Source organism: Schistocerca cancellata, chromosome 4 (genome assembly GCF_023864275.1).
Source record: "Schistocerca cancellata isolate TAMUIC-IGC-003103 chromosome 4, iqSchCanc2.1, whole genome shotgun sequence".
In the NCBI taxonomy this organism is placed as follows: Eukaryota; Metazoa; Arthropoda; class Insecta; order Orthoptera; family Acrididae; genus Schistocerca; species Schistocerca cancellata.
The window spans coordinates 540,413,664-540,990,379 of NC_064629.1; the positions used below are offsets into that span (position 1 = coordinate 540,413,664).

Sequence of the window (576,716 nt, forward strand, 5' to 3'; positions counted from 1 at the left end):
CGTACTGGAAAGTACCTCGGCGTCACCTTGGACAGACGCCTGACCTGGGGTCCACACATCAGGGAGCTGAGGGGCCGGGCGCTTGGACGGATGCGCTCGCTTTACCCCCTCCTCAACCCCACGACGACACTGCCAACCCACTGCGGCCTCACGCTCTACCTAGCACTAATCAGGCCAGTGCTGGAGTACGCGGCCGTGGTGTGGGGTAATGCCGCCGACACACACGTCCAGACGCTGCAGCGGGTGCAGAACAAAGCCCTTCGGCTGGCGCTACACCTACCAACGGACTACGACACCCGTATGCTTCACGACATCGCGGGAGTTCCGATGCTAAAGCGCCGCTTCCGCGCGCTCGCACGGACCTTCTACGAGTCGGCGAGGACATCAAGGAACCCGCTGGTCAGTGGACTGGGAAACCAACTCCACTGGCGTCCAGCGACCAGATGGCCAGACCGGTTGCTGGAATAATTCCAGGCAGCCACAGAGGACGACCAACATTTGTGAATACGAGAAGACCTACAACAAGTGAGGACCACATCCATCTAGAGATTACAACACGCAGGAACAGCAATTGACCTGCTTAACCTGCTTTAAATCGTGCTTGGAATTGCACGTGAGTCACAAGGCAACAGCGACTACGCAGAGGACAGCCGCAGGCGCTACCAACGCCCCCACCACGGTGGGAACAGAAGAAGGCGCATCCGCGCCATCAAACGTGCCCGAGAGGGCACACCCGAAGCTGAGCGCGTTTCCCCCCACAAGGGGAAAATGCGCAAAGAAGACGCCACAACAACGGGCGGAGGCAAGAGTGGCAACACGACTGCCACCGCCCGTCAGCCTGCTGCGCTAAGGCGAGACGCTGCACCTGCAGCGAACGAAGACATCCTGGAAGCAGCCGTCTCTGCACTGTCTGTGGCGATCGACAAGGTGGCTAGCCTTGCCGACATGCTGCAGCGTGTTGCAGAGGCCATGCTGACGGCCACACAAGTGGCCGCTAAGCAGCAGCCGCAGTGAGGCGCTCCCTGTGCCGTCCGCGCCGGAAGGTGTGCAGTCGGTCCGCCATGGGCCAACACCGTTGTCCGCACACGCGGGCAACACAGAAGCCTACAAACCTGAGAAGGGCAACGAGAAGACACCAACAAAAAGTGAAGAACAAACTACATTTCGTCGAAGAGATGATATGGAGGCAATGCAGGGGTATCCTGCAAGAACTCCGACCAACCAGGGTAAGAGGGCGTGCCCTGAAGAAGATGCTCTAGCAAGCAAGCATTATCAGTGTTTAAGCATCAGCTGTCAAATATCACTGTTTTCACTGTGTATGCCCTAATTGTACCTACTGGTGATGAAATTGTATATTACTTCAGATATATCCTCTCTAAGAACTATGATTTGTTTCACATGAGGTGACATGAGAAGCTCATACCACTTTGTAAGGTCTCCTGAGAAAATCAGAAAGATGGACTCTGATGAAGAAGGTAACAAAGCAAAGTGAAAAGACTTCAACTCAACTCAACAAAGAACATGTGGTGACAGTCGATCGCCAGTAACTTCATGGGTGAAGCGCAGAGTAAACGGTCTTTGGAGACTTGAGCTTCTTTGGCAGTGCTGTCTGTGACTTGACAGAGTGATACACGTGTCGTGAAATTGTGCATTGTATTTCATGTGTTTCTGTAATTATGCAAACCTTAATAAAAGTATCTTATCGTAATAAGTTGGAGTTTTCGGTGCATGGTCCGTCACTACAGTAAAAAAAAACCACATTGGTGACCCCGAGTGGCGAAAATACGTTGCAATTGCTTGCTGTGTATCACCGGTTTCATGCCAATAGACAATGTTGCAGCCTCCAGTTTTCCCGGCAGTGCACGACGCCGCGATCGCAAAATGGACATTTGACTGCAAAGCACAACGCTTTACCCTGTGTGCTACTAATACACCGGGAATGTTCGTATCTCCCGTGTTTGCTGCGCCTGGCCGGACGACTCTAACCTCTGCTGGCATACCACACTGGGCGCTGTACACATCATCACAGCCACCTTCTACAGCATTCTACGCTCGACAGAATGCTCCTCCAGCACAGCTGCACAGGGCCCCGAAAACCCCGAGTTTCTACCGCACAACATGGACCACGCGGCTGTCCAGTTTCTGGGTCCACATGCACGGCCGCCGTTTAACGTGTCCCCCTTCGCGTCGGTCGAAGGGACACTCGCGCCAACCGCGCTGGACCATTTATACGTCTATCCGTCCTGCCGCCCCGCGCACACCTCGGGTCACGCACCTGCCGTGGTTCCGCCCCGTCACTCAGCGCTCAGTCACGATCTCGCGCCTCTGCTCGAGATTTCAGCTGCACCTGCAGTTTATCCGCCCGCGCCTGTCGCGCCGTGTCCGTCGTGTGGCCGTAGTGATTCCGTGTCTGCAAGGACTGGATACCACGTCTCACCTACACAGCTAACGGACGTTCAACGCAACACATCGCCCGCCACTGAGGCACATTTCGCACCAGTGAACACCGTGCAGAATCCCCATACGTTTCGTGCCTCTCCTACAGCCCCACAAGCACTGGCCCCCGGCCGTTTTCCGAAGCTGCCGCCGTTACAACCGTACAACCCAGTGATGTGGTTTACCTTGGTGGACAACATGTTGGACATACACGGTATTGCGGATGACAGAACTCGTTTTGTGTGTTTAGGGAACCACCTGCACGACCATCCTGATCTCATCAGTGACTTATTGCTGAACCCACCTAAGAGCAACAAATATGCCTCTGCTCATGCATTACTCATCGAATGCCTCTCTCGTCCGCCAGCCAATACGATACCGAGATCTTGCCGAACTTTGCGCTCTGGGCATTGTGGTTGGTGAAGCTGCTGCAAGAACTACAGTTACATTTGCTTCCACATACTGCAGCGCCGCAGCATCACTCGAGGATAAACTACGGCTGGCGGACCAGGCATACGCCATTATTCAACACAGCCACCTCCCCCCGCTGAGGTTGGTAATCCTGTGGGTATACTTCCACCGTCGGGCGGTAGAGACCGGGCGCGTGCGTATCGCAGACAGCACACGGAACAGCAGCCATCTAGCGGCCAAGACCGGGAACCGCCAGCGGGTCGGCAACAGCCTCTCTCCACCCCAACCGGGCTAGCGCCTGCCCGCCCCGCTTTCCTCCCGCCTGACACTTCGACTGGCGGGACGAGTACAGCTGACTCACGCATATGCTGGTTTCACACCAGTTTCAGGGACGCTGCTCACAACTGCCGTCCAGCCTGCGCGTTCCCAAACGCCGCACGCGGGCCACAGTAGGTGCCACGGCCTGCGGATACATGCAGGGGCGCCCACAGACATTGCATTCTGTCAGATCCCTTACCTCACGAGGACGTCTGCATGTCTTGGATGTAGGTTCGCGCCGGTATTTTCTCATTGATACCGGAGCAGACGCTAGTGTCATACCTCCCACATTTTCTGTAAAGGACATGACACCAACCAAACTGTCCCTTCGAACAGCAAATGAGTCGACACTTCGTGTCGAGGGTTTGGCCAAGTTACCTATTGAACTCATACCTAGCAAACAGTTCACTTGGTCCTTCTATGTGGCTGATGTCGAAGATCCAGTATTAGGCATTGACTTCCTTTTCCATTTCGGACTGTCTCCAGATCTTCAGTCAGCCGCATTATTGCACCACGCCTCGTCCACGCACATTGCATGTTCAGTCACCTCTTCGGCCTCCCCTCGCCCTCAGCTGCCCGACGACTTTGACACAGCTCCCATCAAGTGCTCTTCATTGGCGGACAGCCTCACAACTTCCATTGCCCATCCCCAACCCGAACGCCATGCAGTGAACGATCTCCATGCTCACAACGCCGAATGGAACCGTGCCAGATCGTCGGCTATGCAAGCCCTCACCGAGGTACGATGTCTCGTACAATGCCTGTCAACGCCACCACCATCTGACACCGGAGATTCACCTCATGGTACTTTGTCGCCACCAACACAGACAGCTTCCCCGGCACATCAGGTTAGTGACACTTGTGTGCTACCGATTCCTGTTCACGACGGCCACCGAGTGAGTTCGCCAGCCAAGCTGAACGCTATCACAAATGGCACGACACACAAAATTGTCACGACAGATGGGCCTCCACTGCGCCATAAAGCGCGCCGACTTCCAGCACATAAACTACACCTTGCTAAAGCCGCAGTGGAGGAACTTCTACGAGCAGGTATTGCTCGCCCATTGGACAGTAACTGGTCCTCGCCCATACATTTAGTCCCCAAAAAGGACGACACTGTGTGCCTCTGCGGCGACTATTGTCACCTCACTGATGACCATAGATGTTAAGTCCCATAGTGCTCAGAGCCATTTGAACCATTTTATTGTCACCTCAACGTGCAGATGGTATTAGACAATTACCCGATACCTCACATACAAGACTTTGCGCAAGTACTTAGCGGAGGACGCATCTTCAGTGTCTTGGACTGCTGCAAGGTATATTTACAGATACCAATGGAACAGAGTGACATACCAAAGACAGCAGTAATCACACCTTTCGGCCTGTACGAATTTTGTTACATGCCTTATGGTCTCAAAAACGCGGCCCAAACTTGGCAGTGTTTTGTAGACTCACTTCTTTTTAACTGCACATATTGCTATGCATACCTTGACGACATACTAATTTTCTCCCCCTCTGACGGGGAACATGAACCCCACCTTACCACGATACAGGACTTATTGACACGTAACGCAGTCGAGATCAATAATGATAAGTCACAACTCCGCTGCACCGCTGTCACTTTTCTGGGGTACACTGTCTCCTCGGACGGTATATGCCCCCTGCAGGAGCAGGTTGACTGCGTTTGCAAGCTACCCCTCCCAGTGCCGTTTTGTGAATTATGCTGGTTTTTAGGAACTGTCAATTTCTACCGTCGTAACCTGCCGATGGCAGCAGCAATTCAATCCCCTTTGACTGATGCATTGGCCGGGAAACAAACCTCGGGCAGTCGCCAAGTACCATGGTCTGACAATCTGGTGAGAGCTTTTGAAGACCTTAAAACAGCGTTAGCACGTGGTGTCACTTTCGCCCACCCATTTCCAAATGCCTTCATCTCAATTACAGCGGATGCAAGTAATTTTGCAATCGGTGCAGTCCTCCAACAGCATGTCAATGACACGACTCAACCACCCCGGTTTTTTTCCAAAAAACTATCTACAGCTCAACGTAAATGGTCAGCATTTGACAGAGAATTGCTTGCAGTTTATGAAGCTGTTAAATATTTCTGCACAGGCATTGAAGGAAGGAATATAACAATTTTCACGGACCACCGCCCCCTCGTGGAGGCTAACCGTAACCCCGCTACTGACCTTCCCCCATATAGGTTTCGGAAAATGGACCTAATTTGCCAATACACAACAGACATCCGTTACATTCGAGGTTCAGAAAATGTGGTGGCTGACTACCTATCACGTATCACTGCAATTTCATCCCCCATTAATTTCGATGAATTGGCCCACGTACAGGACAGTGACACTGAATTGCACAACCTCCGACAGAATCCAGATACTTCCCTTCAGATCGTTTTGTGCAACCTACCGGGCTCGGCCAAGCCACTGTGGTGTGATACATCCATGAGCACCACTCGGCCTATTGTTTCCCCTGCGCTGCGTCGCCAAGTGTTCACTACTTTACATAACCTGGCACATCCTGGTGCTAAGGCTACTATGCGCCTGGTTACAGAATGCTTTGTGTGGCCTGGTGTGAAGAGGGATTGTCGTACTTGGGCTCGTGCTTGTTTACAGTGCCAGCGCAGCAAAGTCGGCAGGCACACACAACCCAGTCTAGGTGACTTCGACATCCCAAAAGGCCGCTTCCGTCATGTACATGTGGATCTCATAGGACCATTACCCATGTCTGATGGTTTCAGGTATATCCTGTCCGTCATTGATCGCGTTACATGTTGGGTGGAGGCAATATCCCTTCATGACATCACAGCAGATTCTGTAGCACGCGCATTTGTATCCTCCTGGATAGCTCGATTTGGCTGTCCTACATCCATCACAACCGACCAGGGAAGAGAGTTTGAATCCCTACTGTTTAATGAACTCTGCGTCCTCTGTGGGGTAGATAGATTCCGCACTACGGCTTACCACCCCTAGAGCAATGGACTGGTCGAGCGGTGGCACAGGACGCTGAAAGCGGCACTCGTGTGCCACGGTGGTGAGTGGTGCAATGCCCTTCCCTGGGTTATGCTAGGAATACGCACGGCTTACGAGACAGACCTCCAGGCTTCACTCGCAGAGCTTCTGTATGGCGAGACCCTAGTCCTCCCCGCAGAGCTCGTCAATGATGAAGCAATCGCTGACCTATCCGACCTCCCCATGCTAGTTGAGCATGTCCGGACACACACAGCCATGATCCGCACGCCTCCTCCATGACCACATACCCGTCCTCGGGTGTTCCTGCATGCGGCACTGAACTCTTGTGAGTTTGTTATGTTACGGGATGACACAGTCAAACTGGCATTACAGCCACCTTACTGAGGCCCACATCGAGTAGTGGCTCGCACGGACAATACTATGGACATTCTCGTCAGTGGTCGCCGGCACAGACAGTTTCCCTCCAATGCATGAAACCAGCCTGGATGATCGAAGAATCTGTAACACCCCTTCCCCCCCCCCCCCCCCAAGTCGAGTGTTCTTCCATCAGGTGACGACCCCGATCCCACACAGACCACCCACTCCCCTGCACCTCACCATGATTGTATGTGCATCGAGCCTACACCTGTGGGCAACTCAGTGGTTGCGTACGATGATACTCTACCCTCGTTTCAAACAGGCACTGTGTGTGACAATCCACAACCTCAGGCTCAACCACATGTTGCGTGTGACATTACACCGCCCCAAGTGTTGGCACCCAATACCTCCACAGAGTGTTCCAATGTTTCTCCTGAACTACGTTACTTTTCGCCCTCACCCCTCCCCCTAGTGCCCCCTACATCCACTGTTGATGAAATTTGCATCGCAATCAATGCCTCTGAGTGCCCACGCGACGAGCTTTCCTTGCAGCTCCACGAGGGATCCATCTTCGTCCTCCGCATAGGGGACATTCACATGGGTCCACACCCACGTCACACATCATCATCCTGCGCACAGTCCCTATCCCAAATGGGGTGGATACGGCTGCCATAGCTGCAACGTTCAGCACTGACGGGATGCTCAAGATTCGCATCCCCCTCTCCACACCGGTACTGCAAAGACGACATCTCCTGTGCCAGTCCAGTTCACGCGCCCAGGTCGACCAGTCCCCCCCCCCCCCCCTCCCCACTGGATCGCGGACTACACGAGTGCTAGTCCACCCTGCACAGACAGTATGGACTCTTAGCACACGCTGCTATCAACCAGCGAGCATCCCACAACGCCACTACACAGGCAGACACCCACGTCCTTCCCCCAGTGCTCCGCTCTCCCAGGAAGGGGGGCGGGGGCTCTGTGGTGACAGTCGACCGCCAGTAACTTCACCGGCGAAGCGCAGAGAAAACGGTCTTTGCAGACTTGAGCTTCTTTGGCAGTGCTGTCTGCGACTTGACAGAGTGATACATGTGTCGTGAAATTGTGCATTGTTTTTCTTGTGTTTCTGTAATTATATGAACCTTAATAAAAGTGTGTCCGCATCTCGTGGTCATGCGGTAGCGTTCTCGCTTCCCACGCCCGGGTTCCCGGGTTCGATTCCCGGTGGGGTCAGGGATTTTCTCTGCCTCGTGATGACTGGGTGTTGTGTGATGTCCTTAGGTTAGTTAGGTTTAAGTAGTTCTAAGTTCTAGGGGACTGATGACCATATGTGTTAAGTCCCATAGTGCTCAGAGCCATTGGAACCATTTTTTGAATAAATGTGTCTTATAATAAGTTGGAGTTTTCGGTGCATGGTCCATCACTATAGCCAAAAAAGCCCACAAACATATAAACCATTAGTGGGCTTAAATGTACAATTTTTACATTATTATTTTTTGCTAATGATTACAGTACCAGTTTGCATTAATGTTGTTGTTGCATTAAATGTATCCTGGTTCATCACAGATATAGTCTAATTTTCAAAAACTTTTTAATGTATACATTACTCTTTCATGCTTCATGCTCTGTTCCAAGCATGCCCTGGTAGTCTCTCATGGATACATACAGAGTCTTGTATGGGTGACACAGTAATAAGCATAGCTTCACGGAATGGGACTTGTCGACTTCAGATTAATGGGAGAATTTTAAGAAAGTCTAGTTCATCTGTAAAGGAGACCACATATGGATCCTAGTGCGACTTATTCTTGAGTACTGTTCGAGTGTTCAGGATCTGGACCAGGTCTTATTGAAAGAAGACATGGAAGAAATTCAGAGGTGAGCTGTCAAATTTGTTACTGGTAGGTTCGATCAGCATGGAAGTGTTACAGGTATGCTTCAGCAGCTCAAGTGGGAATCTCTGGAGGGAAGAAGACATTCATTTCGAAAAACACTATTGAGAAAGTTTATAGAACCGGCATATGAAGCTGATTGCAGAACGATCCTACTGCCACCAGCATACATTTCTCATGGGGACCACAAAGATAAGATACAAGAAATTAGGGGTCATACAGAGGCATATAGATAGTCGTTTTTCCCTTGTTCTATCTGCAAGTGGAACAGGAAAGGGAACAACTAGTTGTGGTACAGGGTACACTCCGCCACACACCGTACGGTGGCTTGCGGACTATGTATGTACATCTGTAGACCATGAAATCAAAAAGTTAAATAAGAATTTTCAAGATGAAAATTGGGTGACAGAAACGACAATAAATGAAATTAGAAATGTAAAGCAAAATGTAGAGCAAAGCAAAGCTATCAAAGCATCTAATGATATACATACAATACAGTGGAATCATTTACAAAGTATTAATAGTGACCATGCAATACTTAGCCATAATATTTCACATGTAGAATCCTCTTGTAAAGGCAACACAATTGCAATTCTTTGCAAATTGAGAGAAACAGAGTGAAAAGTACTTCCTGAGATACAAGACAAAACAGAAAATAAAGTTAAACATAACGTCAAATTTTGCTGTGAACAAGAAAAAGAAAGGAAATAGCAAATCCCGTTAATGTGTATCAATTCCACCATTTCTCTTATGAGGAAACTATACCTCTTCCAGTGAATCCATACACGACCCATTCTATACTCAGTAGGTTAAAGTCACACCAAGTAGTATTGCATGATGTAAGTATTTATCCACAACTGACAATAGACTTTCGTTGAATGACTTTATAACTGTGACAGCAGAGTCGGTCGGTCGGTAAAAACATCCAACAATTAACTTTGTTTGACCTAGACCAGTTATGCACGACCATATAACTTAACTATCACACCCAATTTCAACCTCAGTAGAGACAGTATTTTTGTCGTCTGCAATGAACACTCCCTCTCCTATGTTGTCTAACCTGTCTTTCCGATACCCATACCAAACTCGCTAAATGTCTCAGAGCTTTTCACTTTTGTGTTGGCCAGCTGTCGGTCCAAAGAATAATTTGCGGTTGAGAACTTTCCTAGAGGCCAGTAAATTCGGGAACGATGTTACGAATACTTCGTCAATTTGCTGATAAAGTTTTTGCAGTCGAATTGTCTTTTCTCTGAATGCAGTCTGATTTCCCTATGTGTGTATCGACTGGCGAGTGATCATGAGAGTACCTCGAACTACCGCCTAGCCTAACAAGACCCTATGTGCACTCCACAACTACTCTGCTACCTGAGTAGCTGCTTTCTTTGTGTAGTGCACCCCTGATCTATCAAGATGAGTCCTACAAATTCCCACCCAATACCGCAGGTCCATAAACCTACAGCCAAGACCGTCACAAAGACGACAAAGCCTTTGGTTAATGACCCTCCAATCGGCTCCAATGCAAAGGATCCCGATCAACTCTGAGAACGATGCTGCAAATTGCGAGCTCTGCTTGCACCCCACGTGCAAGGCCAGCAGTCTTCACCACCTCCGCTAGCTGCCTGTAGGAACGGAGGTGGCCTCAGAACCCATGTGACAGGCATTGTAAGTGCCAATGTGAGCCACAACTTCCAGACAACTGCACCCTGGACGCTCGATATCAGCGGGCAACGCTGCTTTCACATCTCAGATGAGGCCCCCTGGCAGGCATACCGAGTGTACATTGACTTTCTTTCCAGCCCTGAACGTCATCTTCCTAAGGCGCTCCATAATGCATCTAACATTGGAGCTCCCAATAACAAGCAAACACATGCTCAGACCTGCTTTTCACTCACAGGGTGAATAGGCGAGACCATACAGCCAGTGTCCACATTGACCTTCCATCTCAAGCAACACAACGTGTGACCTCCCGCCACTCACCCCACGGGCCCACTGCGTTGGGTACACTAGATGGTGCCTCAGCAGTGGAACCCTGGGCAAAACAAGAGACACCTGAGGTTGTGACGGTACAAACCCCGGTTACTAGATGAATATTTCTAGTATGCAAGGATTGCTTTGTGGAGAGCGAGCGCGCTACGTGGTGCGCGATTCACGGAAGCGCGTGGCGCGCCCGTGCGAGATTTGCAACGGTCGGTCTCCGCGGCCGGACGACCACGTGGCCTGCAGCTTGGGCATTGTTTGGTTTTTCGCGCATTACGCGAAAACTTTGTAACTTACGGTGAAGAGCGATTCGGCAGTGGATTGTGGTCAGCTATATGCACGTTCTGAAAGATCGATCTTTGTTCCAAGTCACGAGACGCAAAAGTTATAGTAACCTCAAAATCGGTTAATATCACGAATACTGAAAGATTAATAAAAATAGTAAATACCAACTTACAGGGATGAGCGAGCACTCATTAAAAACGTTTCGTCATAGCGGATCGAGTGCCGTAGTCATATGTTAAGACTAATAAATAATTAAGCCCATAAAGAGCAATAAACAAAGTTCGAGGGAAAATTGTTTATAAAATTCAATAGAAAATTCATTACGTAAAGAATGGCACTATATAATATTTTGGGTGGCATCACACGTATTTTAAATTAGTTAAGTTATACTATACACTTAACTTGCAATAGTTTTCATTGTTTGCAAATTATTATTATTAACATTTATCGCCCATAATTAATTAATTATTAGAGATATGAAGATTTTGAGTAGCGCAATGTGTAGATCGCTATAGATTACGTGTAAAAACGGTGCTATATGCAGTGCTATGTTAAAACTTAGCAGCACAGTTGTCAATAAACAAATTTGCGCTAAGTGGCGAAATTTTGCAAAAACTAAAACTTGATTTACGGGCGATAGAATAATCCTAGAAATTAATGTAACGTATTTTATAAGATGTACTTTTTACCGCGGTTCCGATGATGTACTTATTTCTGTCGAGGGATGCATGTATGAAAATTTGTAACCTTAACTGGTGAGACTGGTACTTGCATAACCAGAGGGTTGACGTCCGAGGCTATATAAGCGAGCGGCGATCTTGGGCAGGTGTCAGTCGTTGGTCAGTCGTTTTGGAGGGTGGCCCATGTGGTCGTTTGAGAATTCTTTTTCGCACCGATTTATTTCGAAAAGAATATTGTTTAATAGTGCAAGTGTGCAAGCATATATTTGGTGAACTGGAAGCGCTACGATTATTTGTGTGAGTGCGATTTACGAGGTATACATCGTCGTAAGCGAACATGTGGCGAACCGTGATCTCGCGCCAAAACTGTTAGAACAAAGAGGACAGTGGAATTTGTGGTTCTGTTCGAATTGATTGAATAACTTTCGATTATAGCAACCTACATTACGGCTATTGGGGGCTCAGGGTCAAATTATCATTAAAGTAAAATTGTAAATCGTCTCAATAGTGATAATTTCATTGTGTGAAAGAAAAGGACAACGCCAATAAATAGTGATTGAACTATGTCGTAAAAAACTGATTTTAATATCAGAATCCCCTAATAATTGTTCTCTAACGTAAACTGTACTTATGTCTGAGTGAATAATCAATTCAAAACTATAACAAATGCGAGGGTGTGAAAGTGTACTAATGCACCAAGTGTGGAAATCATCCCCTAAGACTCACGTGAGAGCCAAAATTTGCAATAACATTTTTTAACCAACATTTGTATATGCACATTCGTGTAAAAACGCTGCAACCGCACTTCTTCTTATATTTATTTACCGCCCCGATGCAAGGTGTCCCATGCAATGCTCCAGAATCTCCGCCACTGCTACACCTTTTGATTTATTTCTGACTTAAAAATATAATTTCTTACCCAATTCTTTTGTTTCATGATCTATTTTCTTCCAACATCCCTCAGTTTTAGCATCAAGACTTGAAAACCTTCATCCCAATTCATTGAACTTAGCATTAAGTTGAACTATTTTTACACTAACTTCTTTTAACCCCTTATCTATTTTCACTATTTGGTTATGTCCTGCATCTCCTTGGGTTTGGAGCAGAGTGGAAAGTATAAACCAGAGGCTCAGATGACTCTTTAACAGTATCGGATGTGAATTTCTCGACCTCAGCTATCAGGTACAGAATTGTAGGGTTCCACTTAATAGGTCAGGTGCGCACCACCTGCTGGAAGCAGCTACTAGGGTGGTGGAGCATGTGTGGCATACACATGGGGCTTTTTTAGGCTAGAGACCTTCTCTTGGGGCCATACACCATTTGCCTGATAAATTAGCCACAATGTCCTCAGAGATCGTTCATCATTGCAGATCAGAAATAGGAAAGGTTAGTATGATTTTAGTAAACTGCAGGAGCATCCAAGGAAAGGTCCCAGAATTAGTGTCGTTTACTGAATGTTATAATGCAGAGCTAGTATTAGGGGCAAAACGTTGGTTGAAACCAAACGTTAATGACAACAATATCCTAAGTCCCGATTGGAATAGTTATCGTAAGAATATTTCAGTTGTCAATGGTGATGGCTTGTTTATTTTAGTAAAGAATTCGATAAAATCTAGCTAGGTTATCACGGATTTCGATTGTGAACTAATCTGGGTGAAGTTAAGTATCAGAGATCGGTCAAAAATGGTAATAGGATGATTTTATCGACCGCCTGGGTAAGGAGCTCTAGTGTTAGACCACTTCAGACAGAATTTGCAGAATATCATTAATAATTTTCCTGATCATGCCGTTGTAATAGGGGGTGACTTCAACTTGCCAGGTATAGAGTGTCATGCTATCAAAACAGGTGCCAGAGGCAAGGATTCATGCGACATTGTTCTGGATTTTTTTTGAGCAGATAGTTAGAGAACCAACTCGAGAGGGTAATGTCTTAGACCTCCTTGCACAAACAGACCTGAATTTACCGAATCAGTTGGCGTTGAGGAAGGTATCAGTGATCATAAGGCTGTGGTGGTATCTTTGTCACAATGCTAAAAAAGGTGGTAAGATATTTTTGCTAAGCAAGAGTGACAGCATACAAATTTCACAATGTCTGAACAGTCAGCATGAAATTGGTGATGAGGACGAAAATGTGGGGAACAAATGGAAAAAATTCATAGGAATTGTGCAATATTCCCTAGACAAGTATGTTCTGAGTAAGGTCTTATGCAGGGCCGGCCAGAAATTCTGCACGCGTGCGGTGCTCCTGCACATGTGCAACTTCCGGGAGATCGGATCAGAACTGTTCACTCCCTGAAATGAATTAGCTCTTTTTCATGACTCACCACTCATTTACAATAGAAAATAAATGGAAGGCACATTGCCCTTTAAACTTGGTTTATTCCAGTACTATACCTGTATATTGATCTTATTTGATCCTATTTTGAAGTAACACAGATAATGAGTAAAAATTTTGTATTGTTTATTGAAATTTCCACGATATGACAAAGTTTTTGATTATTGATTTATTTTGCACTATCGCGGTTCTTTGGGTGATCAGAAAATGTTGTAACTTGAGATTTACATTAACAATATATTTGGCTATAATGTATTAAGATTTCATTAACCTCATATAAATACATCGCAAGCCATATATTTTTAAAGTGAACATTTCCTTCCGAAAACGCCTAAAATCGCAAAATCCGTACCAGAATAAGGAAAAAAAATATAAATTTGACTGTAAAACGAAAGTGCTGCATATAGCCTTACGCAGAATAAAACAAGGAAAATATTGGTGTATCACATTTTGCGATACGTTTATCGGTTCGCTCGTAATTAAAGCGTAAATTCGAGTGTCCATAATAAAAATCCTATAGTAAGAGGAGTCGTCAGGAACCTAATCTGATCAGTTTAAACAAATAAAAATAAAATAAAATCAAATGATGTATACATAACATAATAATGTAATATACATAGCGGTATTACTACGAAGAACAATATCCAGTAGAGACGAACTCCGATGCAGAAGCACTGAGTCGAGCATGTCGAGCCGCGAGCTGTATTACTGCGTGAGCTAAGACCGCAGAGACTAGAGTGACACCTGAGTTGCTTTGCTCAACGCTCTGGCTAGAGTCGAGAACGGTGGGGTGAGCGTTGAGTGGGCGAGTTCCGAGGGTGGGGGGAGCGATGAACTCACCCGCTCCGAGACAAATCGTCCGTTCCCTTGCGAGCAGGTTGTTGCAAGTAGTTCCTATGTTATCCGCTAGGTGGCTCTCTGTCCTGTTGCTCGCATCAACTGCCCAGAGGGCAGGACGTGCGACTGAAACGATCGCCGACAGAGTGCGATGCGAAGTTAAGCTGCGCCAGACACTGCACACAGCAGACGACGCACAGAGACGGCACGGCATATGTGAAACACAAAATCCAATGGGGCACTGCACAATGCAGGCAGCCAAGGTAGAAGCAGGGCAGAGGCCGGCGCTGGCTGTGTTGTGTAGCGTGCACTGTGCTGTGACCAGCAGAAGCGCTGCTGATATGCTCCGTCTCTCTCTCTCTCTCTCTCTCTCTCTCTCTCTGCCGTGGGAAACGTTTGGAGCTACCGTTCTTTTTTTCTGAATCACTGATTGTTCACTCCTTTGAAAGATTCAACTCTATGAATTAGTTCAAGAGCGCATCCCCCATCTCTAGTCACAGCGTGCACGCTGCAGCCGTCAGCGTTCATGTAGTGCATGTTTCTACGCACAGATGTCGCTTTATCCACTTGCCGAGATACTCTGTACCGGCGAATTCTCGTGCTCTTTCCACAGCTTGTAAGCCAACCATGGGAAGGTATTTCGCATATTAAACATTTAAAATACTGTCACAGTCTACTCATTGTGATGTCTACTTTTATGTTAACAGTTTAACCCAGTAAGACAAGTAATACAGTTAAGAACCGTGGGTTTTTATTAAGGCAGCTTGACTGACGGTACGTAAATACGCGTAATGTTTTTGATCTAGTATTTAAGAAAGAGAGCTCTTAGCGACTTCCAACGAACCTTAGTCATGATTTCAAATAACATTAAACCAATGCAAGGTTTCCCATAAATAATTCTCGGTACCCTCAGTTACACCCACATAATTTCTGTCTCACTGACCTCTGAACAGAATGACAACCGCAGACCTCTCGATGATGACCTGTACCATTATTGCTATATCTTTCATCAGTTCTGTCTGAAATCTGCATAATAACTGACAATTAGATGAATGTTATGTTTTATCGACTTCAGCTGAGCGTAGCCCTTCACACATTTGAAAAAAAAGACCATAAATGTAAGTATACAACAATCGGTTTAATGACCAATTTTCCTGATAATAATGTAACATGGAGCAGAATGAGGGAATAATGCACAGTTAGTAAACAATAATTTTTAATTATGAAAGGAATAAATCCAAACACGTTTATCACTGGTCATGAGAAATGATATAGTTAATATCGGGCACAAAAGCACGGCTCATTGCCAAACGCTAGCAGTTGCGGGAGATTTTTATCACTGATGCTTGATCGAAACGACTGAGAACATAGATCCTCCGCTCTTTGCTTTTACACAGTACCTGCCATTTCTCAGTACTTCACTGTTAAAGTTACTGTCACCAGGGGTAAACGAGACTGGGTAAGTTGCGCTCTTGCTCGTACCACATAAACAGGGAAGAGGAGCCACCATGGTTCATTTAAGACACATGTCTAATAACAGATGTCGCTGTCGCACACGTGCGCACATGTGCAGCACTTCCGCACATCTGCACACTGTGCAGCGTTTGGCCGGCCCTGGTCTTATGGGATGGGAAAGACCCACCACGGTTTAATAGCGTGTTAGAAACTGCTGCGTAAAGAAAGAGAACTATATCTCTCTACTAACGTAAGAAAATGGCGGCAAAGAAAGGGCACTTGGGCTACTTCGACTAACCTAAGTCACCCAACTGCCATCTCTTCCTAGGAACTGGAGGGGAAAAGGACTCAGCCTGTGCTGGACATAAGTCTTTTGCATGCACTATTTATTTAAACAATTAGAGGCAGTACTACCATCAAGTGCAGTCGCCATGGGGTCCGGAGTCCAACTGCCCTAGTACACAGTACTGCCACCAGAGAGTGCTGTGTCGACCATTCCATGACATCATCCAAGATGGTGGGGGGAAATGGAGGGAAACAGTGTGGTCACCACTGGGTCCAGAATCCAACAGACCTAGTACACAGTACCGCCACCAGAGGGTGCTGTCGTCGGTACCATGATGTAACCCAAAGTGGTTGTCTGGAGGGGAAAATGACTCAGCCTGCACTGGGCTGCTGGAGAGAAGAAGGAGTGTACTTTATTTATTTTGGACAATTTATTTAGGGATGGATTTTAGGTAGCGTATTTATCACACTGATACACTCCTGGAAATTGAAATAAGAACACCGTGAATTCATTGTCCCAGGAAGGGAAAACTTTATTGACACATTCCTGGGGTCAGATACATCACATGATCACACTGACAGAACCACAGGCACAAAGACACAGGCAACAGAGTATGCACAATGTCGGCACTAGTACAGTGTATATCCACCTTTTGCAGCAATCCAGGCTGCTATTCTCCGATGGAGACGATCGTAGAGATGCTGGATGTAGTCCTGTGGAACGGCTTGCCATGCCATTTCCACCTGGCGCCTCAGTTGGACCAGCGTTCGTGCTGGACGTGCAGACCGCGTGAGACGACGCTTCATCCAGTCCCAAACATGCTCAATGGGGGACAGATCCGGAGATCTTGCTGGCCAGGGTAGTTGACTTACACCTTCTAGAGCACGTTGGGTGGCACGGGGTACATGCGGACGTGCATTGTCCTGTTGGAACAGCAAGTTCCCTTGCCGGTCTAGGAATGGTAGAACGATGGGTTCGATGACGGTTTGGATGTACCGTGCACTATTCAGTGTCCCCTCGACGATCACCAGTGGTGTACGGCCAGTGTAGGAGATCGCTCCCCACACCATGATGCCGGGTGTTGGCCCTGTGTGCCTCGGTCGTATGCAGTCCTGATTGTGGCGCTCACCTGCACGGCGCCAAACACGCATATGACCATCATTGGCACTAAGGCAGAAGCGACTCTCATCGCTGAAGACGACACGTCTCCATTCGTCCCTCCATTCACGCCTGTCGCGACACCACTGGAGGCAGGCTGCACGATGTTGGGGTGTGAGCGGAAGACGGCCTAACGGTGTGCGGGACCGTAGCCCAGCTTCATGGAGACGGTTGCGAATGGTCCTCGCCGATACCCCAGGAGCAACAGTGTCCCTAATTTGCTGGGAAGTGGCGGTGCGGTCCCCTACGGCACTGCGTAGGATCCTACGGTCTTGGCGTGCATCCGTGTGTCGCTGCGGTCCGGTCCCAGGTCGACGGGCACGTGCACCTTCCGCCGACCACTGGCGACAACATCGATGTACTGTGGAGACCTCACGCCCCACGTGTTGAGCAATTCGGCGGTACGTCCACCCGGCCTCCCGCATGCCCACTATACGCCCTCGCTCAAAGTCCGTCAACTGCACATACGGTTCACGTCCACGCTGTCGCGGCATGCTACCAGTGTTAAAGACTGCGATGGAGCTCCGTATGCCACGGCAAACTGGCTGACACTGACGGCGGCGGTGCACAAATGCTGCGCAGCTAGTGCCATTCGACGGCCAACACCGCGGTTCCTGGTGTGTCCGCTGTGCCGTGCGTGTGATCATTGCTTGTACAGCCCTCTCGCAGTGTCCGGAGCAAGTATGGTGGGTCTGACACTCCGGTGTCAATGTGTTCTTTTTTCCATTTCCAGAAGTGTACTTAACGTGCACTTTTGTAGGAGCTTTCATGATGTCTCGGCTTGAATGCACAGAAATTCTTGCCCTAACAGAACATGTTTACGAAAATAGCGCAGAATAACGTCAAAGGCACTCTTCCTCACGATTCTAACGTGGCACCCCGTCCATCACATGTTATCCTTCCTGCTTTCAACATACGCAAATGTTCTCACCACTATGTAGAGACTCCTATATCCCAGCACAAAGGATGTCTTGTGAATGGATTGTGCATTATGACTGGCTGTTATCGAATTTACCCGCCGAATTACTGATGCCGCTGGTGTGGAAGCACCGCCCGCCTTTTTCGTCTTTCTGCAGACGAGGCTTTCAGTGGCAGAAAACTATTTTACACAGATCACCATATTGCACCAACAATTAAACCTTGCAAAGTGCCCCTAGATATCGTCAAATACAGAAAAACTCTTTCAATTACATTGGTCTCCCACTGAGGACAGCAGCTTGAATATTAGAGCGCGAAACCCGTCTCCAACCCAGCAATATATCACCGTGTACCATGTCGATGTAGTAAACATTCAATTCATATCCTGCATCATACAAAATCAGCCCTTTTACATCATTTGTACATATGCCGTGAAGACAGACAGCACCATATACACTGCTCGGAGCACTAGATATTTACCTCTGAGGGCGGCGGTCATCCACCCCCGACGGGTGACCAGAGTGCCCTTAGTGGACTGAAGTCACTCTCACAACTGTTCTACAAATTTGTGCTCATTCCCCCTCAGCACAAACGCGTTACTGTTCCTGGTCCGAACCTGCTTCCTTGCTTGCTTTTCTACACCCATCTCCAGACTCTGGTGTTACAAGAACACATGTATTTTCTCATGGTTTGCCATAATATTATACCATTTTCGCAGTACTTCTCCACATCAAGCACACAGAAGTATCCTACCAATCGCTCGCACAACATAATTCCGAAGATACAGACTGGAAATTATTACTCTACAAACCCCAAACTTTTGTGAGGTGGAGCGTGCTCTAGACCACTGAGTAACTATAAACTTATCCCAACTGCGAAGACCTTTATGTGGAAAAAACTCGTTAAAAGAAAAATAGAGTAAACTGATATTTACACTCGCTAATACTGATGTCAGTGATGTAGCAGATTCCAAATCATCCCTATAATTTACAAAGTTGTGTTCCACCTGCTAGATGCTCACACCACAATCGATGTTCTCTCAACTAAATAAAGACACAAAATGTGAAGAAGCAGTCAACCGAACAATTTACATGGGCGGAATAATGGTCCGGCGGAAACACACCTCCATATTGAATCTTCTCAAATTTCCATGCGATCACGAAAGCTGTCCAACACATACTAAGTGTTAGTTCGCTATTCAGCCATCTAAAAGACTACACGGTTAAATCAGCTACATTCTTACACTCCAACAGGCCTTTCCATTCGGACAGCTGCTACCCTTAACGGGAAACATGAATCATTCCAATCACCGGCAAGCACGCATAGCCAGAATCATCCTAAAAAATATATCACATATATGTTTTATCACTGCACTTACAATTAAATGTTACAATCGCGGCCTCAGTTAAACAACATTCGACAATGAGCGAAGTATCGGAAATACACCCTGCTGACGGCTGTGTATCTGGAAATAGAAATATCTGTACCATTCTCATGACCTGACATACTCTTCCCTTTGATGTCACAGTATTCCACAACAAATTCATACCTACCTTTGTGCATGTCTGAACACAAACACATACTTTATAAGCCTGATGCTCAAGGCGAACCTATCATGCACCCCCTACTACTCAGTATAATACTTCGTCAATAACTGATCATTGGCGATACGAAATAATACTGAGAGAAAATCAACAATGAGTGGACATGTCTCATAAGTTTTTCTTGCAAGTGCTACCACTGTGTCTTAGAAAGAGAGGTTTAATCATCTTACAAACTGCCAGATGTTAAAAAACCTGATCCTAACAACTACTGTATGTTACTGTCAGAAGCAGTCTTGGTTATTCATGTGCACACAAGTATCCATGTTAAAAGCTATATCGGTTTTATAAATCCACGTTGGCGTTACCTACGAGTCATGTGGTTTTTCCAGACAAATACCGAGATGGTGATCGTAGGAGTGTATATTATCAGACCAACAGTCCAGTTACACGTAGCCCACGATGTAACCTTCTCATAAAATCGCTGAATTTTGAAAGTGATTTGGGTAAGGAGCATGGTATGAAACCAGCATTTGCAACCCCCTCATGCCGCCGTCGCTAGATATTTCTCCAGTATTTGTAATGCATTCTGTCTCGATGCAATGTCAGAGGGTCGGTGATATATTCACTGGGTTATAGGTGATGACTGACTGAGAAGGATCACAAACAGTACATGGTGTGATGATTGAGGTCGTAAGAAATGTACACTAGCTTTTCAGATCTCTAATGCCACGCTGTCTGCTAGAAATACTGTCTGGAATTTGGAATCAAGTCCCTCCAGTCAAGCACATACCTGCATTGGATCCTATGGAGAAGTCTTTTAATTATTACAGCCAGAAGCGAATCATATTTCTGGCACTCACATATCTCGAAATGAGTCACCTTTCTTGAACCTATCTGCTACAGTAAAATTACCACCTCGTTTTAGGTAGTCCCTATGCATCCTGCATCTGCCCCCTCAGACTCTGCGCTACCATCCCTGCAGCTCTGCGCACGTGATCATTCCATTGTAAGTCGGAACTGAGTAGGAGTCGGATGAAAACTGTATCTACCATCCTCTGCAACCTGTGTAGAAGTAGGCGAAGCTGAGTTACTGCAACAGAACTGTGTTTTGACCATTCAACGCAAACAAAGCCTGCTCTTGCAACACGAGGTAGTATAAAAGACAGTAAGGGAACTGGGGGGGGAGGACGTGGATTTTGCTACTGCATTGTGGTGCTTCTCCAAACTACAAGCATGTGCTATAGATCTATGTCCCTCAGGGCCCATTCACGTCTATCACCCCAATATTCTATCATCGTTATTCTATTCCATACACCAGAGAAAAATTACGAACTATAAAAGCTCTACTAACTTCATCCGAAAGAGAACTCGATAAGATTTTTACCGCATCTCTCTCCTCCCATATATCGAAAACAAATACCACATGCGTGCCGGCATCGAGCACATGTGACTATCCTATTAAATATACAGGTATTGATCCACTGCACAGACCACTTTAAAGTTTCATCACCTGTACTGTAGGAGGATGACCATATCTCACAGACCACACTGTAAGTCACAAGAGACGCTCCCTGTGACCTTGCGTCGTTGCTTGAAACATTTTTTTTCTGCTGTAACACGCTTTGTACACTGCCATACATTTTGTTTTTCCGCTTTACACGTTCTGATCCATTGCCTCTGGCAGAAAACTAGATGTCGCACAGGGTAAATCATCTTGTTACTCTGGCTACCATTTTAAGATGCGTCGCGTACCGGTAGCGCTGGCTGCGATAGACTTCAGTCAAGCATTTCATCGCGTCAGTCTTCACTGCTGTTCTTCAGAATATGCATTATCTGGGCGCTTTCCTCGAGGTGGTACTCCACCTCCTACGTGGCGCAACATCGAAAGTGCTCGTCAACGGTAGACTGGCAAACACCTTGCAAATTCACTGCTCTGTTAGATAGGGATGCCCATTATCAACAATACTGTACGCTTTAGCATGAGAGTCTTTGTTGTGCGCTCTGGACCTTCATCAACGGACCCAATTTGTTAATGTCTATCAGACATCACGGATTCCGCATGTAGCGCAAACACCACCGATGCCAAGACACATAGCTCGGAGCATCATGGTGGTATTCGGTTCCTTTGTCGGCGCTGGAATGATATTTAAGGTTTGATACGACCCCCTCACTCTTCCTAAAGAACAGGGAGGACTTGGACTTGTCAGTGTTCATGATGGAGCAGTGTCTCTATAAGTTATTATGCACCTCAAGCTTTGGTGACAATGCCCGACTAGCCTCACGAGCTTACTGATGGAGGCTCTGGGACAATATTCCCTTGACCATCTGATGGCGCTTAATGAAATACCAGTGTCTTTTTCCTACTTTGGGAGATTTTATCTGGATTACAGTTACCTATGGGACATTCTCCCCGTCTCTCGACTACCAATGGCCAGTGACATCTATTGCACACTACTTCACCGCCGGTCGCCTAATGTTGCCAAACTGACGTAATGCTAGATACAGACGAATGTTTGACGTGATACTTCACGGTGAACATAAAACAAATTACTCGAGGGAGACTCCATAGGATCCATCTTGCAGATTCACCTTTATGTGTGCACTGCAACGTCCAGGATACAGACAAACACCCGCTCCATTGTGGGCCAGCAGAAGAGATGTGGTATTTTGTGCGTAAAATGTTGGGTCTCTTTTTATGGATGTCGCCCTATTACGTCGATTCCCGCACTCTCTTCTACCCGGACGCTGTTTATCACCTGCAGACGAAACACAACGCTGTCAAGTGGATCAGAGGTCATGCGATTCATTATTTATTTGGAGGTGGTGTCATAGAACTCATGGATTTTAGGAACTATTCAAACAATGTAATTGTGCTATTGTGAAGAACCCTAAGTACAGTCAATACTTTTCGAACTTCTTGCGGATCATCTTCCACGACCCGTCCCGTAGCTGGATTATTCATCCCAGGAGATAAAAATGATTCATTCACACAAGGAGATGAACTAATTACGGTACCTACACGACATTACAAGAAAACATGCCTTGAAAATGGGGTGGCGGCGTTCGTGGAGTATCGACGCCGCATGTGCGTGTTACAGAAGTGTAGCTTTGTGTTTATTTTTCTTCCTTTCAGAGACAAGTCACGGAAAAGGCGGATTTATTTTTTTGTCAATAAATAAATGAATAATTCTCCTGTGGCCAATTACCCTTTCGACACGTTCCTGTTTGGCGATGGAGACATTGTGGCCAGGCCTCGTACAATGACCCCTGCCCACTTTGCCTCCCCCTCCCCCCCCCCCACACCATTCCATTTATTCCTTTACCCTATAACAAAAAAGTGGTTACGATGTTGGAGTGCCAAGCGGCTGAGCCCTGTTCAAACTTTCCTTTTCCCAATTTCTTCTTTTTTTTTCGCTGTTCGGTTTATTCAAATTTTTGTCTCTGTTGTGGTGTAACGTCCGTTTACAACAGCGAGGTGTAAGGTAGGGACCTATAATGAATGTTGATTCTGCAGTACTACTCTATTAGCAGCCGAAAGGAAGTGGCTTTCGAATGGGAACCGTAAACCTTTGATGACAAGGCGACAAGTCTACCGAATGCCCCACCGGAAAACGTGTCTGGTGTGTCACAAATGGCATTAGTGACAGTACGTGTGTCATATGATAGGAATCGCTTATCGACGTACGTAATTTGTACGACTGGTAAATGAGTGAGACATGCCTTCTTGCCCGATTTACGTGTTTGTATGGATGTGAATGTGATCACTCCCAAGGAAATGATGAAAACATAATAGTTTGCCGCATAAGGTGCAAGAAATGAACTGCACACCCGTTTATCTGTTGTCTTCATTTATGTGAGACGTCCATGTGGTATCACGCCTGCTCTTCGCCACATTTGCTTGTAACGGCAAAGTATTTTTACCACAAAATGGTTCAAATGGCTCTAAGCACTATGGGACTTAACATCTGAGGTCATCAGTCCTCTAGACTTAGAACTACTTAAACTTAACTAACCTAAGAACGTCACACACATCCATGCCCGAGGCAGGATTGAAATCTGCAACCATAGCAGCACCGCGGTTCCGGACTGAAGCGCCTAGAACCGCTCGGCCACAGAGGCTAGCTTCTTACCACATGTCTCATATTCTATAACCAATGTATAGTATAACAATTGCCAAGGCTACAGAAGGAGAACAAACATTTCAGTGAGCAGACGGATAGTTCATAATGTTGTGAAAAAAAAGCTAAATGGCATGACGGAGTTCTGAACACCGCTCGCCCGCGTGGGAGTCGAACACCGTGACCACTTATCCACGACGCTGTTGCTGTGTTAGGATGCTCTTTACTGCAATTCTTGTTCTTGGACCGTTCACTGTTAGTATTTTGCATTTTTTTTCACAGTTCAGTATATCTTCTTCCTGTTTTCATGCTTTATTTGTCTTCAGTTTTAGACGGGCTATCCACTAAGCCATCTTACCACCAGCGGGGGTGTCCTGTTACAGCCGTAAGCCACTGGCGCACCTTGGGCAATGCAACATAACGTGATGATGTAGACCCGATCATTGGTTGTGATTGTCCTTCGTGGCATGTTGAATGTTCACTCCATTATTCTACAGACGCTTTACTTTTATCTGATATGGTGTGACCCATTAGAGTGCAGCTTTCTACCTGTAGGCAGTGCTCACGGGAACTGTGTGAATGTTTGTTTGTGAACAACGTCAGGGATTATCTTCCGATCGGTACAGGAACAGTTCACAATAGTAACACATCTGTTCGGTCTATCGGGAGGAAGCAACATTTTTGTTGCCGGGTCTATTACATTTCAATAAAATAATAAAAATGCTGAAAGTGGAACAATTTATGAGCCTTCACCCTACCAATACATTACGGAACAACAATGTTGCATTTCCCCTAAAGACACGTGCGCTAGTCGTTCTTGCCAACATTAAAAGAATAAAATGTGTCATAAATGGACATAAAACACAAACATGTCAAATACGACGTATAATATTAAAAATGTACAGTTTTGTGTTTTACTTTATGCTGCAGGCTGCGCGTAAGCGGAAACAGGATAAATAGTTTTCAAAACAGATGTTGAAGCTTGTGATAGTGGCTCAAAAACGTCAAATGTGGGAAATGTTATCCACAGGACATCTTTGATGACAGGAAAAAAATTAATTGAGAGAAAAAATGGTTCAAATGGCTCTGAGCACTATAGGACTTAACATCTGAGGTCATCAGTCCCCTAGAACTAAGAGCTACTTAAACCTAACCGTAGCAGTCGCGCGGTTCCGGACTGAAGCGCCTAGAACCGCTCGGCCACCGCGGCCGGCATTAATTGAGAGAATAGAACTTAACGGGGGATCGACAGAAAATAATGTAAATGGTGGGAAAACGTAAAATTTGGGAATGGAAAAAAGGTTTTCCTATGTTATACTGTTAGTTGGTTTACAATATTTAAATGGTACAAAACGTTCATCGTAAAAGCTAAAAGTAGAAATGATGAGCAGATAACACGGGGCTGCAATTTTCTAACTCACGTGCATGCTGAAAATATTTTCCCTCCTACTGAGATAAAAACCTGCTGGCGTCACTGATCCCGAACTTACATTTTAGCAAGATAACACTCGCCCGCACACGGCGAGAGTTTCTACTGCTTATATTCGTGCTTGCCAAACCCTACTTTGACCAGCGAGGTCGCCGGATCTCTCCCTAATCGAAAAAGTTTAGAGCATTATGGGCAGAGTCTCCCAACCACCTAGGGATTTTGACGATCTAACGTGCCAGTTATGCAGATTTTGGCATAGCCGACAACTTTATCAGTCAATGCTAAGCCGAATAATTGCTTCCGTAAGGGTCAGAGGTAGACTAACATGCTGTTGACTTGCTCAGTTTGTGAATCTCTTTCGCTTGAAGAAATCATCCAGTTTTTCTGAAATTGTAGTCATTTGTTTGTCTGCACATGTACATTACATGTAGCAATTTAGGATCCATTCGAATAAGTCCTTCGTGGTGTGTTTTCCTTTTTTCGTCTTAGAGTGTGTTATAACAGATTTTGACGTATTAGAAACACAATATAGTCTTCGTAATTGTCTACGTGGCTAATAAGCTACAGTTTGTTTCTGAGTTGGGATTTTCAATTCCCTACGTTAAGTCTACCATCAACCTGATCAAGACTTTTGCACCAGAATGCAAAACTCCGTTCTGAATTCTAGACAGGGATTCATAGTCTGTCTGAAAATTTTTATTTCTAGTACTGTGGCAGTAAATTCTACATTTCGCCTCTAAATAACTCTTGTTATAAATCACATATTGTATTAGGACGTAAAACAAGTCTCTTAACGCCGATCATTGTGGCCGAGCGGTTATAGGAGCTTCAGTCTGGAACCGCGCGACCGCTACGGTCGCAGGTTCGAATCCTGCCTCGGTCATGAATGTGTGTCATGTCCTTAGGTTAGTTAGGTTTAAGTAGTTCTAAGTCTAGGGGACTGATGACCTCAGATGTTAAGTCCCATAGTGCTTAGAGCCATTTGAACCAAGTCTATTAATCCTTATAGCCCCGAAGCCACTGTTGCAAGATCTCCCATTATCAGCTTAACACAATATTCTTGACTGCACGCTTCTTTTTTGCTTTTTTCGCTACATTGTCACATAAGATTATGGCATAGGACAGTACTGAGTGAAACTAAGCTAGCAATCCCCTTGCGCTAGATCCAATAGATTCCGTGACTTCGTTAGCTCTTTGCGATAAACAGTCCGCATAGAATTTTTTTTATTTCAGTTTCCGTTTGCCGTAGAGTCAACCGCTCGCACTTTCCCTATTAAATGGTTATAAGCTGCCACGTTCTTCTCTCTACTGCCGTATTCCCTCCTCTTGAATTTCTACGGACATGTATCACTACTACACATTTCGATCAATTATGTAATGAACTCTCTACAGCACCCACGTACATCTGCTATTTTAAAATTCATTATGCACCCATAGACAAGAAATACCGGACTGAAAAAAAAAAGCTTGATCTTGAGTTGCCTAGTTGTAATATTTAACCAGCATACAATGTTGACATATTTATGAAGCCTGTTCGTCAATAATACTGTCTACATTGTCAACAGCGTTTGGTGAACATTGCTTTCCTCAATTTTCACCTGTCTGCCCAGTTTATGCTCTAACGAGAAGATTGTTCTGTAGTGATTACTAAATGCAGTGAGACGCATTCCATTTCACTAATACCAACAACACTGATTTTTTAAGCGATGGTTTCCAGATTATGTAATTCCTGAACAGTGGTTAGGCATATAGCAGCACAAATTTGTTTGCATTCTGTCCTCCACAGTGATCGATGCAACAGAAAATGAGGTTTACCATTGCAGGGAGAGGTTTATAATATTCACACAAACAGCTTGCTATCTCACAGCTTCCTCATTTTCCCTCTATTTCCGACAACATGATGCAGTTTTCTTGTTTTGATTTTACGCCATACACTGCAAAATGGAAGATTTCAGTCGTTGCTGGTAAAACAGAGGGTTGTTGGTGGGATCAGTTGGTACCAACAAAACTTGGTAGAGATCTAAATTTTAACTTAAAAGAAGTCGCATCTGAATTTGGTGCTCGGTCCTTGTATTGTTTATTCCCCTAGCGCATCCCGTCTTTTGCTAAAAGGTGAGCATTACAAAGAGATGTCACTCCATCTGCATTGACCCCAACGATATGGTAGGCCATTGATAGACGACAATGGTCGTTTTTAGGATGATGAAAACCGAGACTGTACTCCTCTGAAAATGTCTTCCTGTAGATGTGGGGTGTAGCTGCTTCAAGACTGTTTCATGAGATCGAAAACAGAGGAAAAACGAGGAACCTGTGAGACAGCGAATGTTTGTACGAATATTTCAAATCTCTCTGCACTGGTAAACCACATTTCCTGTTTTAGTGATCACTGTGGAGGCCCGAATCTAAACAAATTTCTGCTGTAATGTACTTAACCACTATTCAGGAAATATCTAATCAAGAAAACATTGATTTAAAATTTATGGTTGCTGGTCATAGGGAAATGGAATCCGACTAATGCGTTCGGCAGTCACTACAGAACAAAAACAGAGTCGGGAAAGTGAACTGGCCTGCTAAATGGAACCTTACGTTGTTGACAAAATAACCCATGAGAAGATTATCGATTGGAAGTTCCATCTGAATCGCCATATGACTGTTACGGCTTGTGTCCACTAGCAAATAACTTCTGCAAGCACTTACATTAGAACAAAAATCTGCGGAAGTTTACTTCTGCAAATCACGCTGACAAATTAATTTCTGGAACTTGGTGCAAGTACTTGCAGAAGTGTTTCCACCGGAGTCGCATCGTGAGATGCAAGTGCAAGTTTACAATGTCGTGCAAACCTAGATACAGCTGTTGTCCTTCAGGAAGGATTTTTACAGAGTAGCTTATAACTTCTTATACTACTTCTTTATTCTACCTTCCACCATACACTGATTAGCCAGACATTATAACCACCTACCTAGTAGTCAGTGTGTCCACCTTTGGCGGCAACGCGTCGTGGCATGGAAGCAATGAGACCTTGGTAGGCCACTGGAGGAGAGAGGTGGCATCAAATCTGCACACACAAGTCACGTTATTCCCATAAATTACGGGGAGGAGGATGATGAGCTCTGACGTCGCATTCAATCACATTCCACATGTGTTTGATCGGGTTCAGATCTGACGTGTTGGGGGACCATCACATCAACTGGAACTCGTCACTGTGTTCCTCAAACCACTCCATCAAACTCCTGGCCTTGTGACATGGCGCATTATCTTGTCGAAAAATGCCGCTGCAGTTGGGAAACATCATCATCATGAAGGGGTGTATGTACTCTGTAGCGAGTCTATGATGCTCCTTGGCTGCCATGATGTATTGTACGGGCTCCACTGGATCCATCGATGCCCACGTTAATGTTCCCCAGAGCATAATGGAGCCGCCGCTAGCTTGTCTCCATCCTGCACTACTGGTTTCAGCAAAGCTGTTCCCCTGGAAGACGATGGATTCAGGCCCTCCCATTGGCACGATGAAGAAGGTATCGGGATTCATCAGACCATGCAATGCTCTGCCACTGCGCCAATGTCCAATGCCAATGGTCACGTGCCCATTTCAGTCATAGTTGCTGATGTCGTGGGGTTAACACTGGCATGTGTATGGGCCGTCGGCTGTGGATGCCAATCGTTAGGAGTTCGGTGCACTGCGTGTTCAGACACAGTTCTGCTTGCCCCAGAATTAAAGTCTGTTGTTAGTTCTGCCACAGTTCGCCGCCTGTCCTGTTTTACCAGTCTGACCAGCCAGACATCCGACATCTATAATGAGCTATGGCTGCCCATCTCCACGAAGTCTGGACGTGGTTTCACCTTAGTTTCGCCACGTGTTGACACCGCAGCACACCTCGAACACCCGACAAGTCGCGCAGTACCCGAAATGGTCGTGCCAAGCCTCCGGACCATCACAATCTACCCTCGGTCAAACTCAGATAGATCCCGCGACTTCCCCATTTTACACACGGCCACAACACTCACTGATACTACTCGTACATACACCGTGCGTGCGTCTGACTAGCAGTCATTCCTCGCCAGTCGACTTTGCTATCTCCTCTATCGGTTTATATTAACAGCAAGTCGGTGGTCATAATGTTCTGGCTGATCAGCGTATAACATTAGTATGAACTTCATCCATCTGACCCATACTATTGTTTAAAGCAACATCTAGCTTTCTTTGTTGAATCAGCATTATTGTGTGTGTATGAGACGACTTGGTATGCTGAAAATGGATTATATCCCTGATCTTCTAGTTCTGTGCACATATGTATTGAAGAAATAACTGTTCACATATTCTTTCAGAATGTTAGATTATTACAGTAAAGGATAATATAGGTATTTGCCTGCCTGACACAACCTCACTGACTCACTGTTTCAGCACATTTTCTAGAAGGATATCAGTTTTATGCAAACAAAAACCAAGAATAATATTTTCTGGCATTTCTTTTATGCTGTGACATGTGGTTATACTATATTGTAAGAACAAAAGCATACCATAACTTTGAGAGTCACTAAAATGTAAATAAAACGCTCTTAATCAAATTTATCATCATTTCGAGAGTATGAACTTTCATTGTTTTTTAAATCAGATTGAGAACCCAAATTTATGTTACTGTTGTTTCATAAACACACACATAGGAATCCTACTTAGGACATTTGCTTTACATGAGGCATTTTCTATAGTAGGCCCTACTGCTCTTATTTCATTATATGAAAATAAAATGTAAAGTAAGGGAGAGGAACTGAAAAAGAGACCCAGAGGGGCATCTGATTTTAGTTACGACATTTGAGGCAATGTATTAGTGGCTTCATGGAATGGTGGTGGCAAGTACCTATGGGACCTAACTGCTGAGGGCATCGGCCCTTTTGACAAGGGCATAGTGACGGTGGCAACGAACTATGATACTATAACGCAACTTATCCGGGAATGTGATATTCACTTTGGTAGAAAAGACGGATAGCAATTCAACAACCAAGAGTCATTTACCACTACAACAAGTTAATGGGTGGCAGTGGTGGAGCTGACCAAACTACACTCCTGGAAATGGAAAAAAGAACACATTGACACCGGTGTGTCAGACCCACCATACTTGCTCTGGACACTGCGAGAGGGCTGTACAAGCAATGATCACACGCACGGCACAGCGGACACACCAGGAACCGCGGTGTTGGCCGTCGAATGGCGCTAGCTGCGCAGCATTTGTGCACCGCCGCCGTCAGTGTCAGCCAGTTTGCCGTGGCATACGGAGCTCCATCGCAGTCTTTAACACTGGTAGCATGCCGCGACAGCGTGGACGTGAACCGTATGTCCAGTTGACGGACTTTGAGCGAGGGCGTATAGTGGGCATGCGGGAGGCCAGGTGGACGTACCGTCGAATTGCTCAACACGTGGGGCGTGAGGTCTCCACAGTACATCGATGTTGTCGCCAGTGGTCGGCGGAAGGTGCACGTGCCCGTCGACCTGGGACCGGACCGCAGCGACGCACGGATGCACACCAAGACCGTAGGATCCTACGCAGTGCCGTAGGGGACCGCACCGCCACTTCCCAGCAAATTAGGGACACTGTTGCTCCTGGGGTATCGGCGAGGACCATTCGCAACCGTCTCCATGAAGCTGGGCTACGGTCCCGCACACCGTTAGGCCGTCTTCCGCTCACGCCCCAACATCGTGCAGCCCGCCTCCAGTGGTGTCGCGACAGGCGTGAATGGAGGGACGAATGGAGACGTGTCGTCTTCAGCGATGAGAGTCGCTTCTGCCTTGGTGCCAATGATGGTCGTATGCGTGTTTGGCGCCGTGCAGGTGAGCGCCACAATCAGGACTGCATACGACCGAGGCACACAGGGCCAACACCCGGCATCATGGTGTGGGGAGCGATCTCCTACACTGGCCGTACACCACTGGTGATCGTCGAGGGGACACTGAATAGTGCACGGTACATCCAAACCGTCATCGAACCCATCGTTCTACCATTCCTAGACCGGCAAGGGAACTTGCTGTTCCAACAGGACAATGCACGTCCGCATGTATCCCGTGCCACCCAACGTGCTCTAGAAGGTGTAAGTCAACTACCCTGGCCAGCAAGATCTCCGGATCTGTCCCCCATTGAGCATGTTTGGGACTGGATGAAGCGTCGTCTCACGCGGTCTGCACGTCCAGCACGAACGCTGGTCCAACTGAGGCGCCAGGTGGAAATGGCATGGCAAGCCGTTCCACAGGACTACATCCAGCATCTCTACGATCGTCTCCATGGGAGAATAGCAGCCTGCATTGCTGCGAAAGGTGGATATACACTGTACTAGTGCCGACATTGTGCATGCTCTGTTGCCTGTGTCTATGTGCCTGTGGTTCTGTCAGTGTGATCATGTGATGTATCTGACCCCAGGAATGTGTCAATGAAGTTTCCCCTTCCTGGGACAATGAATTCACGGTGTTCTTATTTCAATTTCCAGGAGTGTATTTCACTCTATAGATTACCTATCAGGGGTAAGTTCCAAAGGGAGGATAGAGGTAAAGTAGACCACATGGCATTTGATTAAAGAATCGTCACTGCAGTTCTGGAATAAAATTGTCATGTTGCTATGATAAGAGGAAGACAATCTAAAACTGCAAAAATTGATTCTAGATATGACAAGCTGGAACCTTACGTAGCAGATCTGCAATTAGATCCCGTTTTGAGAAAGAAGAAACAACTTCACTGCTTCCATTGCCAGGAAAAATGTACCGCTTCATGTTTCTTGTTTCGCAACTGTTCCATACGTGATAGTAAGACGGTACTGATTTGACACTTAAATAGTGACATTGTGTTACGTGCATGTATCTACAACTGAAGTCCTTGTACATCTACATCTACATTTATACTCCGCAAACCACCCAACGGTGTGTGGCGGAGGGCACTTTACGTGCCACTGTCATTACCTCCCTTTTCTGTTCCAGTCGCGTATAGTTCGCGGGAAGAACGACTGCCGGAAAGCCTCCGTGCGCACCCGAATCTCTCTAATTTTACATTCGTGATCTCCTCGGGAGGTATAAGTAGGGGGAAGCAATATGTTCGATACCTCATCCAGAAACGCACCCTCTCGAAACCTGGACAGCAAGCTACACTGCGATGCAGAGCGCCTCTCTTGCAGAGTCTGCCACTTGAGTTTGCTAAACATCTCCGTAACGCTATCACGGTTACCAAATAACTGTGTGACGAAACACGCCGCTCTTCTTCGGATCTTCTCTATCTCTATCTCTTCCGTCAACCCGATCTGGTACGGATCCCACACTGATGAGCAATACTCAAGTATAGGTCGAACGAGTGTTTTGTAAGCCACCTCCTTTGTTGATGGACTACATTTTCTAAGGACTCTCCCAATGAATCTCAACATGGCACCTGCCTTACCAACAATTAATTTTATATGATCATTCCACTTCAAATCGCCCCGTACGCATACTTCCAGATATTTTACAGAAGTAACTGCTACCAGTGTTTGTTCGGCTATCATATAATCATACAATAAAGGATCCTTCTTTCTATGTATTCGCAGTACATTACATTTGTCTATGTTAAGGGTCAGTTGCCACTCCCTGCACCAAGTGCCTATCCGCTGCAGATCTTCCTGCACTTCGCTGCAATTTTCTAATGCTGCAACTTCTCTGATACTACAGCATCATCCGCGAAAAGCCGCATGGAACTTCCGACACTATCTACTAGGTCACTTATATATATATTGTGAAAAGCAATGGTCCCATAACACTCCCCTGTGGCACGCCAGAGGTTACTTTAACGTCTGCAGACGTCTCTCCATTGATAACAACATGCTGTGTTCTGTTTGCTAAAATTTCTTCAATCCAGCCACACAGCTGGTCTGATATTCCGTAGGCTCTTACTTTGTTTATCAGGCGACAGTGCGGAACTGTATCGAACGCCTTCCGGAAGTCAAGGAAAATAGCATCTACCTGGGAGCCTGTATCTAATATTTTCTGTGTCTCATTAACAAATAAAGCGAGTTGGGTCTCACACGATCGCTGTTTCCGGAATCCATGTTGATTCCTACAGAGTAGATTCTGGGTTTCCAAAAACGACATTATACTCGAGCAAAAAACATGTTCTAAAATTCTACAACAGATCGATGTCAGAGATACAGGTCTATAGTTTTGCGCATCTGCTCGACGACCCTTCTTGAAGACTGGGACTACCTGTGCTCTTTTCCAATCATTTGGAACCTTGCGCTCCTCTAGAGACTTGCGGTACACGGCTGTTAGAAGGGGGGGGGGGGGGGGAGCAAGTTCTTTCGCGTACTCTGTGTAGAATCGAATTGGTATCCCGTCAGGTCCAGTGGACTTTCCTCTGTTTTGTGATTCCAGTTGCTTTTCTATTCCTTGGACACTTATTTCGATGTCAGCCATTTTTTCTTTTGTGCGAGGATTTAGAGAAGGAACTGCAGTGCGGTCTTCCTCTGTGAAACAGTTCTGGAAAAAGGTGTTTAGTATTTCAGCTTTACGCGTGTGATCATCCTCTGTTTCAATGCCATCATCATCCCGGAGTGTCTGGATATGCTGTTTCGAGCCACTTACTGATTTAACGTAAGACCAGAACTTCCTAGGATTTTCTGTCAAGTAGGTACATAGAATTTTACTTTCGACTTCACTGAACGCTTCACGCATAGCCCTCCTTACGCTAACTTTGACATCGTTTAGCTTCTGTTTGTCTGAGAGGTTTTGGCTGGGTTTAAACTTGCAGTGAAGCTCTCTTTGCTTTCGCAGTAGTTTCCTAACTTTGTTGTTGAACCACGGTGGGTTTTTCCCGTCCCTCACAGTTTTACTCGGCACGTACCTGCCTAAAACGCATTTTACGATTGCCTTGAACTTTTTCCACAAGCACTCAACATTGTCAGTGTGGGAACAGAAATTTTCGTTTTGATCTGTTAGGTAGTCTGAAATCTGCCTTCTATTACTCTTGCTAAACAGATAAACCTTCCTCCCTTTTTTTATATTCCTATTAACTTCCATATTCAGATATGCTGCAACGGCCTTATGATCACTGATTCCCTGTTCTGCACTTACAGAGTCAAAAAGTTCGGGTCTGTTTGTTATCAGTAGGTCCAAGATGTTATCTCCACGAGTCGGTTCCAGAAGGATGAGATATTTTTCAAAAACTATGCAAATAAAAAATGTAAAAATATTACATACTGGTTGGTATAAGTCTTATTACAATTAAATGATTAATTATAGTTTTCATTTAAATGAGAACAAAAGTAAATCAGCCTAATCTGAGTTAAAAACCAGAACAGCCGTCACCGTTATTTACGAAAAAGTTAAGAAATAAATAAATGTTAGTGTGAGGTGTGAATATTAAAGTTATCAAGAAACACTTTTGAATGAACTAAAATCCGAGGATTTGGCTCAGATTATAAACTTTCTGAGAATGTTGTATGCAGTTTTCGAAAATCTCTTGTATATTGTACAATAAAATATTTGGAACGAGCAACGAAGAATTCTGCAAGCTGTATCACCAAGAGATCGCTTTTTAATAACGCTTCGATTTTTGCAAACAGTATGCAATACAAACGTTATGCATTTACGTTCACACCGAGATTTAAAAATCACTTTCAATTTAAAGACCTCGCTACTGCCATTCTATTTCCCCTTTTAGTGAAACAAATCGGTACGTTCATTTCGCACGTCCTTGGCTGACGATGGACAATTATATATGTTTATGGATACCCTTGGTACATTAGTTTCGGTTCATCTGTCTTTGTACCATTCTTTTAGACTCTGACATTTTCGTAAAAGTATTGAACACACAAAACTTGTGGAGGTTTGAGAAAAACTTCCAGCAACTGGCTACTACTTGCAGCAAGACGCAAGAAACTGTTTCCACCAACTTGTGGAAGACGACTTTCTGGGGTGCTTCGCCGACAAGTAGCTTCTGCAAACGAGTTGCAGAAGTTGGTTTGCTAGTTGACACACGCCTTTTGGAAAGAGTATGTGAACGAGAAGCCAGATGGATGAAAGAGGATGTTCTGCCTAAACTTCACGAAACAACATCCATTCGTTACGCGTTTTAAAAAATACTTTGACCAAGAGTTTACAGCACTACGTCGATATTGTTATCAGTTCCTAAATATTTGTGCACGTCCGTCCTGACTATAACAAACGAAAAGAGCGATTATTTGATGTCCCTGTCAGTGCTTCCCACAATACACGCGGAATTTTGGCCATTTTACGAAAACCTGCCACAAGAAATGGTTCAAATGGCTCTGAGCACTACGGGACTTAACGTCTATGGTCATCAGTCCCCTAGAACTTAGAACTACTTAAACCTAACTAACCTAAGGACAGCACACAACACCCAGTCATCACGAGGCAGAGATAATCCCTGACCCCGCCGAGAATCGAACCCGGGCATGGGAAGGGAGAACGCTACCGCACGACCACGAGCTGCGGACACCTGCCACATGAAGGACATCCAGAAGGATGTAAGTCGTCATCTAAGATGCACTGAATGATTTTTGATAAGAAAACTGTTTTTGAAATTTCGTGGTACGTTTGAAGACGAAAATGTGAATGAATAACTGTATTTCTGAAGATTCGACATTGTAGTGTGTGACTAAATCATTACTTACATATTTCAACATTACTATGTTTCTTTGCAAATAAATATGTTTATGATAGCAGTTGGTTTATTTTGGAAATCACAAAAGGTAACTCGCTTTGTGGACCAGCGTAACAATTAGGTATCTCCTTCTTTAGCAGAAATAAATCAGTTTAGAAACGAAAATCAGACCAAACCTAAAAGCACCGCCTTTTTCAAACTAAATAAACATATCGTATCAGAATATCAAACACTCTCTGTGCAGTGAAGCTTTAAAATTCCAAGAAATTCTCAAACGCGAGCATCAGCTACTTTAAGTTATCTACAGTGCGCTACACAATTAAAGGGTCACTTTTTCGATATCCCGTAATTGTCTTCAATTACGATGCAGACGTTTGAAATTTGACTCAAATGTGCCTACAATCCTCGTCTGTAATTGAGTAAAAGCGTGACGGTCTGCGACGACACCCTCGGGCTCGGCGATGGTTCAAACAGCAAGGTTTCGATACATGCAAAAAAAAGGCCACAGCTTTTAAGTTCATGTGAAGCGTAAGGCCGACCGTTGTGGCCACGCGGTTCTAGGCACATCAGTCCGGAACCGCGCTGCTGCTACAGTCGCAGGTTCGAATCCTGCCTCGGGCATGGATGTGTGTCATGTCCTTAGGTTAGTTAGGTAAAGTAGTTCTAAGTCTAGGGGACTGATGACCTCAGATGTGAAGTCCCATAGTGCTTAGATCATTTTTTTTTAATTGTAAGGTGGGTTGATGATGACACAGTGGCAAAAAATTTCACCACAATTCTGCTGAACGAGTGGACGTGACACATTATGGGAAGGTCGTCACATCCCTTCTTACTCATATTTGGCCCGTTCTCTTGATGCCTCTGCGATGGAAGTTAGAACCGTGACACTCGGTGTTGAAATCACTCGGTATTCTTAAGGGTGGCCACGGAAAGCATTTGAAACGCCACTACTCAGAATCGACATGAAAAGGCCTCAGCGTGGGGCTTAAAGGGCGTCTATGAAACCATCCCTTTCCTTGAGGCGCTGTTTCCTACACATTTCGCGATCGAAAACGGCAGTTTGCAGTGCGAAGAGCAACAGGACGACGCTCTTCACAACCTTTGACACTGCTGACATCCCTCGGACGATTTGACTCTTCTCTAAGGACATCGTAGGCCTGCAGTCCCAATGAACGCGATCACACCACTTGGGAGTGTAGCACGACTGCAATTTTTGCCCTGTGTACAGGGCGGAATTCAAAACAATTCGATGAAATTTGAATGATAACCGAAGCAGCAAGGGTGTTTACGATTTTTCAGGCTTCTTGTTTCGCGCCATCAAGTGGTCCAGTGACGTGATTATGGAAGGAGGGGTGGAGGGGGTAGGGGGGGGGGGTAGAGTGCAGCATTGGCATGGGGGTGAATAAAATAGCAAAGGGTCCCTCTAAGATCCCCTAGTTTGGCTGTACCATCTACACACACTTTAGAAATGTAGCTGTACAGAAACAGTCTGACAGATTCCTATGCGCCGCCTGCAGGTAGGCAACCCAATCAACACCCCTCAGATTCCACATGCCCACAAGCAGATGCTACAGCAGCAGCGTAACGCCACTCAGCTAAATGGTGTCAAGGAGTTGCCATCCTGCAGGTGCCTAGGAATCTGTCACAGCTTATGTCTGTACAGAGATATTTTTGAAGCGCTCAACAAATATGTGCACGTAGCACTGAGGGTGCTGCCGAACAGGGGGGCAGGAGGCGGTGTCTTAAAGGGACACTTTATTCACCCACATGCCAATTTAGCATGTGTATATGCTTACGTACCAATGTTGTACCCCGTCCCCCCCATGACCACGCCACAGGAGGACTGAAAAAGCATAAGCACCCTTGCTACTTAAGATTTCGTCGTCTTGTTTCCCTTTGCACAGCAAACTGTCGTTTTCGACAGCAAAATATATGGGAATCAATCTCCCAACGGGAGGGGTGGTTTCATTGACGTCCTTTTTGCCACCCCAAGGCCTTTTTGTGTTGATTCCGAGCGGAAGTATGCCTGAAATGTTTTCCTCAGCCACTGAGATGTCAAGAGGAGGAGTGAAATGTGAGGGGGTGTAGTAACCTACCTTCCCACCGTGAAGCACATCCACGGAGGTGTTGGGCAGAATTTTGGTGCCAATATGATATCATTAACCCATCTTAAACCTCACATGAACTTCTGTGCTCTGGCCTTTTTCTTTTTTTCGCATTTGTCGACAACCCGCTGTTTGATGAGTCACGGAGCCTGAGAGTGATATAGCAGGGTGCCACACTTGTGTACCACAACTGAGGAAGATTATGGTCAAATTTCAAACTTGTTCGTCACAATGGGTGACACTTATGGAATTTCGAAAAAGTGAATCTTTATTTGTGCTGCACAATGTAGCAGTTATACCGAGGTAACAATATTATCTGTTTACGTGCATGCATATTTTATTACACTTTACATAAAATGTTATTGTTAATGACTAAAGTGGCCTGCCATGTGTACAGAATACAAAAGTTGTCCAATGAAGAAATATATCACCAACTATAACATGATAATGAAATTTATGATGGAACTTCAAGAAGTCAGTTACACACACTATCCCACATTTAGACCACTACACAAAAGTGGCACATTGTCAGAAGTGACTACATGTTGCAGGTTTCCTGCAGAGCAATAAAGTAAAAACTATCTGGAAATTTGTAAAGAAGGAAAGGGGGAAACATGCAGTTTGTAGTGAAAATATCCAAATCAAAAGTGAGAGTAATCTTGTTAGCGATCAAAAAACAATTGCAGACACATCCAACAACAATTAGTAACAGAAAAAATAGGTTTACAAGGGTCCATGAAGCAAGCCATCAATCTTTTGAAAGCTGGAGTACCTGGTTCACTACAACACATGAAGGTAAAAACAGTCACTGTTCAAGAAATCGAAAGAGTTATTAAATCCCTGAAAGGTAAAAACTCTGCTGGAATTGACAACATTTCTAACAAATTATTAAAATAGTGCTCCAGCTATGTAAGTAAAGTCCTTTGCCACATTTTTGATGTGTCACTTAAGCAAGAAATAGTTCCTGAGAGGCTTAAGTATGCAGTTGGAAAACGGATACTGCTAACTATAGGCCAATATCACTACTAACAAGCTTTTCCAAGGTTTTAAAGAAACTAATGCATGCCAGGATAGTTAAGCATCTCAGTGAACACATCTTCAGCAAAAGTCAGTTTGGATTTCAGAAAGGTTTGTCAACAGAAGATGCAGTATTTGCATTTACTTGCAGACTCTTGGAATCTAGCAACAAAAAACTGAAAGTGATTGGCATATTTTGTGACCTAACAACAGCATTTGATGGTGTATATCACCAAAATCTTTTACAAAAAGCTGTACATCTCGGTATAAGTGGTGCAGCAGGGAAATGGCTTGACTCATATCTGTCAAACAGGAAACAAAAGGTTGTAGTAGATAGTCAATATGGTGTCCAATTATCTTCAGAATGGGGTACAATCACATGTGGAGCACCGCAGGGCTTAGTTCTGGGCCCCCTACTTTTTATTATATTTATAAATGATCTCCCTCTCTGTACGAAATATTGTAGATTCACCATTTTCGCTGATGACACTACACTCCTTATTGATAATTCAGTAGATAAACTTGAGGTAACAGCAAATAAGGTTTTAAATGAAATGGTGAACTGGTTCGAAATTAATGGTCTTTCTTTAAATTACTGTAAAACAAACTACATTCAGTTCCACACAACATCCAAAGTGAGGAAATAGTGGTAAAAATAGGCGAGCAGACAATAACCAGGGTAGATTCCTCAAAATACCTAGGCTTGCATATTTATAGTAAACTGAATTGGTCAAACCACATCCTGGACCTATGCAAAAGACCAAGATCAGTAACATACACATTGTTTCTTCTTATAGAAATATGGAAACCATGAAGTCAGCGCATTATAGTTACTTTCATGCAATTATGGCATTTGGAGTTCTATTTTGGGGAAATCAGCCACTGGCTAAAAAAGAACTGTGTGTACAAAAAAGAGCCATAAGGATCATGTGTGGAGTCCATCCTAGAGCCACATGCAGGAATCTTTTTAAGAAGCTTGAAATACTTACATCCACTGCGCAATATATATTCTCTTTGATGTGCTTCATAAGTACAGAAAAATCCATCTTTAAGCTGAATAGTGCATATCACAGTCACAATTACTAGAAGGAAACATGATAATCCACTATGAACAGCCAAATTTAAGTATGGTGCAGAAAGGAGACCATTTCAATGGCTGTAAGATTTTTAATGCCCTCCCTTCAAGAATTAAATGTTTGGTAGATGATGATCTCGTTTAAAAAAACCTTAAGGCAGTTCCTATTGCAAGGATCATTTTATACATTAGAAGAGTTCCTGAACTACAGTGTTTAACATTTCTTGTATTTTAAATTAAATGTATGCCCAAATTTGTATTTGTAATACCGAATATTTTTATTGTAAACATATATTTTGCAATATTTATTTCTCTGTAACACTTATTATCTTGTAATCTTTATCTATCTCTAAAATGTATTTTTTGTAGTGGGACCTAAGTTACTGTTTACTGTTTTTGTTTTGTTTTTTGTATTACCATAAATTCTGGCCAAAAGCTTGTAAAATTGACACGTTCCATATCCTGTGATAGCGTCACAACATGAATCACTGGTACAAGAGATAAATAAAATAAAATAAATAAAAATAAGACAGTTCTGCCTCACTGCAGATTACAGGTGCATCACAGTGTGGGAATGAAATAATAGAGCAATTGGAAACCTATTCCAAAGTTGAAGTACAAAGGATACTATGATTCTTGTGGGCAAAAGTCTTGGTAGGATATGGACCAAATGCAGTGTTGTATCTAGCTGTAGTGAAATGCTGCCAGCAATTTGTCCAAGGTCATACAGGCATGGATCATGTCAATTGGGAAGAAAGACAATCAGCACTGTGCACATATGAGAATATCCGGGCAATCGAGGAACTGATTCACAGCAGTCGCAGATTTTCCAATGATGAGGACATTCACACAGCAGTTCACAAACAGCTCTCACCAAGGAAAGGAATTTCTGTCATCCAGGAATTGAACAATTGATGGAATACTCCAATTATTGTTGACAGAGACTTGGTAACAATCTTCAAAAATAGTCTCATGTATCTATATCCCTTTGAAGTTTAATGGAGCATTCTATACAACTTACTGGACTTGTCAAAATAATGTGTAAATTAATCCTTGTAACACCCAATGCATGGACCTAAGTCTTTCTCATTTCAATAAACTGTGTGCTACATCTGGTCACAGTGTGCCTTCAAGTATACCAAACAGTGTCAATGGTATTGCTTAATGTCGTTATTCAGCTTTTGTATTTACTTGCATTAATAGCTGCTCTTTTGTGGGAACTGCTGCACATCTCCATAGTAGTGCTCGTCCAGAAGAGTATGAGGCATTATATATTATCAATTCAGCCATTGGATGCAGTTAGTCGATGGTCTTGTGACAGATATGAATGGTAACAAATAATTCAACTGATGACTGACAGCATTGGTCTGCTCTGAATAACAGTTAATACCATCTCTTGAATATAATGGATAAGGTCAACGTGTATTACTTCAATTCCTCTCTCAAATATTGGAGCATCAGGTTTCAAATATTCTACTAATCAACGAGTAGAAATATCTCTTTTAACAGCTATCAGAGACTGATGCATTCTGCTGTAGAGGTCCTCTCTCACAAGACCCTACACTTTAATACTGCTACTACATTCAGCAATTTACACAGCTTAATGTGTGAATTCTTAGTCATGTTCATGCTACCCACATTGATATGCATCACAGGTACACTACAGCCATCATAAATGATTTGGCAGACAGGGTAGGCAGCAGTCTGCAATTGTTTGCTGATGGTGCTGTGGTGTATGGTACGTTGTCAAAGTTGGGTGACTATAGGATACAAGATTCACAGTTGGTGTGATGAATGGCAGCTAGCTCTAAATTTAGAAAAATTGAGATTAATGTGGATGACTAAGAAAAACAAATCACATCGTTTAAATATCTGATCATAACATTGCAATGCAAAGCAATACGACATGGAAAGAGCATGTAAGGATTGTGGTAGGGAAGGCGAATAGTTGAATTCGGTTAATTGGGAGAATTTTAGGAAAGTGTAGTTCATCTGGAAAGGACACTAAAGGAAGTTATTCTTGAGTACTCATCTAGTGTTTGGGATTCGTACCAGGTGGGATTCAAGGAAGACCCTGAAGCAATGCAGATGCAGGCTGCTAGATTTTTGTTACCAGTAGGTTTGAACAAAATATAAATGTTATGGAGATGCTTCAGGAACTGAAATCGGAATTCCTGGAGGGAAGTCTATATGTTCTTTTCCAGGCACACTACTGAGAAAACTTACAGAACCAAAATTTGAAGCTGACTGTAGAACGATTCTACTGTGCCAACATACATTGTGCATAAGGATGACAGAGGTAAAATATGAGAAATCAGGGCTCATATGAAAGCGTATAGTCATTTTTCCTTTGCTCTATTTGCAAGTGGAACAGGAAAGGAAATGACTAGTAGTGGTACAGGGTACCTTCTGCAACACACCGTATGGCAGCTTGCAGATTATGTATGTAGATATAGCTCATTTTACTTAGATGTACAAAATGTGGAAATTGATAATTTCAAAGAAGGTAAAAACCTTTGAAACTTTAATGTGTTTACTCACTTTGCTAGGATTAATATATTATCAGCAAGTATGAAAGCATGGTGAAAAGTAATGTGTCTGAATTTTTTTTATGTGAAAATTCTTAAAGCTTTTTAAATAAAACTAATTTTGTCAAAATCCTACATCTTTGCTCTTCATGGCTACATGTTTGCTTCTGAACATAGTCACCCGGTCATAAACACATTTCTCCCAGAGGGCAGTTTGTTGACACTGTCACCATTAAATTGGGGTTCTCAATGGTGTTATTTAAGCTTTGGAAACAGATGAAAATTAGATTCAATGGTGGATGATCGATGACAGTGAACCCAAGGCATCTGATTTTTGCAAACACAGGGTTCGTGTGTGGTCTGGCAGTTTTATGCTGAGAGAGAGAGTGCTCCACGTGTGGATGAGCTCTTCTATGGTTAGAAACATGATTACAGCACACTGTTTCTAGCACACTGACATAATCACGTACACACTGCCATGTCACATGCTACACTTTGGAGACCTCTAGCAGCAGATGGTTGCAACTCAGGTCACTGAAGTGGAGAAAGCTGAGCGAGTAATATGCATGACATGTAATACCTCAAACGACACTGACAACAGAATACAAAATTCGGAGGCACGACTTTACAGCACACCCTCATATATCTTATCCCTGCTATGCATTTCACAGTGCTTTGCAGAGTATACATGTAAATATATGTTGTGTACATTATGTAGGAACACTTCAAAGATTTCAATTATTTAATACACTACAGACAACAAAGGATATTTGCAGTAGTTGTTCAAGTAACATTTCATTTGTTCAGAAGGTTCTTAAATGTTGTTCGTCTCTCCTGAAGTTACTGTAAGCAAAAGTGTCAAACATTTTACTTCTCATCAGGCTTCCTTTTTCTGCAGTACTACTCAATATCTTTATTTTTAGAGTAAATAATTTCAAAGCATAGAGATTTTCACATGTGGCTCTGAGTTGTGTTGGATTTGACACTTTTGTTGTCTCTGATAATAATCAAGATTCAATAGCTAACATGTTAAAATGTCAAACTGATAAAAAATTATATTAAGTGTAATGAGAACAATTGCTAACTCCAATTCCATTACATGATATCTCACAGTCAACCTGAGTGCTATAAGTGCTAAGCCCATGTTTATACGTGTTGAGCCTGTCGACGTCATATCTACCGATGTTACAGGGTGTAAGTTTTATTGGGATTGGGTTGTAATGTGTAGAGTTTTTGTCCAAAACACATTACAAAATACCATTTATTCATTCTATTCAACAGCTTGGGAACTGCATTGGTTCTACATTAGTAACATTCATCACTTTCACAAATAACTAATGTGAATAAAACATATATAAAATTAAAATTAATTTACAGGAGGGAAAATTCTATGAAATTATGTACCACATTTATCAAAACAAAATACAGAAAATTTAAACATTTCAGTAAATGTTGATTTGATATGAAAGCAGCCATATGTACTGTACAAGATTTAACCAAGACTAGCTCTAGGCTTTAAAAATATGAATGCTTCATTCATAGTTAAATGTTCAAGTTATGATCACTTCCACAGAGGCATTAGGTAAGATCTTAAATTACTACTATTTTCAATTCAAAAACATACACAAATTCGGTATATATCAATGAGGCAGTATAGTTTCCCACTGGACTACTATTTACACAAATTAGATTCAATTCTCTGTTTTACATCTCTGAACAAATAAAAATTGAACAGATATGCAATACAACGAATGATACGTAACATTCGCTAAACAAAAAATTTATGAATGTTTATTTATTAGGACACAGTAAGCACATACAATATCGGGAAATTTTTAAGAAAAATTGGTTTATTCTAACAATCAGTGTCAAAATCTTACTCAAAATTCAGCAGCAGAAAGTGAAAAAGTTGCACACTCAATAACACCAGAGAAAGGGGCACAGGAATATAAACCATCAAAAATCTACAATGATTTATGATGCAAGCGAAAATTATGCCACATGTACAGGAATGCTTGGTAAACATTGTATTTTTGTGCAAACATATTTCATGTCTTCAGACGCACACTATGGACAAACAGAAAGAAGGCTGTGCCTTGCAGTCACATTAATTGATATACATTTCTTTCACAGCAGATGTAATTCTGATTTTCACTTGAAAAGCATATATACACTCACAAATAGAAACAAACATATGAACCCATCAGGTTGAACTTCACATTACTTTTTCCAACAAATTAATGTGTTTCCATGCCTAAGTTATATTTACATGTGCACATTACGTTTATCATGATTACTTGAGGTACATAAATGATGAAACAGAATTATTTTCTTATTGTAAAGATGGAAAATTGTATTTTTTTCAATTGGTGCAACATACACCGTTTTCATATGTTCTTAACAACCATTAAATCAAAATTAATGACATAATGTTTTAAAAGTCTTCTAAAATTTCCATTTCAACTAAGCTTTAATTGCTATAGCACGTCTCCTCAAAATTATATAAATCCCTTCTCTGAACATTTTTTAATGTAATTATGATTTGCATCACTCCAAGGTTCTGAAAGCAAAGTGGCTACAGAAGCACTCTGATACAAACTAATATAGTTATAGCTTTTATTGTAACCCATTTACGACCAACCAACTGGACAGAAGCTGAATTTTTGTAATATGTGATGGTAGTTAAATTCCTTGGCAATAAGTTGACATGAAAGTTTATTAGAAACAGAGTATTACTTGATTATGCATTTGGTTTGCAAATGAAATTGGTCATGATCTATGTGAATGAAACATCCCAGCATTCAACTCAAGTGATTTAGGGAAGCCACTCACCTTTCATGATATTGGTCCCACTCACAAAATGAGATCTATTTGAAGTCTGAACAAATGATAGGTACTTTTCAGCAAATTGTAAATTTCAGACTGGATCTTTCAAAAGGAAGTGGGACATATGCTGACCAGCAACAGACCTGTATTAATCACTTTCACATGAATTTCTAATAGAACATTTTAAAGCTTCTGCCAGCCAGTTTACCTCTCTCCTACTTTTCCATATTCTCATGTCGATACAATGGTACCACTGGGAGAAAATGAATTGCTATTTTTGTCTGTTTCATGAAAAAAATTACTCTACAATGAAATGGACCATCTATATATAACAGTGTGCCAGACAAGAACTCAAAAACAGATCTTCATCTTCCACAGGTACTTTAACACCTAGGATCACAGCAGGGAGTGCTGTTTCCAAACAGGTAGAGACATGAGTGTATATTCTGGTGTGTCTGGCAGTTTTTGACTCCCAGTGTGGATGATAAACAGGATTTATTGAAAAATATTTAGCTTTACTGTAAAGTACAATAACTCTTACGAAACTTTCACCATATTAAATAAAACTGTAAATTGAAATTTCTGCAGCTCTTAATATAAAACAGATGAACAGTGGTGCTTTTTACACACCTATTTTTGAAAAAACAAGAAGGTACGGTAACACTGTTGAGTTAGACATGAACAAATTGTGTATAGAAAATTTATAATGTGTGTACCAATCAGCCCTGCATTCACATTAAGTGGCAGTCATACTGCCAATTCCAATAGTCACTGAACAGCTTATACAAGTGAAGGGACGTCAGCATGCTGAGTAAGTCATCGCATTATTTCTTGCCTGAAACTGTTGACAACAAAGACTTAATTTCATGTATCAATGTGGGGAGAGGGGTTACATTAGGTTTATGGTCAGAATTTACTTTCCAAGTATTAATTAGTTTGTGACAGTTAATAAAGTTAGTTGAAAATATAAATTGATGGCTACCACATGCAATGAAATAGTATCTATTACTGGAACAAGGACAATGAGCAAGTCCCACAGCAGCACACAAACAGTTAATAAATTGAGAAACATATAGAAAGTATGTAAGAATTGGTGATGGCGATGGAAAGAACTTCACAATCCTACGTCATAATATTATGAAAGTGCAGTAAAAAACAAGACAGAAATTGTTAGAAAATGAGCTAGCAGTAACTTCATCTTTTATATGCATCAAAATTGTCAAAATTCTGTATCACTTTTTCTATCCTAGTACATATGACATCTGAGAGTTCTACTTCCTTCATTACTGTTCCAGCAATTGACAAGTACGCACTCTTACCTTCAGTTAAAATGCGCGCGCGCGCACACACACACACACACACACACACACACACACACACACACACACACTCTTTATTGTTGTGAGAGTTGCATCCATCGTTAAACTTTTCTAAAAAAATTAATATAATGTAAGACACTATAATGTTATAAATACTTTCAATAAAGGGCAGATCTCAAATGATTTATTTCAATCACATGTCACTCTGCATAACAATGAAGACTATTTTCTAATCTATGAAGGATGCTACAATATAGAATAGCCAATGAGAAAAATAAAATCGCACTCCATGAATGGAATTTCCTGATGGTAGTACAGTTTAATATGTACCACTGTCCCACTGGAACAGTATCCTTGACTTAGGGAAGTTAAATATGTATATTAAACTAATGTATCTCAACCATTCTCCATAACATTATTGTATCTAGTTTTCAAATTACACAAAACTTATGTTTTTTAGCCAGAGATTGATATAATTTAGGCAGTCCACAAGTTTCCTTTCTGTGGGAGACGTAGTATACTGTTTTTCAAAATTCTGCTGCACAACGACTATACTAACTCATTATTTATACACAAGTTTCATTGTGACTATTACGCCATTTTCAAGTGATCATTTTAGATCTTACAATATAGCATCACGGAGTGCTTTGTTGAGATTATTTTTCAGTCTTTGTGCTGTTGGAAATCATTAGAAATTTACACATTGTTCTCACTTTTGTATTCAGAACTATTGACTGAATGTAGGCGGCAATACAAAAGCAAGCAGAGCATTCCAGGATGCACATTGTAAAATATAAAACGATCATTTGAAAATGATGTAACAGCCAATATACAACTCACTGTTTACAAACAAAAAGTTAATAAAGCAGTCGTCCTGCAGAAACTTGGTAAACTATATATCATCCCTAAGCAGTACTGAAACCTGTTTTCCAAATAACATGCCAATTTCATGTGTATTGCCATTTAAGACATATCATATTCTGTCATCCAAAGCATTCCAGTCACGTAATTTATTTTGCATTTTCACTTCTTAATAGCATAAAAATAGCTGCATAACCATATGAATGCAGGGCAATGGATAGGAATGTATCGATGACTTCAGTATTTCATTTTTCTATTCCTGAAAATGTATATTTAATGACATCATACGACAAAATTAAAAAAAATTATGAATGTTTCAGGAGTGACAAATTAGCAATTTCATCCCACATTTCCGAACCACACATTGGACGTACTGCACGTTCCAATAACAGCCATTCATATCACATTGGAAACTGAGTTACACACATCTCAAATATTCGTAATTGGGAACCCTTTTAAACCATTATTCAAGTCACTGGGATTTGGCAGAAAAGAACCTATAGTTCCACAAAAACCAACCCTGTCCACTTGAAATAGACGTGTAGAAAAATTGTCGTTAAGCCTGGAAAACTATGCTCATCTGCTACTTCTAACATTTACTTCCACTAATATTAGATTCCCTTATATTCAGATAACAATGGTTGACCTCTCCAAATTTTTTTGCACTCTTCTTACAACTATAGATGTTGAATGCCAGATCAGCTGGTCATCTCACTTAGACACACCACAAACATCAAAGGTTTCTGTTATTTGTGTGACCACGGGAAATAATTTATTCCCATAAAATCTGTGTTGCCAAGTGAACTCCATCATTTGTTAACATGTCCTAGTAAACGGGACATTAAAAGCCCAGAGAAAAGTCCTATGTAGCAACTGGCCATCCTCCCACTCCCCTACCTCCACATGTGCAAATTATCGAGCATATAGCAAGAAATAGATATGCTTGTGATGGCTCAGATGTACAAAAAGACATTAAACACAACCAGTGAAAAAATAAAGTGCACAATATATTTTAAAAAATTGAGAGGTAGTTTAGTAACTCCTTTGTTCATTAAAAGCAGGTGGCCTGAGGATGCCTCAGTACTGACCACATACAAATAGGGCAGTTTTAAGGGGGGGGTTTGTTTATTGAACAAGAGGGGGACAGAAATACTGGATGGTCCCCTAGTGGACACTAACACACAAAACTTTTCAAATACTAACCAAATCATGATGAAACCACCTTTGGTATCTATCAAGTATTGTAGCGGTTCTGCAGAGAATTCGGCTCTTAGGTCAGTATAGTGAGACAGCCCCCAGACAATACAAAGGCTGCAAAATAGTATCTTTCAGCATTACACACCAACTTAATGTAATTCCAAAAGTATTTTACTTTAATTTGGGTAGGTTACAGGCTCTTTCCTAATTTCTTTTTACAGCCAAAACACAAAGCTCACTATTAACAAATTCATGACCAAATCATTCTTTCGGTGCATACAGTGCAAGAATATTGAAATAAAACCTTGAATGAATGGCAATCTTGCTTGTCTTTTGTTGTCACTTATTTACTTATTTTAAAACAGTCATGTAATAAGCAAAAAAAAATACTTAAACAGCTTATGTCTTTGGTGCCCAGTATGTATGTATGTACAGCAAACTAATGATAAGAATGTTTCATAAGTAATACAAAAATGGAAACTTCTGTGTACTATTTCTCAGCTTAACTGCACACACTGATACAAACCAGATTAAATATGTTTATTTTTATTTCTGTATGCTTCAAATTTTATTTTTACAACTGAATTTATAATTGAACTTGTTACATTCTATGAGACTTTACTTTAAAATTCCCAACTGCATTTTATAATAAACAACTTTATTTCATTGCAAATTTTAGTCCATGAATTATCATCACTCTCAATAATTTAATGAATTATACATGTTTTCTATAAATTCCTCACTTTTTATGGAGACAAGCTGGAACAGCTGGGCTTGAAAGACTGATGAAACTAGCAACCAAGTATGGAGAATAAAGAAGACACTCCCTCCAGGTAGTACATACAAGATAATTACATAAAGAATTATTGCTGTTTATGTATCTTTGCAGCAGAGGTTAACAATATGCTAAAACTACCTTAAAGTTGTCACTACAGAGGCAAGGAAGCACACAGTTCTAAAAAATCTACTGAACTATTGATACTCCAATTATCAGATTGGTTTTCAGGGGGGAGGGAAGGCAGTGGGAAATGAAAGTGATCAACAATCAGCAAAAGGAAAGGAGTCTGTGTAAAAGTGTGCAACCAAAACAAGTAGTGAAACAAAGATGAAAAAGTTAAGTCAACAGGAGGGGACAAGGTGGATACCTGAGATGCAAACATGTATTCAACCTCAAACACGATTTCCTGTGTTCTACCTGTTTTTGATGCACATAACGCATAGATTATACTGTGAGCACTCATATTCAGTAACCTAGCAACCAAAGAATGAGCGAACACTGCACAGATGAACCAATATCGTAGCAAGTGTACACAATTTCATTTTGTTGCTAGCCTGTTTCAGATGCTATGGTGCTCTCCTAAAAACGTGTCAGATATTGTGACAATTGGGCTTAAACAAAAAGTACACTGAACTTTAGAGAATCTTAGCACACGGCTTTGTTGACAGGAACCTGACATGTTTCCGATACCATCCACTAGTGCAAACAGCTCAGCAATGCTTCATGTTAAGACTCTGAAGTCTGATATTTAATGTGCCATCTGCTCCCTTATTTGGAGTGGTAGAGGAATGCATCCAGTCTTAACTAATAGGCAACGAAATCTGTTGTTAAAATCCGGTACATTGCTCAGATTGAAAGCTATTACTTAAGTTACTAACTAAATTCTAACAAACCAGTGAGTGAAGTATTTTAACAGACTAAATAGTGATTCACACAGCACACAGTATTTATGCGACACTTTGCTTCTGTCTACTACATGGATTACAGAAATTTCACAGTTTTATACCAAAAGTACCTACCATTGCCAACCTGGGAAAACTTACAAAATAGTGACTTTAGCAATACAAGAACATGGTAATGCACTGGTTCACTACATAAAATGGCAATGTAACAAATTCTGTTGTGATACAATGTGTCTCCAATGCTAATAAATATGAGGCTGTTACAAATAAACAAAGTGAACTGGTGAATTTTTCACTACTACTACTACTACTACTACTACTAAATATCTGCAGTACTTAGTCAAAAAGGAATGCAGGTATGAAGTAAGTGCTGTGTTAAAAGACATCCATGCCATCCTCAAACAATATTTCATTTCAACCCCAGAACACTTACTGTCCACCAGGCTATTGATTCCAGTTTCCCCTGGGTCTTTTAGTGGACAAAATTTCAATATTCTAAAGTCCAATTGTAAAATGCAGAAAACATGCAATCATCTGCAGCTTGATGAAAGTCTCTAAATTTCTAATGCTTATTGAATTTCATTGTTGGTGCTCTTAATAACAGGCCGTCTAAGTAGCTGGTTAATTCTTCAATAAAATAAATAATTTTCTTTATTAAATGGAGCACTTCCCTTTCATTTTATAAAGTATATAAATGATCAGTATTTCACTGCCATCTGTTTGTAGCAAAAGTTCCTAGTCACTGTAGCCATTGTAAACAGACTACCCAAATAACACAGGACTATTATATGTAATGGAAGTAGTGAAGTTAATGACTCATTGTTATAGTTGAATCTTTGAGTGGTCATTACCTAACACATTCTCATTCTTCCCTCGTCCCATCCACTGATATGCCACTATTGAGCTTATTGAGCTGCAGTGCTAGTATAATATAGTCCACAGGTAGTGGTGGTTTTGTGTGTGTGTGTGTGTGTGTGTGTGTGTGGGTGTGTGTGTGCGCGCGTGCGAGAGAGAGAGAGAGAGAGAGAGAGAGAGAGAGAGAGAGAGAGAGAGGGGGGGGGGGGGGGCAGTGTCCATCCGTTCATTAGTTCCAGAGGTTCAGCAACATTTACAGTCTTGTTTATGTGCCTATTGACTGATCAACATACATTACAACTATATTATTTACAGTCCACCCAGGACTTTGTTATCAATCTATGAACTCTTATTTGTGTATATACATTGTCAAAAAATGTATCTGCAAAATCTTGAGAAATGATATATTTAAAACACACCTGATGTATTGTGAGGAAAGCTGTGTTTCTTTGACCAAATTTGGAAGTGGGGCAAATCCACATTGCAGAGTTCTAGCACTATCTAAATATCTAAGACAGGGAATCATGAAATTAAAATTCAACATATAAGCATGTTTATGGCTGACCAACCTGCTTCATCTACAGGAACAGCACCATGCCAACGAAGTTTAGTATAGTACACAGTCCCCATAACAGTGATTAGGCACCTTCCCTTACAATTCTTTATTTCAACAAACTCTCTTGAGGACATCTTTGTATAAACCTAATTTGGTAATGGTAATCATGTCACTGATAAACAATGGAAAGGAAACATGAAATACAGTATCTATATGAACTGATCATAGCATTTCCAATCTTAAAGGCAACTTAAAAGTTATAATGCTATATATGTGCTTACTTGATTTGGGGGAGGGGACCAAACAGCGAGGTCATCAGTCCCATCGGATTCGGGATGGACAGGGAAGGAAGTCGGTCATGCCCATTCAAAGGAACCATCCTGGCATTTGCCTCAAGTGATTTAGGGAAATCACAGAAAACCTAAATCAGGATGGACAGATGCGGGTTTGAACCATCATACTCCTGAATGCAAGCCGTGTGTGCTAACCACTGTGCTACCTCACTCAGTAATGGTATACATTTTGTGATGCAATGAATATCAAAGGATTAACATCACTAGACAGACACTTATAGTACCTGCTATGCCAATATCAATCTACAACCGGTAAGGTATCTAGAGCTTAAACATAAAGTAACATTTTATTTTTATCCTGTTATATAAACAGATGTGCCCAAACAATGGGTCTCATGGTGAAGGAATGTGAAACTGAATTATGAGATCCTGGACTTGACACAATGATCCTTGGATAGGTATTCCCTGCACAGCCATCAGAATGCCTTTAACCTGCTTATCAACTTTGGGTCTAAATATATGTGACTTCCATGATGTTGATTCTTATGTCAATCTTCACACAAGTAACTACGTGCAGTTCTTACTACTGTCATACAATTTAGATAACCTTCTGACAGTCTCATGTGTGGCCTGGTACACAGTAACGATCCTGAGGTATACTGATAAGTGCATGGCTAATTCAAAGCTATGTATTCAGTTCTTTAAAATGCAGAATATGCCAGGGAACACTCCCGTACCTACACATTTTTGTTCTAATATAACTGAAATACAAATAAAATATTTCAAACTGCAGAAGTGTTTTTACTGATGGCTACTTATTGTTTCACACCTTACTAACTGCCAGAAATTCTCTGTTGTTCTCCATTAAATAATAATTTCATCCGTATTCCCTCAGTGTCAGGTGAGGACTCAGTAACAAAGTACTATCATTCATTTTAATGATATGGCCAAATGGAAATCTGATGTCACTTTACATATGATTTGATGTGCTGAGGAAATTCTGTACATGTACTAAAAAAAAATCTTTTGCATATTAGTTTGTGGAGAGTGTTGTAAAAACACTTTCAAATTAATTAATAATATCTTGAGTTAACAGTAATCTGTGTGCAATATATCATTATTTAACACACTGACTGCCACAAGGCTGCTGGCACTCACAGCAGAGGTTCACTCCTCTCACTGTGTGCCCCCACACACTCCACTCTGTTTACATGATCTGTAAAGTTGGGAAAAGAAAGTTTCCAGATGTTGAACAATGTACAGTATCCAAGTTTCCTGCACACCAGAGTCAACTAAATCAAGAAATACAAATCAATGCACATTACTGCATTATATATTTTACTAAACATAGTGGAGTGTGGTGCCACCAGTGGGCACATGGCATTGAGTGTAACCTTTGTTGTGCCCATTGGCATCCTTGTGGCAGACAACATGTTAAGGAGACAATAAGGCTGGATTCTCTCTCTCTCTCTCTCTCTGTGTGTATGCGTGTGTGTGTGTGTGTGTGTGTGTGTGTGTGTGTGTGTGTGTGTGTGTGTGTGTGGAGGGGGGGGGGGCAGGGTAGGAAACCATAAAAATTATTGTAACAAACATGGATGTGCTGGTACTCTGTAAAAAAGAACACAAAAAAATTTGTTTTCACTGGTAATAATACTCTTAACATTTTCTTCTGACTGGTGACAGTCAAAAACACTAATCTGTTAACATATCCTGTGTCTATCAAACAAACTATTCCTTCTTATCTAAACAAAAATGCAACATTGATAAGCCATACCACTTTTTAAGAAATAAGCAATGCCTTTACTTTAATCTCACAATATACTTTGTACATTAAAACATTTGTTTATAAATATAATATATTTAATAAAAAATGTGTCTCATGTACAGACAATAATAATCAATAAAAACAAAATGCTGGACTTTAAGAACATGGCTACAGGGCTGTTTTCAAGCAATGTATCAATAGTTTGATGAAAATAACAACAAATGGCAGTGAACATGTAGTTCTCAGTGTCCCATTGCAGCACACCAAGGCAAAGGGAAAGGAAAGGGGAGGGGGATTTTTTTACATGAGAAAAATAAAAAAAGCTAAATTAATATTTAAGCAGTCATATACATTAAAATATGTTCTTCTCTGTCATATACATTAAAATCTGTGGCCCAGTGTCGGCATACTACTTCAGTTTCAGTCCCAAATTGACTCTGAAGAGTCAGTGAGTATAATGACACCACAACACAATCATAAATATATTAACAAAATTACACAGTAACCAAAAAATGTACATAGAACATGCACCAACAAAGGGACCAAATATTAAATAAATATATCTAAAGTCTTTGTGCTGTGATGAGGAGAATTTAGACACACAACAACATCATTTAAACATTGTTGCACATGCAGCCATCTTATTTGGACCACTAGCTAGCACTAACACACTAGAAAGATGCACTGCTTCTTTTCTTATTACACATATCTTAAGAGCTTAACAATACTTTAACAGCCATTATTAAACATTGTAGTTGTCAATGTTTCTAAAAACAGAATGTTCCCTCTCCTGCCTCACAATTGAGACTATAACAAGAGCCACACTCTCTCTAAAGTATTACTCGTCAAAGCCAAATGAAGTCTTGGATGTAGTAAAACTTAGTCATACTACTAATTTCAGTCATATTCAAAGTATTGCACTTCGTTACTTAATTGCTATTTATGTAATTTAAGTTCCGTGTGGAACTATGATGATGAAGTCCCATTACCCTGAAGGTGACATCAATTTCTTATCCTTGTTACTCTGCTGAATGGCATGCTGAGTGATTTCATTTAAAGCAGCCGATGAAGTCCCATTACCCTGAAGGTGACATCAATTTCTTATCCTTGTTACTCTGCTGAATGGCATGCTGAGTGATTTCATTTAAAGCAGCCAGGACAATTTTTTCTTATTACTATTTTATTGTTATGATACCATTACAGAACAATTACATACTCAAACTGCAGGTTTGCAATATGTATGCTCTGGCAACTGTTGGTCTGATGGGCATAATCAGTCAATGGTGACAGAAGAAACACTAGATTACCAAATGCAGAATGTGTATGTAGAACACCAATAAGGATTATGTATCCACTGTATCTCTGCATTTCTTTGCATTCTTCAGTAAGAGAGCTTACATGTGGTGTTTACACAATATACTGCACTGAGGTGTCTGGTATTTTCTGAAGCTTGCCACATCTCACCCACGTATCTACCTTGTCCACTTAATGCTTTGCCTCTCCACTACTACAACAAAACCATTGTTAGTTCTACAACATAGTTTCCCCACTTTTTTCTGGAATAAAATTAATTCCCATCCCACTTAATAGCTTGTGAAGGACTATAATGGTTGGTCTACAATGCCCCAGTGTCATTTAACACCTTCATTTTTATTGATAAGGATTATCATCACCTAACTTGAACTGAAGATAAAACCAGAGTAGCTTCATCACTGTGTTGAAAAGAGAGACTAGGACAGACACCTCATACACTCTACTATTGATTCAAGTGGATGCTGTAAACCTCTATTCAATTACACAAACACTGGAAGACTGCCATGTACAGTAGTTAGAAGAATAGAAATGGACCATCTATTTCCTCTATTGTTCATGATATTCCATAGGCAGTTCCTGGGCAATTATTTTCTACACTGACATAAATATTGTTGTTGTTTGCTGCTTGAACTCCAAATTATAACTTGGACATACTGTGTGCAGCATTTCATGCAGCAATTGTTTCCCAACACTGACTAGAGTGTTCTGAAGCTGCTTCAGGCACATTTCTGAATCTGATTTAAATTATTTCTGACAAGATTCAAGCACAATGAGTACTGGATTCCAGACTTTAATTAAATTTTCCAATACAACCAACAATAATTTTGTTTGTCTCCTTTACTTCACTGTCCCAGAAGCACAGAACCTGCACCACAATAATGAGATCATTTCATCTCAAATGCGAGGCAATTCTCAGCAATAGCAAATTTACTAAGATGTTGCATGTTCTTCACATCCTCATTTAACATTTCTTACAGTCTATTCAGCATACAACATCCTACAGTCATAAGGTACACAGAACATACTCTGTCTTTGGAGGCCTAAAAAGAAGAGAATAAATGAAAAACTTGGTTTCATGACTATATCGGAACCTTTTACAAAACAGGTCAGTTACGCTTTGTTAAATATGATCTAAGCCTTTAATATCTGAATTATACTGCATATCACACAAGTGCCACATGCAGGTTTGACAAATTATAAAACTGTATCAGGAAGATATAATGACAAACAATATTACACCCGATTCAAGCAGCTAATTAAACTTGATATTAGCATCTTAGCACCAACACTGAACTTTTAGGACTGTGTAATAAAAGAGACATTGAGATTACTGTGCCAATGAAGGCATTCAATATGCTTAGATCTTTTGGAAGGAATATAAGGATTTAACATTCCTTTGATGAAAGAGGTAATTAGGTATGGAACACAAGCTCAGACTTGGTCAAAAATTGATAAAGTTCTAGCAAAAACCTTCTGTTACCTTAGGCAATTTAGGAAAACCATGGAAAACCTAATCTGGATGGCCAGAGAAGTATTTGAATCCCCCATCCCCACACTCTGCTAAAAAGTCAAAGTCCAGTGTCATAATCACTGTGCTGTCTTGCTTGGTGTATGTGCAGAAATTGTATGAATTTAATACAAAGAACACCAGGGGAGCAGACTTTCAATGAGATACTACTGTCAGCATCAGAAACAATCACGACAGTGCACAGCTTTCCCAGTTTACAGTTTGGAGTCCTTACAGCAAAAATTGAGGTCTTTCCTCAGCACAGTAAAAAAGACAGATGCAAAAACTGTTAAAATATTGCGAAAAATGACACTATCAACTTGGGTGCAAAGTCTAAAGCCATGATATAATAAGTTCCTTTCAGTTAGTACAGATGATAAAGCTCACCTCAGATTTTAATGTAATTTTTCATGTAATATTTTATGTACCATTTATGACTATGAGAGTACAGTATCACTACAGAAATATGTGAGTACTTTTTATAAATAATTAAACACTTTCCTTCTTTCATATTATAAGCTAGCTGAAAATAAGTTCAAGCCCTTATTTGTGTGTGTGTGTGTGTGTGTGTGTGTGTGTGTGTGTGTGTGTGTGTGTGTGAGAGAGAGAGAGAGAGAGAGAGAGAGAGAGAGAGAGAGAGAGAGAGAGAGTGTTTCAATTAAAGTGCGGCTGGTTGTCATGTATTTTATCATCACTTATGCATCAAATACACAGGACAAGTCATAAAATTTAAATTCTGGCTAGTACAGCATACTGCAGCTTTGTTAGCACTGATTCACTGAGTAATGTGTGAATGCACTTTTTGTTTCAATTCCGATGTGTTCTATTGTAACGGTTCAGTTTGTTACCCATGTTCTGTTCTTTACACTTCACAATTTATCTACTCTGGAAACCTTAAAATAAAATTGCAATTGGTCAGCTGAGCATGAGTGAAAACTTCGTCTTTACCCAAAAATATCATGTTTCCACAGAATCTTCATCCACCTTGTGCTGCTCCTGTAAACACTTCTTTTAACACGTGTGATGCCAAAACTACAAATAACAGCAAGCCATATGGCTACACTGTGTCGTGATGAAGCACGAATCCTCTAACTGCCTCTTCTACATTTGGCTTTGCCAAGTAACATAAAAACAGCAGCGAGTTCAGTTTGTACTGCTTTTTTGTTTTCAAATATTCTCATACAAACATCTAATCAAAGAAAATGTTCATATTAAAATTATGATGGTATGGTTTGTGTAAAATTCTTGTTACAAACTAAAATTAAAAGCAGTTTCTACATATATGCAAAATCATTACAGCAAAATTATTCTGCATTCTTACGTTTATTTGCATGTACACTTTTCTGACACCTCAAGGGACACTACATAAAATATATAGGGGCAAGAGAGAGATCAGCATGACAAGACGATGGAAGGTGGGTGAATATATTCCAGTAAGGAGTCCCACTGCTCTCCAATATACTGAATTCAATGCATCACAAAAGGTCTAAATTAACACTTTAATAAATGTAGGGGCAGAAATGTTGTTCATGAATAATTCAGCCTTTACTACACACATATCTGTTCACATCTTGGTCAATTAGACATACATGAATATTAATTCAAATACAATTTAAAATGTACTTCAGCATTTTATAACCTTTGGAATAAAACATTTTATCATATTCAGATAAAGTGCTTTATGTTGAACATTTAATAAGAATAGATATTTCTTTGACACAAAATTAATAAAATTATTTACAAAATGCTGAAGCTCTATATGCTCCAGTGTGCAGAGGAAGATTGTAACACTGCTGTACTTCCTTGGTGTAAGAAATAACACATTTCCACAAAGATAATCAAGACAGCTGCAGAAACTTTGGACATAACACAAATTTGCAGAATGCTTGAATTTATCAACCAAGCTTCACAAAAATTAAGATGATGTAACTGAAATGACAACGAGTCTAGATACCATCACAAATTGTTTCTGGAATTTATTTCTGGTTCGACTTAGAACTATTTGCACAAGTGTTCCACAACTCTCCAAACAAATGGCATTTTCAAGACTGGTCTTCTGGTTTTCTCCTTTTCGCTGGATTACCTGCTGTGGTAGTCGGTGGTTTTATTGCTGCCTGTCGTTTTAGAATGGCTGGTTTGGTTTGTGGTGTTGTATCTGAAAAGTGCACGATTATTTAGAACCTGCAAATGCATGCAATATTGACACTATCATAAGTGGCCGTGAGGTGAAAGCAGACAGACCGAGAATATTATTAAACATCAGAAGACTATGAGATGAATCTTCTATTTCCAGAACATGTGCCACTATGTGCAGAAGAGTAATATTCTCAGGGCAGTCACTGTTCACACATCTGACAGATGAAGAACTGAAGTGGCCAGCACAATGACATAATATGAAGAATCCTTACATTCCTGGGGCCCTTTATACAAAATCGAAGGAAGATATATCAATGCAGCTTTCCTGAGCAAGAACTTTCTCTGTTCTGTAAAAGTCCATAGAAGAAAAATAAAGGATTTCTGCCCGAAACTTTTCTGATAGATGTGTATGTGAAAATGGATCCTAAACATTTCTTGTGAATGCCTGTATAACACATATAAACATTACAAATTAAAGTACTGACTTATACTGTTACTACAATACTAACACCACATTTCCAGGAACAGTAAAAACCAAAACTCTAAAGTATCATGGTTGTGGCTCAAAAAGATATGCCAAAAGTAGTCTTTGGATTTGAAAAATATATCACAAAATGTTGAGCAACATTTGGGGCAGTAGCTAAAAATGAATTAATGCATGTCATTTCCTCACTGTCCATACCAACTAAGAAGATTTATTTTTATAGCTTTTTAGACAACTGTTAAAGACAGTATAATCAAAGCATCAAACACACAACAGCACCATAAAGAAACAAAAGTGTGTGTGTGTGTGTTTTTTTTTTTACATTATTTGTTAATAAATTACAGTTTTCACTGGGAGATATACCTCTTGAGAAGATAGAAAACTGACTGCAGACCTGTGAAATGTACTAATCCGAAATTCACTTTTAGTAATAAGTTCTACAGGCAGTCCAAATGCACACAGTTGGACGACTTCCAAATCTACCCTAACTGAATTCGGGTTTGTATTTAATTTCCTGTGAGCTCACTGATTAAGGCTACATATGTATGTTCGAGTCTTATGACTGGTGAAGGATGTATAAATTTAACAAGTCTAGCATTGCAAAAATAGCAGAAACCTACATCCACATACTTGTCTAACTAAAGTTCACTTAATACGATTCATTCTTTTAAGGCTGTGCTACCTTGTTTCCCTACTGCAAAATTAAGCTTTGTAATATTGCTATTTAGTTCTGTGTATTCCTACTTTTATGACTAAACTCTGGATAAAGTTAGTCATCCACACTTTAAGTAGCTCTTTCTGTAAAAGATAACAGGAAATACAGTTTGTCATAGAAGTTTTGACAGTAAAATTCTTCAGCAAACCAAAAGTGGTAGAGTGGTGTGGTTTACGGTAGAAACAGGGGTGAGTGATCTCAGATGATGAATACAGCTTTGCTTTTAATGATGAATACGGTTTGGCTCAGTTGCCTCTTGGCAGTGGTAGACTGAGGAGCGGGTTTCACATGTAGTACGATTCGAGATGTAGTGGCTCATCAAGCAGCAATACAAATTCAAGTTTTGCATTAAACATGAAAGATAAGACTCTAAGATGGTGAGCCTGATTCAGATAGCCTTCGGCAGGGGGTCATGTCCCAGCCAAAAATTTATGAGTGGCACAAGATGTCCTGGAAAGACCAAGAAAATGTAGATGACAGCCAGCAATTTGTGTGTTCATAAATGTCCCAAACAAACAAAAATATGGAGAAAGTATGAAACGATTTGAACGGGAACTGACAGTTGAATTAATAATGATAAAGGATTGCAATATGCTGATCTCATGTGTTTATCTAATTTTGAAACACTAATTGGTGATGAGAAATGGAGATGGTACCAAAAACGTGAACTGATTAACAGAAGGTAATCAGTCTGGTGAAGTGTAGCGAGTTGTGAGAAGGCCACACAAGTGACCCTAATACTTCAGGACCAAGCAGCAAGCAGGTAATGAGACATGGATTTTTGAGTATGAATATAAATCAGAGAGACAAAGCAGTAAGTGGGAAATGAAAAATTCACCTCACCTGAAGGAGACCTGCATGAGCACACCCAAGTTTAGGGCAATGCTAATAATCATTTTTGACTCCACGAGTATGACAGCAGTAAATATGTACCTCAAGAAGAAAATGTTAATTACCAGTTTTATACTAAAATCTTCACTCAGTTGTGGGATAGGGTGAAACACAACAGGAAAGACATTGTGAACAACTATATTTTGCATCACGATAATGGGACAGGCTGTCCACCCCTTGTCATGCAAGACTTTCTCATCAGTCAGTAACAGTGTGGCAATGCTACCTCAGCTGTCACACAGGCTTGACTTGGCACCACCCGACTTCATTTTGTTTCCCACGATAAAGAGAAACTTGAAGGGACACTTTCACAGGTTGCACTCTTAAGACTTTTAGACACTGCAGTGCCATTTCTTACAGACGCTCTGTGAATGTTAGCCAATGAGACACACTTTCTGCTGGAAAGACCCAGAACATGCTATAGTAGTTCCTGCTGGGATAAGTTCAAGGCACTAGTTTAATTTTATTGGGAATTTGTGTCATTTCGTATTAAATGAACGAGGTGTCCATGATAATGTTGTCTGATTTTCCTGAAGTTTATTCTCTTACAGCCATGTCAAACAAGAGTGTTCAAGATTTATTTTCATATCTGTGAACAGTGACGGGTTAAAGCTGGTAGTTTACTTTCAGATGTAATTATCAATGCGGATTTAACTGATGTGCTTTGCGAGTAAGTTAACCGAAGTATGTTACACTGAATTCAAACTTTTGTACTGCAGGCTGCAATCCTTCCACTTGCTGACCGAAAAAGCTAGTGAAACTAAATTTCATATGATCCATGTTTACTTCTAGTGTTCGCTTCATCTGTTTAAGCCTTCCTAGGAAAGGTATGACCTATATTTAGTAGTGGAAATAAATGCATGTCTACCAGATATTTTGAGTGCAAGATTTAAATTATTGCATCACCATGCAAGTTGAATTAATTAGTGATGTACTTAGCTGAAGGCACAGTTTTTGAAGAACCATCAGCCCCATTGAATGAAAGTTTATCAAATGGCCCCTAGCTCTAAATTTCCTTAAGTGCCTTCTGGTCTAATGGACTACTAACATTGTGGCATGTAGCACAGCATTTTGTTATCTAGTGTGTTTTTATTACAAAAACACGACAACAATTTAGAACCTGTGCTGTGTTTTTATGAGCCCAGTGCCAAGTTTATTTACATTTAGTTCAAAGCTTTAGAAAACATGATTAGCAACAGGTAGCCAGGACAGTGGTGTGCACACTACAAACCATAAAAACTGATGCATTTCTCTCACTCATAGTCTAATTTAACCCAGTTCCACATTAAGCTAAAGAGCTCAGTCATGCACGGAAGTCACTGTTAAAAATAAAATAAAACAGACAATACTTTTTGCACATAGAATTAGAAAATGTGTTCCTTTGACTTCATCAAGAATTGAATGATGTTTATAATATACTGAAGTGTCTGTACACCAGATTTAAACTTAAATCTTTATGGGAATAATAATCATAATATTTTCTGCTTTACTTTTTGTTGCCTTATAGTTCCCGAAAAAATTGCTTTATTACATTAAACAGATATGAGAAAAAAATAGGAGCTGTATTCGACAGAGCAGATGTTTATTACTGCTGTTTTTAATTCCAGATAGTGGCTGAATGGGATATCTGTGATCTTGTGGATTATGTTCAGGGCCGAAGAGAGGGAAGCGAAGCGTTAGTCATGTACAATGGAAGAACCACGAGCATGAGAAGACATACAGGTAAAGGTATCACACATTTGACTTCTACAACAGTGATAAAGAGAGAGTCAGGGACAAGTATGTGCAAGTTTGCATGTTGGATCTATGGTCATTCAACACTGTTAGTGGGGCAAGGTTTATTGGTCTTTCGCAAGGACTATATGATATTGGTGCCCAGTATGGCACAGTGGGAGAACAAGAGATTTTGCATTCTCCAAGAACTGTCTCTTGACATATACAAGATACTGTTGTTCAAGTAAGTGATAAGCGAGATCTTGCCTCAAGTAAAGAATGCTATTGACCAGAACGAGTGTTCTATGATGTGTGATCTTTGGACTGACAATTATCACGAAATACATTATTTTACCGTCACATCTAGTATTATTGCACACACTGAGGACAGGTGTGAACTGAGAAACAATGTGCTCTTCACAACAAAGTTTTATGACATTTCAAAAACAAGTGAAAATACTCTGTAACAGTTAAATGAAAAATTGTCTGAGATAGATATATGTCCTCTGGAACTAATCAAAGTGACATTTGTGATGGATCAAGGGCCGAACATAAAGAAAGATCTTCAACACCACAAATGTATGCCATGCATAGTGAACTGTATAAACACAGCATTAATGTAGACTCTGGATGACAATTCCTTAGTGAAAAAACTGTCTGATATTAATGAATCATCTACACAGTGCTTAGAACTATAGGATAAATGAAGCACTCCAGTTTGGTGGCAAGATTAGAAAAAAATTGCATACAGATGTTGAAACGTGATGGACTAGCATCATAAAAGCAAGTCAGAATTTTTTTTTTGTAATAGCCTGCATAGTTAAATTCCTTGAACGTTTTTAAGAGGTCAGAAATGACCTGGAGGATGAAACAGAATGGGCCCCGACTTTTGTGGTGCTGCGAGCATTTAGTTTACTAGATACATCTCAAAGTGAAGACAGCAAGGCACTAGTTAAATTGCTAAAAGGATGGGCAGAAACCTAACTAAAAGAGAAGGCAATTAACAAACTACACGATTCTCATTACATGGCTGTAGTTTTTCATCCATATTTCGAGGAGCTCTAAGTACTGAGTGAAGAGAAGGAAGAAAATATTTCCCAAACTGTTTATCAGAAGCTAAATATTGTAGTCTTGGAAAAAGAGGAAGAAGATCTCATTCCCTTTCCCATAAAGAAGTTCTGAAGCTGGCATTCATCAAATTATAAACGCATAAATGAACTTCATAAATATTTCAACATGAACGTCCCAAGTCATAATGTCAATAACGTTTTACTGTGTTGGAAGGCCAATGTCTGTGACCTACCCAAGCTCTTCAAAGCGGTGAATGAAATCCTCTTCATTAATACTAGCAGCACTGCTAGCGAAACAAATTTTAACATGGCAGACTTAATTGCATTCAGGAAGTGCTGCTGTATCAATCCTGAATGGAATGATTTTTTTTAAATTCATAACAATAAAAGGAACAAGGAAATTATTTTATGAAGACTACCATATCATACACGGCACAACACAAATAATCTGTGTAAATAGCCTCCCCATGCATAATACAAATGTAATATACAGGGTTGTATTCAGAAGTTTCTGTTACCAATAGATTTTTTGCATTCAAGAGACAGATGTCATGTACTGTGTTATGTTATCTTCAACCTCTGTTTCATTAACAGAGTCCATTTGATCACTCATTACTCTAATAGTTTTAATATTATTTTTTCATTTAAGTGTAAAGACGGTTGTTTCTTCCATTAAACAGCCAAGAAATGACTTCATTAACTGTGTTTGATGACAGGAGAGAAAAGTTTCACTTCTAGTCACACGCTCGATGAACAAACTGTGTGACCATTTCCTGCTTCTATGATATTTCTAAACACGATAGCACAAAAATTCAAAGGTCAAAATATTATGAAGATGAAATAATGAATTCATCAAATGTGTGTACATCACATGCAGTTTTCATCGCAGGCATTTGATTGCCACACTTCGCCAATTTCCTGTCTGGTGCAAGTATGACTGAGCCCTGTTGCTCATGAGTCCCTCTACTTGAGCCATGTGTTACTAACTGCCCCACTCTTATGCAGTTGCCATGCTCAAGAGCAATGAGTTAGCTTGATGCGAGTACTGACTCGACAAGTAATGTTTTTCATATAAGTTCATTTGTTCTGAAATATTGGCTTATCACACAAAATGGGGAAAAGTAATCAGTGCTATTTCAATGACAATGCCAAGCAACAAACATGACACAAAAGAATTGGTACAGCATTGCTGAGACAATATTGTAGCTGTTGGTGTGTGGGAGGTCTATTAGATGATACGCGTGCACATGTACTGTGCAAGACTTTCCCACGCCTGGTCTCTGTCTTTGCTGAGAAAATAATTCATTCAATGTTTATAATAAAAATAGAAAGTCCCTGATCAGCTGCCTGTGTGTACATAATATGCCTTGATCTGCTTATAGCCCCTGGAAATGGACAAGTTAATACGAGAAATAGTTGTCTAACCTCAATTTTCACCTTTTAGCACTGACTACTAGTAATGCTCCAATACTGGTACGATTCTTGATTTGAACACGATTTTTGAGCAGAGTTTTAAAAAAATTAGAATCACAAGGAGAATACTGGTAATTTTATTAGTATTCAACCCCTCATTAGTTTTTGAGAAAAGTAGCCAACTATGGACAGACAAAGTTTTCTTGTATTTATCTATTTTATTTGATATTTTGATACTATGTATCTTGAAATGAATAATACAAAAATCTGTGGGACTCTTAAAATTTTTCAATCTATCTTCAATGTATTAGTTTTTTTTCTCAAAATAATAGCAACGAAAAACAAAAATTCAGTTATTTAAGAAACTGGTTATTTTGAGCAGTTTTAATAGTCCGATTAAATTGGAGATGAAAATAAACAGTATTACTGAAAACCAGTTGTTTCAGAGATAACCGCTTTCCCTTGCTTGTAGTTGACACACTGTTGACTAGCACAGTTACATTCATGTGAACAGTGACTACTCTGCTGTGTTGTTACATGCATGCAGACATTTAAGTGGCAACATAGGGTATTCTTACATGTGTGACACTTTTATTTTTTTTGTGTAGTGTTAAACTGTGAGCACCACAGAGCCGGCAGTGCAGAACATTTCATACCTACACCACGCTGGCAGCAGGAGAGGTGCACACTGAATATTTTTTATCCTCCCATTCCCAACACCATTTACCAGCTTTAATAGAAAGGTGGAAGAATTACTTGTGTCAGTTGTTGCTGTTCTGCCAGGTATGGCATATTGTCAACCCATTTGTTAAGACTGCCTTGTTATTGTCAAGCAGTGCATGCTTATATGAGATTGTACAGAAGCTGAAGCCCTCTACCGACCCTGAGAAACTTAACTTTGAGAATTTTTCATCAGTTGCTCATTCAGTATTTTGATCATGAAACCCATGTCATGGTGGCACAGTTACAGTTCAACCTGCTCCACAAGTGCACTAGGTGTTGTATGTGGCATGGATCACCAACCTGCAAGGTCTCTTGCCCATGCATTGTTTTGCATGTTTCCAATGTGCTACCTCTTGTACCATCTTGCTAATTAGGGACATAATCATAGGGTCAACACCTGACCCAGAGATCCAAACTAGGGCACCGGCCTTGTCCAACCCTTCTTCAGCGGAAGTTGCAAGGATTGCTGAATCGCATGGACTTGTGACAGCCAAAAGGAACATACATTCCAACAATTGGCACATGTCACAGTTAAATGTGCATGGGGAATAGTCCTCAGTGCCCCCTGGGATGAACCAAGCAGCCTTGCCTTCTACTGAGCCACTGCAGGTCGATGCTGTTGACATGTGAGTGCACTGATGTCACAGTGCTGACTGTTTTTGCCCATGTTGGGCTCAGCAAGTACGCATAAATCACAGACTCTTACTCCCTGCTCACAACATTTTTCTGTCTTTTTGTGTCACTTTCCTTACACATCTGTTTCTGCTCAATGAGCAAGCCAGCCGTCTTGCCCCAATTGTAATTTGTTACATGTTCAACAGGACTGTCCACACGTAGAAGCCATGTTTGGGGTCTGCTGCAAAATACGCAATTTGGCAACAGTTCATGACACTCAGCGAGCCACAGAATGGTCACTGAACGCTCCAGTGTCTTCCCTGGACTCAGATGCCACCTCCAATATGTCCCAGCATTTTCTGCTGTAGTTGATAGCGGACAGGTGACTGACTGAGTTTCAGGTAGACATAGGAGCAATGGTCAACCTAATTAACTTAAGATACATACTGGCCCTTGGGCTGCCCTAAACTGCAATGGCAACTACATCGAGTTGTGTCTCATAGTAAACATGACAAATTCTCCCTCACTGCACATTACACAAACGTAAAATGGCAACTTGTGTTGTTAATTGTGAACTCACCATTCGTGTAAAATATTTTTGGGTCTTGTCCCTAGGGGTGTGCATCTCAAAGCCATTTATTTGTCAGCACCTATTAACCTGATGGAGCTTCAGTTCTTTTTTGGACAGATTTTGTATTATACCAAGTTCATTCCCCAAACCGTGCACATCTGCCATCCTCTTAACCAGCTTCACCAAATGGGCATCAAATTCGCCTACTCTGTCAACTGTCAATAGGTTTTCACAGTCCCTCAAGCAGTGTTTGTGTTCCACTCTCTGTTTGACTTCTTTTACGCCATGTAAACCTTTAACCCTGGCATGTGAGACATCCCAGTATGGCACTGGTGCGATTCTTTCATTTCAGAACCTGGATGGCACCAAGCAGCCCATCGCTTATGCATCAGAGATGCCTTCTTTGGTGCAACGTAATGATTCACTGGTGGGAAAGCAGGAACTGACCATAATTTACAGAATTTAAAAGTTTCACATTTTCTTATATGAGGCAAAGTTACTATTATCACTGGGCACAAGTGGTTTTCTTATTCAGCCCACATTCCAAACTGTCAGATAGGACTGCCCACTGACGGCAGAGGTGCACTCTCTTCCTCAGTAATTATTGTAATGACATTTGATACCTGTCCACTGCCTGGCATACAAATGCGGATGCACTATCATGATTGTCAGTGGGACTGGATTCCAAGTTCAAATGACATGAGGCTCTCGTTTTTGCTTCAGATGATACCTTGCAGCACATTTTGATGGATTTTCCTGGCCATGGCCACCAATCCACTTTTCCATAAAATTGTTTCAGCTGTATAGATGGGATGCCCAGAATGCACTCTTTTGGGAGTGGAATTGGCATGGCACAAGTGTTTTCTCCTATGTGATCAACTCGAGATTTGGGTAGGCCATCCTCATGCTTGCCACAGAGGAGCAAAGTTGCTGACAGGTCATCCCTCTGGTATTGTGTTCTCACATATTCCAGCTGCTGCATGGGTATTACACTTAGGAAGGCTTTGGCACTTTGTTACACCTACTGGACGATGATCACTCGTGATACTGAATACCTTATGTGGGCTTGTGCTGCTTGTGACCAAAACCAAGATGTGCTGCTGTGTCAGTTTTCCCCTTTGCCAGACACGGAGCACCCTTGGGACAGGATGCATGTTGACTTTGTGGACCGCATTTTGGGAAGCACGTGGCTGTTGGTGATCAATGTATTGTCAAATCCGCCGTAGACTGCAAAGCTGTCCTTCGTAGCATCAACGGTTACTGTTCATGTGTTGCCAGACACTTTTTCTGTCAAAGGCTTTCCCATGACCCTCATACTTGATAACAATTGGCACTTTGTGTCATGACAGTTTGAAGACTTTTGCATCTGCAGTTTTATCCAGCATCAGACTGCCACCTCATTTTACTCGGTGTCTTATCTCTGAGGTGGACTGCTTCATGCATACATTTGAGACACTAATGAAGAAGTCCGTGTCTGCCCCATCTCAAAGCAATGTTTTGTCAAGTTTTCTGGCTAAATATTGGGCATCACCTGTTAATGGGTGCCAGCCGCAGGGTCTTTTGCATTTGTCACAACCCGAGTCGCCTGTCCCAAACCACTACGGCCTGTCATGTATTCGCCATGGGGCTGCCGTTTTGGCCCAGTCTTCTAGGTCAGCAGCAGTTTCTTGTGGCTGTCAGTTGGGAGTAGCTGAAGCGTCATTACAATTGGTCACGGCCTCAACCTGTCAGACTTACGATGACACCATCTCCAAGCCAGCTGGGAGACGGGGTCAGCTGCTTTGTTGTTCTGGTGGGAGGATCCCTAGTATGACAGCGTACTCACCCACTGCTGCCCCAGCGTGCTCTCTCCCATCCTACCTTCGACCACAGAATAGTGTGTCAGCAGAGCTAGGCTCCCATGACTACCACTATGGAGCCCACAGAATTTGAACCAGTGCCCCCTTTTCCCTGCCCGCCATTGGTGGACTCTTGCTCACAACTGAACAGTGGACCAACTGTTACCCCAGCAATCTTCCGCCACTCCAGCAGGTGCAAGATGCTTTTTTCATTGGTTGTTCCGCTGCCGAGCACTCTCGTGTCACCTTTGGCTTTGCGACGGTGGTTACAGCATAAATTGGGAAAATTCTGGGCCTACACAGCTTTTTTAGGGGGGAGGGATTTAGTATCCTCACCCATGGACATTGAGATGGATCCAGAGGCACTAGCATGTTACCACAGTGAAACAGTACAGAATGTTGCCACGGAATGTGCATGTTAAGCACAGCATGGGCGGGCCCAGTGAGCCAGGAGTTTATTTACTAGTGTAAATAGGCCTGGCCCAGCAGATCTAACGCCGATTCCGATGCCCATGGACCAAGCCTTCACCTCACACAGTGCTCTGTTTCTGTGTGCTCAGTTGTCAGTCACCTTCACTGGTCACGTGTTGTGCTTTCCTATGTGCTCATTCTCCACACAGTGTTTGGGCACTCCGCTCCCCCACAAATACATTGAGATTCATTCGCCAATGTGAAATTCTGCTCCCCAGCTGGTAGTCGACTCACTGGCAGCTAGCAGTTACATTCGCTCCGACAGTGACTACTCTGCAGTGCTATTGTGCCCATGCAGAACAATAAATTTATCATTTGTAGGCAGAATACACCTACAAGAGGAACCACATTAGGATTCCGATGGAAACTTGTTTATGTCTATAATATGCCATATGACTTACCATGGCTCAGGTTCACTACTTCCCATTATCCAATCAATGTACAGCCACATAGAAGGTAAATTTGAAAAGTAAGCTTCCACTGGGTACTTCAGAAAACACTGGCAACATGATGACACTTTATTACATACATGTTAAATATTAAATTATTACTCGGCATAATTTCCTGAGACATAAAGAAGTTGCTGTAGCAGTGGTTAAGAATCTGAATACCCTCAACATAGAACGTTGCTACCAGTGACTTGTTTACCATTTGGCATCATCTTAAAACTCCTTACTACTTTCAAAATGCTATGACAACAGCAAGTTTTTTTATCTTGGAGAAGAGGCAGCAATTGATATGAGCCATATCAGGGCTTCACTGATGATGGTCAAAACAACTTATCTGAAAGCTGCTTATAGTATAACTATTATTATTTCATCTTTACATTTACATATGAAACTCATGTCTCAACAGATGTAACCATCTGCACACCAAGAACATAAGACCATATATATTTAGTGGATCTTATGAATAAAATGTGGTTATCGAATGAACTGTTCATGAAAGATGATGACAAATGCCCAAAATCTCATAGTTGATAATCATCATTTTTTTTTACAAGTACTTGCAGGAGTTAACTGGTGAACAGACCTTGCTTGCCTGTGAACATTACTTCCTCCGTCCCAAGGCAAATAGCACCCTCACCCTTAACACATACTAATTTCAGGTTGGATGTCCGAACAATGCATACAGTACTTTTCTTAACATCTGGGCCACAGAGTTACTGATATCTTAATTATCCACATTTGAAGCATCTGCTCACAAAATTTTGTTTTCAGCAACATGCAGCTTTTGGAAGATGGCAAAGCCCAAAAATAGTTGGTCAATAAATAAAGAGATCTTTGTTGCAAACAATTGGAAATTGTCTTTTGGTCACCTCTATGGTTTCTCTCCAATACGGCAGTCTTCTTTAATTAAACAAGTGAATGCCTACTTCATTGTCAAGTTATTAGTGCTGAACAGCATCCACAGTTTTCTGTGCCCTCAAGACTTTTGTAGATGTATATATTTTCACCTGGAACGAAAGTTATAATATTTTCTGGAACTCTATCACTTTGCTATTGCCATTTTATCCTTCATGGTCTTCTGTACCACTTGATACGCAGCACTTTTTGAACTATTTCATTATGTTTCACCTTAGATTCTGCTCCAGGCATTAAGGGTCCACTGCACAAGGACAGATGTCGATAGCTTCTTGAGCAAGCCACTCACTAAAGCTGTCAGATGTGAACCTAGATAGGTCTGTTCACAACAACATCCACTGCTTGAGGCTTTGAGAACAAGCAACTAGGAATTATTACTAGGTCTGTGTTGAAATTTGTCATATGCTTAGCTTCCTGAGTGAGGTGTGCCCTGAAAGGTGTCAGCACCAACATTTTTCTTCTATTAAGAAAATAGGCTGGTATTCTGTTGGAAACAACCTTCGACCAACAACCAATGAAGCATTCCTTTCCTTGACACCTGAAGAGGAGTCCTGTAGGCAGTTTACCTTTCATATGGTTTCCCTCTGAAGAATAAAGGGGCAGCTTCCTACCATTTGTCAGAGCACCGAGCATTACTGTTATTCGGGGCTTTTCATTGGCAGAACTTGTTATAGCAGCATCCTCTATGATAACTGTAATATCTGGAAGAACATCAAAATAAATTAGCTTAGCAGTTGTGCAGTTTCCTTACACTGATTATGTGGCACTGAAAAGTAAGTAGTTTTTCTCAAACGCCATGGGAAGTTGCTGAGCTGGGGCTGTTCTTCAGCATAACATAAGCTCTGCAATCTTCATTATCCTCGCACACCAGCCAGTGCTTGTTTTCAATTCCATGCTGCACACTGTCAGAAAATTCCTCTATTTCCAGTGCCTTCATTCTGTTAACTTCCTGAATAATCAGGGGTCTTCATTCCATTTCTCTTGCACATACTGCACAAACTTCGGCTCCAGTCAATGAAAACTACCCTGCTTCGATCATCTGAAGATTAGATATGTAGAACTGGTGTTCTTTAATTTATTCTTGATTTGATACCATCTACAAGCATAAACTTCTGCGACTCCAAATTTCCTTCTGTCAGATAGTTGTTTATAATCTATGCTTCATGGACACCATTAACTTAAAAAATTTAGTGTCATATTATTTGTATGAACCAACAATGAACCACAAAGTCTCAGATCCATGTTTCTCAACAATGTAACATAAATAAGAAAAGTTGCAAATGAATAATTTTCTAGGCAAGAATTATATTTTAATCATGTATTCATCCACTGATGAGTGTGGTTATGAAATCATGTCCAAAATTGACCATTCCCTTTGATTGTTTAATTTTCCCCAGCAGCAAATTTATACTACACTGACGGGCATTAAAACTGCAACGCACTGAAGGCAGCATGCAACACACATTGGCACAAAGTATACTACATGCAAGAGCACAATTTTAAGTATCTTGTCATGGGTGATAAAGAGACTGACATGCCACCACTCACCAGCCATTACAGTTGATGAACTCTGGCTTACAGCTGAAGCAGCACGGAACAATGTACCTGTATCTGTCATCCAAGCTTAGTCTGATCCAATACCCTGCTCAGTCAGAACTGCTGTTCCTACCAGATGTGCCAGCTCTGTGCACTAAATTTCACACCCTATACACTCCTACAAATTTAATTATGTATTTATCCTACTGTGCTCTATACACACCATAAGTAAAATTTTATTTGTTTGCTATTCTTCCTGGTGTTGTATTTTTAAAGGCCAGCAGTGTACATTACATTTCTGATCATTAGTAAACCTAACGAGTTCACCAAAAGCCTCAAACTGAAGAACTATAGAAGTTATGCTACTGGACAGGTGAAGTGCATACTGTAGAGAGAGTGTGTATAGAACAGAAGTTTATGTAACTACTAATAGTGAGTTCCAGTTTGGAAACCTATGCAATCTGTCTGTGGCAGATGTTTCCAAACACAATTCAGAACACTCTGTGCTGTACTTAGGTGGAACAACACTTTTCTAAGCCTAATGCATATAACATATTGAAGAAAAACATACCTTGAAGCCACCTCACTTGTGTAGCTGGCCCGTATCCCCTCTCATTTCGAGCAGCTATTCTGAATATAATGGCAGGCTTTGTGTTTTTATCAATGTGAGCTTCAGCAATTTGATGAGGTTCTATCCTGCAGTTACTGTTAGGTCCACAATAGACTCTCATAAAAGCTAACTGGGTGGATGTACTCAAGACAGTTTTATTTTCTCCCTGAAAACAACAATTTATAAGCATTTCAAAAAACTGACGTTAGTCAAGGCACACAGCTCTGCACAGATGCAAAGTGTATTTTTCTACAAACTCATTTACGATTAATTTTTTTCCTCCACGTCTATGAATATGTACAACAAAATTTACAACAAATATAAAATTAACAATTTCAGTTACTTTATTCAAATGCTAGATGCTACACAAAGAAACAGTGTAAAGTTACACATATTGAAAATCTTACCCGTACTTGAGAAGTGGCACTGCGTACTGCAAGATATACAGAATACTCTATAATGACCTCATTTGGTGGAGGGTCCCAAGACAGATTAACACCATCATTTACCTTTAAAATTTTTATGGCTGATGGTGCTCCTGGCAGTTGTGTGACCACAGGGCCCTTAAAAATGAAAATGTGCAATTTTTGGAAATTTAATTTGTACACAGTAAATTAATAATACATAGAATACTGAGAATAACTGCAGAATGTTCAAAAACATCACATGGAAAAAGAGAAATGTACAAACATAGAAGTCACACTGGAGCAAACAAGATCTTTAGGTACATTCATGAAAGTTTAATATACACCAGTCAATAAACATCCAAATGAATAGTACACACATATCTCTTATCAAGTTTCATGTATAACTGCCCAAAAGAATTTTATTTATCTCGCACTCTTGTGTTGCAGTTATTTGTGAAAAAAGATGTATAAATATGTGTGATTTACTGCCTGGTGTGCGCAAATGGCAGTACTGCTATTATTTAGCCATACAGGGGGAGAGGGCAGGAGGGGGGTAGGGAAGGATATTGAATACTGAATAAAAGAAGCTAACACTCTTGACAGATTACAATGCATTCTATGTAGGGACACTAAAATTTGATTTATTATAATCTTTCACGAGGTGAACAAATGAGATGGAGGAATAAGTAGTCTAATGTTCATAAATCTGCACAGAAGTCCATAGATCACTGTTCACAAATAAAGGCAATAAATTTAAAACTTTCTTATACAGTTACAAAATGTAAGAGTTATTCATTTTATGGCATGCTTTATATTCATTTTGATACAAATAAGACTGACAAAGCACCATTGCTACTTCATAAACAGATTTTGTTGAAACAGCATTCATGTTTTCAGTGATGAGAAGGGTACATGTCAATCTCATAAAAACTAGAATCAATAAATATGACACTTTCGTAAAACTACAAATACAATATTATATGAAAAATGTTACACACACAGCACAGTCTCACAAATCTCTGACAGGACACCTTTTACACACCCTACAAGATGAGAGTCCTCAGTGCCGCATCTGCATTGCATGCTGTGTGTAATTACACAGTCAAATCAAATGATGTTACAAACTCACAGCTCACAAGAATAGTTAAATTCTTATATGTTATCATACTTAAATGAAAAAGGAATGTTCTGATATGGCTGAAGAAAACTCAGACCTTCAACTTAAGTCAAGTGTCTTCTTGTAGCACTCACTCATAATCGATACATTTTCTGTATCCCACGATACCAAGGAATCACACCCTAGCTACACAAAAAGAACACTTATCAATTTAGACATTGACAATTGTCTCTAGAAGTTTGTTGCGTATTCTCATTTAATGGACCAGCTTCTGGAGACTGGCTTTTAGTGGTGAAACTGTGGTTTTCTTTCTGATGACTATATGATTCAGGCAACTGACATACTATGTCTGCTAATGGTTCAGAGGACCATGCTCAATCACTTCTATTACCAACATAATTTTTCACGCAAGTGAGTGATAATCCTTTTACATAGTTCCCTAGCTACACACCGTCAGTCTTTATGGATGATCCCACTGTGGTGCTGTTCACTGTGAGATGTGTAAACTGAGCAAGGATGTCCAAAAAATGTCTTCATCAGATTGCTTACTTTAATTACAGCTGATGTGCAAAACATGCTGTCTCAGTAGGTTCACATCTATCATCACCATTAACTTTTATTACACATCACTAGATATCAATGGGTACAATTTTCTCTCCATGCACGAATTCAATTATATCTTTTGCATGCACAGACGCATGCTGGACACCATTTTTACAGTTAAATCTACATTTTACTCCATAAGCCACAGCATAGTGTGTGGTGGAGGTTTTCCGCTGTAACAAATATTTTAAATCAAAATTAATGCTCCAAAACTAGCTCCAATGAGGTTATATACTTTTATTAATATTTTATACAACAGGCCTGTTTCGACTCACTGCCATTATCAAGTGATGTCTAGTTGAAAGTGATGACATATTGCATCTATAGTAAAGTCTACCTGTCATGTCTTGGTAAGTATAATACTTTTTGTAGTTACAAAATGTAAAAATATGTTTTTGTCAGATATGTTGACAGTTCAGTAACTACAAGAAGTATTATACTTACCAAGAAATGAGAGAAAGACTTTACTATAGATGCAATGTGTCGTCACTTCCAACTATATGTCACTTGATAATGGCACTAAGCTGTAACAGGCCTGTCGTGTAAAATATTAAAAAACATATTACTTTATCGCAGCTGGTTTTGGAGCATTAATTTTCATTGTCTTATACTGATGTATACTATGCTGCGGGCCCGACAGAACATAAGAAATATTTTGTTTTATCCTGTTTCATTAACAGATGCTATGTGAGAAATCTGATTATCATTCCCACACTCTATGCCGAAATATTTCTAATTTTAGCAGTACTTTTATTACAAATGATTTACACACACTGACTAAAAAACCTGTCAAGAATTGTGCACATCTTTAAACTATTTATCATTCAACTTAGTAAGAACTCCAGCCCAATTAACGACACTTGTGACTTGTTTTAAGAATGAGTTTTACAAAAATGGTTCCACAGATAAATTACACTTTCTTGGATTCATCTGATAAATCCTGGTCTATCATCTGTCTTCCACTAAAGTAGATTTGGGCAGTTATTCCACCTTGAATTGCCATGGTTGGATACTTTACAGTTGTGTTCCATTCCAGTGAACGATCACTGATTGTGTAGTAAAATGGAATCCAGTTTCTTCACCTTATGCACCTTACATAATATGTATTTATGATTGTGGCCAGCACCCTGTACATTTGCAAACAGCCCGAAAGTTACAATTTCTATCAGGCACATAATTAATTTATAATTTCTTGAGTTAAAATTAACACTACTTTTGCTTGTAACATTCTAAGTACTATTTCCTTTGAAGTCTTCAATCCAATCACATACCTATTCTGAAACACATTTTGTTTACTAAACTACACTGCAGTAACGTATCTAAGGCTATCTCAAAGTCAAGAAACAAGTTACCAATGTGGCCTCTACTCTCTACAACCTACTGGATCTCATTAACAAAGTGAAAGCTCAATTTCGATACATTTGATGCTTGTGGAATCTGTGTTCACTCTTACACAGGAGCTATTCAGTCCTTAAAGAAACTAATCATTCACAAATTGAAAATATGTTCTGCAGTTCTAAAACAAACATATGTGAGGGACAGAGGTCCAGGAGTTCTGTACATCCACTCTGTAACCCTTCTTAAGGCTTGGAAAAAAATTTGCCTCTTTCTATTCATGTAGGACCCTCCATCGTTCCAGTGACCTGCTAAAGAATGTTGCTAGAAAAAAGGTCAGTTATTTTGCATCTGGTCTCTCCTCTCTCAAGTGACTTCAATGGTATTCTAATTCTGTGCTGACATATTTCTACAGCCATCATTTCTGTATTCATGCGATGACTGAGTTCTGCAATCTTCTCTGGTAAAATTAGCTGAAATTATGTATTCTGTCTTGTGAAATTTCCTTTTATATTCTTCCTGTTTTGTTGCTATCACAATCAATGAGCACTTGAACAGATAACAATTACAAAGTGACTGAACTTACATAGAACCAAACAAGAACAGCCTCACAGATCATATTTTGTTGCAAGTTCACTGAATGTTTCTCTATTGCTCATCTTGGATCTTTTTGGGCATTATTCAGCTTTCAATGTTTCTCTGTTGCTCATCTTGGATCTTTATGGGCATTATTCAGCTTTGATTGAATCTGACACGCAGCTCTGTCAGTGACCTTGATACCTTTCTGTTGGTATTTAATTATTGTGGGTTGTTCCCATCCCTCACTATCTTCCATGCCATGAAATTAACTACATGTTGTCAGCAATACATCAGCATACGTGCAACATATTCTCTACATTTTCCTCCCTTCAGGAGACCACTCATTACTGGCTGCAGAAAACGTTAGTAATATTTTTGCTGTCATAGTAGGTAAGAACAAATATCTTGGTTCTGTAAGTGATCAATGTTGTTCCAATAGCCTAATGGTCTGTAATTCTTATTTCTTTTTCAATTTAACATGGAAGTTTAGGCTTGTTTGTTTCCAGCAGATCTAATGTGTTCCCCCTCATTTGATGTTTGTCTAGCCAACTGCTAAATACAAATCTCAGAAAGACATTTGCTGCACTGCCACTAATTCTATATATGTTTCTCTCTCAGCTTATGGCTGGAGTAATTGATTAGGACATTTATATGCAATGTTTGCCAAGCTTTCCCAAAAGCACTCCTGACTTTGGTATTTTATGTGAGTGGTCAACAGAAACTTCGTTACTACTTCTGGTACTTTAAGGACTGTTTACTTAACCTAATGATCTTGTATTCTGACTCTGAATTTATCCCATTTGACATTAGTGTTTTTAAGGCAAGAAGTACACTACCGATGCTGTTGTTGAACAAATATTTCTGGTACATATTTCATTCAGAATTAAGATTTCAATGCTGTTTAGTTCTGGTTACAGTAAGCCTCCCGTTTCAAGTATTACCACTGCTATAAGTGGCAAGTTAAAATTAGAATGGACGTCCTGCTGAACCATTATGCTAGACTGCCTAAGGCCATAAGGCAGTGAAAGTAGATTGAAAGCAGAAGCATCAATCGCACCACCACCACCACCACCACCACCACCACCACCACCACCACCACCACCACCACCACCACCGCTGCCTTCATAAAAAATCATTTATTGTATATATTTGTACAAATAATCAAAAATTTTCAAAATCACACCCTTTTGCGTCAATACACTTCTGGAGGCGGTGTTTCCATGCCTGTATGGCATCCTGGAATGTCTTTTCCAGAATGTCCTTTAGAGCTGATGTAACATGTGCCTGGATGCTTTCAATCGTGTCCCAATGTTTTCCTTTCATGACTCCTTTTAACCAAGGAAGCAAAAAAGAAGTCAGTGGGAGTCAGGTCAGGACTGTAGGGAGGCTGGGGAACCAATGGGGTCTTGGTCCTGGCCAGGAAGTCGTTGACAACGAGGGCACTGTGACTCGGCACATTGTCGTGGTGAACTTTCCACGTGTCCTTGATGTCGCTTCAGCAGCATGAGACCCTCCTTTTCAGTCTTTTGTGCACTTCCAAGTAGAAAGCCGAGTTCACTGTAGCTACAAGTTCATGGTGGACAATGCCTCTGACATCAAAGAAGACAATGAGCATGGTTTTAATCCTGGACTTGCTCATGTGCGCCTTCTTGGGACAGGGCGACGATGGGGTGTGCCACTCTGAACTCTGCCTTTTTGTCTCTGGGTCGTACTCAAAAATCCATGACACATCACTAGTGATAACTGAGTTTAAAAATCGAGGATCATTTTCACACATTTCCAGCATTTCTCGGCACCAAAGCACTTGCATGTGCTTGTGTTCAACGGTCAACACTTTTGGGACGAGTTTGGTACACACCTTTCTCATGTTCAAATCTTCAGTCACAATGCGGAAAACAGTTATTTTTGACATGTTTCGAGTTTGTGCTATCAACTGAAGGCTCAGCCGTTTGTCATTGTTCAAACAATCGTGCACATGTGTCATATTTTTGCGACTCGTGCAGTTGATGGCCATCCACTGTGAGGTTCATTGGTGATCTTCTCTTGGCCCAACATGAACGACTTGTGCCATCGGAAAACTTGTGATCTGGACAAGCAATTAGTCTCAAAGGCATGCTGAAGTAATGGAAATGTTTCAGTGGTGGACTTCCCAAGCTAAACGCAAAATCTGATAGTGTACCGTTGCTCTACAGAATGATCCATTGTGCCATGTTACATAAACTCAAAACAGGGTTGACGGAAACGCACGTCCTGACTCTCCAGCAGCTCGCAGCCGAATGACACAAAGAGCGTTTTGACGCTAATACTCCCTTCCACTTAGCCTAGCCGGTTACAACACGCTGTGGTGTACCATTGTGTCAGAAATAAATTGGTCGCATTACTTATAGAATGCACTCTGTGTATCAGCACAACAAATAGGAGGCATAACTGTTACCACTAAATTTTGTTTGCATTTTATTCCAATTACAGTCATGTATCACTGCTGGATACAAGTGTACTCACAAATACATCAGCTTCAAAGAACTATATTTTATGAAATTTAACCAACTTGTCAATACACGAGAGTGTATTATATCTCTCAATTGAATGATCTCTCACTATCATTCGGGCTGGCTGTCCACATTCAAAATTTTCTTCCTAGTGGTGATTCATTAATTCAAATTTCTAATGCAAGAGATGGGTACATACTTCAACTTGACTTCTGTCGCTAAACAGTGATCAAGGTGATCTGATATCTCTCTCTCTCTCTCTCTCTCTCTCTCTCTCTCTCTCTCTCTCTCTGGGCCATCTAGCTATTAGCCTTCAGTAAGCAACACCACTAAGATAATTTACAAGATCCTAAAGAAACTACATAAAGCCTAGACCAGGATGGCCAATTGGGAGACTTAAACCTTATTCCTCCAGAATGAGACAATGGGCGTTAATCACTGAACCACCTTGATCCATGGAAGTGATTTCAGAACTGCCAGAAAACCTGTATCAGACTACAGAAATCAAAATAGGAGCAGCAAGTAGAAACTCCTGTCTCTTCATTGGTCTATGTAATGACTGGCCTATTGAGTTTATTCCTGTTTGTAACATAAGCTTGCAAAACTACTTGAGGAGTTTACTTGCCCAGCTTCTTGTAGGAGAATTTAGCATCCTGTAAGTACAATGGCCAAATTACACACAGACATAAGACTAACAGGTCATAGTTGTACCCAGTTTACTGGTAACATTATTCAGGTATGTATGTAGATTTATTTATTTATTTATTACTCAAAAATGTATGTAGTTTTGCAGTTTGGTGTCAGGTATAATTCTACATACTTCTCTGGTTCAGTTTTTAAGCCCAGATTAATCTGATCTGCTGAATTTAGATTTACTACATCTTAGTTCATTATATACTATCTGATCACATGTATCTGGACACTCCTACATAATACAGAACTCACCAACATATGTCACAAGAAGCAGGCCTGACAGTACAAAAAGAGGCACAGAGTTGTGTTGTCAGCAGACAAGCAGTAATAGGCAGAATGGATCAGTTGTGTGAATTCACAGACTTCAAATGTGAACTAGTTGTTAGATGTCAACAAAAAATCTCTCAAGGACATTTCACCCCTCCTAAAGCTGTGAAACTCAACTGTTAATGGTGTGATTATGAAAGGAAATGCAAAGGAGCCACAGCTAAACAAAAACCAGGCAGACCTCATGTACTGACAGTGAGGGACCATCGAACACTGTGGAGGGTGGTTGTAGCAAATTTTTTGAAATCAGTGGAAGGAATCACTCAAGTTCCAAAGTGTTATCAGCAGTCTAGTTACCACAATGACTTTATGTAAGGAGTTAAAAAGCATGGAGTACAAAAGTCAATCCAGAAGAACTGGGTTTAGTGACTGCCTAGAGAATTTTACTTGCCATATATGTAGTGGCAACAGTGAAGTACAGAGGATGATATTTTTTTTTTTTTTTTTTTTTTTTTTGGGGGGGGGGGGGGGGTGTTTAGGGTGCACCAACATCTAAGGTCATAAGTGCCCAGTATAGAACCATAGAAAGCTGGGACTGCAAGGGTAAAAAATCGTTTCAAGGTCCAATACAGAAAGAAAGAAAAAACAAATCTAAAACATAAAGACATTATGGAAGAGTATCGAAAAGACGTCTGCAAGACACCAGGGTCACCAGGTAGAAATCAAATCTCTTTCATCATATTACTGCTTTTTTAAAACCTTAAAACGTAAGCCACAGCTTGCATGTCATCCGCTAAAATGTGTGGCAAAGCGGGCGGCAGCCCGATCCTGAGACATAAGTGGCTAAAATGGGGGCTGAGGATCAGGAAATGTCTTGACTGTTAATGTCTGACTACAGAAAGGACAGCTGGGTGCAGGGTCGCCACTCAACAAGTGGCAGTGACTAAAGCAGCAGTGCCCTATTCGCAACCAAGCTAACATTACTTCCTCACAGCGAGACGGCCGGGAGGAAATCGACCAGTCTGTTGGGAGAGGTTTGTTCCCATGAAGCGAGCACCAATGGTCATGCCAAAGTGACAGTTACGCTGATAGAGAAAAGTACGAATATCTTATGAGGGAACGGAGTAAGAGGTGGGCCGACCGAGATGGACTGCAGCCTTGGCCGCAGCATCATTAACAGGTACACTAACACGGCCAGAAACCCACATGAACATCACCTGGGGTCCCCCCATCTGGGAACAAATGGAGGCAGTCCTGGATCCATCGAATGATGGGGTGGACTGGATCTGGATCATCTAAACTCTGAAGGGATCACACAGTGAGTGAGCTGGTGCCTCTGGAAGTAGTGAACAGCCTAAAAGAGGGCAAAAAGCTCTGTGGTAAAAATTGTGCACTGGTTGAGAAGCCGGTATTGAAACTATCATCCTGACGACAAAAGCACAGCCAACACTGTGGGTGGACTTGGAACCATCAGTGCACAAAAATTACTATCAGCAAGTTATGAGCGAAGTTCAAGAAATTTGCAGCGATAGGTCAGCTCGGGAGTCAAATCCTTCAGGAACCAGTTGAGCCAAAAATGAACACAAAACTGTGCTTGAAGCCAAGGTGGTGAAGTGCTCTCACCCATTCGGAAAGTGGCAGGAAGTGTGAACTGCAGCTGCTGAAGCAGGTGATGAAAGCGGACACCGGGAGGCTGCAGATAAGAAACGTACATCTCATATTGGCAGTCAAGAATGTCATCAAAAAAAAAAAAAAAAAAAAAAAAAAAAAAAAAAAAAAAAAAAAAAAAAAAAAAAAAAGTCGTGTCGGTATGACATTGGTAGGATAGGCTTCTGCGTGGAGACTCTCAACTGGGCTAGTACGGAAGGCACCAGTGGTGAGACGGATCCCCAAATGGTGTATTGTATTTAGACAGCATAAGATTGATGCCCCCCCCCCCATGAACCATGGACCTTGCCGTTGGTGGGGAGGCTTGCGTGCCTCAGCGATACAGATAGCTGTACCGTAGGTACAACCATAACGGAGGGGTATCTGTTGAGAGGCCAGACAAATGTGTGGTTCCTGAAGAGGGGCAGCAGCCTTTTCAGTAGTTGCAAGGGCAACAGTTTGGATGATTGACTGATCTGGCCTTGTAACAATAACCAAAACGGCCTTGCTGTGCTGGTACTGCGAACGGCTGAAAGCAAGGGGAAACTACGGCCGTAATTTTTCCCGAGGGCATGCAGCTTTACTGTATGATTAAATGATGATGGCGTCCTATTGGGTAAAATATTACGGAGGTAAAATAGTCCCCCATTTGGATCCCGGGCGGGGACTACTCAAGAGGATGTCGTTATCAGGAGAAAGAAAACTGGCGTTCTACGGATCAGAGCGTGGAATGTCAGATCCCTTAATCGGGCAGGTAGGTTAGAAAATTTAAAAAGGGAAATGGATAGGTTAAAGTTAGATATAGTGGGAATTAGTGAAGTTCGGTGGCAGGAGGAACAAGACTTCTGGTCAGGTGACTACAGGGTTATAAACACAAAATCAAATAGGGGTAATGCAGGAGTAGGTTTAATAATGAATAGGAAAATAGGAATGTGGGTAAGCTACTACAAACAGCATAGTGAACGCATTATTGTGGCCAAGATAGATACGAAGCCCACACCTACTACAGTAGTACAAGTTTATATGCCAACTAGCTCTGCAGATGACGAAGAAATTGAAGAAATGTATGATGAGATAAAAGAAATTATTCAGATAGTGAATGGAGATAAAAATTAAATAGTCATGGGTGACTGGAATTCGAGTGTAGGAAAAGAGAGAGATGGAAACGTAGTAGGTGAATATGGATTGGGACTAAGAAATGAAAGAGGAAGCCGCCTGGTAGAATTTTGCACAGAGCACAACTTAATCATAGCTAACACTTGGTTTAAGAATCATGATAGAAGGTTGTATACATGGAAGAACCCTGGAGATACTAAAAGGTATCAGATAGATTATATAATAGTAAGACAGAGATTTAGGAACCAGGTTTTAAATTGTAAGACATTTCCAGGGGCAGATGTGGACTCTGACCACAATCTATTGGTTATGACCTGTACATTAAAACTGAAGAAACTGCAAAAAGGTGGGAATTTAAGGAGATGGGACCTGGATAAACTGAAAGAACCAGAAGTTGTACAGAGTTTCAGGGAGAGCATAAGGGAACAATTGACAGGAATGGGGGAAAGAAATACAGTAGAAGAAGAATGGGTAGCTCTGAGGGATGAAGTAGTTAAGGCAGCAGAGGATCAAGTAGGTAAAAAGACGAGGGCTAGTAGAAATCCTTGGGTAACAGAAGAAATATTGAATTTAATTGATGAAAGGAGAAAATATAAAAATGCAGTAAATGAAGCAGGCAAAAAGGAATACATACGTCTCAAAAATGAGATCGACAGGAAGTGCAAAATGGCTAAGCAGGGATGGCTAGAGGACAAATGTAAGGATGTAGAGGCTTATCTCACTAGGGGTAAGATAGATACTGCCTACAGGAAAATTAAAGAGACCTTTGGAGATAAGAGAACCACTTGTATGAACATAAAGAGCTCAGATAGAACCCAGTTCTAAGCAAAGAAGGGAAAGCAGAAAGGTGGAAGGAGTATATAGAGGGTCTATACAAGGGCGATGTACTTGAGGACAATATTATGGAAATGCAAGAGGATGTAGATGAAGATGAAATGGGAGATATGATACTGCGTGAAGAGCTTGACAGAGCACTGAAAGACCTGAGTCTAAACAAGGCCCCCGGAGTAGACAACATTCCATTGGAACTACTGATGGCCCAGACAAAACTTTACCATCTGGTGGAACTACCGACAGCCTTGGGAGAGCCAATCCTGATAATACTCTACCATCTGGTGAGCAAGATGTAAGAGACAGGCAAAATACCCTCAGACTTCAAGAAGAATATAATAATTCCAATCCCAAAGAAAGCAGGTGTTGACAGATGTGAAAATTACCGAACAATCAGTTTAATAAGCCACAGCTGCAAAATACTAACACGAATTCTTTACAGACGAATGGAAAAACTAGTAGAAGCCGACCTCGGGGAAGATCAGTTTGGATTCCGTAGAAATACTGGAACACGTGAGGCAATACTGACCTTACGACTTATCTTAGAAGAAAGATTAAGGAAAGGCAAACCTACGTTTCTAGCATTTGTAGACTTAGAGAAAGCTTTTGACAATGTTGACTGGAATACTCTCTTTCATATTCTAAAAGTGGCAGGGGTAAAATACAGGGAGCGAAAGGCTATTTACAATTTGTGCAGAAACCAGAAGGTAGTTATATGAGCCGAGGGACATGAAAAGGAAGCAGTTGTTGGGAAGGGAGTAAGACAGGGTTTTAGCCTATCCCCAATGTTATTCAATCTGTATATTGAGCAAGCAGTAAACGAAACAAAAGAAAAATTCGGAGTAGGTATTAAAATCCATGGAGAAGAAATAAAAACTGTGCGGTTCGCCGATGACATTGTAATTCTGTCAGAGACAGCAAAGGACTTGGAAGAGCAGTTGAACGGCATGGACAGTGTCTTGAAAGGAGGATATAAGATGAACATCAACAAAAGCAAAACGAGGATAATGGAATGTAGTCGAATTAAGTCGGGTGATGCTGAGGGAATTAGATTAGGAAATGAGACACTTAAAGTAGTAAAGGAGTTTTGCTATTTGGGGAGCAAAATAACTGATGATGGTCAAAGTAGAGAGGATGTAAAATGTAGACTGGCAATGGCAGGGAAAGCGTTTCTGAAGAAAAGAAATTTGTTAACATCGAGTATAGATTTAAGTGTCAGGAAGTCATTTCTGAAAGTATTTGTATGGAGTGTAGCCATGTATGGAAGTGAAACATGGACGGTAAATAGTTTGGACAAGAAGAGAATAGAAACTTTCGAAATGTGGTGCTACAGAAGAATGCTGAAGATTAGATGGGTAGATCACATAACTAATGAGGAAGTATTGAATAGGATTGGGGAGAAGAGAAGTTTGTGGCACAACTTGACCAGAAGAAGGGATCGGTTGGTAGGACATGTTCTAAGGCATCAAGGGATCACCAATTTAGTATTGGAGGGCAGTGTGGAGGGTAAAAATCGTAGAGGGAGACCAAGAGATGAATACACTAAGCAGATTCAGAAGGATGTAGGTTGCAGCAGGTACTGGGAGATGATGAAGCTTGCACAGAATAGAGTAGCATGGAGAGCTGCGTCAAATCAGTCTCAGGACTGAAGACCACAGCAACAACAACAACAACAACAACAACAAGATTGATGGCCGTGCAGAGACGTAGACAATGCATCCATAATCCAACGTGGAACAGACAAGATATTGATAGAGGCGGAGGACAGTCCAGTCAGCTCCCCAAAAGGCACCACTCAATACACGAAGGACATTGAGGGACCGGTTCCATCGTGCAGCCAGGTAGGACACGTGGGGAGACCAACTGAGTTTCCTATCAAACGTAAGCCGTAAGAACTTTGTTGCATCCACAAATGGGAGAGCATTTTGGCCCAGTCGCAAGGGACGGTGGAAGAAACGCCTTGTACTGCCAGAAGTTGACGCAAAAGGATTTGGTAGCAGAAAAGCGGAAACCATTTGTAACACTCCACGAATAGAGACAGTCCAGATAATGCTGAAGATAGCATTGCAGGAGACACGTCCGCTGGGAGCTGTACGAAATAGCAAAGCCGTCAACAAAAAAGAGAGCCAGAAATGCCAGCTGGAAGGCAGTCCATAATTGTATTGACGGCTATGGCGAAGAGGACGACACTCAGTACGGAGCCCTGAGGCACTCCGTTCTCCTGTGAAAAGGTGTGGAATAAGGAGGAACCCACATGTACCCAGAAAACTCTGTCTGTTAAAAATTCCCAGATGAAAGTGGGATGATGACCGTGAAGGCCCCATGTGTGCATAGTACGTAGAATGCCTGTCCACCAACAGGTATCATAGGCTTTCTCCAAATCAAAGAATACAGCCACTGTTTGTCGCTTCTGCAGAAAATTATTCAAGATGAACGTCGACAGGGTGATGATATGATCAACCACTGAGCGGCGCTTTCGGAACCCACATTGAGCGTTAGTGAGAAGAGGGTGTGACTCCAGCCACCACACTAATCGACCATTGATCATGCGTTCCATTACCTTACATATGCTGCTGGTAAGGGAAATTCGACAATAGCTGGAAGGAAGAGATTTATCTTTACCAGGATTAGGTAGGGGAACAATAATAGCTTCACGCCAAAGTGTGGGAAATACACCATCAGTCCAAATACTGTTGTAGGTATCGAGGAGAAAGCGTTTTCCCACAGGAGGAAGGTTCTATAGCATGAGGATGTATCGGGCCCAGGAGCAGAAGACATGGATGAGGAGAGAGCACGCTCGAGCTCCCTCACAGTAAAAGGAGTATTGTAGCATTCTCAATTCAAAGAGAGAAAAGGGATTTGCACGAGCCTCCTCCGCCTGTTTTCGAGGAAGGAAGGCAGGATGGTAGTGGGTGGAGCTGGAAACCTCAGCAAAGTACTGGCCCAAAGCATTGGAAACATTGACAGGGTCGACTATCACGTTTCCCGCCACAGTCAGACCAGGGATCGGGGAGTGGGCGGTAGTCCTGGAAAGCTGGCGCAGACCACCCCAAACAAGAGAGGAAGGAGTAAAACTGTTGAATGAGCTGGTGAAATATACGAAGTGCACAAATCGCATTGTCGCACTCCACAGTCCACCAAGGAACCAGGACCCGATGGGGAAAAGTAGTAGTACGAGGGATAGATGATTAGGCAGCTAAGAGAACAGCTGGAAAATGGCTGCTCGTCAAAGACTGCCAAGGAGGAATATAGCCTCCAGTCAGCAAGAGAGAATTTCCAATGAGCGGGCCGCTGTGGTGCGGTATGATTGTACAGGCAAGCCACACAAGGGAAGTGGTCACTCGAGTAAGTATCAGAAAGAGCACACCACTTGAGACGTCGAGCGAATTGGACAGAGCAGATCGAGAGGTCTAAGTGGGAATAAGTGTGTGTGGAATCAGAGAGGAATGTGGCTTTGCCAGTGTCGAGGCACACAAGATTAAGATCATTAAGTAGATCCACCAAAAGAGAACCTCTCGGGCAGGCGACAGGCAAGCCCCAAGGAGGATGATGGGCATTGGTGTCACCGAGGAGCAGAAAGGATGGAGGAAGCTGAAAACAAGCTGCATCAGGTCCACCCTAGTGACAGCAGAAGACAAAGGAATATAAATGGTGCAGAGGGAGAGGTAAATTTGGGAAGGAAAACACAAGCAGCAACTGCTTGCAGGTGGGTGTGCAAGGGGATCGAACGATGACAAACATAATCTCGTAGAAGCAGCATGACCCCACCATGATCAGGAATCCCCGCTGTAAGAGGAAGGTCCATCAGTAGTGAAGTAAAATGGGAAAGAGCAAACTGGTCTTGAGTACATAGCTTGGTTTCTTGGAAACAGACTACAAGTGGACATTGCAATCGCAGGAGCAGCTTGAGGTCTGCCCTATTAGACCGAAGGCCACGGATATTGCATTGTAAAAGGGCCATAAAATTTAGGAACAGTGGAGAATGAAGAAGAAACACTCACCTTGACGGCCGCTTAGGGCGAGCCACCGAGGGAGGACGGCCACTGGAATCCACAGGTGGAGGATCTTTGTCCAGCAACTCAGTGGGATCAACGGAGCTTCCCCAGTGTCGGTCAGTTTAAAAGGACCGATGAGTCAAAGAGGGCCAACGAGTTGGAGAGAGGGAAGAGTGTTTGTCTTTGGATGATTGTATTGACTTTTGGCGATTGGCAGAAATCTTCCTGTGAATAATTCTTTTTGAATTGCCGGTGAGAGCGAAGAACAGGTAGCAGAATCTACAGCCCAGGAAGCGGGAGACGGAGTGTCAGCTTGAAGGCAAGGCAACTTTACCACCACAGAACTGAATTGTAAGTCACAACTTTGCGGAGCCATGTTTTTCGTGGGATGGGGAGAGGCTAACATGATGCTGTAGATTCCAGATGAAGGGACATTCGGTTTACTGCTTGTCAACAGTTTCCAGGCAACAGGAAAAGGTACCTTCTCCTTCACCCTTATCTTCTGAACAGCCCACGCGTCTTGATAGATGGAACAAGAACAAGAAGAAGCAGCATGTTCTCCATGACAATTAACGCAGTGGGGTGAAGGAGGTGGACGGGTGTCCTCGTGTGCATCCCTGCTACAAGTGACACATTTGGCTGCATTTTTACATGATGTGCTGGTATGAATGAACTGGAGGCATTTATAACACCTCAACGAATTGGGAACGTAAGGACGCACAGAGATGACTTCATAGCCTGCCTTTATCTTGGTAGGAAGCGTTAACCGATCGAAAGTCAGGAACAATGTGCGGGTGGGCACCAAATCAGCAGCTTCCTTCTTCATAACTCGATGAACAGCAGTAACACCTCGATCCTACAGATAATTAGTTATTTCATCCTCCGTCAAACAGTCCAACAGCCAGGTGTAGATAACACCGCGGTACGAGTTAAGTGTCCTGTGAGCCTCCACATTTATAGGGTATTCATGGAGGAGTTGGGCCTTGAGTAGTTTCTGGGCCTGGAGAGTACTATCAATTTCCAAAAGCAGAGTTCCATTGTGGAGACGAGAGCATGACTTCCCTGGGCCGACGATACCATCCACGCTTTTCTGTATAACAAAAGGGTTTACAGTAGCAAAAGTCTCATTTTCGTCTAAATGTGAGGCTGGTAGATACCGAGGCGCAACAGAAAGAGACATTGAGGCAGGAGCTTCATTCCACTTTCTTTGATGTGAAACACTTAGAGAAAGAGAAGAAAAATCAGTCCTTGGGAAGAAGTCACCCATGATTGCCAGCGTCTCCGATTGCGCGCTCCTTCTGGCAGGGGCACTCCACAGGGGAGCCCACCCCCCCGCCTTAGGTGATTGTCCTCACCTTAGGTCACACCTCCCAAACAACTACTGGAGGGACCAATCAGCAGAGGAGGGGGGTGGAAATGGGAGTGCGGTACGGGGGGGGAAGTGCGGTACGGGTGGGGGGGGGGCGGGAAAGGGCGGTACGGGGGTGGGGGGGAGGGAAGGGCGGTACGGGGGTGGGGGGGAGGGAAGGGCGGTACGGGGGTGGGGGGGAGGGAAGGGCGGTACGGGGGTGGGGGCCAAGGGCGGCACGGGGGTGGGGGCCAAGGGCGGCACGGGGGTGGGGGCCAAGGGCGGCACGGGGGTGGGGGCCAAGGGCGGCACGGGGGTGGGGGCCAAGGGCGGCACGGGGGTGGGGGCCAAGGGCGGCACGGGGGTGGGGGCCAAGGGCGGCACGGGGGTGGGGGCCAAGGGCGGCACGGGGGTGGGGGCCAAGGGCGGCACGGGGGTGGGGGCCAAGGGCGGCACGGGGGTGGGGGCCAAGGGCGGCACGGGGGTGGGGGCCAAGGGCGGCACGGGGGTGGGGGCCAAGGGCGGCACGGGGGTGGGGGCCAAGGGCGGCACGGGGGTGGGGGCCAAGGGCGGCACGGGGGTGGGGGCCAAGGGCGGCACGGGGGTGGGGGCCAAGGGCGGCACGGGGGTGGGGGCCAAGGGCGGCACGGGGGTGGGGGCCAAGGGCGGCACGGGGGTGGGGGCCAAGGGCGGCACGGGGGTGGGGGCCAAGGGCGGCACGGGGGTGGGGGCCAAGGGCGGCACGGGGGTGGGGGCCAAGGGCGGCACGGGGGTGGGGGCCAAGGGCGGCACGGGGGTGGGGGCCAAGGGCGGCACGGGGGTGGGGGCCAAGGGCGGCACGGGGGTGGGGGCCAAGGGCGGCACGGGGGTGGGGGCCAAGGGCGGCACGGGGGTGGGGGCCAAGGGCGGCACGGGGGTGGGGGCCAAGGGCGGCACGGGGGTGGGGGCCAAGGGCGGCACGGGGGTGGGGGCCAAGGGCGGCACGGGGGTGGGGGCCAAGGGCGGCACGGGGGTGGGGGCCAAGGGCGGCACGGGGGTGGGGGCCAAGGGCGGCACGGGGGTGGGGGCCAAGGGCGGCACGGGGGTGGGGGCCAAGGGCGGCACGGGGGTGGGGGCCAAGGGCGGCACGGGGGTGGGGGCCAAGGGCGGCACGGGGGTGGGGGCCAAGGGCGGCACGGGGGTGGGGGCAAAGGGCGGCACGGGGGTGGGGGCAAAGGGCGGCACGGGGGTGGGGGCAAAGGGCGGCACGGGGGTGGGGGCAAAGGGCGGCACGGGGGTGGGGGCAAAGGGCGGCACGGGGGTGGGGGCAAAGGGCGGCACGGGGGTGGGGGCAAAGGGCGGCACGGGGGTGGGGGCAAAGGGCGGCACGGGGGTGGGGGCAAAGGGCGGCACGGGGGTGGGGGCAAAGGGCGGCACGGGGGTGGGGGCAAAGGGCGGCACGGGGGTGGGGGCAAAGGGCGGCACGGGGGTGGGGGCAAAGGGCGGCACGGGGGTGGGGGCAAAGGGCGGCACGGGGGTGGGGGCAAAGGGCGGCACGGGGGTGGGGGCAAAGGGCGGCACGGGGGTGGGGGCAAAGGGCGGCACGGGGGTGGGGGCAAAGGGCGGCACGGGGGTGGGGGCAAAGGGCGGCACGGGGGTGGGGGCAAAGGGCGGCACGGGGGTGGGGGCAAAGGGCGGCACGGGGGTGGGGGCAAAGGGCGGCACGGGGGTGGGGGCAAAGGGCGGCACGGGGGTGGGGGCAAAGGGCGGCACGGGGGTGGGGGCAAAGGGCGGCACGGGGGTGGGGGCAAAGGGCGGCACGGGGGTGGGGGCAAAGGGCGGCACGGGGGTGGGGGCAAAGGGCGGCACGGGGGTGGGGGCAAAGGGCGGCACGGGGGTGGGGGCAAAGGGCGGCACGGGGGTGGGGGCAAAGGGCGGCACGGGGGTGGGGGCAAAGGGCGGCACGGGGGTGGGGGCAAAGGGCGGCACGGGGGGGGGCAAAGGGCGGCACGGGGGGGGCAAAGGGCGGCACGGGGGGGCAAAGGGCGGTACGGGGGGGCAAAGGGCGGTACGGGGGGGCAAAGGGCGGTACGGGGGGGCAAAGGGCGGTACGGGGGGCAAAGGGCGGTACGGGGGGCAAAGGGCGGTACGGGGGGGGGCAAAGGGCGGTACGGGGGGGGGCAAAGGGCGGTACGGGGGGGCAAAGGGCGGTACGGGGGGGGGGGGCAAAGGGCGGTACGGGGGGGCAAAGGGCGGTACGGGGGGGCAAAGGGCGGTACGGGGGGTAAAGGGCGGTACGGGGGGTAAAGGGCGGTACGGGGGGTAAAGGGCGGTACGGTGGGGGGGGGGGGGGGGCGGACGTGCGGTACAGGGAATGAGCTGGACAGGGAAAGTGTAGTACAAGACAGAATATTCCTACAAGCAAACCAACGCAAATGAGCTTCAAGAGCCCATGAAGGCACAAGAGGTGAAAAGGACAGGAGAAAATGAGATAAGCAGCATAGAAAGAGAAACGATTTTTATTTTTCCTGAAATGCAAAGTTAACTATTGCATGCAATGAGTTTTAAAGGGGACAGCCCTCTGCAAACCTCTGCTTCCTCGAACTGGCCACAGAGCCAAAACTTTTACCCACCCTTGTATTGTGGTATGGGGGTGTTGTGTGTGGTTAGCACATGGCCCCCTTATTGCATTTAAGAAAACACTAAATGTGGAATGATATGGACACATTTTACAGCATTGTGTACTGTGTACTGTAGAGGAACAATTCGTAGATGACTGACTGTATCAGCGAGACAGTGCACCACGTCTAAGCAGCATCTGTGAGGCAATGGTTTGTGGACAGTAACATCCCTGAAATGGACTGGCCTGCCCACAGTCCCAGCCTAAACCGTGGAACACTTCTGGGATGTGTTAGAATGTCAACTTCACTCCAAACCCAAGCATCCAACACTACTATCTCCTTCATTTTCAGCTCTTCAAGTAGAATGGGCTACCATTCCTCCACAACATTCAGGAACCTCACTGGGAGTGTCCCCAGCACAGTTGTCAGAGAGACAAAGGGTGGAAACACTCCACATTAATGTCCACTAAGAGGTGTATCATCACCTACAAATAGCACTGATAATTCTACAAACTACATTATGAAAGATAAAAGATATGTGTATAGAATAAAATATGCTGAAGTTGTGGCATAATGGAAAAATTAGTAACAGATGTTCAACTGGAAATGTTACCTGTTGCGATACACTGCTAGAACTTGCCCAAACCTTATCAGAGAAGTTAGGCCCCTTCCTGCTCCCACCACACATATTACAGACTTGAATACATCACAGTTAGCACACAGAATTCAGTTATTTATGAAGTATTCTAGCATGCCAGTTTATTCCTATTTTTCTTAAATTTGATGAAATTTCATAAAAGACTGAAACAGGGTTTTGGACACAGACTGGAACATGCACACTTGCCTTTCATACACTGACTGTGGCAAAATTTATAACCAAACGTTCTACACCTGTACAACCCAAGGATTATATAAAATGGGCCAATGACTGCTATGTATACAATGGAAATGGAGCAGAACATTAGACGATTAGTTTCAACAAACCTTAGAGGTTCATTTTGAATCCTGGCCTACTGAGGATACAATAAGCCATACCTAGTTATCCATGAATGGTGAATACAAAAGTGGAATATAAATGTTTGCAGAATGAATGTCACAAGCCACACACACCTCTTACCAAGTCAAAAATCAAACTGGAGGTTGACAAAGCCAGCTACACAAGGAAACTTTCAGTGGAACTAGTGTTGCGCCTCATGTACAAGTGCATGTCCGCAGCCAATGGGCATGCCAAATTTTAAATGTGGATGCACCTAAGCACCTTTATTAAACATGATATCAATACAGTGAATAAAAACAACAAATGTACAAGTATTACACAAATAAAAATACTAGTGTTACATGCACACATTACATATTTGAACTTAAGGGAAGAATCTCGTGTTCAGGAGCGCATCCAAGTGCAATGGGCACATCGAATTAAAATGTTGATATCGCAGCACCTTTATTAACCAATCACATTTAATATGAAGTACAATGAAACACACAAAAATCACATTTGTTGCTGCATTACGAGTTTTGCATCATACAGCCATTGAATGCCTATATACACCTTCTTGTACTCAAATTGCTATTTACAAAAACCAATCCTTAAGTTGTGTTTTTAAAAGCACACAAATGCACTGAGAAGAAACATTAGTATGTGAGGGGTACATTGCCATTATACACTATTGGATCCATCCTTGTGGTAAGCAATAATACAATGTACCATGCCAGTGCTGGTGTACATGACGCAGTGACATTTGTTGTCATGTCATGGTTACACTAAGCCCACACTCCCCAAATTCAATTTGGGGCTTGCAGTGACTTCTGCTTGTGTGATTTCTTGAACTTCTTAATACTATGCACATGAGCAAGAACACTGTAATGTAAACACTATGTACCTATCCACGTACTTAGTTGCACAAGGACATTTCATTGAGTGCCGGCTGAATGTCACCAGTGTCTTTATCACATGTTCTGGGACACCAATGCCATTTCCTGATAACTGCTAGATGGTAATGCAAGGACATTAACAGAGGCTCAGTTTTGTATGCCATGATCTCTAGGGTTAGATGGTTTTTAAATAAAGTGTGCAGATGATGTGCAGAAAGGCATGTACACAGAGGCCAGACACAATGGCCTGATTTTTTTCCAATTTTATCTCTTGGATTTTTAAATTTTATTTCTTAACTTAAATTTCATTTCATTTTTTAGTTTGAGTACGTAGATTTCACATGTGGGCTACACATAAAGACCTCTTCAATTTTTAATTACTGCATTAGGTACCCAAAATAGTGTATGATGATCTCACACCGAATAAATAGGAAATACAGAACTGTGCACTGTATAAAACAATGTTTCATATGAGTGTGCTTCGTAGTGTATATCATATCAACTGAATTTAATCCGTAATTAGATCCGTGATCAAAAAGTCAGTATAAATTTGAAAACTTAATAAACCACAGAATAATGTAGATAGAGGGGTAAAAATTGACACACATGCTTGGAATGACATGGGGTTTTATTAGAACCAAAAAGAAACAAAGTTCACAAAATGTCCAACAGATGGCGCTGGACAGCAAAAGTCAGTGACTGCGCATGACAATTGTGTATAAAAGGAGCTGTAATGACAGAGAGAATCAGATGCGCCAGCAGTCGCAGCATGTTGACGTTACCTGTAAAAGCGCTTTTAGTGAAGCTGTATTATCAGAATGTGGAATGTGCTAGTTCAGCATTATGATCCTATCGCCATAGGAAGGGGATTCGAATGGGTAAAGGTCCATTGACAAACGCAGCTGTGGCGAGAATGATTTCGAAGTTCGAAGCCACGGGTTGTTTAGACGATAGACCCCATACTGGCCGACCGAGCACAAGGTGTAATGCTGCTGAGACGGTTCAGGAAGCAATGGAGACTGTAGTGGGTTCGTCTATGCATGGGGAAGTCAGTGCTCGGGCAGTCGCACGTCGCACTGGCATTCCATACACTACTGTTTGGTTGGCACTTAGGCGCACCCTCCGATGCTATCCGTACAAAATCCGTCGGCATCATGAACTGTTACCTGGCGATTTAGTGAAGCGGAGGGTATTTGTGGTGTGGGCATTTTAAAAGATGACAGAAGATGACGATCGGTTGAGTAACTTGTTGTGGACCGACGAAGCTCATTTCACGCTCTGAGGGTCTGTCAACACCCACAACTGCAGAATTTGGGCTAGCGAAAATCCTAGAACTGTCGTGGAAACTCCATTGCACAACGAGCAAGTCACGGTATGGGTTGAATTTACCACATCTACTATTATCGGGCCTTTTTTCCTTCGAGGAAATGGATGATTCTGGTTTTGTAACTGTTAATGTGATGGGTGAGAGGTACGCCGATATGTTACAGATCCGATCACATCCCCAGCCTGGCTGATAAACACCTGCTGGAACGTACGATGTTTATGCAGGATGGCGCTCCACCCCATATTGCTAGACACGTGAAAGATCTCTTGCGCGCGTAGTTTGGTGATGATCATGTGCTCAGCCGCCACTTTCGTCCTGCTTGGCCTCCCAGGTCCCCAGACCTCAGTCCATGCGATCATTGGCTTTGGGGTTACCTGAAGACGCAAGTGTATCGTGATCGCCCGACATCTCTAGGCATGGTGAAAGACAAGATCCGACGCCAATGCCTCACCATAACTCCAGACATGCTTTACAATGCTGTTCACAACAGCTAATGTTGAGGAATGATGGTGGACATATTGAGCATTTCCTGTAAAGAACATCATCTTTGCTTTGTCTTACTTTGTTATGCTAATTATTGCTATTCTGATCAGATGAAGCACCATCTGTCGCACATTTTCTGAACTTTTTTTTTTGTTCTAATAAATGCACATGTCATTCCAAGCACGTGTGTCAATTTGTGCCTCTCTATCTACATTATTCCATGATTTATTCAGTTTTCAAATTTATACTGACTTTTTGATCACCCGGTCCTTGCCAAGCTGGCAAATATGTCAGTTCACGATGTTAGAATTTGAAACAACATTTTGTAGGAGAGCACTTAAGTGCATCTGTCATTGTATTAGCATGTCTTGTTAGTAAATTATGTCAGGTCTCGATGCTTGTATCCAATAGGTGCCATAATTCATAAGGACACTATATGAAGAAGCTTGTTCATGCAGCATACATGACCAGTAACACAAAATTGTTTAGAATTAGTTAAAATGTTTGAGTATCCATATTTGAGCATGTGAGTTACAACAACAGGACTCGCACGAACAGATTCACACTATGAGTACTGGATAAGGTGATTTTGATGTGGTCGTGCATGATGAGATGTCATAATGGTTCTGTACCACGAGATACTGTTTTAAAAGGGCTATGTAACTGTTTTTTTACAAAACTTATTGGCTGAACAAACAATATAAACTGTTTTTTTAAAAATCTTTTATGTATGTAAATTATTTATATATGTAGACTTTCGGAAGATAACCGTTTGTATGTATGATGGAAAATTTGTAATAGAGCAACACACATGATTTTTATTTGTTTCATTATACTTTATATCAAATGTGATGTGTTAGTAAAACCACTGCGACGTCTGCATTTTAATTTGATGTGCTCATTGGCTGTGGACGCCCACCTGGGCATGAAATGCTTGTCTCAAGTTCAAATACATAATGTGTACATGCGACACTAGTATTTGTATTTGTGTAACAATTGCACATATGTTGTTGCTATTTACTGTATTGATGTCATGTTTAGTAAAGGTGCTTAGATGCATCTACATGTGCTTGTACATGAAAAGTGACACTAGGGCAATCGAAAGTTTCGTGGTGCTGTTGGCTATGTTGACTTCCAGTTTGATTTCGACTTGGTAAGAGGCACGTGTGGCTCGTGACATTGTTTCTGCAAACATTTATAAAGCATGTGTTGCCACTTTGATGTTTGTTATTAAGATAAGACACTGTCAGTGCATGTATGTTTGTATTCAAATAATTAATTTGTTACATTGGAAATGTTTATTGTAATTCCATTTTTATGTTCACTGTTCAATGAGGACTGTGTAATGTTTTTTGTATCCTCAGTAGGCCAGGCTTGAAAATCAATGTGTAAGGTTTGAAACTAGTCACCTAATGTAAGTACTGCAACTGTTGACAGAATCATTAATAAACACTTTAAAAAATTAATGTAGTTGCTAGTTCCCACTAAACAAAATGCTGGTGGAAAAAAAAAGACCACTGATCAGTCAGAACATTGTGACCACCTACCTAAGGGCCAGTATGTCCACCTTTGGCAGCGATAACAGTGACTATGCATCACAGCATGAAACTATGAGGCCTTGGTAGGTCGTTGGAGGGAGCTGGCACCACATCTGCACACACAGGTCACCTAATTCCCATAAATTCTGGGGAGGGGGGTGATGAGCTCACGATGCCACGTTCAGTAACATCCCAGAAGTGTTCGACTGGGTACAGATCAGGTGAGTTGAGGAGCCAGCATATCAACTGGAACTCGCCATGTGTTCTTCAGACCATCCCATCACACTCCTGGCCTTATGACATGGTGCATTATCTTGTTGAAAAATGCCACAGCTGTCAGGAAACATGATCAGTATGAAGAGGTTTACGTGCTCTGCAACCAGTGTTCGATACTCCTTGGCTATCAAGGTGCCTTGCGCGAGCTCCACTGGACCCATGGATGCCCACATTAATGTTCCATAGAGCATAATGGAGCCACTGCCAGCTTGCCTTCACTGTGTGAAAGAAGAGTGAAAATAAATGGACACCCACGTTGTTCACATGCTGACACTCAATAGTTTCTGAGAAAATGATAAAAGTTTCTACGCCACTCCCTCAGTCCACTCGTACAGTGTATACTCGAGCAGGTCTGCATCTGGTGAGGATGAGCTCTAGTCACTTTAGGTTGTTTCTGTCCCCTTGATGTCTTAAGTAAGGGGATATCTTCATTTTGTTAGAAGTGAATAACACATTCAATACAGCCTCTGCACGGAGATGGAGGTGGGGTACAAGGACACCAAGATATTGAAAGTGATTTTGTAGCAGAAACCTCAAAATCAGTTTCCCAAAGCACAACTATTGAAAGAGAAATCTTACACAACGATCTGGAAGTGTGTGAAAACAAGAGTCCAGAAACAAAAAGAGAGAGAACTGGAGCAGTGTAATACTTTTTTGAACTTTTGGAAAAACTTAACATAAAAAAATTATCTCCAAAATTGTGATTTATTTTTATCTATCTATGTTGCTCATTCCCTGTGACAGATAACAGGAGTTTTATTTTTGATTGCAGTTAAAATCAGTAAGATTTCATAAGCTCCATCTGGAGTGGTTATTGAAATCAGTAGTATAGAAAAGTATCTGCAACCTCATAAGCACAAAACAGACAAAACAGCTACTGCAATGGAGGACGTAAGTGGTAACTGGCAGATCAACTCAAGAGTGTATATTTCACAGGGGTCAGAAATATTGGCCATCTGCTTACTATAAAAGCACTGCAAGAGCGGGCAGTTAGTTACATGTTCAATAGATCATTTGAATGATTCTTTTATCGAAATGATGTGGAACGAGTCAGTTTACAGGATATGTATACATGATTAGTATTAACATTAATGAACACATTATTTTTAGTCTTACACAAGCAACTACACTCAAAAACAAGTTTTTAAATAGAAATTTATCCAAGGAACAGAAGGAGTTATCCAGGAGAAATGATTTTAGGTTCAATTAAAACCTGTTTTGCTACTTGTTGGACATTTTGTGTTATTGGTCAAATGATCAAAAATTTTTGTTGCTGCATATTGAGCTCCTTTCTGAGTCACTGTTAGCTTTAATAAAGGGTAATAAAAGATTTTTCTTTCCTTCTAGTGTTGCAGGTAAGGACATCACTGTTCTTCTCAAACTGTGACTGATTACCGATGACAAATGTCATTGATGATGATGTTTGGTTTGTGGGGCGCTCAACTGCGTGGTTATCAGCGCCCGTACAATTGCCCAACCTTTGCTCAGTCCAATTTCGCCACTTTCCTGGATGATGATGAAATGATGAGGACAACACAAACACCCAGTCATCTCGAGGCAGGTGAAAATCCCTGACCCCGCCGGGAATCGAACCCGGGACCCCGTGCTCGGGAAGCGAGAACGCTACCGTGAGACCACGAGCGGCGGACAACAAATGTCATTAGCAGATATATGTATTGTGATGGTGCAGTTAAAATGCCTAAATCCTTGAAGAGATATCTACACAATGATCTCAGGTGAACACCACATATTATTCTTACTGCTTGGTTTTGTGTAATCAATATTTTGATTACTGAGTGGAAATATGCAAAATATTTTAGGAGGTTGATACATTTGTTTCCAAGACTAGCAATTATATGAAGAGCCGGATGGTTGCACCAGCCTCATTGCAAACAACTTTCTGCAGAGGGCAACCACAGCTCAGAGACACTGTGAAAAATAATACTCAACACTCAATAACTGTTCCAATTACCATAAAAACTATCAAAATTAAAAATTCAAGAATGATGAGGTGTTTCCCAGAGCCACATTAGTGTATGAAGGTGCTTTATTTACAACCACCAGTTTCACATCAGTATACAGGGTGTTACAAAAAGGTATGGCCAAACTTTCAGGAAACATTCCTCACACACAAATAAAGAAAAGATGTTATGTGGACATGTGTCCGGAAACACTTAATTTCCATGTTAGAGCTCATTTTAGTTTTGTCAGTATGTACTGTGCTTCCTCGATTCACCGCCAGTTGGCCCAATTGAAGAACGGTAATGTTGACTTCGGTGCTTGTGTTGACATGCGACTCATTGCTCTACAGTACTAGCATCAAGCACATCAGTACGTAGCATCAACAGGTTAGTGTTCATCACGAATGTGGTTTTGCAGTCAGTGCAATGTTTACAAATGCGGATTTGCAGATGCCCATTTTATGTATGGATTAGCACGGGGCAATAGTCGTGGCGTGGTACATTTGTATCGAGACAGATTTCCAGAACGATGGTGTCCCGACAGGAAGACGTTCAAAGCATTCGATCGGCGTCTTAGGGAGCACGGAACATTCCAGCCTATGAATCGCGACTGGGGAAGACCTGCAACGACGAGGACACCTGCAATGGACGAGGCAATTCTTCATGCAGTTGACGATAACCCTAATGTCAGCGTCACAGAAGTTGCTGCTGTACAAGGTAACGTTGACCACGTCACTGTATGGAGAGTGCTACGGGAGAACCAGTTGTTTCCGTACCATGTACAGCGTGTGCAGGCACTATCAGCAGCTGATTGGCCTTCACGGGTACACTTCTGCGAACGTTTCATCCAACAATGTGTCAATCCTCATTTCAGTGCAAATGTTCTCTTTACGGATGAGGCTTCATTCCAACGTGATCAAATTGTAAATTTTCACAATCAACATGTGTGGGCTGACGAGAATCCGCACGCAATTGTGCAATCACGTCATCAACACAGATTTTCTGTGAACGTTTGGGCAAGCATTGTTGGTGATGTCTTGATTTGGCCCCATGTTCTTCCACCAACGCTCAATGGAGCACGTTATCATGATTTCCTACGGGATACTCTACCTGTGCTGCTAGAACATGTGCCTTTACAAGTACGACACAACATGTGGTTCATGCACGATGGAGCTCCTGCACATTTCAATCGAAGTGTTCGTATGCTTCTCAACAACAGATTCGGTGACCGATGGACTGGTAGAGGCGGACCAATTCCATGGCCTCCACGCTCTCCTGACCTCAACCCTCCTGACTTTCATTTATGGGGGCATTTGAAAGCTCTTGTCTACGCAATCCTGGTACCAAATGTAGAGACTCCTCGTGCTCGTATTGTGGACGGCTCTGATACAATACGCCATTCTCCAGGGCTGCATCAGCACATCAGGGATTCCATGCGACGGAGGGTGGATGCATGTATCCTCGCTAACGGAGGACATTTTGAACATTTCCTGTAACAAAGTGTTTGAAGTCACGCTGATACGTTCTGTTGCTGTGTGTTTCCATTCCATGATTAATGTGATTTGAAGAGAAGCGATAAAATGAGCTCTAACATGGAAAGTAAGCGTTTCCGGACACATGTCCACATAACATATTTTCTTTCTTTGTGTGTGAGGAATGTTTCCTGAAAGTTTGGCCGTACCTTTTTGTAACACCCTGTATGCATCTTCAGCATTATCTATCAAGAATATAAATCGCTATGTGAAACTATGAAATGCTGTAAATACAGAACCATAGTGTTGGCATTTAACAAAAAAAAAAAGAGTGACAAGTACCCACAATGGTTATATTTCCATAATGTAGATGGACAATTATGTAGTCCCAGCTTTCAGGAAGTTATCCACATTAACAGTCAAACCACACTGGTGAGTGGTCATAATAAAATTGAGTACACACAAAAGATTCTTTCAAAATATACAAAACATGACTGGTAACTGAGGCATGCCTAGAAAAATGTTGAGGAAAAAGATGAAGAATGGGACACTACTGTGAACAGGGCAAAATGCATAAAAATTAACTAACATCTAGGTTAAGTATTGTAAGTACACTGGAAATATCATCCAAAAAATAATACTCTCATATGGAACTGATATGTTGAGAATGGAAGAAATCTGAAAAATAGTTTACCGGGTAACACACCGTAGGATATATTAGAAAATCTGGGTGATGCCAACTGTATAAAATCAATGCAAGTTAAACTTAAGATCCTGTGTGATGTGCATACTTCTGCATATTTCTAACAAGGCGATGTGGTGTAAGCAGTCTGTGGAGGCTAGCAACAACTGGAAGGCTGAAGGTTGTGGTGCCAAAGAGGAAACCAACACATGGACAGCTGAAAGGAGGAAATCATAACTACGAAAACAACAGAAGGTTGGGAACCAAATTACATTGTGAGCATTTGTCATGGATTTTTTAATGCCCATATTATGATTCTGTATTTGTAACATTTCAAAAATTTAACACAGTAATTTGTATTCTTGACAGATAAACCTGAAGATACGTCTATACCGATGTGAAACCAGTGATGTGTGTAAAGCACCTTCATACAGCTACATGGCTTTTGGAAACACATCATCATTCTTGACTTCTTAAATGTTATAACTTTTATGATAATATAACTTTTATGATAATTTGAATCATTATTCAGTGTTGAGTGTTGTTATTGTTATTCAGTAAGTCTCACTGCAACCAGAAAAATTGAATTCAAAGCCTCAAAAACCTGCTGCAATTCTTTCAAGGAGAAAAACAGAATTCAGCAGTGTCATATCACCAAACACGTCAGCGCCAAACACAAGTGTATGTTTGATGACGTACTGGAAACAGGAAGACTGATTCAGCTTCTAAGTTCCACTAGAATTCCATAACTCGCCACTTATTTAATTATAAACATGGATCAAACTCCATGTGTGTATCACCTCTATAGTAAGAGAATGTTCAAAGGTAAGAAAGTTACAGAGATAACAGCAGGGCAACTGAATCAACTGTCATACTTGTATACTGCCCAGTATGGATTAATACTTTCCAGAAAACTGTTAGCAATAGTTTTTGTTCATCTCCAAGAAGTCAGTGGCACATATGGTCCTTGAGTGCATTTAGTGGAATGGCATTAGAATGTGCATGCGACAGCCACAAAATCTGGAAAGCTCAAAAAAAGAGAACCCTACCATTAGTTTCTGGACAATGTTATACAATGTTACATAAGAATGGAGGTGTTTCTATACATTATTGACTAGTGGGGGTGAGCAACGTGATCCCTCCTTATAAAATGGGCTGTCTGTCAATGCAATCAGAATTCCCCCCCCCCCCCTTTCCCCCAATTACCTTAATCCATCATCAATTGCAGGTTCTAGCTTTCAAGAAAATGCTTTGATATGCAAGAGTTGTCACAAAATTATCACCAGATTACAAGGTATTTAGCAATGTTAACAAAGTTGATATTTACACTAAAAAAATGTGGCTGTGTCATGTGGGCCTCTGCATGTTGCTCGTGATGTTTCAAATTTTTATGCTTTGAATGTTTTTATGATACACTCCTGGAAATTGAAATAAGAACACCGTGAATTCATTGTCCCAGGAAGGGGGAACTTTATTGACACATTCCTGGGGTCAGATACATCACATGATCACACTGACAGAACCACAGGCACACAGACACAGGCAACAGAGCACGCACAATGTCGGCACTAGTACAGTGTATATCCACCTTTCGCAGCAATGCAGGCTGCTATTCTCCCATGGAGACGATCGTAGAGATGCTGGATGTAGTCCTGTGGAACGGCTTGCCATGCCATTTCCACCTGGCGCCTCAGTTGGACCAGCGTTCGTGCTGGACGTGCAGACCGCGTGAGACGACGCTTCATCCAGTCCCAAACATGCTCAATGGGGGACAGATCCGGAGATCTTGCTGGCCAGGGTAGTTGACTTACACCTTCTAGAGCACGTTGGGTGGCACGGGATACATGCGGACGTGCATTGTCCTGTTTGAACAGCAAGTTCCCTTGCCGGTCTAGGAATGGTAGAACGATGGGTTCGATGACGGTTTGGATGTACCGTGCACTATTCAGTGTCCCCTCGACGATCACCAGTTGTGTACGGCCAGTGTAGGAGATCGCTCCCCACACCATGATGCCGGGTGTTGGCCCTGTGTGCCTTGGTCGTATGCAGTCCTGATTGTGGCGCTCACCTGCACGGCGCCAAACACGCATACGACCATCATTGGCACCAAGGCAGAAGCGACTCTCATTGCTGAAGACGACACGTCTCCAATGGTCCCTCCATTCACGCCTGTCGCGACACCACTGGAGGCGGGCTGCACGATGTTGGGGCGTGAGCGGAAGACGGCCTAACGGTGTGCGGGACCGTAGCCCAGCTTCATGGAGACGGTTGCGAATGGTCCTCGCCGATACCCCAGGAGCAACAGTGTCCCTAATTTGCTGGGAAGTGGCGGTGCGGTCCCCTACGGCACTGCGTAGGATCCTACAGTCTTGGCGTGCATCCGTGCGTCGCTGCGGTCCGGTCCCAGGTCGACGGGCACGTATACCTTCCGCCGACCACTGGCGACAACATCGATGTACTGTGGAGACCTCACGCCCCACGTGTTGAGCAATTCGGCGGTACGTCCACCCGGCCTCCCGCATGCCCACTATACGCCCTCGCTCAAAGTCCGTCAACTGCACATACGGTTCACGTCCACGCTGTCGCGGCATGCTACCAGTGTTAAAGACTGCGATGGAGCTCCGTATGCCACGGCAAACTGGCTGACACTGACGGCGGCGGTGCACAAATGCTGCGCAGCTAGCGCCATTCGCCGGCCAACACCGCGGTTCCTGGTGTGTCCGCTGTGCCGTGCGTGTGATCATTGCTTGTACAGCCCTCTCGCAGTGTCCGGAGCAAGTATGGTGGGTCCGACACACCGGTGTCAATGTGTTCTTTTTTCCATTTCCAGGAGTGTAGATGACACCCCTGGGAATACATTGGTACTCTTGAAGTATAAAAGTAAAAATGAAAGGCAAAAACTGAAACATTATTATTTATATGTTTTTCATTTTCAATTACTGCTAATTATATGACATTTGTGATGATGAAATTTATTTTTAATTAGGCCTGAAATGCTTACTTCTTTTGTAAACAATTCCACTGTATTTCACAATGTCACAAAAAATTCCACAACAATAAAAGAAAGAAAAACTTAACACTGTATTTGAATACAGAGCACAAAAATTCAAACTGTGCTCGTAGCCACTGCACTACTGACTCATTTGCTTTTACACCATGTGAGGAGGCTCATGAAGTGGAGTCAATACTTTGACTATCACTTTATTGGAATCTATTGAGTGTTGGTACCTATGCCAAAATAGGTGTCCCTTTATTTTCACCTCTCTTTCATCCTGTGACATACTGAGCGTGTCAGAAAGCTACCTATGGTGGGTTCCCTTTGTCGGTCATATGATGGTGATGCTATTGTCGGTCATAGTACTTACAACCATCTCCTACATCAACCATTCTGTGTTTAGCATTTTGAAGCTGTACTGTCATCAGAATAAGATTAGTGATTCCATGGGGTGTGAAGAATGCAAATGGTGAAATTGATTTCTATTCTAACACCAGAAAATTTCAGAATTGGCAGTCGGCTATGGTTTAGCCAATCACATCATATATGCCCATCATCATCTTAAATACTGCATTTCTTCTGAAAAGATGTTCCGTACAGTGTTCCAGCGACTTGTTGACACAGGGTCATTCACAACGACGTAAAGGGATTACATTAGATCCCTCACCAATAGTTTTCACACAGGACATTGAGGAGAGTTTATTCTGATGGGTAGATGATCTTCAAACAAATGTGCAAAAAATTAGGGTGGCTGAAAGCATAACCTACACGCTTGGCTAATCAATTCTGCATAAGCAGTTACTTTATCCATATCACATGAAGTGTGAGGAAACTCTCAGGCTACAAGACATTACACCAATGGATTCTATGACAGATCATTGAACATCAATATACCTGCATTTTATTTATAGGCAAGGTGAGATTAACATAGAAACAGTTAATTTACAGCGACAGTGACACAGGTGAGCAGATGCAAATCCTCAAGAAATATTGGAAGAAAAGGACCTGGATCATTATAATATTAATGTTTTCTGTGTCAAATCAACAAATGAAAGTAGGGTTTTCAACACGACACATTTAGATTTATTTGAAATTAAGTATGCATGTAGTATTCATAAATAGTAACACAAAACAATTTTTTCGCATTTTTCTGAGGAAAGGTTACTGAGTAATGGGTGCTTAAAAAAAATGAATTTTTGTCTCGCGGAACAATGTTAATTTGTTGGCAACTTGTGTTCTAACTAAGCTCGACCAATGAAATTGAGTTCATTTTGAAAGCTCTTTTAAAGGGCTTTCATATAATATAAAACATAAGTAGTTGAATATATCAACATCATTATTGAATTTACTGAATTTTGAAAAATTATTTTTAAAATTCCCAAAAAATGTATGCAGAAGATACTGTTTTTCTCTCATCTTCTGAAAGTCCCAACTTTGGATGAGGATGGTATCACTATCAGAAGTAACTTTATGCTTAGGATGGTGCAGTGAAACACCTTCAAATATTAATTTATTATAAATATTAGGCCTACTTCTCATCAGCTGTGTGTTACGATATAGCTAAATCACGACATCATAATACAATAGCTTATAACAGATAGTCTAAAATATATATATATATTTGCCTTATCAGTGTTTAATTAAAAATACAAGAAGTTGGAAATCTTCAAAAACCATCAGTATAGCTGAATACCAGAGATAGGTTTAAAATCAGTTAGTTATTAGTTCTTTTTACTGAGATGAGTCATAGCAGTCCAATTCATCATGCTTCTATCCCATCAGTCTGTTGCTCATCAGCATCTGCATGGGATAATGCAGATGTTCGCCCTGTAGCAGTTTGAGGGTTCAAGATTGCTTTTACTTTCCTGCTGCGGAAAAGTATCTGCATGACTGGGGCATTTTTGCCAACTAAACAGGCTAACAACCCACATCCATTATATTCAGAAGCAACATATCCTTCAATGTCATCAATCAATATTGGATCACTGTCAACAGCTGTAGTTAGTTCAATTTTGATTCATTACAATCTGAACACACTTTTTCTGTTATTTTGTTCTTGCTTACGGGAATGAAGGTGTGAAGTTTGTCTCTCTCTCAAATTGTGCAGCATTACTCAAATTTCACTTCTTCATTTTTATGATCTTCCATAGTGGCATACTTGAAATTGATCCCATCAAAATTATCCTTGGTAAACACACCAAGCTGTTCGGGTGTTACGATTTGATCAGTGCAAGGGGGCTGCAGACTTTCTTGGGTAGCCAGTCACTTGACTGTTCCACCAACATCATTGCTAGCTCTTTTTCCATGAGAGGTAGTTGAAAAACGCCCCTGAACTTCAATACAGAAATCACCTTCATGATAGACCATGTTGATGAGGTTCTCTCTCTTTTTACACAGAGTTTCTGCTCCTAAAGAAGTGATATACTTTAATTGGTTTTTCATTATGTTGTCCGGTTAGAAATTCAATCAAGTAGAACTGGAACAGATGCACAGCAACAGTGCCATATGTGAGGCATTCTAATAGAATGACACAACCTGTGTGGTCAAGTTTGCTGCCATCCTTGTAAAAAGCTACAAAGGAATGAAATATTGCTTGTGTGTTGGTACAGTGGTAGCCCTGAACTTCATCCAGTAGAACAAAAATGAATTCTCAGCAACATCACAAACCACAAGCTCATTTTTCAATCTTTTCTGGAAGGTTGATTGGTGGCTGGCCACAAAGGAATGTCATGTAAATTATTTTAATTTTTAAAAAAATCAGTAAAGTTTTCAGAGGATTTGAGGATTTTGTGATGGGTCCAAGAGATGTGCGATCAAAAGACAGCCACTGTCTTTAAGTTATCTGATCAATATCATTAGTATCCAACAATTCTTGTAAACACTTTCAAGTGTTTCTTGTCCTGAGCAGAACTGACATTCACCAAATTGACAAGCAGGTAATGATGGGTTTCACACAACTCTTACAATGCAGTCTTTGTAGATTTTTACTGGAGCAACATCATTCATTGTCAGCTGAGGAAAGTTACATTCGGTCACCATAAGTTTGAAGTTTTGGTGAGTAGCAGGCACACAAACAGCATATGTACAACTGCTTCCAGTTAAACACAATTTTTGGGACGTAGCTCAGCAAACTTTGAAAACCCATTGTGGAGGCCTGAATACTTGTCTTTGATGTCTGCATAAATTTCTGTCAAATTACTTAGAACTAATAGTTTTTGTATTTGAATTTTCTCTCCATCAACTCTTATGAGCACAAAACCTTTTTTACCAGGCACTGACCTGCTTATTTCATCACAACAATAAAGTCAGCAGTCCATTCATTAAGAGTCTTGACAGGTTTTGGATTGGGGGGGGGGGGGGAGGAAGACAAAATACCCTTTGTCTTCACCAAATCTTTTACTTATGTAGCCACCTAGTTAGTTATTTAAATTCCTCTTTGAGCTTATTATCACTCCAACTTTAAGGTAAAATCGTGAGAATTTCTGTCTATATACTTCGCGATGTGCAAGAACTAAATTTCTTTTTCAGCTAAGTTATTATCTCCGACTCTGAATGATTAACTAACTCTTCTTCCTCGGAAGGCAGCAACAATACTACTACTTTGGATTGTTGAAGTTACTTTTATTAGTTTTTCATTACAATACTTCACCACACAGTCATTTTTCTTAACTGGCGATTCGCCAAGAGACTGCAAAGAAGCATTCACAGTTTATAGGACTGCACTTGCAGCAATGTCTTGTTCATCACTGTGGTTCAACATTTTTCACTCTTTTTTGTTTCTGACCTCAGAACACACTAGATTACCATCATTTTTCTGTGCTGGACTTACCAGAAACTTCTACTAGTGGATTTTTTTCCTAGTACTTGTCACATAGTTTCTGATTCAATATTAGGAAATGTTTCCTTTCTATCATCTATTGGGAAAGAGGAAGCAAGTTTTTCTTATGGTTCTTCATTTTCATTTCTTATGGTTATTGTCACCCTTTTCATTAAAAGGATTATAGTACAAAGCTGAAATTTTAGACATTGTATATCATTCACAAATGAACAGTCTCATTTTTATGAAATGTTTTAAAAGTTCAATGTGTCAGCTTCATGTAATTAGTAATACACAACATTACTTCTTCATTTTTTTCCACATCCTGGAACAAAATTTAAGGTTATGTTCATAGTTTGCAAATATTAACTGGTTGTAGGCACGCAAACTTCTACATTTTTGTGAGAATTGTAAAAAAGTACCTTTAAGCTAATTTTAAAACACAACAATGAAGAATTACTCACATTACTTGACATTATAGGCTATGCCACACCAAAAGAAAATGTACATTTCACTTTCATCATCAACTGACAATAATTCACTACTGAATATTATCCAAAGACAAAATACCAAAGAGAAGGAAGATAGCCATGCCAACCAATCATTATGTATACAGTCTTTGAAATGAGGGTGTTATATATATATATATATATATATATATATATATATATATAAAAAGAAAGATGATGAGACTTACCAAACAAAAGCGCTGGCAGGTCGATAGACACACAAACAAACACAAACATACACACAAAATTCTAGCTTTCGCAACCAACGGTTGCCTCGTCAGGCAAGAGGGAAGGAGAAGGAAAGACAAAAGGATATGGGTTTTAAGGGAGAGGGTAAGGAGTCATTCCAATCCCGGGAGCGGAAAGACTTACCTTATGGGGAAAAAAGGACAGGTATACACTTGCGCACACACACACACACATATCTATCCACACATACACAGACACAAGCAGACATTTGTGACAAATGTCTGCTTGTGTCTGTGTATGTGTGGATGGATATGTGTGTGTGTGCAAGTGTATACCTGTCCTTTTTTCCCCATAAGGTAAGTCTTTCCGCTCCCGGGATTTGAATGACTCCTTACCCTCTCCCTTAAAACCCATATCCTTTTGTCTTTCCTTCTCCTTCCCTCTTTCCTGACGATGCAACCGTTGGTTGCGAAAGCTAGAATTTTGTGTGTATGTTTGTGTTTGTCTGTGTGTCTATCGACCTGCCAGCGCTTTTGTTTGGTAAGTCTCATCATCTTTCTTTTTAAATATATTTTTCCCACGTGGAATGTTTCCCTCTATTATATATATATCAGTACAATATATATATATATATATACTTAGGATGATTATTAATTTTGAGTTATTAATATGGCTCATGTCGTGCTTTAAAATACATTTATTTGTATGAAAAGTACAATTTTGCACGCAAAGTTATAAATCCAACTATGATTTTACCAGTCACACACAGCAAAACAAAAACAACACAAAATTACGTTTCAATTTTTGAGCACCAATTACTCACATTACTCTGTAACCTTCCATCAGATAAATGTGAAAAAATAGTATTGTTTACTATTTAAGAATACTACATGTGTACTTAATTTCAAATAAAATCTGAGAGTGTCTGGTTGTAGCATTTGCTGATTTGACATGGAACAACCCAGGCAGGGATTGTGGGCGATGAGAGTCATAGGGGCTTAAACTTTACTCTTGTGGAAAGACAATGGATAATATGGTTTATGCACAATAGGACACCAACCCATTTTCTACATTTACAGAGTCTAACACATATGTGTAATGAGCATTATAGCAGCAAAGGTGGTCCAATAGGATCACCTGACACATAATCACTTAGGGCTGGAGTAAAAAGTTTGTGCACAATTGATATATACTGAAGTTAAACTCATTCATCCAACTGTAAAAAATTCTGTGCAGTAATATAAGGCATGAAAATTTTTCCATTTTTAGAATTTGAATATCAGCAGTACCTTCTGCTCCGCAGGTTGAACAGGCGCTCCATTCGTCGGTGCCTGCTTGCAGCCCAGTGCTGCAGATGCTAATGTGGACAGAGCATCAGACTCCATTTCACCTGTCTTCATCAGTGGCAGAGAGCTTGCACTGCTGTCAGTCTCACGCAAATTGAATTCCGAATCTCTGTTTTCTGTCAGTCCAGATTTGTTTCCCAAACTGCTTTCTCCTTGCGCTGCACTAATAGCACTGTTATCAATGTCTGTTCCCTTTGTAGGGTCTGGAACAGAATTCTTCTTTTTTTGTAAACCCAACTATTACATTACAAATAAATAAAAGAATTTGTGTATTCTCTACACTTTCAACATACTACTTAAAATGCATAAAAATAAGAACCATGCTTCAAAATAACTGTTTACCTTCTATGGAGGGCTCACTTTGGAACTTCATTGCACTTATTGGAGAGTGACCTGACATTTCTGCATGTAAATTTCCATCAGTACACGATTGTAAAACATCATTTAGGCTGCAATCTGCACTTTCACCGAGGCCAGACGAATGACTTTCCTTAATAGATCTAAGTTCATCTGCCAAGCTACAAACTTCTGGATTACTAAGTTGCATCAGTTCTGAAGCAGCTTTGGCAATATCACTGTCAGCACCCGTCGTACTTCCGCTGTCCAGATTTTCGTCGATAACTAATTTGTCACTGTTTGTACTGTTCATTCTTACACCATCACTTCTGTAGTTGTCTTGGGAGGTTGGAAACTGGAGCTCATCACCTGTTAAATTTGGTGACATTTCACTCCCATCACCCTCAAGTTCTTTTTGAAGAAAAGCTGGTGACAAGTTTTCTAAGGGTGGGTCAAGGAGTCCAGCTTCTGCGGCCAAAGCAGCCAGTGCAGCATCTGTAGTAGCAGGCCCTTCACTCGAAGCTGTAACCGAATATTTAACATTCACTTATAGTATGGAAATACTTTATCATGGTTTCTTTTAAGATATGACAACAATCAGTACTGCATTATCTGTAAATGTGTTGTAACAAAACACATTTACAGATTTTTCTTTTTTAGGGCCAGCAGCATAATGTGTGTCTGATAATGACATGATTGTTACAGTAGATATACCAAATAGCTCATTATAAGCTGCTAATTGGTGTATCTACTATAACAATCATGTCATTATCAGACATTTACAGATAATATTCAGTAGTTGAAAATAGCAACACGATAACACAAAACGGGTAGCTTTGGGACAGTCTTTTAAAAATTAGGTTCTACTGAAATAATTGACAGAACTGACATCAGCAGTTTAATAATGAAAGAAAAATGCAAGGCCCAAATTCAGTAACAGATAAATACTGAAAAGACAATATTTGCTCATCTTTTTTACATATCTCATCCTCCTTTCTTTAGCCTCAATGATAGGGACAGTTCATCTTTCGCCTTCATGATCACGAGTCACTATATCATTTTGTGTACTGCTGATGCATGGGCAACAGTTGCATTAAAAAGCACACTAATAATAGTTTATTTATATACTGATACTTAATGCCTTAACCTGGCAGTATTATTGATGAGGACAATATCATCCTTCACCTGATTACAGGTTTGTGGTGGAAAAATGGAGAGAAAAGGGTACTGCAAAATGTTAGCAACATTTAGGTAATGTTTATTAACAGAACATTTTGTTAAAAAAAGTTAAAAATATTACTTATTCATAAGACTCACATGGAGATGGTATCGAGATAAATAAAATTATATTTTCCTTGCAATTACTTCAGACAAATGTCAACTACCAGCAAAATAGTCTTGTTTGCATTGTTTTCAAACATGTTGTGTGCATTTAGTTGAAATGGAGAAATTCAAATCTTGTACTGTCATAAGTGTCTGTTGTGAAGCTTATCACCTACATCAATTCATCCACATATTAACATATAAAAAGAGACTACTCCTTCCCTTTCAAACAGCTAAGACCTGGTTGGACAAATTCAAACAAGCAGGACTTGTGTGTTCAAGGATGTTCCACATGAAAATGTTTCAAAACGGTGGGCACAGATAAAAGACAGTGGGAAGTACACAACGTGGTAATGGACAGTCAGCACTCTAAGGTGTACGAAATTGCTGGTGCCAGCATAAGAATATCTATGGAGAGACCCCAGTAAAATTTACACAAATCATTAACAACAACAACTGTTTGCACAAGGTGGGTGCCACATTTATTGAAAGCTAACCAAAAGTAAACAGAAAACTAATTTTTCAGCATGGTTTGAAATATTTGAAAAAATAATCCAACTGTTTTTGTGCACCTACTATTTGTCATAGACAAAATTGCATTAATCACCTCACACGATCAATAGATGACAGTGAATATAAATCAATGGCCCTAACACAAAAAACGGCCAAATCAATGTCAACTTCCACGTCATTGTTTCTGTGATTCTTACCTTTCTAAAGGAGAAAAAATAAGTTGTCTATAATATCACGTTTTTCATGGTTATCTAGGTCAAAAAATATGATGGTAGAGGCCTGAATTGCAAAAGAAAGAAAATGTTCTGTCCTTAGTAGAAAATACCTCCCACAAAAATCCTTTGGCAGTGAGAAAACTGAGGTATTCGAAGTATGAACTGTTGGAAAATCCACTTTATTCAACGAATTTGGCACCCTTTGAATGCTACATCACCCTATATGTATAGTAAATTGGGTCTGGAAAGCTTTTGAGCCAAATGAAGAGGTTCTGGTAACAACAGTTGGGTGTTTTGCAGGCCTCTCAGAACAGTACTTCAGAAAAGGAATCTGCTCACTGGAAAATCGTTCAACAAAGTACATTGACTTAAAAAATTCCACTGACAGGCTCAAAAATTTCACCTTTTCCGTCATGTGCAAACCATGCGACTGTGTATTTCAACAATAATTGTTCAGATACTCATTGCTAATTGGTATTCATCCTGAATTAAAATTATGTGCCAATTGATGTATTAATTCAGTTTACATATGCAGAGTCGATCTACTACACAAACATTAATCTATGCCATAATTTCATATAAGCCATTGATTGGGTTCATTATGTTTCCTACCTAGATGAAATTTTGGCAATTAACAGATCTCTGATGAGACTGATATATGTAACTTTTTGTATTAGCATTTGCATTTCACAAATCATCATCATCATCATCATCATCATCATCTTCTTCTTCTTCTTCTTCTTCTTCTCCTCCTCCTCCTTCTCCTCCTCCTCCTCGAATGGCAACTTGCCATAAATATGGAAGTATGGACAAAGATGCAAATTTAGAAAGAAGACAAACAAATGTCTGTATTGTGATGACGCTTATGTTATTTTTATGCGGGCACTGTTTTGAACTATAGTTGCACAAGACACTGGTGGAGGTCAGCCCCAGACTATCATGTTTACACTACTGACAAAACAAGAAATTGCACCATAGCCATTGCTGAATGCTTTGTGTACTCTGCTTTATTTTGGGTTGGGTGATGTTTTAGTTTTCTTATTTTGAAATGAGTGAAGAGACTAACCCTGGCATCAGAAGGTATAAGTGATCCATATGACCAATAAAGAGTTCTATTGCTGTTGCAGAAGCACAAATTGTCAGTGAAGGTTCTCAGCTCTGGAAAAGGGAGGTAGGGTTTCTCCTGCATTGTCCCTCTCCATGTAGGCAGTCTAAGTACTTGTATGCTTACACTCGAAATTAACTGCTACATTAGTCAGCACTATAGCATTTCAGTACATGGCAGTATCCAAACAGTATGAGGAAGGGGGAACACTTCCTGCAATCCAAGTGCACAAGGATACATTTCAGCTGGACAAGGACAGACAAGGAGAATGCCCTTGCATTATTCAAAGCAACCATCATGCCATTTGTTGGAGATAATTAAGCACAACATCAGAAAAACCTCTCTTGTTTACAAATGCAACTGCTATATCTACAATTTTTTAGTGTTAAGCCATAGTCTTCCTGCCGTCTTTATTTGACTATAATTCTAAATGACAATCCTCATTTACTTCTTACCTTGAATTCAAAAGACGTCTTCATAGCACAACATTTACAGATTTTTTTAAGGCCAGATTGTTGCATAAAACATCAGACACAAGATGCATAGAGTAACAGTATGTCACAACTCACCAGACATAGACTAAAGGGGGCAATAACTGGAGAAAGTGACAAGCAGTACAGGGAAAGTAAGACTGATATACCACATTTTCCACTGTATCAGACTGAACACACTAACGCTTCACTTCAGTTGTGACATTTACTATGTAGATATTTCTCGAATGAGATAATTACTCTGTCAACTATAGTCACAAATAAATTCTGTGCAACTGGTGGCATTTTGCAATTCTCCATCACAGTACAGTTTTGGTCATTCCTGCAGTCACAAGGGATAAATTATTATACTTATCATATGACATGTATCTTCAAACACAATCTCAAGCAAAAATTATGATGTACCTGTGAAACATATGGAAGCAAGAATGGGCGAAGGGAAATGTGGGAGGAAGAGGATGGGCAGGAGGAAAGGGATGAGGGGATGGGCAGGAGGAAGGGAACAAGGGGAAAGGCAGAAAGAAGTGAAGTGAGGAATAGGAATGGAAAAAGGCAGGATGAAGGTAGTAATGAGCCATACACAATGATACAAATGAATAACAGGTTGCAAATCCTTTCACACGGTCACAGCAATAACTTATAACAGGATGTTCACCAGTTTAGGTTTGTGAATTTGAGGAAGAGTACAGAATACTAATGTGCACACAATGGAGTTGGACAATGTACAAAAATCAAGTTACAGGACAGAAGCGAGTCAGGTGGCAACATTAATAAGAGATTGAAAAATCCTGAATGGAATACTGACTACAGAAAGACTAAACATACTCGTTCTCAGCATAGTGGAGGTAATGAATTGTTAACAGTGCTCCGTCAATTGTGCAGACTGATGAGAACAACACATGACGAGAACAACAAAAAGTCAGCAAACGTGACAAAGAGCAGGCTGCTAAAGAAAGAGAATCATTGGCATAATAATAATGATTCAAGGATGAAGCCACTGTCAACATAACGTGTGCAAGAGATGGCAATAAGGAGGCTAGAATAGTTGCCTACCAATAGTTGAAAGACATGTGGGAGGAGGAGGTGAAGAAGAAGAAGAAGAAGAAGAAGAAAATTATGAGATAGAACAAGTGGAGTTTTTCAAGGGTGACTAGTTCTAAATCTGAGCTGATTTGTGGGCACAAGCTTTTCTCTGTCAACAAAATGTATCATATTTGAACTTTGAATATGCTCAAGACTTCTGCAGCAAACTGACAAACGGTAATGGCCTGGAACATGTAACTAAACTCAGAACAACACATTCATATAATAAGAGATGGCTGGCACCCAAGTTCCCATAAAACAAAACTTCAGGGAAAAAAATTTCACATCCTATTTAAAGGAATTATTCCTTTTCTGTGGAGCCATACCAATATTCACCTTAAACAAATTAAAGAAAACAAGAAAAATGTCGACGGCCAGATGGAGCTCTGAAACTTGCTCTGCTTATGTATGAGTCTAGTGCCTTAACCCTCTACCATCTCACCTGATATTAGCAGAATGGAATAGGAAGTGTATGTGTTTTATACTTTGGAAAAGGAGCTACCTATATTAGATCCAACCCATATCTTTGATTTTCAAGAGAGTGCTGGATAAAGCGTTTGGTGAAGAACTGTGTAAAGGATCAGAATCATTAGTTCATCTCATTATAGCAGAAGGCATAATACCACATGCAGAGATGATGAAAATACGAGCTAATGTTTCGCAGAATGCACCACCGAGTGAAAAGAGGAGGCTACTTTTGTTCAGTATGCCCAAGGACTTACATTAAACAGAAGCTAAGCCTACAAACTGCAATAGCATACTCTTATTAAGGAATAGAATTATTCCAGCTGATAGACAAGAGGAGCAAGAGACTATGAGTGTTGGAACTGACAAAAACAGCACTCACAGACTAAAAAGGTACCTTCTTCAGTGATCTGTGCACTACATGAGTTAAGATATTATCTACTGTAAAGTAAGAGTTCATGTTTAAGAAGAACATAAGATTTAGGTTTAACATCCTTTTCACAGCAAGCTTAGGTTGGAGAATGATGGTCCCTATGGTAGAGCTAAGCCAATTTCCTGTCCCATCCTGGAATTTGACTTACAAGATTTAAGAAAATCACTGGGAACCTAAATCTGCAACACCAGACAGGGATTTGAATTGCTGTCCTCCTGAATAAGTGTCCAATGTCTTACCACAGTGTCACTTCAGTCGGTGGTTCGCGTATAGTCATAATGTAAGGCACTCCCATTCAAACAGTGTTAAGGATTTACATAAGGTAAAGCTATCTTCAAACCAAAGATTAAATGAAAACCACAGAAGTCACAGCATCCATGAACCACAAACTGGAAATGAATTGCCTTCATTGGCAGTCATCCACATCAAATGAATCCATGAACCTATTTACACTATTGATATACTGATTGTTTTGTTGAATAACTATACCCCAAATAGGAAAGTTCCCTCAATATAAGTTTGCAAAAGCGAGCCACTCTGCAGAGCCAGACCACAACATGTACACCTCTGGTCCACGGGACAGGCTGACAAGTGGTTACAGTCATCAGGAAATAGACCACACAACAACTAATAATGAACATCTGAGCACAATTTAAGTTCAGTCTGTGCTCAATGATTTGTTGCCCCCTATTGTTGGTGAAAATTGACACAATTCTTGATAAATTACTGAAAAAACAGATAGGAACAGCACATCATTTGGATAATCCCTATTCCAAAGCACCTCTCATCAAATAACACAGCTCAACAAATGCCAAAATACATCATGTGCATTTGCTGAACTTACAGCTCAGAATAGTAGAGCATGGGAAAATATGTTCACAAGACAATTGAACTTGAAAAAGCAGACCACATTCAATATATTTCCAGTAAAAAGACAAATCCTTTGCAGTTGACATAATGTGATTTAGTGTATTAATTCAGCCAAACAATAAATCATCAGTACAGGATGGCCAGAACAGCATAAACACAAGCAGTGCTTTCTGTGATGTTGAAATTTGGTAAAAGTGAAGGCATAAACACAGATAACACAGGGAAGGAAAAGTTTGGTTCAATGTCCAAGATCATTAAATGAACAAACTCAGGTCAGACACGGACTGGGTGTGAAGTCAGCCACATCCTTTTTGAAGGAACCACTCTGGAATTTGTCTTCAGAGATTGGGGGGGGGGGGGGGGAAACCACAGGATACTTAAATCTGGAAAAGGAGGGGGGGGAGGGGGAGACACATCTGTTTTTCGTCGATTTCAGGCCAACGCCTTGAAGGGCCTCAGAAATGGTGCTGAGTAACCATAATCATTACACTGGGTACAAACAATATTGGCATTGTTTAATACTTATATATTTGTAGGCATATGACAATTTGTTTGAAACAGATAAAAATGAAGTATTTTATGAAATCCAGCGTGAATCCGTCACGTATGTACTATGCAAATTTATACTGGTATGTATAGGGATGCTCATGGTGTGATTCAGTAATTGTAAAAGCAAAATAATAGTAATGATAATAATAATAGTATTAATAATAATAATAATAATAATAATAATAATAACAACATAACGTCTGAGAAAAGAAATAAATAAATAATAATAATAATAATAATAATAACATAACGTCTGAGAAAAGAAATAAATAAATAATAATAATAATAATAATAACTGTGATGCATGGGCTGCTCGTCAGGCAGACTGGCAATGTGTCTCACACCTGCAGCCTAACCTGGAAGGTGTTACATCAGCAGATGCCAGAACTTCAATCACGGATACTGACTAGGCCAGCATGAGGCAGTCCGCAGCTCGTGGTCTAGTGGCTAGTGTTACTGCCTCTGGATCATGGGGTCCTGGGTTGGGGATTTTCTCTACCTGAGGACTGGGTGTTTGTGTTGTCCTCATCATTTCGTCATCAGCATCATTAGCAGCAGCAGCATGATCACAAATATTTCCTCAGTATCTCTACACAGCCTGGGTATTTAGGGCAGGGTAGCGCAGCGCTACTTGAAGTGAGTCTTCCATTGAGCTCTGGGCCAAACAGTGACTGCACTCACAGTCCTTCAATCAGAACTTTCACTAAAAACAATGCTGTGCCGCACCAGCCACTGTTGGCTGAGGGAGTTGCCAGTATGTGCCTTCACTATAACCAAGATGTGGTCTCTGCATAGGAGTCGGCAAGAACTTGGGTATTGGCCGTCATCCTTATCTTTGTACATTGCTGTTCTGTCATGTGAATCTCAGACTTTGGCTCTCCATTATGCAAGTCTTCAGACTGGTGTAAATCAGGCTGGTTTTAATTTATACTGATCCAAAAAAAAACCATGCTTTCTTTAAAACAAAAACCAAGAAAACCCAACTATATTTAACTGTGAAAATTTAATTAACATACAAAATATTGCATAGGTAGCCTTACACAAATGAAAGAGAGCAATCATATTTAGTGGAAACAACTATCTACTGTCACAAGAATTTATTTTATTAATACTGGGTTTGAACTGTTCTTGCACTACAAAAAACACAGTTAAATAACATTTACACTTCCAGAAAAAAAACTAATTTGTTATATAATCATAATGACTGTAAAGTACAATTTACTGCTTTTTGGAAGCATGCAGAAATTTTTAGATCTTCACTAATTTCTCGGGTCTTTTCTCTCCTAAATTATGTCTTAATTTTGACCAAACAAGCCTGTAGGAGGAGAAAATTCTCCAATGGATGTAGTGCTGACAGTGCAAGAAAACAGGTACTTATAAAGTAGTTGTAAGAATGGGATAGTGTTTTGAATAAATCAATCACAACAATTTAAATTGAACTATTTAATCAACCCAAAAGTAACTACTGTTTCATCTTTTTTTTATAAACAAAATACAAATGCCCAATGTTATATGTGTATGTACATTTGTTCTACTTCTTGTTTTGGTAACCACTATTGTTGAAAGTAATACTTATATGTGAATATATGGTTTTGTATAATGGAATAAAATACAGACAGCAGACAGGCTAGGCCAAAATTAATGTGAGCATATACACTGAAGTGCCAAAGAAACTGGTATAGGCATGCATATTCAAATACGGAGATATGTAAACAGGCAGAATACGGAACTCTGGTCAGCAACGCCTATATAAGACAACAAGTGTCTGGCGCAGTTGTTCGATTGGTTACTACTGCTACAATGGCAGGTTATCAAGATTGATGTGAGTTTGAATGTGGTTTGTCAGTGCACGAGCAATGGTACACAGCATCTCCGAGGTAGCATTTAAGTGGGGATTTTCCTGTACTACTACTTCACTAGTGAATATCAGGAATCTAGTAAAATATCGAATCTCTGACATTGCTGCAGCCGGAAAAAGATCCTGCAAGAATGGGACCAACATCAAATGAAGAGAATCGTTCAACATGACAGAAGTACAACCCTTCTGCAAATTGGTGCAGATTTCAGTGCTGGGCCGTCAACAAGAGTCAGTGTGTGAACCATTCAATGACACAACATCGATATGGGCTTTCAGAGCCAAAAGTCCACTCTTGTACCCTTGATGACTGCATGACACAAAGCTTTATGCCTCGCCTGGGCCCATCAACACCAACATTGGACTGTTGATGACTGGAAACATGTAGCCTTGTCGGACTAGTCTCATTTCAGATTGTGTCGACCGGATGGATGTGTACGGGTATGGAGCCAACCTCATGAATCCATGGACCCTGTATGTCAGCAGGAGACTGTTCAAGCTGGCGAAGGCTCTGTAATGGTGTGGGGTGTGTGCAGTTGGAGTGGTGTGGGACACCTGATATGTCTAGATACAGTTCTGACAGGTGACACGAACATAAGCATCCTGTTTGATCACCTGGACTCATTCATGCTCATTGTCCATTCAAATGGATTGGGGCAATTCCACCAGGAGAATGTGATACCCCATACACATCGAGAATTGCTACAGAGTGTCTCCTGGAACACTCTTGAGTTTAAACACTGCTGCTGGCCACCAAACTCTCCAGACATCAACATTATTGAGCTTATATGGGATGCCTTGCAACATACTGTTCAGAAGCGATCTCCACCCCTCGTACTCCAACAGATTTATGGACAGCCTTGCAGAATTCATGGTGCCAATTCCTTCCTGCACTACTTCAGACATTAGTCAAGTCCATGCCACGTCATGTTGCAGTGCTTCTGCATGCTTGCAGGGGCCCTATACGATATTAGGCAGGTGTACCAGTTTCTTTGGCTCTTCAGTGTAAATACTATGGTTGTAAGAACTGCACCAGTACCTTGGATATCACGAAAAGTATTTTGAAGTTCTTTCTCTTCGCTATAGGCATCACCTCTCATTTACCCACAAGAGTTATCATTCGCTACACCATGTACAAATATGTCAAAGTATTTCTGCAATTATTAACAATCGTCCAATGATATACACTGAAGAGCCGAAGAAACTGGTACCTGTCTAATATTGTGTAGAGCCCCAGTGAGCACGCAGAAGTGCCACAACATGACATGGCATGGACTCGATTAATGTCTGAAGTAGTGCTGGAGGGAATTGACACCATGAATCCTGCAGGGCTGTCCATAAATATGTAAGAGTATGGAGGGGTGGAGATCTCTTCAGAACAGCACATAGCAAGGCATTCCAGATATGCTCAATAATGTTCCTGTCTGGGGAGTTTAGTGGCCAGTGGAAGCATTTAAACTCAGAAGAGTGTTCCTTGTGCCACTATGTAGCAATTCGGGATGTGTGGGGTGTTATGCTGTCCTGCTGGAATTTCCCAAATCCATTGGAATATACTATGGACTGAATGGATGCAAGTGATCAGACAAGATGCTTTGTATGTGTCTCCTGTCAGCGTCATACCTAGATGTATCAGGGGTCCCATATCACTCCAACTGCACATGCCCCACATCATTACAGAGCTTCCACCAGCTTGAACAGTCCCCTGTTGACATGCAGGGTCCATGGATTCACGAGGTTGTCTCCATACCTGTACACGCCCATCTTCTCGATACAATCTGGAACAAGACTTGTCCGACCAGGCAACATGTTTCCAGTCATCAACAGTCCAATGTCGATGTTGACGAGCCAGGCGAGGCATAAAGCTTTGTGTCGTTCAATCATCAAGAGTACACAAGTGTACCTTCAGCTCCGAAAGCCCGTATTGATGATATGTCATTGAATGGTTTACATGATGACACTTGTTGATGGCCCAGCACTGAAATCTGCAGCAATTTGCAGAAGGGTTGCACTTCTGTCACACTGAATGATTCTCTCCAGTCATCACTGGTCCCGTTGTTGCAGATCTTTTTCTGGCCCCAGCGATGTCGGAGATTTGATGTTTTGCCAGATTCCTGATATTAATGGTACACTCGTGAACTGGTCATACGGGGATTCCCCACTTCATAGCTACCTCGGAGATGGTGTGTCATCGCTCATGTGCCAACTATATAACACAACATTCAAACTCACTTAAATCTTGATAACCTGCCATTGTACCAGCAGTAACCAATCTAATAACTGCGCCAGACACTTGTTGTCTTATATAGGCATTGCCGACCCCAATGCTGAATTCTGCCTGTTTACATATCTCTGTGTTTGAATATGCATGCCCATACCAGTTTCTTCGGTGCTTCAATGTACTTTCCAGTACACAACAGAATTATCACCAAACAATCTTACAGAGCTGCTAATCCTGCCTGACAAATCGTTTGTGTACATCAGAGATCCTATCATGCTTTCATGAGGTACATCCAATGTTGTTTTTATTTCTGTATAATGTAGTGGGTTCTATTAGTCAAATATTCCTCAAGTCAATACATATTTGCTACGATACTCTGTACAACCTCAACTTTGTTAGTAGTTGATGTGATTTCGGAAATCTAGGATGACAAAATCTTCCTCTTCACCTGCACGCATTATTTGCAAGATAATGTGTAAGACCAATGGAAGTTGTGTTCCACATTAGTGGCTTTCCTTGTATATGGGCTGCTTTTGAGTATCTTCTTTTTCTGTTTTTTTTTTCTTCAAGAATGTCATAATATTCTAGCCTACAAGTATGCCTCTGGATAGTGCAACAGACAAATGTCAGCAATATTGGTCTCTAATCCAATACTGCTAATCTTTTATACTTTTTGTAAACAATAGTGACCTGCACTGTTTTCCAGTCCCACAGGACTACTTGCTACACACAGCATTCTTAATAAATAAGAGCTAGGAAAGGAGCTAATTCCACAGCATATTCAATATAAAATCTAACTGGAATGCATAACATGGATATCTCTCATTTGTGAGTGTTTGAGGTGGTGAAATATTGGTATGGTCTTATCCTCATACATGAATACATTTTTCCTCATACATGAATACATTTTTAATTTCCAAATTTCATATTTCTACTTTCTATCTGGTGTCTTCAGTTTCAAAACCAGACAGGTCCACGAGGAATTGGATGGAAGCTATGGACCCATTCATTGATGGCACATTATAGAGTATTTGAACTAGCTCACCATTCTAATTTCAAATCTGAGACTAGTATTATACCGGTTGAAGCATGGAATGTTGAACACCTTTATGTTGTAGTTATGTAAGAGAGCTTGAAAAGGAGAAAGGGTCATTCTGTGTGATTTCACATGAGGTAATAAGGTGACCATTCCAGAATTTAGTCATACCTAGTTCACCGATACCTACATGTATTAAGAGTAAAACTACCAAATAGCATTGTCCTAACTTTAATCATTTTTGGCATGTTCAGGTTTGAAGGCTCAAGGGTGTGTACCCACTCATTAGTCAGGCATCAATTTCCCCATTTTGAGAGACCTACTATTCAGTAATGAGTTGATCTACTGACCTCAATTTTTATGCATCTAATATGTAGGCCACTAAGTTGATATGATTTATAAAAAGTAGGATCCATCACTCAGATTTTTTATGAAAAATGTTGAAGAATCACTTTTCCATGCTCTGCTGTAAATATATGATTTTTTTTGAAATCCTAACTGTGCCCAGGGGAATAGTACAGACCTCAGTCTGTGCACTGCAACTCGTTAGCCCTAGTACTAAGTATAAATAACAATAAAAAGAAATTTTCATTGAAATTAGTATTTCTTACCTTCACCTAAAGACAACTCCATTCCAAAAACAACTCAAATTTCACGAACTTCAAAGTCCTGAGAAGCATGTAGACAGTTGAATATCAACTTGATCTTTTGCTGAAATGATTATGTATCTGGCATCAAACTTAGTTGCAAAGTATTCTAATGCACTTTATTCATTGGCAAAAAGTAAAACAAAAATGCCACACACACACACACACACACACACACACAGACACACACAAATATATATTCCATTCACATTCTACAGTACAGAGAATTGGTAAATAAAAGCTTATGCATTCCTTGATAAATTGTTTCTAAAATATTTGCAGTTGACCAGTGGATCAAGACTAAACAGGTGGGAGCTGAAAACAATTATCAGTCACTTATTTTAATGTATATGTTGTATTTCACTGTTAAATGTCTTTTCAGTATAAAAAATTACAAGAGACAGCTTGGGTGCACAAACGTGGTGGTATGTCCTCATTCTGTCATTATAAATTAAAAAGACAACTTCAGTGAAACAAAAGAAAAGATGCAAGCAGTAACGAGACACATTAATCACTTCTTACGTATACACATCTTGATCTAAAAATGAAATGAGTTCACTTAAAGGTGAAAAAGATGATTTTGCCATAGCGCTTATTGTCGAGTTTATACAATTGTGCACTTTACTTTGTAATGATGGGACATCCATCTTACATATAACACTGGAGGAGGAGACCCAAACAGCATCTTTACAACTGGGCCATGAAAGGAATTGTGATTCAGCAGGAGACATGCAGTTTATTGCAACATCTTTAAATTCATATGATACCCGGGAAATGTGTCCTTATGTACCAGTTTTCATCATATTTGAAAGCTACATTATTACCCAACTCACAACTGTTCCAAAAAAGCTTTTTTTATGAGTGTCAGTAGCAACAGTGCTCTCATTTGCATCCATTGTGGGTCTCTTAATTAGAAATGTGTTTGTAGCAATGACTAGAAATGTATGATGCGATCATGTTCCTGGAACTGTCCTTATTGTACCGTACCTGTGTTCCAAGAAACCTTCATACGATTTGATCTCTTGTGAATAAACAAAGAACATATTAATGCCCCATATTTTGTGTAGAACTCTTTTCAGATTAATTATAGTAAGTCTTTTCTGCACATGAGACTTTTATTTAACATCATAGGAACAATATCTTTCATTTCTTGCATGAAGTATTCAAAAACTGCCATTTCTGTAAAGCATCAATATGTCTGCTTCACAATTTCAGGTAACTTCTTTGAACCACCCCTGCATTCTGGAGAAACAGTTACACCACTACTGTCTAACTTTGCATACCATGTATTCCATGACACCAACAGTAGATGCTACTCTGATAATGCTCCATGAAGGTGGAGCAAGAGATTAAACTGGAATCAGTTCACTGCGAATTAAATTCTACATTTATGATTGAGGAGCTCCATTACATTGGATAATGGTTGCACTGTTCACACGGGCCTTCCACAAAATACAGGGCATTAATATGTTCTTTGTTTCTTTGCAGATCAAGTCAAATGAAGGTTTCTTGGAATACAGGCACAGTACAATGAGGACAGTTCTGGGAACACTGTTGCGCCACGCATTTCTAGCCACTGATACTAACATTTTTCTAATGATGAGAGAGTCAGCAGATGCAAATGGGAGAAGTGCTGCTATGGCAGTTTATGAAAATGCTTTGCGAGAACAACCGCAAGTCGGGCAGCATGAGACTTTCAAATAAGATGAAAATTAGTTTTAAAAATACAATTTCCTTCTTTATATTTGAAATTGTTGATGAAACCATTCTTTGCAGAATTCTTATACCTATATATACTGGTATATATGTAAAAAGTTGTTAATGTCTCTCATTACTGCTTGAATCTTTCCTTTTGTTTCACTGAAGTTGTCTTTTTAATTTACAGTAACAGAATAAGGACGTATCACCACATTTGTGAATCCAAGTTCTCTTAATTCTTTACACTGAAAAGACATATAACAGTGAAATACTACACATACATTAACAGAAATTATTGTAATTGTTTGCATCTCTGACCTGTGTAGTCCTGATCCACAGGTCAACCACAAATATTTTAGGACCAATTTTTCAACAAATACACATGGTTTTTATTTGACAATTCCCTGTAGTGTTCAATGTGAATGGAATGTGTGTGTGGCATTTTTATTTTATTTTTTGCCAATGAATGAAGTGCATTAGGATAATCTGCATCTAAGTTTGCTACCAGATACATAAACATTTCAGCAAAAAATCAAGTTGAGATTCAACTGTCTATGTACTTCCCAGGACTTTGAAGTTCATCAAATTTGACTTTTTTTGCGATGAAGTCGTCTTTAGGTGAAGGTAAAAAATGCTAATTGCAATGCAAACTGATTTTCATTATTATTTGTACTTAATACTAGGACTAATGAGTTACAGTGTAGTTTCCCTGTGCAGAGTTATGATTTTTGAAAGTTACATATTTTAAGCACAGAAATTTTTTTTGGCAACATTTTTCATAAAAAATCTGAATGATGAATCCAAATTTTTACACATTATATCAACTTAGTGGCCTACATACTAGATGCATAAAAAATTGAAGTCTGTAGATCAACTCATTACTGAGTAGTAGGTCTCTGAAAACAGGGAAATTGGTGCTTGATTAATGAACAGGTACACACTTTTGAGCCTTTAAACCCGAATTTATCAAAAATGGTTAGTGTCAAGACAGTGCTATTTGGCAGTTTTACTAACACATGTAGGTATCCATGTACTAAATATGACAATTCTGAAATGGTCATCTTAGAATCGACCAAAATATCTGAGTTTACACAGAATGATCTGAAATGAATAGGTTGAGTTGGTTATAGTGACAACTGGTGAAGTGCCTGACGAGACAGAATAAATTTTACTGTACATTAAGGGAGAGGAACATTTAATTGTGATGAGGCACAAAGTTTGTATAATTGTAACACACTCCATCCAGGAGGCAGTTCAATTCTGTCTGTACATTGGTGTTAATAACAAACATAATTTCAATGACAAGTGTTTTACTCAATTATTGTTCCTGCTTTCAGGTTTGGACTTGATCATGGGTTATGGGTACTTCAAAACACCGATATCACTGTGGTTCCAATTGCGCAATGTGAAAGCCATTACCTACATGGACAGGAACCACAACAGGAAGCAGTAAATCATGCGCACTTTCCATTTATTTAGGAGACTAATGGATTCCAAAACAAGAGAAGTCAGTTGCACATCAGGTGTCGATCAGTGTTTTCCGGACATGCTGGCCAGGACTCAAAGAAATAGATGAAAGGATTCAAAATTGGCAGACATAACATGTGGGATGATATCATCTGTTTGGCAAATTAGTACTGTTATGTGGTCAGCACAGCCCAGCAATGGTTCGAAAACAGTGGAAAGAAGGTATATAGTTGAGACAAATTCCAGGCCAAACTGAGGTGAAAATCAGCAGCAAGTTTATGTATCAGCAGAACAGAACACAATGTTATGGGGAAATGACACAGTCCTACATGCAGGAGGTTTTTGTCCTATGCCACATCGGTGAATACAAATGTAGCAGAAGCTGACAAAATTTCACACTTGATTAAAGGAGTCTCAGAAGACATGCACAAAGGAAAGGATGTCACAACAGAGGAGTTCCTCAAGTGGTGGCAGCGCATCGAGGAAATGCAACATAAAAAGAGATGGACAGAACAGGTATGACTGACTCCCGAATGTATTCCCCTATCACCGTTATGGAAGATCACCATGATATCACCTCTCTCATATGCCAGGTAGTAAGAGAAGAGATACAGCAGTTATTGCAGCCAGGAATGTGACTGAGTATGCAAGACAAAGCAGCCAAGAACATTGACTCCAAATTTCAGGAGTTGATACAGAATGTTGAAGAAGAGGTGTACTGATATTTAGCACCAGTCTCCACCACCAGCCCAATGTGCCATGAAGAATGGACCACTAGAATTTATGGCGTAGTAATCAAATAACAGCTCAGCACCTAACCAATGCATGTACAACCTCCTCAAGACATTTAGAGGACAGAGGACAACACATAGGTATGTTTCCATTGTGAATGCCCTTGACGTGTCTTACACTACCGCATAGAAAGAAGACAAGCTTTCAAAGACTTCTACACAACAAGACGTCAACCGTCACAACAGTTCTATTCAAGCCTGTCCACTGCAGATGATTACAGTTGACATGTGGGATAAAATACATTGCCACACCCCTGATGAGGTCACTCACCAACACTTTGTAGTCATTCCCTATCGCCATACAAAGGTACCAGCCTCTCACCTAGCCACTGCATTCTGGGAAAGTAAGCAAGGTGGCCGATTGCTGTGTGGTCCCCTGGTAAGTGCTGTAGCCTCAAATTAAGGGCTCACTCAATTGTGTTCTGGAGGTGTGACACAGGAGACTTGCCCACGATGGGGATGGGTGCTTGTTTTCCAAAAAAAGCAGTTAACACTACATGGAATAAGGTTCGAGTTATTGATAACGCTAACACAAGAAACAATTACGGACAGAATCTACGTAAATCTCTGCACACTGTTCTTCACTGTTGGAGGCTAAATTTATTCTTAGCCATCTTGTACAGCATCTGTAGCTTTCTTTTGAGAAAGACAACTTCCTCCCCAACCCCCCCACGAATGTGGTTCCCCTTCCCCCCTCCACCTACACCCCCCAGAACACAGTTTATCCTTTAATACACCACTACTGCAGGTAGACATGGTACACACATTTAAAATTTGTTCTTAACCCACTTTATTTAACAATAAACATTAGTTTTATACCATTAAAATACTATTTTTAATAATCTGCCACTTTCCATCCCCTGCAAAGTGGAAACTACTAGTCTCACGGAAAAAATGAATAGGATCATTTTTTGAAGCAAATTTAATGGAGTTTAAATTAGTGCTGTGAAACAGTTTCACTAGAAGCTGTGCTTTTTGAGTAACTAAACATAATACAAAAAATTTAAACGTCCTCCACCACCCCACACACACATCCCACCGATCAGTATTCTTACTATGTTGTTCTTGGTACTCTCCACTGTACAAAAATTTTTGACTGCACGAATTTTCTCCCCTAATTTTCCTTTGTTGACTGGACTATTACTGATGGTCAAGCAGAACTTTAGGTTAATCAGGGACACACATCTTGCGTGACGTGCATGGCGAGCACAGGGCCTCAAGCTGGGCCTGGCATTGCTTCCACTTACTTGTGCCAGGTCCCTCCTGTTATCTTTCCTATCGACCACTATTTCCCATTTCTGACCCTGACGGTACTAGGGCATCCGAGGCCTAGGGAGCCTCATTTTCCTCTTTCTGCCTTTCATGGCCCTTGCCCTTGTGCTTGTGCTTCCGATAGCTCATTCTTCGACTGTCAGAGCTCTCTCTCTTTCCATTTCACTTGTAGTTAGTCAACAGCTTCAATGGCAGACGAGGTCTGGAGGCCCAGTGGTGAAGGTGGAAGAACCAACTTCAGCAGCGTCTGCACTTCATATAAGGAGCGGCCTTTCCCCCTGCTAGCAGTAGCTATAAAATGCTTGGTGACAGGCTATGTGATGAGCTGACTGTAAAAATGCTTCCACATGTTTATGGAAATGTCTTCTAGATCTGGTACAAAGGCTAGGGCGTTCCCTATAGACGATGCACGTTGGCACAGCCCAGTCAGTGTGAGAAATATGCAAGGGTTACGCTGCACGGGTGGCGACGGCTAAACAAGCTAGCCCTCACATCCAGTCTTGCACCGCTCAACGTCAGCACCGTGACTTGACGGCACAATGAGCTATTTAAAGCCCTTGGAACTCGACGCATAGACGTCTGTGCAGTTCAAGAAACATGGTGGAGCAGAAGCAAATCGTACGACATTGGATGTGGAACAGTTAGTGGTGTTGGCATTGTATTATCATCCAAGTTTGACGGTAATATCTCTGAAGTGCAAAGATATGATGATCGCCTGATGAAGATTGTGTACATCTCAGGTGGCAGAAAAATCTACTTTTTTGGTGCTTACACTCCACAAACTGGCCAAGTAACTTCCATTAAGGAAAACTTTTGGAGGAGGCTTGATGCAAAGACTGCTCTAGTACCTCCAGATGATTACATCATCATCCCTGGTGATCTGAATGGGCACATAGGCTGCAGACAGGAAGAACATATTGCTCACGGTGGGCATGCATTCAGAGAAAAGAATGACAACTGTCAGTGTATCCTCGATTTCTAAGAAGCTTGTAATCTGGCAATTGCAAACACATGGTTCAAAAAGCGTGACTCACATCTAATCACGTATTACAGCAGCACTAATGCCATGCAGATCGACTACATCCTTGTGAGACGCTGTGATCTCAAAGATGTGCTTGATGGAAAGGTCATCCCCTATGAAACAGTTGCAACACAACACCGTCCATCGATCTGCAAGCTACAAATCAAATTGCCAAGAAACAAGCACGTAGACCGCACAGGACCTGCGAGAATCAAATGGTGGAAATTCAAGGATAAGGAAGCCGACATCACAGTTAGAATTACTTTGCCACCAATTACCACAGTTGAAGAAAGCTGTGGGAAACTGAAAGAGTCTGCTCACGAAGCTAAACATGCAATTCTTAGGACAACAAAACCAGGTCGACGGAGGATAGATAGAGATACATAGCTTTAGAACGACACTGTCAAAGACACGGTACACACAAAGAAATGATTGTATCACGTGCTTCTAGCCGATAAAACATCAGAGCTATGGAATGCGTACAGAACAGCCCGAAGAGATGCAAAACAAGTTACAGCAGCAAGCAAATCCCAACGTTATGGTGATCTATAGGAAAACTTGACACACGTGAAGGACAGTGGGACTTATATCGAATCGCTAAAGCAAGACATTGCTATTTGGAAAATGATCATCAGTTCTGAGAAGTCAGTGATGAGACTGGTAATCTGCTAGTTGACTGGAAGGAGGCCAGAATATCCACCAATGCCCACAGGTCTAGCTTTGAGGGCCCGCAACAGAAATTGCAGTCGAAGAGATCAAGACTGCTTTCAGGAAGAGGAAGCCTGGGAAAGCCACCGGCCCAGATGACCTTCCAGCAGAGTTATGGCATTCCCATCACTGGAAGGCAGCCAAATGGTTAACGGAACTCTTCAACAAGATCAGTGACGAGGGACAAACACCAAGTGATTGGCAACAGAGCACCACTGTGTGTATCTTTAAGAAGAAGGGAATTCTCGTCCAATTCAACTTCTCTGCCACACCATGAAAATCTTTGAGAGTGTTCTGGATCAAAGGATCCGCGAGATCACACAGATTTCCAGAACCAAGCTGGATTTGTGAAGAACTGCAGCACAACTGATGCGATTCATTCTGCAAGACTCTTAGTCAAGAATCAGCATGAGAAAGCCAAGTCACTGTGTCTAGCATTCCTGGATCTCGAAAAGGCCTTTGACTGGGTGCCACAAGTCTCATCTGGCTAGCACTTTGACAGCATGATGCGCCAGAGCAGCTTATTAACTGGATGCAGTTACTTTATGCACAACCAAGAAGTTATGTCTGTACAACCTCCTCGGGACTATCCATGGACTTCCCCGTCACAGTCGGCATCCATCAAGGTTCTGCTTTATCACCACTTCTGTACATTCTCGTAATGGACACCTTGGCAGCTGACCTACACCGGCCATTACCATGGACCTACTTTATGCTGACGACGTGATGCTGACAGCAGAGAACAAGCTTGAGAAACAGAGCCAAACTCAAAAATGGAGTGCCCGGTTTGCATCTTAATCTTAAGAAAACAGAGTACATGACATCAGATAGACATGAAATGGGAACCATCACAATTAATGGTTAAAGTCTGACTTGTATGAGTAAGTTTAAGTACCTTTACAATCACTGTTGACGGTCGACTCACTAAAGAGATCAACACCAGAACTCAGGCAGCCTGGATGAAGTGGCGAACCACAACCGGAGTCACTTGCCACCGCAGGATGAAAGATAATTTAAAATAAAAAATCTATCGCACTGTCATCCAACCAGTCACCTTGTATGGTTGAGAGTGCTGGCTGACTACAGTTGAGACAGAACTCTACCTATGTGTAATGGAAACGAAGATGGTAAGGTGGACAACGAGCCTCACTAAGTAGATCACAGCATTAGGAAACAGTCAGGTGTTGCACTGATCCAAGACAAGAGGCAAGAGTGTCATCTTCGTTGGTTTGGGCATGTTTTACGGGCCGGTGACGACTATTCCCGAGGCGGGTTACACCCTTGAAGTTGTTGGCAGAAGACCCAAAGGACGACCTAAGCAATGTTGGGCTGATATGACTTATAAAGACCTTAAATGCGAGAACATCCACTCAGATGCAACCCGTGATAGAGTGAAATGGAGACAACGGACCCATGTAGCAGAGCCTGCAAGCATGTGGGACAAACGCTGAAGGAAAAGAAGAAGAAGCAGAACTTTAGACCACTGTCATTATCAAGCAAAACTTATCTTGAAAGGAATGTGCGTAAGCAGTGCTAAATCAGTCAAGGATTGGGAATTCAGTGTCATCAACCAAAAAATCTTGCTCTGCTGCCACTAAAAAAAATTGCCGTGGAGAAACTGACCAGACCAATGAACAATGCCGATGGGTGTTAGCTGTTCTGTGCCATTTTAAGGATGCTTTCATATCCAGAGCAGAGGAAAGCCAGATCAAGTGAGGAAAGGCAGTCCAAGTGGCCCATGCTAAAACACATATCAACTCTGAAGATAATCCATGAATCAACCAAATCACAAAAGAAATACGACTCCCCATTGCCACATATTTATGACATCCTATTCTGCTTAAAAAGAGCAAAGCATTTTTCAATTATGGCCATGCAGAAAGGCTACAGGCAAATCGAGGTTGAAGGGGCCGACTGGGAGGAGACTGCCTTCATTATACCTGTGAGCCTCTATGGGTTAAAAGTTATGCTATCTGGACTACATAACACTCCAGCCACCTTCAAGCATATAAGACTAGTTGCTTCAACACCTAAAATGGACAATGTGTCTTTGCCATCCAGATGACATTTATTTTTTCAAAGACATTTGAAGAACATCTAAGCTGCTTGGCAACAATGTTGAAGTGCATTCAGACTACAAGCCTTCGCCTGAAACCAAAAAAGTACCTCTTTGTTACCTAAGAAATAAAAATCTTGGGGTACCTAGTTAACAACGACGTAGTCCGTCTCGACCCACAGCAAAGAAGAGATGTCGCAAGCAAAAGTTAGTAGAAATTCATGCCTCTGTGCAAAGCATGCAACTATAACCATCATACCTTAGCAAAAGATCTGGCTGGGAACCCAAGAAGACTCACGTCTTTGTAAAATCACTAAGTAGGTTCAAGGTTTCCATCCAGTCACTTGTTGACCAGTCTGGTGTGGCAGTTGAAGATAGCAAATCAAACACAGAAGTTTTAAATTCCACATTTAAGAAATCATTCACACAGGAAAATCGTACAAACATACCATTGTTTGACCATCGACAGACTACCGTATGGACGACATAGTAAGAAGCATCCCTGATACAGAGAAACAACTGAAAGAGTTGAAAGCAAATAAGTCACCAGGTCTTCTTTCTCAGTTTGATTTATTCGAAGAGTACTATACAGCATTGGCTCTTTACCTAGCTTGCCTTTATTGCAAATCTCTCACCCAGCACAAAGTCCCAAGCGACTGGAAAAATGTGCAGGTGACACCTGTATATAAGAAGGGCAAAAGAACAGTCCTGCAAAATTACAGACCAATATTCCTAACATCAGTTTGCTGCAGAATCCTTAAATATATCCTCAGTTCAAATATAATAATTTTTTTCGAGACCGAGAATTTTGTGTCCATGATTCAGAACGGTTTTAGAAAGCACTGCTTGTGCAAAACTCAACTTTCCCTTTTCTCACATGATATACTGTGAACTATAGATGAAGGGCAACAGACAGATTCCACATTTCTAGATTTCCAGAAAGCGTTTGACATGATGCCCCAATGCAGGCATTAAAAAAGGTACGAACATGTGGAATAGGTTCACAGATATGTGAGCATATCGAAGACGTCTTAAGTAACAGAACCATGTATGATGTTCTTGACGGCGAATGTTCGAGACAAGGGTACCAATAGGACTGTCTCACAGAAGAGTGATAGGAGCATTATTATTGTTAAGGCTTTCGTGGCCACTTGTTGACAAACTGCCTACTGGCTTCTGTCTCGGGTTCTTCGGCCGACGTTCATCTAATGATTTTTCTGACGTTTCGCCAGCACGAGTGGCTGGCATTGTCAAAGCTTCACCCTCCATTGCTGGTGGTGAACTGGAGGCGAGCTCGCGGCCGCAGACTATATGTACCTGGCGCGCCAACGTCCGAGGGCTTCTCCGCGTTCATTTCCGGTGCGGTTCGCCTCTTGCTACCTCCGACGGTCGTTCGCTGCAGTACGGGAAGCCAGGATCCGTTTACCTATTTCTTGTTGAAACTGTTCGCGTGTTTTTGGATTTCTACAGCTTCTCTGAACAAGTGCGTGTGATAGTGCTTCTCTACAGCCAGAACTTCCGTGTCGGTACGTGGTCGGTCTCATTCACTGCATGCTCTGCCACGGCCGATTTCTCCACCTGCCCCAACCTGCAATGTCGCTTATGCTCTTTGATCCTGGTGTTAATGGATCGTCCAGTCATTCCGACATAAACTTTTCCGCATGTGCAAGGTATACGGTATATTCCCGACATTGCAAGTGGGTCTCTTTTCTCCTTCACCGATCTAAGACACTCTTTGATCTTCCTTGTCGGTTTGAAAATCGTCTTGACGCCGTGTTTGCGCAATATACGGCCGATTCTGTCCGTCACTCTGGGAATGTATGGCAGAAAGGCCGTACCCGACATTTCTTTTTCTGGTTCCTTACTTCGCCGAGTGTTTGGCTCTGTTACACTTCTAATGTAATTGTGGAGTACCCATTGCTCCTCAGAACAGTTTCCAGGTGTTGCATTTCTCGTTTGAGGTGTTGAGGCCCACATATTCGTCCTGCTCTCGTTACGAGCGTACTAATCATGCCTCTTTTCTGGCTCGGGTGGTGGTTTGACAGTTTGTGCAGGTATCGGTCCGTGTGTGTCGGTTTTCGATACACGCTGTGTCCCAGGTTTTCGCCGTCCCTTGTGACCAGCACATCTAGAAATGGCAGTTTCTTGTCCTTTTCTATTTCCACTGTAAATGTTATGTTGGCATGGAGGCTGTTCAAGTGTCTCAGGAATTCACCGAGCTGTTCTTCACCATGGCTCCACACCACGAAAGTATCATCGACGTACCTGTACCACACCTTAGGTTTGCAAGTCGCCGAGTCCAGTGCCTGTGCTTCGAATTGTTCCATGAAGAAGTTGGCCACCACTGGACTGAGAGGACTACCCATGGCGACGCCTTCCAGCTGTTCGTAGGAATCGCCATTCCACGTGAAATAGCTCGTGGTGAGACATGCATGGAAGAGCTTTTTGATGCCTTGCGGGAACATGGAACCGATGTGCTCCAGAGCGTCACTGAGTGTCAATTTCGTAAATAACGAAACAACATCAAAACTGACCAGGATGTCGTTTGGCGCAAGTTTCATACATAGGTACATATAGTCTGCGGCCGCGAGCTCGCCTCCAGTTCACCACCGGCAATGGAGGGTGAAGCTTTGACAATGCCAGCCACTCGTGCTGGCGAAACGTCAGAAAAATCATTAGATGAACGTCGGCCGAAGAACCCGAGACAGAAGCCAATAGGCAGTTTGTCAACAAGTGGCCACGAAAGCCTTAACAATTTTGTATTACGCCTCTACGGGGAGGAGATTTGCAGATTGTACCAATGCCTTGACCAACGACGGAAGAAGAAGAAAGCGCGACTGATGTCCTCTCTCGCCTTTCTGTCATGGTGCCGAGATGAATGTGCTACACCGAAGTTCTTGAGATGCAAGCGCCTATTCACCACCGCCCATGCACATCGTATCTACGACAGAATGGAACGAGCTTTTCTTCGTGAGCGAATACATACAACACGGAGAGACTTCGCAAGAACGGATCAGGAACTTCTGGACATTTTCTATCAACTAAGTAGCAGAATGCATCGAGACGACTGGGACAAGATCGACAGCATCACTCACAGGAGCATGCAGAACGAACTCGAGCGCTGCACCAAGCGGCAAAAGAAAAAGTTTGAAAGATGCCGGAAGCAGACCGACCTGGCGATTCTCGACATGTCACACACAGTGGTCAACCTCACTGAACGACAATTGACCGAAGAGGAAGTGTCTGTTCTTCAAAAAGGAGGGAATTTCGCTATCATCCCGAGAACTATACCTATGGAGGACATCATTGCCAACACCGAAGCAGCCATTCGGACCCTTACTCGTGAAAGGGCAGAGGAAATACGCACTGAAACAGCCAGGATACTGCGCCGAGCAAAACCACCAGCTTGCAACCTGAAGAAAGAAGAGGTACAAGCCATTAAGAATCTCAACGCCGACAAGAGTATATTGGTACTGCCTGCGATAAGGGGAATGCGACCGTCGTAATGAAGACCGAAGATTATGAGCAAAAGATCCGAGACCTATTAGATCCGACGACGTACCGAAAACAAAGCGCAGATCCGACGCAGCGTATCACTCTGAATACGAATCGATTAATCAAGGCGTCTTCCCTGCCGGTGGACATACAGAGAAACCTGCGCAACACAGAAGCCCTACCACCTCGGCTGTATGGATTACCCAAGATCCTTAAGAAAAACGTTCCACTGAGACCGATCGTTAGCGCTCCTGGCTCACCAACGTATAAACTGGCGAAACACTTGGCCTCTCTGCTCCAGCCACACGTGAGAAAGACTGACAAATACATTAAGGACTTAGGACATTTCATTGAGAAGCTGAAGAAACTGAAACTTGCGCCAAACGACATCCTGGTCAGTTTTGATGTTGTTTCGTTATTTACGAAAGTGCCACTCAGCGACGCTTTGGAGCACATCGGTTCCATGTTCCCGCAAGACATCAAAAAGCTCTTCCATGCATGTCTCACCATGAGCTATTTCATGTGGAATGGCGATTTCTACAAACAGCTGGAAGGCGTCGCCATGGGTAGTCCTCTCAGTCCAGTGGTGGCCAACTTCTTCATGGAACAATTCGAAGCACAGGCACTGGATTCGGCGACTTGCAAACCTAAGGTGTGGTACAGGTACGTCGATGATACTTTCGTGGTGTGGAGCCATGGTGAAGAACAGCTCGGTGAATTCCTGAGACACTTGAACAGCCTCCATGCCAACATAACATTTACCATGGAAGTAGAAAAGGACAAGAAACTGCCATTTCTAGATGTGCTGATCACAAGGGACGGCGAAAACCTGGGACACAGCGTGTATCGAAAATCGACACACACGGACCGATACCTGCACAAACTGTCAAACCACCACCCGAGCCAGAAAAGAGGCATGATTAGTACGCTCGTAACGAGAGCAGGACGAATATGTGGGCCTCAACACCTCAAATGAGAAATGCAACACCTGGAAACTGTTCTGAGGAGCAATGGGTACTCCACAAATTACATTAGAAGTGTAACAGAGCCAAAGACTCGGCGAAGTAAGGAACCAGAAAAAGAAATGTCGGGTACGGCCTTTCTGCCACACATTCCCAGAGTGACGGACAGAATCAGCCGTATATTGCGCAAACACGGCGTCAAGACGATTTTCAAACCGACAAGGAAGATCAAAGAGTGTCTTAGATCGGTGAAGGAGAAAAGAGACCCACTTGCAATGTCGGGAATATACCGTATACCTTGCACATGCGGAAAAGTTTATGTCGGAATGACTGGACGATCCATTAACACCAGGATCAAAGAGCATAAGCGACATTGCAGGTTGGGGCAGGTGGAGAAATCGGCCGTGGCAGAGCACGCACTGAATGAGACCGACCACGTAATAAAATTCACCGACACGGAAGTTCTGGCTGTAGAGAAGCACTATCACACGCGCTTGTTCAGAGAAGCTGTAGAAATCCAAAAACACGCGAACAGTTTCAACAAGAAATAGGAAAGCCTTAAGGTAAATGGATCCTGGCTTCCCGTACTGCAGTGAACGACCGTCGCAGGTAGCAAGAGGCGAACCGCACCGGAAATGACCGCGGAGAAGCCCTCGGACGTTGGCGCGCCAGGTACATATAGTCTGCGGCCCCGAGCTCGCAGTTCACCACCGGCAATGGAGGGTGAAGCTTTGACAATGCCAGCCACTCGTGCTGGCGAAACATGAGAAAAATCATTAGATGAATGTCGGCCGAAGAACCCGAGACAGAAGCCAATACGCAGTTTGTCAGCATTATTATTCTGTATATACATAAATGATTTGGTGGACCTGGTGGGCAGCAATTTGCAGTTGTTTGCTGATGATAGTGTGGTATACAGTAAGGCGTTGAAGTTGAGTAACTGTAGGAGGACACAAGATGACTCAGGCAAAATTTCTAATTGGTGTCACATGAATGGCAACTAGGCCTAAATCTAGAAACACTTCAGTTAATACGGGTGAGTAGGAAAACCAAACCTGTAATGTTCAGATACAGCATTAGTACTGTCCCGACTCACACATTCACATCATTTAAATATTTGGGAGTAATGTTGCAAAGCGATATGAAGTAGAATAAGCTTTAGTCTATTGGGAGAATGCTGTGAAAGTGTGGTTTGCCTGCAATGGAGACCACATATACGATGCTAGTGCAATCAATTCTTGAGTACTGCTCGAGTGTTTGGGATTTGTACCGGGTTAGACTGAAGGAAGACATCGAAGTAATTTGGAGGCATGCTGCTATATTTGTTACTAGTAGGTTCGAACAACATGCAAGTGTTATGGATATGCTTCAGGAACTCAAATGGCAGTCCCTGGAGGTAAGGCAACATTCTTCTCATGGAACACCACTGAGACAATTTCGAGAACCAGCATTTGAAGCTGACTGCACAATAATTCTACTGCCTCCAACACACACAGCATTGCACCTAAGAATCACAAAGATAAGATACAAGAAATTAGGGCTCACACAAAACATGCATACATTTGTTTTTCCCTCATTCTCTTTGTGAATGGAAAAAGAAAGGAAATAATGTAGTGTTACAGGGTACCCTCCACCACATGTCTTACGGTGGATTGCTGAGTATCTACGCAGATGCAGATGTACAGGGTGATTACTTTTAAGTTAAACTTTAAAAACGCTGTAGAAATAACACCACTGGTTAGAATGACGTCACATTGCAATGGAATATTATCGAAGAAGGGGGAAAACGTGTGGCAGAAGAAACAACAAGGTGTGAAAATTGATCAATAGATGGTGCTGTATGTATCAGAATACGTAAATGAAAACACCTGTCATGCGCACAACCCCATTGAAGTGCGTATAAACATGCTGGGTACATGGCTTTTCCTCCTTTCACATCTGCAATGTTCGCCATGACTCTCAATGCAGGATTGCGCTCTGCTTGTAAATATGTATTACAGGAATGATGACTGTGCTCGCATGGAAGTGGACAATGATTGGCCATGGAAGATTTTGTGGACAGACGTGCGGGTTTTGGCCTCAGGACAATTAAAAACCAATTTTTCCCATCCAAAGTAATATGACCTTGCTGTGGTGGATGGGCTTACATAACTAACAGTATCACACGTGTACGCCCATGCACACTGAGTAGCACAGTTTGTTTAATATCAAATGTACATTTTAGACATTGCTGTATGATTCATTTGTAGTCGACCACTATTAAATTATGATGCTTACAGCACCGTCTATTGCTACATTTTGTAACTATTTATATTTCTTCTGCCATACATTTTCCCCCTTCTCCAATAATATTCCCTTGCAATTTGACGTCATTCTGACCAGTGGTGTTATTTCTACAGTGGTTAGAAAGTTTAAATTATAATCACCCTGTAGATGTCACACATTTTTCAACTCTCCAGACATTTGTGAGGTCTTAAGTTTTCTCTGAATGTGTTCATATCATCACTGATTCATACAGGACTTGTTGCAAGAACTACTACAGGGAGACACCAAATTTTCCTGGGGCAAAGAGCAAGTAAGATCTTGTCCTTAAGGAGGCACGAACATCTTGAGTCCTGGCATTGTATGTGAAGAATGCTCAGGAAGAACTTCACACCAATGCTAGCAGTTACAGGATATATGCAGTTCTAGTGCAAATTCAAAAAAGATGATGGAAAGGTGATAGCTTATAGTATTATGGTACTCTTGAGGTCAAGGTTGAACGACTCTACAACTGAGAAGAGTGTCTTGCGGTTATTTGGACCATTAACTAGTTCCAGCTATATTTATGTGGCAGACAATCCATGTTAGTGATGGACCACCATTATCTATGCTGACTAGCCTGATATATCTGTCAGGGCCAGCTGATGAGATGGGTGCTGAGGTTTTAGGAATACATCACACTGGTATGCAGAAGTGAATGCAAAGGATGCTTATTGCCTTTCAAGAAATCCTTTGCCAGAACACAGCAGTGTAGATGAATTCTCAGTAATCACTGCATTAAATGACATTGCTGCTGAAGAGAGGGAAGATTCAGCACAGCCCAAAACCACTGAATCCTCGAAGGAGAAACCGACCAAAGGAGAATTTCAATTAACAGAGCATTGTATAAGAGGAACTATGGTCTAATGAGGTGGAAGTGATTGCTCATCATCCCAGCCCATCTACACCTGGGATTCATGAAGACGCTAGACAGAATCAGGCACAGATATCACTGGCCACACCACTACCAATGTGAGCCACTGTAAGAAATGCCAATGCCAGGAACACGTTTCACAGTTACCTCTGGGGCAACTGATACTAATTCCACTGGTAGATGCTTCATTCCAGGTATTGTAATTGACCTCTTTGGAAGGTTCCCAAACTCCTCAAATGAGGATCAATGGATAACAGTCTGCACTGACTACCTCCCCTGCTACACTGTCAGCAAAGCTGTGCCAGCTACCAAAGCTCCAGAAATTTGAAGATTCTTTGAAGAAAATGTCAGTTTGAAGTACAAGGCATCCTGTGCTATGACCTCTGCTGGCTTGCATACAATCCCCGGATGGCCAGGTAGATTCAACACCAAGCACATGCCAGCGAAATACTGCTCGGTAAACAGAAAGTCGGACTATCAGAAAAGTTACTAAAATACTACTTTGGGCCATATTGTATCCTTTGCCGCTTATCAGAAATCACACACAAAGTTGATAATTGTGACCCTTCACCAAGAAGACAAAAGTGCAAACATGGTCCAATGTCTTTCATAGGAAGCCCTACCACAGTCCTGAGGCACAGACCAATGATGGAGGCTTGTCATTCGAGGAAAAATAAGGCTCGCTCAAAGATCGTGAAGCTTTGACAGGAGGAGGGCTAAATTCATTGCTCATCACAGTGTAGAGGATGTGACACAACCCGAGCCCAACGATCCTCCAAGTAATGCCATACAGAGGACCATTAGCAGGATCTAGATCTAGGATGCTGTATTCAAGTCCAATGAGAACATCCGAAACAACATGACGCTATTTCTTCAGGAGAGGGAACAATGCCAAGATTTGTGCTGCGTGCAATGTTGAACAGCATGTAATTATCATGGCTGGTCTGCTGCAGATCACCAGTTCAAATCAAATCACCAGCAAATATTTGTTATTTAGTATACATCATTTTCAGACAACACTCGAAATTACTTACATTTGTAGTGTTTTCATATTCTGGAATTGGATTGGATTGGATTGATGAGGTCATCAGTCCCTGCATTCTATATGTGTCAAGTTGGGAAGAGTCCTCAGAGAGGAATGACACAGAAGATAAATTGTGATGAACTTGTCTGTAAACTAGAACCAATAAAACCAAGAAATAGAAGCAGGTAGAAGAAAGAGAGAGGAAGAGGGTGAAGGTGATAGTTACTCCACTCAGAAAGCAACCGGAGGCCCTGGGTCACGTTATGTGATGGGAAATGCATCCTCTGCGTATTGGGCACTATCTTTTTAGCCATTGCCATTTGTTAAGTGGTGATCCCCCACCACTTTGTTCTCATTGCCCTCAACCTTTGACAGTTATCCATTTCCTTACGGAATGCCCTTTTCTTTAACCACTTACATTCTCATTCATGTTTGCCGTATGAGTTGATCTGATTCAGAACCAGTATGTATTGATGCCGTTTCCTTGCAACTGATGGCAGCAAGCTACCCTAGGCATGTCGTGCCTCCTTGGTACCCTCATATACCTCCACAGGCTACTGACAGCTTGATCCTCCAGTGGAACTGTGGGAGCTTTTTCCACCATCTGGCTGAGCTACAATGTCTATTAAGCGTTTCCTCTGCTTTCTGCATTGCCCTTTAGGAAACTTGGTCCTCAGCGCTGTGAATCCCTATCCTGTGTGGCTATTTTAAGAATCAACCTGATTATGACAGAACGTCAGGAGGACTTTGCACGTACATTCTAGACTGTTAGTACGGCGAACACACAGGCTTTGCAAGATGTAGCTGTTCGTATGAGGATGTCACTGGATTTTAGCCATTTGTAATGTTTATCTCTGTTCCGATAGTGAAGCGTCTCAGGCCACGTTGTCTGCACTGATTCTTCAGCTTCTCCCACCCTTCCTCATTTTGGATGAATGCCCAAAACTTTTGTGGGAGGAACTACAACCACTTGCCATTGTAACATTATCAAAATTTGGCAGAGCTCAATCTTTGTCTCTTGAATAATTGTGTCTTCACACACTTCAGTGTGGCATATGGCTCTTACTTAGCAATGTTCTTCTCATTTGGAGCCCTGGTCTTCTTGCCTCCATTCGTTGGAGAGTCCATGATGCCCTTTGTGACAGTGATCATTTTCTGATCATCCTGTCCTCCCTCAGCATCACTCATCTAGGCATCCACCCAGATGGACTCTCAACAATGCTGACTTGGATGCCTTTGTCTCTGCCATCACCCTGCCACGTGGAAGCAGCAGTATGGCTGTCCAGAGCACAACTGTAGCCATTCTGTTGGTAGCAGACTTGGCCACCGCTATTCCTCATGATCTCGTTGTTGGAAGACAGTACCTTGGTGAACTTCACAAAATTGCTGTGGCCATTAGAAATTACAGATGGGCCCTCCAATGGTGTATAAATAACATCCACCTCATTACCTTTAAATGACATGGGACTGGTACCTAATAAAATTAGAGAAACAAGTGCGGTATGTTACTACCATTGGACTGTGTAACCCTCCTTTGCAGGTTTGTGCGAAGGTTCAGTGTCTCTGTTTATGTCAGTTCCCCATAGGTATACTTGGTTTCTGGATGAGGTATCGAATATATTGCTTCCCCCTACTTACACTTCCCGAGGAGATCACAAATGTAAAATTAGAGAGATTCGAGCACGCACAGAGGCTTTCCGGCAGTCGATCTTTCCGCGAACCATACGCGACTGGAACAGGAAATGGAGGTAATGACAGTGGCACGTAAAGTGCCCTCTGCCACACACCATTGGGTGGCTTGCGGAGTATAAATGTAGATGTAGATGGTGTCCCCCTGAATGGTGTTGCCTACAATGACCCACGTGCTGTCACTGAATATTTTGTTCGAGTCTCTGCATCAACAAATTATCAGCCTACATTTTGTGTCTTCAAACACCAGGTGCAGCGAATTACCTTACCTTTCACAAAACATCACCAAGAGTCATATAATATAGGCGGTGTGTTGTGAAAGGCAAGTGAATTTTTTCAGTAAGTGGAAATTCCTCAGTGCCACGGCCTTTTGCCCTGATATGGTTCCAAGGCCATGAAAAACCTGTAAATGTGGGACATAAAGCACCTTGAGTGCTTGTGAAGCATCTAAATCAACACGATCACTCTGCAATTCACAATTAAGTGTCTAACAGTGTTCATATAAATACGTTCAAGCTATTTCTCTGCTGTTACCTTCTCATACAGTGGGCAGGAAACAAATGCTTTTATCATTCTATGTGAGCTCTAATTTCTCTTATTTTATTATGATGATTGTACATCCCTATGTAGGTGGGCACCAACGAAGTATTTCCACAATCTGAGGAGAAAGTTGGTGACCGAAATTTAACGAGAAAATCCTGCCACAGCGAAAAAGCATTAGTTTGGATGACTGCCACACCAATTCGCATATCATATACATGGCAGTCTCTCCCCTATTCCGCGAAAATACAAAATGAGCTGCCCTTCTTTGAACTTTTTCAATCAATCCTATCTGCTGTGGATCCCACACCTGACAGCAGCACTCCAGAAGAGCGCGGAAAAGCATCGTGTAAGTAGTCTCTTTAGTACACCTGTTGAATTTTCTAAGTATTCTACCAATAAATTGCAGTCATTGGTTTGCTCCATGTGATAGTTACATTTTAAGTTATTCGTAATTGTAATCCCCAAGTATTTAGTTGAATTTACAGCCTTTAGAATCACGTGTCTTATCCTTTAAAGCGAATTTAGCAGACTCCTTTTACTACTCATGTGGATAACTTCAGACTTTTCATTAGTAAGTCAACTGCCACTTTTCTCACCATACAGATGTCTTGTTTAAGCCATTTTCTAATTTGTTTTAATCTCTAATGATTTTATAAGACGGTAAATCACAGCGTCATCTGCAAACAGTCTAAGAGGGCTAAATTGTTTAATTAAAGTCGCTTGTGGGGAACTTCATATTTATTTCCATCACATGACATTTTCATTTGGAAATCACACTAAAACATTTACAGATACACACTCACATTATACTGTTAAAAGGAACTAACATCAACATCTGAATGAATAATTCATTTGCTCTGTGAATGAAACTGCATTGTCGCAAAATACGGTTACAGTGTAGCATGTGGGAGAAAGATTCTCACAGCCTAGTTTGTAACTCGCGGGTAGCCACTCAGAAAGAGAATGAATATTATTGGCTGCAGGCAATTAATGGTGGGAGATGTGCAGAATGGCTGAAAATAGGTCCACCTTCCAACATGGCACAAATTATAGAAGGATGGTGTTTGTCCTTACCAGGCTTTGGTACGGATACGACAGTGGCTTCACGCCAGCATCTGAGAAACGTTCCCTCTGCCCAGATGCGATAGTGAATATGAAGGAGAAAGTGTTTGCCCACAAGAGAAAGATTCTCCCACATCTGAATGTAAACATTGTCTGGCCTTGGGCAGAGGATCAGAATGAAGTGAGAGCACGATCTAGCTCCCTCGCAGAAAAGCACGATTTTGTGATGAGAAGGATATCACCTGAGCTGCCTCCACCCATTTCTGAGGTAGGAAAGTGGGGTAACAGTGGGTGGAGTTCAAAATCTCTGCAAAATATTGGCCCAAGCTGTTGCAGATAGCTATACAGTCCATTACGACATCATCTGCTACGGTCAGGACGGAAATTGGGAAATGGACCTTGGTCCCAGAGAGCTGCCGGAAGTTGGCCCACATGATGGAAGAGGGAGTGGAACTGTTAAAAATACTAAATGAAATCCAGCTAGCTTTTCTGCTATCCCGAAGAAGGCAACAACACTGTGCACCCAACTTTTTATAATGAATGCAGTTTGCTTCATAGGATAACAGTTAAAAATGTGGAGAGCATGTCTCCGCGTGCGAAATGCATCATGGCATGCCTCAGCTCACCAAGGGACCAGGACACGGCACGGTAAAGAGGAAGTGTGAAGAATGGAACATTCTGCAGTGGCAAGGCTAACATTTGTAAGATATTCTACCTGGTCATCACAACTGGGGAAATGTTGTTCATCCAAGTTCAGCAGGGAGGAGTGAAGCCTCCTGTCACCCTTAAAACGCTGCCATTTGGGTGTGTATGAAAGTGGAGTAGAACTGATCACACACGGGAAATGGTCGCTCGAGTACGTGTCAGACAAAACGGATTACTTGAGATGACAGGCAAACTAAGTTGCAGAAGGAAAGGTCCAAATGGGCATAGATGTGTGTGGAGTCTGAAAGGAACTTGGGTGCTCTTGTGTTAAGACAAATGAGGCTAAGTTGATTGAGAAAGTCAGCCAAGAGGGCACCTCTCAGACGGTTTCTGGAAGAACCCCAAAGAGGATGGTGTGTATTAAAGTCACCAAGCAACAGAGAGAAGTGTAGGAGTTGCCCGATAAGCTGGAGGAAATCCGCCCTGGTGACACCAAATGACAGAGGGATGTAAACAGTAGAAAGGGAAAAGGTCAGGTGAGGAAGGAAAATGTGGACTGCAACAACTTGAAGCCGGGTAGTCAGGGAGATGGGTTTGATTATGAACATCATCCCAGATGAGCAGCACGACTCCCCACGAGTTGGAATGCCGTCCTGGTGGAGAAGGTCAAAGCAGACTGGAAAGAAATGGGAGACGTCAAAGTGGTCACGAGGATGCAATTTTGTTTCCTGGAGGCAGAGAACAAGTGGACAATGCGATTCCAAGAGCAGCCGTAATTTGTCTTTGTTGCATCTAAGGCCACAAACATTTCATTGGAGAACAGTCATGACGGGGAAAGGGGAGGAGGGAGAAGATGAAGGAGTGTCACCTTGGTGGCTGCCAAGTGCCAGCTTTCGAAGACTCACTGCTACAGTGCGCAGAGGCTGGAGGATCCTGCTCCATGAGATCTACAAAGTCTTCTGCATTTTCCATCTGTTGGTCTGCGAAGTGCAGGACAGAAAAACGGTTGGTGGAACACACTGGCAACACGAAGGTCGGCCAGGTGAGGGCATCACATGGCGACACCATTGGTGAGAATCTCTGAGCCTGCAGAGGAGAATACCATTTACTTCTGATTTCTTGGACCCTTTCCAGTTGGCAGGGGAAGACTCAGATATTTGTTGGCTGGAGGGACGTAAAAAATTTGCACGGGAGTATTCCTTCTGTCCTTTCTGGCCTGCCGGTTGTATAGCAGGTGACATCGCCCATAGAGTTGAAAGTTTGGTGGCTTGTTGCACAGTTGGAGGAGGAGATGGGTATTCTACCACGGCACTGGGTGATTTTACAACTGTGGTGCTGAATTTGAGGTTGCATGTATGTGTGGCCATGTCCTCCATGGAGCAAGATGTAGCAAGAACGCAGGGTTTCCGACTAGCCAACAACTTGCGAGTGACAGGGTAAGGCACTTTTTATATGGGACAATCTTGACAGGAGGCTGCATGGTTGTCATTGCAGTTGATATGGGAGGGCGACAATAATCATCCTCATGAGCATCCGTGCCACAGGTCACAGGTTACACATTTGGCCGGGTTTCAACAGGACATTCAACTGTGGTTGTAACTATGACACTGGTAGCAGCGCATTGGATTCAGAACGTACAGTCGGACTGGTAACTTCATAGCTTGGTTTTACCTTTGATGGAAGCACTACTTTATCAAACGTGAGTTGTAACACCTATCCCATGCACCCAGCACATCCTATTCCAGTTTTTTTTTATCTGATACTATCCTATATCAGTAGCAGGGATACACATGAAATCACTACATAACACACCAATTCCGATGCACCATTTTACAACCTTACACATGTGCATGACCACTAACCAGCTAGCCACTGACCAAACTGTGTCAAAAGGCAAGACTGACCACCCGGTGGGAGAGCATGCCACTGAGCACAAAACAGTCAACATCAGCTACTTTTTCACATCCCATTCCACCAACACACCTTCTGCATCCTATAGGTTTGAACACACACTTAAAATTTTGGCTTTGGCAGCTGAGGGTCGCCTTATATCAAACTCCAGCACTTCCAGTTTTATATCCCTATCTCTACTTGCTCACCTCCATTCCAAGCAGTTTTCTATTCATCACTGCCTCACTCCAGTGTCAACACTGTGCCATGTGGCACTTCCTTTTTGTGGGCTACAGCGTTACCTGAAAAGATCTGCTGCTTGGTGTACTGGTAAGCACTTAAAGAGTTTCTATGAGTGGTTTTTATATGTTTTTCTTTTGGTCAAGGTCCTTTGAAGAATTGCAACATTAGAGATCATTGATTGCCTCACTTAGTTGCTGTCCATCAAAGCTTGAGTTTGGTGTGTCGTTTATGCAGTTTCATCATTTTACCGTGTGCAAGTCCATTGGTGTTAGTAATATTCATGAGGATCAGGTTGGATTCCTGTATAAGCACATCTATCGAGGCTTGTCTTTACTGGCAATTATTTCTTTAAATTGCCTGTTGGTAGATAGTAAACGAGTGACATTGCTTGTGCCCATACAGCAGCGCGCCTGGAACAAAGTGGGCTTGGTTCACCAAAATCGAATATGTCTCTAGACATTGGTGCTCATATTTATTGTTTTATCACCAAGATTTTGAGTAATCGTTTGTGCTTCAGTGGTTTTTCGAGTTATTTGGGCGACAAAAGATTTTTGAAGGTGTTAAGTAGGGCAGTGGGTATCCAGTTGGAGATGAAGTCTGTTGTAGAATTAGTGTTGTTGTGATTGTTTCTTCCTGTCAGTGGTTGTTACTTGCAGTTCATGTTTAGGGTTTCTGAATTGTAGTGGAGCTAATGCCCGATCTATTGATGTCGATTAAAGTAGCTCACTTGATGTATTTAGTTGTTGGTCTCCATATGAAGTTATACATCAGCATATATGAAGCTGACCAAGGTCACATTTCCAAGTACATTCTTAAGTATTTATAAACTTAACCCTTGCACGGCTCTAATTATTGTGTGGTTTAACTGCCCTAGTAGGTTGTTGGTTCTGGTCCCTGACTTGGGTGTTGTAACTGGATGTCAAGTATTGCTCGGGAGACTGAGCAGGGGTTTCAACAATTGAGTTTGATTTTTAGGTGTATGAATTTATTAACATTCATCCACGAAGTTTAGCAGCAGTTCAAGACATAAAAGGAAATTATTTTTCTCTCAACAATTTTGACCTACAAGTCATCACTAGGAACCTGAGAAATTTGCAGATGCAGTAAACGTTAATATAATCGCGAATTCCAGCTGAAAATGTGAAATTATCTAGTCACAATCATTTTGTCACAAATCCTATCCAGATGAACTTGTTTTCCTTTTTTGGTGGTAGCTTCCAGTAACTTTATTTTCTGCATATAAATATCTACAAAGTAATCAATTTTCAAGTATTGGTAATGTGCAATATCTGGCGAAGCATAAATTGGAAAGAAAATGCACGGGAGAAAGGGGGCGGTGGTGGTTTGGTGGGATGACAGTGAGAGAGAGAGAGAGAGAGAGAGAGAGAGAGAGAGAGAGAGAGAGGGAGGGAGAGAGGGAGAGCATCTGTGCATGAACACAAACATGTATCATTGTGCTTTTGAGTTGTGTTGTGATGCCACATCAACTGTTGGGCAGGTGAAAGGTCTCCACAAGACTGTCACATGTGGCAACATAACACACAGCTGTGGGATCTGTAGCCAGCAGACACCACAGCTTCATGTATTTAATATGTCAACAATTAAGATGAGTTCAAACTTTATTACACTCAACATTGCAGCTATTGTTAATTCACCTTGTCGCTTTCGGTTTTGCAGATGTAGTGACCCTAACCATACCAATATCTGCTAAATACCAATCGTAGGGATCTGTAATCAGCCTATATGAGTCAGCATCATTCATTTTCTATTTATTCAAATATACAGGTCAGCCACCATGCCTGAAGTCTCCCTAGAATGTACACATCTGGATCAGTTCATTCTACTTTTACTAACTTGTCAGTTCTGTCTGTATTCAGTAAAAATGTGTCACATGGCTATGAGTGAGCAAGGGCTCAGCAATATGCTTGTCATGGTTTATATGCAACAAATGTGAATACAGCATTATACAGGTTCTGTCATTGTCGAATTAGGTGGAAAAAGAAAGACAATGCTGAGACACGCATTAAATCAGAGAAGCACTGCTCGCCAACAAGAAAATGCTGGCACTTTTACAAATAAAGTAAAATTTTTGAAAGCTTAAACAGTGCTAAAATGACAGAACATAAACAATTTCGGCAAATGAAGTGTTGAAGTTCTCTCAAAAGTCAACATCCCACTAGTAAAACTGTAAAATCACACCATACGATTGTGGACTACTGAATTCTAAAATGAAGATCTACCATGTGTGAGAAGTTTGCATGAGAAATATTTGCCTGGTAAGGTATTTGCTTTTTAGAGTTTAGAGTATCATGTATGTTAAAAATAACATGAAGAAAAGCCCTCGAGTTTGGTGCGCTAACTCTGATATGTAGAATACGTTGTTTTTGTGAGCAACAAGGATCTCGCATAATCTGCACTCCACTAAGAGAGAATAGAAGTACAGACTGAAGTCTTTTGTCAGCTGTTCATAATCATTCTTAAATTACACAAGTGGAATTATTGAACTGACAGGTATACATCTCAAATACTCTTTTCGTGCATAACAGTACCACATATTGAACAGATATTACACTGTTGTAATTTATTTATTGTGCTGTGGGTTTTTTAAATAAGCTGTCACAAAAATTTGAAAATCAGAAATATACAACCATAGCATATTGCATAAAGTCTTTTCTATAAGTTTGCAAGTAAGTCAGATTTTAGAGTATCATATTTTTAGTGTGATGTTTGACGGGATGAAAGTTGCTGCATTGCAGTGGTGACTTTACAGTAACGTAAACATGCAAAAATTATGTATGTTCTCCTTTATATTCAGCAAATGGGAAAGTAATTGCAGTTACGAAGTTTAGTGTCCTGTTATGCAGAAATTCATACGCTACTCATCACTTACACAGTTCACTTCAAAGTTTCATAAATGCAGTTACCTTCAAATTTGGCCCTAGCTATATTATTCTTGTTGTTGTTGTTGTTGTTGGTGGTGGTGGTCTTCTGTACGAAGACTGGTTTGCTACAGCTCTCCATGCTATACTACCCTGTGCAAGCCGCCTCACCTCTGAATAACTACTGCAACATAAATCCTTCTGAATCTGTTTACTGTAATCATCTCTTGCACTCCCTCTTTGATTTTTACATTTCTCACTTCCCTCCAGTACTAAATTGGTGATCCCTTGATGTCTCCGAATGTGTGTTGTCAGCCTATCCCTTCTTCTAGTCAGGTTGTGCCACGAATGTCTTTCTCCCCTGTTCTGTTAAGTACTTCCTTAGTAGTTATGTGATCTACCCATCTAATCTTCAGCATTCTTCTGTAGCACCACATTTCAAAAGCTTCTATTCTCTTCTTGACTAAACTGTTTACATCCATATTTCGCTTCCATGCACGGCTAAACTCCATACAAATGCTTTTAGAAAACTGCTTTGGTCATCAGTTATTTTGCTGCCCGAACAGCAAAACTCATCTGCTACTTTAAATATTTCATTTCCTAATCTAATTCCCTCAGTGTCACCTGATTTAAGTCAACTACATCCCATTATCCTTGTTTTGCTTTTGTTGATGTTCATCTTATACCCACCTTTCAAAGAACTATTCATTCCACTCAACAGCTCTTCCAATTCGTTTGTTGTCTCTGACAGAATCACAATGTCATTCGCAAACCTCAAGGTGTTTATTTCTTCTCCCTGAACTTTAATCCATACTCCAAATTTGTCTTTGGTTTCTTTTACTGCTTGCTCAATGTACAGAATGAGTAACACTGGAGATAAGCCACAAACCTCTCAACCACTGCTTCCCTTTCATGCCCCTCGACCCTTACAACTGCTGTCTGGTTTCTTTACAAGATGTAAATAGCCTTTTGCTCCCTGTATTTTACGCATGCTACCTTCAGAATTTCAAATAGTATTCCAGTCAACATTGTCAAAAGTTTTCTGTAAATCTACAAATGCTATAAACATAGGTGTGGATTTCTTTAACCAATCTTCTAAGTTAAGTCATCGTGTCAGTAATGCCTGGCACTTGCCCTCATTTCGCTGAAATCTACACTGATCTTCCCTGAGTTTGGTTTCCACCAGTTTTTCCATTCTTCTGTAAAGAATTCGTGTTAGTATTTTGCAACCACAACTTACTAAACCGATAGCTCGATAATAGTCACACTTGTCTGATGAAAATTTGTCTACTGTCAGGGCATTGCTTCAATTTAGGTCTTTTAGTGCTCTGTCAAATTGTTCTCACAGCATCATGTCTCCCATCTCCTCTTCATCTACGTCCTCTTCCATTTCTACAATACTGCCTGCAAGTTCATCTCCCTTGTATAGACCCTCTATATACTTGTTCCACCTATCAGCTTTCCCTTCTTTGTTTACGACTTTTTTTCTGTCTGAGCCCTCGATGTTCATTCTTTTCTTAAAAGGCCCTTTTAATTTTTCTGTAAGCAGAATCTATCTTTTCCCTAGTGATATATCCTTGCAATTTTGTGCTTCCTGTCAATCTCATTTTTTAGATGTTTGTATTCCCTTCCGCCTGTTTCATTTGTTACGTTTTTATATTTCCTCCCTTCCTCAATTAAAATCAATACCTCCTGTGTTATCCAAGGATTTCTACTAGGCCTTGTCTTTTTACCTGTTTGAACCTCTGCTGCCTTCATTATTTCTATCTCTTGAAGCTGTCCCTTGTTCTAGTCAATCATTGTACAAAGCTTCCTCAAACTCTCAACAACTTCTGGTTCTTTCAACTTATCCAGGTCCCATCTCCTTAATTCCCTACCTTTTTGCAGTTTCTTTGGTTTTAATCTACAGTTTATAACCAATAAATTGTGGCCAGAGTCCCAATCTGCCCTTGTGAATGTCTTAAATTTAAAATCTGGTTCCAAAATTTCTTGTCTTAGCACTATATAATCAATCTGACACCACAATGTCTCCAGGTATCTTCCACATGTACAATCTTCTTTCATGACTCTTAAACCAAGTGTTGGTGTTGATCAAATTATACTCTGTGCAGAATTCTGCCAAGCAGCTTTCTCTTTTATGCCTTTCCCCCATCCCATATTCACCTGTTATTTCTCCTCCTCTTCCTTCTTGTATGATCAAATTCCAGTTTCCCATCACAATTAAATATTCATCTCCCTTTACTACCTGAATAACTTGGATATCTCAGTGTAATAACATGAACAACATTGTATACTGGAATACAATTCACATTCTGTGATTTGTTTACACATTCAATCCCAAGTGTCGGAACTGTTGCAGTACCTCCTCTCTGTCTTCTTCAATGTCTTCATCATCAGCTGAAGTAGTTGGCATATAAACTTTTCTACTGTTGCAGGTGGGCTTTGTATTTACCTTGTCTATGATAATGTGTTCACTATGCCATTTATAGTAACTTACCCGCATTCCTATTTTCTTGTTCGTTGTCAAACCTACTCCTGCATTACCTCTGTTTGATTTTGTATTTATAACCCTGTATTCACCTGACCAGAAGTCCTTTTCCTACTTCCACCAAACTTCACTAATTTCCACTGTATCTAAATTCAACCTATCCATTACCCTTTTTAAATTTTGTAACATATGTGCCTGATTACGGGATCTAGTATGCCACACTCTGATATGTAGAATGGCAGTTTTGTTTTTCCTGATGACGATATCCAGGCCTGGACATTTGAGTGGATGACTACTTTATCTCCGGAATATTTAACACAAGAGGATGCCATCATGTAACCATAAGTAGAGCTGCATGCCATTAGGGAAAGCTACAGCTGTAGTTTCCCATTGGTTTCAGCTGTTCTCAGTATCAACACAGCAAGGCCATTCTGGTTGATGTTACAAGGCCAGATCAGTTGATAATCCAGACTATTGCCTCAGCAACTACTGAAAAGGCCCTCTTCAGGAATCATAAGCTTGTCTGGCATCTCAACAGATATCCCTCCTATGTGGTTGCAGCTTTGGTATGGCTTACTGTATCGCTGAGGCACACAAACCACCCCACCCGATAGCAAGCTCCATAGTTCATGGGAGGGGGGGGGGGGGGGGGGGGTGCGTGAGGTACTAGCTATAAGATAAGATATATTAGTAACGAAATTTTTGCATGTTTGCATTACATTACCATCATCACAATATTTCAGCAGCTCACACACAGCAAGTATCACATTTAAGATGCCACAACACAGTCAGAAAACACTTGATGAAGGAAATTATTTGCCTTAACCGGTGTCTGCACAAAATAAATATTGCAACTGTCAGATATAATGAAACCATTAACTTTTATCACTGTAAACTTATTTCATCATCAATAAAATGAAACTGTCATATCAGACCTAAACAAACTTTGCTGTCCAAAGTAACTTCTAAAGCAAGTGAAAGAAAATTTTGGGACTATTGTCTCCTGCATGTTATAAAAAGGCTTTTTTTACTCCTACACATTGCTTCTGACTAGAAGAAGTTCTTCAGTTAAACTATAGATGGAAGAAACAAACATCCTTTGTAATGAAACCACAGATAGAACAGGACACAATGTTCTTGTTGTTCTTTTGCATTGACCTTTTGCAAACGTCTGCTGCAGAAGAACTGATGTTATTCCCTGCTGTTGTGAAATTCTCAGAATCAGCATCCGTGATGAACTGTTCTCGCATAATATTAGATTGTGTGTGTGTGTGTGTGTGTGTGTGTGTGTGTGTGTGTGTGTGTGTGTGTGTGTGTGTGTGTGTTTTAGTGACAATGCTCTGTACACAACTATTATGAAACTTTGAAGGTCGTAACTGGAGATCATCTGATTTGTGTGCAGTGTTGGGCACATTAGCTCAGTTTGGTTGGCAAATGATGGACAACGTTTATGTATGATTTAAATGAACTTTAGACAATTGTGAAGTCAACATTCCTAAACATCAATAAGCATAAATAGAAGTACATTCAGTTTACAAAATTTAAGAGTGAAAATTTAAAAGAATCAAAACCTTTTCCTTTACCTGCAGTTACTCAGAAAAACAACTAGTTTGAAGTAGTATTCGATTTGGAAAGCTACTTCTTAAATATTGTAAGCCTTTTTTAAGTTGCCGGAAATGACAGGCATGACTAACTGTGGTGTAAATTTTATAGAAAGTATGACAGATGTGATTAGAATTTACAACCACATTGTTTTTGTCAGAAAGCATGCCAGTCTGCTTGTGGAGTTTTTAATTATACATGAGGGCTCATAAAGTATCGAGCACCACAAGTAATTTATCCAAAAATTGATAATCTAGAATTAAATTTTTGAATAATATGTGAAGTACAGTATTTAGAAATTACACAAGAAGTGCTGCATGCTGTAACTACACTAGAACAAGTTGTTTGGAAAGATGTATTTGACAAGGCAGCTAATTCTACAAAAAGCAAATTGGCTACACTGAAGCAAAAACTCGAATTGAAAAGGGTTTCAGGGTACAGAGCAGGCATTTTGTAAGAGGAATGTGATTTTAAATAATAATGAAAAAACATCAAACACTTATTTTTCAGGTGTACCAGGGACACGCATTGTCTAGTATCTATGATCACTTAAAAATGCAGAAAAGCAGCTAATAAAAAACAACAAAGTTGATATTATAAATCATCTGAGTACCATTTGGACACAGGACGAGTGTGAAATTTTGTTGACACCCACAAACAATGGTGACGAAGAGTGGATATTATCTCACAACAATAGTGCTGTTACAGCCAGTAGATGTAATCCCCGAGTATTCAGTGCTAAGATTTGTACAATACTTCCTTTTGACTGACAAAAAAATTCAGTTGTACAGTAATTGGATATCTCAGTGTAATAACACGACAAACACTGTACAATGGAATACAGTTCAAATTCCATGATTTGTTTACATGTTCAATCCTAAGTGTCGGAACTGTTGCAGTACCTCCTCTCAGTCTTTAAGAATATAGATACATACAAACTGAATTATTTGTCAATTGCAAAATTTACCAGTTATTTTATTATTTAACATTTCTGTCTCAAAGTTCACTCCTCTTGTTTCTCTATCCTCTTAATGGAACACCAAATTAAAACTTGCCATGATCAAACATTGTCTTATTTGTAGATACTTATTTCACGCTAGAAATCCTGCCCCTACCAGGTGCTAGAAATCCTGCCCCTACCAGGCTTCCCAAGCTCTCCAATCATATGGTGCAATCACAGTAAAAATTCCTTTGTTTCGGCTCTAATGTTATCGATACAAGAAATGTCCACAACTGTTATATACTGCTTCCCCTGTTACACTACTAGCCAGTCAGGTAACAATGATAGAGCTTTATCTGCAATATAGCTCCACTGAACATGCCTTAATAAAAAATTCTTCACTGACGAAATAACTTGCTCTTCTTACTAGTCAATGTGCAGTAGATGTGAACATATTTTTTACAACAAAAGATCAGCAGTACAGAAATGGTCAGGTCACAGTCATCAGGTATCAGGCTCTTGCCTGTGTTCTTTCAGCTTGATCAGGTAATTCCAAAGAGTAACTCACTGAAAAATAATTATCCAAAACAAACAATATTCAATTCTGTACATTTTATCGAGTGACATACTAGTGAATTAAAGTCACATTTCTAAAAGTTAGGTTCCGTGTTCATGAAAATGTGTAAGTCGTTAGTGATTCCTTTACCCCTTACCTCAAACTTGTTCATGGTTTTATTTGGACCTTTGTTTCTCCCCCCCCCCCCCCCCCCCCCCATTTTAAAGGAACTGGGATCCAAAGAACAGTTAGTGAGAACAACTCCATGTGATTACCATAATTACAGAAGTTCCATAGAATTTGCACAATACGCATTCTGTTTTAGTAAAGCACTAAATTCCTGCAGGCAGGAAGCCGCAGTACTCGGCGAACCTCATGAACAGTTAATAACAACAACAGCCAACCAGCATTAACTTCCTCCGATGAAGGATTAGAGTTCTCTGGGCGTTTTGGTGCCGCATCAACATGTAACTGCTGTGCAGAGCTGCAGACGTGATTGAACATTTTGGCATCCAAGCCTGGACATAGGTCATGTTGCAAAACTGCTATGAAAATACCATACCCAAGTATAGGTTGGTCCACAAGTATGTGTGACACAGGAGCCAGGTAAGGATCAGAAACCACACAGCTACATACTGCATCTTCCTACTCATTCCCTGGCAGATGCTGCCCTCTGTGATTTGGTTATATATAGTGAAACACCCTATTTTATGTTTTCGTGCAGTCCAAACTTAAAAAATGCAAAATTGAGGAGACTGCAGAATCTAAAAAAAAGTTAGAACCACTAAAATACAAGCGAAAATGTACGGCACACGATTAAAAAATTGTCTACATCTACATTTATACTCCGCAAGCCACCCAATGGTGTGTTTGCGGGAAGAACGACTGCTGGAAAGCCTCCGTGCACGCTCGAATCCCTCTAATTTTACATTCGTGATCTCCTCTGGAGGTAGAAGTACGGGGAAGCAATATAATCGATACCTCATGCAGAAACACACCCTCTTGAAACCTGGACAGCAAGCTACACCGCAATGCAAGGCACCTCACTTGCAGAGTCTGCCACTTGAGTTTACTAAACATCTCCATATCGCTATCACACTTACCAAATAACCCTGTGGCGAAATGTACCGCTCTTCTTTGGATCTTCTCTATCTCCTCTGTCAACCCGACCTGGTACGGATCCCACACTGATGAGCAATACTCAAGTATAGGTCGAACGAGTGTTTTGTAAGCCACCTCCTTTGTTGATGGACTAAATTTTCTAAGGACTCTCCCAATGAATCTCAACCTGGCACCCACCTTACCAACAATTAATTTTATATGATCATTCCCCTTCAAATCGTTCCGTACACATACTCCCGGATATTTTACAGAAGTAACTGCTACCAGTGTTTGTTCCACTATCATATAATCATACAATAAAGGATCCTTCTTTTTATGTATTCACAATACATTACATTTGTGTATGTTAAGTGCCTTCCTGCATTTCGCTACAATTTTCTAGTGCTGCAACTTCTCTGTATACTACAGCATCATCCGCTAAAAGCCGCATGGAACTTCCGACACTATCTACTAGGTCATTTATATATATTGTGAAAAGTAATGGTACCATAACATCCCCCTGTGGCACGCCAGAGGTTACTTTAACGTCTGTAGACATCTCTCCATTGATAACAACATGCTGTGTAATCATTGCCAATATATTGTACAAAATCTTGTGTAAGTGAAGGAAATTAAATTTACAATAAATGATTATCAACAATTTATAGTAATGAATTTCATTAGTTCTTAAAAAATCAAATATGTAACAGCAAGTAAAAACTTGTAAAAAAATTTGAAATTTTTATCTGGGTACAAGGTAACAGCTATTTTCCTAAATGCTATGACCACAAATTATACGTCAAAACATGCATTTTTGAGACACCTTTCTTTTATGTTCACTCAGAAAAAAGCAAAAATTTATGAACACGGTGGATTAAACCGAAAACTGAAGTAAGGTGAAAGGGGTCAGCATTTAACATGTGGGGGTGTGATTTCCTTCTGTAGCCAATGGCAATTTATTTCGTTTGAGTAGACTTCACAAATATTTATCTAGGGGACATCAAATCTTGGTGCTGATCAAGTAAGCCACTTGGTTGGCTTCGGGTCTGCAGCTCTTATCATTTTTAGGTGGCAGTGAGTGAAAGCTTATACATTCGCAAAGGAGAAGGACCTACTCAATTCATTCTGTGCAAAGTTCAAAATTGTATGTTAACTGTCTAGGATGCTTATGTAGTTTTCAGGATGCACTTTACAGTAAAAAAGTACTCTTTTTTTTAATTATCTTAATTGACCAATACTATACATTTGTGACTGCAGAGGACTCCACGGATAAATTGGTCCGAATCCGATGTTTATCGCCGATTACTGTCACTGGTTCTCTTCATTCACCTGGCACTGAATTTTATCTTTAAGTAGTGAAACTTTACGTAATTCTCTCCCGAATTTTGTATCCAACTGAAGTAGTTTATGAGTAGCTTTGTATTTTTACGTAACATTCCTTTCAGCACATTGAATCTGCCAATAACATAGAGGCTGTTGTAATTATATTTCACATTTCTGGATGTGCAAAATATTTATTAATGCATTTCACTGGAGTGGAGAATCAGAAATGACTCACTGGCTTTGTGAAATAAGCTAGTTAACTTAATGAGTCTGTTATTAGAGCAAGACCTGTACTAAACAAGTGTTTATGTAGTTTTTGTCTGTGTATGAGATATTTTGAAAATTGAGCAAACTGTTGTGTAGTTCATAATCTCACTAGTAGTGACCTGGGAAATTTTCTTGCTAAGGATTTTTCGAATTCAGAAATTGCCAGTAAAGTGCAAACTGTGTTGAAAGAATTCAGGATTATTGAGTGTTAAGACTAATACAGCACTGTACAAACGTGAAAGCTTACAATTAAAATTGCATGCGCTGTCTGACTGCCATGAGTCTTTTTGCTGATAAATAAAAAGCAAAGGACATTTGTAACTGCTAATGACAATTAGTCGAAGTAATGCAAATCATGAAAGAACATTTTTTATGGTGAGAACCATAACAGACTAAGTGCCAGTATGTTTCTTTGATACAATATGTAAACTTATTTAGGATACGTCTCCAAAATGAGATGTTTCAACTGTACATACACCACATGAGAAATTCTATTCAGATTGTTCAAATAAATAAATTTATCATTTCATCAATTTCAATTATGATGAAACTTGGTATAAATTCCACATATGAGAAACCTCATATTTGGTGAAAGAGTAGAAGAACATTGTGGCAACATTGTTCTTTCCATAGTTTTCTGGGATAGCAAGGTCTGAGGTGTTGGAGGTTAAAAGTCAGGGACTATGATGTTTAAATGTAGTCTGTAGTAAGGATTTGCAAGTTAAATAGAAACAAACAAGAGGTGTCGGATCCAACACTGCCTTGTGGCAGGAGACAATTTTTACGGAAATTTTTATCATCATGGCTGTATCCACAATTTGATGATGTTAAGTTTTATTACTGCCACATGTTGCACAGGACAAATTGCAACTACATTTTTACATTTTCAAATGAGAGGTGTATTAACGTAAACAAATGCATATTAACCAAAACGTGTGAATAATACACAGGAGATTACTGTAAGCTTTCACTGACTATCACCAACAAGCGCTACAAGCTGCAGACCTGAGGCCACATGAGAGAACCTGATTGGCACAAAGATTTGCTGCCCCTAGACACAAGTGACTGAACGCTACTTTTTGCAGTGGTGATGTCACTAGTAGGCTTTTGACTATTCATCGCTCGTGATGACCCCTGTGTGTACTGTGTGCATTTTGATTATTCGTTTCCTTTTTAGTGTGTGATGTACCTGCGCAGCACACCGTTTCGAAGCAACAGTGCAATGAAAGTGTATCACAACTAATCACACTTATCATTAAATGTCAATTAAAAAAAGTATCAACTGTAAGGCTTCAACAGATTTTATGATAACTAATGCACAATACAAAATTCAGATGAGTAACTTAATGTAGTTATCACATTCTGGAACTTTGTTATGATTGTAATACTATATGTTCTGCAATATTAGAAGTTATTTAACATTTCTATTCGATTAGGGAAGGAAGAATGAAATAAATATTTGTCTCTTTATTTCTGAATATGTGGTGATTTCCGAGTGTGTGGTTAGGCAGAAACCTAAGAGGACAGCTTATGTTCCTACAAGTGAAACAAGCAGCAACAAAATTCATATTGTTCCTTGTCACAAATACTTTACTGTTTATTTCTGAATATGTGGCGATTTCCGAGTGTGTGGACAGGGTGGAGGACACCTTAAATTGCTGCAAGTGAGTAACTTTCATATTCTTTCTTGTCACAAATATTTCGCACATTGCGCATTCACAAAAATATCCCCCTAAAGAGTTCTTGCTACAAGTGAGATTCCCCCATCACTAACACATCCATAAACATCAACTTGGCACTATAGCAATTTACAAATCAATAGCATTGTTCCTGGTTGCCTTCACAGCACCACCACATAACGATTATGTCAGTTCCCCCAAAAAGTAGTGTGAAATGTACTTGACCCATCATCACTGTGCGGTGAAGTTACGAGGTGCATTCAAGTTCTAAGGCCTCCGATTTTTTTTCTCCGGACTGGAAAGAGATAGAGACATGCGCATTGTTTTAAAATGAGGTCGCGTTCATTGTCAATATGTCCCAGAGATGGCAGCACCGTACGGCAGATGGAATTTTACCGCCAGCAGCGAGAATGAGAACTGTTTTAAATACTTATAATGGCGACATTTTCCTTACTTGAACAGCGTGCAATCATTCGTTTCCTGAATTTGTGCGGTGTCAAACCAATTGAAATTCATCGACAGTTGAAGGAGACGTGGTGATGGAGTTATGGATGTGTCGAAAGTGCGTTCGTGGTTGCGACACTTTAATGAAGGCAGAACATCGTGTGACAACAAACCGAAACAACCTCGGGCTCGCACAAGCCGGTCTGACGACATGATCGAGAAAGTGGAGAGAATTGTTTTGGGGGATCGCCGAATGACTGTTGAACAGATCACCTCCAGAGTTGGCATTTCTGTGGGTTCTGTGCACACAATCCTGCATGACGACCTGAAAATGCGAAAAGTGTCATCCAGGTGGATGCCACGGATGCTGACGGACGAACACATGGCTGCCCGTGTGGCATGTTGCCAAGCAATGTTGACGCGCAACGACAGCATGAATGGGACTTTCTTTTCGTCGGTTGTGACAATGGATGAGACATGGATGCCATTTTTCAATCCAGAAACAAAGCGCGAGTCAGCTCAATGGAAGCACACAGATTCACCGCCACCAAAAAAATTTCGGGTAACCGTCAGTGCTGAAAAAATGATGGTGTCCATGTTCTGGGACAGCGAGGGCGTAATCCTTACCCATTGCGTTCCAAAGGGCACTACGGTAACAGGTGTATCCTACGAAAATGTTTTGAAGAACAAATTCCTTCCTGCACTGCAACAAAAACGTCCGGGAAGGGCTGCGCGTGTGCTGTTTCACCAAGCCAACGCACCCGCGCATCGAGCTAACGTTACGCAACAGTTTCTTCGTGAAGTGATTCCTCATGCTCCCTACTCACCTGACCTGGCTCCTAGTGACTTTTGGCTTTTTCCAACAATGAAAGACTCTCCGTGGCCGCACATTCACCAGCCATGCTGCTATTGCCTCAGCGATTTTCCAGTGGTCAAAACAGACTCCTAAAGAAGCCTTCGCCGCTGCCATGGAATCATGGCATCAGCGTTGTGAAAAACGTGTACGTCTGCAGAGCGATTACGTCGAGAAGTAACGCCAGTTTCATTGATTTCGGGTGAGTAGTTAATTAGGAAAAAAATCGGTGGCCTTAGAACTTGAATGCACCTTGTAAATGTTGCAAGTTGTGTTGGCAACACTGATCACGGATTACATCAGCATTTTCCCTCTTGTGCCTCCCCTCTCCACAACAGACTAAAATATTCCCTTAACTCGTTCAGTCACATCAAATGTCAATAGGAAGAAAACAGAATGAAGTCAAGTCAGATGTCGAGTAAAAAGTTAGAATCAAGTAAACCTTACTAAAGAGAAACGTAAAATCGGGGTATTTTTAGTGTTTTTACACAGGGGCTACGAATTTACAGTGCAGAATTGCAAAAGATGTAAAATTGGAGAACGTAAAATCATAGGTCCACTTTAAATACTTCGAAAGAAATGGGAAGTGATGGAGAACCTCTGCAGTACTGAGCATGGCATTCTGTGCTGATGTAGTAGTGAGATTTGAATTGTTCTTGTTTGTTTTTTGCCATTTTACTAATTCTTCTTTCAAATTCACCACATTTTTTGAGTGGGCAGGAAATCTTAGAAGCTCTAGAGGAATAATTGAATGAATAGTATGAAGAAATTTTTTATTCAGGTAAGCTGTTTTCTTGTAAAACTTTCCTTTGATATTCAACTAATCTTTCTGGTGGTGTTTCAGCTATCATGCGACATATTTGTCTGTCTTATCTGTTTTGTATAATGATTTGATGATAATCCTGGAGTTGTTCAGACATCATTTATTCAACCGAGTATGTCTTATGCAACAGAGTCATCTGCACATTCGAGAAAGAGAGAAGGAAAGTTGTTGGAGGAAACCGACTGATGCCAAATTATACTAAACATTTTCTTACCATCCACTTACTATGCTACAGTTTTTAGAAAAAAAAAATTGAGGTAAGAGCAGCAATTTATGAGAATTCTAGCACTGATACTTTTCCAAATACATGGTCAAGCATATAAATTCAGAAACAAATAGGAGAAGTTCATGAAAGTATTTCTAGTGCTACTCATACCAATACGCTTGTAGGATGATGCTTCCTGGGAGGCAAGGGGTCCTTCCACTGAGAAGGAGCGATCAACAAGGTTGTGCAAAGTTCTATCAGAGAAGATTAACCAATCTAATGGAACAGCAGGTAGGAAGAAATTGAGCCGGTGGTGTCCTAACTGTAATAAATCACTCTACTTTCCAGAATGCTTCAACTTCATTCACACAAAAGCCAATTATGTGTGGAACTGTGCAAAAAATTGAAAATGCAAATTACACCTTTGTTTTATTATCATTAATGTTGGTAATTAAAATAAATATGTTGAATAAACTTTGACAATTCCTCTCTTGTAACATGTATTCCTGTTTAAGATAACATGTATACTCGAATAATCAGCGATTGTTTTTTCCCTCAAATTTAAGGACAAAAAACTGGGATATGTGGATGATTTGAAAACAATGTTGGTACTGCTCCACCTTCAACAATAGATCCAATTATACTATTGCATTGTTGTGGCCTCAGTCTGTGACACGACAGTAGCACGTTAGAAGTTAAGTATTAATGTCTTCAAACATGTTAATTATGGCTGCTAAAGAAAAACTGAAAATTATTGACAAAGCCAAGAACATTGGAAACCGTGCAGCGGAAGGAAAGTATGACATGAGTGAGAGTTGTATTCATGACCGGACATTTCTTGGTAAGAAAATGAAGCATCTGGACCTCAAAAAAAGGCTCTGCGACTATGTAGATGACAAGCAACAACACGGATACACAGTGATGAGTGAAATGTGCCAATTTAAAGCAGTGGCTTTAGGCAAAGCACTAGGCATTATCAGTTTCTAAGTTAGCTGGGGTTGGTTTTGAAGAATTTTCAACCAAAATGGATCAGGTTTCTGGAGGAAAACCACCATTGCTCAATGGCTTCCAGGCAATTACGAGGGGGGGGGATGCATTTTCATTGTTAATTGATAAATCTGCGACACAAACAGCCCTATACATTATCGAATCTGTTGCATTTGAACAATTTACCAACTTGTACAATAGCATGTTAAGATTATGATGCGTTTCTTCAAACCAACTGATGATGTAAGTAATTTTGAACACATCACTGTGTTAGAACATTTTTTCTTTGTAAATAAAACAAATTAAAGTAAAAAAAATTCCCCTCCCTCAAAAGCAGGGTGCGCAGATTATTCTAGTATACACTGTAAGTCAAACACGAACCTGCCAGTGACATTTTAAAAATGCCATAAATGGTAGGTTTTTCAAAATTGTAAGTAAGTATCTGGTCCTGAAAGTTAACATCAGAGCACATTTCCTTGTGACTGCTTGTGTGTATAATGTTACCAACATGTAAACATACAGCTAGAGACTTTTAAGTTTATTGATGGGATTGCTCTTGTAGTAACAACAGGAAGAGCATCTGGCTACTCCTTAAATTAACCAGGCCACATCATGTGCCAATGTAGAACAAAAGCACAAGAAAATAAATATGAATGATGATGATGGAATGCCTCTTCTACTTCTTGAAATTTGAAATGAAACTACACAATTTACTTTCCAAAAGTTCGAATACTAAACAGAAAAATAAATAACAATGCCGTTTTGTTTATCATGTTGCCATGTCTAATGTTTGCACTGGATGAAATTTGGTTAGAAAAACTTTATATTACTTGAAATTGTCCTCATGCCTACACAATCTCACAGGTCATAGTACATTATCACGCAACACGTACCTTGCCTGTATGCAAACAAATGCGTCCAATTACTATCTTTTAATTGAGCTGATTTTTGTCATTCTGAAAGATGATAATTTAAATGTAATGACCTGTTAACAACCAACTTTTATACGTCCCACCAAAATTACCACAAAATACAGGGTTTCCTCCACCACCTACAAGAAATGCTTTCCACTTGAGCTTTGTTACAAGTGGCCAAGTATGAACTGGAGTCAATGAACACACAGCAGAAGGCAGTAAAGTATTTTTAATACAAAGACGTGCTGCAGTGTTCAAGTATGATAATACTGTACAATCAGATCTCACATGTGACAAAAAAACTTTCCTCATATTAACATTAGCAATGTTTTCCAGACTACTCGGATTACGTGGCATGTTACAATTGCCAATATTATATTTTAACTGATTTTCAAAATTACAGAATTGCAAAGTCATCACTTCTCTTTTCTTCCCTTTGTGTCACACTGTTATCAAAAGTTTTTTCCTTTTTCTATAGCTTGATCGGAGAGAGAGATTGTTAGCCGTAAGCTGCTTTCCACAGGCCCCTCCACAGAATTTCTGCTTATCAAAGTGACTTATTATCAAATCTTACGTAGTCTGATTTATATCAGTGGGTTAATACAGTTACATTATATTAACATGAAGCTACTGGTTCCGAAATTATCTTTATTGGAACCACTTGAACTCCCTTTTACAAACAAACAGCGTGTACGCTTCTGAGCAATCAAATTAGACATACCGTATTTACTCGAATCTAAGCCGCACTCGAATCTAAGCCGCACCTGAAAAATGAGACTCGAAATAAAGGAAAAAAAATTTCCCGAATCTAAGCCGCACCTGAAATTTGAGACTCGAAATTCGAGGGGAGAGAAAAGTTTTAGGCCGCACCTCCAAATCGAAACAAAGTTGGTCCATTGTCATATGAGACACAATTTAGGTCGAATGAATGACGATACAGCTACAGTAGTTTGGTTCGAGTCGTAAGCTTAGCAGTTAAGCTTTATCAGGTAGCCATTGCTATGCGTCACGCACTCCGTCCGTATTTATACGAGTACCCTTCCTTTTTCACGTGCATCGTCTGGTTTGAATCGATTGCTTATTTTGCTTCGATCTTATAAGTGCCATTTTCTTTGTTATAGGTGTATACGTCACTCTAAGCTGAAAATGCATTACTGTACTGTCATGCATTGTTCGTCGCATTCTGATAGTGCGTGTTTACGACCTGTCGCCGCTAGCGGCATGGCTTGCTTTTGTACGCGCTACCACCGCTTACAATAAAAAGAGAGGAATTGTCTCATTAGCGAAACAATGGCAAAAGACTTATTTGTTGTTACTTATACTGCTGCTTTCTTTGATAATGATCAACAAGAACCAAATAATAGGCTGCGTATGATAGAACATGTTCTGAACGAGAGTTGGCGAAAATTTTTCTCCGTTTGAAAATCTTTGCGGCCGCTTCTTTAGTACATCAAATTCTGCACAGAAATTAGTCATCTTAGATTTATAAATCTAGTCAGTTGCCGTGCTTCATTTCTGACTGTATCACTACTAGGCATAAGAATAATACGAATATAAACATGACACGATACGTATATTCTTCCGCGTTTGCTGTTGTCTCACTCTAGTTTCGTAGTTTATTGGGCACACAGGATTTAAATGAGATAGCAGCAAACACGAAACAATACATGGCAAAATGTTTATATTCGTATTATTCTTATGGTGAAGAGAATACTGCATGTGATTCACAATACATAAAAGTTCCTATTAGCAACCATCTCTTCTCACAGGTAGGAAAAAATTCAGAATGTAGAGTTGGCCATATTGACAAAAATCCCAAACAGTCTTGCCAGTCTGATTTTCGCAGTACATTGAAATTCTGCTACATTCGAAGATGAACAATTCGGAATTTGTATTTACTTCGTTGGATAATGTATGAAAATGCAGTGGTTGAAACTCGGGGCGGAGAACAAAAAGCTCGTCTTCCGCCCTTTTTTTTTTAAATTTATTTACTGACGCAGAGGTTTTGGCGCCAGTATTTATCTTTGTGCCTATTGTACAAAGCATGCCTCTGTCGCGCTACATATATTCGACGGCAGAAGTTAGTTGTGGCGGCACCTACAAACATTTTTCAGAACTTCTGCTTGCTTTGCACTCGATTTTAAGCCGCAGGCGGCTTTTCGGATTACAAAAAATGGAAAAAAAGTGCGGCTTAGATTCGAGTAAATACGGTATATTCACATCTACATGTTAGACAAAGTACCTTACAGTGCATGACTGAGGGTATCAATTACTGATTTCACGAATGGAGTGACGGGAAAACTTAAGCCTCTGTACATGCTCAAATTTCTCTTATCTAATTCTTGTGACCTATAAAGGAGATATATAATTGATACAGTGGAACTGCTGCGTAGTCTACATCAAGCAGCAGTTTTTTTTAATTACCCAAAAGTGTTCCCCAAAAACTTCACTTTTCTACCTTCCTTAAGTTAGTATGTTGGAGATAAAGCGTGTCTAATGCCACAGTGAACAAAATAGTTAGTCACTGGATGTGTAGTTGCCAAAAGCGCAGGCCATGAAAGACAATAGTTCGACTTCAAAACCCAGCTTTCAACACTGTATTAACATGTCAGAAAGTTACCTTGCATACTTGCTGATGATTGAAAGATTCAGTAACTGTACAGCAACCTACTGTTCAATAATGAGCATAAAATTGTTTGTCCAAAGGAAAGTTATACCTAAAAAATGACAATGTCATACACTGTATGGTGGCTTGCAGATTATGTATGTAGTGGAACATGTAGATGTAAAATGCACCATTCCATTAATCCCAAATTGCATCAAAATGGTTTGAAGAAATCTCCATGAACAAAAAGGTACTTTTGTAGCACCCAAATCAACATAGTTCAATCCTATTGAGTGATACAGCCATCCCTTCGACCTAGTTTCAACCATTCTTTGATGGCAGTTCAGGTTGCAGCCCAACAATTTCAGTGCCTTGTTAAATTAACGCCCATGACTTTCGCAATAGTTGTTATAACAAAAAGTGGATCCACAACCTACTAGGCATGTATAACTCAATTGCTCACAAGTGTACAGAACTGAAAAGCTGAAGTATTTATATTTTATAACATACTGCGTTCACTATAGCATAACACTATTGCTGGCATCTAAAATGATGGAAGACAGTGTACTGATCCTACAATCTACATGAAATGTATCTCTTGAGATCAATGTGTTTGAAAAAATAAATAACCAGCTTTGTGTTTCTTTTCACATCTGAAAATGGATAGTAAGTTTTCAACTTCTTACTCCCTCTACTTGTTCCCTTTCAAGACTATCCATGAATTTTAACATATGCAGTTAATTAAATGCTCATGCAAAGAACAAATAATATATCATCACAATACACAGTTCACTCCACAGAAACAATGATAATGCACATTTTCATATGTACTATTCACAATAAAGCCAAAGCAAGCACATACATCTAAATTCAGTTATTTCTGGCTATTAACATTCTGCTGCTGATATTACTTCTACTTCTAACCTATTGTCGAGGTGGGCTGAAGCTGGCGGGTAGCAGCAGCAGATGTACCGACTGTCTGACCTAGGGCCGCCACAAGCTCTGCTGAACTGCTACCTAAACTCATATTCTCAGCTCCTGCTACAAGTGGCATTGTAGTTCCACTGTTGGGCAGTAATGTCAACATCTTCTGTCCCCCATCTGCGGTAGTTAGCTGCATTGTCACTGGTTTTGCACCCAGTGTTAGTGCAGGCTGGAAAAAAATTAACATGATTATTTCAACACTTGTTTTAACATCATAAGCAACAGGAATATACCTTCCCACAAATTAAAGGAAAAGTTATACAAATACAAGAAACACAACGTTGCAATATGTTCATGATGTACTAGTACATCATCTTTTATTAAGAAGCAAAATGCTACTGTCAGGGCTTCTCTTTACAATATATGCACTCTTGCGCAAAACCAAATTATGTACAGGGTGTCTACGTGGACAAGGAAAAAAAATTCCCGGATTTCCCGGTTAAAAACACACTTTCTCCCGGATGACAGTATATTTTCCCCTATCACTCCTTTGAATGGTTATGGTTTTGTACACGAGCGTACAATTTCCCGACACTTTAGAAAACGAAACTCAGAGAAAAAGACATGTTTTGGAAATATCTTTGATGTACAGCAACATGTACACTGCGTATTTTCGTACTACGAAAACATACATTGGAAATCCACCAAACACCGCATGTTACTTTCCGAACCATTGAAACCGAGATTTTGATGCGCTTTTGTAAGCCGTTCGTAACTCATGTCACGTGATCTCGCCAGCTGATGACAGAGAATATTCAGAGCATAGGACACGTGATGTAGTCAGCCAATAGCAACATCAGTGTTGAGTAGCGTGCCAAACAGGGAAAGTTAAATAGTTTAAATTAATATACATAGTGTTGTTACAAGAAAAGCAAAGCTTTCACATAAAATATTGGTCTCAAGCTGCAAGAGAAGCTAAGCTTTCGCATATACTGTTGATCTTTTTTGCGTGTGTTACACTTTAAGAGATATCATACAAATGTGCCTGTAAAATTTTTAATAATGACATAAATGTCTGATCTTCAGGGTTCGAGGGTTTGAAATGCTTCTAAATGGCTCGTCATCAGACACCTGATTTTTAAATGAGAGTCAAACGCTTTGTGATTTAATAAATTCACGGTCCATTCTTGTACGTAGTTCAACTTACGTAAAAGGATATTTACTTTGAAAGTAACGCTTTTCAAACCACCAATCGTAATATTTTCCCGCGACCTGTTACAAATAGGTTCGTTTCAGCAGTTGCCAGAGAGCTCAGGTAACAGGCGACACCGCGCTTGGGTAGATATCATGACGTAGGAAGCCCGTATGTACATACGTGTAAAAGATCATCAATGAAAGATGATACTGCAAGAGCATCGGAAATTTGTGAACCATATTAAAATGTGCACATTTAAAGTGCATACTTAAAGGCACACTCGTATGTCCAGATTCCCAATGAAGTACCGTAGACCCCGACCTGATATTACGCTTTTAAGTGTGGTTTTCAGGATGTAAATTTTCTTGGAGCACTAGTACTGTATTATATCACGTTTGGTTCTTTATTATGGCATAATGCCATACGTGCTAGAAAATGAAAACGTGCACTGGAAATGCAGCGAACAGTTGAAACTACCCAGTACTGTGGAATTAAACATTTCGTTTCAAACACATTGACTGCCTCTGCGGAAAAGATTAGCAAGTCAAATTTCTTTAGCAAACAGACAAAAATAACTTCATTGTTCCGCAAGGCGATTAATGCTTGACTTTCAGAAAGGTGGAAATAAAATAAAATCTGAAACTAATGACATATTTCAGCCGTTAGTAATTATGTGAATGTGTTTTAATTTACTCGATAGCTCCCGGCCATGGATAGCCGTTTTGTTTTCATTTGACGTGAGAGTAAACGAAGGGGAAACAGCAAAATCACTGAACGTAAACACGGGTCACATGGAGACTACCCACTATAGCTCAGATTGCTCTGCACATCAGCCCCGGATCTACGACATTTGCGAACCGGGTCAATACCAAAAAAAAAAAAAAAATCGAATTTTCAAAATATGTACATCTTGTAGCGCACATCTTTCTGAAAAGTCTGAAACATAAAACCTATATATTCGAGGTAATGTAAGACATATTATTTGGTCTTAAGTATGTCCAAGTGCAGTTCCATGCCTCTTCATAAAGCATTTTTCTACTGCACGTCCAAACTATATTCAGGAGAGTGGAAATTGAAATGTCCTGTGGTGCCTCTCCGGCTCCCAGTCGGCCGGTTTGGCAGTCTGCCTCTCTTAAAAAAAAATCTCGCAATTAATAGCGGATGGGATTATTTGTAATCGAGAGAACAAGAACTCTTCGGAAAATCTGAACTCTTCATTGCCCATTAGTTAATAACTTGCTGTTTTGTGTCACATAAAATTAAATATAGGACATATAAAAACAGTACTGACAAGAGAGAAGCAAGAAATTACATTTCTTCAAACCTTAGCTCCTAGCATTTTTTTCTCTCTAATCTTGCTACAGCTTTACATGGCGTGTTTTCCTTTCTGTGAAAGAATCTTCTACCTCATCAAAGTTTGTCAAACGTTTTGCTACATGGAAAATTGAAATGTAGTTATCTAATACTGAAAAAGCTGTTAATACAAATAATACCCAAGACTGGTGTGGTTTCTCGATCTGATTACATCTATTTTGTCACTGTCTGCTAGATAAAACAAAATAGGCCTTTCTAATATGGCAGCAATTTTATAACACACCAAATAAACGAGACTGTTTTGGCACAAATGGTCATTTTTATAACACGACAGAATATAATCCAATAAGTATCAATATCAAATGCCTATTAGTCCTACTACAAGCAAAAAGCTTTATGTTAGGAAATAGTTTCACGTTTCATTCATATGCACCAGCTTCTCTAGCATGAGATCAAAAACTTGTATTACGCAATTTTTATATAAATTTGGAATCGTCTTATTCTTCCATAATTTGTGTGATGTCCTCGTTTCTTCTCCGTCCTCGTTCTAACAAACAATCCTGTCATCACCAATTCTGTAGCTATTGCTGCCACTGTCAAAATTTGTTCGCCGATTAACTTCACTAACCCTGCCAGAATCACTGGTTTAGTTCTCCCGCAATTATTCTCCAGTTAGGCGTTGTTACGTGTTCGTACAACTCGTTTTCCGTGTTACTTCCACAATAGAACTTAAGCGGCTGGTAGCCGGGGACTGTACTACTGGTCCTTACTAGTGTAGCGATCTGGCCAAACATTTTATGTCAAAACTTCATTTTCTTGGACACACCGAGAAGATAATACATAATCTTTCTCACCTGTTATTCCTGTCAGTCGTTTATTTCCATTCTGATAGTATGAATCTATGGATTTCACTAGTAATTATAACAACGCTGATCATTCGCACACCCAATCAGCCACATAATCAGACAGCGATTGCCATTCATCCATTCGGCTTTACTCCACTCAGCTCGTATAGCCCCCTCCCCTTTTGTCTGTGGAAAGTTTATTTCTAGATGCGACGAGGATTCTCCTGACAGAGACATCACGTACACTATGCATACATTCAAAAGTCAGCTTATGATTCATTCAGAAATCAACTTAAAATGTGTTCAAAAACCAACAGAGAAGCATTTCAAAATCATATGACTAATTGATAGGCAAACGTGCGCTGGATGCTAGGTGCTTTGTGAAACAAGTTTTTTTTTTCCCCTCAAGAATATGAATTTCCCGGAAGTATCTAGCTGCTTGCTGCGACTGCTTGCACAGCCAACAGCCACATTCCTGTTGACAGAAGTGGGAGAATCTACTACTCAAACGTGACTCTACTGCGCATGTGCATGAGCCCGCGTGTTAACTGCTAAAACAAATCGAATGTAAACAGTTGCGACTTCACGCTCATTGGAGGCAATTTGTTGTTATGAAGCACTGCATAGTCTTCCTAAAGCCTTTGACACATTTTCAATCGGCAGACGCTTGCATGAGCACTTGTGTCGTCGTTGTATATGGCGCATTTCCTTTGCAATTTAAGTTATTTTCGTTTTTTTCTCTCGTTTATGTTTATTGTTGAAGTATTATTCTGCTGTAGTGGGATACAGTAATATCCTTTGTTAGTGCGTCGGTTCTTACTAGTCAAAATTACAAAAATTTAACTGAAAACTAAAACAATGAAAAATTCCCGGAAATCTAAAAATATCCCGGGTTTTTCCCGGTTTTCTCCCGGATGAAAAAAATCCCGGTTTTTTCCCGGATCTCCCGGCTGTCCCGGGTCGTAGGATTCAAGTCAATCAGTTTCTGATACAGGGTGGCTACTGTCATCAGATCTTCCTGAGTGTCCCATGTTTTCCCAGATTGAAATTCCAAATTTCCCCAAACCTGATTTTTGTTGTAGGTGAAAGTAACTTTTACTTTACTACCTTTTATGGCTACACAGTTATCACGTCATTCGTTAATAGGAACCAGAAAACAAAGCATCTATTTTTGGCTAAATTGCCAGTTTTTAAAATTATTAGCGATACAAATTTAAAAGGTTTTTCATGCTGAAGTTTGAAGCCTTAGGACTTTAAAACTGATTGGAGAGAAAAATAAAATTTATTCTCTATAATAAGAGCTTTTTCATGGAATGTTTGCTTTTTTAAAAATTTCCACTAGCTTTTATTTCCAAAATGGTCTTTGCTAGTTTTCTACTTTTGGCTCTATTTAAACTTTCAACAAATGACTATTTCTGTTGAAAAGCAGGATGATTTTCCCCTCTAACTTTCGGTGTTTCTCAAGATTATCTTTCTTTTTCCACACAATTTGATGATTACGAAACCTGCAAAACATTGATTTCGAATTAAGAACTGATCAGACTACCATATAGCCCTTTTGTGGGCATTTATAGCTGTGCGACCTTTGCTTGACAACACTACAGATAGAACTGACAACGTACTTGGAGAAGAAGTAGAACCAAAAATAAGTTTATTTGTACTTCACTGGAAGATTTTTGGCGACATCAAAACACACTGACTAGTTCCGTTTTCTGATTGCTGTAGTGTGGAAACTATAAAATTGGCAGTTGGCTGTGAGTTTAAACAAATGAGAAATTTCACTGTCTGAAAGAAGAAGTGTGGGAAAACAACCTCCACCTCCCTCTCACAAAGCAGCTGCTTCTGTGTTTCTGGGAAAGCAGATATGACACATGATCACAGGGATCATCAATCCCTTAGTCTCTTGCGAGAGTCATATTCTGCGATGGACCAGGTTCTTACTTGTGTTTAACAAAATTTTGGCTACGATTTAAGGTTTTATTAACTGTTGTAAATTATAAGCTCCTGCCAACCCATGGAAATTCCTTTATTGCTTCTGTCTGTCACCATTTGGTATCATGTCATGTCTCGTCATTGTACAATAATCAAGAGTATGAGAAACCCTTGCAGGATCATAATTCGAACTACTGTCACTACAATGTAATATCAATGGATGTTGATAGCATCATCACAATCACACTTGAAAGTGGTTTTTCAGACCAGTCAGTAGCAGCTTCCAAAAACTGTGACTTGTTATCAAACTTCATCTTCCTTGATCTGTCTTTCATAACTCTAATCCACACCTTTTCCTTTTCTGCCACCAACTTCCAGTCAAGACCTCCAAGATAACCTCTACAGCCGGACACTCTTTGTTGTAATAAAAAAGAATTTATCCTCTTCTACTTTTATCATGTTCAAATCACTAGCATGGGTAACATCAAAGAGATTACTTAGATTTGCGAAAAACTTACGCTCTCATTTACTGTCTTTCTATCAGTATTTCTTTCCAGACTGTACCACTCTGAATGTAGGTCTACAAGTTTTGTTGTACAACAAGGTAGAGCTCTTTTAGAAATCCTAGCCTTCTCCCAAAATATTACACTTCCACACATGACTAAATTAGCAGTTCCACTGATAGTCAATCTCACTTTGAGTATCTTATAAAACAAGACAGACAAAACCTATCATTTAGATGGTAATTTATGTCCACTGATCTGGTGCCTAATTTCATCAACTAAATAAATAGTTGTGTCACTAGTTCTTAAACTACCCACCATGATATAAATAAATATTCAAAACATCATCAAATGGGAACTGACGCTCAAGTGAAGATAGATGGTGTGACTGCAGTTGAGAGCATGCATAAGCAGTTATATCAAAACTTAGCGACATGACACAACTTCTCCGCTACTGCGGCATGGGTTCCTCTACCTCAGTTTCAATATAATAGTCTTAAAACAAGTGGAAGAAAACAGATGTGTGCATGAAGAAATATGAAATCCAAAAAATAAGGACCACCCAATTGGATATGTAACTGTATTTTTCTATGAAACTGCAAACCCACTTTCACTTTTGTGCAAATGCTGAATTCACAACTAAGTGATAAACTATCACACTTACATTAAACTTCATTGTACTAGCAATAATGCAATGTCACATAATGGGACATTGACCTCAAATCCGAGAACCAACAAACAATAATGAAGATTCCCAGAGTGCAGCAAGTGTGACAGGTAGCTGCAATCAACAAACACTGCAACAATTCAGTGCTCTTCTTGACATTTCCTTTCCCGACTACACAACTGTTATTTTTCAAGGCAGAGTTTCTGAGCGATTCATAACATTATGACAGTACATTTATTTCTGAAGAAAAAAAAAAAAAAAAAAAAAAAAAAAAAAAAAAAAAAAAAAAAAAAAAAAAAAAAGTTCACCCCTACCATCCCCTCTCAGAACTCCTGAGTATTCAAGAATACCCTGGGATTTCCCTGATCTTACCAGCAAATTCAATATCTGGGAATTCCAGATTTTCCTGACAAGTCGCCACCCTTGTGTTGACTTTACTCCACAGTTTGTATTTTAAGCTTTTCTGTAGTTGCAAATGGACTGGAAATGGCTGGCCAAACTAGTGTCCACTTCTATGAGTATGCCACTACAAGTGGGGAACAAATGTAAAGAGAGGAGTTAGGCAGGAAGCTTAATGACAACCAGTAAAACAACGAAAATAAGAGTTCTCTTAAAAACCAACCATTTCAGACAAATACGGTTTGTTACAACTGAATGAACATTACACACCGAAAAGTTAATTTTAAGTAAAAACCTCTAAACAACATTGTGTTGCGTGTGGTTTGAATGATGCTTTCCGCAACTGAACAACGGAAGGATTTTTATATTCTGCTGTGCTTGTTTACGTCATTTTTGTGTCCATGGGAAGAACAATATGATGGACACACTGTACAACAAAAATTATTATCAACAAATTTACTTTCATACAAAAATTACTATTTTACCAATACAGGAGACACATACTACACTGTATCAGGCATTTTTTTTTTTAATCATCACTGAGTACTAATACCAGTGTTTAACGGACCACAGCTCTTCCTGCATGTCTACTTTGAGCTATGTTCTTTAAATTTCACCAGGACTAAGTTACCACGAGAAATATCCAAGTCTTGGAAGTAAAAACTACTCTCAAATTTGGGAGAAATTCAAGGCTAAAAAGAGGTCATCTGCTAAGGCAACAGTGCAGAGAATAAAAGCGATGTTTTCAGTTCTTCAAAGCTCATTTTGTCAAGAATAGCTGCCACATTCAAGTGAAGAATGTACTCCGGAATTCCATATTACATCCACTTAACACATGCATATAAATGGCAGAGGTCATTAATGCTGCGACTCATTACATTAGCCTTCTTTCACGTTACTATTAAAGAGGGCAACAGGCAAATGTTGGCAACACTGAAGTGTATTCAGTAGTACATAACTTTAAGCAATATTTGAAGTCAGCAAAAAATTGATTCATTCTGGTGTATGGCACAGTGAAACAAATTTTCTTTCTGTAACTTAAAAACTGAGGTTAATAGAACTACAAATGTTAATTTCTAAGAATGAAATTCAAATCAGCTACAGGGAAAAACTGAATGAAGCAGGAATACAATTACAAACTGAATTATGAACACATCTGGAGAGAAGGGTTAGTAGGTTGGTTGCTGCTATGGTATATCTTATCTGTTCCTCAGTCCCACATACAAAACTGACACGACTTTGTTAGTGATTTGATTAAGGTCACTATCAGGATAGCGAATGCCCATCACTGGATACTCTAGGCAGCTGCATAAGGCACTAGCGTATTAAGGTGTGTGTGTGTGTGTGTGTGTGTGTGTGTGTGTGTGTGTGTAAAAAAAAAAAAAAAAAGAAAGAAAAAAGAAAAAGAGAGAGAGAGAGAGAGAGAGAGAGAGAGAGAATTGAACACATGTATGAAATTAGCTACCTCTAGGTCTTTATTGTCATGATAGTTATCACATATTAACCAGCAACAACTTCTCCCTCTTTATGAAGTTTTCTCACATTACCAACTGGGCCATGTCGTCGTTCTATGGTAACATTTTGAGAAGTTTCCTGCTAGTCATGATGAAGAGTTGGAAACTTGTCAAAACACTGGTACAGAATGACACCTTGATTCGGCTGATAACCCAAGAAGATTTCATCAAAATTCGCTAAAAAAGCCTACATTAAAATGAAACAGCCCCTCTTATTTTGTTTTCCCGCTATGCTTTTCGGAACATTTCTGTCTGTAACTATGTCTCTTTTTTAAATGTTAATTTTCTGAACAATAAATTCACTTTTATATGACTCTTCAATGCAGTGTTAAGTCAGCCTGCACGTGGACCTGTGTTCAACAAGCAAAGAAACTGAGGGAAAATATTTCAGGATTGTAGGAGCCATATTCCAGTCCTACTTGGTGTGATCTGCTTGCATATCCACTGCCCAATATGAATTTAGGAATTATTTAAGGTTTAGACATGTAACACAGCTCATTAACCCTTTCGCTCCTACAGATGTGCTATCTACAGTCTGTGCTGACGACAGCTTTTGTTAGCACTGTACGCTCATCAAATGCTAGTGCCTGTGCTGAGGGAAGACATTCCACCCAATAAGAAATACTTATCATCCAGTCTTAAGAAAGCTATATGGGGGGAAAAAAATAAAATAAAATTACATCTTACAGTCTGATATCTTAACTCAATAAATAACTGAATTTTTTTGTGTTATTTGTCATACTAACTGCGCTGCAGTAAATCAAGTAAAACACTGCATGCCAAATTTTAAAAAATTTGAAGAGGTAAAGATACACTGCATAAACTTCCCATATGGTTGACTTTAGCTCATACATTGCAGTGACTGAGATGTAGACAAGATGTCAAAATTTTATTTAAAATTGAGAGCAAAATGATATCTCATTTTGTTATAGAGTTATTGGGTTTTATATCCGATTGATGGTCGGACATGTTGCGTTGCGCCTATTCACATCCTTGTACATTGAGAAGCACGTGATCATAACAGTCACCACATTTCATAAACAACAAACGATAGCACGCAATATGTAGTATATAACTACTCAAAACTTTTTTATTCACGGAATACAAAAGTAACTCATCCACAACAGTGAGATGTCAGTGGCTCCGGGTGCATACAGACAACCATAGCACTGTATGAAAACCCAAGCATGTGCACACGTCCTCAGCACCTGGGGAACAGCGTAGCAGGACATGTATACAGCAGCGAAAGGGTTAGAGCTCCAAACTAAATTCTGGACGAGGTATGATAATTCACTTTAACCTCAACATTATGATAAATTATTCAGTACCAGCAATAAGAGAGAAATAAAAAACTATGCAAAATCAATTCTGTGGCCAGAAATTACCTGTGTAGACACAATGCGAGTTTGTGAGGGCTGAACTGAGCTTATAATCTGCCCTGTAGCAGGAACAGAGCCTATCACTGCCTGACCACTAGGTCTTGCTGCAATAGTAACAGTCTTTGGTCTGCCTCCTTGACCACCTGGAACTGTTATGGTTATTGGCTTGCCAACATTTCCTCCAGGCACAGAAGCTGATGAAACGACAATCATCTTCATGGCTCCTGCATTCGGTGCTGTGAGTGAATTTACATTAGGTGATATGACCCCTGAAACAAGACACAAAGACATTATTCAATCAATATCAAATTTTCATTCGCCACTGTCTACTGTTGCATACCTCTAAATTATCAATAAAAATACAAACACACCTCTCAAGGTGCTTAAGCTAATGACACTAATTTAGATGACCAGTTGTTACAGTAAATAAATGGATTTAAAACATGTATGGTAACCTAAAAAACACTTATTTTCACACATTATTTGTTCGCGTTCCTGGTCATTTCATTGACATAACAAGTTTGTTTTCATTACCCTCAGCACAGGTTATTTCACACTGTCAGTCTCAATGTCAACTATACTATCAACTATACCACCTATATCACTAAACTTAACACGCATCCATACACTTTCCCAGACAGATTCATTCAAAACATAATTTGCTTCGATATGTCGCTGCATGAGATAATAGCCTATGGTAGGTTCCAAATGGGAACCTGAACACTTTTCCGCAATGTACAGTGACTAAGGCAGTGTATCACATAACACTCCTGCCGATGGCATCATTCTGCTGTGCCAGACTAACTTTTACCTCATGGTGTGCTTAGAACAATTAGTACCATTTTCATGTTAGTTTATATATGGTGAAGGTATTTAGTCACTCCAGGGTTCATTAAGGTAAAGGCAAAGCTGTCGTCAGCCTAAAGGATGGCTTTAACATCACAGTGCTCTAGTAGACATGATCCTGCTGGAGGTTGTATGCTATGTTCTTCCTTCAACCTTTCAACTGATTTACCCAGTTATAGGGGGTAAAGTAAGGTAAGTGAAGATAAGAGTTTTGGCCCTAGACAAGCCGATCAAGCCCAACCAACTGTCATAACAACCTCTGCCAACGGTGTCATTGTGTGTGTGTGTGTGTGTGTGTGTGTGTGTGTGTGTGTGTGTGTGTTTTGAGCACTCTGGAGGAAACTCGCTACAACCGTCAGCTATCAAGTACTTTTAATCAGACTATAGCTTAAAAATTTATCTATGGACAGTCAGAAGCAAAAACGGTGATCAAATGTGGAACTTACCACAGTATTGCCAGTTACGAGGGTAAGCAATGGTTGGAGGGTATGACATGGGACAGACACACAGTGCACTGGCAATGCCACAATGTATGTTCTATGTGTAGAATGCATCATGCACTGACCTTATTACTTGCGCACCACTAGAACATGTAGCATTGTAACTGTGGACTTTATGTCATGACTTTATGCTGGGGAGCAGAGAGACTGAGATTTTCTTTTTTACTGTTACAATATGAATTCTACAATTATTCCTCCACATGATAACAGGGAAGGGAGATATGATAACAAATACTGTGTAGCTAAAACAACTCACAACTTTTTACAGTTGGGCTTGGTGGAGTGGACATGATGCAGTTGCCCAGGTATGAACGGTGTGCTTCCCCTCCCAGGAAACAAGAAGTTGGTAGGTATACTGCACTTTTTCTGCCACCACATAAGTAAACAATAGCACATGCTGGTGGCATCAATTGCTTCCATGTTTCTCAGCTCTAATTGTGAAGTGTAGTAATGGACAATGCCATATAACTCCTCTTTGTTAGATAAACCTTCATAAATGCAGTGGGTGACAGCAGATATTTTTCTTTGGGTACAGAGCAATATTCCCCCAGGAGAAGATTAAGTATGACATGAATAAGATGGAATGAATGGAACTTTTAAAGCTGTACAAATTAAAAATCACCTGCTGCCAGGTTTACAAACTGGACATGGCAAAAGGACATAGCATAATCAGACTTCCCCCATACAGCAATCCTTTCAATCCTATTGAAATTATTGGGCGAGAAGTTACATGCCACGGAGTTTACTCAGAGTGAGGTGGAAATGGCTAAAGAAAGTATTGTGAATCTTATCCCACAGGACTCACCAAGAGTTGTGGGCCATACCAAGAAAGGGGTTAAAAGAACATGGACCCCCAAAGGATTTCTAGAGGAACATATTCAAGAACTGGTAATTTTTGTTACTTCAAGTTACAGGTCCGAGGAAGTGAGCAGTGAGGATTCTCCCCTTAGTCTCACTGCTTACAGCACAGACTGGAGTATTTATAAAATACTCAATGACGTGAGTACCCTGCTCAATACTATCATTTCTTGATTGATTAACAATGCTTCACTAGCAGCCAGTTAACAAACACATACCAAAAGTAGGCATGGCATGCTCAGCTCATGTTGGCAACAAAGCTTCCCTCAACTCACTCTGTGCAGAATTGCCAGAAGTCACAAGTTATTTGAATCGAAATATAGACAATTGTAATGACACTGTACTCACTGTATAAACTGTCATCATGTTGACAGCAAAATTTGCCACAGTTTCAAAACATTTTATTAGATTTAGATAACTGTCACAAAGGAAGAATTTAACTGAAAATAACACTCTTAACAGAAGCTTTCCACACACACATTTAAATTTTCTGGCTGCAGTTATTTCTTCACAGTGAAAATATATAATTTTGGAATAGTGAACATGATTAATGGTACTTGAAACTAAATAAAACACCAACTGTATTATATAGCACAGCTGTTGAGTTTTTTGTAAAACTGCACTCCGGGAGTACGTATTTTAGCTCTTGGTCAGAAATGTTAGAAAAATAGCAGAATAGCAAACCAAAACAAAAAAACTAACATACCAGCTGTAGCATTTCCCGCTTGTGATGATGTAACTGACTGCACAGTGCGGATCCCAGGTGACGTCGTAACAACAATAAACTGTTGTCCAGTTGCAGGTCGGACACCAACTGCTGTCGGTCCAGCAGGTGACAAACCAGGTTTCGTAATAACAATTGTTTGCTTTCCTCCAGGACCTGGAGCTTTAGTGACCATTATGTTTGATGGCACACCCTTTATTTGTGGTATCTGAACACCTGAAGTCAGTTAAAAGGTTCACTGTATCAAATGCAGACTTACATGAACAAATACGTCAACTTACGAAAAGTTTATTTTAAAATGATGTGACAGTTTCATCTCTAATTATTACAATATCCAAGCCATAAGAACAATCAACATGAAGAGTTCCGTTAACATCAAAATTGCTACCCTAATTAGAGTAGGAAATTTGTTTCATTTCAGTTCCATATGATGATACCAGATTTTCATATGATAACAATATACTTTAAAGATAAGCAGCCAGGTATTCCTCAAGTCTACCCAAAAACCACACTATTACAAATGCACCAGCATCTGAAACCTAAGGTAGAGTTAGCATGTTGTATTCAGCATAATTGTTGCATATGACCTATATGAGATAGAAAAAAATTCTTGGAGCAGATTCAAGCCACGAAATATAACTCTCTAAGGCCAGCAAAATACCCATACATGGCTGTTATAATCTCTTCATTGGAGTAAAAACTTTTCCATCCACAGATTTTATTAGATAAGGCAACAGCAAACAGAGTCAAATCTTTCTAACAAGATGACATTAATTAATCTAAAACTTCAAATCCATCTTTTGCCACTGCCAAAGCCACTGATGAAAGACTCTGATTGTTATTTTGTAACCTGGGCACCCTCTCATACCTTTTCCTCATGCATTTGGCCCATAAGGCATTTGTAACTTTAATCTGTATGAAATAATCAATATGAACAATTTCACTACCTTCGTGTAGAGTCACTTCCTTACTGTACCTTCTTTTACTGATTTCATTTCATGGGCAAAATGTAAACACTGTTACATTCATTGCAACTTGAGCATAAAATCATTTGTAGTCTTACGATTGAACAAAAATTGCTGGGAAATTAGTGTTCAATATGCTTTTGGTCCATGATCAACAAATATAGCATCATCAGTGCATGAAACTCTCTCATGACAAACTCTACATGTAAAATTAACTGTAGTATTTCATCTGGTATGCCAGTGGTGTCAGCAATTCCTACACTTAACTGACAGTCATTCATATAATAATTTGCATCTAATGTTGTCCTGTGACAGCAGTTCTGGGATGCTCTAGAAAAAATGTCATTACTACTTTCCCACCTATATGACAGGCTGAATATATTTTCAGCCTGTCCTGGTATTTTGGATCTGGATCTGGACCTAGACCACCACCACCACCACCACCACCACCACCACCACCACTTTGATCTCCAACATCAATGTACCCTCATTTAACGCACTTCTTCCTGCTCCATCAGCTTTAATCCCTGGATTATTAGAGTTGTAACAGACTAAGCAAAATCTAATAGATTTTTGTCCGACACTGCCCCATCTGTCAAAATAATAAAATAGAACAAGGCTGTTTCAACTTATGAACATTTACTAGAAATCTGAGGAACGCAAATAGTAGGAAACATCCTGAAGTTCATGGGAATGTCTCAGGATACTATACCTCAAAGCAGTATTGTATGCCTTCTAAAACAAACAAGAAGAAGCTATTACACAATATTTGTTGTCATACAACTGTTTCATGAATCAGTACTGGGAATGTTACACATCAGTTGTTGAATGTGTGATATATTTACCACAACATGTTTCAGGACTATTCCATCCCATTATCAAGTGCTATAAAACAAGCTGACAACCACGTAAACAGCTATATTATCCTGCAGCACAACATACCTTAAAGCTAAAATCAAAAGTAAAAGTAAAAAGCCAACAGCAAACATCCACTGTCAAAAAAACAAATCCTCCTTTAACATGTAATGTTGGTGTGTAATATTCTCACTAAGCTCAGTTGTAGATTAAAGGCAACAGCCTTCACCTGCCAAAGATAGTACAGTTCTGTATGTATATACCACAGCCTCCATGGTGCTACCATCTACAGTAAAATCTTTGAACACTGAAAGTCAAGTCCTAGCAAGCCCTAAAAATCAACAATGTACCTATGTTACAATGTGTACATACATATAGAATGACCAACAGATTGATGCATTCCTCTCTTAAGGAACAAATAAATATCTACTTCCTCCAAATGTGGAAGCAACCACTCTTTTTCTTTAAAGCGCAATACATTCATGCTTTCTGTGATGCTACCCAACGAATGCTGCTCATTCTCGAAGTGCTTAGCCACTGCCAACGAGCCATTCTCTTTATTAATGAGCAGTTTAAATCTTACTTTAGTGTTCATTCCACTTGTGTCACATACTTCACTTTGAAATCGTGATACTTTATTTCATAAATTCCTACTGTACCCATAACCCTGCCAATTTACACAATATAATTCTGCAGTATGGCATCACTATATTTCTAGAGATTTTTCTTGTTTTGCTAATTTCTGTGCCCTACCACTGCATCAATCCTATATTACACCTGCATCAAAACCATTTTCTACCACTATTTGCTTAAGTGTTTTCATTTCTTCATCACAATTCTTAGGGCTTACTGGGATGGAATTAGCCCTGTGCACTTCATTTTTTAAGACTGCTATTTTTGTTTATGGGAGAGGCATGAGGTCTGTATTACTGCACCTGTGAATGTGGGTTTGCTGAATATTCCTATTTCATGCTTGTTGTTTTTATTCTCAAGCTCCAAATTGAGATAATTTAAAAATCCCTATTGCTTATGCTCTACTGTAAATACCATATTCTTTTGCATATTGTTAAGGTTACTTGCCAATCCATTTATTTCTTCCGTGAATCTTTGATACACTGTAAGTATACTGTTAACACATCATCTGTACATACGTAGTTTATCACAGTACTTAACAATGGATGGGGAAAGTAGGAATTTATGAAATAAAATGTCAGGATTGTAATATGATGTATGTGGGACAAACGGGAATAACAAGAATATAGAGGATGGCTCATCGGCAGTGGCTAAGCAATTCCAGAATGAGCAGCATTCATTGGGTAGCATCACAGGCAGCTTGAATGTACTGCACTTTAAAGAAAAATGGTCATTGCTGTCCAAGTTATATGAAAGAGAGATTTTCTGCTCTTTTAAAGGGGAATATGACAATGTGTTAAATAAAAAGACAAAAGTGTCCAAGAGGGATTCTGAGCTCACCTTAATGATGTCCTTGTTAACAACTTGCCGCCAATTTATTATACTTAACAGTGTGTACTTTTAATGTTTCCTGTAGGTCATCCTATACACATTTTAACACTACCATACAGGTGCATTATTAGTTTTTAGGATTTGCTAGGTCTTAACATTTAATGTTCAAAGATTTTACTGTAGGCAGTAGCATCACCGGAAGCTGTGATATGTAGGATAGAGGGCTGTACTATCTTTGGTGGGCGAAGGCAGCTGCATTTACTTTACAACTGAGCTAACAAGGAGAGATCCCCAGTGGGATCAGCTTTTTGAAACCATCTATACAGTGATGTAGATTAAGATCCTAGGTATCACACCCTGCAGCCATTCGCCCTGGTGGGCAATCACTTGTGAGTAACTGATGAATATCAATTTCATGATTTTGCATGAACCTCAACAGAGTTAAAAATGAGTAATGTGTAGACTTGTGTAGTGTTATGGGTAGAGTAAGGGCTTCATATGTGGAAAGTCGTGGATTCGATTCTCGTCAGGTGCTTCAATTTATTATTATTATTATTATTATTATTATTATTATTATTATTATTATTATTATTATTATTATTATTTTATTTTTTTATTTTTTCAATTTTAAAACTTTTTGAAATGACTTTGCTCTTATTTTTCATCAATTAACTGGTTTAAATGTAATTTTTTTATTTCTATTCCTTTGGCACATCATTTTAATCACAATATGAACTTTTTGATTTGTTCTCATTTTTTCTATACATTGTTCTTCTTCCATATGGAATTTTTGTAAATGTGAATTTAATCATGTTCATCTATTTTCATATTTTAATACCTGACAATGCCAATCTATTGGTTAAAAAACAAAAGATGAAATAATCTATCTATACTGACTGTCCAATGGTATCAAATAGGCCTATGTATGTTATGTTACTAACTGTGAAATTTTTGAATGGTAATCATCAAACAAACATTTAAAACATACCCTACATTCCTGCTACAATATGGACAAAATAACACAGATCAAGATTTAAACAAAAGAAGGGATTATAAGTACACAAGAATAATGAAAGTAATAACATGGACAAAAAATTGTATGATAAAATGAAAGAAATTAAACTGAAATTAATACATAAAATCAATTAAAATTAAATGAACAAAGAATTCAAATGGAAAAAGAATGATAGGAAGAAAAATGAGAGCAAATGAAGAAGTTGTTATGATGATTAGAATGATGTGACAAAGGAACAGAAACAAAAGAAATATATTTTAAAACTGTTAACTGAATACAAACAATGATCAAAATTATTTCAATAAAGACTTAAAAATAAAAAATAAATTGAAAGCACCTGACAAGATTTGAACCAATGACCTATCCATTACATCACACAACCAGTCTCTTCAATACTAATTCGTAACGCCTTTGTTTTAATGATGTCCACCCCAAATCCCGTATCATTTCAGCGACTCTCCTACTTCTGTATCTATGCTGTTAATTTTTGGAACACAACCTACACCCAGTTTAGAAACAGACTGACCATCGGTTCGCAGGACAATGCTCAAGCATGTACAGTGGAAGCTGTTACTGATTTGTTTGACTGATGGGGCTGCTAAGTGCTACACCACCTACTGCACTTCCCTGACTTAAGCCCTCAATAGGTTCAACTCTATTTCTAAACTGAAGGAAACACTTCACGGCATACACTTCAGAACTGCTACAAATTTGTCGGGCAATAGACTGCGCCGCTCAAATTGTCAACATAAGTGGCACTGCTAGGAGTATCCTATGTCTTGCACATCACTGGCAACGGGTTGTACAGAATGCTGGTGACTACTTTGGTCAGTAAAACATTGAAACACGTATCTATTTTGTACGAGCTGTAAATAAATAGTCGCGACTATTAAATTTCCAACCCTCGTAAAATTTGCAAACAACAACAGTAGTAGTAAACAGAAATTTGAAATTTTACAGAGATTTGGTGAATTTTGACAACACAGGTTTGTGCGAGTTGATATATGTTGTAAATAGTAATGAAGGTCAACAACCAGAATTACGCTGTAGTGTATAAATCAACTGCTAGTACTGCAAATCACTAACTTTGAAGAAGTTTGGGTAGCCAATCAACAATTATTAAATCCAACTACAATCATGAAGGAGGTGAAATTAACTAGTCTAAGAGTCCGAATATGACTACAGATGGCTTCTCCTGTAATAACCCCACAACCAGTCGACAAAAGCTGTTTTAGATTGCAGCTGCCGCATGTCAACTTACAGCAGCAGCAGCATCTACGGTACACTCACCAGGCACTGCACTTTCTACTTTAGAGGAACATGTAGTTGACCTAGGGATAATGAAGCACATAGAAGGATTGGATTGTCTGTAGGTACACCTAATTCTAATGTAGAAACAGATAGAACAGAGAGTGAACAACAGAAAATTTGGGGCGAGTTAAATAAATGCTAAAAAGTAATAACTAAAATGAAGGAAGGACATTTTAAAAGCAAAATACACCTATTTAAAATCAGATACAAATTTGCTTGGTGCTTTCATAAGACCGAGTCTCTACTACTTCAAATCTGACTACGTAACTGTGATGTGAGTGTGCCACTGAAGGGTATAGTCTGTGAGCAGATTCCCCATGCTACATCACAAGAAACCCCCAACTGTCCCACCACTATGAAGTATAAGCCACAACAGCACCCCCCTCAGCACCCCATATTAGCCTGGGCTGCTGGAACAACTGAACCATATTCTTCATCAGGATCTCTCATCGCACCCTGAAATGAGGGACATCCTACCCAAGATCCTTCCTCCCCCTCTTAATGTGGTATTCTGTCACCAACCCAACCTACACAACATCCTAGTCCATCTCTGTGCCGCCCCCCCCCCCCCCCTTTTCAGTCCTTTGTCACAGAGATCACATCCCTGTGGCAGATCAAGGAGTAAGGCCTGTCCAATACACACTCCCAGCACTTCCTACTCCAGTCCCGTGAAATGCGTAACTTACCCCATGACAGGCCGGGCCACCAGTGAAAGCACCCATGTCATACACCAACTTTGCTGCAGATCCTTATGTCAGTATGACTACCAGCCAGACTTCGACCACAATGAATGGCCACTGCCAAACTGTTGCCAAGAACAAATCTGGCCACTCTGTGGCACAACTTGCAGCTGAGCAAATCATGGTCAATTTCAATGGTTGCTTCACAACCATGGCAATCTGGATCCTTCCCTTCACCACCAGCTTCTCTGAACTATGTGGACAGGAGTTATTCTTGCAACACATCCTTCACTCCCATAATCTCCCTGGTCTCCATCTCTGGTAACTGACTGTCCCCCATACCCTCTAGCCAACAGCTTCCCCTTTCTCCGTCCTGTCACCCCCTCCCAAATTCACATCCCAATGTAACCTTCAATACGTGCAGCTCCCCATCAGTTCCAATAACTGTGAAATCACTTGCCTAGCCAGTGCACCTGCCACCCCTCCCTCCCACATTCCTAGCTGACAAACTGGCTGCTTCTCACTAAGCCACTAGCCACCCACCCTCAACCCCCCCCTCTTCTCCCCCCCCTCTCTCTCTTTCTCTCTCCTCCCCCTCTTTTCCCACCCCATCCAACACAACCACCACTGAGTTTGGACATAGGCATCCACACCATCATGAAGGATAAATAAAGCCTAGAGTTTACAAAACGCTTACCTGTGCCTTGATTACCACTCAGAAGCTTTACAATTGTAGCAGCTGGGATTGTTTTCTGCCCAGTTTGAATTGCTGTTACTTGACCTGCTGTTCCCGGTTTTGCTTGCACCACCGAAGTTTTTGGCATCTGTAAATGTAACAACAACAAATTACGTCAGTCATATGACTCCACACTTGTTTTCACAAAAGACTAAAAGAACCTCAACCATAATAGTTTGACATATATGGTATCACAGGAGGAATGGCCAATATTCAAGGATATGTCAAGAATGATCATTCAGAGTAAAAAAGTTTAGGAAATATGGGCTCTAACATGCATAGATGGGGTTTATGGTAGTAATGAGGAATAAGTACCCATAACTCTTAAGGTATGCATGTTACAGCCATGTTCACAACACTTTTTTGCCTTGAATGATCATTCTTTTCCTATTTTTAAATACTGATCATTCCTCCTGGGGTACACTGTATATACACATACATTTTGTGATCTTTGAGATAGGCCACTGTAAATAACATCGGAATTTTCATCAAAAGCTAATGAACTGCAAAGCAGAAGGAATTTGAAAAATTCATTAATTAAAACTTCCGGGCTGAATTGCCATGGTCCATATATAAAACTACTACTCCTTCCTGACGTTTCGTTGCCGGCTGTGGACAACATCTTCCGAGGCGAGTCGGCGACTGGCGGCTAGGCGCTGGTGGTCCCACTTATATAGAGCGCTTAGATGGCGCCACCACTCGTCACGTGCTTTCGACTTTAAAACTATCTCTGGTTAGTGCCATCTCTCTCGATTACAGGTAATCGATTGTCACGTCGTTGGTACAAAGTCGAACGCCATATCTTGTCTAGTTTTAATCCTTCTTCTTTTCTATTAAAATTATTTCCGTGCTTATAGATCTCTATAGCTTCTCTATACATGTGAGTGTAATAATGTGAGGTCCTAGCTATCACGTTTGTCTCACTAAATTTTATTTCGTGATCACCGTCTTTGAAAACGTGTTCCGCTACAGCTGATTTTTCAATCTGTCCCAATCTACAGTTCCTTTTGTGTTCCGTTAGGCGGGTATTAACACTCCTTTTAGTTGTTCCAATATAAACCATGCCACAGCTACACGGAATTTTATACACACCTGGGGTAGCTAAGGGGTGTCGTGCGTCTTTCACCGATCTTAAACTTTCACTAATTTTCTTGGTAGGTCGAAAGATTGTCTCCACTGGAAACTTGGCCAAAACTTTACCAATACGGTCCGTGATGTTATGAATAAATGTAAGAAATACTTTTCCAGCCAACGGTTGTTGTTGTCGTGTATTTTTGGACACTTTTCTTCTAGGGTGGAGTGCTCGATCTATTTCCTTGTCACTGTACCCATTTCTCTTGAAAGCTGTTCGCAAATGGCTTAATTCATCTTGTAAGTAAATTTGAAAAATTATTTGTCATATTTGGTACAGAAAATCTGACCAGTTGGTTCTGAAGCAAAGGCGGGACACTGCACTGATAAATCATGTCCATAAAACGCAGCAAATATGAATCTAATTCAGGCCCAGGTCCAAAAAATAAAGAGGATTTGCTGTTAAGATTGGATAAAGCTATATTTAGATATTAGTAGGTATATTAAAAACAGTTAGTCAACAAAGAATTCAGAATTAGACAAGTTAGTGAAAATTACAAGCTCAAATAGGGGTAATGTAGGAGCAGGTTTAATAATGAATAAGAAAATAGGAATGCAGGTAAGCTACTATGAACAGCATAGTGAACTCATCACTGTAGCCCAAGATATATACGAAGCCCACATACACCAAAGTAGTACAAGTTTATATGCCAACTAGCTCTGCAGATGGTGATGAGATTGAAAAATGTATACAGGAATAACAGAAATTCTTCAGACAGTAAAGGGAAACAAAAATATAGCTGTGATGAGGGAGCAGAAATCTGTAGTAGGGAAAGGAAGAGAAGGAAGAACAGAAGGTGAATATGGACTGGGGAAAGGGATGAAAGAGCAAACCATATGGTACAATTTTGTACAGAGCACAATTTAAATCATCACTAACACTTGTTTTAAGTCTCACAAAAGGTTATATATGTGGAAGAGACTTGGAGACATCAAAAGGTTTCAAACTGATTATATAATGGTAAGACAGACTTCAGAACCAGATTTTAAATTGTAAGACATTTCCAGGGGCAGATTTGGACTTTGACCACAATATATTGGTTATGAACTGTATATTAAAACTGAAGAAATTGCAAAAATATAGAAAATCAAAGAGATTGAACTTGGGTAAGTTGAAAGAACCAGACATTATCGACAGTTTCTGCAGGGGGGGGGGGGGGGGGGGGGGACATTATGCAACAGTTGACTAGAACAGGAGAAAGCAATACCGTAGAAAATGATTATGTAGCTTTGAGAGATAAAATAGTGAAGGCAGCAGAGCATCAATAATGTAAAAATACAAGGCCTAGCAGATATACTCAGGTATCATGAGAGATAACAAATTTAATTGATGAAAGAAGAAAATAGAAAACAAAGCTAATAAAGCAGGGAAAGGAAATTGGAAAGTCTAAAAAATGATATTGTTGAAAGGAAGTGCAAAATGGCCAACCAGGAATGGTCAGAGGACAAATTTAAGGATATAGAGGCATGTATCACAAGGGGATGATAGATACAGTCTACAGGAAAATTAAAGAAGTCTTTGAAGAAAAGAGAAACCGTATGAATATCAAAACCTCAGATGGAAAACCAGTACTAAGCAAAGATGGGAAAACAGGTAGGTGGAAAAGTATACTGAGAGTCTATACAATGGAGATTAACTTGAAGGAAATATTATAGAAAGGGAAGAGGATGAAGATGAGACAGGAGATATGATACTGCACATAGAATTTGACAGAGCACTGAAATACCGAAGTCAAAGCAAGGTACCAGAGTAGACATTCCGTCGGAACTAATGATAGCCTTGGGAGAGCTAGATATGACGAAACTATTTCCTCTGATGTGCACAATGTATGAGACAGGCAAAGTACCCTCAGGCATAAAAAATGTAATAATTCCAGTTCCAAAGAAAGCAGGTGCTAACAGTTGTTAATATTACCTATCAGTTTAATTAGTCATGGGAAAAACTGGTAGAAGCTGGCCTTAGGAAAGATCAGTTTGTATTCCTGAGGAACAAAAGAACACAAGAGGCAATACTGACCCTACTACTTATCTTAGCAGATAGGTTAAGGAACGGTAAACATTTGTTTATATCACTTGTACACTTGGAGAAAGCTTCTGATAATGTTGACTGGAATACTCTCTTTGAAATTCTGAAGTTAGCAGGTGTTAAATACAGGGAACAACAGTCTATTTACAACTTGTACAGAAGCCAAAGGTCAGTTACAGGAGTTGAGGGTGCATGAAAGGGAAGCTGTGGTTGAGAAGGGAGTGGAGACAGGATTATAGACAACCCCTAATGTTATTCAATGGGTACATAGAGCAAGCAGTAAATGAAACCCAAGAAAGATTTAGACTAGTTCAGGAAGAAGAAATAAAAACATTGAGGTTTCCTGATGACATTGTAATTGTGTCAGAGACAGCAAAGGATGTGGAAGAGCAGCTGAATGGAATGGATAGTGTCTTGAAAGGAGGATGTAAGATGAACATCAAAAAAGGTAAACAAAGGTAATGGAATGGATTCAAATTAAATCAGGTGATGTTGAGGGAATTTGATTAGAAAATGAGACATTTAAAGTAGCAGATGAGTCTTGCTGTTTGGGCAGCAAAATAACTGATGATAGCCGAAGCAGAGACAATATAATATGTAGCTGGCAATGGCTAGAAAAGTGTTTCTGAGGAAAAGAAATTTGTTAACATCAAATATAGATTTAAATGTTAGGAAGTCTTTTCTGAAAGCATTTGTATAGAGGTTAGCCATGTATGGAAGCAAAACATGGACAATAAACAGTTCAGTCAAGAAAAGAATAGAAGGTTTTGAAATTTGGTGCTACAGAAGAATGCTGAAGATAAGATGGCTAGATCACATAACTATTGAGGTACTTAACAGAACTGGGGAGAAAGACATTCGTGGCACAACTTGATTACAAGAAGAGATTGGCTGATAGGACACATTCTGAGACACCAAGGGATGGAGGGAAGTGTGGGGTGTGAGAAGCATGAACACATGAACACAGTAAACAGAGTCAGAAGGCTGTGGGTTGCAGTAGTTATTCAGAGATGAAGAGGCTTGCATAGGAGAGAGCAGAATGGAGAGCTGCACAAAACAGTCTTTGGACTGAAGACGATAACGACACCACAAAAAAATTCAAGATCCAAGACCCTATATATTAAATTACCGAGCAAATAAATAAACCTGTATCAAAATATGGAAATGCTACAGTCGTTAATCCAGACCAAATACCTATAAAACTATAGAACTCTTCACATTGAATGGCATCACAACTCACCGACACTTAGAATAACATTTTTAAATTGAAGACATGCCAGATACAAACATGGAGGAGAAAGTATAGGGCATATTTCCATAAAAACAAAGGAGATCTGCACATGCAGAAATTATACAGAGAGAAACTAACTTCACACAGTTTAAAAATCTGGGAATAAAAGTATAAACACGTTCTGTCAAACTAAGAACAATAACAGAAAGCCAATGTTGTTTCTGTCTAGGCAAACACACCACACGAAGTACATGCTGTAAGAATAGTCATAGTTAAGGATAAATCTGTGCCTGTGATTTACTGATCTAGAAAAGCCTCTGACTGCGTGCTTCAGGCATTAATATGGCATGCTCAAGAACACAATGTACCTTAAGATTATGTAAGCATTATTTCAGATATGTACAATGATGTTGTTATACATGTCTGGGATCCAGCTGGACAATGAGAGAGTTTTGATGTAAATGTTGGAGTATATCTATACAGCGGTCTAGTGCCCACTCCTGTTTAATATTGTTATGAATTATCCAAGTGCACCACTATAAAAGTCATGGGAATATTTTGTAAGCTGATGACAAGGTATTGACGTAAGGCAAACAAAACAGTCAAGAGATGCTGGAGAAGTGGTGAGAGGCATTAGAGTGCTGGTATGACCATCAGCACAACTACTACAGAATACACTATTGGGTAGGATTGATCTATATGGGTCTATTTCCAATCAAAAGGAACCAAATCAAATGAAAATATATATGGAGGAGTTGTTAGTCCAACAATGATCTATAACAGTGAGGTACAGGTCACAGGGAAGAGACATGAGCAAAAAGTGTAATCAAAGGAAATGCACTGTGACATCTCAAGTGGGGTAATTCTTGAGGATAAGTAGTTTTGAACATGTAATCTGACCTTTAATGGGAACTGTTTTCAGACAAAGATGGTGTGGTCAAATCTTATGCAGACCAGGTGACTGAAGACTCCGGCCACTTGGCTGACACTTGTTCAAAAGTACATAAAGAAAATGGAGATTAGTCTAACAAGGCAAATTGTGCCTCAAGGTCAGGAAAGCCAAACCTGCGCAAAGGAGACTGTGAGGAGGAGGAGGAGGAGGAGGAGGAGGAGGAGGAGGAAACTATATCTGATGACATGTTGCAGGTCGTTCTTTAGGCAGTTAGCCATTACTCATTATGTACATACAGCTAAGTGATATACAATGAATCTACTTCTGGTAAAGATTTCCACATTAGTGTAATATACACTGTGGTGTCACACTACAAAGGTCACCTCCTTACTGTGATGGCTACACAGTATATCCAGTTTTGTTTGTCATACGATGCGTATAGTATATTGCATATTGTTGGATGACATGGTAGACTCTTCTTGTAAATGCACACTGTGGGGAAAGTGAATCATAAGTGAATTCATGACTCCATCAAGGGAACCAAAGCCACTTTTGTACTCATGCAATTGATTCCCTAGGTGAACACTAAGTACAGTAGTGTGGGAAGTCCAGGCAATAAACTACAACTGAACAGTTAATCGTCCGGATAAGTCAATTTGGGGGGGAGGGGAGGGTGGGGGGGAGGGGAGGGTGGGGGGGGGGGGGAGACATGGCTGTGAGCATGAGAACAGTTTCCTGACTACCAATCAATTCTGTGGAAACTGCACATCAACAGTACTTCCGATTTCCACAATATTTGCAGTGCAAGTTTTAGGTGACTCAATCTGTATAATCATTACCTCAGTGAAGTTATTTTTTCTACTCACATGAGGAAACTGGACAGAAAATTCTCTGCAGGTATGGTCTGCCGGCAAAATGAAAAGCAACCAGTGCTCATTGTAGAGGAAGATGCCTCTCCAGGAAGAATGCTACAGCCGGCCTACAGGATAATTATGAGTCAGTTTCCCCTATAGCAGTATAGAAAAGTGTGCAGAGATTTATGCAGAATTTGTCCGTATGCTTTCCTTATGTTTGTATTATTAGCAACTCGTATATGTATACAATGTAGTGTTAACACACTTTGTGGAAAATAAGTTCCATCTGCCACCCCCCCCCCCCCCTCCAGTCACTTTTTGTGACGAACTGCAGTAAAGAGAATGAGGAACTGCAAGCTTGCTCTTCATCTGGCAGACCTATGAAGGAGGCAAGTGTATGACTGCAATTCGGTGACCCACCTTGCCTTGAGCTTCTACCCTTCACCCTGTTACATCCCCAGAACACTATTTATCCCACAGTATGGGTCAGCTCTGTGACACTTAGACATGGTACACACATTTAGTATTTGTTTTTAACTCAGTCAATTTAACAGAAACATAAAATTTATACCATTAAAACACTGCTTTTAATAACCTGCGATTTTTCTATCTCCTGTAATGCTGAAACTATTAGGCATAGGGAAAAAATAAATAGGACCTTTTTTGTAGGAAATTTGATGTAGCTTAATTTTGTACGGGGAGACAGGTTTGCTAGAAGGCACAGTTTTAGAATTGTTCAAGGAAAACATAAAATGTAACATTTGTCATTTTGTTCGAGTCATTCCAATTGTGTGACGGGTGGGATTTCTATTTTCTGCCAGTGTCACATATAATCCAAGTTTAGATACTGGGTGTATTTTACCCATAGGCACACATAACAGCCGTTTTTTCGCATGCACACTTACGTACATTTGGAAGAGACACAAAAATCATACAGTGTCTATGCCGAACTATTATGGAAGTGGACTAGTTGTACCAAAATTAAATGACTGTCAAAACATACCGCAACAGTGACTCCTTGGCTTGTTTTCACAAATGTTACTAGGTTTGATCCAGTGGAATTGGCTGACTTCTGTAAAATTATTTGCTTTCCTTGTGCTGGAGAAACCCCTCTAAGTAACGTCGCCTGTGGAGATGCTGTAATAAAACAGACAATTAAAATTTTAACTAAGAAACAGGTACAAACAAATTATGTATCTCAAAAACAAATCCCTCCAATTTTAGAATTATTTCAGTATGGCTCCTGATCATCAGGTTCTCCCATGAGCACTGATTTTAGTTGCTATTAAGTCACCCTGAAACCTTTACTTTGCATATACAAACATTGTGGAGAGCAATCAGCAAAAGCAAACAACATACGTGCAAAAACAAGTTACCAGTCTAAAACTGGAACATCTGCTGTCCAACGTATGTAATATTATTCACATATGAATTTCAGACATTGGACATGTTAGTTTGCTTTAATTACTCTATAAATAACTATCATTACTAATATGAATTAGTGAGTTGTTATTCAGCCATTTAAACAACATAACACTAAATGACATTGCAGCTGTTGTTGAGTGCAATTTATTACTCAGGGTTGCCATAAGTTTCCCTAAGTGAAATTTCCTGAGTTCCAGACACATTTTAGCATTTTTCCCTAACAAATTTTGAGATCTCAAGGGTAAGTTAAGACAAAAGTTGACAATCTGTCTTTGCAGCTACAGTACAAGAAACAACAGTGCAAATGAGGAAATATCTAGAAAAAACTTGCGAGCAGATGGTGTTTCCTAATGTGTGCAAAAATCTTAAGTACTAACAACCACCATCTTTTGTAATGAACTGTTTTTAGATGAGGAAAGCAAGCCAAATGGTATGTGTGTTTCATTAAGACCACTGGGGTAAACGAAAGGAGCCTCCTCGAAGATCATGACAGCGATCAGGTGTACCCTGGACAACGTTAGGGTTTTGCCTAATGGTCAATCCTTTCAACGCAAGACACCACCAAATGGCTTTTATTAAAGCCAACTTTGACAATAATGTCCATAAACACCGAAGGGCTCTCACATGAGAAAGAGGTATTACTTGCCGAAGCATATAAATGACAACTTTGATCTCCTAATAATTCAAAAGACCCACAGTGGCCCCAACAACAGAAGATTGAAGATCCACACAAGGAAATTAGTAACTGAAAGACCACGTGGGCAATAAGGCAATGCAGTCTTTGCGAAAACAGACTTAGATATCATATCTACCAAACAGACATCTCTAGGAGACATTGAAATCTTGACTGTACATTGATATCTATCTATAAGCCACCGAACAGTGAGTTCAGATTCAATGAACCATCCAAATTTGGGTTACAACCAACAAAAGTAGTAATGGGCGATGTCAACTATCATAGCTCAGCCTGGGGTACAGGCACACAAACAAAAGTGGAGAGGACCTCAAAATATGGGCAGACTTGACTGGACTGAAATTAATAAACGATCCCAAACTTCCACCTTCCTGTAACAGCAGCAGGTGGAACCGCAGATACAATTGTGATAACATCTTCGTCAGCAAACACACTGCATATCAAACCAGGAAGGATGGGGCAGAACCCCTCCCACGTGCACAACATCGAGCCATAATGTGTCTGGTAGAAGCAGTTATACCCACAACCACCCAATTCAAAAGATGCTTTAATTTTAAATGTGCCCAGTGGGACTAATTCACCCAATAACTTGACCAAGAGTTGCAGAACCTAGACACGAGTCCCAAAAAATATGACATTTATTGAATTTTTTAAAACGGTCTCATGCAGAAACATCCTCTCTCTTTACTGCGTAAAGCATAACGAGAAGAACTGTGGCAAATCCCGGAACCAGGAAGGCCAGGGAATAGTTCCCAGGAAGAACCTACAGCCAGATTCGAACTTCCATATCTGATCTGGAAAGCCTTGAATAGATTAAGATCTGGAGTATCACGACGCACAGTAAACCTGAAGAAATGGGGCTATATCAGTATGGGCGAGCTCTGTGAATGTGGAGAACTTCAAGATCCACAATAACTACTAGTCTGCAGGAAACTGGATGAACATTGCATGATACAAGACCTACTAACAGCAAATGACAAGGCCATAGAAGCTGCAGTATACTGGGCTTCACATGGAACATAAATATTGTAATCCCAGACAGAATCATACCAGTTCTTTTAAATGAACATTGTTTCCTGTGTGTTTGTATTTTGCTTTATTAAATATTCACTTATCTCACTACCATGTATTGTATAGTATTGCTTTATGCTTTATATTTTCTCTTTACTGTAATCTTAAAGAGTTTGTAAAAGTGATGTCTTGGACACGATAAATAAATCAAGACCACTGATGTTATTTTATTTCAATGAAACTAAACGCATTTGGTGACAAAAATACACATTTCCTTGAAGTTGCAAGACAGATTTAAAATGCCATCACTGATTTCAGAAATGAGCGCAGAAAGAAGTAGGCCTCTTGAAAAAAGTGTATAAGGTGGTGAAGAATTGTGTAAACCCACACTAGGTGACCGCCAATAAAATGTTAGTTCTATTATGTTCGTTATTGACCATTATTACCCACTGTGTTGTATCTATTATCTTACAGGTATTGTGTGATTTTTCTTTCAAGAAATATATGAGTACATAGTGTACAAACCGCCCGCCAGCGACTGACAATTTTCTCCTTCTTACCGTCCGTACTTTCTAACATATAAACTACTTTTGAAGTGCCAAAATGTACTTGAACAAATAAAATGTCTATAAATCACCACACTGTACAATGTACTTATGATGAAACAGTCGCAATTCCTGAATTCAATTGCCCATGGACTCTGGCCTGCTGAGGAGCACCGCAGTCCTGGATCCATGGATAAATCCTGAAAATCCGCTGCATTATGCCACGCAGAAACAGACCAGGCCTGTGGGCAGATCGGTGAGACTAGACCCAACGAGCAGGTCCTGCACATTACTGGGAACTAAATGGTTACAGATCAGCAGGTCCGATCCATTACATATACGCGCAGAAACGGGCTCCGGTTTTGGGTCACTGCAAAAATCCACTCCTGTGGCCAGCTATTTATGAGTCACAGACAGCATGTTGATGAAAGGAGACCACGGAAATCAATGCATGCAACAGATAATTTGTTCAAATACTTTAAGAATCAATAATAATGAGGATATGTAGCAACTCGCCACAAAAACTATTGCTGAGCTGCAGACAGGCATGCAGAAAAGACCATTACACTCTGATAATTAAATATTCAGCCATAGCTTTTGTCAGGAAACGAGAGCACACACACATTCACACAATCATTCAGACACAACTCAGGCAATCATGACCGCCGTCTACGGCCGCTGTGTCTACAGTCTCTGAGAATCAGATCCAAACACTCCTCATACCACCTCTTTGTAACAGCAACTGCTAGGCTAGTGGCAAGAAGTGGCGGAACCACTGACCACAAGCTGAAGGGCATGGTAGGAAGGGGAGGAGTAGTAGGAATGAGGGAGTAGGGAAGTGGTGCACACACTCGGCTGCACCCAGCCAGTGACAATGCATGACAACTCACTAAACAAACCACATTTCATCTACCGAGACAAAAAATGAGATTTTTCCAGTGTTTCTTTGTTTTTCAAATTTCACTGATATTTCTCTGTCGTGTTTGAAAGTCCTTGATTTCCAGAACCTGTGGCAACCCTGATTACTGTGTGTGCAGTTGGATAATTCTGTAACTTCCAATATTTTCTTCATGGTTTTCTCCAGTTTACTAAATTTTTGGTGAAGTAAATGCCAAATAAATACATAAAGAACATTTATATGGAAGTACCACACTCCCACATAGCTTGCAAAAAAATTAAGAGACTGCAATAAAATTTAACAGTGAAAGTAGTTTCAGTTCAGCACACTGAAAACTAATGTAATTAATGTGATCACAATTTCTTTTCTACTGGTCCCACAGCATGTACGAGGTTGAGGAGTGACATTTTTGGCACAGGTTTCCTCTGCGCTATTGATTTATGTAGTCATAATGTTTACCAAGTTACACTACAAGCTCATTTTTGCGTTTTTGCCATTATTAAGCATACCTTTACAGATATGTTTAATAGGTATAATAGTGTTCCCTATGCCTGTGTGAGTTTCTATGTCTAGATATGGCACACTAACGCTTACATGTTAGCTGCACTTTCGACTGTAAAGATAAATTCTCTTTCTGTTATGTTATGATCACTGTATTTCTAGATACCTTTGATTTTAGAGGTCTTGGTAAAATTTCTTTTGACAGCTTTTTATGAGCTCGGCTCCAGCAATGCTATATGTTTACAATGGAAATTATATTTCATGGTAACTGATACTTATGCTCCAAGGTGAAATATGGACTGCATCATACCAGCTAAGACACAAGTTAAGTCTGTCATACATAGACAGAGAAACTAAAATAGATGTAAGGAACAATATCATATCTATTACACCACTTGCACAGATATGTTTGATAATGGCAAAATTGCTGAACAGGTTTGTCATGTAACTTTGTAATCACTATGAGTAAATAAATCAATAGTGCAGCAGAAACCTGTATCAAAAACACTAAGTGACAAAAGTCGTGGGATACCTACTAATATTATGTCGGACCTCCTTATGTCCAGTGTAGTGCAGCAACTGGACATGCAAGTGTTTCAGTAAGACCTCTTAAGTCCTCTGCAGGAATACTGAGCCTGCTGTCTTTATAGCCACTCATAATTGTGAAAGTGTTGCCGGGGCAGAATTTTGTGCACAAGCTGAGCTCTTGATTATGTCCCATAAATGTTCTTCAAACCAATTGCTAACAATTGTGGACCGATGACATTGCACCTTGTCATCCACAAAAATTCCATCGTTGTTTGGTAATAAAGTCCCTGAATGGCTGCAAATGGTCTCCAAGTAGCCGAACATAACCAGGACCCAGTCCATTCCATGTATAAACACTCCACACCATTATGAAGCCACCACCAGCTTGTACAAGTGCCTTGTTGACAACTTGGGTCCATGGCTTTGAGGGGTTTGCACTGCACACTAACCCTAGCATCAGCTCTTACCAACTGCTATCGGGGCACATCTGACCAGGTCATGGTTTTACAGTTGCCTAGGGTCCAACCAATACAGTCACAAGCATTTCAGAGGCACTGCAGGTGATGATATGCTGTTAGCAAATGCACTCACATTGATCGTCTGCTGCCATAGCCCAATAATGCCAAATTTCACCACAGTCCTACAGGATACATTTATTGTACGTCCAACACTGATTTATGTAATTATTTCATGCAGTGTTGCTTGTCTGTGGTTAAGTGGCTAAGTGAAATAAGGTATATGGACAAAAAATTAGAGACTGCAGACTGTGTCAAATTCCTTGGAATATTAGTCAATAAAAACCTGTTTTGAAGGCACCATGTGGACAACATACTGGGTCGACTGAATAGCCTTGTACATATTATGAATATCTTGTATAGTATTACTGATTTAGCTGTAAGAGAAACTGTATCTAATGCACATTTTGTTTCAGTTGTTAGATATAGTATAATTTTCTGAGGGTCTGAAAAAACAAATTTACTTACAAGGGAACCTCCCCATCGCACTCCCCTCAGATTTAGTTATAAGTTGGCACAGTGGATAGGCCTTGAAAAACTGAACACAGATCAATCGAGAAATTAGGAAGAAGTTGTGTGGAACTATGAAAAAAAAAAAAAAGCAAAATATACAAACTGAGTAGTCCATGTGTAAGACATGCAACATCAAGGATAATGTGAGGTCAGGAGCGTCGTGGTCCCGTGGTTAGCGTGAGCAGCTGTGGAACGAGAGGTCCTTGGTTCAAATCTTCCGTCAAGTGAAAAGTTTAATCTTTTTTTATTTTCAGACAATTATCAAAGTTCAGGCACTCACACATAATCAACTTCGCTCTCCAAAATTCCAGGACATGTTCAGATTTGCTTGAACATATGCAGGATTTGACGGTCTACACACGGAAAAATTTGAAAACATTAAAAACATATGTTTTGACAGAGCACAGGGAAAACAGTGCTACTGTGAAACTGTTGCATTCATTTGTTGCAGTTTATGTGACGAACTCTTATGTTTTCATCACTTTGTTGGCAGTCATTATCACATCCACAAGAAAACCTAAATCGAGCAAGGTAGAAGAATCTTTTTACCCATTCGCCAAGTGTACAAGTTAGGTGGGTTGACAACCTATTTCTGTCATGTGACACACATGCCGTCACCAGTGTCATATAGAATATATCAGATGTGTTTTCCTGTGGAGGAATCGGTTGAACTATGACCTTGCGATCAAATGTTTTCAGTTCCCATTGGAGAGGCACGTCCTTTCGTCTACTAATCGCACGGTTTTGCGGTGCGTTCGCAAAACACAGACACTAAACTTATTACAGTGAACAGAGACGTCAATGAACGAACGGACAGATGATAACTTTGTGAAAATAAAGAAGGTAAAATTTTCACTCGAGGGAAGACTTGAACCAAGGACCTCTCATTCCACAGTTGCTCACGCTAACCACGGGACCACGGCGCTCCTGAGGTCACAATATTCTTGATGTTGCATATCTTGCTAATGGACTACTCAGTTTTTATATTTTGCTTATTTTTTTCATAGTTCCACACAACTTCTTCCTGTTTTCTCGATTGATCTGTGTTCAGTTTTTCAAGGCCTATCCACTGTGCTAACTTTTAACTAAATCTGAGGGGGGTGCGATGGGGTGGTTCCCTTGTTAGAGCTTTTAGACTATAAAAAAGAATCATCCGAGCAATGATGGGAGCAAAACCAAAGCAACATTGAAAACCTTTATTTTGTGAAACTAGATCTAATGAGCATTCCAAGAATATACATCTATGAAACTCTCACTTTCACGAAAAGAAACCCACAACTTTTTGAGCGCAACTTCTTCTTGCATCAATATGATACTAGATATAGAACGAGCTACATGTTACCTACCCACCGTTTAAAATCATATGAAACAACCCGATACTATATGGGCACGAAATTTGTAAATAAAATATGGAAAGATATGGATGACCTAAATGTAAAAGGTACCAAAAGAGACCTGGAAAAATATCTGAAACATAAATGTTACTATAGTGTAGAAGATTTCGTGAATGGCAACAATGCATTATAATTATAATTAAAATACCTCTTTGAAGATGTTACACCATATATATTATTAGTTTATTGTCAATTTGTAGTATTATTATATATATAGTGTAAAACTGACAAGTCACCTATGTCACAATCTTTGATTGTATAAGGCATGTTATGTGATGATAAAAATTGAATTGAATTGAATTGAAGTGAAGGTCGTCGGCCTCTGCATTGTCCATGGTGAGAGGTAATGCCTTAAGTTTGGTATTCTCACCACACACTCAACGCTATGAATCTCAGAATATTGAATTCCTTAATGATTTCCAAAATGGAATGTCCCATGTGCCTATCTCCAGTTACTATTCTGCATTCGAAGTATGTTAATTCCTGTATACAGCCATAATCACGTTGGAAGCCTTTTCACACGACTCATCCAGGTACAAATGACAGCTCCAACATTGCAGTGTTTTTTTATACCTTGTGTATCCAATATTACCATCATCTGTATGTGTGCATATCACTATCCCATGACTTTAGTTGCATCAGTGTAAAATAACATGATCACTACAAAAGCTTATAGAACTTTAACTGGTTCTATGTATTTGGGCACTAAACCTGACATGAACAGTGATGATGAAAGTTTTTAAAACATTCACTTCTGTTTTTATAAAGTTGATTCATTTGTGAATGACACTGAACTATGGTATTTCACAGCATACTTTGGAAATAGCCCTGCTAAGCATGAAATCTCTTTGTTAATAATAATGAAATAGATGACAGACACAAAAACTCACGCCACTGCAACTCGCACAAGACTGCAGTCTCAGGCAACTGAAACCGTTGTGCCTATCTGCGACTCAGAATCTCCACTATATGGTGAGTAACAACTTTCCTTTTCATAATATTGTTAACAATAACACAAATACTAGGAGCTTCCAATACTTATAAGAAAATAAAATATTTAGCAACACAGATTTTGGCAGCCAGGGAAAAAAAAAAAAAAAAAAAAAAAAAAAAAAAAAAAAAAAATCAGTCTCCGAAATGATGGCTACAAAATATCTTAAATCGGTTACTGATCTTGGGACAAAGTATTACAGTAGAACTACAGGAGGAACACAGTTCCCTAATTATTTTGAGATGATCTGAAAGCAGTCTCTTTACAGGAAATATGGTTTTAACACTGCAGAGCTGGTACACAAATAAATTAATTTTAGTAGCTACTTAGTGTAAAAAATATTTCTCCCTCATACACACAAAAAGAAGTAATATACCCAGTTGTGTCAAATATATATTCCAAAACATAATTTAACTCATTTGTTTCAATGCTAACCCTCACTTACACTGTTGATATCTGGTCTATGACACACACACACACACACACACAATAAATCTAAGAAATACTATGCGTTTTGCTATGCTCGATAAATCAAAGCAATTGTCATGACAAACACATTACAGTTCCAAGTCGTCACTTTTTCAGATAACTGTTTCATCACTCAACTCTTCACAACAGTACTTTGTTTCCCTAACAAAATTTAACTTACCACAGTATCTAAATTAGTTGTAGATCTGGCTTTAAAGAAGTACAGGTGTTCGACTTTCACAGAAAAGAAGTGGGTTATTGAACCCATGGATTGTGGAGTCCGGGTGGGGGAGAGGGCTAGGCATAGTCAAGTCATTTGCTGTTAGTATGGGAATTGAACAGTCTATATATATATATATATATATATATATATATATATATATATATATACCTAAAAACAAAGATGATGTGACTTACCAAATGAAAGTGCTGGCAGGTCGACAGACACACAAATGAACACAAACATACACACAAAATTCAAGCTTTCGCAACAAACTCAGGAAAGAGGGAAGGAGAGGGAAAGATGAAAGGATGTGGGTTTTAAGGGAGAGGGTAAGGAGTCATTCCAGTCCCGGGAGCAGAAAGACTTACCTTAGGGGGAAAAAGGACGGGTATACACTCGCACACATACACATATCCATCCACACATATACAGACACAAGCAGACATATGTCTGTGTGCGAGTGTATACCCGTCCTTTTTCCCCCTAAGGTAAGTCTTTCCGCTCCCGGGACTGGAATGACTCCTTACCCTCTCCCTTAAAACCCACATCCTTTCGTCTTTCCCTCTCCTTCCCTCTTTCCTGAGTTTGTTGCGAAAGCTTGAATTTTGTGTGTATGTTTGTGTTCGTTTGTGTGTCTGTCGACCTGCCAGCACTTTCATTTGGTAAGTCACATCATCTTTGTTTTTAGGTATATTTTTCCTTCGTGGAATGTTTCCTTATATATATATATGAGAGAGAGAGAGAGAGAGAGAGAGAGAGAGAGAGAGAGAGAGAGAGAGAGAGAACCAACACTGTTAAAAAAATCAATATAGTTCTAGTTGTTACTTTCTGCTTCCCTTTGAAATGGATTATGTTTCCTATTGAAACTATTTATTAGAATAGCCTTACTATCACAACGTTTTTAGTCTACAAGTTTTGATACCTGTTTGTTGCCCGTATGCTTTCATTTGCCCCAACAAAAACTTCTGAGAGAACTTCCGTAATCAGAACACCTAATTGTTAACACAAGACGATCCCAGCAGAGGGTTCAAAACGCCGATCATATAGTACTAATTCAAGAGGAATGTGATGTGATCCACTGACCTATCAGATTTTAACCTTTTGTTAAATAGTGATCCTTTAGGGTAACACTGTGTCTTACTACAATAAATAACATCATCATTAATTTTTTTATGGTCTTTCACACAGTATTGTTTCACACGTAATCTCTAAAAATGCTACAATTATGTATGTAATGGATTATTTGAATTTTCCAGCTTCAGTGGATTCATTAACTTCGAGTAACAAATGTTTCTGCTTCTCATCCATTTTTCCTCTTGAATATACCTGTAATTTCATTAAAAAAAATATCTGATTTCAGAATCGTCCCATCTCTTTTTTTATCTATACATGTTAATAAAAATAATATTACTCAACTCTGTTGAGCAACTCACCCAAATACTTTGAGAAATTCAGAACATGCTGTAGCCCTGATTTTTTAAAACACACAAAGTATTACATTAGTTTAGTATTACATTACATTAACAGGCTATGCAGTTATGTCGTCTCTCATCAGAGTTGAACTTAATGCACAGAACTAATCAGGGACTCACCCGAGAAATGTGCAATATTGTTAAAAACACAGTCCTTGAAAATTATGTATTTTACATCTGTACAAGAGGACACCCTATTGACCCAATTTTTCACACCCAGTGTTTACAACATATTTAACCAAAAAGTATTAAAATTTTTGTAGAAAGCATCGTAATTTGGGTGAGCATTATTAAATCTGCAGATATATAACAACCATAAATTCCAACAAGCTGTGAGAATTTACTCCTAGCCACTAAAGCCTTAAACAGTCCTTTGACCATACTGTAAAACTAATTTTATTCCTCAAAATCTGTAAAACTGTTCTCAAACACAGATTTGCTATGCTAGTAGAGTTTTGGCTTTCATACAAATAACTACGTCCATTAATTCAATTGACATGTCATTACAGTAACATCATACAGCGGAACCTCACACAGATAGCATGATTCGTTCCAGAATCTTACTCATAGAGTGAAACACTTGTTCAGCGAAACAATTTATCTCGTATAAATTAATGTAAAATACGATAATGCATTCCACGGAGAAAAATTATTAAAAATTTTAGCTTATTCCTGCCATTCATTCAAAGAAAATTTTATACATACAGTATTATGTACTTTATTATTCATGATACATAACTCATTCTTTTATACTTAGAATCTATTTATAGTCATTTGTTTCTGCTGATGCTTCAACTCTTGGCGAAAATGCAATACAGCATTATCGTCAAATAAATTTGTAGCATGCGTAGCACTTCTTTATTGTGGTGATGATTTTCGATGTACAACACAATCGATTCCCCATTTCTCTTATTGTGCCTCTTCCTCCTCCTCCTCCTCCTCCTCCTCCTCTGAAGAACTCCTCTTCACAACTTCCTGCTGTTAAACACACTGCAACTCCATATGCTCGGTGGTCATTTCTTGGTTGTGATCTTCCAAAAGCTCATTGATATCCACTTCTAGTGTCATGCTCTTGGCCAAAGACACAATCTCGTTGACTACAGGCTCAACAAGTACTTACTATATGCCTCAGAGTCACTTTCGACAATGCACTATGGCCAAAGCTTCTTCCAAGCAGAAGTGAGAGTTCTCTTGGTAAGCCCATCCCAAGCCTTTTCTATCATCTTGACGCAGGCAATGATGTTTAAGTGATATTTCCAAAACTCTCCAAGAGTGAGATTGGTAGCTTTAGTCAACTAAAAGCAATGCTCCAAGAGTGCTTTAGGGTAGAGCTTCTTAGAGTGGTGTTGGGATGCAGAAATTGGATCTTGATGAATTGGAATTCTCCAAGGAGGTGGTCTTATAGGTCTGGAGAAAGTGCGGGAGCGTTGTCCATCACAAGCAAGAAACGGAGTGGCAGATTTATCTCAAGCACATATTTTTTCCACCAAAGGACCACAGACTTCATTGACCCATTCACAAAAAGTATCACATGACCCCCCCAAGCCTTGATGTTTGACCTCCACATTATATTTAACATGCTCTTCTGGACTTTACACTTCTTGAAGGCTCGTGGAGTTTCTGAATGGTAAACAAGCAGTGGTTTAGTTTTCAAATCACCACTTGCAGTGCCACAGAATAGCAGTGAGATACTATCTTTCACTGGCTTGTGACAGGGCAATGCATTGTACCTTGTTAAGGTATGCTTTGGTATCTTTCTCCAGAATAAACCCTTCTCACCATGATTAAAAACCTGTTTCGGCAGATAACCCTCAGAATCAACGAGATCCTGAAGTTGTGGATGAAGTTCCCTGCTGACTTTATGTTTGAGCTGGCTGTTTCGCCGCCTCGGTTGGTTGGTTGGTTTGAGGATTAAAGGGACCAAACTGCAGAGGTCATCGGTCCCTTGTTTCATAAACACACACAGCACAGTGAAACCATCCACCAGTCAGGCGAAGCACTAAAATTATAATTCCGGGGGAAGAAAAGCCCCGTGGTCAATGGTAAGACAACACAGAAAACGGAGCACAGCAACAAAAACAACATAGAGAACAAAGGCAGAAGGAATTAAAACTGCACAGCAGAGGACTGTGGCTGGCTGATCACGAAAATAATAGGATGAGCCAGCCACTGTGCAACACGTTAAAACCTCCAGCCTAAAAGATTAGGGTGGAGTCGAATTACAACACAAAACAAAGGAAAAGATACAGCACAAAAGAGGGTGACGCAATAAAATTAGAGGGACCTATAAAAGCCACTTGCTCGAAGAAAACCTAAAACACGATCTGCCATAGACACATCGTCAGCTAAAAGACACGATAAATCACCCAGGAGGTTAAAAGTTCGCCTGAGGGCGATTAAAAGAGGACATTCCAACAATATATGGGCCACCGTCATATTCGCACCACAGCGACAATGATGGGGGTCCTCTCGACGCAGCAGATGACCATGCGTCAGCCAAGAGTGACCAATGCGGAGCCTACAGAGAATAACAGAATCCCTGCGAGAGGCCCGCATGGAGGAACCCCATACGGTCGTGGTCTCCTTTACACGCCGCAACTTGTTGGGTACAGACAGAGTGCGCCATTCGTCTGCCCACATCCCAAAGACCCGACGGCGTAACACCGATCGGAGATCAGTTGCCAGGAGGCCGATCTCCAACGGCAGTTTGCGGGTGGCTTCTTTAGCTAACTTGTCGGCATGTTCGTTTCCCGCTATCCCAACGTGTCCCGGGGTCCATATGAACACCACTGAACGACCACGCTGTGCAAGAGCATGAACGGACTCCTGGATGGCAACAACAATGGGATGGCGTGGGTAGCACTGGTCAAGAGCCTGTAGACTACTGAGAGAGTCGCTGCAAATGACAAAAGACTCGCCAGTGCGGGTACGAATCCGCTCAAGGGCACGAAAAATGGCTGTTAGCTCTGCGGTGTAAACACTACAGCCGTCCGGCAAGGAGCGCTGGTCCACATAGTCCGCATGAGCATAAGCATACCCCACACGGCCATCAACCATCGAGCCATCTGTATAGATAACCTCCGAGTCGCGGGATGCATCGAGGAGAGCAAGAAATTGGCGGCGCAAGACTGCAGGAGGAACTGAATCCTTTTGCCATTGTGAGAGGTCCAGCCGAAGCTGCGGCCGATGAATACACCAAGGTGGTGTATGTGGGTGGACGTGAAAAGCAGATGGAAGAGGCAAAGACTCGAGGTCACTAAGGAGTGACCGAACACGGATCCCAATGGTATGGCCTGATCGAGGCCGCCGGTGTGAGGTATGGACTGCCGCATTAGCGAAAAGGAGACAGTAGTTAGGGTGACGGGGAGAACAACGGACGTGGGCAGCATAGTTGGCTAACAATTGTTGATGCCGAATACGAAGCGGAGGAACCCCAGCCTCAGCAAGGAGGCTATTAACAGGGCTGGTGCGGAATGCTCCTGTCACCTGTCGAACCCCACAGTGGTGAACGGGGTCCAGCAGTTGCAACGCCGAGGGCGATGCTGAGCCATACGCTACATTCCCATAATCAAGCCGGGACAGCACAAGGGCTTTGTAGAGCTGCAGCAGCGTATTCCGATCTGCACCCCAAGTTGTGTTGCTGAGGCAGCGAAGGGCATTCAGATGCTGCCAGCACTGACGCTTGAGTTGACGAATATGTGGAAGTCAAGTAAGCCGGGCATCGAACAGCAATCCCAGAAAACGGTAAGTGTCAACAACCCTGAGCATGGCATCCTGAAGATAGAGCTCAGGGTGGGGATGGACAGTTCGACGCCGACAAAAGGGCATTACACAAGTCTTCGCAGGAGAAAATTGAAACCCATGGGCTAGGGCCCATGCCTGCGCCTTGCGTATGGCTCCCTGCAACCTACGTTCTGCAACACTAATGGTGGAAGAGCTGAAAAAGATGCAGAAATCATCAGCATATAACGTGGGTGAGACAGACGACCCTACTGCTGCTGCAAGGCCATTAATGGCCACAAGGAAAAGGGGCACGCTCAATACAGAGCCCTGTGGAACGCCGTTCTCCTGGATATGAAGCGAACTATGGGATGTGCCAATTAAAATGCGGAATGTCCGAAGAGAGAAAAAATTCTGAATAAAAATGGGGAGAGAGCCCCGGAGACCCCACCCGTGCAACATGGCGAGAATATGGTGCCGCCACGTCGTGTCATATGCTCTGGAGAGGTCGAAAAAGACGGAGACGAGGTGTTGGCACCTGGAAAAAGCAGTGCGGATTGCAGACTCAAGAAAGACCAAAGCATCGGTGGTGGAACGGCCCTGACGGAAGCCACTCTGGCACGGAGCCAGAAGACCCCGAGACTCGAGCAGCCAACACAGCCGTCGACTCACCATACGTTCCAATAGCTTGCACAGAGTATTTGTCAAGCAGAAGGGCCGATAGCTATCCACATTAAGCGGGTCCTTACCAGGCTTCAGCACCGGAATGACGGTACTCTCCCGCCACTGCGACGGAAAGACACCATCGCTCCATATGCGGTTGAAGATGGCAAGAACACACCGCTGACAGTCCGGGGACAGGTGTTTGATCATCTGATTGTGGATGCCATCTGGCCCAGAGGCTGTATCGGGGCACTGTGCCAGGGCGCTTTGAAGTTCCCACAAACTAAATGGGGCGTTATACGCCTCAGGGTGGCGAGAAGTAGAAGAAAGCCGTTTGCATTCCTCCTGGCGTTTTAGCGCGCATAACGCGGGCGGGTAATTCCCCGACGCAGAGGCCCGAACATAGTGCTGGGCGAAATGCTCTGCGATTGCATCGGCATAGGTGGATACCGCCCCGTTGATGGTAAGCCCTGCGACACCTGTAGAGTGCTGCAATCCAAAGATGCGCCGAATCTTCATCCACACCTGGGAGGGTGAAGTATGGGAACCAATGGTGGAAACGTACCTCTCCCAGCACTCCTGTTTCCGCCTTTTGATGAGCCGCCGTGCCTGAGCACGGAGACGTTTGAAAAAAATTAGGTTCTCCAAAGACGGGTGCCACTTATGTTGCTGAAGAGCCCGCCGACGTTCTTTAATGGCTTCAGCGACCTCTGGAGACCACCAAGGCACTGACTTTCGCCGGGGGCACCCTAATGAACGAGGAATGGTACGTTCCGCAGTGGAAGCAATCGCTGCAGTCAGTGTCTCAACCGCCACATCGATGGTACTGTGGGGGAGAGAGTCAACAGTGGCAGCAGAGGAGAACGTTTCCCAGTTTGCCTTGCTAAATGCCCATCGAGGCAAGCGTTCATGGGAGTGACGCTGGGGCAGTGAAAGGAAGATGGGAAAATGGTCACTACCACACAAGTCGTCATGGACTCTCCAGTGGACCGATGGTACAAGTCGTCATGGACTCTCCAGTGGACCGATGGTACAAGCCCTGGGCTGCACAACGACAGATCTATGGCCGAGAACGTGCCATGCAACACACTGAAATGTATGGCGGCGCCAGTGTTTAAGAGGCAGAGGTCGAGTTGGGAGATGAGATTCTCGACATCTCTGCCTCGGCCAGTAACCTTCGCTCCACCACACAGGGGATTGTGGGCGTTAAAATCCCCCCAGGATTCGGTCAGGGAGACTGTACAACCTGGAGGGAGATAGACACTGCAGACGGTTATGTCCTGGGTAGTCCTTACGCGGACAGCCACAGCTTCCAATGATGTTTGAAGGGGCACAGGAGCACTATATACAGAGGTAAGGACATACACGCAGGCTCCACCTGACAAAAAATTGTAAGTGCTACGGTTGCAGTAATGACCCCTGTATCCACGAAGGACAGGGGTCCGCATTGCCGGGAACCAGGTTTCCTCGAGGGCAAAGCATAAAGCAGGTGTCATGCTTAGAAGCTGACGTAGCTCAGGTAGATGGCTAAAATAACCGCCACAGTTCCACTGGAGGATGGTATTTTCCATGTCTGTGAAAGGCGTGATGGGACTGGGAAGGCAGATTACGCCGCTGGGTCACCTGCTGCCTCCAATGGAGCACCCGTGCAAATGCTATCCATCGTGTCCAAGGGACTGGCGAGAGCGAGGTCCTCAGCTGACGCCAGAAGCTCCACCTCGTCCTCAGACGCAGAGCTTGTAGGAGGCGGTGGGACAGGTGCCACCGCAATATCGTTGGTCTAGGGGACTTTCTTCTTTTTCTGCTTGTCGCGCTGTGCCTTCGGTGGGTCAGGCTTCATGGGCTTCACTGGGTCAGTCTCAGGGACAGACGATGACCGGGAGGCCCTACGACCAGGGACGGGTGGTTGTTTCAGCCACTTTCGTGTGTCCGCTTTTCCACTGGTCGGAACTTGCGAAGGGAGGTCCCCAAGGGCTCCCTTCCTGGCGAGAGTAGCCGAAGAAGTCTTACGCTTCTCCGGCTGGGAAGGGGGAGCTGATGTCCCCAATGGTTGGGAGGGTGCTGCTCCTGAAGAAGATGGAGCAGGAGCAACAGGGAGTGAAGTGCCCCCCACAACCAAGGGGGCCGGTGAATTCTGACAGAGCTGAGAGCAAACTGCAGGTGACGACACTGTAGAGGTTCGAACCGGTGTTGCAGCAGCGGCATAGGTAGACGTCATAGGCGCAGGATGTAGCCGCTCATATTTCCGCCTTGCCTCGGTGTAGGTCAGGCGGTCCAGGGTCTTATATTCCATTATCTTCCTTTCCTTCTGGAAGATCCGACAGTCCGGTGAGCAGGGTGAATGGTGTTCTCTGCAGTTAACACAGATAGGAGGCGGAGCACATGGAGTATTGGGATGCGAAGGACATCCACAATCTCGACATGTGTTGCTGGCAGTACAGCGAGATGACATGTGCCCGAACTTCCAGCATTTAAAAAACCGCATCGGAGGAGGGATATATGGCTTCACATCACAACGGTAAACCATCACCTTGACCTTTTCGGGTAAAACATCACCTTCGAAAGCCAAGATGAAGGCACCGGTGGCTACCTGATTATCCCTCGGACCCTGATGGACGCGCCGGACGAAGTGAACACCTTGTCGTTAGAGGTTGGCGCGTAATTCATCGTCGGACTGCAGAAGAAGATCCCTGTGGAATATAATACCGTGGACCATATTGAGACTCTTATGCGGCATAATGGTAACTGAAACATCCCCCAACTTGTCACAATTGAGCAACATCCGTGACTGGGCAGAGGATACCGTTTTGATGAGCACAGAACCAGAGCGCATTTTGGACAAGCCCTCCACCTCCCCGAACTTGTCCTCTAAGTGCTCCACAAAAAACTGGGGTTTGGTCGACATAAACGATTCTCCATCAACCCGCGTACACACGAGGTACCGGGGTGAATAGTCTCCACTGCCTTCTTTAGCAAGACGTTCCTCCCATGGAGTGGCCAGGGAGGGAAATGATCTTTGATCAAATTTCTTTCCATTGAGGTTAGACCTCGATCGCTTAGAGACTGCTGGTGAAGGCCCACCAGCGAGAGATGATGTACCACGCTTCATTGCGGGTCATCCGCCCAGATGCCACCTACTCCGACCAAGGGCCCTCCCCACGGGCACCACCCAGCTGCAGCAATAGCCACCTGGCAGGATGGCCATTGCCGGGAGTCCTGATGCCCCAGGGAGATGGGCATCTACTCCTTGGCATACATGGGGAGTTAACGGCGCAGGCATCAGTAGAGCGATCCCTGTGTTGTCAGGGGGCTACAACCAACAGGGTACATGGCGGCCCCACCACAAAGGACTGGCTACCGTGCTGGATCTTAGGTGCAAAAATGTCCAAGGTCGTCGTCGCAGTTAAAAGCAACACTGCAGAGCGCAGTGTGGTAATCGCACCCAGGGACGTATCCTCGCCCAAGAGATGGAAAACGAGCGGGACACCATTGCAACGACGAAATAGCCGGCTAAAGGTCTCAATGCACGATGGATACAGTGCACCATGTAAGGCGCCCTTCCCCAATTGGCTCGCTCTTCGAAATAATTTAGAAAGATGGAGGTCAAACCCGAGAGGGGACCATCACGTAAGGCCGAAACATGTGAGACTCCTTTTAGTCGCCTCTTACGACAGGCAGGAATACCGCGGGCCTATTCTAACCCCCGAATCCGCAGGGGGGTTCGCTGCCTCGCAACACTGTGAATGCCAGTTGTTATTTTAAACTTCTTGAACCACCAACGGCTTCTCTTAAACCCTTCTCCGGCTGCTCATGATCTTGGCGTCTTCTTAATGAGGTTAGCAGAAATCATTCACACCTTCTCACAAACGACGTTCTTGTTGTCACCTTGCAATTGCTTTTCACTTACCCATATAAGAAGCAACCTTTTGTCATCGCCCAGAATACAAAACTTGTTTAGATACCATTGTCACTTCATTTGAAGCATCATCTCCTTAATCTTATCCTTGTTCTTAAGGATAGAGCAAATATTTGATGTAGATCGACTGTATGTGCGTGCTAAATTAGCAACGCTCACACCACGTTCACGTTTTTCATTGATTTTACTTTTCATTTCTAAGGTCATTTTCTTTCTCTTATGGTCGTCTTCATGTGGCTTTTTCTTCAGGGACATTTCTAGAAAGATTATTAAAATTTGCACACAAAAAAACTGTGAGGACACAAGTTTACAAAAATTGTGTGATCGCAAGCTGCAGTAAGATGCTAGCAGAAATAGTACTAAACCTAGACTGTAGTATGTATTAAAGACATTGTTCATATGCTGCTGCTGACAATGAAAGGTGTTCATAATGTTGAACGTTTCCCCCACCGTGCCCAAACGGCTGGTGATGCCGCACTAAATTGTCATCACTCGTTATGTGAGTCATGTTTTTTCAATCTGTTTTGCTTGTTATGTGAACTGTACATTAAGAGAGGCGGTCGTTAAGTGAGGTTCCACTGTACATTATTTTTATCAACATCAGAATTAGAAAGCTGAAGAAAATCTGCACCTTGGATTATGGATGAACTAAATGGCTCACAAATTTCAGAGATGCAACACACAAGACATAAAAACCGATGTCTCATCTCAAGGAAAATCATGTTACCAACAGGCAGATATGGAACAGAGTCTGTGTGTAATGTTGAACTGTGACATCCTGAAATCTTCACAGACAAAGAGCAAGTGTGATTCAAGAACAAACAAGGTAAAAGCAAAAGTTGCAACTGTACCGTAGTCATGGGTGAGAAGCCGAACCAACATGCCACATTATTGGCAGCAGTACCAGGCCACAAACAGAATAATACCTATTATTTTGGAGAATAAATGGCATCTGGTGCCAAATTCTTTCTTGTGACTGTTACAGTCAATATCATACAAAGTCTATTGTACATATTTTAACAACACCTACCAAACATAACTAAACTACTTATGGTAGTTAAACAGTTTTGATCGCAAATTTCTTTTAATCGGACTGACCGGTATCAGTCCTTAAGGATGATCTTCAGACTCCAGAACGGCAGGTGGACTTCCATGGAGCAAGTTGCCGACCCATGATGCTGAACTGGAGCAGTCAATTTAGCGTCGTGGGTCGGCGCAGCTTGCTCCATGGAAGTCCACCTGCCATTCTGGAGTCTGAAGATGATCCGTAAGGATTGAAACCAGTCACTCCGATTAAAAGAAACTTGCGATTAAGACTGTTTTTTACTTATCATATTAATACAAGATCACTGATAATATTTTCAAAATTTTTATAAACTACTTATGTTCATTAACAAGTCTCTACTGCTCACAGTAATAATCGTCTGCTACTGCAATTGTTATGCTCATAGCCTGGGAAGAGAGACCTGTCAAGTCACCAACCAAAAAGTACTGCCACAGCACCCTGCAACTACCACCCCACTTGTATTTGGCATTAGCCAAAGTTTTAAAATACACAAACCACAACCTCGAACTACCAACTACTTAAAAAAATAATAATAATCTACTACATGAGTAGCAATCAGGCTTTCCCAAACATCTCAACTCTTCATCAAATGTGAAAACCAATCTGAAGTTAGCTATGAACAAACAAGATGAATTTACCGTATGTTTTCAGATTTCAGAAGACCTTTGACACTGTTGTCTTCAATATTTTACTTGTCAAGCTTAATAGCCTAAATTTTCTACGAGTGTAGGACAACTTTTTTACGTGTTCTGACATCCTGTCAACAACAGAGGGAGGGGGGAGACGGAGGGGAGAGGAGGGAGGGGGAGGGGGAGGGGGGAGGTGGAGGGGGGAGGTGGAGGGGGGAGGGGGTAGAGGGAGGGGGTAGAGGGAGGGGTTAGAGGGAGGGGGTAGAGGGAGGGGGTAGAGGGAGGGGGTAGAGGGAGGGGGGAGAGGGAGGGGGGAGGGAGGGGGGGAGGGAGGGGGGGAGGGAGGGGGGGAGGGAGGGGGGAGAGGGAGGGGGGAGAGGGAGGGGGGAGAGGGAGGGGGGAGAGGGAGGGGGGAGAGGGAGGGGGGAGAGGGAGGGGGAGAGGGAGGGGGGAGAGGGAGGGGGGAGAGGGAGGGGGGAGAGGGAGGGGGGGAGAGGGAGGGGGGGAGAGGGAGGGGGGAGAGGGAGGGGGGAGAGGGAGGGGGGAGAGGGAGGGGGGAGAGGGAGGGGGGAGAGGGAGGGGGGAGAGGGAGGGGGGAGAGGGAGGGGGAGAGGGAGGGGGGAGAGGGAGGGGGGAGAGGGAGGGGGGAGAGGGAGGGGGGAGAGGGAGGGGGGAGAGGGAGGGGGGAGAGGGAGGGGGAGAGGGAGGGGGAGAGGGAGGGGGAGAGGGAGGGGGAGAGGGAGGGGGGAGAGGGAGGGGGGAGAGGGAGGGGGGAGAGGGAGGGGGGAGAGGGAGGGGGGAGAGGGAGGGGGGAGAGGGAGGGGGAGAGGGAGGGGGGAGGAGGAGGAAATCTAGTGAGAATTAGTACAGATTCAGAATGCAAAATAATATGGGTGTAGATTAGTGTTAAAGATGATTCAAACATCGCCACTGGATGCTTTTATACAGCCTCCCGTCTCAGCAGCAGTAGAGGCTAAATAGTTAATGGGAACCTGGGGAATATTTCACGTAAATTTGTTATAGCTGTAGGTGGAGCTCTCAAACTACCAGCTATAGACTGAGAGACTCGAGTCATTAGAACAGGCAGCAGATACAGGAATAATGTCAAACTGTTATAAGTGTCTTATCTGAAAATTACCTTGGGCAGTTCATTAGAAAACTGACTTGTGAAAGTAACCTCTTAGATCTGCTGATGACAAACGGACCCATACTTTTCGACTCGGGCTGTGCTGAATAGGGAAATCAGTTATCATACGACTATCACAGCATCACTGGATATGGCTGAAAATAGGAATACAAAGAAAGGTGGGAAGATCTTTCTGTTTATCAAGAGAGACAAGAAACAGATTTCCAATTACCTGACAGGTCAACGTGAAAATTTCGTCTACAGCAGTGACAATGCTGAGCATGGATGGACAAAGTTCAAGAGCACTGCAAAACCCACTGTAGACTGGTATGTACCAAGCAGAATTGTGAGGGATGGAAAAGATGCACCGTTGTTCGACAACCATGTTGGGAAGCTGCTATAAAAGGAAGAGAGCTTCAGTGCAAGTTTAAACATAACCAAAGCCTCAAAGACAAACAAAAACCAAACAAGGCCAAAATGAGTGTAAGGAATGGAATTTGTCAAGGGTTCAATGAATTCAAAAGTACAATTATTTCTATTGACTTGGCAGAAAGTTCTAACAAGTTTTGTTGTGTGTGTGTGTGTGTGTGTGTGTGTGTGTGTTATCCTTACCGTAAGCTAGTTTAAGTTAGACCACCTCACCAGTTTGGTCCCATAAGATGTTACCACAAATTTAAGATTTTCAGTCTATTCTAGGATTTTGGAACATGTTTTACATGAAAATGATTGTGTGAAACCCAGCTCACTCTCTTATTCTACAAGATTCAGAAAGTAGTAGAAACAGGTGCCCAGGCAGACACCATGTTTCTTGACTTTCGGAAGGCATATGATACAGTTTTGTACTACCGCCTAATGAACCAAAAAGCGTGTGGAATATCAGACCAACTGTATGACAGGACTCAAGAATTTCCAGCAAACAGAACAGATCAGGTCATTCTCAATGAAGAGCAGACACAGAGGTAGCTGTGGATGTGCCCCAAGGAAGTGTTATACGCTCATTACTTTTCACAATATATGTAAATGACCAAGTAGATAATGTCAGAAGTTCCACGAGGCTTTCCACAAATGATGCTGTTGTACACAGAGAAGTCTGAACACTACAAAAATGTAGCGAAATGCAGGAAGACCTGCAGAGGATCGACTCTTGATGCAGGAAGTGTCAACTGAACCTCAACATAAACAAAAATAATGTACTGCGAATACATAGAGAAATGAAGATCCTACATTATAGAATTGCACAACAATCACTGGAAATAGTTACTTCCATAAAACATCTAGGAGTATGTGTACCGAGCAATTTTGAGTAGAGCAACAACATAAAAGTAATCGCAGGTAAGCCCAATGGCAGACACATTCATTGGAAGACTCCTCAGGAAATGTAGTACATCAACAAAGGAACCAGCTTACAAAACACTCGTTCAACCAAATCTTGAATACTGCTTGTCAGTGTGAGAGCCGCACTACATAGGGTCAATAGAGGAAATAGAGAAGATCCAAAGAAGAGCAGCACATTTGTTACAGGTTCATTTAGTAAGAACGAAAGCATCACTGAAATGCTCAGCGAACTCTAGAGGCAGACGCTGCAGGAGACGTCTACCTTTGAAGATCCAAGAGTCTATGTTCCTAGAAGAGTCAACAAATATACGTCTTCCTCTTACATCTACCTTGTGAAAAGACCATGAAGTTAACACCAGAGAGATTCAAGGCCATACAGAAGCTTAGCAATTGTTATTCCCATGAACCATTTTCAAATGGAACTGGAAAATTGGGAAGTGACAATGGTACACTAAGTACCCTCCACCACACATCGTGAAGTAACTTGTGGAGTATAGATGTAGATGTACACATAAATCTAATCACGGCACACAAATTTCATCTACTCCTCTGTAGAGTACAGACATAATACTAGACAAAAAAATTAAGAACATACTGCAACAACATACAAAATAGCCTCTATCAAGCACAAAAATTGAACTCTTTGCTTTAGAACTGAAAAAGAAACTGGTACAAACACTTGTCCTCCCAATTGTTGAGTACAGTCATGTTGCCCTCTAGGACCCTGAAGAAGCAAACTAATAGTGTTTGATGCTGGTAATAAATACCTGTGTATAACATACTTTGACATTTGCCTGCTTGATCATATTTCACAATCTTATACAGTCTTATCCTAGCTATATGCAAACAGACAGGCACCAAGATTTCCTCATACCCTTTCTGCTTTAGCATATGGTCATAGTCCCTTCTATAGCTCCTCACCTTTAACACTCATATTAGAAAAGCAAAACAAGATCATTTGTTCCATCAAAGCAAAGCCCCTTCAACAGCTGCCTTTCCGAACTCTTTTCCACAGCCTGCCCTAATGCTGCCAAAGTTTTTTCTACTATGCTCTAGCAGTTTCACTGGGAAGCCTTTACAACACATTCTTCAAACAAGCCTCAATCTCTCCTCGTGTGATTTCCATATTTTTGGAGCCCTGAAGAGAGAGATTCGTGGCAATCATTATGGTTCGCACAAAAAGCTATATCCATCAATACAATTGTGGTTCCATAGGCAACTGGAAACATATTTCCTAGAAGGCAGTAACCCTCTTATCTCGGTGGGATTAATGTACCGACAGTTATTGTGTGTCCGAATGCCTTATTATGATTATGTCAAATAAGGGGATATATATATATATATATATATATATATATATATATATATATATATATATATAGACACACACATGGTGTTACAAAAAGGTACGGCCAAACTTTCAGGAAACATTCCTCACACACAAATAAAGAAAAGATGTTATGTGGACATGTGTCCGGAAACGCTTAATTTCCATGTTAGAGCTCATTTTAGTTTCGTCCACCTACGCTCAATGGAGCACGTTATCATGATTTCATACGGGATACTCTACCTGTGCTGCTAGAACATGTGCCTTTACAAGTACGACACAACATGTGGTTCAGGCGCGATGGAGCTCCTGCACATTTCAGTCGAAGTGTTCGTACGCTTCTCAACAAGATTCGGTGACCGATGGATTGGTAGAGGCGGACCAATTCCATGGGCTCCACGCTCTCCTGACCTCAACCCTCCTGACTTTCATTTATGGGGGCATTTGAAAGCTCTTGTCTACGCAACCCCAGTACCAAATGTAGAGACTCTTCGTGCTCGTATTGTGGACTGCTGTGATACAATACGCCATTCTCCAGGGCTGCATCAGCGCATCAGGGATTCCATGCGACGGAGGGTGGATGCATGTATTCTCGCTAATGAAGGACATTTTGAACATTTCCTGTAACAAAGTGTTTGAAGTCACGCTGGTACGGTCTGTTGCTGTGTGTTTCCATTCCATGGTTAATGTGATTTGAAGAGAAGCGATAAAATGAGCTCTAACATGGAAAGTAAGCGTTTCCGGACACATGTCCACATAACATATTTTCTTTCTTTGTGTGTGAGGAATGTTTCCTGAAAGTTTGGCTGTATCTTTTTGTAACACCATATATATTTGCTGTAATGTACCTTAAGCAATAGGACAATGATTCTATTTTAACTAGGCTCCACTTTTGCTACCAGAGTGCACATAAAACACAGCACACAGTGCCCATGAAGGTGGTACAGGATCAAGACAACCAGACAAATGTCTACTGAACAGTGTTATCCACAACAAGGAGCACATGTTATAGGCACGCTTAAATGCACACTGTATGGCAGATTATCTAAAGACTATTTTCTTAATGTGAGAGTCCTGTTTCGACTTGGAAAGTGGTTGCAGATATTCTTGCTACAGCAGGTAGTCTTAAGTAGTTATAAACCACAAAATATCCATAAAATACTATAAAAGCGATACCTTCAAGGCAGAATGTGTGGAGGAATACGTGCATAGTTTTTCATGTCTTTCCAGATGAACCTGACTACACAGGGCTACAAAAATATATCCTTGAGATAATATGTATAATTAAGCACATGCTATATGTAATCATTTCATATTAGAAGATGTTAACTGTTGAGTTTACACGTTCTGTTTCACAGCAAAGAATCACTGCCCAAGTGGTCTACGTAATATCCTGACTATGCCCCATACAGCCTGTTTTGGATGCTCCTGGGAGACCCCTTTAAACTCTTCGAATCCTCTACCCAAACCTTTGTCATATAAATAGTAGCTTCGTAAGATGAAGTCCTGTGGAACTCATATCAGTGCAATTTACAGGATACACATCACTGTACGCTCTGTTGTTATTACTGGAGGGTGGGTGGTCGGGGGTGATCAGTGTCTAAATTTACATTACTCTTCTTACACTAAGCTGACTTCAATTTTGTATACTCAAACATATTCTAAGCTTCACAATATCTTTGCCAGGATACTTGTTCTGATACTTTGTTGTATGTTGGTGGCTAATGGCACATATACTTTTGAAATGCTTTATTTCAATGCCATAACCAGTTTTGGGCTAATATGCCTATCTTTAGATGGCTAACATTTCCAATTACTATGACATTTTGGTCATCAGGATCTCATCTGCTTCTGCACTGCACAAGTATATTTAGAGCCACTTTATATGTAGTTTCACTAACAAAACATGTTAATGTGCCTGCATTTATTTAGATATTAGGTATTGGTGGTGATGATGTTGGTTTGTGGGCCGCTCAGAATCAAGGTCATCAGTGCTTGTATAGGTTCCAATCTTCCCATTTCCAGTATCACCACTACCCGAATGATGATGAGGACAACACAAACACCCAATTCCCTGGCAGAGAAAATCCCCAACCTGACCGGGAATCGAACTCGGGACCATGTGATCTAGAGGCAGCAACATCACCCATTAGACAATGAGCTTCTGACTAGATATAAGGTGAAACAGTTGTATACATTTACACATGTTGCAGTGTTTTTTGTTCTAAGGTTCACCACATTCAACTCAATATTTTTCAAGCAATCAACATCCCTGTTTTCTCTTGACTTATGGAAACTGATACAACAAACATTTAGATACTGTGCCATCAGCTTATAGTTGCAGACTGAGGATATAGATATCCATAAAGGTCTAGTAAAACCAAAATCAATTATAAACATTATGTAGTTACCAAGCCAAGTATCCTATCTCTCTCTCTCTCTCTCTCTCTCTCTCTCTCTCTCTCTCTCTCTCTCTCTCTCTCTCTTTTTTAAATGTGGTGACAGCTACGGTTAATTGTTTGCTTCAAAAGGATAAATGAGGAAGGAGGCATTAAATTAACTGGATTATTCAGGATGATTCTTTAAAGAGTTGTTTACTAGAATTAACACAATATATGTAAAGCAGAAACAACTGATACAGTAAAATGGTAATGACACACACAGTGAAAAAATTACCTTTCATATAAATAAAATCAAATATAGAGAGAAACAATTTCCAAGAATGACTGAAATGACTAGTCACAAGTTGACATGAAAGGATAAACAACGAAGGGCCTCCTTCCAGTGATGTCCACAATCCCTTATCACAGGAGTATTATCTGTGATAACAGTCTCAGATATGACCATTTCCCAAGCATTCAGCCACCAAAGTCTATTCCAGTCTTATCACTGTTATAGCCTTACCGTCAAAAGCATGTCTATCTAACAAAAGTACCCATGTCATAACTCCACTGTAACTACCGCATAGCTTTTTATACAGCCAATGTCACAAACCAGTTGTCCATCAGCACAAATGGCCACTAACAAACTGACAAAGGCAAAGTCAAAAATTCAACATCAATTCAATTTATTGCTTGTAACACACAATTTTACATGCACATGCATTTTCCAACATATCCTTTGTCCCCACAAGCCCACAGTATTCAACCTCCATTCAGTACCAAAGAGTTATGATAAAAAATTCATTGTCTAATTAGGTTAGGTCTATATCAAAGACATTTAGCAATATGTACACCCACAGGAAGATAATTTCATTTCAGTTCAGTTCATTATGCATGAAGACAGATCAGTAATCACATAATACTGCTACAAGCTGCTAGGTGTGCACTGCAACGCAGCCGTTACCACTCCTGGCTGGCATGCTGGGGGTCACCAGTACAAAATTTAAAATTATGACATAAATGTCTCGGCTCCAAATTCTTGTAAGTGGCTGGTCCTCAAACTGTTCAGTTTCGAATGCTCTGTGATTTAGATATCCATCCCACTTTCTCACACGTAACACAATTCATCTTGCGTAAAAAGAAATTTACTTTGAAAGTAACGCTTTTCTAACTACCGTTCGTAATACTATCCGGAGACTGTTAGAAATAGGTTTGATTTACCAGTTGCCAGAGAGCGCCAGAAAACAGGCATTATTGTGCGTGTGCAACTGCAGTGGTGTAGGAAGCCCGTATGTATAAAGCACTAAGAGAGCTTACATTACACCATAAAAGAAACAGTGCATCAGAGGATACTCCAAAGAGCATCAGAATTTCGTAAACCATACTAAAATGCATAATTCGGCTTGAAGTGCAAATTGGCTTTTTCCAGATTCACAATGAAGTAGGTCCCATCTGATATTAAGCTTTTCAGTGTGGTTTTTGGGATGTAAATTTTCTTGGAGTACCAGTACTCTACGATCTCATTTTTGGTTCTTTATTACAGCATAATGCCATATATGGCAGAAGATGATAACGTGCACTTGAAATTGCACTTGAAATTCAGCGAACAGTTGGAACTAGCCAATACTGTAGAATGAAACACTTCGTTTCAAATAAAATGATTGCCTCGGCGGAAAGATTAATAAAGCCAAATTTCTTTAGCAAACTTGCAAAAATAACTTCACTGTTCTGCAAATACTTGACTGCTACTAACTTGGAAACAAAATAAAATCAGAGAACTGAAATTAATAATATATTTTTGCCCTCCGTAATTATGTGAATGTATTTTAATTCGCTTGATAGCTCCCGGCCACAGAAATCCGTTTTGTTTTCATTTGACATGTGAGCTGTACACGAAGAGAAGCAGCGAAATCACTTAACGTTAACACGGCTAACGTGGAGGTTAACCCCCTCCCCACTACAACTCAGACAACTCTGTGCAAGTGTGAATCCGGCAGCTAGCGCGCGCGAGAAAAATTTTTCTCGTTTGCATCTGGCTGCTTGCTGCTACTACCGATACAGCTAACAGCCAAACTTCAAGTAGCGGGAGAAGGTACTGCTTAATACGCGAGTCAAATGCGCATGCGCAACAGACCGCTGGCAACTGGTCAAACGAACCTAATGTGAACAGTTGTGACGTCATGCTCATAGCAAGCAGTTACGAAGAATTACAGTTTGCGCCCTACGGCATTTGACATATTTTTGCTATTTGCAGACCCTTGTGCGTGGACGGTTTTTTGTTGTTGTAAATTGCACATTTCCTTTGCCACTAAAGTTTTATTTTTTTCCCTCTCGTTTATATTTTATTGTTGCAGTATCATTCTCCAGTAGCAGGATATAATAACATTCTTTGCTAGAGAATCTATTCTGCAGTCAAAATTACAAAAATTTAACTGAAAGCTAAAACAATGAAAAATTCCCGGAATTTCGAAAAATTCCCGTGTTTTTCCCGGTTTTCTCCCGGATGAAAAAATTCCCGGGTTTTTCCCGGATTTCCCGGGTCGTATACACCCTGAAGATTAGAGTTCCAGGTTGACGAAGCTTTTTCAGCATGCACATGTAACTAAGATTGCTCTGGGCAGTTGTCTGCTGCTGAAGATGATGTTATCCTGCCACCATCAACAAGATGAGTTCCAGTCATCGATCTAGATTCTCAATTAAACTGTGAAGCTTTTCTCTATCACAAAAAGCTACTCAAGTTTACAAAGGAAATCTGCACACCAGCAGCAATTGTGAGCATTACAGATGGTCAAGCAGAAAAGTTGATCATTAAATGTCATTAGCAGCCACAAATCATCACTAACAGTACCATAAGAACAGTCAAACCAGAACAGGATGGGCAGCTCACTGACATTGACCAAAAATCTTACTCCGCTACCTCTACAGACAGTACACTAACTGCCAAAAGGATCTTGCCTGACAAGAGGAACAATGTCAGTGAGTGTTATAAAACTGCAGCACTTTTTGGATGTTTTCAAATCTAAAGTGGAGAAAAGATAACCAAACAGCCCATGGTAAACACAGTATCAACTCTGGGGATAATTCATCAATTAGCCAGCACTTATATAGAGTGTCATCAGATGAACAGTGCATAATACAGGAGAAAGTGGAGAAGATGATGCAAGATGACATAACTTAACAGTGTCCTTGGTCATCATCTATGGTCCTTATGAAGCAGCGTAGCACATGGCGTCTCTGCATTAACTACGAATGACTGAAAAAAATCGTGAAAAAGTGTACCCACTGCTGCACTTGAGAGGTGCCAAGTACTTTTCCACTATGAACACACAGATGAGCAACTGGCAATTGAAGGTTGATGGGCTGACCAGGAAAGAGAGAACCTTTGTGACACCTGAGACTTCTATGAGTCTAAAAGATACGCCTTTTGTACTGCATTACGCTCCAGACACCTCTGAACATACGATGGATGACCTGCTTCAACATCTGAAATGGATGACATGTCATTGCTATCTGGATGACACTTTTTGGAGGATTTTTGAAGAATATCTGGGCCACATGACTACCATGTTGAAGTGCTTTCAGACTGAAGGCCTAGCCTGAATCTAAAAGAAATGCCTCTTCATCAACCAAATAATAAAGTCTTGGGGCATCTACTGAATGGCAATGGAGTCTGTATCACTCTAAAGAAAATAAGAGCAGTCACAGATTTTATGACTCCTCAGTATATTTATGATATGTGAAGTTCTCTGAATGTGCTCAAACTTCCGTCAATCAATAAATGACTTCTGTGTGAAGGCACATTCCTTTCCTGGAACAAGGTGCAAGAAACATCATGCACAGTCCTAGCATTGTACAACGAGAATGCAAAGACATAACTTCACACTGACGATACAGTGATTATGGAATGGGTGAAGTTCTAGTACAAATGCAGGAAGGCACAAAACAAGTGACAGCTTATGCTTCCAGAGCACTTGCGAAGTCCCCAAGGAACAATTGGTGCCTTGCAGTTCTTTGGGCCATCAATAATTTCTAGTCATATTTATTTGGCAAAACATTCTTCACTGTGACAACCCTCAATTCTCTATATGCTGTTTGACTAGCCTGAAGGAGCCATTGGGCTGGGTGGCGAGATGGCCACTGAGATTTCAGGAATATGTCATCACAGTGGAATTAAAAATGGATGTAAACCTAACAGTGTCAACTATTCTCCAAAGAAACCTATGGCGGAACACCACAGTGTTAACAAAAGGTCATCAATCACTGCAGTAAATGACACTGCTGCTGAAGAGAGGGAATATCCAGCACAGCTAAAAACCATAGAAACCTTGAAGGGGGAAAACTGACGAAAGGAGAATCACAAATAAGAAACAGAAAATTGTTTAAGAGGAACTAAGATCGAACAGGATGGAAATCGTTGCTTGTCATCCCAGTTCATCTATGGCCAGCAAATCCTAAGTGCTTCCACGACACTCCAACATCTGGTCACATGGAATTTAAGAATACACATATATCTGGCCAGGCCTCCACTGATCTACTGGACACTATGTGAGCTACTGTAAGGAATGCCAGCAATAGAAGCACATACTGCAACTGTCTCCAGAGCATCTGATACCAATTCCACCTGCTATAGCACCATTCAACCTGATTGGAATCAACTTCTGGAGGTGGTTTCCAAAGTTAACAAACATGAATTGATGGAAAACAGTCTTCACTGACTACCTCAGCCGCTACGCTGTCACCAAAGCTGTGTCGAGTGCCAAAGCCGCAGAAATTGCTAGGCTCCTTGCAGAACACATCACTTTGAAGCAGAGAGCACCCCGTGTGACAATCTCTGATTATGAAAAAGTCTTCCAGTTGACACTAGCAAGAGGGGTAACCCACCCATGAATGGTTTCATAAAATACTTCAACAATGCAGTAGCAGGTATGCTGTAGATATACATTTACATCAGACAGACACATTGGGAAAAAATACTGCCCACCACAACAACTGCATACAACGCATCAAAGCAAGACACTATTTTCTTGACACTGTTCTATTTGCACCACGGTTGCGAGGCGAAACAACAATTGATAAACTATCCTTGTTCCAGATGGGTGATATTCATGATGGCTATGTGAAAAACCTCATCAGAACCAAAGAATTAAGACAGTTGGTTCCCATACTGACCCTGTTCAGGAGAAAGACTGAGGTCACTATAATGTCAAGCACCAGCAAACGAGTTACAGACTGAGAGACTTGGTGCTGACTTGACACCTTTGTGGAAAAGTGTGTCATCAAGAAAGTTACAAAAGTGCTAATTTGGACCATATTGCATCCTTCGTCGCATGTCAGGCATCACATACAAGAGAGGAGTACGACACTTCATAAAGAAGACAAAAGCACTGAGATGTCACCTATGTCCTCCATACAAAGTTCTACTGCAAACCTTCGGTGCAGATCACTGACGAGGGCTTCTTGTTCAAGAAACTAAAGACCTGCTACGGAATTGCAGAGCTTCAATGGGAGGCACTACCTTTGATAATCATCAGACAGAAGCATACGTGACAACATGACTAGAATGTGGGGCTCATCCAGCCCTGCCATACAAAAGGAACATTGCCAAGCTCCTAGATCCACTGTGCTGTAGTTGGCTCCAATGGGAAATTCTGTGGCTGTGGGTCACAGTTTCTATAGGACAGTGAGCAGTGCTGCAAGCTATAGTGTATGCAGTGTGGCATATCAGTTAGTACTGGTAGCTAACATGCTACATGTAGTCAGTTCAAACTTTACCACTCACAATTATTTGTCATTTAGTATTTATCAGTTCTGGAAGGTTCTCAAAATACCATTAGATTTGTATAATCTACAATATTCTACATTTGTATAAAGAGCTGTACTCTCACTCCAGAAGTTCAGTTTTGTTGTGACTGTATGTCGGTGTATGTAATAAATGTGCTTTCAGGACTAAGTGTGTTAGTTTATTGACAACCCCCCCCCCCCCCCCCCCCACACACACACACACACACACACACTAATTACTTAATAAGAAGAACAGTTTTCTGTTTCCCAAAATCAACCATAAAATACTAAGAAAGACACATAAATAAATAAATACATAATAAAATACTAAGAATGGCACATGTCTATCTTGTAGACAGCAATTGAAGACTTTAAAATTTCTTCCCTGGTTGCTCCAAAACTAATGGCGCTTCAGAGGATAAATGGCAGGTGCTATAAATTGTGTTAACTTTGCTGACAAGTTTTGGGTGTTTGGACATAATATTTCAATGAAAAGAGGCACATAATACTGTCATGAGATATGAAAAATGGGCTAAAAAATATGCTCCGAAATATAATAGAAAAGTTCACATCAAAAACTGAACTTATTCACACACATCTGCAATACTACATCATGAGACTAGTAACACAAAAACACAATAAAATCACTACAAACACACATTAAGCTAGACAAATGTGTAAACAATATAATATTTAAAGAATACACATAAAAGAGCAATCTTCTTTTAACATTTAGCACATTATTCAATGTTATAACTTTTTCCTACTTTAATTAACTGTTTACCATTACAAACCTCTAATTCCAGGTGAATACTGTTGAACCACAGGAATAATGCTGCGAGCTGGTGACGCAACAGTTGCAACCCTTGTACCATTCTGTGGCTGTGGTGCAATTCTTGTGGGTGATGACACTGTCGTAAGTACAGTCATTTTGGGAGAGGTAATGGGGGAAGTTAGCACTGGCAGAGTGGGTAGAGTAGAGACAGTTGTGGTGGTAGGTGTAGTCACTGCAGTGGTGTTAGGTACCAGATCAGGCATGTTACTGGAAGACAATGGCAATTTAATTCCTGCTAACATTGAAGCCAATGAAGATTTTGTGGTAGGAGTGGCAATAACACCGACTTGAGGTTTCATTTGATTTGCTGGCGTTATGCCAGTAACAGCTGTTGGAACTGTGGAGGTAGGTAATGCAGGTGGTGTTATTTTAGTTGATGGCAAAGGTTCAATAATGTTCTGCAAGGACAACAAGTCTGCTTCAGCATCCTCCAGTTCTGCACTCAGTGATTTCTCCTGTGGAATGTTCAATGGTGGGGACATTACAGGGGTGCTAAGAATAGCAGCAGATTTACATGAAGTATTATCTTTTTGTGGAGATGTTTTCTCGACCTGAGATGGAGGGCTCTTTGTTGGTGAAGGAACAGGTTGTGGTGGAGATCTGATCGGTACTGGGGGATATGATGGCATACTCCAATTTGGTGGCATTTCATATCTATGTAGCTGTATACGATAAGCTTCTGCAGTGGGAACTGCTGGCCAACATAGTTCGAGTTCTTCAGTTTGGGCTCTAACCAACTGAACTTTATGAGGCTGCATTGGATGCAGAACCTCCAGGTACCACAGGTCTTTGCAGCATACCTATGGATAAGAATGATAATTTTTTTCAATTGTTTTATCATCTGCAAATATAATCACTAATAAATCAATTACTATATCACCATGGAATCACAAAGCTACCTTATGTGACAAATAATTTACTAAAAAATCAATTACACGTATTTGCATACTTTCTAAGATCAAAAACTATGATTCTCTCCATAAAGATCATCATACTGAGTTCCAATGGCACGTGTTACTGAGTTGACAGAAATCAGTTCTCAGTTTCGGATATAGTAAATTACATATTAAAACTTCAAGTAATGGACCACATCATATTTAAAAGTACCTTAAAAAAAAGTGTAAATCATTGTGTCTAACAGTATGTCTATACTGCAACATCCCAAACTGGGATGTCCAACGTGCACACGAGCAAAGTGAACAAATTTCAATATTCTTAATACTGAAGATCACAAGCAATGGATTAAAATTGTGCCTTATAATAAGTATCATCAGTAGTTCTTTATATATACTGTGTAGGAGAGGAAAAAAAGTTGTGAAGAACATTTTCTGTTAAATAACAGTTACTGTTCACGAACACAATTTTATATGGTATTAGTACATTTATAATTAATATTTCATATTACTGTTAGCCTAAGGCTGAACATCCATGATTAAATGATAAACTATTTATATCTAAGACAAGTATGTATGGAAGCACTACAAAGCAAAACTAACAGCAGCTATTAAACAAAAGAAATGGCACATTTTCATACTCAAGCTGCCACCAATAACTGAATCTCTACCAAACAAAGCATGCAGAATTTGATCAAATACTTACATAATTAATTAACACTCAATACAACACCGCAAATAAATGAACAACAGGATCTTTGGTGTGACATCATAAGCGAGTGACTGCGTGTGAGATCGCTCTCTAAGTTTTCATATATTTTTAGGTTTCAGATACATATTTTAACGGTTTTTGTGATAATATTTACTATATAAGTGACGTATTAGTGGTTTCTTCATTCACCTCTGCCTTTCTTGTGTTGTGACCTGATATTTGTGAGTGTTTCGTATCTAGCAACTTAACCTCTTGCCTGTGTTTACATTCCGTGCTGACCAGTTGCAGCTGTAGCGGCGCATTGAAAGCTAAGTACTAATTAATTGGTTGTGTATAGTGGTTTATTTAGGAACTTTAGTAGTCTTCAACCAGTGTTCTTGGTGTTTTCTGGTGAAATAATTTCAGAAGAACCTTTTGGGAACTGTTTTCAGCTTCGTTACTGTGTCATTAGACGTTTGATTCTCTTTCTGTATTAGTCTTTTGTTATATTCACATTTGTTGTTTATTAATACTGTTAATAATAATAGTTACTTCCCTTGTAGAGTAAGTTTGTGATTATTGTAGTCAGGTTTTTAACATCTTCTTATTGTAGTAGCGGAACTTAGAAAAAGTAAAATTTCACCATGAGTGAGAAGTGTGGGCTTTGCCGTAGGTTCGTGAGTAGTGGATTGCGGTGTGAGACTTGTTCGAAGTATTTTCACTGGGGGGAATGCAGTGGGGAAGCAAGTGGGCATTCTGGTGAGATCCTCTCCTCGAACTGCAGGTTATGTAGCAAGAGTAAGTTGATAGATGAGCAGGAGCGTAAGATCTGTGCCCTTCAGGTGCAGTTGAAAAACACACAGGAGGAGCTGGATAGGATGAGGAGGGAGAAGGGGGTTGGGGAATGGGAGCTGGCTGTTGGCAAGAGATCTGCTAGGAGAAGAAGATTTTCAGATAGTTTTACCATTGGTGTTTACAATAGATATGACCAACTGTCAGAGTCTAGTGGAGAGGAATCTCTAGTAGCTGTAGATGTAGGAAGTATGCAGCAGTCCTCAGTAGTTACTGTGCCTAGAACAGTTGCAAAGTCGAAGAGGAAGAAGGTTCTGCTGTTAGGTAGTTCTCATGGCAGAGGTGTAGGCCAGCAGTTGCAGGAAGTGCTGGGGAGTGAGCACCAGGTCACCAGCATTGTGAAGCCTAATGCAGGGTTGGCTCAGGTGACTGTTAACATAGGGGGGTTATGTAGGGATTTTACTAAAGAGGATCAGGTAGTGATTGTGGGTGGGGCTGGTAATAGTATTGATAGGGATGGGGAGTATAACATAGATGGTGACCTGGAAAAGATAGCCACTCAGACTGGCAACACGAATGTGCATTTCGTGGAATTGTTTCAGCGTCAAGATCGGCCTCATCTTAATACAGCCATCAGGCATAATAACATGAGACTTGGGGGTGCGCTGATGACAGAAGACTTGGGTCACATTTCAGTGGTGTCGGTGGAGTCTATCAGCAGGACGGGCTTCACTAGACATGGCCTGCACCTCAACAGGTATGGGAAGGGGAGGTTGGCAAAGCTTATAGGTGACAGCATAGGTGGGGTTGTTGGGATCACTCATGGGAAAATTCCTGCAGTAGTGGGTGTTAGAGCTGCACCTTTTTTAGATTGAAGTCAGCTGATAGGTATTCCTGCTTAAGGGAAGTCTCTCTAACAAAGGAACCACTTTTGACAAAGCTTAGGTATCTGAGTAATGAGGAAATTAGTATATTTCATCAAAATATACAAGGTATTAGAGATAAAGTTAGTGAACTGCTTATAGATGTTGACTCTGAAATTATTGGTATATCTGAACACTTCTTAAATAAGGAGATAATTCAGAGGCTTCCTTTACTAGGATACAGGTTGGCTGGCTGCTTTTCGAGGAGCTCTTTGCGGTGTGGGGGAGTAGCCATGTATGTGAAAAACGGCATCGCATTTGAGTCAATTGAGGTTTCAAAGTACTGCACTGAAAAGGTGTTTGAATGTTGTGCAGGTGTGGTTAAATTTAACGGAGCTAAACTTGTAACTGTTGTTATTTATAGATCCCCAGACTCCGATTTCACAGCATTTTTGCTAAAGGTAGAGGAGGTTCTTGGTTCACTTTATAGGAAATACAAAAAGTTAGTTATATGTGGTGACTTCAATATTAATTGTATAAGTGATTGTGCAAGGAAGCGGATGCTGGTAGACCTCTTTAATTCATATAATCTTATGCAAACCGTATTCTTTCCAACGAGAGTGCAAGGGAACAGTAGAACAACCATAGACAACATTTTTGTTCATTCCTCATCACTAGAAGGGCATTGTGTTAGCAAAAAGGTGAATGGCCTTTCAGATCATCATGCACAAATTTTAACTCTAAAAGATTTTTGTGCTGCAACACGTGTTAAATATAGTCATCAGCTGTTCAGGAAAGCTGATCCGGTTGCTGTAGAGACCTTTGTAAATCTTATAAAGGAACAAGAGTGGCAAGATGTTTATAGCGCTGATACAGTAGACGATAAATATAATGCTTTTCTCCAGACTTTTCTCATGCTCTTTGGAAGTTGCTTTCCGTTAGAACGTTTAAAACAGGGTACTAGCACAGCCTGGGTGGCTGACTAGAGGGATAAGAATATATTGTAGAACAAAGTGGCAATTATATCAAAACGTTAGAAACAGTCAAAATCTAAATGCAGCAGCCCATTACAAACAGTATTGTAAGGTGCTTAAAATGTTATTAGGAAGGCAAAAAGTATGTGGTTTGCAGATAGAATAGCTAAGTCTCAGGATAAAATTAAAACCATATGGTCAGTCGTAAAGGAAGTCGCTGGTCTGCAGAGAGAGGTCGAGGATATAGAATCAGTGCATAGTGGGAATGTCCGTGTTACTGGTAAGTCACATATATGTACAGTATTTAATAATCACTTTCTGAATATAGCAGGTGAACTAAATAGAAACCTAGTCCCAACAGGGAATCATATAGCGCTCTTAGAAAAAAAGTTTTTCGAGACTGTTACCTGAAATGCTCCTCCATGATACTGACAAGAGGGAGATTGAGTTAATAATTAAATCACTAATGACCAAGAACTCTCATGGATATGACGGGGTATCTAGCAGAATACTAAAGTATTGTTCTATGTATGTTAGCCCAGTACTTAGCCATATCTGTAACTTTTCCTTTAGGAGTGGTCGGTTTCCTGACCGATTAAAGTACTCGGTAGTGAAGCCACTTCATAAGAAGGGAGACATTGATGATGTTGACAATTTTAGAGCTACAGGGTTATTACAAATGATTGAAGCGATTTCACAGCTCTACAATAACTTTATTATTTGAGATATTTTCACAATGCTTTGCACACACATACAAAAACTCAAAAAGTTTTTTTAGGCATTCACAAATGTTCGATATGTGCCCCTTTAGTGATTCGGCAGACATCAAGCCGATAATCAAGTTAATCCCACACTCGGCGCAGCATGTCCCCATCAATGAGTTCGAAAGCATCGTTGATGTGAGCTCGCAGTTCTGGCACGTTTCTTGGTAGAGGAGGTTTAAACACTGAATCTTTCACATAACCCCACAGAAAGAAATCGCATGGGGTTAAGTCGGGAGAGCGTGGAGACCATGACATGAATTGCTGATCATGATCTCCACCACGACCGATCCATCGGTTTTCCAATCTCCTGTTTAAGAAATGCCGAACATCATGATGGAAGTGCGGTGGGGCACCATCCTGTTGAAAGATGAAGTCGGCGCTGTCGGTCTCCAGTTGTGGCATGAGCCAATTTTCCGCGGGCTACGCGTGAAACTTGCCCGCACGCGTTCAACCGTTTCTTCGCTCACTGCAGGCTGACCCGTTCATTTCCCCTTACAGAGGCATCCAGAAGCTTTAAACTGCGCATACCATCGCCGAATGGAGTTAGCAGTTGGTCGATCTTTGTTGAACTTCATCCTAAAGTGTCGTTGCACTGTTATGACTGACGGATGTGAGTGCATTTCAAGCTCAACATACGCTTTCTCGGCTCCTGTCGCCATTTTGTCTCACTGCGCTCTCAAGCGCTCTGGCGGCAGAAACCTGAAGTGAGGCTTCAGCCGAACAAAACTTTATATGAGGTTTTCTACGTATCTGTAGTGTGTCGTGACCATATGTCAATGAATGGAGCTACAGTGAATTCATGAAATCGCTTCAATCATTTGTAATAGCCCTGTATCTCTATGCCATCAGTGTTTGCTGAAGTTTTCAAGAAGGTTGTATATACAAGGTTACTGGAGCATTTAAATTCACATAATTTGCTGTCAAATGTTCAGTTTGGTTTTAGAAATGATTTAACAACTGAAAATGCTATATTCTCTTTTCTCTGTGAGGTATTGGACGGATTAAATAGAAGGTTCCGAACGCTAGGTGTTTTCTTTGATTTAACGAAGGCTTTTGACTGTGTTGAACACAAAATATTACTGCAGAAGTTGGACCATTATGGAGTAAGGGGAGTAGCTTACAATTGGTTCGCCTCTTACTTTAAGAACAGAAAAAATCTGGGAATTCTGACATTGCCCTCACAGTATATATTTTCTTTAATGTCGTTTGTTGTTAGCAATATTAGCCTATTCCCAAGAGTTAGCAGCTTTCACTCAGTTAATACTAGGCAGAAATCAAATCTGCATGTAGAATGCACTTCCTTGACTCTTGTGCAGAAAGGAGTGCAGTATTCTGCTGCACCCATTTTCAATAAGCTACCTCAAAAATCTTAGCAGTAGCCCTAACTCTTTTAAGTCTAAACTGAAGAGTTTCCTCATGGCTCACTCCTATTCTGTCGAGGAGCTCCTGGAAGAGCTCAAAAATTAAGCAAATTCCAGTGTTACATTGTTGATTTTCTTTATTTAAACTTACGAATTGTCACCTGAATATGTTTTTTTATATTTCATAAAATCACACCTTAATTTACATTGAATGTTGTGTTAAATATAAGTATGTCCCATGACCTTCTATTTCACAGGAGTAACCACACATAAGAAGGCTACATTCACTAGTGTCAGTGGTTGCAGTACTATACACAATATAGTATACAGAAATAATTTAATTTAATGCTGAAAATTGTAACAACAGACACCACACTTACGAGCTGACTAAAGTATGAGGGGCATTCAAATGAAACCCAGTCACCAGTGTAAGTAACAGTAATGATTTCATTAACTCAAAAATGTAGTTATACACAGTACATATACTCAAAAATAGTTGCCAAAACTGTTGGCACATTCACCCCATTGCAACACTAGTCGGTTGATTCCATCCTTGAAGAAGCTCGTAGGCTACTGTAGGATCCAGGCCTGGACCCAGTCACACACTTCGTTGTCCGTTGCAAATCTATGTCCATTAATAGCTCACGCTAATACCCAGTAACTGATGGATCTTGTCCATGGTGATTTTACGGTTGTCCAAGACTAAAGCATTCACTTTTGCAACCATTTCCGGTGTGATGACACAATGAGCCTGTCCAGGATGAGCATGGTCTTCCAGTGACTCGCACTCCTCAAGGAATCGTTTGCACCATTCCACAATACTTGAACAATTCAGACTGTACTCACCATACACAGCCTTCATCCAGCAATACATTTCATGGCCTCCGACTCCCTCCGCCGCCAAAAGTCGAATCGCTCCACGTAGTTCCAACTTAATCGCCTGCATGTTTGGTAGTGGATAATAACTTGTGTGACCCTTCGACGTAAAACCACACTGGTGCTATGCAACATCAAACGGTGCTCACGCGTCAGTATCCCTACCAATAGAAGGTGCCATCATACCTGCAGTTACATGGTGCCACCTTACGTGTAAGTCGAAGGTAAACACACTGACCAGGTTTCATTTGAATGAACGTTATATGTAACAATAACATGGTGAGTCTTATCTCCAGTCGACATAATGAGCATATTAGTGATCACTACAGGCTGTAACAGCAATTGACAAGGTTCAAAATATTCTGAAAATGTATATCTTAAATTACCAAGCAAATGAATCATATTGGGAAAGGAAATAATTTAAACCACTGAACAAAGACATTTTAAGTTAGCACCAAACAGCTTCTTTATCAAAATTCAAAGTTGTCTACAACAGATTAGTAACAAGTATTTCAAGACACATATTAACAACAGACAGAAACCACTTAATTGGAATAAAACTGTATTCGATGTAGGTTTCCTTTCTCAACTCTGGACATTGGAAAAAAAAAAAACCACACACACACACACACACACACACACACACACACACACACACACACACACACACAGAGAGAGAGAGAGAGAGAGAGAGAGAGAGAGAGAGAGAGAGATAACATCTGTTATTTGAAAAGCCAGCCACGGTGGTCTAGCAGTTCTAGGCACTCAGTCCGGAACCGCGTGACTGCTCCGGTCGCAGGTTCGAATCCTGCCTCGGGCATGGATGTGTGTGATGTCCTTAGGTTAGTTAGGTTTGAGTAGTTCTAAGTTCTAGGGGACTGATGACCACAGATGTTTAGTCCCATAGTGCTCAGAGCCATTTTTTTTGTTATTTGAAAGTACAGGAAAAAACACATTGTCAGCAGACATTTTTGAGTCCTATTGTACTCTACTAAACAGGAAGAGATCAATTACAGTAGAACCCCTCTAATCCGACCTTGGATGGTCCATCACTCCAGTTAGTCCAACCGTGCTCAGGCTCGCGAGCCTCTGCCGACTTGTCACTGACTGGACGCCTGTCAGGCCATTGTTGCGGTGTCTATCGCTGTGCATATTGTTATACTGTACGTTATTATGCAGTTTTATCCTTAGTTGGGATTAAAAAACACCGTTGTTTGCTTTATTCCAAGTTCTCTACAATACTTATTATTGTAGATTCATTGTGTGTACAGTCGTCTGTTTTTCAACATGTCTGGATTCAAACGTAAACACGTAACTCTTTCACTAAATGAAAAATTAGCAGTGCTACAAAGACTGGACGAAGGAGAATCGCTCCAAAAAATTTCAAAGGAATTGAATGTAGGTGTTACGACAATTAAGGATTGTAGGAAGAATTGGAAAGACATTGAATCCTACACAGTTACGATTGATGGTGAAAACACTCTGAAGAATCGCAAAACATTAAAAAATCCTAACTTGAACTGCTTGATAATGCATTGTGGATGTGGTTTTGTCAAGTAAGAAGGAAAGGAACTCCAATATCCGAGCCAATTCTCAAAGAAAAAGTGATAGTTTTGCACACAAAAATGGAAGCCGGAAATAAATTTGCTGCCAGTGAAGGCTCGATTGATCGTTGAGAAACACATCATGGTGTCCGATTTGTTTCTATTTCCAGTGAAAAACAATCTGCCGATGCCGCAGCTGCTAAGGAGTTTTCTGCAAGTTTCATAAAATTGTAGAAGAAAATGAACTGTTACCCTACCAAGCATATAACATCGACGAGACAGGGCTGAACTTTAAAATGTTGCCAACAAAAACAATCGCAGCTTCAAATAAATGCGTGGTAGGAACGAAACTTATAAAAGATAGAATAACAGTCATTCCTTGTAGCAATGCAGATGGTACCCAGAAGCTCCCCTTGTTCATCATCGGCAAATCTAATAAGCCAAGGGCATTCAAAAATATAAACTTATCTTCCTTGCCGGTTTATTACCGCAATCAAAAATCTGCTTGGATGGACTGCAACATTTTTAAATCCTGGTTTTTCGATGAGTTTGTGCCATCGGTTGAAAAAGACTTGAAGCAAAAAAATCTGCCTGTTTGTGCTCTATTGCTGTTGGATAACGCACCATCACATCCATCTGAGAAAGATTTGGTGAAAGGGGACATAAAAACTCTCTTTTTGCCTCCTAATGTGACCTCACTCATCCAACCAATGGATCATGGTGTTATCGAATGGTTAAAAAGGCGATATCACAGAAAGTATATCAGCTCAATCTTGGAAAAATCTGAAGGAGGTCATAACTTATTTGAGGCAATGAAATCCCTGAACATCAAAGATGATATCTACACAATCGCTGCAGCACAAGATGAACTGAAACCTGACACACTGCGGAAATCGTGGCATAAGCTTTGGCCACAAGTTATGACTGAAAATGAGCATACCGAAGATGAGCAACACAACAACGCACTGGAAATCGTTAAATATCTACAAACTTTGGAGCCGAACGTCCCTGCCAATGAAGTTGACGAGTGGATCAACAAATGTGACAAAGACTGTGACACTTTTGAAGAGCTCAATGAAGACCGGACTGTTGCTGCTGTTAGCCAGGAAACTGTGAATGAGGACTCAGACGGCGAAGACGAACCCCACCCGGATTTCACACAACGAGCAAAAAACGTTTTTGACATCACCCTTCAATACATCGAGCAGAATCCAACTTCAACTCCAATGTACATTTTGTGGATAAAAAATGGAGGGGCACTGCAGCTAAATCTAGAATAACATCTGCTAAACAAAAATGTATCACTGACTTTTTCCCAAGTAATTTGTTTTCAGTTTTTACTGTAAAAACAATGTATAAAGTATAATCATTTCTTAGTTTATACGTACAGTAGTTTATTTCTTTGTAAAAATTTCTTTTTTATATACAGTGCTATAAAAATTTTTTAGTTTACAGTATATATCATTTATACATTATTAGGTACAGTACACTACTGTAATTTGTTTGTCGTTTTTCCTTTTAAAACCAATACATATTATAGTGTGTGTAGACTTTTAGTTAATATAGTGTTTAACAATGTGTAAAAAAAATGTCTTTTTATAGTTACTGTAGACGTCTTTTAGTTCTTAAATCATTTAATTTTTTGTACCAAATGTCTTTTTATATTTTTACAATCAATATTAGATTTTTCGGATATTCCGATCTATTTTTCGTTCCAACTATAGTCGCGGTCCCAAAGGTGACGGATTAGAGGGGTTCTACTGTAGTGATATGTATCGTGTTAACCACAGAAGCAAAAGAAAAGTAGAAAACAATTGAATGGAAAATAACAGGTCCTTAAGTTCCCCAGAGGTCAGATCTGTTGCTTTCATGTATTCATACTATTATTATCAGAACTCCCATTTGTTATGTTATGTATGGTTCTTCAATAATTGCTTCAGAATTCTCACTAAGTTAATTGGTAATAAGGTGAGACATAAGGAGTAAACTTTGGTGTGATACAGAGTTAACATAAGCATATGATATTTGCATTTATGTAACTATGCAAAAACTATGCCTCTGATGCTGACAAATTATATTCCTCCAGAAAAAGCAATGGTGCAATCCTGAATGACCTGTTGGCAATGAAGCACAAATCATGCATACAATGGACTCCAAGTGATGTTCACATACATGACCTTACATCCTGTAATCACTGGCTACTATAGAACAAATGATATGCTTACTGAATTACATAACTACATAACTCACCTAGTTAAAAGACTGTCATAATATGATTGTCACTTTCTGACTAGAGTCTCTATATGCCACACTATTCTAACAGAAAACAATTACAAAATGACATTCCGGTTCTGGTGACCCTACAAGGAGGTTCAGCATTTCTGTCCCTCCACATATGTCTACATGACCTCTTTTGCAAGAATGCCAATTTTCAAGGTAATATACTGACATACACTGTTCATCTCCTGTTCTACAGTGACATACCTCTGTAGCTGAGCATGCAGGGCAGCAATTAATGTTTTGAACAGTATCGGGCTGTGTGGTCCTAGTCCCTTGTAATGACTTTTGCACTGAAGTTTAAAATGCTATCTTATAATTGAGTGTAAGTTTTCCAAATAAAAAAAGAAGATGAAGAGTTTATTACAAATCCATCACAACTGCAATACATTTTGGTGACTACTTTTGAATCAACTGGTTCATTCACAAGTCTGACCTGAGGCTGCATTGAAAGCACTTGATTTTAATGAGAACCATCAAAAATTAGCAATACATGCATCACACTGTGACTGTAGATAAACGTCACACTATACGTATGCTAACAATAAAATCAGTATCAAACACACTTGATTGTGACATCTATAGTGAGCATATGTGTATTATGATTTATCTATTGTAACTCTGTGATGCACATACTGCCAATTTTAGATGGTTGTCATGAAGATCAGGCACTTTCAGTGCAGACTCTGTAGGTCGGGCTTGAGAATGAACCTATCGGTTCGGAACCAGCCACCAAAATACACTCCTGGAAATTGAAATAAGAACACCGTGAATTCATTGTCCCAGGAAGGGGAAACTTTATTGACACATTCCTGGGGTCAGATACATCACATGATCACACTGACAGAACCACAGGCACATAGACACAGGCAACAGAGCATGCACAATGTCGGCACTAGTACAGTGTATATCCACCTTTCGCAGCAATGCAGGCTGCTATTCTCCCATGGAGACGATCGTAGAGATGCTGGATGTAGTCCTGTGGAACGGCTTGCCATGCCATTTCCACCTGGCGCCTCAGTTGGACCAGCGTTCGTGCTGGACGTGCAGACCGCGTGAGACGACGCTTCATCCAGTCCCAAACATGCTCAATGGGGGACAGATCCGGAGATCTTGCTGGCCAGGGTAGTTGACTTACACGTTCTAGAGCACGTTGGGTGGCACGGGATACATGCGGACGTGCATTGTCCTGTTGGAACAGCAAGTTCCCTTGCCGGTCTAGGAATGGTAGAACGATGGGTGCGATGACGGTTTGGATGTACCGTGCCCTATTCAGTGTCCCCTCGACGATCACCAGTGGTGTACGGCCAGTGTAGGAGATCCCTCCCCACACCATGATGCCGGGTGTTGGCCCTGTGTGCCTCGGTCGTATGCAGTCCTGATTGTGGCGCTCACCTGCACGGCGCCAAACACGCATACGACCATCATTGGCACCAAGGCAGAAGCGACTCTCATCGCTGAAGACGACACGTCTCCATTCGTCCCTCCATTCACGCCCGTCGCGACACCACTGGAGGCGGGCTGCACGATGTTGGGGCGTGAGCAGAAGACGGCCTAACGGTGTGCGGGACCGTAGCCCAGCTTCATGGAGACGGTTGCGAATGGTCCTCGCCGATACCCCAGGAGCAACAGTGTCCCTAATTTGCTGGGAAGTGGCGGTGCGGTCCCCTACGGCACTGCGTAGGATCCTACGGTCTTGGCGTGCATCTGTGCGTCGCTGCGGTCCGGTCCCAGGTCGACGGGCAGGTGCACCTTCCGCCGACCACTGGCGACAACATCGATGTACTGTGGAGACCTCATGCCCCACGTGTTGAGCAATTCGGCGGTACGTCCACCCGGCCTCCCGCATGCCCACTATACGCCCTCGCTCAAAGTCCGTCAACTGCACATACGGTTCACGTCCACGCTGTCACGGCATGCTACCAGTGTTAAAGACTGCGATGGAGCTCCGTATGCCACGGCAAACTGGCTGACACTGACGGCGGCGGTGCACAAATGCTGCGCAGCTAGCGCCATTCGACGGCCAACACCGCGGTTCCTGGTGTGTCCGCTGTGCCGTGCGTGTGATCATTGCTTGTACAGCCCTCTCGCAGTGTCCGGAGCAAGTATGGTGGGTCTGACACACCGGTGTCAATGTGTTCTTTTTTCCATTTCCAGGAGTGTATATGCAACTGCAACTATGACTGATTGGTAATAAACCCTCCATGAAACAGGACTGCTGGTTTTACATCAACAAAATGTTGAAACAGCATAAGTAAAGAAGATGCGTTATGTGAGAACAATATCATTAACATTACATGATTACAACATTATATTCTGAAATTCGCTGCAGATTAAAGCCTCAGAGTCAGGACCCCTGCCTTTCGTTGGCAAGTGCTCCACCGACTGAGCTACCCAAGCATGACTAACAACCTGTCCTCACAGCTCTACTCCCACCACTACCTCATCTTCCAAACCACCAGGCTGTGGCTAAGCCATGTCTCCACAATATCCTTTTTTCCACAAATGCTAGTCTTGCAAGTTTCGCAGGAGAACATCTGTGAAGTATGGAAAGTGGGAGACGAGATGCTGGCGGAAGTAAAGCTGTGAGAACAGGTCATGAGTCATGCTAAGGTAGCTCAGTTGGTAGACCACCTGCCTGCGAAAGGCAAAGGTCTTGAGTTCGAGTCTCAATCCAGCACACAGTTTTAACCTGCCAGAAAGTTTCATATCCATGTACACTTCGCTGCGCAGCAAAAATTTCATTTTGGAAACATTATATTCTGTTGCTGTCAGTAATTGTTAATAAAACTGTTATCAAATACATTACTTTTGATAGCTGATCTTCTGACAACCATAGGGTTTTATTTCACAAAATGAAACAATGTTATTCTAATTTGATTAAAACTTTGAATATTTTCAATTGGAGTGGGGAAAAAAGAACAGGGGTGGGGGAGGGGGGGGGCCACCACAACAAATTATTTTCTCATACTGGTGACTGACAGTTACTTCATCTCCTAAAATTTTCTAATCCTATTTAATTCCAATTTTTTATTATTATATTATTACTACTACTAAACAGTGATGTGAAAACTGCAATGGTGAGTTATCAGAACATGAATAATTTACTCTCCCGACACACTCCAAAAGTGAGGAGCACTATGTCAGTCTTCTCACATCATCAGTTGGCTGATGGCAGAGGATGCTGTCACTGAGTTTGCAGATTGCCATAAATTTTACCATGTCATCAACCATAAGTAATTCCTCTTCAACTTTTACCCAATAGTATGTCACATCTAAAAGCAGAAATCACCTGCACAGCTTTCACCAAAAATCCTGACTGCTTGTGTGTTATTGCAGTGACTAAATGGAGCCAAACATTAACCTGACAGACTAAAAGAATTCTTAAGACCAGCAATCTGTACATGCTGCCAATATTATTTGTGACAGCAGTCTGTGGAGAGATGGTTGTTGGGGCTGAAAGGACCAAACAGCAAGGTCATCAGTCCCTTGTTTTAAAGGTGGTCCATTCAGACGGATTCACATCTCACGGAAGTCATAACGACAAAAGGTAAAAGGCGGAGGGGGGTGGCGAAAAGGGCGGGGGGGGGGGGGGGGGGGGGACAACAACAACAACATAAAAGTGCAGTTTTGTTGTCAATGGTGAAAACAAAAGGAGAAAAGTCAGAAAGTGGGCAACCCCAAGGCTATGCTAGTGGCAGGAAATATCCCACCCCCGATGCAGTACAGGCAAGACCACCTGCTATTTAAAAGCATTCAACCGCTACAATGTAAAAGTGCACACTGTAAAAGGAGACTAACCATACCTAAAAAGTGGTAAAAACAAAGTAAAGGGGAAAGAAAAGAGGATCTTGGCCGGGAAGGGTAGTCAGGGATCTCCAAACACAGCTGACAGTGGGAAACACCCCAACCCTCACCGCCCTGCCCCTACTCCAGAGGGAGATTAAAAATCTTAAAACTGAAAATAAAAACCACTTTCACAGAGGAAACTAAGAACCAGTTCCACCATCCGGGAATCATCTGCCAATATTAAAGGTAAAGTGCGGGGAAGTCTGTACTTAGTACGCAGAGCCAAAAGAAAGGGTCATTCCACAAAAATGTGGGCTACTGACTGGAAGGCCCCACAACTACAAAGCGGGGGTGGCTCATTATGCAAAAGAAAACCATGGGTCAGCCGGGTATGGCCAATGTGGAGATGACACAGGGTGGATGAGGCCTTTCAGAAGAGACGGAAGGAAGAATGCCACGGGACAGGTGTCACCTTAATTGCACGAAGTTTATTAGCCAGGGAGGTAGCCTCCCAAGAGTTGGCCCATGATTGTGCGAAGTGGGATTTGATATGAAGCCATAAATCCACTACAGGAGGAGTTACAGGCTGGGGAGTGTAAGTGACTGCTCCCGCAGCCAAACGATCAGGAAGCTCATTACCTGGGATACCCAGATGGCCAGAGACCCAAAGGAAGTCAACGGAACAAGCAGCATGGTGAAGATCAGCGAGACTGTCATGGATGTCCGAGACCAAGGGATGGCGGGAAAAAACACCGGTCGATAGCTCGAAGGCCACTCATTGAGTCCATACATAACAAAACACGGTGGAGTTGGGACTGTTCAATAAAGGTAAGGGCCTGGGAGATTGCCATCAATTCCACAGTAAACACACCACAAGCAGCTGGCAGGAAATGATTTTCCATGTCAACGGAGGAAGTGACGGCATATCCCACATGATCAGCAGATTTAGAGCCATCGGTGTAAAAAACAACTGCATCCCAAAACTCACATAAAATTCGGCAGAAAAAACAAAGGAACACCATTGGACGAACAGAATCTTTCAAGGAACTAACCAGGGGGGAGGGGGGGGGTTGTTGGGGAGTGAACATGGGAGACAGGACAAAAAAGGAAGCTGAAAATCATGACGAAGAGACGCAAGGTGAAGCCCAACCAGTAAACACGCCCAAGGCCGGGAATCAGGTGGGCGATGTCCTTGGTCTGAGAACAGTATAGAATCGAAAGAATGAGTTGGAGAGGAACGGACAGTGATTGCATAAGAAACCAGAAACTGAGGCCGCCAAACAGAAAGAGGGGGGGGGGGGGGGGGGGGGGGAATCCCAGCTTCAATCACGAGACTATCAATAGGGCTAGTAGGGAAGGCACCAGTGGCCAGATACCATGATGGTGGACCGGATCCGCAGAGTGGAAGGAGCAGCCAAACCATAAACTTGACAGCCATAGTCCAAGCGAGGCAGTACTAAAGCCCGATAAAGGTGGAGAAGAGTGGAACAATCCGCACCCCAAGAGGTGTGGGCAAAGAAGCGAAGGGGGGAGCCCTAGACTGGCAGACACCAAAGAAGAGGGACACTTCTCAGGCTAGGAAGGGGGAGTGGTGCCCGGAGGAGAGGGTGTGGAAACTGCGGGGGGGGGGGGGGGGGGGGGGTTCGGGACTAGTGGGAGGAAGGAGTGAAGGTGTAACTTAATATGAGCCTCAGTGTAGGTTAGACGATTGAGGGACTTGTACTCCTGCATCTTCTTTTCCTTCTTATAAGCCGGGCGATCTCGTAAACATGGAGAATGATTGCAATGACAATTAACACACACAGGAAGGGGAACACAGGAACTCCCCTCATGGAGTGGATAGCCACAGGCACCACAGAGAGGGGTCTGAACAGAGGGAAGACATGTTGCCAAAACACAAGCACTTAAAACATCTCATAAGTGGTGGGATGTACAGCTTCAAGTCACATCGATAAACCATAATCTTGACCTTCTCAGGGAGGGTATCCCCTTCAGAGGCCCGGATAAAGGCACCAGTATCAATGCGATTATCCTTTGGGCCCTTCTGAACACACCGAACAAAGTGAACACCCCACCATCCCAGATTGTCCCCAAGTTCCTCATCAGTTTGAAAGATGAGGTCCCTGTGAATAATTACACCTTGAACCATATTCCAAGGCTGGGAGGGATAATGGACACAGGAACTGTGCCAACATGGTCACAGGCACGAAGAGCTGCGGACTGGGCAGCTGAAGCAGTTTTGATCAACAATGAACCCAACCGCATCTTGCTCAGAGAGTCCATTTCACCAAACTTGTCTTCCATGTGTTCCACAAAAAATAAAGGTTTGGTACTGGTGAAAGTATCCCCATCAGTCCTGGTGCAAACCAGATAGCGGGGAAAAGGTTTCACCCCTACATGACGAGACTGACCCTCCTCCCAGGGGGTAGCCATGCATCAGACGACGACGTGAAGGAAAAGGTGGAAGGAACTAGGAGAGCACACACCGGAGACACTAGGTAAGGTGCTCTTCCCCAAATGGTTCACACTACGAGGGGGACCAGAGAATGCCAAGAGGGTGAGGTAATTACGCAACAAAACCAAATCACAAAGTCAACATAACCAGGAAGATAATAAAACAAGGACACCGAGAGAGCGAGAGGAGAGGGTGGAGGGGAAGGAGCAAGGACGGGAAGGGAAGGGAAATGCAGCCCGGGAAAGGAGGAAGGCTGCAATAGCTCGGGGCCCCGTGCTCGCCATGCACGTACTCACGAAAGGACTGTGTGCCCCGGGGGAGGGGGAGGGGGGGGGGGGGGTGACTGTCGAAAGAGACATCTATGATTTCAACTGTAAGTTACTTGAGACCTGGTGGGAAAAGTGCATGAAGTATGAAATCTATATCTACATTTACATACATACTCCAAAACAAATTGTGTATGGCGGAGAGTACCTTGTACCACTACCCGTCATTTCTTTTAGTGTTCCACCCACAAACAGAGCCAGGCAAAAACCCATGTCTATATGCCGGTGTACGAGAGATAATTTCTCTTATCTTTGGGATCCATTTGCAAAATGTACATTGGTGGCACAAGAATTGTTCTGCAGTCACCTTGAAATGCCATTTCTCCAATTTTCTGAATAACACTTGTGTGCTGTTTGAACCTACTAGTAACAAATCTAGCAGCCCACCTCTGAATTGCTTTGATGTCTTCCTTCAATCTCACTTGGTTGGGATTGCAAACACTTTAGCAGTACTCAAGAATGGGTCGCACTTGTGTTCGGCATAAGGTTTCCTTTACAGGAAGCGCACTGTCTTAATCCTCCCAATAAACTGAAGTCTACAATTTGTCTTTCCTACTACTGTCATTACGTGCTCTTTCCATTTCATATCGCTCTGCAACATTATGCATACACATTTAACTGACATGACTCCACCAACCAGCACACTACCAATGCTGTATTTGAACATTGTGGGAATTTTTTTCCTACTCATCTGAATTTAATTTAATTTTTTCTATATTTACAGCAAGCTGCCATTCATTACACCAACTAGAAATTTTGTCAAAGTCATCTTGTACCATCCTACAATCACTCAACAATGACACCTTCCCATACACCACACAGTCATAAGGAAACAGCCACAGATTGCTGCTCACTATTTCTATCAGATCATTTATGTATATAGAGAATAAGACTAGCACTACCATGCTTCCCTGGGGCACTCCTGATGACGATACCCTTGTCTCTGATGAAAACTTGCCATAGAGGACAACATATTGGGTCCTATTAATGAAGAAATCTCCATGCCACTGACATATCTGGGAATATATTCCATATGCTCGTACCTTCACCAACGGTTTGCAGCGGGGTGTCAGGTCAAATGCTTTCCAGAAATCTAGGAACATGGAATCTGCCTGTTACCTTTCACCTGTGGTTTGCAGGATATTGTGCCAGAAAGGGCAAGCTGTGTTTCACACGAGTGATGCTTTCTAAATTCGTGCTGATTTATGGAAAGAAGCTTTTCCATCTTGAGGAAGTTTATTATATTCTAATTGAGAATATGGTCAAGAATTCTGCAGTAAACCGATGTGAAGGATATCGGCCTGTAATCTTGCAGGACAGTTGTTTTACCATTCTTATACACACGTGTCCCCCGCATTTTTTCCTCGTCACTTGGGACTTCGCACTGGGCAAGAGTTTTGCAACAAATATGGTTCAAATGGCTCTGAGCACTATGCGACTTAACTTCTGAGGTCATCAGTCACCTAGAACTTAGAACTAATTAAACCTAACTAACCTAAGGACAGCACACACATTCATGACCGAGGCAGGATTCGAACTTGCAACCGTAGCAGTCGCTCGGTTCCAGACTGTAGCGCCTAGAACCGCACGGCCACTCCGGCCGGCGGTTCACAATAAATTCAAGCCAAGTAAGGGGGACAATGCCATGAAATACTCTTTGTAAAACTGATTTGGGATTTAATCCTGGCAACTTGAATGTTCTCAACTATTTCAACTTGAATGTTCTCAACTAATTCAGTTGCTTCTCTATACCAGAGATGCCTGTTACTATGTATTACACACAGGAGTCTGTGAAACAATCAAATGACAGTATGTTTGTATGACCCTCCTGCTTTAATGATGTCTTAAACACTAAATTTAAAACTTTGGATTTCATATTGATGTCTTCTACTGCAACATCAGAGTGGTTAATGAGTGACTGGATAGAATCCCTCAACCCCTTTTTATGATTTTCTGTATGATGGAAATTTTCTAAGGTTCTCTGAAAGATCTTTTCCTAAAGTATGACAGTGATAATTGTACGCTTCATGCCTCAATCGTTTTATAGACGCATGAACTGCGGCAAACTTGTGTGTGTCATTTTTGTGTTCTTTTTTGAACCTCGAGTGCAACTGTCTTTCCTATTTCAGCATTATTTGAATTTTGTTACTAAACCACGGTGTGTATTTTCAATCCTTTATTTACTTATTTGCCACATACTTCTCTACAGTGTGAATGACAACCCGTTTAAACTTTGCCCGTAACTCCTGTAAGTCCATCATATTGGAACTAAATGATGCCCATTAATTGTCTTAGATTAATGCTGACAACTGCTTATATGCTTTTTCTAGCAAAAATCATCTTCTCGCCTTCTTGATGAATTCATTAACTTCAGTGGTCATTGTCACTATGGTAACATGGCCACTAATCCCTGTCCTTTACTAACGCCGTCAATAAGGTCAGGCCTCAGACCCTCTACTTGGTTCCAAACCAAAGAACCTCAACCAAATTCTCTGGGAAAGATGCTGAAAATTGCGAGCTCTGCTTGCACACTGCAAGCACGTCCAGCAGTCTTCACCAGCTTTACCCGCCACCTGTACGAACTGAGGATGGCCTCAGGACCCAAGCGATAGATGTTTTTAGTGTCGACATGAGCCGGGATTTGCAGACGACGGCACCCTGCACACCCAACAGTTGCAGGCGGCCGCCTGCCTGACTCCACCCTCCCCCCAACAATGAAATAAACGGAAATAAGGGCCGCACAGTACGGTATTTTAAAAACAAGCTGACAGAAAGTAACCCAGAAATTAATAAAAAATAAATATTTTTCCTTGTCGTAGCCACAGATGCTATTTCTGTAGGCGTAGAAGAGACCTGACATCATAACGAGACATATTAAGCAATTCTTATCCACTTCCTGCTGTCGTGTTGAATTACCATATTCACCTGATTTTAACACAAAGTTTTTCTCAAGTTTGTCATTTGAAAAATACGGTGTTGTAGCAGGTTGGGGTTTAGTGACAGATATTGAGTGTCAGTGACAGAGGGGAGCAAACTTCATTATTTTGTCAGGGATGGTGGAATGGAAAACTGCACTTCGTGGGCAGTGGAATGGGCACTTTCCTAGGCTCAGAGATCAAGGTGGGAGTGAAACATTGGTGGTTCCACTAACAGCCATTTATTGAGACATAAGATCCAGTAAACAAACAGACTAATACAATGTGTCTTAACTTGCTCAATTCCTTGCAGCTGCAGAGCGGCGGAGTCATAGCGTACAGATGCCAATGACAGCTGATATGGTGACTGCTCGTGTTGCAGCGGCGGCGATATATTCTTCCATTCAGTACTATACCCAAGACTGACTCTGGCAGCGAAATGGTCCTCTCCCTGTGTGACCTTGCTCACTGCGCCACCAACAAGAGGCTACGATGTGGTGCGGAGTACTCTGTCCCGGGATCGAACTAGTGACCCCCTGGCTTGTGTTGTCCAGCAGAGCTCATCAACCCCCAGGTCCACAGGAGACCCACCTGTTGAGGCCGCAGTCTTCTTGTCTCCACCAGCCACCCAGGCAAGCACCCCACGAACTTCTCTCTGGCAACATACACGATGGCATCCTCCATGTTGACCCACCGGCGTGGCACTGACAACCTCTGTCGAGCAGTGCAGCAGCTAAGTCGCTGCAGCGAAGCGCAATGTCCACTGACCAACCATTGATCCACCCGTCCAGGCAATGCTTCCTCATTGTCTTCCCTCTCCTCTCCAAGGACCCCACCATGCTCGTCTGTCGTAGGTATTTATTTGGTTTTTTTCCAATGTCATGAAGTTTCTAAGGTGGTGACTGACCCGTTGGTCATTGACCTATGCTTCTCACATTGGGCAGAAACGTGACCAATGTTGACACACGTACCAGCTTTCCACTGTTTACCTCTATGCTGGCATGATCGGGCATTGCCCAGTTGTTCTCGGCACTGCCAGGTAAGTCACACATGTGAGTTTAATAGCCTGACAGTTCCTAGAGCATTCACCACTGAAGTCTTTCTTCTCCTTGCAAGCATTGTCTGTCTCCTCAGTCGCTGATCTGTTTACGTGCTAACTTTTGCTGCACGAACTCCGCTGGTCATTGGCCTTCTCAAGTTTGGCAGAAACGTAACCAATGTCTACACACATGAAGGCCTTGCTTGATTGACTGCTGCCACTTACGAATATTGTGGCTTAATGTGTCGAAGACTCTAAAATGTTCACTTAACCTATAATAAGTATTTACATATTTTTCTGCTTTGAACAACCATAAATAAAACAATTATTATATGCTCTACAGTGTTGTCATATTCACAGACTAAACTATTGCTGCTGAGGTTGACACCGTTATGTTGTTTAATACAGTATATAGGAGTCATTTTATATTTACAAATGAAGCTTTCGCTATTGAGGTCATGTGCGTGCAGATTTATTTTGAAGAATTCATAAGGGCAGAGCTAGACAAACAATACTTTTTTAACAAGCTCAAGATACCATGGTACACCAAAGCACTTGATACCGTATCGACACTGCTTGAACAAGCCCATGACATTTGACTTGCACAGCGCTTAGTGGAAGGGATATGTGAGAATCTATGAACTAGCCACTACAACAATCTACTGCTCTGCTTAAAATATGACAATTTTGTGAAACACAGGAGTAAACAGCATTAAATTCTATCATTTTACAAACTCTTGTATTTTGACAGATCTGCAATGAAAGTTCTCATACATGTATGGATACCATATACAAACATTAATGCTGCTGCTTAAGTAAATGCAACAAAAATATTGTCCTTCAAAAACCTTAATATGATTCTGAACCCAGATAAATATTTTATTTGATTATGAAAGACTGTAATGAGTTACTAAGTGGGTCGTAAATGAGAAATTCGATTGCTGATCATGTATTGGATACCAGGTAAAAAGGTTATCAGCTTTTAATCAGTTTTAAAACATGAAGGTGACATTCAGGTAAAACAAGAATGAAAATTAATCCAGAATGAAATGTCTAGCAAATGAAATAAATTATATTAATTACAATTATTGTCCGTCTTGGAGATAGTGCCAACAGATGTGTGTAGATGGTGGGATGAGCAAAGTTCGGGAATTGGCCTGAATTGTGATTGCGATGTTTTATTTATGTATTAGTTGCTGTTGTTACACAGGACTTGCACACTTCAAAATACTGCAGTCAGTGCTTCACAGTTGCTGAAGTACAATATTACAGAAGGGTTGGATGGGGAACAGTAACACCAGCTTGATGAGAATTAGGATTAGTGCGGGAAGGGGAGTAGCGTTCTGGCAGCGAATTATGTCCTGTTGCCAACGATGGGAATATATACCACATATGATCATCTACCATGTTTAAATCGCAGTTTGCCTGAATCCCATTTGTGGTCTGAATTGAACTGATATTAAAATTTGATAAATACTCAACAATATCATTCACTTCAGCAGGAGACAGTGGAAGTCTAGATAGGAGCCACCAGTGTACTTATATGTTTTGGGCTCCAATGTTGTCAGTGTTCACTGTGCTATATGATGAGAATGAATGGGGATGTGCCAGCTGCTGGTTCTACACAGCCAATGGGAGAGCAGCGGGCAGGCAGATATATTTGGAAGCAAATTTTAACAGTATTAGCATCAGAATAGAAGTGAAATCCGATACATATTCAGATGGAAACAGCAGTGTTCTCAGATCCTATGGTAATCACAACCTCAGAAATCACAACATGTTCATGTTCAGAAGAAACATCCACAAGTTACAACTGGTCTTATCTTTCAAAGTGAGATTTTCTTCTTCTTCATCCTCCATCATCCAGAAGTCTGGGCCATTTCGCGTAGGATAGGCTAAACAGCAGTTTTGTCACCAGTAAATTTCTAGGTTGCCATCAATTTTGTCAAAGCTGTCATCAGAAAATGCCCTATTTGATTTACAGCCAACACACTATCTCTAGTGCGGGAAAATACCTGCACAACAAATTTGTGCAATGTAACATACTGAGTTTAAGAAATCATTGGTATTCAGTTGTCAAACTAGGAGAAAGTGTGTCTTTGAAAACAAATCAACCAAATCTGCAACATTTTCCACAAAAAGAGTCAATATTATCCATTCATATAGAGGTACCACCAGTGAAGGTTTCCCTATTCATGCAGGGCATCTTTTAAAAAGGAAAAGTGTACTGTATTTGTAGGAAAAATGTAGCGACTTTGTGGTGAAGCTATACTGACATGGTCATTTCTGCATAGCATTTCAAGTAGTTCTCTCTTTAGGATGTCCTCAAGTTAGACTAAAAAACTTACATGTTAGTTTTCTTTAGCAGCAGTGCTGCACAACAACGCTTTAATTGTCTGTGACTTCTGCCAACCAGTTTGTTTGACAATAACTGCCCATCTACCAGCTCTGCAGAACTACAGTTTGCATTTCATTCCGAATCTGCTGGGAGTAATGTGACAACTAGCAAGAATGAGCAAAGTTATTTATTACATGTATCACATGACTGACAGCACTAAATTGGGGATAGTCAAGACAAGAACAGAATGGACTATGTAAATCAGCAGAACTCTCTGTTTCTTGCTTCGATCCCTGTAGGAGAAAGTTTGAGACTGTACAAACATGCTGACTGTTCAAACATGGTGACAATTTTCTTAAAAATGTTGTGACATCTCAAATGATTTTGGTGTAATGTTAAACCTTAATCATTTCCTCTGTATACAATAAGTTGCACTATTTGGCACTGGATACAAGTATTAGATGCTCCTGGATTATTGCACGTGACATTGCTTCAACTCGGCCCCAATCACCATCAATAGCTGCTTAAGAATAATTTAGGCCAGTTACAAATTGCTTGTGTTCCATAGAAGTCTACTGGTAGCATACATAGTGAACATAAAAATGACTAAGGAACTACATTTGCAATATGGAGAAGATGGCTCCACCACTCGAACCAACATATTGTCATTACTGTACTGTTGCAATACATAAAGCAAAAAACTGAATTGAGAATGTGAGAGCTCAGTTTACCAGGGACAGAAGTTGCAACCATGTGTGCTTCATCTTAATATTGGTAGACATCATCTTTAATAATCAATGACATTCTAAACAATACCCACAGTCATTATATTCCAAAAATTTTGGCTGGAGACATAAATCAAATCACCACCTAAAGGACATGTAGCCTCCACAGCTGCTCAAATTAAATATTGGCTAAAATGATCCAGTACCAAAACATATGGCATGCCCCACACTTGTGAAACACCACTTAAAAGGAACTGACCACAAAGCAAGAGTTCCAAGCAGTCATTTAGAAAATCAGATGGTACAATGCTGCAACACATTTTTAAGTACATCACTAACTGCAATGAGTAGAAATACTTGCTCAGTTCAAAATATATCTCGCAATTTGAATGCATACATACTACACACATTACATACACGAAATGGTCATAATATATGAATTTCCTCACATTGCTTATATAATGTCTCTTCACATATTTATGACCATCTACCAAAACCAACAATTTGCACCACATGTAACAATTATACGAACTGTAACTGATAAAGTCAAGAGCCAATACATCTTCAAGGGCATCTGCAGCCATGTTTCGTACAGAGCTACCTATAGCTCTTTATGGTAGTTGATGGAGGAGCCACATAACTAATACAGCTTTCAAATGTTTGAACACTTTTAGCTAGGATAATATCTTCACTGTGCTCTTTCAGCCATTTATAGCCACATTAACTTGTTCAAGAAATGAGGGGAAAATTAGGATTTAATGTCCCATCAACGGCGACATCATTAGAGGTGGAGCACAAACATGAAGTAAGATGAGAAAATGAAATCAGCCATGCCCTTTCAAATGATCCACACTGGCATTTGCCTTAAGCAATTTAGGGGCATCTTGGAAAACTGAAATCTGGATGATTGGTCACTAAGTTGTTGAAGAATGAGGATAGATTTATAACAGAATCAATGAACAGTTTCTATAGATGTGACAATACTATACTGCTTCAGCCAGGCACAGTTTACATTCCTGTGTTACTCTGTACCTTAAAGAGTAGTACTTCCACTTAATATCTTCAATTCCTTGCTGCTTATATTCAGCAAAATTTTGTAACATCTGCATCTCCTTTTCCAGTTATCACACACAACGATTCACTTTTATACAATATAAGGCTCCAGACACACATTCTTAAAGTTGTTATTCCCCAATTGAGGCCTATGTTTCGTAACAGAAGACTACTTCTGGTGAGAAATATTCTTTTTGCCTGGGCTAGTCTTTTTTATGCTCTCCTTGATCCATTCGCCTTTAATTATTTTGCTTCCACTGAAACAAAAATCCTTCACTACTACTAGTATGTGGTCCCCAATTTTGAGGTTAAAGTTGTCAATCTCATTTCTGCTGCTCATCAACAACTTTTGTTTCTTTCACTTATTATCAATCTATATTGTGTGCTCTGTAGACTTCTCATTCCAATCAACAGTTCCTGTAATTGTTCCTCGTTTCCACAGGGGATACCAATGTCATCATATATATCTTTTAACTCTGAATTTTATTCCTACTTCTGAACCTCCCTTTCATCTCCTTCAGTGCTTCTTCAATATAAAGGTTGAATAGTTGAGACTTTACATCCCAGCCATACACTCTTGTTAAACTGAGAATTTCTCTCATGGTCTTCCATTCTTATTGTGCCTTCTTGGTTCTTGTATATTACTCATCTTGCAGAATAGCACATGCCTATTTTCCATAGATTTATGGAACACATTGCACCAATTTACACTGGCAAAAGCTTTTTCTGCATCAACAAATTCTATGAAAGTGTCTTGATAAGTCTTTTTTCCATTATCAAGTATACCATCAGAATGGCCTCTAAAGCCAAACTGACCATTATGTAATAATCCTCAACTTTCTTTTCCATCCTTTAACATATTATTGTGGTCAGCAACTTGGATACATAAACTGTCAAGCTAATTGTACAGTAGTAACAGTAGTTCCAACATAACCTGCAGTTCTGGTCTTTAGGACCGCCAAGTTAACAATCTTTCCAAAAGTTTGTGTATTTCCAGTCTATTGGGCTCTACACACTAACTTGAATAATCATCTGGCTCCAACCTTTCCCTGCAGTTTTACAAATTCAGGAGGATGTTACATCTCCCTTCTATCATTTTTAAAAGTATTCTCAAGCTCTGTCATATTCTGGTTAGTATTTGAACTCCCATAACATCTAAGCTTACATTCATTTCTTCTGTTATGTTAAGACTCTAAATATACTGTTTCCACCAACCTGCTTTCTACTGTGCACTTAACTCCTGAAGACTGTGCATTTTTTATGCTGACACCTTTGCTTTGACTTATCCTGACTTCTGTATGTTGAGTGTATCCTTCAGACACCCATTTCCTTATCTGTCTTCAGATTTTTTTTTTGTGGGGCCATATTTCCTGAGCTTCCTTTCTACTTGTTACCAATTTCAATGTGACATACTTACACTGCTGTATTCATTTATTTTCCTGAACATTTTTGTACTTCCTTTTTCCATAAACCAATTTAAGTATTTCTCCCATTAACAACAATTTCTTCTCAGTTATCTTCCTTATTTCTATTATATCATTATGCTTTTTAGATTCTTTTATTTCCTCTTCAAATGAACTACTTACTGTGGTATTGATTATTGCAGTATCCACAGCCTTAGAGAATTTTGAATGTACAATATACGAGGGTTGTCCAGAAAGTAAGATCCGATCGGTCGCTAAATGGAAACCACAGTGAAAAATCAGAAACATTTTATTTGCAAGAATTAGCTACACTTTCCAGATACTTCTCTACACAGTCGCCGCTTCCACTTAAGACATTTGTTGGAGCATTATACCAAATTTCCAACATCACTGTCATAGAAGGCAGCCGCCTGTGCTTTCCAATAATTCTCTACGCTTGTCTATATCATGTAGCCTGCACCCAAGTGTTGTCTTCGTATCCAGCATTTCATGCGAACAGAGATAAAACTCGGGATGAGCCAATCAGGACTGTGTTGTGGGTGATCAAACTCCTGCCATCGAAAACGCTGCAGGAGCATCTTCACTGCACCTGCAGAGTGCACCAGAGAATTGCCGTGAAGGAGGAAGTGTGTGGCAGTTACGTTAGGTGGGCTGCATTCATTAAGGCAAACCCTCTCAGCGGGTCCTCCTACTTGGTAGGAAACATCATTGTTCTAGGCATCTTTACTCACTCACAGTGCGCTCACAACTTAAAAGAGTTGTCTTGATGCTATCGACTGTCCCATTAGAGACACTACCCAACACATCTGTGCAAAGCTTCATTGGGTTTTCACTGTGGTGTCCATTTCACGACCAATCGGAACTTATTTTCTGGACAACCCTCTGAATTCCACATTTCTCAAATACTGATTCTACTTCTGGACACTCTTAAAAAACTTATGTTTACTCTTCTTAACTAATTTTGACATGAGTCTATCTGCTCCTGGGTCGCCTTGACAATCTTTCATCTGATTTCAGAATGTGTTGTTCTGGTGTAACCCAGCTTGGAGCTTCCAGTGTATATTAGCAACATCTAAACAGACCTCATACTCTTAACTTTTCCCACAGTGTATTTGTCATTACCAGCTCAAATTTACTGTAGGACTCTTAGAGGCTCTTTTTTCTCATTCCTTTTCCTGAGCCCATAATATTCCTCACCTCTGCCTTCTTATCCTTATTTCCCAAATCCTCAGTTTGTATGGATACATCAATTAGCATTCACAACACGTTTTAGTTCGTTTCCAATATGGGCATCAACAGTGCAATTAGCTCTGCTATTTCTGTAACTGTTATACATAATGTCATTTTACAACGTAACTACCCAAACAGCTAACACACATTACTATGTCAAAAATACTTCCTCCCTTTCCTTCAACCAAAACCTGACCACCAGTATTGCAATTTGAATTTTTTCCTTCGGCCTGAACATTCTTACGAGTCCCTTAAGCTATTTTCACAGAATAGCTACTATTGACTTTTCACAATTCCCGGCCATGAGCCACGTGGGTGTATTACAAAGAAAATAATAAAAATTTTACATTCCTAATTTCACCGTTTTCAAAATTTTATAGAAAGAAAAGTTAGCCATATAAACTCCTGGAGTTATTAAATTAGTAACTTTTGATACAAAAGAGGAAATTATTTTTCTATTTCATCTATTTTTCATACCTCTGTTTATCATTCAACTTTCAGAAAATATTCACTTCAAGTGATTTTGTGATCAGGTCCAGAAAACCACACAATGCCAACAAGCCGCTATGTCATCCTCCACCATATGGTGTCATTCAGATGTGGTATGGCAGGGCATGGGGTTGGGGAAACTGCTCTCCCAGCTGCTGTTGGCTTTCCAGACCTTGAAACTACCACTTCACATTCCAGTAGCTTCTCAACTACTATAACAAGGCTGAGTGGACGCCATTCTAGTTCTTCCACCAATGAAAATTCACTAGCAGTATGGGGAATTGAATCCATGTCCTCCGCATGGTATAGTCAGATCACTCAAATACAGAGACGGAATTCATTTACAATACATTTTTATTTTTCTTACATCTGGCAGGGTAGTACTTCAGCACCATAATTAAATATTTGCCTTTTTTTATATACAGTAGGCATTGTGTAATCCCACTATTAGTAAAGCATGCATACTTGATTGAGAAGTAATAAGCTGAAAATGCTGCTGTTTGCTAATTTACGGTCGGCAAGTTTTGTATCTCATTATTTTGGGCAAACTTTGAATTTGTTGTTTCATCCGTAATATAATTTGAGCGCGTTACACAGCACCTCACTGTAGGTCCTAAGTGCTCTACTTTAGCTGCACACTGGAAAGAATACATTGTGTTTACTAGTCTACTGCTAGACTAACACAGGAAATCTTTTTATTAAGTATCTCTAGAAACTCTTCCACAGCAGTCTGTCCTTTATAGCCTATTATTGTAGCTGAATATTCAGTGGAGGAAGACTGCATAAATCTGCTTGCTTTGTATATTTACCTACAATGTCCACAACAATGTTCCAGAATCCTTCAGTTTCACTCAGGTAATCAATCAAAATGGATAGCAATCAATCAATCTTCAGCCTATGTTTTCAAAACTAAGGATAACCACACACACTTAACTAACTTATGTTAGAACACACGTCTCTTACTACTTTTGATGAGCTGAATTGTCAACTGAAGGAAAATCTATAACTGCAAAATTCCAAGCTTTTGATGCTCATGGTGATTATTTGAGGTGGGGGGCATTCGAAATCATGATCATCAGCTTCCTGACAAAAAGTCAGCATCCTAATCTCATAGGTGGGGATGAAGGCTGTCTCCAAATGCGGAGCAGTTTGTAACGTATTAAAGTCTGCCTTCCTTCCCCACCAGATTAAGGATGAGGCCTGACAGTTCAAAAAATTTTACCATTCTTTTAACACTAGAATCAGTATCTAGGACACATGTGGCCACAATATGCTGAACTGAAAGTGGCACGCCACAAACTTCACAGATTGGTGGATCCTCCTGCTGGAGGAGCCAGCCATGTGTTAAAGGGCTATGCCCAATGTGCAGTCTGGTAAGAAGAACCTCCTGCCCGCAGCGAGGCTGACGTGAAGTCCGCCATGCCTTCATGGTCGATCTGAGCAACCGCAGTTTGTTGTCTGTCACCTGCAACAATTCAGTCTCCCACTGACACACAATGTGTCTGGCAGAAAATGAGATGATGGCGTGCAACAGGATGGGATATTGATTGACAGCATCATCGAAACATGCTTCCTTGGTAGCTTCGTCAGCCACATCATTGCCCTGCATCCCAATGTGGCCAGGTACCCAGCAAAATGTCGCCACCTTGCCATGGTGTTGGAGCCGCTGTATCAGCAGGTCTACTGGATACATTTGGTGAAGTGCTTGCAATGCACTAAGCGAGTCGGAACAGACAAATCTTTTACGGTGATGTCTGTGAACCCTCTCTAGTGCCATCAGAATGCCATATAAATCCACACAATAATTTGTAAATTGTTCCAGAAGATGCACTTTAAAAACCCTATCAGGGAAAACAGCAGAACAACTGAGGACATTCTCTTGATGGGATCCATCATTATGAACAACAATAAAACTGTGGTACATATTTAAAATGTATGAAAACAAAGTTGTAAATCAAAATCTGGAGTACAAGTTTTCTTGTACTGTGTCAAGCTTACAATCATGTTGGCCCTCTGAATATGCCAAAGCGGCAATGCGTTTCATCCCTGGCTGTGTATTTTGATGCCTGATAGATCCAGATCCTTGAGACAGTCTGTAGCATGTATCCCAAATGGCTTGGTCGCATGGGCCAATTGCAGAGCAGCTGTTCAAAGGTGGGTTGAACCACTGAACTAAATGTCAATGACTGAGATGATGCCAAGATTTTCAGCACCTGTTGAGCCAAAAGGATACGTCACTGAATCCGGAGTGGTGGTTCACCAGCCTCTTCACACAGACTTTGAACTGGGCTGGTCCAAAAGGCTCCAGTTGGTATATGGATACCCTCATGGTGGACAGCATCTAACATATTGAGGTAGGAAGGATGGGCTGGGGAGTGCCCGGAAGAGTTCTGCAAGTGCGTCTTCATCCAAGGTATTAGGGGGAAGGTAAAAAAGAACACACTGTGGTATTAAAAAGTGCGAGAACTTTCATGGTAATTGCTTGCCTGGTTGCGGTAAGAGAGACAGGAGAGGAGTGGCATCTATCATCAATGAAAACAGCCACTCCTAGTCCTGTCTCCAGTGGCATCATCCTTCCCATATGGGCGGTAATGCCGTCATACTGGTGTGTCACTGACTTTAAGATGCATTTCTTGTAAGCAGATGCAGAACGGTTTCTACTGGACCAGGAGCTGTGATTCTTCCAAATGTGAGTGACATCCATTCAAATTCCACTGCAACACAGAAGTCCCTGCGGAAGCCATTGTTTAGCGGTGGTGGTGGGTTTCTTTCTCCCTCGGAGGAGGTGATTTACCGGGGAACATTAGCCAGTTCCCTGCTCTCCGTTTGGAAGCCCATATCCTCAGGAGCATAGTCTCCATCAGAGAGGGAGAGAGCTCACCGATCCAAAGGTTCAACTACCGTTTTCTTTGACTCTGAACTATTTTTTGAAAGGCAGTTTTCTTTACTGATAGGAAGAGATGGTTACCTGGGTTCCAGGGACGCCTTAGTTGGATTCTGATGCTGGGTAGTGGTATTTGGCTTATGTGGTAAGCCCACTACTAAGAGCTCCTGAAGGACTTCAGTTTCAAGTGCGGTGTTCCCCCCCCCCCCCCCCCTACAGGTACACCAAGTGCATGTGCTTTTACTTGAATCCATGGTCCGAGTTTATGTGGAGGCATCACACTTAGCGATTGGCATCTTGAGGGCTGATGCAAAAGAAGTAGCAAAAACCAGCACATGCATAGCTTTCAAAGCTTTTTAGCTTCACCATAGGTTATGCGTCACTTGACTTTCAACTCTTTAATTTTCCTTTCCTCATTCTAAACCTCTTACTTTCTGCTCCACACTGGGTGATTTCCACAGCAGTTTACACATTTCGGAAGAAATGTAAAAGAATTGCCCGATTCTTGACCTGGGCCTCCACAATTGCCACATGTAGCCCTCCCATTACATCCCATAGTGGTATGGCCAAATCTTCGACATTTGTAGCATCACTTTGGCTTAGGAACAAACAGGTGAACCTTAACATGTATATGTTCAGGTAATTCCAGAGTACTAAACATTAGAATAAATGTTGCAATTTTTCCAATTTGCCATCGACACTCCTCATATAGTTCTGGACTTCCGTAACGACTATATTTTTCCATTCTTCACGTAACTCTATTGGGGCCACCTCCATTAGATCGGAGCAGGTAACCACACCCATATGTTATGCAACTGAGACATCAGGTAATCACCTAAGGCCTTACAGCCCAGGAGCTTAGGTATTTGGGTTGAATTAGCAGTTTTAACTAGAAGTGTTCCATTACAAAGTTGTTTGACACCTTTTAGAGACCCAGAAATACCTTCCAATGCCTTGTGAATATAGAAAGGGCAAAGGTTTCCCCTGTTCGCTTGATTACAACGAAAGTGTTATGGCGCACTAATGCCTTCTTTCTATGATTCTGAGACGACCTCAGGAGGACTGACCAACTGAGCTTTCTTTAATGAGTGGATGTAGGTACTACTGGACAGTACATCCATCCTGTCAGGAGTTTTAGTTTGACGAGACTGGTCCATAGGAATCCCACGAGACACTAGAGAGCCCTGCATGCCTGACCAAGCCTTATACAACTCTGAGGCGGCAGGTGCCCCAGAGTTGTCCGCTAGAGACTATTTTACCTCAACAGCCGTTCACCTCATCAGCACATAGCACACTTTGAGGTTGAGTTTTTTTTTAGTGGTGTGTACTTTCCGCGCACTCCAGGCGGTGAAGCCAAGACCCCTGTTATCCAAAACACACAACACTCCACCACTGTGTTGCACAGTGGTTGCTGAAGCATGTCCAGAGCTTCCAGTGACAGAGGGCTGGTGGCACTTACTAGTCTCCAGCTGAGGATCTCCAGGGTCACCAAGCCCGTACTCAGCAAACGAATGCTGAGCCCCTGAGAGCTCCAAGCTTTAAATTTTTCACTATGTCTCATGTAAACTATCATTAAGTGCTGCAGACGAAACAAATGCACATGCATATGAAAGTGGGGCTACACTGATGGCCTTGACAGTTTTCTTCTAGTTGCTGATACTTAAGTACAGATACTCAACATGAATGACAGATGACCCCTTTCAAAGGTAGGCTTTTTTGCAATGTTGCCTTTCTGGACACCAAAACTGTTTATCTATGGCAAAATAAGTTTGCATCTTACGTGGATGTAGTGTTGCCTTGTTATCTGTATTGAATCAGTATTACAATTTTTGAAACTGATATCATCCTCACTTAAACATTCTTTGCCAGTGCCCTTAGTAATGGTATAACCTCTGTAAATTTCTATACTTTTATCCTGTATTGCAGCAGTGCTTGGCATTTTAGTACTATAAACCAAGACCAAATTAGTGCAATTCACAGAGCAATGTACTGTTTGACAGAGTTATGAACTTAACGAATATTTCTGTTGGTTCTGGTAAAACTGCTTTAAGAACAATATTAGAGAAACTAGTTTGTAATAAACCCCAATTTAGTTTAAAATTTGCTTTCAAGGAATAAGCAAGAAACAATTTGCAAACTAAAGACCATTTTTGACATAATTACACACATCACAGTTCGCTATATTTATTTTCAAATAGGGTGCACTAAAAATACTAATAGAATAAATGGCAGTAATTCACAATCAATGTTCTTGGACTATAGGTAGACTAATTATTGCTGGATAATTCCATACTCTCCATTGCAGTAATTATACAGACATCTCCCCAATTTCTGAAGTTCCATAAACAGCTGCACAATCAGGATTTAAAGTATTTACATTTGGAACTTTTACATGCACCAGAGTTTGGGCTAAAAAACACATCTTTGTAAAAAGTAGGTGACATGTTGAGAAAAACGATTCAAAATAATCAACACTTTTATTTGAGCAAAAAATTTCTAAATACAGAAAGATATGTCAGAGTGAGGATGGTGATAAACAATCAAAATGCACATACTGCAATAATTATGACCCAAATCTGCACGTGCCTTGTGATTAAGGTTACGTGACATCACATGAAAGATGTTGCCTTGAAATGAGAGCACATGAACACCACACATTCTTCATATTTTATCCAATCCAATAACGATGAAACCTGTAACTATGAACAACAACCTCATTTTTTAACAAAAAAATTTGCTCTTTGCAATTTTATTTAACATGTCTTGCATGTGACAGGTTTCAGGTGATGTTTTCTAATTTTCTAGTGTGTTTTTCAAAATATTACAATTGCAAATGAAATTATTGCTGTGTGTGAACCACTGCATCATTCTTGGAACTTTACTGCAATGGAAGTAAGTGACAATTATCTGGTATGACAAGTGTCATTCTACAGATACTCTGAACTAAAATTTCTTTCATATTTCCCACTGCCTATAGGACAAGAATCATTAATAACAAATTTTCCTTGTGTTTACATTACAGTGAAGCTGCACCTCACACAGTAAGCATGTTATTATTTTCTTCATAATGCAACAAAAATGCTCTCAAAAATGGAAATTACACTGCCTAGCAAAAAGTAAACCACCAGGAAGGAGAAGATGAAATGAAATTAAATTAAATTTCATGGTTTGAGGACATGTGATGTAACTGTAGCCATTACAAAATAGAGTTTAATTTTCAAACAACTTGACAGTGTGAGCCCACTTATCAGTGAGATGCTGCAAAAGCTTATTTTCCATCTGTCTTCATTCATTTGAATTAAGATATTTACTGCAGGAAATTCAAGATACTGTACTGGTCTCTTTCCCAGATGATGTGGCTGCTTGTTTTGCATGTCAACAAAGTAACATGCATTATGCTTCATTTCTATCTATACTCAAAAAATAATGTTGTAGTACTGCATTACATACATTACACATTGATCAAGGTGGAATACATCATCATCATCATCATCATCATCATCATCATCCACACAGCACCATTCAAAAACCTTGCCAGGCTATTGTGATTTAGGTTTTCTACAGTTTCACTAATTGACTGCAAGTAAATATGAGGACCACTCCTTCAACAAAGCTACAAGCCCCCTCCCTAATCTGTTTTAAGCAACAGAAAATAGGTATTTTTTCTGGGTGCAGACTCAAACACCATTGCACTTTATCAGTTCTATCTACTACTTGCTGTCCCTTCATTTGCTTGCTGCTGCTTTATGAATTCCCAACTACGACAATTTTTGTTCACTCAGCCATCCATTACCTTCATATCTCCAAAATTTTAATTTTTCATTCTTTTCAGTAAGTCTGTTTCCCTACACCAGTATCCTGTTGTTCTCTCTCTAAATTCCCACAGCATTACTCCACTTTCACTCCTTGAAGGTCTTCAAGACAAAATTTTCATTTTTATGTCTTGATATGCACCACATTACATTCACCGTCTATTGAAATATTACCTCTTCTGATGTTTACAACTGATCTAATCCACTTAGTCTTCTTGTTCCACTTTACGTACCACCACCACCACCACCACCACCACCACCACCACCACCACCACCACCACCACCACCTACAAGGGAACTCCCCATCACACTCCACTCAGATTTAGCAGTAAGATGGCTCAGTGGATAGCCTGTCAGAAACCGAACACAGATCAAGCATGAAAACAGAAAGTAGGTGCACTAAACTGTGGGAGGGGTATATAGCGTCATGGTTAAGTGGTCATGGTGTTTGACTGCGAAGCGGGCGAGCCTTGTTCAAAACACTCTCGTGCCATTTATTTTTCTTTCCTACAGCATATGAACTATCTGTCCAGTCACTGAAATGTTTGTTCTCTTTCTGTAATCTCGGCAGTTGTCATACTATATACTGGTAATAGAATGTGAGTCATTGGGTACAAATAAGTAACCGTTGCAAGTAAATGTGATAAATAGTGAGAGCAGGCGAGACACGATACTCATGTTTCCCAGAAATGAAAAACAAAAAATAAAAAGGTGTGAACTGTGTTGCAACAAAGGAATTCAAAACTTAGAAAACAGAATGCAACTTCAAAAAATGTTAAAAACACACATTTTAACAGAGCACAAAGAAACTCTTGTGTGAAACTGTTGTGTTTATTTGTTGCACCTTATGTGACAAACTATATGTTTTCATCATTCCCTTGGGAGTGATCACATTCATATTAATACAAACACTTAAATCAGCCAAGAAGGCATACCTTACTCACCCACCAGGTATACAGATCTGGTGCATTAGTAAGAGATTCCTATCATATGACACACATACCATCACTAATGCTGTGTATGACACGCCAGATGTGTTTTCCCGTGGAGGATTCAGTTATGTCACCTTGTCCTCAACCTTTTGTGGTTCTCATTCAAAAGCCACATCCTTTAGGCTGCTAATACAGTAGTTGTGCAGAATCAGCTGTCATTATAGGTCCCTTACATCTTGCTGTTGCAAACGGACGATACACGACGACACAAACACAAATTTGAATATAGCAAACAAAAAATTAAAAGAAAAAGAAAAAATTAGCACGAGGGAAGTTCGAACACGGCTTGCCTGCTTGACAGTCCAACACCGTGACCACTTAACCACAACACCGTTGCTCTTTCACCCCAATCTAGATCACGCTTCTTGTTGCTGGACCATTCCCTGTTCCTATTTTACTTTTTTTTTTTAACAGTTCAGATCATCATCTTCACGGTTTCATGCTTTATCTGTGTTCAGGTTTTGATGGGCTGCCCACTGGGCCCTCTTACCCCTGAATCTGAGGTGGTGCAATTGGAAGTTTTCCTTCTGAAAAATGAAACTGGAATATCACCATTTTTTTTTGACATTTCATTCTGACTTATCTGACTGGCATACAAATGAAGCTCATTACAGCACACAGCATGTAAATTAAATGCAAAAGGGATAAGCCAAAAAAGCACATTTAATTGCATTCCCATTATGAATAATGGCATTTTAAGCGGTACTTCATCAGTGCGGGGAAGGTAAATTGAAACACACATCTATGGTATTGCAGGCAGATGCCTTCTTTAAGTTTTCTATTTGCAAGCAGATTGGATATTTAAGGGAATAGGTGGATGCACAAAACTTTCATTGTAGTTTGTGTAGTGTACGTACCTGGTTGTTCCACGCCTTCCTATATCCATCCCTACCAGACCACACATACAACCTCGTGTGGATTCCTGCAGAACAGTGTCCTGCACGAGCACGAGGCATGTATTCCTCACTTGTGTCTATTACAAGTTGCTCCCATGTGAGAGTTTCTAAAAAAAGGGAAATTTGTCAAACCTCAGTAAATAATATTTTACACGGTTTAAATCCAAATCTATCAAACTAAAACGGTTCCTTTATCAGAAAATTAACATTTAGGATGGCAGCAAAATTTCTGGAGAAAAATTTGTAGCTATCGACAAGTCACAATGTTTAAGACGAGTGCTTCTAACTACTCGTGTTTTAATCAACTGTGACACACAACATCACACTGGAAACTTAACATTGTTCATTATATCTACTTGTCTAAGAATTGGTAAATACAATTTCCTGATAGCTGCAATACTAGTCATGCATCAAATATTCATGCACAGACGAAGGGACTGTAAACTGAATGGAATAAAAACAGGTTGCTGCCCCAGTCCATAAGGATTGTTTCAACAATGTAGTGCTTTTATTAGGAATAGCCTTACAAGTGGTGTGTTTATGCCCTTTTTTCCCTCTGACCTTTTGAGCTGGCTTGCCTAGACAGTAATAAGAACACCTACAGTTTAAAGAGGACTCTGAACCATGGTGAAATTTGCCATTTTTCACATTAAAAATCATTACTGGAAGTGAAAGTGCTAAACAGAAAAAAAATTTTAAGACCATCTGGAGATTCAACACCACACCTTTGGATTCATAATCTATACCTTACCCACTGAACCTAACAGCCACATTAGCATTCCTGTACTACCACAATTTCTGTCCTCTAGCCAAACAAATAAGCACTCCCCACATATCACCTTTACCATGTAACTCAATTCACTCATTAAACTTTACTCTTATTTATGTTGTGTTACTGCAAGGAGGTCAATGGATTTGAATGGAAGGTCAGAAATGGACAGCAGTATGAAAGTTGTTTTAGACAATAAATGACACAGGAAGTTGCTGTCCTCGACCTGAAGTTTAGTTTGAACACAGCAGTTGATTACTAAGCATGGTTCTATTGGAGGTGGTATGTGCTTGCCTTCGTCTGAACACTATATTTACCCCACCAGTTATAGTGGGACCTACTGTTTACTACCGACACCAGACCACGGCACAACCTGACATTTTTCACATTAAAATATCACTGCAGAAATGAAAGCAATAAATAACAGATGAAGTCCTAAGACCAACTGACAAACAAACCCCAGATCTTAGAATTCGTAATTGGTCACTTACCCACTGAACCACCAAACCACACTAGAATGACTGTAAGTAGCTACAGGATGACAGAATTCCTATTTGGCATTAGGAATGGCAGGTTGCTCTAAATGTAGAAAAATCTAAGTTAATGCAGATGAGCAGGAAAAACAATCCTGAAATGTTCAAATACGATATTAGTGGTGTGCTCTGTGGCACAGTCACGTTCATTACATATCTAGGTATAATGCTGCAAAGCAATGAGAAACAGAATGAGCACATAAAGTCAGTAAAAGGGAAGACGAATGGTTACTTCAGTTTATTGGGAGAATTCTAGGAAAATGTAACTCGTTGGTAAAGGAGAACACAAATCATTCTTGACTACTGATCAAGAGTTTCAGATTCCCATCAAGTGAGATTAAAGGGAGACATCGAAACAATTGAAAGATTTGCTATAAGATTCGCTCAACACATTATTACAGAAATGCTCCATGAAATCAAATGGGATGGGATGAAGACTTAGTGTTCACAAAATACTATTGAGAAAATTTAGAGAACTGGCATTTGCAGAACGAACCTACAGCCACTGACATACATTTCGTACCAGGACTGAAGACAAGATAAGAGAAATCAGGGCTTGTACAGAAGCCTTTGTGGAATCACTTATCTTGCTCCGTCACTGAGTGGAATAGGAAAGGGAATGACTAGTAAGTAATGGTACAAGGTTCCATCTACCATGCCCAGTTATCAAGACTTAAGGAATATGTATGCAGAGTTAGAATTCCTGTGGAACAGTTTGTCAGTTGAGGTATGCAATACCTGCATGGACCTTCAGTCAGTGGAAGAACGAGTTTGTAATGGAGAATGATTAAATTTCGATCAGTTTTTAAACTGTCACTGCTCAAGTTATATATAATTAAAGACTATCAATATTGACATCTTGGGTTGTCGGGTGTTCTGCCGGATATCAGCGTCGTACTTGCACGATATTTTGGTCACGTAGCTCATGGCCTTCATCAGGTGCGACCCAAGACTGATCCTCGAGTGGACCTGGTCCAGTATTTATGCCTATGGCCTTCCCCCTCCACCAACGGCTGCAGGCACTTCCTCTGTGGTCCGCGCCCATTCCTGCGAATGGGGCGCGGACTGCAGAGGGAACACCTAGAACCGCAGCGGACGGAAAATGGAGCAGCAACGCTCCAGCAGGTCGCAGGGAATGGGTGTGGACCACAGAGGAAGCACCTGCAGCCGTTGGTGGAGGGGGAAGGCCATAGGCATAAATACTGGACCAGGTCCACTCGAGGATCAGTCTCAGGTCGCACCTGATGAAGGCCACGAACTACGTGACCGAAATATCATGCAAGTACGACGCTGATATCCGGCAGAACACCCGACAACCCAAGATGTCATTAGATCGCCGGGAAAGCCTGAAGAGTTACTATCAATATTGATTTTTTAGGAAAGTTATGGAAGAATATTCCATTTAAAAAGTACGGATGTGCAACCATTCTAACTAAATCAGCATTAAATAACAACAACAGACCACAAATGAGCAAATCTTGCAAGGAAATCAGCAGCACTATGTGGGGAGGACTTTCGTGTACTGTGAGTGCAGTCATCGCAAAGAAAATATGTGCATCACTATACACTGTGATATGAATGATAGGTATTGGACTGTTCACGTGGCTAGGTGGCAATGTTGCAGGATGTGGCTTACGCTACGCGAGTCCAGTTTCTACTACTCACATCACCAAAAAACAATAACATGCAAGTTGTACTTGTTATGTGTGAATTTATTTATAACAACTATTTGTAATACATAAATTCAAAAATTTAAGAGAGTCTAATTATCTAGTGTGCAGAAATATCGAAGTTATTTGTTGTACTTCATAGCAGAAATGTAAGATTTTTTGCAGTATTGTTGAGCATTCACAGTCTTCTTTTTTTCCTTTTTTTTTTCAATGTTACATATTTGCTTTATTAACTTTTTCTACAACCAGTGAAAAGGATAATTTATCAGTGAATAACAGTTATAACCTGAAGAACACACACAGCGATTGGTCAACGGCCTGCTGCTCACATGAATTCGAGTTGTTGCAATTATGTTAATTGCAAAACCATCAGTCACATTGCTGTCAGAATCTGATTTCAGAACATTTTTCTTACGCACTGCCCAAGCTATCCCTGCTCCCTTCCAGATGTATATTTAATTCTTCCAAGCAGTGTTCCAGAATGCCTCCATGTTTAGCTGCCTCTATCTGATGACTTACAGTGCTGCTCTATTTTCATCCAGCTCCGACATGATGTAGCTTCTACAAGGGGATTCTCAACTTCACAGATTGTTAATTATTTTTTGTTTGCAGGAATATAATTCTTTTATTTGCACCCATATCCCTTCAATGGCATTAAATGACAATTGTATATAAGAAGACTGAATGTGTTTGTGTCGTTGCCTTTTATAAATCTCATCAATGATTTATACTGCAAATAGTGGTTTCTTTTGTGCCACAATTTTGAGCAATACAGCCTTCTACAAAGCTTCTCAGTTCCACATCTCCTCTTTTTAACCAAATAATATCGCCTCTTCCTGTTGCCATTGGTATGTTATCATGAATAACTGAATTATATAACATCACCAACAGCCTTGACAGATTTGTAATAAGTGATGTCTAATCACTTCTGAAAAACTGCTGTTCGACTCTTCATGGTAATAATCAATAATGTTGGAAAAAACAAAAACAAAAAATATGTTAACAACCTGTTTAGCATAAAAACTGTCCAAGGTATCTGCATGTACAACAACAACTCACCCTCCTTTCGAACAGGCACTGCCATTGTCCCCTCAGGTGTTCAATCATTCCAGCCTCTGCATAATGAATGGCTGGCATTATGCCAAGTTTCACCTAGTCACACTACACTTTAATGCTCACATGATCCAGCACTGCCATTCAACATCTATATTTTCTTTTCCATTAACATTACATCCATTAAAAACTGATTAGCAATGATTGAGCACTGTCCACAATTAAATTTGCTGCTGTTAAAAAAGATTATCTTTCTGAAGTGATATTAGCAATTTTGCTAGTGTGGGACATTACCTACTCTTATAATAGTTACATATATGACAAATAGTCTTTCTGAAATTGCCCAAAGCTGCCACTTGCTTCTCCCTCTGCTGCTGTTTTCGTGGTGCCTACAACCTTGTCTCGCAATCTCTCACCACCATCTATACTGTACTCTTCTTAACATTACAGTAGCATTTTTTCTTCCTTTCAAAAGTGTTTTAGTTCTCTTAACAACCTAACTCTCACAAAATATGGACTCATCTCCTCCTTCAATTCTGTCTCAAGTAGTCCCTCAACGAACACACAGATTTGCAGGCCTGACTACATAGCACACACTCCTTCCTCTGTTTCACTTAAAATGTTTCCACCACTCATCATACCGGACAGGGTTTGAAATGAAACTGCAGTGAAGCAAATAAACACTAAAAACACCAAAAATGAACTGAACTTCGAACTAGACGTCTAGTTAAGCAAAGCGAAGTGACAGTATCTGTTACATATAACACACGCACTGGTAAATTTCAGACAGGCACACATTAGCTATGCAGCATGGCAACGTGGCTCTTGCTACACACTCAAGTGCAGTACATCATGGGCTGCCTTCCTGCGGCGCTTGGCTCCAAAACGACACTACTGAGCTGACAGTACCACAGACTTGTCTCCCAGAATATACTCAAAACTAAACACACAAACTCTCAAGCTGCAAAATAGTTGTGTACTGTCACTAGAAAAGCTTGCGTAAAACACTGATTCACACGATATTTAATTCAATTCTGTTTCAGTAACTGAACAACAATCAAATACAACAGACAGCTTCATACTGGATGCCACAAGGAAATGGGCATATTGGACATAAATGTCACAAAAGTACAGAAAAGCAAACAGGACATTACACAACACGAGTCAATAAATAAATAACAATAAAAACATAAAATAGGGGCATAATAAGACAACTATTTGAACTTAGGCATTCTTGAAGGTGAATGCTAAAGACTTGTGTGGCACATTTAAACACTTCCATGGGAATCACAAGATTTCTTCTCTAATTCTAATTTTAGACTGGTTGTTGTTGCAGAGGCTACTACATGGTCATGAATAGAACAGTGATCCATAAAGTGTAGACTGAATCTCTTATTTCCATCTAAGATCACAAAATTGTTAGGTCCTCAGACTATCTGTTTCCATAAGGCCGGTATTACACTATCCAATATCTTTGTCCAAATCTTTGTCAAAGATATTTGATGGTGTAATAGGGAAATTTGTCAAATGTAATCCAATATTTGATCAAATTTAAGGCCTTGCTGTAGATTTGATCAAAGAAGTCGCTTGTCTTCTGTTCACTGCAATGTGACATGTTATCACATGGAGCACTAGCATCGCTGCATTCTGTAGTCTGTAGTGTTTTTATAAACATTGCTGGTAAATACAATTAGTGTGTGCCGACAACTACAAAATTAATAGAGATGTATGAAGCTGATGAGGCACTTTACAACGTGAGGCACGCTAAATACAAATAGATTACGAAGATAACCTAACTTAACCCAACCCTCTCCTGTAGCAAGGAATCAGAGTGTTACACTGAGCCTGTCTTCTGCAGATGTAGCAGTTATTAAGTGAACATTGTTCTTTATGATATGAGGATACACTTCATTGAGCACATACAGAAATGTATGCTCATCCATTCTTAAGTAACGGATGTACGACTCTAAGTTTTGTTGAATGCTTTTATCGTGTTGTCGTAAAACCCACGGCTTCACCCAGGTATGTTTCCTTTTTTACCCCGCTTCTCTTCCGCATGTGCACACAGTGCAATTGTGTTACATGCAACTGCTGTGGTTGATAACAAGTAGTAGTTGTCAGACATCTTGAACTTTGACGAAAAATATGATGACAGTGTAATACCCCTTCTAGCGCTATGTCAAAGATCTTAGTCAAATATATTTGACGGAGTATATGATCACATCTTTGACAAAGAAATGTGATAGTGTAATACCGGCCTAAGCAATGACCATCTTCATATCTGTTTTAAAATACATCCTGTATAATGAACCCATAGTGGCATTGTCCAAAACAAACAAACATCAGCGTAGCATCATTGCACACATTTAAAATGTCTGCTAAGACATCTTGTTAACAGCACCACTGCTCAAGCTGCTGTACAGTATCCACACAATGTTTGTATTGTAAGCTCATTAGATGTTGCTAATGAGCTACAGGTACAAACACTTTGTGGACACTGTACGGCATTTTGTTATGAACTGTACCACTGTTAACAAGCTGGCTTCCTTGACACTGTTGCCTAGTATGTACCACATTTTGTGTGTGTGTGTGACAATGCTAAGCTGATTTTGTGTATCTTTTGACAATGCCACTATGGTTCCATTATATTTGGATGTATTTTTAAAACGCATATCTGAAGACCGTCATTGTTGACTGAAACCAGTAGTCTAAGGACTTAACAATTTTGTTAACACAGACGGAAATAAAAGAAATTTATAATTGTTGGCCGAGTCATGCAAACTTTTCTTTTGACGTAGACCCAGGAGGGAGGGTGGTGGAAGAGAAAAAGAAGGAAAAAAGAATGTACACCGACAAATCTGGTTATTTAGGGAGCCAAAGAATTTTGCTAAACCGAGAAAGCATGTGGTAAACAAAGGGCTAGCTGTCAAACTATTGCCACTGACACTGGCATTATGGACTGTGCCTCAATCTTACTGCAACTAAGAACTATGAAGATTATAAAAGTTTGCAGTTGTTATTCTCCAAATGTTTCTAGCATACCCACACAATATTCAGATGTTACTGTCATTTAATTTCCTCTCTCATTCTCAAGGAAGTAAGGCCCGAATACACCTTGCGAGACAAGACATCAAACTAAACTTTCCAGTGTAGTTTGTTCATACAAAAGACGGGGATTTTAAGGTGCCTAATATGTGAAATTCTGCTGTTTACATATTCACTGACATGTATACGAGGTTCATCCAACATTAAAATATTAACAAATCTGGGGTCATCATTAAGGTTTTCCATTATCTTTCCACAAAATAGTTTTCATATCATACGGTCTGTTTTGATTCCTATAGAACTTAAATTTTTTAAGTTTGAAACTTATCACAGTGAAGTATACGATGGACAGTTGTTCAGTTAACATCTAACGCTGCCTTGTTTTTCTGTAGTGATTTCAGTGGGCTACTTCCGACTGATGCCCAAAGTACTTCAATACTTTTTGGGGTTCATCAAGTGTACTGACCTCCTAATCTTCACTGAACCGCAAGATGAAATGCGATGCCACTGCCTTCAACAGTGATGACGTAATAAGTCTTGTAAAAGGCTTTCACATGTCAACCTCAGCATACAGGCATCACCGGATGCTGATATGAATGGGCATGTGGATGCACACCACTCTCACAGTGATTCAATTTTTGTGAGCAGAGCCACTATGTCTCTGAGCCTGACTGTGTGCAGCTTCAGTGATCTGATGGGAACTGCTGTTACCACCGCAACAAGGTCATTGGCCCATGGCTGCCACTATTATATCCAAAATTTCTAATTTCATTGTGTCAGCCTGTATATGCTACACCATTTTGCAGACATTATTATGTCAGTACTTTATTTTTTTTCTCTGAGTAAAATGAGAGGCTGTGCTAGATAAATTATATTTTATAGCCAAGACACTTGCACTTTGTCAGATATTTTGCTATAAATATGGGTTTCCTAAGTAGATTTGATAATTTTAGGCTAAGTGCAAAAGGTGCATTAACCCACTAGAAACCACACAGGCAATACCTGTCTATATTTGTGAAACGGGGGTCAATATTAAAAGTTATCAGTGTCAAGCTATCACCGAGAAGCAATAGTCTTAGTTAATATCATAACAATGTTAATCTTGCTGTGTAGAATCAGTAAATATCACAAACACCACGATTTCCTGGGACAAAATGTGGAAAATCTCATTTAATTGGTTGTCATAATTAATCTTAAAGAGCACCATTACCCAGAAAAAATTTACTGGCTTAAAAACCCATGTGAATCACCATGTTTTACCATATTACAATCAACTGAAATTAGAACTTAGTTGTAGGGTGTGATGTAATCAAGCCTATCGCACATTATAAAAACTCTGGTACTGGTAGTATTGACAATTTCATTTGTAAATAAACTCATACAAAACTGTCCTATTTTGTGTATTACTGTTTACATTCAATGTGAACGAAAGCATAACCATAAAATTTATAATATTATTTACAACATTTCCAATAAATGTGTGTTTATCTTAATATAAAGAACATACATTAATGTAACATACATTAATGTAACATTGTCATTTCAATGTAAATAATAAGATACTTTGCTTACAAACGTAACTGCTGCTCCGTTTTGCCGAGCAGTAGTTTTAAGAGAGGGTTGTGTGAAGTCTTTTGTAAATGATAGAAATGCTTTGTATTTAATTGGAGTTTGTTACTCATGGGATCATATGGAAGTTATTTTTATCACCCATTTGTTTGATGTGTTTAAGAATACGGACGTTAAAATTGTGAACATTTATTATTTCATAGTTTGTGATTCATCAAACTTTTACAATTCTGCACAAAAACTATTTAATGTGAACATCTTCACTTTCGAAATTTTGCAGACTGACATACAGATATAGGAAGATGGTTCAAATGGCTCTGAGCACTATGGGACTTAACATCTGAGGTCATAAGTTCCCTAGACCTAGAACTACTTAAACCTAACTAACTTAAGGACATCACACACATCCATGCCCAACGCAGGATTTGAACCTGTGACCATAGCAGTAGCACGGTTGTGGACTGAAGCTCCTAGAATCACTCAGCCACTGCGGCCGGCTATAGGAGGATTTCTCAATGGTGATATGAATTTTTATTCAAAGTGGCTTGGTACAAGAAGAGGCAGAATTCTATTAATAAAAAGGTCTGGTAGATTACTCAGTTCTCATACTTGTTGCCAATTTAGATGGGGAAAGTATATAGAAAGAGCCAATGGAGTGGTGATTACCTAGCAACAAATGCTTAAGGGAGTTGTGAATTTTGTAAAATTTTTGCATCTGGGACTATAAAAAGAACCTGAAGAGATTAGAACGCCGGTAGTGCATGAAAAGACTTAGGTTTTGAGTGTTAGTATGTTCACCAATGAGACGACCTTGCGAATGTACACACATAAAAGCTAACTTTTCTCTTTACATTTTACTCGCTAGTATTCCATTTTCTTTGTTTATCTGAGACTATAGAGGAATTACATGGCAATTTGGGAGAGAGATGCTTTATATAGAACAGAGAAATTGGTTTCTTTGGTGATCAGGCTAATCACTTAGATGAAAGCAGTTTGCACCGGGAATCACTGAAAGCATTCTTACTTAACACCAATGAAGGTGATAATTCAATGTAGGTCCTACAGAAATTTTCAAAGCAACCATTGTGATACTACACTAAGATGACAACCTTAAGGTGGGTTTCAACACCACAATGTTTTACTAGACATGGTACAATTAGAGGTGGTGTTGCATTGCTATCTTCCAACTTTCAAAGTGGCTTATCCACCAGTTATACAGGGAGCCAAAGTTTAACATGTATACTGAATCATAGTCAAACTTGGTATTTTTCACATTAACAAACACTGCCAGGGGTGAAAGAAAGGGAATAAAAATCCTGGTACTGACTGGAGATTGAAACCAAGGCCTTTAGGTCTATAGTCTGGCACTTCAGTATAGAGTCACCATATGATACTATGATCACACAAAGTAACATTTCTTTTAACCGGAATGACAATTTGTACACAATAATAATAATAATAATAATAATAATAATAATAATAATAATAATAATAATAATAATAATATCAAGTCCATAATAAATTACCTAGGTTTAAGGATGCTAATGAATTTGTGCACTTCCATTCTTTCTCCAACGTTGCTGCTTTCACATCGTCAACAACTAGTGGCACCCAACCTCCAAATATAAACATCCTTTCACCTATTAAAGTCGCTGTATGCAAAGATCGTGGTAAGGGCGGGACTCCTCTCAATACAGGTCTCGTCCATGAGAAAGTATCTGGAAACAGGAAGTAGTACTTTGCATTATTTATCACAAACTAGTTTTTTTTTCCATCTCCCAAAAGGCATTTTGTACACACTCTGAAAGTTACAAACACTGCAAGAGATACTATACAAATAACCAACAGTTTTAAATTTCTATTCAAAGCCAATGGTGTTCTTATATACTGGAAGAACATACAGATTAATGACTTTTTCAGTAACTTCTAGACAAAAATGAAGGGTCACAGAATAGTAGAAGTACAACAGCTTTTACCACACTGAACAGTGTGATACAGCTCTGTCAATTAGGAATGCTGTATGTATTTTAGATGCTTTGAAGCACCTTCTTTTTTATCATTTATGGTGTGCCTTTAAAAAGAAGTATCACCAATGAGCGGGTGTCTTTTTGCAAAGAAATATGCTCCCATTAGCAAGCTAATACCTGTTGGTAAAGCCTGCAGTCCTCTTCAAATCTTCCTCACATGAAAATACCATCAATTATGAAGCTTATGTACAAAACTTAACACTTTTTAATTGAACTTCATATATTGCTTTAATATGTGCTTTGATATGACAAGTGTGGTACACCTAGATCGTTTTATACTCTAATTCTTTGTCCCTTTATTTTAAACATTGATTTATTATGCATTTTTTCCATCATATTTTCCATAGTTTTCTTGATTATGGACATTTTTATAATTTTTCTAAACGTATTAAACATATTTGCAACAATAACATCATACTGACAGCCAATTTTTTATGCTGATTTTTCCAATTTGCAGTAAATGTAAGATTTTGTTAGTGTATGTCTCATCTACTGGTGTTAGTTTTCCTTTCATGAACTGTCTAGTAGAGCACTAGCATTTTTAGTAAAGGTTGATCACTCAAATTTTTAACAGTACTATGGAGAAATATCAGTTTGTCACTGTAAAGAAGGACCTGTCAAAATCCATCATTTTCATGGCTGCTGCAACAGGCAGCAGTAAATTAACCAAATACATTTCAATGCAGGTAACAGTTTACGTACATGAAATGTGATGACAAGAGACCGTCATCAGTTTGGGGTGTAATTCTTTTCACTGATACAATGGGGGGCAGGGTGGTATTACTATAACTTGATACCAGTCCACATGAAAGGTGAGTCTTTCAATGTTAAGCATCTCTTGTCAGTATACATTTGGCCGAGACATGGATTTTCCCCCTCCCACATTGCTGAAGGTGTGTTTGTACCAGTGCAACTTCTTGTGCACACTAGGTGCATGTAGCCATTGTACAATGAGGAAAAGGGTGCAGGAGTAGTGTTCCCACCCACAACAGGGAGACACGTGCAACAATCTTGCACCTGTCTGCGGTTCTCTCTGTTTGGCACTATTTCACTATATCTCACAGTTAGGAGGTTCAGGGTCTCTCACACATTTAAATTTGTCTTTGCAGTAGGACTTTGGCCGTTTAGTCTAATGAGAAACAAGTGGAATTTGAAGAAAATTATCATGCATTTCCGTTTTTCTGGTTGTTCATTCCACGAATTATAAAACAGGGTGAAAAAATGACTGACTACAGTTTCTCAAAAATAAGAACACACAAACAACAAAGACAAACGTTAACAAAATTGACAAAGCCTTTGTTTGTACTTCTGATGAATATACAGTGAAGAGTGATTCTGGGGCTCTTGATGTGCCAAAGCCATCCTGGTTTCTTTATGAGCCATTTCTATTTATATATTGTTTGTGTCCATGAGAGCAAATAAAAGAATAAAAAAATCATGCATGTAACTGAAGTAGCCATTGCGCACACACACACACACGCACATTCTGAAATTAACACATTCTCGTATTTTGGGCCCAATTACAACTCATATGTGCAGCAAAAGAGACACCAAAAATTACACACAGTATGAATATAAAATAAACTTATGTGTTACATACTCAGTGAAAAGAGAAACTAAGTCTATGTGGTAGGCACCTTTAACTGGAACTTCAGGCTGGGGCAATTGTATCTGGTAACAGATTTAGACATGTCTGAGCTAACCTTGTCACCACTAGTATACCGTATTTACTCGAATCTAAGCCGCACCTGACAAATGAGACTCGAAATAAAGGAAAAAAAAATTTCCCGAATCTAAGCCGCACCTGTAACTTTAGACTCGAAATTCAAGGGGAGAGGAAAGTTTTAGGCCGCACCTCCAAATCGAAACAAAGTTGGTCCATTGTAATATGAGACACAATTTAGGTCGAATGAATGACGATACAGCTACAGTAGTTTGGTTCGAGTCGAAAGCTTAGCAGTTAAGCTTTACCAGGTAGCCATTGCTATGCGTCAGGCGCTCCGTCCGTATTTATTCGGGTACCCTTCCTTTTTAATGTGCTTCGTCTGGTTTGAATCGATTGCTTAGTTTGCTTCGCTCCGACAATTGCCATTTTCTTTGTTATAGTCTTAAGCTGAAAATGCATTACTGTACTGTATCATGCATTGTTTGTCGCATTCTGATAGTGCGTGTTTACGACCTGTCGCGGCTCACGGCATGGCTTGCTTTTGTGTGCACTACTCTATATATATATGGGGGAATCGTCTCATTAGCGAAACAATGGCAAGAGACTGCTATTTGTTGTTACTTACATTGCTGCTTTCTTTGATAATGATCAATAAGAATGAGAGTTAGGTGAAAATTTTTCTCCATTTGAAAATCTTTGCGGCCACTTCTTTAGTACATCAAATTCTGCACAGAAATTAGTTATCTTAGGTTTAAAAATCTAGTCAGTTGCCGTGCTTCATTTCTGACTGTATCACTATTAGGCATAAGAATAATACGAATCTAAACAAGACACGATACGTATATTCTTCTGCGTTTGCTGTTCTCTCACTCTAGTTTCGTAGTTTATTAGGCAGACAGGATTTAAATGAGATAGCAGCAAACATGAAAAATTTGTGGCAAAATGTTTATATTCGTATTATTCTTAAGGTGAAGAGAATACTGCACGTGATTTACTTTTCATCAGGTTCCTACTAGCAACCATCTCTTCTCACAGGTAGGAAAAAAATTGAGAACGTAGAGTTGGCCATATTGACAAACATCCCAAATAGTCTTGCCAGTCGGATTTTCGTAGTACATTGAAATTCTGCTACATTCGAAGATGAACAATATGGAATTTTTATTTACTTCGTTGGATAATGTATGAAAATGCAGTGGTCGAAACTCGGGGCGGAGAAAAAAAAAAGCTCGTCTTGCATCCTTCTCTTTTTTTTTTTTTTTTTACTGGCGCCGAGGTTTTGGCACCAGTATTTATCTTTGTGCCTACAAAGCTCGCCTGTGTAGCGCTACATATATTCGACGGCAGAAGTTAGTTGTGGCGGCACCTACCAACATTTTTCAGAACCTCCGCTTACTTTGCACTCGAGTCTAAGCCGCAGCCGGTTTTTTGGATTACAAAAAGCGAAAAAAAAAAGTGCGGCTTAGATTCGAGTAAATACGGTATAATGTGTCTATATTTTGTATTTTCCTTCGGTATCAATTCTTTGACATAGTAGAGGGAGCAGAGCAAGATAATGGGAACCTATATATAGGATAGCAACAGTTCTAAGTTTCCCTAGAGTAAAGATATGATGGAAACTACCACTAGAAATTTTCAAAGCTGTCTAAAATGCATGCTCAGATTAACGGATGACTTAGACCCTGCAAATGACTATGCCTTTAGCCTGCTGTGCTCAGCACTGAAAGGCTCATCAATAGTGGTCACAACTTCATTTGGAGAGCCTATTTCTGTAAAAATTTCAAACTTTAAGTACACATGTCTCCAGTCTAGTGCAAATGCACATCCATAAAGTACTTTTTTAATTTATAGATAGAATCTGAAATCCAACATCTAATGTCCGGTATTTCTTCGTTAGCCACTAACCAGTCCTTTACATTGCAGATCTATACACAGCAGTAACTGCTCCCCTCTGTGCTTCTCAATTTTAAACTTCCAATGTATCCATCTTAGACAGCAAATCAGTTTCATCTAGGCAACAACGAAATGCCCAGATTTTTCAGATTCTTTCTAATGCTCTACTTTACAAATTCTTAAAGTGAAGCAAATGTATGCATTTGTAACGTACATTGAAGGACTTTAGAAGAATGTTGATCTGATGTTGCTTACTTTCTTCTTAATATAATTTTTTCATATTTCATATCATATTAATCATGATTACATGTTCTGCAAGATAGATAAAATATACACCCTAGCATTTCCTTTTAACTTAAGAATCTACCAAGTTCTCTGGTCCTCACAGCAAGCTTTATAAGTAGATATTCACATTTTGCAATAAATGTGAATATAGGTGCAAATTCTGCCTCAAAATGCAGAATAATGAAATTACGTAGTAAATGATATTTCATAGCAATTTTTTTTTTCTTTCAGAAGACCTATTTTATCAGAGATAGTTCAAAATAGCTTTATTTTCAGCATATAGGTATTGAAAATTTAATGAATTTTCTGTTACTAGTACAATGAAACCTCGTTAGTACATTCCTCCTTGCCATGCTTTCCCCACATAGCATATCCATTTTTGGAAGACCCAGTCCCAATTTCATCAAATGAATGATAAAACAGCTTATTTGTATGTTTCCCGTCCTCATTTAGCATTTTCAAATTTGGCGGTATCTGTACCATATGGATGCTGCAAACTCTGTCACGAAGAGTTCCGAGAGTGGTGGGTGCAGACTGCTTGCAGCTACGGGGTATGGAAATGCACAAGGTGACATTTATTCAATGCCAGCAACTCTGGAAGACATCCAGATCAGGTAGTATGTTTGCATAGGTCAGTAGTAGCTCCCATGACTCAACTTCTGTAGCAACCAAACAATAAACCAAATAGTGCATAACTCAGTCACTGGTGTTCTTTGTTCGTGTTTAGCATTTGGCTCACTCTCAGTCAGTGAATTTTTTTCTTTTTGTGCATTAACTGGTGTACCAGTACATAATGGACAAGAGAGACAGCAAGTCAGTTAACAAATGAAGAAAAGTAGAACATAATTCCACGAAGTGGACAGAAATTCACACATTAAGCACGCTGATGATGAGCGTAAACTGAACATTTCTCGATCAAAATCAAGTACAACAGTGAGCAAACTGAAAAGAACTTGAGCACCACAGTTGGTAGTTAGAAATAAGACAAGATGAGTGCGCGAAGGTCAGTTTCCAGAACTGGAAAGCCGTCTACCAAAGTGGATAAAACAAACTCTTGTTTCGAATATTCCGACTGATGGTACTGTAGCTCATGCTAAAGAAATGTATTTGGCACAAAAGTTGAGACTTACAGATTTTGAAGCTTCCAATGGTAGGATCGAAAGTTTCACGCACAAATAATTTAATGTATACTGTGTTTGAGGTTAGGCTGGGTGCATAAATACCATAACTACCAACTATAAAATGACCTGGATATTTTATGGCCCCTTTTCTTAAAGGGTTCCTTGAGAAAAGAAATTTTTAACATATCTGACAAATCAAACCAACAAACCGTTTTACTGAAAAATTATCTGCCGAAAAGGTTCACAATATACCTATTCTAAACTTATGCTAGTTATTTATTGTCTACATTTTTGTAAAACAAAGAGAAATAAATAAACAAAAAAAAAGATGGCTTAAATTGATTTGTGGACCGCTTTCTTAACCCTGCCACTTATGGTATCACTATTTTGCAAACCTGTTCAAACACAACAAGAGCTGGTACGATGATAGCATTTAATTCTATTTCCTCTTGTTTTTCCACAAAGTTAAAAATTTTTAAGCAGAGAAGACTGTCTTAGTGGCTAGTTCATAGTTTCTTGTGTATCCCTTGAACTAGCACTGCTAGAGTCAAATGTCTTGAGACTGTTCGAGCAATGTCTATACTGTATCGAGCACTTTGTACCGATACTGGATTGAGCATAATTGGAAATCTCATGATTCGTTCAAACAAAAGTATCGGTTGACTACCCCTGACCTTCCAAATTCTCCAAAATTCTTCAAAATAAATCTGTACGTGACCTCACTAGCCAAAGCTTCATCCGTAAATGTAACAACACCTCTATTACACAGCACAAAAATGTTGACCTCAGCGGCAACAGTTCAATCTGCTGACATAAGATGACCCCGTATTTTTCGATTGGAAAAATCCCTTATCTTATTACCAGATAAATAAAATATAGACACTTCAGTCATGGAAAAATTCTCTTCCATTATAGGAAAGTACAGCCCCAATGACATTTTTTTTTCCATGCAGATGAAATGGGCTTTTCCACCTTCTGCCTGACAAAACCCTTGAGATAAGAGGAGAAAAATGCTGCAGTAGAAAATTTACTAAAGAGAGACTGTTTTCTTATGTTGTAATGAAAAGATAACACGTTGATGCCACTAATGAATGGAAAGTTTAAGAGTTCACAATGCTTTCAAAATGTGCAGACATTTCCATATAAATATACATCTAATGCGAAAATGTTGGTAATAACTACGATATTTGAACAATTCTTGCGTTCCTAGGATGCAAAGTTAAGTGTTAGAAATAGAAAAATCCTCCTGTGTATTGACTAGTGTGCAGTGCATGCTGAAGATACGTCATATCTGTGTAATATAAATTTAGTGTTTTTTCTCCTCCCCATTGTACAAGCCATCTTTAGCTACCTCATCATGACAACATTAAACACCTGAAACAAAAATTCAGGAGGATTCTTGTACATAATGGACTGGCTTGTCTTGACAAAATGCTGAGAAAGGTTAAAATTCTGTGATGCTACGCTTTTTGTACGAAGTGCCTGGGATTCCGTGCAAGAAGGCACAATCTCACACTGCTTCAAGAAAGCTGGCTTTCACTGGATACTTACAGAAGACACCACAGCAGAAAATGAAGGAATCACATCTCTAAAAATAGCAACAAATAATGGAGCAAGAAGGAAACACTGACTACCTTAGTTTTGATGAATATTTTGAACGTGACAAAGGTCTTGTCATCTGAGAGTCCACGAAACTGATTAAGTCTTACAATGAAACAAGGAGAAAGTGAAGACAATGATGAACCGTAACCTTTGCTGGTTATTACAACGTCAAAAGCTATTGCAGCAATGAAAAAAAGGAGACAATGTTTTGAGTTCTGAAGTCTATGAAGTGATGAAAGTACAAACTAAGGTTGACAATACAATATTAAAATTAAGATAAAGAAACAGCCAAGTGTTAACATGTTTTTCAAACCTTTGTGAAGACAGGACCATGTACTGTATCTTATAGTGCAGTTAGGCTGACAAGATGTACAATACCCCCACAGTTTGTCGAAATGACAATCCCTATTCAATAACCAGTAGTGATTCACTATTTGAGAGAGACTTTATGAACAATTTTTGTTTTGCGAAGTGTAATAAAAATTGCAATTTTAGTATATTTTTACTTTTTCTGCATCACATACCAGGTATGTATTTCGGGCACTAGAGGTTATTCTCATGTGTCACTTTACTTTCTTGCATTCCAATTGGGTGGTGATAAAAGTGACACATCTGATACAATGGATTTAGCAAATGTTGCCAAATTTAGCACATTTTGTTTCTTGCAAACTAACATAATTTTGAGAGTTCCTGGGTGTGATATTTAACATTTCCTCGACAACGTGAATTCTGAATTACAACTTACTGAAGTTGTAAGTTAGGAAGTGTGGAACTATGAGAAAGCATATTACCATAAATACAGTACCCTCAATTCCGCATTTTCATTACCAAATTAATTATTTCAACAAGTACGGTTTCCTGTTTGTAATGTTCAAAATCAGTGGCCCTTTCAAAAACATTCTAGCAACATTCCACTGTACTGCTTATGATCTGGTAATGCCTAATTTGGAAAGGTAACATGTGTAATAACATGTTTGCAAAATAAGAAGTGCTTGAACGCAACTACGTATCAGTGCATCCAATGCTCCTGGTGCAACAATAACAGTGGATGTTTGATTTGTCTCTACACATGTCACGTAATGCAAAGCAGGACTCAGCCATGGGACACAGTATCTTACAACAAACAAAATGCTTGAATTAGTCGGCCAACTTAAGTTCAAAAGCTGGTATAATCACTACATTTACATGAGAACTTCCGGGAGACAAACCACATTCCGGCAACAGTTTTTCCCTGTTGTTGTTACATGCTAATGGTGAAGCCGTATTGCTGGACTGGTGAAATACTGCATCTCAGTATCAGTTGTTCCAGTTTCTTATTTAGTCAGCACAACAGCTGATTCTCGCCAATTAAATGTTACAGCTAGACAACTTCATACTCAGTCTAATATTTCTAGTTGCTCTCCACTGCTCAGAAAGTAACTTCACACACATTAGCTGAAAATTTTTAACAACAAAACGTGACCCAAGATCCCAAGCATGTTTAAAAAATGATTATACATTTACATGGGAACGAACAAAAATCTATTGAAGTTTAAACCCGGAATCTAGGCTCGCATTTCCAGAATAAATATTGGAGTGTTCACATGGCCAACCTAAAGTAGTAGTCAATCTTTTTTATACTAACCAGAAGCTGAATTGGCAAACTTATTGTTAAATCCAGTTTTACGAACCCCATGTAGACAACGTGAATATGGTTACTTGAATATGGCAGTTTTAGGTGGTGGGTGTTTCGAGCTGTTGCTGCATCAAATACTGGTAGAGGTTGGACCTGAACTACCTCATTTATGACACTGCCAACCTACGCAAGCAACCTCGTTGTAGCCATTACCGAATGCTCTGTGTTGTGTGTGACTCCATTGTTTTTCTTTTCTTATTTTGAAAAGAGTGAAAAGAGTGATCCTGGTCCATCATGGAGTTCCATTATAAACTTCAGAACACCGGAAGGGTTTGGTTACCCTTTGACCAGCTCCTCTTGTGGTCAAGATTCTAGTTCGTTGATGATCACGCCCAACTGCAGTTTATAGAGTCTGCACTCTACACTATAGTGACTGGAAGAAAAAAAACCTGTCAACTTATTTTGACCAAATTTAAAGTGCTAATGTGTGAACAGAGTTCTTTTCAGTTCAACTTCCTTGGCAAGTACGTTGTCAGTTCTATCTGTAGCATTGTCATGTACGTGTTGGATGGTTACGAAAGATCACAAAAGGTCAAAAATTAATATTCTGCCTATTTTGAGACTTGAACTGGACGGGAAAAGAGAAATAACATCTAGAAACACATTAAATCAGAAAAGCACTGTTCACCAGCAGGAAAATTGTGCCAATTCTAAACATAAAAAAGTCATTTGTTAGAAGCATACATAGACACAAAAATACAAATCAAGAAAAGAAAATTTTGGAAAAAAATTGTTGAAGTTTTTAAAAAGCAAACATTTATGTCAAAAAGATTTTTTTAAATCAATTTTTATGAACTGCTTTGTCTTCAGGGACATAAGGCGACAACCTTTTAAATTTGCGTATCTGGTCATCTACAATGCTCCCTTCAATTGATGATGCAATGGAACTTCTACACCCAACCGCTGACACATCGAAAGTTTATTCAAACCTTTAGCTAAGTTTCAACAAATATAAATCTGTCTTCCTCAGAAGTAGTAATAACATCTAAAAGTTGAATATATTACAACTCATATGTGCAGCGAAAGAGACACCAAAAATTACACACAGTGTGAATATAAAATTAACTTATACGTTACATACTCTGTGAAAAGAGAAACTGAGTCATAAGGCTTAGTCAACAGTACAAATGGTCCATGTAAAATGTAAGGCTACGTGCACCATACACACAGAACTAGCAAGACAGGAGGGACAAGGCAGCAGGAAACTTACACTCAGGTGGCACTCACATAGGAAGCAATGTCAACCACCAACATGTTAATAAAATAACATTACAGAAACATAACAAAAATTATAAAAAGCATATAAACTTATGGAAATGTTAAAACAATGACACACATTAAAGTAGGATGATGACAGATTGCGTCTGAGAAAAATCTCTCTCAACAGCGTGACAAACCCTATACCGTTACTATGTTAATTGAAGAAAAGGCCAAAGGCCACAGACAAAGCTTCCGATTTTATGCTATAATTTATTGTTAAGAATAAAGTCCTTATAACTGAAGTTTTCCTTAAAAATTTAAAATTTTTCTAACAATTCCAATCTAAGACCGCATCTTCTAATTTAATAGGGGAGTGTGTACATTCTATGAGACTCTCGGTGTAAGTAGAACCATGAATATTACTGCCCTTTTTACACAATGAATGTTCTTTGAATCTGATGTTGACTGCTCTTAGTGCGTTCCCTACATAGAAACAGGGACAATCATTACACCTCATTTTATAAATGCCAGAATGAGATAATGGCTTATCATTATGCTTTCAGTGTGAATTAAATTTTTTCCAAGGCTGCTGCTAGTTTAAAACAAAACTTTACAGCCATATTTCTTAGTAAGAAGACAGTGTACCTTATATTTAATGTAAGTATGGTATGGAATGGAATGGAAAAGAAACTCCCTTCGTCTTTACCTTTTTTCCCTAGCTTGTAATCTCTCAGAGTGGATTCTTAGCTGTTTTCTTACCCAATATTCGGTCTACTGACGACTGTTCATAGCCATTATTTCTGGCTATACTTTTAATCAAATTTCTCTTTTCCTGAAAAATCTCTGGGTATAGTAGTGTAACCAAAGCACAATAAATATTAAATGGAGAAGGGCCAATTTGTGTGCTTATGGATGAGCCGAATCAATTTTGATAATGTTATCTTAAAAAACTTTGCTTGTGAAAGATTATAAAATCAGTTTTATCTTTTTGTATAGCCAAAGTAAGATCAAGGAAATTCAACTTACTATTTTCATTCTGCAATTCCTTGGTGAATACTACTTTACCATATAACTGATTGAAAGTAATATGAAACAGCTGAGCTAATTCCTTAGAAGTGCCTATGTCAGTTAAAATGCTGGCAAGGGGACTACCAACGGCCAATCCGAAACACTGCATACACAATTTTGTGTTAAACATGAAGTAACTGTGTTTAAGTGCAATTCGAAGCAACAACGTAAGTTCAGTAATTTCAGGCTCTGTTAACTTTTTGTGAAGATGCACGTTATTTTCAACCACCTCCAAAGTAGTGTGAACTGGAACATTGGAACATAAGTTAGTGCTATCAAAGGAAGCTACCTTGGCCTGCAGAGAACATGCTATAGTTTTCGAAGGTACTTATGAAGAATTAGACAAACTGTTTCGTACTTTCAATTAACTACACGATAAAATAGTTTTCACTAAACAACTGCAGAATGAGAATAGCGAGGTGAATTTTCTTTTTTGGGTGTAAAAAGGATGAAACAGAATTCTGAATCTTTCATAAGCCAGTAACAGCTATGAACAGTCATTAGTAGACTGATTATTGGATAATAGAACTGCTAAAAATGTCCCACTCAAAGATTACAAACTTGAAAAAGAAGTTGAAGACAAAGAGAATTTCCTTTGCCGTACCAATTCTAGAAAAGCTAAGAACTAGCAACTGTCTTGGGAAAAATTTCATTCGCATCTTAAAGCATAATAAGGAACCATTATCTCATCCGGGCCTCTATAAAATAATGTGTAATGACTGTCCCTGTTTCTGTATAGGGAAAACTGGAAGAGGACTCAAACTTAAGATTCAAAGAATAAGTATTGGTAAAGGGGCTGAAACACTCATGGCTCTACTTATGCTATGTACACAATACAATGTACACATTCCCCGATTAAACTGGAAGATTCGGTAGGGAAGAGAAGAGTTTTAGATAGGACTTGTCCAAGGAATTTGAAATTTTTAAGCACAATTTCAGTTATAAGGACTTTATTCTTAATGATAAATTACAGCTTAAAATCAGAAACTTTTTTAGTGGCTTTTGGCCTGTTCTTCAATCAACATAGCGGCAGTATCAGGTATTCCATGCTGTTTAGAAAGATTTTTCTCAAAGAGGCTATCTGTCATTATCCTACTTTAATGCATGTCAGTTTGGTTCACGTTTGCATACATTTATATGCTTTTTTATATTTGTTACGTTACTGTTTCTATGATATTATAATGTAATTTTTTTTAATATGTCAGGTGTCTTTTGCAGTTGCCACTGTTTCTTATGTCAGCGTCACCTGAGCATAATTTTCCTGCTGGCTTGTTCCTTCTATCCTGCTAGTTGTCTGTATATATGATGCACATGGCCTTACATTTTACATGGACCATTTTTACTGTTGACTAAGCCTTATGACTATGCCATGGCATTTGTATGAATCATTTTCCTGTTGACTAAGTCTTATCACCAAGTTTCTCTTTTCCACAATACGTAACATGCAACTTTATTTTATATTTCCACTGTAAGTAATTTTTAATGTTCCTTTTGCTGTACATATGACTTCCATGTACTGATTATAATATATTAAATTTTAACACCTGTATGATTACACTGCAAAGTTTAAAAAAAAAAAAAAACTTTCTTACAAGTGAAACTTGTCTAATTATGTAACATATTAACGAAACACTGGCATCCTCATAATGAAACAACCACATTTAACAGAAGAGTCAACACTAGTGGACATTGCACAAACACAATAAATGTGCAAAAGACAGCAAAAAATAAATTGACAGTTTCTTTGCTTGTGGGATAATAAGCAGACATACTGCAGTGTAACAAGTTACAACTTAAGGATAACCACAAAATACAATAAAAGAATGGTAGGAAATTAAGTAACTTACCACAATCCAAAAACCAAAGGTCCCCTAGGCGACAACCACTCATTCCACCATAAATGACAATACGAGTTACTTCAGTGGCTTTCTGTGTGTACGCCACTGCTGTGTGAGACTCCCTTGGAGACGGTGGTGTACCCTTTGTTTGTGGAATGTCCCAAGCAGTGGTACTCGTCTTCAAATCCAGAGTATAAAGATCATTCAGATACCTAGTTAGGATAATGAAGAAAAAACAGCAGCTTTTACTTTCACAGTGTTGAAAACCATATCGTGTTCATATATATAAACAAATACCTGAACCAATGTATTATGTACTGTGAGGAGAAACTAACAGACAGTAACAACAAAAATATGAAAACAGCACAAATCAACATGTCTTGATATACAAAAAGAGATTTCGTGAGCCTAAGTTACAACTGTTTAGTAAAATAGTGATTTAACAATACACTGTCACCAAACGTTCCCACATCAAGAACTACAGATGGTGTTACAAGGTAGGTAGGAAGATATGAAGATGGAAGTGGAAGAAAAAGCAATTCAGGATATAATACTAAAATTACATCCTTCTCCACCAAGCTACATGTTCTGCTCCCTTAACACTCGTCTTATCATATAAACTACCTCCTTTTAGAGCAATACACCTACGCCCTTAACTTTAAAGTGAGGTTTACTTCCTCTATACCCTGCCAACTTTAAATTGATTATCTCCAATCTTATCAGTATGTCCAATGACACCATTACAAAAAACTACTACTTTTTACAAGTCAATCAACACTGGTGCACAGTCTTATGATCTGGAACTTTACGTCACAATCTCTTCTCCCATTTGTGGCCAAATACAATCAGTGAAAATTTCTTGCATCACTATGATTTGAACCAGCTAACCTAGTCAAGCATCACCACAGTGGTGTGTCTTAACAATCCCAGGTATGGATGCAGTTAGATATACAGTAAAAGAATATATTTGGAAGTTCAGCTCTTACTTTCGGATGTATCAATAATGTGTGACTCCCACAAAACAGGATTAAAAAAAAAAAAACTGGATACTTTACAATGACAAAAATATTAAAGTGAAAAGGCAGAAGGAATTGAATGCCAGTGTGGAGAAGGCTTGGAAGCACTTAGGACTAGCACCAGTGCCTAGAGGCACCCTCGTAAACATAAAACATTGGGTACCCTGAGCACTGATCAGTAAATTTGTCTAATATGTCACAGAGTGAAAGACCAAGCAGTGTATGATAGAAATAATAAGTGATGTGTGTTGGTTCATGGGTAGAGCATAACTGGGTGGGTTGGTTGGTTGATGGGACCAAACAGCAAGGTCATCAGTTCCTTGTTTCAAATGTGGTCCATTCAGACAGATTGACATCTCAGAAAAGTCAAAATGACAAAAGATAAAAGGCCAAAAAATGTAAAAGTGCAGTTGTGTTGTCAATGGCAAAAACAAAGTGACGGAAGTCAGCAAATGAGCAACCCCAAGGCTATGCTAGAGGCAGGAAATATCCCACCCCTGATGCTGTACAGGCAAGACCACCTGCTATTTAAAAGCATTCAACAGCTAGAATGTAAAAGTGCATATTGTAAAAGGAGACTAACCAAACCTAAGAAGTGATAAAAACAAAGTAAAAAGGAAAGAAAAGAGGATCTTGGCCAGGGAGGGGAGTCAGGAACCTCCCAACACAGCTGACAGTGGGAGAGACAGGACAAAGAAGGAAGCTGTAAATCACAGCGAAGAGAGACAAGGTGGAGCCCAACCGGTAAACCAGAGCGAGGGAGGGAATCAGGTGGGCAACGTCCTTGGTCTGGTAACAGATTAGAATAGAAAGGATGAGTGGGGGAGGAACGGACAGCAACTGCATAAGAAACCAGAAGGTGGGACTGCCAAGCAGAAAGGGGAGGCCGGGGGGGGGGGGGGGGGGGGGGGAGATCCCAGCTTCAACCAGGAGACTATCAACAGGGCTAGTAGGGAAGGCACCAGTGGCTAAACGAACACCACGATGGTGGACCAGATCCAGGAGGCGCAGTGTGGAAGGAGCAGCTGAACCATAATCTTGACAACCATAGTCCAAGTGAGGCAGCACTAAAAGCGGAGAAGAGCCGAACGATCTGCACCCCAAGAGGTGTGGGCAAGGAAGCGAAGGACATTTAGTTTACGGAAACATACTATCTTCAGAAGTTTGATATGAGGCAGCCAAGTGAGCTTGTTGTCGAAAAGAAGACCCAGGAAACGAAACTGTGGGACCACAGGTAATCATTGTGCATCGAGGTAGAGTTCCAGATCAGGGTGGACCACAGTACGGCGACAGAAGTGGATCACCAGCAATTTTAAAGGAGAGAATTGAAACCCGTGTGAGAAGGTCCACGCAGAGGCACGCCATATAGCTGAAGCTGCCTCTCTGTAGAGGCCATCAAAGAGGAACTAACCCAAATGCACAAATCATCCACATACAGATAAGGGGTGACCAAAGGACGGACGAAGGCCAAACAAGCCCATCTATAGCAATGAGGAAAAGAAGTACACTCAATACGGAACCCTGTGGGATGCCATTCTCCTGGGTCCATGGAGAACTACAAACAGTAACAACCCGAACCGTGAAAGACCGATGGAACAGGAACTGCTGGATAAAAAAATCGGGAGTGGGCCCCGAAGACCCCACTCATGAAGTGGAAGTGAGACGTGATGGCACCAAGCCGTGTCATAGGCCTTGCGAAGGTCGAAATGGCAGCGCTGGGAAAAAGCCTGCCAAACTGCCGATTCCTAGCTAAGTAAAAGATCGATTGGAGACTGTCCCTCTCTGAATCCACGCTGGTAAGGGGACAATATATCCCGATATTCGAGGACCCAATTGAGCCGATGGGCTACCATCCATTCAAGTAACTTGAAAACAAAATTTGTCAGACTAATAGGCTGATAGCTTTAGACAAACAAGGGGTTCTTACCAGGCTGAATGATGGGAACTACGATGCTATCCCTCCATTGAAAAGGGAAGACACCCTGGAGCCAAATACGCTTAAACACCCGGAGCAGATGTTGTCGTTGTGGAGCACCAAGATGTTAAAGCAATTGGTTACGAATGGAGTCTGGGCCAGGGGCTGTATCATGAGAAGAACAAAGTGCAGAAAGAAGTTCCCATTCAGGAAAAGGTTCATTGGAAGATTCTGACTGACAAGGGGCGAAACATAAGGCAGAAGCTTCGGCCCGCTGCTTCTGGTGAACGACAGCAGCTGGATATGAGGTTAATGCTGATGCTGTTGCTGTTGCAAAACAGGTTGCAAGATGTTCTGCAAGAAGCAACGGGTCCATGCAAAGGCCATCCGGGAGGGCAAGGCCTGAGAGGGTAGACTACCAATGGCAACCTTGGAGAGAGCAAAGTGTAGCCCATACCCGTGACCCAAGGACAGTAGAACCGAGGGAAGAAACAAAGCGTTCCCAACACACCCGTTTGCTCCGTTTGATTAAGTAACGGACTTTGGTGTAAAGGCATTTAAAAGTAATAAGATTGACAGTGGATGGTTGCCTCTTAAGGTGTTGCAAAGCTCGACAGCAATCACGGATGGCAACAGCAACCATCAGACTGCACGACGGGGATTGCTGGCGGCGACATGGCCAGGATGAGCATCGGATGGGAAGGCCAGCAGCATGAACAATGGCATCATAACAGTCATGGTGGACGACATCAATACAATCTGACAAAAAGGGAGAAAGAATGACCTGTGAACTGTATAGAGGCCAATTTATGCGTTGGAAAGACCAACAAAGTAACCTGTCCATAGGGGAGCAGGAAGGGAGCGAGAGAATCAATGGGAAGTGGTTACTATCGCAAAGGTCGTCGTGTGGCGACCAGTGGAATGAAGGGAGGAGGGAGGGAGAAAAAAAGAGAAAGATCAAATGGCAGGAAAGGTATCATGACCAGCACTGAAATGAGTAGGGGAGCCATCATTAAGGAGGCCCAATTTGTGGTCTGCAACAAACTGGTCTATGAGAAGACCCCAACTATACGGAAATGCACTGCTCCACAAGGGAGGATGAGGATTAATATCCCCAAGAAGGAGGAAGTTGCTGAAGAAGGGCAGTTAAGGCGGCAGTAGGTGTAAGAGTCCTGTCAGGAGGGAGATAAAGATTGCAAACCGCGACCTCAGAGTCCAGGTGGACCCTAACAGCAACTGCTTCCAATGTAGTTTGAAGAGGAATCCACGTGCTAGCAACATCCGTACAGGCCAACGTACAAACGCCACCAGAGGCCCGCAGGGGGCCGACCTGATTTTGACAGAAAGCACGGAAACCACGGAGGGTTGGTGTGTGATCAGTAAAATGAATTCCTGTAGAACCACACAAGCTGCAGAGTAAAATGAAATAAGGGATTTTAGCTCCAGAAGGTCACCATAATATCCATTACAATTCCATTGGATAACCACAGAATGATGATTCAAATGGGGGGTGAACAGGCTAAAGCCAGCCGTGCTGCCGGGTCACCATCCGTCTCCGACAAGGAGGGGGCGACACCCATGGACAGCAGGTCAGATTCAGGTTGCGAAGGTGTGGACAGGACCTCTGGCGACACCAAAAGCTCTGTGTCCTGGGACTTACGTTTCTTCTTTTCTGTTTGAGACTGAGGAGGGCTGCATGGCAAAAAAGGAGCCAGCTGGAGCAAGATCTAGAACATTAAGAGACCGGGCGACCTGAGGGGCCCACAGACCATGGTTCCTGTGTGGCAGCAGATCTTCGGCCTGGAAGGTGCTGGGAAGGGGGATCACGGGAGGGGCACCCTTGACTGGCAGACGCCAAAGAAGTGGGACACTTCTCCAGCTGGGGGGAGGGGAGGGGGCGGCAGCGGTGCCCTGAGGGGAGGGTGTGGGAGCTGCAGTGGAGGGGGGGGAGGGGGGGAGGAGAGGGGTTCGGGACTAGTGGGAGGAAGGCGTGAAGATGTAACTAAATATGATTTAGTTACATCTTCTTACTTCTTATGAGCCTCAGTGTAGGTTAGACGATCAAGGGTCTTTTACTCTTGAATCTTCTTTTCCTTCTTATAAGCCGGGCAATCTTGTAAACATGGAGAATGATTGCAATGACAATTAACACACACAGGAAGGGGACACACAGGAACTCCCCTCATGGAGTGGACAGCCACAGGCACCACAAAGAGGGGTCTGAACAGAGGGAAGACATGTTGCCAAAACACAAGCACTTAAAACATCTCTAAGTGGTGGGATGTACGGCTTCAAGTCACATCGATAAACCATAATCTTGACCTTCTCAGGGAGGGTATCCCCTTCAAAGGCCTGGATAAAGGCACCAGTATCAATGTGATTGTCCTTTGGGCCCTTCTGAACATACCGAACAAAGTGAACACTCCGCCGTCCTATACTGTCCCGAAGTTCCTCATCAGTTTGAAGGATGAGGTCCCTGTGAGTAATTACACCTTGAACCATATTCAAAGACTGGTGGGGGGAAGGGGTAATGGACACAGGAATTGTGTCGACATGGTCACAGGCACAAAGGGCCGCAGATTGGGCAGCTGAAGCAGTTTTGATCAACAACGAACCCGACCGCATCTTGCTCAGAGAGTCCACTTCACCAAACTTTTCTTCCATGTGTTCCACAAAAAATAAAGGTTTGGTATTGGTGAAAGTATCCCCATCAGTTCTGGTGCAAACCAGATAGCGGGGGAAAGGTTTCGCCCCTAGCCAACGAGCCTGGCCCTCCTTCCAGGGGGTAGCCATGGAAGGGAAGACTGAAGGGGCAGAAGAAGCAGCACTAGAAGAATCATTTCCATGCAAAGAGGTGGCCATAGAAGAACGGCCAGAGTTCTGGATCTGTACGCGTTTCATTTGCATAGCGTCCGCCATGATACCACCCACTCCGATCAGGGGCTCTCCCCACGGGAGCCACCAGCCACAGCAAGGGCCGTCTGGAATGGCAGCCATTGCCGGGAGTTATGATGTGACCACCACTGCTAGGCTTACATGAGGTGGTCACAGCTCAGGTATCAGAAGTGTGATCCCTGTGTTTTCAGGAGTGGCTACCGCACTGGCTATGTACCCTAGCACAAGACAACAACGTGAAGGAAAGGGTGGAAGGAACTAGGACACACGCTGGAGACACTAGGTAAGGTGCTCTTCCCCAAATGGTTCACACTATGGAATAGAAATTTAGTAATGGAGGTTAAACCCCAGAGGGTGACCAGATAACACCAAAATAATGAGGTAATTACGCAACAAAACCAAATCGCAAAGTCAACATAACCAGGAGGATAGCGGGGCCACCATAAACAAGGACATTGAGAGAGGGAGAGGAGAGGGCAAAGGGGAAGGAGCAAGGAAAGGAAAGGAAAGGAAAGGAATGGAATGGAATGGAAATGCAGCCCGGGAAAGAAGGAAGGCTGCAATAGCTCGGGGCCCTGTGCTCGCCATGCACGTACTCACCATGTACACATGCGCACGCTATACAGCACGATTACAAATCAAAGATCACCAGTATCAGGTGTTGTCAGTAGTGAAATTAATCATAAATGGGTGAGGTAGCATAAACTCTGTTACTCTGGGGTTTTTGACAAGTGAAAGATCAGTATTCCATGTAGAATGTAAACAAAAACTACTATCCCTGTAAGATTACTTGCTAATTTAATTTCAGCAGCTTGCTTAATAACACTATTCCAACAGCTGTAACTGCACATCAGCTCTGCCACTCCCAATTATTGGGATAGTGTAATCAAGGACGCCATTGAAATTAAATTAGCAAGTAAGGGTGTGGTTATGTCAAAATACTGGCAGTTGTCGGCAATGTCTGAAGTTATTTGAACATTGGATATGCTGGGAAAAACTAATGTCTCTAATTTTATTATGTTACCTATTTTCTCATACAAAATATAACACTGTTGGCAGCTGTTGTACTGTCAACTAGCATCTGAGGTAACAACATATCTGGGCAGTTCTAAAACTTAAGTCCCATTTTTTGATACACAAACAACAGTTAATTTTCTATAATAGTTGCATCATTTTGAACATTGAAGGGTGCTATATTTTTCCACATAATCACAATATTGGTCAACACAATTTTGTAGATTCTGTGGCAGTTTTACAACTGCCCATGTCATACCAGCTCGCTGCTATGTCCTTCATGAAGCATTGAACTTTTTTCTCCATCTCTTAGTTGGAGCAGAACCACTGTCCAGAGAAATGTTCCATCAACGCAGGAAAGAGGTGGTAGTTACTCTGTGCCACGTTCGGATTGGTTGGTGGATGGGTAATGATGTTCCAACCAAAGTTTTGTGGGAGATTGACAGTTTGACAGGCGACATGTGGCCCGATGTTCTCATGGAGAATGCTTTTCTTCCTCAGTTATGAATTGCCCTTCTCAATTTTATCAGTATTTCACTGCCTGCCCACATGTAGCCCATCAATCTCCTGTAAAACTTTGGTTAGAACTTCCTCATCCAATCTCCAAACACCCTGGACTTTGGGGAAAGGTGATAGTCGCTCGGTGCCAAGTTGAGGGACAATTTCTGTGGACAGTTGTTCTACTTAAATGGTGAGGTGAAAGCTGAGGTTCAGTGCTTCCTGAATGACATGGCAGCAAGCTGGTATGACATGGACATCGCAAAGCTGCCATAGCCTCTACAAAACTGCATTAACCGAATTCATGATTATGGCAGAAATATGAAGCATTGTTCAACCTTTAAAATGATGCTATTACTTAAAAAAAAAAAAGCTTTTTCTATGTCTGAAGATATAGGATACTTTACTTCTGGGATTGCCTCATAGCTTCAGCCCACATTGTCAATCAGCTATAATTACACACACTATGAGGAACTGTTAAGGTGCTTCACAGGTACAACGGCGAGGGTCCACTTGTCACAAAATGAGTCCACTGTGAGAGTCTGGTATGCTCAAAGTGTAAGCAATAAAAGACAATGGCTTCTTCCTGAGAGGCTCTAGGTGACATCACCTGTGTGGACAATGACTAACCTTTTCAAACAGGACTTTCCCTTCAAACCCAAGCACAAAAGCACCCTATATATCCAACTGTCTTTTTAACATCTCTGGATGACAGACACAAAACTGACTCGGTCATTTTAAGTTCACACTCAATTCATCAACAGTTTGAAGGTTATGACCTCTGTAGCACATGATATCCTTAATCATATTGAGGCTTTCATGCTGAATAGTAGTGACTCGCATGTATCCCAGCTAACTGCATTATTTGGGTGTACATTTTGACTATGTATTTGTTTTGTTGTAAACGAGGTCCATTTCTATTCTGTTGTAACGAAGCTACTAATCCACATTGGTTCTTTGTGTGTTCCAGAAGTAATAACGATTTGTTACTGTAAAGGTATGTTCATCAGTTCTAGTGCACACCAGATATCACAAACTATAGTCAAATTTATTCAAGTTTGTTCTCATCCCATTGAGTGGCCAGAAACTCAAATGCTTAAGTGTTATATAACTTTCTGCATTACTACAGCTAGCCCTCTGGTGAGACAGTTTATCTGTACAGTTATTTAATGGATAAATTTGATGAATTTAGTTTTTTGACCATCAGCCCTAATGCTGCTCACTGCTCTACCCATGGACGCCACCCAGCCATGGCAATAGTCCCTCTGCACAGTGGTCATTGCCTGGAACCTCACAGTAAAACACTTACTGCACAGGGAGTTTACAGTTTACGCATCAATATCTTAGTCCCCACATTATTCCATGGCTACAACAGAGGGTACATGACAACCTCTGTACATTGGACTGGCTACTGCATTGAATTTTTTGTATGCAAGTAACCGTAAGTGTGCTTAAGATCTTTAAGTAACGCAGACTTCTCGAGACAGCCTGTACTGCTATAAGATTTCGAAGGAAAGTGTAGGATCAAATCCCAATGGAGACTAAAAAATTAAAGAAGCCATAAGTTATAGTGGTTTGGCAGATAATAAAAGCCAAAAGGAGATTTTGATCATAACGATGTTGTCTTGAGAGCTTGCCTAAGTTGGGACTCTGTTTAGTCACCTCTTATGATAGGCAGGAGGTACTGTAAGCCATCCTAATCCTTGTCTCACAGGGGTGTGTATACAGAACAGTAAAAGATTAAACTTACAACCTAGAAAAAGAAATAATACTGCAAGGGTTCAAGGACTCTTGTATTCACCGCATACAAACTCACAAGGATGGTGTGAGCCTCCAGAGGAAAGAGGGGGGAGGGGCAGGGGTGGCAGGATGGAGTTTGTGTATGTGTCAGGGTAACCATAAAAGAAAGTCTGAAGTTGTTATTGTGAAACTGTTTACATTATGACCCTGCAGGGCTAATTTAAATTAGCCCCATGGAAAACTGGAGTTGATGGCAAAAGTAAAGGTATTCAAAGAAAATTGTGACTCTTAGGGCCAGATATAAACACACAGAGGGAAAGTAGGGAGAGGTGGCCTGTCTAACCTGGAGTATAATCACACTGTAAGGGCAAGGTAGAGGCACAATATAATAAAGGTATAGGTAGAGATAGACAGTCAAAGGGCATGTCCTCTAGAGCCAAACTCAAATGTAAATGAGGCTGAGGCCAACACTTAAAGGGAGGTTTACTATCTTTTGGTTAAAATATCGATTTTTTAAATTGCATTTTTGGATCCGTAAAATGTTTAGGATCTATCCCTGAAACAGTTTTTCCCAGTATGGGATGGAAATGTTTGTTATTCGCGGTTGAAGAAAAAAGTGCACCTGCCTGAAACCGGCCTTTTTTCACACACCTTTTTTTGGGAAATTTCGACTTAGTAGCCGCGAAACATTGTTCTATGTGCTCGCCCATGACAAACTGATAAAGTGACCAAGGAGCTTACGACGTACTACGGCTTGGCAATCTGCCGGCATTCCAATTCAGTGGAACAGATGAAGAAGGCAATTTGGACAACTTATTTCTACAAGTGTTTGGAAGATGACCACCCACAACACCGAAATTGTCCGGCTGGGGAAACCAGTTGGTGCAAGTGGCACATTGCAGAGGCTACCAGACATCTGGACAAATATCAACACGACCAGCCGCTCTCCAAATAAGTTCAAAAAGTGATTCATCCGATCTACGAGGTCCTTTCGGAGGGCGAGTTATTGTACCAGTGCTTGGGAGGAAACACACAAAATTCAAATGACAGTTTGAACGCGTGCATTTGGAAATTAGCCCCCAAGCATTTGCATTCTGGTGCAAAGACTGAAGATTGTGACTTTCCTGGCAGTGAGCAGCTTCAACGAAGGGTATTTAGCAATTCTGAAGACCATGACAACAATGGATGTCACCCTGGAATTCTATCCGACACAGTTTGCCAAGCATTCAGACGACCACCGGACTCAAGCGGCCGAAAACCGCTTGTCACCGGCCGTACGTGTGGCTCTACAGCAGCACAGGATGGCTCAGATAGAGCAGAACACCCTCTATGAGGAAAATGAAGGATGAGTTTATGGACTCAAAATAGCAGATTGAACGTAAGTTGCATAATGTTGCATTTATATGTAGTCAAAACTTCAAACACGTTTTTCTTGAAATTACTTTTTTTTTATCACGCAGTATGGTAACTTCAAATCTACTGAACCGATTGGCATGATTGTTCGTTTCCAACGAAGCTAACTAAAAAAATTGTCTAGGAGTTGTACCACTTTTATTCCAATCTATCAACTGTAAATATTTTTACCTGGCCAACAAAGTCAAAAATCTATGAAAAAAATCCTATTTTTTTCAAAATGGCTGCTATTTTGTTTCCTATGGTCCAAATAACTTGAGCAAGGTACAACTCCTAAAGAATCTTATATACTTCGCTAACGTCAACTCAATTTTGATTTCAGGCGAGGCGGCTGATCTGTGACATACCGCACGTGTAGGTCTATATCGAAATTTTGTTTCGTTACGACGGCACTTCCGCCTTTGTTCTTCAACATTTCCAGTCGAAAAAATTCCAGTTTGTAGAGGAAATATTAGTAAACATTTTGACCAAACCGATTTCCTTCCCCATCCTTCCCTTACCCGAGCTTGCACTCTGTCAAATGACCTCGTTGTCGACGGGACATTAAACACTAATCTCCTCCTCCTCCTCCTCCTCCTCCTCTGACATTGATACCTAAAACACATCCCGAGAAAAAAAAAAATTTTTTTTCAAGCCCAAGATAGTAAACCTCCCCTTAAGGCAAGCCCCCTTTAACAGAAGCACATTACAAGAGAATGAGATTCAAAAACATATCTGTGCAGGCAGACACAGTGGGGTGTGGGATGGGGGGTCGCAGTCCATTAACACTCTCCCATGTGTCTTCAGGGGCACAGCACACAGTATTCGTTACACAGACACTCCAAACTGGTTAATGAAAGAATGATGAGATATATCTGTGACGGGACAGAAGGTTTTAGGTGCCATCACAGACTGATTCGCTTCAACATATTAATTTATCGATGGGCAAGTATTAAATACATGATGAATGGTTATGAATGCATGTATGTACAGTAACTGAAGTCTCTACATGTGCATATATTGTAGAAAAGTGAGCTTCCAACAGTGCTTGACAGAACAAGCAGGTTGCTTCAAAGTGTCTCCTCGCACTGGCAGCGGCGGCAGCAGCAGCAGCAGCTGCAGCAGCAGCCATTAGCTGTCTGAGCCAGAGAGATCATCACATCAAGCTGGCCACTATTCAACAAGATGATGGGGCAAGGAACTTACATTTGTTACAAGCAATGGAATTGTGAAGTGATTTTCTAAATTGGTTCCCCTATGGTTTTTGGGATTTAGAAGTTCATTTCTGATTTGAGTGTTGCTAGAGAAGCCTACACTAGAACTGGTAGGTACAAGCTCTAATTAATCATCATGTCTAACAGTCACTCGAAAAGACAGTAGATTGCAGATTTAGGTGGGCCTGTGACTAACACACTGTGAGAGAATATTGTCAAGAGCGTTTATTGAATTATTGAGTTGGTACTCGGTCGGTGTTGTCAATCAGAACTTAGTGTGACCGAGTTCTTACATGTGTTTAGCAGTGTATCAGATCCAGTTTATATTGTTCATGAGAAAAAGTAGGATACATTGAACTAATTGATTTGAGTTTATTTTGGCTCGTAGTGCTGGGGAGATTTTTCTATGATCAAATACGGTTAACTCACTCTGCAATAGCCAATAGCATGGATGAAGCTTATTAGTGTTCACATGGTGTAGGAAGAAATGGGCCAGCATGCTTTTGCAACATTACACTCTAATTTCTGTAAAACTGTGGTCCATATTTGGAGAAGTTTATGTCTGACAGTGTTATTCAGTACCTGGACTGGACTTAAGAGTGTGATTCTTGAATTTCCTGGTGCAGAAAAGATTTCAGAAGTAGTAGTTGTTCAACTTGGCGGATGTTTTATTCATGTGTGCTCTAAGGTAATTAGGCAGTTGCGGTCTTTATTTGATTTTGGGCACCCACTCTAAGGTAGTCGAGTGTTGAGCAGTTCATGATAGTGTGTATATTCGAGTATGCACTACGCGTAATAATTGTTATTGTGTCTACCACTGAGTTTAAGTCTCCATTGGGGTTTTATAAAGCCAGGAAAAAGAATCGGCATGACTTGTGTAACAGAGGACACAATTACTGTTGCCTGTAAAATACATGACATTAATATTTGAAAATAGACCTCATACCCCACCAGAACCAATCAATGATATTCAATTCCATTGCTCAGTAGGGTGGCAAATGGCAAATTTAACTTCGGGGCTATCAGAGGGAATGCTATTACCAACTCCTGAAGTGGACGAGCCTTGATTGTTATGTTAAAGTTAGTACAAAATTTGTGCTGGCACATAGGATTTTTGTTTGTGTTTTGTTTTACCTTTTCTATACGGATTTGTGTGTTTAATTTTTTGAATGTCACTAATACACATGGAAACTGTTTGTGAGATATTAATTTGATGCAAATAAAGAAAAGTTAAACTGAATTCCATGTTCAGTGTATAATTCTACAGTGACAAGAATTGAATCCGCACTGAAAAATATGCAAGTGGCGTAAATAGTAAAGAGCTACATTGATGCGAAGTTGTTAAAAGTCGACCTTCCAGGTCAAATAACTAGACTCAAAGAATCACTGTCGCATTGAGATTTTATTACATTTTTAAAAATCAGTAATTAGAGAGAAAAGATTTAATTAGATTTCATTAAATAAAAGGCAAGGGTGTTAACTTTTTTATTCACTTAATGGTTATTTTAAGGATTAAAAAGAAAGAAGGAAGGAAAAGGGACAATGAGAAATAACATTTGCAGCCCTAAAGAGAGCTAATATTATCACATAGATGGCTATTGCTATATTGCTCATTTCATTTACAATGAAATGACACCTTTGGTTCAGACCTATTGTATTAGGAATTGTTTATTAAATTTAACTGAACAAAGATGAAAGAAATTGAGATATACTGTAATTAAGTGAAACATTTGTCATGGTAAATATTTGCTACATGTTTTTAAGCAATTTGTTTTATGGTAGCGAGTGAAGATTTTTGAGTAGTAAACTATACTGATTGTTAGCGTGAATAATGTAAAGACCCAGCAATAGCTATAGATATTTTGGGGTTTAAAGTTGTTTGGTGTCAGTAAGAAATTTTAATCATTTACATAATTAACAATACCGCCGTAATCGGCGCAAGTTACGAATTTTAATGTAACAGAGATCTGTTGAGCTGTTGTTAATAGCAACCAACATTACAGCTCATTGAACAAGCGTATTTAGGTTTCAGATAAAGTGCAATGTGCACAAGATTTCATCAAATCGTAATTACTATAATGATAAGTACTGATGCAAAAGTGTGTTAAGCCTTCATCTCTTTACCGCATTGCAACACTATTGACGAATTTAGTATAGACAGAATCTATACAGGGCATATAATCTGTGTACTTCTGTTTTAGTCAGATGTGTAGTTGGTGCACAGTTCCTATAACATTCATCAGTTAAACATCTTTGACTAAGATTTAATGATTTATATTAGTACTGAGGCAAGGTGTGTCTAGTCTTGAAGGCGAGGCTATTGTTGGTATTCAGGTCAGAGTCACGCATTGACACACAGATGAAAATGGCCTAGCACAGTATGTACCATGTCTTCATAGTGACTTCAGTTAACCAATTCAGCACTCTCACATTACCTAGTCCATCAATCTCATGTCAATTCCTCCTGTGCTTCCATCAAACCACCACCAACGTAGCAGTCTCCTTATCACACAGTATTATACAAAACTTTAACAAGCAAACCATATTCACTATCAGGAATTTTATTAAAACTCCCTCAGCATAGAGAGATCTCTCTACGTACCTGAAGTGGCAAATGCTTCCCAGTCTCCATATAGCCTTAAGGATAAGCTGAAATACTTCACTGTCTTTGCAGTTAATCCCCCTCGAATGAACTTTGCTTTACACGTACCCACCGTCCGACTTCCACTCTAAAAGACCTTATATTTCCATGAACTTACATGGGAAAGAAACTACAACTTTCAGGAGGATCGCAAATTAAGTACAACCTTTAAGAAAATAAATTTAAAATAAAAGCAACAAACCACCATGTACAAGTACAGACAAATGACTACCGTTCCGGAAAAATTGGATGATTTACTCACAAGAAAGCGCACCACAAATTGTGCAAGTCAATAAAGCGTTGGTTCAGCTCTAGCCCTTATGTAAGCAATTATTTCGCTCGGCATTGGTTCATGGACTTCTAGAAGGTCCTCCTGAGGGATATCGCACCAAATTCTGTCCAATTAGCATGTTAGATTGTCAAAATCCTGAGCTGGTTGGAGGGCCCTACCCCTAATGCTCCAAACATTCTCAATTGGGGGAGAGATCTAGTGACCTTGCTGGTCAAGGTAGGGTTTGCAAAGCACTAAGACAAGTAGCAGAAAAACCTGTGCAGGTGGGCATTATCTTGGTGAACTGTAAGCCCAGGATTGCTTGCCATCAAGGGCAACAAAATAGGGCACAGAATATTGTTAACGTACCACTTTGCTGTCAGAGTACTGTGGATTACAACCAAAGGGGTCCTGCTACAAAAAGAAATGTTATCTCAGACAATCACTTCTGGCTCTCAGACCGTGTGGCGGGCAACATTCAAGTTGGTATCCCAATGCTGTCTGGAACATCACGAGACGTGTATTCACTGGCCATCAGAGCTCAGTTCAAAGGCAGATTCATCAATGAAGACTGTTCTACTCCAGTCAATGATATTTCAGGCTGAAGACCTGTCTTGAGACACACCCAGGCAATGGTGGGATACAAACCTGACTGTCACCCAATATAAAGCCTCACAACTAGGAGTGACAGTTTGGGTGCCATTTGTTCTCATAGCAGGAACCCTTTGGTTGCCATCCATGGCTGCCTTAGCAGAATGGTACGTTGACATTCTACGCCCCATTTTGTTGCCCTTTGTAGGTTTACATTTCACCAAGATAATGTTCACCTGCACACGGCAAGAGTTTCTACTGCTTGTATTTGTGCTTGCCAAACACTACCTTGCCCACTGGATAGCAATATTGAGATATGATGTAACTATTGATTTAAAATTTATCATTTTTGTTATTAAAACAAATTGCAGTTAAACTGGCCAAGTAGTGTGTTTAAAGTGTTGTGCAAGAACAGGAATTGGTTGGACGATTGTTTGCGAAACCCATGAAAGATCAACTCAGTAACAATGCCTCAAATCACTTCGCTTAACTTTTTGAAAATTGCTCACTTTCACAAACGACTGTTTACATTTGGTTTGAAGAATTTTGTAGCAGTCTTGCTTCTGGTGAGCAATTAATTCCATGGAGATTGACAAAAATTATTTTCTCCAAAATCGACACAGACTCCAACATGATAGAAGAGCATCAGTAGGTGACTTACAAGGTATAGAAGCACCCTCTTAGACATAGCCAAGATTGGATTGCATTGGAATGTGCGTTAATATTTATATGTGGCAAAAATCTCCATCTGGATTCTACAAAGTTAGGTGGAAGCTGCTGATGAGTTATGTGTCAATGTGTGCAAGGAAACGCTCTAAAATTTTGACCAAGGAAATGCCCACTCCATATACAACATTGTAACCAGAGACGAAAATTTAATATATTTGTAAGAGTCAGAAATTAAGCTGCAATCAATTTTTTTGGTGTTGAAAGGTGAATCAAAACCTTCAAAAGCAGTGAAGCACTTCCAAGAAAATTAACAGTTCAATGTTGAATGGTAAATAACAATACGTTTGACAGAAGACATCAATGAAATCAGAAAAAAACTATGTTGGATCATTCTTAAAATCAACAATTGACTATCTCAAAGAAAAAACACTGAATTTATGACTTATCGCCATTATGCACCAGATGTTATTCTTGCTGTTGTGGTTTTCAGTCCGAAGACTGGTTTGATGCAACTCTCCATTCTACTCAATCCCATGCACCACCAGATTTACTACCAAACAACTTCATTTCACCTCTCAGACAAAAAAATTTATGGCAAGCTGATAAATCGCTACACCACTACATTTTTGGTAAAACAACATTAGAGTTAAGGAAATGTTCCAAGAACTAATTTGAATGTATGCAAATGTGTGTTAACTGTAAAAGCGAATATTTTGAGGAACAATGCAACAATTTTTACAAAAAAATTTTCTTTCATTTTTTTGTGAAAACTTAAACGGCAGCTCACCAACAACTGTAAGCCAACCAATATGAATAGTCAACGGAAACATGCCCAGTGAGAAGCTTGACAATCCAGATGCAGGAAATTTCATATGCTGGGCAGGGTGGGGGAAGACTTAGCAACTACATTGCTTATATAGCAACCAATTCAGGACATCCTACAGTCCACTTCACATGCCTCATCTACGCTCTCCAGTGTAGGTCAATAAGTGCAGAATTGCACACCATGCGTACAGCAGTCAGATCTTAGCAATAACATGATTCCTCTTTGAAGGTTGCCAGAGGCGTCAAACCTCTTTGACATGACTGGGATTAATATGTTGGGTCCATTTAACTGAACTCCAGCTAGTAATAAATACATATTAACAATCATTTACCATTTTTCGAGGTTTACACCTAGAAAAGCAATTTATGACCAGCAAGCGGCTACTGTGATAGTAAGATTTCTGGCAATTTAAGAATTCAATTATTCACTAACTGATCAGGGTACTAACTTATCCGGCTTGCTGCAACACCTATGCCATGTACGTCACATTCACAAGTTATGGACAAGCCTATTTCATCTGCATGCGAACAGATGTACAGAACATGTTCATGTTCACTGAACAATACTGAAGATGCTGAGACACTATGTAAACAGCAAACATGCAGATTGGGACACACACCTGAGTTATGTCATCAGTGTGTAGAATTCAAAACCATAGTAGTACCGGTTTGCCACCCTATGGGGTGATCTACGGAAGAAAAATGTCATCTCCCTTTGACATACTGAAACTGAAATTATGATCCGACATCAAGTCAGTGAATAAATTTGCAAAAAGAACATGGGAGGCACGGCAAAGAGTTCAGCAAACCAATACAAAAGGACTGGAAAAGTAGAAATGTGTGGGACAGTAAGCAAGTGAACTTATTTCAGAAGTTACCATTGGGTGTTGTTGTTACCAATTAATACATAACAGGAGGGAGAATTAAAAAAAAATTAATGAGATATAATGGTCCATATTAAGTTATAAATTGGACCACCCCAATCAATGTTAAGATGCAGTTACCTACCAAGACTTCCACTGTACTTATTAACAGAGTGAAGCCATTCAGAGATGTGACAGATGTTTTACTGCAAATTCCAGTAACAGTACCACAGCAAGTCAAAAAATTAAAGTAGGTGAAGAAGAAAGTGCTACGAGAATGTCATGTAGATACTCTTTGAAGAAGGAAGGGGAACTGATGGGCATTCCTTTCCACTAAGTGGAGCAATAGCAGGGACACCCCACAGAGTAACTGTATTCATGATGCCACTACAAGTCATTGGACAAGTGGGACGTGCAATCATGTACCAACCATTGAACTCTAGAGTGTTGTTTTCCGATCAGATTTATTGCACACTAGTCATTGCTGGATGCTAGGACTGACTGTTTAGTTATGGAAAGTTAGAAACAAGATCTGCATGGTACAAGAGATATTCAGGGAATTACACCAGGAGTCATATAAAGAAACCATTGTCTCCAAGATTAATGACAGGAGCTGCAACTTTCGAATGACAAGAGACAGATGACTCAAGTGATGGATGTAGTGATGCAGAAAGCTATATGTGGAAAAAATGGGATTCACTTCCTCAATCAGCTCGTAACTCTGGTAGGGTGTGAGGGCGACTTTTGAAAACCTTTTCCTTCAGATATCCCCAAAGAAAGTAGTCACAAATGCTCAAATCTGGTGACCGCGCAGGCCACCAGACATCACCCCTCAAAGAGAGGAGGCGTCCCGGAAACATTTCTCTCGAAACATCAAGTGAAATTTGAGATGGGTGAGCAGTAGCTCCATCCTGTTGGAACCACAATTCCCCCAGTCCATGTTCTTCAACAATCTCATCCATTCTGGGTTGCAGAAAATTTTGCAACACTGAAACAATGTTTAGAATTCACTGTCACAGTCACTCCTTCCTCCTCAAAAAAGTAAGGGCCTACCACGCAAAATTGTGATATGGCACACCACACTTTCACTTTAGGAGAATGTTGCGGTCTTTCATGAATAATTCTGGGGTTATTTTCAGCCTAGTAGCAAAAGTTTTGCTTATTCACACACCCATCACTACTGAAGAAAGCTGCGTAAAGAGGGATCTGAACAAGCATTTGCTCACACAAATTTTGATGGTTGGCGTAGTCTGCTGGGTGTAATTCTTGAGCAATCTTTATTTCGAAAGGGTGGAACTTCAAATCGCATTGTAGAATCCTCCTCAAACTGTGGTCTGAAATCCCCAATGCAACAGCATGTCGCCGAGCAGAACGTTGCGGCAATTCTTGAACTCTTCTCACCCGCTACACATTTTCTGGCGGCCTGACGGATCTGCGTCGGCCATGTGTATCTGTTCTTTGTGTGCTATTAGTTTCCTCCAACTGCCAAACCTAGGACCGAATTGTGTTTGCATTAGGAACAGCATTGTTGCATGGAATGTTGAACTGTCACTGAAAAGCTCGTTGTGTAGCAATCACAGATTTGTTGTTTTCATAAGTGTGAATGGCAAAACCACAATGTGCACTGGTCCAGACCATGTTAGCTACTGAAATGAGGTCAATGACTGAACAAAGGCAGACCACGTGCAAGTGCCTACCCCAACCACAGCCCCAGCAGTAATCTATAGAAACTGCTTCGTTGGTTCTACCGCATCCTGTATTTATCCAACTAGGATGGTACAAATGAACAAACGTTTACACGAGATAAAACTGCTCACAGGTGAACATTATGCTGCATAGTGTGTTGAAACCTTAACCACATTTTCAGGAAATAGGAAACCACTGGATTTACTCAGTCTATTCAGCAGAACCTGTAATAATGGACTGGTATAAGGATGGGAAGCATGGAGCATGGAAAGGATGGAACTACAGGAGAATGGTATCTTAATCAATGATAAGACTTGTGATATAGCAGGGGTTAACTGTCATACCAAAAACTGTTATTGGCATGACCATGACAGAGTTGGCAACATCAATGGCCAGACAAACTTCCACATATCCTACCTGCCTAGAACCAAATCTTTCTTACCATCACCTTGAATACAAAACTCTTATACTTGGCCAATTAATCAATCGCAGAAGAAAAAGGTTGTATTACTACAGAACAGGCGTTCAGGCATATTCAAAAGTTCTGAGAACAACATAGTCAGAATGTTATTACTGTGCATGTTTCTACTACACAACTTGCACTGATCAGCCAGAACATAATGACCACCTATCTAACAGCTGGTACGACCACCTTTGGCACGTAATACCACGACATGGAAGCAATGAGGCCTTTGTAGGTCGCTGGAGGGAACTGGTGCCATAACTGCACACACGTCACCTCAGTCCCATAAGTTCTGGGAAAGAGGGCGCAAGTTCCGATGTCATGTTCAATTACATCCAAGATGTGTTTGATCGGGTTCAGATCTGGAGAGTTGGAGGACCAGCACATCAACTGGAACTCACCACTGTGCTCCTCGAACCACTCCATCACACTCTTGGCCTTCTGACAAGGCGCATTATCTTGCCGAAACATGCCACTGCCACTGGGAAACAATCATCATGAAAGGGTGTATGTGGCCTGCAACCAATGTACGATACTCTGTGGCCATCACGGTGCCTTGCAAGAGCTCCACTGGACCCATGGATGCCCACGTGACCATTCTCCGGAACATAATGGAGCCACCACCAGCTTTTCTCTGTCCCGCCGTACAGGTATCAAGACGTTCCCCCCTGGAAGATGACAGATTTGTGCCCTCCCATCAGCATGATGAAAAAGGTATCATATCACCATGCAATGCTCTGCCACTCCAATCAACGTCCAGTATCAATGGTCATGTGCTTGTGTCAGTCTTAAGTTGCCAATTGGCACATACATGGATCGTCGGCTTCAGAGGCGTGTCATTAGGAGTGTTTGGTAACACTGGGTGTTCAGAAACACATGTACTGTACTCAGCATCAAAGACTGATGTTAGTTCCAGAACAGTTCGCTGCCTGTCCTGTTTTACTGGTCTGCACGGCCCACGACGTCCGACATCTGTAACAAGGGGTGGCTGCTCAACCCCATGTCTCAACACGGTTTCATCTTGTTTTCACCCCATGTTGAAGACACTCACCACAGCACTCCTCAAATACCCGATAAGTCATGAAGTTTTCAAAAAGCTCACGCCCTCACAATATGCCCTCAGTCAATACTTGTTATCAGATTACAGTAATTAGGGATTAAATTCAGATTTTAAGGAAAGGAACAGTAATAAGCAGTATAATCCACTTTTAAAAAGTTGTTATACAATAATTGCTAAATGTAAACCTTTGTAAATATAACGTGAGTATATGAAGTTGTTCCAGAGTGACACCAACCCAAAATTTGTGGCGAATTTTTTGAAGGAAGGATTGTTGCACAGCAAGCCCATTGCCTGGTTCACCCATAAACTTTCACAGCTACTGCTCGTCACAGACCGTAAAAGGACAAAGTCTGTGAGTCAAAACCATAATCTAGAGCATGTGAAGAGAGCCAATATTGTAAAATCAGGGCAACACTTAACTCATTACCACACAGTGAGCAGAGCCATTGCAAGGAGAGCAAACTCTGCAGTCAGACAGCACCCAGACTGTTGTTCTGCAAACTCTACAATACAGAGTAATAACATGCAACATCAAAGCCCTGCCTCTCCATGGCGTTTCAGTAGACACCACAGCACAGACACGCCTGCTGACACCTGTAGTTAAACGAGAATACATGGCTGCTCTAACCTCCTACGATGACATGACGTCTGGCTTTAAATAAACCCGTTTCAGACATATCATCTATGTCTGGTCATTCCATCTGCATTGCTGAGCCTGAAGGAATGACTGACTCACTAGTTAGAGGTTAACTGTACTGGCGAACCATGATGTGCTGCTTGCTGCCTGTTTGAGGACTTCAACTAAGAGATGTCAGCATGCCAGCTGTGGCTGAACATCATTCCATGCTACCACTACTGCCTGATCTCACAGCCGTGGCTGACAGAAGATGCTGACCTGCTGCAAGCTATGCGAGCTGAGTGCTGTGTCTAGCATTCCTCAGCACCATCTGAGCGAGCAGCCCAGCCCTCTTCCTGCACGCCGGAAAAGAAAATATTCACTGTGGCAATCACATTCATAGAATGTTATTACAGGTACCACTGTTCACTGATACCTTTGAACAGAAGAAACACTCACAAGCCTTTGGAGCTAGGCCTCAGACACTTGTGATGTCACCACCTCACTCATCCATCCTGATACTGACGGACCTGCTGACGTCATTACAATACACGGTGCGATTTTGCTAAATTGGGACAAACTGCAGGAAACAATACCTGAGAGAATACAAAGGTTATATGAACATATCACCACAGACATTCTGAAGGTGTTACGCTAACTTCAACGTGGAGATAAAACGATATTTGATAGTGCAGGTTTCAGTGACAAAGCATACTTGATAACACACTACACAAGAGGCAGTGTTCTGTGTGTACTAGTGTTTTAGAACCACACTCAAGAGGGCAGTACAATGGAGTGTGATCACCTAGTAGCCACATTCCCCTTCGTGCAACAAAAAGCAAATCTTCCAGCAGGGGAGGCAGGGACACCCACACAAAGTGTGGATACGACCAGCCTGCGAGACATTGTCGAAGTATGACTGGTCCCACAAGTCTGTTGCCAATATTCGCTGCCCACACACTGAGGATCAACCAGTGTTGATGCTTCACTGTCACCATAGCATAGTGATACTCTGTAGCTCACAGGCGACTGTTGTGAAGGTTGACAATGCAGCCCATATAAAGGTAGCCTCATCTGTGAGTAGGATGAATGGAAAATCCGAGCACCATGAGAGCCTGTGCGATGAACCAGCTGCAAAACTACATCTACATCAATACTCTGCAAATCACATTTAAGTGCCTGGCAGAGGGTTCATCGAACCACCTTCACAGTTCACCATTATTCCAATCTCGTACAGCGCGCAGAAAGAATGAACACCTACATCTTTCTCTGATTTCTCTTATTTTATCGTGGTGATCGTTCCTCCCTATGTAAGTTGGTGTCAACAAAATATTTTCGCATTTGAAGGAGAAAGTTGGTGATTGGAATTTCGTGAGAATGATTTCCCGCCCAAATCATCTATCATTTCTGTGACACTCTCTCCCATATATCGCAATAATACAAAACGTGCTGCCCTTCTTAGAACTTTTTCGGTGTACTCTGTCAGTCCTACCTGGTAAGGATCCCACACCGCGCAGCAGTATTTTAAAAGAGGGCAGACAAGTGTAGTGTAGGCAGTCTCCTTAGTAGATCCGTTACATTTTCTAAGTGTCCTGCCAATAAAACAAAATCTTTGGTTAACCTTCCCCACAAAATTTCTGTGTGTTCCTTCCAATTTATGTTGTTCGTAATTTTAATACCTAGGTATTTAGTTGAATTTACATCTTTTAGATTAGACTGATTTCTCGTGTAGCAGAAGTTTAACGAGTTCCTTTTAGCACTCAGGTGGATGGCCTCACACTTTTCGTTTCTTAGGGTCAACTGCCAATTTTCGCACCATTCAGATATCTTTTCTAAATCGTTTTGTGGTTTGTTTTGATCTTCTGATGACTTTATTAGTCGATAAACGACAGTGTCATCTGCAAACAACGGAAGACGGCTGCTCATATTGTTTATATATGATAAGGAACAGCAAAGGGCCTACAACACTACCTAGGGGAACGCCAGAAATCACTTCTGTTTTACTCGATGACTTTCCGTCAATTACTACGAACTGTGACCTCTCTGACAGGAAATCAAAAATCCAATCACATAACTGAGACGATATTCCATAAGCACGCAATTTCACTACGAGCCGCTTGTGTGGTACAGTGTCAAAAGCCTTCCGGAAATCCAGAAATACGTAATCGACCTGAAATCCCTTGTCAATAGCACCCAACACTTCATGTTAATAAAGAGGAGCTAGTTATGTTTCACAGGAACGATGTATTCTAAACCCATGCCGACTGCATGTCAATAGACAGTTTCCTTCAAGGTAATTCATAAAGTTAGAACACAATATGTTCTAAAATCCTGCTGCAAATCAACGTTAACGATATGGGCCTGTAATTTAGTGGATTTCTCCTACTACCTTTCTTGAATATTGATGTGACCTGTGCAACTTTCCAGTCTTTGGGTACGGATCTTTCGTCGAGCGAACAGTTGTATACGATTGTGAAGTATGTTGCTAATGCATCAGCATACCCGAAAGGAACCTAATTGGTATACAGTCGGGACCAGAACACTTGCTTTTATTAACTCTTATTAACTGATTTAAGCTGCTTCACTACTGCGAGGATATTTACTTCTACGTTACTCATGTTGGCAGCTGTTCTCGATTCGCATTCTGGAATATTTACTTTGTGTTGTTCTGTGAAGGCATTTTAGAAGGCTGTGTTTAGTAACTCTGCTTTGGCAGCACTCTCTTCGATAGTATCTCCATCACTATTGTGCAGAGAAAGCATTGATTGTTTCTTGCCGCTAACATAATACACATACGACCAGAATCTCTTTGGATTTTCTGGAAGGTTTCGAGACAAAGTTTCGTTGTAGAAACTGTTATAAGCATCTCGCACTGAAGTCCGCACTAAATTTCGAGCTTGTATTATAAATTTGGAATGAGTGGAGATTGTATCTTAGGAAGGCGTCAAGTGAATTTTTATCTGCTTTTTTGAATAGGTACATTGTTCGAGGATTTGGGGATTATAATATTCAAACTCGCTACGACAACCCTGTGTTCACTAATCCCTGAATCGGTTTTGATGCCCGTTATTAACTCAGGATTATTTGTTGCTAAGAGGTGAAGTGTGGCAACTCTTGAGATAGTAAGGCTTGCACATGCTTTAAGTCATATAGATGGTGGCAGTTGTAATGGAGAATGTTCCACGTGGTTGTCTGGCTTACTTCATGCTGGCGGGCTGCTTGCATAGTGCTGATACTGGAGTGAGACAGACAGAAATATCATCACCTCCTTGAGTGAAATGGGGGTACCTCCCCTGGAACACATTTCCATCCCTATGTGCCTATGACCTTTTTTTTGCCCCATACCCATCTCAGTGATAATTTGATGCAGTTTAATTCATTTACTGGTAAAACATTTTACAGTTACATGTTCAAATTCATGTAACGTTCACCAAACCTCGAACCATTTAAGATTGCCAGTGTGTAGTTCCTGGGTTCAAACCATTTCTTTTAGTGCTTTTTCTTTGAATGAGAGAAAACAATGTATTGTTTGCATCCTCTTGATTCCTCCCCCATCTGTAAGTTGTCATGAAGTATTACAAGGTGTATTTAGAACATTAAATATAGAGTCATACTCCCAGTATTACAAAACATAGTTGGCACTCACAACATCTATACACAGAAAGCTAATGTACATTTACACCTACAGTAACATTTCTCCACAAATATTTTAACAAATACATTAACACATGCAGCTACACAAAGCAGTTAATCATATATTTACTTATATGTTCTCATATCACAAACATAATACATGAAAGGTCACAAATTTTTCCAGCAGTTATTTTCATACACCATGAAAAGATAGAAAAATGAGGTAAAGTTATAGACATGAGGGAAAAAAAAAATCTACAACTGTCTTTATATATACCTTGGTATGTTGTTTTTCGGATCATCACTCTCATTTGCCAAGCCTCCAAACAGGAAGACCTTACTGTTGGTGAGAGTGAAACTATGTCCAAGTCTGGGGCACGGTGGGTGTCCATTCCGCGGAGGGCGGGGTCGTAACCTCCGCCACTCCCATCTGCTAGCCTTTAATTTAAATGTTTTTAAATGTACACCTTGTACAAGTGCAAGCACTACAAAATTTGCATTTTCCCCAAGCACTGTCAGTTACAACTTACAAATTTAATACTAATCTGCTGCAGCCAGCAACAGATACAAATGTTTATGCCATTACCAGACCATCATGACAAATACCATTAGTACTTTCATCTGGTTTACTATGAACAATATGAACATTGAAGGAGGATTTACCACATCATGTTTTTTATGTGACATGTACTCAAAGCTGAAATCGTGAATAAACCACAATGTCTAATGGTGTGTTGGGGAAAATTTATCAGGGCTTTTTAAGTATTTATGAGCTTGTATATGTTAAGTCCCTTAAAGCACCCATCTGAAGTATGATGCAATTTAAAAGCAAGATAAAATGAGAAAAATTGTGATTTCATATAAATATGCAGAAAGACATGGGTATCTCTGTACACAAATTGTGTAACAACCAGTGTATACTGTTCTCCATTTGCACCAGCCAGCACATGTATTTAAATAAAGGCTGGCAGCAGTTACACCAATTTCACAATACTATTGGCCACAAAACTCCCAGCAACCATTTTGTCCAGGCACTGAAATAAATTTAACATTTTTTGTCTGTTAATGTCAGAACAACCTTGCACTGCTGGAAATAGTTCCAGTTTTTCATTTTTCCATTTTTGGCTCTCACTGTTGCCCCTGACTATCATGTCAAATTCCAGCCTTTATATGTTTATCAGTGCTTGGAAATTTATGAGAAATTTTCTCAACACAAAGAATCACTGTGGCTTACTCACAATTTTGCATGGGTACAGTCTTATAAAGAGGTTGACATAATATACTCATTAACAGCACTCATTCACAATGGAAACTATGTTTTAATAGTGATACTATTTCCATTGTGACAAAGAAGATACATAATAGCTGCAGTCAGTATTATTTCATTAAATAGGGCTACTAAAACCGGTGTAAGGAGCCAACAGTTCCAGAAATTAAGACAAAAGAAATTCCACTTAAACTTAAAGCCATTATGGGCAATCAAAAATTCCCATTACTGAATAAAATATGATAGAACCACAATGCCTTAAAGCAAGCCTACTGTCCAGCACACCCTTGCAACTGTTTCACTCATTCTCAAATCATCTGTGAAGTGCACACTGAAGAATTTTAATGCATGTGCAATCATTTGTGATGTACATTACTGGGTTTTAATTTCCATCCGTTCATCATAATTTAGATTTTTTCACTATTTCTCTGAACTAATACCAGAATGGCTTCACTGAAACAGATTAGCATGGACTGGACAGTAAACCATAAATTTTATTTTCTCCTCCCAAAAGCTTGTTTATGAACTATTCAGGCTTTCTTCAACAGTTAATGGCAGGTCCTTAATCAGTGAAAGGGTGCTATAAGCAAAATATGCAATTAGAGGCAACTACTTTAATGTTTTTTGTAGATAAAAGGTCAACAACGTGATAAAGATGTCGTATCCACTGTGAGAAGATGACATACAATAATCCTGACAATGTCTGCCCTTAATGCTTACTCTGTTGAAGTTCAGATTACTATTCACCAGTGTCATATGCCAGAAAAAATCTATAGTGGCACTTTTTTTTTTAATTGTTTCCAAATAAGAATTTATTACATAATGTGAAATCTGTTAATACAACACTGCTTCCTGACCCAGGAACACTTCTACAGATCATATAAAATATCAACTGGTGATTTTTTTCTTTTGTTTGGTCACAACTACTTCCATCAGTCATGTGAGCAACAGCTCATGTCAGAGGAGTTTACGGAAATCAAACAGGTATTATGTGAAAAAAATGGCCTGGATTCCAAAAATTTATTTGTTTTTATCAGAAAGAAGTAGTGGAATGAGAGCAATGGGCAAGTTATCACAGTTATTTGCTCACCATTATCTTTCCTACATTGATAACTGTTACAAAGAACAACAATGTCTCAGCAGAAAATGCTGAGCACCATCCTACAGGTTCTGCAGGCATACCTTCAAAGATGTATTGCTATTTTTCCATAATTTAACAATTTTAATCATCCCTAGTGGTTGGATCAATGACACCCCTTAGCACTATCTGTCAATCTCATCTAACTCCATCTGCTACATAATTTATACAGTGTGGTCCATTGATTGTGATGGGGCCAAATATCTCATGAAATAAGCATCAAACGAAGAAACTACAAAGAACGAAACTTGTCTAGCTTGAAGGGGGAAACCAGATGGCGCTATGGTTGGCCTGCTAAATGGCGCTGCAATAGGTCAAACAGATATAAACTGTTTTTTTTTTTTTTTTTAAATGGAAACCCCCATTTTTTTTACATATTCATGTAGTACGTAAAGAAAGATGAATGTTTTAGTTGGACCACTTTTTTCGCTTTGTGATAGATGGCGCTGTGATAATCACAAACATATGGCTCAATTTTAGATGAACAGTTGGTAACAGGTAGGTTTTTTAAATTAAAATACAGAACGTAGGTACGTTTGAACATTTTATTTCGGTTGTTCAATGTGATACATGTACCTTCGTGAACTTATCATTTCTGAGAATGCATGCTGCTACAGCGTGATTACCTGTAAATACCACATTAATGCAATAAATGCTCAAAATGATGTCCGTCAACCTCAATGCATTTGGCAATACGTGTAACGAGTAGTTCGCCTTCCGTAATGTTGGCACATGCATTGACATTGACAATGCGCTGACTCATTATGTCAGGCATTGTCGGTGGATCGCAATAGCAAATATCCAACTTTCCCTACAGAAAGAAATCCAGGGACGTCAGATCCTGTGAACGTGTGATCCATGGTATGGTGCTTCAACGACCACTCCACCTGTCATGAAATATGCTATTCAATACCGCTTCAACCGCACTCAAGCTATGTGCCGGAATCCATCATGTTGGAAGTACATCGCCATTCTGTCATGCAGTGGAACATCTTGTAGTAACATCAGTAGAACATTACCATGGAAATCAGCATACATTGCACCATTTAGATTGCCTTCAATAAAATGGGGACCAATTATCCTTCCTCCCATAATGCCGCACCATACATTAACCCGCCGAGGTCACAGATGTTCCACTTGTTGCAGCCATCATGGATTTTCTGTTCCCAGTAGTGCATATTATGCCGGTTTACATTACTGCTGCTGGTAAATGACGCTCTGTCGCTAAATGGAGTGCGTGCAAAAAATCTGTCAGTCCCGTAATTTTTCTTGTGCCCAGTGGCAGAACTGTACACAACGTTCAAAGTCATCACCATGCAATTCCTGGTGCATTGAAATATGGTACGGGTGCAATCAATGTTGATGTAGCATTCTCAACACTGACGTTTTTGAGATTCCCGATTCTCGCGCAATTTGTCTGCTACTGATGTGCGGATTAGCCGCGACAGCAGCTAAAACACCTACTTGGTCATCATTTGTTGCAGGTTGTGGCTGATGTTTCACATGTGGCTGAACACTTCCTGTTTCCTTAAATAACGTAACTATCCAGCGAACAGTCCGGACACTTTGATGATGTCATCCAGGATACCGAGCCGCATACATAGCACACGCTAATTGGGCATTTTGATCACAATAGCCATACATCAACACAATATCGACCTTTTCCGCAATTGGTAAACGGTCCATTTGAACACCACACTGGCGAAATGTTACGTGATACCACATACTTATACGTTCGTGACTATTACAGCGCCATCTATCACAAAGCGAAAAAGTGGTTCAACTAAAACATTCATATTTCTTTACGTACTACACGAATATGTAATAAAAAAAGTGGGATTCCTATATAAAAAACACAGTTTATATCCGTTTGACTATGGCAGCACCATCTAGCGGGCCAACCATAGCACCATTTGGTTTGCCTTTCAAGCTAGACAAGTTTCGTTCTTTGTAGTTTTTTCGTTTGATGCTTATTTTGTGGGATATTTGGCCCGGCCACTATCAATGGACCACCCTGTATACCTGGAGAAACTTTACTTCCATGTGTTTCCAAAACTTTCTGCTGAACAGAAACCATGTGCTGGACCAAGATTCAAACTCTTAACCTTTTCTTTCGTGGCAAGAGCATTGCTTGTGAATGGTTACAGCCTGGGTTCAAGTCCCACTGACACAGTTTTAATATGATTATTTTTTATAGTTTATGGGACACACAATTTAAAAAAAAAAGATCAATCATATACAGTAATTATTCATAGAGCATTAAATCTAAGTATGAACATACTTCGTGTTTTACGTACTAAATAGTGTGTAATACTCAGCAAGTCCTTGCCACTGCAAGAACTTTTTTTTTCCACTTACTTGTAATTCATACAGTTCATTGCTGTATTTTCCGTATTCGACCATGCCCCCAAAGACGAGTATTCGAGTGCCATCTACAACAAACCCGTATGCTGCACATCCTGGTGGTACTTCTCCTTTTGTTGCTGGTACAAACCACTGGTTTGTAGCTGTTGAGAGAAGAGTACAAAATATATTTCCAATGATTCAAGATAATTTTGTAAGGTAATAGAAAATTCCCAAGCACTAAACTGGTTCTAAATAAGACAGACAAAATGAAGTGAGGAAGGTTAGTAGCTCTGGCAGAAATTATGTCATCAGAAATGGCGTTCAAGTTCTCATGGACAACGGAGGAAATTAGGCATATTATTATTTAAATATTGTTATTTAATGAACCATCCTACCATTCACCTCAACTGATTTTCTTTGAACCCACAGAAAACCAAAATCCAGATATCAAATGAGGACTTCACACACACACACACACACACACACACACACACACACACACACACACACACACACGGAGAGGGGGGGAGAGAGAGATGAGAGAGAGGGGGGGAGAGAGAGAGGGGGGGAGAGAGGGGGGGGGGGAGAGAGAGGGGGGGTCCACTATAATCTGCAGCCTTTAATTAAGAAGGCATGTCTTCATCACTCACCCATAGATAGAACAACAACCAGCAATCTGGACTGTTGGGAAATTGGTCTGTCAGTATCTGGACAAAGGACTATGCAGCCACATAAATTCACCACAAATATATTCAAACAAATAGAAAGGGAATAGATAAATTTATTCTACGATTAGAACACCTCACTACCAATACCAACAACATAGTGCAGCAAGCTATGTGCAATGGACACAGACCTTCAGCCACTCAAGCGTAAAAACAAATCCAGCAGCTCTGTTTTCAATTTCCAAAAGCACTTTTTTGCAGTAGCTGTAACATACAACATATTCCAACAAGAACCATGATATAGGAAACTTCACCAGACAAAATATTTGGCACCACTACATTTTGAATGGAGCCCAAGATTACTCTTACTTTCTATGTGCTCTTGTAGACACCATCTGCAACGATATATTTTGAATACTTTGTCAGTTTGTGTGTTCACATGGTTAGTTATCAATGTATGAAACTTGATTGCTTTCTTATACTTATTTTGATTGTGTTTTGATAATTCACAGTTACTATTTTTGTTTTGAAGTTCCTTTTGCTTTTAGAGATGGCCATATTCAGGGAGCAGAAGGGAATTTGAAGATTTTTGATGATGATTATTCAGATCTTCCAAGTGAGAATTATGATCCAGGTGACAGTGTGAATGAATGTTTCTAAGGTCCAGAGGACAATTCCAGGGACAGTGACATCTGCCTATACTGGACAAGCCTCACAGTCTTACAGTGTAAGACAAGACTACCAGACTCACCCTCATTTTCCCCCCCAATTTCATTCCTGTCTGTCTGAACTTCTTTACCAGTATTATCAATTTGTGGAGGTATGATGAGTTTAGATTGGTAGGAAATCTGAAAAGTAATTACACATTTGACTCAATATTCCATTTTGTCTTACAAATAAAATGTTTCTCGGCAGTAATTTGGAAAGATCTACATCTATACTTTGTAAAGTCACCTTACAATGTGTGGCTGAGAGTACTTCTGGTACCACCATCTATTATCCCTTTCCTGTTACATTCACTAATAGCATACAGGGAAAAATGTCAGTAAGGCTCTACATGATGTCCAATTTTTTCTCATTGTGATCATTTCACAAGAGGCATGAGGAAGAAAGACTAAGTGTAAACAGTGACCATGAGATACAGCTCACTCATTTCACACACAATGTCTTAACATCACATTTCATCTACTCATATTTTTGTGACACATTTGACAGTGCACCATTATGAAAAAGTAACAAACTTATGATATTTATGACTTATGTCTCATTGACCACAATGTTATTAGAAAGGGATCAAAAGTTCAAACTTGAGAAGGATAATAAACGAAAGGAAATCTATGCTCTTTTGAAAGTCCCTATCTGCACATCCAATTTATCAAAACCACATTAATACCTAAATCTGGATGGCCGGATGGGATCTGAAAAGTTGTACTAGCAAAGAGAAGCCTAGAGTCCTAACATTATGACACCTCGTTCTGTAAACGTAATATCATGCAAACGCTCTTTCCAACTGTGAAGACTACAGTAAATGATCTCCAAGAAACAAGGGTAACATCAGAGATTCAAGGTAACGCAAAACCTTGCCAACAAACAAAAACTGAACAAACCTAACATGCATGTAAGCAGAGCAATGAGAGAAGCATTCAATCACCTTGAAAGTAAAATTTTGTCAACAGATCTGAGTAAAAACCTCAGAAGGTTTTTGTCTTACAAAAGATCAGTGAGCAGTTTGAAATCTATTCATTCACGCAGTAACTATACTGTCAGGAAAATGGAAAATAACAGAGAGAAGGCCAAAATACTGACTTTGGTCTTTTGAGTTGTTTCATCGTGGAAGATCCTAACAGTTCCTTGTTTCAATTATCATACAAAGGTAGTAATGGCAGATATTGAGATAAGGAACTGTGGAATAGAAAAGCAAATACAATTGCTTAGTAGTGGAAAGGCATAAGGACCAGATGAGATACCTATCAGATTGTAGGAAGATTATGTGAAAACTTGCTTCCCTTTTAGCAGCAGTTTATCGCAGGTCACTGGAACAATTAAGTGTACCTAGTAACTGAAAAAACTCATGTTCTTGTTTTCTACTAAGGTCACAGGACAGATGCACGTAATTATAGGCCTGTAGTGCTAATGCCAATCTGTTTTAGGTTTATGAAATGTTTCGCGATGAAGAATTAGGACATTTTTTGAGAACAAAATTCTGCTCTAGGAAAATCCACATGGAGTCCACAATCAGAGATCTTACAAAACCCAACTTGCTCACTTCATCCACATATCTAACACGGTAGACAACAGCACTCACTTAGTAGTTGTGTTCCTTCACATCAGGAAGAGATTTGACACCATCCTACCCTGCCATTTAGTGGGGGGGAGGGGGGGGGACAAAAAAAAAATAATAATAATTTAAGAGCTTATCTAATATCAGACCAGATTTGTGACTGGATTCAAGACTTCCTTGGAGATATAATTCGACATGTTGCTCTTAACAACAAAATCAACAGATGCAAAGGTAATTTCCGGAGTACCCCAAGGAAGTGTGAAAGGACGCTTACTGTTTTTAACATATATAAACGATCTAGTAGAAAGTGTCAGAAGTTCTTTAAGACTGTTCACAAATGATGCAACTGTATATAAGAAAGCGACAAGGCCAATGACAGTATCTATTAACAGAACAACCTCCAGAGGATTGATGAATGGTGCAGGCTGTGGCAGTTTACCTTGAACATAAATAAATTTAACATATTGCACATACATAGGAAAAGAATGCACTTCTGTGAGACTACACCACTGATGACAAATTGCCGGAAACAGTATCTACCGTAAAGTACATAGGGGTAAATATCCAGAGCAGCCTTATGTTGAATGACCACACGAAACAAACAGTAGGGAAAGCATGGCATTTGTTCGACATTCTCGAGTATTGTTCATTGATCTGGGACTATTACCAGGCAGGACTGATAGAAGTGAGAGAGAAGATCCAATGAAGAGAGGCAAGTTCCAAAATGGGTTTGTTTATTTGGCACGAACTCCAGTGGCAGAAGTTACAGGAGGCAGTGTGCATCCTCTAAATAAGGAACCATGGCAATTGTCACATTTTCACAATTCATGAACAATTGTGTCAAAACATGAGCAGCACCTACAGATTCTCTGCCAGCACTGACCATTTTCTGCATGGAAGTATCACAGATAACAGTAAACTAATAAAGGATTCCAATAAAAATCTGCTTTGTGTAGATAAAGATTATATACATAAATAGGATGGTAAGCAAGCTCACAGTATTCATTAACACCATTTGTTATCAACCTTACAAACTTCACTGATTAAATATGAAGGGTATCACTGCAAAGCTTAAACCATGTAATATACTACCGTGTTTCATTCACAATAAACCATCGCAAGATCACAGAGAAGGGCGGAAATTCGTTTTATAGCTAGCCATTCCAATTTAATCTTCCATAGCTTTTAAAGTAACTAAGGAAGAAAGTAATTCAACTGTATCACCAATTTCACAAATGGTATTAAAGACTAATATGTTCACTCTTACCCAGCTGAAGCCTGTGGGTTAGATCATATACACAGCCTGTAGGCATACTTACAAAAAATGATTATGCACTCTGTAAACTGATGTCTTCCATATCATTTCAACAAAAACTGATTATCTATGGTACATGTAATGAACCACAATGACCGATACAGCCAAGGAGCTACAGTGTCCAATCTTTTTCCAACTGTGGTTATGTCTCTAGTCTAACACAATATGATGCTGTGACATAAAATTTGGAAATAGAATAATGTGACCAGCATGGTTGCTGGAAAAGGTAAATAACCTAAACTGTAAAACGAACATTTTCAACTGAAACTATAAATAATTTAGAAGGAAAGGTGATCACCCACCAAACAGCAGATGAGTTGTCGGAAGCCCCCTCCCCCCAAAAACACACACACACACACACACACACACACACACACACACACACACAAGGCAATCTAGTCAACAAGTGGTCTCCTCTAACCATTTATTTATACTACCAAGTCATAGTTTAAATTTATTACCAAAAGTTTCAGAAAGCTCTTGAATGGTCTACTTCTAAGCTTTACTCGATATGCTAATAAACTTTTGGAGATACACAGACTATATATTATATTAAACAACAATGTACAGGTTTTCTATTAAAACCCAGGGCAAGACAGAAAATGCTGTGCTGTGAAAATGTGTGGGTTCAATTGAGATGTATATCCCATATTTAAGCTATGTTGGGCTTGCTAGCTTTATACATAATTGAGACTAACAAAGGCAATGAATAGGCAGAAAGAGATATTCCATAGACTTAATTCCCATGGGATGCATGCTGCTTACTAGAAGAAGGATTTTATAGTACTCGTAGTAGGTATCACATACAATCTCAAATTCTTACTACAGGCTGATTGACCATAGAGTCCTGCAACTGTGTATTTCTGTTATGAGGCCTTTCTTAGGACACTGCAATGACCTTTGCTCTGGTCTTGACATACAAACAGGCAACACTTCAAAAGCTGTGTGGACAATGACCATTTTTCACACAAAATCAATTTCAATGCCCAATATGTCAAGTAGCCTTGCCAATAGCAAACAAACAACAGGCTGTTGATATTTCTGGCCTGACAACTCCTCAAGGAATGAGTAACTATATAAATAAATAGTCATGGGAGAACTGTTTCACTATATCCAAGAATGTTAGGACAATATTAAAATGGAGGTAAGCTGTCATTACAGTATTAACGTATCAACTATGCTACAACCTGCATGCAGTGCTATGTAGTGTCAAACTCAAGTGAATCTAAATGCATTAAAAATAATTATAAGGTCAGCCCATATCAAATCCACTAACTTATTTTTGAAATCCCAGACTGATCACTTTTTTTATACACTTACAGAGACAGTTGTTTACATGAAAAATCCCAAATTAAAAATTTTTGGACTGTTCATTTTTTAGTTATTAATTTTTAAATCATCCAATATTACGTAGCTTTTGTTACATTTTGAAACCTAAAAAAAACCACCATATCTCAGAAGGTATAGGTCCAAAAATTTGCACCATTATATTTAGTTTCTTATCAGCTATGAAAGTATGTGCTGGTTGACAATATTCATAACAATGCTGAATTTTCCCACGTGAATTATTATTATTAACTTTGAAAATTTCAAAATCTGATCTATATTTTGAAGAAAAGTATGTCAGTCATCCATTTTTTGTTAATGTGTGTGTCAAATTTTGTGATGGTGTTCCAGAGGGAACATTTAAAAATAAATTTTATTTTATTGAGAAGTGTAGCACCTTGTGCATAGTCTGTAGGGCTTTGGACTTCTTACTAACATGTATTGCATAAAGCCCTTTTATTTAATGCCACTCAATTTATGACATTATTAGAATTTTAGACTTAAATGTAAATTCACATTTGGCTTTCCCATGTTAACTGTGAAGATGTTTTAACATACACAGTAACTCATGCTTACAGTAACTACTAATAATTATACCTCCATTTTTTTTTACAGATACACTAATATCAATAAATATAATTAAACAATGATTTACCTGTTATTTGACTGTGTTACCCGGGTGCCTTGCAAAGAGAATTTTTTTTTACTCATCTTTAATACGAAAGATGTTATGGTGATCCACACAAAACCTGTCTAAAATTATGTATTGCACATTTCTTTTAAATGGCATAACCTAGTTCTTTGAAGCTATAATTACATAACTGATGTAACAACATGTTCTTTTCTGATATAATCAGAGGCTTTTTGCAGTTCTTCACCTGCTAGTCCATTCTTCCAGTGGCAGTTGAATTTTTTTTAGCACAATCAATTTATCTGGCCTTCTTGATTATGAAAAAGAAAGGGTTGGTCCACAATGATGTGTGAACAAAAGGTCTACTTCTCGTTTCTCATCTCTCTGTACAACAGAACGCATCCATTTGTTGTCATAAGCACAAGCAAAAGGTCTTGTAATCTGTTGAAAAGCATTTAGCATCTGGCCCCACTTTAATTTTATGAACATCAAAATCCTTAAAATCAGAATCAAGTTTTGCATTGCCTCTGGCTTTGCTCATAAGAATAAATTTAGAAACTCCTGTGTCCCTGTGACTGATACGGCTTTAATAAAAACTTTTTGCCAAAACTCCTCTTTTATGCTGCACACTCATCATTTGTCATGTAGAAGTAACTCAAGGTGTATATGCTTTACCCCACTCAAATAACTGGAATGAAGTTAATATATGATCATGTTGTGCTTCCATACTTAATATGAATGTTAAGAAAACCACTTTGACTATCACGTGCATTTATTAATATATGCTTTCATTCTCTGTTGACATCCTCAGGTGACAAAGTGGTACAAATGTGTCAGTGTCACAATGCAAAATGCTTTATTTCCCAATAGAACATTCAACTGCTCATGTCTGAATATGACAAGCGCATTGTTCCACTTTGTGCTTCTTGTATTCCAACGTATGCCTCTGAACATTTTATTGGGCCAATAAGCATTTTACCTCATGACACCAGCAGTTTTCTGCCACTTCATTCCCTGAGCACATGTGCTTAAAGAGTTAAGCGTGTACAGTGGAACTGATTCTCTTTCCCTCACAGTGCTTTGCTAATTTTAACTCGTATCTACTGAAGTGAATTACTGTCACAATAGAAGTGAATGCGCAAGCACGTGCACACAGTTGCTCTATAAATGTGAGCTACAACTACTGTAAATTAAAAATTATATAAAATGGCAAATGCATACTATGCCTTACATTATTTATGTTAATTGCTATATGGCATAGTTTAGCACAATTTTTAAATTACATAGTTAAGTGTGCTTAATTATGTAGTCAATTTCATTTCAACAATGGTTTGATGTTCATCAAACCAGTTTACAAATCAAGTGCGGTTGATATAAAGCCAGCAATATGAATAGCTGTAAAACAAAATTTATTTACAGGTGTTTCCTTTAGAATACCACAATGAAATTTGGCACACACTTTAACCAATAGTGTACGACTAACATACAATATTATTTGCCCTACAAATATTTAAATATGGTACACATTTATCCTGCCTTTAATTTAGCATAGAGTAACAAGTAACTAGACTGCTCACAGTACTCTACCACCCATTTTGTTTTCAGCAGCTATGTTTAAAATGGAGAAAAAAAAAAAAAAAAAAAAAAAAAAAAAAAAAAGCTATGTGCATATATCGCTTAATGGAATACAAAAAAGGAAGTACTGGCAGTGGGCTAGTTTCAAACCATGGGTTTCAGGAGCTGCACGACAAATGTTTAACACATCAACAAACACTTTAAATATTTGTCAAACTACTGCTTCATGCAATACTTTTCTACAAATCTCCAAATCTGGTCTCGATACACATCTTTCCAGAACCAACACAAGACTTTTTTCCTTCTTTAAAAACAATATTTTATCTGGCCATTGTGCTTTTTCCAGATAAATAACATTACTCAGTTCAGTCTTAGTCATATCTAAGTAAAGAAATTTCTATCCCAAAATAAAATGAAAGTAAATATGCAAAATATATGCCTTTTGTAAACATGCTATATTTCATTAACCAACTTTTTAAATGCGTATGTCCACAATATTTACAAAATGTATGCTACCAGCATACTTTGCTTACAAGCTAAACAACTGTTCAAAAGGGTACCCGATTCTCACAGACACAATCAATTTTCTGTGATATGTAATTATCTCAGACTCCACCGGCATTGTAAGATCGTGCCAAATTCACCAACAGGGCTTAAAAAAGTCAATATCCATAACAGAAAACATTTTTCAGGTATTTTTATGTCACATGACTTGCATGTTTTACATAAGTATTACAGGCAAAAATCAAATATAGATAATTAAATAATGAAACGGACAGCCATCACCAGTAATCAGCATTTCCTTGTGTTATGTATGCAACATTTTAAGCTAGTATGAGTTATACAATGCCCTTTCATTTTTCATGGTTTACATACTACATATGCACCAAAATCTTACTATGAGACCCAGCTTAACACAGCTTTTCGAATTTACCTCTCAGTTTTACTTATAAATAACGAAAAGTGTTAATTATGGAGCAAAAACAGATCCCAGGCTATTCTATGGCTCAGTTGTTACTTACGAATACCATCTATATAGGTATTGTACAAACTAACACAGAAGACCAAGTGCCTTTTTTTAATTCTAAATTAAATAAAATGTAGACTACTACTAGTGATTCTAAATATTATTCAATGTAGTTAACTACTAAAACCCGTACATTCAGTAGCCCCTCCTAATAAATGTATCTTCAAGCTAACAGGCGATTAAAAAGTCTAAATAAAAACTGAACGCTCTTTGGGGAGTGGGGGGTTTGAGAGTAATCATAAACTGAGTCATCAACCACTAAAACTTTAAGATAACTAAATTGTTTATCATGGGGCAAAATAGTTACATTGTAAACTTTTCAAAACAAACTAAATAACAATACTATTTTTCTGAAAAAGTTTACACATATGTAGTATTGATATTTATGGGGAACAAATGTCTTATATCGCGAGAAAATATTTTTCCCAATTAACAAACATTCAGCTCTTGGCACAAAACTGAAGGCAACATAGGCACACACCAAGTATTCGGTTATTTCCAATACTATCAGGGCTCAACATACTGAATGAACCAGCCTATTGGAGAACCATCACAAAACATACTAAATCTGACTCGATGCTGAATTGCTCGCATTTATAAGTGCAGCCGTTTACCTATTACATATAACTAGAAACAAAATCCATAGAAACACACCTACATTAATATCAGTCTTCCATTTAATACTTTCCACTTTAGTAGATATACAAAAACTGTATGACTTCCTCCCTACTATTATCCATCAAGCACTCTATACAATTTATCCACCTTTCACAAGACATCGTACATTTATTGTACATGAAAACCAGTAATGGTGGGCATAAACAAACAAATCAACTCACTCCAAAAGTCAAACAATTTACACATCGGCATAAAAAACCTAACCAACTCTCACTTCTAGAACTTGAACTACGTCGCGAACAAGATCGAACGTACAATTTTCATACCTATGAGAAATTTCAATACCTAAATCTTATGCCCACGAGAGAGTACACATTTCACCTAGCAGCAGTCTTCGAACTTTAAACTTCGCGGATACACTACGTCACTAAACAAAAGACAGTTGACATTTAACCTAACAGACTTCAGATCATGTTTCTAACTGGAGGCTGCCATATTGAATACTAAGACCGCCAAATCATGTAATCTTGCGAAGACAATAGCGATAAGTATCCTGTAACACAAATATAAACCACTTATGTTCATGTACTCAAAAATGTAGTGTCATTAAGACCTCAGGTTGTTCAGAAGGCAGTAAATACGCAATGTTATGAAAATCCTGACAAGCGCCATTTTCGTATCGAATTCCGAACAACGCTTACCTGTATTGAATACATGCAGCTCATCTACTATGCCTTCATTGCCTCCTCCGAAGACCACCATCAAATCTTTAATCGCCACTGCCCTGTGACCATGCCGCGGCCGAGGTTGAGGCCCTGCAGAATTTGTGATTCGTTGCCACCTCAAGATAGGAACCGCCATAACACATTATCCCGTAAGATGCACAGTTCGGGGCCGCTACAGACGCTTTTCTCAGCGTCAGATATAAACAAACGAGAACTACCAGAGATCACGGACTATACCACTGGAGATATTCTACATCAGTGTTGTCACAGAATAAAGAGTATAATGTAAATATTCTTAACTTTCGCGATATATTAATTGAAAGGAACGATGGATTTTAACATTAGATACGCTGCAACGAAAGCATTGCAGAGAGATTTGTGCAGTTCATGAACAATATCGGAAACTTGATCTTGTATTAAATAGATAAAGTGTCAGGGTCATGTAATTCTCTTACGTACGGTTTATATTTATAGCTTTGCACGTTTTGCTAGATGAGCTGAAACAAATAGATACCTACTTAAAGGTACAATTGTTTTGTTATGTGTGTAGTTTTCATAATTGTGCTTCAGCTTTTAAATTTAAGAAATGACATGTGAATAAATACGCTGACATATCGAAACTCGCCAAAACATTTATAAAGTAAAATTCCTAAAGCATCTTATAAATTCATAGATGTTTAAGTACTTAATGAGATTATGTGTCGGGTATAATCTCACGTATGAAAAGAGCTGCTTCTTTAACCCCTTTATTAATCTAGTAGACACACTGGACGAAATAAACATACAATAATGTTTTCTTTCGATCATTCTAATTAAGAAATAAAGTCTTCTATCAGTTTAAGAATGAAATTAAGCAATATTTTCTTTGATATCTCTTTCACTTTTGGAAGATGAAATGCATGCAAAATTTTGTTAACAGCTAAGACTATCGTCATTTTCTTACATTTTTCTGTCCATTATATTAAGATGACTATTCTCTTATGCAGTGAAAAAAAATTCTCTAAGGCTGAACTTAATTTAATTTTATTCATTGTTTGCAGTGTTTCTTCTGTGACTGTATTACTTCCCTAATAATAAAGAACAACATGCCTTTAGCCACAGATCGTGATTTTTTTAAAATGCACGATACATTTTGAGCCCTGGGGACTCAGGTGCTCTGACAGTCTACATCAACTTTACATGGTTTCTAATTGTGTTATAAAACGTGCTGTGTCAAAATATTTGTGCAAATTTGCTATTTAATAGAATGTGTGTACTTACACATAAACATCCTCCATAATCATACACCCACAACTAGAAACAGCCCAGAATTAAACGAAATGATGTAAAGGTGATGTAGACTGTAAAAGCACCTGAAGGTCAACCCTCAGGACTCGAAATGTATGGTGCATTTTACTAAAATCACGATTTGTGGTTGAAGACGTGTTATTCTTTATTATTATGAACTTCATTCAACATTAATAGTGTCTCAGTCCGATTTCTTTGTACTGTGAGAACTATACTGTCGTTAAATATGATTATTTCATTTAAAATTACAGCAGAAAGAATTTCAAGATGAATGCCTACATATTACTGTCATATAGTCAGGCTGATTCCAGCAACTTTACTATACACAAGTAGGCTTTTAAGCAATTGTAATTTACAAAGTTTTCAATCAATAGGAATAATTCAGTGCAGTTTCTTGTGCTCAACCAATCTTCGAGACAGCTGCATATGGGTTTATATCATGATTACGTTCTATTCCATGTAACTTGAAGATCAGTGGACATTGCCTAAACCACAGACCTACATTTTTAGACAAGCAAAGATGTCGCTTTTACTGAGGCCTGAAGTTTGGTTAGGTAACCTGGTGGCATCAGGAAGTTTGTATGTGTTACTAGGTTCGTTTGAGCAGTTGCCAGTGAACACCAGAAAACAGGCATTATGGCACATGCGAAGCTATGTTGACGTAGGAAGCCTGTGCTTGGTGTTTGCTATGCTGATACACTTTGCGTCACATTTCTATTAGGAATTTCGAGCACTCTGGGGCATCACATGAGCACTGCAGCGTGTTGTTTGGAGTGGATATATGAAGTTATTGTACTTGGGGCAATTGTTTTATCCAACCGAGGTGGCTCAGTGGTTAGCACATTGGACTGGCATTCGGAAGGACGACGATTCAATCCCGCGTCAGGCCATCCTGATTTACGTTTTCCGTGATATCACTAAATCACTCCAGGCAAATGCCGGGATGGTTCCTTTGAAAGGGCACAGCCGACTTCCTTCTCTGTCCTTCCCTAATCTGATGAGACCGATGACCTCGCAGTTTGGTCTCTTCCCCCCAAAAGCCCAGACCAGCAATTGTTTTATCACATTTTTTCCAAATAAGGAATGCAAGATAAGAAAGCAGTCCCTGACATATTATTCATTTCATAGGCTCTACAGCGCAAAGTACCCTAATATTTTGCTATGTTGCGACTTTAACATTATGTAACATTTCCATTCATGTTTACATTCACACAGCACTGCAAAATCCTAGTAAGAAGGAATACAAATGTCTTGCAAAAAAAAAAAAGGAAAATTGTTGTTTGTCTATACCACAACTAAGGACAATAAGTTTTACATGACTTTTGAAACTGTACACAGAATAAACAAGGTTATCTGCAGAGGTGGAGCGTCCATTAAAGCTCTAAGGCTGAGCATACTCAAACAATTCTAAAATAATTCGTCTAAACTGAATTTAATCCGATCTGATCATATAACCTCGTAAATGTTTTCAAATATTTTATGTTTAAACTTTGTGTATGCAACCGCCAGTATAATGCATCACTCTTCTAGCTTTGCAACCAATAAAAGCTAGGAATTCCATGCTCGATATGATAATGAGCAGTAAGCCTGTTTCTTTCACGTGGTGGACTGGGGTTTCTACAGCACGAATGCAGTAGTTAAAAGCTGATGTTTGATTTTTTTCTATGTCTCGCCAGCAGGTGGATACACACATAAGGGCAATAACAAGTTATTCAGTAGTTCTCTAATAGACAGTGCTACTTCACATTGTCCAGCATGCGAGTAGCAAGCCAGGTAGGATGAGAAACCATTAACTCTTAATTTAAGTGTTTATTTAAAACACAACAAACATGAAGACATTCATAAGTCATAGAAAATGAATGTGATTACGTCATTCGATGTTGTTGCAAGATGATAGAAAATAGCTTATGCATTTTCATTGATCCTCAGATTAAAATTTAATAATCTTACTAATTTCAAACGTTGGCAGTTCCGTAGCTTGTCTGTACATTTTCATATGCACAGTATTAGGCCTCCTCATGGTGAAACCCGGAACACGAATTGTATAGTTAAAATGTAGTTGGTAGTGGTAGTGATTAACTGATTAGTTAAGTATATTTCGGTGTTCCCTGTGAGGGATCATCGTCAATTTGTCTTGTCACTGTGTTGTCGGAAGGAAAACTATAAGTTGTCTAATATTTAAATCATTATCTTGTAAAGCATGGTACTGCTGACTACCTCAAACTGCCATGGACACGTTTATTTCATCACAAGATCCAATGAAGTTTTTAATTGTAAACCCTGCATCCTTCTCATGTCTGTCTTTGGAAGATAAACTCTTGGTGAAAGAACGAAAGCTGACTCCAAGTCTGTCTATTAAAAAGTATAATGGAAATTTTGTAAGATGTTTCCAAACACGATGGTACATTGCAAAACCATGGTAAAATGGTAGTGTTGCAAGGAACAAGCCTTTTGTTTTTATTGTGTACTATCTGGAATGAGTAATGACGGTTTTGGAAGGCATAGGTGGGAAGCAGACGAAGAGAGTCTTCAAAATTTCCTTTCAAATGTCAAAAAGCACGAATTTCACATTTCACATACTACAGCAGCTGTTAAATAGAATCAGCTAGGTACAGTAAGAATTGACCATGTTCTTTCAGAAACGACATGTTTGGAAGCTTTGAAACATAATGAAAAGGTTGAGCGAAACAGATGTATAATGCAGAGACTTTCTGCTTTTATCATGGTAAGTGCCAGATCTTTGATATCATGACAAATCTGGAGTCCTGTATTTGGGCAAATATTCGTGTTCTAGTTGAGTTTAATATGCACAATATAGAATCGTGTTATGAGAAGCACATCAAGTTATAAGGCAGACTGCAGACCACTGAAATGAATAAAGACACTTGTTATCAATGACAAATAGCACTTTCTACTTATAAGAGCACTTTCATAAAGAGCATACTATTAGAAGAAAAGCCAAAGTTGATCAAAGCTGGTTAAAAGCACATTATTAAGCTACACCTGTTAATATTATATTGTTAAAGCACTTAAAAAATACATAAACTGTTTGAAAACTTCAGGAATTTAGGATAAGATAAACTCTAATGTAAGTATTTAGACTTACACAAAATACAAAAGCAAAAAAAGGTAAGACGCTTCTAGTTATGTTTGCATTAAGACATGTTCCTTTCCTTGTATGGTCCTTCTGCTGTATGAAAAATTACAGCCAAATACGACATATGTATTGACTAATATGTCAAAACTGTGGAGGCAACCTAGTTGTGGATCAATCTGTTCCCACTTCATACAAGGGTTTCATCAGTAAATAAACACTGTTTACACGTCCTTTGCGTTCGCTGCCATATTGCTACTCCAAACTGCTAGCTTTAGTGACGCCATCGAGTTCAAATAGCTCTGCAGTGAACATTCGGATGCGCAGAACAGATATTGTGTTAACATAAATAGCCACCGTGGTCACGTGATCCAGGAACATCGAAAGTTTTGATTCTTCAGTTTCTTCGATCTTAGATGGTGCGCACTGTCTGTCCAATATAAGTCTTCCCACACTGACGCAGAATCTGGTATATGCCGGCCTTCCGCAAACCGAGATCGTCTTTGACACTTGCCATTAATGCTCGTGTTCTATTTGGTGGGCAAAAGATAGTTCCTACTCGGTGTTTTCTCAATATTCGTCCTATTTTCCCCGATAGTGCGCCAGTATACGGTATAGAGGCAGTAGGTATCTCTCTCTCCGTGACTTCTTCCGTCTCCACACGCTGTACTGTAGAACTGGGGTGGAGAACGCGTCTGATATGCCATTCCGAGTACCCGGTTTTCCGGAATACAGTTTTGAGATGTTCCAGCTCTTGGGGCACATTCTCTGCGTCAGAGATGGTGTGCGAACTGTGCACCAGTGTTTTTAGCACCCCATACTTCTGCGCAGGGTGGTGGCACCTACATACACCCATGGACTGTTCGAGCATTATAGGTTTTGTCCTTAAAGATTTTAGAATGTCATTACCTCACTAGTACACAGTCTCTTTGTAGGTGTGGTGGATTTGGTACAGACTCAATTTGCATTTTATACATGGAATAAAGCGGACTCTTTATCTCTGAAGAGGAAAATGAAGAAGTTCAAATGGCTCTGAGCACTATGGGACTTAACATCTGAGGTTATCAGTCCCCTAGAACTTAGAACTACTTAAATGTAACTAACCTAAGGACATCACACATATCCATGCCCGAGGCAGTTCCAGACTGTAGCGCCTAGAACCGCTTGGCCACCTCGGACGGCGAAAATGAAGAGGCAGTTTCAAAGCCCAGATGCACTCATTTTTTGATATCTGGGACAGCCATTATTATCTTTACGCTTTACACGGAACTTTATCGAATTGCCGAGTATGTTGTCGTAATTTTTTTGCTGTGATAGCATTGCAAAACGGCTTAATAGCAAGCAGGTGCCTTTGAAACAGTTCCAAAAAGTACTAAATTTGCCACACATTTGCGATTATACAATCTGCATCTTCATCGTTTTTCTCCGATTGTTGTATATTTGTTTTCCTCAGTCCTTCAGGCTAGAGCACAATTTTGCTTACTGTTAACATTCTGACGTATTTATGTTGCACATTTAATGAACATGCTCCCACTACATTACAGACTAAGTAGAACTGAAAAAAGGCCGATCAGTGGTTAAATATACTACAGAGCTAAATGTATCCCAAATATAAAAAATATATTTGACGAATTTCACTCTTTTCTCGCCGCTGTTCCTCCTCCCCCCCCCCCCCTCCCAAACACAATGAAGATTGCATAAGTTGCAATACAGTTTCCCTCATAACATTTATTTTAGCTCCTCAGTGTCATGTGTTGAGACGTAGATCGTGTAACAACATGAAGGGAAGTGGACAGTGACACATATGAAGGAGTTTGATGGCACCTTATGTCCTAATATTTTATGCATGTTGATCAAATGATAAGGACAATAACTTGAAGCAAAGACTTTGCTCGACAATCCTACATATTTCAAGTAAATAATAATAGATTTAAAACATTTATTCAAAATGCAACCAGAACAGCACAGTATGGTAGCGGTATGTCAAAGTATTCATACAAAACCAAACTTTTTCTCATTTCGTTTATTTCTCTTTGCACCTGTAGCTACTACAGTAATTCTTCATCGCTGTTACGAATAAATAAATGGTGGACACGCAACAAAAACGTGTAATATTACAAGTTTCGAATTCTGTCACAAGAACAAACAAACAATGTCGTCCCGATATCGTATGACGTTTGCAATTTAATGCTGACAGCACGTGCAGAACGCATTGCTTACTCCAGAGATATTTTTACTCCATCCTTATGGAATTTCAAAATGGAAATTAGATCCTGTGTGTGTTTTTAAAGTCTTTGTGTTGTGGAAAAACAGAAATTAAGAATGGGATAATAGGATGAAGTTTCCAAGTTATTGTAAATATATTCTAATCCTTTCCGAATTAATGATTTGCTAATATCCACATCTTTAGTTTAATTAGTTTCGTGCTCTACAGATAATTTGTATGGTAAACAGTAATGATGTGGAATGAGAAGACTTCTGAGATGGCACTGAGTGTAACTTGTGAGTTTAGACGTCCTGCAAATACTGTTAATAATTCTGGAGAAAAGTGTCTGAAACGCAAAGTATTATATTTATTCAGTAAAACAGAGTGTAATTCGTTTCATATAATAACAAAAGTGGTGGAATTAACAAACGCGAAAACGGAAAAACATGTAAGTGAATTCTCAAGTGAAGCAACCACAGCGTCTCATGGCTACTCGGAAAAAATGAGTACAAACATCTGTTACTGCGAAAAAAGTGCGACGAAAGGTATCACGTGAGTAAAATGCAAGACGATAGGCCGCTATAGCTGTGTTAATGAAAACACAGAACGAAAGATCTGGATGTGCAATAAATGCCATGACTACGAATTAGGCTTAAAATTTAGGAATGAAGACTGTGCAGATGAGGTCATCACTGTGCTACTGAATGAGATTACGGGGCTGAAACGTAAATAGAAACACTGCTACAGCAAAAGCGGGGTGGGAACTTAAAAACAAAATAAGTGTATAAAACGAAGCAGTACAGTGCCCACCGCATTTTTCCATCTCTAGAAGAAGGACTATGTGAGAAGTGCATCAGTGACAACTGGTATTACTTGTAACCAATCCAATAAAAATATTCATTTTGGTGCAGTAAAGTGGACATTCCAGTGAGAGAGGGCAAAAAACTGATACTGGACTGGAAATACAGCGAGTGCAAATCCTATTTTCGTGAACTCTGATAACTAGCAACGAAGAAACAGCAGATGAGTTCTACAGATCGTCTACAGAGAGAGCTGAGTCATTTTGAGTTAGCATGAACGATAACAGCCGACGTGTAAGAAATTTTTTCACCAGTTATTCTCAAGACAGTGAAGACAGAACTGTTCACTCATCACAGTTTATCGAAGAAAATGTACAAGCATTCAGAACAAGTAAGTTCGTTCCTTCACTTGTCTTATCTATTTATCCACCCCAAGATTTAGGTGGCAAAAATGTGCTAGCACAGACAAAGCAGTACACATCAAAGCGTCCAATAAAGCTGTTAACCATAATATTCAAATGACAAGGAAAACAAAAAACCTCATAATTTATGTTGATAGCCATGGAAAAAGACTCTCTGTTTCACCACGTGAAAATGTGAGGTCAAATAATTCTGTTTTTCGTAAGGTCAAACCTGATGCTATAGTAATTCTGTGGTGGAAAATTTAACCTTAGAAAGAAACAAAGTGAACAAAGACAACTGTATTATGATTTAGGAGGCGTCAATGGCGCATACAAAAATGAAAGAAAATCAGCACTACAAAGTTAGAAGAAATGACTGCTGCAATTGCACCACACCAATGTTGCCATAACTAAGGTACAATTATGGTACGATCTCCCAGAGTGGTCTTGTGTTAATAGGGAAATAGAGTTCACAATTCAGTGTTACAGAAACTACATAAAGATCACAGCATGGACTTCACACAAACACGAAAGAGAAATTAAGATTAGTGAAGGAAATAAAAGGCATCTGTAACCTATTGAGAATAGAAAGAAACCAGTCGCTCTACATTATAATCATGGTTTTTTTGCAAGAGACAAGAAACATTACAGCAGTGTGCCATCAGTAACAACTGCAATAAATGGAGAGGTGCCATCTGCAACTATGCATTCCTCCGTGTTAAAATATAATAATGTAGAACAACTAGAACTGTCAAGTAGAGTAGCAAATCCTGATGATTCTGAAGTAGACTTATTAACAACGGCTTGCAATGAAAAAAACCTAGTCTTCTTTCATGTAAATGTACAGTCCTTAAAAAGTAGACGTCTGGAACTCCAATACTTGCTGGAAAAGTTAAACTGTAGTATGAACACTTGTTATCACATACAGAATTAGATTTAAGTGTACCAAATGGCTATGAATTCCATACATGTAACTGCAGAACAAATATGAAACATGGTGGTGTGTCTATCTACATTAATGAAACACGGAAACTAAATTATAAATTATGTAACAATGCAAATTATGAATTATGTAACAGTACTTTGTATGGAATCTAACATTGAAGTTTTGCAGTACTGTTGGAAAGACTGTAGATTATACACTAAAGCGCCACAGAAACTGGTATAGGCATGCGTATTCAGATACAGAGATATGTAAACAGGCAGAATGTGGAGCTGCTGCCAGTAACGCCTATATAAGGCAACAAGAGACTGACACAGTTATTAGATCGGTTACTGCTCCTACAAAGGCAGGTCATAAAGATTTAAGTGAGTTTGAATGTAATGTTATAGTCGGCCCTCGAGAGATGGGACACAGCATCTCTGAGGTAGCGATGCAGTGGACATTTTCCCACATGACAATTTCTTGAGTGTACTGTGAATATCAGGAACCTGGTAAAACATCAAATCTCTGACGTTGCTGTGGCCGGAAAAAGATCCTACAAGAACAGGACCAACGACGACTGAAGATAACCGTTCAACGTGACAGGAGTGCAAATTGCTGCAGATTTCAATGCTGGGCCATCAACAAGTGTCAGCAATGTGTGAACCATTCAACGAAACATCATCGATATGGACTTTTTCAGCCAAAAGCCCACTCATTTACCCTTGAGGACTGCACAACACAAAGCTTTACGCCTCACCTGGGCCTGTCAGCACTGACTTTGGACTGTTGACGACTGGAAACATGTTGCCTGGTCGTATGAGTCTCGTTTCAAATTGTATCGAATGGATGGACGTGTATGGGCTTGGAGACATCCTCATGAATCAGTGGACCCTGCGTGTCAGCAGGGGACAGTTCAAGCTGGTGGAGGCTCTGTAATGTTGTGAGACAGGTGCAGTTGGAATGATGTGGGATCCTTGATAAGTCTAGATGTGACTCTGACAGGTAACATGTACATAAGAATCCTGTCTGATCATCTGCATCCATTCATGTCCATTGTGCATTCAGATGGACTTGAGCAACCCAGCAGGACAATGCGACACTCCTCACGTCCAGAATTGCTACAGAGGGGCCCCAGGAACACTCTTATGAGTTTAAACACTTCCGCTGGCAATCAGACTCCCCAGACATGAACATTATTGAGCATATCTGGGATGACTTGCAATGTACTGTTTAGAAGAGAGCTCCACCCCCTGGTACTCTTACGGATTTATGGACAGCCCTGCAGAATTCGTGGTATCAGTTCCCTTTTGCACTACTTCAGACATTAGTCGAGTCCATGCTAGGTCATGTTGTGGCACTACTGCATGCTCATGAGGGTCCTACACAACATTAGGCAGGTGTACCAGTTTCTTCAGTTCTTCAGTTGAGTTATGTTTGTATACTGTCCTCCCAATTGCAGTGAAGATTTTGTTAATAGAGATATTTCAGAACTCTGTAGTCTTGGTTCATTAATATAGACATTAGGTTTCGAAGTATAATTGGAAGCAATTTGCTTGATACATTAAGGTCACTAAATTAAGCCTGCCAGACTGAATAGATGTTTGGATAACATTATCCATAATTTTCACATGAATGGATGTCAGTTTAACACAATCAAACTAGATACTTCTGTCATGAAGGACAGTGACTTAGAATTCCTCTGGATCATGAAACATATACTTGTCAGGAAATAATAATCAGACCCATAAATGAAAAGAAGCTAAACAAACTAAAGTCTTGATTAACATTAGTAGACTGGAATCAACTACTTACACATGATATGAATGCTACTGAGTCAACAAAAAATTTTACAAGTGGTAACTAAAATCTTTGAAGAAATATGACCCAGATATTACAAGAAACATCACAAGCATAACCCACATTCCAAACCATGAAGTTCAAAACACTGGTACACACCACAACTAAATAATTTAAAAATCCTGATGCTCCTGTATCATGACAGATCGTAACACAGTAAAGCAGACAGAGATAAATACAAGAGCATAAAAAAGCACCACAGATCTGCAATCAAGGCAGTAAAATGCAAGGTCGATGACAGATACATACTGAACTCTTCAAAACTGATAAAAATTGTAAAAAGAAAGATTACAGTATATCAAGTTCTGATACACTAAATAAATACTTTGTCAATCCTATATCAGAAACCAACATCGATGAAGACATGAGCAAAGCAAAAGCACTGCTGCAACCATTACCCAATAAAGCATCTAAATGTTCTGAATGGAGTCATGTAACTTTCTGTGTAGGAATAGCTAAACTCAGTAATTCTTGAACAGGAGATTACTATAGATTTTCCAGTTTTTTTACTAAACAAATAAGAAACGCTCTCAGCATAAATAATATACAAAATATTAACATGGATGTACCTAGACTACCTAAAAAAAACATAATCAAGCTGGTCCATAAGAAAAGTGGTTCAAATGGCTCTGAGCACTATGGGACTTAACTTCTGAGGTCATCAGTCCCCTAGAACTTAGAAGTACTTAAACCTAACTAACCTAAGGAATTCACACACATCCATACCCGAGGCAGGATTCCAACCTGCGACCGTAGCGGTCGCGCAGTTCCAGACTGTAGCGCCTAGAACCGCTCGGCCACCCCGGCCGGCGGTCCATAAGAAAGGTAGAACAATATTGCATTAAATTAATGACCCATTTCACTAGTCCCAATTATTTCTAAAATAATAGAGTACTGTATACACCAGCAGATGAACTAATACTTTGAATATAATAACCTGATCTGTCCTGCACAGTATGGGTTTTGATTTACCCCTCTACTGTGAAAGCAGTTGACAGGATCATAACAAAAGTATATGACTGCAGAGAGTAAGTCAATAAGTTGTGTGACACTACTGGATTTAAGACAAGCCTTTCATACAGTGTCCCACACTATTTTAATACAGAAGCTACAGTACTACAGAATAGGAGAGAAAGCCCCTTTCCCACTGCCGTGATAACTAAGTAGTAGAAAATACTTAGTTTGTGTGAATAACTAAAAGTCAGATCCCTTACCTGTTAAAAAAGGAATGCCACAGGGCTCCGTTTTGGGCACTTTCTGTTCATTACAGAGTGAGTCACGTAAGATGTAAAAACCCTCTTATTTCGTGAATGGTTACACATATCGAAACGCGGTTTTCGGCAAATGTTAGAGCGTCGAGGGACACGTATTTTTTTTGCTTAATGTTTTTAGTATTGGTATCAACTAAGAAGCAAGTACGTTTTTTCAAATTGAACTTTATGCTTGTTATAGCTACATTCGATAGCTTTTGAGAAGAGAATTACAGTGATATAGCGTTTGTTAATATCGACGTCATAAACAGTTCGAGAAATGTCCTGGAATCGGAGAGCACAGTGGCCAGAATAGGCATTAGCGACGCCAACACTACCAAGCAGACGTCTCGTGCTTAGCTGTGTCAGAATGTTAACACATTGCCTGTTTAATTGTCTGCACTGCAGGTCGCTCATTTCTGTTTCAACATTTGTGCGTCTGTCCACCAACGAGGATAAGTTGGATATACCACTTTCTTATGGCAAATGTGAAAAAAATGCCGAAAAACAGTACAGCGGTATAGGGCTATCTATCTGGATCGCCAATGTCTGATGCACCAGGCAATAGCACGAGTTGTTAAGACACTAGTGCGGAAAGGTTGCTAGAAGCCAAAAAGAGCGCATGAAAGAAGACGACAACTGACAGAGAACACGAAGAAATTGTTCTAGCTATGACGCTAATGATTCCGCACAGTGGGACAACACATATTGCCAACGAATGTGGAATCAGCCAGACGAGTGTCATTCGCGTCCTGCATTGACAGAATTTCTATCCCTATCATCTGTCACTACATCAGACACTCGATGACTGCGATTTCGAACATCATAGAGTATTTTGTCAGTTTGCCCTTCAGCACCTGAGAGACGACCCTATTTTTTCTCAACGTGTGCTCTTTACCAATGAAACAACGTTTACTAACCACGCTAATGTAAATTTTCATAGCATACACTATTGAGCAGCCGAAAATCCACACTGACTTCGTGAGGTGCAACATCAACGTCCGTGGAGTATAAACATTTGATGCGGCATCATAGGAAATTACATTGTGGGACATTGCTGCTTCTAGAAGATGTACCACTGGATATTCGACAATGTATGTGGCTACAGCACGACGGTTGTCCAGCTCACTCCTCCTGTGTTGCAACACAAATACAGAATAAGAACTGGACGTTGGACAGGACGAAATTCTGTTGTCAAATGACCTGCGCATTCCCCAATTTGACTCCTCTTCATTTCTTCCTTTGGGCAGTACTCAAAGATGCAGTTTATGACAAAGCCCTAACTGCACCAGATGATGTGTGTTGTTGAATCGCCAGTGCATGCTGTACCATATCATCCACTGTAATTATATCTGTTCATCTATCTTTCGAACGGCGACTGCCATGGTGAACAGTTTGAACAGATGTTTAAATAATGGATAAAGTGTTTTTTTGGAAGATAAAATTTATCTTATGTGATTTAGGTTGTTACCAAATCATTGTTAGTAAACTGTTTATTTCACTCATGTGAGAAGTAAATCGCATTGCAATGTTAAATAAGTCGACAGTGTGTATTGCACCTATTTGGTAACTCTGTTACTACGCACTTACTCTCAGTAAGGAACGACGCTTCGTTAACAAGCATATCTATTTGGCTGTGTACTGGTGGTCACCAAAATATTTTAAATAAAATGTTTAGTCCAATGAATGAATGCCATACGATATAATTTAGAGCAGTGTAGGTAGAGAGAGCTGTCTGACAGAGTGTATTTTACCTTTAAGAAGAACACAACCATGTAAAGGGGAAATACAGGTCAAATCTTCCTTTTGACGTTTAGATATTTAATACAGCAGTTGCTTTTCGCAGCGTATAAGACCTCTTTATTTTTGGAGAATGAACAGTTGATTTCTCTGTTCAGTTCACATAAATATGGGAAGATATGCAAATGTGATATAGTTTTCCTAAGCCGTTTGTGATACATTAGATTCTAACCTATGTCCTTTTTTTGTACACAACATTTGTAGGTGAACATGCGTCTAGGTCGTAAGTTGATTCAAGGGAAAATAAAGATTTATTCAAGTAGCGTAGGCCTGTCTTACGATATATAACTACGCAACCTGGTCGGAGACGCTTGCTTGGCAGTGTTTGCACCACAAACGCCGTTTCCAGCCATCGTGCTCTCACATTCTGTGTCATACCTCGAATTTTTTTACAACAGATTTGAACGTCAACATTAACGAATGATTTATCACTGTACAAGAGCTATCGAATACAGTTACAAAAAGTATACAGTTTCATTTAAAAAAACTACTTACTTCAATATCTCAGTTGATACCAGTGCTAAAAACATTAACCAAACAAAGAATAGTTGGTCCTCAATGCTCTAATATTTGCCGAAACTCACGTTCCGATATGTGTAGCCATTCAATACATAAAAGGGGTGTTACATCTTATGTGAATTACCCTGTATAAATGATCTGCTTTCCACACTGTCCTGTGATGCTGTACTATATATGCAGACAACACTACATCAATTGCTCAGAATATCAACATGAATGAGTTACAACTGCATGTAGCAATAGCAATAGATAGGTGTACCTCCTAGTTTCAGGCTAATGCACTACATATAAATAACTGGAAGACAGAAAACACTGTATTGCCCAATAAGGAAAATAAATCTGAAACTTCTTGGATTCCATATTGATCAAAGTCTAAGCTGGGATGCACATATAGATAATTTAGCTGCAGACTCATCTATGTTATTTATCAGATGTATAAGCTGAGAGAGTATATAAGTGAAACTCCGCTGCTGTACGCATATCTTGCTGTTTTCAGTTCCCATCTGACATATGGAATTTCGCTATAAGGTAACTCACCGGGATCTAAGACTATTTAAGTGGTTATAAGAGGCCATCAGATGTACTGCAGGACTCACGCCAATAGAATCATGTAGACACTACTTCAAGGAAATGAGTATTATGACAGAATCTAGTTTACATGTTTATAGTTGCCTAGTATATACCAAAGAAAACAAGAATAATTTTTACCTTGGAATTTCAATACACCTTCATAGCACTAGAAATAGACTTGCAACTGACTAGCCGCATGGCAGACTAGCAGAGGTATACAACAGCTAGAAATATCTTGGTCTCACATATTTTAAGAATCTCCCTAAAAATTCCCACTCAATTCCTCTGAATGCGTAGTAATGAAGTGTGTAAAAAGTGAAACCTTCTATACAGTGTAGGTATCTGAAGAACGTACAACAGATGATTTTGAGTTTTGAGATGGGAGTATACAACATTTATAAATTGTAATATTTTATGAAGCTACCAGTGTGATATGTTGATTTACTGTGCCAGACTGTACAGGGCAATACAGAGATAAAGTTAATGATTATTATAACTATTTACAGATTATATAGATATAAAGATATTAGCATGATATGCTAATTCAGTGTGGCATACTTTATTAGGTTTGTAAAAAATGACCAATTTGTATAACAGTGTACTTTCCTAAACTAGTTACTGACGTAAAAGCCTCATTGTAACAGGCACTGAGCAGTGATGATAAGCACTTACTGCTGTTACATGCTTTCTATGTTTTCTGTTTGCTAAAGTCAGTATGACGACGTTCATATCATTTTAATGTTTTCAAGTTAGCAATGGCATACACTTTTCTGATTAAATAGCATGTATGACATGTGAAGTTGTCACAATAGATATTTTTCCACTGTGAAGATGGGCCATGATCGAAATTGGTAGTGAATAAATGTATTGTGAGACAGCACAGTGTGTATCACACATTTATCCAAGTTATTATTTAATGCTTGTAAAATCTGGTGAGTGACCATGTAAATGGCATTCTCAGTACAGAAATTCTCCTGAAATCCCAACTGTCATTTGCTGAGGCTATTAATGTCGCTCAGGTGAGATATTATTCTAGAATACATAACCTTCTAAAAATTTCGGAAAATGATGGCAACAGTGCAAAAGATCAGTAGTTATTGACATCTCTCCTATCACTCTTCTTATGGATGGGTCTGACAGTGGCACATTTGAGGCTCTCTGGAAAAATACCTGTAGTTTGTGGTGTGTCCCATATTTCAAACAAGACAGTACTTATTAAATGAGAACAAATCTTTAGTAATCTATTGGAAACACCATCAAAATCAGATGAGTTTTAATTTTTGAGGGAATATAGAATTTTCTTGTTTTCAGAAGGAAGTTGGTGATGCATTCATATGATTTAATTTTATGGGAGTTGCTTTTTCAATATACTACTGCGATTTTTCTATTAAACTCTTTCTTCCAACACTTAACTCTAAGTTAAGGAAATGATTTCTTAAACATATGTGCTATTGTGACACATCATTTACAATCTTTTCTTTCAGTTCAATACTTATATTATCCTACTCTGTAGCTAATTGCTCTGTCCCTCATTTCACTACATTCTCTGTAGCTTTAAGCTTCATGACTGAATTACTGATTTCTGATATTTGTGCATGTTCCTAGATTTTTTAATAATTGTTCATAGTACTTTAGAGTAGTTTTTGTTGTGTGCAACAACTCCAGAATCTCTACTTGTTCTTTCCAACAGATACATATCCCTTTCCTTTTACAAGATAATTTAATTCCTCTAGTGACCATAGTTTTCTACATGGCTGTTTAATGTCCTTTCTGATTAGCTTTTGCAGAACGCTGTTTTCAGATAATGACATGAATTTATCACTGAATTTTTAACTCAGTATTTGGTTGATTATAAATTTCAAACAAGTTATTTCTTGTAAACTATTCTTATGAACATTTGTCCTGGTGTCATTAATTATTCTAACTGATTTCGACAGAGGAGTATCCATAGTGTAAGATACTACGTGATCTATCCTAACTAACTGTGTATCATGGTCAGAGAGGATTCATTACTGGGAAAACAATTATTTTTTTGCTTTGAGCTTCATGAAAGAAAAAAATTATTAGTAAGTGTCCTACTGGCTTTATCCAGCTGCATAGGAAAGTTAATTCTGAGATAAAATTGTATGATCCAAAAAAGGTTTCCAGATCATTTGTCCTATCAGAATCATTTAGAAAATCTGCATTGAAGTTAGCATAGACTATTAACTGTTTGCTGCTGTCTTACAGATAGCACAGTCACGAATACAGATTCCTCACAAACAGTTCAAATTTTCCCAGTGGCGATTTCTATAAGTTTAAAATTAAAAGTGAGCTGTTTTCAGTATTAATGCACAAGCACATACTTTTATGTGCTACTCTCTACAAATTCTGCTTGTCTAAGTATTTTTTGACTTGTGTTCTGTCATAATATATGTAACAACTACTCCTTTTCGCATATTAGTTGTGCATGAGTAAACTGCTGGAGTGTACTCCTTTATATGTAACTTATCTAACCTTGCGGGTTTTTGGTGCCCAGATAGACACAAGATTTCTATCTTTTCAGTGCCCTCCAAACTGTCCAAACATACATGAAGCTCTTCTACCTTATTACTCAGTCCTTTAATATTTTGATGACATAAGATGACATTACTATTCTGACACCACTAAGCACAGGGAGCTTGCTTTGGATGGTGGTGGCCACCTGTACATTTTCTGCAAGATGCCCAGCCAATCTATCATTCCCTCTCCTATTTGGGTGTAGGATATAACTAGTATTTCCCACGTCCCAATTGTAGCAACACTGCATTCTTAGGATATTGCATTTCAGTCAGCAGCAGCCCATTCAACTCACTATTCACACATCTCATAGCAATGTTATCAAATGGTTCAAATGGCTCTGAGCTCTATGGGACTCAACTTCTGAGGTCATCAGTCCCCTAGAACTTAGAATTACTTAAACCTAACTAACCTAAGGACATCACACACATCCATGCCCGAGGCAGGATTCGAACCTGTGACCATAGCAGTCTCGCGGTTCCAGGCTGTAGCACCTAGAACCACACGGCCATTCTGGCTGGCAGCAATGTTATCCCAGGACTGCTTATGGCACTGTAGATCCTCCACAAAACTCACATTCTTGTGGGTAGTTGCTACTCATATTTCATCTAGGTCAGTCCTAATTCTATAATTTCTGTACTTAGCCAGGCTGTTCCCCCTCCACCTGCTACAATAACCTGATCTTCTGTGCCAAAATCTTTGCATTAATTCCCTATGTTCTCTGTGAGCTGTTTAAGGCTAGTACTTGGCTTCACAATACTTGTGACTTTGCACTGTATACCTGATCTGTCCTGTATCATCTGGCCTACATTCCTCCTGTGGCTCCTAACTAGCAGTAACACTCTCTTCCCACTCTCTTTTGGTACCTACCTACAGTTAGTTTTTTTGCTAGAAGAGTGCTCCTCCCCTCTGTGACCAACAGATGAATGAGTCACTCCCACTCCTAGTTCAGGTAACAGGTCAAGTTTAATCGATACTGTAAGCTCAAATAAAGATGAAGAAGTTGAAAAGCTGTTCCTCTTTCGCCCAGTGCTTGTTACCTTGACCCAGTTACCACAATCTTTTTCTCCCTTCAACCAACCTTGTACAAATTTGGCCCGTTCTAATTCAGTCTGAACAGCACAAACCTTTGCCTCCTGTTCAGCGATTCTCTTGTCTTTTATGCAGAGCCTACAGCTCCATAGGAGAGCCTTATTGAGTTCTCCTGTCAGTTTCACATTACAGCCATGCAAGTGAAATTCCAGTCCACAGACTACTCATACCACTTCCTTGTTGACTATCCTATGGCAGCATCCACACTTATCACACTTCGCAACACAGATTACACACTTCAAAATAGAATTAAATCACTTGACACATTTGACACTACACAAATTTTCCTTGTTTGTGATCCACAAAAATTAGCCTACCAAGTTAGCCCTTCAGATATATGATATAACGCAAGATGTTAAATATTGACGTTTGCAACAAGAACCAGCACTCATTTAATTGCAGTATCTGTTAATAAATTTATTCACTATAGAATGCAACTTTCATATATCTTTAATGTACTCAAACTGTATGTAAACAAACTACCAGTACAAAAGTTTCTAAATTAAACAACTTAAATTTTTCGTTATTTTATGGAAATATAACATTAATAATTAATTGACTTGCTCTACTTAAATTGCTGGAAGGAACATAGAACAATTAAAAGGGACTCCTGAAGCTAATTGCGCCAAAACGTAAACATAAATACGACTGCAACGCTACCTTCCGATCTTGTTGCATTTTCTGGAATAATATCTAAAGAAAAGGGATATCTTAATGCCAACCACTACAGTATATTTGTTTGAAAAAGCTAGTAACATATGTCATAGATGAAGCTCCTTATCTGGTAACATCTGTAGTTCTTTCATGTTAATGTCCATGGCTAACAATAAGTAAAAATGTCATCAATTTGAATGTTGGTTTGAATATCACAGTGCTTTACAAGGCATGGTCCTGTTGGAGATAGTATGTTTTTACCTTCCTCCAACTTCGAATTGACTTACATAGCCATTTATAGGAGAACCTAAAGTTTAACATGGATTCTGAAGCATGGTGTAACTCGAAATTTTTCACATAAACGAATATTGCAAGAGACGAAAGACTTGATAAGTGCTAGATAAAAATCAAAGTCTCAAACTGACAGCCTTTGTATTTATAGTTGAGCACTTCACCACTTATCCATCAAGTCAAACTATTTGTGTTTGTAGCTCACATATTGTAACTTTACAGAACAAAGAGATTTTTCCACAGTATTCTAATTTAGTAGTTTTGCATTAATCATCAGACCGTTATACTTAATGATTGCATGTATGTTAGTTAGCAGTCCTATAAAACATGTGCTAAAAGCAAAAGTTTGAGACCAAGATGTTCAACTGAATGATTCCTTAGGATGTCCTGCCCATTACCAGAAAGATATCATTTGAGCATTACCCTTTTGATAGTAATTAATTTTGATATTACAAAGGATACACTAACAGCTGATCTCAAGATGGCATTCAATGTCTATGAATGTGAACACTGTTAACAGGACTGCCATTTATAATGACTGCAAACTGAATGTGGAAAATCTTTAATGTGTTGTTACTAAAGAAGAATAAGACAGCAAGTTTTCAGTCTGTTCCAAAGATGGTATTGGTACCATGTAATTTAGTTTTTGTTATGTTGATACATCTTTTTCATAAATATATCACAATGTGAACTTCATTAGAGAAGTAATTTTGCCTTTGTAGATTGTGTATACCTTTCAAATTGGTTAACAAGTATACTACATCATGATGAAAGTCTAGAATTTTGTTTGCACAATTTATCACCACATAAATTCATAAAACATTACTGAAACCTTATAAGAAATCTGCTACTTTACTTTCAATGTTTGAGAAGTAGGCAGGTGAATTCAAGAATGGCTGTACTTCTCTGGAAGATGACCCACAGGATAGACATCCAAAAACTGTAACCGCTAATGAAAATCTCAAGAAGTATGTGACATGATACTTGACACTGATGTTTGAATACTTCATGCCATGGATGTGATATATGGGTGCCACATTTCTTCAGTGCTGACCAAGGGGAAAAGGAAAATCAGCTAATCTTCTATATTGGAACTGCTTTGAAAAGAATCAAACTGTTACTGTACCCAGATTTACTACTGTTGATCAGATATGAAAAGCACGACTTCATGCCTGAAACAAAACACCATTTAAACAAATGTTTAAATGCCAGTTGATTTACTTTATAAATGGCGAAATAGAATTCGCCTAACAAAAAAAGGTGAGCTTTTTGTGGCATTCCAAAGAATGTCTACTTATTGATTACTCTGTAAACAGCAAAATTTTAACTGGCATATACTGCACAAGTCGTCTGGATCAACTGGATGAAGAACTACAGGACAGTGGGCATGTATTGTAGAAGATAAAGCTTATCTTTCAACATGGCACTCCACTGTCTTCCAAACATAGTTTGGCAATAGTAAATTGGGAGATTTTAAGTACGAATTGTTTAGGTAACTTTTGAGAGCAGAGCGTGGCTGCAAGTAGGGAATATTTGATTTTAACTGATTTATTCACTGAAGAAACATCAAGAACATACTATATATGAAAAACATAACAACATACAAAAGTATTCACTCAGAGTAGAACACATCAAAGGCTATTTATCATCACAGATTAATATATGTCAAAGAGATCACAAGGAGTTCGATACAGAACTGCTATTCCTTCACCCCACCTCAATTCTGTATAAAGATAGTCTGCAACGTTATGTATTCCCAACATTTTTATAGGCACATGGATTTTGCAAAATTGTTAGCTACCTGATTTTCTGACATATAGTACTTGGCATCTATTTTCCTTTTGAGACATAAGTTTTTAACAAACTGATACTTAACATCTATGTGTTTTAATCTTTTATAGTCCCACTTCCAAAAGGGAGACACTAAAATGCTGATTATCTTAATAAAGTATAAGTTTTCCAACTCAAAACGATTCCATCCTCCCTGCTATCTATCTTAATTCCCAAGAACAGTTTCAAATCCCCTAAATCTTACATTTCAAATTTGCTTCTTAAAGCTAATTTCAATTTTTCAGTTTCATCTTTTCATAAACTAAAATGATAAAGTCATCCACATACATTATTCAGTCACATTAATGTGAGGACATGTCAGAAGCCTGAATAACCACACTTTGCAGTGTGGATAACTGCAAGATATGCAGAAAGAGAGTCGATGAGATTATGGAATGTATTGACAGGGGTGTGGAGTCATGCTGTCTTCAGTGCCTTGGCCAGCTGTGCTAAGAATCTCAGTTGATGATACATGGTGCGATCAGCCTAATCAAGGTAGTCCTACAGATTCTCCATTGTGTTTGGTGGCTGGAGGAGTACAGTGAATATCCTGGTGCTCTTCAAATCACGGAAATATGGTATGAGCTGTGTGACATATTGCATTTTCCTGCTGGTAGATGTCATCGTGCCAAAGAAAAACAAACGGCAGGGATGAACACGGTCCCCAGGGATAGATACGTACTCATGTTGATACACTGTGCCTTCCGCAATGATGAGATCACCCAGGGAATTTCATGAAAACGTTCCCCAGACCTTAACTCTCCCTCTTCCAGTATGGAATCTCCCGCCAACTGTTGCAGTGTGATCGCTTTCAGTCTGATAGAGCATAAAACGTGACTCATCTGTATGCTGCCGTAGTTCAAGTGTACTGTGCATGCCATTGTGCCGTGCACAGTGTATCTGAACCTCAGCAGCATGCAAACAGTTTACAAACTTAGCCATCAGGGTAGGTGGTGGCCTCTTAAATTTATGTGTTGTAATCTCTGTACCTCTGTAAAATTACGATAGTATTCTGAAATTTGGTACAACTTCATTATTTTATATACTAAATGTACTTCTGTCATCTTGGCTTAATAGCTTAATGACAAATGTTACTCAGTCTAACGCTTTCAACAAATTTTACGTACAAAAATTTATTTTTTCTTAATAATTCAAAAAGTAAATGAGGTAACTTCGTGAAAGCTTGTACCATAAGTTTTTATTATAAACAGCATCTAAATCTGGTGGTGGAAATATCTAACTTTAATAATATAGTCACGTAGAAAAAGGTGTAATTAGATGAAAGACGAACACTAATTTCACTTAACGAAGGTTTATTCAGCACTTGCACATACAAGATCGCGGAGCGAACTGCCTCCGGCCAGAACACATACGATATACAGGGTGTTTCAAAAATGACCCAGGCAAATGCCGGGATGGTTCCTTTGAAAGGGCACGGCCGATTTCCTTCCCAATCCTTCCCTAACCCGAGCTTGCGCTCCGTCTCTAATGACCTCGTTGTCGACGGGACGTTAAACACTAATCACCACCACCACCAAAAATGACCGGTATATTTGAAACGGCAATACAAACTAAACGAGCAGCGATAGAAATACACCGTTTGTTGCAATATGCTTGGGACAACAGTACATTTTCAGGCAGACAAACTTTTGAAATTACAGTAGTTACAATTGTCAACAACAGATGGCGCTGCGGTCTGGGAAACTCTATAGTACGATATTTTCCACATATCCACTATGCGTAGCAATAATATGGTGTAGTCTCTGAATGAAATTACCCGAAACCTTTGACAACGTGTCTGGCGGAATGGCTTCACATGCAGATGAGATGTACTGCTTCAGCTGTTCAATTGTTTCTGGATTCTGGCGGTACACCTGGTCTTTCACGTGTCCCCACAGAAAGAAGTCACAGGGGTTCATGTCTGGCGAATAGGGAGGCCAATCCACGCTGCCTCCTGTATGTTTCGGATAGCCCAAAGCAATCACACGATCATCGCAATATTCATTCAGGAAATTAAAGACGTCGGCCGTGCGATGTGGCCGGGCACCATCTTGCATAAACCACGAGGTGTTCGCAGTGTCATCTAAGGCAGTTTGTACCGCTACAAATTCACGAAGAATGTCCAGATTGCGAGATGCAGTAATCGTTTCGGATCTGAAAAATGGGCCAATGATTCCTTTGGAAGAAATGGCGGCCCAGACCAGTACTTTTTGAGGATGCAGGGACGATGGGACTGCAACATGGGGCTTTTCGGTTCCCCATATGCGCCAGTTCTGTTTATTGACGAAGCCGTCCAGGTAAAAATAAGCTTCATCAGTAAACCAAATGCTACCCACATGCATATCGCCGTCATCAATCCTGTGCACTATATCGTTAGCGAATGTCTCTCGTGCAGCAATGGTAGCGGCGCTGAGGGGTTGCCGCATTTGAATTTTGTATGGATAGAGGTGTAAACTCTGGCGCATGAGACGATACGTGGACGTTGGCGTCATTTGGGCTGCAGCTGCAACATGGTGAACGGAAACCCGAGGCCGCTGTCGGACCACCTGCTGCACTAACTGCGCGTTGCCCTCTGTGGTTGCCGTACGCGGTCGCCCTACCTTTCCAGCACGTTCATCCGTCACGTTCCCAGTCTGTTGAAATTTTTCAAACAGATCCTTTATTGTATCGCTTTTCGGTCCTTTGGTTACATTAAACCTCCATTGAAAACTTCGTCTTGTTGCAACAACACTGTGTTGTAGGCGGTGGAATTCCAACACCAGAAAAATCCTCTGTTCTAAGGAATGAACCATGTTGTCCACAGCACACTTGCACGTTGTGAACAGCACACGCTTACAGCAGAAAGACGACGTACAGAATGGCGCACCCACAGACTGCGTTGTCTTCTATATCTTTCACATCACTTGCAGCGCCATCTGTTGTTGAAAATTGTAACTACTGTAATTTCGAAAGTTTGTCCGCCTGAAAATGTACTGTTGTCCCAAGCAAATTGCAACAAACGGTGTATTTCTATCGCTGCTCGTTTAGTTTTTATTGCCGTTTCAAATATACCGGTCATTTTTGAAACACCCTGTATATAAAGTTACAGAACATTCGAGTTCAGTGATTCCCGACATTTGTGGATACTTCTAGAATGTACTCGAACCGAATATATAAATTAAAATTTTACAGTCAAGGTGAATTTTGAACTCACAACCCTCCATGCTAGTACCATAACCACTATACCACGGTGACTGTGCTATTCAGCTTTTTCTGCGACATAGCTCCCTTCTTAAGAGAACAGCGCCTCAGTGTTACGTCGTCCTAGTCCGGGAACGAGTCTTCTGTCCTTCATACTTCGACTCCCTATGCCTGATGTTCACGCTGGCGGTGATCTTCTTAGAACTTACTTTGCCACTACGCTCTTCGTCACCTTTCTGCTTGTTGCATATCGCTGGAGTTTCGAATTTACGATGGGTTGCAGGCTCCTTATAGGGCTTCATTCGAATGAAGTGGACCGTATCCCTGATCTTTCGTCGTCTTGTGTCGGGCTCGAAATCTTCAACTTCATTAGTAACATAAGACAACTGTCTTAGAACCTTATAAGGTCCAAAACAGCGCATAAGGAGTTTCTCAGAGAGACCAACCTTCTGAACAGGAGTGAAGATCCAGACGAGGTCAACAGGCTGGTAGACAACAGGGAGGTTGCTCGCGTCATACCTTCGGCTATCGTTTTCTTGAGCCTGCAGCGTGTCGAGTCGAGCTAACTGCCGAGCTTCCTCAGCTCTGATTAACACATGGCCGATGTAGTCGTCGTCCACGTCATCAGGATGTAACGGCAACACAGTGTCCGTAGTCGTAGTCTCCTCACGCCCATGCACCAGGAAAAATGACGTGGTGTCTTGTTTGGCGTTGTTGTAGGCAAACGTCACGAAAGGGAGCAACTCATCCGAGTTGCTCTGCTCAACACTGACGAACATGTCAGCCAAGGTCTTATTAAGGCGTTCAGTAAGCCTGTTAGTTTGCGGATGGTAGGCAGTCGTCATGTGATGAGTATGAGTAATGTTGCACCGACGGTTTATCTCTGTCACAAGATTCAACTGAAAAACTTTCCCACGAACCGTAATTAACGACCTTGGGGCACCGTGTTTTAATACAATGTCTTCCATTATGAATTTGACTACCTGGAATGTTTCGGCTGTTTTCACGGCTTTTGTAATGGCATAACGTGTCAGATAATCAGTGCAAATAATAATCCATCTATTGCCACTAGCAGACGTTGGAAATCGTCCGAGGAGGTCAATCCCAACACACTGGAAAGGCGTTTCGCCTGGTGGAATTGGTATGAGTCGGCCAGGTGGTTTCTGAGGAACTGCTTTTCTCCTCTGGCACTCTCGCTAGTGCGACACATAGTGACGGACACTCCTAAATAAACATGGCCAGAAAAATCTCTTGCGGATCCTATCATGTCTTAATAAATCCTAAATGTCCGGCCTCAGGTGTGTCATGGAATTTTTGTAGAACATCTAAGCGCATGTGATTAGGAACCACTGATAGCCACCTCTTTCCAAACGGATCAAACTTTTTCTTGCAAAGTAATCCACTAACTACCATAAATTGTCCTTTCACATCCTCTGACCGATTTAACGCAAATATAATTTGAGATATCTTGGCGTCCTCCTGTTCAGCAGAGAGATCCTGGAGTGCAGCGAGACCGTCACTATCTTCGTCAAAGGCTTGATGGTCTTGTACAGGGTGTTTTGAGAGACAGTCGGCATCTTGGTGATTCCTTCCACTTCTGTGCACTATGGTAATGTTATACTCTTGAAGACGTAGTGCCCACTTGGTGAGTCGTCCTGTTGGATCCTTGAGACCTGTCAGCCAAGAAAGTGAGTAATGGTCTGTAACAACTGTGAATGGCCTTCCATAGAGATACTGTCGAAATCTCCACATGGCCCAGATCACAGCAAGACATTCCCTTTCTTTAGTTGAGTAGTTTCTATTGGCTTTTATAAGTGTCCTAGAAGCATAGGCTATAACCTTCTCTTTCCCATCTGAAATTTGCACCAGAACAGCATCGATCCCATACCCACTGGCATCTGTGTGTAGTTCTGTAGATGCTCTCTCATCGTACTGAACAAGTACAGGGCCAGTCGTTACAGCTTTTCACAGCACATCGAAAGAATCTTGTTGAGCACCACCCCAGATAAATTTTGCAACAGTTTTTAACAACTCTTGGAGTGGCCTGGCCTTGATACAAAAGTCTTTGATAATATGACGGTAATAATAACATAATCCGAGGAAGCTTCTCACGTCTCTAATACTTTTAGGAATAGAAAATTTCGTTATAAATCTCACCTTTTCTGAGACTGGCCGCACACCATCGTTTGGCACAATGTCCAAGTGTTTTGATTTCTTTTGCTCCAAAGAGACACTTTCTTGATTTAAGTTTCAGTCCGCCTTGTTGGAGACACTTAAGAACGGCTCTCAGTCTTTTTATTTATTAATCAAATGTATCTGAGAACACTATAATGTCATCTAAATAACAAAGACACATCGTCCACTTCAGATGCTTTAGAAGATTATCCATCATAGGTCCTCAGGGTTGATGAATGCAGTTTTCTCACTATCTGCCCCCATCAACTTCGATTTGCCAGTATCCCGAGTACATGTCCATGATTGAGAAAAACTTAGCCCCCTTTCAGACAATCTAGTGTATCGTAAATTCGTGGAAGAGGATAAACGTCCTTTTTAGTTATCTTATTGAGTTTCCTGTAATCAACACAAAAGCGCCAACTGCCATCCTTCTTCCTGACGAGAACCACTGGTGATGATCGTGGGCTCTGCGAAGGCTGAATGATGTCATTCTTCATCATTTTCTCTATCTCGTCGCGAATTATTCGACATTCCATTGCTGACACACGATATTCTCTCTGCCTTATTGGTTGATGGTCTCCAATGCTAATCCTGTGCTTCACCGTCAATTTGTGTAATTTGCTCTTCACCTGTGGACTGAAGCATTGAGAGAAACTCTTTAAGAATGGTAAGTAGCTTCTTCTGTTGTTCCTTAGTGAGATCTGGTGATAGTCGAGGTAGAAAATGTTGTCTCGTAATGGTAGCGCTAATTTCCCCCACAGACTCGAAATGGGAGGTTTCTACGATGCTCAGCTGTTCTACAATTCACGGCTCAGCGTTTGCTACGCACTTGCATCTTGAAAGGATCTGTGATTCTTGGTGATAGTTAACTATCCACAATTCACCGAATCCGTTCTTAAACGAAACGACAGAGGCTGGGATGACCTAGTTATTCTTCAGAGCTATGCTTCTCTTACATTCCACTACACGATCCATGGGTTGATTCATGCCATGACACATGACAGTTACCTTTCTAGCGCTGACTGCTGGAATGATCACTTTTTCCAGCACACATAGTCTCCACACTCTCGGATGCTCATCTTCCGTCCACAGTATCTGTCTCGCCTAGCATAATCTTAAAGCGACCACAATCTGTAATTGTTCTGCGACAATATGCACTACTACACTTTGGAAAAATAGAATAATTCAAAAAGTAAAGAGGTAGCTTCCTGAAAACTTCTACTGTGGTTGTTATGACAAACTGAACCTAATTCCAGAAATAGAATGCTCTAACTTTAATATTACTTGGTTCATAAATTTTGAAGAAAGTGGAATAGCTAAAAAAGTAAGAGGTAGCTTCCTGAAAAGGTGTACCACATGCTCTTTTCCTTACGACAGAGATCATATCCCTGTGTAAGGACTGCAGTGAGACCTGCCAAATCGACCTACCCAACACTTCTGTTTCCAAACCTGGCACAGTATTATCCCACCCCATAACCCAGTACCCCATAAGAGGTTGGGTCACCTGTGAAAATAGCCATGTCATATACAATGTCTTCTGAAATCGTTGTACAGCTTATTATATTGGTATGAGTATCAACTAGCTGTCTGCCAGGATGAATGGCCACCACCAAACTGTGGCCAAGGGTGAAGTTGAGCACACTGTGACACAATATGGAACTGAATATAACATGCTTGATTTCAATAGCTGCTTCACAACCCAGGCCATCTAGGTCCTCACGTCCACCACCAGCGTTTCTGAACCATACAGACTGGAGTTATCCTTACAACGCTTTCTCTGCACCCAAAATCACCCTGGCCTCAAACTACGGTAATCTAACATCTCTGCATGAGTCGTCCAACAGTTTCTGCCTCCTCTGTTCTATCCCCTACTCCCAATTCACGTCCCCTCACCCTCACTGGCCGCCACTCTCTGTCACTGCATCCACTACTCTTTTCCCCTTCTTTGTTCCTCTCCTTTCCTGCTTCCCATTTCCCCCTTCCCTCCCACACAGCCCCCTAATGTTGGGCCTGACAGCTTTGCATTGTGGCTGGAGAGGCCAGAGACAGGAATCATGTGTGCATGAGGTGTACTTCATTGTGTGAATGTCTGTGTGTTTTTCTTTTTCCATCTCAAGAAGGCTTTGGCTGAAAGCTCAATGTAACAGTCTTTCTGATGTGTCTGTCTGCAACTCAAAAATGGTTCAAATGGCTCTGAGCACTATGGGACTCAACTGCTGTGGTCATAAGTCCCCTAGAACTTAGAACTACTTAAACCTAACTAACCTAAGGACAGCACGCAACACCCAGCCATCACGAGGCAGAGAAAATCCCTGACCCCGCCGGGAATCGAACCCGGGAACCCGGGCGTGGGAAGCGAGAACGCTACCGCACGACCACGAGATGCGGGCTCTGCAACTCAACATGTTATCTTTATGGTGAGTAACAATCTATTCTTTTCATGATATTGTTGATATACCAACTTAGACTTTCCATTGTTTGATTATGTTTTGTTAAAATATACTTTTCTTGTAATGTTGCAGTGATAAGTTGTAATTCATTAAATAGCGTTCTGAATTAGTTTATTAGACACAACAATAAGCATAATCATCGAATATATATTCTTTCACATTATCTACAACAGTCTGACAATGTTTATGTAGTTTACGAATACCACATCTATAGAAAGATAGTATGAGCTGTATTTTCGTCTGGAAAGGAATTTTCTTGGTGGTTGTTCGATAAGGAGTGGGAATGGTAAATATCTGAGTGCATAAGATCAGAAGAACATGTGTGTAAGAGATGACTCTTGGATAGCTTTGTTTGTGCAATCAACAAAGTGATATTGTGTAATAGCAGCACATGATGTAGTTTTGTCGATTGTTGTCGTACATAGCGACCGAATGGTGTCTTAGTTGTTGGCAAAAAATACCAGCTGCAGTGGACACACTCCAGGGAAGGAGTTCATAGCGCACAACACACATTTTCAATTATCAGATATAAAATATTTTGTTCACACTAGCCTTTGCTCGAATACATATCTTTTATTTGGGCTCAGCCGTTAAATTATTCTTAAGAAATTAATTTCTTCTTAACAAATTAACATAAATGCATCATAATTCATCACCAGTAACAAAGTTGCATAGGAATGCTCAGTGAGCAAACTGATGACGTTCAAGAAATATGCAATAGTATTCACCACTTTAGTTTTAATTGCCTTGAATTAGAGCATGCAGTTTCCTAAACCAGATTTCTGAATGTTGCCTGTTGATTGAAAATCTTGCATGGCAGTTAAAAATTGTCACAGTTCATCACATTATTGATACTTACTGAATATTGAAAATCATTCCTGCCAGAACGATTTTTCTCGAAACTAGAAAATCCTTTTCTGACGTGTTTAGCCGGAAAGCACTGGCTCCACACTCAGTACAAAGGATTCGAGGGACCACCCCTAACTTCACCCCTCTATTAAACTAAAAGCGAAACGTATGTCACATAAATTAGACTTTTTTCCACTTCGACTCTATTTTACGACACTTAAACAACGTTAAATAGATTCAAGTACGCAAAATCCAATATTTAACTGCAAGATACATACTAGAACTTCAAACTAGAAAGTGGCGGTCACGCCACGGTCACCTGGTCGGACAGCTCTTGATGTGAGGCGGTGGGTGGCGTGTGGCTGGTAGCCAGTGGCGGCGGTATGGCGAGGAAACTCTCGAGCATAAGCTATTCTGATGTTGATGCAGCCATGAACTGCTTTGAGTAATTGTTTCGGGAAGTTTTTGCTATTACTGTCGTTTTACAAAGCTAGGCTTTTTATGGTTGAGATAACATCAGACTGCTAACTTTATCAGACAACCGAAATGCTGTTTAAAAAATAAGGTGAAATGTGCACTCAAACTCGCGACTTTGTGTCTACATTGCATGGTGTTCATCACTAGGCCACAAGATGATAAAGGAGATAACACTTCCTCTAGCAGTTTCACATCCATTGGCATTGCCAGATCATGCATAAAACCAGACTTAGAATTCTGAGGGACAGCTGGTTTTATTGGCTGTCTTAAGTGAACGACTCAGACATAGTCTCTGTGGTGGCTGGCAGTAAGGTTCAATCTTAAGACTTTGCATATTTAATTGAAGTGTCAGTGTGTTGTCCAGGCCAGCATAACTTCCAATCAACCAAATCTTGCCTACACCTTCTAAATGAAATCCCTTTATGTACCTTGTAATATTGCTAACGTTTCCTTTCCTCTTTTTGCCTAAATAAGTCTTCAATAATTTTCAGTTCTCATCTTATTTTAGTTACTTCCAGTAGTGTTACAAAAGTTCAAAATTTATTCTTCATCTTTTATTTCTTTATAATTTTGAATGCCCTTTCTACCTCTCTATTATTGTTTTATGAATCACCCCCCATAGATACTCTTCAAAGAGCATCAGCAATGACACTATCCTTTCTTTGAATGTGTTTAATGACATAGTCAAACTGTTACAGACATACAATCTATGTACTTTTTACATTGTCGTACAATGTACATTTTGTAAGTAACATAATACTTTGTGATTAGAGTAAACAATTACTTTGTGTTCCAGAAGAACTTTTTAAGACTTGTTTACCGTCCAAGAGGTTGCTAGTTCTTTTTCAGTTACTGTGCTACATTCCTCATGTTTTTACAACAACCTGCTTGCAGATGGTATGGATCTCTCTTCGGTTTTCCCCTATTTCCTTTCCTAAAATAAATGTGCACTAGCCCAGTATTACAGCCATCTGTCATAATACAAAATGGGCGAGACATATCTGGTCTGTACAAAATCTGACTTTAGCACAATTTCATCTCATCTCATATAATAAACATTTGGTAATTGTTACAAAAAGAGTCAGAAGTGTTTTGCAGCTGTTTGAATCATGACGTCACCTGCTAACATCAGAACTTAACCCTTTTTTTGCTGCATTCACTTTTTTTATAGCAACAGACTTCATGTTTTTGTTTCTTCTTAATCTATGTTTTATTACTGTATTTTGTTTTCGTTCAAAATTGCGATGTTACATGACGATCTGGATTTTTTTTTCCTTTGACTGTTCTTCAACAAGCCAGGTCAGATGCCAGAAAGCGAAAAATTGTTTAGATTTTACAATAACAGTACAGAGCTGGCACCCACACTGTTTATAAACAAGAAAATAAGTTTATAAAGCAATTTTCATTAAATAACATTTTAAGTGAAAACGTTAGCGCAAATAATGGAGAACAACACAGTTGTTTATGATATTATTAGTTACATAAGAAAAAACATAAAAAGTGGGCCTTATTTATTCCCTTATAAATATTTTTGATGTGTTTGTAGGTATATATCTTCTCTAGCAAATAAATGTTGGTGTTTTGAAAAGGTGTTTCACTTCATATCGGTTTTCCACACAAAATCGATCAAGAACATACATTACATAGTTTCCTTTGGCCATTAGTAAACTTCGTCACTGTTAATTCTTCAATTCCGATTGTGCACTCTGACTTTTCGAATCATGGATGGTATCTCATAACCTCACTCTCACCATTCGGTACTAGGCAAGGCAAAATTATGTGACCTGATGTGATGGACAATGTGAATCCACCCAGATGTGTTATCGCTGAGACATGATGTGACAAAATGTGACAGCCATTGTGAGCTAACATTTAATAGTCCTGCTGGTTGTTACAGCGATAGTGCCAATAAAGTACCCAAAGACAGAAAGAAGTAAGCAGAAGAAAAATTTCTGAGAGTCAGAAGCTGTAGATTGACTGTATAACAGTCATCTTTTATAGAAAAATGAGATGAGGCAATCTGCGTGACAAATGAAGTCTTTTCTCTCCTAATACTTAAATTAATAACAAACCTGGACCTTATAAGCTCCTCTGTGTTCTTACACTGATTATGACTAAAACTGGAAGACATGATCTGCAGACAATATACAAAATCTTACACCACACAGCAAATGGGTATTAATGGCCTAATATGAGAGATAATTTTATACTTTCAGCATTAATGATGCTGTTGTTTGAATATTCCCACTGAATATGACAACACTACTCTGAGACCATTGGGGTGTTTCCATAAAATACAACCTGTAAACAGAAAGTGTGGACTAATATTTTCTGCTATGAAAGTACTGCCACTTTATGGACATTATAAACAACCCCAACATCAGAGTGGGAAGAAACCAAGTTGGCATTTTCTACTCCAATGTAATTGTCAAGATTGGAGTTTTCAGTTTGCCTGGGACTGTTCTAGCCCAATAGAGATAGCTCAGAAAAAAAGGTTTCGTTATACAAGTTGGAGTGCTTTAGATTTTCAAGTATGTTATATGTATTAGCCCTCTCATGAAAAATCGAAGTTTTAGACCTTCTCCTCTTTGTGCATTATCCGCCATCTTGAAAAAATCTGCTAAGAAATGGCCCGTTTTTCAAATTTTTCTAAGTAACACTCTTGCAGTGCATTTGAGGCAAAATATGCAATTATCAATTAAAAGAGTGTCAAATTTTCTGCAAGTTTAATATATAACATATTAGAAATCTCAGAACAGCTATAGAGATATGATGCAGTGGAAATCTACAAAAATGTGAAGAAATCGCAGAAAGTTAGATATTTCAGTTGTTTCCCCTTAATAACTTCCTCTAGTTCAGTTTTGTGCACAACGTGTTTTATGCATTGTGGTTCAGGAATTAATTTCCTTCCACATTCATACAAAATATTTGTAATTGCATGCTGAGAAATGTTGCATTAGTTGTTTTATTAAAAGTGGACTCAAAGGTGAAAATATCATCCTCATTCAAACATAGTATTCATGAATCTAACACAGTCTTTAAGACAGTATGTATGCAATATGCACATGTAGTTCGTGAGATTCATGTAATGTCTGGGAATAACTGCTTCTGAGAAAGAAAAACACAAATTTTCAATACTTTTACATATACTTATATTTCAACAAAATACAGTTTAAAATTATTTCTAAATTTTTATTTTAATGATATACACAAAATTTTAAGTTAAAAATTCATGAATTTTTTGCATAGATGTGGTTGATTTGTATAATTCATCACTTCGATCAATAGGCAGTGGATCACCTAATTCATCTTATTCCATGTTGAATACAACACCTAGTGCATTACTGCATGATTCGAATCCACAATGAATGAGTACAATGGAGCATCAAAATCCTGCTTTTTTGCAACTGCATATATTGGCACAAATCTTTTTGAATTGGTATGAAAACATGTTCAGCAGTGCCTGTGGAGCTGGTTCTTTATTCATTGGCTCTGGTGTTAGATCACCAGCATCCTTCTTCCAGCCCCAATTGAGAGCATCCTTTTTCACCCCCCCCCCTCCCCAGTCTATGTTTGAACTTGACAGGTAAGTTCTGTATGCATGATATTGAACTGCATGCATTGATGGAGGTAGGTGTGCTGAATCGAATTTGATGAGTGTAGCAGCTTTAGGAAAGTGAAGATATTGTAACTCTATAACAGTGTTCGACACACCTCCATATAGTGCCACAAGGATGTTTTCAGTTGCTTCCATGATCTCTTTTTATGCAGCATGGCAGAGGTGGTATCACCACCACTTATCACATGGAGAATTAGGATGTTTTACACAGTGTCTTCATATTCAAAGGTTGTGTTAGAGTGCAGTGTAACTCCTATGTTAGCCTTTCAAAATTTGCAAAAGAACACATTGTCTGGCACTAAAGCCATAATCAAAGTAATAAAAGATCAATGTCTTCTCCAATAACAACAACAGAATTGTGTTCGATAGACACAAAAATGGCTATTTTCACAGTTAACGCATCTGCATGTTCTATTACCTGATTGATGACTATTAATTAATTTTAATTAACCAAAACATCGATTTAGATGATAGAATAACTACAAAATATACCTATACTTCACTTTATGGCCTAGATACTTTCTGTAAAAGTTTGTCATGAACCAAAAAGCTGAATAGCACATCAACAATTTTGATACAATTTCGTATAAATGTAATTGGATCTGCTCCAATACATCTACATCTACATCTACATCCATACTCCGCAAGCCACCTGAGGGTGTGTGGCGGAGGGTACCCTGAGTACCTCTATCGGTTCTCCCTTCTATTCCAGTCTCGTATTGTTCGTGGAAAGAAGAATTGTCGGTATGCTTCTGTGTGGGCTCTAATCTCTCTGATTTTATGCTCATGGTCTCTTCGCAAGATATACGTAGGAGGGAGCAATATACTGCTTGACTCTTCAGTGAAGGTATGTTCTAGAAACTTTAACAAAAGCCCGTACCGAGCTACTGAGCGTCTCTCCCGCAGAGTCTTCCACTGGAGTTGATCTATCATCCGCGTAACACTTTCGCGATTACTAAATGATCCTGTAACGAAGCTCGCTGCTCTCAGCTGGATCTTCTCTATCTCTTCTATCAACCCCATCTGGTACGAATCCCACACTGCTGAGCAGTATTCAAGCAGTGGGCGAACAAGCGTGTTGTAACCGACTTCCTTTGTTTTCGGATTGCATTTCCTTAGGATTCTTCCAATGAATCTCAGTCTGGCATCTGCTTTACCGACGATCAACTTTATATGATCATTCCATTTTAAATCACTCCTAATGCGTACTCCCAGATAATTTATGGAATTAACTGCTTCCAGTTGCTGACCTGCTATTTTGTAGCTAAATGATAAGGGATCTGTCTTTCTATGTATTCGCAGCACATTACACTTGTATACATTGAGATTGAATTGCCATTCCCTGCACCATGCGTCAATTCGCTGCAGATCCTCCTGCATTTTAGTACAATTTTCCATTGTTACAAACTCTCGATACACCACAGCATCATCTGCAAAAAGCCTCAGTGAACTTCCGATGTCATCCACAAGGTCATTTATGTATATTGTGAATAGCAACGGTCCTATGACACTCCCCTGCGACACACCTCAATCACTCTTACTTCGGAAGACTTCTCTCCATTGAGAATGACATGCTGCGTTCTGTTATCTAGGAACTCTTCAATCCAATCACACAATTGGTCTGATAGTCCATATGCTCTTACTTTGTTTATTAAACGACTGTGGGGAACTGTATCGAACGCCTTGCGGAAGTCAAGAAACACGGCATCTACCAGTGAACCCGTGTCTATGGCCCTCTGAGTCCCGTGGACGAATAGCGCGAGCTGGGTTTCACACGACCGTCTTTTTCGAAACCCATGCTGATTCCTACACAGTAGATTTCTAGTCGCTATAAAAGTCATTATACTCGAACATAATACGTGTTCCAAAATTCTACAACTGATCGACGTTAGAGATATAGGTCTACAGTTCTGCACATCTGTTCGACGTCCCTTCTTGAAAACGGGGATGACCTGTGCCCTTTTCCAATCCTTTGGAACGCTACGCTCTTCTAGAGACCAACGGTACACCGCTGCAATAAGGGGGGCAAGTTCCTTCACGTACTCCGTGTAAAATCGAACTGGTATCCCATCAGGTCCAGTGGCCTTTCCTCTTTTGAGCGATTTTAATTGTTTCTCTATCCCTCTGTCGTCTATTTCGATATCTACCATTTTGTCATCTGTGCGACAATCTAGAGAAGGAACTACAGTGCAGTCTTCCTCTGTGAAACAACTTTGGAAAAAGACATTTAGTATTTCGACCTTTAGTCTGTCATCCTCTGTTTCAGTACCATTTTGGTCACAGAGTGTCTGGACATTTTGTTTTGATCCACCTACCGCTTTGACATAAGACCAGAATTTCTTAGGATATTCTGCCAAGTCAGTACATAGAACTTTACTTTCGAATTCATTGAACGCCTCTCGCATAGCCCTCCTCACACTACATTTCGCTTCGCGTAATTTTTGTTTGTCTGCAAGGCTTTGGCTATGTTTATGTTTGCTGTGAAGTTCCCTTTGCTTCCGCAGCAGTTTCCTAACTCGGTTGTTGTACCATGGTGGCTCTTTTCCATCTCTTACGGTCTTGCTTGGCACATACTCATCTAACGCATATTGTACGATGGTTGTAAACTTTGTCCACTGATCCTCAACACTATCTGTACTTGAGACAAAACTTTTGTGTTGAGCCGTCAGGTACTCTGTAATCTGCCTTTTGTCACTTTTGCTAAACAGAAAAATCTTCCTACCTTTTTTAATATTTCTATTTACGGCTGAAATCATCGATGCAGTAACCGCTTTATGATCGCTGATTCCCTGTTCTGCGTTAACTGTTTCAAATAGTTCGGGTCTGTTTGTCACCAGAAGGTCTAATACGTATGTTATCGCCACGAGTCGGTTCTCTATTTAACTGCTCAAGGTAGTTTTCAGATAAAGCACTTAAAAAATTTTCACTTGATTCTTTGTCCCTGCCACCCGTTATGAACGTTTGAGTCTCTCAGTCTATATCCGGCAAATTAAAATCTCCACCCAGAACTATAACATGGTGGGGAAACCTACACGAAATATTTTCCAAATTATCCTCCAGGTGCTCAGCCACAACAGCTGCTGAACCAGGGGGCCTATAGAGACATCCAATTACCATGTCTGAGCCTGCTTTAACCGTGACCTTCACCCAAATTATTTCACATTTCGTATCTCCGTCAATTTCCTTCGATTTTATAAAATTTAATAAAATTTAGTTTCTAAAGCATTTCATTATTTTTACTTTTTTATAAAAATGCTTACTTAAAAATGAAAGCACTAAATAATGTAATAATAAAAAGAAATCAAAAAATAAATATATTAATTAAAAACCAAATGAAATCATATGCACATACTTTTATGTAAAATAAAAATGTTAGAAACTGTTTTAATCTAATGGCGAACATTAACACAAAGAACCATACTAAAGTGTATCCTGCCATCTTCACTCTTTGCTTTTGTGAATTGACCAAGTGTAAAATATTGGTGCAAAATTGTCTACTTCACCTTACTTTCTGTCTCGTTTAGTAGCATTTTGTAACTGGTAATGGTTGAATTTACTCCAAGACACACTTTAGTGCTGTGTGATTCATTGGGATTTCAAGAAGAATGTTCATTCTCTGTTCAGAATAAGAAAGCTCATTCGACAAGTTCTTTGTAGTTAACTGTTGGCACACAGCAGGCACTGTCTCTGGCTCTTCATCATGTGCTCATGCTGTTTCTAATTGCATGAGTTTCTCTTTTAAAAGAGGTTCTTTGTCAGCATCTAGAAAGTAAATCAAATCACCTTCTTCAAACTCCTCAATACCAAGATCGCTTCCTAAGTTTGGTATGTCTCATCGAATTTTGGAAACAGAATTAACTTTCGGTTAATTAGTTTATATGCATTTTGGTCAGGTTTTTCCCAAACTTTATTGTGGTTAATTTTAATTCCTTCCACTATTCCCTAAACTTGTTTACAGCATCTCTAACATATTTCCTCCAAAACTGTTTCATTGAAGATTCACCATCAATGTTGTGCATAAGTTTACAAAGTCGTGTGTAAATAGCAAGACTTAAAAGTGACTATTGCACCATGATCCATTGGCTGTAGCAGAGCTGTTGTATTTTTGGGAAAATACTCAATCTCAACATCAAATGAGAAATACGTCAACTTGAAAGAATCATTTATTGACATAAGACTAACAGTCTTGATTTTGCCATGGGCTTTGTCAATATATCTGCTGACTGTTCTTTAGGTGAAATATGTTGAATGCCTAATTCTCCTTCCAATACCTTATGTCAGATGAAAACATATTTCGCCTTTATATGTTTTGTGCGATGATGGTATTTAACAGCTTCTGCTGCAGCTCCCATTTCTGCTTCTGTTGTAGGTGTGGCAGCCATTGCTTGTCTTTGGCTGAGACAGGAGAAAGCTCAGCCTGCATGTGTAACTACATCAGATATCAATTGCCCAGTTTTGGTGCACACTCCAAAGTCCACATCACTGTAACGATCTAATATGCCACTGCATAAATTTGGTCCATAGTAGTGCCTAGGTCACATATGCCTGCTACATAGCAGAGTACTTGCTTTACGCTGAGGTGACAAGTAATGGGATAGCGATATGCAAATATAGAAATGGCGGTAGTATCTCCTACAGAAAGTATAAAAGAGCAGTGCATTGGCGGATCTGTCATCTGTACTACTCAGGTGATTTATGTGAAAAGCTTCCGACGCAACTATGGCCATATGACAGGAATTAACTGACAATGCATGTGGAATAGTACTTGCACCTAGATACATAGGCCATTCCATTCCGGAAATCGTTAGCGAATTCAATATTCTGAGATCCAGAGTCTCAGGGGTGCGCTGAGAATACCAAATTTAGGGCATTACCTCTCACCAAGGACAACACAGTTGTTTATGGCCTTCACTTAACCACTTAGAGCAGTGGCGTTTGCGTAGAGTTGTCAGTGCTGACAGACAAGCAACACTGCATGAAATAACCGCAGAAATCAATGTGGGACGTACAACGAACGTATCCGTTAGGCCAATCTGGAGAAATGTGGTGTTAATGGGCTATGGCAGCAGATCCTGATGGCAGGAAAACTGTGGCTTGGTGAGATGAGTCCCGAGTTCAGGTTTTAAGAACTAATGCTAGGATTCGAGTGTGGCGCAGACCTCACGAAGCCATGGACCCAAGTTCTCAACGAGGCACTGTGCAAGCTGGTGGTGGCTCCATAACGGTGTGTGCTATATTTACGTGAATGGACTGAGTACTCTGGTCCAATTGAACCGATCATTGACTGGAAATGGTTATTTTTAGCTACTTGGAGCTCATCTGCAGCCTTACGTGGACTTCATGTTCCCAAACAACGATGGAATTTTTATGTATGACAATGCACCATGTCATCAGACTATACTTGTTCGCAATTAGTTTGCAGGACATTCTGGGCAGTTCAAGCAAATAGCTTGGCCCACCAATCGCCCAACATGAATCTCATCAAACATTTGTGAGAGGTCTGTTCATTCACAAAATTCTGCTCTGGTAACACTTCCGCATTTATGGACGACTATAGAGGCAGTATGACTCACTATTGCTGCAGGGGACTTCCAACGACTTGTTGAGCGCATGCCATGTCTAGCTGCTGCACTGCTTAGCTGGGCAAAAGGAGGTCTGACAAGGTATCAAGAGGTATCCCATGGATTTTCTCACCCAAGTGTAGTCTTACTACATATTCTGTTGATGCCAAGACAAAAGTTTAAGACAGGAATCTCACCCTGTTAAGCCTGGTCAGGTCTCATCCCAAGCATCAGGTACATCAGTGCTCCAACTGCTTGTCAATAGGGAAAGTCGCACTTCTCTGCAGTCCGCTTGCATTTTGTCTGCTTCCTTTACAACTGGTGTTGAGATACGTTTACATTCTTGAAAACTGAAATCCTCCAGAATCTTCTTTGCATAGGCTTGCTGACTTATCTTCACTGCACTGTCATCAAAGCATTTTATCTCTGAGGAAATACAATGCTCAGTGATCTTTAATTCAACCTCCAACTCATTAAAAAATTTCTGGCATATGCTGATCACTCGCCATAACTAACCCATTGTCTACATAAAGAGCGACTAATAGTTTCTTGTCACCTTCTGTAATATGTAAGCCAAGATCTGGATCACTTGCTTTGAAACCTGATGAAAAGAGAAATGCTTCAAAACGCTTACTCCAACATACTGGAGACTGCTTAAGTCCATACAAATTTCGCTTTAATTTGCAAACTCTCTCTGTGCCTTCATTGTATCCTTCTAGCTGATGCATAAGTATTACTTCTTCTAGTTCTCTGTTCAGCAACGCTGTAGACACATCAAACTGTATGAAATGTGTCTTCTCAATTATCATTGAACGAATAGTGCTCAGCTTAGCTACTGGGCTGAAGGGTTCACCGTAGTCAACACAGTAACACTGATGAAACTCTTTGACGATAAGTCTTGCTTTATATTTTTAAATACTTCAATCAAGATTAGTCCTAACATGAGCATCCCACTTACATACAGAGTCCGCCAGAAAAATGTACACACACTTTAAGGAACGAAAAGTATTGCTTATGTGTTTATTTTACGTTTAATAATTGATCACACATGTTGTACAACCTTCAGTTTAGCACATGGTTACTTTAAATGTTCGAAATATTCACCGTTGGCGGCTATACACATAACACAATGACGAGCGGTCACCGTAACTGTGTCAATCAACGTTACACTGGAGATTGCTGCACATGTCACTGTAATCTCCTGGCGAAGTTCCTCCAGCGTGCGTGGCATACGTCGATAGACATTATCTTTCACAGTTCGCCACAAGTAAAAGACCAGAGGTGTTTGATCTGGCGACTGTGGAGGGAATTCAGTGGGCCTTCTTTGTCCAATCCATTGCTCCAGAAAATTGTCTGCCAGGAAAGCTTGTATGGCTAGGTGGTAGTGTGGTGGCGCCCCATCTTGTTTGTAGAAGAGCTCTTCATCAGCTCCATAAAGCGCACGTATACCTGGCAAGTGTCATACTAAGCCCCTAGATGGTAGTCCACAACACACATGAACCCCTGGCTGATTGACCGCTTTATCCACATAAACATGCGGAATTTCTGGTGCATAGTACACACTGTTATGCTGATTCACGGTTCCATTAAGTTTAAATTGTGCCTTGTCACTCCGCACTACCTTCGTCACAAATTGATCGTCATCAGTTACCATTTGCTGATACCATTCACAAAATTTCATTCGGTGAACAGGATCGTCATCATTAATCGGGTGCAGTAATAGTGGAAAGTAAACTTTCCGCTTTGCTGCTTCCAGAATTCTTCGTAAACTTCTACCGCTAACCCCTACTTCACATGCACATCGCGTAACAAACTTCTCTGAAGAAGTAACAAACGTTTCCAACATGAGAGCCGACGAAGCAGGACTTGTAGCTATACGCTGTCTTCCTAATCTTCCTTTGTGAACATCACAAATCGTTCCATGCAATTCAAACTTGTCAATGACGCATTTAATTTTTAAGTGGGTTGCCGGTTCTGGCTCAAAGTCCCGCCTTTACTGACGTTCAACAGCATTATCAAACTTGAAAAACCACTTCACAACACATTTTTGTTGCTCGGATGTCAACTGTGCTCCAGCCATCTTGCTTTGTCAGTACCAAGATGAAAGTACTAACATCTGTTGAGCCAATACTACAACACACTCGAAAATCAAATCGAACGACAATATCGATATCTCGATAGAGCCTGACAAAGTGTGTATACATTTTTCTGGCTGACTCTATAGTATAGCTCATGCTCCTTTTGGTAGAGTATTCAGTTCCCATGTCTGAATCTTTTGTAGTGACTCAGTTTCTTTTTCCATAGCTTGCTTCCAGTGAACACTTTGTGCTCTATTTACATGTCCTTGGTATGACTTTGATTCTTCATTTGCTTCATTACTCTTCTCTTCAGTGTGCATTACAAAGTAATTGAGCCATGAAGATTTTACTATTGTAGAATGATTTCGCAGCAGTTGATCGTGATGGATAAAGAGTTCCTCCTCTCTGGTATCAGCACTGTCCTCTTGAGTCTCTACTCCTCCAGACTCTTCTGTGGTGGAATTTGTCCACCTTCTTCTTCAGCTGCGTACTTTCCTTGATTACTTTTCTCAAAATACTGAAACAGTAATCTGACTCGATCTTCACAATTTGCTGGCCTTTCATGGATGATTGCATCTCCTTCACCGCAATTCTGTAATGCTCATCTGCATCATACCCCATCAGATAACCATTGACAGCTTCAGTGTCCACTTTATGTCTTCTTTGAATCGGAATTTGGGTATAGCATTTTGAGCCTATTATATGTGAATGGTTTATCCTATGCTTATTACGTAATGACAACCCATAAGGAGTTATTCCTTCCATATATGATTTTGCAGTTTCATTTAGAATGTAGACTGATGCTTCAACTAATTCCGCCTGCATGTCTGCTAAGTAATTAACTTCTTTATTTGAGTACCTGAAGGTTATTGCCATTTCAGCTATAGTTCACATCCCACTCCCACTTCCACCATGTGTTGTGGTGTATAGGGAGCTGTCAGCCTCTGAATAACGCTTGGTGCATTCAGTATGTCCTGAACTCCATTGCTGTCGAATTATCCAACCATGTTCAAAAGATACACAGACATCAGCTCATATCAGTTCACCTGGCTTGGTTCTTTTCTCTTTTCCTCTATCTGACCAAATGGCAAGTGATGTGGTTTGCCAAAAATGCATGGCTCACAAAATGCCTTTTCCAAGGGAGCATTTAGGCCTATTTTCCTTTCTAACATTCCTTTGATATAGCGTTCGTCCTGATTTCCCCATCTCTCATGGAACAGCTTCAATGATGAAGTCTCTTCAGTAGCATTTACTACAGCAATTTCCTTGGACAAAGATGGTTAAATGTCTGCCTTGTACAAGGTTACAAAGGGCTCTCAGGTTCCATGCTACACTACTTTGTCATCAATTATAAGCCAAAACTCCCTTGTTAGTGACTTAAACTCACTGTTAAGATTCTGATTCTGAGCACCTAATTCTGAAAACAAGTTTATAGATAGCTGTGGAACATACCACACAAATAACAGAATCATATTCTACCCATCAGTCAGAAACTACAATTAAATATTGCCTTTTCCCACTTCCATTAGCGTTTCTTTTCCTGCTGTCTTTACATCACACGAACTGTCAAATTGTGGAAAGTCTACAAAATACTGTGAGCAATTCGTTACACACCTTATAGCTCCACTGTCAACCCACCATGTTGCTGAACCTGCTTCAACTCAATAGGGCTCTTCATAGACAGACAACAGCACAGCACTAGCAGCTATCACTGTACCAGTGATACCACACTACCCAATGACAAATGAGTCATTTCAGCAAGCTGTCGTGCCATCACACATCTGTCATTTTGGATGATTTGATCAATGGTCTCCTTATTCAAATCACTCACTGCCGTCGATGGTCTAGTGTATTGTAGATTGTCCAGTAGAGAGAAATCACCTTTTTTAAACCTCTGCAACCATCGCTGGATACTGCTGCGATCCCCTGTGTCCTCCCCATAAACAGGGAGCAACTTCCTGTGTATCGATGTGGCAGAATCATCGCCGGTCTTGAAGAGGAACTCCTTCACCGACCGTTGTCACAACCTGACATCTACTTCACGGCCCATTATGGCTCACCTGTAAATAAAAGAAAATACTTTTATGCACAAAGTCATAGGTAAATTTTCCAAGTATGTTCACAAAAAAATTCATTCTCTTCCTGCAAAAAGTAAACAAATTAGAAAGGACTGTGCAAAACTTTTTAACGCCCTTTATATCTCCATATTCACCCAGTTCATTCAATACAGTATAAACACGATTTCCATGCCAATCTTACTATGAATTGGCCTCCAGTGTCATTTGAAATTGTACAAACGCTAATTTGATTGATAAGACACATTGTAATTGTGACATAGGATGTGGCTGATGCCACAGAAAGACTATAAGTGTTTTAATGAGGTCTTTTATAAACTTCATCTAAATGAAGAGAGAGTTACAGTATCTAAAATGATTCTGCAAGTGTTTAAGGTGGACAACTTAGTTGAATCATCCTGATTCACTTCAATTTTTATCTCTATAGGTTCATAATGTATTAATCAATACAATATTTGTTGCAATGATTTTAAATCTAGACAACATTAGAAGAAGAATACTAGCAACAAATAATAAAATGGCCAGATTGATTCTTATAAAGAAACTTATGTCAAATAATACCTAAAGCTGAGTTACCTAGTTATGAAGGAAGCAAGATTAGAGTTTAATATCCCGTCAGCAACACTGTCATTGGAGATGGAACAGAAGTTCAGATTGGTTAAGGACAGGCTAGAAAACTGCACATCGCCTTTCAAAGGAAGCATCCTAGCATTTGCCCTAAGAAATTTAGGGGAATCATGTAAAACCTTAATCCATGTGGCTGAACATGGATTTGAACCATCATCCCCCTGAATGCGAGTCGAGTGTACTAGCCAAAAAGCATCCATTCAATACGCAAGTTCACCTCTATTTGTCAGACTGTTGATTTCTAGTTCATAAATTCGTGAGTAACATATAATAAAGATGTCTTGTTATATTTTGTTTTACTACTGCTTTGTATTTTCTAGATCAACTGTGCTATATATCTGCCTTCTGAATCACAATAATAGATTGTGAATTGTATTACATAACTCCTGCAGAATATAAGCCGTTTTTTATTTTTTTATTTACCTGTATATCAGAGACGCCATTTTTAGAAACTGTTTTTAAATTTTTATTTCAGGTTGGAATCTCACTGAGATCAGTTGCAATGAAAGGGAAACACTACTGCTGAACAAGGACTTAGCATATAATAAAAGTCAACATGCCTCACAACATCAAGCTGATTCGCTGGTAGCACATTCAGTATCAACTACAGATGGGGCTCCTCTAACTACTGCTAATAGGAATGAGGCAGCCGTTCTTAATGAAATTGTTCACAATAGTATGGCGTCTCCAGCACCTCACAATAAAAGTAATCAGAAAATAAATTTTGATGAGAATATTACTGTCTGTAGTATTAACAAAAAATTGGTGGAACATAATTCTATTATAGTGGGTGCTGATAAAGGTAAGATAGCTGTCATTTTTAAAGAAGATGCCTCTAATGCTAAGGTACAGGAGATCTTTGCTGAGAATGGAATAACCACATGGATTTGATCCTACACCTAAGTATGTGCCATGTTTGAAGAAACATCTGGAAACCACTAAAGTTTTCCTCAAGGTTTTTAATAAACCTACTCTCATACCTATGAACCCTTCTGCATCTAAACTAGAGACAATTTTTCCATCTGTCTCATTGTGAATGCATGTAATGGTGTTGGTTACGAGTCAGAAAGACTGTTGGCTGTGTACATCACTACATACTTCCAGCATCCAGTTCAGACCACAATCTGAAATAGAGATCACTTAACTTCTGAAATTTCACAGATAAATATACCAAAAGACACCAGCATGAAGTCGATTGATGTCAGGAATCTGTATTCGAACATATGTACAAAACGTGTTCAGGTGTCGATTGATGTCAGGAATCTGTGCTAGAACATACCTACAAAACGTGTTCAGGAAATTGTACAAAGGAATTTATGGACATTTAGTAGACGTCCAGAAGATGAGCTTGAAGAGGTTTTACAGCTCTTAGATATTGTTTTAAAATTCAATTATGTTAAGTTTGGAGATTGTTCGCACACACAGGAGAGTGGACTTGCAATGGATTTCCCTTTGTCTGTTTTGCCAACATCTACATGGCACACTTCGAGCATCGATATGTTCACCAATCCCCAGAGCACAATGATAGGAGTATTTTATGACTGCGATATGTAGATGATGTATTTATGCTATACTAAGGTTCAAACAATGATTGTAACCAGTTTGTAAATCGTCTGAACTCTCTGTAGGATGAAATTCAATTTTCAGTAGAACATAGTGTAAATAACTCCATGCCGTATGTGAACCTATGTGTAACTGTGGAAGGTGCTACTTTCTGTTTTGATGTTTTTCGGAAGCCTACTACTACTAGCACGACTATCCATCCATCATCAAATCATCCCATGGAATACAAAATGTCAGCTTACAGGGCAATGTCAGCTCCTGAACTCGCACTATCCTTGATGTTGCCTATCTTGCCCATGGACTACTCAGTTTGTATATTTTTCTTATTTTTTTCATAGTTCCACATAACTTTTTCCTGTTTTCTCGATTGACCTGTGTTCAGTTTTTCAAGGCCTATCCACTGTGCCAACTTATAACTAAATCTGAGGGGGGTGCGATGGGGAGGTTCCCTTGTAAGTAAGAGCCGGATGCCGCAGAGTATCCGGACCTGGCTATTTGTTTTCAGATATTTCAGTTGCTTCTCTAGGCCACCGATGCCAGTTTCTATGTCCTCCGTGCGTGCGTCTTTACTACAATCAAACGATGGTAGGTTTGTACGATCCTCTTGAATGGTTTCTTAAAAGTAAAACTTAAAGCTCCAGCATTCCTTTTGCTGTCTTCTATTGCCACTACAGATTGGTCGACGAGTGACTGGATAGAAGCCTTCGACCAGCTTAGTGATTTGACGTATGAGCAGAATTTTTTCGGGTTCTCGGCAAGATCTTTTGCTAAGGTATGACGGTGGAAGTTGTACGCTTCTCGCATTGCTCTTCTTACGGAAATTCGCGAGCTCTTTTTTGAACTGGGAATGCAAGAATCTCTGTTTCCTCACCGCTTTCCAACTTTGATTATTAAACTGCCAAAGGTTCTTGCCATCCCTAATCCACCTACTTGTCACATACGTCTCCAAGTGCGATTTACAATCAATCTGAACTTTGTCCATAATCCTTCTACGTCCGTCATACAGGAACTAAATTATGTTCATTCATTGGCTATGTGTGCTTACCTGCTTCTTGTAGGATATGCACTCTTCTGGTCCTCTTGATCATTTATTAACTTTAGTAATCATCGTCGCTATGATGACATCATCATCACTAATCACTGTTACTATACTGAAACTGTCGAGAAGGTCAGGTCTGTTTGTAGCTACAGGGTTTTAAATATTTCCATTGGGTGTGGGTTGTCTAGCTAGCTGTACAAGGGAGTTTTTGGAAATCGTGTTCAGGAGTGCTTCACGAGACTGTCTATCGATACCACCTGCAGTGAACCAATAGATGCTCAGTCTGTTATCGGTAGCTTAAAGTCACTTCCTACTATTATTGCATGATCTGGGTATTTCTACGATACTGATCGTAGACCTCTCGTGATTGATTCTAAAACTGTCACAGCGGAATCGGGTGAACGGTAAAAGCATCCAACACCTGGTCAAATCACACAATAAGCAAATTTGTTAATATTAGACTGCATGGGAAAGTGAGGGGGCATACTCGTCGTCAACCTTCCAGTGTACCACATCTCAATACCACATAGGAGAATCACCCTATTGTACACCACTGTAACACCTCACATTTGCGCCTATCATCCAGTCAAAAGTAATGGACTCCTTGTAACATCTTTGTCATCTCGCACCATTGCTGGGAGACTAGTAGGAGCAGGACTAGGGAATTACCGCCCCGTACGTAAGCTGCCATTAAAACCACAAGACCAGCGGCTGAATCTGGTGTGGTCCCGCGACCAGGACCCACGAACTGCTGATAAATGTCGTCATATTGTCTTCAGTGATGAATTTCGGTGTTGCATTAACCCAGGTAACCAGCATTCCAATGTTTTAGAGAGACACAGCAATGTCACTCCTGGTGTCGAGGTGTAGGGAGCCATCAGGTATGACTTCAGGCCACAACTTGTAGTGCCTGTGACTGTTCAGTCGGTTTAACCATATATCACAGTCACCCTGCGTCCTCATGTGTTACCTTTTAAGCAACAGTATAGTGGTCGCATTTTTCCACAGGACAATACTTATCCACACATGGTACATGTCTATTAATTTCTACGTGTTGTTGAGGTACTTTCATGGCCAGCAACACCACTACATCTGTATCCAATAGAAAGAGTATGGGACCAGTTCGGGGAAGTCAACCCCATCCCATTGCCAGTAATCAGTATATCAATCACTAGTTACGACAGTTGCAGGCCAGTTTACCTCAGAAGAGGATACAACGTCTTTATGCACCCTTCCCAATCGAATCAATGTATGAATCTAGGCCAGAAGGAGCGCAAAGTCATACCGATAAGTAGAATAATACTGCCAAGTTCTTTATAAGTCTTTCTCGATTTTGTAAGTTAGTAATTTTTTTTTGCCAGGTAGTGAATTTTATGAGTGGTTCTATTACAGTTTTCTTGAAGGCACCGGCAGATGTCCCTGTTGGCATGGTGCTGTGATAATAAACTGTGGTAGCCGTCCTGGAAGATGAAATCAAGTAGCATCTCATTCACTGGTTTTTCAATCATTCAGTTATGGCGTGAGACAAGAATTACTGCTTAAATGCCTCTGTGCGGGTATTTATTAGGCAAATCTTATCTTTGTGGTCTCTATGAGAGTGATACGTGGAGGGCTAAAGAAATCTTTAGATTCTTCACTTAATATTGGTTCCTGAAACTTCATAAGAATGCTTTCTCTGGATAATTGATGTTGCTCTACAAGAGACTGCTAATTCGGGTTTTTCATAATTTTGGTGGCCCTCTTCCACAATTCAAATAAACCTGCGACAATTCGTGCTAGCCTTCTTTGTATATGTTCAGTATTGCCATTAGTAATATCTGGTATGGATCACACACTTTTGAGCAGTACTGTAAAACGGGATTCACAACAGTCTTGTATGCAGTTTGTTTTGTAGACACCTTCATTAATTGTTTTTGGAGCATGCTGCTTTACATTGTGGATTTGCTTCCTTTTCGATTTGAATGTTCTGTTTTCGGAGAGATGCACTGTTTCATCACAGCCTCTATTCCATAGTATCCAGTTGTTAATGGAAATGATTCAATGTGTTGTTGTTATTGAATGTGTATCCGCAAATTGGACACAGTTTAATTCTTTCACAGCTCTTGGCCGTCTACTGCATCAAAGAAAATTTGGCGCTTCAATGGGCGCATGCTTGAAAACTTGTGAGTCTTTCAACACTTCTCACTTATCTACGAAATCCATTCTTGAGCATTGTGGCTATAAAGAATTACGGTAGTTTTTTTTTCTCCCGACTTCAAACTAACTTATCGAGTTGGGGTGGCCAAGCGGTTAAAGGCGCTACAGTCTGGAACCGCGCGACCGCTACGGTCGCAGGTTCGAATCCTGCCTCGGGCATGGATGTGTGCAATGTCCTTAGGTCAGTTAGGTTTAAGTAGTTCTAAGTTCTAGGGGACTGATGACCTTAGAAGTTAAGTCCCATAGTGCTCAGAGCCATTTGAACCATTTGATTTTTTTTAACGTGGATTACATACCGTTGTGTACCTTGTAATTTTTGCCATAAAGAGGAAAAGCATCACAGTATGCTTGCACACAGTACCAGCCGACCATATTTATGAGATAATCAGATGGTATGTACTCTCAAAAGTGTTAAAACGCAATTGGATGGGTCACTTAGAAATATATTATTTTTATCATACATTCCATTTATGATTAGAATCTTTAGGGATAAAGGCAGGAACATGATAAACACAGCTAATCATTATTTTATTTTAGTCTGTCAATCCTTCTCATTTTTGAAACAACACAATGCATCTTGAACGTAACTATTACAGTGATTTTACACCTGATGATTTTATAAGGTTATTGCTACTGAAAGGACGGTAACATTTATTTAGTTATATTACTGCTAACAATTTTTGTTTTGTTTCAAGGCATTGGTCAACCATCTACAAACGAAACAAATTGCTGTTCGTAGTTATACAGCAAAAATGTGTAGATATGTGAAGTTGGATGGATGTCGACTATATAATTTGGAAGTATACCGTAACTTTTGACAAGGAAATTCGGAAGTCATCATATGGCTAAATGTTACCAAAAGGAAAAAAGTCTGTATCACATTCATATTTACACTATTTAGTACACAAAGAAAACCACTAATATTTCTCCCTATTTATGGATTCTTCTGTCACTTTGTGCTAGAAAAGTTCCATATTTACGGTTGAATAAAAAGTAAACTGGTTTTGTTCTACTGTTTTTTGTTTATTTCTAACTATATTTCGGCCTATTTCTTGAAGATGGCCCAGTAAGCCGGAATTTAGATAGAAGTAAGTGAAAATCAGTAGAACCAAACACTTTACTTGTTATTTAATCTTAAATTTGTGCATATAGTTACAGATTAATAATGCACATGAGTCTAGTATTTGAATTAGTTAAGACGCTGGTGTTATGGATTTTTACTGCACCTAGCTCATATGAGTATTGCGGAAAACACTGGATTTAACATCCGATTTACTTCTGATTTAGTGAGAACCATACTGGATGACTATGCGTCCTTTGAGTAAAACACTAAGACAATTACAACAGCATACAGTGTATTTAGATAAGTTTTGAATGGAGTTTGTTAACTAAGAAGAGACGAATATTGAGCTGAGGTGTTTGTAATAAACATTTCAATTCCGCTATCAACATCGAAACATATACAAAACAATGAATGACTTTTAAAAAAATGATAAAAGTAATGTTCGTAGTGAACTACATCAAACCTTTCTCAATTCGCTTAAAACCGAATATCCCATGATATTTTGAAAATTTGACTTCGATGATTTCATCCACATTGCATTTTCAGTAAGTTAAACGATTTTATAATCCAGAAGTCCACCACTTCGCGACCATGATGCAGAAATCATGTGAACGTTTACAAAATTCCCCAACCCCTTCAGTTTCACGTTTATCTTTCGTCCAACAAATTCTGAGTAACAACCATAAAATCTGAAATACCCCTAAAATTGTTGTAAATTCCACAATTTCATCTCCTACAATCAGTCCCGCACGATCTTTTGAAGAATGCGCAGCAAGCCAGGCTCCTTTTGCGACCGACTATTTGGAGTACACATTTCTAGGGTGTCTTTTGATAAGACATGGAAGGTGTGCAGCTTTTCTCAAGTTTCTACCACGGTGTTATGAGATCATTTGGAATGAATATTATTTTCTACATGGCTGCTCTTATTTGATACACATGTATTTCAGACCTTGGGTAATCTTCTGAATCAACGAAAGCGTCTGTCAAACCAGCCACATTATTTGATAACACAGTATCTAAAGAAAACACCGTAACTGATTTCCCATACACTCTTACTCTGAAATCAGTTCGCAGCACCAGATTTCATGATATATCATTAGGCGTTTTCGTCACAGACAAAATAAAGACAACATTGTAATGACAATTAGCATTCTCACACAACTAAAATAGTGCAAAACGGTTTCAAAATGTAATCTTTTGGTCATAAAGAAAATAATCTCTAACAGGTTATGGCTCCAGGCTGCATATAAATAGCTGCTAAGTTTTCGTTTTACCTGCAAATTTTTGGTTTGTAAATAAAGCAACCAGCCACAAATACATTTAAAATACTTTATTTCAGTGCCACAATTGGTTTCGGGCTACCGTGACCATCTTCAGATGGCTAAGGTTTCCGATTAGATTAATGTTTGCTTCAGCAATATGTCGTCTGTTCCTGCAGTGTGTTCCAGAGGATAGCTCTTTGTCATGTTATGTATGTTTTTCTAGGACAATGTGTAAGCTGTTCTAGCAGTGTGTTAAAAAATTCTCGTCGGTAATTCAATTTCTTTTCCTTGTTTTACAGCGCACCTCCAGGATATTATCCTGGATTGCAGACGGGAGGACGACGAGACCGGATCACAGTGAACTCTTCCTGTCGGGATCCAGCCTCCTGTGGAAAGCCTGCAAATAGAGCTGCCATGTGAGTATTAAAAAATTTCATTTTACTAGTAGTGTAATTTGTTTTTATATTGTTGGTTTATTTCTTATTTCATACTTGTACTTGTTGTAGCTCACATGACGAAAATGCAGCGCGAGCTGGAGTCAATCCTGGAGGCTGAAAAAATTACACCAGCCACATGCTGTGGAACAGCCTCCAACAGTGAATACACAGCGCCAAAATTCGTATAAGTATAGTAAAAAAAGAAATATCTATGTAGTAGTAGCTATGTAATTCAGAAAAATTAATGTTTCGTCTTGTTACAGCAGCAATGCAAGATAGGTTAGACCTCCTAGACGGGCAGCTGGAGGCCATTTACCTACTGCAGCAACAGTCTCCAGCACCCAATGAGACAGCAGGGCAGTCCTGTAAGTAGAAAAAAAAATAATTCTAATTTTTGTTTGCGTCTGTAGTATAGAAGATTTTTTCTTCTTCTCTAACAAAACTGTATATATATCTTTTTTTGTTGTTGTAGACGAGGTGGATCAGAGGCACCATATCGTTTCTGATGAGGATGAAATACCTTAGTGGGTCAGGGAAATGGCCCTAGATGAGGAGCTACAAAGGCAGCGTGACCTGGCCCTTTTAGAGGATGAGTTTCCTGAAGGGGTGGTAGAGACACCTGATAATGTAGACCCGGATTGTGAAGTTACACTCACTCTGCTTACAAATAGTCAGTGTTCTTTCTTTCTTTACAGCAGCAGCAGCAGCAAACAATGTCTAGAACGTTGTTCTTAATTGTGTTTGTTGTTCTTTCTCTCTCCTACAGCGGCTACATCTCCGCAATCGCAGCACACTGTGGCGGGGGTACCGGTGACGGCGAAGCCTGTAACGTCAAGGCGGGGTCCTGTGTGGCACGCTTCACCAACAAGGGCACCGCTAGTCGCTGCGCGAGAGGCCGCAACCGACACTGTGGCCATCACAGCCGCCACAGCACCACGTCCCTGGATCGAGAGGGGAGCTATCACGTCTCAGACTAGCAAGTCAGGCCTACAGCAGCAGCAGCATTGGGAGCCGTCGGCACAGCCAGGCTGTTCCCACTGGCCTGACCCAATTGCGCCGCCTCATACTCCTTCTCAGCCTTGTCAGAATCATCACTGGCAATGAAAGATACATGTGCCTTGGTACACGCAACACAACAACAGGATGGACCTCAAAATCCTCTAACAGTAGTACTATTAGTAATAGAGATGATCCTGTGGCTAGTGGCATTTCCCTCAACCGTCCTTTTAGTGAAGGCCATCAGGTCAGTGACACCATACTGCAGTTAAAATACTCGGTGATTGCAGACGCCTTTCAGGAGTGGATCTCCTTCAAAAGGATCAAGAATCCAGCAAGAGAGTACTGCGACCCTGTCGGGTTTCTAAGAGCATCCCTTCCTGTCATGGAAACGGAGCTCCTCAAATTAGTCAGTGATCTGCAGTATCCCGACATAAAATGCAGTGTGGTCCTGTGCATCGAGCTGTCACCCCCCCCCCCCCCCCCAACTCTCCCCAATCCTCGCCCAGCTGATTCTGGTATTGAAAAGACAAGTGTTCATCATATTTGGGGGGGGGGGGAGGGAGTAATAACTTTAATAACTTGGAGCGTGTCAATTACCAAGAAGTTTCATGAATCCACCTTGAGTGCTATGGTGACCCAGTTATCCGAGATCGAAGTATGAGGGTCAGCTAAAGCACTCTAGCTGAGTACTACATCTGAACACCCATACACATGTCTATGTTCTGGTAAATGGGGGGGTCCAGCTATGTCAAGCTTCCTAAGAATATAGCTAATAAGCAGTCATGTATTAATGGCTGAAATAGAAAGGATCAGGCTTGTTTTGCATCGTCAGTCCTGGCTTTCGAGGAAAATTTAGATTTTAGGGATCATCCTGAGCATCCCGGTACATACCACATAGATGATAATATTCATGGGTGTTATAACTCTGGTGGTCCCTATCAATATCTAGGGCACAACTAAATCAAAGGTGTTGAATACCGGAATATTGGTTCATGTTTATGGCCTGGGGAAGAAAAGCAAGTCAGATAAACAGGACATGCATATAGTCGTCGGCCCCTTCCATTTCTTAAAATTTGCCAGTGAGTGTAAGATGCATCTAAACACGCTCTTCTTCTCCGGTGAGAAAAATAAGGAGTAAGGCACTTATCATTACATTTGGATCAAAGACATGTTTCACCTCGCCGGCCGGTGTGGCCGTGCGGTTAAAGGCGCTTCAGTCTGGAACCGCGTGACCGCTACGGTCGCAGGTTCGAATCCTGCCTCGGGTATGGATGTGTGTGATGTCCTTAGGTTAGTTAGGTTTAATTAGTTCTAAGTTCTAGGCGACTGATGACCTTAGAAGTTAAGTCGCATAGTGCTCAGAGCCATTTGAACCATGTTTCACCTCCTTTCCGCCCAAATGAGTAAGTGTAAATGTAAAAAGCATATTTGCTTAAGGTGCCTCAATGCCTTTTCCTCGGACAAGTTAATAGAAGCGCATCTAGTAGACTGCACTTCCAAGGACCCAGTACGTGTTATTATGTCTACTGAAGAAAACAAATTCATAAAGTTTAGAAATGCTCACTACCAGGAGCGATGCCCATTTGTAGTGTATGCCGACTTTGAATGCCTCCTCGCTCCTCTGAGCCGTTGTGGAGGTGACCCTGCGACCTCACATACCACCTTTACAGAAAAACACGTACCATATGCAGCAGCGTACCAAGTTGTATCGTCCTGCGACTCGAGTCTTAACCGCTACAAATCTTATGACGGGGGTAAACCTGCGATTTGGCTGCTCACTGAGCGAAAAATTTTCGTGAGATGTTGATAGGCTTCACAGCGACAATGTCCCCATGATCAGATGGAAGGAGAATGAAGATTTGTACAATAATTCGATTGAATATAATATTTGTGGGCTGCCGCTAAATAGAAAAGCGGAAACTCCTCGTAGGGACCACTGTCATCTTGCGGGAAAATTCCGTGTTATTATGTCTACTGTGCAATATGGAGTACCAGCTACCAAGGCACATGCCCGTTTTTTCCCATGATTTAAGTGGGTATGACGCTCACTTACTTGTTAAGCACTTGGCTGATTTCGTTTGGGAGAAAAATAGGGTCCGTGTACTACTTGAGAGCGTCGAGAAATACATTTCATTCTTGAAATGAATGTCGCCAAGTATTACACTGTATGGCGGGTCGTGGCCCATCGAACATAAGCCGGTGTGAGAAGGAGGTTACACCATTAAGTTAAGTAACGGTTTAGACTTTGTACATATGTACTGTTTGTGTTTCCCTTTTTCGTTTATAAATGTATAGCCATGGTGTTCTTTTAATCATTGACAAAGGTCTTCTTAGGCACTTGTGGGTTTTATTGTTCTGAAGAAGGTGTAGTTATCTACGCCGAAACCTAGGTAAACTCTAGGTGCTTTTTTCGCAGCCGAGGCGGGTTTCTAGTTTTTTAATATATTAACCAACGACTGCTGACGCGCTGCAATGTTGAAGGTTCTTAAATATTTTTATTCATTCTTCCTTACTAGATGGGTATTCTGTTAGTAAAAGGGTGAACAGCCTTTCAGACCAAGATGCACAAATTTTAACACTAAAAGATTTTTGTACTCAAACAAATGTCACACATAATTACATACTATGTAGAAAACATAATCCAACGATAATGGAGAGTTTTTTAAATCTCGTTAAGGAAAAGAAGTAGCAGGACGCTTATAGTATCGATAACAAAGATGACAAATATAATGCTTTCCTTAACACATTTCTCATGCTCTTTGAGAGTTGCTTTACATTAGAACGATCTAAACGGGGTACTAGCAGTAAAAGGCAGCCTGGGTAGCTGATTGGTGGGACAAGAATATCGTGTAGAACAAATCAGCAATTATATCAAAAAATGTTAGAAATAGTTACAGTCAAGCTACAGTAGCCCATTACAAACAGTATCGTAACGTGCTTAAAAATATTATTAGGGAGTCAAAGGATTCGTGGTACACAAATACAATAGCTAATAGACAGGATAAAATTAAAACCATATGGTTAGTTGTGAATGAAGTGTCTGGTCAGCAGCACAAGGTCGAGACAAAGTCAATTTGTAGTAAAACTATTTCTGTTACTGATAAGTCAGATGTATGTGCGATATTTAACAGTCATTTTTGAGCATTGCTGGTGAATTAAATAAAAACTTAGTTCTTACAGGGAATCATATAACTCACTTGGAAAATGCCTTTCCCAGACTGATGTCTGAAATACTGCTGTGTGATACTGACACGGAGGGAGCTTGAGTCAATAATTAAATCACTGAAGACTAAGGACTCTCATGGATATGATGGAGAGCTAGCAGAATATTAAAGTACCGTGCTGCACATTTTAGTCCTTTACTTTTTTTCCCTTAAGAATGGTCAGTTTCCTGAACGAATACTCAGTAGTAAAGCTGCTTTATAAAAAGGGAGAAAGGGATAATGTAGACAATTTTAGACTTCCAAAATGAGATTTTCACTCTGCAGCGGAGTGTACGCTGATATGAAACTTCCTGGCAGATTAAAACTGTGTGCCCGACCGAGACTCGAACTCGAGACCTTTGCCTTTCGCGGGCAAGTGCTCTACCATCTGTGCTACCGAAGCACGACTCACGGCCGCTCCTCACAGCTTTACTTCTGCCAGTATCTCGTCTCCTACCTTCCAAACTTTACAGAAGCTCTCCTGCGAACCTTGCAGAACTAGCACTCCTGGAAGAAAGGATATTGCGGAGACATGGCTTAGCCACAGCCTGGGGGATGTTTCCAGAATGAGATTTTCACTCTGCAGCGGAGTGTACGCTGATATGAAACTTGCTGGCAGATTAAAACAGTGTGCGCGACCGAGACTCGAACTCGGGACGTATGCCTTTCGCGGGCAAGTGCTCTACCATCTAAGCTACCGAAGCACGACTCACGCCCGGTCTCACAGCTTCACTTCTGCCAGTATCTCGTCTCCTACCTTCCAAACTTTACAGAAGCTCTCCTGCGAAACTTGCGGAACCAGCACTCCTGAAAGAAAGGATATTGCGGAGACATGGCTTAGCCACAGCCTGGGGGATGTTTCCAGAATGAGATTTTCACTCTGCAGCGGAGTGTACGCTGATATGAAACTTCCTGGCAGATTAAAACTGTGTGCCCGACCGAGACTCGAACTCAGATGGTAGAGCTTCTGTAAAGTTTGGAAGGTAGGAGACGAGATACTGGCAGAAGTGAAGCTGTGAGACCGGGCGTAAGTCGTGCTTCGGTAGCTCAGATGGGCGCCGGCACGGTAGCTCAGCGTGTTAGGTCAGAGGGTTAGCTGCCCTCTGTAATAAAAAAACTGAGTTAATCGATCAACAACGACCTTAAGTGGATGTCTTACGACGTCCGCCCCGAGCAGATGCAACGAACGAAACCGAACAAAAATGAGAGAAAAAAAAAAGAAAAAAAGAAAAAGATGGTAGAGCACTTGCCCGCGAAAGGCAAAGGTCCCGAGTTCGAGTCTCGGTCGGGCACACAGTTTTAATCTGCCAGCAAGTTTCAATTTTAGACTTATTTCTATGCCATCCGTGTTTGCTAAAGTTATTGGAAAGGCTGTGTATGTAAAGATAATTGATCACTTTATATAACATAATTTGCTATCAAATGTACAGTTCGGTTTTAGAAGTCGTTTAACAACTGAAAATGCTGTATTCTCTTTTCTCTGTGAGGTACTGGATGAATTAAACAAAAGGTTTCGAAAGCTAGGCATAGTTTTTGACTTAACGAAGGCGTTTGGTTGTGTTGATCACAAAATATTGCTCCAGAAGTTGAACCATTACAGAATACGCGGAGTAGCTCACAATTGGTTCACCTCTTCCTTTAGCAACAGATAGCAAAAGGTCATTATTCACAATGTTGATAATGGCTGTGATGTGGGGTCTGAGTGGGGTATGGCCAAATGGGGGGCGCCCCATTTGTCTAATGGTATTAGTTCGCGTACCTGATTCAGTATTTAATTTTGCATTTCGGTGGCTCTTTCTGTAAGATAACTTATTCGAAATAGTCCACGAAAAATTCAGATAGTGTAGAACTGGTATGGTCACCCAGAGTTAGGCCATCAGACTGTCTACAATACGTGTTCTGAAACACGAACAATTCTCTTTTACACATATTTAAGCAGCAAACATGTGGTGTTGTTCTGCAGGATTTAGTTTAGGTTTGTGCCAAATTTCTGTTAATATGTTTATACATGCGTCAGCGGTAATATTTGGGGCCACTCCTGTTCCTTATTTATACAAATGATATGCCCTCCAGTGTTATGGGTAATTCTAAAATATTTCTGTTTGCTGATGACACTAGCTTGATAGTAAAGGATATTGTGTGCAACATTGGCTCTGTTTCAAATAGATCAGTTCATGACATAAGTTCATGGCTTGCAGAAAATAAACTAACGCTAAATCATGGTAAGACTCATTTTTTACAGTTTCTAACACACAATTCAACAAAATGTGATGTTTTAATTTCACAGACTGGACATATGATTAGTGAAAAGGAACATTTCAAATTTCTAGGTTTTCAGATATATAGTAAACTGTCGTGGAAAGTCCACATTCAGGACCTTGTTGAAAGACTTAATGCAGCCATTTTTACTATTCGAACAGTCTCTGTAGTAAGTGATCGTTCAACACAAAAATTAGTCTACTTTGCTTATTTTATTCGCTTATTTCGTTTGGTGTTATATTTTGGAGTAACTCTTCCCATTATAAAAGATATTTCTGGCTCAGAAACGAGCAGTTTGGGCAGTAAGTGGTGTAAGCTCATGAACCTCTTGCCAACCCATATCCACTAGCCTGGGTATTTTGACATTGGCCTCACAATCTATACATTCTTCACTGTCTTTTTTTCTTACCAATATCAGCTTATTCCCAATAATTAGCAGTTTTCACTCTGTTAATACTCAGCAGAAGCTCAGTCTGCATTTGGATCGCATTTCCTTAACTCTTGTGCAGAAAGGTGTGCAGTATACTGCTGCATCCATTTTCAATAAGCTACCAGAAGAATTCAAAATCTTAGCAGTAATGGACGTGCTTTCAAATTGAAACTGAAGGGTTTCCTCATGGGTCACTCCTTCTACTCTGCTGAGGAGTTCCTTGAAAACTTAAGCTGCTTCTTATGTTATATTGTTGAACTTCATTTACTTAAACTTATGGCTTGACTTTTTTGGATTCATAAATATTTTATTTATCTCTTGTAACTTTTATGTTTTAATTTCATGTACTGACATGTTCCTTGACGATGGAGATTTGCTCCTCAGTTTGGTCCTACGGAACTAGACGTGTAAATAAATCATAAATAAATTGATTTTTAAGTGTAAATATCTGTATAGCTCACAGGCCATCAAAATTATTGTAAAAACCTTTGCAATTGGAGCTGTGGAAATTATTCGTAATAATAAAAAAGTATCTCCTCCTTAGTATTTAGCATAGCTTTATATATCTGGAAAAATTGTAAACATTTTCATCCAGTGCTACTGAAAAAAATTGTCCAAAATGATCCCAACCTGTGTTACTGTTGTAGCATGTAGGTTAAAAGCATCTCTGCATTGGAACAGCAGTGTCAAATTGTATCCCAAGAACTATACCTTGTCTCAAGAACTGCACTGTACCTCAAGAACTGAATTGTAATCTCAAGAATTGAGTTGTAATCTCAAGAACTATATTTTATTTGTGTGAACCGAATAAACGAAAAAAGTCGTTACCATACGTCTTTGTTTTTGTTATTTACGAAAAAACTATCCCCCACTGCATTGTGTGTATACATAAAGTATGTGCATGATACAAATGAAATTAGTTTTTCTGAAGATGAGTGCTATTAAGGAGATGAAGTTTAAGATGATAGATGACAAAATATGTAGAATGGTTGCATGGAATTACACGTATTATACAGCACGAATTGGCTTACGGGAGCAGGAGGCACGTAACCAAATTCCCTTCCAATGACATGTAGCGAACATGTCTAAAATTAAGTCTCCTGTGATTGAAGAAAACCACAGATGTAATATCTGGACGAAAGTGTATACTATCATAGTGGGAACAGAGTGAAGAGAAATCATACACATATTATGAGGTAAAAATTCATTTGTTTCTCATCCAACTTAAAAGTAATGTTACGTTTTCGTAAGCAAACACAGCAACACTATTGTCACAGATTTTCTTCTTGAGTCGATGGAGAGCAGGACACCCATAGAATTCCAGGTCTTGAATAGCAGCAAACTTGAAGATTCGACACATCCATGCGATCTTCTCCTTCACGTAGATGATGCTCGAATAATCCAAGCGACATCACAATATCTTTATAGAGTATGCCAGGATCATTCCAGTGACTTCCATGGTAGAAAAGTGTTAAGCAATTTGCACTCTTCCGTGTTTTAGCGCACTTGAGATACTTGAAAGACCGCAGTGATGCAATGTTTGCTGAGAACGTCTCTATTATTCCGGCATCTTCCGTGTGTGCTATGAATGCACCATCTTTAAATATGAGCTGTCTACGCTCATCATCATAGAAACCCTGAGCGACTGCAATGATGTTGACACCATGCGATACCACTGTGGAATGCTCCTGGTATGGTGCAGCACCTGTTCATTTATACAGCTCGTTGCACAACACTGGTGAGCAGGCAGCAGTTAATCACAGTCATGTAGAACTAGAGCATACGCTGCAGTGTGTTCCAGGAAATTTGCTGAAAATTCAAATTCCGTTCTTACATCAATAGATCCGGACTTAATTGTCACATTCTGTTTGCAGAACTCTATTACGATGATCGGTGATAGTTCCTTGAATTCCCGTGGACTGAGTAGACACCCCCTCCTTCTTCTTCAGCACTTTCATAGTAAGAAGCAGGGAACCTCACATACATGTCATATGCTAGACTGTATACATTTTCATCGCACTGCAGATGTAAATTGTCACATGGGTAGAATTCTGAATCCAGAGAGACTCTGGCATTAGTTAACTCGCAGTTGTTAAATGCAGTGGACTCATTTGCTATATTCTCTCTTCTATCAGTCTGAAATGCTAGAATGATGAATCTAGGCTTCTCCAGTTTAGAATTGGCTTTAATAGCCCATGTTTGTCTGCTTGTAGCCGGTAGAACTGCGTACTTGGAAACCTCCCTAGAGCGGAATGTTGGTGATAGAAATGTACAGGAATTCACAACTTTTAAAAACTTCAAACGCTCGTCGTCTGATGCACTGATGTGAGGCACTTTTCGTATTATCTTGCTGACTGTGATCATATTCTTCTCTTGAGCTACTTGACTGTATGAGTTATTATCTGTAGCACTCCGTACCAGAATGAGTTACTGTTTAGCATTCATAATAATCTGCTTCATGTCCCCAATGTAGCCCACAAGCATTCTTATAGGTATGCATGCAGTAAATCGTTTGTACTCGGTAACGGTCTATGCACCATCCTGTATTCTGTAAACCATTCAAAGCCGTGGATGATGCAGGGACGCATGTTTCAAGGGTTGATGTTATGCCAACATTGCGTGTACAGTCAATCTCAGACCCACTGAGATCATAGCGTATCTCTTGAAACAGCAATGCTAAAGCGTTACGTGTAAGGTTGGATCCCCCTGTAGCGCTGCCGTCGCTATTTTTGGCGCTGGATGATAACGCTAATTTCATCATTCTTCTTAAATGTGGTTGAAGCGTAAGATTAATGCCAGAAGTATTCCTGACGTAATTCGCTCATCACGCTCTACTGGACTTGTTGTACTGAGTGAGAACGTCATTGTGAGATTTCAAGCCAACTGATTTAAGAAACTCGTAGTTCGCACGTGTTATCACTTTGCGTTTCAGCAGCGAAGTGACGCGATGTGGATTGCGTGCACTGGTTTTACACTGCACGCCCATCCTGCCTTAGATATAATCTTACAATTATTTCTTCAGCGCGAAAGTCAGAAAGTTGGTTATTCTGGTCCTCAATACGCAACTCCAAATAGTCCAATGTCTGAACTGTCAGTGGAAGGTATATTGCATTGGTGGGAGACTCAACAATCTTATACCCTGTTGCAACTGAGGGGAAAAATCTGTAAATAGTATGAATCAGACAGTTGTAGAGCTATGAGTTCGTCGCAGTGTTACACTCGACTCGGATTGTGCTGACAGCTAGCATGTCCACAGTCTGAGCTGACTTGTAAAATTTACTAAGATCCTTCTTCAAAACATGTCCTTTTGTGTAACCCAGTAGGAGCCCTGCTCAACCTTTCTAGTTAAAGTCAGTCGTTGCATTCACAGTATTTATTTCAGATTTAAGTGTACTGAAATTTGCACGTAGCTCAATACCTTTACCAGACTGTTTTAAGATTTCATTTCAATCGTCGATATCGTACGCACCAGGTTATATTCCCACAATTTCTTTTTCACCATTAGTATCCAAATGCAGTTTATTGTTAGCCTCGGTGATTTTTGGGATGCTATTGTACGTCAACCAGTCCATTCACCAATGCTCAGATCAATTAGTGGGAAGTAATTTGCACGTAATACAGACCATCGTTCTTCTAAAGTCAAATGTATGACATTACATCTGAACCTCAACTGATGAAGAAATGTTTAATCTCTTCCTTATATATTCCTCTTCTTCTACTTCACTGTAAATGTCAAGAGAAACATGATGCATAGGGGTCCGCAGAGGTGCGTTTTAAAGTCCTGATAGCGCCGAAAATTGTAGAACACACTTCTTCTGCGAGTGAAGTATCGTTGTAATTCTTGTGACGGTTGCAGGTCACACAATGGGTCGAAAAAATAGACGGTATTTGCATTTTTCATAACATATGACAACCTGTGGATGCCGGAACCTCCAGCAACATCTAAATCCATAATACCACAATCACCAGTTTTCTACATAGTCTCTGGTAATGTATCCCGCATAAGCACGCCTCGGAATCTTAGAATATTAATTTTTTTTCTAACAAACTTAAGAAGATCAGAATTTGTGAGGGACCGGTTTGGTAGGATTGCTAATAAGCCTTTTGTTTTTTTAATTTATGACTAGACCAAGCCCTCCCCTATACGGTGTAAAGTATAGTCCTTTCCCGATGGCTGCGGCTTCCTTCATGATTAGATTAGATTAGATTAGGTTTACTTTCATTCCAATTGATCCGTAGTGAGGAGGTCCTCCAGGATGTGGAACATGTCAGAAAAACAACAATACATGACAAATATTTACAACTAAAACAAATAAGTTAATGTACCATTCTACGGGTCCCAAGTGGAATGATCGTCATTTTTTAATGAACACTAAGAGTCATTTTACAAATACTAATGCACTGAATTTAAAATAAAAAAGTTTTTTTATTTATTTATACGGTAATAAACATGTAATACAACTACTGTAATACTTATTTACAATGAACACATTACTGCATTGAAATGGTGCAGAAGTTAGATTATACTTACACACACACACAAACACACATACGCACACACACACACACACACACACACACACACACACACACACACACAAATTTTCAATGAACACATTCCTGCACTGAAATTGTGCAGAAGTTATGTTGTACTTATATACAAATCAGTTGGTTTTACTAAGAAATTCATCAATGGAGTAGAAGGAGTTGGCCACCAATAAATCCTTTAGGCATCTCTTAAACTGAATTTCATTGATTGTTAAGCTTTTTATGGCTGCTGGCAAGTTATTGAAAATGCGTGTTCCTGAATAATGCACACCTATTTGTACAAGACTAAGTGACTTTAAATCCTTGTCTATCTCAGTTGACCAGTTTGGAGGTATGATTTCTCAGATGCTGTCTTGTGCTTAGAGTAGGGTGTCCATTTCATTTTCATTGAAAAAGGGGACATTTAAAATAAATTAGAAAAAAATCTGGGACAATGAAGGAAAAAAACGGGACATAAATATTGTATAGACTAAATTTAATACACATACAAGTTTACCTTTACACCGTGCACTCAGATGATCCCAAATCACTTTTTACAATTATCCTGCCACACTATCACCGTACTTTCCACTTTTATGTACTTTATCAAGAAGTGCAGTTTCGTTTGAAATTGTATCATAAAAGTCAGTACACGATACACCATTAAAGTGTGTTTTGACAATGAGCAAGGCCCTCACTGTTTCAACTTTTTTTTTTCATCTGACCACAAAGAGTTCACTAACGAAAACACACGTTCCACAGCAGCATTTGACCCAGGAATTGCCAGACAAAACTCCACCAAATGAATCATGTTTTTCATGTTAATGTTTTTACTTTTGAAATAAGCAAATATTTTACACCAGGTTGCACTAACACTTTCTGTGTTTCCTTCTTCACTTTTTATGAAGTTCTGTGCACATGAAAATTCATCGAATAGTTCGTCTTCATCAACAGGAAAATTTGGTACAATGCTTTTAACAAAAACACAACAGTCCTGAATATCCTTCCACTGTAGCTGCTCCTTCTCAGTATTAACCCAGTCAAACGCTTTAAAAGGTGTGAGAAATGGTAAACACCATTCTTTAATATACTCAATGCAAGAGTCATAGAAGATGTCAGCATAAATACGAAATTGTTCTACAGTAATTTCATCGTCTTCTTCCAACTTTCTTAGGGTCTCATGTACAAAGGATGTGAGAAATCTTTCAGAATTTCTTCATTGTAATTTGCTCAATAATTTGTTTATTTCTTGATAAACTTCCACTATTGTGATTTCTTGTTTCTCAATACATTTAATTGTTGTGGAGAAAGGTTTTAGCTGGCTAACAAGAAAATGTAGAAGAACAATAGACACAGGGTTATTAAAGAATTGTTTAAGGACAACAGGACTTTTATCAAGGGAAATGAAATATGATTTCAAAGCAGGAAATATCTCTACAATTCTTTCCAATGCTGGTAGCAGAGATAGCCACCTTGTCTTGCTGTACCCAAGTAAAGTTTTGTATTCAGTTTCAGTAAACTTACAGAATGACTTCAGAGATTCAACCCTTACTGTATATACGTGGAAATGCTGGTAGATTTTGTTCACAATTAATTGGCAGTCGATGGGTAGGCAATCTGAGCCAGTTTGTAAGGAATTGTGCACCACATGTGCTGGACAGCCAACACCTATTATATTATTCACTGTGTTCTGTTGCAGTTTATAGAACAAATTGTTTTTTCCTTTCCTCTGCTTACCGCCAATATTGGTGTTAGTGTTGTCTGCAGAAACTGCAATCACCTTTCCCTCAAGATCATATTTCTTTAAAACCTCCAGCACATAATTCTGAAGTAAATCTGAAGTTTCTCCAGCTAAATTAACCAATTCGGGCACTTTCACCGTGATGCCATTTTCAGGGTGAAAATACCTGATAAGGAGAGGAACCAACTACAAATCCACATGATTCGATGTATCAATCATTACAGAAATGAATCGAGCACTTTTCAGTTCATTTAAAACCTGCTGAGCTGCATACGGTGCAATAACATTTGAAATGATTGCATTACATTTTGTGTGTCCACATGTGTATTTAGAACTGAAAATTTTTTTAACAACTGCTGTAGTACAGTCCATTGACTTAAAGCTATGGTTATGCATTGCACTGTGGCATGCAAATGTAGCTTCTTGTGCTGCCAACTGCCTATCCATTTCTGTTACTGATTTTAAGTTTACATAGTAGTCACTCACGCATTTATTTGCTCTTTTCGTTTGATCACTGATGCGATGTTTCTTCGTCTTAATGTGATTCACAATGTCAGACCTTCCACCAAGACCAATAGAAAATTTTGATCTGCACAACGTACATTCTACAGTTTCTCCACTACCAGTGATAAAAGGAAACTCGCTTTTTATATTGCTGTCAAAATTACACTTTCGTTTTGGCATAATGAAACAGTGATTGCACAGCGCAAAACATTAACAGTGCGGTGACGAAAGCCAGAGAGCAAGTATCAGTGGTGTAGAGTATCTCTGGACCGGAAGGACGGATTCAGTGGATCGATTTAGAAGATAAGAATCTTCGTTATTATTCATAACCTATAGAGCGTTTAAAATTACTTGCGACTTTCGACAGTTCGGTACATGTTTGGGGTATGCTGAAAGTCATCACACGCTTCCTAGCGTAAATAATTGTGCAGTTAATAGCAAGTCAAACAACCAGTAGCGTAAAATACTCTTAGCCAATAAAAAAACGGGACTTTTGAGCGTCCCAAAAAAAACTTTCGGGACAGCGGGACATTTTGGTAAAAAACGGGACTGTCCGGGGAAAAACGGGACGAATGGACACCCTAGTTTAGAGATACATACCAAATCACCTAAATTAAATTTCTGTTTGCGTGGATCCAGCATTTTAATGCGATAGTACACCATATCCATGAGTCCACTATCATAAAAATCAATTGATCGCATTTTTATTATGTTATGTTTGGTTCGATTATATCGTGCAATTATTTCTGGGAGGATAACTGTCGATTTGTATGAGCCGCGAAGATTAAAACACATCCACATCTGGACTTTTATTGCTCTGTTTAAACGTTCCATGATACTCACCTTCTGGTGAGTGAATGTTGAGTAGTGATGTATTCCATACCTCTGCGTCACTGTATTTAAATATCTATTGTAAAACTCCCCACCGTGATCGGTTTAGAGGTTGTCTGGGCACCGATTTGTCCTTGTCTGCAACAAACGCTCAAACACATGACAACATTTCTCCCAATTTTTGTTTCAACAGGTAATGCCCAGGAAAATTTGGAGTACGTATCAATAACCATTAAAACATATTTGAGTCCATTATTCTCAACCGAATATTCCATTATATCTACAAGATCAGTCTGCCATAAGACATCCAGACCATTAATCACAACCTGCCTAGAAGGTATGTTCTGCGTGCTGGTTTGTACAGATCTTGAACTACTGTCACCATACTTATTCGATTATACCTCTCTCTCTAAACTTGGAGATTATTGAAACAATCTCATTCGAATGAGTTGTATTACTTGCAGCAGCTGATGCCACGAGCAGACGTAGTCGATCTATTAGCTCGTTGGGATTGTCATAATACATATACCATGGGATCCGATTGTTCGCTGCTTTATGCTCAATGTCAATACCATCACCACTGCTACTGTTCTTGTTTTCACCATCAAGTATTGGTTTTATAATGGTTTCATATTTCTTGTTGCTCTGGCTTTTTTGCGATCTTCTGTACATCAGTCAAATGCAGTATTTCACGGTCCATTTCCCTATCATTAACTGAAAATTTTTTGAGTTTTTTCATGGATCTTAGGAAAATAAGATTCGTTAAGCCAGGTGTTTTCTCAAACCGCCTGTCATAAATGTGTATTGTGTCATCAGTTACATTTACAGGCTGTGTGCCCAACATGTACGGCCTTCTCCTGCTAACGCTGAATGTCCTATCTGGCCAGGGGTGTGACAGATAATGAATTCGTCAATGGCAACACCATCGTTATCATGTGGTTCTGTTTTCACTGAAAGCTGCCTGAGAGATTCAGTAACCAGCTTAAAGTTATCTCTTAGTGTTTGCTGTCGATCCATATGCCCTAACCTTAGCAAACATAATTTCTCTTGAACGGCTTACCGCGCCTGAATGACTTTCTACGTCGTTGTCATCTCGGTGTATACTAATCTAGTCTATTAAAAACGTAGCCGAAAGCACGCATATCCGCTCTCCTATGCGCATACAGTACGGTATGTTCCAAAAATGTGCTTACAAATTTGATCAAGTATATTTTAGAAATGGGAATACGTAGAAAGGTCCGGTTTGCGGCACAATGTTCACACATATCTAAAGCTGTTTTTTTTCTTATTTTCCCATGTTAGTTATTGACTGACTACCCTCCTGAAGTTGGCACAGTGTGTGGAATGGTTTGTAAAGACCAGATCTGACACCCGGATCCTGAGGAACCCCATTACATTTTTTTCTTCGGGCGGGACTTGCACGAACTGTGAGCACGCATCAGAGCATCAATAGTACACTTTCAGGCGGACATCCTAGGCCGCACATGGAACTGGAATATCGCTTAGAGAACATGTGTGCTACAGATCCGGCACGCATTTGAAGTAACCATCCGTCCCTAGCCGTCCCCCCCCCCCCCCCTTTTTTCGTGACAGTTACGATTTTTCTAGCTCTGTCTCGAATGTTTTCAAAAGTAATTCGGGACACCTATTTGTACCAGATTTAACATTATGAAACGATTTATCCCGAATTGTATGTTATTTCAGCTATATCGGTATGCTGTTACTGAAAGTGTATAGTCCCAAATGAATAATGTATGGATCAGTGACCAAACACACTTTGTTGTAGAAACTACAAAAGCATTGTTAGTGACTAGAGTGAATTATTATGAAACTTGAGTTGAATGTTTTCATAAGGCTGTTGAACAATACAGACATGCCGAAGAAAATTTACAGCACTGATAAATATTGTATATCTGCTCGCACTCCTTTATCTTAGTAGGTACTACTAAAATGTAAATTAATGTACAAGTTAAAGTGATGGTGCATTTATTACGTTACATTCAGACATTTTTTGTAATTGCAGTTTTTTTTAATGTGTCCTGAATGTGGCTCAAGAGAAAACGGTCACCTTAACACATTGAACTCTGCTGAGCAGCTGCTAGAACCTTAGGTGTATATGCATATTATGCCGCAAACCGCGCTTTTATACCTATCCCCATTTCTGAAATATATCTGATCAAAAATGTAAAGACACTTTTGGAACACACTATATTCTCTATATTCTCCATACTTGTTTATTGAGACAATGAGAAGCCCCGCGATCGCATACCCCGCGACGCTGCCCCACTCGCCCGACAACTGTATGCCTTAAATGTCATTTCCCTTTACCTATTAAGCTGTATAAAACTGATTTCATTTATGTTCATTTTCCTTCCTGCAGATTAGTACTACGTCTCTATAATGCGCATTCAAAAGTCCTTGTTACTGTCATGTGTAATTTATATATGTTGATGCGTAGGAGGCGCGCGACCATTGGCATTGTTAGCACTGAAACGCTCTCCACGGAACATTGTGGCTATCGGCCAAATTATCGTCTATGGACTGTGTGTCCGGGAAAATAATCAATACAATTTGACCCACATGTTCGCGGTTTTTCGAAGTTCTTGTCTGATGAAGTGATGGCAGTCCTATCCCAGTGATACGTCAGGTTAATTAGTTACCCGTTTACGGGACCTCGAACAATTTAATCTATAACAATATCTGCATCAGTTTTAAATGATGATAAGAAAAATTAATCCATTTAGTTCGTAATTATATGAACATGTATACCACTCCAGAATGAGATTTTCACTCAGCAGCTTAGTGTGCACTGATATGAAACATCCTGGCAGATTAATAGTGTGTGCCGGACCGAGACTCGAACTCGGGGCTTTTGCCTTTCGCGGGCAAGTGCTCTACCAACTGAACACGACTCACGACCCCTCCTCACTGCTTCAATTCTACCAGTACCTCGTCTCCTACCTTCCAAACTTCACAGAAGCCCTTCTGCGAACCTTGCAGAACTAGCACTCCCGGAAGAAAGGATATTGCAGAGACAAGCTTTAGCCACAGCCTGGGGGCTCCGCTGTAGAGTGAAAATCTCATTCTGGATACATCCCCCAGGCTTGGTTAAGCCATGTCTCAGCAATATACTTTCTTCCAGGAGTGCTAGTTCTGCAAGGTTCGTAGAAGAGCTTCTGTGAAGTTTGGATGGTAGGAGACGAGATGCTGGGAGAACTGAAGCTGTGCGGAGGGGTTGTGAGTTGTGCTTGTGTAGCTCAGTTGGTAGAACACTTGCCCGCGAAAAGCAAAGGTCACGATTTCGAGTCTCGGTCTGGCACACACTTTTAATCTGCCAGGAAGTTAGCTTTAATCTGGCAGGAAGTTTCATGTATACCGGTCATATTAACTTTAGCATACCCCTAAGATACGTCTTCATTTAGCACCACCCTCTCTCAGTATAATGTAGCACTGCTTTCGTTTAGCTAATTAAAGTATTGCAGGCTGGTTTCACTCAGAAGAACGAATGGATAGCTCGGTCAGCTAAAACACTAAAGAGCAGTTTCAGTTAAATCATGAGTACATGGTTCAACCGACAGAAAAACTCCTGACTGTTTTCACTTGAAAAGAAAGAATGAATAATTCAGTCAAGATGGAAAGCTACAACAGTGTCGAATCTTTTCATTCGATTCCTCCCCCTGATTGTTTTTATCGTCAGGTAAAACTACAACCGACTGACACGATTGTTTTCATGCGGTTGCTCCCACATACTAGTTTCATTCAAAACAATGAATGAGTGTCTGACCAATTCAACGATTGTTTTCATTCTTTTGCTCCCACAGACTAGTATCCTCAAAAGAATGAACGAATAATTCAGCCATTACGTATAACTACAACGCAATGTGTATGTTGTTTTCCAGCAACCAAATCAGTCGAGTGTTTTCATTCAGTTGTTCCTATCATTATCATCATCTTTAGTCGTTGAATACTGCTGTGTTCGATGCCTCAAATTTACCTTGCATGGGTACAGGCAAAAACGAGCTCAGTAACGTATCTTCCTAGTGCACTCGTTCATAAACCTGTTGATTTTGCATTGTTTTTCAGCCATTGCTGATGTGTCACTATTTGTTACGTGATAGTATTTTCCATAATAATTTTCTTGTAGTCATCAACGTCAGTAGCCATTTTTGTTGAACAGAAACGCAGTGGGCAGATTCAGGACGAAAATTAGTTGACAGATGAAAGTAGAAACTTTGAATTGTTGTTATGCTGCAACTCGCGAAATTAGCGACCTTTAAGGATTATTGAAGAGAAACATAACTTGCCACAAATGTTTTTAAGATGCTTTATTTCAGTTCTATAACCAGTTTACAGTTTGCATGTCGTCTGCTCCTGTGATAAACAAGATATCTGGTATGGGTGAAAATACAAGCACTTGCTGAAAAGCAGTGCCTATGAATTTTTTATCTGAAACCTCTTAAAATATTTTAAACAAAACAAATGTTATTAACATTCTGAATCTTTCTCCTTCATGTCTACATATTGATTTCTCAACATAGTCACTACGGTGACTAACACATTTCTCCCAACGAGAAAACAGTATGTTGATACTGTCTCTGTAGAGCGCCCGAATCTCATCTGTTCTTGCACCAATTCATCACTATCAAAGTGTAGTCCTCGGACTGTTCTTTAAGTTTTGGAAACAGATGAAATCGGATGCGGCCAAGTCGGGACTGTATGGAGGATGATCGATGACAGTCAACCCAAGGCGTCGGATTGTTGTAGATGTAGCAGTGCTCGTGTGTGGTCTGGCATTGTCATGCTGAAGCAGTGGTGCTCCATGTGTGGACGAACTCTTCGAATTCCAAACTCGACTACAGAACGCTGTTTCTCACGCACTGGCATAGTTACACTACACACCGCCATATTGCACGCTACAATTCGGGTCCCTCTAATGGCAGGGGACAGAAAATATGTAGACATGAAGAACAAAGCTGGACAATGTTCACAACTTTTGTTTCATTAAAAATCTCCTAGAGTTTTCATCTAAAAAATTCGGAGGTATTACTTTCCAGGACGTCCTTGTAATACATTAAGTAACATAATAATATAGACACTAATGTTACAAATGACAACACAAGCAAATCTAAGAAAAGAGATATTCAATGTAGTTAGCAACAAAAAACAGCTGATAAGTGTTTCAAATTTAAAGTACTTCACGAAGTTGTATAATATGCTTCTAATAAATCAGATGAAATTGATGTATTATTAGCTACTTAGTTGCCAAATATTTTTATTATGATACAGTATGGGCTAAAGCAAAATGAAATAATTATGTTCGTGCATACTCTAAAAGCACGTAAAAATAGCACTTTATTGTAGAGGTATCCACAAAAGCGGTGGTGTAGCTACGTATATTGATAATAATGTAATGGAATGCACTACAAATCCCATACCTAACTGTGCACAACTAGTGACGGAACCAGTGGTCATTGAAATACAGCTCACAGGAAGAAAGCAGTCTTGTGCTGGACATATACCACTCACCAAGCTCAAAATTGGGTGGCTCCCTCCAAGAATTTGAGTTATTACAAGGAAGACATGAAGAATGCCTACAGCGTGATAATAAGGGAGATAAAAACGAGTTATTATAAACATATAATTGGAGCTTCCTCAAATATCTCCAAAACTGTAAGCGCACACATAAACACAAGCAGGAAAGAGACAGAAGCGCACACTCGTGTTAACATTTTACTTATAAAGGGCGGAACACAACTAAATGATCCATCTGAAGTATGTGAAACTTTCAGGCAGTACTAGTGGATGGGTCGGGCAAAAACCAAAACATCCAAATAGTAATATAATACCTGTTGGAAAAAAGTAAGGGAGTTGAATTCCTATCACTTACAGATGAGTCATAAGACAAAAATATAACTAGATACTTAGAAAACAGAAGTTGAGATGGGCTGAATGGTATGTTTCCTACAATAATTAAGTATATTTCTAAATACCTAACAAAGCATCTCACGTTTTCCGTTCAAATACTGAAGAGGGAATACTTCCAAATTGTCTCAAGAAAAGAAAAGTATTTTTATATATAAATGGGGAGACAAAGGTAATTCTGGCAACCACAGACCTATTGCTATCACACCTGGACTGTCTACAATTATAGAAATAGCCATAAAGGATAGGATAGTAAATTTCATAGAGAAACATAACGTAATAAATAAAGCACAGTATAGTTTCAGTAAAAGTCCATGCACAAAGACAGCAACTGCAGACTTCACAGTGTGTATAGTAAGAGCACTGGAGAAGCAGAAACAGATTTGTAGTCGATTCATCGACCTATCAAAGGCTTTTGATTGTATTTGTCACAGACTTCTGTCATATAAATTTAACCAATAGGGCATAAGACCATAGCAAATGATATTATCAAGTCATTTTTTGAAAATAGGTAACAATTTCTAGAGATGAAACATAAAAAAGGGCAACAGATTAAAAACTGTACTGTCAACACTCAAAGAGGTAAAACATGATGTACCACCAGATTCGATTTCCGAGTTAATTAGCGGTGAAGATAGACAGTCAGACCATAGTGCGCCAAATTCTTGGGACCCACCAGAGACGGTGTCGCCAAACGTGTTCTTCATTTGGTTTCCTAAAATCGAAGAAAAGTGCGATACAAATATTGGGCTTGGGACGTTAGTGAGGTTCGAACCTGACCCAGAGGCTGAGCGCTCTCTTTCGCTATCATCCATGCTATGAGAACAACTGACACTAATTGTATCTGGCGGGCCGCGTGCAATTTGCATGCACAATTTCCCGATTAGCTAACTTCAATGTTAATTAATTTGGAAAGGCGCAATGCATCGAATTTTTTTCTTCACAATTATTTCTCAGCACAACCTACCCTGCAACATCCTTACAAAGCTTCTCACACTGTTTGTGACTACCTTTATATCTAATTTTTCTGACGTGTCAGAAACTGTAAATGACCAATAATAATATACACTGACGCCGAACCTCTAGCAGTCACCAACGAAACTGCAAAAGACCCAGAAATGATGCGATGTTTTGGGATGGATAGGGCATGCAGTTATTTCCAGGGATGCAACCTTTTTACAAATGGAAACAAAACAGTTGTTATGAAAATACTAGCAAATACGGCAACCAAAGCAGACTATCTTGATATCAAGCTTCGGGTTCAAGTGTTCAGAATTTCATTGTAGGTAGTTTTCGTGTTTGATGGTGGACAATTTCGTGACATGGGAGACACATATAGACAAAAATCTTCTAAGAAATTAAGACAAATATTTTTCTCCTCAGAAAAATGTTACGAACTGTCAATCGTGACACTTTAATAAGAGTGTATTATGGTCTAATTTATCCACACATTTCATATTGTATACCCGTTTGAGACAGTGCCGCTAACATACACGTATGTATATTACTTAAACTGCAAGAGAAGGTTATTAGGTGTGTTGAAAACATATCACCAAGGGAGTCCTACAGAAATAAATTTAAAGACTTCCAAATACTGCCAGTGCCTGCTCTGTACATGTAAGGAATAATTATGTTCTTAAAAATAAACTGTAAAACATTGCTGTACAAAACTATATATAATTACAGAACTATGATTAAGATGACTACCGCGCTATACAAGCAGTCTGAAGCTAAGTGACAAAGAACATGAAGTATCAGGATGTATATTTTATAACAAAGTGCTATGCTGTATCAAGATTCAGACAAAAAGTAAGACATCAGCTGGTGTCAACCTGTTGTTACAGTGTAAGTAAAAAACCCTCAGTAAGAGATTCTTCTACAAGTTCTATGTAAAATCTTGTAACAATGTGCTGGCTACTGCATGTACGAGGGTTGGAACTTTAATAGTGGTAACTATTTATTTACAGCTAGTACAAAATAGATACGTGTTTCAAAGTTTTACTGACCTTCAAAGTAGTCACCAGCATTGTGTATAACCTGTTGCCAGCGATGTGGAAGTCGTAGGATACTCTTAGCAGTGCCAGTTGTGTTGACAGTTCGAGCGGCGCGGTCTATTGCCCGACGAATTTGTAGCAGTTGTGAAGCAAATGTCGTGAAGTGTTTCCTTCAGTTTAGAAATCGAGTTGAACTCACGAGGGCTTAAGTCAGGGGAGTGCAGTAGGTGGTATAGCATTTAGCAGCCCCATCAGTCAAACAAATCAGTAACAGCTTGCATTGTACGTGCTTGAGCATTGTCCTGCAAAATGATGGTCAGATCCTGCAGAAAGTATCATCACTTCTGTGTCTATGCTTGTCGTAGGTTGTGTTTGAAAAATGAACAGCATAGATACAGAAGTGATGACACAGCTTCACTTCTCCCGGTATCTCGTCTCCTACCTTCCAAACTTCATAGAAGCTTTTCTACGAACCTTGCAGAACTAGCACTGCTGGAAGAAAAGATACTGCGGAGACATGGCTTAACCAAGCCTGGGGGATGTTTCCAGAATGAGATTCTCAGTCTGCAGCGGAGCCCCCAGGCTGTGGCTAAGGCATGTCTCTGCAATATCCTTTCTTCCGGGAGTGCTAGTTCTGCAAGGTTCGCAGAAGACCTTCTGTGAAGTATGGAAGGTAGGAGACGAGGTACTGGTAGAATTGAAGCAGTGGGGAGGGGTCGTGAGTCGTGCTCAGATGGTAGAGCACTTGCCCGCGAAAGGCAAAAGTCCCGAGTTCGAGTCTCAGTCCAGCACACACTCTTAATCTGCCAGGAAGTTTCATATCAACGCACACTCCGCTGCTGAGTGAAAATCTCATTCTGCAGTGATATACGTGTTCATTTAATTATGAACTGAATGGATTAATTCTTCTCCTTTACATCATTTAAGACTAATTCAAATACTGTTCTAGATTAATTGTTCGGGGTGCCATAAACGGGTAACTAATTAACCTGACGTATCACTGGGATAGGACTGCCATCACTTCATCAGACAAGAACTTCGAAAAACCGCGAACGTGTGGGTCAAATTGTATTGATTATTTTCCCGGACACACAGTCCGTAGACGATAATTTGGCCGATAGCCACAATGTTCCGTGGAGAGCGTTTCAGTGCTAACAATGCCAATGGTCGCGCGCCTCCTACGCATCAACATATATAAATTACACATGACAGTAAAAAGGATTTTTGAATGCGCATTATAGAGACGTAGAACTAATCTGCAGGAAGGAAAATAAACATAAATGAAATCAGTTTTATACAGCTTAATAGGTAAAGGGAAATGACATTTAAGGCATTCAGTTGTCGGGCGAGCGGGGCAGCGTCGCGGGGTATGCGATCGCGGGGCTTCTCATTGTCTCAATAAACAAGTATGGAGAATATAGAGAATATAGTGTGTTCCAAAAGTGTCTTTACATTTTTGATCAGATATATTTCAGAAATGGGGATAGGTATAAAAGCGCGGTTTGCGGCATAATGTTCATATACACCTAAGGTTCTAGCAGCTGTTTAACAGATTTCAGTGCGTTAAGGTGACCGTTTTTTTCTTGAGCCACATTCAGGACACATTAAAAAAACTGCTATTACAAAAAATGTCTGAATTTAACGCAATAAATGCACACTACCACATTAATTTGTACATTAATTTACATTTTATTAGTACCTCCTAAGATACAGGTGTGTGAGCAGATATACAATATTTGTCAGTGCTGTAAATTTTCTTCGGCATGTCTATATTGTTCAACAGCCTTATGAAAACATTCAACTCAAGTTTCATAATAATTCACTCTAGTCACTAACAATGCTTTTGTAGTTTCTACAACAAAGTGTGTTTGGTCACCGATCCATACATTATTCATCAGGGAACATGCATTTTCAGTAACAGCATACTGATATAGGTGAAATGAACATGCATTTCGGGATAAATCGGTTCATAATGTTAAATCTGATACAAATAGGTGTCCCGAATTACTTTTGAAAACATTCGAGACAGAGCTAGAAAAATCGTAACTGTCACGAAAAAAAGGGGGGAGGGGCTAGGGACGGATGGTTACCTTAAATGCGTGCCGGATCTGTAGCACACATGTTCTTAAAGCGATATTCCAGTTCCATGTGCTGCCTAGGATGTCCGCATGAAGGTGTACTATTGATGCTCTGATGTGTGCTCACAGTTCGTGCAAGTCCCGCCCGAAGAAAAAAATGTAATGGGGTTCGTCAGGACCCGGGTGTCAGATCTGGTCTGTACAAACCATTCCACACAGTGTGCCAACTTCTGGATAGTGGTCAGTCAATAACTAACATGGGAAAATAAGAAAGAAACAGCTTTAGGTGTGTGTGAACATTGTGCCGTAAACCGTACCTTTGTACCTATTCCCATTTCTAAAATATACTTGATCAAAGTTGTAAAGACATTTTTGGAAAATACTGTACTGTATGCGCGTAGGAGAGCGGATATGTGTGCTTTCTGCTGCGTTTCTAATAGACTAAAACGATGAAACTATCTATAGTTAGTCTTTAATGAATTTTTATCTGTGGTTTATTACGATCTATTTTCAGTCAATCGAACTTCCACAGGCACGTTAAAAGGTCCAGGTTTATCCCGGACAGTTTCATAAAAATCCCTCCAGCACGCCTATGTACGTCCTCAAAACTAGGACAAATCCAGGAAAATCCGGACATATTGCAGCCGTAGTTGAGGGGGCAAAAATGAGCGCAATGGTTCCCTTAAGGATATATGAAGAAGAGGAGAACCTTGCCTCGTTTTAGCAACACTTTGCTTTCCGTTTCGTAGGCATATGTGATGATGTCCACAAATGCAAAATCATATGAATATTCTGCCATTTAATTGCGTGGAAGGTAACTATTTTGTACAGCAAACTACGTCACCAGCTACATACGCATGTCCCACGTTTTCAGTTTTACAGGTAGTGTCATAGCTATTAAAAATTCACAGGTACAAATTTTCAGGACTATCTCGTGGTGTTAGGGATCCGTACGGGGCTAGGAGAGATTATTTAACATTTATTAGCCCGTTTGAAAACCACCTTATATTAAAAAGTTTTTCTATTTAAATAATTATCTTCTGCTTTTTAGTCTAGTCTGTGTGAAATTTTTCAGTTGATTTCAAACATATTGGTGAGATTACAGCAGGACACGTGGTAAACTTCAGGCTTATTTCAGTTTCCCTTCAAATGAGTCAACTAGTATATTACTTCCTCATAGCCCCATCTCTCGAAAAGACCGCGGATGTAAAAACTAGAGAGAATGGAGCTGACAGGCAAGCTTAGCGACAATCGTTCTTAAGTGCCAAACATTCGACACTGGAACAAGAAAACAGCAGTGGCACACCGAGTATCTGCTCTCCGTCACCCACCAGAAAAGAAAGCTAGTTAATATTGCATTGTCATGCAGTTCTGAGCCAAGTTGAAACTTTCAAGTCTATAGCTTATAGGAAAGTTAGGTTAAAATCAGTTGCAAAATTTGTACCGAATAGACAAACCGACGGAGAAACGAAGTACCCTCCACCACACGTCAGAATCGAAAGCGAGTTAATATTACAGTTCTGAGCTATGTACACAGAAGAACCAAAGGAACTGGTACACCTGCCCAATATCGTGCAGCGTCCCCGCAAACACGCAAAAGTGCCGCAATACGACGTGGCATGGACTCGACTAATGTCTGAAGTAGTGCTGGAGGTAATTGACACCATGAATCCTGCAAGGCTGTCCATAAATCCGTAACAGTACGTGTGGGTGGAGATCTCTTCTGAACAAGACGTTGCAAGCCATCCCAGATATGCTCAAATAATATTCGTGTCTGAGGAGTTTGGTGGTCAGCGGAAGTGTTTAAACTCAGAAGAGTGTTCTTGGAGCCACTCTGTAGCAATTCTGGACGTGTGGGGTGTCGCTTTGTCCTGCTGGAATTGCCCAAGTCCGTCGGAATGCACAATGGACATGTACGGATGCAGGTGATCAGACAGGATGCTTACGAACGTGTCACCTGTCAGAGTCGTACGTACACGTATCAGGGGTCCCATATCACTCCAACTGCACACGCCCCGCACCATTACAGAGCCTCCACCAGCTTGAACAGCCCCAGCTAACATGCAGGGTCCATGGATTAATGAGGTTGCCTCCATACCTGTACACGTTCATCCGCTCGATACAATTTGAAACGAGACTCGTCCGACAATATGTTTCCAGTCATCAACAGTCCAATGTCGGTGTTGACGGGCCCAAGCGAGGCGTAAAGCTTTGTGTCGTGCAGTTATCAAGGGTACAAGAGTGGGTCTTTGACGCCGAAAGCCCATATCGACGATGTGTCGCTGAATGGTTGCCACGCTGACACTTGTTGATGGCCCAGCGTTGAAATCTGCAGCAATTTGTGGAAGGGTTGCACTTCTCTCATGTTGAACGATTCCCTTCAGTAATCGTTGGCCACGTTCTTGCAGGATCTTTTTCCGGCCGCAGCGATGTGGGAGATTTGATGTTTTACAGAATTCCTGATATTCACGATATACTCGTGAAACGGGCGCCCGGGAAAGTCCCAACTTCATCGCTACCTCGTAGATGCTGTATTCCATCGATCGTGCGCCAACTATAACACCACGTTCGAACTCACTTAAATCTTGATAACCTGCCATCTTCGCCGCAGTAACCGATCTAACAGCTACGCCAGACACTTGTTGTCTTACATAGGCGTTGCCAACCGCAGCACAGTATTTTGACTGTTTACATATGGTTCAAATGGCTCTAACTATGGGACTTAACATCTGAGGTCATCAGTCTCCTAGACTTAGAACTACTTAAACCTAACTGACCTAAGGACATCACACACATTCGTGACCGAGGCAGGATTCGAACCTGCAACCGTAACAGCAGCGCGGTTCCGGACTGAAGCACCTAGAACCGCTCGGCCTATGATAGATCTTTGGCGCTTCAGTGTCGAAACTTTCAAATCTCTAGCTTATCTAGAAACTAGTTTAAAATCAGTCCAAAATTTCTACCGAAAAATCATACAAAAAACCGTCCTAATAAAAATGTGTAAAAAAGTGACTGTTCATTTATACGTACACTAATTCACAGTGTAGCACCAGATATTAAACATTTAAAACCAACCAGAATCTGATGTTTAATGCCACTAATACGAAAATTCGCATTTCAGTAAGTAAATACATGCATTTTGAATGTACTTTGTTTCATAAAACATATTTTTTATCCAAATCTTCTTGAAGTAAGACATTTTATTTGTCTCCAAAAAAAGTTGTCAACCCTATTCATGTTTCCTGTATAACCGAAAAGGCTTAAAAATATGTAAATAAAATCTCTCAGACGCGATGAATGAGTGATAAGATCATATAATTGCCGAAACCGACGGAGACTTCTTTCAGTCGGTTGTCTCACACTTTGAGGGAGTGTAACAATTCATATACCTGTAACTGATATTGCCGTAGAGAGTAGTTTCAATCGGTTGTTTCATTTGAATGACAAAACCGACTGAACGAAAAAAAGTCGACTGATCAGTTGATTGTTAAAAACAGTCTATTGTCCATCACTACATGATGATCGAAGCTTTTTTTCATATTCATCGTGACAACAATTAAGACATTAGCATACACATAACAATGATACAGGAGTTCTTCGTGGATTTTATGGATGAAATGAAGAAGGATGAACAAAATTTTTTTCTGAATTAACTCTCAATGGCAAAATCTTATTCTCGCTAGGCAAAGAGTACGACAATTTTAAGTTTCTGTGAAATTTTATTCCATCAGCAAACAGACTCTGATCATGTTGATTAAAAACTGTGCACGACTGAACTGCGTGACGTGGGAGCAGTGGAATCAGCTGCTTTTATTGTAATCAGAGATCCCAAGAAGAAAAACTCACTTGAAATGAAAGAGAATAGTGAGAAATTAAAGAACAATATTGAATGCACAAAATTAAAATTCCCATGTTATAAATGTGGACTGGTAGTCCATTTGGCATCAGTGTCCTAGTGAAAGAGACAGATAAGACAATCAGTGACAGGCAGTCTGAGAATAATGTGGCATTTCTGTCTTATGCTTTGCGTCCCTACGTCAATAATTTTGTTGAAGTTGACAGATGGTACTGTGAGAGGGTCGCCACATATCACGTCAATGTGAATAGACAGTAGTTTGTGTCGTATATGATATTCGTCATACCTGAAAGGTTTTCGTTTAGGAACGAAGTTTATGCGGGCTGACTCATAGAAAAAGAGACGGGAAAATTCAAGTTTCATTTTAATTTAGCCTTAAAATGCTCAGTTCATTAAAAGAATATTTATTTGTTTTCTGTTTAAGCAGCTGACCAAAAGGTTTTTGCACATAGCAAAAGCTTCAAACTTACAGAAACTAGAAAAAGCGATGATTACAGTTATGTCAAACTGTGGTCTGTATGTGCTTGAAATATATATCATTAAATCAGTTCTATCTCTTCAAGTGAATTTGGTCGGGTATACTGCAGATGTACCATGAAGAACTTGGCCATCAACACAAACAACACGTGAAAAGCTTCTGAAGGCAGATGAACTTCAATGTGGATGGCTACAAAGAAGAATTTCGCGATGAATTTTTCTATTCGGAAAACGCGTCGATTGCCATTCAGACACAGAGTGAATCAACTAATAGTTACCGATCAGGAAATCCGTGCCAACGTGAATTAACTTGTGTCGATGGAATTTCTAAAAAAGGTTGGATACTAAGGGTGTTTTCGAGATAACTATAGCTAATGTCGTAGGATTTTCTACTTAAAACAGAAGAGTGAAGAAAGCACCGTTGTGGTACGACTGTCGAATGAAGCCAAAGCAAGCAGTTATATTATCAAACACTCCAGATTTGGTGGAGGAAGAGAGTACGATAACAAGAAAGATTCGAAATTACTGGCAGCCAGAAGCATAGAGCTTACTTACTCTCTCCTGTACACCGCAACAACATGCTGTTGCAGAATGAGAGTCGCACTGTTGTTGAGTTTGTACGTTATATGTTGAACATGAGGTACGCTCCGAAGGAATTGTGGACAGAATGATGTAATATTTCCACATAACTCTTAAATTTCAAGGAGAAGTCTATCGTTGAAAATAAATCTTCTTATGAGTTGTGCTATGGATTACCAGTGTGAAATTAGAATCACTATCAAATAATTGGAACAGAATATTATATGCATGTGAATAAGAATCTTGACAACAAGGCAGTATTTCGCCATCTGGTTGAATACGTGAATGACAGAGACGACGTAAGGTACCGATTTCGTCTCAGAGGAAGCTTGTTCTGTGTATGATGTAAAATCTCAAGTTTTATGCTATATCAGCACCAAATTTACGGAATTTAAAGATGCTACTGATATGATAAAGCAAACAAAAAATGTTAGCCATGACAGAACAGAAAGTTTAAGTGAAAAGGAAGAAGATTTGGATACGGCATCAAGTTTTGGAAGAATTCGAGTATTTAGCGAAAAGGAACGCGAAAAGAAGTAACCAGAATGAATGGACAGTGGAGATTATGTGTATATGTTTCCATCACCAAGGATGAGTACCCAAGTTTGTATCGTGAAGCCTTGCATTCTAGCAATAAAAATATGTTGCTGAAATCCATTCATGAAGAGTTGAAGGCTTTGAAAAAGTTAATACTTGGGTACGTACTACTGCAGCGTTCAAGAGGTGTACAATTTTTGCAGGATCGATGGGGTTTGTGTCATAAAATTTCAATAATGGGAAAATTCGCTTCAAAGATAGATAGCGGCGGAGACAAGGAATTGACTATTAGGAAAAAATTTATTCCTGTTACACTTTGTGGCGTTGTTTCAATCCTACTGGCAGTGGCCACTGCAATGAAAATTAAGCTCGAACAATGTGAGATAACAACAGCTTTACTTAACGGTATCCTCAAAAGAAGCTATGTGTATGGAAGAATCGAAGATTTTGAAGGTGATACGGGATGTGTATGTGTGCTGAAGAAAAGTCTTTGTGGTCTCAAACAGGCACTGTATTATTGGGACAAATGGTTCTTAGATGTTGTCATCAGTCCGTAGACTGGTTTGATACAACTTCCTATGCTAGGCTGTCCTGTGTAAGTCACAAAATACTATAAGTTATTGCTTTAAGAGCAAGAATGAATTAACAGTGGAGATTATGTGTATATGTTTCCGTCACAAAGGACGAGTATCCCAGTTTGCATACTGAAGCCTTGCACTCTAGCAATAAAAAATCTGTGGCTCAAATCCATTCATGAAGAGCTGAAGACTTCGAAAAAATATGATAAGGCAAATAAAGAATGTTAGCCATGACAAAACAAAGTTTAAGTGAAAAAGAAGAAGATTTGGATACGGCATCAAGTTTTGGAAGAATTCAAGTATTCAGCGAAAAGGAACGCGAAAAGTTGTAACCGGAATGAATGAACAGTGGAGATTATGTGTATATGTTTCCATCACCAAGGACAAGTACCCCAGTTTGTATCTTGAAGCAACCTCTAGCAATAAAAATCTGTTGTTGAAATCCATTCATGTTAGCCCGTCGACAAAATTTTTCTTGGACCGTGATCGTGTACTAGTGGATAGAAACTGAACTGTAATTCGTCACCTAAAGAATGCAACAGATATTCCAGCGGGAATCGAACCAACGGTATTACAGTTGAAAAGTAAAAGTTGTGGTCATGCCAGTCCAATTAGACAAGAGTAATTCCAAGCATAAACACTGCTAACAAACAAAACTAACTGCTGTATTAAACTTTACTTGAATTAGAAATCTGTTTGGTGAATCGGACACGAAAACAACAGCGCTCCATACAATATAACAGCCAACAAACTATTCATGAGCAAGATTGATAAATGTTTAATATGTATTCGCAACAAATTTTTACACACTAACGTACACTGTCTTTAGTGTGTGAAGGGTAGTTCTTAATACTTAACAAACGGATAATATAGATAATTTGGACATGAAGTGCTTTCAGTACTTCACTATGAAAGGACAGTAATTTTGAAGCTGTTATTTTTAAAAATCCAGAAACTCTAGGGAAAACTTTAGCAACTATAAGAGGAACCTATCTAGGTAAATGACTGATTATAAATCAGTGTTCACGACATAAACTTAAGGATGGAATACTTATTATTAGAAAGTTCAGCAAATCACTGGTGCATGCTCATATGTGCAATACAAAACTTTACTTGTCCTGAAGGTGATCGTTTGATGATCTTCTGTGGCAAAAGAATAACGATATTTGGTGTGATCATGGCTCTGCTCTGCGAAATATCTTCTTGGAGTTTGAATTTGACGATTTAGAACAAATCAATGAGTGCCATGATATAAATTCACATCTGAGGCATAATTATTCCACTCATGCTACAATTCTTGCCTCGGCAAGCACTCGGGACGTTATAAGCTTGTTGGATGATGGCCACAGACCGTATCTGCGACCAAGGCTTCTCGCACTACTTCGTCCTAAACCACCTTCCTTCACGCCCGCCTAAGTCGTTTTCCTGTGGAGGGAACCCCTAGAGCTTTTAGATTCATACAATCCTACAGTCTGTATGCGTGAACCATTTATATATACAATAATATAAGGACTGAACCTTGACGTGGCGAGAATCTAAGTACTCAACGATCCAGACGGCCAACACGGGACAGTCTACTTCTGATAGCTAGTCGCTTAACAAGAGAAGAGAAAAAGACAGTTGGTCAGCAACGTGGGAGGTGAGGTGAAGAACACCAACGGCTTCTGACGTGGATGAAAGACGGTAAAGAAAGGGGGATGAATCATTTTCTTCTGACAGTGATTTATCAATGGTAGTAAAGGCAGGGAGGATGGACCTCACAAGGGAACATCCCCATCGCACCCCCCTCAGATTTAGTTATAAGTTGGCACAGTGGATAGGCCTTGAAAAACGGAACACAGATTAATCAAGAAAACAGGAAGAAGTTGTGCGGAACTATGAAAAAAATAAGCAAAATATACAAACTGAGTAGTCCATGCGCAACATAGGCAACATCAAAGATACTCTGAGCTCAGGAGCGTCGCGGTCCCGTGGTTAGCGTGAGCAGCTGCGAATCGAGAGGGCCTGGGTTCAAGTCTTCCCTCGAGTGAATAATGTAATTTTTTACTTTCAGACAATTTTAGTGTGGGAGTAGACGTGATTACCATTCCTTCAGATTGTACACCTCTTGTGCAACCGTTAGATGAGTTTGGTTTTCGGCAAGTGAAATACTTTGTGAAAAGATTCTATGATTTTGCGAAGCTGCACAGATACACAGAGCAGTATTGTTTACGTGATCGTGTGTCAATTATCAAAGTTCAGGCACTCACACATAATCAACTTCGCTCTCCAAAATTCCAGGACATGTTCGTGACTTGCTGGGACATATGCAGGATTTGACGGTCTACACACGGAAAAATTTGAAAATGTTAAAAACATATGTTTTGACAGAGCACAGGGAAAACTGTGAGACAGTGAAACTGTTGCAATCATTTGTTGCAGTTTATGTGACAAACTCTTATGTTTTCATCACTTTTTTGGGAGTGATTATCACATCCACAAGAAAACCTAAATCGGGCAAGGTAGAAGAATCTGTTTACCCATTCGCCAAGTGTACAAGTTAGATGGGTCGACAACATATTCCTGTCATGTGACGCACATGCCGTCACCAGTGTTGTATAGAATATATCAGACGTGTTTTCCTGTGGAGGAATCGGTTGACCAATGACCTTGCGATCAAATGTTTTTGGTTCCCATCGGAGAGGTACGTCCTTTCGTCTACTAATCGCACGGTTTTGCGGTGCGGTATCAAAACACAGACACTAAACTTATTACAGTGAACAGAGACGTCAATGAACGAACGGACAGATCATACCTTAGTGAAAATAAAGAACGTAAACTATTCACTCGAGAGAAGACCTGAACCCAGCACTTCTCGTTCCGCAGCTGCTCAGGCTAACCACGGGACCACGGCGCTCCTGAGCTCACAGTATCCTTGATGTTGCCTATCTTACGAATGGACTACTCAGTTTGTATATTTTGCTTATTTTTTTCATGGTTCCACACAACTTTTTCCTGTTTACTCGATTGATATGTGTTCAGTTTCTCAAGGCCTATCCACTGTGCCAACTTATAACTAAATCTGAGAGGGGTGCGATGGGGTGGTTCTCTTGTCAGTAGGATGTGTTCAGAGGAAGAGGCGAGCCACAAATCCACGTCGCGTCTGACTTGCAACAAGCGGCTATGTGGTCAGCGTCTGTCTGCATGTTGGTGGCGGGTGCAAAAATCAGTAGCGATGCTTGGACTAGCCTTTAAGGTCAAACAGAATCTAACAAAATCCACTACAAAATTTGTCCCCCCATCGGAGCGTTTAGATCAGCAACAGGGCTATACTATCATAAGTGCACATGCACCTAGCAACAACAACAACAGACAAAAATCTAGAAAAAAATCGAACCATTTTTGGTACTACTAGAAAATAAAACATCAAAAATACCAAAGGACCACATAAAACTATATGTAGGGAATTTCAATGCACAGACCGGAAGAGAAGTACAGTGTAATAGTAGGAAATTTACCTGCACACAAACGCACTAGGAAGAATGGACTAACTCTCATCAACTTTTGCAATTAGACTTGAAACTAATGCTGCCTTTCTCAGAAAATCACCAAGGAGGAAAAAGACCTGGTCTTCACCTAATATTTAGTTAGGCTTATATCCACTGGATCATGTGGCAATAACCAAACAGAACTATAGAGAAATCAGGAATGTACGGGTCAGTGGAGGAATAGGCATAGATTCGGACCAATTTTAACAGAAATCAAAGCCAAATTCCAATCTAAAAGAACGAAACCCCAATATTAAAAAAGTCCATAGAAACGGTATAAACTTTCTGTCAGACAATTGGAACGAATTCGTTAGAAAGCTTCACAAAAGGAAGATGGGAAATTGGGATGATATGAGAGAAGCAATGATAGAAACGCCGTAAGAACTAGAACAACCACCAGGGAGAAGTAAACATAAATAAGATATGTGACGAAGTGATAGAGTGTAGACTAACAACTTGGAAGAAATGAAACTCCTGCAAAAAGAAAAGAGACTGGATGCATTCACTGAGATAAGAAAACAGACATCAAAACTTATTCGAACAGAGAAATGGAAATATCACAAAAACCAATTAGAGAAAATAGATACAATACTAGGGACTTCGACAAAGGTTTCGAAGAAGAAACAAAGGACACAAGCCCGTGAGCCTTTACATCAAGGATCCGCAGGGAAACTGATTGCCAACAACAAAGATAGCTGTGAGTTGCTAGCAAAATACTTCAAAAATCTTCTAAACTGCGAGGAACCAACACAACGGCTAATTTTCAGACAGTCTGAAAAGGAAAACTCACCTTCAGAACCACCGTCACTGCAGCAAACTTAACAATTCATTGGCCAGTTAAAAAAGAACAGATCGCCAGGTGAAGGCAGGATATAAACAGAGATATGGAAACTGCGAAGGAAACGGAGAACCTGAGCCATTTGTGAGGATGTTAAAGATTTGTAGGAGATAGGAAGAGTATCGGACGACGGGAAAGAAGCCATAATCCATCCGCTACGTAAGATTGCAGACAGGACAGAGACTAATGATTGCCGATACACATCTCTGCTTCCAGTCACCTACAAAATTATAGCTAAAGCTCTACTGAATAAGGTAGAAGACCAAGCAGAACATACAACTGGCGAGTACCAAGTGGAGTTTGGAAAAAATACATCGTGCCCAGAGGAAAATTTTAACTTGAAAACAATCTTCAGAATCATAACATCGCAGAACCTTAACACAGTTGTTACATTCATTGATCTGATACAAGCTTATGGTTCTGTAGACAGATAGACAGTGTCCCTAACGCTGGAAGAAGCAGATATCGACAAAACCAGCAGACAATTAGTCGAACAGACACTGACGGTCACAACTTCGAAAATCAATTTCCTAAGAGAAGTTTCTGAGCCGTTCAGAATTAACGCACGAGTTCGGCAGGGCGATGGGCTCTCACCGGCTCTCTTCAGGCTGCTCTTGCACAAGGGCATGAGAGACTAGGATAGAGAATTGCAAGAGAAAAGCATCGAAGGAATCCATCCAGGACAAGGAAGAGAAAAATTTGAGATGAAATGTCTCGCATATGCTGAAGATATTTCAATATTTCTAACCACAAAACAGACGCAAAGATAATGATAGAAACACTTCACAACTGTGCATCTAAAACCAGATTACAAATATCATTTGGAAAAACGGAATATATCGAACATAAATACAGCAGAGAAAATTTGTACAAACACATAACAGACACATCAAAAGAGTTGATATGTTTTGTTGGTTGTGATGATTCATCACCAAATTTGCTGATGGCACATGAGATACGAGACGATCAAAACATCGTCAGGACGTTCCAACGACACAGTACAATCATATTAATTCAGTTTTACTGATGATTCTGAATTGACTGAATTGTAAGAAATATGTACCTTAATTAAAAAAATATGCTTACAAACAGAAAATATGTGTAAAACTGGCCCTGACGTCACACTCAACCTCTCTTCCACAGGTGTAGCACATCGTAAAACTGTATCCTTTTTCTTGTGGCTGGTCCAATGGTTTTCAGCAAGCTCATTTAGAGGTGGCAATGCTCATTCCATGAAAAACGAAAACCTTTTTGGGTAGTGTAGTAGTTTAGAATGGGAGGTATAAAACTTTCCTCATTATAATCTATCACTGCATATAGGACGTAGCCAATATTCTCCGCTTAGTAGTTTCTTCATTCTTTTCCTCCGTCGTCTTATAACTTGGGCAATAACAGCTCACTCTTGGTACACCTTAAATGTAAGACTGCACTGAGCGGAACTGCACTGCAGCAGAGAAAGGCGCAGCATGACGCGGCCAGATGTTTGTACGGGGTGTTCAAAAAGTCTCTCCTCAGTGCCGTATGATTGTTAGCGGCGCGTGTCGTGTGATTGTTCGCCTGCCTGGGTTACTTCCCTTCAAGTGGACTCTCCCAACATTCCTCTGTTTCGTTTATCTCACCCAGCGTCAAACCATTTTATAACAGGTATTTTATAATCATTCCTTACCACCTGATCAGAAGAACCCCTGCCTTACTTTCTCATATCAGAGTATCTTTTGAACTGAACATATATGGGCAGGCGATTTGACATCATTTTCCCTGTGAGTACAATATATACGCAGTTCAAAAGAGAATTTAACAGAGGCACAGACGCGAAGTATCTGAGTACAGCAATGACCCTGGTGACAAGGAATCTGATAAGTGCCGAGCAACTCACCCTCCTACATCTAGATTGTCTGGAATACGAAGTTTTTCAGAAGTTATTTCTTCTCCTTTTCTCTTATAAAGCATGAAATCAAGCGATGAATCATAGGGTGCAACCATTACAAAGGTTTTGATCCCGAGAGGATGCGACTTATCCTTTACACACTGGCGGGTCTTGACGTGACTGGTGAATGGAGTCATCTGAGCATCTATCGACACATGACTTGGCTGGGGACTATCTGGGCAAGCTTTCCTCACGCTATCAACAAGGGGAGGTACTTTCCAATAACTATCTTTCCGCTTCACTTCATCTGTGATAGCATTACCATTCACCAATTTGAAGTTGTTTCTTCGTAGGTAAAAGCAATCTCTGGTGATGTCTGCTATTAAAGGATAGCGGGTTTGCCATTCCCAGCACATTCTCATTCTCGGGAAATCCAACACTGCAGCAACTATAGTAACTCAGTAAAATTTCTGCATTTCCACTCCTCTGCAATTTAGTGCCTTTCCAGTAATAGCAACGTGGCGCACATTCATGTTATATGCCATCTCATGAAGCCAATAAAGACGGTGGAATACAGTGAGGTGACAAAAGTCTTTGCATTCCTCCCGACATCGTGTCGGACCTCCTTTTACAGCTCGACGCGTCAAGGACTCAACAAGTCGTTGGAAGTCCCGTGCAGAAATATTGAGCCATGCTGCCTCTATAGCCGTCCATAATGGCGAAAATTTTACCGGTGCAGGATTTTGTGCACGAACTGGATTCGTGTCGGGCGATCTGGGTGGCCAAATCATTCCCTTGAATTGTCCACAATGTTCTTCAAACCCATCGCGAACAACTGTGGCCAGGTGCCGTGGTACATTGCTATCCATAACATTTCCATCGTTGTATGGGAACATAAAGTCCATGAATGGCTGCAAATGATCTCCAAAGACGAACATAACCATTTCGCGTTAGTGATAGGTCCAGCTGGACCAGAGAATCCATTCCATTCCATGTAAACACAGCTCACACTATTATAGATCCATCACCAGCTTGTACAGTGTCTTGTTGAGAACCTTGGTCCATGGCTTCATGGGGTCTGTGCCACACTCGAACCCTACCATCAGCTCCTACCAACTGAAATATGGACTCATCTGACGCGGTCACGGTTTTCAGTCGTCTAGGGCCCAATCAATACGGTCACGAAACCAGGAGAGGTGCTGCAGGTGATGTTGTGCTGTTAGCAAAGGCACTCGCGTCAGTCGTCTGCTGCCATAGTCCAGTAACGCCAAATTTCTCCTCACTGTCCTAACGGATATGTTCGTTGTACGTCCCATATTGATTCCTGCAATTATTTCACGCAGTATTGCTTGTCTATTAGCACTGACAACTCAACGCAAACACTGCTGCTCTCGGTCGTTAAGAGAAGGCCGTCACCACTGCATTGTGCATGGTGAGAGGTAACGTCTGAAATTTGTATTCTTGGCACACTCTTGCCATTGTGGATCTCGGAATATTGAATTCCCTAACGATTTCCGAAATGGAACTCCAGTTACCATTCTACGTTCAAAGGCTGTAAATTCCCGTCGTGCGGTCATAATCATGTCGGAAACCTTTTCACTTGAATCACCTGAGTACAAATGACTGCTCCGCCCATGCACTGCCCTTTTTTCCATTGTGTGTGCGATACTACTTACATTTGTACATGCTCATATTGCTATCCCATCACTTTTGTCACCTCACTGTATCCTGGCAAAAGTACTGAAATGATGTCTTCACTTCAGGAACATTACCAGAAAGATGATCAGGCAGAGTTACTTGGACCCTGGATATTAGATAAGAACGCTATGATAATACTATGAACTCATATCGCACACTGCTGCACAAGTATGTAGGCCTATGCATTGTGCATTTGAGCATTAACTATAATTTTAATCAAGGTATTCAGATTTGTGTGTCCATCATATGCTTCGTCGTATTTCACTCAGAGACACAGAATCATTTTCAGGACTTTTTACGTCCGTGACATTTGCATCTATCACCTCCAATAGTTCCAGAATTTCATCTTCAGACAAGTATGGAGGCAATTACAATTCAGTATGAATATAACCCCAAATTATAAAATTCATTCACTTATATGTCGAATTATATCCACTTTGTCAACATAAAATCTTAATGCCAAAGGCATGATATTTAGGTGTAAATAGTTCAATGTGCAACTATAACAAACGTATTTGCAGTAACAGAATCCCAGAATATGCATGGATACCATGCAGAGAGCCGTTCGTTAGTAATAATTATATCATTTTCAAACACTGGAGTTCGTGTCATGTTGGTTCGAACACATTTTAGACCTATATCTACATCTACGTCTATCTCTGCAAACCACCGTGCATTGCATGGCAGAGGGTAGGTCCTATTGGAGCATTATTAGCATTTCTTCTTGTTGCGTTCACGTATGGAGCGTTGGAAACAGGGTTGTTTGAATCGCCTCTGTGCGTGCTGTAATTATTCTAATATTATCCTCACGATCCCAATATGAGCGATATGTATGGGGTTGTGGTATATTCTTCGAGACTTCATTTAAAGCCGGTTACTGCAACTTTGTTAGTAGACTTTCTCGGGGTAGTTTACGTCTGTCTTCAAGAGTTGAGTTTCTATAGCATCTCTGTAGAAGTCTCCAACGAATCAAACAAATCTGTGGCCATTCGTGCTGCTCTTTCTGTATACGTTCAATATCCCCTGTTAGTCCTATTTGGTACGCTCCTACACACTTCAGTAATATTGTAGAACCGGTCGCACGAGTGGTTTTTTAAGCTATCTCCTTTGTAGACTTAGTGCTCTTACCCAGTATTCTACCAATAATCCGAAGTCTATCACCTGCTTTAACCACGACTCAGCCTGTATCGTCGTTCCATTTTCTATCCCTACAAAGTATTACACCCAGACATTTGTATGAGTTGACCGATTATAACAGTGACTCACTGATACTATATTCATAGGATACTATGTTTTTTCGTTTTGTGAAGTGCACAGTTTTAAATTTTTGAATATTTAAAGCTTGTTGCCAATCTTTGCTCCACTTTGAAATCTTATCAAGATGTGACAGAATATTTTTGCAGCTCCTTTCAGACAGTACTTCAGTAAAGACAAGTGCATCATCTGCAAAAAGCCTGAAGTTACAATTAATATTGTTTGCGAGTTCATTAACATGCAACATGAACAGCTAGGGTCCCAGCACAGTACACCCGAAGCTACCTCCACATCCGACGATGACCCTCCATACAAGATAATATGCTGCGTCCTCCCTACCATAAAGTTCTCAATCCAAATTAGTCACAAGTTTCATCTGATACTCCATATGATCGTACTTTTGACAATAAGCGTAGGTGTAGTACCGAGTCAAATGCTTTTCAGAAATCAAGAAGTTCTGCATTTACCTGACTGCCCTGATCCAAAGCTTTCAGTATGTCATGTGAGATAAGTTTGAGTTGGGTTTCATATGGTCGATGTTTTCAGAATCCATGCTGACTGGCATGGAGGAGGTCATTCTGTTCAAGATAACCACTATTTATGTTTGAGCTCAGAATATGTCCTAAGATTCTAGAACAAATCGATTTGAAGGACATTGGGCGGTAGTTTTATGGACAGGTGTGACCTGTACTTTTTTCTCCAAGAACTGGGCACGGTTTTTGGTTCCAGTGATCTACAATAGATTATAGTTAGAAGAGGGGAAAACTCCGCCGCAAATTCAGTATAGCATCTGATATGGATTACATCGGCCCCTCGAGCTTTTAAAACAAGTTGCAAAAATATTCAAAGTCATAACAATTGATAAAGCTGTTTAATTTACCTTTGTTGTTCCAAATGTCGTTGCTGCATGAAATTCTCTACTTGTGAATCCGTTTATCATATGCTGCGATCGTTGAGAACGTGAAACGAGTGATAAACGAAAGCACGTAACGTACAGGATAGTTATTATTGCCGTTTTACCAGTTCTACCTCATTCAGACGATACCAGCAGCCCAGGTCGCCTGCGACAGCACACGAGCAAAGAAAACATACAGTACTGCGGTAGCATACATGATACCGACGGGTGCAGGAGGGTATGGAGCGCGGGTAGAATAATTGTTTAAATGCATACTGCGTCTGTCCTCACGATCTCTATGGGAGCGATATGTAATGGGGTTGTACTATATTCCTAAAGTCATCATTTAAAGCCAGTTCTTGTGGCTCTGTCAGTAGAGTTCCTCGTGATAGTTCCCATCAACCTTCAAGAGTCTGTCAGTTCAGTTGTTTCAATATCTCTCTGATACTCTCCTACAGCTCAAACAAACCTGTGACAAATAAAAATACAAATACGTTCGTGCTGCCCTTCTCTATATACAGTCAATATTCCGTGTTCGTTTAAAATTAGTTGCGACTTTTGACGTTTGTCTCAACGGAAGGGACATGACGCCGTTTCCCAAGTAACACCAATGGCAAGCCACCTTTCCCTACCACGCCGCCAATATTTCGGTTCATAAAGCACCCCTGTCGCCACGCCATGGATAGACAATACCACGCGATGTCGTGGATTAGGTACCTACGTTCATTAGCTCTCGTTGTAAAGTGATATTTTCTGACGTCAAGCGTTCAGGTATTGTGAACGAGTGTTCCGTGTTGACGCTGCATTAACAATAACAGTGCAGCACGTCCGAACACGAGATTAGTGATAAAAGGGGTCGTTCAAGAACTCGTTCACCGGCAGTGAAGACAATGTTCTGTTGCAAAATATTCCTCCGAAATCGACGACAGCAATGGACAATGCGCCATACCACTCGGTTGTAATGGATAAAGCGTCAACAATGCAGCGGAGGAAGGCGACTATTTCCTTCTGGGTACAAAGGAATGTTCGATTGGATAAAGTTGAACCTAGCTTGCATAATGCGTAGTACTGTACAAGCTGAAAACTCCACGCTACCAGGTCGACGAATTGACTAACACTAAAGGGCATAGTTTAACTGGCTTCCTCCGTATCATGCTCATTTAAATGCGACTGAGTATATATGGGCCCAGGTGAAAAGTAATGCGGCCAAAAACAAGAAATGTACTCTCAGTGAGGTTGAACTGTTGACAAAAGAAGTCATTGCAAATGTTACATCACAGTACTGGTCTCAAGTTGTCGATCATACCAAAAAGGTAGTTGAGGAGGCATAGATTCACGAAGGACTACGTCGATTTTTGAGTCATACGTTACTTCTCTTGTTGCTATGTTAACATCTGCTTCTTTTGCCAAAACACAGCAGAGTTTACAGATATTCATTTAATTAACATTCTAATGCAGTTGAAATTGTAACAGACTCCTAAATCACTGTATTATTAAACTAAAATAAAAATAATGTGCAACTTCTTCGCTTATATTGTTGCAAAACCCACAGTAGTCTCGATTCACCGGCTGCTGCTGATGGTCCTTAAAAGTAACAGACTCCTAAATCACTGTATTATTAAACTAAAATAAAAATAATGTGCAACTTCTTCGCTTATATTGTTGCAAAACCCACAGTAGTCTCGATTCACCGGCTGCTGCTGATGGTCCTTAAAAGTTACATTATTTCATTTAAAAAAATCTCTATGAAACCTGGTAGTCAATGGGAGGCAGGATTCGGTTACGACTGTGACGGGGCCGTAATCAGTTACTACTGGTTGGCTTTTACAGTTACACACAATTTATTTTAAACCAGTAATTCCAGACTCAACAATAAATAAAAAAATACCACACGTTATTAATGAAGGAATAAACAACTGTGTAAACAATTGTGTTTTCTGTGAGTTACAATTTAGCAAATCACCATTAAACATAGATAATGCAGATAATGTTTTAAAAGCAAGTCACTGGGATCTGGGCAGAAGGCCTTACACGCCAGGAATGGCAATAAATTAAGAATTGTTTAAAACTCGCTGCAACTTAAAAATTATAGGTATTGAAATATTAAAGGCAAGTCGCCACAAACACAGCAGAAGGCATCCGACGCCTGGAGTGGCAGTAAATAAGGTTTTATGGCTTACTGTTAAAATACAAATACCAAATTAGAATTTTAAGGCAAATGAGCACAATCACGGCTGAAGGTCTTACACGCCAGGAACGGCAATAATATAAAAAATTTAGAAACCTGCTGTAAAATGACAAATACAATAGCGAAGGTTAATTAAAAAAAAAAGAACAAGCAACTGATCACCAAACGGGTGAAATAAGATGATGGTAAACTTTATAACATAACCCTTAACATCCACTGAACACTACACTCCTACATTTATCGCGGAAGGCGACCAGAACTATTAACTAGACATATATAACCTTTGATGTAGGCATTACAAGGTATTGAAATAAGTAATACAATAATAAAACACATGGACTGGTACGTAAGTTCCTTAAAAGGTACTGAGGCAGATTATACCCGCAGAAGGCGTGGACTGAAGGGGCGTTACACTGAACTACTGGCCATCAGACCTCCTTTTAGAGCACACATATCTTACAGGAACCAGGGGGCCACAGACGGTGCTCCAGGAATCGACCTCTGACAAGGTCCGGGAACAAACACTTCTGCGAGCGATGAGATAGGCAGCCAAGTGTTGCATTCACTTCACAAGATGGTAACTCAGACTAGTGGCAGTCTAACTAATGACTAATGATAATCTTGCTGAAGCTACGTGACGTCCGATAAACCAAATGCAACGATGGAACAATACGCCAAAGCCGGAACCGGCGGTCTGCACTACGTCCCCAGAATACTGTGTTTAGAGCGCCTGGAACGAGAAAGGAATCACCACCATCAGAGTAGAAGAATCACAAACCGCCCTGCAATCAAGAAAGCTGTCAAAACAACACGCCTTACCGGACAGGATCGGCAAGACGAGGAAACGTACACTGCTGTTACATACACTAACCCCCAAGTCAGGTAACTGGGGCGTTAGAGGCCACCAGGCAAGAAAAATTACCGCTGGTTGAACTTCACAAATTGTAACAAGTTGAACGCAGTAAATAGTAATAAGAAGTCGAGGAAAGCTAATCATATCCACCTTCCCCAAGCACTACATTCGCTGCTATTCGCCTCAGCGACACTACGAGCAGCAACACGAACCCAAGTCACTGGAGAATCGTGAGATATCACAATGGTGGAGGTTTCTCTACTTGGATTGAAATGTGCTCATCTTAAACCTTGCTGGATCCGGTTTACGACGAGGTCGTACACCCTCGTGAGCACAGCCCTTCCATCCAGCAGTAGAGATGGGGGATCCGCTCTTGAACTGATTCATAGAGTTGAATCTTTCAAAGGAGTGAACAATCAGTGATTCAGAAAAAAAGAACGGTAGCTCCAAACGTTTCCCACGGCAGAGAGAGAGAGAGAGAGAGAGAGAGAGAGAGAGACGGAGCATATCAGCAGCGCCTCTGCTGGTCACAGCACAGTGCACGCCACACAACACAGCCAGCGCCGGCCTCTGCCCTGCTTCTACCTTGGCTGCCTGCATTGTGCAGTGCCCCATTGGATTTTGTGTTTCACATATGCCGTGCCGTCTCTGTGCATCATCTGCCGCGTGCAGTGTCTGGCGCAGCTTAACTTCGCATCGCACTCTGTCGGCGATCGTTTCAGTCGCACGTCCTGCCCTCTGGGCAGTTGATGCGAGCAACAGGACAGAGAGCCACCTAGCGGATAACATAGGAACTACTTGCAACAACCTGCTCGCAAGGGAACGGACGATTTGTCTCGGAGCGGGTGAGTGGTGGCCGTTCACCGCTCCCCCCACCCTCGGAACTCACCCGCTCAACGCTCACCCCACCGTTCTCGACTCTAGCCAGCAAAGCAACTCAGGTGTCACTCTGGTCTCTGCGGTCTTAGCTCACACAGTAATACAGCTCGCGGCTCGACCTGCTCGACTCAGTGCTTCAGCATCGGAGTTCGTCTCTACTGGATATTGTTCTTCGTAGTAATACTGCTATGTATATTACATTATTATGTTATGTATACATCATTTGTTTTTATATTATTTTTATTTGTTTAAACTGATCAGATTAGGTTCCTGACGACTCCTCTTACTATAGGATTTTTATTATGGACACTCGAATTTATGCTTTAATTACGAGCGAACCGATAAACGTATCGCAAAATGTGATACACCAATATTTTCCTTGTTTTATTCTGCGTAAGGGTATATGCAGCACTTTCGTTTTACAGTCAAATTTATATTTTTTTTCTTATTCTGGTACGGATTTTGCGATTTTAGGCGTCTTCGGAAGGAAACGTTCACTTTAAAAATATATGGCTTCGATGTATTTGTATGAGGTTAATGAAATTTTAATACATTATAGCCAAATATATTGTTAATGTAAATCTCAAATTACAACATTTTCTGATCACCCAAAAAACCACGATAGTGCAAAATAAATCAATAATCAAAAACTTTGTCATATCGTGGAAATTTCAATAAACAATACAAAATTCTTACTCATTATCTGTGTTACTTCAAAATAGGATCAAATAAGATCAAAATACAGGTATAGTACTGGAATAAACCAAGTTTAAAGGGCAATGTGCCTTCCATTTATTTTCTATTGTAAATGAGTGGTGAGTCATTAAAAGAGCTAATTCATTTCAGGGAGTCAACAGTTCTGATCCGATCTCTGAAAAGAACAGTTTTGCCCATCTCTATCCAGCAGTCCATGTGTGCCGCCAGTGGTCCTGGCGTGTTCTGGCACTGCGCGACCTGGCTCCTCTTGAGTCCCCAACCAAACTTGCCCACTCACACGACCCAGAAAAACAACGACGTCGCCCCAAAGATGGGGCAACAATTACTACATATCGATAACCGCCGCTGCTATCACTAAAGGACAGGCAACGCTTGTGAAACCGAGTGGCGCCAGTCAACACGAGAAGAAGACAAACATCTGCAACTATGCCAACTAAAGGATACTGTCTGGCCTCCAACAGAGGGCGGAACCTACAAACAGCACCAACGCGAGCCGCGGCGCGGCTCACTGTAGTTGTTTCAATATCATGGTAGATATGGAATTTTCGCGTGTTAATCACATGGCAAAACACTCTCCTCTTTGCGTGCCATCCTTTGCCAAAATCTACTGTGCATATGCTACGAAATGAGAAAATCCTGGGTGGCTTCAAACGGGACCACATTGCCTGAAAGGGTTAAAGCAGCAGCTCGCAGTATGTCTTCATTTGGAACTTTCATTGCAATTTTGAAAGCTAGTGCTGCCTTTTCGCCCACCTCCATAGCTAAGTGGTCAGCGTCTCTGAATGGCTTGCACAGGACTTGCGTTCAGTTCCTGATAATTTCAGAGATTTCTTCTTGTTGGTAAGAATGGACAGGGGAACATTCAGCCTTGTGATGCCACTTGGGGAGCTACGTGAATGAGAATTAGTGGCTCCAAGGTCTAGAAAACCAACAATAGTTGGGAAAGTGATGTGCTAACCCCATGTCCCTCCAAGCTGCATATGAGAGGCAGGTCTGCAGCTCGTGGACTTGTGACTAGCTTTGCTGCCTGGGGATCTAGGGGTCCCGGGTTTGATTCTCGACTGGGTTGGGGATTTTCTCTGCCCCGGGACTGGGTACTTGTGTTGTCATCATCATTCGTGAGAGTGGCTAGATCGGACTGTGTAAAAGAATTGGACTGTGTAAAAATTGGAACTTTGTACGGCCGCTGATGACTGCGCAGTTGAGCGCCCCACAAACCAAACATTATCACCATCCAAATGGCACCATATTGCCGACAATGACACAGTGGCTCGTCAGCATGATGTAGTCCTTGAGACCAGATCACAGAATTTTAGTTTTTTGTATTTTTATTATTGCTACCTTTTGTCAGTGCAAACTTGCCAACTACACTCTCGTCACTTAGAGACCCATATGTATTTTATAAAAAGTGACAATAGCCTCGTGATTGGTAACCGACTATTATTATTTACAGAATGAATTTTCACTCTGTTACGAAGTGTGCTGATTTGAAATTTTCGGGCAGATTAAACCTGTGTGTCAGACAGTGACTCGAACCCAGGACCTTTGCTTTTCGTGGACAAATGCTGCACCGATAGACTTGAGCGGACATGATTCAAAATCTGCCCCAAAATTTTAGTAGGCAATACCTCTCTCCTACCTTCTGGTGCAGCATGAAAATTCATTCTGGGAACAATTCCCTAGGCTGTGGCTATGTCATTTCTCCGCAATATGCTTTCCAACAGGGGCGATGGTCCCACAAGGTAAGCAGGAGAACTTCTGTGAAGTTTGGGATGTGGGAGAGAATGAAGTAGAAATAACGCTGTTACTAAGGGAGTCGTGAGTCACACCTGGAGAGTTCCGTCAGTATCTGTTGTAGTTGAATGGCTCAATATGTAAGTGCTAAAACTAAATGTCACGGGTCTGGAATAAGATCTCCTGCTGATGCTGGGATTTGTTTTTTACTTGTTGTTTCTATCACCTCTGGCAGAGATTTTTAATGTGAAAGTCAGTTGCTTTATGGAGAAGAGTGGACGTAAAACTAAAGCGTGGTAAGTCATTTCTAAGGTTAGAAGAGGACAAGACATATCACAGGAAATTCATTACGGCGCCTTCTTTAATAGTTCTTGCAGCATGTTGCTTTACAAACCTGGAATCAGTTCTTTTTTCAATTCAGATTTTTTTTTTTAAGATCAAAGTTTGTAATCCCAGAGTCTGTTTGCGTATTAATCTGACGTTGCTGTAAATGTTTAAGACTGCTTTTCTTAACAAGTTTGCATCGTCAAACTTGGCACAATTTCCTGCGATTTCCGTAATTAATACCAGTAGCTGCTTCATACTTAAATAACAGTAAACGATATATCTAAGTGAGAAACAGATTCTTCGATGAAGATAGTAGAAAAAGGCATACCACCGTGATTAGTTCTTGAACTGTCCTTTTTCATAATTGTAATCTACGATTTGCCACATCATGGTCCCCATTTTGTGATTTACGATGTAGATGACACGACAATAATTACCACCCAATAAGAGACATCAGTAATGTGACGCTGTTATTTGTCAGTTGGCAGAAAGGATAAATCACCATTTCGTTTACCAGCCATGCCATCTCCACCTCATCTGCTACAAGCAACGATAAGAGATATCAACTTTTGTTTTAAATGAAAGTTTTCTGTGATAATTGATTACAAAACCATACGAAATTCCCATCCTGCATATCCACTTTCGCGCAACGAAATATGCTCGGTAAAATTAACTAGCAGACCTAAGAACGGCTCAACCTCAGGAACTAAAACAGAATAAAATAAACATCCCCATAAAACACTGTTTAAAACCGTAGGTACTTCATTTTCATGTGTAGCTGTGGAATGAAATTAAAATCACAAATATGTTGATGTTAACTTCAATGATAGTGTTTTGTTTGACTGATTCCAAATTTGTGACGTTTCTAGTGGCTGTCTTGCAGGTATCTGTAACTGTCATAATTTATCCCCACTACTGCACTTCCTTTTACAAGCTTACCGGAGCAAATTGTTCACCATCACACGTTGAATTACAATCGTACAACATTACAAAAAAAATTTTCACTCGTGTACCATAAACAAAGAAAAACTGAATCGGTGCTTATTGATATTCATCTTGAATATCCTGCCGCTGGTTACCTGGTACCGTTGTTTAATCTGCTTTACTGCTGCCATTCCATGGTGAAAATTTCCATTCCTCTTCTTTCGTAGCTGCAGTTGGCTTCTTGTCAACATTACTAAAAAAAGGAAACAAAAAAGAAACAAAATGGAAACGGGACAGATGGAAAAAAAGAAGTAAACCGTTTATTATTTCAAATGTAATTGCAATAATTGTTGATACATTTATCCCACTCGGGGCCGCAATGCCTTCATGGAAAAATGTTTGCAGTTGCCTACGGACCCCAGGCACGCACCTCTTCATCCAAAGCATACTGACGGCCACGAATGTCTTTCTTCAGGGCTTCAAAAATATGAGAATCGCATGGGGAGAGACAGGGCTGTATAGAGGATGTGTAAAGGCTTCCCAACCAAACTTCTGCAGCTTACTCGAAACAACCTTGAAAACACGTGGGCATTAGTTGTACTATTCCCTTCTTAGTGCAAGTGAGATACGCGATACCAAGAGCATTTAAGCCACAAATGAAATCAGAGTTGGTTCGAGAGGATCTTTCCACATAAATGACTTATCATTTGGCGCCCTCTCTCTCCGTCATTTTCCCTCTTACACTTTCAGCTGTCAGTTTTCGCTACTAACTGCGAAACGCAGTGTGTACAAATATCGCACGTGGGCACCCCTGGCTTCCCAAGCGGCCACTACAGTTGTGATATGTCCTCTACAGAAATCTTTAAAGTTGTGGCGCCTTTGGCTCCCCTCTCAGCTTGGCGCACCAAGCGGTGGCTTGTGTCTCTTGTGCCTTAAACCGGCCCTGAATAAAGTACCCAATAGCAGGAGCATTTCGCCATAAGTACCGTATTAAGACAAATGTCACTAGAATCACTTGTTGCTACAATGAGATAGTTCTGCTCCAACACGTTTATATGTAACCCAGATAAGACCCTCCATCTCCTGCGAAACTTTTGACATTTCATAATAACTCCAAGTTGACCTGGGCAAAAGAATATCATGTGTAGCATACCTAACATGGAAGCTGAAAGACATAGTTATTTCTGAATATCTAAGGTTGACATATCTTGGACTATTCCAGTCTTACATTTGCTATGGACTGATGTTATGGGGGAAAAAAAGACACAAAAGAATTATGTTGGGCTCCGGGCCAGTTAATCACAGTAATATAGAGCTTTTTATGAATAAAAATAAACTAAGAGAATCCAAACATGTGGTTAGTGCTTTCAATCATTATTTCTCTGATATAGCACAGCAGTTAATAAACACACACCTTGACAAACAGCCAGCCAGTCACTCAGATCAAAAAATTCATCCAAACACATTATTTGTGTATCCAGCAACTCCTGAGGAACTGTCAAGAATCCTAAAAGATTTACCTAATAAATATTCAGCGGGTGCTGATGAGATACCAGATGCTATTATCAAAGTTAGCGCAACATTTATTGTGGAACCAGTAACAGACATAGTAAATTCATCTTTTGAGTGCGGTGTATTTCCAAATAATCTAAAAACTGCAAAAGTAACATCTTTGCATAAGAAGGTGCAAAAAGTGATATTGCGAATTATAGGCCAGTTTCAGTATTGTCAGGCTTCCACAAAATTATGGAGAAAATGTTCCTTAGAAGATTAACAGTTTTCTTAGATAAATAGAGGCTAGTAAGTGACTCCCAACACGGGTTCAGAGCTGGAAAGTCAACTCAGACAGCAAATTTTGCCTTCTTAAATGAAGTATTAAAAGCAGTGGATGATAAGCAACGTATATCTGGGATACTTCTGGATCTAAGTAAAACCTTCGATGTTATTGATCATGTCATTCTCTTGTGTAAATTAAGTAATTATGGAATTAGAAGCCAGTCTGAAAAGTGGCTCTAGCCATACCTCAGTAAGTGTCAGCAGATTACAGAAATAAAGCTCAAAGATAGTGAAACAGAAAAAATTTCTAGTTTTTGCAGTGAAAAGGAGAAAAATTAAGTATGGAGTCCCACAAGGATCAGTTCTGGGACCTGTCCTATTTCTGCTGTATATAAATGACTTGGATAGTAAAATACATAATGGAACCACTGTACTCTTTACAGATGACAATAATATTCTAATTAAATCACAGAATGAGGAAAATCTGCAGGAGGCTGCAATATCAGTTATGCATACCTTAACGCACTGGTTCAGAACCAATAGGCTCATCATAAATTCTGAAAAAACTGTGGCAGTTAACTTTCACACCACACAAAACCTCCATCCTGCAAACCCTGTTTTCGCTATTGAAGGAAAAAATGTATTGAAGGTCAGCCATACAAAATTTCTAGGCATTCATGTTCAGGCAGATCTCAAGTGGGAGGTGCACCTAAGCAATTTAACCCTTTGAGTCACACAAATACTTTTGGACTTGATATGCACTGAAATTTGATCTTATCCTTCTTTATTGCATTACTGGAGCACATAACAAATTTTTAAAAATTTTCTTCAATTTTTATAAATAATATACATAGGTGGTTTCACTATGAAATCACTGTGATGCAAGGGGTTGTTCAACGTCTTTAAAAAATCCACTAATTTTTAATTTCCGTATTTTATTACACTAATGCTACATTTTATTTCATACATATTTTTATAAACTTTTGTCCCAAAAAAAGCTTTTTGTTTAATGCAAAATTTCAAAGTACATTACGTACAACACTTGTTTTCTACTTTTCACGATACTCCAAAAAACAGATTTTTTTATCTGTTAGGCACAATCTGACATCACATACTTTGCATGACCATCTGGTCCTATGAGGCTGCTTTTTTGAACTACAATTTGCACAGCATTTCGATTTGATATGAACAGGAATATGGGGTTCATTGGATTGTCTTTTATCCGCAGAGACTTTCATTCTAAATGTCTTCTTAGATGATGATGACCGGGAAATTGCATTCCTTTTCCTGCCAGGAGAAATGCTGCGGTGCACAAACAGACCTACCACTTGTATCTTAAAATCTTTTAATTTCAGTGGTGTTCCTCCACTTTTTATTTTAAATATGACATAGGCATTCACGGCAGTGACGTCCAAGAAATGGAAAAATATTCTGGGCCACCACTTCTTGCTTTTCTTGTGTAATTCATATGTTGATTTGAACATGTCTGCTTTGTCAACATAACCCATTGAAGTATTGTAGTTACATATGACTTTCGGACATTTTATTGCTTCCTGCGAGCCATCTTTTTTCCTTCAGTTCAGTGTGGCTTCTTGGTTTGGATAATGGAAGTTTAAGAGAAACAGAACAGGTTTTTTGTCCATCCATTTAGTGCAGGTTACTCCCTCCCAGTTCCTCCACTCTGATTCCCCACGAGTATAACATTTATCAAATTTAAAATCTTTTGGCAAGTATTTCCTGACACTTTTAATTATCTAATAGAAGGTGTCTGAACAATGGTACTGATGTAAAATAGTTGTCTATGTAGATTTCATAACCCTGACCTACCAGTGGTCTTGTCAACTCTCCCACCTAGGTCCGTTTCTACCTGGGTTCCATTTTTCCCTGTGTAGATTTGAAGCTCACAAAAATACCCCGTTTCGTCCGCCCTTACCCACACTTTGTAACCCCTTTTTATGGGTTTCTGTGGCGTATACATTTTTATAAATGATCGCCCTTTGAACTTAAGAATTGACTCGTCATTGCTTTGTTTCTTAGATGGCTTGTGACAATTTTTGTAGGTTGTGGAGAGAGAATTTAGCAATGGTCGTAGTTCATACAGTTTGTCATAATTTGCTGATCCCCTCTGTGGTTATTTTCGTTGTAATTTACATGTAAATTAGAAAGGAGCCGCACAAATCTATTTAATGGCATTCTTTGGACAATGTCTTCATCCCACAATGCTGGGAAAGATGACCAGCAATCCCTAAAACTAGGTTGTGCTTTTATACCCACAAGTAAATTAATACCTAAAAACACTTTCGTCTCATCTATATTTGTAGGGTGGGGATTGATGCCGCCACCCTTTTGCGTAGCATATAAATTTGTCTGACACACTATTTCCTCCTATGTCTGATTCGTACAAAGTTCAAGGGAAAAGTCAACTGGAGAAGAAAGATTATCGAAATTGGGCGAAGGCCCGGTTTCCTCCCCATGATCATAATCACCGAACTCATGTGCCCACTTTGGTTCTGTAAAGTCTTGGGTGGAAGGAAGAAGCTCACCGACATCAGCTGGAGCTTCAGAAACTTCTTTCTCAGCTGCTAAAGAAGGTAGGAGCGTGGGAGCTTCCTGTTCAAGAACCAGGGTAATGCCCTCCAGATTACCATCTTCATCCTCTTCGATTCTGACAGTTCTGACAAATCACTTGGGATATCCTCAAAAAGCACGTTGTAGACACTGGCCTCATCTAATTCCCCCAAGTTGTCTCTTTTATCCATCTAAATAGAGGTAAAAGTTAAATAACTTACTGTATTTGAGAATAGAAGCTTTGTACGGTACAGGTATCACATTAGCATAGTGATTCCACAGCGAAACCACCAACATTTGCGCTTCTCATTGTTTCAAATAATGTGCTATATTCAAACTTTAGACATATTTTCAATCTAGAACATATGTCGTAGCGTGTATAAAAATTTTACTTACATTGAATAAAATACAGCATCTGAATAACACATAACAACGTGTCTGAATCACAGTATGTTGCACTTGCACGGAAAAAACGGGTTGAATGCAGGTTTGCGCTTGCAGCGTTGCTCTCTCAAGATTTGTTGAGTTAGTTCGTCGAAAATCCGCTAGAGTGCACCACAAACAAGGGATACAATGCAGCAAACAGTGGTTTCGCAGTGAAACCACTGTGACACAAAGGGTTAAATAAGAGACTGAATTCACTAGCATATGCTGTTAGGATCCTCACTCAGAATACAAGCTGCTCATCAGTGCTGACATTGTACTATTGTAGTATACAATCGCTACTTATGTACGGAATAAGTTCTACAAAAACATTTAAAACACAGAAAAAGATTATCAGGGTGATAAAAAAACCAAAATACAAGGATTCCTGTAAAAACTTTTCCAAAACTCTCTTAACTTCTGAGGTCACCAGTCCCCTAGTACTTGGAACTACTTAAACCTAACTAACCTAAGGACATCAAACACATCCATGCCCAAGGCAGGATTCGAACCTGCCGACCGTAGCTCTTCAGACACAGCTATGATATACACTCATATGAAACTAGGCAGAAGATGAACCTACACATGAACACAGTAAATACAAACTTATTGTTAATGTATATGATTCCACTTCTGGTCACCAATGGTAATGTATACGGGCAGGGAAAGGGGAGAAAGTTGCTACATACGCCTCGTGACGTCAGTGTGCAGGAGGTCGAGCAGTCAGGATTTGAGAGTGGGCATCCAGGGCTCCCGTAAATTGACAAAATAGGAAATTAGGTACAATAAAGAGGGTATATTTCAATGTACGGTGTACAAGGGGCTCGCCTACGGTTGTAAGGTAACAGGTTTAGGCCAGTCTGTGAGGTCAAACAATTAATTGAAATGGGCAAGGGAAGGAGAAGCTCAAATGGTTCAAATGGCTCTAAGCACTATGGGACGTAACATCTGAGGTCATCAGTCCCCTAGACTTAGAACTACTTAAACCTAACTAACCTAAGGACAACACACACATCCATGCCCGAGGCAGGGTTCAAACCTGTGACCATAGTAGCCGCGTGGTTCCGGACTGAAGCGCCTAGAACCTCTAGTCCACAATGGCTGGCGAAGGGCCGGCCGCGGTGGTCTCACGGTTCTAGGTGCGCAGTCCGGAACCGCGCGACTGCTACGGTCGCAGGTTCAAATCCTGCCTCGGGCATGGATGTGTGTGATGTCCTTAGGTTAGTTAGGTTTAAGTAGTTCTAAGTTCTAGGGGACTGATGACCACAGCTGTTAAGTCCCATAGTGCTCAGAGCCATTTGAACCATATTTTTGGCTGGCGAAGGGGAAGCGATTTATGTTAACTTACACTGGGGGCCGGTTGTGAAAAGCAGAGCCAGAGGATCTTCCTTCCCAAAAGACGTCTGTTCTGCTCGAGGTTTGGATTACAAGATAGAGAGGTAGCTGTGTTCCGCACCGCAGAACACTCCAGCGTCCACACATGCGACCTGTATCCCACGCACGCTATTGGCTAAAACGAATGGCGTGAATTTGCTTGCAGTTTCAACAGAGGTCTCAGGGCGTCTCTTGTCAGCAGCTTTAACTGGACAGAACTGCCTTACTTTTGCAAGACAGGCAACTTGTGTCACGTAGAAACAGCATAAATTACTCTGGGAGAAAACTTGTAAAGATTTCACTGGAAATTTGAAATACATTTTTTTTAATCAAGTCACCTAAAATATTCCTTGACTGGCTGCCACCCTGTACATTCCTTCCCCCTTCCAGAGAAGTGGTGACAAACTTTGTTTACAAAACTGCATCAGTCACTCCCGGGAAAGATGGTTTGCCCTATTAGGGGCATTAATACTATGGGAGGGATCTGTTACAATATTTCATTTAGTGTATGTAAGTGGGAGGGGACTTACATGCAGTTAAGTTTATCAAGTTTCATGAGTTAAGAAAATAGTAAAATATTAACTATTCAAATTACGATACAATATCTCCTGTAATAGTTGTTGAAATCATCACTGTCCATATAATCAATTCTTAAAACATACGATGTTAAAATCACACCAGAATGCTTCACAAAAGAGGAATAAACTATTTTGGTTTCTGTTAGGTTCAGGAAAAAAAAATGTTATTAATCTGCTGTTGCAGCTCAAACTCATTGTCATAGGGAGTAGATGGTGGCTGAACTGAATCAGCACCAATCTCTTAATGATTTACAGGTGTTGATTGTATTATCTGGCAAATATTAAATCTTACTGCTAGATAGTGGAACTAATACCAAAAATAAAATGCATCAACAACATGATAGAATACACAGTTCTAGGATAATCAAAGTATTTGGGGTAAAAAAAAAATAATAAATCAGCCTAATGCAATAGTTAACATCTGATCTGGGTGAGAACTGGGTGAAGTACATTTAAAAACTGTGATAACAAACGTAAAATTGCGCTATATCCTCCACATATTAGTTACAGGTAATAGTTGCACAAAGTTTCACACACTACAAAATATTAACACATTTCAGTAGAATGGAGGATGCAGTTAGCAAGCTGAAGGGATGATGTTCCATAAATCACATGAAAATCTTGAACCACATTAACTCATGTTAAAACACAAGGTACAAAAGTTTTCTTGTAAAATACTGGAATTATGGATGTATTCAGGGGATAACAAAGGCTACACATCAAACCCCATGAATATCTAATACCAAAATGCTATCTTCTCAATTTAATGTATCTTAAATCACTTCAGAAAGCAATCATCCTTCAAAACATGGCATTCTGGAATACATACGAACACACATTTTGTTGTCGTGCTGATGTCAATGCTGGAGAATTTCTTTCATGCTCATTTGTCAAACTGTCAAAGAAATCAGATTTAAGTCATTCAATGAACACAGTTTCATGCACATCACCTTTGCAGATGACAAAGGTGTTCATTCCTGTTGATGTCACATTTGTGGTTGGAGTTGCAGTGGCTGGATTAGTGAGCAAATGGTTTTTGATGTAGTAGAGTGTGTCTTTGCAGGGCTATAAATTGTTTATGATGACAAAAAAGCTGATTCTGTTTGCAGATACTTATATTCTGCATGAATTAATCAGAAAGTCATGAAGGTAGGATTCCTCTTGTGGTATTACCCTAACTGTGAATGATGAAATTGTGTACTATAATATATAAATAAAATTTACGCAGAAAATACACTTTGAAAGAGACACCAGTAACATAAGCACGGTACAAACACAAAAAACAAAAGATACCAGAAAGATAAAGATATCATTTTGCACCACAATGCACTTCGATCAGTTTATGTCATGGTTCCCACACGTTAAACTGAATATAAAAGAATTTTTTGAAGGAGATATTCAGCAGCAAAACACAACTGGAAAAATTAAAATGGATGTCCTGAGCCACAGACTGGTAAAAGTAGCCCACTTATCCAGAGTCAGCTTCCTAAAAATCTTTAATAAATTATCACCATCAGTTTAGTCCATGTCTTGAAAATTGTTTCAAAGTAAATTTTATAATTGTTTTGCGGAAAACCTATTTTTTGATATAACTGAATTTTTTGATGTACATAGTGTTAACAGGATAATGTTAAAACTCAAAATGTGTGACTACATGTCTGCAGTTATGTATGTTTTGAATTAAGTTGTATACATGGCCAATGGTGAGTAAAGGTTCTGATTCTGATAGGAGTCTGGCTTAAGGCAAATGCTGGGAAAGATCCAGTAAAAGGCCATAGCTTATTCCCTTCCCCATCCTTCCCACTCCCCAGCTTGTGCTCCATCTTTAATGACCTGGGGGGACATATATATCATATGTATCATATTGCACTAATCCTCCTCCTTCAAATAAAATAACTTATTGTGTCACCTTCATGTCACACAGAAAGAATGAGGGAACATAAATATAAACTTAAATGGACAACAAATTCTGCAAATGGACTCTGCTTTGCTCGGTCTGTACACTGATAGCAAATTAAACTGGTCCTGCCAGATCTTAGATTTCACAAAAAAGATTTTATTCTGAAACTTTTGCCTTACACATGATAGGATCATCTACAGCTACTTATTTTGGATATTTCCATGCATTGTTGTCTTATAGCATCATCTTTTGGGGGCGAAAAAAATTATTGCTCAGAATAGAGTGATATGCATTGTAGGTGGTGTTCATCACAGACACACTTGCAGAAATTTGTCGAGGAACTACACATTTTCACAATGATATTTCAGTAGATTTTCTCCCTTGTATGTTTTATTAATAAAAACTTGTCTCTTATTGAAACCAGTGGCCATAATACACAACTTACATGCTAACCACACAAACTTCATGCATGTGCAGAAAGATGTACATTACCTACACATAAACATTTTCAATGCTCTACCTACATACATCAAAAGTCTTGTTCTTGAAACACTAAAATCCAAGAGCAAATTGAATAAATACCTGTTGCAAAATTCACTCTACTCATTTAATGAATTTTTTGCATAAATGAGCATCCATGTGTCTAGTTTTATTGTATAACTGGGATGTCCCATTATTGCGAGCATCAACATAAATTGCTTTTTGTCACGAAAAGTATTATACTAGTTTTCAAGTATGAAGTTGTTACCAGTAAGAATATCTCATAGTGTATGTGTAAATATTAATTCTGATGTCTTTTGTACCTAATTTACTTTCATGTATTATGATGTAACAACAGCTGATATGAGTACTGTGATTAATCCACCACATTGTACCCCATTGTATCCATTACTGGAAAATTTTAATATAAAAAAATTCATGATTGTAAATACCATAACAACACTGATTCATTCCATATTCTAGCAACTCTGATACAATTGGGATCAGTGGAACTCATAAAAAAATTAAACAAAAGAATAAAATCATGGATACTTTAACACTAATAAGTGCTTCTGGCAGCAAGAAACTTAAACTGCTTGACTGTCACAAAGACATCTGTCTGTTGGTTTGATAGTCCATGGTCCCTGTGGATGCTACCCCTAGACGTCTGTCCACTAGTGTGCCATAGATGAACTTTATAGCTTCAGTTATCCCACTCAAAATGAGGAGCACTCTCACATCATTCCTTTCTGCTTAGAGAGCCCTTCTTATGTAGCTGCTGTTATGTTATAAGGCTTTTGTTACAGCATAATTTGAATTCACTGAGTCATCTTTCACTTATCATATATATATATATATCATAATGTTGGCAGCGAGGCAAGAGCAGTGTGAGGAACAGCATTGCCCCCCCCCCCCCACTCTTTTTTTCTTTTCTTTTACAAAGCTTAATACATTGCAATAGGGTCTAAATATTTCTAAAAGGAGTTAAACTTAACACTTCTGTCTACATGTGTACACACTGTATTTGCTAGTAGCTGAAATCCCTTCCTTCACTTGTTCCCCCTTTGTGGAAACTGATTATGGTTTGTAGCACAATGAACTGATAATAATGATTACTATGTCATGTATTAATATTCCTATCCTTAAATTCAAACATCTATGGATTTATTAATACAGTATCTGATTGATAGTGGTTCGTAAGTCTATATGGGGAATTTATAGTTTTATGATAATTGTATGTTCTGAGTCCATCTTGAAGTTGATATTGATGTCTTTACAGATTATTTCAGGCATTCAGAGCATTTCCCTGTTCTCTGAGGAGAATGCTCATGTTCCCGTCCGCACTTCTAAATAAATAAATAATAGTTATTTTGGATTTGGTAACTGCAGTTGCAGATGCTTCAAACAGCACATTCTGTAACCAGGTTTTTGGTGGATTATATGTGGCATTTATTGAAATTTTTCTAACAAATACACTCCTGGAAATGGAAAAAAGAACACATTGACACCGGTGTGTCAGACCCACCATTCTTGCTCCGGACACTGCGAGAGGGCTGTACAAGCAATGATCACACGCACGGCACAGCGGACCCACCAGGAACCGCAGTGTTGGCCGTCGAATGGCGCTAGCTGCGCAGCATTTGTGCACCGCCGCCGTCAGTGTCAGCCAGTTTGCCGTGGCATACGGAGCTCCATCGCAGTCTTTAACACTGGTAGCATGCCGCGACAGTGTGGACGTGAACCGTATGTGCAGTTGACGGACTTTGAGCGAGGGCGTATAGTGGGCATGTGGGAGGCCGGGTGGACGTACCGCTGAATTGCTCAACACGTGGGGCGTGAGGTCTCCACAGTACATCGATGTTGTCGCCAGTGGTCGGCGGAAGGTGCACGTGCCCGTCGACCTGGGATTGGACCGCACCGACGCACGGATGCACACCAAGACCGTAGGATCCTACGCAGTGCCGTAGGGGACCGCACCGCCACTTCCCAGCAAATTAGGGACACTGTTGCTCCTGGGGTATCGGCGAGGACCATTCGCAACCGTCTCCATGAAGCTGGGCTACGGTCCCGCACACCGTTAGGCCGTCTTCCGCTCACGCCCCAACATCGTGCAGCCCGCCTCCAGTGGTGTCGCGACAGGCGTGAATGGAGGGACGAATGGAGACATGTCGTCTTCAGCGATGAGAGTCGCTTCTGCCTTGGTGCCAATGATGGTCGTATGCGTGTTTGGCGCCGTGCAGGTGAGCGCCACAATCAGGACTGCATACGACCGAGGCACACAGGGCCAACACCCGGCATCATGGTGTGGGGAGCGATCTCCTACACTGGCCGTACACCACTGGTGATCGTCGAGGGGACACTGAATAGGGCACGGTACATCCAAACCGTCATCGCACCCATCGTTCTACCATTCCTAGACCGGCAAGGGAACTTGCTGTTCCAACAGGACAATGCATGTCCGCATGTATCCCGTGCCACCCAACGTGCTCTAGAAGGTGTAAGTCAACTACCCTGGCCAGCAAGATCTCCGGATCTGTCCCCCATTGAGCATGTTTGGGACTGGATGAAGCGTCGTCTCACGCGGTCTACACGTCCAGCACGAACGCTGGTCCAACTGAGGCGCCAGGTGGAAATGGCATGGCAAGCCGTTCCACAGGACTACATCCAGCATCTCTACGATCGTCTCCATGGGAGAATAGCAGCCTGCATTGCTGCGAAAGGTGGATATACACTGTACTAGTGCCGACATTGTGCATGCTCTGTTGCCTGTGTCTATGTGCCTGTGGTTCTGTCAGTGTGATCATGTGATGTATCTGACCCCAGGAATGTGTCAATAAAGTTTCCCCTTCCTGGGACAATGAATTCACGGTGTTCTTATTTCAATTTCCAGGTGTGTATGTTTCTACAAAAACAAATATTTTTGTACACAAATACCATGTCAAACCAAAATTAAAAAGTTTTGTGGGAGGTTAGTCAGTTGTTTTACCAGTTAAAGCATGTTAGAGATTAAAGATGTTGATGGCATGTCTGAAATTTGACAGTTTGTTTGGTTTAAATGGTTCAAATGGCTTTGAGCACTATGGGACTTAACATCTGTGGTCATCAGTCCCAGTTCGTTTGGGATTGGCACATTTATTTAGAGTATATTAGGCAAAACTTTCTTTTAGAGCTCACTTTCAAACTTCCAAGGGTGTATATATTGGTTCCAGTAGCAATAGGCAGGGGTTGGCAACCAATTCCTCCCCCCCCCCCCCCCCCCCCCCTCTACTCTCCTTGCCACAGATGAAACATTATGATCTTCACAAACTGAATTTGCATCCTGCCATGCTGTACAAACAAATGTATCAATACACTATTAATTCACTTGTAATGGATACTAACTGATAATAAGTGTACCCAGAGCCAACTGTCATAACATTTCAACACTATTTAACTGCTCTGTATTATTTTCCACTAAAAGCGTTCAGTAGGTCTCTAACTTCAGTTAGTGAGATTTTTCTTGCATGTGAAAATCTACTAAAACTGACAAGAGAGAGTATTTTTATGTGTCTGAATATTACTTGCCTGACACCAAAATAATAGGTATACATATCATGCAACTTAGTCTTTCTCATTTAAGACCATTGTTGGTAGTAAGTACCTTTTATGAAGTGGTAACATTAATGCATTTGTTGATTAACAAAAACACAACTCTTCAATAGTTTAGAGTTTTATTTGGTAAGAAATTTTCCTTTGCTTTCTCCAATCCTCTGCATTGCATGAAACTAATGTATCAGTGCCATCCTACCAGTAATCTAATTCTCTACAGCTTTGGGGGATGAGGAGAACTAACAGTTGTCACAGATTCAGTATTTAAAACAAAACTAAAGGCATTTCTAATGCAATGCTGTTTTTCATATTATTTTTCTTTCTCAGAATATTTTACATGGTTATTTGAGTTGATCAGTATTACTCATGGAATTTGTGCTGCAGCAACAAATTTACAATTACAATACAAAAAGTAGCTCTAAATGCCTCTGAATTGCTTACACTCTCTGTATGAACAAAATTTAATGAAAATATTTTAAATGATATGATTTCATATCTATGTGTGGTGGAAGAGACTAATTTGCTATACTGTACTCATTACAGAATATTCCCTTTAATCTTTTTTTTTTTCAAATTTTCTCTGTGATGATTATTAGTGTGTGTTGAAAAACAGGTACTGCAAATGAATTTTTAATCATCTGTGTAATATGCACTAGAATTTTTTATTTTTCCCTTACTGGAACATGTTCATAAATTATTTTTAAATAATCACTGAATTACACACTAAGCAAAACTCCAAAATAAATGTGAAATATACACAATTTTTTCAAGTCCACCAATTTTCACTAGTAGGTATAATTTTCCTGGAAATTAGTAAAAATACCATAACATCAGTGTAATGTAAATCTTTCTTATCTTTCATTTATATTTTACCTTTTTCATGGTGTCTATACAATGCTGCTGGCCATTAAAATTGTGCTGCCAGAAATGATAACAAAAAATGAAATATAAACAATTATGTACATACAGCAGATTAGGAAGAATATGTGATCAAAAAATTGAACCTTATTTGGGCATATACAAGGTGCAAAACATAGTAAACAGATTTGTCACCTCTGGCAGCAACAACAGTTCTAAACTTGTGGGCCACTACATGAAACTGAGCTTGGCTGACAGATACAGATACATTACCTCTGCTTTAACTCTGTCAGAGTTTATCAGTCATACTGGATGGCAGTTGGTGGCATACCAGTCTCTTGGCAAACATTGACCAGACGTTTTCAATGGGTGAGAGATCTGAAGAACATTCTGGCCAGGGCAGCATTCTAGCACTCTTTGCACTGAGGTACATAAGGACAGAATGGGAAGTATGGAGTCTTTCATTACCTTGTTGAAATATAATGTCATGGAGATCTCAAAGATAAGGTACAGCCACTAGTTTTAACAGATCAAAAATGTAATGTTTGTTGTCCAAATTACTGGGCATGTGACCATGTTGTGTACCCAATGGCACCTCATACCAGGTGCTTGACATGTATGAGAATGATGTTTTTTTCTCTTTGGACTCTCCACACACATATACATTCATATTGTGTATGAATACATAGGACTTGTCTGAAAAGATGATGTAGTGTCACACCAGTGTCCAGTGTGGTAGGGGTGCACCACTGTTGGTGCACCTCTCTCTGTTCCCATGTCAAGGTAAGTTGCGACAATGGTCACCAAAGTGACAGGATGTGGTGCTCTAGACATCATCACACTTGCTGCCAACAAGTCCATTTACTGATTCGAAGTATGTGAGAGAGCTATTCCATCCTGCACAACTGAGTGAACAATATGTCTGTCCTCTTAGCCACTAGTCGCATAGGGCCATTAATATCCTGCATGGACCTCCTGAACCCATCAATTTCATATTCACAAGATGGTCATGGGATCTCAGCCTATGTGAGCAGCTATGTTATGGAATGACTAACTGCAATCTTGACAGACCATGATCCTTCAACTTTCAAATTCTGACATGCTTGGAGATGTTGCTCCTTCTTACAGGAGGCTTAACACTATCTGCTTACAAACAACCAACATTCAAATGCTATTTCTAAAACAGAAGCTCATTGCATAATGTGTCCTTTCATACAGAATTTAGATGGTATTACGTCTATTCACTTCATTTGGTTAAACTGGAAAGCTAATCATTTGAATATCCAAGCATGTCACGCTGTACCATTTTTACATATGTTGCACTCTGCCTTCAATGTTAGCAGTTTTAATGGCTGAAAATTTGACATGAAATTATTTTGTTGATTTCTTTAAATTGAGAAATATGAGGGCAGTGTACTTCAGATTGAGAATGAAATATTTTTGAAGAACTTACTTTATATGTAATAATGCACATAATACAAGACTGAATGATTTTGGTGGACAATGCTATGGAATCAACTTCTTTCAAATTGCTTACACTGGTATTACAAGAAAATCTGGACTTTTATGTGCTATATAACACATGGCTATTGAAAGATAAATCTATGTATTGGTAACTATCAACAAAACATCTCGATTAGGCTTCATAATATACCAAAATTATTCTTGTGATTGGGGGCATGTGGCAGTACACTTTAGTGAGATCTGTCTCAGTGGTAGCGTGCCTTCTTGCTGGTTTTCAAGCCAGGCAGTTCTCAGCTATAAAACACATTAAGTGTTTCCCTGACCAGCCCTACAAGTCACTTATCATCCTTTACCATGTTACAATGTAGCAAGAGATGAGTCACTAAATATCAGTAAGAGAAACTTATCCCAGAGGAACGAACACCTCATACTACATATAATTTCAGAAGCTCCAACATAATAATCCAGCTAAGAAAATAGGAAACCTGAAAAGAAGCCACATATTAATTAGAAGTTGTAGAATGAGAAATTAAAGATGTATAAACTGGAATGTAATGGCCCAGTCGCATTAATGTAACCACTGTCTATGTTCGATGTCAGCATGCAATAACCACTCACAGATGACAGGTGGCCTCACTAGCAGTGGAGGGCATATAAAGCATGGCAGGAGGACATGGAAAACAGTGCAGTCATTGCGGTAATGCAGAAATGGAGCCATTTATATGATATCCAAAAGGGCATGATCATTGACTTTCAAGCCAAGGGTGGAAGCATTTCCAAAAGGACTAAGTTTGTAAACTGTTTGTATGCCACGTGGTTAAAGTATACCATGCATAGCAAAACTGTGGCATCCAAAAATGGTGCGGAGGCAACTATGGTGCACCACAGGCCATAGATGACAGGGGTGAACAATGGCTGCAGAGATGTGTGTGGGTGAACAGAGATGTGACTGTTGAGCAAATGACTGCCCAGAACCAATAGGCTACCAACAGTATCTCCATAATGACAGTTCAGCAAACATTGATGCATATGGGTCTCTGATGCAGGTGCCTTGTTAATGCACCCTTGCTTACTGCTGTTCAGTTGCAATGAAGGGAGGAAGTTGCATGCCAGTACCACAATTCAAGGCCCACTGAGTGGTGTCAAGTTACCTTTTCAGAAGGAGCATGTTTTATGCTTCATCAGACAGATGGCTAACACCCTGCAGCAATCATTGGAAGAGCACAGGACAGAGAAAGGAGTGTCTGGTCTGGGGGATGTTTTTGTGGCATTCCCTGGGTGATCTCATCATTCTGAAATGCACAAAGGATTAACACAAGTATGCATCTGCCCTTGGGGACCATGTCCACCCCTACATTCAGTCTGTTTTTCCTGGTCACAATGGCATCTATCAGCAGAAAAATGCAGTGTGTCACACAGCTAGCAGTGTACATGTGTGATTCGGAGAGCACCAAGATGAGTTTACCAAACAACAATGCATGGGCACATGCTGTGACTTGATTGAAATGAAAAATGCAGACAGTTCTTTTCTGGAAACTAGCATTATAAGTGATGAGAGTTTGTGTTACCAATACAAACCTATGACAAGATGATAGAGCTGAATGGGTCTTGAGGAGTTTTCCAAGACCGAAGAATGTGCGTATGTGATGCCTGAATTGAACAATCTCCCAAAGGAATTTCCTGGTGGTTTCATATAGTTGTATGAACGTTCTGTGCATTGTGCACAAGTTAAGAGAGATTATGTAGAACACCTGATGGATTTAAAGCACCATCTTAACTTTTCTCTGTTTTTTATTAAGCCAGTCTCAAAACTTTTTGGACTGGTCAGGTAGATTGTTCATATTTTACAAAGAAAATCTTACAAAGATCTAATGTTACCATTTTGTAGCCCTAATTTCTCTTACTTAAACATGTATACTATTTCTGAGAAAATATGTTATTTAATGACATGTCTCAAAAGTTAGATTTTGATTTCTAGAATATGTTGGTGGGCTTTAATGTGAAAAGTAATGCCTACAAATCTTTTATGTGAAAATTCTTAAACCTTTTTAAATAAAGCAAATGTTATTAACATTATACATCTTTATTCTTCATGCCTAAATGTTTGCAGCCCGCTGCTGTAGGAGGACTCAGAGCTGTAGAGTGTAACATGGTGGTGTGTAATGTAAACATTCTGGTGCCTGAGTAATTGCATTCTGTTGTGGAGTTTCAAATTAAAAGAATTCATCCACACATGGAGCACATAATCCTACAGCATGACAATGCTAGACACACACAAGCACTGCAACATGTGCAACAATCTGATGCCTTTGGCTCACTGTTATTGATCATCCTCCACGCATTCACGACTTGGCCCCCTCTGATTTTCATCTGTTTCCAACACTTAAAGAACACAAAGAACACCTTCAGGACTTCACTTTGACAGTGATGAAGCAGTACAAACAGAGGTGAGGTTGTGGCTCTGTCAGCAAAATCAAACATTCTACAGTGACAGTACCAACAAACTGATCTCTAGTTGGGATAAATGTGTTTGTCTACAAGGTCACTATGTTGAGAAATAAATATGTAGACATAAAGAATAAAGATGTAGAAAGTTAATGTCATTCGTTTTGTTTGAAAAACTTTAAGAGTTTTCACATAAAAAAATTGGAGGCATTAGTTTACAGCAGGGGGGAGGGGGGAATTTTTGTGCCAAAATAACTGCAAATGGAAACAGATCCCAATATGAATGCCATTTAAAGAATACACAGACAGTAATGAATGAAAATAACATAATTTCTAAATGTGTATAAGTATTATTTTCCTGTCTTTTATTTAATTAATCTGTATCCCACTCTTTCATCAAAGCTTTCTTTGGTGAGTCTTTAAATAGGCAGCATGGACAGTGCCACAGTCTGGCAGTACTAAACCACACTTTAGACAAGTTGATATCAGTAAGTCGTTGTTGAGCATTCATTGAGTCATGTTCCAATAGTCACTGTCAGGACTTTTGTTAAACCATCACTGAATTCAGTCATATTCCATTAGTCTCTGCTATTTGTGCAAAGTAGATGTGAAGAAATGACATCTTTTTGCCACTCAAAAATAGATTAGACTTTATGGGGATTATGTATCTCATTAACATAATTTTATGAAGTTCAATGAAAAATGAAAACTGCAAGCTATTGAGCATATTTGTGGGTGTGAAAAAACGATTGTGACATAAGTATCATCAATCTCAATTGTTTATTCAGAATTTTACCAGCATCTCTATTCCCCAATTGAAACACAGAGAAGACACTATACACAGTACTACCAAGCAGTAATGTTAGTAACTGCAAGTAAAACTGGTGGATAATGTGTATGACAGTGCAAAAATGACAACAAGAGAAATAACCTGATATCGTGAAGGTACATAATTAATAAGGTGAGTGTACAAAATCTTTAAGCTATCTGGCCCCATTCATTACTAACAATTGATAAAACTATACATTTCCTCATGATGCTTAAATACCAGCTAACAAACCTTTGCATTTTGAATAGGCTCTATAGGTCATTTGAATATCACCTTCATGGCTCATTCTCACAGCTTGTGCATGCAGTGTAAATTTTTATCATTTTTTTGTTACATTTATCTAGACTATGTTCCCATATAATGGTAGAGAGTGTAATATACAAAAAATGACAAAAATGTTACTACTCAGCAGCATAATAGCTGTCAAGGTGAAACACACTGTACTTGGAGTTAAATTTTGTTTCTTTCAGTGCATACTAACACAAATTCTTTACAGACGAATGGAAAAGCTGGTAGAAGCCGACCTCGGGGAAGATCAGTTTGGATTCTGTAGAAATGTTGGAACACTTGAGGCAATATTGACCCTACGAGTTATCATAGAAAATAGATTAAGGAAAGGCAAACCTATGTTTCTAGCATTTGTAGACATAGAGAAAGCTTTTGACAATGTTGACTGGAATACTCTCTCCCAAATTCTGAAGGTGGCAGGGGTAAAATACAGGCAGCGAAAGGCTATTTACAATTTGCATAGAAACCAGATGGCAGTTATAAGAGTCGAGGGGCATGAAAGGGAAGCAGTGGTTGGGAAGGGAGTGAAACAGGGTTGTAGCCTATCCCCGATTTTATTAAATCTGTATATTGAGCAAGCAGTAAAGGAAACAAAAGAAAAATTCGGAGTAAGAATTAAAACCCATGGAGAAGAAATAAAAACTCTGAGGTTCACCGATGACACTGTAATTCTGTCAGAGACAGCAAAGGACCTGGAAATGCAGCTGAACAGAATGGACAGTGCCTTGAAAGGAGGATATAAGATGAATTGTGAGATGTGCAGCATCAGGACAGGATCGTCCAATACACAATCCAGACATACAGTCAAAATTTATGCAATGAGTTCATCGTTCAAGCCAATAATGTCTCAGCTCACTGGGTTTACATTGTGAATATCTTCCTCCAGAAGATAGGGGTGAACCTAATGGAATAGCCTACTGTAACTGCTAACATAAACCTGATTGTGTATGTTTTGGGCCAGTTGAAACTTACAGCATGTCAGTGCAGAAACCTTCCTCATATACTGGATGGTCTCAGGAAGTGAGCTCTCAGATAGTGAGAAAGGTTTGAGCACTTAGTGGATGGTACACCAAAGAGGATAACAGCATGTTATAAGTATGGGACAGAGCACCATGATTTTGAATGTTACCTAGAGCAGATTTTGATTGCACAGATGTGCATCTTCAAAATGATGGATTTTAGTTTCATGAGGTTTATTCTTTCATTCTCTACTCCCCTTAAATCTAACCCCACATATGTTTGCAGATATGTGGGTATTACAAAACTTTTTTTTCAGCAGTTTATGTAAAGGGCGATAAAGGTCAAGATGTAAATGCTGTTGAAGCACTTTTGAAGTATAACTCAGATGTCTTTCTCTTAAAATGGTCCTATACAGTTACTTAGTACTGTTTGCGCAGTTCAAGGAGTCCACAACAAAAGCTGTTTGCCTACTTACTATCATAGCTACTTCATAACATGATGGACATTCAATAAGCAATGAAAAACATTTTTCTCCAAGACAATTTAAGTTGAAAAAATGCAGAATTTGTTGTGGGACATCATGGGATAATCCCACTTCAGTCCCTATTGTTTCATGAAGTTTGTTTGATAGGAGGGGGGCATTATATGTAGCCTTCAAAATGGCATCTGTAATGGAGGTGTTTCAAGTAGACAGCTGTCACTGAGTTTTTTTGACAGAAAACCAGAGCATTTCAGATATTCATAGGTGCTTGCAGAATGTCTACGGAGACCTGGCAGTGAACAAAAGCACAGTGAGTCATTGGGCAAGGTGTCTGTTAACATTGGACTGTTCATCCACCCTACAGCTCAGATCTCACATCTGCGGGTTTCCATCTGTTTGAGCCAATGAAGGATATACGCCACAGGAAGCAGTACATTGATGATGGGGAGGTTATTGATGCAGCAAGATGTTGGTTCCAACATAAACCAGTAGAGTGCTATGCAAGCATATAGGTCCTCGAAGTAAGTTGACATAAGGCCATCACATTGAACAAAGATAATGTTGAAAAATAGGATTTTGTAGGCAAAAGAGTGGGAAGTAATATGGTGTGTTGGTATCCTGAATAAAACCAACCTGTTTTGTGAAAAAGTGTTGTATTACTTATTGGATGCCCCTTATAAAGTAATGCATAATGAATTGACACATTTCCACTTATAGATTGATACATCTCAGAGGAATAAGTTCACTTTTCTTAAGCTGTACCACATCTGTATCTTGCAAGATCCCACACATAGTATAGGTAACTAAGCGAATCATCACTTAGAAATCCTTGTTCTTTGCCATTCTCTTTCTGATGTAGTCCCTTGATGGAGATCTTGTAGAGCTACTAAATTCTTTTGGAGAGGCAAGCAGTCTGTGTATGTGGCTATAAATGGAAATGTGGGTAGCTACTCTACTTTAAATAAAGCCTGGGTTGCCATTATGGTGGATTTATTGACAAACATTGTAAAGCAGTTAACAATCACACAGTTAAATGTAAGTAATTTCAGAATTGTGAAAAATTGAGATCATGACTTGCACAGAGATCAGTTCTGGATAGTATCCTAATACCAGTTGACTAGCTTGCTGTGCAACAAAAGTCTTTGGTACACATTGTATAAATTTGAAGTTATGCATATGTGGTCAGTAGAATAATTACTGTCATTTGTTTCCTGATATAAATAGTTTACTGCCTACTGATCGGATAGTAGCAAAGTTTTAATAATGCTTAGGCTCTCCCAACATTTAATATGCGCAAGGCAGCTTTTAATAATTAATATTTAATAAATTAAATCTCTTAGCATCACATCTAAACATTAATGGATCCCGAGTGTTCAGAATCTCCAAGCAGGATTCACTCTCCCATTTACTCATCATCCTTCACCCTACTGACATACTGCAGTGTCACATAGCTCATCCATTATGGCCATCTGTGTTCCTACTGTGGGAACTGCTCCTTACTTACCACTATAGCTCTCTACATTGTTGCTTAAGAAAGTGAGTTATGGTTTTAACTGCAGAGTCCCAATATAATGTTAAAATGGTCAAACAAAATTAAGTTCTGAATAAGAGGAATGTCACAATCTTCAACCAGTACATCATGTCATCTGCATACAATATGTACTTTTCTTCTCCTCAACACCTATATCATTTGCAAACAGGTTAAACAGTAATAGCTCCACCACCAAATTCTATCTCACTCCATTTTTAATGGCTTTAACTTGTTACCAGTATGTGTTCCTTATTGATATGTATTGTCCCTTCTCACTTATGTATGATGGTATCCATTCCTCTGTTTGTCCAAAAAATTCCAAAGCATCACAGCTCTGGAATTAGTAGGACGGACACCAGCTGAAGCAAATACTCTGAGATCTGAATAAAACTGCAAAACTTATCAGTATATCTGTGAATATTGTGCAGTGGCTTTACTTTTAGAGACTGGCAGCCCATGCAAGACAAAGAAATTTTGTATTTCTGAGAAATAATGAGAAAATATAAATAATATTAAAATGTAGAGTTCAACAAGTACAGATAGTGTAGTCAGGCAGCTTAAGTTCTTCGGCATTCACATATAAAACAGAATATAATGACTCTAGAAAAGCCGAGGGTTTATTATGTGGCAAAAACCATCAGAGTATGTGTATCAAGCTTCCAAGTGAGTTCACTGTTTGACTTCGTTGACATCTTGTTTAGTTTCTGAGCTATAGTTGATAGGTTGTAGAATGTCTACAGAGTAGATACAGTTATCCAATCTCAAAAAAGAATGTTTCTCCAAAATTGTCCCAGGTACTGTTCATTTCTTTAATGTTACAGAGTGGAGGAAAATGTATATTACTTTGTGGGTAGTTTGGACATCTCAGTTACACTACAGATATATGTTTCTAACTCTTGGTTTCCTGGCTCCCATTTCTATTTTGTTTTGCATTTGGTGTACTTCTGTCTGATCTGAAATTGCTAAAAAGGTGTGTGGATGCATTAATTCAGATTATTAATGAGGCATTTCATTCAAAAATGAGGAAGGTACAATCAAAGACTGGCCCTTTTTTCATTTTTTTTTTTAAAGAAGGACAGTCCAAATATTCATTTGTGATGGTTTGATTACTTTTATGAGGTCAGATTAAAAGTTGTTGAGAGACTAAAACTACCTGTGGGATACAGTATGGTACAATCATTTGAGAAAGAAGACACATGAAGTATAAAGCCTTCTGGAAATAAAAGTAGAATCATCTACCAAACAGACAAAAAAAGCAAGAAAGAGGTTGAAACTACAACACGAAGCAAGAAGAGAATAAAAGCTAGCGGTCTGCTATTCAACTGGGTCGTTTTAGCTCACAAACATCATCCTGAGATCAAGTAAAGCACTATTCATTCTTTAAAACTTTTCTCATTTAATATGTCTACAGAATTAGTCCCATGATAACTTTTTGTCCAATGCTTACATCAGCTTGTGATTTCAGAGGATATCCACTTATATTAGCCTACAACATACACTAGAGTCTGTGCAGAAGACTGGAAACTTGAAATTATGATTTTAATCATTGTACAAATAATACAAAAAGTGATTAATAAACTAAATTTGTTATAGAGGACTGTTCACAAGAACTGATCTCATGAGTAAATGACCTACTAGTATATTATAGCTATATATCCTAATGACAATACCTGCAAAATGTTGACTAATTATTATGTTATCAAGACAACCATGAAAATTAATACAGGATTAACTTTTCATGGTTAAATAAATCATTTGCAAACTGATTATTTACTCAGGTCTCTGTTTCTATCATTGTATGCCTATGTCCTCCTGAAGAAAGTTCCATGGAATTATAAATATTTTTTATTTTTATTTTGGAGGGAAAACAATGAGAATACATCCTAAACTCACTGTGCAAAACTGCATCTAGTGTAAAATTATGCACAATAGTGGAGAAAACTGTTATGATGAGAGTTGGACATATTGAGTCTACAGTGTTCTGAATGATTCTACCAATTCAGATGTGGTCTTCAATTTACTGAAAATTATTCTCAACCAGGAAGGCTTCTGTCCTTAATTACAGGGGCATACTTTTGAAAAACCAAGGATCTGGACCATATCAATGATCATTTAACTGTCAAAGAATTTATATCAGGAAATTTTGCCTGAAGGACTGAACATGATCTGAATTGCAGTGAAGATTGTTCCTCATATGATGACCAAATATAAAAATGGACACACATTAAATATTATATGGAACCCCTTAAACAAACTGGCAATGACAAAACATTCGCTCAAAAGCATCCTACATCTACATCTACATACATACTCCGCAATCCACCATGTGGTGTGTGGCGGAGAGTTACTCACAGGAGTGTTGACTTTCTGCCTACAACATTGAGACAGAAGTCCAGTTACCATAGTCAGTTGACATACAATCTACAAAGTCAAGAAAAGCATGACAGTCTTGAATCAAAGTCAAAGTGGCACTCATATTTTCCTCTATATCAGCTGACTTGTGCATTTTGAATTTTTGCCTTAAAATCAAATAGTTAACACCATTATATGCAAGTATTTGGAAATGGTTACAGGAAGATACAGTATTCACAAAAAGAGATAACTTTTGTGATGAGACAGTTGATGGTTCCTTCATCATGATAGTACACATACAAATTCAGCTTTGTCAGTTTATTAGTTTTGTACCAAAAAACCATATGATTATTCTCCCCAGGCATCCTACACTCCAACCCTAGCTCCATGTGACTTTATTAATTTCCAGAATCAAAGCCAATGCAGAAAAGATGCCATTTTAACACCATTGGTGACATTACTGGGAATTCAACAAGATATTTGCAAAATTATCTGCCTTTAGTTTGTGGGGACTTCACAAGCAATAATGGCAGTAGGAGAGACAAGAGTCTCTGACCAGTGTAGAAGTGACCACGAGTGGAATATCTTGAGAGGAATGTAGTGTGCCTTGAGCTTTATGCCTATCTGGACATGTATTGGGTTGTACTGCTTTAAATAATAAAGAGAATTTTATCCACAACTGTGCTGTTTTTAGTTATTGGCTTTATCCTTTCCTGGGCCAAAAATGACAAGTGCCTTGTAAGGCGTCTTCTCTATGATTCGGTTGGAGAAAAAGTAGATGTTGGTAATTATTTTTGGAAAAACTCAGGTGATGCTGTCAATACAAATTTATTTCCGCTCTTACAACTACACTGATCAGCATGTGGTTTACTATGTTCAATAATCTTCACAATAACAGGTCAGTAATTTTGATAGACCCTATTGGGTCTAACTAAGTAACACAATTGGTGATTTACAATGCTTATTCCAATCCTATTCTAAGAGTTTAATGGTATCTGCCTGATCATGTCACTAACTATGAATGTTTGTTACTGAATTCTTAGTGACAACTAGAGGCAGTTATCATAACAAGACTCTGTGCTGACCGAACAGTCATACTTCAACTGTAATAGATGACTCCAAGTGGGAAGTGTATCATCTCTTTCATATTTTTGCTCGTTGATGTTCTTCTGGGTTTTAGCACCTTTTTCTGTTAATGTTAAGATATTTTTGCTCTTGTAATTATGACTGCAGTAAAGGTATTAATGATATTTAGAGTAATTGCCTGAAGCTGACCATTGCACAAAACATCCTTACAGTGGTGACCCCAATTAGATTGAAAAATGTCAACACTACTGGACAACATAGGGTTAAAATGGGATGACAATGCCAACTGGCTACCTCCGCACTTCAAAGCTACTACAGGTACTGATTCTACACAACACTAGCAACAGCATCTACTACAACCAACAAAACAAGGCAGGACAGTGCAGCACATGAAATTACTAGTGTTCTTGATGTTCAGACTAGAACTTTGGTTCTTACATGCAGAAAGCATTTTTTGCCAGCACAAAATTGATAATGACACCATGCAATTCCATTGTGTTGTGGCACACCTAAATTAATCACAAATAATTCTCATCAAAGAGGTTTTGCCTTCCCCCAGCTACAAGGCATTGAAAAAATTGTCTCATAAGAAACTTTGACCCCTCTTTGGAGCTCAGGCTGCAGAAGTTAATGGCAGATGACTGTTTAGGCCATAAATCAGCGTGTCAACTTCTATGTGAACTTCGCTCGCTAGCAGACCAAGATTTAATACCAGAGCAATCATTACACATGTGTGGCTTTGCAGTGACTCATTACTATACATGTGTGGCTTTGCAATGACTCATTCTGTCCTCCACTTACAACACCTTACAGGGGTCCATTTCCAGGTGTGCAAAGTGGCCCCCACATCTTCAACTTACGGTGCAGTGATAGGGAGCAAATGTGTTCTCCATTGAGTTTCTTAAACTGACACTCCTGCAAATGGATGAGAGAAACATGACTACCAGTCCTCATCCTCATCACACTCAAATCCATCCACAAGTCCGTGCATTGCTGGCGATGATAACAGCAACCCAGGAAGTGGATGCTACCTGTAGCTGCTGGAAGTACCAACTTTGAGAACTCATGCAGTGCAAGGGTAAAATACCAGTTCCCCTGACATTCCTGGGATGCTAGGTTTAAAAAGAAACGGGGATTGGGGGGGGGGGGGGGGGGAGGTGGGGGTGATTTGGCGATCGTACAATCAACTTCAACAAATGACTTCAACTGAGGAGTGTATCATCTCTTTTATGCTTTTGATCTTTGTGTTCTTCTGTATTTTGCCTTTTTCTGTTAACCTTCTGATTTTGTGCTCTTGTAATTGTGGTTGCAAGAAAGGTGTATGACGCTATCCAGGGTGTTTTCCTCAAGCTCTCCATAGCACCAAGCTTCCCTACAACTCAATGAATGATCAATGGAGACTATCTGTGACACTTTCTACGCTGCCTATTTAAAGACTCATGCAAGAAACAGTTGTTGAAATTCATTTCAGTTATGTGTTAAACCATAATATAAAAGACAGTAATGTTAGGCAGTACTTAAACACAATTAGTAGTGAAGTTATTTTGACTACCTTCTGGCTATGCATTCTTTAAGTGGCATTAACACTGGGTTACACTTTTATATGCAGATTTTTAGGTGCACAAATTTCTCCTGTGTTTTGTCATAATCCCTTCCAAGATTATTCTAGAAACCCAAATAACCTTTGTTTTCTCAGCAATAGCACACATTTTTAGAGATAGAAAATTCAGGGCTACAGAACTGAAATAAAAGAGCAGTTCAGTGTTTCTTAGGACATCTTGAATGACACTATTTCCTAAACTACAAAATTTTTAAAATAGAGAAAATGCTCTTTATATAGATGAAAAATGGGGTTTTGAACTGAAGTATATCAATCCTGAAACAAATACTTTTACATGAACATGGATTTAGGACATCTTACATGTTGAACATTCCCTTAAACAAAATATTTCTGTACAGAATATTTGTATCATAGTCGCCAACCAAATACAAATTAAATTCTGAACAATAAGGATTAAAAAATACTAACGTAAAACGATTTTTACATTTTAGGTATTAGTCCATACTGTCTGTGGACTAAGTGAAAGAAAAATAACTATTATGGTAGGTGCAATATCAGAGCGAGGAGCAGTTTCACCTTACCACATTTCGCAGCAAAGGACACTTTCTGAGACTGTGTGGCAAACTGAAAATGCTACTGAGGCAAATGTATGAATGGTAGACGGGGGTACTTTGAAAGAGTCAAGGATTAAATACCAGTAGGATGATAAAACTCCTAAAAATTAAGTTTGTTTACTTACTGAACAGATCTTGTAAATTGGGTATGTCATGTTCTTAAACAGTAAAAAGATTTAGCTCATCTACTGTTGTGTCACTTGTAAGTGTATTAATTGGTGATTAAGATCAGTGTCCAATCTGTATACTTAGAAAATATGCATTCTCTTCTGTTATATGGATCTATCTTTTGTGAAACCAGTGCATGAGGGAAAAAAAGCTTCATTGACCTGAAGTGAGCAATGTGCATTGTATAATGTGTCAATAACAAGATTATGTTATCATAGTTAGAAATCTTAATAATAACATTTCAGCATAACAGACAAGGCATAAAAATTTAGAGACTTAATCAGCTTCCATAATGTACCCAGTATTCAGTAAAATTATCAACAGCAAAGAACAAACATTACATTTTAGTCATCCAAAGGAAGAATCTGGCAGAAGAAGTGTATATAGCACAATGGAATATTTTGAGGTTTTCATTGAAATTATAGAATGGAGGAATGAGTAAGAATCATTTCTTTGTGAGGTTCATAAATTTTAATAAAGCTTATGACTCAGTTTCAACACTATATATATATATATATACAGGAACCTTTGATGACTAAGATATTAATTTAAGCTGTGTTGTAATGTTGAAAAATGTATGCATCAGTACTGCAGCTTATAGTAGACTTCTTCATAATATTGGGAATTTCAGGCCCTGAGAAGGAAGTGACACAATAGGAGTGGTCTGCTGCTTGCCAACTGTCTCAAATCATTGTCAAATGGCCTACCTTGCAGCAACCCCACACTTAGTATCTATGGAGAGGAAATCACATTGAATATGAGAATCAGGTTACTACCAACTCACGCACTGAACAGAAACTGGTGTGGAAGAAGAGTGATGCTGAGAACCTGAAAAATGCTGTGCGTGGGGTCTACAATGGTGCGACAGACTCAAACCCACCATGCCTGATGTGGGCAAAGGCTGGAAGCTCTGTGATGTCACTGTGGTCATATTGTCAATGTTGTCAACACACAGTGGCTCAGCAGAAGGAAAGGCTGCCTGGCTCACCCTGTGTGGTACTGTTGGCTGTTTCCCATGCATGTCTAGCTTTGTCACCTGCCAATTTTCAGTCAGTACATCCTCTGCTGCTGCTGTAAGTTCATGTGATTCTGCAATCTTAGAAGCTTTGGCTAAAGAAGTGTTGGACAATGCCAATACCCCAGTTTGGACCTTAGGGTTGGGAATTAATCAGATGACCATGTCCCTAATTAGCAAGTTTGCACACAAGGTTGCATATTGGAGACACTCAAGCTGATGCTAGCACAAGGGACCTAGCAGGTCAACACTTCAGGCTGCATGCAACTGCCCAGGGAGCTTGTGACGTTGGTTAAATTGTAATCATGCTGCCTGTGAGAAACTGTCATCGATACTTCAAGTTAACTTTCTAATTCAGCACAACTTCATAGAGATGGTCAGTATCATGGTAGCCACAGCAGTGCATGTAGGGAGCAATTCCACATTCTGTTTGAGCAGCTCCTGCATCTGCTCCTGCTGCAGCTTTTTAGCTGCACCTGGAGGCTCAACTACTCCTGCCAGCATTGCCAAAATGCTGGCCACAATTTAACACCATGAAAAAAAGTGTCACATTCATAAGAATGTCCTTCGTTACTTCTTTTGTACCTACATAAATATGGCAATGCTGCAATACAATTACTGTTGGCACAAAACATTACTATACTAGCTGTTGGTTGTTCAACTACAAGCACAGAGAGCTGAATGTGGGAAGATCAAATAAAACTAGACATGTTTGTCAATCTACAGACAAGCAGAAAATTCGACCACTGCATGGAGATGAGCATAGAGCAAACACAGTGTGACCATCATGAGCAATGGAGTAACTAAACACACAGAAAACAGAGTGTACAGCAAGGAAAAGGCCATGCCTGAGCAATTTATGTCCATGTAAGAACTGCTGGGCTAGGCCTACTGCTGCCGGCAGGTAAACCTCTGTGTCAATGGCTCTGCCCATAGAACACCTCACAAATGTGATTCATGCAGTGTTCTGCATTATTCTGCTGTGATACTTGTGGCTGCACATTTGGAATTATTTTGATATCTGCTGGCAAGGACACTGAAATATGCATCTGTTTTTTTGATCATGTATGTATTAGTAAACAGTATATATAGTATTATACAGTAAATTATCATGTTTTGCTAGCATGTCAAAGCCAACTGTAAAACTTGTTTTTAAATCACTAATGGCATCAAATGGTTCAAATGGCTCTGAGCACTATGGGACTCAACATCTTAGGTCATAAGTCCCCTAGAACTTAGAACTACTTAAACCTAACTAACCTAAGGACATCACACACACCCATGCCCGAGGCAGGATTCGAACCTGCGACCATAGCAGTCCCGTGGTTCCGGACTGCAGCGCCAGAACCGCACGGCCACCGTGGCCAGCACTAATGGCATCAGCAGCAAGTAAATGCTTAAAGATGTATGAATATATAAACAGAAACATAAGCAGCATCTTATAACAAAAAACACATTATGCAAATAAAGCTGCCAAGTTTTAAAAGGAGTATATTTGGCCATGTAGGAATTACATGATGCAGCATGAGAATTACATTTCTTCTATGCAGTGTCAAAGATAAAAATAGAGAGGAGCAATCTAAAACCATATCTAAAGAATCTTTGTCAGCAGCAAACACATATAATGGATCAAGGCAGATGGAAAGAGAGCGAGTGCTTTATACCATTTCATCCTTCAGTGCCTTTTGTTGTTTTTATAGTGAGTGGTCTTCACTGCATTCTGCCAATCGTTTCCTGCATCTGAAACCTTCAAGAGCAGGTCATATCATTCACCTGTTATTGTCACCCTTTTCTTAAGAGCAGCACTGTGGCAATGCAGCAGTTAAGGTTCAGGACTTACGTTCAGGATATTGGGGTTCAAATTTCCTCCCAGCCAGCCAGATTTAGGTTCTCTGTGTGTTACTTAAATAGTTTAAAGCAAATACTGAGATGTTTCCTTTGAAAAGCCTGTCCAATCTGAGCTTGTGTTTTGTCTCTAATGATCTTATCATTTAAGGGACATCAAATGCTAATCTTCTTTTCCATTTACAGAGTAATATTTGAACTCATTCTATTGTTTATCGTTATTCTGCTGTGTTCAGAATCATTGTCTGTACATGGTTATGGTTTCCAGTTCATAATATAGTATGAGATATTTATTTACTAGAAAATAATAAACAGGTTCATTGGTGTATTCCTTTGTTAATTTACATTATGCTCTCTTGTACTTTTGAAAAGGAGAGTATTTTCCATAATTACTTCAAACCTTTCATCAATCTCTGATAGACTACCCCTCTTTTGGTTCTTTCCAATCTCTAACTTTCTGATTATGCTCTTTTACTTTAACAATGTTTTATTCCCCCATTATCATTGGATGATTTTTTCCCTCTTCAGTTATTTTATTAGCTGTGCAATTTTTTGTTCGAGTATTGATTTCTTTTAATTTGTCACCTTTTTTGTGTAAATTATCTTAATAAGATTTATCAGACCCGTTCTTGCTACAGTTTAGTTTCAGTTTTGAAATAATTTGAATGATGAGATTATTAATTACAGTAAGTAATTTTGTGGTCAATGTTAGTGATCACATGCGTTACAGCTCTTGTTATATAATTTATTATTTGTACTGTACTCTGGAATTTGAATCTAGACTGTTAGTCCACTGTTCCTTTCTGTAACAAGTACCTCTTCTGAATGACTTTTCTATCAACACATGTGCATATACACTTTTTTCCCTCATTCCCATATTTACCGTGATGAAGGAATTTCAGAAGATTGCTGTAACTGGAGACTGAACAGTACTTTTAAATTTGTGTATCTTCTGACATTGCTGCTGTTTGTTCCATTCGCAAAACTGAGTAGCAGATATTCTTCTTCCATTGTGAATATTCTTAGCAAACTAGGAGAAATGCAGGATGAAAACTGGTAGAAAATTGTTCTATCCTGCTCTCTTTTGCCATATTAGGAAAAACAATACATGGTAATCTCACTTGGAATCTGCACAGAAAAGCATTTCATATCAGAACTGACTTGATGTACATTACCTCTTAATGCAGCACTAAAAGAGAGTATTTCTTGAAACTGTTTTTTTTTCACAGTTTTCAACAAAATATTACGGATTTGCACTTAGGCAGCAATAAATAATACTTCACCCAGAAAACTGACAGATATTTTTGCATAAAATAACCACTGCTTTTCTGAATATATTTTCATCTGTCTGATATTAGATGTTCATCTTGGGCACCTCCTAGTGGACATGGAAGAATGCAAGAGCAACTGAATTTCTGTAGTAACCGAAACTTTCATTTGATGAACCATTTCAATATAAATAATGTTCAGGGCATATACTGGTTGCTCATAAATTTCCATTACACATACACACACTCCTTCTACTACCCTTAAGTTCACTATAGAATACTCTGCAAACATGTAGTCACTCACTTTGAACCACAAAGCAATGCCACATAAATGAGTTCCATGATGCGAGATGAAATATCTGTGATTACTCCAGGCAGCTCACAGGCTGAGGACACTGTCAACAGATTGATGTAAAAAGGAGAATGCAAGTTAAGTGATGGACATGTGACATCATGTGTCCATCATCAGATGTTCTAAGTGCTCCATCCCATGAACTGGTAGAGCAGAGTTTCACTCATTGTGGTGAAATGATGTAGTTTCAGAAGTGAGCTCCTACTCAAAATTTTACCTACTGTGTCCCCACTACTAGTCATAATAGCAAGTGATGGTAAACATGTTCAACAATGTAGAAAAATATAGAGTGCTACTTACTGTAAAGAAGACACATTAAGTTGCAGACAGGCACAATTAAATGACACTTACATAAAGGTTTTGGCCACAGCCATCATCAGCAAAAGAGAAACACACCATTCATCTCTTTTGCTGATGAAGGGCGTGGCTGAAAGCTTTATGTAAGTGTCTTTTAATTGTGCCTGTCAACAACTTAATGTGTCGTCTTTGCTCTAAGTAGCAATCTATTTTTTCCTTCATTATTGATATTCATACCTGGAGTTTCCATTGTGCGATTTAGTCTTTTTATTCATTCATTTATACATCATGTTCCGTGTACCCCAAACCAATGAAGACTCTTCAGAGATATATAATGACACATGGTATACAGTAGCAGCTGGTGTAAACTTCATCTTTATCTTGTACTAATTATTGGCTGTGACTAACAATTAAATAAATAAATGACATCTGATGTCCTTATGTTATATTAGTTGCAGAGGGTGCCTCTCCTAGGACTCATCACATGTGGTAAAACACAACAAGGAAAAATGAATAAATTACTCTTACTGTTATGCCCTTTATATTGTTCAAAAAATGAAGTTAAAAACTTAAATTTTACCTATTTAAAGATTCTGAAATGATTAATTGTTTCTGTTTCTCTCTAACAGCAATTAGCTCTACCTGTCTCTCCACTGTATTTATTTTATTTTTATTTTATTTTATTTTATTTATTTCGTATTCCATTAATCCGTATTGTGATAAATCACAAGGATGTGGAATGAGTCATGATTACATACAACAGATATAATACACATATATAAAATGACAAAAATGTACAATAAGATTATGAATAAGTTTGTAGGTTAAAATCAAATCAAAGGTATAGCTCAAGTAATATAAAACAATACCTAAAAAGGAAATATAGTACATTTTCCAAATTAAACAAATAATACACATATATAAAATGACAAAAATGTACCATAAGATTATGAATAAGTTTGTAGGTTAAAATCAAATCAAAGGTATAGCTCAAGTAATATAAAACAATACCTAAAAAGGAAATATAGTACATTTTCCAAATTAAACAGTTAATGTGATCTATAGCAAACAAATTTTTATCAGTATAAAAAATCATTGCTTTATCTGTAGATACTCATCAAGAGAATAGAAGGAATTTACCATTAGGTATTCTCTCAATTTACATTTAAAAGTAGGTAAGACATTAATGTGATCTTTAATACCTGATGGAAGGGAGTTGAAAATTTTTGTGGCTGAATAATGAACACCTTTCTGAACAAGACTTAAATGTTTCAGATCCCTGTGTAGATCATTTTTAGACCTAGTATTATGATCATGACATTCACTATTAGTTTTAAAAAGAGATAGGTTGTTAGAAACAAAAATCATCAAAGAAAATATGAATTGAGAGGTAAGTGTTAATATTTGTAACTTATGAAACAGACTTCTGCAAGAATATCTTGGATGAACACCACTCATGATTCTAACAGCTCTCTTCTGTGCAGTAAATATTTTTTTGGCTAAAGGCTTGTTGCCCCAAAATATTATGCCATACGACACGATAGAATGAAAATAACCAAAGTAGGCAGCTTTAGTAGCGTCCTCATCACCAATGGGGGTGATTACACGCAGAGCATAAGTTGCCACACTGAGCCTTCTATGTAGGTCTAAGATATGCTCAGACCAGTTCAGCTTGCCATCAATTAGAATGCCCAAGAACTTAGATGATTCACAGTGTAGTATATTTTGGTTACCACAGTTTAAGTGGCATACTTCATTTTCTTGTTGAGATGTGTGAAATTGCATATACTGAGTTTTCTGAATGTTTAGAGTTAGTCCGTTGCACTTAAACCAGTGTAGGATGTCAACGAGTACAGCATTACATTTATTTTCTAGGTCACTGTTAGTTCGACTTTCAAGCAGAATAGTGGTGTCATCGGCAAAAAGAGTAAATTTACACTCGGTGTCTGTGCAAAGTGGGAGATCATTGATGAAGATAAGGAAAAGCAAAGGTCCTAGGATGGACCCCTGAGGCACACCACACTTTAATGTGCCCCAATCAGAAGAAATGGGACTATCATTGGCACCATTAATTATCACCTTCTGTTTTCTGTTTTGCAGATATGATTCTATCCATCTACCAATTCTACCTCGCAAGCCATAAAAATTAGCCTTATGTAAGAGAATGTTGTGGTCCACACAGTCAAAGGCCTTAGACAAGCATCAAACACATTATCATCACCTGATGTGCTACCAACATAAGCCCAATGCCTCAAAATGTTAACAGCTTCCATAGCTTCTCTAATGCTTGTCACAACTGGTTCTTAGTCATCATCTTCATTATCCTCTTCACCAATCACCTCTCTCTTCCCTTCTTCAAAATGTTTAGTAATGATGCTAGCTACTGTTGGTACTTCTGAAGATATGACTGAAGCATCAACACCAATATACTCTTGAAACATAGACGATATGCCTATCACAGAAAAATCTGTAGGCTCAGTCAGATCTCCTTCCAGTGGTTCCTGTGTATTTTCTGCGAACTTAAATCTTGCTTTCAGGAAACAGTTAGAAATAGTTAAAGTAGTCACATCTATCCATGCTTTGACTACATAATGCGTAGCATCCAAATGTGACAGTGTCATAGATTTTGGGTCCATGCCATTCTCGTGCATAAATACAGCCTTCTGAAGAAGCAATTTTTCTATATTACCATTTAAATGAATGAATGATTGCCAGACCTAATGGTTGAAGCTCACTCGTACAATTAGGAGGCAGGAACAGTAACTTAATATCACTGAGCTGCAGACAGTCAGAGTGTTCTGGACATCTTTCAAGTAGCAGCATTACTTTCCTATTTTTTGCCCTGATTTTACCATTCAGTACATGCATTGTGGATGTGAAGATGGAACTGGTCAGTCATCCAGTGCTGTTTGAACCATAATTAGTGGCCAGAATTCTCACATTTTTGAAACACCTTGGCTTTTAAAATTTACCAATTACCAAAGGAGGTAATTTTTCATACCCATCAGCATTGACCATAAGTAAAACAGTTATCCTCTATGTACTCACTTTCCCATAATGGCATTTCTCACCTTCAAAACATAGGGTCTTACTTGAAAATACGTTATAAAAAAGACTAGTTTCATCAACATCAAAAATTTTTTTGTAACTGAAATTTAAATATACCGCGGAATTCTGTTTTCCATTGCTCCACAGTTCCACTTTCACCATTCAGTGGGTTGTAAACAATGTTATTACGAGTTTTAAATCGATCGATCCAACTATTCGATGCTGTGAAGCTGGTGATCCCCATTTTTGCAGCAAACTGAAGTGCCTTTTCTCTCAGTGTGTTGCCATCAAACGAAATTCCCGACGCTCTCGTACTAACAAACCACTCTGCAACGAATTTATCCAAACGGTCATATGCTGATGGCCGCATGTATTTAAGCTTTTTTACCATGGAAGCAGACTATCTCCCATTGGACGATTTCTCACAGTCGTGTTCGGGGTGGAAGCGGAAAATCCTTGGTCCTTCGACAATTATAATCGCGATCCAACATCTCAATTTACACGTTGTAGAACCATCACTTTTTCTTCCACAGAAATACATTGCTATCTTTTGTAATCATTGCAGCCGTAGGCACTTACTTATTCAAGTTACTGCAGAACGTGACTTTTACAGTAGTGTTTGTCTGCTTATTATTACCTGGACAGCACTATTTTTTCGAGATCGTTGTACGAATTGCAGCCCTCTTGTTGCGTTCAAAGAAGCAGTCACTATATGGAAAAGGTGGAATACAAATTTTACCGACTGCTGTTAGTGAAATTTAACCTAAAGGCGCATTTTGTTTCAGAATTCTTACACTACAGGCCATTAAAATTGCTACACCACGAAGATGACGTGCTACAAACGCGAAATTTAACCGACAGGAAGATGATGCTGTGATATGCAAATGATTAGCTTTTCAGAGCATTCACACAAGGTTGGCGCCGGTGGTGACACCTACAACGTGCTGACATGCGCAACGTTTCCAACCGATTTCTCATACACTAGTGGTGGGCTAAACTGCGATTTTCCGATATCAGTGATTTCTGTGAATGCTACTTTTCAGTATTTGTTATTCTTAACTGTGATTTATCGCAGTTAAGAGTCGCAGTTAAGGAACTTAAGTCGCGTATCCCTCCGCCACTGCTATTTCTGCGATTTCTGCTACTTCCGCGATTTCTGCGACTTCTGCTACTTCTGTGACTTCTGTGATTTCTGTGACTTCTGCGATTTCTGCTACTTCTGCGATTTCTGTGACTCCACACAGAAAATTGTATCTCAACAAACCTGTCATTGGTAAGTATGTTTTACGTTTGTTCTTCCGTTGGCTTTAATCGTGTATTAAAGAAACAACTGTGAAAATATTAATAGTGTAATTAATATGCAAGTAGCCATACAGTACCGTAATAGTTCGTGTTTAGAAAATGAATTCTAACATATTGTTATGTTTTCAGGTACCCGAACTACATTTCAGTCACTCAGTAAAGTGATAACTCAAAATATCATTGTCAGTAGATCTGGAGAAATTGCCACTGCGTCTTTAGACCGTTTTCGTCAGACGAGAGGTTAGTTTCTAAGTGTTTCGATGGACTTAATTACTTAAGTGAGATCGTTCTTGCAAATGTGAAATATACCCCATTGAGTGGCTTTCATTACAGCAAATATCAGCAATCTACTCTGTCAATTATATTGCTTGTAATTAGTGACAGCAAAAATTGTTTAACAATCCTTGTGATTTTGAAGACACAGTTCTGGTTGCTGTACGTATCTATCCACATCAAGGCTGTTGGGAGAGACTCGTGAAGATTCAAGAGAGCTCTTAGAGGATTTGCAGTTTAAAAGTGACATTATTGCGAAATAAATGTGCAGCTGAGTGATTAAACTGTGTTTTATTGAAGTTGTGCGATTTTAAAGGAATAATAAATGTTAAATACAGTGAGCGAATAATGAAAATCTCATTTTCCACATGTTAAGCCGTCCTGTACCCGTAATTTTCCGCCACGTATTTATTGGTAAACACTTGTTGGAGAGTGACATGCCGCCCCCCCCCCCCCCTCTTTCTCTACAATCTTGGTGTGACACTGACCTGTAACATATCCAGAAGTCTACAATATGCATTTTGAGGCTGTTGATACGAAAGTGGGAAGTACAGATCTTACAGTTAAATCAGGAATAGCTTAAGTGCATTACTTGAAAGTAACACAGGAAAAGCTTACTTATGTAGGTGGTAGTAGTGTCAGCAAAAAGTTCTTGTGTGTGAAGTTGCCATGTAGAACACCAGGTGTAAAACTTTTCTCCCGAGTCTTGAACTGTGTCGAAACAAAAGTGAGGCATTCATATGACACAATAATACTGTTTTTATTTCACTACACTTATACAGGTGTCTGAGTTCTGCTGTGTTAACATTGCAAAGTCCTGTAGGCATGTGGAGTATTAACCAGAACTGTCATATTGGAAGCAGAATCAAACACATTTGTTACGTTACTTGATATTTTCAGGAGAAAAAGGCAATGTTGCTTCTTATTAATATAATACATTCAGAGTCACAGCTGTGTTTGACCAACCATAACTGACACTGAATGTGCATGTCGTCATATAATATGAAGGGCTTATTTCAATAGTGGTACAAGTCCATTATCTCCACTTTTCTGTCTATAATGCTTCTGAAATTAATGATCCAAACGAACATAAATACAGATTCATCTCTAGCAAGAGGCCATATGCTTGAATATTTCTGGTATCTCAACTGCAGATTTTTCAGCACTCATTTAACTTTACGACTCTGTATCTCAAAATGAACAAAAGTGGACTTGTACCACTATTGAAATAAGCCCTTCATATTCAGTATTATGCACACACAGCACGTCGATCTCGTGAGGCACAAGGCTCTCGTAACGAAGTACGTACGTCGGTCAACAGATGGCACTAGGAAAAGAATGTTAACTGCGCTTTTTAGTTGCTACTTGCGACTCTTAGTTGCGATTTGTCACAGAAATCGCAGTTTGACTCGGTAGCGAATAGCATAGTATGAACTTTGCTCAACAGATGGCACTGCTAACTGCGCTTTTTAGTTGCTACTTGCGACTCTTAGTTGCGACTTGTCACGGAAATCACAGTTAGACTCGATAGCGTGTCGCAGAGATGAGCGTAGTACGAACTTTGCTCAACAGATGGCACTGCTAACTGCGCTTTTTAGTTGCTACTTGCGACTCTTAGTTGCGACTTGTCACGGAAGTCGCAGTTAGACTCGTTAGCCTGTCGCAGAGATGAGCGTAGTACGAACTTTGGCCAACAGATGGCACTGTTAACTGCGCTTTTTAGTTGCTACTTGCGACTCTTAGTTGCGACTTGTCACGGAAATCACAGTTAGACTCCATAGCGTGTCGCAGAGATGAGCGTAGTACGAACTTTGCTCAACAGATGGCACTGTTAACTGCGCTTTTTAGTTGCTACTTGCGACTTCTAGCTGCGATTTGTCACTGAAATCGCAGAAAGCAGTACGGAATTCGGCCTTGTGATATCTGTGACTTCTCAATCACTGTGATTTCTAACTGATACGCGATTTCCTGCCCACCACTATCATACACAAACAGCAGTTGACTGGCGTTGCCCGGTGAAACGTTGTTGTGATGCCTCGTGTAAGGAGGAGAAATGCGTACCATCACGTTTCCGACTTTGATAAAGGTCAGATTGTACCGCATGGCTGTAACGGATCGTGCATCCACGTCTTGATCCCTGAGTCAACAGATGGGAACGTTTGCAAGACAACAACCATCTGCACGAACAGTTCGACTACGTTTGCAGCAGCATGGCTATCAGCTTGGAGACCATGGCTGCGGTTACCCTTTCTGGATACAGAAAATGTCGACTGTTGTCCTGGCCAACACATTCTCCCGATCTCTCACCAATTGAAAACGTCTGGTCAATGGTGGCCGAGCAACTGGCTCGTCACAATAAGCCAGTCACTACTCTTGATGAACTGTGGTATCGTGTTGAAGCTGCATGGACAGCTGTACTTGTACACGCCATCCAAGCTCTGTTTGACTCAAAGCCCAGGCGTATCAAGGCCGTTATTACAGCCAGAGGTGGTTGTTCTGGGTACTGATTTCTCAGGGTCTATGCACCCAAATTGCGTGAACTTTTTTCGCTTTTGTATATTTTCTTCATTATAAAATACTTCTCATTCATTTCTGGGGAAACTAACGGCAGAAAAAGTTGATTTTTACATATTTTATAATCTCACATTATAGATTGACGATGATTTGTCTATTTGGTCGATATTGGTCATAGTTGAAGGGTTTGTGGTGAAAAATGTGGTCGCTGGCTACTTTACGTTTTGTTCGTTTCAGGTGATACGTTTTGCGAACTAAATGTAGCTAACATATCGAAATGGTTTTTGAAGTTGGAACGAAAGCCACATTTCACTACAGTATGGAGAAAATAGAAGTTACAGTACTTTATTTGTGCGCGCTGGCTCCGATCGTGCAGCCTGAGGATGCAATGGGCACGTACCGTCGTAGCCTTCAGCTCAGTCGGGAACATTTTCATGGAAATACACGTACTTTTTCAAATTAGTGATCGCGAATTATTATTGTATGTACTACTAGAAGAGAATGGTGAGGAACAAGACATTCTACTCTAACAGTTGAATAATGTAATCTCATCTTAGAGGCAAGGCTTGACAAAAATTTCGTTTACGAAACTTATCAGTCGTCATTTATTAAACGAAGACAAAGTTCTGTGAGTTCTTCATGTTAAATATTTCCCAGTTTAATTGTTTCCTACATCTGGTCAAAGATGCTTTTGAAAGGAATTCATGAAACAGATATCTGCATCCAACAGCACCTGACGCGAAATTAGCCGTAACACTAAAGCAAGAAAAGTCAAAATACGTTGAAGACTACAGTAGTTTTCTTATAATTTATTCTGTTGTAAATGGCGTTTTTCCACATACGGCACCTGACAAACACAGCAAAAGCAGAACAGTCGCATTTCCACTCCAGGAAGAACATTCTACCGTTTTCAAGACAGTAAAGCAAGTTTGCATTAAAATTTGGTAGGTTTTGCACAACTGCATAAGAAATTATCTGAACTGTGTTAACAAGTATCAAGCTGAGCCTGTCGTAGCCACAGAGAGTCTCTCCAGTATCTCATAAAGCAGTTAACTACAGTGCAAGGTGCGTTGCATTTTCAGTAAAGAGCAGTTTCGTAGACTACTATAGTATTACATTTGAATGAATGAGTGCCTTTAATGGAAAGAAAACCAAGCGACAACTGTATCCAAGATCTAATTTCTTTTCTTGTATATGCAGACATATTTCTCTATTTACATCTATACGCAGCAACCCGCTGTGAAGTGCGTGGCAGTGGGTATATTCTATTACACCAGTTATTATAGCTTTTTTCCGTTCCATTCACATATGGAGCGCGGGAAGAATGACTGTTAAAACGCCTCTGTGCCCACTGTAATTAGTCTAACTTCGTCCACATGATCCATATGGGAGCTATACGCAGGGGTCTGTAGTATGTTCCTAGAGTCATCCGCTAAAGCTGGTTCTTGCAACTTTGTAAGTAGGCTTGCTCCGACTAGTTTACGTCTATTTTCAAGAGTCTGCCAGTCCATTGCTTTCAACATCTCAGTCACACTCTCCCGTGGGTCAAACAAACCTTTGACCATTCATGCTGCACTTCCCTGTAAACGTTCAGTATCTCCTATTAGTCCTGTTTGCTATGGGTCCCACACAATTCAGCAACATTCTAGTATGGGTCAGATGAGTGATTTGTAAGCAATCGCCTTGTAGATTGATTGCACTTCCACAGTGTTCTCCTAATAAACCGAAGTCCTATATCTGCCTTGCCCCACCCATGACTGTGCCTATGTGATCAGTGTTAACGATTAGTAGTAGTAGTAGCAGTTGTAGATTATTCATCCAGAGACAATGTACATTGCATGGATTTCGTCAAAAAATACGTAGTATATATGTATACACAATACAAATATGCATAGAAAACTACACAACATCAGACCGCATTGAAATAGCATGTACAACTTTGATTAATTACATTAATGCATGAGAAAGACTTTTTACATGGAATACACAGTTGATATTTAGATATAACACATAATAATTCTAATACTTTAGTAGATAAACTCTTTACTGACTGCAAATGTTAGGCATACAGTTCTCATTAGATAGGAGGTATTTCTTTAAATTGCATCATGAAACATGTGTATGGAATAACATCTACGGTTGTGTGTTAGAAAAAGGCATGGAAATGATTCGTTTTGAGATCAGAGCATTTGAGGCTCAAATGGTTCAAATGGCTCTGAGCACTATGGGACTTAACATCTATGGTCATCAGTCCCCTAGAACTTAGAACTACTCAAACCTAACTAACCTGAGGACAGCACACAACACCCAGTCATCACGAGGCAGAGAAAAGCATTTGAGACTAGGCAGTTAATTTTCGTTTCAATGAGACAATAATTGGCTCATATGCAGATCGATTTTATACGTGTCGCTTTGCGTTTTGATCACATGGTTGCTTACATACTTGGTGTGATACCTTTCAGATGCTTTAAGATGTAATACGCACTAACTGATTTCCAGTATTTAATACTGTACCGCACTTCATTTTTCTAACATATTGCATGCGTGAAAATTAAACTTTTTGCAAAAATATTTACCAGTTTGAACCAGTTTAGCAGCTATGTCCGGGCATGCTTCGGCCTTCTTCTGCCGTCTGCATCATACAAGAAGTTATGCTTCGTCACCTGTTCAGTCACTTTTTCTGTCTCCATCATTTCCACTGCGTGCACTGCACGCTCACCGATACGACAGATTTGCCTGCTGCAGCTGCTGGCTCAGTCTTCAGTGTGAGAACACGGCGAAAAATGAGCTTGCAGGCGTTCACAGCTGCCGACCGCGGCGGCGAATCTGCAGTTAAGAGTCAGGCTAAATTTACACTGCCCGCGATGCGATGCGATGCGATGCCGAGCCGAGCCGAGCGATGAAGCGCTGAAATCGCGTGACAATGAGCAGGCTTGGTTTAACAGTGGCAACAGAGCGGTGCCCGTTTAGACTGCAGGCTGGGCCGAGCGATGTGATGCGGCGCGATGCGATGACTCCGCTGTAGTCGCAACCGAGTTTGCGTTTTGTGCGAGTGTTTGGAGCGATTGCTTGTTTGCGCTTGCGTCTCCAGTAATTGCTTGCTTGCGATGGACGTCGAAAGACTAATTAACAATGTGCGTGAACGCCCTGTGTTGTGGGACCAGAAAAATAAATATTACCACAATAGGGATTTTGTTCCCAAGCATGGAATGAAATAGCTGAAGATTGTGGAACAGACAGTAAGTACAAAAAAGTAAAATAAATAGCTACAAGACTCCAAGAAATAAGTAACACAAAAAACTTCGTTTATTTTCTAATTTTAATTGTGTATAGATACTATTACAGTATTTTGATAATGAAATGACGTTCACAATAGTTACAGTATTTGATAATTTCGACATGAAATATATTTGCATTAATGACTGTTGACATAATTTTTGAAGGCCTCTCTGACACTCATCGCTCTTCTTGAAGCACTATTGTTTGCTCTTTCATTTTGGAAGCATGCTGCTAAAGCACAGTGTTCTGTTATGTCCTGGTCAATAGACAATTGAAGGGAAATGTCAGGCCCATCTTTATCGATTATTATATTGTGCAAGACGCAGATGCACTGAATAATAATGTCTGCATGTTCTACAGAAGTTTCAATTTCCTTTCGGAGAAGACGCCACTTGCTGGCCATAATTCCGAAAGTGCGTTCCACCACCGTTCTAGCCCTCGATAGCCTCCTGTTAAATAACCTCTCTTCCTCAGTCAGTGACAGTCCAGGGAAAGGGCGCATTAAGTTTTCCAGTAGCGGAAAGGCTTCATCTCCAACCAACACTAATGGGGCTTTTACTGAAGTACCTGGTAGTTCTTTCGGTGGAGGCCAGTTTTCAGTTTCGTTCAAAATATTATTGTACAAGTTACTTGCTCTAAATGTGCCACCATCTGATTGCTTGCCATAGCCTCCAATGTCAACTGCTATTAATCTGCAGTTAGCATCGGCTACAGCTAGTAAAGCAAGCAAAAAATATTTTTTGTAATTGTAATACATTGTCCCAGAATGAGGGGGACATTTAACCCGAACATGCTTACCATCAATGGCCCCCACACAATTCGGAAAATTCCAGTTGGCATACGTATGTTTTGCAGCGGTTTGAAGCAGTGGTTCAAATGGTTCAAATGGCTCTGAGCACTATGGGACTTAACTTCTGAGGTCATCAGTCCCCTAGAACTTAGAACTACTTAAACCTAACTAACCTAAGGACATCACACACATCCATGCCCGAGGCAGAATTCGAACCTGCGACCGTAGCGGTCGCGCGGTTCCAGACTGTGGCGCCTAGAACCGCTCGGCCACTCCGGCCGGCTGAAGCAGTGATATAGTACGAGAAAACAGGTGTACAGGGCTCAGAATTTCACATATTGTGGCGCACGTTTCATGCACACATTGTGCGACTGTAATTAGACCCATCCGAAACGACTGTGACAGTGCATGGAAAGACATCCCAACCGACAAATATCTGAAAAAGAATGAAATGAGCGTAAGTGAAGGATGTGTAGGATCACCGTAGGATTTGCAGTTAATGTGCTAAGGACAAAAATGTATTAAGTATACAGTATACTTAATTATTTACGGATATTTTCACGTCTATATTTTCAGGCGAGGTACTGAAGAATAAATGGAAGAACCTACGTGACACTTTCCGCTCTGAACTCAAACTCGTGCTGAACGTTCAGGAGACGAAGGTGGCATGCCGCCTTTCCAATCCAATTGGCCGTGGTACGAGCTAATGACCTTCCTGACTGACATAATGACGCCACGGAAGACGAAGACTAATGTTCAGCACAGTAAAAGAACAGCATCGTAACACGACGACGCACACGACGACGTACCATTTTCACCAGCTGTTACAGAGAGAGAGAGAGTGTGTGTTTCACCTGATGAAACCAACCAAGCCAGCTCTTCAAGACTGTCTGTAAGTTCAGAGGGTAGCGTTTCGATGCCTCCTCCCTCACCCATCCTACACACAAACCAAAACAAGAGATCCAAGACATCAACAAACTCTGAGTTGCTAAATATAGAGAAGCAAAAGTGGAAGCTAATTGAGCAACAAATGTCGAAATCAGAAACGCAAGATGACAGTTATCATTTTGTAGTGAGTTTGCTGCCAGCAATGCGAAAACTACCACCAGCAGCTCAGTTGAGAGCCAGGATAAAAATTCAGCAAGTTCTTTTGGAAGAATTGGATAAATCAACCACTTCCACTTGCACATTCGTTGATGTCACCCTATGCACCTGAAAATCCAGTTGAAATCGTAATTGCTGGAAATCTGCAAAATGAAATAGTCATTTCTGAAATTCAACCTGATGATATTGTTATTTCAAGCCACCAAGATTCTGGAAACTTTGATACTTAAGTGAGTGAACTGTGATGTATTTTACTTCTGATTGTCAACTACGTCAAAATTTATTAAAAGAAAGTTTGAATCTATCACAATTTGTAAATTTTTCATAATAAAATGATTGCTGTAAACTTAATATTGTGTACTTACCTGATGGTGATCATAACTTTCTCTTCAGGGGTAATAGTCATTCTAAAATTTGTGTTTTGCTTCTGTAATCTATTTGAAACAGACGAGACTATATAATCAAATGTCTCTGTACTCATTCTGAAATAATTCCAGAATTTATCCTCATCTTTTCTCAAGTCACTGTACAAATGATGAAATTCTCCTAAAGCCCTCCTGTCCTTGTTGACCTCATGCACCCATTCATGACTGCGTTGAATTCTCAGAGCACTGTTTTGTTATAAAAAAGAATTTACTGGGTCGAGGAAAAACGACATCGTGTCGAGACTGCTCAATTGCTGGCCAGACCGCGCGCGCGCTGTATCGTGTGCAATGTGAACGCTCCGTCGCATTGCATCGCTTTGGCCATAGCCTCGCGTCGCGTCGCGTCGCGTCGCATCGCATCACAGGCAGTGTAAACGTACACTCACACTGGCCCTGTACGTGGCTGATAGTCGGACGCCGCTTCAGCAAGACTGCCCTTTGTGTGGCCGACACGATGTAATCAGACGCATTTCAGCGACGCGACCTGCCTGCGGCGGTTCAAGGTCTCAGACCACGTACTGTGTGGCCAGGCCTTAAATGGATTTCACGATTCGGTATTATTTCCGCTTGAATTACGCTAATCCGCACTAGGCGCGCAGTCTGAGGTTGGCACGACCCAGTGTCAGACATAAAAGTTCCTCTTCAAGATGCCTCGTAACATGACTACAATTTCCGCCCTCTTCCTCATCCAGGATGTCCTTGAACCAAGTAGACTTCCGTGTCGGCATCAGGCTGTAGATTTCGTGCCTATTGTTCTTTGTTTACGAACACTGCCAACTTTAGTGTTACAAGTTTTGTTTCCTGTAAGTTTATTGCCGGCCGGTGTGGCCGAAAGGTTCTAGGTGCTTCAGTTTGGTTCAAAATGGTTCAAATGGCTCTGAGCACTATGGGATTTACCATCTGTGGTCATCAGTCCCCTAGAACTTAGAACTACTTAAACCTAACTAACCTAAGGACATCACACACACCCATGCCCGAGGCAGGATTCGAACCTGCGACCGTAGCAGTCGCGCGGTTCCAGACTGCGCGCCTAGCTTCAGTTTGGAACCGCGCAACCACTACGGTCGCAGGTTCGAATCCTGCCTTGGGCATGGATGTGTGTCATGTCCTTAGGTTAGTTAGGTTTAAGTAGTTCTAAGTTCTAGGGGACTAACGACCTCAGATGTTAAGTCCCATAGTGCTCAGGCCCATTTGAACCATTTTTTTCGTAATTTTGTGATTATCGATAATAAATCTCACATCAGAACACGAATAACTATTTAACGTGGTTTCACGAAAGAATTTTGCTTCTGTGTTTTATTTAAACCACTGGACATGATGGGCACAAGGAAGCAAACGCGCTTGTGTTCAAAAAAATGTGTGTGAAATCTTATGGGACTTAACTGCTAAAGTTATCAGTCCCTAAGCTTACACACTGCTTAACCTAAATTATCCTAAGGACAAACACACACACCCATGCCCTAGAGAGGACTCGAACCTCCGCCGGGATCAGCCGGCACACTCCATGACTGCAGCGCCTCAGACCGCTCGCGCGCGCGTGTATGTTAGCATTGAGCAACTGCCTTGGTGATAATCACACAAATAGAGACCGCGTGCTGACACACACCAATGCACGCGCATTTCCCTCTTCATTCTGATCGTATCCAATGGTGTAAATGAAACACAGAAGCAAAAGTCTTTCATGGAACCGCCAGTCGCATTAATGTGACCAACGCCCATGCTCGACGTGAACGTGCAGTAACCCCTCACAGACGGCAGGTGGCAGCACTAGCAGTGGAGGGTATACAAAGTGTTTTGGGAAGACGCGGAAAACAGTGCAGTCATTGTCGTGATGCGGAATGGAGCGATTTATCTGACGTCTAAAAGGACATGATCGTTGGCTTTCGGACCACGCTTGGAAACACTTTAGAATCGTGTCGCCGTGGTTAAAGGATACCGTGCATGGCAAAATGGCGAATCCAAAACCGGCGCTGAGCAACAGTGGCGCACCGCAAGCCATAGATGGCAGGAGATGTGTACGGGCGAATAGACACGCAACCGTCGAGCAAATGACTACCCAGAACCAAGGGTCTACCAATAGCGTCTCCTCAACGATTGTTCAACGAATGTTGATGCGTGTGGCTCCGCAGCAGACACCTCGTTCATGCACCCATGCTGACTGCTGTTCATCGGAGACGAAGGCTGGAACTTGCATGCCAGTACTGCAACTGGAGCTCCACTGAGAGGCGACAGGTGGTCTTTTCAAAAGAATCACGTTTTATGCTCCATCGGACGGATAGTCGTTGGAGTGTACGGCGTGAAATGTCTGAAAGCAAACACCCTGCAACAATCGTCGGAAGGGTCCAAGTTGGAGGCATGCCCTAGGTCGTCTCGTCATTCTGGAAGTCACAGTGCTTCGACACAAGTCTGCGTCTATCTTTTGGGATCGCGTTCATCCCTACATACAGTTTACTTTTTCTCGGTTCGATGACATCTACCAGCAAGACATTGCCGCGTGACACACAGCTCGCGGTGTACGTGAGTGAATCGGAGAGCACCAGGACGAGTTTACCATACTCCCCTGGCCACCAAACTCCACAGATTTAAACCCGATAGCGAATCTGTGGGTCCACCTCAATTCGATTGTTCGCGTCATGGATCCTCAACTGAGAAACCTAGCACAACTGGCTTTGACATTGAAGTTGGCATGGCTCCACATCCCTGTTGGTACTTCGAGAACCTCACTGACTCTCTTCCCTCACGTCTCATTGCGGTTAACGGTGCAAAAGGTGGCTATTCAGGCTTTCGACAGTTGTTCACATTAAATTGATTGGACGGTGTATTATGCTCCTTATTTTGATTTTGTTTCGGTATAATTACAGTGTTAAGCAAAATTCATTAAACATACACGTGTATTTTGTCTAAAAACCGGATATTACGAATAGAAACAGATGTCATTTCTTCTTAAAGCATAAAAAACGTTTCATACGTATTCTTGAGAAATCGTCAGAAAACAAAATGCTCGTTGCCAAACTGATATTTTTGTCTTTTTACTGTGGAAGCAGTGAACTAAATGAAACGCAGTGCCGCAGTCATGGACTGTGCGGCTGGTCCCGGCGGAGGTTCGAGTCCTCCCTCGGGCATGGGTGTGTGTGTTTGTCCATAGGATAATTTAGGTTAAGTAGAGCGTAAGCTTAGGGACTGATGACCTTAGCAGTTAAGTACATAAGATTTCACACACATTCTTTTTTTTTTTTTTTTTTGAAACGCAGTGCAACATATACATGTATTCACTGAAGAACTGTTATGCTGTTGCTTGTAAAAAGAAAGAGCAGTGAATACAATATTTCAAATTCTTCGTTACTATTTCGCCTGTACTATTACGGGTGTAATACTAAGTCATTCAACTGTTAAAATTAGTGATTTTTGCCCTCCGTCACGTAACTTAGATGTTGGTTTCAAACCTGCAGATAGGGGCGAGTATGTCTATATGTATCCATATTCAGGTTGCGGTCACAGTAACAGCGACTTCGGTGGATTCCGAGGACGACTAACATCGGCCGAAGGCAGCTGATCGTTTTAAATCAGTATGCCAGTACGTGCGCTGTCACAATGCCTTCCGGCGACAATCTGTGAAATTCAGATCAGTTTGTTTTCTTCGCTAGGATCAGCCGACGTTCGTGCACATGAAATATGGACTGTGAGAAACTTATACGGTAAGTTTACTTAAAGAAAGAAGTAGTTTGTGGAATCCTGAGGATGAAAAATATCATTATAGAGATACAGCTCGGAATCAATGGAGTGAAATTGCAGCTTTATTGGAAACTACATTTAGGCAAAATCTTTACCGGGAATTTTAGAGCTTAATTATGCCTCAAAAAATAATTTGTTGAAGTGTTAAATGTGGTGGATATTACGCTTATAGTTACTGTTGTGAATCCTTTTTGGGTTGTGGTAAGGAGGCAGTAACTGTCTACGATTTATTGTTACTGCTTACTGGCATTTTTATATCAGTACGGTGGTTATTCTGTTGCATGAGGTGGTTTGCAAATATGGTGTCTGTTTTTCCACTTTTCAGTGCTTTAGGTGTTCAGAGTATCTCATTCTAAAATTTATGTTTGTCCTTCAAGCCGGCCGGAGTGGCCGTGCAGTTCTAGGCGCTACAGTCTGGAACCGAGCGACCGCTACGGTCGCAGGTTCGAATCCTGCCTTGAGCATGGATGTGCGTGATTTCCTTAGGTTAGTTAGGTTTAATTAGTTCTAAGTTCTAGGCGACTGATGACCTCAGAAGTTAAGTCGCATAGTGCTCAGAGCCATTTGGACCATTTGTCCTTCAAACTGGTCTAATAATAAGTCACTGAAGGTTAAATGACTTATGCCTGTTTTGCTGAATCTAATTTAAGAAGTGCACAGTGTTCGTTTTAATGTTACTTTTCACTGTCATCACGAATCATCTCGAATATTTGTGCGTAAGAACGTTTCTTTCTCTTTTTATCTCATATGATCGTAAAACACGTATGGTAATTCATTCACATGCATTCGGAATCTTTTAATAGCAAAAGTCACAATGCAACCCTCGTCGCCAAGCATAGAGGAGTCGTGGTATCCATCGCAACCTAGTAGGTTAAAATCTAACCTGCTTCACAAATAGATTAGATTCTATCCTAACATCCTTGAGACTCGGCAAAAGCTGGCGAAGGAGGTCGGATGCACTGTGACCAAGCTGTCGGCCGAAGTTGTCGGGCGACCTCTGGCGACGGCTCCTTGTCGGTGCCACTGTGAACACAGCCTCAAGGGGACAGTCCTCTTTGAACGCATGACAAATACATGATTTTCGTGATTTTATCAAGTAAAATAAAAATTAATGTTAAATCTGATGATCTAGTTTCAATCCTTACACTTCTGTATTTAAGAAATCATTTTTATATCTACATCGGGCGCTCCCTGTAACCGCTGCACCAGCTGGGAGGACCCCTTGCAGCCGGAATACTGGTCATCGACGGGAATTTTGAAGCCCTCCTATTGGGCCTGTAACACAATAATTTTCTTTGCCTAAAACTTCGAGAAAAAAAGCGTGCACCCAAACTAGACTTTCGAAGATATAGCTAAACGGCTACGTACGCTAATAGAGAATTCAATTTAGGATGCCGGCGTCAAATTACCATCAAAATCGTAGGTACCTTTCTCAAGTTATGTTTCACGCCAGTTTGAAAAATATAGTTTCGAGAAATACGTGTTTAAAATTTTGGGTTACATTTTTTGTAGTTAAATTAAACATGTCTTTTGTGAGCGATCCATGGATCACGCAGCAATCCTTCTAGATCTAAAAAGGGGTTCTCCTCCATCTTCTTCGTAACCATTTGGTCCTGTGGCATTATTTCGCAGCTTCTGCCATCGGTTGCTCTGTTTCCTCGATACTCTTTTCGTCCGCTTTTCTGCAGAAGTGGTAACGGGCTGGCCAGATCTCAAAGTTAGAGCACGTTCATAGCTTCCACAACGCCTGTTAGGCCGCCGTTTAAATTACATGCTGCCATACTGACCGCGATGTCGACTATTTTTATCTCTCTGTGACTGGTTTTCGGTGACACTTTCTCATAAGTCGCCTTGTAACTCGATAACGCAGTCTCTGGCGAAATTGGGATGAACACAACAATAAAGTAGACATCCTATAAAATATGTTAAGCAAAAAAAAAATAATTTTTTGGAAGTTTCAGAGTACTACCCCATTAAGCGGAGCGGTGCCGCGGCGTGTGTAGTCTAGTTTACATTATCATCGACTTTTCCATATTTTCTTATCGCAGCTAATCAGCTCGGAGCATGGTTTATAAAGGAAGGAGAGCATATCAAGAAAAAGAGAAGTAAACGAAAAACTAATCGATGGCGAATATAAAATCACAGAGCCTCAAACGAATAATTAAAGTTCAGTATTGGACGGTGTGGATGACGATCGAAAACGTTAATTTCGTTTAGTGCTCGCTGTCCAGTGAAATTTACACTCATGCTAAAGTGACAAATGGCACTTCGCACATTTCTCGCAATCGGTATGTATCTAACAAACAAGCGTCTTGTGTTGACGAGAACGCATTCCTGAACTTGCTCTGGCGGTGTGTATGTAAAAGAGTTAAGGTCGGGCGGAACTATAGGAGGTGAAAGTTTTTTGGATCTTTCTCCGACATTGTATTGAATTGGGGACCTAGAAACGACGGAGAGGCTTCGTCCCTGCCGTAGCCCTCAGTGGTACACAACCCCACAGCAGGATACAGCAATCCACTCACCCCCCCCCCCCCGATGCTCTACACTTTGGGGGGAGGGGACCAGACGAGTGTAACCCCAAATGTTTGCGTGGTAGAGTAATTATGATGTACGCGTACGTGGAGACAGTGTTTGCACAGCAATCACCGACGTAGTGTAACTGAGGCGGAGCGGCGTAAGGGGAACCAGCCCACTGTTGCCAAGGCAGATGGAAAACCGCCTTAAAAACCATCCACAGACTGCCCAGCACACCAGACCTCGACACTAATCCGCCGGGAGGATTATGCCGGGGACCGGCACGCCTTCAATCTCGGAAAGCAGTGCGTTAGAGCGCACGGCTAACTGGGCGGGCTTGCTCCGACATTAGTCGACACAGGACTGACTTAACCTAACCGAACCTAACCTAACCATGGAAAAGTACCCGCAAAGACTGTTCTGGCTCATTCCACGCCGTGTCGCAGCACATGTTAGAAAGTGCTAAAAGCCTAAGATATATTATTATAGCTGATGACTTTGGATGATTTCACACGGGGAAGAATCATCGGAAAACTGGAAGATGGACGAATTGCGACGTTGTAGCCCAGGAGTTTGATGTTGCTCACACCATTCTTTCACTGTTGCCCGAAGGAGGGGAGGTGGTCGATCACGGCCAACTGCAGCAGCAGATTACCGCTACAGTGTGCAACATGCAAGAAGAGACCCACGTTAAACGGCGAGTTCAATTGCAACCATATCAACAGGACTGCAAGGCAGGCAGTCTCACGCGCCACAGAGGCTCGGCGACCGTGTGGGGGTGGTCTCTTTGCCCGCCGATTAGTACGTTGTGTTTCGTTGACACCCGCACGTCGGCGGCGTCGTTTCTCATGGCACCTAGAGCACAGGGACTGGACCAACGAGGAATGGAGTCTAGTGCTCTTCTCGGATGAGGGCATATTCTATCTGACTAGTGATTCTCGACGCACTATCATCCGGCGAGACGTGGGAACACGTAATTCACCCAGCAACATTGTCGAGCATGGTCAATTTGTTGGTCCAGGTGTTATGGTGTGTGGAGGCATAATGTTGCATGGGTGTTCTGACCTACAAATCTTTGAACATGGTACAAATGGTTCAAATGACTCTGAGCACTATGGGACTTAGCTTCTGAGGTCATCAGTCCCCTAGAACTTAGAACTACTTAAACCTAACTAACCTAAGGACATCACACACATCCATGCCCGAGGCAAGATTCGAACCTGCTACCGTAGCGGTCGCGCGGTTCCAGACCGTAGCGCCTAGAACCTCTCGGCCACCCGGGCCGGCAAACATGGTACACTCACCAGTCAACGTTACTGTGGCAATGTACTGCTACCCTACCCTATGTGCGTCTTTTTAGGTGTGCATTCGACCATGGTTTCATTTTTATGGATGACAATGTGCGAATGTATCGAACAACGCAGGTGGAGGAGCTCTTCTATCAAGAGGATATTCGTCAAAAGGACTAGCTTGCCCGTTTCTCTGACTTAAATGGCAACGAGCACATGTAGGTTGCGTTGGGGGGACCTATTGTAGCACGTCCACGTGATTCAACGACCATCAAATAGTTGTCATTTGCGCTGATGGAGGAGTGTATTACCCTAGCACAAGAACTCCTTCCCAACCTTGTGGCCAGCATGGGAGCACATTGCAGAGCACGCACTGCTGTCCTTGGTGATCACATAGCCCCTAAAGAACCATGTCCCGCCTTTTGTAATCATAAATCGCGGTGACTTCAGTGTAACTATTGTCTGTGAACAATCTGTTGTTCTACTTGTGTATTTCTTTACGTTATCTTCTGTATTATACTGTAGGAGTTTCTTCTATGTACTGTCCAAGTTTCAATGAGATTTTAAACCTGGCAGCAAGTTACTTTTGTCCTTCAGTTTTACCCACCAGTGTATTGTCTAACATGTACTGTCTCCTATTTTGTTGTCTGGAACCTCAGACCCCGTGTTTTGTTTACGATCCAGTTTCCAGGTGAGCCAGAAACGGGCGGTAGCACTCGAAAGAGAATCTTTGAGACGAATTACGTCTTCTGGTATCCACGACACTACTTTTAAAGGCATGCCTTTTAATACTAGTCACAGTGCCAACATCATCAGTGCATAGCATGATTTTTCACGATTGAATTGTTCCTGCCAGTGGCAGTAACCGCGCGGTTCTAGGCGCTTCGATCTGGAACCGCGCGACAGCTACGGTCGCAGGTTCGAATCCTGCCTGTGTATGATGTCCTTAGGTTAGTTAGGTTTAAGTAGTTCTAAGTTCAAGGGGACTGATGGCCTCAGATGTTAAGTCCCATAGTGCTCAGAGCCATTTGAACCTTTGAATTGTTCCTGTTGTATGTTAAACACAGTGCTACGAGATGTTTTTAATGTATATATATATATATATATATATATATATATATATATATATATATATATATGTATATATATCTGTGTGTGTGGTGTGTATACACACACACACACACACACACACACACACACACACACACACACACATATATATATATATATATATATATATATATATATATATATATATATATAAATTGTTCACAAGTTCATATTCTCTTAGTTGTGGTGAAAACCTTTGTAACTTAAGCAAAGATAAATGTCCTTGCCTGTATTCTTGGCACAACATTGGAACAATCAAATCCAATGATACTCACAGGAATTTTAATTGGAGAAATCACTTACACTGCAGCTACTGTTGCCGTGGTAGATGATGGTGGTGGAACAAGGGCAATGCGACCCCAAATCAAGATGGCAGAGATGATGTCATCCAAGGTGGCGGCCTGTAGACTTGGCAACAGCTCATTACATCATCCAAGATGGCGGCCATGACGTCATACAAGATGGCGGATTTTGACGGGAAGGTAGGTCAATTGGACTGTATCCACTAACCTAATCCATCTCCCCTCCCCTCCCCCAGAAAATGGCGGGAAGTTCAATTTCCATAAGGACAATGCAACACACTACAGCTACCTCTACTAACTTAAGAAAATGGCGGGAAAATAGGTCACTTGAGATACGTCCACTAACCCAAATCATCCGACCGCCACCTCTTCCTAGGAAATGGCAGGAAGAAGAAAAAATGGTTCAAATGGCTCTGAGCACTATGGGATTTAACATCTGTGGTCATCAGTCCCCTAGAACTTGGAACTACTTAAACCTAACTAACCTAAGGACATCACACACATCCATGCCCGCGGCAGGATTCGAACCTGTAACCGTAGCAGTCGCGCGGTAGGAAGAAGACTGGGCCTGTGCTGGACATAAGTCTTTATTTTGCATTTGGTCTGTATTTAAACAATTTGAGGCACTACCACCATCCAGTGTGTTCGTCACGAGGTCTGGAGTCCTACTGACCTAGCACACAGTACTGCCACCAGAGGGTAGTGTCATCCATTCCATGATGTAATCCAATATGGCGGTCTGGGGTGGGGGAAAATGGCGGGAAACAGTGTGTTCACTACAAGGTCCAGAGTCCAACTGGCCTAGTACACAGTACTGCCACCAGAGGGCGCTGTCATCCCTCCCGTGACATAGTCCAAGAAGGGGGTCTGGGGTGGGGAAAAAGGTGGAAAAGGACTCAGCCTGTGTTGGACGTAAGTCTTTATTTTGCTGGCAGTCTTTATTTAAGCAATTTGAGGCTGTACAGACATCTAGTGTGTCCACCAAGAGGTCTGGAGTCCAACTGACCTGGTATACAGTACTGCCATCAGAGGGCACTGTTGTCCCTCCAGTGATGTAATCCAAGATAGTGGTCTGGAGGTGGAAATGGTGTGATTCAGCCAGCGCTGGGCTGCTGGAGAGAGGAAGGAGTGTACTTTATTTATTTATTTTGGAACAATTTATTTAGGGACAGATTTGAGATAGTATATTTATCACACTGATACAAAACACTCACCCTCACATGCTTGGGGTTACAATACACTGTCTGCAGACCTGAAAACTACTCATTAATAATGTCATATGCTGATGTACAGACACGCAAACAACTCGTAAATTACCGAAATAATGCACTAAAGACATGCAAACTACTCCTAAATAATGCAGTACATTGAAGTGCAGACAAAAAAACAGTCATAAATTATCAAAATAACACATGTAAAATGCTCAGTATACAAGGTCACTGCTTATAAATTCTTCAAATAACGCATATCACAGCTTACACACCGGCAAAATAATGCAACAGACATGCAAACAACATGCACATGCACCACCCAGCATCTCCTGTCCACTGGACCGCACAGGACGCTACCGCACTCACTCCCAAAAATAGGGATGCACTGACAGGCCCCCGAAGCTACTATGCGGCATTCAGCTGCCAAGCCTAGCCACGCAGAATTGCCCATTAGGGTCCCACAAGAATGAGGTGCCGGCATCCCTTTCATACTTGAGACCTGAGAAATTCCTGTCGAAAATACGTGTTCACCTAGGCATCATTGCTGATGCAATGACGCATAGCTGTGGTCTGGGTCTAGCACCGAGAGAGATGTTTGCAAAGCAGCTATAAGGTTTGCAATGTTATACTGATGTCACAGAACTCCAAGGTTGCTCACACCTGTCCCATACGTGAAGCGCCTCTGGGCACATGTATTTACCGTTGCTGACATTATAGATCATGCTATAGAAATCTGTTCAACCGCTTTCTCTCTGTTGCAATCCTAATGGGACATGCGAGATGCGTCTAGCTGTGGATGTGTGGCTGATGCATCACTGCAAAACGTGGGGTGATAAACGTGAATTGGCCCTGAGGGATGTGGACCTGTTGTACCTGCTTGTAGTTTGAAGAAGCACCACAATGTAGTAGCAAGATCCTTGTCCCTCCCCCAGTTCCCGTACTGTGTTTTATACTACATTGTGTTGCAGGAGCAGGCTTCATTTCCGTTGAATGATCAAAACATAGTTCTGTCACAGTAACTCAGCTTTGCTTGTTTCTACACTGGTTGCAGAAGGTGGTAGGTATAGCTTTCTCTGACTTCTACTCAGATCCGGCTTACATTGTAACATCCGCAAAGCTGCAGGGACGGTAGCTCAGAGTCTGAGGGATTGTTGCAAGATGCATAGGGGCTACCTAAAACCATGTTGTAATTTTACTGCAGCAGATAATTTCTAGATAGATGGCTCAATACTGAGACATGAGAGTGACAGAAATATGAATCACCAGTGGCTGTAATCATTAAAAGTCTTCTCCATAGATCAAACACAGGTATGCGGTTGAATGGAAAGACTTGATTCAAAATCATAGACATCATTTCTACCGAATGCGTACCACAAGAGATCTGAAAAGCTAGTGTACATTTCTTATGACCTCAATCATCACACCATCTACTACTGTTTGTGATCCTTCTCAATCAATCATTGCCTATTACTCAGTGGATATATCACAGAACCTCTGATATGGCATCAAGACAGAATGCGTTACAAATACTGGATAAATATCTAGTGGCAGTGGCGTGAAGGAGTTGCAAATATCGGTTTCATACCACGCTCCTTAGCTGAATCACTTTCAAAATTCGGTAATTTTATTACAAGTGTGTACCATTGGCGACGTGTAATCGCACTGCTGATGAGATAATATACACTCCGGCGATCACTGTCCATATTCAGTATCATGGTATTTGTCTGGAAAAACCATGTCATACATAGGTAATGCCATACGTTGATATATAAAGCCAGTATAGCTTTGAACATGGATACTTGTGTGCACCTGTAGAACCAAGACCACTTGTGATGGTAATATGGTTGTGTTTTTTTAACGTATAGCGGTTTGTAAGACGATTATGCCTCTCTTTCTAAGACACGATGGCAGCACTCGCAAGAAAAACTTATATGTCCACCCATCGTTGATTTTAGGTCAGTATTATTTCATATCGCCAGCAATCGGTTATTGACATAGTATTATACTTAGTAGTAGGGGGTGTGTGATAGGTTCGCCATGAGCATCAGGCTTATAAAGTGTGTGTTTGTGTTACGACATGTTCAAAGGAAATGACTATGTAGAGTCATAAAGAAGATATGGATTTGACGTGGAGTACTGTGATAGCAAAGGGAATGTCAAGTCATAAGAATGGTACCGATATTTCTATTTCCAGAGCCACAACCGTCAGCAGGGTGTATTTCCGATACTTCTTTCATTGTCAAATGTCGTTCAACTGAGACCGCAATCGTAACATTTAGTTGTAAGTACAGGGATAAAACATATATGAGGCCAGATTTTTTCCTAGGACGATTCTGTCTATGCGTGCTTCACATGCAGCGCCAGTGACCTGTGGCAGGAGTGAATCACGTTTCCCATTAACTGTAGGAGCTGTCTGAATGCAGAGGCCTGTTGGAGTGTAGGAATGTTGGTGACTTAACCGTGTTGTCCTCTAGATGGTCGAATAGCGAACTTAAATGAGTTGAAAGGTCTCTGTTGGATTCCTTTCATGGTTAATTTCTTAAATCTGTTGTCATTTACGGCATAAATTCCTTTTCTAAATTTACTGTGGCGTTTCTGACTATCTGGGAGGAGACTGAGTAGCGGAACGTGTTACTTTTACACATAAACAAGAACGATCTATCACACTACTACACTTTAAAACACAGTTTATATGTAACTCATGTCACACAGTCTCATACGGAACCTACATCCGGTTTCTTTTATATACTGTATATGATAAGATACTGTCATCCCCCTTCCCTTCTGTGTGAGAGGATGAATGAGCAAATGTATTTCTAGTTGCATGCTTGAGGGTAGCAGACAAGCCTGTCGGCTAGAGAACAGTAGGACCAACGTCGGAACAGGTAGCTACGCTTTCTAAAAGCAGAGAGGTTTCTATGCTTAGTATAATCCCATCCGTCTGTTGTCATGTTGGTATAGGAAACTGCCCCTCTGGCCACTTCCGTTTGTATTTGTGAGCCACCCCTCAGGAGGGGACCAAGCAGTCGGTCCGGGGCGAGCGTCTGAAGTGGTAAGATCTCCGGCTAAGCGCGTGTCTACTAAGTCCGCAGGACAATGGATTTCTTAAGTTCAGCCTAACTGAAAATTTAATCACCTTTATTTCAGGTTTAGCTCTAAAATATCTAATGTTATCTTAAATTGCAGCGCAGTGTAATTCTCGTGCGAAGTTCAGATTATTTTCCGGTAGTTGCTTTGTCACTACTTTGTGAGTAAAGTGGAACCACGTGTTGATCAGTAACTCTAACTAAGATCAATCTTAAAAGCGAATGCTTGTGTGATTATAACGCCTCGTCTTGACAATATTTTTCAATATAGCAACTTTTCTTTATGTTCAACCCACGTGGGGTGTACTTTGCGAGACCAGTACCACGTGCTTATATAACTGTTTGAACTGTCAGGTTAACAGTAAGACGTTAGTAACCAGTTCGAGGTTTTTCTTTTGCAAATTGCTTTTCGATCTAATTTATTTTAATTATCAAAATTATTGTGGAGTTACACTCTTTGTGTAAACCAAGTTGATCACGTGAAGCATGTGGTGTAATCATCAAAGTAGCCCTCAGCTATTCTTTTCGCGAAGATTTCATAAAGAGTTAATATGAATTTAGTATACCAGTGTGTGGTAATTACATGACGAACAGGATTGTGCTACGAACGTAATTTCTTTGGGTGAAAATTTGAATCTGTTGGTAGTGGTTAACTTTCTCTTGCATACGTTTCAACGTTCTTTGTGTGTTGTTTTATGAATGCAGTGTTGTATGCAGTCTCCCAATCTTGGCTCCATAGTTGATGTGTTCTGTAAGATTGCAATCTCACATTTTCACAATCCTAAATAAGGCACCAGTTTAGTTAGGAATCAATTTTAATATGCTGAAATTTCAATGATCAATCTTAAAATAAATTTCCAAATATAAACTGATTTATTTCTTTTTATTTAAATTCTCTCTTTTATATATATATCACCGGTTGTCGTATGACTATTAAAAGATTATAATTAATGTTCGTCTGGTTGGGAATTTGGTAAGCTAGACAGGATACCTGGTGAAACAGTTGCTTAGTAATGCAAGATTAACTTCCCCAGACAGCTCACAGCTTTTAACCCGCTTTTATTAACAATCAGCACCGCTTTCATAGCAAATTAAAGCAACAACACTACACATGGCGACCCTGTTCTGTGATTCCGCTAGACTCTGGAATCTCTGAAACGTTAGATTGCGAACGTGTTATAATCTTAATTTTTTTTCCCCTGCAGCGCTCAAACAAATTCTGCGTTGTTTCTGAGCAGACTTTCAAATGAATCACGGCGTTGTTGAGCAGCGTTGTGTTGTTTGTCTTGTTGTTTTGTTTTCTATATTTGTGTGTTTTATATGTGTGTGTGTGTTTTTTTTCTCGCTTGTAAATTCCATTGTTTCGATCAAAGATAAAAATTTGTTTTGCGTGTGAAAAAGTGCGTACTAGGTTGGGTATCTTTCGTGTGACTGTCGTAATTTTTGGGGGACACATTTATTTTGATTAGTGTGTTGCGTACCGGGTATAAATTGCACTAATGCAGACACGTAACCAAGCTAAAAGTAAGCGGTCCGACAACTTAAGCAACATGGACCAAGGGGATAATTTGATTTCGTATATTAACGCGTCGGACAGTTCCGAAAATACAATGGGAAATACCTCAGACGAAATGCAAAACAGGACGAACGGGCTCACATCAGAGCCAGAAATTAATTTGCCTCCAACTAACCAAATTGATTTGGCAGAACTCATGAAAGCCTTATTGCAACAAAATAAAGAAAACGCAGAGAAATCAGAAAAATCGTTCCGAGAACAAAAAGAATCATCCGAAAAATCGATCCGCGAGCTAGGCGAACAAATGACGCAGAAATCAGAAAAATTGTTCCAAGAACAAAAAGAATCATCCGAAAAATCGATCCGTGAGGTAGGCGAACAAATGACGCAGAAATCAGAAAAATCGATCTGAGAGCTAGGCGAACAAATAGACAAAAACTAATCCAGCAGACAAATAAAGTTGACAAGTCGATGCAGAGAGTGTCCGATGATATCTCACAAAGAATAAACAACCTGGCAAGTGAAATAAAAAGTGATATTATGAAAGAATTAGGCCATACATTTGAACAAATCGAGGACCGTCTGCAAGCCTTAGAACAGGGCAAGCGGAGTCGCGATGCGGAATCTAAAGAGAGCGAAGAACAGCTACTTAGGAATTTCCAAGCGCTGAGAGAAGAATGCCAGAGAGAACACCAGCAGGTACTCTCGAGGGTCCAGGAGGCGGAAACGCATTGTCCCACGTCCGTTAGCAACACAATAGCGGACAAAAGTTTAGCGATTCACACGCTGGAACAGCAAGTAGAACAATTGAAGCAGACTGGGACGGAGGACAACAGACAAATACATGATAAGATTGCGGCATTAGCGGACATCGTAGGCACGATGAAGGTGACGGAAAGCGAGAACAATACTACACCGGTAGCGGTTGTAGAGACCGAAGAAGTGCGTTCGCTTCTTAGATTTCAGAAGGGACAGTTCGAAGTGAACAGGCGGCACAAAGCTGTAACAGGCGAATTACAAGAACGCCGCATGGGGTGTGATTCCGAACTCGCCAATAGCACTAAAAATAGCTGTACGAACAGTGCAGAGAGGGACTCCGGCCACGAGGGAGATTTTGACGACAGGGAAGAATGTATGTTGAGAGGCAGACATGAAAAAAATAGAAACATACAAGGGCCTCGCCGGGAGGAAATGCGGGGATTTGATTTCAAACATTTCCTTACGGTGAGAAAGTTTGAGATATTCCGAAATTCGCAAAAAGGAATACATCCACGAGCATGGCTCGAGCAATTTGAGTTTTGTCTTCCCCCCGACTGGGCAAGTTCACATAAGATAGAATATATGTGTGGCTATTTGGAAGGCGAACCGGCGATTCGCATGAGGTCGGCAGCGCGTCACTGCAACTCCACTCGGGAGTTTCGACAAGCCTTTCTGTCCGCCTATTGGTCGGAAGTGGCACAAGATAGGGTTAAACATGACATAATTATGCTGCCAAATTTGAACCAGTCTGGTTTCGGCAACCCAGCACGCCTATTCGACCACATGCGGCAGGCAAATCAATTTTTATACGACCCATACGGGCCTGCGGTACTAATTAGGATATGCATCACCAAATTGCCGATGCACTTGCGCCACGTCATTCTTGCGGGACGATGCAAAGAGGACGTGGAAACGTTTAAGACACTTCTCCAAGAGTTGGAATACAATACAGGAGAATGCCCGCCTAATCAGGCACAAAGTTATTACGGGGCACAGCAGCGCGATCGCAGTCATGGCTGTAGTACTAATCAACGGCGTGACTGGTCGTCGCGACGCGAACGGAACAATAATCGGGACCGGCCGTATAGAAACTGGGGTAACAGTCGCGAACACAGGTGGAACAACGGAAATGATCGAGGACGTGGACAGGATCGTGAACGCTACAGGTACGACAACCAGAATCGATACTACGGTGAACACCGTGGGAATAGGATTGTAGGCGGAGCACCACATGATGTTGAAATTCGGCCGGCCAACCCTAGACATAATCCAGCAAATGGAAATGGACAAAACCGGCAATGACAAATGATCAGCGCAGAAGACGCCCAATCGGAACAATTGAGCGACATGGCAAATGAGTACATAGGGTATATAGAGAGGACAGTGAGGAGTAGAGAGGATGGAGAGGAGAAAGAATTGATTAGTTTAAATTTGTGACATATGCATTTTGAATAATATGTTGGTAAAAATAGTGATAAAGATGTTTCTATGTGATTGATTGAAGTGATGTTTTTAATATTTTTTCTTTCCTTGTGCAATTAGGATTTAGGTTGGTTGAAATGTGAAGATAAAACGTTTCTTTGTGAACGAGTGAAATGTTGTTTATGTTTTTTTTGTGTGTAAATTGAAAAGAGTTGCTCCTAAGAGAAGCAAGATCTGTGTTGAATTAATGCAAAACTAAGGGGAATATCCGATCTGTGGGTATTATGGGTCTGGCAAACCCAGGTCCCCAGCTGTTAGTAGCCTTGTTTCCGATTTTCTGCTTTCAGTGCTACTATCTACCTATTACTATTCTATATCTGTCAGTGTAAATGAGGATCTCTTACTATAGTATGTGTGCTGTATGAATATTTCAAGATAGGAGAACTCTGAGAAAGGAATGAGTAAGTTTGGAATCTTGAAAACAGGATGCAATAATACGATTGTTAAACCACTGGCTTCCCAATATGCGATGATATGTTAATATTGATGATATATGTCTTTTTTGTTCTTTATAGCTGAGTACGTAAAGTGCTGCCTGTGGATTTCGTAAGCAGATTGATTCCCTTCAAGGTGAAAGAAGAATTGTGGTTTGTGTAATTTACGTGGCCCTGAAATATTATTGTGGTAGTCAAATACGAGCAGTTTTTCAGCAAATGGAGAATGGAACAGAAATATGGATCCTTTCTGTAGTCTTGATTGATGTTGAGCCAAAGCCTGGAAAACTTATTCTGCGTTAATACTTGTCCCAGAAAAGCGACGTTTATGTGTTTTGCTGATGCTGTGAGCATTACAGCTTACTGTTTTCGCTGGTGCGGGATGCACTGCAGCCTATATGATTTGTACTGAGGAAATTTCCCTCTTGAATGTAGAGGAAGAGTAAATAATTTTGATTATGGGACCGAAGGAAAGCTTGATTTAAGGTAATAAGGATGAAGCAAAACATTTGTCATTTAAACTACAGGAGGATTCGGATCTTTTGTGTCTGTTGTAAGTTCAATATGTTAAGATGAAACTGTTTTACAGAATAGAGGAGACCACAATTTTGCCATTCATGAGAAATGAATCCAGAATAACCACCACAGGCGAAATAACTGATTTGGAAGCGAAAGGTAACTTAAAGAATGAACAAAATCGCAGGCAAATGGGTAAGAAAATGTAATATAAACTGTAAAAAAAAAAAATTAACCTTCTCAGAGTCATCTGCGTGATTAACTCTTGTGATAACGTAATTTTAGATGAAATTGTCCTACTGTTTTATGTGTGAATATATGAGTATGATAAATGTATAATTGCGAGTCTCTTATCAGGTGTGTCAACTGGTATAAATGTTTTGACGTGTAAATAACCATTGTTCTTTTTACTGTGTATGTTTAAGGAAAGTTTCTCCATATTAATCATGTGACAAGACGTATGCCGCGAGCGTCAGGAAGAGGACAAATTAGAACAATGTTGTAGTGGTGTAAACACTTTGTTGAAGTAGCATTGAAGTAGCTTGTTGGATTAACTAGTAGTGGATAGAAGTAGAATTTTGAGTAATGCATGTTTATGGATAGTTAGTTTGTAGAATAGACAACAGGTGTGCATGTGTGTGTGTAAATAACATGTGAACCCTATGCTGTCCTGACCTATACTTGCACAAGGCATAATCCTATTCATTTTAGTGAATTAATAAGTAGCATTTGATTTATTAAAACGTAAGTGAACCACATTAGTGTTGTGGATTTAAATATTATATTGTCAGTTCATTTAATTTTTATTTTTTACATTGTCAAGTCATTTCACTTTTATTTTTTTATGTTGTCAGGTCATTTAACTTATATTTTTATATTGTCGATTCATGTAATTTTTTTATAAAAAAAATTAAGTCTCACTTTCGTTCTTAAAAATTGTGAAAGACAATACGAAGTGGTATTATGTATTACATTTTGTAATGACATAAGTATGATGAACAATGTCTTTAAATGCAGTTGAGAACGTGAAAGCGAACCGGCTAAACTCTTACGAGACAGCGGGAGCAGCGAGGAGGAGGGCTAGTTGTAAACTAGCAGGTTTCCCAGCAGGACACGCTGTCAACCGGGCCACTTCGGGAGCGCGGTCGACAACAAAAGAAGGGCATGCGACAAACACTTTCCCTTGCACCTGGAGCTAATGGGCGGCCGCCCCGTGCGACCCTTCCTGGAGGCGATGACCTGAGATGGGCGAGCGGTCCACCGTTCGGAAATCCATCTGCTGGCAACGCACCACACTTACGCGACCGTGACGAGACGGCCGCGGTGAAACGACAAAAGACAGGGGATAAAAGGGCGTGGAGCCTTTTGACAGGTACTGTCCAGAGAAACTTGCAGACGTCAACGACGCCTATCGACATTTCCTGACGGATGCCTACTGTCAAGCGACATTAAATCATGGTTCGATGTTCTCTGGTCGCTAAGGGTTGCACAAAAGAAGAGCCATTAAGTGTCATCCTTGCCCAGGAATATCAACCTCGCGTGTCAAATGAAGAGACCGCACGAATTTGACAACACAAACATGGAACCAAATCGAGATGTACGTGACACGGGCCACCAAGAGAAACTTCATGAGAGGGCAGAGACGGCGGGATCGCACGCAACAGATGGACAAAAATCCCTACTGACAGCTGTGGCGACGAACCCCCCTCCCCCACCCCTTATATTGTGCCTCGGAACAGTGGAACTAGTGAGTGTATCAGTGAACAGTGATTATATCGTTCTTAGTTCAATGCATATACGTGTGTTTCTGTCACAGGAACTTTGACTCGTGTGTTTTGCAGGGGTTGGATTTATTGGTGTTTATTAGACTGACTCTTGTGTTTTGCAGGTGTTCTATTTATTGTTTTTTTAGACTTTGACTCTTGTATTTTGCAGGTGTTTTATTTATTGGTGTTTTTTTTAGATGTTGACTATTGTACTGTTTTATTGATCAATGTTTGTTCTTGTGTGATGTATTAGATTTGTGATATTTTGTTTCGTAAATTCATTCAAGTGGCATTGCTTCGTTTATCAGTCAGATTGCTATTCATTCTCATTGGGCTGTGATCGATTAGCCTTTGCATGGGGCATATTTATTGTGAGGAACCCCTTAAGGGTAACAATCACATAATTATTGTAGTTTCAGTATAATGACACAGTGCTCATTGTTTGCTAACTAATTGAAATATAGTAGAGTGATTAAATTAGTGCCACATAGTTATTTTAATTCTACAAATTATTAGTTTTATAAGATATATAATTTTTTTGCGATAACCACTTTGTAAAACATGTTTTTTCTCTTATCATTTTTTTTTGCTTTTGTGGATTGTGCATTGTAATGTTCTGCTTTGTAATACTGATGTTATTTCATGTTCTTTTTTAATTGCTGTGGCACCTTTGCTATTTTCATAAATTTTACTTGTTAATAAACAGTCATAAATTTTCCTGTGATCAGTTGGCTCTTGCAATGAGCAAATACTGGTGAACTCCATAAGGGTAACAATCAGAAATTGTTTTCATATTAATGACACAGGAACCATTGTTTTTACTTGCTGACCGAATTAGGTCTACACTATCTTTGAAATAGGTGTCACAGATTGTGTTCTTTTTTTCTGTTTGAAATTAGTAGATTTTAAAGATTTGTTGAAATTATTGTGTTTTAGCAAGTAGCTGGTGACCTTTTGCCTTTTCTTTACACTTTTGGTTTAAGTAGGGTGTGAGAAGCCTGCTTGGGAATGTCCTAGCATGGCCAGAAAATTCCCTGCACAGTCTTTTCCCGGAGTGTTGGTGTTATGAAAGGTCTCTGTTGGATTCCTTTCATGGTTAATTTCTTAAATCTGTTGTCATTTACGGCATAAATTCCTTTTCTAAATTTACTGTGGCGTTTCTGACTATCTGGGAGGAGACTGAGTAGTGGAATGTGTTACTTTTACACATAAACAAGAACGATCTATCACACTACTGCACTTTAAAACACAGTTTATATGTCATTCATGTCACACAGTCTCATACGGAACCTACATCCGCTTTCTTTTATATACTGTATATGATAAGATACTGCCATCCCCCTTCCCTTCTGTGTGAGAGGATGAATGAGCAAATGTATTTCTAGTTGCATGCTTGAGGGTAGCAGACAAGCCTGTCTGCTAGAGAACAGTAGGACCAACGTCGGAACAGGTAGCTACGCTTTCTAAAAGCAGAGAGGTTTCTATGCTTAGTATAATCCCGTCCATCCGTTGTCATGTTGGTATAGGAAGCTGCCCCTCTGGCCACTTCCGTTTGTATTTGTGAGCCACCCCTCAGGAAGGGACCAAGCAGTCGGTCCGGGGCGAGCGTCTGAAGTGGTAAGTTCTCCGGCTAAGCGCGTGTCTACTAAGTCCGCAGGACAATGGATTTCTTAAGTTCAGCCTAACTGAAAATTTAATCACCTTTATTTCAGGTTTAGCTCTAAAATATCTAATGTTATCTTAAATTGCAGCGCAGTGTAATTCTCGTGCGAAGTTCAGATTATTTTCCGGTAGTTGCTTTGTCACTACTTTGTGAGTAAAGTGGAACCACGTGTTGATCAGTAACTCTAACTAAGATCAATCTTAAAAGCGAATGCTTGTGTGATTATAATGTCTCGTCTTGACAATATTTTTCAATATAGCAACTTTTCTTTATGTTTAACCCACGTGGGGTGTACTTTGCAAGACAAGTACCACGTGCTTATATAACTGTTTGACCCGTCATGTTAACAGTAAGACGTTAGTAACCAGTTCGAGGTTTTCCTTTTGTAAATTGCTTTTCGATCTAATTTATTTTAATTATCAAAATTATTGTGGAGTTACACTCTTTGTGTAAACCAAGTTGATCACGTGAAGCATGTGGTGTAATCATCAAAGTAGCCCTCAGCTATTCTTTTCGCGAAGATTTCATAAAGAGTTAATATGAATTTAGTATACCAGTGTGTGGTAATTACATGACGAACAGGATTGTGCTACGAACGTAATTTCTTTGGGTGAAAATTTGAATCTGTTGGTAGTGGTTAACTTTCTCTTGCATACGTTTCAACGTTCTTTGTGTGTTGTTTTATGAATGCAGTGTTGTATGCAGTCTCCCAAACTTGGCTCCATAATTGATGTGTTCTGTAAGATTGCAATCTCACATTTTCACAATCCTAAATAAGGCACCAGTTTAGTTAGGAATCAATTTTAATATGCTGAAATTTCAATGATCAATCTTAAAATAAATTTCCAAATATAAATTGATTTATTTCTTTTTATTTAAATTCTGTCTTTTATATATATATCACCGGTTGTCGTATGACTATTAAAAGATTATAATTAATGTTCGTCTGGTTGGGAATTTGGTAAGCTAGACAGGATACCTGGAGAAACAGTTGCTTAGTAATGCAAGATTAACTTCCCCAGAGAGCTCACAGCTTTTAACCCGCTTTTATTAACAATCAGCACCGCTTTCATAGCAAATTAAAGCAACAACGTTACAGAGTTGGATAGCTTTCGTGATCATGTGGAAATTTGAGAAGATTCAATATAGATGTGAGTTTGCCCTGGACCATAATTCCCTCCATGCAGATTGTCCAGTTGACTGCTTCTGCACATTTCGCGCCTTTATTTAGCTGAGGGAACATCGATTGTGGTGTGTGCATCTAGCAGGTGAAAGACACATTTACTGGTTCTCTAGATATGAGAAAGACATTATTTGAATTTGTAAATTATAGGGGTGATTTGTAATCTGCTACATCATCGAAATAGATATTCACGAGTGGAAATATCAATTTCCTCTAATTTTTTGGAGTTCTCACATAAAGGTCTTTGCAGACAGGATAAGTTTCTAGTTACTCAGTGGTTTGTGGTACGCTCCACCTCGCTAAAGTTTCGGGTTTGTAGAGAAATAATTTCTAGTCTATATCTTCGGAATTATGTTGTGTGAGCGATTGGTAGGATACTGCTGTGTGCTTGATATCGAGAAGTACCGCGAAAATGGTATAATAGTATGGCAAACCGTGGGAAAACACATATGTCCTTGTAATCCCAGAGTCTGGAGTGGGCATAGGGAAGCAAGCAAGCAAGCACGTCCTGACCAGAAACAGTAACGCATTTGTGCCGAGGGGAAACGAGCGTGAATTTGTAGAACGAGGGGAAACGAGCGTGAATTTGTAGAACAGTTGTGAGAGTGACTTTGGTCCGCTGAGTGCACTCTGGTCATGTGTTGGGAGTGGATGACTTGTGACCATCGGCTGCAGGAAAATATCTCGTGCTGCGAGGAGTATATGCGGCGCTGCCTGTCTTCGCAGTATATGTATGGGTGTCTGGTGGTCGATAGCTATATGAATGATGTAAAAGGGGCGATTTATGTATGGTGCAGGATACGAATTGTATGTTTACTACATCGACATGGTAGGCGGTGATATATTGCTGGGTTGGAGATTGATTTCAAGCTCAAATATTCAAGCTCCTGTCCTCAGTGGCAGAGCAGTGTAATTGAGGTAGTGTCTTTCCATGTTTGACGATCTGTAGGCTACTTTGCAGTGTTTAATTCTTAGTGCAATATAGTGATCTGTGCAAAATAGCTTTTTGTCGCTGAAAGTCTTGTCTGTAGAAAGAAGAAAAGAAAGGCGGACGGTCCTTCCACACCAGCAGCATCAGTAATTCGGCGGGTAAATTCAATAAGAACCAATCATAATGCTCCATTAATTTCACAAGACACCCTTCATGCCAGGACATAGGAGCCTCTACATAGTGGTGAGAACGTTTGCGTTACGGAGATGTTTGTTGAAAGCAAGACTTAACGATTTTCAGGAAGGGTAACACGTGACGGATGACGTGTCATGTTAGGACCATCAAGAGGAATGCATTTGGCATTATTCTGCACTATTTTCGTAAACAGGTTCTGTTAGGACAAGAATTTCCATGCAAACAAGTTGAGACATCATAAAAGCTCCTACAAAAGCAACCATTAACTATTTCTGGGATGCTATACAAATTCCGTGAGGTCGACATGGCTCTTATTTTAAACAGCCATGTGACATCAGTATAACATTGAGAACCTTTTAGATGGTGAGTAGCCATGCGGACGTTTTGCAGTGATGTGTCAGCCACACATGCACGGCTAGATGCGTCTCGCATGTCCTGTTCGGATTGCAACGGAGAGAAAGCAGTCGAATAGCTTTCTATAGTGCACTGTGTTGTCAGCAACGGTAAACACATGTGCCCAGAGGCGTTTCGCGTATGGGACCAGTGTGAGCGTGCCTTGGAGTTCTGTGAAGTCAGTATAACATTGTGGACCTTTTAGGTTCACCTCGTGCTTGCGGGACCCTAACGGGCACCTGTGCTTGGCTTAGCTTGGCAGCTGCCTGTCATGTCATAGCTTCGGGGGGCCTGTCAGTGCATCCATACTTCTGGGAGCATGTGCGGTAGCGTCCTGTGCAGTCCAGTGGATGGAGGGCGGTGGGCAGTGGGTAGCAGTGTACTAGGTCAGTTCGTCTCCAGAACTTGTTGTGGACACAATGGATGGGTGCACTGCCTCATATTGTTTAAATAAAGACTGCCTTCAAAATAAAGACTTACATTCAGCTCAGGCTGAGTCCTTTTCCCATCATTTCCCTCACCCCAGACTACCAACTTCGACTATGTCGTGGGAGGGATGACAGCGCCCTCTGGTGGCAGTACTGTGTACTAGGCCAGTTGGACTCCAGACCTCGTGGTGAACACACTGTTGCCCACCATTTTCCCCCACCCCAGACCGCCATCTTGGATTACATCACAGAATGGACGACAGCACCCAGTGGTGGCAGTACTGTGTACTAGAAGAGTTGTACTCTGGACCTCGTGGTGAACACCCTGGATGGTGGTAGTGCCTCAAATCGTTTAAATAATGACTGAATGCAAAATAAAGACTTATGTCCATCCAGGCCGTGTCTTCTTCCTGCCATTTCCTAGGAAGAGGTGGTGGTCGGATGACTGAGGTTAGTGGAGTTAACCCAAGTGACCTATTTTCCGACCATTTTCTTAAGTTAGTAGAGGTAGCCGTGGTGTGTTGCATGTCCTGATGGAATTTGTACTTCCTACCATTTTCTGGGGGAGGGGAGGGGGGTTAGGTTAGTGAAGGTAGTTCAATTGACCTGTCTTCCTGCCATAATCTGCCACCTTGGGTGACGTCACGGCTGCTAACTTGGATGACGTCATGAGCTGTTGCCAAGTCTACAGGACGCCATCTTGGATGAGATCATCACTGCCATCTTGGATTTGGGGCCACACAGCCCTTGTTCCACTACTGATGATGTTATTAAGCACCTCAGGAAGGAGAGGCCTTTGAAATAGGACTTTTACCTAAAAACCTAAAATTGCACCTATAGGAAAAGTTAATTGTTCAGACGTACCATAAGCTAGCAACTTTTCTCTGGCCATCATTTCGTAATCAAAAAATGATATCTGAAGGTAACAGGCGTGGAGTCATTGCAGAGGTAAGACGTACTACCCATTTATTGCTGTATTAATCGCCTCTTCCCCCCTTCCCAGTGGCCAGTTCCAAAGGGAAATGTTGACTGCCAATTGACACCAAGGTCGATCACAGAAGCGAATGTATGCTCAAATTCGGTGTTGCCTTCACCTAAAGAATAGCCGAATATATGGGAACACTTTATCAGATCGCAGGGTCGAATCTGTGAGCGACCTAAGCGGAGCCCTGAAATTGAATGAGAAGTTCAAATAACCTCAACAACAGAGCGTTTCGTTTCGTTTTCAATAGACTTACATGTTCGCAGAAGGACTGAATCTGGCACTGATTTGAAAACTGATGTGTTACAAAGTTTTTGTGTTTTCTCAATCAGGTAAAAAGGATTATAGTGATAGAGGCATGTACCGAGTCACAAAGAAGCAATTCTTTCATCAAATTCTACAAAAAGTCCGCCACCAGTGAAAGAAAAGACGTTTGTTTTGTGGGCAAATGTGACAGTCTTGCTTCAACAACTGAGCTGGAGAGATATTGAAATCAAAACGGCAAAATAGAAGAAAATGTAACTTGTTACTGGAAAACTGGCAAAATTTTCCGACTTTTCAACAGATCGCAAGAAAATATTGTGTAGGTACCACTAAATTCTCATTTCTGTAAAGAATCGAACTTCCATATACAAAACAGCCTCAGACTTCTGATTACTTTACAAATGATTTAATGTGTTAAGTATTTGACGTTAAGCATGTAAGTGAGAAAAAGTTTAGGTAATGCCCGAAATTACATTGGATGTTTGTTGGAAGTCGGTAAGCCCTCTCATTATTAAACAGTGGCCGACTGTAGTTTTGGTAATTTGCGCTCTCTTTCGAGCAAAAGCTAGGTTTTCGCGCATTTCATTGTTTATGACATCATATCTCCTGAACTATGTGTCGTATAATGATATAATTTTGCTGGTACATTCAGTGGTATGTATGAGTACTGTGTGCAAGATGTCACGAATACAGTTAGTAGTAATGAAGTAATAAATTAAAACGTCATACTTCATGCAACAGTTTTACTGCATGAACAACGAAAATGTAGTAAGCGATACACATTTTTCCTTTCATCATTTTGTATGGGTTGATTGGAGCTAAGTTTCGTAAGGGTTTGAAATCATCATAACAAGGTCGCGCAAACCTGTCCGATCTCCCGCGTGCCAGCCGGCCGCACACAGCTGTGATTCCTGCAATGTTGGAACGTGCGGACACTCTCGTTCGAGGTAATAGGGGGATCATACTCAGTTACCTCACAGCTCAACTGCACTTGCGTATTTTGAATCTACGTACCTGTGTTATAAGGAATCACACGAAATATTTTAAGTGAAAAAGAAAGTTATATATTGGAATTACATGTACTTTTCTGAAGGCTTACATAGTGGCCAATTTTCCGGACTTAAACGGATACTGCGGCCAATGCCATCGCAACAGTATCCCATGTTTGTTGCTCTGATTTTCGGGCACATTTTATAGTCACTTTCACGCCTTAGTATCTGAAAGAATACCAAGCGGCTACAGCAGATCGTTTTGAATCGGGCTTTAGTATTAGGCCAAATACAACAGAACAGAGACGTCTTCGGTATTAATTAACCGCTTCAGCTGCATTTATTCCTTTATTATTAGATTGATACAGGTTTCGTGGCACTAACAGCCACATCTTCTCACCTGAAGGTGTCGCTTTTAGTGTCACGGAACTGGTAGTGCTCTAATAATAAAAGACTAAATACAGCTGAAGTGGTTTATTAATACCCAAGATGACTACTCCTAAGTATGGTTGCCCTACCTACAAAGCTGTCTGCAGAACGGAGACGTTTTAAAATAATATAAATTAATTAATTCTACATTCTCACAAACAGAGAATGGTGGAAGAAAGCTTTGTATAGAAAAGGGCTTAGAAGTTAGTTTCATCTGTTGTACTAGGCATGTTTTTTTGGAGGAAACTAACTCTTATTGGGGTGAACACTTTGGTCACTTTCCCGGCGTGTAGTGTGGCCACTTTTCCCGATCGGACGCCTTGTCGTCATTAGTGATCCACAGAAGAAACTATCAAACTGAAATAAATGAGAACGAACTTACATTTATGGGCCAATGACAGCAATGGCGATGTATGTTAGAACCACAAGTAGTATACCACTTCTCGACAGGCAGCAACGCCGATCGGGGCAAAAAAACGCGATGTCTTCTTTTCCCGTTCTGGCCACTTTACCAAACTTTCCTCTGCCGATCTTACTATAGATGGTAACTGACATAAATTAGTATGTTCTATTAATTAATAACGGAACTTGCAATATGAGACACTATCACAAATGTTTACTGAATATTTTGAATGTCCTTTTCCTTTTACTCATTGCATTGTATTACGACATTCCTAATTTGATTTAATGCAAGTATTACGTGCTACAAACTACCACGATTGAAGACGACCCTCTCTACAATGCCCATTCACGAATCCATGTTAATTCCGTTTCACATTTATACCATAGCAGTTGATCGGTGCTAGTTGTGCACACTCGTGAGTTGTCAGCAGTGGAAGACAAACAATAAAATATGCATTGACGGTTACAATGTCTGAGTTTATACAGTGTCTGTGCCTTCACACCATAATGGCCTTCAGATCATGCATGCATGTCTGAAGGAACAGACACTGTTCTGACGATTACGTAATAAAATAGGCCTCCTTTTACCTCCATTAACCCATACAGGCCGAGCAACATACCTCTCTGCCCCTGATGTAAGCAACATACTCTACTTGGTTCACGGTCGAATTCACAAACGTCAAATAGAAGTAAGGATACGAGGTGCCGGGGCTAGCAGTGTATTTAACACTAAATTCTTCTAGAATCTACATATGTAAATGATGCTCTAAGCCCCCCCTATTCTAACTCCGACTTTTGCTGTTGCACATGGATTAAAAAGATACGCAAATTGACTGTAATCAACCCTGCAAGTGGAGTAGAAAAGAGTTTGGCCCCTGCAATAATTTAATTTGATAAATAAGTTAAATAAAGGAAGGTTTCATTAATGTAGTGAGAAATGATAGGATTGCTCTACCGATTAACAGAATGAAAGTTCTGTCCAAAATAACAATATGATTTATTAAGACTAAACACAAAATAATAAACAAAAACACATGAAACATTTACAATACATCAAATTGGCTCAAATTGGATACTCAAATAAACGCTGTGAAGGTGAAGTTGTCCCTAAACTACACTCCTGGAAATTGAAATAAGAACACCGTGAATTCATTGTCCCAGGAAGGGGAAACTTTATTGACACATTCCTGGGGTCAGATACATCACATGATCACACTGACAGAACCACAGGCAAATAGACACAGGTAACAGAGCATGCACAATGTCGGCACTAGTACAGTGTATATCCACCTTTCGCAACAATGCAGGCTGCTATTCTCCCATGGAGACGATCGTAGAGATGCTGGATGTAGTCCTGTGGAACGGCTTGCCATGCCATTTGCACCTGGCGCCTCAGTTGGACCAGCGTTCGTGCTGGACGTGCAGACCGCGTGAGACGACGCTTCATCCAGTCCCAAACATGCTCAATGGGGGACAGATCCGGAGATCTTGCTGGCCAGGGTAGTTGACTTACACGTTCTAGAGCACGTTGGGTGGCACGGGATACATGCGGACGTGCATTGTCCTGTTGGAACAGCAAGTTCCCTTGCCGGTCTAGGAATGGTAGAACGATGGGTTCGATGACGGTTTGGATGTACCGTGCACTATTCAGTGTCCCCTCGACGATCACCAGTGGTGTACGGCCAGTGTAGGAGATCGCTCCCCACACCATGATGCCGGGTGTTGGCCCTGTGTGCCTCGGTCGTATGCAGTCCTGATTGTGGCGCTCACCTGCATGGCGCCAAACACGCATACGACCATCATTGGCACCAAGGCAGAAGCGACTCATCGCTGAAGACGACACCTCTCCATTCGTCCCTCCATTCACGCGTGTCGCGACACCACTGGAGGTGGGCTGCACGATGTTGGGGCGTGAGCGGAAGACGGCCTAACGGTGTGCGGGACCGTAGCCCAGCTTCATGGAGACGGTTGCGAATGGTCCTCGCCGATACCCCAGGAGCAACAGTGTCCCTAATTTGCTGGGAAGTGGCGGTGCGGTCCCCTACGGCACTGCATAGGATCCTACGGTCTTGGCGTGCATCCGTGCGTCGCTGCGGTCCGGTCCCAGGTCGACGGGCACGTGCACTTTCCGCCGACCACTGGCGACAACATCGATGTACTGTGGAGACCTCACGCCCCACGTGTTGAGCAATTCGGCGGTACGTCCACCCGGCCTCCCGCATGCCCACTATACGCCCTCGCTCAATGTCCGTCAACTGCACATACGGTTCACGTCCACGCTGTCGCGGCATGCTACCAGTGTTAAAGACTGCGATGGAGCTCCGTATGCCACGGCAAACTGGCTGACACTGACGGCGGCGGTGCACAAATGCTGCGCAGCTAGCGCCATTCGACGGCCAACACCGCGGTTCCTGGTGTGTCCGCTGTGCCGTGCGTGTGATCATTGCTTGTACAGCCCTCTCGCAGTGTCCGGAGCAAGTATGGTGGGTCTGACACACCGGTGTCAATGTGTTCTTTTTTCCATTTCCAGGAGTGTAGATTGTGATGTTTATGACGAAGTGGTATGTGGAGCCAATACCTTGCAACTCAAATCTTAAGAGAGACACACAGCTAACCCAACATTAATTGCTGCTACATTAGTGAGACACAGACATTGAACACCCAAGATGGAACAAAGTTAGAAAAGACGAACAGGCGCGCTCTGCTGAGCTCTGATTATCGCCTAGCAAAAATGCCTGCTTTGCCGGTGCTGCGGACGTACACTACCAAGCTGTCTTCTTAGCTGCAAGGACACGATCTGGTGTACTGGAAGTGATGGCTGGTTGCTTCGACGTCCTGACGTGGTGATGATAATGTCGCGAGTATAGCCCGAAACAAATTGTCCTGGTCTGGTTGTTCCAGACTAAAGACTTCCTATGAATACAAATGTGCCTCTGAGGGAGACGAAGAAGGCTCGCCACACAATCACTGACGGTACAGTGATTGAATTTCACAAGCGAAGTCACACAGTAACTCCTATACAGTCAACTTTAGCCAAAACTGCCCAAGACAGACAACATAGGCCGCTTGTACGCAGAACGCCCAATTGCCAACTGTACTCGGAAAGTTACGTTGAAGTCGAAACTTCAGCAACTTCGTTAAACAGTTACAATCAAATAAAAGTATATAAGACAGCCAACGGAAGGCAGGCTGTCCAGAGCAGCGAGAGCTCAGTGTTGTAACCTACTCCGACTGAAAGGCGAGAGCCGACTACTCCACAAAAGCACCCGTACAAAACCGAACACAGAACATTCCCGCCCCCGCGACAGTGGCCATGGTTAACCGTTCCAATCAGCAACTCGAAAACCGGCGGAAAATTCCACTCTATTGCCGGAGCACTACCATTCCACCAATGGAGATTCTTGGCGCCAATTTCTGCGCTGATTTTGCAACGTCACGGAGCTATGCCCTGAGCAAGCCAATCACAGTTACGATTTTGCAGAAAGCGCGGGAATTTGCCCGCCACAACTGCCTGGGTACACAAGTCATTCCCACGCCTCGCTGGTAGCCCGCCAGAAAGTGTTTCTGCGAAATAACAGAACCTCTAGCCCAGCCGCTACTTCAGGCCCCGGCGAGGGTGTCTCAGCCGCTATTCTACAATGTCGGTGTCTGGAAAGCATTCACTCGACTCCCTCACACCAGTCGGCTTACCCTTTCAAGATCAGCAGATCCCGCCTGTCACCGGACCACCCGGGTGACAAGATACGCTGCGTGGGAAGTCTGCGTGTTGAGGAATAGCAACTTTTCACCGCATGCAATTAGAGAGGAAAATCGTAAGACAGAAATATGAGAGGGGGCTCATGCCACCTCTCATAGCCCCTACTCCATTTTAGATTGTAATTGGTGAGCGGTTGGCTCACTTAGGAGCAAGGTAGTGAGTCAATCGCCCAAGAACAATCTTTCAAACTGACTCCACATGCCGTACTCTATAAAGAAAATCGCTGCAACTGAAAAATGCAGCTCATAGAGGGAGGATTATTTATGATGTAGCCAACTTCAACTTCTTAATATGGAACTCTAACACTCACATCACACATCCATACCCAGTTAGCCCCTTCCAAACACCGATTCACACAGACATTCACGCTCTAAATATGGCCCGGGCATGTGAGCCAAATGTGGAGCAGTTTATTCTTTACAATCAGAGTTGGAGTGCTCCGCAATTAAATGCCCAAGATGTTACAACAATTTGAATCATTAAACTAACCTGAAAGCACTCATACATGATACTATTTAAGTTAACAATCTCTTTATGAGCTTTCAGAATCTAATTACAACCTCCGATTCATTCTGTCTCCCTGCAGCAAGAATAACCTTTACAAAATGTTCCCTGAACTGATGATCCATTCACAATGACAGTGGTGGTATCTGCTTCAGTTTATGGGGACTTCAGGCACACTGTTTGCATAGACACAACAGTAAATACAAAAAACAAAAAAAAAAAACCAACGTGGTGTGGAGAACAATACAGTAATTTGTAATTTGTGCGCCCTACTCTATCACTTACATAAGAATTACAGTGTAAAACACAAACACATACAATGTATAACATACATTACAAAAACAACACTAGAGAAAGAAATTTAAGAAAAAAAACATGGTTCATGGGGCGGCAAGTTGTGCGTGCACATTGCACAATGTTCACGACTGTGCTGAGAATGAGGCACTAAATCACATTGTTAGAAATATTCGAAGCACTTCACAAATTCGTTAGTTTCTCTGAGGGGGTTGGTATGTTGAGTCATATGCATTGATGCACGTGGTTCCATGTCCTGAGCATCGGAGTGGGGACTTTTGGGATGGGGCCACAGTACTGACATCACATAGGGCTAAACGTCAGGTGTTGTTGCTATGTTGTTGCAACAGCAATAGGGTGTGCTGGAGCATCTGCAGTACTCTGTTGAGATTGCAGCAAGACCCACGCATATGATAATGGCAGTACGGTCGGAAGACATAGTGATAGGCTCTCCTCATGTTGATTAAATGTCTCTGAGGTCTACTAGTTGGGATGCATTACTAGTCCAGATCTCTTCTCTCCCTGGACAGTATTTTACGTTTCCCAATATTGAAGTTCGATGAGGGATGATGGCACGTGTAGTGACTCCACAAGTGTGTTAGGTCATCCAGACAGGATCGAACTAGGAGCGACGGTTGCTACAACTGCTCTCTAATAGAGAAGAGAAGTTAGAAATGAGACAATTCATTTGTTAGAGTTTGTGGCACGATACTGCTTTGTGTATGCAGATCGACCAATGCTAGTGAGTTGTAAAAACCCAAACAGGTGAGTATATAGCGTCCCTTTCTGTCCTGAGGCACATGAGGTGCAGGTTCTGACACCATATGTGATCTTGTTCGTGTACTCACGACAACATGGTCTGCTGCAGGGAATCCCTCCAAACGGCTACCGCGTCCGGAAAGCTAGCTGGCTGTCGCGTGTGGGTCGCGTGTCAGTGTCAATGGCCAGCCTCACTTTCGCTTGTGGCCCGGCAAGGATCCCGCCTAATCCCTCAGGTATACGGCCCGGGTGACTGTCAGCTTGCAGGACCGGATGCTCCCGCACCCTTCTCGTTAGGTGGCGCACTGATGCTCCCCTTCTTCCAGGTAGCCGAAGACCTCTTGTTTTTGCTCTAGCTGGCCTCTGCGTTGCCACGATACCCGTCATCTGCACAATTCTGCAAAAATCTTATGCCTAACTTTTTTTTTCTCCATGACCTTCTATGTTATAATAAATTTACATAACGACACATTGATGGTCTGTCATTTCAGACACTCTTATTTTACTTTTATAGTTATTAATCTATGGCTATCATTATAACAAAATATTGGTGTATCTAATCTAGACATGGAAATAATTTATCTTGATGTTTGTGTAGAGACCGATCTCACTACAGTACATGGTGTGTGACGCTATATTGGATGAACAACTAAATGTGCAGGCCCGCACTAATATTACTATTAATTATATAGATCGACTGTAGACATGCTCAAGAATTAACTACCATTTGCCAACGACCTACATTCTATGTCTTTTGATTAAATTGTGTTGTTATGCAGGTCTAAGTTTTACTGTGCTATAAAGAACATGCAACTATTCTACTTTCGCTCGCCCGTCGTCCCTCCATCTCGGGTCTGTGGTTTGGTGACCTGAAAAATAGCATCCCAACAGGCGCACGCCAAACACTTGTGCTAGAAAACCACCACATATTAAGGATCTAGTTATTGTTAAATCCTGAAGTTTAACTTATCCTAGTATATGTATATGGTACTCTCTCTCTCTCTCTCTCTCTCTCTCTCTCTCTCTCTCTCTCTCTCTTTTTACCTTATACAACACTCTTACATAGTTCCTGTTACGCTGAGATGTCTCGCTGCTCGCCGCTGTTGACGACAGTGATGCGCGCCGTACGACATGGCCTCATAGTTCTCACTACGCCTCACTGAAACTCCAGAGACTGGGTTAGTCATGGCTATACAAGACAATAAATTTATAGTTGCAACTTCTTTTTCTATGTGATGCGGTTTTCGCGATCAAAGCACACCTTTCCAGAGGCAATGTACGAGTAATATGACCAAGCCTGGACTAGTTCCCTTTCCAGAGGCAATGTACGAGTAATATGACCAAGCCCGGACTAGTTCCTGTTGAGGATTCCGTCGCCCACCATACACCAGCTACACAGCATGTCACGAATCTCCAAGTATAATTCCTTAGTTTTTCATCTGTGACAGTCACAAGCAGCACGCTAAATCCCCAACCAGCACATTGGCATGGTAGGCTATATGCCCGCATTTCTACCGTCTAGGTCACCATTGGAGTCAAACGCTCACAGGTTCACCCCGACTTGCAAGACAACGATGCTAGCGCATCACTGTAAAACCTATACTGCCCGTATTCATCCTCGAAATCACGCAATACACAACAACCTTACAGTGCACTGATGCGTGCCTGCAAGCATTGGTATGAACGTCTCACGAACTGGTTGTGGCCGCTATAGAGCGTATCACGACTTCTCAGAACGCTTCTAAAAGCACATTCTCGTATGCGCCCGTTTGTGCGACATCTCCTCACTCATCGTCATCCCTCAACGTGGACACCAGGTAGGAAAGGACAATAACATTGCTCATGCAATGGTAGTGCCTCCTACTCCATCGACATTGTAAGTCGCGAACATAAACCAAAAAGGATAGCAGCACTAAATTCTAATGCGAGACAACGCAGCGTGTTAATAGTTTAACAATCTTAATCTATTAATGCAACGATTATTGTTCTCAGAAGAAAGGTTCATATATTTGCGTATTCTACTATGTACACCACTTAAACTGCTATTATTCCACGAACTTCTTTGTGTGAGAGATGTGGTGGAGTCTTGTGGACTAGCGCCAATCCCTTGTTATACTCCCCCTCCTCTGACGTGCATTAGGATTTTCAGGTCTAATTTCAATCTCCTGGTTCTCCTTGATTTCGCTCACTCCAATTACGGTCGCTTTGCCGTTCGTTATTCCTCCTGTTCCAGATTCCTTGTCTAGATTGACCCTGTTCACTGACGTTCTGGTTTCTGTGTCTCTGGTTTCCATAACCTTGAATAGCGTAACCCTGATTTCCGTAACCATGGTTTCCTAACTGACCAGTGCGATTATTCGATCTGTTGTCGTCTTCCCTTGCTGGCCCGTGGTATTTGTTATTTTGCGCCTTCTTCCTGTCCTTTGCCTCTTGTTTATCGAACACTACTTCGAGTTCGCGCAATAGACTCTTGAATGCTTCTATGTCAGATCCACACTTCCCGACAAGTGTCTGTTGATACCTAACTGGCAATTTGGAAAAGCAAAATTTAATGATTTCTCTGTTGCTATATGGACTATCTAAAAACTGATTCTTCTTGAGTAAATCATCAAAAAATTTGGTTGCGCTCCTATGCCCGGACACTTCCAGTTCAGGACAAAATATTATTTCCTCTTTAATCCTGTCTTGCGTTTCTTTTGAGCAGTAGGTCCGCAGGAATGCACCAACAAATTCCTGATAAGTCCGACACGTCGCTGCCACACCCCGCATCTTTTCCGCGGCTTGGCCTTCGATGTGTCCACACATGAATTCTAATTTTGCCTGAGTTGGCCATGACGACGGTAAATAATTTGTAAACTGCATCACCCAGCTCTTGGGATGCATCGACCCTCCATTATCTTTGAATTTCTGGAATTTTAGTATCGACAGGAAGTGATACTGATCAAAATCCTGTCCGATCCTCGCACTGGTGTTGTCACTCGTCTCCGATACTTGCACGTCTGCTGAGTGTCCTGATCTGTCTTGCGGATAACTGTGATGTGCTACCTCTGTATCACAGTGAAAGTGGCATTCAGCATTCACTCTTCTAAGTGGGCTGCAATTATTGGAGCTATCACTCGCTGTTTCTGCGTGTGCATTGTTAGTTCCGCACTCTGTCACTGGGCTAGAGCACAGCGGGCTTTTCCTCGGAGACACAATTCTGTGTACTCCATCATTGGTATTCGAACGCGCAGTGCCCGTGTGCCCGTTTCGCTCTAGTTTTGCTATCCCACTCTCTACTTCTTTCATTCGTTTCGTGATGTTCGTAACTGCAATATTACCTTGAGTCTTTAAGACCGCTAGGGATTTTGAGTGGGCTTGTGTCGCACGTCGCAACCGCCCTGCGAGTTGAGAAGTTACTTTTGCGATTTTCATTGCCCCTCTTGCTGCCGTTTTGGCTAGGCCTGCTACTTTTTGTGCTACCATTGACATTTGTTTTCCATCTCCACATTCTTTCTTTATTGTTAGTAATTCCCCACGAATTTCTCCTATATGCGAAATTATAGTCTGAGTGTCCTTCTTACGCTGTTCGTCCGCTTCTTCCTTCTCCTTCTTACGCTGTTTCTCATCTTCTTCCTTCTCCTTCTTACGTTGTTCATCAGCTTCTTCTTTCATTGATCGTAGGAAGCTCAGTATTGGGTTAATGTCATCTTTTTGATCCTCGTCACACATGGGCGATGTAACTCTGGACACCTGGACGCTAGAGCTCTGACGTGACCGAGCTGGCCTCTGTCTGCTCTCGATCGTTTGACTATAAACTTCTGCTACTGTCTCGACCTGTGTGCCTGTCTCTGTTTCATCCTCTACCTCACTATCATAATCACGGCCGCGACGTTGCTCTAAGATCGCGTCCAAATCACCTTCCTCATCAATGAAACTGCCGCCCTTTCCTGCTAAAAATGTGCCCATCTCATCTCCGAACCTATCCCCGTCAGTAACCTGCCCCTTATCCATTATGGTATCCACTTTTGTTTTAGCTTCGCTCACTAATACTCGTGCCTTACTTCTCGTGATCATTCATGAGAAACAAAATTTATCTAAAATACACAATAAAAATAATCTACTCCCTGTATTTTTACACATAGACATAAAATTTCAACAACGCTGTTCCAACGCTGTAATTACAAACACAATTTGATGTGGTACAGAAACCGCACACAAATCCGACGAAGTGCGATGTGGTACGGACACCACATCAACGAAACACACAAAAAAACGAACAAAAAATATATACACTGAAAACAAAAACTGTAATCATGCGCCGCTACTTAAAAAATAAACGCGGAACTAACAGAAAAACTTGGGTATTAATCAATAAAAAATTAAGTAAAAAATTTTGAGTGTTCCTACTGATAATACTGCTTGCTTATCATCGATTCACAGGAAAGATCCGAGGCTAAGGGACGCCATTTTATGCGAGGTGCCGGGGCTAGCAGTGTATTTAACACTAAATTCTTCTAGAATCTACATATGTAAATGATGCTCTAAGCCCCCCTATTCTAACTCCGACTTTTGCTGTTGCACATTGATTAAAAAGATACGCAAACTGACTGTAATCAACCCTGCAAGTGGAGTAGAAAAGAGTTTGGCACCTGCAATAATTTAATTTGATAAATAAGTTAAATAAAGGAAGGTTTCATTAACGTAGTGAGAAATGATAGGATTGCTCTACCGATTAACAGAATGAAAGTTCTGTCCAAAATAACAATATGATTTATTAAGACTAAACACAAAATAATAAACAAAAACACATGAAACATTTACAGTACATCAAATTGGCTCAAATTGGATACTCAAATAATCGCTGTGAAGGTGAAGTTGTCCCTAAACTAGATTGTGACGTTTATGACGAAGTGGTATTTGGAGCCAATTCCTTGCAACTCAAATCTTAAGAGAGACACACAGCTAACCCAACATTAATTGCTGCTACATTAGTGAGAACTCAGACAATGAACACCCAAGATAGAACAAAGTTAGAAAAGACGAACAGGCGCGCTCTGCTGAGCTCTGATTATCGCCTAGCAAAAATGCCTGCTTTGCCGGTGCTGCGGACATACATTACCAAGCTGTCTTCTTAGCTGCAAGGACACGATCTGGCGTACTGGAAGTGATGGCTGGTTGCTTCGACGTCCCGACGTGGTGATGATAATGTCGCGAGTATAGCCCGAAACAAATTGTCCGGGTCTGGTTGTTCCAGACTAAAGACTTCCTATGAAAACAAATGTGCCTCTGAGGGAGACGAAGAAGGCTCGCCACACAATCACTGACGGTACAGTGATTGAATTTCACAAGCGAAGTCACACAGTAACTCCTATACAGTCAACTTTAGCCAAAACTGCCCAAGACAGACAACATAGGCCGCTTGTACGCAGAACGCCCAATTGCCAACTGTACTCGGAAAGTTACGTTGAAGTCGAAACTTCAGCCAACGGAAGGCAGGCTGTCCAGAGCAGCGAGAGCTCAGTGTTGTAACCTACTCCGACTGAAAGGCGAGAGCCGACTACTCCACAAGAGCACCCGTACAAAGCCGAACACAGAACATTCCCGCCCCAACGACAGTGGCCGTGGTTAACCGTTCCAATCAGCAACTCGAAAACCGGCGGAAAATTCCACTCTATTGCCGGAGCACTACCATTCCACCAATGGAGATTCTTGGCGCCAATTTCTGCGCTGATTTTGCTACGTCACGGAGCTATGCCCTGAGCAAGCCAATCACAATTACGATTTTGCAAAAAGCGCAGGAATTTGCCCGCCACAACTGCCTGGGTACACAAGTCATTCCAACGCCTCGCTGGTAGCCCGCCAGAAAGTGTTTCTGCGAAATAACGGAACCTCTAGCCCAGCCGCTACTTCAGGCCCCGGCGAGGGTGTCTCAGCCGCTATTCTACAATGTCGGCGTCTGGAAAGCATTCACTCGACTCCCTCACACCAGTCGGCTTACCCTTTCAAGATCAGCAGACCCCACCTGTCACCGGACCACCCGGGTGACGAGAGACGCTGCGTGGGAAGTCTGTGTGTTGAGGAAATGCAACTTTCCACCGCATGCAATTAGAGAGGAAAATCGTAAGATAGAAATATGAGAGGGGGCTCATGCCACCTCTCAAGGACATCTTAAAATATTACTGTATCTGTATTTTTTTGTTACTAAGCAAGAAAAATACTCTGTTAACAAGGTCTTAATGTTAGTTGACGTTTTTGGACTTTGCTGTTAGGTGCTAGACGCATATTATTGTAAAATGTGGCTGAAGACTGCGTGCCGCACGAACACTTGATTCGGGCTGCAGTTTAACGACCACTGGATTACATCATCACAGCAGAGAAACGGGAGCTTACATTGGACATGACATTTTTTTGGCCAGCCCATGATCTTCCAACTGGACACTGGCACTACTGTCTCATTAATAAATGAGGACACGTATCAGTGGCTCAGCTCTCCTTTCAGTGAAGGGTCTGGAATTGTGTTGTTTCTTGCTCCCGCAAGGTGATTCCCATCCACAGAGTACTGTCATTGGTAACTAAGTCCAAAAACGTTGAACACGTGCTAACCTTCCTAGTTGTGTGCTCTCCTACTGCTACTAACATTTTCTGCTTAGTCGCCTTTACCAGTTTGTGTTTCAAATTAGTAGCCCAAGTCATTTTAGTGTCCGTCCAAAACGGTGCCTCTTTCTGGCCTTAACGCTATGTGTATTCGTACAAGAAGAGTTTTGAACCAACGATCAGCCATGTAAATAATTTTACTGCTCACATCTCTAGGAAGCTTTCAGCGGTGCCAAAATATAATAGAGTCACTAGGAACAATTTGCGAGTAGATAGGCTTTGAAGCCGAACTCACACAACTGCAAGACCAAGGTGACATTTCTCCGGTCTCAACCAGTCAATGGGCGACGCCCATCACTGTCCTTAAAAATGCTTACAGGACTTTATGCATTTATGGTAATTTTAAATCCGTTGTAAATGCCAAGTCCAACATTGATTTCAGCCCTATGCCTCGCCTGGAGAATTTGTTAGACAAACTGGCTAGGGACTATTATTTTTCAAAGACAGAGTTAAGAGAAGCGTCTCTTCAACTGGTGCTCCATATAGTGACTACGAAAAGTATTCGTCTGACCACAGAGCGCAGATATGACAAGCACAATCATAAAAATATAGCTAAGAAACGAACAGTAACTATTTCCTTACATCGTTTCATATCTACATTAAGTGTTAAATATACCGTTTGGCTAATATAGTATAATCGCTTACCATTTGGGGTTGCTGGCGCCCCCGAAATTTTCCAAAAGTATTTAGAACAATTGATTCAATGTATTTCCACAATGTGTCAGGTTTTTAGATGGTATCATTGTTACGTCGTCGACACACTTGGAACACCCCTAGAACATCGAATCCCTTTTCAAATGGCTCCAGGAAAATGGCTTACGCCGGCAGATGTAAAACTGCAGTTTCTTCACCAACAGCGTCAAATACATGGGACGCAATCTTAGTCTCAAGCGTATCGCGCCCATCATGACCACGTCATCACAATCACTAATTTGCTGACCCCTACTGCCCTTAACAAGTTGCAGTAGTTCCTGGGTAAAATCACGTACTATGCCATCGTTATTCTCAAGTGGGGCAAATAGCACACTCCCTAAATTAGTTACCCAAGAATGGTGTCAAATTTGTGAGGTCAGCCACCTGTAATTGGGCTTTTCAGAACCTTAAGGACAGTCTCAAGGCAGAGTCGTGCTGATGCCATATGCACCAAGCCTGCCATTGATGTGATGGACGTGTTCCAACACTGATTGTGGCAGTTTTGTTCCATGAGTTGCCTGATGGTTCTGAACGGCCAGTCACCCTTACCTCCAAAACGTTGACTGCAGCGCATCTCAACTATTCACAAATTGAGGAGGCAATTATTTGTGGGGCCAAGAAATTTCTTGCGTATTTGTAAGGCAGTGAATTCCACCTTTTGACTGACCATAAATCCTTCATTTCGTAGTTTGGGCATTGTTCTAAGCTCCTGAGAAAAATGGCACAGAGTCTTGTCTGTAAGTGGGTACCACTATGGAATCCACTTTCACCCCACCGTCCAACACGCCAACACGGATGCCTTTTTCCGCCTTCCTCTTGGCTCCGACAGATACTTGGACCGCTAGGAAACAGTTTGTTTTGCCCTGGTCCAACATCTACAACAAACAATAAACCTTGAACGGATTCCCGCTTATAACACATGGGGCAGCGACTACGTCGTCCCGAGACATGGACCTGTGGAAAATACAAGGTGCATTCAAGTTCTAAGGCCTCCGATTTTTTTTCTAATTAACTACTCACCCGAAATCGATGAAACTGGCATTACTTCTCGACGTAATCGCCCTGCAGACGTACACATTTTTCACAACGCTGACGCCATGATTCCATGGCAGCGGCGAAGGCTTCTTTAGGAGTCTGTTTTGACCACTGGAAAATCGCTGAGGCAATAGCAGCACGGCTGGTGAATGTGCGGCCACGGAGAGTGTCTTTCATTGTTGGAAAAAGCCAAAAGTCACTAGGAGCCAGGTCAGGTGAGTAGGGAGCATGAGGAATCACTTCAAAGTTGTTATCACGAAGAAACTGTTGCGTAACGTTAGCTCGATGTGCGGGTGCGGGTGCGTTGGCTTGGTGAAACAGCTCACGCGCAGCCCTTCCCGGACGTTTTTGTTGCAGTGCAGGAAGGAATTTGTTCTTCAAATCATTTTCGTAGGATGCACCTGTTACCGTAGTGCCCTTTGGAACGCAATGGGTAAGGATTACGCCCTCGCTGTCCCAGAGCATGGAGACCATCATTTTTTCAGCACTGGCGATTACCCGAAATTTTTTTGGTGGCAGTGACTCTGTGTGCTTCCATTGAGCTGACTGGCGCTTTGTTTCTGGATTGAAAAATGGCATCCACGTCTCATCCATTGTCACAACCGACAAAAAGAAAGTCCCATTCTTGCTGTCATTGCGCGTCTACATTGCTTGCAAACATGCCACACGGGCAGCCGTGTGGTCGTCCGTCAGCATTCGTGTCACCCACCTGGATGACACTTTTCGCATTTTCAGGTCGTCATGCAGGATTGTGTGCACAGAACCCACAGAAATGCCAACTCTGGAGGCGATCTATTCAACAGTGATTCGGCGATCCCCCAAAACAATTCTCCCAACTTTCTCGACCATGTCGTTAGACCGGCTTGTGCGAGCCCGAGGTTGTTTCGGTTTGTTGTCACATGATGTTCTGCCTTCATTAAACTGTCGCGCCCACGAACGCACTTTTGACACATCCATAACTCCATCACCACATGTCTCCTTCAACTGTCGATGAATTTCAATTGGTTTCACACCACGCAAATTCAGAAAACGAATGATTGCACGCTGTTCAAGTAAGGAAAACGTCGCCATTTTAAGTATTTAAAACAGTTCTCATTCTCGCCGCTGGCGGTAAAATTCCATCTGCCGTATGGTGCTGCCATCTCTGGGACGTATTGACAATGAACGCGGCCTCATTTTAAAACAATGCACATGTTTCTATCTCTTTCCAGTCCGGAGAAAAAAAATCGGAGGCCTTAGAACTTGAATGCACCTCGCATTGTCTATAATACAGAAATGGCGGTCAGAGAATGTTTCTAGCCGGACCGACCCTGCCCTATGCATTGCGCCCCCACAGCTCCAGCGGGCGGGTGAGGGGATCCTATGGAGATAGAACCATTCCCTTCGCCCGACCTTTGCTCACCCATGTTTTACCAACACAGCCTGCTGCCTCAGGCGCGGCGTTGTCTCTACCTCTCCAAGGTTTCGGATGTTGCACCTGGTTTGGATGGCCCTGATCCCATGGCTCTGTATGTGCTGGTGTGGATGTTCTCTCACGCCACCCGGCCCTCCACTGGTGGCACTTTTTCGGTCCTACATGCCGATTTCAGGTGCGAGGGATTTAATATCCCTCCCAACGGCTGATGTTAATCGAGGCTCGCAGGCACGACAGCTAGCAGTTGACAATCGCCACTAGGAGTGTGAGTCTAATGTCACGTGGGCCGATTTACTCACAACAATGGGGCCAGGCAGACAGCTGTGATTCAATCTAGTTCAGCCCATTTCATGAGGTATTACGTCACGCCGTTGTGCTTATTGGCTTTCGATCCTGCATTGTAACTGGACTCTTGTTCTCGCTAGCCGCTTTCATTCGGTGTTCTGCTTTCAATTAACTTGGCTTTGTTTATGGATCACGCATTCGCAACGGAAGCGGACAGATCTCTATAATCGTATAATAGCATAAAATCTTTCATCGTCTGTAGTGTTGGCCTGGCACACTCTTGGTTTGAATCTTGGAATCACTCACTGTACCGTGTTCCTTCTAAATATTCGCAGTACAGTTGCTTTGCTCTTAAGCACATTCTAGCCCGTCTAGACGTATTGCAGTGCTTGTGTTGTTAATCAGCCCGTGAGTCCTCAGAAATTGAGTGACATATAAAAAGAAATCATTTTGCTGTGGCAGCTTCTGAACGTGGTCTACGTATTTGGGAGGATAACGGGTTTTTACAGAGCGGTGGTAACGAAATTTTAATTATCGCCTCGAATACTTCAAGCCACGACATTGAAACTTGGTGACAGTGTTAAGCCTTCTCTATATACGGCATTGGCCCGAAAATATGCCCGACTCTTTATCCAGATTTCACCTTCGAAAAGTTAGGATGCTGCTAATACCTGCTTCCTTGTCTTTTTACATATCCTTGTTGTATAAGGATTATGCTCACTTGCAACAATAAAACTTGCGTTTGCAATCGAAACTGGTAGGTCTACCAATATTGTTTCGTTAGATTATAATTTAGTTTCAATTAGATACCGCTAAAAAAGCCTGTTTTTTTTCAATATGAACGACGATTTAGAGCGAAAAGTATTATCAGGCCAAGGACTTCGGTGCAATTATGATGGCCGGCCGTTGTGGCCGAGCGGTTCTAGGCGCTTCAGTCCGGAACCGCGCTGCTGCTACGATTGCAGGTTCGAATCTAAGTGTAGGGGACTGATGACCTCAGATGTTAAGTCCCATAATGCCCAGAGCCATTTGAACCATTTGAGCAATTATAATGCAGGCTTCAATCTTACAATTATGCGTTATGCCAAAAACAGAACCAACAGAGAGGCCATAAGGAAGTATCGACCGGACGGATGTAACGTGCAGCGTTGGGTAGCTTCAGAAGTAAAGTGGAAGAAGGCAATTTCAATGAGAAGATCATTCAGGCGACCGAAACATGCCAAATGTGCGCAAGGTTTCTTCCTATGTGCACAAAAAGAGGGAAGATGTGATGCCTACCTCACGAGAAATAATCCGCCTTCAGACCTTGGAAATCACCAAGTTTTAAACATCCTAGAAGGAGAATTTCGTGCAGGTGTTGCTTGGTGTCGCCAGTTTATGCGGAGAAATGGCCTTGCTCTCCGACGACGTAGTACACTAACAGAGAATGCTGGCAGATTTCGAGGAGAAACTAGTTAATTTCCAGCGATACGTAATCCAGTTGCGAAACGTGTCACTCATACCCTATTCATCAGATTGGCAACACTGACGAAACGCGAGTACTTTTTTACATTCCGAGCAATACGACGGCAGACACGAAAGGGGCAAAAAGTATCCCATAAAGAGAAACCTGAAATTAAAAAAAAATAGAATACTGTGATGTTATCTGTTACAGCCGAGGAGGAAAAATTATCTTCTTATGTCATTCTGAAGAGAAAAACTATGTCCAAAGAAAACTTTCCTAAGGGCTTAGAGGACGCTAATGACGTTGCTGTTTAGCTCCCTAACCCACAAACCATCATCATCATCAAGGGCTTAATGATACACTGTCAAGAAAAAGGGCTGGATGACACCGCAACTGATTGTTGACTGGCTATCTACTCTTTGGAATCGCTGACCTGGGGCACTGCTTGCTAAGAGAGCCAAGCTAGTTTCGGAAGTTCAAATGGTTCAAATGGCTCTGAGCACTATCGGACTTAACTTCTGAGCCGGCCGGAGTGGCCGAGTGGTTCTAGACGCTTCAGTCTGGAACCGCGCGACCGCTACGGTCGCACGTTCGAATCCTGCCTCTGGCATGGATGTGTGTGATGTCCTTAGGTTAGTTAGGTTTAAGTAGTTCTAAGTTCTAGGGGACTGATGACCTCAGCTGTTAAGTCCCATAGTGCTCAGAGCCATTTGAACCATTTAACTTCTGAGGTCATCAGTCTCCTAGAACTTAGAACTACTTAAACCTAACTAACCTAAGGACATCACACACATCCATGCTCGAGGCAGGATTCGAACCTGCGATCGTAGCGGTCGCGCGGTTCCAGACTGTAGCGCCTAGAACCGCTCGGCCACCCCGGCCGGCTAGTTTCGGAAGTGAAAGATAAACTTGCTGCACAAAAGACAGACCTTGTCATGATACCAGGAGGAATAACTTTAGAAATACAGGTGCTGAATGTGACCATAAACAAGCCGTCCAACGACAACCTCCGAAAAATGTATTCACATTGGCTAGTGGAAGACCGTGCCGTTACACTGTCTGGTGAGATTAAGAGACCATAAGTCATTATTCTGTGCGAGTGGATTCTTGCTTCTAGTCCTCTACATCATAAGTCAGTCATCAATGGGATAAGAAATCCTGCATATCGAATTGCTAAATTGCAGTGAGAATGACGTGTCATGGGTCAGAATGAAGAAAACGATGGGAGTGAGAGTGATGAAGTGAATACCAGCACTGATAGTGAAGAGAGTGAATAAGACACAATATGACACCCGTATGTTAGGTGCCTATATGTTGCATAAGATGTTGGAACAAATGTTTATGATACATAACTACGTCTTACATGTATGTGCAAGTAAATTTCTGGTAATATTTCTCCTCTCAATCAGTGTGCAGCATATTTTCGCGCACGAGCAATATATATATATATTATTTCTCTTTAGAAATTTAGGTTCAAATGGTTCAAATGGCTCTGAGCACTATGGGACTTAACTTCTGAGGTCATCAGTCCCCTAGAACTTAGAACTACTTAAACCTAACTAACCTAAGGACATCACACACATCCATGCACGAGGGCAGGATTCGAACCTGCGACCGTAGCGGTCGCGCGGTTCCAGACTGTAGCTCCTAGAACCGCTCGGCCACTCCGGCCGACAGCCAAAGAGGCTGCCCCTTTTTAATTTCAGATTTATTTGGTACTCTCATGTACATTCGGACGATCATAGTCAAAATCATCATTTAATATGAGCTGAAAATTGAGAAACAAGTAATTATTATACACGAAACAAGAGAAGAAGATTCTGAACAACCAGGAAACCAACCCACAACTTTTTGTCTCTCTGTATTTTTTGCACGTGTATAAGGAATAAAAGTGAACAAAACAAGGCTTCAAGTAGTTGGGCACCAGAAACAGGGAGGAATAAAACATGCCTGCAAAAAGAGTTCGACAACGGGACAACCGCAGCCATTTCCAATATGCTGTTTCTAGATATTGGTGAAAGATACGGGTATCGGGGTCTTTCTCTACTTCAACAACGTAGCGAACGTAGTAACCCAGCAGCCAGACGATCATATTCGTTTTCGTCTGCGGAAGAATGAGTACATCCGGATGAATAAGAAATTCATCCGCAAAATCGGATTGAGGCCCTCGAGATAGAAAAACCAACTACCGACGAATCCAGAGCCAATGATCCCATTCACAGGAAACCAGCTTGTGAAGTATGATGACATTCGTCACATTGATCAGTCGGGCGAAGGCCGATGCGAAAAAGACGGCAGAAAGTCTGTATGAAACGATGAATGACCCTATACAACGACAAAGCGATCTCCATTGCTAATATAGTAGGAAGACTAAGATGAGACCAGACAGTTTTCCAGCATGTTGACAGGGAAGCTATTTCAACAGGAGAGAGGCAAGATCATTCACGCCAACGAGATAATATGGCTCCGGTAGTGAGATACGTCTTTGGAAGGATACAGGCACCTAAGAAACTGACAATAATGAAATATTCACGGATATGTCGCAATTTAGGGTTAATGCGTCCAACATATAGTGGAGGAGTCACACTTACTGCATGGAGACAGGAAAATGAACGAGATGTAATGGAATACGGCGCCTATGTATATGTTATAACACTGCGTCGTACAAATAAGATGGAAGCCTTCACTTTAATATAGGGAAGACCTAATCCTTCGAGCTTGCGGGCCCTGGCCACCACTTCACGCTGAACACGAAAGTTTTTAGGCGGTTTTCCATCTGCCTCGGCAAATGCGGGCTGGTTCCCCTTATTCTGGTGCGCAAACAAGTTCTCCACGTACGCATACACCACCATTACTCTACCACGCAACATAGAGGTTACACTCGTCTGGTGTGAGGCGTTCCCTGGGGGGTCCACTGGGGGCCGAACCGCACAATAACCCTGGGTTCGGTGTGGGGCGGCGGAGGGGTGAAGTGGACTGCGGTAGTCGTCGTGGGGCTGCGGACCACTGTGGCTGCGGCGGTGACGGAGCCTCTCCGTCGTTTCTAGGTCTCCGGTTAACATAACATAACATAACTTAATCGACAGGGATGTGGAGCCATGCCGAATCCAGTGGACCATGGCGCGAACAGCGCTATCCAAGTTGTCCCACAAATTCTCTGTTAGGTTTAAATCAGGGGAGTCTGGTGCCCACTGGAGTACAGTAAACTCGTCATGGTTCTCTTCGAACCACGTACGCACACTGCGAACTGTGTGACATTTTGCATTTTCTTCCTAGTAGATGCCATCATGCTGAGGAAAAACAAATTGCTCGTGGTGGTGGACATGGTCCCAAAGGATAGATGCATACTTTTATTGATCCATTGTGCCTTCCAGAATGACTATATCACCCAGGGAATGCAGCTAAGACATTACCCAGACCATAACACTCCCTTCTGGTTGCAGGGTGTTTACTTTCAGGCGTTTCACGCTGTACGCGCCAACGGCAATTTGTCTGATGGAGCATAATACGTGCCGCGCAGAGTGGCCGCCTGGTTTGAGGCGCCATGTCACGGATCGCGCGGCCCCTCGCGCCGGAGGCTCGAATCCTCCCTCGGGCATGGGTGAGTGTGTTGTTCTTAGCATAAGTTAGTTTAAATAGTGTGTAAGTCTAGGGACCGATGACCTCATTAGTTTGGTCCCTTAGGAGTTCACACACATTTGAACATTTTGAGCGTAAAACGTAATTCATACGAAAAGGCTTACCTTACGCCACCAAGTAGACATCCAGTTGCGGTAATGGTTTGCAAATTCCAGTCTTCTTCGCCTATGAACAGCAGTCAGCACGGATGCATGAACCAGGCGCCTGCTACGGACGCCCATACACAGCAACGTTCACTGAACGGTCGTTAAGGAGACACTGTTGGTAAACGCTCAGTTCATGTGGGCGGTCAGTTGCTCAACAGTTGCACGTCTATTCGCCCATCTACATCTTACCAGCCTTCGTTCACCCCTGTCATCTATGGCCCGTCGTGCACCACAGTTGCCTTCGGCTCGGTTTTGGATAGCACCATTTTGCTATGCACGGTGTACTTTAACCACGACGGCACGAGGACAGCCGCTTCGCAAATGCTTCCACCCTTGGCCTGAAAGCCAAAGATCATTTTGACGTCAGATATATCACTCCATTTTCGTGTTATGAAAACGACTCCACTGTTTTCTGAGTAACGGGGGCACACTTTATATACCCTCAACTGATAGTACTGCCACTTACCGCCTGTGGCTGGTTATTTCACGTCGACATCGAACATAGAGGAAGGTCACTTGAATGTGACTGGACCGTGTATAACCTATATGCCAGACGTTATGGGTCTTAAGACTTATCATCGCAGTATTATTTGTACAACGACTAAATTTTTCGGAAAATCGATTCCCCCGGCTCTAAGAGCTCAAGAATTCGTGTCTGGTGACAGGAAGTACAAAAGAATTTACGGGCCCTGGTTGAGAAGAAATAATGGAATAAATCGTCTTTCCGTGAAATCAGACTCACTTCCAAATGCCAAAATTTCGTTCATCATTCTTTTAAAAACCTTTGCAGTTCTGCCAAATGAAGTGCTAAGTTTTTCATCAAGCGCCACTAGCGTTTCACTGAGCCTCTGTTAGCGAATACCCAATTCACAATTCATGTGGACATTTTTTTTTTTGGTGAAACTGGTTATCTGAATCGACGTATTTAGACCTCCTACTACGACCGAGAGACCTCAATTGCTTCGAAAGGCATTTTTTAAAGGTTTTAAAAACTAAGTTTAGCAGTGCTCTCATCTCAGGATTGGTGGGATTAATTCGCTGGAGCTATCCCCTACAAAACCTATTACGTTACTGCGAATAATGCGTCGTACCGACTTCAAATGAATGGTGCTAATGTTAGGGATAATTTATAAAAAAAATTAAACCAAAAGCAAAAACTTGAATGATACGATGAGAGGTAATAGAGGAACTACAAGTAGAATGACTGGTATGAAAAGAGATGCATTATTTCATGGAATTTTAGGTTTTAGCCTAAAGTATCTGTTAAGTAACATCAGAATTAACTTTTACCAGGCGTAAAATTAAGCTGTGATGTCCGCAGCTCATGGTCGTGCGGTAGCGTTCTCGCTTCCCGCGCCCGCGTTCCCGGGTTCGATTCCTGGCGGGGTCAGGGATTTTCTCTGCCTCGTGATGACTGAGTGTTGTGTGATGTCCTTAGGTTAGTTAGGTTTAAGTAGTTCTAAATTCTAGGGGAATGATGACCATAGATGTTAAGTCCCATAGTGTTCAGAGCCATTTGAACCAATCTGTGATGAACAAAGAACCCTCTATCTCAAGCAGCTGATTAGTTGTAGATCAAGTGCTTGCAGTCCATCTTCGATTCGTAAATAGAGCAGAGAATTGAACAGAACTCTATCACAAGTCAGTGCACTTTGCGGCGGAGGTCAATGGGTCCCTTAGAAAAGTGCAACAGATATTCTCAGGAAGTGAAATGAGACCCCGTTGGAAGACCTTGTTCTCGTGAAACCCTGGGAGTAAATTTAGATTAATGCAGACAATGAATCTAAAAGTGTGAGTACTATTTCTCAGTTGACCTTAGAGTTTTTCCTCTCTCCTATCACTTTAAGCATTAATTTATTTAAGTGGAAAATGAAACCTGCATCGTGGTTTGAGGTCCACGTCAAACTGCAGTTCTCCCTCCCTCCCCAATCTTCGGTACATCCGTTCGAAGGTCGGAGGAAGACAAGGCCATATCACTCCAATAGCGGCATGCTTATTAAAGGAAATATATCTTGGGTATGGGTACAACTTCCCATTATTTGAGGTAGAAAGTGCAACTCTTCTACTGTCTACTCAGTGTATCCCAAGTTTTTGTGGTGATCTGTCCTGAGTCTGGTTTGATGCAGCGTCCCACACTAGTCTATCCTGTGCAAACCTTGGAAGGAAGCTAGAGCTTGGTGGGATGTTGAAAATATTTATCAGTTCCACGTTATTATCGCTGTAACTGGAAGAATGCTTTTCCTTAAATGAAAGTTAGATCTGAAGGGATTATAACTTATATCTGAAGGATGTCAGTGTCCAGTTACTTAAGTACACACGTCCCACACCACTAATTAGTTAGGGCAGGCTACGTGCCAACGACTATTTTACATTTTGTAGGGTGCCACGAGCGCCACAAACCCATCCTCGTTAATAGACGCTGTAATTATTTAGAAGTAATATAAATAAAATAAAATGTGGTGACTTGGGAAGTAGGAGGTTCGTAGAACGAAATTTTCACTCTACAGCGGAGTGTGCGCTGATATGAAACTTCCTGGCAGATTAAAACTGTGTGCCGGACCGAGGCTCGAACTTGGGACCTTTGCCTTTGGCGGGCAAGTGCTCTACCGAGTGAGCTACCCAAGCACGACTCACGCCCTGTCCCCACAGCTTTAATTCCGCCAGTACCTAGTCTCCTACCTTCCAAACTTCACAAAAGCTCTCCTGCGAACCTCGCAGAACTAGCACTCCTGGAAGAAAGGATATTGCGGAGACATGGCTTAGCCACAGCCTGGGGGATGTTTCTAGAGTGAAATTTTCACTCGACAGCGGAGTGTGCTCTGATATGAAACTTCATTCTAGAAACATCCCCCAGGCTGTGGCTAAGCCATGTCTCAGCAATATCCTTTCTTCCAGGAGTGCTAGTTCTGCAAGATTCGCAGGAGAGCTTCTGTAAAGTTTGGAAGGTAGGAGACGAGGTACTGGCAGATTTAAAGCTGTGAGGAGGTAGCGTGAGTCGTGCTTGGGTAGCTCAGTCGGTAGAGCACTTGCTCGCGAAAGGCAAAGGTCCCGAGTACGAGTCTCGGTCCGCTACACAGTTTTAATCTGCCAGGAAGTTTCAGAAGGAGGTTACTCACAAAAAAGATCGAATGAGTATTTCACCATCAATTTTTATTAGGAGGTGACTCTCAACCCCATGTACGTGCCCGTACCGCGTCACACATCAGACACCCTCAGTTTTGCATATGAATGAATGCATACTAAGTCTAACAGAAGAAGACAATTCATTAGATTCTGTCCCCCCTTACCTTCTTTTGTGCGTTATTAGAATAAATAGTATTAAATACGAAGGGTTAAGAAACTACAGGGAGCATTTTATGATGTTCGCAATATATCGGGATATTGCTTAACATACCAGCAGGCGGATTCGCCGTCCAGATAGCCGTTCCGCGCGCTGTTCAGCTCACGGAAGATCTACCTAAGTCACAATTGTTCTGGAACATTCTAGTTACTCCCTTATATCCTTGGCAAATGACACACGCGTCTAACTTCCAGCCACGTTAAATATCGAGCTTGCTGCTTGTAGCGATTCACCTTCTACACATGACATCCAGGCAAACAACTTCCTGACGTTATTTCATTTGCTCTCTTTCACTTGAAATCAGTCATAAAATAAATAGTTCATTCACCTTATGTTATGAGTGACGTTATTTCTTCTTATTTAAATGTAGGTGAAGCCTTTTATGTTGTTATTATTACCAAAAATATTACTCGTGACTTTAAATAAATGTAAGTCGAAGATGGAGGGGAATACATTCATACAGTACTACGTAACGTAGTTGCTACTTTGCAGCCTCTTCATTTCCGAATAACAGCTGCACCATACCCTCATTTCAGCCTGCTTTCTGTATTCATCTTTTGGTCGTCTTCTAAAATTTTTGCCTCCTCCCACATCCTTAGATTGCCAAATTGACGATTCCTTGATGCCTTGGATGTGTCCTATCATCCGATCCCTTCTTTTAAGGCAGTTGTATCATAAATTTATTTTTTCCCCCAGTTATATTTAGTATCTCCTCATTAGTTACTCGATCTACCCATCTAAGCTTTAGCATTCCTCTGTAGTTCTATATTTCGAAAGCTTCTAATCTCTTCTTGCTTGATCTGGTTATTAGCCACGTTTCACCTCGAACAAGGCAACACTCCAGACAAAAACTTCAGAAAAGACTTCATAACACTTAGATTTATCTTAGATGTTGGCAAATTTTTCTTTTTCGCAACTGGATTTCGTGCTATAGTCTGTCTATATTTTATATCCTCCCTACTTTGGCCATCGTCAGTTATTTTGCTGCTGAAACAGCAGATCTCATCTACCTCTTTTAGAGTCTCATTTTCTGATCCAATGTCCTCAGCATCACTTGCCTTAAGTCGATTATATTCCATTACCCTTCTTTTTGTTTTGTTGGTGTTCATCTTATAACCTCTTTTCAAGACATTGTCCCTTCCGTTCAACTGCTCTTCTAAGTCCTTTGCTCCCTTTGACAGAATTACTATGTCATCGACAAACTACAATTTTTTTATTTGTTCTCCCCAAAACTTTGATTCCCTCTCAAAATTTCTCCTTGGTTTCGTAGAGATCGTAAAAACCGGATAATAGAGATTAGAGGCGTAGAAACACTAATTTTTGCCTTTTTTCACACGAGAATGGAATAGAAAAAGCAGCTGTTAAGTTTCTGCTCTTTGTTATTAGAGACAACGTGCGATTGCAGTCTGTTTGCAAAGAATAAATTTTAATTTTCTTTGTGATGACATTTCATTGTAAGCTACAACAGGGTATACATGCAAAAGGATTAATCTCCAAGACAAATGAGGTCATCTTCGAAGCATTGAGGTTTTCAAAGGGTTGCTAAAGGAAACTAAAGGAAGATTCATACTGTTCCTTGATTAGGTCTCATCTGGAGTACTGTAGCTTTGTGTAGGAGTCCTACCAGTCATATCTGGTTTCAGGCTATACAAAGAAGAGTTGCAAGATTTGCCCAAGATAATTTTGAGCTCTGGAGTATTGTTACTGGTATGATAAAGAGTCCAAAACGGGGAATTGTCAGTAACCGACAGGAAAAGCCATAGATTAGACAATACGTATAGGGCTCTTGCAGCACGCAGTGCGTGGGCTCAATACTAAATTGGAGGAAGGTCGCAGGAGCCAGAGGCTAGAATATTCACATTAAATGAACAGCAAATCAGTGGGAAGATACTCATTTATAGATAAACCTTCCTGGGAGCGGTACAGGGTATTAAGATAGGGCTTAAATGCCTTGTGTCACATTGCAGTGTTGTGATCAGTTAACACATTTGTAGTCAGTCGTAAGTGACTACGCATAAAATTAGGTTATTAAATAGATATGAGTAGTCATAAATGAACAGTATTCTAGTCTTAAGTAAATGAATAAGCATGCAATCAGTGGAATAAGTATAATATTGGCGCAGAAACACGAAAGCTACGTCGCAATTATTAATAATGGCAATATTGGTGTGATGTACCCTGCGCCATGCAGTCTAGAATATGCATATATAAAGAGTAATGTACAGAATCTATAGAGAGAAAAGTATGTGATACTCGGAGAAGAGTGCTTACAGTTGAATATCTGGTCGACAGTGAGATCATTGGACACTAAGAAGTAACTCATATGGACTGACCGACGAACATTTGAGCCCCTCTAATCGATAAATCAGTGAGTCTAGTACTCCTTAGTCCCTGCTTATATTCTGAAAGCACCAAGACTGTCTGCACTATATGTTGCTAGTAGGTCTACGACGCTTTCGCTTGCGTCTACGAGCGCTAGGTAACGACTTTCAAACACAAGATGACGATGCTGTGTACTGCGGAATAGTTTGCGTCGAGAAGTCTATGAGGCCACTGACAGTTGATATCTTTGTATGAGTATACTGATGTAAGAAATGAAGTCTTAGCGAGAAAAGAAATTTATCGGCTTCAAAAAGAGGTGCCAGTTGGCGTAGGTAGAAACAAAGGAGGAGCACATGTGTTATCAGAACTTCTAGGGAACGTTAAAATGGGCGCAAGTGATGTCTTTAAAAGATAAGATAATGTTCTGAGGGATTTATAAGAGCGGATGACGGTGGACGTCTGAAGGCTCAGTTGCGGATGGTTGGCTCAAGCAGATAACTCGGCGTTGGTGTAAAACAAAACAAACACTTGTATGTTGACCAACACGTTAGCTGAAGTGATCGAGCATCACAGGCATCCATCGTGATAGCAAAATATATTCTGAGGCTGGAAAGAATAACCTCCTACATGCCAACTGGCCAACATATTCTGAAAACACTGGTCGTCTGAAACTGATCTTGCGTTTCTCTCACATGACATCCTGAAAGCCGTGGATAGCGATTCAGGTACATGCAGTGTTTCTTGACTTCGTAAAATGAATTACTCTATACCACACCAACGCTTATTTCGGAAGTATTATAATATTTGGTTTCAAAAGAAATTTATGACTGGATTGAGGATTTGTTGGTAGGAATTATGTTATCTTGAATGTAGACTCATCGACAAATATAGAACTAAGTAGAGGCGTGCCCCAGGGTCCTTGGTGATCATGAGGCATATTAGTTACCCAATGGACGATGTTCATAGTAACCTAATAAATATTTACAGTTGATGCAATTACGAATAATGAACTATTATGTGAGAAAAGCTGCACGATTTTTCTGTCGGAACTTACTAAGACTTTAAAGTGGTACAAAGACTGGCAACATGTCTTAAATGTCCAGAAATCTAAACTTTTGCATGTCACAAAACGTAGTATCCGCAGCCTACAGTATCAATAACACAATTTGTAAGAAAATGAAAAGACACAGCAGATGGTAGAATTCGATTCTGTGGACAATCAATCTTCAAAGAAGACTGCCTACAAAACTCTCATCTGATGCATCCTAGAATATTACTCAAGTATGTGGAACATATACCAAATGGGGACTAACTGGGAATATTGAACCCATACAAAGAAGAGCTGCACGAATGGTTACAAATGTGTTCGACCCTCTGGAGAACGCAACAGAAATGCTGTAAAAATTGAACTGGTACACGTTTCAAGACAGAAGTCAACTATCTCGTGAAAAACTACATACAGAGTTTCAAGAACCAGTGTCAAGTGAGGAATCTAGGAACATGCTACAGCCCCCTTTTCATCGCGCCCGTAGGGACTCCGAAGCCACGTTTAAACTAATTACAATGCAAACATAAACTTTTAAGGAATTCTTCTCGCCATCCATTTGTGAGTGGAACGGGGAGAAACAATAACGTAATGCAAGAACATTCTGCATTCACTTCAAGATGGTTTGCAGAGTATGGATGAAGATGCGGATGGTGACCGTAAATACCTCACTATATACGAAGGTGAGTGGGCTTAAAGTGAAGGGGATAAGGAAATGAAGAAATAAGCATTATGAAACTAAAAGAAACCTTTACATCTGTATGTGCTACATCTACAATCCGCAATCCACTTTGCGGTGTGTGGTGTAGGGTACTTATAGTACCACTATCTTTCCCCCTCACCCCTGTTCCATTAGCGAATGGCGCGTAAGAATAAAGATTATTTATCAGAAATCCTCAGTATTAGATCTAGTTTCTCTGATTTTGTCGTTAGGACCATTTCGCGAGACATACGTGGTAGGCAGTAATAGGTTGTCCGACTCTTCACGGGAAACACTCTCGCAATTTCAATAGGAAACCTTTGCGCGGAGCACAACGCCTCTCTTGTAGTGTGTGCCACTGGAGTTTGTTGAGCATGTTCGCAAGGCTCATGTGCGGACTAAGCGGTCCCGTGACGACAAGAGCTGCAATTTGTTGGATCTTAACTATTTACACTGATCTAACCAACCTGGTAAGGGACCCAGACTGATGAACAATACAAAAGAATCGCTCGAAATAGTGTATGGGAAGCCACTTTTTTCGTGGGTGAATTACGTTTTCTTAATATTCTTCCAACGAATCTCAGTTTGACATCTGCTTTTAATACCATTTTGTTACTGTTGAGTATTTTGTGGTAAAATGTTTCAGGTGATTTGTCGCCAAATGTAATGGAACAGTAGCGGATTTCCGGTTATTTATTCGCAAAACATTGCATTGATTTACGTTCAGGGTCAACCGCTAATCCCAGCACCCGTCATCGATCCCTGTAGGCCTTCCTGGAATTCGTTGTAGCATTCTGGTGCTGCTACCTTTTACAGACAACTGCATCGTCTGCGAATAGCCTCACGGACCTACCGACGTAATTCTCTAGATCAGGGTTTCCAGAACTGTTTTCCCCAGAATACTGGTGTCTCGTGGGAAGCGAATAGGTACTCCGCCAAAAGCTGTTAATAACATGGTGTCTGTTTTTCGACTGTTTGGTAACGCTAATAGGTTTTTAAAATTTTATTATGATTTCTGTGTTATTAGTTACGATTTAAAATTGAGTTGCTCACTGAATAAAACAAGTTTCTCTCACTTTTATGCTTTTATTAATCTTCAAAATAAGCAAGGCAGTCCATCAAAGTACCAGGGTTCTCAAAATTTTCCGGCAGAGGAAAAGTTTAGGAATCCCTGCTATAGATCAACATAATGATTAGTGAAATGAATATTTATTTAGACAGGTAAATGTAAGAACCGTTACTCTTTTCTGCTGAGTTATGAATGAATATTATTTAGTTATTTTCTAGAGAATTACAGTAAGAAATTATATATTTTTTAAAATAGAACATAATTTTTTTGTATAATGTTGTTTGTTGTGGTCTTCAGTCCTGAGACTGGTTTGATACAGCTCTCCATGTTACTCTATCCTGTGCAAGGTTCTTCATCTCCCAGTACGTACTGCAGCCTACATCCTTCTGAATCTGCTTAGTGTATTCATCTCTTGGTCTCCCTCTACGATTTTTACCCTCCACGCTGCCCTCCAGTACTAAATTTGTGATCCCTTGATGCCTCAGAACATGTCCTACCAACCGATCCCTTCTTCTTGCCAAGTAGTGCCACGAACTCCTCTTCTCCCCAATTCTAGTCAATACCTCCTCATTAGTTATGCGATCTACCCATCTAATCTTCAGCATTCTTCTGTAGCACCACATTTCGAAAGCTTCTATTCTCTTCTTGTCTAAACTATTCATCGTCCATGTTTCACTTCCATACATGGCTACACTCCATACAAATACTTTCGAAAACGACTTCCTGACACTTAAATCTATACTCGATGTTAACAAATTTCTCTTCTTCAGAAACACTTTCCTTGCCATTGCCAGTCTACATTTTATATCCTCCCTACTTCGACCATCATCAGTTATTTTGCTCTTCAAATAGCAAAACTCCTTTACTACTTTAAGTGTCTCATTTCCTAATCTAATTCCCTCAGCAACACCCCATTTAATTCGACTACATTCCATTATCCTCGTTTTGCTTTTGTTGATGTTCATCTTATACCCTCCTTTCAAGACACTGTCAATCCCGTTCAACTGCACTTCCAAGTCCTTTGCTGTCTCTGACAGAATTACAATGTCATCGGCGAACCTCAAAGTTTTTATTTCTTTTCCATGGACTTTAATACCTACTCCGAACATTTATTTTGTTTCCTTTACTGCTTGCTCAATATACAGAATGAATAGCATCGGGGAGAGGCTACAGCCCTGTCTTACTCCCTTCCCAACCACTGCTTCCCTTTCATGTCCCTCGACTCTTATAACTGCCATCTGGTTTCTGTACAAATTGTAAGTAGCCTTTCACTCCCTGTATTTTACCCCTGCCACCTTCAGAATTTTATTCCAGTCAACATTGTCAAAAGCTTTCTCTAAGTCTACAAATCCTAGAAACGTAGGTTTGCCTTTCCTTAATCTTTCTTCTAAGATAAGTCGTAGGTTCAGTATTGCCTCACGTGTTCCAACATTTCTACGGAATCCAAACTGATCCACCCCGAGGTCGGCTTCTACCTATTTTTCCATTTGTCTGTAAAGAATTCGCGTTAGTATTTTGCAGCTGTGACTTATTAAACTGATAGTCTGGTAATTTTCACATCTGTCAACAACTGCTTTCTTCGGGATTGGAATTCTTGTATTCTTCTTAAAATCTGAGGGAATTTCGCCTGTCTCATACATCTACCAGACGGTAGAGTTTTGTCAGGAATGGCTCTCCCAAGGCTGTCAGTAGTGGCTCAAATGGCTCTGAGCACTATGGGACTTAACATCTGAGGTCATCAGTCCCCTGGAACTTAGAACTACTTAAACCTAACTAACCTAAGGAGATCACACACATCCATGCCCGAGGCAGGATTCGAACCTGCGACGGTAGCAGTCGCGCGGTTCTGGACTGACGCGCCTAGAACCGCTTGGCCACCACGGCCGGCCGCTGTCAGTAGTTCTAATGGAATGTTGTCTACTCCCGGGGCCTTGTTTCGACTCAGGTCTTTCAGTGCTCTATCAAACTCTTCACGCAGTATAATATCTCCTATTTCATCTTCATCTACATCCTCTTCCATTTCCATAATATTGTCCTCAAGAACATCGCCCCTGTATAGACCCTGTATATACTCCTTCCACCTTTCTGTTTTCCCTTCTTTGCTTAGAACTGGGTTTCCATCTGAGCTCTTGATATTCATGTAAGTGGTTCTCTTTTCTCCAAAGGTATCTTTAATTTTCCTGTAGGCAGTATCTATCTTACCCCTCGTGAGATATGCCTCTACATCCTTACATTTGTCCTCTAGCCATCACTGCTTTGCCATTTTGCACTTCCTGTCGATCTCATTTTTGAGACGTTTGTATTCCTTTTTGCCTGCTTCACATACTGCATTTTTGTATTTTCTCCTTTCATCAATTAAATTCAGTATCTCTCCTGTTACCCAAGGATTTCTACTAGCCCTCGTCTTTTTACCTACTTGATCCTCTGCTGCCTTCACTATTTCATTTCTCAAAGCTACCCATTCTTGTTCTACTGTATTTCTTTCCCCCATTCCTGTCAATTGTTCTCTTATGCTCTCTCTGAAACTCTGTACAACCTCTGGTTCTTTCAGTTTATCCAGGTCCCATCTCCTTAAATTCCCACCTTTTTGCAGTTTCTTCAGTTTTAATCTACAGTTCATAACCAATAGATTGTGGTCAGAGTCCACATCTGCCCCTGGAAATGTCTTACAATTTAAAACCTGGTTCCTAAATCTCTGTCTTACCATTATATAATCTATCTGAAACCTTCTAGTATCTCCAGGGTCCTTCCATATATACAACCTTCTTTCATGATTCTTGAACCAAGTGTTAGCTATGATTAAGTTATGCTCTGTGCAGAATTCTACCAGGCGGCTTCCTCTTTCATGTCTTAGCCCCAATCCATATTCACCTACTATGTTTCCTTCTCTCCCTTTTCCTACTGTCGAATTCCAGTCACCCATGACTATTAAATTTTCGTCTCCCTTAACTATCTGAATAATTTCTTTTATCTCATCATACATTTCTTCAATTTCTTCATCATCTGCAGAGCTAGTTGGCATATAAACTTGTACTACTGTAGTAGGTATGGGCTTCGTGTCTATCTTGGCCACAATAATGCGTTCACTGTGTTGTTTGTAGTAGCTTACCCGAACTCGTATTTTTTTTATTCATTATTAAACCTATTCCTGCATTACCCCTATTTGATTTTGTATTTATAACCCTGTATTCACATGACCCAAAGTCTTGTTCGTCCTGCCACCGAACTTCGCTAATTCCCACTATATGTAACTTTAACCTATCCATTTCTCTTTTTAAATTTTCTAATCTACCTGCCCGATTAAGGGATCTGACATTCCACGCTCCGATCCGTAGAAGGTCAGGTTGCTTTCTCCTGATAATGACATCCTCCTGAGTAGTCCCCGCCCGGAGATCCGAATGGGGGTCTATTTTACCTCCGGAATATTTTACCGAAGAGGACGCCATCATCATTAACCATACAGTAAAGCTGCATGCCCTCGGGAAAAATTACGGCCGTAGTTTCCCCTTGCTTTCAGCCGTTCGCAGTACCACAACAGCAAGGCCGTTTTGGTTAGTGTTACAGGGCCAGATCAGTCAATCATCCAGACTGTTGCCCCTGCAACTACTGAAAAGGCTGCTGCCCATCTTCAGGAACCACACGTTTGTCTGGCCTCTCAACAGATACCCCACCGTTGTGGTTGCACCTATGGTACGGCTATCTGTGTCTTTGAGGCACACAAGCCTCCCCACCAACGGCAAGGTCCATAGTTCATGGGGGAGGGGGGGTGTATAATGTAACTAATACATTTAAAACAAATGTGTACAAAACGATTTAAATAAAATTTCTGTCAATTTTAGTTATGGAACTAGAGATGTTCAAATTTTTTGAGTGGATGTAGCATTCTGTACATAACCGGCTCTTTTCAGACGGATATTATGATGGCGGAAAGTTCATTCAAGTGAGGTATTCAATCCAGTGCCTATTTTCCTGAACGCACAACTCAGTGTGACTTTTAAGCGACGTGCGGACGAGACGGAAAGTTGTTGATGTTTCGGAGAGACAAGCTTCATCGATGTGCGTTTTGAAGTTCGAACAGTGTTTCTTACGTTTACCTGTCTAAATAAATACGCCGTTCATTTATTATTCCCTGTATATTATAAACTGTAACGGTCCTATCACTCTTCCTTGGATAATCCTGAAATTACCTTTACATCTGTGGATTTTGCTCCATTAAGAGCAATATGTTGAGTTCTATCTGTAAGGAAGTCTTGAATCCAATTACAAATCTGGTTCGATACTTTGTACTCCGCCGTCCTCTACGGCGCTGTGGATCTCATGGACGAACGGCAAGATCTCTCTTTTTAGAATACGTGTTGATATTTGTAGAAGAGATCTTCATTCTCCAGAAATTTCATAATGCCTGAGCTTATGACATGTTCCATAATTCTACAACAGATTGACATCAGCGACAGAGGTCTACAATTATGTGCTCCTACAACCCTTCTTGAAAACGGGTGTAACCTGTGCTTTTTTCTAGTCATTAGGTACCCTTGTTTCTCCAGCAACCTACGGCAAACTGTTGGAAGGGGATCGGTTATCTCAATATCTGCCGTTTCTGCGTTTATGCGATGACTGAAAGGAGGAACCGTATTGTTCATTGAAAATCCTAGCACTCCTCTCCTTACTCTCACTTTCGCTTTGTTCAGTTTTTGTTTGTCAACTAGGCTTCAATATGAGATGAAATTCTCTTTAATCTCGTAGCAACTACTTAACACCGCTCTTGAACTATGGTGAATCTTTCACATTCCTTAAAACCTTACTCGGCACGTACTAGTCTAAGATGTATTGAACGATGCTTTTGAATTTTATTTATTTGTGCTCCATATCTTCGTTCTGAGAGCTACACAGATACTCCGCAATTTCTATCCTGTCATTTTTCCCAAGCAAAAACGTTTTCATATCTTTCTTGACATTCCTAGTAACACAAGTAGTCATTGATGCCTTATTCTCACTGATGCCCTCCTCTACGTCAACTGTTTCGAAAAGTGCGGGTCTGCTTGTTGCTAGGAGTCTAAGACGTAGTCCCCAAGAGTCAGTTCTCTAACTATCTGTTCCTAGTAATTTTCAGACTAGATATTTAGAAAAACCTGACACGAATCCCCGTCTCTGTCACCAATTTTGATCCCACAACTTTCCCATTCCATTGATGGCTAGCTGAAGTCTCTCCCTATTACAACAGCATGACTAGCAAGCTTATTCGTGATATTTTGCACGTTCTCGATGACACACCTTTTATGCTTAACTTTATTCATATTATTTCACATTCGCAATCCGTAATATCGTCACCAGACGCTATCGCATTGTTTACAGCAGTAAATACGCCGCAACAGTAGATGTCTAACCCGTTATTGCAAAATATTTTACATTCAGAATTTAGAACTTTGCTGCTACTTACTTCCGGTTTCGACCATTTTTCTGTTCCTAATACTATATGGGCATTCTTACCTTTAGTAAGTGATACTATTTCTGGAATCTTACCATAACTGCCCCACAGTTTACAAACACCACACTACCATTTTCTCTTTCCAATGCGAGAGGACGAAAGTACTCAAAGAGTAATGTGGCTGACCTGCCTTCAATTTCGGCAGGCAGTTCCTCAAATGCCCCAAAGAGGTTTCCTCTAACGCAAAAATAAAAAAAGCCGGCAGATGTACTATGCTATGTTTGCGTAGCGTATGTCTGACCTATTCTCCACCTGATAGCGGAGGTCGAGAAATTCGCGTTCGATATGTCACAGAATCTTATAAGCCTGTGGCTTAGACCTTTCATTATGGTCCAGGCCGGAGGACCGCGATCTACTCTGGATACGATGCTACAAATGGTGAACTGAGCTTGCACCCTGTTTGCAGTGCTATCTGTCTTCACCAGACGAGCCACTCGGCTAATGCACAGAGAGCTTGCAATACCCACCGGCAGAGCCTGCTGCACATCTCGGACGAGACCTGCTTGCCTTCTTTCCCGATCGGCGTGCTGTGGGGCTCCAGTACCTGCCCAACGCTGGAGCTTCCAGTGACCAGCACTCTCACCCTCTGCACTTGTCCAGACATGGCAGGAACATCTGCCGCGGCGCAACAGACGAGACATCTTACAATGCTTCAGCTTTGTTACCAATAGCAATCAGCACCTCTATTGTATAAAAACTGTATTAGATCATGAGAAAAGCATACTGGCGCAAGGAGCTAGGACTAGTTGAGAAAAAAGAAATAGAACGTAATAAAAGATAAAATTTCCCCAACTGTGGCACTACTAAAGATACGAAGTACACAAAATATAAACAAGAAAAATAAAATTGACACCAAAATCTGCTCTACAGAGTTATCACTCTACATTAAGAAACGCAAAATGAGCGAATTCTTATAACAAAGTAGATAACACAAACGAAAGACAGACACTAACTAAACAGACATAATTTTATAATCAAGCACTGTTCACTAGAAAATTTGATCACACAAATGCTAATGCTCAAAACATATTCAAGAACTTCGAAAATATTATTGAACACTATTCAGCGCAGGTTGACATGCAGATATTATTCACTTATTCATGTAAGCACACTAGAAAGCATTAAACCGAACACTGTGTAGAAGCACTAACTGCTGCTGCTGGCAGCTGCTCACATAGTAGTGGCTGGAGCTTTACTGTAAAATGAAGACAAAGCAATAACCAAAATAAAGGTAGTATATTCAAAATTGCACATGTTTACGCATACGTGACATCAGATTCCGTTACTCATTAACATTTGTAAGGTGGTGACGGTTTTGCACCTTACATGAGTCCATTTCACGACTGACAGCGGCGCAATCGCTTTGTAGATAAGTAGTTGTTCGTTGGAATAATACTCCAAATTACGGTCTAGGAAAACTATGTGGAAACGCATGGGCACGCTGGCTTCGTAATACAGCGAAAATTCTGCGATTTCCTAATTACACTCCTGGAAATGGAAAAAAGAACACATTGACACCGGTGTGTCAGACCCACCATACTTGCTCCGGACACTGCGAGAGGGCTGTACAAGCAATGATCACACGCACGGCACAGCGGACACACCAGGAACCGCGGTGTTGGCCGTCGAATGGCGCTAGCTGCGCAGCATTTGTGCACCGCCGCCGTCAGTGTCAGCCAGTTTTCCGTGGCATACGGAGCTCCATCGCAGTCTTTAACACTGGTAGCATGCCGCGACAGCGTGGACGTGAACCGTATGTGCAGTTGACGGACTTTGAGCGAGGGCGTATAGTGGGCATGCGGGAGGCCGGGTGGACGTACCGCCGAATTGCTCAACACGTGGGGCGTGAGGTCTCCACAGTACATCGATGTTGTCGCCAGTGGTCGGCGGAAGGTGCACGTGCCCGTCGACCTGGGACCGGACCGCAGCGACGCACGGATGCACGCCAAGACCGTAGGATCCTACGCAGTGCCGTAGGGGACCGCACCGCCACTTCCCAGCAAATTAGGGACACTGTTGCTCCTGGGGTATCGGCGAGGACCATTCGCAACCGTCTCCATGAAGCTGGGCTACGGTCCCGCACACCGTTAGGCCGTCTTCCGCTCACGCCCCAACATCGTGCAGCCCGCCTCCAGTGGTGTCGCGACAGGCGTGAATGGAGGGACGAATGGAGACGTGTCGTCTTCAGCGATGAGAGTCGCTACTGCCTTGGTGCCAATGATGGTCGTATGCGTGTTTGGCGCCGTGCAGGTGAGCGCCACAATCAGGACTGCATACGACCGAGGCACACAGGGCCAACACCCGGCATCATGGTGTGGGGAGCGATCTCCTACACTGGCCGTACACCACTGGTGATCGTCGAGGGGACACTGAATAGTGCACGGTACATCCAAACCGTCATCGAACCCATCGTTCTACCATTCCTAGACCGGCAAGGGAACTTGCTGTTCCAACAGGACAATGCACGTCCGCATGTATCCCGTGCCACCCAACGTGCTCTAGAAGGTGTAAGTCAACTACCCTGGCCAGCAAGATCTCCGGATCTGTCCCCCATTGAGCATGTTTGGGACTGGATGAAGCGTCGTCTCACGCGGTCTGCACGTCCAGCACGAACGCTGGTCCAACTGAGGCGCCAGGTGGAAATGGCATGGCAAGCCGTTCCACAGGACTACATCCAGCATCTCTACGATCGTCTCCATGGGAGAATAGCAGCCTGCATTGCTGCCAAAGGTGGATATACACTGTACTAGTGCCGACATTGTGCATGCTCTGTTGCCTGTGTCTATGTGCCTGTGGTTCTGTCAGTGTGATCATGTGATGTATCTGACCCCAGGAATGTGTCAATAAAGTTTCCCCTTCCTGGGACAATGAATTCACGGTGTTCTTATTTCAATTTCCAGGAGTGTATAAGATTTTGCGGAGAGGCAATATGCGAGACAGAGCTCGGCTACGTCCCCGGCTAGCCGCCGCTGGTCACAGCCTGACGGTATGAGTGGTGAACTGGGGAAGTTCTGTAATCTGTTTAGAGATGCCACAGTGGCCGCCAGCCTCTGAGGGACGCGCGGCTGCAGGTGTTCAAGTGTTTACCAAAACAAAGCAGTGGATAGCTGGACGGCTCTTTCCTGTGCGTGCTCTCGCCTATGTCGCACTAATTTTACGCCTTCGAGTAACTCAAGTGGCACAGGCCAGGAGTTCCGAATAACAAAACTTTCAATGCAGGAGTCTGTGTTCGCTACGACTGGGAGTCTTGCCGGGAAAATCTCGAGTGGTCTCTTGGGAGAAAACTTCCAGTAAACGTGTTACTGCCCACAGCTGTGGTTCTTCCCAGCCGGCGTGGGCGGAGTTTACTTGTGAAATTTTGTAGAATGGGAAGAATTGTGGAAAAGAGTTGTATTCCCAGGCCGTACATTGGTCGGCACTGGCAAACTGGGTTTTTGAGAGCTTCTAGTGATGTGATTCGTTCGGTAAAAGTTGAGGTGGGAAAACAGAGGTGAAGAGCGATCTTACTGGACTCTCGTACTGAGAGGACGTTAGCCAAGTCGTCTCCCCTCTTGGTCTTTCGTTCTGAGAGGACGTTAGCCGTGACAGCTCACTGCTGACAGAAACATTGTCGCAATTAGAGAAGTTTACGGACAGCAGTCTGTTGTTCGAATAGTGTAGGATTGTACTTTCCGAGACGCTACACGCCACCACACGGCCGTGCCGTCGCCGTCGGAGACCGCCGCTACAATAGGAATATTAAGTTGAGATCGCTCTCGGTTCTGCCTGTGTTAGGAGTAACGTTAAATAGTTGGATCAATTGCAATTGCTGTTTCCACAGAGGTTTCACGATACTTTGGGGTTCACTAGTTCTTCGTATTTTATGTTTGTGTCGATGTTAGTTGGTCAGCCAGTTTATAAGAGATCCTGTCTTGTACCGATTTTGCCAACGTTCACTGGCAGCGCCAGTTCGGAGGCTAATTTGTAAATTGTTCATTGTGTTTTATTCAGCATTGATCTGAAGGTTATAATAAAATTATTGTCATTAAGTAGAGTCTTTACTTTCAGTAGTTGATCCTGAATTTACACTTATGCTTTTTTTTTGTATTTGTGTATGTGTTTGCTGTCACTGAACACCCTAAGTGTTCGTGATCGTTCATGTTTGGAAGGAAAAATAGGTGTGATTTATCGTCAATACTACCACCGCCGATTAATTAGGGGTGACAGGGCCACATTTAAATCTAGCGTTATCCATTTTTGCGTACAGTTCCACTCCCAATTTCGCTGTAAGTTGTTTGTCACACGCAAAATGGACAAGCAACGGGTGGGGTGTTACACAATCAATACTGTATTTATGTACTTTGTGCAATGTAACATGCTTGAACCCTCTTTGGAATGCAGTCTATGAAATGGTAGAGGCGTTGCTACTAAACTGTGTGCTACAGCGGACTTCACGTGGTCAGGCATGGATCCAAGGCTCAGTTCTGGAGGAGCAGGTGTTGGGGGTTAACAGTTCATTACAGTCTTTGTTCCCCAAAATTTAATTTACCATCACCTCTACTTATAATATGCTGCAGATGCCAATTTTGATGATGATGAGGATAATAATAATAAGTATAAAAGACATACCACATTGTAATATAATAATAATAATTTATTTACATCAGTGGTTAGTATGCCTCTTTAGCAAAACTTCAAAGAAATTGAAGTTCAGTAAAATATGGCATTTGAAAAGCATTCATCGAAAAAAAAATGAAAAGTTCATGTGCCAAGCAAGTGGTTTAAGAGCTGTAATAGCAAAAATGTCTCACATATTTGAAAACATCAAAATTTACATAACATAAAATCCATGTATGCATTCACTGCTATTAGTATTTGACTTAGCACTTGTAAGCATACAGCTTACTTCTGCCACGGGCGGCGTACCATTTCTTCCACCATTGGATCTCTTTGACCTGCAGTGTGGAAGTTAGGCATTCATTGCGTGAAGGTGCAGTGTGGAGTCTGTCGAGACTGGGGCTGTGGTATGAATGTTGGATGTGATGTGCATGATTGCTTAGTCATAGTGACTAATACGAAAAAATTCCAGAAGCAGTTTGAAACTTGACTGAAACTAATTACTCAACATTTTCCTAGTAAGTACCAGTAACAGTGTATTTAGTTGTGGCTGTATTGGTTAGGGCACATAGTCATGATTATTAAAAAAAAACGTATGACTAGCAGATGTGACTTGTAATGCTAATTACATAGCCTTCCTGCCTGAAATTAATTAAATTGTGACAATAAGTTAAGCCTTACTAGTAGGGAGCTTACACCTTACGATTGTGTATCTAGGTCTGCAGACTACGGCTATACGAGAGTGTAAATGTGGCGAATGCTATTTCTGTTGCTTGTTTCCATCTATGTGCAAAAGTTAGACCTTCTGCTATTTTTTTTCCTTCTGGGAAGGGAGATGTGTTTACCTTTCTATCTTGCTTCACTCAGCTTCCTGAGATTAGCCTATCCTGCATGTGGACTTTCGAATCTTTACGGATTTATTGTCAGTACCGTGTACAGTCATCATATGAATGGGCATTTTTAATGGCTGGAATGTTTTCCACAGGCAATCAAGACGCAAGCCCATCCATGTGGGAAAGAAACTGAAAAGTGTTCACTATTAAACATATTTTGAAATTTTGTAGCATTCTTTGACATTCAAGGGTTTTTGACGCTTGCTTATTCTCCATGTGTTAGCGGAGTAATTTTGAGATTTGTTATATGGAAAAATACGAACACTTGTCCTAATTTTGTTAGGGAGGAGGGCAGCTGATAACCCTCATGACCCACGTTCCCAACTTCTAGTCACACCTGTCTAGGATCGTCAGTTGTGTGAAGTGGGGTTATAAGTCAGTGCACAGTAAGTGTCGTCTTGTCCCAGGCATGCTCAGGCAGGTGCATGTCAGCAGTTACAAAAGGCAAATCCATTCAGTTGTTTCCTGCTTCTGGGAGAAATGTTCACAAAAACGAATTTATGGTGGAATTGTTGACTGTAGGACTGGAAAACAGGTTGCAATATCTTGTTCCGTTACTGCACAGCCCTCAAATGACTTTCGATAGCGATGAGAAGGTCCTACATTAGTACATAATAATGTCCAAGAACATGATCAACCTACATTCCTGTTGACCCCGTCACATTGCAACCTGAGACGTATAATGGTACATAGGTGCCTTCACACTCTTCTGCTATGATCATCACACGTCAAATAAATTCTGTTTTGGCGAAGACAAAGTATTGCCAGTCACCCAGGACCCATTGCAGGTCTTCTCTGGCCTCCTTCATCACGCACTATAGTGCTATGTAGACTGACTTTTGTCCAGAATGGACGCCTAGATGCTAGTTTGATCATGAGGAGCCAGTTATCCACTGTCTAGGACTGTAGGTCGACATAGCCCCCACACTTAACACTACAAAGACAATGTATGGGTTCTCTTTGGGGTATCTATGAACTGTAATATGAAGGAATTGGTCATCAGATGGTGATGTTGACTGTGGGCGATGACTATGAGGTAGATGTTCAAAGTTGTATGTCTCATGATATCAGGCCATGTAAGGTATCGACATGTGGTTAATGTCAGATATTGATATTGTTGTGACAGGTTTCTTTCAGTCGACATGTTACTGACTTATGATGACCACTGCCCACCGAATTTCTGAGCATGTCGTAAGGAACGGCGAAAAGGTTCCTTTCAAATTGGTATGCCAATCAGGGAAAATCACCAGGCCAACACACACAATTTAAGATATGCGGGGAGAGATCAGAGCTAAAGAGCGGTTGCTCGAGTGTCTCCCACTTGAGTTGGTATACTTCCGCATTACGACCTTTATGGTATGGGGACATGCATGGTGGTTATCAACAGACGTGTTACTCCATGCACTTTATTCACACTCTGATAGATATCTACAGGTGTTTGTCCTTTGTCAGCCAAGAAAAGAATAACAGCACGTTGATCCTGTTTGGACTCATTTGGTAGTAACATTTCCATTGTTTACGTTTCCACATTTACGGCACTGCACATTGGAAAGACTTGAATGCCACACTGATCCCTTGCCTACATGTTAGTTCATATATACCAGCATTGGAGTAGCGCTACATTGCATATACGCTGTAGCAAAGCTCTCAAATGGAAAGTTCTTGATCGTTACTTATCAGTACGCATGCGACAGTATGTGCTATCCAGTGTGTCACAAAACAGTGCCTAATTATGTATCAAAAACAGTATTTCTCTGGGGCTCATATCTCTGTTCTGTTTATGATAGAAAGGCAGGGTCAAGTGTTTTGGATAGCCCTTGGTCTAGGGAGCATTTTTATACACAACAGAAGGATCCTCTTACTTTAACTATCCTATAGTACAGAGTCAAAGTTTGAATGTTAGACATTTCCGCCAGGTTAGGCAAGTGGGGCAAATCGGTTGATTCTTTTTGTATTAGATTTAATCTATGGCGCTCCCAAAGGGACTTATGGGGGAATCATGTAGTTCATGGTCGGATTCAGAGAAAACCCCAGAAAAATGGTGTTTTGTTACCTAAACTGAATTGTGGATTCCTAGACGTTTATGCATACCAAATGATTGAAATTTTTACGTCATTTCTAAGATCCCGATATCGAAAACGCTTCAAAATTTTCTTAATATCCTCATCCACTTCCGAGATACAGATGTTCAAAATTACCCTACTTGCACAGGTAGAAGATGCACATAAAATTGGGTGTGAGGCGAAAACATAGTTTATTAAGTGACGTAGCATGGAGAAATATCCTGTAAAGTGTCTCTGTTATCATCAGATGGGCACTGGGAGCCCTATGTTATTGCAGTACTGAAGCACATGCAAAATTTCTGTGAACATTACATCCAGTGTGAGATCTATGATAGCATAGTTTGGCGTTATTTCAATTTCACAGATGTCAACTATCAAAATGTTAGTAACCAATAAAGTTCTCTTCATATGAGTGATATGCACTGCAGTAGAAGGGAAAAAGAGGAAAAATGTTCCACTCAGAACACAAAAAAGCGAATATACTCCTGGTTTATTAAAAGCGTCCGACTGAAAAGTGGGGTACCAGCTACCTCTTTCTACCTTCCTTAGCAACTTTAACAATTTTCCCAAAAACTTGACACATGAACACATCTGCACTTTTTTATACTGAGGGACAAGGATACAGTGGCAGTGGGAAAGAGTGAAAACATAATAAATTCTTGAAAATAGTAGACAGTTGTGGTATAGAAAGAGTAAGGATGAAAATGGCAGTGTGAGAGAAAGACAGGAACACAGAGGCAGTAGAATCCAGTTGGCAGTGACAGGACAGTACTAAGAACAGAGTGAAAGAGACAGTGAGAATGGGGGAGGAATAAAGAGAAGAAGAAAGTGGAAGTAGATAAAAGTCTGTGATAAACAGATACACAGTTTATGACAACGAAAATGAGAAAGAGAGAGACGGTGACAGTGAGAAAAGACATCTGTAGTGGGAATGAATGAGTGGGATAACAGCAGTAAGAGAGAGCAAGAGAGTAGTTGTAGTTTTCATGTTTTGGCTCATCGAAGAAAATGAAAAAATCATCAAATTTCCAGTAAATATCATGGAGAATGCTCGAAATTATGACGAAAAACACGTTTGTCCCATGTTTTTCTCAAAATATCAGGATATCATAACCAAAAAACGGCCAGTGGGGAATATAGAATATAAACATACGTTTCTTGTTAGTTTTCATCATATTTTTGTCAAATTTTGCACCATTACCCATGACATTAACTTGAAATTTCATGATTTACCTGAGCCAGAATGTACAAACTAAATTATTTGAATATATTAACAAGAAAAATAAATATAAAAAATCTTCTAAAGTATTTCAAATAAAATAATTTGCAACCTACAAACTCAGTATATGAAATTAATTATGATCCTCTTGTTTCTTCCATGCTTGGTATCTCAATTTAAATTTTCTGCTTTCAGAAAGTTAAAATCAAAAGCAATAATTAATTTCAAATATCTGTTTGGAAAAGTAATTTAAATTCATTATAGTACTTCATATAAATTTTTTCACCATATTTTGTATTTAGGGAATCACATTCAGGAATGTTATATAAAACATCTGCTTCTAGCTCAGTTTTGCGCTGTTTACAGTGTTGAGATTTTTAAGTAGACTCTGTTAATATAGAAAAAATTATATTTATCCAGCACAGAAATAGAAATTTTTCTAATTAAAATTTAATTTCCAACACCTGAACTAAAGAAACAACAGAAACTACATCTAGTGATATAAAATCAAAGAAAGCAAGAATTTATGCATATTTATGATATTTATGATATACAATAGTCTTCATTTTTTGAAGATGAAATTAAGAAGATAAAAATTACCTGTTTGATGATGAAATAGAAGAAAATAAAAAACAAAGGAAAGAGGACAATGTTAAAATACATAAAAAATTAATAAAAATTAAAAATTCTCACCTTGTGTTCTACGTTGAGCATCATATTTTAAATTCCTTTTCCATACATAATTATGTAAGGAAGGGTATCAGCTGGTAAATTAGCATGCAGAGTAGCATATAATTTCATTATCATCTTTGTGTTGCCACAATAGTTTTTGTACATGTCATGCTTATGACAGAGACAGGCTGTTGTGAAATTATGTGGACTCATATCAGCATCACCTTTCAGATGTGAAAGTCCTTTAAAATCACGAAATGAATCATAAACTTTGAGATAATTGTCTCACAGGTCTAAATTCCACATTTATTGCAAAAATATTTATTCAATCCATGTCTCAAATATAATGTACATAGTTTAATATGATCATATTGAAGGGTCTCTGCATGAGCCTCTTCATGATTCTGCCATTCCACACAGCCTCATCTGTTTGCCTCTGGCACCTCAGTTGTTGGTGCAAATGGTCTATTACCCTAGATGTAAAGAAGAAGAGGGGAAAGACTGAGCAGCTGAGTGTTTTTGTGGTGGCCACATTATATTATCCATATTTAGTTTTAATGTTCCATTAGGTTATTGATACTTGTTGGAGCTCCATATTTCAATGTATCCATTCTTTCCTCTTCTTGTCCAATCAGTGAATGTATGAATGAGAGTGTCCAAGGATTTCAGTGTGTAGATCCATGGTAATGTAGTAGTCTGCCACTGTATCAGAATAGCCAACTTTAAGAAACACATACGAGGTAGCAAAGAACTTTCGGTTAAGTTAATGTTGATTTTTTACGACCATGTGTTGAAAATAAATAAGGTAAGTAGTTATTGTCATAAATTATTCTGTGAATAAACATAAATATTAATCATTAACATAAATTTTAATTGTGAATGAACATAAATGTAAACTGTAAATGTAACATAAACAACATAAACATAAACATGAACATTAAATGTGAAAGATAATAATTACATATGTTTCTGCCTTAATAAAATGCTAACAGAATATGATCCAGAAGTTGTCAAACAGGCAGGAGAAAAAAATTGGGAGATAAGAAAAATGGTGGAAAATTGCTCACAACATTAGTTCTACTGGTTATGAAAAAGTATTGAATATTCATCAAAAAAGAAAGAAGGTACAGGCTTAACAAAACATGAGTGTGGTTTTTTAACAATTTTACTATCAGTATTAGGAACTATTAGTTCTTTAGCTGGCAGAGCAGCAGCCATAGCAAAATCAGTTCACGATAAACAAAATAATTTTGCAGAATTAGAAGAACAAAAGAGACATATTCAGCAATAGAGAAGAAAGGTAAAGAAATAAAAAAAACTAAGAAATGATGAAGAAGAATGATAGACCATTATGAAATTTCGATCTAAGGATTTTAGGGGACTGAAAATGAAACAACTTTGTATTGCTTTTATGACTGACAAAACCTAAAAGTATTTAATGTGGTATAGCAAACTTCAAATGATCCCGGTAAACATCGAATCTGTTACTGCAAAACAAATAATCCCAAAATTGTTTGATCTGAGGTTTCCTGGTGTACAGAAATCTTGAAAATTTCTCTGGTATTCAGCCAGGTAGCGTCATCCAAAAGGCACCATGTTTCGGCAAGTCGACTTCTTGCCATCTTCAGGCGTTCTTGGTGTCTGATTGATCACTGATGTATGCCGACTTTATATAATCTCCACCCCTCTCCCGCAGCCACCGTCTGTGCGTCTTCGAGTGGCCCATGGCCTGTGGTGGGGGAAGAGCAGTGGTGGGGGAAGCGCGGCGGCCCGCATCATATCATGGGCCGCAGTCCTTCCGCGGATACGACCGCTTGCGGAACTCTGCAGTCGTGGTTACAATTCTTCTTCTTCTTCTTCAGATGGCCTGACAGGAGCGGATTTCCGTGTAGACTGTCGTTGTGTTTTAATCATACTTAAAGCTGTATCTCAGACTTTGCTTAGCTGGAAACCACTGTCTTTATTTATTAGTTCGTCATGCAGCGGGATCTCCACTGCCTCTTTGTGGAGGCAATCCCAGGAGGTGTATGATTGCTGTAACACCTTTGTGCCATCGTAGTTCATCTCATGTCCATGTGAGGTGCAATGCTCTGTTACAGTGGACTTGGTTGGCTGTGCGTTGTCTGTGTGGCATTTACGTTCACTAAATCTCTCCTGTACCGTCTGGATGGTCTGGCCTATATACATTTTCCCACTCAGGGAGAGGATCTGGTACACACGATGCAGACTCGACGAAACCTCTATAGAACTCTTCTCACTCCACTTACAGCTTGCCTCGACACTCTCCCCCGACTCATGGGAGTGGGTAGTTGCAGTTAGTTGGTCTCAAGCAAACAGTGCTTTGCAACAGGCCACCTGCAGAAAAACTGCCAAACACGAACGCCTTGCAGCCAAACTACCGGAAGAAGAACCACAGAGAACGGTCGTCAACTGTACAGGGAAAGTAACTAACGATGCTACATTATCCGTACTTAAAATGGGGCTGAATTTCGCACCAACACCGATAACATTACCAACAGAACAATTCAACAGCGCGGTGGAACGGGCTGCTCTTACACTTCCACGTGACGCTGCAGAGGAAATAGGACGGGAAACATGCCATGTACTCACCAGGGCGGCTCCCCCGAAGCCAAATATCTCCCAGGAAGAGAGGAAATCACTGAAGTGGCTCCAAGGAGATGTCGAGATTGTCGTCCTCCCAGCAGATAAAGGGAATTGCATGGTCCTACTACCATGTAATTTATACAAGCAAAAATTGTACAACCTATTAGAAGACGACACCTACCGGAGAATCTAAGACGATCCTACCAACAGAGTGAAAAGGAAAACTATTGAGCTTCTCCAGCACAGCTTCGAAGATAAGAAGACGGTGAAGAAACTTCGTCCACGAGAAGCTTCACCTCCTAGACCTTACGGACTACCTAAAGTCCATAAAGATGGATTACCTGGAGTGTAACCAACAATGGAGCACCAAAATATGAATTAGCAAAACATCTGACATCAGTGCTCAGTCGCTTTGTCGACAAATGTCAGCATCACATCAGAAACTCTGACCATTTCGTCCAGCAGCTCCAGAACTTCCGACTGGGCCAAGAAGACCTCATGGTGAGCTTTGACATAGTATCCCTCATTACTAGGGTACCTCTAAGAGACTCCCTAAGCCTCGTAGTAGAAAATTTCGGACCAACAGTAACGAAAGTTATCGAATTCGTGCTCACATCAACGTACGTTCTGTTCGATGCGAACTGCTACGAACAAACAGATGGAGCAGCGATGGGCTTTCCGCTATCACCAGTAGTGGCCAATATGTTTCTAGAGGCTTTTGAAGAAGAAGGTCTCGAGTCTGCAGTCTACAAACCCCCTTGCATTTCTCGATATGCAGACGATACATTCGTAATCTTCCCGCACGGGCGACAACGTCTCCAAGACTATCTGCAGCATCTGAACTCGTTGGACCAGAACATCAAGGTCACGATGGAGGAAGAAGAAAACAACCAGCTTCCACTTCTGGAAGTGCTCGGCAAGCGAAGACTAGATGGCACACTAGGACTCAGTGTCTACCGTATCCCGACACATACAGATTTGTACTTGCATTCCTCCAGCTATCATGCTCCTTCACAGCGAGAGGGTCTTATGAGCACACTGGTGCACGGAGGACGCGAAATCTCAGACTTTGACAGCCTAGCAGCTGAATTGCAGCACTTGCAAGTCATGTTCCGCATGAAAGGCTACAACAACTGGCAGATAAAACGCTCCTTAAGACCAAAGAAGCCGAGACCGCAGCCTTCTGAGGACGAAGACAAACTAGTTCATCTACAGTTCATACCCAATAGACTGTGGTCAGAGTCCACAACTGCCTCTGGAAATGTCTAACAATTTAAAACCTGGTTCTTGAATCTCTGTCTTATCATTATATAATCCTTCTGAGACCAACCAGTATCTCCAGGCTTCTAATTATAATGTCACAATAATACTTTAAGGAAGTGATTTGTAATTTAAAGAGAGTATGTAAGATTGTATTGATGTACAAGAAAGAAAGATATACGATAAACAAATACATTTACGACAGTAAATGAGCAAGAAGTGCATCATTTTAGAATTGGTTTACACTGAAAATTGGAAAATATAAATAAGTGATTTAACATTTCATGATTTTGATATTACAGTAAGGGTAAGGATAATATACATGAAATAAATAATAATCAGTCAACAACAATGCATAAATCAAAATTTCTATCTTTAACATTAAGATATACAACTAAAACATTACCAGTACATGTAAAAATAATTTTATTTGGTGAAATTTAATCTATACAAATAAAAGGTCGAACTTGGTTCTCAGTCCTTAATGATGACCGTATTTGGTGGTGTAAGTGCAAAAAAACTCACTGGAAGTCATTGTAAAAGGTACAGAGGTGAGCGAGTGTGGCAGGGCTACCCCAGTTCACTATTATAAACATCACAGCATCATGATGCACCTGTGCTTGACATACAAACGATTGTATCATGATCTAAGAGTGATATTAAAATAATTTTTCCAAATTTTGTCAGTGTGTGCTTCAGTACAGTTATTAATGTTAGCAAAAACGTTTCAGAATGGTCCACTGCACACCCATAGAAATACAGAAGCAGCAAGAAGAGAAACTTTGCACTGAGATATTAATCTGTTCACATCCATCAAACACTTGTGAGCATTTTACCTCGGTTGATGTCAGAGCTGGGCAGAATTGAATGGAATTTCAGTAAAAATTGGAAGTGAACTTGCAAGGACTGTACACTGTCATGGATTGCTTAGATTTTAGAGGAGTAGCTGTTTGTATGCTGCCTGTAATGTTGACAAAACCTTGGGGCAAGTGGCGAGATTATTTTCCACTTTTAAAGCGAGCAATTAGGTTTTGGTGATTGGAAGTCAGGGAAGATAGAGTGACAGACCACTTTACTTGAAACATCACGTAGAGGTTGCCCCCAACTGTTAATAGTGCCATTTCTGAAAGGTATATTAGATAGAAAGTAAATAGAAAATAGGGCTACCAGCACACATTTTGTGTGCATAAACAAAAATAAATAAAACACCTTTAGAAATATAAATTGTAACCAAATATAAGAATATACAAAAATTAGAATAATTATATATCATAACTGAGTCAATGAAAATCAGTTAATCATAAACTTTTAACTCAACAAAATACTGTGCAGCTGACAAAAATTTAAATTTTTTTAGAACAAATTTTAAAATTATAAGCTTGTTGTCTGCTTTTTATCTTTCTGATAAATGTTTTAAAGAATTTCAATTAATATTCTGTTTTGAATGTCATAAGTTTATCTCACTTTTCCACAAAAAATGCTATAAGCTAAGGTACCATTAAGAACTTTACCATTAAAAGTAGCACATAATTTCGTAATTTTTTTTGTTTTTCCATAATATTTTTGTGATATATAAATATAGGATAATTCGTAATGAAACTATATGGATTTATAGCAAATCACTTTTTAACTGTGTTACAGATTTAAATGCACAAGATAATTGTACTCTAACAAAAAGTTATTTTCGATCTAAATTCCACATTTCTTGAGGAAAAATTTTATTCTTTCCATTTTTTAAACAAATATTTTTCAATTTATCAATTTATCAATATACTAAGGAAGAATCAACTAGTTAATAATTTTTTCCATTTTCTTTGGAAAACAACAAAACTAAAATAAGGCATATCAAACTATGCTGAATTTTAATGATTTGTTGTATCACAAAATTATATTTTTTACTCAATCCAACGATATCTATAGTTATTAATTAAAGGAAAAATACTGGTATTTTATGATTTTTTAATCTTTCTTCTTCTAACTGAAGTTTATAATCAGGATTATAGTTAACAATAGGTAATTTATTCAGTATTTCCAATAACAATTTTTCTTTCATTTGGGACTGTATCTTTTGTTTCCACAACAGGGTTATTAGACCAATTAGGAATACCTTCATTTTAACTTGAATTAAAAGTAAAAATATCAGTTATATTTCCAGCCCGCATTACTTTTTTACAACACTAAGAAAAGGCATGAAGCATTTCTAATGGATAAAGTACTTCGTTTTCTTTACTTTTTATTTTACCACCATGTTGTATGTTCCTGCATACAAATTTTATGAGAAAGAGACGAAGGTAAATTTAATAAACCTGACAAAAATTTAAAATGATCTTCCATTCTTTATAAAGTGCAATTTAGTTTCTTTATAGTTACAAAACCAAATAATTTTTCAGCATAAATATCAATTAATATTTATATTAGATTTTCAGTAGTATGTAGGATAACCTGAACCATAAATCTGATTTTAAAATTCATATATAATTGAGCACAATCATCACCAATATTTACATCAATTTCTACACCAGTATTTGGAATACTGAAATTATTTTGGCTTTCTTCATTTGCTGTAAAATAATACAATTCATGGCTTTCAATTTTTTCATTTATAACGATTAATTATATTACATCATTATTGTTAGATACCCAACTATTATGAGAATTATCAGAACAAAGCTATTTAACAAAAACTTTATAATCTTTTTTTATAACTTTTTGAACGAGATATACAAGTGTATACTGTGTTTTTTGTGGTTATTGTTCATAATTTTTTTTAACTTCTCCATAAAATCACATAATTTGTATGTGACTGGTTTAGAATAAATGATTTATTCAATTTCAAAAATTTCTGTTGATCAGTTGGCTAAGCAGCCTTTGTAAAAAACTCCTTTTTTTGTTTCTTATTCTTATTTTATCACCCCTTTTATGTTTAAGTGTAGTATCTAAAAATTAGTTGCATAAACAGTTTGTAATTTTTTTTTTCATTTTCTTACCGTATGTCTTTTGATGACATTTTTCCTTAAATGATTGGTTGGTTGGTTTGAGGAAGGAGACCAGACAGCGTGGTCATCGGTCTCATCGGATTAGGGAAGGATTGGGAAGGAAGTCGGCCGTGCCCTTTCAGAGGAACCATCCCGGCATTTGCCTGGAGTGATTTAGGGAAATCACGGAAAACCTAAATCAGGATGGCCGGACGCGGGATTGAACCGTCGTCCTCCCGAATGCGAGTCCAGTGTCTAACCACTGCGCCACCCCGCTCGGTTTTTTCCTTAAATGCTTTGTATTATTATATTCACTTACTAATTTAGAAACGACACAAATCCATTTATAGTTTCTGTGTAGGTTAAATTCTCTCAACTTCTTTTCTTTCAACATTGTATGAAACATTTAAACAACAGATACTTCTAATTAAGTAAAAGTTGAATAATGATTAATACTATATTTTTCAGAAGATATTGAAAATCTTTATTATAAAATTCTTTATTATTATATGTTTGTATATTTGTAGGAGATCTTTACTTCAAAATTTTTCCAGAAACTATGCATTTATTTGTCTAGTTTTAACCCTAATCGGAGTAATCCTAGCTAAGTTTACAAAAAACATCAGTTATAGAAAGTAAACATTTATATCCTTTATTTATTTGTGAAATTCCTTTGAATTTATAAGACTCCATTCCCACTAAATCCACTTGCCATAAATAACCTATACTGAAAGTAATTTCTTCCTTAAACTTTTTCTAACTGATTAATACAATCCTTTAATTATTTATTCAAAAACATTATCATTTTGTAAACCATTACCAAAAATTTTTTTAACTAACTTATTTTCAGTTTTGCAAATTGAACCAGATTTTTCCATTCCTTGTCTTCCATTTTCTGTTCTTCTATTTGGATGACCTCTTTCAGTAAATTTTTACTGCTTTAGACATCAGACATGGTTGTTCTTAATGTGGTTAAGATTATTCGTTTATATAAGATTGAATTTCACAAAATAAAATTGGTTTCACATCTACTGGGATATTTTTAACTTAATCTTGTAATTTTACAGGTAGAAAATTTGATTTCTGCAATATTTTTATCGACTTCATGGAAGTAGTTGTGTCATACAGGTTATGAATCACACTGAAAAGAACATAAAGATCATTAAATGATAATAAATAGATAATAAAATTTATCTGTATCCTTCCCAAGAACAACAACTTCTGTAAGAGTAAATACATTCTCAAAATTATCTGTTTCTGTTCATTTCCAGTTATAAATTAAAATTTTACTATTTGTTTATCATAAATCCTGTTTATTAATCTGTTAAATTCATCTAAAGCATAATGAAGTATTGAATTGATATTACTTACCTCTTTAGTATGATATTCTACAGAACTTTCCAAAAATTGCATTTATTTTAGCAAAATTTGCTAAAGTACTTCGTAATTCTTTTTCTTTATATTGTTTAGTAAACAAGTTATTACATTGTGTCACAACACTTGTATATTCAGTTTTAGTAACAAGTTTTTTAAATTATTTCTACAAATATAGCTTGTTAAGAACAATTTACCCTCTAATTGGATCACTCACTTCTACAGATGTTCTATTTTTTAATGTAGTAAATTTCTTACTAAATTTAGATATATTACCTAATTCTATCTGAAATTGCTTATTTAAATTGTCTATTTTTGAAACTACTTCGTTCTTTACTCTGCTGATTCATGTCTAATGATGTTTGTATTAATTTTTGATTCTATTTCTAATTCATACATGTTAATTTTTGATTCTGTTTTTAAGTAATATTTCTTTAAATTTTCTATTTTTTTAACTATTGCATTTTCTTCTCTTTCATATCTATTAATTTTGAGTGCAATATTTCATTAATTTTTCATTTTATATCACCTAGTTCATTTTATTAAACATTTCTGTTATTTTTTGATTGTAATTCTCTATTAATTTTTCATTCTATTTATGCTAAATCATGTCTGTTAGTTTTTGTATTAGTTTTTTATTTCTAATTTTTTTATTCTTAATATATTATTTTTATTTGATTTACAAAAATTTATAGTTTTCAATTTGAAGTACGTTAAAATTTATAATTATATGATATTAGTTTTGAACTAATAAATACAGATGATAACAAATAAATTCATGAATATTTTGTATACTTTGAAAATTATATTATAAATCCTTTAAGCCAAATAATTAAACAATTCTTTTAGCTTAATTCCACCAAATGTTTCAAAAACAATTTTTGTAGTGAAACTTCCTGGCAGATTAAAACTGTGTGCCTGACCGAGACTCAAACTCGGGACCTTTGCCTTTCACGGGCAAGTGCTCAACCATCTGAGCTACCGAAGCACAACTCACACACGGTCTTCACAGCTTTACTTCTGCCACCTCCTACCTTCCAAACTTTACAGAAGCTCTTCTGCGAACTTTGGTTAAGCCATGTCTCCGCAGTATCCTTTCTTTCAGGAGTGCTAGTTCTCCAGGTTCGCAGAAGAGCTTCTGTAAAGTTTGGAAGGTAGGAGGCGAGGTACTGACAGAAGTAAAGCTGTGAGGACCGGGCGTGAGTCGTGCTTCGGTAGCTCAGATGGTAGAGCACTTGCCCGCGAAAGGTAAAGGTCCCGAGTTCGAGTCTCGGTTGGGCACACAGTTTTAATCTGCAGGAAGTTTGATATCAGCACACACTCCGCTGCAGAGTGAAAATCTCATTCTGGAATTTTTGTAATATCAATTCCACTGAGCACCAACATAATCACAAATTTCTAAAGTAACTAAAACATTAAATATTTTTGAGTTCTTAGGTATTCATCAGTCAACATAACAATTTGAAAACGTTAACTTTTTAATTTCTTAGCAACATTTTCTGTATCAAACTTTGATAAAAGTTCATAAATTTTTATATTCCTTTTTCTAATGCAGTTCCTTTCTTTTACAATTCTAAATTAGGTCTTTATTGTCCCGAATTTTCTGCCTGCCTGCCTGCTGTTTATGGCGGGTCATGGCCCATCGAACATAGGCCAGTGTGAGGTGGAGCGTACACCATTAAGTTAAGTAGTGGTTTTGACTTTGTACATATGTACTGTTTGTGTTTTCCTTTTTTTAGTTTATAAATGTATAGCCATGGTGTTCTTTTAATCATTGACAAAGGTGTTCTTAGGCACTTGTGGGTTTTATTGTTCTGAAGCAGGTGTAGATATTTACACCGAAACCTAGGTTAACACTAGGTGCTTTTTTCGCAATCGAGGCTGGTTTCTGGTTTTTTAATATATTAACCAACAATTGCTGACGCGCTGTGATGTAGGATGTTCTTTTGAGATATATCATTAACAATTTTATTGTCTTTCCTTGTTTTTCATATTCTGTTGTAGCTTGTATCTTCCGTTTTCTAATCTCCGTTTGAATTGTCCTTTTTATCTTTCTACTTCATTTAGCTATTTCACAACCCCTGGGGCATATTATATATTTAATAATGACAAAATCATTAATAATTTTTTCAATGTCTGTATTTAATAATTATTTTCTTGAAAATATATAACATTGCTTATTTTGTTTATAACGTTAAATAAAGTTAATGTTAAATGTTTATGTTGTTAAAACTGCTCTAACATGTGTTGTTTCATTTATTTTGTTAAAAAACGATCTTTAATGTGTATATTTAATGTTTAACCCTTTCACAGCTACAGGGGCTGAGCGTCCTGGCTGCCCAGCTGGCTGACGGGAGGAAATGCAGTGTTCGCCTGGCCAGTGAATGATAGACTCAGTCCTGTTACTACTGTAGGTTACGGCCACTGCAGACTTCCCACACCTTCTGCCAAGAACAGAACCACTGCTCAGTAATGTTCTTCCTAAAAACAGTATGTCCTGTATGGTCACAGCGGTTATAATTTCTCATAACCACAAAAGAGAGCTTCGAAACTAATCAACACTGTCAGTCATATGTTTATTCTGGGCTGAAAAACAGTTGGTATAGAAAAATGATCTAAACTTTTTTAATAGTAATTCCTGTAACCTGACACTTACACCGTCGATGTATGCATCTACAACATATTAAAATTTCATTAACATAGAACGAATTTGTTTCAAGATATACAGTCTTAAAGTGAGTAGTGCCTAGTGAAATCGCCCAAATCCTGGACAATTCTTTCTACTATCTTAACTAAAAAATATCTACAGAAATCTAAAACCAAATTATGCCATGTATCCAGACTCAATGTCTGGATAACTCATTTTGCAATAGGCCCATGGCTTCGTTTGTAATTTAAGCCTAAAGTCGATTCTCCACAGTAAGAAATCCGATAGTAAACTTCTATCTTCTTCTTGCTAACTTTTTTTTTCCAGCTCGTCACGTTCAGTACTGTTTACTTTAGAGGTTTCTTATCATCATGTTTGATGCATGCTTTGAGCTGCTGTTGGCTGAGTTATAAAGCTTCTTTATTTACTTTTTATTTTTTACTTTCCTTTACTTGAAACATACACGGTTACTAAAACACACTAATTTTTGCAGAGGTTCAAAATACCGCTTCAGTTGTAAAATTCTTTATTTTCACCAGGTTTCAGACTGTTATAAGCCCATCTTCAGTTGCTGTAGCTGTGCTGTGGTCCCCAAGCGCCACGTGTACCAGGTGTGTTGTGCTGCCTATGAGGGCAGAACAGGGAAAATAAAGAAATTTACATTTGGAGTGGTATTTTCAACCTGTGCTGTAATGCTCAGTTACGGATGTTATTCCAACAGGATTGTTTGATTCCAATATTTCTTTAGTGTGCGATATCTTTAAAAAATGGCACCATGCAAACAACCATATCACAATTTTTGCATCTTACACATGTAATTTTTTGTTGTGAATGAGCAGCACATACTACACAGCGTCTCTTGGGAATCCCCTTTTTCTCCATCGCTGTGGAGAACCCTGGATGGTAACCCTCTTTCTTCTTTAGTTGTCCATGGGATCGCACTTTTACATATTTGACTATGAAATTTATCAAGCAACTGAAAGGGTATTTCCAAATAGTGTTTCGGTAGTGGCACCTTCTGTAGCTTTTGTATTTAAAAAATAGTTTTCGCATTAAGCTCACACAAGTCAGCCTAATGAAAGAACACTGTCTTTCAGTTGGACTGCACAGAAGATAACAGCGTGTCTGTCTTATAAACTGCATCTGTTTGCATTATTATAGGTGGCAACACAGGTTGGTTTCAATCTGTTTTGGCCCATTATATGTTCTTTTTTCTCTGTCTCCACAAACTCTGATCCATTCACGGTGAAAGCATCATTACTTCACTCTTGTCCATCCATTTTAGTGGGAATAATGTTCCACAGGACTTGAACTGTATTTCTCCATTTTTCAGCTTGTCTGGGAACGGTGGTAGATGTCTCCTGTTTTTACGTACAGTTCCAATGGCATTTGTATGTTTATCATAGAGCCACAGCTATAATTCAGGGCTTGCGTACCAATAGTCTAAACAAATGATTTGACCTTTGTTGGGCTATGGCAATAACAAATGGACAACAATACCGACTGATTTTCCCCAATCAGCATTTTCAGATTCTATTTCCGTGGCGGCACCAGTGTAGAAAATATAATCGAAAATATAATTAGTTTGTACATCATAAAGAACGCAAATTTTAATGCCAAAACAGCTAAGTTTATTTGGTATATACTGCTTAAATCGGAGCCTTCTTTTGCAAAGTAGCAGACTTTCATCGATCACAAAGTTTTGAAAGGGCACTACTGCCATGTGGAATTTATTTTTTGTGTGATCTACAATGAGACGTATTTTTACAAGAATATCTAGAGAGGCGCTGGAATTGTCACTGAAGTGCAATAAACGCAAGGTCAACTTGTACAAGTCCCTAGCCATATTGGTGTTTGAAGCAAAGAACCTTTGACCAATAATCATTCACTTCTAACTTTTTACTTATAGGCATAAGCAGAGAACACGCCAGGAAGCAATAAAATTCAGCTGGCTCTATATGTTTCCTGCTTCAATCTGTCATCATTTTTTCAGTAATAAATTTATAATGATTATTGCTCTGTATACACCATGGAATGAAGAACAAAAAAAATTAAATGACTTACTGCCTCTTAGAAGTCTGCTTTTAAACTGCTAAACGTGTTCACAAAGTGGTGTCGTTTCATCACTGGACGATTCACCATCCAGTCATACTTTCTTTTTACTGATGAAGTTTTACTTATGTCATCTTCTTTTCCACCTTCAGTGAAAGGATCTTCTGTTTGTGATCTTGATGATTCAGTAATTCGTCCAGACGCGTCAAACTCTTCGTCAGAAGAAAGCTCCAAAATATTACGACCATCTTTTTCGTTACTATTCATAAGAATATTCATGACCTCCTTGTGTGATAAATTGCGTTTTGAGGTGGCTAAGGCTACACATGGGAACTCTGTCGTCTCACCAAAGCGAAAAGATTATTGGGCAAATGCTAGACTTGTAAGCAAAAACGGCCCAGAGGAGGTGAAAACTAATGCACTTTCCTACATTACAAACAAGACGAGATAATGACACTGTAGTCAGAAATGCGGACAACAGCGATTAGCCATTATATTTTGTACGTTTACCTTCACCCAAGCTCGGGAATATATGAATGCCATTACCTGTGTGGACTTTCCGCCTGGCAGGCATACCTGAATGCCCGTAGCCATCTGGTCTTCCGCCTCTGGGCATACATCTACGCTCATAGCCATCTGGTCTTTCTACCTGCCCAGCATACATGTACGCTCGTAGCTGCAAAAGGGTTGTTTAAAATGTGTTCTTGTTTGTCTTGTTTATGTTGTTAAAATAATTTTTTTCTCAATTTCTGTACCGACTTACATTACGTTTTGTAGTCATATTTTTGTAATAAATCGTAATTTATAATTATTCCAACATAGGGTGCACATTTATTTAAAAACATTAAAATTTAAGTCGCTGAGAAACTCGAGATATAAATGATTTAAATTCATATCATCTTGTCAAAATATTTAAAAAATCACAGTTTCTCTAACAAATTATTTTGGTATTTCTGAATACATTTGGGTTAATTAAAATTAATCAGTTCCTTTATTTCTTACTATAGTAAAATATTCGTTAGCTATATTTTGCGTTTCAAAAATAAAATCGTCAAATAAAAATATCTGAATTATCTTCACATTCATTTAATCCTATATTTCCATAATTATTTTTTGATTACAGTAACTTTCAAGTTTTCTTCAATCCAAACTTTCAGAATAAATATTTAAATAACTAATTTGATGCCAATTTGACCATACAGAAGCTAAAATATAATTATCAATCATTAATGTCCTATTATTGCATTTCGAATAGAATTCGTTAAAAGCTTTTCCTATTTCTTTAATTCCTTTTGTGGAATTCTTATTTATATTCAGCAGTGTTATGCCCAAATATTTAATCGACGTGACTGTGTCAAGCAATACACTACTAATGGAGTATTCAAAAATTACAGGATTCTTTTTCCTATTCATCTGCATTAATTTACATTTATCTATATTTAGTGTTAGCCGCCATTCTTTACACCAATCACAAATCCTGTCCAAGTCATCTTGTATCCTCCTACAGTCACTCAACGACGACACCTTTCCGTACACCACAGCATCATCAGCAAACAGCCGCTCATTGATATCTACCCTATCCAAAAGATCATTTATGTAGATAGAAAACAACAGCGGACCTACCACACTTCTCTGGGGCACTCCAGATGATACCCTCACCTCCGATGAACACTCATCATCGAGGACAACGTACTGGGTTCTATTACTTAAGAAGTCTTCGAGCCATTCACATACTTGGGAACCAATCCCATATGCTCGTACCTTAGTTAGGAGCCTGCCAAGTCAAACCCTTTCCAGAAGTCAAGGAATATAGCATCCGTCTGATACCCTTCATCCATGGTTCGCAAGATATCATGTGAAAAAAGGGCGAGTTGCGTTTCGCAGGAGCTATGCTTTCTAAAGCCGTGCTGATGTATGGACACTAACTTCTCTGTCTCAAGGAAATTCATTATATTCGAACTGAGAATATGTTCGAGAATCCTGCAACAAACCGATGTTAAGGATATTGGTCTGTAATTTTGAAGATACATCCTTCTATCCTTCTTATGTACAGGCGTCACCTGCGCTTTTTTCCAGTCGCTCGGGACTTTACGTTGGGCAAGAGATTCGCGATAAATGCAAGCTACGTAAGGAGCCAATGCAGTAGAGTGCTCTCTGTAAAACCGAAGTGTAATCCCATCAGGACCTGGCGATTGATTTATTTTCAACCCGTTCAGCTGCTTCACAACCCCAGGGATGTCTATCACCATGTCCTCCATACGGAAATCTGTACGAGACTCAAACGGCGGTATGTTTGTACGATCCTCCTGCGTGAAAGATTTCTCAAATGCTAAATTTAAAATTTCAGCTTTCGTTTCGCTGTCTTCCGTTGCCAGGATATACTGATCAGTGAGTGACTGGATGGAGAGCCTTCGACCCGCTTACCGATTTTACATAAGACCAGAATTTCCTTGGGTTTTCAGCAAGATCTTTTGCTAAGGTATGACGGTGGTAGTGGTTGAATGCTTCGCGCATCGCTCTTTTTACAGCAGCACGAATCTCTACTAACTTTTGCCTGTCCTTATTCTCCCGATCTTTCTTGTACCGCGAGTGCAACTGTCTTTGATTCCTGAGCATTCTACGAATTGCGCTGTTAAACCACAGTGGATCTTTTCCGTCCGTAACCCACTTTTTCGGCACATACTTGTCCAATGCGTGATTTACAATGTGTTTAAAATTTAACCATAATTCTTCCACGTCCATCGTACCGGAAGTAAATGAAGTCGATTCATTTACTAAGTGGGATGCTAACAACTGCTTATCTGCCCTTTCTGGTAAGAATACTCTCCTAGCCTTCTTGACCGACTTTTTAACTTCCGCAATGATAGTCGTAATGACAACATCATAATCACTAATCCCTGTCTCAACACTGATACTGTCGATTAGGTCTGGTCTGTTAGTGGCTCCCAGATCTAAAATATTTCCATTACTCGTTGGCTGTCGATTTAGCTGCTCAAGGCAGTTTGCGGATAATGTGTTCAAAAGTAATTCACACGACGGCTTGTCTGTACCACCTGTAATAAATCCATAGAGATCCCAGTCTATACTACGTAGGTTGAAGTCGCCTCCGACTAATATAGCATGATCTGGGTACTTCTGTGATACAGAGTGTAGACTCCCTTTGAATGATTCTAGAACTGCTACTGTGGAACCTGGTGGCCGGTAATAACACCCAACAATTAACTTTATTTCTCCTAGCCCTGTTAAACGTGTCCAGATAACTTCACAATCACACTCTACTTCGACCTCAGTAGACACAATATTTTTGTCCACTGCAATGAAGACACCACCTCCTACAGTGTCTAATCTGTATTATTCTGTTCATTCATTGCTTGTTTTATTTCTTTTTCACAGCAAATACCCAATAAAAGTATATGATTTATCTCATTATTAGTATTGGTTGTTAATTCATGACTGATGATAACTGATTGAATATAGTCTGCTGATGTTAGGAGGTCATCACATTACTTATTTTTAGTTTTATCATTATATACATGATATTTGTGTAACATTAAGTTATTTTCATTACGAACAAAGCAATCTAAATGTTATTTAATGTCATCAAATTTCACATTGTATAGTTCTTTGTCTGCTTATATTCTAAATGTTTTTAACAGCAGATTTACATTTTTCTTCAATTACTTTTATAGTCCCACAGTCTTTGGTATATACATAATGAAATGATATATCTGAATCTTCAGCAACATTATATGTAGATAATCTTGATTTAATTCATTTTTTGGTTGTACCACAAACTTTAAAGGAATGATCTTTTTGAAGGACATCAATTGTAACTGCATATATTATGTCATTCAATTCCATTCTCAATTTTGTAGTTCTTCGCTCTTAATTTTTTTAATTTTAGACTTTTTCTTATAGATTTATAGCATGTTTTTATTTTTGCTATTCTTTTATTTTTTGTTTATTTTCAGTTTCGATTGTAAGTTGTTCTTATTATTTTTGTAATATACATTCGCTGTATTATCTGATCGATCATATAAGATCTTTTGTTGCCCATTTTTAAAATTGTTTTTCTTCCTTCTTTTTATACATTAACCTAAGATAATTTAATTGATAATCTGTAATAAATCCAGGATTATACTAATATATATACTTCTACTGTTGTTTGTGGTGAAAATAATAATTTCAGATAAGAAGAGTAATGCAACTAAGTATTTAAATACACTCCTGGAAATGGAAAAAAGAACACATTGACACCGGTGTGTCAGACCCACCATACTTGCTCCGGACACTGCGAGAGGTCTGTACAAGCAATGATCACACGCACGGCACAGCGGACACACCAGGAACCGCGGTGTTGGCCGTCGAATGGCGCTAGCTGCGCAGCATTTGTGCACCGCCGCCGTCAGTGTCAGCCAGTTTGCCGTGGCATACGGAGCTCCATCGCAGTCTTTAACACTGGTAGCATGCCGCGACAGCGTGGACGTGAACCGTATGTGCAGTTGACGGACTTTGAGCGAGGGCGTATAGTGGGCATGCGGGAGGCCGGGTGGACGTACCGCCGAATTGCTCAACACGTGGGGCGTGAGGTCTCCACAGTACATCGATGTTGTCGCCAGTGGTCGGCGGAAGGTGCACGTGCCCGTCGACCTGGGACCGGATCGCAGCGACGCACGGATGCACGCCAAGACCGTAGGATCCTACGCAGTGCCGTAGGGGACCGCACCGCCACTTCCCAGCAAATTAGGGACACTGTTGCTCCTGGGGTATCGGCGAGGACCATTCGCAACCGTCTCCATGAAGCTGGGCTACGGTCCCGCACACCGTTAGGCCGTCTTCCGCTCACGCCCCAACATCGTGCAGCCCGCCTCCAGTGGTGTCGCGACAGGCGTGAATGGAGGGACGAATGGAGACGTGTCGTCTTCAGCGATGAGAGTCGCTTCTGCCTTGGTGCCAATGATGGTCGTATGCGTGTTTGGCGCCGTGCAGGTGAGCGCCACAATCAGGACTGCATACGACCAAGGCACACAGGGCCAACACCCGGCATCATGGTGTGGGGAGCGATCTCCTACACTGGCCGTACACCACTGGTGATCGTCGAGGGGACACTGAATAGTGCACGGTACATCCAAACCGTCATCGAACCCATCGTTCTACCATTCCTAGACCGGCAAGGGAACTTGCTGTTCCAACAGGACAATGCACGTCCGCATGTATCCGGTGCCACCCAACGTGCTCTAGAAGGTGTAAGTCAACTACCCTGGCCAGCAAGATCTCCGGATCTGTCCCCCGTTGAGCATGTTTGGGACTGGATGAAGCGTCGTCTCACGCGGTCTGCACGTCCAGCACGAACGCTGGTCCAACTGAGGCGCCAGGTGGAAATGGCATGGCAAGTCGTTCCACAGGACTACATCCAGCATCTCTACGATCGTCTCCATGGGAGAATAGCAGCCTGCATTGCTGCGAAAGGTGGATATACACTGTACTAGTGCCGACATTGTGCATGCTCTGTTGCCTGTGTCTATGTGCCTGTGGTTCTGTCAGTGTGATCATGTGATGTAGCTGACCCCAGGAATGTGTCAATAAAGTTTCCCCTTCCTGGGACAATGAATTCACGGTGTTCTTATTTCAATTTCCAGGAGTGTATTTGGTTACTTCGATATGCCAGATAATTTTAATAGTCAAGTGAGAGATGATGTACTCAGAGATGCATTAATGTTATTTCAGTCAACTTTTGATCTTGAAAGAAATGGTGAATTAAGTGAAGATACTTTCAATTTTATGTATATTCCTAGAAGTGGTGTAAAAGATTCAATTTGTAGCTATAGTACAGGCATGTGTAAATCAAATTAAAATGTTTAAAATGGCATTATAAAGGAACAGACAAATATTTATTACAAGTACCATTCATAGCATTTAATTTATGGCAATATTATATTGATAGTCAGTTTGATCATCGTTACAGTAAGTCTGAAATTTTAATTAGTAATAAAAGATGAGTATATAATCATATAATTGATAAAAATAATCAATGTCCAGGAGAATTAGATGGAGAAGGTAATAACTTAGCCCATTCATCTTTCTAATTATTTATAATAATCCAGTAGAAACACATACGGATCAGGATTAGGTATGGTACTTCCAGATCGGTAACAATACGCCAAAAAACCAAATAAATCTGTTTGAAGTACTAGTAAATGAGACTCGTAACTCATTAGATCTTCATTAGGTCAATTTAAACATTCTGATCATTTATTACTTGTGAATAGAATTTTAAATTTATTTTCAGAAATAGATGGAGATAGCTGAAGATAAAAAACTTTTAAACCACAGTAATTACCTGATTGATTAACATCTTTATCACACAATTTTCAAGTTATATATGCTGTATATCAAAGACAAAATGGTGAACTTCTTTTATTTGTCGATAATGTATATGATAAATTTTCATTCCTTACATTGATATCAGTATATCCAAAACCATTACCTTTTACAGGATTATGTCAAAGTTCTGTATTAAAAAGGTGTAGTCAACATAAACACAGGTGGAATATTTATTGTTTAATGTTTTTTTCCATGCAGAACTGGATGAATGTAATGTTAAATATATAGCAAACAGAGTTATAAACAGAGAATTTTGAGGATCACCTGCAGGGCTTAAGTCTGCATTTGAGATATATTAATGGAATGTTGTACTTATTAAGGAAAATACATTCTATGAGTTTAATGAATTTACGAAAATGATAGTAAGAGGCAGTATAACTGATTTTTCTCCATTTTGTATAAACTGTATAAAATTATAGGCCTTAATTTCAGACATAATAACTGTATTAGGAAGTATATTATAAAAATAGATAATCTAACTACTATATAAATTTTTAGCCTGTAAATATTCTTCTACTAAATAAGTGTAAACTGTGAAATTGAGGATTCGATCGCTAATTTTAATTTAGAGAAATATACAAATTATGTTTACAGGACAATATATAAAAATGTTTTACTGTGTAGCATATGAAACAATATAATAAACGTATTCATTGTGTATGTGTAAATAAAGTTCTAAGTATTATTATACAATATTAATACTTTAAAACGAACTTTGAGTGTTGATCATTCTAAACTATTATTATTGAAGACAAATGCATGATGATAATGAAGACCAAAATGGATATAAAAAGTATTAATTGTAAAGAAATTAAAGATCGAGATTGTTTTATCAAAATCTGTCACATATATACAAAAATTAAGGTAAACAATGTGCTCTGGAATATGACAAACATATTAAAGCAGGTGATAAGACACGTCTTAACAAATTCTTATCAGATTAAGAAATAATCAAATGATAAACACCAGAAAACATTTTCCAGAAAATCTTATAAATTTAGTAAAGAAGAAAGTATTTATTTTTATGATTGTATGGATAATTGGAAAAAATTAAATGAACAAATCTTCCTTCAAAACAAAGATTCTATAATAAATTGAATGAAAAATGCTTGGTGAATACCATGATTTATATCTCAAAATTGATGTTTTGTTGTTGTCTGATGCTTCTGAAAATTTTAGAAAACTTATACAAAAGCATATGATTTGGAACCATGCTGATAATTTACAGAACCTGATTTATCTTGGGATGCACTGGCAAAAATGACTAAAGTTAGATTACATTTATTAGAAGATTATGTCATGATAGTAATGATTGAAAGAGATAATAGGGGAGGTGTATCTCAATGTTGCAAGAGGTATATGTAAGCAAATAATACATATCTGCCATTTTATCATTCAAATAAGGAATAAAATTATATAACATATCAAGATGCAAATAATTTATACCACTGGGCAAAGAGTTAATATTTACATTGACAATAATTTAGATACTAATATAATAAAAATAGGTGATCAATCTGAAACAGAGGTGCATTTGAAATAGATTTAGAATATCCAGAAATTTTACATATTAAATGTAAAGATTTCCTTAGCTTCTGACAAGAAAGTTGGGCCTGGGACTACAGAAAAAAGTTAAAAACTACTTTGCACAACAAAAATGATTGTGTAGATCATTATAGAATTCTTAGATATTATTTATCTGTAGGACTGAAGGTAACAAAAATGCATAGAGCTTCAAAATTTAAAGAATGTAATTAATTACAAAAATACATTGATGTGAAACAGAAATGAGAACAAAAGCAACAAATAATTTTTAAAAAGTATTTTGACACTCATAATTTACTTAATATTAAGAAAGAGATGGGAAATATAAGGAAAAGAGTGGATATAAAATTAGTTTCATATGGAAATACCTGTGAAAAACTTTTAGCAAAATCAAATTTCAAAGGTAGAACAATAACTAATGAAAATATCGATGGAATTCACAGAAATAAAAATAAACTCACATTGGCAAGTGGATTTACATTGGAATGAACATACTGGATTTGTCTAAAGAACTGATGTATGATTTTCACTATAGAGTGACATAAGCCAAATGTGGAAAGAAACAGAGCTTTTTTTATCAAGATACTGAAAATTACGTCTATAATATATGAAATGAACACATTTACAGAAATATGAAGAAGATTTCTGATAAATATGGTAGTATTGATTATCTGTAAGACAATGTTTATAACATGTCTCAAGTAAATAAAAATGTTTTAGGTAAAAGTGGAAGATAAATGCAATGTAAAAATAATGGAAGTTTTTTTGTCATTTAAGATAAAAATGTATGCTTATTAAACTGGTGATATGGAAAAATCTAAAGGAGTTAAGAAATATGTTGTGCAAAAAAAGTAACCTTACAATGTGATAAAGGTTTTTGTTTAACAATACTGATCAATATAGAGCTATGAATTTAATATAAATAGATAGATAATTTATTGTGTTGAGGTAAATAAGAAAACATCAACACTTTATATGACAAAAGATGTGTTTTGGGAAACGAAATAGGTGCATAACATATGGATGTAATAAAAAAATTAGTAAATAAAATTTCTAAAAGATTTATGTTCAATATATTTTTAATTTCCATTAATTATCCTTTGATATATTTATGTTGTACATTAAAATATAAGTCCATGATATGTCCTTTGACTCCTATGGTAAATTCCCAGCCATCATAACCATCTTTTAAACTTGAAAAATCACTAAAATGTGGCAAATTACTCTACTCATAATTGTGAATATGGAACATGTTTTTCATACTTAACATTTTAATAGATTTATCAAGTAAGTTCTTTTAAAATATATTTAATATTAAAATTTTCTAATTCTTCCAAGTCTTGGAAAAAACCTTTCATACTGAAGAAATATATTTTAGCATAAACTTTTTAAGGAAACAAATGACTGAGAGGAATGAAGAAATTATTACTTCTTTTACTAAATTTTTCCAATTTCGGACCCATATTTTGGAGAAAAAAAGGAGGAGGTGAACATGACATGATGATCTAAAACTTTTGTATCTAGATTTCTTGTGTGAAATATTTTAGATGCTTTTTGTTTCAAGTATTTATTTCCAGTACATGTAGTTTATATGCTTGCTCAGTTTCCAATAAAATAAAAAAATTATAAAATTTCAGGTAAATATCATGGAAGTGGTAGAAAATTAGACGAAGTGTTAGGAAGATGGTTGGTATTTGAACAACAGTCTCGAAAAAAGTGGTGACAAACTTGAAAGGAAGTGAAAATGTTCGAAACATTTTTGAAAATATCAATATTGGCAGATAAATAAGGTATTGCTGGATCTGCGTTGTTAAGACGTGTAATGCAATGCAGAAATGTCCAAAAGAAGAGACAACACATATGTAATTAAGGCAATGATGGCCAATGATCACTTCAGTGCAGATGCACACCAAGCTCGAACTCTTATGGTTATCAGTGGGATGTCACGAGCAATGATGCTAATGAGCAGGGACACTACATCAATAGTGTGTGGTATAAGTCGATAATTTGGGTCTGACATGAGGAGTGCAAGGGTAGTCCATGTGGGTACAGTGACTACTCTGTCTAGAAGGTGTAGTAGTCAGCACATCTGCCTAGTAACAGGGGACCCAGGCTCGATCCTAGTCTGGCACAAATTTTCAGTTTCCCCTATTGATATAAATTAATGGCCACTGACAGCTAATGTCTTTAATTCGTTTGTGTCTTAAGTGGCTACAGGATAAAAATGATGATTCTCCTTTTGTTTTGTACATCTCAAAAGAACAGACCCCCATATATATATATATATATATATATATATTTCATTATTTATATATATGTATATAAAACTGGTTTAAATTCATAATGTTATTATAACTTCTATAATTTCTGTTGACTGCAACCTTAACTCTGCACTCATTCACTAGAATTTTTACAGTACTAGCGAAGTGCCCAGCAATACCCAGGTAAGTATTTGTTCTAATTTTGTATTATTCCATCTCCTCCTTCCCTTCTCCCTGTCCATCTCCTCATTACCCTCTTTTCTCTCCATCTGATCCATCTCCTCTCTTTGTCCACCTACTCCACCCCCAGTCTCTATCCATCTCTTCCTTCCCCCCTGTCTATCCATCTCCTCCTGCCCCTCTTTCTGTCCATCTGCTCTTCTCCTCTCTCTCTGTCCATCTGTACATCCCCCCTCTCTCTGTCCATCTGCTTCTCTCCCCTTTCTCTGTCTATCTACTCCTTCCCCTCTGCCCACCTGCTCCTCCTCTCTCTGTCCATCTGCTCATTCCCCCTGTGTCAGTCTGCTCCATCTGCTTCTCCCACTCACTTAGTAGACATCATACCCTCCCCTCTTTCTGCCCATCTCCTCTCTGCTGTTCCTCTGTCCATCTCTCCCTTTCCCTCTCAGTCCAACTCCTCTTTTCCCCTTTGCTCTCCATGTTATGACGCCTACCCCAATAGGAGGTTTCTGGTTCTTACACATACTGTATTTCTTTCCAGATACTAAGTAGTATGTGCAGCGAGTTTGTTTTAAATCGATATGGGGATTAAGTAAGAGACTTTTTCCTGAGGCTTTGCCTTTATACGCATATGTCACAGGGAAACTGATGAAAGGGGCCTATTCTTTTCGAATTTAGTCCAGTACAACGAATCCAGATCAAGCAGTCAACACTCAGGTGGACACTCCATTACTTTATAGTCAAATTAGTTTTAAAGACGCTCTGCCTAATAATATATGCAGTAGTAATTTCATTATGCACTTAAACATAAGAGGTCTGTCTGAAGGAATCATCAGGAAGCTTTATGATATAGAAATTTTGCTAGGAAGTGTGAAACAATCTGTGAAAGTAATATGTCTTAATGAACATTGGCTAAAATCTGAAAATATCAGTCTCCTGAATAAACGTACAGGCTATAAACTGGCTACCAGCTTTTGTAAGACGAATTGGTATGGAGGGTCTTGCATACTAGTTCATTCCTTGGCAGACTATGATATCAGACATAATTTTAGCCATCTGAATGAAGAAGGTACATTTGAAAGTTGTTGTATAGAACTTAAAGAGTGTAACATATTAATTATCAGCATATATCGCACCCCTGGATACCATATAAGCGCTGTATTTTTAGATAAGTTTGATACATTGCTACATCAATTAAAAAGTGAGAAACTGTAAAAGAAAATGGTTATATGTGCTCACTTCAACATAGGTGTAAGGACTGATGACAAATTTTCTTCACACTTAAAGAACCTGGTAGCCACAACTGGGCTAAATCTCAATTTTGATCAGTATACTAGAATTACAGCAACCTTTGCAACATGTATTGACAATATTGTAATTAGTTATAATTATTATGTAAAAGAAAAGTTTCTTCTTGATTTAGGTGTATCAGACCATAAAGCGCTATTTGTATCACTAACAAAGCAAAGTTCAGTCTGCACAACACAAAGATGTAGGACTTTCAACCAAGAAAATGTGGAAGTAATTTGTAAAAAACTACGCCAAACCAAGTGGACAGTCAGCAAACACACTTCTACAAGTGACAATTACAATAACTTTTAACTGAATTCTTGGGTATATTCAATGAATGCTTCCCTTTTGTAACAATAAGGACTAGGTCCCATAAAAGTAGATCATGGGTAACAAAAGGAATTAGAGTGTCTAGTGCTACTAAGAGGAAACTGCATACGGAGGCAAAATTAAATCGAAGCCCTGAATTTCTTAAGTATGTAAGCACATACACAAAAATTCAACAAACTAGTTAAACCAGCAAAATGTACTGCAAATAATAACTTCATTTCAAATGCAAGAAACAAATCAAAAGCTGTTTGCTCTGTTATAAGAAGCAAAGTTGGCAGTGAGGCAGAGAGAAAATGCCCTTCTAAAATAGTGATAAATGATAGAGCTGTTACAGAACCCAGTGCCATTTGTGAATCATTCAATGATTTTTTCATAAACTGTAACAACTTTGGTGACTGTTCACCACCAAAAACATAATGGCAGACAGTAATTGCCCATGTTTGGAGTTTTCTCATGTTTCCATCTCAGAATCATAATGTCCCTAAAAAAATCCAAAATCTGTGGGGTAGGATGAGGTCCCCACAGAAATAATAAAAGTAGTCCATCACAGTACTGCATATCCACTCTCTTTCATAATTAACCAATCTTCTGATGAGGGATGTTTCCCAGATCAATTAAAATATGCAGGAGTTCGGCCAGTACATAAAAAAGGCAAACAAGATGAATTAGCCAACTATAGGCTAATCTCACTGTTACCAATTTTCTCAAAAATATTTGAAAGAGCTGAGGTAGACCTAATTCGTCATATTGAACAAACACTTGAGGAAGTGGAGGCATGGGTCAAAAACAATAACTTGACATAAAATTTTACAAAAACAGAAATTGTTCATTTCACCACAAAACAATCTGCACAGTCTATAAGTGAAATAAGGTATATGGACAAAAATTAGACTGCAGACTGTGTCAAATTCCTTGGTGTATTAGTCAATAAAAACCTGTTATGGTGTAACCATGTGGACAACATTACTGATTTAGCTGTGAAAAAACTGTATATAATGCATATTTTGTTTCAGTCATCAGGTATAGTACAATTTTCTGGGGGTCTGAAAAAACAAATTTACTTAGAGCTTTTAGACTACAAAAAAGAATCATCTGAGCAATGGTGGGAGCAAAACCAAAGCAACATCATAAAATTTTATTTCTAAAACTACATCTAATGAGCATTCCAATCATATACATCTGTGAAACTCTCACTTTCACGAAAAGAAATCCACAAATTTTTGTGGGCAACTGCTTCTTGCATCAATATGATACTAGATATAGAACGAGCTACATGTTACCTACCCACTGATTAAAGTCACATGAAAAAACCCCATACTATATGGGCATGAAATTTGTAAATAAAATATGGAAAGGTATGGATGACCCAAATGTAAAAGGTACCAAAACACACCTGGAAAAATATCTGAAAGATAAATGTTACTATAGTGCAGAAGAGTTCTTAAATGGCAACAATGAATTACAATTGTAATTAAAATTCCTCTTTGAAGGTGTTACACCAATGTATTATTATTTTATTCTCTATTTTTTGTATTATTATATATAGTGTAAAACTGACAAGTCACCTATGTCACAGTCTTTGATTGTATAAGGCATGTTATATGATAAGAAAAATGGAAACGGAAATGAAAATATTTAGATATATTTTACATTTTTCACTCTTATTTGCACACATATTTGCCCTTTTTTTAGCGAATTTCGCCCAGCAGTTTCATTTTCACATGCCAATGTTTATGACATCATATATCCTGAAGTATGTGTAGTACAATTGTATAATTCTGCAGGTACATGAAGTGGTATATGTGACTACTGTCTAATGAAACGTGTTGCAGATAGAGTTAGCAATAAGGAAACAATAAATTAAAACGTCACGAATGATACAGACTTTCACTCATCTCAGCGGTCGTGATGTCATATTCCTAAACTATAAAACTATAAAACTAAACTATAAAACTAAAAAACTATTCCTAAACTATAAAATATTTTTCTAGGAAGATGCAGAGATATATGTGGATACTGTCTGCGAAATGTTTTGAGGATAGAGTTCGTAGCAAAGAAGGAATAAATTTAAAGGTCATGGATGATGTGGTATCTCAGTGTTAATGACGTCACATCTCCTGAAATATGTGCTGTACAATGATATTGTTTTACTGGTACATTCAGTGGTATATGTAAATACTGTTTGCAAAACTTTGCGAATATAGTTAGTGATAATGAAGTAATAAATTAAAACGTAATCCTTCAAACGGAAGTTTTGCTGCAGGAACAGCGAAACTGCAGTAAGAGATAAATTTTTTCCTTTCATCGTTTTGCGGCAGTTGCCACTGAGAAAAGTTTCGCAAAGGTTTGAAACTGTATGTAAAGTTTATTACAGTCACTAAGCGCTTTTATTCTAAAACACTGGATGAATAAGTTATGGATACTCTCGCATCATGGGTTACACTGCTTTTTCACCCCTTCCCCCGCAACCCATTTGGTAGGTAAGTGGTTGTTACATCCACAGAGATTCTGTACAGGCAGTAAATGATATGTGTACCAAGTCGGGCTGACACCGGTCCTGAGGTTTAGGAGGAGGTCTGGAACACACATACATTCATACATGCATTCACCCGTTTTTCTAATATATTTGGAGATTGTCACACGTAAGACAAAATACTCGCACTTTATGGATAAAAGCGGCACCGTTTATGAAAGAAAGAACATCTCCCTAATAAGGAAATTGGCTTGACTGCACTAACAAGCACGGATAGGAGACGGAAATATTCTATTGATTGAAATATCCGCCAGACACATACCCGTGCAAACAGACATTGCGGACGGAAATTAGAGGAAAATGTATTTTTTTTCTTTTTGGAGGGTAGATTTTACCCAACGATTCACAGTGTAAACATTTCGATTTAAAGCTGCTCCGACATTTGGTAAACCTGGTAAACTGTTTCTGCCAACAAAATGCATAGATATAACATGTTGATAAAGAGCAGTGTATTACCTATAGGAAATGTTAAAATGCAAATCACCTGTGCTCATACACACACTCACACACACACACACACACACACAGCGAATGGCTGAGAAAGAGGAATGTCAGGTATCTTCTGAGAAACGAATGAGCTGTGGTAAACGTTTTGAAGAAACAGCAATAATAAAATTTCACGCTTCCAAAAACTCACAACGAAATGTTAATGACGGAGTTCATTAACTAATTATAACTTCTACAAATCATATGTAAGAATTTTTTTCGAAAGGATATGGAATGAGTCAGTTTATGGGCTAAGCAAATCTGATTTTTTTGCGAGTATGGCTGTAAGTTGGTCTTTACCGGTCAGTGTTTAGGACACTAGTTTAAATTTAATAGGAATGTATAGAGTAGTCTTTAATAGCAGTCCTGAACCTAGTGATACACGTAATTTTCTGTTTTGGTTTTACATGCCAACAGCGACTAATAAAAATTAGTCCATGAAATGGAAATAATTTTCAAGAAGAAATAATTTTACTTAGATTTAAAATTTGGTTAGCTACCTGTGAGATATTTCATTTTATTGGAAAAATGGTCCCCGATTTTCATGAATTCCTACTGAAATCGTTTCTGACCCACTGGCTGATTTACTAATGAGTAATAAGGGACTTATCAGCGGAGAAACTGGCTTCCCAGATACCCTTTAGGCTCCTCTTAAGCTGCTAAACTTGTTATAGCTGGTGGTAAGTTATCAAATAATGAGTGTTCCTGAATAAACAAACCAGCTAGAATATCTTAAATTTAACACCTGATAGCTACATCACTTTTTACGTATATTGTTGTGGAAAATTGGCGTATTAAACGTGCGCTGTACTTAACTAACGTTCGTCCTGTCGTAACGTTAGCAGCTGCGCAATATTCCAATTTAGGTTATCAGAATGTGCAACACTTGTTAAAATTCCATTCTTGGCTAAACCAAACAGGAAGAATATTAATGATTCATTGTAATGCATATGTTTTTGTTGTACAATTGCTATTATTAAAGAGCACAGGAGCTTTCGTTTAACGTACAAAAAGATGTGGATTCCGCATACTACGACGACTATTCGACAGTACCGTAACCAGCCACCTTGAAGGCACGAGCTTGTTTGTAACAGGGAAAAAGTGATGTGTGTGTGTGTGAGGGAGGGGGGGGGGGTAAATGTGTCGGAAGGTGTCTATGACTATATTTGCTAGCAATCTGAGCAAGTATGCCTTGCAACCTGATTTTGTCTTTGGTACTGCTTGGGTACAATAGCTTTGAAAATATGCACTTTAATACTCACACATTTAAGTGTTTGGGGAAAGCTTTTTAATTAATGTGTAAAAAATGTGTACAGCAAGTATATTTAAAACATGTCGACTTCTGTCGTTCCTTATTTGCGTCTATATTGTATGAGATGTTGTCAATCTATGCAACTGAATGAAAGGATGTTTGTTTTTTTGCCGTACCCGCCTCGTTTCTTTTTATTTATGAAGCGTCTTTAGTTGCGATTTTGTGGTCTTATCATTCCGTATTTGTCGTACTGGACTTCTACTTAGTTTGCTTGCGTACATCAGCAGGCCCAACTTTCGGTGTTTTTGAACACATGAACACATGAACAGGGGTATATATATCTGGAACAATAAGACCACAAAATCGCCACTGAAGATGCTTCATAAATAAATAAAAGTGAAACACATATGGAACAAAAAATGGCATCTTTTATGGATTCCTTCATCACTTCTTGGTAGGAAAACTTCATATTTAAATTTGACTTGCAAGTAACGTGTTTTTGTTCTACTAATTTTTGTTTATTTCTAACTAGTTTTCGACTTATTGGATCACCTTCCGGAAATATTTTGCTTCATAGCCATGTAACATCTCCAAGAATATGTATTATGTATTTTCGTTTTTGTGAGATGTTCCACAATCTATAGGATTTCCTTAGCACTGGTCTACGCTCTAGGGAATGAACAGTGTAGCTAAAATAATTGAAGCAATACTGATGGTATTGTGCAGTTGACTAATTAAATTAGATTTCTACATCTACAGGGACATCTTCATAGATGCTCTGCAAATAACACTTAAGTCACTGGCAGAGGGTTCATCAAACCACCTTAACAACAATTCTGTTATTCCAATCTCGAACAGTGAGCAGGAAAAAACGCACACCTATATCTTTCCGTGCGAGCTTTGATTCCCCTTATTTTATTATGATGATCGTTTCTCCCTACGTAGGTCGTTGTCAACAAAATATTTTGCATTTGTAGGAGAAAGTTGGAGATTGAAATTTCGTGAGAAGATTTTTGTCTTTTATGTTTCAGAGGGCAGTAACATTCCTGATTTGACCAACAATATTCTGTCACGCTTGTGATAGGCTATTTTGGTAAATTCATCACTGATGCTTGTAAATTCAGAAGTAGTTACTCTAAACTAATATGAAAATTACGAAATGAGTGAAAAAGAGCCATCTGAATACAACTTTCATTTGAGTAAGTGTTTTATGGTAGGATGAGGTTTTGTATGGTGTGTATTATTACTAATGTAAACTTTAATTTTATGATATTTTTATTGTCAGAACAACGAATTTGCCTAATATAAGATATTAATATATAATAAAGCAGATGCCAATTTTACAAAGAAAACATTTATTGTATGTAAATTGAAGGTGGAAGAGGGGGGAGAGAAGAAAGGGAAGGCAAGGAATTATTGACAGCAGCTGCATCGGGTCATTACGCGGAATACATTTATTTCTGGAAATTACAACATCGTCGTCATTGTTTTCCTTCCTCGTGTTAGGTCGCCTGATCTTTTACGGTTTCGTCGAGAAGTTCTCCTGCCGTCTTTTCACTGGACGAACTAACGGTCTTACACTGTTGGGGTAGAAATGCAGCATGGATTTCGAGATTATCTTTGAGCGTAATGACTGTAGATGTTTTCTTCAGTTCTTTTGGTAGCTCTGAATATAATGAATTGGTTCCATTTTAAGTTCCTTCAACACATCTTCATTCCTTTTGTGATCCCATTCGGTGCAACCAGCTGTTCGTCTCAAGAATTTCATTAAGCAGGCTGTTAGTCCTGTCACATCTCCTGTCTTTATTGTTTGGGCTTCAGTGCCATAGCCTAACACAAATCTTGATAACGTTTTATAAAGGCATATTCTGCCGTGCTTCTGGAATCAGGAAGGTTTCATTACATTATTAATTACTTTCGTTTCTGTGTACCCGGTGGCTTTAAAGGCTAGTGGGTGTTTCTTCCAGAAGGAATATTTTATAGCCGAAATAAGTGAATATGTTCACTCTTTCTAGAATTTTATTTTTCAGTTACTTTGTACAGGGTATTTTTCCTCGGAAGACAGTAGTTTTTGTTTTCCGGTGTTGACGTCCATATTGTATTTCTCGGATATATTTTGTAAATTGTGTACAGAAACCTACAGGTCTCTGAAGAAACTGCAAGAGCTAATTTATCTGCAAAAAATAAAACTTCTAGCTTTGTCTTTATGTTGGTTTAGTTGAAGCTGTGTGGCATTTGTCCCTACTCTTGGATGATTTTATAAAATAATAAACAGGAGTGGTGCAAAGCCACATCCCTTTCGTACTCCTCCATGTATTCTGCCCCTGTCTGCCGATTTGTCCTCTTTCTTGACACAGCTTAAATTTGTTCTGTACATTTTGCGTATATTATCGATAAGGTGCTGGGTAACATTTGTTTCTGTTAATTTTATCAAAAGCCTTTTGGAAGTATACGAAGGCAGTATGTGTTTCTAGATTGAGTTCAGTATGTTTTTCTGTTAAGAGTTTCAATGAAAAATAGCCATCAGAGCATGATCGTACTTTTCGTAAGATATTTTGCTTCTCACCTGTGGTGGGTTCACAATGTCTGTACAGTTTATTTTTGACGATGTTGTCAAAAATTTTATATGCTTATTGCTCGATAGTTATCACAACGTCTTCAGATCTCCTTTTTGAGCATTGGAATGACAACCGATTTTGTCTAGCTCTCAGGTATGTTGTCTCCTGATCAAACCATATATAAGAAGTTTATAAATCTGTCTATAAGTGATTTACTTAGATATTTAAAGAGCTCTAGATTGACTGAATCTTTTCCTTGGGCTTTATTATTTTTTATTTTGTTTGATGTTTTTTAAGTTCAAGATGAGTGATGATATCTCTTTAATTAATTACGACCCTAAAATTTGACGTTTGCAGAACAAATGAAGATATATTCTTGTGTAATGCTCTATCAATCTTTAGTTTTATACTCTA

General features: G+C 40.4%; 1 protein-coding gene and 1 long non-coding RNA gene across 3 annotated transcripts; one reads left to right on the forward strand and one right to left on the reverse strand.

Moving 5' to 3' along the window:
* Positions 1-44,002: 44,002 nt before the first annotated feature.
* LOC126184962 (host cell factor 2) lies at positions 44,003-328,343 on the reverse strand. 2 transcript variants are annotated; one of them, XM_049927657.1, is made up of 17 exons: positions 328,145-328,343; positions 318,018-318,166; positions 313,532-313,692; positions 288,262-288,464; positions 275,407-275,598; positions 265,203-265,348; positions 227,799-228,639; positions 194,886-195,019; positions 187,710-187,836; positions 180,705-180,938; positions 177,801-178,063; positions 168,047-168,275; positions 110,919-111,434; positions 110,520-110,779; positions 73,490-73,645; positions 73,044-73,248; positions 44,003-46,426 (listed from the first exon to the last, which is right to left on the reverse strand). In XM_049927657.1, the coding sequence occupies exons 1-17, from the start codon at positions 328,302-328,304 to the stop codon at positions 46,410-46,412; spliced, it is 3,993 nt and encodes a 1,330-aa protein (XP_049783614.1). In that variant the 5' UTR covers positions 328,305-328,343; the 3' UTR covers positions 44,003-46,409. The 2 variants fall into 2 exon arrangements, with proteins under 2 accessions (XP_049783614.1, XP_049783613.1); XM_049927656.1 differs by lacking the exon at positions 44,003-46,426 and adding an exon at positions 57,481-59,087.
* LOC126184963 (uncharacterized) lies at positions 54,003-56,459 on the forward strand. The gene is made up of 2 exons (XR_007536915.1): positions 54,003-55,107; positions 55,199-56,459. It is a non-coding gene; the product is annotated as an uncharacterized LOC126184963 (long non-coding RNA).
* Positions 328,344-576,716: the final 248,373 nt, after the last annotated feature.

Coding starts and splice junctions, on each gene's coding strand:
- LOC126184962 (XM_049927656.1), bottom strand. CDS start 328,304: ATGGCGGTTCCTATCTTGAGGTGGCAACGAATCACAAATTCTGCAGGG. Junction 318,167..328,144: donor GCTGCATGTATTCAATACAG/GTAAGCGTTGTT, acceptor TTCTCTCAACAG/CTACAAACCAGTGGTTTGTA. Junction 195,020..227,798: donor GTATTCACCTGGAATTAGAG/GTTTGTAATGGT, acceptor GTTTTATTACAG/CATCTCCACAGGCGACGTTA.